At 38.0% G+C, this 576,716-nt stretch overlaps 12 protein-coding genes and 2 long non-coding RNA genes across 18 annotated transcripts; 10 read left to right on the top strand and 4 right to left on the bottom strand.

The window, feature by feature from the left end:
* Positions 1-12,545: 12,545 nt before the first annotated feature.
* On the top strand, positions 12,546-13,604 carry LOC131949196 (fibulin-5-like). Its single transcript, XM_059310985.1, has one exon. The coding sequence runs from the start codon at positions 12,546-12,548 to the stop codon at positions 13,602-13,604; it is 1,059 nt and encodes a 352-aa protein (XP_059166968.1).
* Positions 13,605-19,377: 5,773 nt separating this feature from the next.
* Positions 19,378-24,924, top strand: LOC131949197 (signal peptide, CUB and EGF-like domain-containing protein 3). The gene is made up of 2 exons (XM_059310986.1): positions 19,378-20,397; positions 24,865-24,924. Exons 1-2 carry the CDS (start codon positions 19,378-19,380, stop codon positions 24,922-24,924), a joined length of 1,080 nt encoding a protein of 359 aa, XP_059166969.1.
* Positions 24,925-42,418: 17,494 nt separating this feature from the next.
* On the top strand, positions 42,419-54,921 carry LOC131949198 (fibrillin-1-like). The gene is made up of 2 exons (XM_059310987.1): positions 42,419-43,856; positions 52,976-54,921. Exons 1-2 carry the CDS (start codon positions 42,419-42,421, stop codon positions 54,919-54,921), a joined length of 3,384 nt encoding a protein of 1,127 aa, XP_059166970.1.
* Positions 54,922-64,492: 9,571 nt separating this feature from the next.
* LOC131949199 (multiple PDZ domain protein) lies at positions 64,493-399,725 on the top strand. The gene is made up of 32 exons (XM_059310988.1): positions 64,493-64,542; positions 69,270-69,337; positions 69,634-69,773; positions 70,497-70,671; positions 71,324-71,528; positions 154,835-155,000; positions 160,568-160,735; positions 185,714-185,848; positions 191,487-191,683; positions 191,773-191,877; positions 191,967-192,043; positions 192,133-192,237; positions 192,482-192,545; positions 192,678-192,685; positions 192,790-192,866; positions 193,131-193,331; positions 194,045-194,165; positions 194,823-194,914; positions 333,929-334,064; positions 334,456-334,593; positions 358,727-358,806; positions 360,887-361,060; positions 361,823-361,983; positions 362,495-362,717; positions 363,303-363,542; positions 364,684-365,448; positions 366,508-366,642; positions 373,640-373,792; positions 375,541-375,739; positions 378,450-378,651; positions 399,053-399,160; positions 399,659-399,725. The coding sequence occupies exons 2-32, from the start codon at positions 69,322-69,324 to the stop codon at positions 399,723-399,725; spliced, it is 4,833 nt and encodes a 1,610-aa protein (XP_059166971.1). The 5' UTR covers positions 64,493-64,542; positions 69,270-69,321.
* Positions 317,105-319,874, bottom strand: LOC131949175 (uncharacterized). The gene is made up of 3 exons (XR_009388128.1): positions 319,700-319,874; positions 317,728-317,789; positions 317,105-317,285 (listed from the first exon to the last, which is right to left on the bottom strand). It is a non-coding gene; the product is annotated as an uncharacterized LOC131949175 (long non-coding RNA).
* Positions 399,726-399,728: 3 nt separating the features above from the next.
* LOC131949200 (multiple PDZ domain protein) lies at positions 399,729-435,450 on the top strand. The gene is made up of 21 exons (XM_059310989.1): positions 399,729-399,975; positions 408,106-408,233; positions 408,481-408,591; positions 409,294-409,407; positions 414,791-414,872; positions 415,206-415,402; positions 415,676-415,770; positions 416,419-416,485; positions 418,924-419,097; positions 422,092-422,193; positions 422,373-422,447; positions 423,166-423,298; positions 423,989-424,137; positions 424,413-424,496; positions 424,893-425,117; positions 426,054-426,170; positions 426,664-426,808; positions 430,399-430,568; positions 431,233-431,344; positions 431,909-432,017; positions 432,511-435,450. Exons 1-21 carry the CDS (start codon positions 399,729-399,731, stop codon positions 432,782-432,784), a joined length of 2,910 nt encoding a protein of 969 aa, XP_059166972.1. The 3' UTR covers positions 432,785-435,450.
* A 973-nt stretch (positions 435,451-436,423) lies between these two features.
* On the top strand, positions 436,424-440,239 carry LOC131949206 (uncharacterized). 4 transcript variants are annotated; one of them, XR_009388130.1, is made up of 5 exons: positions 436,424-436,858; positions 437,639-437,877; positions 438,278-438,426; positions 438,542-438,662; positions 439,028-440,239. It is a non-coding gene; the product is annotated as an uncharacterized LOC131949206 (long non-coding RNA). The 4 variants fall into 4 exon arrangements; XR_009388132.1 differs by lacking the exon at positions 436,424-436,858 and adding an exon at positions 436,871-437,019; XR_009388131.1 differs by lacking the exon at positions 436,424-436,858 and adding an exon at positions 437,031-437,557.
* A 12,485-nt stretch (positions 440,240-452,724) lies between these two features.
* On the top strand, positions 452,725-465,732 carry LOC131949176 (importin-13). The gene is made up of 30 exons (XM_059310963.1): positions 452,725-452,840; positions 454,121-454,262; positions 454,412-454,531; positions 454,926-454,984; positions 455,287-455,395; positions 455,534-455,632; positions 456,350-456,403; positions 457,390-457,462; positions 458,532-458,662; positions 458,753-458,838; positions 458,953-459,037; positions 459,156-459,284; positions 459,428-459,508; positions 459,590-459,728; positions 460,081-460,130; positions 460,311-460,412; positions 460,540-460,687; positions 460,863-461,044; positions 461,177-461,203; positions 461,356-461,490; positions 461,845-462,006; positions 462,365-462,445; positions 462,620-462,757; positions 462,992-463,088; positions 463,208-463,260; positions 463,405-463,471; positions 463,595-463,653; positions 463,782-463,871; positions 464,329-464,510; positions 464,636-465,732. Exons 2-30 carry the CDS (start codon positions 454,191-454,193, stop codon positions 464,742-464,744), a joined length of 2,919 nt encoding a protein of 972 aa, XP_059166946.1. The 5' UTR covers positions 452,725-452,840; positions 454,121-454,190; the 3' UTR covers positions 464,745-465,732.
* A 7,751-nt stretch (positions 465,733-473,483) lies between these two features.
* On the top strand, positions 473,484-479,672 carry LOC131949177 (uncharacterized). The gene is made up of 6 exons (XM_059310964.1): positions 473,484-473,710; positions 475,135-475,290; positions 475,438-475,664; positions 475,778-475,893; positions 478,026-478,164; positions 478,363-479,672. The coding sequence occupies exons 1-6, from the start codon at positions 473,503-473,505 to the stop codon at positions 479,221-479,223; spliced, it is 1,707 nt and encodes a 568-aa protein (XP_059166947.1). The 5' UTR covers positions 473,484-473,502; the 3' UTR covers positions 479,224-479,672.
* A 19-nt stretch (positions 479,673-479,691) lies between these two features.
* LOC131949178 (sterol carrier protein 2) lies at positions 479,692-490,996 on the bottom strand. The gene is made up of 18 exons (XM_059310966.1): positions 490,840-490,996; positions 490,262-490,319; positions 490,092-490,163; positions 489,009-489,073; positions 488,543-488,606; positions 488,329-488,393; positions 488,001-488,127; positions 487,817-487,880; positions 487,469-487,555; positions 486,931-487,081; positions 486,669-486,720; positions 486,446-486,541; positions 486,253-486,360; positions 481,208-481,361; positions 480,958-481,057; positions 480,524-480,653; positions 480,320-480,396; positions 479,692-480,143 (listed from the first exon to the last, which is right to left on the bottom strand). Exons 1-18 carry the CDS (start codon positions 490,882-490,884, stop codon positions 480,051-480,053), a joined length of 1,608 nt encoding a protein of 535 aa, XP_059166949.1. The 5' UTR covers positions 490,885-490,996; the 3' UTR covers positions 479,692-480,050.
* Positions 490,997-491,233: 237 nt separating this feature from the next.
* Positions 491,234-519,224, top strand: LOC131949179 (nipped-B-like protein). The gene is made up of 48 exons (XM_059310967.1): positions 491,234-491,440; positions 499,487-499,585; positions 499,842-500,010; positions 500,283-500,395; positions 500,760-500,874; positions 501,104-501,240; positions 501,489-501,910; positions 502,074-502,104; positions 502,349-502,492; positions 502,584-502,670; positions 502,785-502,949; positions 503,158-503,264; positions 503,350-503,436; positions 503,548-503,779; positions 503,893-504,047; positions 504,204-504,284; positions 504,561-504,661; positions 505,064-505,211; positions 505,341-505,438; positions 505,637-505,766; positions 506,004-506,147; positions 506,735-506,791; positions 506,889-506,978; positions 507,072-507,292; positions 507,836-507,938; positions 508,061-508,159; positions 508,342-508,488; positions 508,702-508,836; positions 509,180-509,284; positions 509,379-509,432; positions 509,856-509,967; positions 510,079-510,215; positions 510,334-510,474; positions 510,553-510,646; positions 510,766-510,917; positions 511,024-511,114; positions 511,245-511,351; positions 511,448-511,514; positions 512,317-512,371; positions 512,622-512,757; positions 513,557-513,664; positions 513,845-514,054; positions 514,222-514,368; positions 515,495-515,618; positions 515,737-515,851; positions 516,107-516,284; positions 516,535-516,735; positions 516,843-519,224. Exons 2-48 carry the CDS (start codon positions 499,522-499,524, stop codon positions 517,080-517,082), a joined length of 6,156 nt encoding a protein of 2,051 aa, XP_059166950.1. The 5' UTR covers positions 491,234-491,440; positions 499,487-499,521; the 3' UTR covers positions 517,083-519,224.
* LOC131949201 (uncharacterized) lies at positions 493,966-495,909 on the bottom strand. Its single transcript, XM_059310990.1, has one exon. The coding sequence runs from the start codon at positions 495,799-495,801 to the stop codon at positions 493,966-493,968; it is 1,836 nt and encodes a 611-aa protein (XP_059166973.1). The 5' UTR covers positions 495,802-495,909.
* A 1,825-nt stretch (positions 519,225-521,049) lies between the features above and the next one.
* On the bottom strand, positions 521,050-524,819 carry LOC131949209 (uncharacterized). Of its 2 annotated transcripts, none has more exons than XM_059311000.1 (3): positions 524,719-524,819; positions 522,114-523,711; positions 521,050-521,982 (listed from the first exon to the last, which is right to left on the bottom strand). In XM_059311000.1, exons 1-3 carry the CDS (start codon positions 524,759-524,761, stop codon positions 521,752-521,754), a joined length of 1,872 nt encoding a protein of 623 aa, XP_059166983.1. In that variant the 5' UTR covers positions 524,762-524,819; the 3' UTR covers positions 521,050-521,751. The 2 variants fall into 2 exon arrangements, with proteins under 2 accessions (XP_059166983.1, XP_059166982.1); XM_059310999.1 differs by having other exon boundaries at positions 524,716-524,819.
* Positions 524,820-534,515: 9,696 nt separating this feature from the next.
* On the top strand, positions 534,516-570,882 carry LOC131949203 (ciliogenesis and planar polarity effector 1). The gene is made up of 55 exons (XM_059310992.1): positions 534,516-534,568; positions 535,108-535,230; positions 535,546-535,681; positions 535,816-535,938; positions 536,234-536,451; positions 536,618-536,718; positions 537,084-537,344; positions 537,661-537,843; positions 538,097-538,862; positions 539,425-539,788; positions 540,015-540,033; positions 540,509-540,681; positions 540,977-541,051; positions 541,369-541,586; positions 541,784-541,955; positions 542,091-542,316; positions 542,844-542,926; positions 543,753-543,979; positions 544,857-545,024; positions 545,365-545,571; positions 545,836-545,952; positions 546,317-546,451; positions 546,664-546,807; positions 548,551-549,098; positions 549,552-549,840; positions 550,615-550,799; positions 551,031-551,174; positions 551,369-551,488; positions 552,355-552,444; positions 552,648-552,769; positions 552,895-553,091; positions 553,801-554,076; positions 555,460-555,573; positions 555,909-555,991; positions 556,216-556,810; positions 559,757-559,940; positions 560,307-560,437; positions 561,026-561,137; positions 561,439-561,581; positions 562,014-562,164; positions 562,320-562,443; positions 563,071-563,215; positions 564,824-564,946; positions 565,193-565,299; positions 565,428-565,580; positions 565,941-566,128; positions 566,415-566,735; positions 567,020-567,260; positions 567,788-568,032; positions 568,530-568,664; positions 568,857-568,958; positions 569,145-569,297; positions 569,568-569,743; positions 570,126-570,238; positions 570,684-570,882. The coding sequence occupies exons 2-55, from the start codon at positions 535,150-535,152 to the stop codon at positions 570,832-570,834; spliced, it is 10,158 nt and encodes a 3,385-aa protein (XP_059166975.1). The 5' UTR covers positions 534,516-534,568; positions 535,108-535,149; the 3' UTR covers positions 570,835-570,882.
* Positions 570,883-576,716: the final 5,834 nt, after the last annotated feature.

Below are 576,716 nucleotides of genomic sequence, written 5' to 3' on the forward strand. Positions count from 1 at the left end.
TAAAGTAAAAACAAATGATGGACTTATTGTCCGTAGACATGCAGACCAGTTAAAAATAACTTGTGCAGATAATAAGTGTGAATCTGTCAATCCCACCAAATCTGAACAGTTCACACCAACTCAGTTTGTTCCACAACCGAGTTCTGTTGATATGAGTGAACCAAGTAGTCTGGAGTCAGAAAATGTAAATTCTGGAGTTAATGATTTAAATCCTAGACCTCCTGAGATAGAGAATCCATATGGTCAGAATCTTGGGTCACCAAATCAAAAGCCACTGAAAAGGTCAAGCAGGACAATCAAAGTCCCAACTAAGTTAGAACTATGATTTTAAAGGTCAAAAGGACTTTGACATCATTGTTTTGTATTTTAATTATGTTGTAACATATTGTGCATTGTTTGTAAGGATGTAATCTACCATAGTGTTCATGTTACAATATAATTGGTGATTTTAGGATACTGTAAATTGTTCTATTGAGAGATGTGTTGTGTTTACTAAGGGTAAAGGGATGTAATATAGTGAGACTTGTGAAGTCAAGGGAACTCACTCTTCTTGTATTAGTATTATATTTATATTGTTATCTTGAGTGATGTCCCTTACATATATATAAATAGTTGTCTCTCGTCACTTCCGCCCTCTCTCTCTTTCCTCATGGTGTGAATAAAGTACTGTTAACAATCAATGTGGCTTCTCGTCAGTGTTTCCAATCTATTACAAAGGACTTGTAATTTTAACAATAAAATGGTGTGAGGAATATACATAGACATGGGCCGACTATCCACGCAGCGCCTCCGACCGACCATCCAGGTGACGCCTTAGACCGACCATCTAGATGGGGCCTGAAACGGACCATCCATGCAAGCTGGAGCCAGATCTTCATGTATACATCTGATTCATCTAAGACACATTGTACTATATAACCTGGTACACATTTCTCCTTTTAATTATCTATCGATTTGTCTTTACTGTATTGATGTGTGTACTTGAACCAATTTAAATGTATAAAAAACTAATATAAATCAGTTAAAATCCCATTAGCAATATAATGTTTTTACGTTTTAAATGTGTTTTTTATCCTTCACAATCTTTTAAGATTTATGATTTATACAAACTGGTCTGTAATATTACCTTGATGTAAATGTAGGTGTAGAAATCTTTGATTTAAAAATACATCTGTGGACAGCAAACCACATAGGAGGGATAACTCCAATTTCAAACAACTGCTGGCTTGCAATGTGTTCTTTGATGGAAAAAGTCCATGAAAGCAGGCTGACATCGGAGACACCAGCCTATAATGGCGACTAAATTGTTTACAGGTAATACTTAAGTGTGTTGGTGGAAATCAACTCTAACATTACAAAGGAGAAGAAGAAGAAAAAAAGAAGCAGAAAAAGAAGCAGAAAAAGAAGAAGGATTAGTTGTGCCCAGTGTTTCTTCCAGACTTTTTTCTCCTGGGGGAAGGGGGGGGCACTTGAAATTTTCGGGCGGGGGGCGGTAGACCTTTTTCGGGGGGGGGGGGGGGGGGGGCTGGGCCCCACTCGAAGAGATGCCTGGAAGAAACTCTGGCTGTGCCCTCCTTTTAACCCCGCCTTTGACGCAGAGTGAAACAAAAGCTTTAGAAATGTTTTACTTTTTTTCTATACGTTTATTGTCTAGACTAAGCATGTATTATGCCAAGCAAATTAAAGAAGTGCAAAAAATACATACAACGGAGGAGACAGTTCAGAGACCTATAGAAGAAGAATATTTCTGATAGATAATGATACTATGTACATATCAATAATGTTGACTCTTCTACAAGCCAATATAATCTTCTCTTCCCCCCCCCCCCTATTCCCGCAACTTGAGCTTATCGTTATTTCAGTTATAATACTATATTGTATTGATTCAAACGCTTTTATTACTAAAGATCTAGAAGCTAGAGAATCATTGAACCTGAAATTCATGGTTGATTGGCGCACATCACCCTTATGTTGTGACATCGCCCGTGTCGGCTTTTATGAATGACTTTTCTCTTGGTTAATATTCCTAGCTCTTGGCGAAAATGTTATGACATTAATTTGGCTTCAGGAGAAATGTTAAGATCAATACAACGTCAATATAGTCAAAGCCATAAACTTCAAACATAAGGTAAAAATTGTATTTCTGGTATAAACGTTTTGTTTTATTTTATACTAGCTATCGGTACCCGTTACAAGGGCTATTCTGGTGACTTTTAGCTCTTCTCTTTACAAAAGGCTACCCGGTTATTCGTTTAGATATTTATCTCCGGGGAGCGGCATTTAAAACTGTCCGGAGGAGGGTTTGGGGGTTGTGTGGGTGTGTTGGGCGGTAGCGGATACTGGTTTTTCTATATTTTTGTATGGATTACTTTTTAAAATTTTGTTCGGAGGTGAAAGGGGAAGAAATAGTAGAAATGCATACAGAAAACGTATATACCTACGGAATGTAAGTTTTCAAATGAATTGTACTTCAGCTCTTAAAAAAAGTCATTATCGGAAACTTAGGAAAAGAAACATTTTATTAATCAAGAGCATTGGAATAAAACATTGTTAAGATTATGAAAAGGGGGTTTTGTTTTATGTTTTACCTATGTTTATACTAGTTTAAAATAACATAGACTAACAATACCTATTATCAATACCTATTAGAAAAATTGAAAGCAAATTATATACAGTATTAGTCAACACAATACCATATTAAATGCACTCGCTGATTAAGAGATTTAAAATTAAGAGACAAAAGATTGCATTAAAAACCCGGCTGTTCAATGGTAGTTATGTTGTTTTTGTCTTTTGAAAACAACTATTTCGGCTGAGCATGGGTCTGACTCACTATCCCTTCATAAGTTAAAAAGACAGAAACAGTTGAACTCTACTTCACCTGCCCCGTGTCCCGCCAAGTCCCGATAGGCAACTTCATCATCAACATATTAAAAAACAATTGAAAAAAAAAACTAAGATTGACATGGTGTGTCTCGAACCCGTACCATTCGCCTGGTATCAATATTACACTGTCATCTCAGCTTTTTAGGCACCTTACGATTCATGAAGAATAAAAGACGTAGTTAATTTAAGACACTTAACTTAAGCGAATAGGTTTATTCTTTCAACGTAAATTTTATCCCAAAGTAGCCAATTCCATAGCTAAACAAACAAAGATGTCTATAAAATAATTAAGGCCTGAAATAGTTTAATATAGAAATTTATTATTGGAATAGATTCTAGAATAGATAGGGTCTAAATCTAGATTTTAGCCTCATCTTCTAGTTTTTCCGTAGATCTAGTCTAGATCTAGAATCCAAATGGCAAATAGATAAAGTAAATTTTATAAGTTTAGGCCGAGAAAATTGTATTGTATACATTTCATAGCGTACGTAAATCTAAATCAAATTTAAATAAAATAGTTCATATCTTTATATTTTAAAATCGGAAGATGACGCCATTAGTTTTGTGTACTTTCCTTAGTGTAATTATTTGTGACGTCGTTGTTAATCGCGTTCTTGTCACAACTATAAATACTTTTCCGGTTGCATAATTAAAACTGGTTTTCTATTCAAGTATACCTTTATAGTTTATTTTTTCTTCTTTAAAACATCTACCATATTATTTTCAACTAAAGTCCGTATAAAGTTCTCCATATATCGCTGAAGATTCTGATGTGATAGCCTGTGAAAATATTTTGAGGATAGAGAAAGAGAGAGAGAGAGAGAGAGAGAGAGAGAGAGAGAGAGAGAATTGCGCACAAGGACTTTTGTATTAAGGATTTTGTTATAATCGGAAATTATTAAAAACTTCCAACGTTTCATTTATACACAACTTGTGTCGTTGTTAACTCTATTATAAGATATTGAAAATGTTTTATTTTATTTTGTTCAAGCGTTAAACAAAGAGAATAGCAGCTTATTCAGTCTTGGTAAAACATCAGCTTTAAACCTCTGTGTTATTGTTAAAACCATTATCTTGTTTCCACAAAAAAAAAAGCTTTAGTTTTAACAAAAAGTTAACAAATCAATTTAAAATCATTGTTATGATTGGTTGTAACTGCGGACACGGGTTTTTGCTAGGATGGTGTGCCTAGAGCAGGATATACTGTTTACAGATTTAAGAATAGAAACCTGTAGTTTCTGATAATTTGTTCTGCACATTCAGTGTTTATTTGTTAGCTAATGTTACATTTACATTTTTTTACGTGTGCAAAGATTTGTTCATAATTGTTTCAACGAACAACTCAGAATGTCTGTGTTTCTTTGGAAGATATTAATCATTTATACATGGTGTAAGTTATTTGTTGTAATTTTAATCTAGCAGCGCATGGTCTATTCAATCTGATTAATTAGCTTGAAATGTATTTATGCAGATAAATTAGACTAATTTGTGCGGTCTCCAACAACAATTCTAAATATATCACTTCTTTTTCCTATAAAACTAATGTTATTGATCTAGGCTAGATATTAACAAAGACCATCGGTTAAATAAGACAAATTATTATCGACACACAAGGATATGCAACAAATAAGTTAAAACACATATCCATTATGATTTGGGTTTGCGAGACTAGAACGGTGCGAATGAATGCTGGGGTGAGATATATAATGAATGCATGGAATACTGAAGCGAATGGAAGATAGTGAGGTTTTGTGGTAGAAACTGGTTATGGATATCGGTAGCGGAACACCCAGATTGTTTAATAATGATATGGAAAGGTCAAGGCCTCACAGTCTTAACAACAACTATTATACAATCAAGTTAAAAACAATTGTACAAAAAATTCATTAAAAAAACGTTTTAGGGGTCGTCCATAAATGGGGGTTCAGACTTTTGTGACGATGTGTGACGAGGGGGAGGGGGGGTAGAGACAGTGTGACATCACGTTGTCTTAATTCCACGAATTGATTAACATGCATTTTTTAGTTTTTAGAAAAATAAACATACTAAATACTAAATATTTTTTTTACATTGGTTGCGATACTTCTAAGTTGTCAAAAGATTGTGAAATATATATTTGTTCTAATTAAATTGCCCTATAATTTGACGATGTGTGTTGTGTAGTAGACTGCCGTATATGCAAATTTGTCAATACTGCTATATGAATAAAGGTCGGAAGCATATCAACTAGTGAGGGTGAGGCATGGGTATCAGTGTAATGCTTGCTATTCTTTGAAGTTTACAGAATAGGGCAGTCATAATAAAACTTTAAACCCCGTTTTCCGAATATTTTATTTAAAAACTTATGTTCACACTTAGAGCTGCGACTCTTGTCCTTGATGACACGCCTTGTCTCCCTTACATCATGGTGTTCATGCCGATAGCTCATGCTTGTTGAACGATCTAGTGGAAAAATAACTAGTACGATCAGTTCCAAGGTCGAGATCACGTGATTTTTGTAGGTGTGGCCAAAAAAAAGCGGATGTGTGTAGGGTCAGCTTGTGATGCGTGTTTATTCGATCAACTTAAATAAGCCTACACGTGTCTTGCTGAATCAACTTTGTCTGTGTGAGGCTTTTCAATTGAAAGGTAGATCTAATAATCTCATATATACTGCTTAAAAATCGACAGTTAATGATGGATAAAAATAAAATGTTCCAATGTATTTTTGATGCCTACGTGCTGGCATATCCTAAAAAGAGTAAAAAGATTTGCCAAGAAGAAGTCGTTGAAAAGTGGACTCAACTAAAAAGTGATTCAGATCTGCACTTGAAAGCGGAGGTCTGGCTGCAAGAGCTAAAAGCAATTGCTGCCGCTAAAAAAGGCTCACTTTTGACGTTTGGGGCCAAACAAACATCTGTATCTACATCTACAAATAAGAAAACACCATATGATTTGGCAAAAGAAATACCTAATACTAATAAGTCACTAAAGTCAGATGAAAAAGTGAACGATGCTCATGAAGTCAGTGATTTCAAACCCTCTACCAGCAAACTATCAACATCTAAGCAGGCTACAGTCCAGATTAACTTACAATCAGAGATTGAGATTCTGAATTCTGATCTAGTCGGCTTGTATGAGCGACAAACTCGCGGAATGTTAACGCAAGAACAGAACATGGAGCTTAAAGAAAAGAAACAGAAAAAGAGTGATTTGGAAAAAAGCTAAAGAGGAAGATATCTGATCAAATAAGATCTCAGAAAGCTCGAAATGAAAAGAAAAGAAAACTGAATGCTTTGTTTGAAGAGAATCCGGGGCTACGCGCCACTTTGAATGTTAGATCTAATTCTGGCAGGCCAAGGATTGAAGAATGTCAATCTTTTTTATTGGAAACTATCATAAACATTGCTATGCATGGATCAGCATCACACGAGAGGAGGCAGAACGAAGTCTACAGGACTATTAAAACATTAGATCAGCTAACTGATCAGTTAAAACAGTATGGGTTTATGATTAGTAGAAGTTGGCTGTACCTTCGACTGTTGCCAAGACGTACTTCTTCTCATGAAGGGCAACGACATGTATCGACAGTCCCAGTAAAACTGATAAGAGGGCAAAACGATTGCCATGCAAATCACATTGATCGCTTGTTTACAGCGGCAACACTGCATCGCCTAGAAGAGTTAGCTTCCATGCTTGGGCCGAATGAGGTATGCTTTATAAGTCAAGATGACAAGGCCCGCGTTCCGCTTGGGTTGACAGCAGCTAAAAAACAGAGTCCATTGCTCATGCACATGGAATACAGGGTGAGCTTGCCTGACCATGACTGGGTTGTGGCTGCTGGACATAAGCTGATCCCTTCAGTTTATGCAGGGATAAAAATTCAGCCCAACGCCTTGGGAAATCGAGAAGCTGTTGGATACTCTGGCCCAACATACATATCAATCAGATCTGGTAAACATTCCTCATCCACAGCGCTTAGTCATGGACTTGATTTTGAAAAATTACTTACTTTACATGAATTTGATAATATCACAAAGAGCGCTGTGGATCAAATTGTTAAACCAATATTAGTGTTGACGGTTGATGGTGGCCCAGACGAAAATCCTAGGTATCAAAAGGTGATCAAAGTTGCGGTGCACCACTTTCTCAATCAGAACTATGATGGTTTGTTCATTGCTACAAATGCACAAGGAAGAAGCGCATTTAATAGGGTTGAAAGAAAAATGGCGCCACTTAGCAATGAGCTCACAGGATTAGTTTTACCCCATGACCACTACGGCAGTCATTTGGATGAAAGAGGAGTCACAATAGACACAGATTTAGAGAAGAAGAATTTTCAGTTTGCCGGAAACACTTTGGCAGAAATATGGTCACACTTGACAGTGGATACATTTCCTACAGTGGCAGCATACATAGATCCAGAAGAGTCTGAACTCCTTGAAACTTCTCTGCTCTCAAAAGATCAGCGTTGGCACGATATTCTTGTGAGAACAAGCCTGTATTTGACTCAGATCGTTAAATGCATGGATGGTAAATGTTGCTCAAAGCCAAGAAGCTCGTATTTCAGCGTAATAACTGATAGATTTCTTCCTCCACCTTTACCAGTCGCCCAAACAAGCTGTGGACTAACAATACCTGAGCGTCCCAAGATGGCTCTTCACATAAATTTCCATCTCTTTTTTGTTGCTCAAAGTATAAAAGTGGATGGAATCCTTCCCCGCTCTTCAAATCCTTATCGCACAATCCCTTATGATTTTTATTGTCCGTATGTTCAATCCGTGATCAGCGACAGGCTTTGTAAGAAGTGTCATTCATACTTCTCTTCATTAGTTATGCTGCGCAATCATTCTTTAACTCACAAACAGGAATCATCAATTGTGCCATTACAGCGCATCAGGCCTCTGAGAGTTGCTGCACGTCGCCAACGTGAACTGATGGTTATAATTGCCAATGAAATTAATGGTGAGAGTGTAGATTGGATAGAAGAGGAAGACCTTGATGTAAAGGGAATTCCCATTCCATACAGGAAAAAAATCAATTCCGTCCCTGTGTATTCAATGAAGGAACATTTTAATTCTCCATGGGAGAATGAATAAGCTTAAAATTAAATATCACAACTTTTAATTTAGGATTGCCATATTAATACTGTTGTAAGTAGGTTTTTTTAAATACTTCTGTTAATGGTCTTGCTAAGATTTAGAAATATGAATGTATATAGATATCGTCGGTTAAGTATAACTTGTTACTGATATTATTATTTAATCGTTATTAATAAAATTTCTATAAAACTTGCTTACATTTAAGTCAGTGTGAGAGTATTTCTTGTCCTATTTCAACATCCTCTTCGCTAACAGCAAAACACGCAATTTAATAATCTAGTGGAGAGTCTTTACTATTAAAAATCAATTACATTTATATTGCTTTGTGAGAGATGACATCCGTTAAGTCCATCATATAGGCTACAATGAAATATACTAGGAAAATTAAAGGTCTGGGTATAGTGCTAACATTTAAATCATTTGCATATTATACTCAATATATAGTTATTCTCACGTGTGTCGTCATGTCTGCAAGAAGTACCTACATTTACATTAAGTATTTTAAAAAAATTTAATCTTATCAGCTTTAACATCACCTCACTGTATTACTGTTTACCTGCTGGTGCCACGAATGGGTCCTGCGCGCTCATTTTTCCCACGTTTTCTTTAACTTGCTTTCGCCTCTGTTTGTTTGTTTTTCCAATCAAATCTTGCGATCAAAATTTCGGGCACTTCCCAGTTAGCTAGCGCGCTGAAATTTTCAGGGAAGCTTTGTTACCGATGACAATTGAATATTCAATTGTTATTATTACTAAATTGATCCATGGACACATTTTATTGATCATTTTAGACCACTATATAACTGTACAAAAAACGTGGGAAAAGGGGACATAACCCAGTCATTGTAATTTGATGAAAACAAGGTTCGGTACTCTCCCTCTTTTTGCTTACTGAGTAGTGTTCACGTGGTGTTTGTGTACAAACAACCGGAACAACTTGTGGCCAGTATGGGGGAGACGATATGGTCGAGTGGTTGGGCACACGATTGCTAACCCACTCGACACGGGTTCAAGGCACGTGTTTTTTACGAGTTGTCTTCGTTTACCCAAAAAAAAGTGAATGCGAAAAGATAAAATCGATAGCAAGATTTTAATGCAAACTAACAGACAAAGACTAAAAAGTAGAAAATAATTATCATTAAAAAAGTTTTAAAAAAACCACGTTTTCTGATTGAACTAAAAAATAGAAAGCGATCACTCTACTATAAGCGATGAAAAACGTGGGGCGCCGAAGTAAAAGTTATATTACTATTGATTAGATAATACTATTGACTTTTATTAGGGAGCTTGTAGAGAGTCAACAGTATTAGAAACTGTAAGAAAATCACGGCGCCCCACGTTTTTCATCGCTTATAGTAGAGTGATCGCTTGCATTATTGTGATGTATAGCATTTATTTTCTACTTTTTAGTTCAATCAGAAAACGTGGGTTTTTTTAAACTTTTTTAATGATAATTATTAATGCTGTGTCAACGAGCGGTAATTTTAAAGGGATGAAAACACAGCAAATTTAAAACATAGGATAAATTGTAAATTAGGGGGGGGGGGGTTGGGTGGAGTGTGACGTCATTTTAGGGGGGGGGGCTGAATTTTTGTGACGATGTGTGACGTAGGGGGGGGGGGAGGGGGTAAAAAATGGCTTAAAAAGCATGACGTTATTTATGGACGACCCCTTATGTAATAATGCAAAAAAAAAATAGAAAATACTACTATTTAAATAACTATTAAGTAAAGCGTGGATCTCTTCCTAAATATTAGTAAAGGTATCCAATAGAAACTAAAGTGACCCAAGCTTTACTTTATAGTTATTTAAATAGTAGTGTATAATTTATTTTATACTTTTTAGTTCATTATTACATAAAAGCTTGTTATTAAAACGCTTTTTATGATTTTGTTTTTCAGTACTTTAAATTTTTACTTTCTCGTATACAAAGTATGGATTAATATTGTAATCGTGCAAAACACAATCGGTGTTTTTGTAAATCTCGACGTTTTACACCTCTCTGAGTCGGAAAATCATAGATTTGCAATCTTGTCCGTATGTCTGTGTGTGTATATGTATGTGTGTGTGAACACGTTAACTTAAGTACCGTTACAGCAAGGTTGATCAAATTTCATTTATAAGTATATCAGTATTTTATCAATTTGTAGATCTGTATCAACTTTCCAGCGATTCCCGATAAGCGGATTTGGGAACTTTTTCTACTTTTATTTATTCAAAAGCCTACAACTTGAGTATTATTTCAGATAGATAAATGAAATTTCATAAGTCAGTAAAAGATCTAATTATACGCCTTCTTTCAAATTTTAAGTAATTTCCGTCTACCGGAAGTAAAAGTTTACACTATTTCCGATTTCTCAAAAAACGCATGTGAATTTTTTAAGTACTAATAATATTACGAACTATTATACACATTTTGTTTGCGTTCAGTTGGTGTGCAATTCTGTTCTATTTTTAAAAGTTTAAGTAATTAAAAATAGATTAAAAATATTGTCTATATCCCGAGTTGCCATCGCCGGTTGTGTTATATTAGAATATTCGAGAAAGTTTAGGGGAGATCACTCCCGGTTTATTTTTTAAATTTACAATAGAGTTGCATGACTAAAAACCAATGCGAACCTAATGAACGTGATGACGCATGTATAATAGGCGGAATAGTTGGGTAAGACTGCCTACTAATTTGTCAAAATTTTAATTAATTCATAAAAATTAATTACGCAAACAACTCAGTTAAATTTATTGTCATATTGCATTGTCTTCATGTCTTGAACCACGTGCCAACTTTGAAACAAATCTGTCAGTTAGAATCGTCCGAAATTTAGCTCGGGCGTTTCGATTTGACAGACAGCCTGAAGACAGAGGAAAGAAGTTACATAAAAGCTTGTAAAAATTCATAAAAAACGTTTCAACACCAACCTTTTATGTAACAACGCACTAAAAGGTAGAAGATAACCGATTTTTTAAAATATATCATAATACACCACTATTTAAATTACTATAAAGAAAAGCATAAGTCACATTATTATCTATTGGATGCCCTTTTCTGATATTCAAGAGGAGAATCACACTTTTCTTTATAGTAATTTAAATAGTAGTGTTTTATTTTATATATATATATATATATATATATATATATATATATATATATATATATATATATATATATATATATATATATATATATATATAATCATTAATTTTCTACTTTTTAGCGCATTATTACATAAAAGCTTGTTTTTACAAGCTTTTATTTAACTCACTTCCTCGTCAGTCTGTCGTCAGTCTGTCTAGACGGAAACGCAGGAGTGAAAATTCGGACAGTTCTACTTGACCGATACGATTCACAGTTGGCACGTGGGTCAAGACATGAAGACAATGCAATCTGAAACTAAATTTGACTTAATTGGATGCCTAATTAATTTTTTATGAATTAATAAAAATTTGGACCGAATTAGTAGGCATGTCTAGCCAACCACATCACACGCGTCATCACCTTCAATAGCTGCGCCATCACGTAATGGCTGCGTTCAAAAACCATTGCGCGCCTACTGAACGTGATGTTCAGTAGGCGCGCAATGGTTTTTAGTCATGTAACTCTATTGTAAATAAAACATGTAAAGTACTGAAAAAAAAATCATAAAAAACGTTTTAATAACAAGCTTTTATGTAATGATGCACTAAAAAGTAGAAAATAAATTATAGACTACTATTTAAATAACTATAAAGAAAAGCGTGGGTCACTTTAGTATCTATTGGATACCTTTACTAATGTTAAGGAAGACACCCACGCTTTTCTTTATAGTTATTTAAATAGTAGTCTATAATTTATTTTCTACTTTTTAGTGCATCATTACATAAAAGCTTGTTATTAAAACGTTTTTTATGATTTTTAAAAAAGTTTTTATGTATTTTTTTTTAGTACGAAAGAGTTGCATGACTAAAAACCATTGCGCACCTAATGAACGTGATAACGCGTGTATAATAGTGAGGAGTAGTTGGGTAAGACTGCCTACTAATTTGGTAAAAAATTTAATTAATTCATAAAAAATTAATTTTGCAACCAATTAAGTCAAATTTAATGTCATGTTGCATTATCTTATCTTATGTCTTGACCGAATCTGTCTGTTAAAAGTGCCCGAAATTTTACTCGGGCGTTTCTATCTAGACTGACGACAGACAGAGATAGTGAGTTAAATAAAAGCTTGTAAAAAGATATCTAAAGTGACGCGATTTTTTTTTATCCAAAGGGCCTCTCAGTGTCCTCGGTCTGGACATCATGACGATTGACGTGGACAACAGAAAGTACATTCTCTCCTACACACATCAGTGTTTTTCCTGCTCTACAGAACTATGTAAGAAAATTGGAAATCCTATCGCCTTCTTTGATACAAATGATGAATATTTGAAAGTTCAAAACCATTTACATAAAATGTTTTTGACTTACAATGTGTGGGTGGAAATTGTAACAAATTCCAGTGGATATTTTTGGAAATATGAGGAATTCAGTGACCAAGTGTTTGCATCACGTGAATCAAACGAATGGTGTAAATTCCAAACAATAACTCAATGTTTTGCGAGAATGACTAAAGATGGCATAAGGGTCGGAATTTTAGGCAATTTTAATTTTCAAGCCCTCTGCAGGTCTCCGTGTGAGAACGGTTTTACGTACAACCAAGACAGCCTCGCCTGTCTCGATGTAGACGAGTGTCTGAGGTCTCCTTGCCATCAAGTGTGTACAAACTTGAAAGGCTCCTACAGCTGTGGGTGTTACCATGGATATACCCTAATATCTGACAACAAAACATGTGTTGACATAGACGAGTGTCAAACTACAACACACAACTGCTTACAGCTATGTATTAACACTGTAGGTGGTTACATCTGTAGCTGCCATCAAGGTTATGAGTTACACAACGACAGCAGATTTCTCTGTGTGGATGTCGACGAATGTGGTTTAGGAACTGACAACTGTTCTGATGGTTGTAACAACACGGTCGGTAGCTACGTGTGTACATGTAAGGACGGCTATCATATTGACACACACGATCCTTTCACCTGTGTGGATATGGATGAGTGTCAACAAGGGCGACACAATTGTACACAAAATTGTACAAATTCTATTGGCTCGTACGTCTGCACTTGTTTCCATGGTTACCGTTTATACAACAAAGACAAAATCACTTGCTTGGATATCAACGAGTGTAAAGAAAACGTACACACCTGTGAAAATACCTGTGTCAACACATTAGGTTCTTACACCTGTACCTGCCCATTAGGTTACCAACTTGACCAAGATGGTAGCTCCTGTGTCAAGACCAGATCACAACCATCTTGTCCCTGCTCCTGTAGGACTCAGACCAGAATCAACATGTCCAGTACTCTAATGGCCGTTCAGAAAGAACTTGACCAGATCAAAAAGAACTTGACCGTTGAGACTCACGACCTGTCGTCCTACATACGGACCAAGACTTCCGCTACAGACGACAGAAAGACGGCAAAGACCTTCGGCTTATTTGGCGCCATTTTGATCGTAATTTCCATGGGAGTTGTCGTAGTTCCTGACGTCATCACACTCTTAAAGTACCTGCTCTCAAAGCTGAGGCTTGTCTGTAGAAAAAACGTTGTCAACGTTCAATAAACCAATGTCGTTCCTCTTTACGTTAAGCCTGATGAAGGCTTATCTACAAAAACATTTTTGTTGTTCTGTGTTCTATGATTGTCAAATAATGTTTGGAACTTGACTGAAATATGCGTTGCTACTTTTTTATTTACTTTCGTTTTACACTTTGCTTTATTTTATTTAAGTTTAACTATCCGTTGCACGAAATTTCCTTAAAGTGATTTAACCCTTTATCTACTGACGGTACTTATAAGTACCACTTTAATTAAGCGCCTGTATTATTTTTAATTTAAGACGAATTTTAAAAATTATTGATGTAATTGATAGTATTATCTCCCTTGAGTCACAGGCAGGTGGAGGGAACAATGTTTTTTTGAAAATTACGGGTGTTCACAATTGTTCTGTACATATCTTACATGTGTTCCTGATTTCCCTTTGTTTTACCTTATTCTTCACGTTTTCAACACCGAATATTTTTTATTGGCATCTTCAATAGTCAGGCAAATACATTTCACTTCTAGTTATACAATTTTCATCAAATTGTCTTTGTAATAGATCGATGTTTACAAGTGGACTTATAAGTACCGTCAGGGCACACTGACATTTTTTAGGATTTCTTGGAAATTGCTGATTTTCAATGCGGAGTGACATGAATATTATTTTGACAATTAATTATCGAAATGTACTTAAAAATATATATTTATGCATTTATAAGAAGGTTAGCATAGGGTTTTCCTCAGAAATATTGTAATTAATTGCAGATTTATAGTAGTAAAAGAATAACAAGAATAAAGGTGGCAGTTGCAGGCTCGTTTACTAGGTTTAGTATACGTTATTTGTATACCAAAGTCTAGTTCTAGAAGTAAGATGTGTAAGTTATATTTGTTGCAAAGAACTGTCTTGCATACAATAGCTAGCGTGTACGTAATGTATACATGTATACATGTAGACTAGTAATAGTCCATACATCTGCATGTAGTATAGATCGTTTTGTAATTTTGAATCAGTAAACACAAAACAGTAGGCCACTACGGCTATCCTAAACACATTGAGCTTACTTCTATTTATAAACTTTACACTGTAGTGTAGACTTGTCATAACATTCTATTAGGCTACAATTATACTAGTATTACTAGTAGTAGTGTTTTGAATGACTAGGATTTTGTTTTCAAAATATTTGTTTATGCGGCTCATTGTAATGGCTATTGGAAGCCTCCAGCAAAAGCAGGTTCAGTCCGGCAACTGTTGCCACACCAGAAAGACGACAGACCAGAATGTATCAAGAATAAGAATGGGGGAGCATGACATGTCGGCACCTTTTGCTGTGTTTGAGGTGTTCAGATGAAAAATCCAGTAAAAATCGTACTCAAAATATACTTTTGTGCTGTGTTTATGAGTGAAAATTACAAAAAATGATTGTTATAATGATTGCCATGTTATTATTTAATAAGTTGTATCGTTTTTTCCTGTTTTGTAATTTTTTTTATTTTTGGAAAAAATGTCCTACATTCCTGACGGTACTTATAAGTACCAATAAATGTTTGGGCCCTTAAAAATTTATGAAACAAAATTTCCTTCGACATATGCTTTAAATGTGCCAAAAGCAATATGATAACACATTGTTTAAGAAAAAATGTCATTTCGAACATAATTCCGTAAATAAAGGGTTAACCCGAATCCTATAATTTTGAAATCATTTTTTTTCTTTTCTATTTAGCTTAATCAGGAGTCTAGTTATTTAGAACATTTTAACTTTATAATGATATATGTTTTTTAAAAAAAAATTCGAAGTTTTTTCACCTCGTATTTTTTTCTTACACATGTGAATTGTTTTTAAAACGTTAAACCAAAGAGCTCTCATTTAAAAAAATGAACTAGTTTATGTAATTTACTGCGATTAATGTAAATATTAAAATTAATGTAACGTTTATACACTATGCTTAATTTAATTCCATCAGAAGCCGGCTTTGTTTTTTTCAGGAAATTCTTAATAAATACTTTAAGCAACAATACAGGTTATGTTATCGATATTATATTTTACGGTCAAAACCCTAAAACGGCCAAAGCATTTGCCGTCCAATGTACGTATTGGCCAATATCACCTCCTGGTATGATATCCTCTTGTCAACTCTTCGGGTTTTGTCTGGACTATGATTTCTTTGGCAGCACTTTGGGCTTTGGCCACACCTTATATGTATATATATATATATATATATATATATATATATATATATATATATATATATATATATATATATATATATATATATATATATATATATATGTGTGTGTATGTGTGTGAGAGAGAGTGTGTATGTGTGTGTGTTTTTTGTTTGTTTGAGTACTTTGGATGTGTGGCCGTATGTGATGTAAATACCACGTAGCTTCTTGCAACATAGCAATTCAAAAACTTGGGCTTGATGCTTTTCAAAAAGTACAGTGCCCTGAATACCAACGTGTATAAAATTGTACTGTTGGACGTCGTGTGCCGGATGAAGAGCTCATTGAGACGGATTTGTCTCGAAGTAAAACCAACCCGAAAGTCTTGTTATCGGATTCCTGACTCAAGTCCGTGGAACTACATAGAGTCCAACCATCTCTGCTTTGCCGTGAATTGGATTTACTATTAATAAATATGTTGAGTTTTCTAATCAATAATGAATCAATTAGTTACATTGAAATTAGAAGCGTAAATATCCCCGAGTATTTGAGCGCCTCGTTTAGCAGACGTTAGCACAGCTGCAGTAGTGCACTGGATAGGTTCTACGCGGGTATGCACCCAGAGTCAAACGTATTATAATTGCATAACAAGAAGACCTACCTCTTGTTCACTGCTACACGTCGACAGTAAAGACAGGATCTTAACATGGCCATTGCAAGTCTGGGTAGTGCAAGAGTGCTACTTCTAGACAGAATAATAGCATCCATTGATTCGTAGATTTTATATATGCTCACGCGAAATTGAAGAACCACGTTTCTTCAATGCTAACTACACGAACAAATGAGCGAACTGGCCTAACGTCGGTGAGCTCAAAAAACGATTTTAATTTTTTCATTAAAATTGATTTTACATTATATAAAATGATTCACGCAATGTTTTTTTTTACCCACCCAATCCTACTATTTCGCCTACACGTTTCCACTTTCGAAACTTAGCATCCTTAGAGTTACAATTGCAGGCTGATTAGGAGCAAAAGCTTTTACAACATTAGATCTAGAAAATTATCCACCACTTAATTCTTGCTTGACGTACATCATCAGTGCTACACGTCAGGTTTATATCAGCGGTCTCCAAATTACGGCCCGCGGGCCATCTCGTTTGGCCCGTGGAGATCCTTATGACTAGGGAATTCACTTTGTCTTAGTGCGCAGCGTTGGGCAAGATGAGGAAAAGAAAAATAGACGATGAGTGTCGGACATTTTAAGAAGAATGGAGTTTGAGATACATCTTCATCAACTCTGGCGAGAGAGCATTGTGTGTGATCAGTCCCAGCGCCAGGTTATTTAGCGACCTAGGCAAAACTTATTAAAACGCCCACTTTCACACAAATTAATTCAAAAACATATGTATGAGAAAATAATTAATTTTAAATGACATATATTAAAATATTATCAATTGCATAAACTTTAAAAGTAGAATTCAAATTCTAAATTTTATTATTTCGTGTCTTCTTCGTTTCTACATATTCTAATTTTGAAGCTTAATCACATTCTATTGAAATGAGGGAGGTGGGGGCTATTTTCACCATCGCAAATACCTATATAGCCTATATAGGCACATTTGGGCCCAATTTAGGGAGGGGGATGCAAAAATTGGTAATTCTTCCTGGTCGGCGAAATAGATCGTTAAAATTTTGTATAAAACTCTGTCTATTGTTTATATAATGTAATCAAAGTAATAAATTATTAGGTACTTTTTAAAAATGAAAATGACACATTTTTGCGCCCCACTTCGGATAGCGCCCTAGACGGCCGTCTAGTTCGCCTTATAGGTAGCCCCGGCCTAGTGCGTGATTTGCAAGGAAACCATGCCTTTAAACAACAATTTAAGAAAAATATTGTCCTATAACAATCTCAGGTCAGTGCTGATGTTCTGGCATCCGAAAAACAATTTCACCATCCCCACTAATGCAGGTGTCCGTGTGTAGCGTAATAATGTATTATTGAAAAACAACTGAATAAAATAATATTAAATAAATAATTAAAATAACATCCATGTTGTTTTTTTTTGGACCTCGAGTATGTTGTCGGCCCCCAAACTACTAGATAGTTAATGCGGCACTCGGGCTCAAAAGTTTGGAGACCACTGGCTTATATTTACACTAACTTCTGCGTTAATATGTGTATCTATTTGAGGTATATTTTGTGACAATGCTAATGCTGAGAAAACGATCGTGCAAGTCAACACAAATTCAAAATGGTCAATGCTATAGAAAATAAAGTACACGAATAAAGTTTTAAAAACTGAGTCTCTTTTCATAACGAACGCCGTTTTATTTCTTGGAAAACTATTGTTTTGAAAACCCCATTACGACTTCATAAAATTATTTTATTTGATTAGGATCAATAAGAAACTATATAAATAACACGTCTATTCATACTTGATAGATCGTTAACTCTCTGTTATATCTATTCTGTTGTTGTCGGTAGATGTTTTTTGTTTTTAGAAACGTTTAGCAAATCAATTTTAGGATAGTTAATATAAGCCGCTCTTAAAGGTTAAAGATGCGTTGTTTTATAGCTAAAGTGATGTACTTACGCCGGCACATACATCTTAATGACTTCAACTACAAGACAACTACCTTCTGATAAAATCTGTGAAATATTTATTGTTGTTTTTTTTTCAAACCGGGAGTCATTTACATTAAATTACGGATTTATTAAAGCGAATACATAAACCTTGTCTAGCATAAATAATAAACACTATAATTTTAGTGGCCTCTGTTTAATTTGGTTGGATTTTCTCATTCTTGAAATTGAATTATTCTTTATCGTTGAATTAGGGAAAGAGTTTGACTTTAAATACTGAAAGAAGAATATAAAAAATGTCTGCTTTTTATTGGAAAATTCTACTACTCACAACATTTTGTAAGTCATTTAAATTTCTTCTAGTATTAACTTGCATATCTATTTTAAATTTCAATATTTATTTACTTTCCTATTTTTGTTAAATGCTGACAGACATAGCATTGTAACGCTTTAAGTTACCTAAAATAGTTTTATTCTAAATTTATCCCTTAATCTACTTCGAATTTAACACTAACATTAACTTTTGATGACAACCTAAATCTTTATGAATTATAGCTAAATGCAATGCTATTAAGACTACATGTGTGAACGGCTAATAGAAAAGAAAAAACGTATAAACAGCATCAAGTTTTGACATTACATTATTTTACTAACAACTCTTACATGAAATATGTCATTTAAGGAAAACATATCTTTCTCGTTATCCAAAGGGTCAGTATGTGCCCATGGACTGGACGTCACGACGATTGACGTAGGCAGTAGGACATACATCCTCTCAAACACAAGCCAGAACATCAACTGCTCATTAAGAATTTGTCAATTTATTGGCAGTTCACTCGCCTTCTTTGAAACAAACGATGAATATTTTAAAGTTCAGAACTATTTACATGACCGTTATTCTAACTATAATGTGTTAGTGGACATTATAAGAAATGTAAGTGGGTATTTTTGGAAATTAGAGAAATTTAAAAATGAAGTATTTGCATCTCAAGAACCGTATGAGTCGTGTTGGATCGATATAAGGACTCAATGTTCCGTGAGAATGACAAAAGATGGTTTTCGAGTCAGAGATGCAGGCAATCAAGACCTACAAGTTCTCTGTAGGTCTCCAGGTGCAAGTACGTTTAGTTACATTAGAAACAATCTAAGCTGTATTGATAATTGTCTGAGCTCTCCATGTCAACAGAACTGTACAAATTTAATCGGCTCCTACAACTGTGGATGTTACCATGGATACACTCTAAAGTCTGACAACAAAACATGTGAGGACGTAGACGAGTGTCAAACTACAACACACAACTGCTCCCAGTTATGTAACAACACTGTAGGTGGTTACGCCTGTAGCTGCCATCAAGGTTATGAGTTACACAACGACAGCAGATTTCTCTGTGTGGATGTCGACGAATGTGGTTTAGAAACTGACAACTGTTCTGATGGTTGTAACAACACGGCCGGTAGCTACGTGTGTACATGTAAGGACGGCTATCACATTGACACACACGACCCTTTCACCTGTGTGGATATGGATGAGTGTCAACAAGGCCGACACAATTGTACACAAAATTGTACAAATTCCATTGGTTCTTACGTCTGTAGTTGTTTCCATGGTTACCGTTTAGACAACAATGACAACGTCACATGCTTGGATATCAACGAGTGTAAAGAAAACTTACACACCTGTGAAAATACCTGTGTCAACACATTAGGTTCTTACACCTGTACCTGCCCATTAGGTTACCAACTTGACCAAGATGGTAGCTCCTGTGTCAAGACCAGATCACAACCATCTTGTCTCTGCTCCTGTAGGACTCAGACCAGAATCAACATGTCCAGTACTCTAATGGCCGTTCAGAAAGAAATTGACCAGATCAAAAATAACTTGACCGTTGAGACTCACGACCTGTCGTCCTACATACGGAGCAAGACTTCCGCTACAGACGACAGAATGACGTCACAGACAGTCGGTTTATTTGGCGCCATTTTGTTCGGGATCACCATGGCAGTTGTAGTAGTTCCTGACGTCATCACACTCATAAAGTTCCTGCTCTCAAAGCTGAGGCTTGTCTGTAGAAAAAAACGTCGTGGATGTTCAGTAAACCAATGTCGTTCCTCTTTAAGTTATTCCCGATGTTGGCTTATCTACAAAACACTTTTTTTTGTTCTGTGTTAATAATAGTCAAACAGTTTTTTTTTGTGTTTTGTTTTATACATTTGTTTTATACATTTCCTTAAATTGATTTAGTTAAAATGGCGTTTCTGTATAAAAATCTATTTTTAATGACATCTTTCCGTTTACGGTCTAAGTTGACGTTGAGGTGGTGATTTTAGTTTTGGTTTCGGTTTAGACTAATAGACACATTTTCAATCTAGCGCCCTTTGCATTTCTCCCTCAACGGACCATTTATCTAGTCATCAGAATAGTTGCCATTTACATTATGATTACTCTCACCTTTGTTAACTGTTTTTAAACAATAACCTTTAAAAGCATTTTTTGCTTGTTTTTTTTAAATTAAATTAAATCGTGACATTGATGTGATATATTTATTTGTTTTAAAATAGTTTTTTTGAGCAATATTATTCTTGTTTTCGATTAAAAATGTTTTTTTTAAACACAATTGAAATTTTGCAAATTAAAACAGCGTGGTGTTTAGCACTAAAACATGAATGTACTATTCGTCGCATGGAATAGAAAAGCATTATCTCCAGTTTTGATAAATTCGGAATGGCTTGTCACACTCTTAGAAGCCTTAGCTTTGCTTGAAGCTTCCGGTGCAAAAGAAAAGAATCACTAAAAGCCTAAAATAATCCATAATACAATGGCGTTCCACTGGACCAGGGGAAGTCTTGCAAAGAAATCGAGATGCATAGGATTTTACTGATGCTAGTTAGTATCCTAATTAAACCATAAACTAAACTGCCCGAGTGCAGCCATACATTGAAGAATATGACCCATTGAAGACGACAGTACATCAAAGATCTATCTAATATATAAAGCTTAATTCTGTATGTAACATGTAATAAATTTGTTTGTCGTAGACATACTTCAATGGATTTAAGTGTTAGATTATTATCGCGCTCATAGTCTAAAATTATGAGTTAAAAAATTACTATTGAAAGTGTTGGGAAATAATTTTCATTTTTCAAACTGATTTTAAAAAAATATCATCTTTTACAAAAATTCTAATTATGTCTGAAAATTATTTATATCTAGTCCTTTAGCACTTACTTCCCTTTGATAAATTAGGAAAACACAATTACTTCCCTTTATAAAACATTGCATTAGTGGAAAAGAATTTACTTTTTATTACTTTGTTTTCGTGTTGGGAAAAAATAATTACATAATTAGCGGGGATTGATCAAGTGCAAATGTTGTAGGTATTTTACGGTTAAGCTTGGAGTATTATAATTGTTCATTTAATTGAAACAGGCGCGTCCGCCGGCGCCCCACCAGGGTTCAATTTGGCGCTCTGGGCTATCCTGTGAGCGCTATGGTGCATAATTTCGCTTTAAACAGTGCGATAGAGTATGGATAAAAAAGGTTACTATAGTCTTTAAGTGAATCGAATCCGGGCGTCCACTGGCGCCCAGACAGGGTGCTATTTGGGGCCCCGGACCTTCCGTGTTCGGTTTGGCGCCTACTTTCGTTTAAGTGAGTGCAAACGACTATGAATAAGTTTGGGTACTATAGTCGTTTATTAAGCTGAAACAGGCGATTCCGCCCCGGGCTAGACTGTGAGCACTTTGCGTTTATGTTCGCGTTAGTGTTTTCTTTGTGTTTAGGTTGGGTTTGCGTTAGTGGTTGCGTTTTGATTTGGTTCGTTTTTGTTCTTTCTTTTTTCGTTTTCGTTTGTGTTTTTTTTCTTTGGGTTTGTATTTGTGATTGTGGTTGGTTTTGCTTTTGGATTTGATTTGTTTTCGTTTGCTTTTTCATTTGTGTTTTTTTCTTTGGGTTTGTGTTTGTGGTTGGTTTTGCATTTGGATTTGTTTTGTTTTCGTTTGCTTTTTCGTTTTTTTTTTCTTTGTGTTCGTTTTGGTGTTTGTGGTTGTGGTTGGGTTTGTTGTTAGGTTTTTTTTTTCGTTTGTATTTGTAATTGTGTTAGCGTTATGTTTGCGTTTTGTTGTTTAGGTTTTGGTTGGTTGTGGTTTGGGTGGGCAATGCCGGGTTTACGATGATTAATAAACACACAGGTAAAAGTCTTTAACAGAAAGGTTTTTCACAGAAGCCAGAGCAGGGCCTGGCCGGGACGGCTAGTATATATATATATATATATATATATATATATATATATATATATATATATTAATCTTTTATTCCACTCTAGCTAAGTGTGAAATACTTAACTTCGATGTTGTAGTTGCATGCTTGAAACACGTCAAAGTGCAACAGGGTATAGTACATCAGTTACAATTTTGGCTTTTAAAACTTTTCTTTTCTTTCATTTTTTATTTTGTACAGTGTAACAAATTATAAGATTAGTTTTAATGTCGCCGTTAAGACTAATAATTGCTTCTATTGAGACTGGATGAGTCTAATCCTGCATCTACCGAAGAAAAAAATTTTACAATATGTAACGGGTCCTTTAATATTCGCTACGAGCAAGACGATCATTGTCTCTGCACTTGATTTACTGTTGGTAGTAGGAGATGGAATTTTACACAAAATTGTACATGTATTAATACCTCGTATGATCATAATCATTTTGTAAAGACAAAATAAAGGTTACCTTATAAAACCTGACGGTCCATGGAGCTAATGAAGTGGAGTTCACATGTTTATGTTGTCTCGGAATATAAAAGGATAATGCGGGGGGGGGGGGGGGGGCTCCATGACCAGTCCCAAATGTTTTCTCTAACGTTTTTGTATGTGCGGTTGTGTGTTAGTGTGAGAATGTTTGTTTCTATATCATTATTTAAAATACAAGTCTGATATTGTTATAACATTAATTTTGTATTGTATCTTTTGTCTATCGGTATAGTTTGATAAATTAACACGACCAACTTGTTTGTACACACATACACACACACGCAAACACACACACACACACACACACATATATATATATATATATATATATATATATATATATATATATATATATATATATATATATAGGGGCTAAGTTGTTTTATCATCATCATCATCACTCCTTTATGGCCCCTGGGGAGCAAAGGGCTACAACCACACATCTCCAGCGGACTCGGTTTTGGGCTGCTCCTCTGATCTGTGCCCATGAGAGCCCAGCTGTTTTTGCCTCTTCCTCAACCGTTGTTTTAATCAACTGTTAAATGCTAAAACATCATCAAATTATTAACTACTTTTTAAATGTGTATTGGTAATTGTTTTGTTTTATTTATTAGGTCCACGCAATTGTATCAAAATCTTTAAAATAAAATCATTTGTGTTTAAGCGTTATATCACACCATAAACTTATCTCTTAACTAGTATTTGCGGTACTAATTCATGCTTGACCAATATTCGGTATCAAATAATGAACACATATCCACCATTTCCACAAAGGGCTGGTGGTAAGCCACGGTTTGGGGGTTTATAGAAAAGAAAGAATCGATTTTTGTAGCCCGAACTTTAACTGGATTACATTTTAATGAAAAATAAATCGATTTTTATATAAAAATCAGCTTAAAAGAAACCTCTGGAATAGGAACAAGAATTATAAAGCCTTCGTCAAAAGTTGTCAATTGTATATGATCGTCACGCTAATGGCTTTTTTTTTTTAGAAACATGGGCGTAGCCAAGTGTTCAGCGAGTATCCTGAACCTACACGTGCGTGCGCGTGTGTGTGTGTGTGTGTGTTTACCTGTTTTGGTCAAATACTTCTATCCTTCAAATTGTAAAATTGTTTTATATGGACGGATTAGGGATATATTAAATTCTATTAATTTCTACTTTTTCATTTCTAGTTAAAAATGGTGACATGTAAATACAATTTGATTCAGTCAATACGATAAAAGATTACATTAAGGGGGTAAGCTCCGGTTTTAAAAAAATAATACTAAGGAGCAAAAATTGTTTTTCTCTACAGCTTTTTAAAGGTACATCCGATTATGTGTTTTAATTTTTAGAAATTGGTTGGAAAATCTTGGTAACCTCAACAACAGCGGAAAATTAACATATTCGTAGGATTTCCACCATTCATAAAGTATTATATTCTAAGCCCAATAAACAATGAATTCATAATCTTCTACCATATTTTGGGATACTCAGCTAAAAATGTGAATGAATGTGAAGGCAGATCTTCAAACTAATTTATTATGAATTTTCAAATTTTGGATCCTTTAAAAACGCTAAATTTAAGACCCCAAAATTCATAAAACTTTAGTTCTAATGGTCTTTATATATATTAAATGTAATAAAACATTATCGAATTTTGTCTCATCCTTTTGTCGCTGGTATCGCTCTGTGTATTGATGTAGATAATATAACCACGTTATTAAACTGAGCAAAATAGATTTTCTCATTAATTTTGTTATTTTTTGGTGTCAGCTAATTTGATTGTGTCACCCCTTGCAGTATCATCGGGGTTACATCATCAAATGGGGTGACACAATGCATTGTGAAGCTGCTGAATAACGGTCGAATAACACATTTTGCCCCTTCCCCTCTTTTTTACACCAAACTCCCTCTTTTCCAACCGACGTCCAGTTATTTCACCCTAAACCCCTGTTTCCCCACCCAAACCCCGTTTTTGAACCCCCACCCTGAACCCCCATTTTTTTTTAACCAGCCTCTCCCCTGGTTACGCCACTGATATAAACATATTCTTTAGCTCGCGTCTTTGCTGTAGAATTGTTTGTGACGTCACTCCTTTAGCGCTCTGAGTCTAGTACCCAGAGTTATAAAACGATGAATGGGGATGGGCATGAATTATTAACTAATCATATCAGATTCAAATCTTTTATTTTATAGCAGCCTCTGTTTTGACAATCGTCAGTTGGTTGCTATATGTAGGTGAGTTGAGTGTGCCAGTGGTCAAAGATTGTGACTTTGTCAACGGTGAGTATTGGCTCAAACATTTTCTTAATTATATATATATATATATATATATATATATATATATATATATATATATATATATATATATATATATATATATAACGTATATAATCTGCATGCGAGAAATAGTAATTGCACGATATAGGCTGAAATTGTAAATACTTTTTATCTGATTACACATTTGCCGCCCATGTAGCAAATTATATTTATATAGTCACCTGTTTTATGTCCGTTTTCATTTTAATATACGGGCATAACCTGCTCTTGCAATGTTCGTAATCTAGAAGTATCGCAACATCGTCAATCCTCTGCCACCCCCATATTGCCTTTAGTTTTAGTCCAGACCTGCCTTTCTCCTACATCACACACTAAGGCGTTTGTAGATAAACTAATCACAGATGAGATCCAAGATATAAAGTGCTGACGTTAAATATATCAAAATAAATTTGCAATATAAAACAAGGTCACAAGTCTGAAAATAAACTATCGATAAAGTGTTGATGAAAACGTTATATAAAGTTGCGTCTTCTTGGTGTGTAGGATTAGATATGGAGAGTCCGTGCTTCACATTCTGACAACTAGATGTGGTCAGCTCGACTAAAATCACCCTAAATACGATACATATTTGGTCGAGAGATATTGCGGCCACCTAAGAATATCCGGCATACCAGAATTGCATCTAACTTCTGTATTGCTGATATTGTATAATTGTTCAATGTAAGCCTACTTCATTGAGTCCATGGCAAACTATTACGTCAATATTATTGGTGGTTATTGGAAGAACAAAGAAGTAGACGAAAATATATTATTGTTGTTATATATATAATCAGAATAATTCAGCTGCGAAAGATTTGAGTAAGAATAAAACGAAGCACGTTTTAAAAATTAATACATGATTTCATTCGTTACAATTATAGCGGAGAGTTCCAATAGGAACAATGGCAAATAAGATCAGCTTGTGGTGGGTAGCTTGTTGTCACACTACCTTGGTGTCACACTACCTTGGTTTCACACTACCTTGGTGTCACACTACCTTGGTGTCACACTACCTTGGTGTCGCACTACCTTGGTGTCACACTACCTTGGTGTCACACTACCTTGGTGTCATACTACCTTGGTGTCACACTACCTTGGTGTCACACTACCTTGGTGTCATACTACCTTGGTGTCACACTACCTTGGTGTCACACTACCTTGGTGTCACACTACCTTGGTGTCACACTACCTTTGTGTCACACTACCTTGGTGTCACACTACCTTGGTGTCACACTACCTTGGTGTCACACTACCTTGGTGTCACACTACCTTGGTGTCACACTACCTTGGTGTCACACTACCTTGTCGTCACACTACCTTGGTGTCATACCACTTTGGTGTCACATTTCCTTGGTGTCACACTACCTTGGTGTCACACTACCTTGGTGTCACACTACCTTGGTGTCACACTACCTTGGTGTCACACTACCTTGGTGTCACACTACCTTGGTGTCACACTACCTAGGTGTCACACTACCTTGGTGTCACACTAACTTGATGTCACACTACATTGGTTTCACACTACCGTGATGTCACACTACCTTGATGTCACACTACCTTGGTGTCACACTAACTTGATGTCACACTACATTGGTTTCACACTACCGTGATGTCACACTACCTTGATGTCGAACACAAAGGAAATGAATCAATCATAGGTTATATCAGATTATATCAATGGCAACAGCTATTGTCCTCGGGTTTACTGTAACTTAATTACAGTTACAGATCGAATTTGCGTATGTTTATTCAGTCTCCAGTCAACATTTCCAACTTACTTCAGTCAAGACAGGTATTAGTTCATAGACGTGGTCCTATATATATATATATATATATATATATATATATATATATATATAAATACACATATATATATATATATATATATATATATATATATATATATATATATATATATATATATATATATATATGTATGTATATATATATATATATATATGTGTGTGTGTGTGTGTATTTATATAGATATATATATATATAGGTATATTTATTTATTTATATTTTTATATATAGTGTATATGTGAGTGTGTATGTGTGTATGCGTGTGTGAGAAAACTCATGTGTGTGTGTTTATCTTTAGATTCGAAAATAAGATCAATTCCTAAAACTACATACCTGATATGAGTTAATTAAGATTTTATGCTCCACAGGAAAAACTTCTTCAGAAAGTTGTTTTGTAGATTACCATTAATTGCATAAACAGAGCCATAGTCCTATTGAGCAAGTCAAATTTTGCATGGTATGTGATTGCTGTTTTTAAAGTTGATTTAATACATTTTTCTGAAATATAATTGCTTTAAATAAATGTGTTTAAGTTTTATTTTTATCATTACATTTGAAGTTGTGTATAGTCTAGTGTAATGGTAATATTAATTTCAATAATATGTATAATTTTAATGTAATTTTAAAAGAACATTTTCCTTTTAATAAACATTCCTTCTAATATTCTAGCTGTTGAAATTTCCTGTCACTAGAAAATCTGTAATCGAGGAATGAGAATGGGCTGGTTTTCATGGATAAGACTGACGATTCTGGCATATTGTAAGAAAAGTATATTTACAATTAGAAATATTTTATATTGAAATCTGAAAATATAATAAAAATTGAATTCGAAAAAAGTAGCCATTTTACATATACTCACCCTTTATATTTTAATAGCGTACCTGTTCCACGCGTTGCTGCGGTCTCAGAAGAACGGCTGACGCAATGTTTAAAGAGGATTTCATCAATGCGTAACCTATCGTGAATTTTTAGACGCGTGACGTTGTTTACTAAAACTGACCTAAATAAATGTTAACAATGCTCGAAATGTATATCTTGGAGCTTAGTTGTTTGCGCGTGGTTTTGTCCACAATACTGCTCGTACGCCCCAAGTAGTGTTGTATGAAAGACTTCAGTTTACATTAATCAGCGTAATAGTGAAGTATGTATAATCAACCCCAGTGACCGCCCTCGTGTCAGAGGCGTTGCGGAACGTTCTAGGGAGCAACTGTTTATACATTCGAAATATCGCAAAGTTCAGTCCGTAATTCAAATTAGTAAACAATTATAGAATCCCACAAAATCCATAGTGAATCACACTGCTTAATACCAAAGTAAACGCTTAAGTGCTGAAGAACAAGAACTGGGCGTCGATTAAAACTCTACTCTCGCGCCGCCCCTGCGAATTTTCAATTTTTTTTTTCTCACAAACCACTCAAGGATGCAAGGTGTAGTGATGCTTAACAGACACCACACTACTTAAATATATATATATATATATATATATATATATATATATATATATATATATATATATATACATGTATACTTTCATATACTCTCATATATATATATATATATATATATATATATATATATATATATATATATATATATATATATATATATATATAAGATAATTATATTAATTTATATAATTGCAAAAAACAAAGAGAAGTAAATATTTTATTGGTTTTTAAGATCTTTTAAACATAGAAGAACTAACGTGTTTGAAATCTTAAAGGGCTGGTCAGTGTCCAGACAACAAACCTCTCAGACTTTACAAGTTTCAGCATAGACAAAAGGATGTATTTATTGTCTACAACTACCCAGTACTACGACGCCTCAGTAAAGATGTGTGCGGCTATTGACTCGACTGTCGTTATGTTTGACACCAACCTCGAGTTCTCAAATGTAACGACTTACTTGTTAAGTAAATACAAAACTTTTGACGTGTGGGTTGATATATTCAAAAATAGAACAGGATACTTTTGGAAGCTTGAAGAGATCGCCAAGTCATCATGGGGAACCTCAGATCCTAATGACGGTTGTGACTGGATAAATACAACAAAATGCTTTGTGAGGAGCACTTCAGCTGGTCTTAGAGACAGAAACAATGGTTCTTATTCGTATCAGGTCCTCTGTAAGGCGATCTGTCCTGTCGGATACATCCGGGGACCTGACGGAGTGTCGTGTGTGGATGTGAACGAGTGTCTCAAGTCACCGTGCGGACAAACCTGCACCAACTTAGACGGCTCGTACAGATGTGGGTGTAACCAAGGTTACCAGCTGGCGTCGGACCTGACCAGTTGTGTTGACGTTGATGAATGCGGTCTTGATGTTAAGCCCTGTCAGCAACAGTGCCAGAATCAAGTTGGGTCCTACACCTGTTCTTGTAATGCTGGCTATCGTCTTGCCTACGATCTGGTCAGCTGTTTGGACATAGATGAATGTATACAAAAACCCTGCAGTCAATTTTGCACCAACATTGTTGGTTCTTACCAGTGCAGCTGTGTGATTGGCTATACACTTAACAGCGACATGAAATCATGTACCTGTAGCCAGTGGAACTATTTGTGTCAACAGCCTGTCGTATGCAGGAATGGGTTCCAGCTTATAGATAACACATGTGTTGATGTGAACGAATGCGACTTGAAAACAGATAACTGCTCACAGATATGCCAGAACTCTGCAGGTAGCTACACCTGCAGCTGCTATGATGGTTACGTAATGGACAAACTTGGCGACTGTGTTGACGTGAACGAGTGTCTGAGTTCACCATGTCAACAGATCTGTACAAATTCGAACGGCTCCTACAGCTGTGGATGTCGCCAAGGGTTCGTTCTGGCCAGGGATAACAAAACATGTGAGGACATAGACGAGTGTCAAACTACAACACACAACTGCTCCCAGTTATGTAACAACACTGTAGGTGGTTACACCTGTAGCTGCCATCAAGGTTATGAGTTACACAACGACAGCAGATTTCTCTGTGTGGATGTCGACGAATGTGGTTTAGGAACTGACAACTGTATTGAAGGTTGTAACAACACGGCCGGTAGCTACGTGTGTACATGTAAGGACGGCTATCACATTGACACACACGATCCTTTCACCTGTGTGGATATGGATGAGTGTCAACAAGGACGACACAATTGTACACAAAATTGTACAAATTTTGTTGGCTCGTACGTCTGTAGTTGTTTCCATGGTTACCGTTTTAACAACAAAGACAACGTCACTTGCTTGGATATCAATGAGTGTAAAGAAAACTCAGACACCTGTGAAAATACCTGTGTCAACACATTAGGTTCTTACACCTGTACCTGCCCATTAGGTTACCAACTTGACCAAGATGGTAGCTCCTGTGTCAAGACCAGATCACAACCATCTTGTCCCTGCTCCTGTAGGACTCAGACCAGAATCAACATGTCCAGTACTCTAATGGCCGTTCAGAAAGAAATTGACCAGATCAAAAAGAACTTGACCGTTGAGACTCACGACCTGTCGTCCTACATACGGAGCAAGACTTCCGCTACAGACGACAGAACGTCTGCTGATACTATTGGTTCGCTTGGCGCAGCACTCTTCGGTTTCACAATTGGTTTTGTGCTGGTTCCTGATATAGCTGCTGTTTTCCAGTTTGTCTTGCCCAAACTTTGGCGCGCCTGGAGAAGAGATTAGTTGCTGTTTTTTTATTCATGTTATGTTATTTATGGTTTGATGTTTTTGACACTTTTTAACTAACCAAACATTTAAAACTTTTAAACTATATAGTTACGATTTTTAAAAACACTTTATTGTTTACCCATTGATTGAAACACTTTTTTCGGAGGATGAAAAACCCATATTTATTTAGATTTTTTTAATTTTTTTCTCCTACTTCTATTTAATTAACCAAACTTTAAAATAAAAATATCATCTATTTACTTCTAGCAGCGAGAAGTTTGTATGTCATTTTTTGTTGTTGGTTCGTCTGTTCTGTTAGATGAGAGAATCTGCACTACGTATAAACTGTAAATTAGATATTTATGTTAAGAATAATGTTCTTTTTTCCCCAAACAGTTAAACACAAATTTATTTAAAGAAGTTAATTAATTTATATATATATATATATATATATATATATATATATATATATATATATATATATATATATATATATATATATATATATATATATATATATATATATATATATATATATATATGTATATATATATAGATTCATTTGTTAAACAACTGCTGCCTTGTAGTTTGTTCTTGGTTGGACAAAGGCTATGGAAGCAAATCCAAACAGAAAAGCAGGCTGAAATCGGAGTCAATGGCCTCAATGGCGCATAACCTGTTGACACGTAACGCTTAATTGTGTTGGAGGCGTGGTCGAGTCGGCAAAAAGCTCATGGTTGATATATTCGAACAAAGTCTCGAGTTCAAACCCACTGGCAGATAAATCTCGATCCCCTTCAACACTAATAATTAAGAACGAAGAAGAAGAAAAAAGATTTGTTGAAACACCACTTGAATTTAAAAGTTCAGAATAATAACTAAATTTAAAATTAAAAAAAAAAAAAAAAAAAAAAAACATTCACCGGCTTTGTGACGTCACTTGATTTGATTTTTTTTAACTTATTTCCACAACAAATATGGCAGCTTCCGTGGAAAGCAATGTTGCCAATTCTGAAGTTTAACGCAATATAAAGCTAAATGCACATGGCGAAATCACAACACACATGATTTGTTCTAAGTAAACAATATTAGTTTGACGTTTGCTTTAATAATTTTTTATATATTATTCAACAGTGGTTCGAGTTCAGAAAATATTATAGTAATATATCGATTTTTTTAGAGACAAAAACATACAAGTTCAGGTGTGATTTCTTTTTAGATGTGAATGATAAAGTTGCCTATTGGGACTTGGAAGATACGGGGCACGTAACTTAGAGTTCAGCAGGTGAAGTAAAGTTCACATGTGACCTCAGCATATGAAGGGATTGAGTGCTTAGTCCCACGCTCAGCCGAAATCGGAGTTTTAAAAGACAAAAACATGTTGTCTGAGGTGTTACGTCTTTTTAATGTTGGGTCTGGCATTTTGTGACGATGTGTGATTGTAGGGAGGAGAGGGGAAAGATAAAAATCGTCAAACAAACGTGGGGTGTCATATACGGATGACCCTCGTAACCCAGTTATCTAAGGATAACAGGTAGTCTAATTTCTTTTCACTTCTGAAAAAAACTGACACTGCTTTAAAACTTGTTGTTTAAAATATTTCATAACGTTTGCCTGAATTTTCTTCTATGCAACATTTGTAAACATTTTTAGATAATAAACTGCACCAATAGTTTACACAGTGTGGACTTTATATAAGCTTTTATTTACTTCACATTGTTTGTGCATTTGTTTGTTTGAAGATTGTGTCACGTCTTTTTACTCAATTTTAACCAACTTTCAAGATACATTCATGTCTCACGACAATGCAAGAGTATATATCTATAAAATAAGCGGGCTGGTAGTGTGTCAGTCCTTTCGTCATCGCTGTAGATTTTGAAACCATAAAAGTAAATATCGCACCATGCAGTGCTTTTCAGTTTATCGCAGTGTCTTATTATAAGTGATAGTGTAGGGTTTGATTATATAACGACATAAAGTTATTTTATAATTGCCACTGTTTTTACTCTTTTGCATAACGTAAAAAAAAATATTAAATACACGCACATTCCTAAAAGATATTAAAAGGATCAATGTCAAATATCATTTTCGTTTATATTCCTTGAAAAAGTGGATACATTTTAATAACATAATAACAGTAGGGTGAAAAATCTTATTAAACTGTTTAGTAATTTTGACAAGGGAGGTAATATAAAAATAAATTGAATGCAATACGGAATAATTTTTGGAATAATATAATTAGCAAAATGTGAATGCAAATTATGCAGACGTGTAAGAGTACATTATTGTTGGAGTATTATAATTAGCATTTTATTTATTTTATTCACTGAACGTACTGTTTACTAATAATAATTTTTAAAGTCATCACGTTCATTTGGTGCGCAATGGTTTTAGTCATGAAACTTTATTGTAAATTTTAAATAAACCGGGAGTGATCTCCCCTAAACTTTCTCGAATATTCTTATATAAAATAACAGGGGATGGGAACTCGGGCTATAGACATGATTTTAAATCCATTTTAAATACTTAAAGTTTTAAAAATAGAATAAAATCTCGTAGACAAAAGAATTGCACATCAAGTGAACGCTAAATAAAAAAGCGCATAATAGTGCGCAATATTATTAGTATTTTAAAAATTTACATTAGTTTTTTGAGAAATCGGAAGTAGCGTAAATTTAACAGAAGGTAGAGAATTAGATCTTATACTTACATGTGAAATTTCATTTATCTATCAGAAATAGTACTCAAGTTATAGGCTTTTGAAAAATTCAAAGTAGAAAAAGTACCACTTCCGGTTATCGGAAATCGCTCAAAAGTTGATACGGATCTACGATTTTGATTAAATACTTATATATGAAATTTCATCAGCCTAGCTGTAACGGTACTCAAGTTATCGTGTTTACACACGGACACACAGACAGACAGACACACAGACAGACACACAGACATACGGACAAGATTGCAAAATTATGTTTTTCCGTATCAGTGAGGTGTAAAACGTCGAGATTTGTAAAAATCTCGATTTTTTTTTTGCACGATTACAAGACTTTCTCTATACTTCGTATATACGAGAAAGTAAAAAGTACTGAAAAAAATACATGAATTTATAAAGTGCAATATGGTCGGTAAAACACGGATATTCTAAATACTGCCTTTTATTTAGTTTATACACTGAACATACTGGTTACTAATTATTATTCTATCTTTCGATTTGCGGACAAGCTAGGGGTTTTACATCGTAGCGAGGGAGGGGGGGGGGGGAGGGGGCATTTGTTCCCGGGCGCCGACTTTAGGGGGCGCTAAAATGGGTTGGGGTGCAAATTGAAAGTTTGAAGGCGGGGGGGGGGGGGGGCGGGAGGATGCAAATCAAAAATGTTTGAGGGTTGTGCAAATCAAAAAAAAAATTGAGCGGGGGGGGGGGATAGCAAATCAAACGTTTGAGGGCGGGGTGCCAATCGAAAGTTTAAGGGGGGGGGGTGGAAATTGAAAGTTTGAGGGGGGATGCAAATCGAAAGTTTGTCCCCAGGCGCCGAGAACGGTGGCTACGCCTCTGTTTTATAGTCATTCACTGAGTCAGACACGTCCGCCGGTGCTCGGAAAGGGCTCGATTTGGCGCTACGGGCTAGACTGTGAGCAATATGCCTTTATGATTGCATTTAAATTGTGTTTATGTTTAGCAGTGTTGAGTTTGTTTTTACGTTTGTGTTTTGTTTTTTTTGTTCGTTTGTGTTGTGTTTAGTTTTGTTCTGTTCCCAAGTTGGTACATTTAAAAAAGATTTACCGTGGCGGTGCACGGGTATGTAGCTAGTATCTATATACTACAATCTATATACTACTAAAACTCAAGTTTATTTACATGTTTGTAAATTTATTTATTTATTTATTTATTGATTGTCTGTTCGGTTACAGGAGAGAATCTGCACTATGTGTAAAGCTGTAAAATACGTATTTAGGTAGAGAATAATGTTTTTACAAGCTTTTATTTAACTCACTTCCTCTGTCTGTCGTCAGTCGTCAGTCTAAATCGAAACGCAGGATTTAAAATTCGGATAGTTCTACTTGACCGATACGATTCACATTTGGCACGTGGGTCAAGACATGAAGACAATGCAATCTGAAACTAAATTTGACTTAATTGGATGCCTGATTAATTTTTTATGAATTAATTAAAATTTGGACCGAATTAGTAGGCATGTCTAGCCAACCACACCACACGCGTCATCACCTTCAATAGCTGCGCCATCACGTTCAATGGCTGCGTTCAAAAACCATTGCGCGCCTACTGAACGTGATGTTCAGTAGACGCGCAATGGTTTTTAGTCATGAAATACTATTGAAAATAAAAAATGTAAAGTACTGAAAAAAATTCATAAAAAAATGTTTTAATAACAAGCTTTTATGTACTAATGCACTAAAAAGTAGAAAATAAATTATACACTACTATTTAAATTACTATAAAGAAAAGCGTGGGTCTCTTCTCAAATATTAGTAAAGGTATCCAATAGGTACTAAAGTACTAAAGTGACCCACGCTTTTCTTTATAGTAATTTAAATAGTAATGTATAATATATTTTCTACTTTTTAGTGCATAAGTACATAAAAGCTTGTTATTAAAACGTTTTTTTATGAATTTTTTTTTACCAAACTGTTAATCACAGATTCATGTAAAGACGTTAATTAATCTATTGATATACTCACTGGTAGTTACACCACTTTAATTATAAAAATTCAGAACAAAACAATGTTTTCTAAAAAACTTAATAACTTACATCGGCTTAGTGACGTCACTTGATGTTAAGGCCAAACCTAGAATAGTTTTACAAAAAAAAGGGGGGGGGGGGACGGACCACAAACTAAGAAGGGGTTAATAATTATATCATTTTTAAAATGTAAATACCTTTAGTTGCAGTTTGTGTGGAGTCGTTTTACAAACCAATAATTAAATTTGTGCGACGTTTTGTTCTGTGACAGGACAAATAATCTCAGGACATATAATCTCGGGACAAATGATCTCAGGACAAATGATCTCAGGATAAATGATCTCAGGACAAATGATCTCAGGACAAATGATGTCAGACAAAATATCTCACGGACAAATGATCTCAGGACAAATGATCTCAGGACAAATGATCTCAGGACAAATGATCTCAGGACAAATGATCTCAGGACAAATGATCTCAGGACAAATGATCTCAGGACAAATGATCTCAGGACAAATGATCTCAGGACAAATGATCTCAGGACAAATGATGTCAGACAAAATATCTCACGGACAAATGATCTCAGGACAAATGATCTCAGGACAAATGATCTCAAGGACAAATGATCTCAGGAAAAATGATGTCAGACAAAATATCTCACGGACAAATGATCTCAGGACAAATGATCTCAGGACAAATGATCTCAGGACAAATGATCTCAGGACAAATGATCTCAGGACAAATGATCTCAGGACAAATGATCTCAGGACAAATGATCTCAGGACAAATGATCTCAGGACAAATGATCTCAGGACAAATGATCTCAGGACAAATGATGTCAGACAAAATATCTCACGGACAAATGATCTCAGGACAAATGATCTCAGGACAAATTATCTCAAGGACAAATGATCTCAGGAAAAATGATGTCAGACAAAATATCTCACGGACAAATGATCTCAGGACAAATGATCTCAGGACAAATGATCTCAGGACAAATGATCTCAGGACAAATGATCTCAGGACAAATGATCTCAGAACAAATGATCTCAGGACAAATGATCTCAAGGACAAATGATCTCAGGACAAATGATCTCAGAACAAATGATCTCAGGACAAATGATCTCAGGACAAATGATCTCAGGACAAATGATCTCAGGACAAATGATCTCAGGACAAATGATCTCAGGACAAATGATCTCAGGACAAATGATCTCAGGACAAATGATCTCAGGACAAATGATCTCAGGACAAATGATCTCAGGACAAATGATCTCAGGACAAATGATCTCAGGACAAATGATCTCAGGACAAATGATCTCAGGACAAATGATCTCAGGACAAATGATCTCAGGACAAATGATCTCAGGACAAATGATCTCAGGACAAATGATCTCAGGACAAATGATCTCAGGACAAATGATCTCAGGACAAATGATCTCAGGACAAATGATCTCAGGACAAATGATCTCAGGACAAATGATCTCAGGACAAATTATCTCAGGACAAATTATCTCAGGACAAATGATCTCAGGACAAATGATCTCAGGACAAATGATCTCAGGACAAATGATCTCAGGACAAATGATCTCAGGACAAATGATACCAAGAGAAATTATCTCAAGGACAAATGAACTCATGGAACAAAGACATCAGGACAAAATATATCAGGACAAATGATACCATGGACAAATGATTTGAGACAAAATATCTCAGACAAAATATCTCAAAATAAAATTTCAAGAATACTTAAAATTATTTTAATCGATTTCAATTTTTTTTTAATTGATTGCCTTTTGGTTTTTATATACTATTTTTTTCTTACACATAATAGATCTAATTGTTAGAAATGTTCTGTCGCAATTAGAAAATGTTCGTAGATTAATAATTTGTAAAGTGTAACAATGTAGAAGTGATATTTGTTTAGAGATTGAATAAATTTACCGTAAAGTATTACTGCCGTACACAAAATGTCACTCAAAATTTGATAAAAACAAGAGAATAAGATCTTACACATATTTATACAATTTCGTTTATCTAACTGAAAAGTAACTTATGTTACGGTAATTTATTTACCGGAAATAGAGTAAAGCATTACTTCCATGAAAATCCAAGTATAAAATCCCATACTTATAAATGAAGTTTCGTCTACCTAACCGAAACAGAATTCAAAGTACTCAAGAAACTAGAACAACGTACCACTACTCAAAAATTTATTGAAAGCTTTAAATTTTGTATATTACTTACCTGGGAAATGTGGTCAACATAACCGAATCGGTACTCCTGTTAAGGAAATAAACACATAAACACTGTGGTTGTTTCCTCTTTGGATATTTCCTCTATCATTCGCTGAAATCAGCACTAGTCTACTATATTTTCCATTGTTTTAAAATATTAATTGAAACATACATAATATCAACTGCATAACATATGTCGAGTACCTAAACAATTTTTTATTTAATTATCTTAGGTTATATCTAAGATTACAAAAAGTGATTTATATGTTTTATGTTATTTATATTAGTCTAACGAATAGTAAAAAGCGTCAGTTGTTTTTTTTTTGGTCTAAAATTAGACGACAACACTGAACTTGTACACATTTTAAGGAAAACGACCCATGTTCACTTCTAATGGCCTTCCGTATTTTCCTGGGAAAAGTATTTGGTTCTTGTTACCCCCGGGGTCGATTTACGACCTCACGAAGTAACAAACGATTTTAACATGGACATTTGATATACAGATTATATGAGGCACCCGTCAGTTGCTTTCAGTTTTCATCCACTCGTCGATTAGCATCTCCCCTTCCCCCTCTCGCAACAGTCTGCCTAATTTTAAGCGTCTGCGTCATATGCTAATGCCATAACCAGCAGATGCCCTGAGCGCTAAAAAAAACGTATTATTATGAAGGCTTTCTAGTGGTTTATTTTCGTACCACTGATACTATTTTACTGTTCAATGAAAGACGCCTACAATAAAACATGTGCAAGGCTATCTATAGTTCCAGAAGTATTGATGGAACCTGCTTGATGAAAGATAAGGAAGAAAACGTTTTATAATACGTTGCTAAAAATACTTTTGTTGTGTTTGTTATATACAATTAGCAACATGTTGCAACACAATATTTCAACGAGGAAGAAAACCTAAACGTTTTAAAACCGTTTTAAAAATTAAAGCAGGATTTTATCTGTGAGCGCTATAGCTGTCTCTTTACGTGTATTGGTAATATTAAGGAGCTTGCGGTATCGCGATATGGACCAGTTTGTCACTGGGTCTAAAACGGGTTGTGTGGTGGTGTTTCGAAGGTTGGTCGCGGCCGCTTAAAAACGGGTTGATGTGGCTGATTCATAATTATAAAGTTTATACAATTTATCTAGTAATTCAATATTTAAGTATTTAAAACGATTAACAGGCTTGCTAGAATTTTGTTTTGTTTTTAATCCGGTCTTTCTTATTGAATATGACAATGCATGCCACTAAAACTATTTGCTTTAAAAACGGATCATTGGCTTTTGATCCTTTAAAGATGATTCATTGCTCCTTCTTAAATATGTAGTGGGGGTGGAAGCAGGCGTTGTAACTGAAATATCAATATAAACAAAAAGTGATATTTCAACGCCAAGGGTAGACAACCGTACAGAATATAGTCCAAGTAAAGACAGAACAGTCAGAACCCAACGGGATACAAACCTACAATTCCTCGCCTACCATGCCTCAAGTCAGACGTGTAACCACTTCTGCCAATCAGCTCTACAAAAATAGAGCTTTCATGGCAGACCACTATCACAATTTGTGCACGGAAGACGCGGGCTGGCTTGACTTCTGAACCCCGAAGGGTCTGACCGCTAGCCTCATAAACACAGCAAGGACTATTATTCGACCACACAGGCGATACAAATATAGGGACGACGATAGACACAAATAGTAGCTTCCTTGAATGGGTATAGTGTAAACATAGTGAGGGGGTGGAAACAGGCGTTGTAACTGAAATAGCAATATATATCACTTTCTGTTTGTATTGCTATTTGCTCCTTCTTAGTTCGGGCTCGGCTCTCAGACTATCCACGGCATTACTCTTGTTATCTCCTTTTTGTAATTAAATGTATAAATCTTGTAATTAAATTTTAATGAAAATTTCAATATTTTTTCCGATTAAATAAATATTCTTGCATTGTCATCAAAGACGAACGTATCTGGAATACTATAACGAATTCGCTGTGTTAGAAGCCGGTGCGAACTGAGTTACAAAACTTGCCACAAACCCAAACGTACATTGTGAAATAAATAGAAACATTTAAAAACTGATTTTATTGAAAGAATAATTTACGTATGGTAATGAGTTGTCTACTTTAGTCATCTTGTTTTTAAGTTGTGTGCAATGTTTGAAATTTGCCAACCGTGTCAAATACTGTGGTTATCTCCTATCTAAGGACTACGGAATAAAAATGACGTACTCAATAACACAAGTATTCTATCCAAGTAATTTTACACATACATGAAAGCAGAGTTTGCCAGGTCTATAATGGTCAATCGAGGGGCGGGGGGGGGGTTGCTTTCATGGTAACGGTAACGGCTGGTTGAAAATCCCACCTGCAGTATTTTCTATTTGGAGCAGCTACAGATGTTATCACTCTCAAGGCGATTGTTTAGTGACGTCACGGTAGGCTGGGTACGCTTGAATGGAATACATCGGGAATTAATTAATCATAAGTTCCATCGGGTTACCACAACAGCCATAGTACATCCCTTGTGAAGAAAAGTGTTAATCAAGATAAATTCCTCTTACACATTTCTTCATTCGGAACTGGTCTATTGCTGCGATTTCAGAAACACGTAATTCAGGAACACTCATCGTGGTAGTATATAATTTACACCGTGTCAATTTTATTGAAATATTATTCATTTAAAAATGGAAATCATTTCAAAGCGTCGTATTAATTTATTTTTTCCAGTGCTTGTGCGTTAGTGATATTTTTATTAATTATTTTCCACTGCCGCTCGAATAAAACTTTTCCAAGACCGAAGGACGCCTCTGGTGTAGCTTTATTGGATCGTTTGTGTTCGACGCCCAAAAGGAGGACGCCATGTACTAAGACACCCGCAGGGGCACTCGGGGTGCTAGCCGATATCCACTGGTGGGGCGCCGCTCTCCAGTATTTATATATTTTATGATTTTATGGTTGAAACTTTCCGTGAAGTGTACTCAAGAACATCTAAGACTTTCATATGACGACCAGACGACAGACAGACATTAATACATACATATATATAGGCCTATATATATATATATATATATATATATATATATATATATATATATATATATATATATATATATATATATATATATATATATATATATATATATATATATATATATATATATATATAATAAATAGAAATTTAGAAATACTCGTTTATCTAGATTTATAGTAAAACAAAAACACCACTGGAGAAAAAAACAGTTTTAAGATGAGTGTGATTTTGTACCTACTGTGCTAGTAGTATTTGGCTCCAGTGTTCAATATATTTCTGTGCGTGTAATGGTTAAGCACAAACGTAAAATATGTTTTAGTAAGATCAGTACATTTTTAATTTAGTAAGCATATGCAATAAAATTATATAGGCACTCCTATATGAGTAGAACTTCAGCTTGTCTCTAATGGTTGACCGTAAGTGGTAGGTGCCAGTCGCATCGTATTGCTAAAAAGTTCATCTTTCTTCTTCTTCGTTCTTAATTTTAGTGTTGGAGGGATCCCCTCCAACGCAATTAAGTATAATTGTCAACTGGTTATGCGCCATTGAGGCCCTTGATTCTGATTTCAGAATGCTTTTCCTTTTGGATTTGCTTGCTTAGCCTTTGTTCAACAAAGAACAAACTCCAAGGCAGCAGTTGTTTGATTTTGGAGTTTTCTCTCCTAGAAGATTGGCTGTCCCCAGCTAAAGAGCCTCGTCTGCCCGAGCGTTCGAACTCGAGTCTTTCGGTTTAGCAACCATGAGCTTTACCGTCTCTACAATGTCTGAAACCCAAAAAGTTAATAAGCATGTTATTATTTTAAATAATTTGAAATTATTTTAAGGAAATTCTGAAATTTCTCTTTTTATTAACTTTTTCTTCAAATAGTTGAACTTTGCTGTAATTAAAACATCTCTATTGAAGATGAGAATGTGCAGACTTTCGTGGATAATACCTACGATTCTGGCACTTTGTAAGAATGGAACAGAATTTTTGTAATTCATGCTAGATTTTCTAAAACTAAATCAAATATTGTTGATGAAATTTCAAAATTTATTAATGAAATTTGTAAAGATATTTAAAAAAATAAAGCCGAAAGATAAATAGCAATATTACGAATACTAGTTCTTTAAATTATAATTTATTTATACATTTTATAACTATTTTAATTTTTTTTAAATTGTAGTTTTATAATATTCAAGTGAATAATTGTATTAATGTATTTATCTCATAGTGGTAGACGAACTAACGTGCATTAAATCTTACAGGGCTGGTCAGTGTCCAGACAATGAACCTCTCGGACTTTACAAGTTTCAGCATAGACAAAAGGATGTACTTGTTGTCCACAACCACCCAGTACTACGACGCCTCAGTAAAGATGTGTGCGGCCATTGACTCGACTGTCGTTATGTTTGACACCAACCTCGAGTTCTCGAATGTCAAGACTTACTAGTTGAATAAATATAAAAGTTTTGACGTGTGGATAGATATATTTAAAAATAGAACAAGATACTTTTGGAAGCTTGAGGAAATTAACCTGACATCATGGGCAAGCGCAGAACCTAACGAGGATTGTCGGTTGATTACAACCACAAAATGTTATGTAAGGATCACGACAGATGGACTTAGAGATAAAAGCAGCGGTTCTTATATGGTTAAAGTCCTCTGCAGGGCCATCTGTAATGTCGGATACATCAGGGGACCTGACGGCGTGACGTGTGTGGATGTGAACGAGTGTCTCCAGTCACCGTGCGGACAAACGTGCACCAACTTAGACGGCTCGTACAGATGTGGGTGTAACCAAGGTTACCAGCTGGCGTCGGACCTGACCAGTTGTGTTGACGTTGATGAATGCGGTCTTGATGTTAAGCCCTGTCAGCAACAGTGCCAGAATCAAGTTGGGTCCTACACCTGTTCTTGTAATGCTGGCTATCGTCTAGCCTACGATCTGGTCAGCTGTTTGGACATAGATGAATGTTTACAAAAACCCTGCAGTCAATTGTGCACCAACACTGTTGGTTCTTACCAATGCAGCTGTATGATAGGCTACACACTTAACAGCGACATGAAATCTTGTACCTGTAGCCAGTGGAACTATTTGTGTCAACAGCCTGTCGTATGCAGGAATGGGTTCCAGCTTGTAGGTAACACATGTGTTGATGTGAACGAATGCGACTTGAAAACAGATAACTGCTCACAGATATGCCAGAACTCTGCAGGTAGCTACACCTGTAGCTGCTATGATGGTTACGTAATGGACAAACTTGGCGACTGTGTTGACGTGAACGAGTGTCTGAGTTCACAATGTCAACAGATCTGTACAAATTTGAACGGTTCCTACAGCTGTGGATGTCGCCAAGGGTTCGTGTTGGCCAGGGATAACAAAACATGTGAGGACATAGACGAGTGTCAAACTACAACACACAACTGCTCACAGTTATGTAACAACACTGTAGGTGGTTACACCTGTAGCTGCCATCAAGGTTATGAGTTACACAACGACAGCAGATTTCTCTGTGTGGATGTCGACGAATGTGGTTTAGGAACTGACAACTGTTCTGATGGTTGTAACAACACGGCCGGTAGCTACGTGTGTACATGTAAGGACGGCTATCACATTGACACACACGATCCTTTCACCTGTGTGGATATGGATGAGTGTCAACAAGACCGACACAATTGTACACAAAATTGTACAAATTCTGTTGGCTCGTACGTCTGTAGTTGTTTCCATGGTTACCGTTTTAACAATAAGAGTAGCTCGTGTTTGGATATCGACGAGTGTAAAGAAAACTCAGACACCTGTGAAAATACCTGTGTCAACACATTAGGTTCTTACACCTGTAGCTGCCCATTAGGTTACCAACTTGACCAAGATGGTAGCTCCTGTGTCAAGACCAGATCACAACCATCTTGTCCCTGCTCCTGTAGGACTCAGACCAGAATCAACATGTCCAGTAATCTAATGGCCGTTCAGAAAGAAATTGACCAGATCAAAAAGAACTTGACCGTTGAGACTCACGACCTGTCGTCCTACATACGGAGCAAGACTTCCGCAACAGACGACAGAACGTCTGCTGATACTATTGGTTCGCTTGGCGCAGCACTCTTTGGTTTCACAATTGTTTTTGTGCTGGTTCCTGATATATTTGCTGTTTTCCAGTTCGTCTTGCCCAAACTTTGGCGCGCCTGGAGAGGAGATTAGTTGCTGTTTTTTTATTCATGTTGTTTTATTTATGGTTTGATGTTTTTGACACTCTTTAACTAACCAAACATTTAAAACTTTGAAACTGTATAGTTACGATTTTTAAAAATACTTTATTGTTTACCCATTGATTGAAACACTTTTCAGGGGGATTAACAATCCATATTTATTTAGATTTTTATTATTTTTTTCTTCTTCTTCTAATTAATTAACCAAACTTTTAAATAAAAAAATATCTATTTACTTCTAACTTCGAGAAGTCTGTATATCATTTTTGTTGGTTCGTCTGTTCTGTTAGATGAGATCATCTGCATTATGTGTAAACTGTAAATTAGCTATTTATGTTAAGAATAATGTTCTTTTTTCCCCAACTGTTAAACACAAATTTATTTAAAGAAGTTAATTAATTTATTGATATATGTATTTGCAGAAACACTACTTTAATTTAAAAGTTCAGAATAATAACTAAATTTAAAATTTAAAAAAAAAATAAAAAAAACATTCACCGGCTTTGTGACGTCACTTGATTTGATTTTTTAAACTTATTTTCAAAACAAATATGTCAGCTTCCGTGGAAGGCAATGTTGCCCATTCTGAAGTTAAACGCACGCATTATAAAGCTAAATGCACATTGCGATTTGTTCTAATTAAAAAATATTAGTTTGACGTTTGCTTTAATAAGTTTTTAAAAACTGTGGTTCGAGTTCAGAAAATATTATAGTAATACATTGATTTTTTAAAGACAAAAACATACAAATTCAGGTTTGATTTCTTGTTAGATGTGAATGATAAAGTTGCCTATTGGGACTTGGAAGATACGGGGCACGTAACTTAGAGTTCAGCAGGTGAAGTAAAGTCCACATGTGACCTCAGCATATGAAGGGATTGAGTGCTTAGACCCACGCTCAGCCGAAATCGGAGTTTTAAAAGACAAAAACATGTTGTCCGAGGTGTTACGTCTTTTTATTATGGGGTCTGGCATTTTGTGACGATGTGTGACTGTAGGGAGGAGAGGGGAAAGATAAAAATCGTCAAACAAGCGTGGGGTATCATATACGGATGACCCGCGTAACCCAGTTATCTAAGGATAACAGGTAGTCTAATTTCTTTTCACTTCTGAAAAAACCTGACACTGCTTTAACAATTGTTGTTTTAAATATTTCATTACGTTTGCCTGAATTTTCTTCTATGCAACATTTGTAAACATTTTTAGATAATAAACTGCACCAATAGTTTTACACAGTGTTGACTTTATATAAGCTTTTATTTACTTCACAGTGTTTGTACATTTGTTTGTTTGAAGATTGTGTCACGTCCTTTTACTCAATTTTAACCAACTTTCAAGATACATTCATGTCTCACGACAATGCAAGAGTATATATCTATAATATAAGCGGGCTGGTAGTGTGTCAGTCCTTTCGTCATCGATGTAGATTTTGGAACCATAAAAGTAAATATCGCACCATGCAGTGCTTTTTAGTTTATCGCAGTGTCTTATTACAAGTGGTAGAGTAGGGTTTGATTATATAACGACATAAAGTTATTTTATAATTGCCAGTGTTTTTACTCTTTTGCATAACGTAAAGAAAATATTAAATACACGCACATTCCTAAAAGATATTAAAAGGATCAATGTCAAATATCATTTTCGTTTATATTCCTTGAAAAAGTGGATACATTTTAATAACATAATAACAGTAGGGTGAAAAATCTAATTAAACTGTTTAGTAATTTTGACAAGGGAAGTAATATAAAAATAAATGTGAATGCAAAATCTCCAATACGGAATAATTTTTGGAATAATATAATTAGCAAAATGTGAATGCAAATTATGCAGACGTGTAAGAGTACATTATTGTTGGAGTATTATAATTAGCATTGATGGATAAAATACTAACTTTTATTTATTTTATTCACTGTACGTACTGTTTACTAATAATATTTTTTAAAGTCATCACGTTCATTTGGTGCGCAATGGTTTTAGTCATGAAACTTTATTGTAAATTTTTAAAAAGTACTGAAAAATACATTGAATTTATAAAGTGCAATATGGTCGGTAAAACACGGATATTCTAAATACTGCCTTTTATTTAGTTTATACACTGAACATACTGGTTACTAATTATTATTCTATCTTTCGATTTGCGGACAAGCTAGGGGTTTTACAGCGTAGCGAGGGGTGGGGGGCATATGTCCCCGGGCGCCGACTTTAGGGGGCGCTAAAATGGGTTGGGGGTGCAAATCGAAAGTTTGAGGGCGGGGGGGGGGGGGGCGGGAGGATGCAAATCAAAAATGTTTGAAGGTGGTGCAAATAAGAAAAAAATTTGAGCGGGGGGAGGGATAGCAAATCAAACGTTTGAGGGCGGGGTGCAAATCGAAAGTTTAAGGGGGGGGGGTGGAAATTGAAAGTTTGAGGGGGGATGCAAATCGAAAGTTTGCCCCCAGGCGCCGAGAAGGGTGGCTTCGCCTCTGTTTTATAGTCATTCACTGAGTCAGACACGTCCGCCGGTGCTCGGAAAGGGCTCGATTTGGCGCTACGGGCTAGACTGTGAGCAATATGCCTTTATGATTGCATTTAAATTGTGTTTATGTTATCAGTGTTGTGTTTGTTTTTTCGTTTGTGTTTTTTTTTTGTTCCTTTGTGTTGTGTTTAGTTTTGTTCTGTTCCCAAGTTGGTACATTTAAAAAAGATTTACCGTGGCGGTGCACGGGTATGTAGCTAGTATCTATATACTACAATCTATATACTACTAAATCTCAAGTTTATTTACATGTTTGTAAATTAAATTTATTTATTTATTTATTTTTGTTTGTCTTTTCGGTTACAGGAGAGAATCTGCACAATGTGTAAAGCTGTAAAATACGTATTTAGGTAGAGAATAATGTTTTTTTTTTACCAAACTGTTAATCACAGATTAATTTAAAGACGTTACACCACTTTAATTATAAAAATTCAGAACAAACACATTGTTTTCTAAAAAACTTAATAACTTTCATCGGCTTAGTGACGTCACTTGATGTTAAGGCCAAACCTAGAATAGTTTTACAAAAATAAAAGGGGGGGGGACCACAAACTAAGAAGGGGTTAATAATTATATCATTTTTAAAATATAAAAATCTTTAGTTGCAGTTTGTGTCGAGTCGTTTTACAAACCAATAATTATATTTGTGCGACGTTTTGTTCTGTGACAGGACAAATGATCTCAGGAAAATTATCTCAGGACAAATGATCTCAGGACAAATGATCTCAGGACAAATGATCTCAGGACAAATGATCTCAGGACAAATGATCTCAGGACAAATGATCTCAGGACAAATGATCTCAGGACAAATGATCTCAGGAAAATTATCTCAGGACAAATGATCTCAGGACAAATGATCTCAGGACAAATGATCTCAGGACAAATGATCTCAGGACAAATGATCTCAGGACAAATGATCTCAGGACAAATGATCTCAGGACAAATGATCTCAGGACAAATGATCTCAGGACAAATGATCTCAGGACAAATGATCTCAGGACAAATGATCTCAGGACAAATGATCTCAGGACAAATGATCTCAGGAAAATTATCTCAGGACAAATGATCTCAGGACAAATGATCTCAGGACAAATGATTTCAGGACAAATGATCTCAGGACAAATGATCTCAGGACAAATGATCTCAGGACAAATGATCTTAGGACAAATTATATCAAGAGAAATTATCTCAAGGACAAATGAACTCATGGAATAAAGACATCAGGACAAAATATATCAGGACAAATGATACCATGGACAAATGATTTGAGACAAAATATCTCAGATAAAATATCTCAAAATAAAATTTTAAGAGTATTTAAAATTATTGTAATCGATTTCAATTTTTTAAATTGATTGCCTTTTGGTTTTTATATACTATTTTTTTCTTACACATAATAATTGTTAGAAATGTTCTGTCGCAATTAGAAATATGTTCGTAGATTAATAATTTGTAAAATGTAACAATGTAGAAGTGATATTTGTTTAGAGATTGAATAAAATTACCGTAAAGTATTACTACCGTACACAGAATGTCACTCAAAATTGGATAAAAACAAGAGAATAAGATCTTATACCTATTTATAAAATTTCGTTTATCTAACTGAATAGGAACTTATGTTACGGTAATTTATTTACCGGAAATAGAGTAAAGCATCACTTCCATATATCGCAGGTAATTACATGAAGTAATCCAAGTATAAAATACCATACTTATATATGAAACTCCGTCTACCTAACTGAAACAGTATTCAAAGTAAGCTACTCAAGAAACTAGAACAACTTACCACTGCTAAAAAATTTATTGAAAGCTTTAAATTTTGTGTAATACTTTCCAGGGAAATTTGGTCAACATAACTGAAACGGTACCTGCTAAGGAAATAAACACTGTGGTTATTACCGGATGTGAGAGGATTTAAGCACTTAGGGTATATCCTCTATCATTAACTAAAATAAGCACTAGTCTGCGATATTAAAAAAAATCAATAGAAAAATACGTTATATCAACTGCATAACATGTGTCGAGTACCTAAACATTTTTAAAATTTAATTATCTATGTGTAAGATTCAAAAGTGATTTATATGTTAACGTGTAGGCCTACTGTTATTATAAGTCTAACGAATAGTAAAAAGCGTCAGTTTTTTTTTTCGTCTCAAATTAGTAGACAACATTGCTCAGAAAATTTAATATTTGAGGAAGTAGCCTCCCTTACAAAAAAACTCGAATAAAGCGTTCTGTGGTCATCTCTAGTCGTAGAGGCTGACCAACAACTATCCCATATGACCGAAGTACACGCAAAATTAAAAAGCAATATAGCCAGATGTACACACCCAAAGTGTCCTAAAAATTGTTTGCTAATTCACCACGAGTTTCAGAATAATGTACACTGTTTTATTTAAGGAAAACGGCCCATGTTCACTTCCAGACTTTTTTTCTCCGGGGGGGGGGGGGGGCTCTTGGAATTTTCGGGGGGGGGGGGTGACTTTCTTCGGTGGGGGGGGGGGGTCGGGCACTGTTAAAAGTATATATTTTCTATATAGATTATATAAATTTCATTCCGTTCGGGGGGGGGGGGGGGCGGTAAAAAAATTTCGGGCGGGGGGGGGGGGAGGGGGGGGCTGGAAGAGATGCCTGGAAGAAACTCTGGTTACCACCGGGGGTCGATTTACGACCTCACGAAGTAACAAATGATTTTAACATGGACATTTGATAATGGCACTGGTCAGTTGCTTTCAGTTTTCATTCACTTGTCGATTTGCATCTCCCCTTCCCCCTCTCGCAACAGTCTGCCTAATTTTAAGCGTCTGCGTCATATGCTAGTGCAATAACCAGCAGATGTCCTGAGCGCTAAAAAAACGTATTATTATGAAGGCTTTCTAGTGGTTTATTTTCGTACCACTGATACTATTTTACTGTTCAATGAAAGACGCCTACAATAAAACATGTGCAAGGCTATCTATAGTTCCAGAAGTATTGATGGAACCTGCTTGATGAAAGATAAGGAAGAAAACGTTTTATAATACGTTGCTAAAAATACTTTTGTTGTGTTTGTTATATACAATTAGCAACATGTTGCAACACAATATTTCAACGAGGAAGAAAACCTAAACGTTTTAAAACCGTTTTAAAAATTAAAGCAGGATTTTATCTGTGAACGCTATAGCTGTCTCTTTACGTGTATTGGTAATATTAAGGAGCTTGCGGTATCGCCATATGGACCAGTTATTCGACGAGTACCAGTTGTCGCTGGGTCTAAAACGGGTTGTGTGGTGGTGTTTCGAAGGTTGGTCGCGGCCGCTTAAAAACGGGTTGATGTGGCTGATTCATAATTATAAAGTTTATACAATTTATCTAGTAATTCAATATTTAAGTATTTAAAACGATTAACAGGCTTGCTAGAATTTTGTTTTGTTTTTAATCCGGCCTTTCTTATTGAATATGACAATGCATGCCACTAAAACTATTTGCTTTAAAAACGGATCATTGGCTTTTGATCCTTTAAAGACGATTCATTGCTCCTTCTTAAACATGTAGAGGGGGTGGAAGCAGGCGTTGTAACTGAAATATCAATATAAACAAAAAGTGATATTTCAACGCCAAGGGTAGACAACCGTACAGAATATAGTCCAAGTAAAGACAGAACAGTCAGAACCCAACGGGATCCAAACCTACAATTCCTCGCCTGCCATGCCTGCCATGCCTCAAGTCAGACGTGTAACCACTTCTGCCAATCAGCTGTACAAAATAGAGCTTTCATAGCAGACCACTATCACAATTTGTGCACGGAAGACGCGGGCTGGCTTGACCTCAGAACCCCGAAGGGTCTGACCGCTAGCCTCGTAAACACAGCAAGGACTATTATTCGACCACACAGGCGATACAAATATAGGGACGACGATACACACAAATAGTAGCTTCCTTAAATGGGTATAGTGTAAACATGTAGAGGGGGTGGAACCAGGCGTTGTAACTGAAATAGCAATATATATCACTTTCTGTTTATATTTCTATTTGCTCCATCTTAGTTCGGGCTCGGCTCTCAGACTATCAACGGCATTACTCTTGTTATCTCCTTTTTTAATTAAATGTATAAATCTTGTAATTAAATTTTAATGACAAGTTCAATATTTTTTTTCCCGATTAAATAAATGTTCTTGCATTGTCATCAAAGACGAACGTATCTGGAATACTATAACGAATTCGCTGTGTTAGAAGCCGGTGCGAACTGAGTTACAAAACTTGCCACAAACCCAAACGTACATTGTGAAATAAATAGAAAAATTTAATAACTGATTTTATTGAAAGAATAGTTTACGTATGGTAATGAGTTGTCTATTTTGGTCTTCTTGTTTTTAAGTTGTGCGCAATGTTTGAAATCTGCCAACCGTGTCAAATACTGTGGTTATCTCCTATCTAAGGACTACGGAATAAAAATGACGTACTCAATAACACAAGTATTCTATCCAAGTAATTTTACACATACATGAAAGCAGAGTTTGCCAGGTCTATAATGGTCAATCGAGGGGCGGGGGTTGCTATCATGGTAACGGTAACGGCTGGTTGAAAATCCCACCTACAGTATTTTCTATTTGGAGCAGCTACAGATGTTATCACTCTCAAGGCGATTGTTTAGTGACGTCACGGTAGGCTGGGTACGCTTGAATGGAATACATCGGGAATTAATTAATCATAAGTTCCATCGGGTTACCACAACAGCCATAGTACATCCCTTGTGAAGAAAAGTGTTAATCAAGATAAATTCCTCTTACACATTTCTTCATTCGGAACTGGTCTATTGCTGCGATTTCAGAAACACGTAATTCAGGAACACTCATCGTGGTAGTATTTAATTTACACCGTGTCAATTTTATTGAAATATTATTCATTTAAAAATGGAAATCATTTCAAAGTGTCGTATTAATTTATTTTTTCCAGTGCTTGTGCGTTAGTGATATTTTTATTAATTATTTTCCACTGCCGCTCCAATAAAACTTTTCCAAGACCGAAGGTCGCCTCTGGTGTAGCTTTATTGGATCGTTTGTGCTCGTTTGTGCTCGACGCCCAAAAGGAGGACGCCATGTACTAAGACACCCGCAGGGGCACTCGGGGTGCTAGCCGATATCCACTGGTGGGGCGCCGCTCTCCAGTATTGATATATTTTATGATTTTATGGTTGAAACTTTCCGTGAAGTGTACTCAAGAACATCTAAGACTTTCATATGACGACCAGATGACAGACAGACATTAATACATACATATATATAGGCCTATATATATATATATATATATATATATATATATATATATATATATATATATATATATATATATATATATATATATATATATATATATATATATATATATATATAATAAATAGAAATTTAGAAATACTCGTTTATCTAGATTTATAGTAAAACAAAAACACCACTGGAGAAAAAAAACAGTTTTAAGATGAGTGTGATTTTGTAAATACTGTGCTAGTAGTATTTGGCTCCAGTGTTCAATATATTTCTGTGCGTGTAATGGTAAAGCACAAACGTAAAATATATGTTTTAGTAAGATCAGTGCATTTTTAATTTAGTAAGCATATGCAATAAAATGATATAGACACTCCTATATGAGTAGAACTTCAGCTTGTCTCTAATAGTTGACTGTAAGTGGTAGGTGTCAGTCGTATCGTATTGTTAAAAAGTTCATCTTTCTTATTCTTCGTTCTTTATTTTAGTGTTGGAGGGGATCCCCTCTAACGCAATTAAGTATACGTGTCAACTGGTTATGCGCCATTGAGGCAATTGACTCTGATTTCAAAATGCTTTTCTTTTTTAATTTGCTTCCATAGCCTTTGTTCAACAAAGAACTAACTACAAGGCAGCATTTGTTTGATTTTGGAGTTGTCTCTCACAGAAGAGTGGCTAAAGAGCCTCGTCTGCCCGAGGGTTCGAACTCGAGACTTTCGGTTTAGCAACCATGAGCTTTACCGACTCGACAACGTCTGAACACCAGAAAGTTAATAAGCATGCTATTATTTAAAATAATTTTAAATTATTTTAAGAAAATTCTGAAATTTCTCTTTTAATTAATTTTTTCTTCCAATAGTTGACCTTTGCTGTAATTGAAACTTCTCTGTCGAAGATGAGAATGTGCAGGCTTTCGTGGATAATACCTACGATTCTGGCACTTTGTAAGAATGGCACAGAATTTTTGTAATCCATGCTAGATTTTCCAAAACTAAATCAAATATTGTTGATGAAATTTAAAAATTTATCAATGAAATGTGTAAAGATATTTAAAATTAAAGTTGAAAGATAAATAGCAATATTACGAATACTAGTTCTTTAAATTATAATTTATTTATACATTTTATAACTATTTTAATTTTTTTTTAATTGTAGTTTTATAATAATCAAGTGAATACTTATTATTGATTATTGTATTTATCTTATAGTGGAAACGATTTAACGTGTATAAAATCTTACAGGGCTAGTCAGTGTCCAGACAACCAACCTCTCAGACTTTACAAGTTTCAGCATAGACAAAAGAATGTACTTGTTGTCCACAACCACCCAGTACTACGAAGCTTCAGTAAAGATGTGTGCGGCCATCGACTCGACTGTCGTTATGTTTGACACCAACCTCGAGTTCTCGAATGTCAAGACTTACTTGTTAAGTAAATATAAAAGTTTTGACGTGTGGGTGGACATATTCAAAAATAGAACAGGATACTTTTGGAAGCTAGGGGAGGTTGACCAGACAACATGGGCAAACGCAGAACCTAACGATGGTTGCCAGTTGAGTGCAACCACAAAATGTTACGTAAGGAGCACGACAGATGGACTTAAAGATAAAAGCAGCGGTTCTTTTATGTTTAAAGTCCTCTGTAAAGCCTTCTGTAATGTCGGATACATTCGGGGACCTGACGGCGTGTCGTGTGTGGATGTGAACGAGTGTCTCCAGTCACCGTGCGGACAAACCTGCACCAACATAGACGGCTCGTACAGATGTGGGTGTAACCAAGGTTACCAGCTGGCGTCGGACCTGACAAGTTGTAATGACGTTGATGAATGCGGTCTTGATGTTAAACCCTGTCAGCAACAGTGCCAGAACCAAGTTGGGTCCTACACCTGTTCTTGTAATGCTGGCTATCGTCTAGCCTACGACCTGGTCAGCTGTTTGGACATAGATGAATGTATACAAAAACCCTGCAGTCAATTTTGCACCAACACTGTTGGCTCTTACAAGTGCAGCTGTGGGTTTGGCTATACGCTTAACAGCGACATGAAATCATGCAGTTGTAGCAAAACTCCTTTGAATTTGTTGTGTCAACAGCCTTTTGTATGCAGGAATGGGTTCCAGATTGTAGATAACACATGTGTTGATGTGAACGAATGCGACTTGAAAACAGATAACTGCTCACAGATATGCCAGAACTCTGCAGGTAGCTACACATGCAGCTGCTATGATGGTTACGTAATGGACAAACTTGGCGATTGTGTTGACGTGAACGAGTGTCTGAGTTCATCATGTCAACAGATCTGTACAAATTTGAACGGTTCCTACAGCTGTGGATGTCGCCAAGGGTTCGTGTTGGCCAGGGATAACAAAACATGTGAAGACATAGACGAGTGTCAAACTACAACACACAACTGCTCCCAGTTATGTAACAACACTGTAGGTGGTTACACCTGTAGCTGCCATCAAGGTTATGAGTTACACAACGACAGCAGATTTCTCTGTGTGGATGTCGACGAATGTGGTTTAGGAACTGACAACTGTTCTGAAGGTTGTAACAACACGGCAGGTAGCTACGTGTGTACATGTAAGGACGGCTATCACATTGACACACACGATCCTTTCACCTGTGTGGATATGGATGAGTGTCAACAAGGCCGACACAATTGTACACAAAACTGTACAAATTCTATTGGCTCGTACGTCTGTAGTTGTTTCCATGGTTACCGTTTAGACAACAAAGACAACGTCACTTGCTTGGATATCAACGAGTGTAAAGAAAACGTACACACCTGTGAAAATACCTGTGTGAATACATTAGGTTCTTACACCTGTACCTGCCCATTAGGTTACCAACTTGACCAAGATGGTAGCTCCTGTGTCAAGACCAGATCACAACCATCTTGTCCCTGCTCCTGTAGGACTCAGACCAGAATCAACATGTCCAGTACTCTAATGGCCGTTCAGAAAGAAATTGACCAGATCAAAAAGAACTTGACCGTTGAGACTCACGACCTGTCGTCCTACATACGGAGCAAGACTTCCGCTACAGACGACAGAACGTCTGCTGATACTATTGGTTCGCTTGGCGCAGCACTCTTCGGTTTCACCGTTGGTTTTGTGCTGGTTCCTGATATAGCTGCTGTTTTCCAGTTCGTCTTGCGCAAACTTCGGCGCGCCTTTCGAGAAGATTAAATAAAGCGTTGTATTCATGTTTCTCTTATTTACAGTTCATTGTTTCTAAGACATTATATTAAAACCACCATTTCATTAAATATCGCTTTTATTTACAGTTCGTATTTTAAAGACACTATAGTATTTTGTTTTGGCAATTGTTAAATTTGTATTGTTCATTTTAAGACATGTATTTCCTTCGATAAAAGTACAAAGTACAAGCAAATTGACACAACTTTTGCAATTGTTTAATATTTTTATACTTGTATATGTATTAATAAACTTCATCAATAACTGTAACAATACTGCTTTTATTGATTAGTTTTTGTTTATCAACTTTACATTATCAACACCTACGTCTCAATAGCAGCTTGTAAGTTTTAATCTTAAGGGTGGTTCGCTGTAACCTTCATCTAGATTTGGTATTCAGTGGGTCTTTCCTTTGTCGACCAGACAAGGCAGTGGCGTAGGCAGGGGGGGTTAGGGGGGGTCATAACCCCCCCCCCCATAGACCCCTCGGTATATATATAAAAAGTATGAGGGGGGGTGCAAATCGAAAGTTTGAGGGGCGGGGTGCAAATCAAAAGTTTGAGGGGGGGGGGTGCAAATCGAAAGTTTGAGGGGCGGGGTGCAAATCGAAAGTTTGAGGGGGGGTGCAAATCGAAAGTTTGAGGGGGGTGCAAATCGAAAGTTTGAGGGGGGGGGGGATGCAAATCGAAAGTTTGAGGGGGGGGTGCAAATCGAAAGTTTGTCCCCGGGTAAAAATTGGAACCCCCCCCCCCCCCCTTGAGACGATCCTGGCTACGCCACTGAGACAAAGTATTTATTGTTGGTTGTTAAAATTCATGATACCACTGACATACAATAATTTTATGACAGTTCTCAAGCTTACGTTTGTATACATATGTAGGCTATATACACACATTCATATTATATTATTAGGAAAAATAAAAACAAAAAAAGCTGTATTCATAAAAATGTTATGCTATATTTATATATAAAGAAAAAAACAATTCCAACATAGATTTTGGAAAAAAATGCCTGATTAGATATAAGCTATTTTCAGCTACACAGATCTAACTATAAAAATACTACGGTGGGAAAAATGAATCGGTAGTGATCTCCTTTATACCTTCTGGTATATTATTATACATCACATATAGTAATGAGGGTCATACTTCATAACAATCGGGCTAAGAAATGTCTTTATTGTTTTGTAATAGTTACATTTAAAAAATAGAATGGAGTATCGCCGAAAAAAAGAATTAAACTAATTTGCTTTTTTTGACTTAAGCTAAAATATGTAACAGATCTCTTGAGCAACCAATTTTATGAAAGAAAGCAAATTAGTTTTATTTCTTTATTGTCAGTGTATTTAAGAGCTTGCTTTTAGAAAGGTTCGTTTTTTAAATCTTTGTTTTATTTAGTTTTAACCCCAAAAGCCGAAAGATTTTTAAAACATCTGGCAAAGCAATGACACCGGATATGACGATAAAAACGGCCACACCCAGGTACCCTGTAACCTGAGACGAGACTCGAGAATCTTCTGCGCATGTCTTCTTCCTTTTGAAGCTGGAGAGGTCACGTGCACCAATGGAAAGTTCCCTCTTTATCATGTGGGCATCTTTCTCCGCTTGCTGGTATGTTGGTGATCGTTTGCTGGAGCACTTGCATGGGCAGACGTGGCTGGAATTTCGTTGGACACATGAGTGACCGTCAGGGCCGGTCTGGAACCCGTCTGGGCATGCGCAGAAGTAAGATCCGGGCGTGTTGTGACAGCGGTGTTGACAGAGAGTTGTGTTGTCACATTCGTTGATGTCGTGGCAAGTTTTGTTGTCGGTGGTGTTGAGGTGGTAGCCGGTACGACACGTGCAGTAGTAGGAGCCGTTGGTGTTGGTGCAGTTGTGGTCACATTCGTGGTGGTCATCTAGACATTCGTTGATGTCGTGGCAAGTTTTGTTGTCGGTGGTGTTGAGGTGGTAGCCGGTACGACACGTGCAGTAGTAGGAGCCGTTGGTGTTGGTGCAGTTGTGGTCACATTCGTGGTGGTCATCTAGACATTCGTTGATGTCGTGGCAAGTTTTGTTGTCGGTGGTGTTGAGGTGGTAACCGGTACGACACGTGCAGTAGTAGGAGCCGTTGGTGTTGGTGCAGTCGTGGTCGCACCAAGATGATAGTTCTAAACATTCATCGACATCCTCATCAACTGTCTGATTCGTCGTCTCATCTCGGTCACAGTGACAGCTGAAGCTCGTGTTTTTCTTGATACACTCACACTTAGATCTACTACACCTCGTGTCAGAGTTAGCATGGATACATCTGTAACCACCTAAAAAATGTTCATGCACTTTCGAGATTAGAGAGAACTTGCACAGATACACGGACCTTACATAGCACTCATCGTTATTTATAAGATTAAGTGAGCCCAGAATTTGTTGCACCAAGTCGCAGCATTTATCATTTCCATTACCAATACCAGGATTGCATGATGTGCTTGTGAAATAATAAGCATAGCATTGGGAGCTCGGATTACTTTGAACTGAATTATCTAATAATAATCATTAAAAAAGTTTTAAAAAACCCACGTTTTCTGATTGAACTAAAAAGTAGAAAATAAATGCTATAGGCCCTACATCACAATAATGCAAGCGATCACTCTACTATAAGCGATGAAAAACGTGGGGCGCCGAAGTAAAAGTTATATTACTATTGATTAGATAATACTATTGACTTTTATTAGGGAGCTTGTAGAGAGTCAACAGTATTAGAAACTGTAAGAAAATCACGGCGCCCCACGTTTTTGCTCGCTTATAGTAGAGTGATCGCTTGCATTATTGTGATGTAGGGCCTATAGCATTTATTTTCTACTTTTTAGTTCAATCAGAAAACGTGGGTTTTTTAAAACTTTTTTAATGATTATTATTTTCTACTTTTTAGTCTTTGTCTGTTTGTTTGCATTAAAATCTTGCTATCGATTTTATCTTTTCACTTTTTTTGGGTAAACGAAGACAACTCGTAAAAAGACAACTCGTAAAAAGACAACTCGTAAAAAGACAACTCGTAAAAAGACAACTCGTAAAAAACACGTTGTTTGAATACGTTACTGACTAGTACACATAGATTTGAACCCGTGTCGAGTGGGATAGCAATCGTGTGCCCAACCACTCGACCATATCGTCTCCCCCAAACTGTCCTACCTCCTGTAAGTTTAAACTCGGTTCAAGCTAAATTCTCTGCCCCTAAGCCTGTGGCGACATGTGATCGTTCGCTTCACTGCGCGCGAGGTACGCGTCGCTGGTTTTTTTTCTAATGGCTAGCAGAGGAGAATTATATATATAGATTATATAGCGGTCTAAAATGCTCAATAAAATGTTTCCATTGATCAATTTAGTAATAATAACAATTGAATATTCAATGGTCATCCAAAAGAAAGCTTCCCTGAAAATTTCAGCGCGCTAGCTAACTGGGAAGTGCCAGAAATTTCGATCGCAAGATTGGATTGGAAAGACAAACAAATAAATAAATAAATAAACACACAGAGAAAGCAAGTTAAAGAAAACGTGGGAAAAATATTTCGTAATTCCAACTGAATGTGTGGTTTGTTGCGTCTATGTCTATCAACGCCCTCATTCCCGCGACATCCGTCGAAGAACAATTGAAGATTGGTTCTGTAAATCCTTTTATGGTGTCAGACGGTATCAGAGAACCTTTTAGTTTCTTGCAAGTCTGATTTGCTATTGTAGTGCTCGGATGTTCCATCACTAGGCCAAATGTGTGGTTTTTTATGGTCAAGGTGTAGACGCTTGTGACTTTGTTATCTGACTGATCAGCATCTTGATGGAAAACGAACAGATGAAGACGGAAGTGTTAAAATTAAAACTCATGGAGTTCGCTGTTCAGCTGATGGAAATAGGAATAGTGGTTGAGGGGAAGAGAAGGGGGGGGGGGGGGGGAGGAAGTCCAGTGTGGAATGCCAAGAAGGTATGGTAAACATAGCTATTAGGGTCGTATTCAACACTCTACTATAAAATAACAAAAAGTATTGTGTAAACTATGAAATACTTCGATCTTTAAGTACGAGTAGGTGGGCTCTTTTAATGTTTGATTTTAGGTGTCTGCTTTATAATTTCGGCCTTATAGTCTGCAGGCCTTATGCTAAGTCGGCCTTTGTCCATGTTTACCTTTCGTCCTGTTTGCCTTTTAGATATCGACTTTTGTCCTACATCCTGCTAAACCGAAAAGTCTCGAGTTCGAACCCTCGGGCAGATGAGGCTCGTTAGCTGTGGACAGCCACTCTTCTAGGAGAGACAACTCCAAAATTAAACAACTGCTGCCTTGTAGTTTGTTCTTGGTTGGACAAAGGCTATGGAAGCAAAATCCAAAAAGAAAAGCAGGCTGAAATCGGAGTCAATGGCCTCAATGGCGCATAACCAGTTGACACGTAACGCTTAATTGTGTTGGAGGCGTGGTCGAGTCGGCAAAAAGCTCATGGTTGATAAATTCGAACAACGTCTCGAATTCATACCCACTGGCAGATAAATCTCGATCCCCTTCAACACTAATAATTAAGAACGAAGAAGAAGAAGAAAAGAAGTCCTACATCCGGGTTATGGAAAGCATAGTTTCTTAAAGGCATCTCTTTGGGGTAATGCCCTCCCCCCTCCCGAACGAAATGGAATTTTTTAAAGAAAATATAACTTTTACTTTTTGTCCTCTCTCCCTCCCCACTACTCAGAAATGTCGCCCACCGAAATTTTCTAACTTTAACTCTTTGATTTATACAATAATTTAGCTCAACAAATATACATAAACGCCAATGTTTCATTCATTAGATAGTGAACTATATTACTGACATTAGTATATCACTTTCATAATAGCATATGCAAACTTAATACAGTAAATGTTTAGATAATAGAACATGTTGGCCATATAGTATAATTAAATATAGAAATATTTATTACAAAACTTACCCGAGAGCCTAGCAAAAATGATCACAGCCATTAGCTGCGGAAACACAGTCAAAGCCATTTTGAGAAACTGCTTTTGGCGAAGGAAAGAACCGTAAAAGCAATTAATTTTTCTTAAATGGCGGAGCAATTAATATTTGTCCAGAACTGTCAACATGGGCTATTGCCAACCAGGCAATGAATGACAGCCCGAGACCAGGTATGCGATACCACGGTAGGCTATTGAACACACACACACACACACACACACACACACACACACACACACACACACAACACTTTGTGGGTTTAAAACTAATTATTTCTGAACTGTAATGCATTGTTCAACATCATAACTGAAATTGTGTATTTTATTGAAGTACTATATCATCTATACAATTCTTCATCTTTTTTTTTAAGTCTAATTAAATTTAATTAAATTTGGCTCAAGTTAAACTGCAGGAGACGTGTATGGGTGGGTGCTTGAACAAATTGAAGTTTTAGTTTTCATTTTTTTTTCTGTTTCCAATTATACATATCGTCAAGCGGGAGGTTGGTGAAGTAGAGTTTATTGACTGAGAACAGGAAATGCAACACTGAGACTTAAGTTAACTGTAGCTAACCTTATGTTGTCGTCAACACTAGTTGCATGTAATATAAGTTATATAACATGTAACAATATATACTAAGACAAACATGGTCTATATACATATATATATATATATATATATATATATATATATATATATATATATATATATATATATATATATATATATATATATTGTGCTCGAATTTTATTACTCCATTGTATTTTGCACTCTTTCTAAAGATTTTTTTTATCTCCCAAGCGGAACCAATAAATTGTTTCTCTATTTGTTGAAGGACGCCGGACAATTCACCCACTAGAGATCGATGTGTTTGTCTGGTGCTGCATACCTACCGTAGCTGGACGGAAACGGTAAACTGTTCGCATAAAACATTGTGAGCCCTTCGGTTATAGAGCTAGGTTCTAATTTGGGAGAGTGTTATACGCAGTATAAACACATCGCAAATATTGTTTAGAGAATCTTTTTTAATATATATATATATGTATATATATATATATATATATATATATATATATATATATATATATATATATATATATATATATATATATATATATATATATATATATATATATATATATATATATATATATATATATATATATATATATATATATATATATATATATATAATGTATCATTTTAAAAGTATATTTTCTTATAGTTTTCAACTCAATAGAAAAAAAAAATTAAGGATGTTTAAAAAAATCAATTTCTCGTACGGTTGAAAAGGCGCATGCAATTAAATTAAGACTATATCTGTTCCATTACAAACTGTAAACAATGATGAGAGAGAATGAATCCTTTAAATTATGTGTGTGTGTGTGTGTGCGTGCGTTTGTTTCTGTATATGTGTGTGTGTTTGGTGTGTGTATGTGTGTGTAGGCCTACAAATGTCCGTAATCCTAATTTATAAAAGGCCATGTGCGCTCTTCTCTCTCTCTCTCTCTCTCTGTCTGTCCGCAAAATATTTTCGCCGGACATCACGTCAGAAACGGCAGCGATATATGCAGAACTTTATACGGACTTTTGTTGAAAATAATATGTTAGATGTTTTAAATGTATAACCACAATTTTAGTTAAAGAAGAAAAATAAAAATTAAAGGCGTATTCGAATGTAGAGAAACAGTATTATTTATGCAACCGGAAAAGCATTAATATATGTGAAAAAGAACGCATAAAACTGTGACGTCACTATTGCTTATACATTAACTAATGACGTCATCTGCCGTGTTTAGAATGAAAAGAAATGAACTATTTCATTCAAATTTGATTTAGATCTACGTACACTATGAAATGTATACAATACAATTTTTCCGGCCTAAACTCATAAAATTTATTTTATGTATTTGGATTCTAGATCTAGACTAAATCTAAATCTAAATCTAGGCAATAACTAGATCTAGACGTAAACGCTAAGATCTAGATTTAGACTCTAACTTCTCTAAAATCAATTCCAAAAATAAATTTCTATATTAGGACTAAACTATTTCAAGACTTATTTATTTTATACAAAATCTTTGTTTGGAACTGGGATTATTATGCTCGGGCTAAACTTAAAAAAAAAAATTCTATTAGGAATCTAGATCTAGATCTAGATTGTCGGGTGTCCGATAGGGCACTTCCCGGCGCCGCAGGCGCTTCAAATTTGGCATGATCTTGCCTTGGTGCGACAGAACACGGGGGCCGGTTGGCCGAAAAGTCTACGATGTGGGGGTCAAAACTGACCTCGACTGACCGGTACCTTATATGAGCTATAAATCGAAAAAAAATGTCCACGGAGGAACCTCTTCATAACTCTTGAGGTCGTAGACCGACCTTCGGGCGAATCAATTAAGCATTCAAATTCTCAATGTTTTCGAAAGCCTAAGCGAAGCTGGGCAGCATGCCTAGTTTAAATATATGCCACATACACGCTTTTGGTGGCGTCACAAATAGATGACCCTATAGTTACTATAGTATGTGCTAAATATTTTGCCAATTATACCAACAGATTGCTAATCAAAGAAAGAGTAAACCTAACATTGATTGGGTGGTTAGTTTTTATCTTAAGAGCTATATTTTCAAAATGAACAAGCTGGGGCTATTTGAAAAGCTTTACACAAACTAATAATATTTGTACTTTAATTATACTCTAAAAGAATTTCCTAATTTTTATCTCCCTTACGTCATTTAACGCAATTATGGTATCTAAACAATTATTTGGAAACGTCAGAAACAAATTCGATCTTATAATCAACATTAATTTAAAACCAGTAGTATTCGTCAACTGCTTGTATAACTATTTACCTAGTACGATATATATATATATATATATATATATATATATATATATATATATATATATATATATATATATATATATATATATATATGTATATATATATATATATATGTATATATATATATTTATATTTATATATATATACATTGGGGGGGCGACATTGGATGAAATTTATATTTTCTATATAAATTATACAATATTCTATTCCGTTCTGGCACTGTCCCCCACCTCTGTAGCAGATCTACCTCCCCCCCCCCCCACCTCTCGCGGAACGAAATTTAATCTGTCTATATATATAATTCTCTTCTGGGAGCCTTTAGAAAACAAGCTGCAAGCGCCCCTTACAATCCCCTCTCTTCCTCTCTATCGCTACCCCCCCCACGCCCCCCACCCCCCCCCCCCCCCAACCCTCTCACATGGTCAGGTGAGTTGTAGTTCACGCTGTTTACATTTTACAATCATAGAGACGGGTTTGGTGACAGCTATTAGGGGCAGATAATTTAGTTTGAATCGATTTTAAACTTAGAGGAGGTAACTAAGAGGAGGCTGCTTTCACGTGGGGGGGGGGGGGGGGGGAGGGGGGTTTTTAAGCAAATATTTTCAGTGGCAGCATTGGTACTGTCGAATTCACAAATTATAAATTACTGAAAAGTAGAAAAAAAAACAACTAAATAGCGGCGTATGATACGCAGCGGGTCGGCTCGTATATATATAATTCTCTTCTGGGAGACGCTAGAAAACAAGCTGTAAACGCGCTCCCTACCATCCCCACCCCTACATGGTCTTAGTGAGCTGTGGTTCACGCTATGTTTACCTTCGTGGAGTCGGGTTTAGTGACGGCTATTAGGTGCAGATAATTTAGTTTAAAACGATTTTAACTGTGAGGGGGGGGGGGGGGAGGAAGGGGGTGTTATGGTCCTTAACAAGCTACTTATAGTGTTTTAAAGAAATATTTTCAGTGTCAGCGTTGGTACTGTCGAATTCACAAATTATGAATTACTGAAAAGTAGAAAAAACAACAACTAAATAGCGGCGTATGTTATGCCGCGGGCCGGCTCGTTGTATATAATTGTATATGGAAAATATATGCTTTATATGTTTTTACCTGTGTGTTGTCCGTACCCCCCCCCCCCCCCCCCCGAAAATTTTAAGTGCCCCGCCCCCCACCCTTCTGAGAAAAAAAAACTGAAAGAAATACTGGACAAAGGGCCGTAACAAAGTAAATATTTTTTCCAGAAACCCGAATATTTAAAATATTGTGTAAAAATAAACTCTGCTGATAACAGAGTTTCTTCCAGGCATCTCTTCCCCCCCCCCCCCCCCGAACGAAATGAAATTTATATAATTTATATAGAAAATATATACTTTTAACAGTGTCCGCCCCCCCGAAGAAAGTTTACCGCCCCCCCCCCCCCCCCCCGAAAATTTCAAGTGCCCCCCCGGAGAAAAAAGTCTGGAAGAAACACTGGCTGATAACCCTGTCTATCTGTATACCAGTTTGGACAGTAGGCCTAACGCATTTTATTTTTATATCTTGATCAATAATCTAATTCATATTTCATCAATCTATAGTATCGCAGCTACTGAATTCCTTAAAAATGTGTGTAATCACCGTGTTAAATCAAGGTGAGAGATTCATTAAATAGCTACAAACAAGCACGTTTTTACTATAAAAAAATCAACAGTTGTCTACTAAATAGTTGTGTGATATTAAGTCGAAACTTTAATGCGACGTCTCTTCTCACTTCCGTAAACATACAACTGGACAAAAAAAAAACGGTGAACTTTTACTTTGTGTTGAGTGAGTTTTGTTACTGTTGACTTTGTTATATCATTTTAAGGAAATATATTTTTTGTAACTGTTAAAAACTATCATTTAAATTGCGTGTTTAAACTCGGTGTATGAGTATGAACGTTGATATGGAAATAATACAAAGATTTGACAACTGTTAGATCTTTCTCTGGGTGGAGGTTTTGGGCTCCTCTAGCAGTGGAATGAATGGCGCTACGTCTCTCGAGTAAACTTCCGCCCTCGGACACTGGTCGGTTTGTGATGTGCAAGTTTTAAAAATCAACTCGTGGAGACATTTGATACAATTATTTTAGAGGTCTAGTAGTTACAATCAACAATGTCTTAATTCCTGGATTTAATTCTGCTTTAAAAGTTTAGCATTTGGTTTTTAAAAAATTCCTAGATCTAGGGCCTAGGCCTACACTAACTGTAACTACACTTACTACAGTTAACTACAGTTAACATTAAGACTAGAGAAATAAAGGCCCTAAATATTTTATTATTTAGGCTACACAGACACAGTACACACACTACACACTAATCTAAATTTAACTGAAGTTAATATATAATGAAGTAGATCAACACACTCTCAGTTATTTTTTAACACTGAGTGGTATTTCCAACGACAATGGACTCTTCCAAAAATAGGTGTTAGATCTAGATTAATCTAGATCTAGTTGTTAGTATTCCCACTTATTGTTAAGTGTCATTATGGTCAGAAATTATAATATTTAGGTCTACTTGTCTAGTATTTGTACTATGATTATTATTAGGACTTTGGTAAGGGACGCTGGCGACGGGGTTCGCAGTTACGTTAACTTAATTATTTACAGCAAGTCTACCTGGAATATAAAAAACTCCTTTTTATGAAGATTTCATTACTGTATCCTCATCAGATACAATAATTAATTAGACCTATAGCTGTATTAGTATAAATAACACTTGTGTCTGCATTAATTGGCCTACTCTTTAGAGACTATATAGAATAGGTTAGGTTAGGTTTCCCTGTCGTCCCTCCTGGGACATAGGCCGCTGACAAGAGCAGTCCTGATGTGTCTGTCCTTGGCTAGTCTCTCCAACTGTCCCCAGGTGTATCCATTCTTCTTGGTGTCTTCTTCCAGGTCACATCTCCTGGTCTTTTTTTTTTACTTTCTTGGTCTGCTTAAATTAGTTCACATTTTTAGAGGATTGGGCCATGGATAAAAATAAGACCCAAATGATATTTACTATTAGGCCCCTAATTAGAGTTAATAATCTCTGAATTTAATATACATCCTTTAGTCAGTCATTAGCATAATTTGTATGTAGGTGTAGGTAGGTTGTCATTAAACCTGCTTATTTATCAGCATTGATAAATATATCTGTCAAATAGAGAAACAAGGTAATTAAAAAGTCTAGTGACAATTTTAGCGCAATTTCCTTATGTTATCTAAACATAGCTCTGTCGTAGCGTAAATCAAGAGCAGGGTTAGTAAAACCATTGGTTAGTTATTAAAACGTTTTTAATTAATTTTTTTCAGTATTTTACATGTTTTATTTACAATAGAGTTACATGACTAAAAACCATTGCGCGCCTACTGAACGTGATGGCGCAGCCATGGAACGCGATGGCGCAGCTATTGAACGTGATGACGCGTGTGGTGTGGTTGGAAAAAATGCCTACTAATTCAGTCCAAATTTTAATTAATTCAAAATTTTTTTTGTGACCGAACGAAAGGATATTTTTGAAAACTTTCTTCGGCAATATTGTTCTAAATTATGGCAGGAATCGATTGGTACATGTTTCAAGTCGCTTAGTGGTCTGGTTGCCGAGATATGGGCCAAAAACTGCATTTTTTTTAGTTTTTTTTGGCTTTTCTGGGAAATCCATGAAAGAAACCCGTAATTTTTATGGCCTATGTTCATCCTCGTAACTTGCTTAACATAATTGCTTTTGGAACTAGTCATCGATATTGCTTCCTTGAGGAGGAGATACGACTTAAAGCCCGGACACACATTCATCCATACATTCATACATTCATCCATTCATTCATCCATCCATTCCCAGAAATGACGAGTTAATAAACGCAATTCTCCAGAATGGAAATTGCGCTAAAAAGCTAGGCTTCACTTAACTTTATTATTTACAATGCTCTTTTAGTTTTATCAATAATTATACCTACACTTTGGTGGATTTTAGTTTGTAAAACCCTTAATGATAGGGTTCTATTTTACTTATTTAAAGTTGATTTATATAAGTTATATAACAATGCTTACTAAGTGTTTTTTGTAAATGTGTCATTTGACATTGTAGTTGTCTCATGATGCATTGAAACAAAAGTTAACCACTCTATTTACGTGTTCTACCATAAGATTTTAACATTTACAGACCTTAATGTAAATGGTCCTTTATACAAAATTAATTTCCATCAATAAAAAAAAACAGGAAAAATGTATTGAATGAATTCATAAGATGATGACTAAATAAACCCCACACATCAATTGTCTGCCATATTTTTTAATGCTGGACAAACTACAGCAGACAATATATTTTGTGTGCTTTATCTGAACTCTATGTACAGTAAAGATGTAAATAATTAACTACAGATAAGTATCAAAGACAAGTCTCAGATGATTTACACCTCTTTTTACTTAGCACAAGTACGATGCTAAAATATATTGAAATTTTTAAATATTTTAATAAATATGCGTTGATATGTTCTACCACATTTCAACACTTTATTAAGTGGTTAATTAAATGTCAATAGTCAGTAGCTAAGTGACAAACTTAACCTTAAGTGGCTATAAGTGCCACTCGGCAATATTGCCGCTTACTCCAAATTAACTAGACAGAGTAGAATTGACAATCTTTAATTGTATTGTTTAAGGGTGATGCTGTCCATAATATGTGCTCAAATATAGGTAGATCACATCAGTTTTATTTAGGCAGAAACAAATTTTGTGGATAGGTCTGGTTGCATGCAGCTCATGTGATCACCATGTCGCAGGGACGGCACTAAGCTGATTAGTTCTTTGTACAGAGTAATGAGCTCAGCTTCAATACACACACATGGTTATAGTATGACAAGCACACATACAGACCAGACAACAATGCTACATTGAATAATATTCTGCTCACCACTATAAGTGTTTTAGATTCTGTTTTGAGGTGATGTAGGGTTACTTTGCCAAAATGGTGAACTAACATCAATTCTTGATGAATATTGAAAGAACCTTTATATTTAAAGATCACAATTTTATTTTTAAAAATTTACCCACTAAATTAAAATTAATAAAGTAAATTATAGGCTTATTAACACGTTTTTCTTAACTCAGCTTCGCGTTTGTGGATGTGTGGATTTGTTTGTTGTTAAAATTGACATCGAAAATTAGCCCACTTCTGATTGTTCTATAGTTCTGAAATTTGGCATGCAGGCTACTTTCGCCTAACAATTTCAGATGCAATCATAAAAACTAGCAATTAGAGACCGTAATTAGCTTAATTTAATTACGCCCTAAGGACCATAAAATTGAGGACATGATTTCTAAAGATACCGATAAGACTGGAAGCCTATTGACACAGTTACTTCGGCCCCAATCGATGTGAGCGCGCTGGCCGTGATCGTATAGTGGTTAGTACTTCGCGTTGTGGCCGCGACAACCCAGGTTCGAATCCTGGTCGCTCAAGATTTTTTTAGTCCGTGTATTTATAAACACTTAGTCAAGTCATACTTAACCAAGTCATTAGATAAAGTAGAAAATAAACTATATAAAAAACTTTTTTAAAAACCATGTTTTTCATGTGTAGCAACGGACTAAAAAGGAGAAAATAAAATACTTAAAAAAAACTTTTTAAAAAACCACGTTTTTCTTGTGGACTAAAAAGTAGAAAATAACTATTTACATACATTTGATGACAAAAAACGTGGGTCGGGCAGATGGGTCGGGAAATTTGATGGTGAACGTACCCACGTTTTTTGTCATCAAATGTATGTAAATAGTTATTTTCTACTTTTTAGTCCACAAGAAAAACGTGGTTTTTTAAAAAGTTTTTTTTAAGTATTTTATTTTTATTGGAGTCTTTAGTTTAATTTTGTTATTTTATATGAATAAGATTTTAAACACTGGTTTTATTAAAGTATGAATTTAATTTTATTTTTCTATATTCTTACTTTATATACTATTCTAATGTAAAAGATTTTAAAACTGCATTTAAAAAAAAAGATTTAGAATAGACATGACAAGGTTTTTGAATAAAGGTATGTGGTCATCAAGCTTAGGAGTGTTGTGAGACCCTTATCCAATATCCAGGTCCATGTGTATCTATATAATTGTCTAGCTTGATCCATAAAAACAAAGCCTATTAATTTCCTGCCACTATGCCCCTCCCACCATCCATTCTCTGCTACATATTGAGGTACCACAGTTGTGTTATCTGCTTAAGGGGAGATAAGAACAGGCATTGTTCCTACTCTGGGTGAAAGGTTCACACTGTGACCTGGGAATTTTTCTCCTCCTTACACACTGGACTGTGCTCTTGTTTGTTTAGCTCACGTGTGCCCCAAACACAGTGTAAAGTTTTATAAAGTAGAGGCAACTTCTTTTCTGGTCAACAATTTAGATCACACTACACATACGTTTAGTTTTTTTGTGGACATTAATTTTAATTTATTTATATTTTTTATGTAATTTTAATGTAATATATAATTATATTTTTCATTTTAAAATTATTAATAATTTTGAATTTTTTTTTTCAGTTTTATTTTCTGATTTCTTGTGTTTGTGTAATGTCACATTAGCGGCTCCAAAATGTCACTCATTGATGGTATGTAGTTCATTTTTTGTGTCTGATATGTTTTAGAATATGACTAGGATTAGACATTCTATGTTATTTGAGAAATTTTGGGCTTAGTTTGTACCATCTTCATAATTGTGATTTTAAATCATTAACAAAAATGTTACAATTCTTCATGTACTGCTAAATTTGAAAAAAAAAAAAAATTGTTAATTCTTTCTGAAATCTTTTGCTTGGTCTGATAAAAAAATGTACTTTATTTTCTGCAACATTCCGAACATGTTGGTAATTTTTGTTTATTTTGGTTATTTTTTATCTGCTTTTAGAGAGTCATACAGCAGCAGATTGTTTGGAATATTTGCAACAGAAGTTGTGGGCAAGAGGAGACCACTCCCAAGATGATGACCTCAATTCTATTATTGTCATGTTGGAGAGTCCACTCTTCCGCCAGTTGCTTACTCTACAGGTAAATAACTTGGTTAAATAAGGGATAGGGTAGTGGATTACTCTACGGGTAAAAGAGGGATGGGGGCGTTGGATTACTCTACAGGTAAATAAGGGATGGGGGAGGTGGATTACTCTACAGGTATTTAAGTTGTGGGAGGAGGGAGTAGGTTGGTTGGGACAGTAGTTGTGATGTTTAGATTATTCAGGGTAATCCTGTGGTGGCTTTAGTATTTTCTAAATGACAGTGCACTGAAATCATTTGATTACTTCCCTTGTTGTATTGTAGACAACTGTCAGTATAGGTAGTGATAACTCAAAAATAGAGTGGAATAAAAAAAATGGCTGCCTAATAGGAAAGCTTCCACAATAAATACTGTATTAATTTTAGAGATCAAATGAACACTAACAAAAGATATTGTTGGTTAATGTCTTTGTTTTTTTAACTCCCTCCCCCCCCCCCCCCCCCCTTTAAGTCTGTTCATACAAATGAAAATTATGCATCAAAGAAATCATCAGCTTTTTTTTAATGCTCATCTGTTTTTCACCTGATTTTACCTTTTGAAATACTAAACATATATAGAAGTAATATATTTATAGCCAAAAATGTATGTCTATATGTGTTTATTTTTCCTCAACATATCAAGATTATGTAATATTTTGTTTCTAACAGATTATTTACATCACTTTTTCTGGCCACTCATGTAGTTATTTGTTTACATTTTATAAAAAAATTTGTCCCCAGGAGTCCCTGGCAGAACTAAGAAGAGTTTCATTTGTCCTTCCCCTGAGTGAAGAATCATTTGACATCACACAGGGGGGTGAGCTAATTCTGAATGAGTCACCGGATGCTTTCACACCTGAAAATGTAGCAGACAGTTCAACATTAAAGGTCAGAGGAAAGCCCTTCATTAACGCAGGTACATTGCTTTACTTCATTAAATCTTGTATTTTTAAAGGGAGACTTTTTGAAAAAGTTACAATTGTGTTATGAATTTAGAAATTCTGTTTATGGTTTACACATTTCATATATTTAAAAAATTGGAGATAGGATAAAGGCCAAAAAAAATAGACATATTTAATAGATATTTGGAATATAATTTTCAAAAAGATTTCAACAATAATCTGAACTGAAAATATTTATCCTTAATATACTACATAGTAAAACTTTTTATTCATTTCAACCATAGATGATTTGGGGCTATCATTTTTTAAAACCATTCTTCATTTGATTTTTAAAAAATATTAAGCAACTTTGTTCATCATTGCTTTTAATATTTTACCATTTTCATTGTGACACTGTTTTAGCCAGTTTAACATCATCTTTTCTCATTTGTGCTCAAGACACATGGGGTAGATGAAGTAGAGTTTATCTGTTTCAATGACTTCTGCATACCCTGAAACAGTTTTGTCAGCACTATGCTCATCCGCCTTAGTTAAGATAACATGAGTTACCTGACAATGTTAAGCCTGAGATTCAAACTGGAGACTACTGAGTTAGCCCTTATAATTCCCAACATTTGACCATGCGTGCCATAACCAATAAACCTTTGACCATGTTGTGTCCCACAGCTCCACCGGTCTCATCCTTTGGCTACCCCGCCCATGTTGAAGACAGCATCATGCGGCTGGCCTCAGGCAGGGCTGTCTACGTCATCCAGCTCTACAAACCTGAGAACCAGTCCCTGGGATTTTCTGTCATGGGGATTAAAAAGAAAGAAACAGATGAGCTGGGCATCTTTGTTAAGGAGATACAGCCCACAGGCCTAGCAGCACAGTAAGTACTTGTTTCATACTTGTCACTGTGGGAACGACCTGTTTCATGGTAAATTGCCTGTTTCATTTTAAATTGCCTTTTTTATTCAATGGTAAACCTCCTGTATCTTGTGGTAAAATACCTTTTCATCCATTTTGGCAAATTGATTTAAATTTTAAAAATAATTATATCACAAAGCTATTAAAGCGTATGTTTTCTTTTTGCTGTAAAAATGTATTTGGGGTATTCACATATTACTGACTTCTTCACTCAGTGCTAAAATGAAAAAAAATCTGAATACATAACATTATAAGTCATGGTATGGCAATACCAGAGTACTGCTTTAAAAGTTTAAGTTAAACATGTATTGACAGATGTTAGTCTAGATTGTGTGTGACTGTCTGTCACATACTACATTAGTGTAGTTGCCTATTACCATTCATAGCTAACCTGGTGCAGCTTGGTTCTAGATAACTCATATTTGATTACATAAATGAATATTCCAGAGTTAGTTCCCCTTATATTTTTAACAATAATTATTATTAATAACTCAATTTAATAGATTTTTATGTATAATTTCTTTTTCTGAAAATGTGCATGAAATCTATTATCTATGGTTTATTTTATTTTACATTCCTCATTTCTGTTTACCTTGTTTTAAATCAATTTTCTGTGCTTCATTTGTTAAGTTATTCACTTAACTGGGCATTTTCGTTTTAATTAACACTTTAAAGTTAAGCAGTTAAAACTGCCAAGTTGTTTTAAATTCTTTAAAATTAACCCGCTTCTTAGTTGTACTTTACGGTACTTGCCTACTACCTCCATTATTTTCTTCTTACAACCCTTGACCTCAAACCAGATGATCTAAACCAGGGGTCTCCAAACTTTTCAGACCGAGGGCCGCATTGACTATCAAATATAAGTTCGGGGGCCAGAGTTTCTTCAAGGCATATCCTCGGTGTTATGGAGCCCCCCCCCCCCCCCCTCGAAAAACATCCACCGACCCGCCCCCCCCCCCCCCAATAAAATATAATTTATATAGAAATGTATACACATTTCAAGTGCCCCCCCCCCCCCCCCCCCCAAGAGAAAAAGTCTGAAAGAAACACTGTCGGTGGCCGACAACACACTCGAGGTCCAAGTTTGCTCTCAAATTATTCTTCACGTATTCTATATCTATGGTTGAGCCCATGTGACCATATTAAATTCGCCATCTTCACCACAGGATTCAATACACTGCTACTGTCCATATATTTAGCAGTCAAAGCTTGCTGATGAATAATAGAGTGCAAGAGCAATGGTTGTAGAAAATTTTCTCATTCGCTTGTCCAACCAAGCCTTTCTTTATGCCAATCATGTACTTTTCCCCATCAACAGTCAGGTAACTGAGGTTAGTCCAGTCCAAGTTATAATCAGCAAATGTTTTCTTTAACTCATTGAATATATCGTCTCCGGTACCAGTGCCATACATATTATGTAGGGAAGCCAGCTCTTATGTTATGTTCATGTCTTCATCCACACCCCTTATGAGCATAAGCAGTTGAGATGTGGAACAGCTGTCCGGCGACTCATCCATTGCAATTAAAAAATTGTGAAACGTGCTTGCATTTTTCGCTATTTGAGTCATGATGTTTTCACCAATGTCTGCAACACGGTGGGCAAAGGTATTTGCACCCAAAGCAACATTTTAAAATTGTTTTGAATTTTCTGGGCACAGTTCCTCAGCCACCTCTAACAGACATTTTTTCCCGTGGACAAAAAGATCTCCGCGGGCCGGATGAGAGGACCTTGCGGGCCGCATCCGGCCCGCGGGCCGTAGTTTGGAGACCCCTGATCTAAACGATGGTCTACTGGAGCACTTAAGTAAATTAAATGAGGCCGGGGTGCTTGTAATAAAGTCAATTTATTTTTTCAATTACACTTTGTTGTTACCTTGAATATTCCATCACAGCTTGGAGAAAATATTTCTTTTATTGCAATCCGCTGAACTCATTAATTTTTACACCACTTTAACGCAGACTTTTATTGTTGTTTTATTGCTGAAGATTTCTGCCTAGTTCCCTGGACCAGACAGTGATGTTTTTATCATGGTTTGGGTAATGGAGTTTTACAAAATTTATAGGGTAGGAAACAGCTGGTGGCTTAGCTTCTGATGTAGTTTGTTAATTTCAATTTGAATATTTTTCCCTAACTGTTCAAATGATTATTGTTGAACATGATTACTGTTGACCTAAGGACTTGTAGGGTAGGGTTGTTTTTTTTATCTAGATTCTAGATACAACTGAAACTTGTGTAGAAATTTTTAAAGCTATGACATCCGTGGAGGAGAAAATCGTCTTTTTTGTTAACAAATTTGAACTTAATGCAGTTTGTGTTTACATTATAAGTTATAAAGTTATAAAGATGTCATTCCTGTACTGTTATTGTTGTGTTAAGTGCCCCTCACCCTGCCACCAATACAAAATATTCTATTTTGTAAAAGATTTTCATATTTTTCTGCTTAGCATTTTAACGAGGTATTTACTTTCATTTACACAAATCTGAGCCTCAACAGCTCTGAGTTTTATATAGCAGGTGTTAACATTACCAAATCTTCAACTGGATTAACTTTATCCCACATGATCCGCTTTTGGTTGAGTTTTTAAACTGGATTATCTTAATCCTGTATTTGCTACTTTTAAATCACTTGATACATTCAAGTCCTCCTGTGTATTTGAAATGGTAGTCTGTTTACTTGCATTCTCTAGAACTATCTGAATTCAGTGTTTCTTCCAGACTTTTTTACTTGATATTTGGGGGAGGGGGTGGACTATATAAATTTTGTTTGAAGAGATGCCTGTAGAAACTATCTGAACTGTGTGATTCACTTAAGTTTTGTTCATTGGATCCAGAGTATTCTATTGGCATATGTGTTGATTTGATGCTCCACGGACTTTTAGACGGCTTTGTACCTTACATAAAATCTTGAGCAATGCTAACTCTCTTTAATTGGATGTCTTAGACCATGATTTACCCTCGGCTCTTACAAATCTCACTACTTTGGTAGCTGTCGGTTCAGCCATTGGGTAGGGCAATTATGTCTACTTGTTTGGTTGGTCAGTTCAACTTGTACCACGTGTTTTGGTTGGTCAAATTAAGCTGTATGACGTGCTAACCCATGCACTACTTCAAGGCTTTACACGTCATTTTGTTATAACACCCGGGGTGTGTTGTGTGTGTGGTTGGGGGGGGGGGGGTAATGGGTGGGGAGGGGGTCAGGTATTGAGACCAAAATGAGCCCGTTTGTGTCTGGGATTGTGAGCTTGTCATGTCCAGATAGAGGGACGTGACAGGATGACATAGCTTGGCCATTACGGTTAGTATTGTGGGTTGGTTCAAGAAAGTGGAGGGGGGGGGGTGTGGGGGATTCGTGATTTGCTGGGGATTGGGGGCTTCGTGACTTATACGGGCTGGGGATTGGGGGCTTCGTGACTTATACGGGCTGTGGATTGGGGCTTCGTGACTTGCTAGGGCTGGGGATTGGGGGCTTCGTGACTTGCTGGGGATTGGGGGCTTCGTGACTTATACGGGCTGGGGATTGGGGCTTCGTGACTTGCTGGGGATTGGGGGCTTCGTGACTTATACGGGCTGGGGATTGGGGGCTTCATGACTTAAGGATTGGGGATTAGGGGCCTCATGACTTTCTAGGGCTGGAGATTAGATCTTCATAGTATTTAAGTGTTGGAGATACTGATGACGTAGGTCCAGGGGGAAAAAGGTTCGCCACTTATAAGTGCTTAGGAATTGGTGGCAAAAGTGCTAGTGGATTAGGTGTTCGTTGCTAGGGGATTGCTGGGAGTGGGCTTTCTCTAATAAGTGGTCAGTGGGATTTGGTATTTACCGTAAGGATTTTTAAATATCACTTCTAAGATTCCATTGTTCCCACAAAATCTAACTTTCCCTAGCTCCCCCACACCATTCCCTAGCTCCCCCACACCATTCCCTAGCTCCCCCACACCATTCCCTACCTCTCCAACATAATTCCCTAGCTCCCCCACACCATTCCCTAGCTCCCCCAAATAATTCCCTAGCTCCCCACATCATTCCCTAGCTCCCCCACACAATACTCTAGCTCCCCCACACCATTCCCTAGCTCCCCCACACCATTCCCTAGCTCCCCCACACCAATCCCTAGCTCCCCTACACCATTCCCTATCTCCTCACATCATTCCCTAGCTCCCCCACACCATTCCCTAGCTCCCCACACACCCGCCGAGGTTGACTGCACGGCCCCCACACTTATCAATCAGCGTGTGTGGGCTAATTCCCCGGACAGAATCGATGAGTACATGCTTTGATCGCTCCTTTTGAGTGATGACCCTAAGGAGGAAGGGGGGAGGGTGAGGCCGGGCTTAGAGAAGAGAAAAAGATTATGTGAAGAAAAAAAAATCATTACTTTCTGGCTTGGGATTATTAAACTTCTTTAATAAGATCAAAGCCTAGCTGGAAGGTGCGTGAGTTAATTATTGGCGGCCAGCATTTTTCTATTGATCTTAGATTCCGACTTGTAGTTGTATTAGCTATGCGGGGTTTGTTTTGATAGCGTTTGAAACGAAAAACGTAAAGTTTCAAAGAGAGCAGGTTAATCAGTGGCTTGGAATTGGTTGGTTTGAGTTTCTCAAGATTGGTTTGGGTCGGATAATGTAGACGAGAATGGAAATTTAGTAAATCTAATTATACGGATGGAAAAAAAAACATTTTATGGTGGGTCTAATTATTTGGATTCCCCACAAATGTATGTAATTTGGAGGGATTCTCACATTGGGAATTTCGGCTGTAGTTTGATTTGGCAGCCTTGCACGCCCAGATAGAAAAATAATGAAGCAACTAACCCGTTTGGGAACGTGATTAAATCTGTGGGTTGAGGTGGGGGGGGGGCATTATCAAATCTATTTTTAATGACTTACTTCTGGTGCGTTTTCGATTTTTGTTCAACGGGAAATACGAGGGTCTAAACACAAATAAATAGTTCTAGATCTAAATATAGAACTCTACCACACTTTAAAGTCACTTGAATTGTACACGCCGTATGACTTACAGTCACATTACAGACCGACCGTTGTCTGACCACTGTAGGACCCTAGGCTAACCACTGTAGGACCCTAGGCTTACCACTGTAGGACCCTAGGCTAACCACTGTAGGACCCTAGGCTAACCACTGTTGGAACCTAGGCTAACCACTGTAGGACCCTAGGCTTACCACTGTACTACTATTGACTGACCACTGTAGGACCCTAGGCTGACCACTGTAGGACCCTAGGCTGACCACTGTAGGACCCTAGGCTAACCACTGTAGGACCCTAGGCTGACCACTGTAGGACCCTAGGCTAACCACTGTAGGACCCTAGGCTAATCACTGTATTACTATTGACTGACCACTGTATGACCGTGAGCTGACCACTGAACGACCGTTGGCTAACCACTGAACGACCGTAAGCTAACCACTATAGGACCCTAGGTTTACCACTGTACTACTATTGACTGACCACTGTATGACCGTGAGCTGACCACTGAACGACCGTTGGCTAACCACTGAACGACCGTAAGCTAACCACTATAGGACCCTAGGTTTACCACTGTACTACTATTGACTGACCACTGTATGACCGTGAGCTGACCACTGAACGACCGTTGGCTAACCACTGAACGACCGTAAGCTAACCACTATAGGACCCTAGGTTTACCACTCTACTACTATTGACTGACCACTCTATGACCGTGGGCTGACCACTGAACGACCGTTGGCTAACCACTGAACGACCGTAAGCTAACCACTATAGGACCCTAGGTTTACCACTGTACTACTATTGACTGACCACTCTATGACCGTGGGCTGACCATTTGAGCCCCATAATGGCAGGAGACAGCAGGGATAAAAGGTGAGCTCACAGTGTCACCAGCAGTGACCCCGTGAGGCCGTGACTAGTCCCTGGTTTACCCACGTCGGCTGGGGTGGGGTGGGAAACGGACGCATTGGCTGTTCTGTTGGGTAGGGCTTCTGGTTGCAGATATACAACAGGGTGGGGGGTGTGGGGCGTTTATTTTGTTAGATGGTTGTAGGTTCAAGTATTTCGGGTGCGTGTGGATGTGGTCAGCAGCAAGCATGTGGAGTGGGTGTTTTGTTCGGTGCCCCTCCCCCCCCCCCCCCCTTCCTGCCCATTGTGAAGCACGTTGCGTGTGGTGCATTATGTCATTTTCTCACGCAACCCAAAAATTCGTTTTATTTTTTTTTTAAATCCTAGCCAAAGTCGATAGAAATAATTCGCTGTGCATAATTCATGCCCTGTGATTAAATGGGAAAAAATACATTTCGACTATTTTTATCTCTTGTTTAGTTTTTAATTAATTTTTTTATTTTTGTAAATTCAATATTCCTTACTTTAAATTTTTTGGTGTTGGTGCTTGATAATTTTCCAAATGGTTTCAATATGCCAACAAAAAGTAGAAAGCGTAACAGGCAAGCGTTATAGAGTTGTTTAAAATCCAAAGCAACAAGTTGTTATACCAAAATTAATTGTTGTTAGCTTTCACATTTCAACCTACATTAAAAGGGATAGATAAATTGTAAGTCTCAGAGATAAATTGTAGACTAAATCTTTACGAAAAATTGTTGATGGAAAGGTATTTTCGTATGGTAGGCTTATGGATTTTATATTTACCCACTTCTAATGCTATATATAGTTCAATCTTGCCAAATAAAATTTCGATGGCAGCGCAAGGATATCTGATTTTCAATCCAATTACATATTAAACCAGCCATTTAAAATAAATGGAGGTCAGCTGCAGTTGAGGAATGTTTTCATTCCTGAGAATCGACCACGAACTTCAATAAGGGGCAGATAACTGTCATTTAAAATTAAGATCACAAGCTGCTATTCGGGTTACATAACAAATATTTTAGTTATTTAAAATGTCGACGTAATTAAGAAAGAACGGAAATAGTAAATATGTCACTAATTGTTTAAAAAAAATTAACTTCCCACTTACTATTTTAATTGGTCGTTAACATGTATCAGAATTGATGAGCACCCAAGTCTGTTCACTAAACAAAGCACATTTGTTTAGTTTAATCTTCTTTGTAGATCCTAGTATATTTAAAAGCTTGTTATTATTTTTTTAAATTTTGAAGTATAATTGTAATATATATTCAAGCAACCTTCTAAAATATTTTCTGTAAATAAGTAAATGAATGAAAATTTGTTATAAAATGATTGCGTGGTAAAAAATGCGGGATTGTTGAAAATATTGTTGCGTAATATGTAAATTTCTTTAAGAAATCTTTTATTATAACTCCTGTTGGACAAAATAGATTTTAATAACGACATTGTTGAATGTATTGATTTATTTACACGTTTCTCGAATATTGCGACACTCCAATGGCTTAACATGGCTTCCTTCTGCTGTATATTTTTTATAAACGTGGATCCTACAGGTCGGTGTACAGTGGGGTTTAATCTTCTATAATGTTACATGTAATGTCTTCTATAATGTTACATGTAATGTGCATATTTTTTACAGTCCATCCTGTTTCGTTGTGAAATCGTGATGCCATTTTTTGTATGACATTTGATTTTTTTTGTGTAGCAAGTATCGATTTCCTTGGTTAGGAAAACAGATTTTTAAAATGCAAAAACAAAATGAACTATGATGAAAATGTTTATTTTTTCCCCCATTTTAAAAGGATTTAGTTTACGGTTACAGTGAATAGAGTGTTTCGGTATTTTACCGTTTGTGGTATTGTGAGTTAGGCTAATGTTTTTTTTTTAAAGTTATTTTATCTTTAGTTTCATGGAACGTTAGGCAGAGGGCCTAATACCGCCAAGTAAAACAAGTTCTTTGTACTTACTAAACTAACAACTATATACAATTCAGGGGTAGGAGGACGATAGTCTCGCCATTTTGATCTTAAAATTTACACTGATAATCATGAATCGATTCGTACTTTAATTACATGTTTCATAGGTTTCTGGTCGCACGTACCTCTATTAGTACACATGCACTTTTCTTGGTGAACACGAGTACTCAACCTCGCCTATAGAGTTTTTTTCTCCTGAATTCTGGAGTCTTGTTGACCAAGTTTCAGACATTTAATATAAAGTTAGGTTTAGTGGTGAATTATGCGTACGGTCATAAGATTGCCTCAGCCAACAACCAGCTGTATCACGTCACACAACAGCCGGCTGTGTCACGTCACCAAACAGCCAGCTGTGTCACCTCACCAAACAGCCGGCTGTGTCACGTCACCTCACCAAACAGCCAGCGGTGTCACGGTACCAAACAACCGGCTGTGTCACGTCAACTCACCAAACAGCCGGCTGTCACTGTGTTAAAACCGGCTACCGTGACTTGAAATTGTCCTGTTGTCTCCTCCCCCCCCCCCCCCCCCAGTGACAGGTTATCGATACAGTCCCCGTGTATTTCCTGGGGCCAGTGGTCGCGTCAATAAGGACAGGCACGGAACTTTTAGACGGGGGATAAAAAATTGCTGCTAGACAACAGAAACAGCAGCAAAAATGTCTTCCATGGTCGACATAGTGTACAGTTCCATTGCCCTCTCTATATGGCTGGCAATAACGTCTATTTGCATACACTAAATCTGGTATTGTTTTGTGATACTTTTTGTTTACTTTACAGAATAGCCCTGGCTAGTCTTCACACATACTCTAATAATTTGACAAGAAATAGGGCATATATTTAGTATTTTAACCAGCTGTTTATAACTGTTCATCCACTATCATCCCTAGTCCACATATAGCTAACATCCACTATATCCCACATACAGCTAACATCCACTATCCCACATATAGCTAACATCCACTATTCCACATTTAGCTAACATATCCACTAGCCCACATATAGCTAACATCCGCTAGGCCACATAAAGCTAACATATTTTCTATCACACATATAGCTAACATCCACTAGCCCACTTATAGCTAGCATCCACTATCCCACATATAGAACATCACATCTACTAGCCCACATATAGCTAACATCCACTATCCCACATATAGCTAGCATCCACTATCCCACATATAGAACATCACATCTACTAGCCCACATATAGCTAACATCCACTATCCCACATATAGCTAACATCCACTATCCCACATAAAGCTAACATCCACTATCCCACATATAGCTAACATCCACTATCCCACATTTAGCTAACATCCACTATCCCACATTTAGCTAACATCCACTATCCCACATTTAGCTAACATCCACTAGCCCACAAATAGCTAACATCCACTAGCCCACATATAGCTAACATCCACTATCACACATTTAGCTAACATCCACTATCCCACATACAGCAAGCATCCACTATTCCACATATAGCTAACATCCACCAGCCCACATATAGCTAACATCCACCAGCCCACATATAGCTAACATCCACTAGCCCACATATAGCTAACATCCACTAGCCCACTTATAGCTAGCATCCACTAGCCCACTTATAGCTAGCATCCACTATCCCACATATAGAACATCACATCCACTAGCCCACATATAGCTAACATCCACTATATCCCACATATAGCTAGCATCCACTATCCCACATATAGCTAACATCCACTATCCCACATATAGCTAACATCCACTATCCCACATATAGCTAACATCCACTACTCACATACAGCTAACTTCCACTATCCCACATATAGCTAACATCCACTAGCCCACATATAGCTAACATCCACTAGCCCACATATAGCTAACATCCACTATCCCACATTTAGCTAACATCCACTATCCCACATATAGAACATCACATCCACTTACCCACATATAGCTAACATTCACTAGCCCACATATAGCTAACATCCACACTAAATCACCACCCCCCCCACACACACACACACACAAATAGCTATCACCTTGTCCTAATCCAGGCCAAACCATGATGAAAATGTCTTTTCGATGTATTCGCTGATTAATTTTTTTCTGAAACACTAAAAAATGTTAATTTTGAAACAAAAACTTGCATTTTTTTATACTTTAAAGTTTAATTGAATTAATCGTGCAATGAATTGAGTATGACGTCACAGCTAGCCCTGGGTCATGCTAACCCGCGTGTAAAAGAGTGCCGTGTCTTATTGATTCCTCAGGTGTTTTTCTTTGAACATGCTCTGTTATTATTTTCCAGCTACAGATTTACCTGTTAGAAGTATAATAAAAAAAATGTCTGGAAAAAGAAACGAAAGGAAGAAATAAAAATAGTTAACGCGACGAAAACGTGAGAAGTAATAGCAGTAATTTGTTGGTGAATCAGAGCGTGGAGTCGGTGTGCAGCGCTTCAGTGGACTGTGAGTACCGCCTTGCCAGTGGACGGTTTTAACAGCTGTTGCTGTACGATACTTGCGTGAACATGGCGACTTCGATACTGTGTGGTGGACGGTGTGAGAATTTGTTGTACGATACTTGCTTGCGACTTCCGATACTATCTTCTGGACGGTCATAGTATAGCCTTTACTGTGCGATACCTGCATGAACATGGCGACTTCGATATCAATGTGTGGTAGATGCAGCTGTTTGCGATACTTGTCCAGTTATGACTGCTACGATACCTGTTCGCTAATTCGCTAATGTTTGCTACACGATACCCGACCTTGGTTATTACGATACCAAAGTCAGGTTTTCGTTTAATATAGTTTCGATGCTTTTTACCCCCCCCCCCCCCTTTCCCCCAACTTTTCTTTCCCCAAAACTAAGACAACATTTTTAAGTTGAGCGCTACCTTTTCTTTTTAATTTACTTAAAGTACAGAATATCATTTTTTTTTAAATATATCTTTACTGTATTTGCGGCTATTTATTTTCCTAAAACGTAATTTTTTCTAAACTACAAAATACACTTTTTAAGTGCTTAAGTTTTATTTTTCCATCACATCAGACCTAAATTTTACAGGTTGCGGAAAAGAAAAAAATTCGAGCAAAACCTTTTTTAAATTTTGAAAAAAAAAACGACTTAGTCGTTACGAGATTTTCCTAAGATAAGTAGGAAAAGTTTTTTATGATGGTTGAAGAGGTTTTGAGTGTTGCGGTGGAGGGGGGGGGGGGTGGATCAGGTGTTAAAAACATGCTCACCTGCTCTGTTGATGTTCTGGTTTTCTCTTCATAACCATGAGAATTATCGGGATTAGTGAATGTTAATCAATAAATACTTTATCATGATTAATACACATTAGTCAATAAATATTTAAGTTTGATTAGTATATGTTAATCGATAAATACTTAAGCTTGATTAGTATACGTTAATCAATAAATACTTAAGCTTGATTAGTACAAACTAATCGATATACAATAGAGCTTGATTGTTGTACAGTAATAATCTATAGATGCAAAATCCTATAGACTATTTTAATGTATAGATCTGCTTTACTAGTATAATATAATTTATAGAAATCTACATATTTCCACTCATGACTAGCAAACGTGTTATCAGTAGTAGTAGCCTACTCACACAAAAAGTTAACTTACAATTTAAAACATCTTACAACTTTAACTCATCTTCATCATCATTATAATTTTTCATCTGTGTTTAAAAGATTATGCAACTTTGAAGATTAAAATTATTTTTTAAAATTCCAGAATTTTATTTTTTTAACTGTAGGCGCTATGTCATTATTTATTAATTTTACAGAATATTTTCGCCCGTGTTCCAACTCCCCCCCCCCCCCAGTTTCCAACCCATATTAATTCCCCTTCCCCTTTCTCACCCTCCCCGCCCGTATCTGTTAAGAAACAAACCCAGCGCTGTACTGTAACACGATGGGCGATATCGATTCTCCCGGCGCGGTATCGCGGCACTGTGGCATCGAGTCCTCCTGGCGGCAGCGCTCCCTCCGTATTGATTCCATGTTTACACATTCACAAGGTAGTCGGTTGTGTGACAGCGTCCTTAGTGAGCGTTTGTCAAACGTGTTTCACCGGGGGGACTAACCTCCACCAGACGCACGCGTTTCTTCTTGTGTATGGATTAACCAGGATTAGCCAGGATTAACTAGCCACCCAGTGTTTGTGTGTAGCCGGTAGTCCAGCGCTGGACACAGTTGCGCGTGACCTGGGTACGTGTGTGTGCTTTTTTTTTCTGTGTATAGGAACGGTGGACGGACGCAGGGAAGGAGTGAGTGCTAGAGAATCGTATGGCGCGCCTCAATAGAGAAGGGGAGGGGGGGGGGGGGAAGGAATGCATTCAGGATAGAAACGGCTGCCTCAAGTCATTTATTCTTAATGGATTGAATCGTTCGAGATTCCCACATGCGGGAGGTTCCTACATCTATGTTTGTTTCGTTTCTCTTCTCGCCGCTATGGGGTTCTTGTTTTGTTTTTTGTTTTTAAATTTCCGTTGATAAATTTAGCCGGGTGTAGTACCAGATTTGTTAGCGGTGTTGTTTATATTGGTTGTTGCTGTTTTCATACCACTTCGTGTTGTGTGAGTATGAAGGCAGTGGTAACCTGTATGAGGCTGAAGTGCATAGATTTGAAATTATGGTTTAGTGAAAGCGATGTTTTAGTGGCAAAAACATGTCATTTGGAGGAAATAACGTATTGATACGTATATATATATATATATATATATATATATATATATATATATATATATATATATATATATATATATATATATGAATTTATGCCCATATTTTAATGTTTACATATGTATTCAAGCCCATATAGTTCCTCATTCACGAACCATTATCCATGCTTGACCTGTAGTACAGGCCATAATATGGTAGTAGTGGCCATAATACGGTAGTAGTGACCAGAATACTGTAGTACTGACCATAATATAGAAGTACTGACCATAATGCGGTAGTACTGACCATAATACGGTAGTAGTGACCATAATACGGTAGTAGTGACCATAATACAACTCCAGGTGATGGGCTCTCTCTTGTTGTGTTAGGAGTGTGATGCTTGTAATACAAATGACCCAGTTATTAATTATGTGCACCTCGCCCTTATGGTTGTGCTGTATGGAGTAAAATAAATTTGGCCACCTGTTACCGAAATCTGCATTAATCCTGAATTAATTTAATGTATATCGTAACACGTAAAACCCGCGGTGTTGTATATTGCGCCAGAACTTTGTCCTGAATTAGGCTAATCATTTTTCTCTTGTGCAACACTAACACTTAGCGTAATACTTACAATAGTTATACCTTTAAGTAAATAAGAAAGCCTATTTTAGCATAAAGTGTTCTTCTAAAATGTGTGTCGCTACATGTCATCATAAAGTCCAGACATTTTGTTTCCACTGACCTCTTGAGATAGTGTCGTGAACTTAGTCACACATCTAACCACCGTACTCTTTAGTGCCGTGAACTTAGTCACTCATCCAACCACCGTTCTCTCCATATAGAGCTGTGAACTTAGTCACACATCTAACCACCGTCCTCTTTAGTGTCGTGAACTTAGTCACTCATCCAACCACCGTCCTCTTCATATAGTGCTGTGAACTTAGTCACACATCTAACCACCGTACTCTTTAGTGCCGTGAACTTAGTCACTCATCCAACCACCGTCCTCTTCATATAGTGCTGTGAACTTAGTCACACATCTAACCACCGTCCTCTTTAGTGTCGTGAACTTAGTCACACATCTAACCACCGTACTCTTTAGTGCCGTGAACTTAGTCACTCATCCAACCACCATCCTCTTCATATAGTGCTGTGAACTTAGTCACTCATCCAACCACCGTCCTCTTTAGTACTCTGAACTTAGTCACTCATCCAACCACCCTCCTCTTTAGTGTCGTGAACTTAGTCACCCATCCAACCACCCTCCTCTTCAGTGCTGTGAACTTAGTCACTCATCCAACCACCGTCCTATTTAGTACTCTGAACTTAGTCACTCATCCAACCACCGTCCTCTTCATATAGTGCTGTGAACTTAGTCACCCATCCAACCACCCTCCTCTTTAGTGTCGTGAACTTAGTCACCCATCCAACCACCCTCCTCTTTAGTGCTGTGAACTTAGTCACCCATCCAACCACCCTCCTCTTTAGTGCTGTGAACTTAGTCACCCATCCAACCACCCTCCTCTTTAGTGTCGAGAACTTAGTCACACATCCAACCACCGTCCTCTTTAGTGTCGTGAACTTAGTCACCCATCCAACCACCGTCCTGTTTAGTGTCGTGAACTTAGTCACCCATCCAACCACCCTCCTCTTTAGTGTCGTGAACTTAGTCACACATCCAACCACCGTCCTCTTTAGTGCCGTGTACTTAGTCACCCATCTAACCACCCTCCTCTGTAGTGCCGTGTACTTAGTCACCCGTGTAACCACCAATCAACCATCACCTACACAGCACCTTTCATCGATCTATTCTCACCTGCAATACACTACACACCTAGACCCTTCACTTAGCATGCACGCAGTAGTTAGATACGGGTATTCCCCTTCATCCACCCGTCTCTTCATTGTCCACATTGTAGTTCCATACGGCATGCGAGGCAGAATCTGTCGGAGTTGATCCCCATGAGAACGATACGAATAACCCACCCCTTCTCCCCCAATATCTCATCGCCACTAACATCTATTGGATCGCCCCCCCCCCCGACCTTCCCCCAGCAATTAAAATAATACCGTCCTACATAGCAGCGCGCACAGCTGGCGACGCTAGGCCTTGCGTAACGTGGGGTGAGTACACTAGCTAACCAGTCGGGTGAGTACACTAGCTAACCAGTCGGGTGAGTACACTAGCTAACCAGTCGGGTGAGCACACTAGCTAACCAGTCGGGTGAGTACACTAGCTAACCAGTCGGGTGAGTACACTAGCTAACCAGCCCTGCGTGCCTGCGGACAATAATTGCTGCGTTAATGGGATTGCTCACGATTTTCAAACTCGCTTTAAAACTCTTCAGATTAAGACGATACAAACCGTTTGAAATCTCTACTTTTTAACTTACGTTTATATAACTACACTTACACAACCATGGCCATGGTTTAACGTCACATTTACTTAAAATTAATTATTATATTAATGACAGAACACAGACTCGGCAAACCATCAAGAAATACAAATATTTATTTTCGTTAAAAATGTTGCAGACTTTTTAGTTTAAGTAAAATATTGGATGAAATTGAGTACCATACGAAGTAATTACTAAGCATCTATAACAGTGCAGCTTTAAACCTAAGCTCTACATTATTTCTTTCCACTCTCAACCTCCGCCCCCCCCTGGCTTTAATGTGCCAACAATAATACAAGCAATATGTAAAAACCATTTTAGCTTATATTTTCACCTTTTTTTTTCTAACAACATACTTCAATCTGTACCGGCAGATCCAGTATGGTGCTGCAGTTTTCAATTAACTTCATCATTTTAATTTCATTATTGAAGGGAATTTCGCTAGGCCTATGGTGAAGGACGATCAGTTTTCTCGTCCATAATTTATCAATTTTCAGAAACCTGAATAAAGGGACAGATGTGGTGTTCAGCGGCTACTCATATTTCTCTTGTCTGAGATGTCCTTTACAATCCGCGTTTATATCGCTTGAAATTCTCAAATTTAAATCACGTACAGACATCTTTTACCCTAGTGCCGCTAGATAAACTATATGATGCTTCTTGTGTGGGGTGGGGGGGGGGGGGGGGTGGAGATCGGGTTATCTGCTTGTTTTACTGCTGTATACTCGTCTAGCTAGGAGATGAAGCTGCTTAAATATTTGATAGAAAAAGATGAACACGTATCAAAGTTTAGAAGAAAGTTTTGTTTTGGCTTCGGAAATGTTTACAATGTAAATTCCATATTAGTAGTAGGCCTATAGCTGACCAGACTAGTTTAAAGCTTAGTCAAACACGCGGTACCATAGAATAAACACATGTATTCATATATCAAAAACTTTTTTTGTTTTAATTAGTGCTAGCATAAAGTGGGTTTTTTCGCAAAAGAGTGGTCTACTACATATAACGGGTTAATAGCGTCATAAAACAAGTGTCAACATCATTTAAAATAAGAAGATTTTTTAGGGCACCGGGAGAAAAAAAAGAAAGTTAACTTAAATTTTCTCTAGCTATAATAGATTGATAAATAAATAAAAATAAATTGGTCGGTCTAGACTTTGCATTATATCTTGAGACGCCGCTTTAGGTAAAATATAAAAAAATTATCACTTTCACCTTGGGATTGTAAACTTACTGTTTCTAATTTACGCTTTTAGTTTAACATAGACCTTCTTCTTTGAAGTTTGCTAGCCATGACGCAAGATTTGGCCCTAAAGCAGATCTTTAGAGGCGATGTATTACCATCTAACACCGTCTGTATGACGAAACACGTCACTAGACACCCCACGTACATCTACACTAGAGCAAGATCAGTCGAGTTACCCCCGTGCCTTTGTTTTTCCTTACATCTTACCCCACTTCTCCTTGTTATCATACCCCCCCCCCATCCCGTCCATACAGGTGTCACGCACCCCCCCCCACACACACACACTGCACCACTGTTATTCTGTTTATCGCAGGTGGGTCGGTCTACGTTTGTTGAAGCTTCCATCTTGGTGAGTCGCATGCCTGCATTTGCTAGTGATGGATTAATAAGCTAAATGTAAACATGTGCCTCTGTTGGCTGGGGGGAGGGGGGGGGGGGCAACTAGTCGAATTAGCCCGCTCGTAAACGGGTGCTAGTTTGGCAGGAACTACAAACGCGTTGTTATTCTGGGTGAAAGCTGAGCACACAGTTGTTTGCATGAGTGTTATATATATATATATATATATATATATATATATATATATATATATATATATATATATATATATATATATATATATATATATATATATATATATACCTATATTTAATACGTATATGCCTGCTATGTCAACACTGACGTTTCTGGCATGAAATTGTGTTTATGAAGTTACCGATGTTAGATTGACCTTTAGATATTCTTGCGCAATCGTATTTAGTTGCGGAAGTGTTGTGACTGCTGTTGTACAAGAACTCAATAGAATTCTGCGATAAAAAGTCAGCCATCATTATTTTAGCACGGCCCTCAGGTTCTTTAACTCTGGCCTAAATTGCTGTAAAATTTGTTTCTCTAGTTGTTTTTTTTTTTTTTTTTTTTTTTTTACGGTAAACTACGGCCGGTACTGCACTAAACTAAACAGCCAAAAGACATTTTATATTTTTTTTTAATTTTTTTTTTTTTAAAAACTGACATTTTGTATACTCTTTCATTTACTATTCTAAAACCAATGTTGCTGTAGAATAATTTTAAAAACAATTTCCCCTTCGGCAATACAAAACAAAAATTTCGAAATATTTCTGAATTTGTAAAAATAATTTAACAAACAAGCTCTTTTTTTCCTCGCATGAATTCGTCTGTCATTTACCCTGCAATTTGTAGTCTGGCCTTAATGAACTACTGGAAATCTGCCCTCTAATGAAAGCTCCACAGCTGAATAGACAGTTCCCGATCTGGTCTCTATTCCGGTGTTGTGGTTTCAAGTACCCACCCATTACAGAAGATAAACAATTAGTGATATTCGGAACGGATGAACTAGATTTTTCACATTATAAAAATATGCTCATTACAAAGAAGTATACTGTCTGTTTTAAAGACGTTTTATAAGTTAATAAGCTTTTATGATTTTTAAATATCTCTAAATTGGGGAAATTTAGAAAATGGCCCTTTAAAAAATCCACAGCAAAATGTCCAGCTCTTCGGGGCAATGACCAATGACTCCCCGTGAAAGAAGACAGATCCTCTAAATCAGCAAGTTCTCTTTTATTGTCCACACCCCCCCCCCCCCCCCTCATTTTGTTCAATCCATTTCTTTATATTTAACGTTTAAATTTAATCAATCCGTCTCCATTTTTCTTTCCTTTTTAACCCCCCCCCCTCCCCAGCTGTCGTCTATTAGGATTCCATAGCACCGTCTTTTACTCTGGCAACCTAGACTTAAACTGCTGTAGGGCAGGGACTAGTAGTGTCAATTTATAATGTCCTTGGCTGAAGACAGAGACTGTTGGTGGAATTATAAAACCGGGTGGTCCGGTCCGGGTCGTCTCAATCATCAATCAATAGCCCGACTCCCCCGGGCAGATGCCTTCCCCCGCTGTTCAAATTAGCACTGGATGTTGTGTCACGTGACTACATCAAGTTGTGGTTTGTGTAAGTTATTCTACCATTGTGTTGTACCACTTGATCACGTGACTACATCAAGTTGTGGTTTGTGTAAGTTATTCTACCATTGTGTTGTATCACGTGACTACATCAAGTTGTGGTTTGTGTAAGTTATTCTACCATTGTGTTGTACCACTTGATCACGTGACTACATCAAGTTGTGGTTTGTGTAAGTTATTCTACCATTGTGTTGTATCACTTGACTACATCAAGTTGTGGTTTGTGTACGTTATTCTACCATTGTGTTGTATCACTTGACTACATCAAGTTGTGGTTTGTGTACGTTATTCTACCATTGTGTTGTATCACTTGATCATATCAAGTTGTGGTTTGTGTACGTTGTTCTACCATTGTGTTGTATCACTTGACTACATCAAGTTGTGGTTTGTGTAAGTTATTCTACCATTGTGTTGTATCACTTGATCATATCAAGTTGTGGTTTGTGTACGTTGTTCTACCATTGTGTTGTATCACTTGACTACATCAAGTTGTGGTTTGTGTACGTTGTTCTACCATTGTGTTGTATCACTTGATCATATCAAGTTGTGGTTTGTGTACGTTGTTCTACCATTGTGTTGTATCACTTGACTACATCAAGTTGTGGTTTGTGTAAGTTATTCTACCATTGTGTTGTATCACTTGACTACATCAAGTTGTGGTTTGTGTAAGTTATTCTACCATTGTGTTGTATCACTTGACTACATCAAGTTGTGGTTTGTGTAAGTTATTCTACCATTGTGTTGTATCACTTGACTACATCAAGTTGTGGTTTGTGTAAGTTATTCTACCATTGTGTTGTATCACTTGATCATATCAAGTTGTGGTTTGTGTAAGTTATTCTACCATTGTGTTGTATCACTTGACTACATCAAGTTGTGGTTTGTGTAAGTTATCCTACCATTGTGTTGTACCACTTGATCACGTGACTGCATCAAGTTGTGGTTTGTGTAAGTTATTCTGCCATTGTGTTGTACCACTTGGTCACGTGACTGCATCAAGTTGTGGTTTGTGTAAGTTATTCTACCATTGTGTTGTATCACTTTATCACGTGACTACATCAAGTTGTGGTTTGTGTAAGTTATTCTACCATTGTGTTGTACCACTTGATCACGTGACTGCATCAAGTTGTGGTTTGTGTAAGTTATTCTACCATTGTGTTGTATCACTTGACTACATCAAGTTGTGATTTGTGTAAGTTATTCTACCATTGTGTTGTATCACTTGATCACATCATTACACAATGTTGATGGCCACACCAAGTTGATATTTGTGGAGATAACTCTCCAATTGTATCACTTGGTCAAGCACCTTTCTTAGACAGCTCACAGCCATGTCTAATACAGATAAACTTCACGTTTCGTTCATGGCTTTAGAGAGTAAACCAAGTTGTAAACGCTGCAGATATATTTTACTCGTTAATCTTCATCTTGTCTTACATATATACCGTCACACATCCTAACATTCTCCTAAATATTTTAACCGTTAATCTCCATGACTGCTAATATAAACATCGATGTGCAGGGGGAAAAAGCCTAGATATTTCAACCATCGATGGCTTTGTAATGCAAATATCAAACTTCATTTCATCATTGTTCGTGTCATCAGCAATTTTTATCAGCTCCGTCAGACTAAATGGCGTTTTGGTGTTTGTTTGTTTTTTCTGTAGGAAATGGGATCGTGTTGTTGTTTTTTGTCAGCGCCCCCTGACGTCATTGAATGCCAGACTTTTGAATGAATTGATGAGATTTGCCAGGATAATGTCCAGTCTGTCCATGTATCACCTAATGCCCTATGTGTCCATCATACATTTGATGCCCTGTCTGTCCACTTATAGCCCCCATGTGAAAAGCAGTATCTCCATCTTGAGTTATTTCGCCTAATGTACATCTTATTAAACGATTGCATGCATTAACTTAAGTCTCCTCCTTGAGTCCATCAGATCCACTGGATTTCTACCTGAGACTTAAGTGTGAATTGGGTTGCTACAAAGCGTGAAAAATTAACCATACTTAGAATCTCAGTCATTACAGTGACTCTCATTACTAACGTTTTGTTCAAAAACGGTCATCATATCGTTTTGGGTAATTACCTGATTGGTTTTACAAAACACATTGTGGTCACATTTCAATGTCAAGTTGCATGTCCATTCAGTCAAAATTAGACAAACATTCCGATGATGTCCAGTCGTCAGTTTCTCTTCGCCAGTCGCCCTACTGCCCACCCTCCCCCGCCCTAACAAAGTTCCCTAACCCGTGGATCAATAAAACCATGACCCACTCGCCGCGAGTTCACTGCCCATAAGTAAAACAAAAGCTGTGCCTGGTATTGCGACAAATCAAGTCAGATGTTTTATCCTGCACGCGCCCCCTCCCCTACTCCCCCCACTCCAGCTCCGCCCCTGCATGCGCCATGTCTGCTAGTGGTTCGAGAATGATGTAAGCAATATAAAAAAACCTAATCACGTGAGTTAAATTGTACACACACGAGACCCCCACTTCAGACCTGACCTACACCAACAGTGGGGGGTGGGGGAGGGGGGGGGGAGGTTGATTACCTGTGCGCTCTCGTGTAAAATGAAAGCATTATAAATTTATCAACGTCCTCGCCCCTTTATCACCCTACCAGCGTCAAGTTTTTTTTTTTGACTGGTCTGGAGCCGAGTATAGCTGGCTTCATTCAGTCGACCCGCCCTTGTGGTTGGCTGGGTATCGGGGTTTGAGGATATTTTCAACGGATTTATGGGGTGTCTGTCTGGCTGAGGCGCCTGGTAGAGTTGGAAATCTTTAAATGTTCTTGTATTTATACCATATATATATACGTGCTAATCTCTCTCTCTCTCCCTCTCTCTTTCTCTCTCTCTCTAATCAATCGCTTCTCCTTATTCCCATTATTGCTGTCACCCAGCACCACCATAAGATAAACACGGTTTCGATATGTATCTACATCACGGCCTGGCCCATCGTATATCTGCCCTAGTCCTGTCATCACGGCCATCATATATCTGCCATTTTGCTGTTAGTAATGTATCCACACCCTAGTCAGGCCCATCAGATATCTGCCCTATTCTTGCCGTCACAGCCTGCCCCATCAGATATTTTGTCAGTGATGTATCATAACCATGGCCTGCCCCATCAGATACCTGCCCTAGTCATGTCAGTGATGTTGTATGTACACTACCACTTCATCGGACGCTGAGCTGTATTTATGTGTCCCATCACGCAACTGTCGCTGTCAAGTTGTTTTCTTTTGTCTAGTGTTTCAATGGGTAGACTTTTGTATTATCACGTGGTCATGTTACACACAACTTCGATGACCTAACTCAACTTAGATCATCAAATACAACTCAGATAACCATACTTAAATAAGATGACCAAATACAACTTAGATGAACAAACTTACTTAAGATGACCAAGCTTAACTTAGCTGACCAAATAGAACTTAGATGATGAGTCTTAACTGAAATGACCAAAACATCTGACCGAGTGATTCCGAGGACGCCAAGTGGTCGTCTGCAACCCAGAAGCTGGCTATTATGATGTCATTAATGAATAATGCATGGCGTCTGCTGCGAAACCAGGGGCCAGGCTGTATCCTACAGGCAGACGTCTGTGGCCATTGTGGCCGGAACTTCCGCTCTGTTCTTTTAAAATCAGCTTTGTTTGGACACTGTTTGCTTGTCTCTAAACACAGCCATCAAAACTTTTTTTAAAATGTTAGAGTAGGGATTTGTAACTACCCCTAGTAATACTATACTATTTTTCATCTCTTCAATCTTTGCATTGACATTTCACATTACGTTCAAGAAGATAACAGTTGTTTTATTGATGGTCAATGATTGGATCTTTTATGTCTTCTTTTTTTTTTTAAAGTGACAGTTTTTATGTATACATTGTTTCCAGTACTTGTGTACACGTTTGATCTCGGTTTATAAATGTGAGTACATGTCTAGTTAGGGGCGGAGTGGTCTAGCGGTAGAGCGCTAGACTGCTAACCCAAGTCCCTGAGTCCATCCAACTCTGGTGGGTACCTAACTCACGTTAGTGAAAATAAAGGCGGCTGGGCATAGTGCTGACCACACTATCTCTTCATATGCCAAGGTCACATAAACAAGTGAACTCTACTTCATTTACCCAACAGACCGTCAGCTTTGAAAGAGAACTTTACTTTTACATGTCTAGTTATGTAGACAGGTAGTGTTGAATCTAGTCTAGCTATACACATCTGGCTATATTTCTGTACCTAGATCTAGATACGGCCCTTAAAGTTCGCCATGTTGGTTAAAAGACTGCACTCAACTCTGTCAATGTTGTGCTAAACTAACAGTTGTACTAAAGTTGATGGAACTGTGCTCTTTGTTTATACCGTTATATTATTGCACGTTGCATTTTAAATAAATGCTTTACTGGCTTGCTTGGAAAAAAATAGTATTGCAGCCATTTTTTTTATCCTTTTATCCCTAAAGTCCCCTCCTGTGTCAATACGTCCCTTGTGGTTCTCGTCAGGTCAGTCTGACCGTTGAATGTCTTCGTATTTAGGAATCTCGTTCTCGTGACCTCTCACGTGAAGGTTTGATCTGTCACGTGAGGGTGGAGGGATGGGGGGGGGGGCACATCACAGAGCAAAACGTCCGGAAACCAGCGAATTCCTTACTGTTGTGTGCTATGGTGTGTCTGTGAGAGGTGGGTGTTTGATGGCTAAAGTCAAGGATTTCTTCAGTTTTATGTGGCTTTCTGCTGGTGCGTGATGGTCAAACACATTAGGTTTTACGCCCGTCCAACATAGAGTCTGACGGCCCATCCAACACAGTACATCTGACGTCCCATCCAACACAGTACATCTGGCGTCCCATCCAACACAGTACGTCTGACGTCCCATCCAACAGAAGGTCTGACGTCCCATCCAACACAGTAGTTCTCCGATTAGCCATAAATGATTCCGTGCTATATGAACTTGTCCTCCCGTTAGCATCCATCCTATCTTATGAATAGCCGCCTTTCTTCTCAAACGTTAAACGTCTCTGTTTAGACCTGTAGATAAATATATTTAAAGAAATAAAAAAAAATCCCAGACGCAATATAAGACGTACTTTCATAAAGATAATGCGACGAAAGCCGCCGAATCTAATTCTCAAATAAATGTGTATGATTTATCATCATTGCTTTTGTCGCCTCTATCTTCCTTTTTCTCGCTGTTATCCTAAGCCACAGACGACGGCTGTATAAGACTTGAGCGGTGAAGTTGGGATCAGAGTATGGTTGTGAAAGAAAGCTGAATCTTGTAGATCATGGTAACTTTAGCGGATTTTGTTACATATATTCTCGCTCTGTCTCGCTCTATATATAGTTTATACATATGTATTTAAGTGTGTGTAGATATATATATATATATATATATATATATATATATATATATATATATATATATATATATATATATATATATATATATATATATATATATATATATATATATATATATATACATACATACATACATACACACATGCATACATACATGCATGCATACTTATATATATATATATATATGAATATATATATATATATATATATATATATATATATATATATATATATATATATATATATATATATATATATATGACCAAAAAGTTGGTCATATATTATTATGAAAAAAGTTGTCGATGTTGTTTATCTGTACAAAGCTGGCCATTGAAGAAACAAGTGCACGATTTGATCCGTGTTTATGCAGACATCGATTTTATTTTCCTTGATTTATTATGGTAAATAAAATCAGCGGGATCTCTGCACTAGATTTACGCGTACAAGACCGTGCATAAAGAATGGCTGTGTGTCGTGTGCTGAGCTGGATGTTGAGGGTTCGGTGCTGTGGACCTGGTTTAGCGGGGGTCCTTGCTTCATAATTCTATTTTTTTTATTTAATACGTTCAGTCATATACACACACACACACACATATATAATGTATATATATATATATATTCATATATATATATATATATATATATATATATATATATATATATATATATATATATATATATATATATATATATATATATATACACGTATACACGTAACAAACACACCTATATAAATATAAGATACATACATAACATGCACACATACGTATGCATACTCATAGTTAAACATGTCTATTAAAACTTTAACATATGTTCAGGTTACAGGAATAGAGCTTTGAGTTTAAGCATGTGTGACCGAGGTCTGACGTTGATGTGCGCTTTTATTTTAGTCTGCCAGATAAAAATTCCAGATATTGTTAAAATAATATTTTTTCCTCCAGTAAAAAAAAATATCTGACAAGCCAGTATCATAACATCAGGAGAAGTGAACCTATTGACCCTTGTTTCAGGGGAAGGAACTGTGCTGCTGTGGAGTGATTTTCAGATTTTAGAAAATGATTACAAAACGATTTGACACATTACATTTATCAGCGATTTCTTCAAGTTTTAACCAGTTCAGAGATATTTATAGCCTGTACTCGTGCAGGCTTAGTACAGGGGGGTCAGTGTTACAACTGTTTGACCAATGTCTTGATTAATACTGGTGAGCTCTTAGAGAAACAAAGAGTTTGAATTAGATTTCTCAAACAGAATTTATTCTGGGCAGCTCTCTTCAGTTCGGCCCATGTATCTATCTATCTATCTATCTATCTATCTATCTATCTATCTATCTATCTATCTATCTATCTATCTATCTATCTATCTATCTATCTATCTATCTATCTATCTATCTATCTATCTATCTATCTATCTATCTATCTGTCTGTCTGTCTGTCTGTCTGTCTGTCTGTCTGTCTGTCCGTCCGTCCGTCCGTCCGTCCGTCCGTCCGTCCGTCCGTCCATCCATCCATCCATCCATCCATCCATCCATATACAAACATACACACACACACACACACACATATATATATATATATATATATATATATATATATATATATATATATATATATATATATATATATATATATAGTGTCAATGGTCCTAATTAACTAATTAACACTCGGGACATAGAGCAAAACTCCCACCCCATGTAGCACCTGATGGATCCTGCATACCTCACCTAGGGTATACCTCACCTAGATCATACCTTCATTATTTGAGCTTACCTGTCTGCCCCAGGTCGGCCTACAGCATTTATTTATGGCTGTTTTACTTCTGCTGTCTGCCGCGTCTGTTCTACAGCTGTTGGTTCCTACCCTCTTTCGCTGACCGAATAAATGTTATATCGCCGATTTTATCGGCTGTTCAATCGTGTAACTAAATGACGTGATAATAACTAGGGAAGGAAATTTTATCTTTAACTTAAAATCACCGAGTCCTACCTCCCCCCCCCCCCCCCCTCTGTTACGTGCACCCAGTGCCATGTCTAAGCCTTCTGGCTTCCTCATACATCACCCACATTAGCATCGCCCCCGTCGATGGAAAATAATACCTAACATTTGAACCTTACGTGAGTATGCGAGGTGGGGGGGGGGGGGGGTGTTTCACGTGTCTGCCTAGAATATTAGAACTGGCTCGCCTTTTTGTTTTTAAATTTATGAGTGAGGTTGTAAATTCATTGACTAGTCGTGGTATTACTGGTAATTTGTAGTTTATTCAACATCATTTAAAAATTGTTTCTTGTTTGCGGTTGTTCCTGAAACTAATATTTTTTAAAATAGATTAATTTTAGAAAAAAATACTTTTACAAAATTAATGTTACTATTTGTAAACAAGTGTAAGGGTGGCTATGGATGTGTTACGTCAGTCTCGGTGGCTATCTGTCTATGTGGCTATCTTTCTCTGTGTCTATATGTCTCTGAGGCTATATATCTCTTTGGCTATCTGTCTCTGTGGCTGTCTATCTCTATGACTATCTTTCTCTGGCTCCCTCTGTCTCTGTGACTATCGGCGTGTGTTCTTGTGTTTGAGATTATGTGCTTGTGTTACAACTACTTTGTTTGAGGTAAAAAAAAAAAAAACAAATTAAAAAAAAAAAGAACTACCTGATCCTAACACGAATAAAAGTTGCTCACTTCACAACCATTACCGCCCCGCCCGCCGCACATAAATTCCTACCCTTACTCTTAGTAGTATATTAGGTCCCTTTTGGAGCGAATGGGGGTGGTGGTGGTGGAGGTGGAGGTGGAGGTGGAACAAAGGCTATATAGGAAAATACTCCCCCAGCCTGGTACAATGACATATAGCAAAATACTCACCCACCAGGGTGAGGCGAAGGAGCCGGATGGACAACGGGATATAGTAAAATACTCCCTGGGGGAGGTGGAGGTACACCGACATATAGTAAAATACTCCCCCACCTGGGGGAGGTGGATGTGGAGCCTGGTACAATGAAATATAGTAAAATACTCACCCACCTGGGGGAGCAGGTGGGTGAGGGTGGTGGAGGTGGATGGACAATGACATATAGTAAAATACTCCCCCACCCTAGAGTGGGGGAGGTGGTGGGGAAGTAGGTCACCTTTTGGTGACCTTGTGACGTAATCATTGATGTTGAAACGTAATCAGTCACATTGTGACGTCATCACTGACCTAGTTACGTAATTTTAATGCGTTTTTTAAATTAGATTTAATGAGTTTTTAAAGTTTTAATTAATTTTTGCCCTAGTTACGTAATTTTAATGTGTTTTTTAATTAGTTTTAATGAATTTTTAAAATTTTAATTATTTTTTTTATTAACGAGTTACGTAATTTGATTACTTTGATTGTATTTTTAATTGTTTAATTTGTTTGATTTAAATTGTTTAATTACTTTGTTTATATTGTGTAATTTTTATTAACGAGTTACGTAATTTGATTATTTGTTTACTTTTTAATTATTTTTATTTTGTTTATTTTTAATTTTATTTTTAATAAGTTTAATTAATTTGATTTTTATTTATTTTGTATCTAGTTACGTAATTTTAATTTTATTTTATAATTAGTTTGAATTTTTATTGACTAGTTATGTAATTTAATTACTTTGATTGTTTAATTAGTTTGTTTACTTGTTGTTTAATTTAATTACTTTGTTTATATTGTGTAATTTTTATTAACGAGTTACGTAATTTGCTTATTTGTTTGAAATTCATTTTAATTAATTTGATTTTAATTACTTTGTTTAATTTATTTATTTGATATATTTCTTTTCTTTGTTGTTTAATTTGTTGGTTTGTTTATTTGGTTGTATGTATGTTTTAAATTCTCCCCTACAACGACCGTGTACAAAAAACAGGTTAAATTCTCCACCACAACGAACGGTTACCGAAAATAGAACATTCATTTAATCACATCTGTTACTTAGCGATCCGCGATCCTTTGTTTTTGACACGCGCTCCCCGTTTTTTTAATGGGAATGTATTGATCGCACCCACGGGCCATCACACCTAATTAATTTGGTCACGCCTCGTGGGTTTATGTATTGTTCACTAAAGCGAACACAGCAGGGGGTATGATAATTAATTGAAAGAGCTAAGTGTCTCTCCGCGAAGCCAGCGTTAAGTGTGGGAACACCTGTTACCACGTTAATCGATTTTTCCCCGCTCGGTTACTAGAGTGGGAAGCCATCACGTAACAGCTGGTGCTGTAATTACCCTGAGTAAGGACATTGGTTGTAACTATTCGCTTATAGCGAGGGTCAGCGAAAACAAAATATATTTAAGGGTTGGAATTTTCTTTCAACCACCGTTAAGTCAGGTTTGAGACGAAACAAAGTCTCGGTAGGTTCGTGTTTTTTAATTGGCGACAGGGCGACTTGGTGCGTTGGTACGTGAGGTATGCGGGGTAGACATGTTTTTTACAAGTCTGGAAAAGTAATTACGTTTTTGTATGACCGTTCCGATTTTCTTTTGATCTGACCACCATTTGACCACACTGAGCCAGATAAATTTAACAAATGTTCAATACATAGTCGCTTATAGTAACATGGGTGAGGGGTGTAAGCAGGCGGGTGGTGGTAAGGTGGTGGTGGTAAGGTGGTAGTGGTAAGGTGGTGGTAAGGTGGTGGTAAGGTGGTGGTAAGGTGGTGGTAAAGTGGTGGTGGTAAGGTGGTGGTAAGGTGGTGGTAAGGTGGTGGTAAGGTGGTGGTAAGGTGGTGGTAAGGTGGTGGTAAGGTGGTGGTAAGGTGGTGGTAAGGTGGTGGTAAGGTGGTGGTAAGGTGGTGGTAAGGTGGTGGTAAGGTGGTGGTAAGGTGGTGGTAAGGTGGTGGTAAGGTGGTGGTAAGGTGGTGGTAAGGTGGTGGTGGTAAGGTGGTGGTAAGGTGGTGGTAAGGTGGTGGTAAGGTGGTGGTAAGGTGGTGGTGGTAAGGTGGTGGTAAGGTGGTGGTAAGGTGGTGGTAAGGTGGTGGTAAGGTGGTGGTAAGGTGGTGCTAAATTTGTTTGGAGTAAAGGATATATAGTAAAAGATTCCACCACCTAAGTGAGGTGGATTTTTATTTTAATTTTTTTATTTTATTTTTTTCATCATCTGTTAACTTTAAGGTTCTATAACTCTATATATTTTAATACGTTTTTTGATTCAAATGAGTTTACTCCCCCTAACGAAAGTACATGTAAAGAGGGATTTCCTATAGATCTGTAATGAATTAGGCCTTTTTGACTATGACTTGTTGCCCAGGTGTTGACATGATACACTTTTTTGAGATACATGTACACACACACACACATACACACGTACACACACACACACACACACACATACACACACACACACACATACGCGCGCGCGCGCGAAATTCATACTAGGTCGATAAAGGCGGAGAGAACTTATAGGTATACATTATCATGGTGACAACAAAAGCGACCCTTATTTTATTAACATGAAAGCGTGTTTTCCAAAAAGTGTCACCTGGCCGTTGCCATTTTCACAGCGGGGTTTATTTTAAGTGCACCTTGTGCACGTTTGTTTACATTTTAAAAGACGTATCGCGTGTCTTCCCCACATGTCTTCCCTAATAGAGAAACGAGAGGAAAGACAACTGTTCTAACATTAGAACAGACTTGTTTACAGCCACGAGTATCATCCCTTGTGAAAAAAATTGCGCGTCAGAATCCTTAACTAAACAGTCAATTTCTTTAACAAGTTAAAAATAATTTAGGAAGACAAGGGTTAACAACATTAGACGCCACCATTTTTGTTTCATGTGACGACAAGGCACAATACACTTTTGTAGTTTATGTCTCAAGTAGAGGGGTGGGATATTTTTTCTTTGTAAGAGTCTTGTAAACAATGGGTAGAGGAGGCGATTACTAAGTAAGAGGGGAGAGAACGTGACTTGCATCGCGATATTTGAAAACATGGCGATGTTTAACCTCAAGCAGATTACCTTCCCATGTTCGCTTTAGTATTACAGTTTTCATCAAACTTCTTTTTGACTTGAACTTCTTTAATTTTTAAGAAAGTTTACTTATACATAAGACGTTATGTCTAATTACAATTTTTTATTTTCACCACTCAATGTATTTTCTTTTTCTATATCTTACATTGTCATCTTAGTTTTTGATCACCTTAGTAAAAATTTGCTTAAGATTATAAACTTCGAGTTTTAAAAAACAACAACGTTATAGTACGTCGTGTCAAATGACACACCGTTTAAAATGTCTACATTTAAAGTTCACCAATATAATGACGTAAAAACTAAATATGATATGACGTTAGCATACAATCTAATCACTCTAAAGTACAAATCAATAATTTTTATTGATTAAAGGGCTGGGTGAGTTATTTTTATCACTATTCGCCTTTCCCCTTCCCTTTGTCCGCAACCCCTTTCTCCTTCTCCCATCCCTAACCTCAATACCAACCGATAGATACACATACCGTACCACTACCCATTCTATTCCATTTAAGAGACAAAGGCTGTATGACAATCCCACAGACAAATATTTATTCAACTAATATCACAACCCCTAGACACTACTCCAACAGACTGGGATATGTAACTTGTAGACACTACTCCTCGTTGAATATCTCTTGCACCCTAGCCACCTATGTCTGCCGCCCTAGCCCCCGTCCCTAAACACCCGCTAGATAAACAGACCGTACGTCTACCCACATTATTCCTTTGGACAGACAAAAGACAAAGTAACAGCCAAACTTGTATCTGTATTCAACTAATGTTACAAGTGACAACGTTCCCATCCAACTCTGAAACACCCATGGCCCAATTTCGAAACCAGCCTCGTTGAAAACTCCCCTGACCCTAGTTTAACTTTGCCTCACCGATTCCAAAACAGTCCTGTACCAAACACCCATGCACCAACTTTGAAACCTGTCTTGTTGAAAACAAAGACCGTCCCACTCTAGTGTAAACTCTAACCCAACCAACTCCGAAACATGGATTTGAAACACGCCTCGGTGAAACTCAAACTCCCCCGACGCTAGTTTAAACTCTTCCCTCATCACTTCAAAAAAAAAAAAAAACATCCCTGTACCAACTTTGAAACACGCCACGGTGAAAACTTCACCGACTCTAGTATGAAATCGACACCTATCGATTCCAAAACATGCCTGTAACAACTTTGAAACCGGCCTCGGTGAAAACAAAAACCATCCCACCGTAGTATAGACTCGGCCCCTAACACTTCCAAAACATGCATATACTAACTTTGAAACCACCCTCGGTGAAAACTTCACCGACCCTAGTATGGACTCTACACCTACCGATTCCAAAACACGCGTGTTCCGAGTTCAAAACCAACCTTCACCGACACTAGTATGAACTCGACTACCAACAATTCCTAAACATGCATGTTCCGAGTTCAAAACCAACCTTCACCGACACTAGTATGAACTCGGCTACCAACAATTCCCAAACATGCATGTACCAACTTTGCAACCTGCCTCAGTGTTAACAAAACTCCCGACCCTAGTATGAACTCGACTGCCAACAATTCCTAAACATGCATGTCCCAACTTTGTAACCTGCCTCGGTGAAAACTTCACCGAGGCAGGTTACAAAGTTGGGACATGCATGTTCCGAGTTCAAAACCAACCTTCACCGACCCTAGTATGAACTCGGCTACCAACAATTCCAAAACACACATGTTCCGAGTTCAAAACCAACCTCGGTGAAAACTTCACCGACCCTAGTATGAAGACGGCCCCTAACAATTCCAAGGATGCATGTACGACCTTCGAAACCACCGTCGGTGTAACCAAAACACCTCCGTCCCTAGTGTAAACTCTGCCGCATCCAACTCCTAAACATCCATGGTCCGAGTTCAAAACCAACCTCGGTGAAAACTCCCACGACTCTCGTATAAACTCTCTACCTATCAATTCTAAAACATGGATGTACTAACTTCGAAACATCCCTCTGTGTTAACAAAACTCCCCCGACCCTACTATAGGCTCGACCCCTAACAATTCCAAAACATGTATGGTCTAGCTTCGAACCCTGCCTCGGTGAAAACGTCACAGACTCTAGTATGAACGGTGCCCCTAGCCAACTCCAAACCTTCCCTGGGCACCCGAATAAAAATAACTCACCCAGCCCTTTAATCAATAAAAATTATTGATTTGTACTTTAGAGTGATTAGATTGTATGATATGTATGCTAACGTCATATCATATTTAGTTTTTACGTCATTATATTGGTGAACTTTAAATGTAGACATTTTAAACGGTGTGTCATTTGACACGACGTACTATAACGTTGTTGTTTTTTAAAACTCGAAGTTTATAATCTTAAGCAAATTTTTACTAAGGTGATCAAAAACTAAGATGACAATGTAAGATATAGAAAAAGAAAATACATTGAGTGGTGAAAATAAAAAATTGTAATTAGACATAACGTCTTATGTATAAGTAAACTTTCTTAAAAATTAAAGAAGTTCAAGTCAAAAAGAAGTTTGATGAAAACTGTAATACTAAAGCGAACATGGGAAGGTAATCTGCTTGAGGTTAAACATCGCCATGTTTTCAAATATCGCGATGCAAGTCACGTTCTCTCCCCTCTTACTTAGTAATCGCCTCCTCTACCCATTGTTTACAAGACTCTTACAAAGAAAAAATATCCCACCCCTCTACTTGAGACATAAACTACAAAAGTGTATTGTGCCTTGTCGTCACATGAAACAAAAATGGTGGCGTCTAATGTTGTTAACCCTTGTCTTCCTAAATTATTTTTAACTTGTTAAAGAAATTGACTGTTTAGTTAAGGATTCTGACGCGCAATTTTTTTCACAAGGGATGATACTCGTGGCTGTAAACAAGTCTGTTCTAATGTTAGAACAGTTGTCTTTCCTCTCGTTTCTCTATTAGGGAAGACATGTGGGGAAGACACGCGATACGTCTTTTAAAATGTAAACAAACGTGCACAAGGTGCACTTAAAATAAACCCCGCTGTGAAAATGGCAACGGCCAGGTGACACTTTTTGGAAAACACGCTTTCATGTTAATAAAATAAGGGTCGCTTTTGTTGTCACCATGATAATGTATACCTATAAGTTCTCTCCGCCTTTATCGACCTAGTATGAATTTCGCGCGCGCGCGCGTATGTGTGTGTGTGTGTGTATGTGTGTGTGTGTGTGTGTGTGTACGTGTGTATGTGTGTGTGTGTGTGTACATGTATCTCAAAAAAGTGTATCATGTCAACACCTGGGCAACAAGTCATAGTCAAAAAGGCCTAATTCATTACAGATCTATAGGAAATCCCTCTTTACATGTACTTTCGTTAGGGGGAGTAAACTCATTTGAATCAAAAAACGTATTAAAATATATAGAGTTATAGAACCTTAAAGTTAACAGATGATGAAAAAAATAAAATAAAAAAATTAAAATAAAAATCCACCTCACTTAGGTGGTGGAATCTTTTACTATATATCCTTTACTCCAAACAAATTTAGCACCACCTTACCACCACCTTACCACCACCTTACCACCACCTTACCACCACCTTACCACCACCTTACCACCACCACCTTACCACCACCTTACCACCACCTTACCACCACCTTACCACCACCTTACCACCACCACCTTACCACCACCTTACCACCACCTTACCACCACCTTACCACCACCTTACCACCACCTTACCACCACCTTACCACCACCTTACCACCACCTTACCACCACCTTACCACCACCTTACCACCACCTTACCACCACCTTACCACCACCTTACCACCACCTTACCACCACCTTACCACCACCTTACCACCACCTTACCACCACCTTACCACCACCTTACCACCACCACTTTACCACCACCTTACCACCACCTTACCACCACCTTACCACCACCTTACCACTACCACCTTACCACCACCACCTTACCACCACCCGCCTGCTTACACCCCTCACCCATGTTACTATAAGCGACTATGTATTGAACATTTGTTAAATTTATCTGGCTCAGTGTGGTCAAATGGTGGTCAGATCAAAAGAAAATCGGAACGGTCATACAAAAACGTAATTACTTTTCCAGACTTGTAAAAAACATGTCTACCCCGCATACCTCACGTACCAACGCACCAAGTCGCCCTGTCGCCAATTAAAAAACACGAACCTACCGAGACTTTGTTTCGTCTCAAACCTGACTTAACGGTGGTTGAAAGAAAATTCCAACCCTTAAATATATTTTGTTTTCGCTGACCCTCGCTATAAGCGAATAGTTACAACCAATGTCCTTACTCAGGGTAATTACAGCACCAGCTGTTACGTGATGGCTTCCCACTCTAGTAACCGAGCGGGGAAAAATCGATTAACGTGGTAACAGGTGTTCCCACACTTAACGCTGGCTTCGCGGAGAGACACTTAGCTCTTTCAATTAATTATCATACCCCCTGCTGTGTTCGCTTTAGTGAACAATACATAAACCCACGAGGCGTGACCAAATTAATTAGGTGTGATGGCCCGTGGGTGCGATCAATACATTCCCATTAAAAAAACGGGGAGCGCGTGTCAAAAACAAAGGATCGCGGATCGCTAAGTAACAGATGTGATTAAATGAATGTTCTATTTTCGGTAACCGTTCGTTGTGGTGGAGAATTTAACCTGTTTTTTGTACACGGTCGTTGTAGGGGAGAATTTAAAACATACATACAACCAAATAAACAAACCAACAAATTAAACAACAAAGAAAAGAAATATATCAAATAAATAAATTAAACAAAGTAATTAAAATCAAATTAATTAAAATGAATTTCAAACAAATAAGCAAATTACGTAACTCGTTAATAAAAATTACACAATATAAACAAAGTAATTAAATTAAACAACAAGTAAACAAACTAATTAAACAATCAAAGTAATTAAATTACATAACTAGTCAATAAAAATTCAAACTAATTATAAAATAAAATTAAAATTACGTAACTAGATACAAAATAAATAAAAATCAAATTAATTAAACTTATTAAAAATAAAATTAAAAATAAACAAAATAAAAATAATTAAAAAGTAAACAAATAATCAAATTACGTAACTCGTTAATAAAAATTACACAATATAAACAAAGTAATTAAACAATTTAAATCAAACAAATTAAACAATTAAAAATACAATCAAAGTAATCAAATTACGTAACTCGTTAATAAAAAAAATAATTAAAATTTTAAAAATTCATTAAAACTAATTAAAAAACACATTAAAATTACGTAACTAGGGCAAAAATTAATTAAAACTTTAAAAACTCATTAAATCTAATTTAAAAAACGCATTAAAATTACGTAACTAGGTCAGTGATGACGTCACAATGTGACTGATTACGTTTCAACATCAATGATTACGTCACAAGGTCACCAAAAGGTGACCTACTTCCCCACCACCTCCCCCACTCTAGGGTGGGGGAGTATTTTACTATATGTCATTGTCCATCCACCTCCACCACCCTCACCCACCTGCTCCCCCAGGTGGGTGAGTATTTTACTATATTTCATTGTACCAGGCTCCACATCCACCTCCCCCAGGTGGGGGAGTATTTTACTATATGTCGGTGTACCTCCACCTCCCCCAGGGAGTATTTTACTATATCCCGTTGTCCATCCGGCTCCTTCGCCTCACCCTGGTGGGTGAGTATTTTGCTATATGTCATTGTACCAGGCTGGGGGAGTATTTTCCTATATAGCCTTTGTTCCACCTCCACCTCCACCTCCACCACCACCACCCCCATTCGCTCCAAAAGGGACCTAATATACTACTACTCTTACCACACCCCCCCCCCATCCCTCCGTCCCCTTGTAAAACGAATAACCGTAATCTTTGAAACACAAGATCTGTTTTCACGTAATTAATTTCTTTCCCCCTGTTTGATATTTTTTTTTAAATCGATTAGTTTGAAACAATTCCGCCAAGTTAAAAACATTCATCGGATCAATATGCTGTTGTGGATCAAATTACGTTTCGTTTCTCGTTGGACAAAGCGCTGTGTTATCCACTTTTTAACAAACTTACTCTCTTAATATCCACCTTTTAAATACACTCCGGCTGAAATAACCATCTGGCATTTAAATTCGTGTTGAGAAATCTCAATCATTTTGTTGTTGTTGTCTTTTACCAGGGATTCTCAAATGTAGGTTGTCGCTTCATTTCAATTTTTTTTTTAAACTGATGATTTTATTTTTTGTTATTTAAAATTAAAATTTTACAACAAAAAAAACCGACAAGGATCGTTTTAAATTAATTAATTAATTGTTTCCTTTTTCCATAATTTGAGAATATCTTCGTTTTCGAGTTGACTTCATTAATTTAGTAAGAGAGGAATATTATCTGACATTTAACGTCAGATTAAAGGTCATTTTCATGCAGTAGAGAGAGTCACTTTACACTACAAGGGTTATGCTTTAACTAGTAAATACCATAGTATACTGCATTACGTCGTTGGTATTTTAGTCGAATTAAAATACCTTGGTTTAGAGATTGTTTTCCTCGTGACCCGCGTTATGACTTTGAGACTAAACACATTTGCTTAGAGATTATATGTTATCCTTGTGAGTTGCGGTATTGACTTTGAGACAAAAAAAAAACATTGGTGTAGAGATTATTTCTTCTCCTGGGGTACTTCACGTATTGTGATCAACATTCAACTAACCTCCTAAAGAACCTGTCTACCTAACGCATGTCTAGCGCACACCTATTAGTACCGTCTGCTACCGTGACTTGATGTATACAATCTAAATATAGCAGCAATCAGGTTTTTGCAACAACGTTTCAAATCTTCAGAAATTACAATCTGCTTTTTGATGCTCGTGCATTTAAAAAAAATCGTTTCCATTAGATCTTGGCCGGTTCGTGATCTATTCATGGCCGGGCATGGGGAAAAGCCCGCGTCACGTGACGAAGATAAGCTTTTTCCCATGCACTCGCATCATGAGATGCTGGGAAGAAACAAGGGAGATCAATCGCGGAGAATACGTCATTTTTTGGGGCAACTTATCCCCCTTGTGTCACGTAGTGCTTCAGTAACGTGCATTTTACGGTAAACCATACATTTTTACAATCAATATTTCATTCATAATTAAATACACGTTTTTAAATTATTTTTCTCAAAATCACATATACAGTTGTAAAAATAGTTATTTTGATACACGGTACAACGACAATGGGCATCAGCGAGTTGACGAGAACCTTTCATCAATATTGTTGGCATGGATAAAAAACGTGTTTTTATCCATTTTTGCCCTCGAGGCGGCCGTAAAAAAAATAAAGAACATAAGTTTAAAAAGTTTTCAAAAATTTATTTTAAGAATCAGTGATATAAAGTTTCAAATGTAGAGAACATGAAAACACTATTGTGTTCAAGGCTGAATTTTTATTTATATTCATCTTGCCTAAATTATAACCTGAAGTTTCGCTTTCGTGAGACAAACATTGGTCTTCTGAAAACCCAACATTCTAGTAATGTGTACTTAAAACTTTAAATCTTTGCCAATAAGATTTTAAAATATTTTACTTTTTAAAACCACATTGCCTAGTCATGTTTTTTTTATATACATTTTCAGTGTCAAAACTGTTTTTGGCTCTTTTAAAAATTTTGATTTGTTACCGAAAATACTATAGATATCAAATACATCAGATCTTTAGTAAAGCCCAACAAAACCAAGATTTTTATATATTAAACTTTGGAATAATTTCGAGATTGTTTACGGGTGGGTCCTATGATTTTTTTTTTAAGATTTAACTTAAACTTTTGCAATCAAATATTCTTTGATAATTATTGTATTAATCAAAATCAGTTAGTCTTTTTAAACGCAACACGAAACACTTCGACATTTATCACTTTTAAAAAATGAGTTCTATTCCACTAAACGCTAATTAGTGTTTTAAATTTTAATGCTAATGTGGCCGAGTTTTGATGGATGTAATTAAACGCTTCATCAAGACCACGTGACATTTAGCGAAATATTGTCGGCCGCTCATTTATTTTTACCCTTCACATCCGTCTTGTGTTTGTTTGGAAGAAGAGGAGTGGTGGGGGGGGGGGGGGGTGCCAGTTTTCTAGACGAATGCACGTTGTCTTCAACTGCCGGGTCACGTGACCTTGTTAACACACGATTCCAGAATGATGTGAATTTAAAAAAATAATTCCTATAAATGCTACTTGTCTTCTGAAATTTATTCTCATCCCTGTGTAAAGCTTTGAACTACATTTGATACGAACCGCTAGTTTAGATGGACGTGCAGGATATCCCGAAGAAAAAACAAAAATTATATACAAGCATTCGTGTCTCCCCGAATAGCTTGGATTTATTTTTAGGCCTCGCTTTCGGACACGTCTGTTCAACAATGCCCTCAACGTTGAGGCACTAAAATTAGATGAGACAGTGTGCGAGATAATTTATTTAAGTTAGGCATACGTAAGAACTAAAATAGATTGCAGTAATATCATTCAATGGTACAATTTTCTCTTATATATGGTTGGCATGACATAAACCTATGGTTATAGTTTTCTTTTTAACACGTTTTTATTAACTCAGCTTCGCGTTTGTGGATTTGTTTGTTTGTTGTTAAAATTGACATCGAAAATTAGCCCACTTCTGATTGCTCAATAGATCTGAAATTTGGCATGTAGGCTACTTTCGCCTAACAATTTCAGATGCAATCATAAAAACTAGCAATTAGAGACCGTAATTAGCTTAATTTAATTACGCCCCAAGGACCATAAAATTGAGGACATGATTTCTAAAGATACCGACAAGACTGGAGGCCTATTGGCACAGTTACTTCGGCCCCAATCGATGTGAGCGCGCTGGCCGTGATCGTATAGTGGTTAGTACTTCGCGTTGTGGCCGCGACAACCCAGGTTCGAATCCTGGTCGCTCAAGATTTTTAGTCCGTGTATTTATAAACACTTAGTCAAGTCATACTTAATCAAGTCATTAGATATAGTAGCAAATAAACTATATAAAAAACTTTTTTAAAAACAACATTTTTCATGTGTAGCAACGGACTAAAAAGGAGAAAATAAAATACTTAAAAAAAACTTTTTTAAAAACCACGTTTTTCTTGTGGACTAAAAAGTAGAAAATAAATTTTCATACATTTGATGACAAAAAACGTGGGTCGGGCAGATGGGTCGGGAAATTTGATGGTGAACGTACCCACGTTTTTTTGTCATCAAATGTATGAAAATTTATTTTCTACTTTTTAGTCCACAAGAAAAACGTGGTTTTTAAAAAAGTTTTTTTAAGTATTTTATTTTAACGTAATATTGACGTGAAATTTTGTATATACAAGTCCTTATTTTTAAACCTAAACGTTCAAAGTTTTTCCTCATAACGCACCCCCTTCCCCTTATCTGCTGACCCCCACTCAAACTCAATGAGACGCCCCCTCCCCTCTTTTTAACACCACGCTTTATTAAGTCCCCTGATGTTCCTGCTTCACTTTTCACCTACTCGCTGATGTCCCTTTACGCCCTGTTGTGGCATTACTGACACAATTTTTATGACACGAAAAAAAACCTTTAAAATCTTCTGCGATGGAGAGCGAGATACGCGTCGCGATATGCCAACTGTGTATACAAAATCGATATTTTTTTTATTGCATATGTATGCAGCAGGACTAGGAAATATATTGTTATTGATTTGTTTTATTTTCTTTCTTGTTCGATTTGATTGGGTGGCTGTTTCTGTATTCTTGCCGATGAAAGTGGGATTATATTTACATGTGTACAGAATTATGTGCGTACAAGTGACAAGTCTGACCAATACTCGTGGTGTGGTTGGAATGTGCGTGTTAAAGAGGAAACGCGTATCGGTCTTGTATTGCTGGGCCGATGTTTTAGCGTTAGGGCCAATGTGTTAGCTTTAGGGTCAATGTGTTAGCGTTAGGCCGATGTTTTAGCGTTAGGGCCGATGTTTTAGCGATAGGGCCAATGTGTTAGCGTTAGGGTCAATGTGTTAGCGTTAGGGTCAATGTGTTTGCGTTAGGCCGATGTTTTAGCGATAGGGCCAATGTGTTAGCGTTAGGGTCAATGTGTTAGCGTTAGGCCGATGTTTTAGCGTTAGGGCCAATGTGTTAGCGTTAGGGTCAATGTGTTAGCGTTAGTCCGATGTTTTAGCGTTAGGGCCGATGTTTTAGCGTTAGGGCCGATGTTTATGCGTTAGGGCCGATGTTTAAGCGTTAGGCCGATGTGTTAGTGTTAGAGCTATCCTCATCACTCTTGAATCTATTCAAATTTTGCAAAGACAAGGTCATTAAACATTGTTCACATTATAGTAATAAAAAAAAACAGGTTTTTATGTATAGAGAACACGTCTCTTTTCTACAATTATTGTCCATCTTCGTCGTACAAAATGTTCAAGCTGTTGTAGACTTCAGTAGATGTTTATATAGAGATAACACCGTGCACGCTATTAATTGCCCGCGAGTTATAGCCATCTTGTATATTGTAATTGTTAAGTGTGTTTGTCCTTATTTGTAAGTGTGGTTGTACATTTAGTCAGAAACGTCGTCCAATTTGTTTGCCGTCTTGTTTTAGTATGGGTGATGGTGTGTTTGTCGTACTTGTATCAGCGGCTATTCACTTATTTTAGTGCTCACTACACATCTGTATTGCTACATTGTCATTATTGGCTACCACTACCTGTACTGTTCTTAGTTCACTACCACACTGCCATTATATAACACCACCTATTACCACTCACCACTATGTAACGCCTCTCTGTTCCCACCCTGCGATTATATACCACCTCTCTATTCCCAATATGCCATTATATGCCACCTCTCTATTACCACTCTATCATTATGTACCATGGCTATATCACCACTCTATTATTATATACCACCTCTCTATTACCACTCTGGCATTACGTACCATGGCTATATCACCACTCTATCATTATGTACCATGGCTATATCACCACTCTACCATTATGTCGTACCACCGCAACCACCTTGTACCAAGACTGAAACCCCTCCCAGTCCGGACCCCCACAATTATCGCTGGCAGCACCACCGTTCCCGACATCCTCCGTTTATCTCAGTCTCGCGCTTGTCGCGTGTTGTATTTAATTGCTCTCATTCGCTCTGGCGGTGTCTCAGCTGATTTATTACAACAACGTTAGGTGAGACTGGGGGGGGGGGGGGGACTCAGAGCCAGGGGGAGGGGGTAGGGCTATCTATCTGGCACGTCGGTGACTAGAAGATACTTTGTCCTGCAAGACGTTGCGTAATGATCAGTTTCCCCAAGTCTAATTAAAAATCAATCGTCTTTTCTCATTAACCTCATTTCGACCGGCCAGTCTGGCTCTACTAGTCGTAACCATGGTGACGACTTTGATAGAACACGAAAGGAAAAGAAAAATAAAAAAAAACACGCTTTTCCCATCATCAGGAGCAAGCACCAATTGTGCGACATTCCATATAGGAATTTGAATTTGAAAAGTCTGTAGCATGTGAGATGGGGCGCGCACGTGACCAGGTGTGAAGCCCCGGACCCCCCCCCCCCCGGAGGAATGTACACACTCCCTCCCCCACATCGCACAGGCCGATCTTAACATTCCTTAAGGCCGCGCTTTCTATTCCGTGATCTATCTTAGCCTGCTAATCAGAATCCAAGGAGTTCTCTTCTTTTTCTTGTGCGTTGATCAACTAAATCAATATTTCTTTTTGTTTCTGAGATCACGGGCAAACTGTGCTTTATTCTTTGAAGGTTAAAGTTATATATATATATATATATATATATATATATATATATATATATATATATATATATATATATATATATATATATATATATATATATATATAATATGCAGGTGTACCTGCTTACATTTAGAATAAAAAAAGTGATAGTATTGTAGAATTCAATTAACCCGTGTGGTGATGGTTTAGTGTGTGTGTGTGCACCTGTGCTCAATGACCAGTGGATTACTGTGATCGCTTCTTGACCTTCACCTTGGATTATCCCCGTGACTGTGTATTTCTCATCTGACACTTCGGATATCGTCAACGGCAGCCACCTAATGAGGGAGGTCACCTGGTGAGTAACGCTGTTGTCTAAGCACGTGCGTTGTTCTTTAATTATCACCTGTGGTCAGCTCGTTGATTCAGGTCTTGATGAATGAATCTTATCAAAACTCTTGCTCGCAGACCGCTTCTGTTGACTTTTTAAAATCCATCTTAATTATGTGTTGAGACATACCCTCATCTACCCCTGTAGAAATCCCTAATCTTAGATTGAGGTTTTAAAACCTGCGCAAGAACTGTGATTTTAATTCGATGTTTATTATCCATATGGTTAATTGATAATGAGCGCTATGTGTTATATGGTTACTTAATATGTGTTGCATAGACGCACCTGGAAATGAAAATAACCCATCATGTTTATAAATGAATTGTGTTAAGTTAACCGTCGTAGAATAAAGACAAACATACATTGATCATATTTAAGTATAGGCCTACAGGCTGTATTGCTTATTATGACTAAAACAGTCAAACGTGTATAGATCTTGTTTAAAAAAAACTTTTTATAGAAAGCAACTCACTCCTCCTATTTCCACCCCCCCCCCCCCCTCCATAAAAATTATTTGAGTGCAAGATAGCACCACTTTCCCAGGTAACGATAGCATTCTCCAGCGTCATTTGATCATCCAATAGAATCGATCCGACCCGTACCACGTGCCCTCGCCTCCCTACCCCCACCCTTTTGTTCTGCCCCACTGCTTTTAATATCCGTTTACAGCACTGATAGTCTGGGCCTGCGTGTACGTCGAGATGCCACCTAGTGTACGGCCGGTGTAGGGCCAGTACATTTTTAAATCACTCTAAAACCGAGACATTTTTTTTTCTTCTTGTCCAAACCAGGTTTTGCACTAAATATTGGACTGACGGTCGCGTTTTGTGGTGATTTCAGTGTGTTCAGTGAAAAGTCTGTATACTTTGTCTTCATTACAACCAATCAAATCACCAGTAACATGTTATGTACAACCAATCAGAGGCGAAGCTGATTTTTTTTAATAACTGAAAACTCAATCGAAAATATGTTGTCTTAGAATTGGAACAGTGTAACTATTCTAATTCGGGAAATGGTGTGTGGAGGGGGGGGGGGGGGTATCGGTGGGTGCTGTGTAATGAGAGAGAGCTGCTAATTAATTTAATATGGCAAACGAAGTCAGCGCAGTTTGAAAAAAACATTTTTTACCTCCTACAAACATAATTAACAATGCCTTTTCAAGTTGAGATAATTGGTGCGCCCTTTTTATCTTTCGCATTATCTAAAGCTTTATCTCTAAACATTTTTCTAAAATCTTCTTTGTCGGTTAACGTTGTAATTTACGCCGTGTTTGTCATTCATCACGTCTTATTGACACACCAAGTTCAGTTGTTTTGATTGTGTCCTAGTTATCCCCCTTTAGTATTTGTTGCTTGATTACCTCCCTTGTTTATGGTCTCAGTCGCGTATAATACAACATCCCTTAACTAGTTCCTTTCATCTCGCTGTGTTTTTTTTTTCTTGCTACCCGAAGATGTTTTTTTTTAAAGAGCACCCCCTACCTGTCGCCATAGCCTGGCCTTACATACTCAACTCAAGATTACCGCTACACGTTTTTTGCGCGAGAAATATTCGCCTTCAAAGAAAATGTACAGGTTTTTAAAATTTGAAAACTTCGTAAAGCGTGACTTATGCCCGTTAGCTCCGCCATTTTATCTTATCTGGAGAAATAATATGTCTGTATAAATCATCATAACATACGTGTTGTGAATACAGTTATAAGATACGCTAGCTTAAGGCTACCTCTTGTAGCACATGTGAGTTTGAGACTACCGTGAAAATGTCGACTTGCAGGGGAGGGCTGTCTGTATCCAAGAGGCCTGAGAAATTTTCAAAGGGCTCCAAACTCTAGATTGAAAATTGTCATTGTGATTTTTTTTCCCAACAAATTGAATGTTACATCTTGATATACAGGAATAAAAAATACCAACCAATTGATTTTTAAAAATTAGAACACTAATAGGACTCTTTCTACAGCAACGTTTTTGGGGGTCCACAGACATTTTACCTGGGGCACATTAAGATTTTTTCCAGGGGGGTCTCACCAGTGATTGTAAAATGCACACTATCATTTCGTATCCATAGCAACATATCTCAATGTTCTACTACCACTAATTTCAATGGGGGGGGGTGAAAGCTGGAAGAAACGGAATTTTTTTTTTTTTTTTTTTAATTTAAACCTCACCTTGGGTCAGTTTGTTGGCTGAGTATTCTCGTTAGCTTTATTTGTCTGGGTTTTATTTGTCTGGGTTTGTCTGTCTTCTTTTTTTTTTGTAAATTTGTCAAAAGGTATGTTTGTCCCGATACAATTTTTATTTCCCCCGATAGTTTTTATGTGAGTCAGTGCAAATAATGCACATTGCAACTTTGTTGTTATAAACGAAAGAGCTGCTAACCTAGAATAACAGAGTGTTTTAAAAATATGAACCATCGAACTGTACGGATCAAAGAGGTTTTGTATTCCATTAGCGTAAGTTAGATAATGTACTCCTGGGAAGTCCTTGCCATTAATCTTTAAGTAATATGATAGTTGGGTTGTTTATAGGCTTAGAAAATGGATAATGGACTTAGTCTTTATCATCTGGTTACACGCGTAGTTGTGTGGTTGTTTACGGAAGTAACTTGAATGACGTATATCGTAATTGGCGTGAGGCTAATTAATGTAATGAAGTTAGCCTTACTTACGAAACATTAAAGATGTTTAAAAACTCCAAACATCTTATACGACAGCGTGTTTTTACATATGTTTTGCTCCGAACCTTGTCATATGGCCTAAGCTAAATATATGTTAACATATGTTGCCCTGTTCATGTAGCATATGTTGCCGTGCTAACAAAAACAACATACGACTGCACCGTAAGTCTGTTTAACATACGGTGTTTCTACTGTTAAATGTAATTCTTAGTATTATTATATAGTCCTGTGGCTGTTCTCTGTATTTTTAGTCTGCATTTCCTTGTTTCCTTGATAGATTAATCCCTTTATGCTTATACACTGGATGAAATAAGAGCGATAATGAGATAAAAGATTAGTGCAATCCTTTTTGAAGAAGTCACGTTCGACAGCGTGTGAATGAATATGGAAATTTTATCTCTTGTTTTGTTTCAACAAAATACAACAGAATACAACATAATACAACACCTAGGGGACAGAGCCCTTCACATAAAGGACATTACATTAAAACCCGCAGACATAAAAAAACAATATAAGCAAATAAACATACAAAACACGTATGTTAAAAATATTAGCACATAAATATATACAAAACATAACTCGGCTTAAAAGACAAAACAACTTAATAGGTAGTTATCGTGATGTTTCGCGTCAAGTTTATAACATTTTGGTTTCTTTCTAACTGATATGACTAAACAACGTAAAACCACGACCAAATTGTAACTCCACGACGTAAAACAACCACATCATACTGCAGAAAGTAAAACCAAGTCCAAATATGGCTACACATCATCAAAATACAACCAAACTATAACAACACATCATCAAAACACGACCAAACTATGATTCCAGGATGTAAAACAACAACCAACCTATGACTATGGAATGTAAAAAACACTACGATTCTATGACTACACAATCTTAAAATACTTCTTTGACTGCATAAGTACCACTACACCTAAAAAAAAGCATACCACTAACCACTACACATACACAAGCCTTGCTTCAACTACCTGCGCTCCTAAACATGAATCTTATGTGTCGTTTATTCTTGCCAGTATTGTACAAACATCTCTTTTCAATCTGCCGACAAACTTAAATCTACATTAATCCTAATCCCTTCCACAATGTATTATTGATTCTCTCCACCCTCCCCTCCCCACTCCCATCATAACTTACGCTTATTGTAAAGCCCATGAGATCGATCCACAAAATCACAGATTAAGATTTCATCTCCCAATTCGATTCGGACATCGTGCTTAGACGTGTGTTGCGAATGTGACAAATTTAATCTAGAAAACATTTCGACGTTTGTGATTTCATGTACAAAAGCTGACGCAGAAATTAATTGAAAACTAATGCAATCCTATCCCGGGAGGCAGATCAAGCTTCACATTTCGCTGGTAGAGATGTTTTTACTAATAAGCTTTCTCTCGCGTGCTGGTGAATAATTAATGGGGTGTCTGCAATAAGCTGAAACAACGTTTGAACATAGAGCTGTAGTGTAAATATTTTAGCCTGAAGATTGCATGGTCATCTGATATCTGCTCACATGATCATTGCACGGGTAGTCATGAGAAATGTTCTAACGTGTAACTAGTCGGTTATTTATAGCGTTTGTTTTTAATGGCTGTATTTGTTTCAAAGACACTTCATTTATGTCCATAGCTGACATTACCTCATACGTTTTACTTGTTGACTATATATTTAAATTTTTTGAAAGATTTAAATAGCTGACAATACGCCATACTTGACTATATATTTAAATAATTTCAAAGATGTAAATAGCTGACCATACGCCATACTTGACTATATATTTAAATTGTTTGAAAGATTTAAATAGCTGACCATACACCATACTTGACTATTCATTTAAATTATTTGAAAGATGTAAATAGCTGACCATATGCCATACGTTTTACTTGTCGCCTATTAATTAAAGGTTTGACCACCGTCGAAGTAGTTTTTTTTATATATATTATAAATATGTCGGCTATCTACGTGTGACGAATTCCTTGGCCTGGCCGATATGCCGGCTTAAGGTCAAGAGCTAGCCAACCATAAACTCTGGCCTGCAATTTACCGTCTGCTCCAAAAAAAAAAAACAACGTCTGGCCGCGTGCAGTGTGATACGCATCTCTGACGTCACCCTAACATTAGCTCCGGTTTTTTTTTTTTACTCACGGGTATAATTTATCGATTCTTTTTTCAAATGTTTGTTAATTTTTTACGTTTCTATTTCCTGCATCTAGACCGATTCCATATGACAAAATGCTTTCCTTACATGCATGTTCCCTATCGTCCTAATACTCTATCTGTCTCCCGATTCACTTGATTTTCCTAATACTAAAATGATTCCTCTACTTTATTCGTTCAACCACTACTGCAGTGTACGTGTTTTCATGACGGTGCTATCTTTCAACAAACTAGGGTTACTTCTACAGAACCTACGAGTGTAGCATACAGTTCACCTCTTGTTTTGTTCAGGTTTTTAAAAGCAGCTTACGCTTTCGTTTTCCTTAAGGTTCTGTCACGCATATTTTGTTTGTGGTACAATTTGTAAAGTATAACACACGAGCCGACCCGCGACTTATCATACGCCGCTATTTAGTTATTTTTTCTACTTTTCAGTAATTCATAATTTGTGAATTTGACAGTACCAATGCTGCCACTAAAAATATTTGCTTTAAAACACTAAACCCCCATTCCCCCCCCCCCCCCCCCCCCCCCCGTGAAAGCAGCCTACTCTTAGTTACCTCCTCTAAGTTTAAAATAGTTTCAAACTGAATTATCTGCCCCTAATAGCCGTCACCAAACTAAACATTTAGCGTGAACTACAACTCATCTGATCATGTGAAGGGGGGGGGGGGGGTGGGGGGTGGAGAGGAAGAGAGGGGACTGCAAGGCGCGCGCTTGCAGCTTGTTTTCTAACGGCTCCCAGAAGAGAATTATATATTTAGATTATTGGGTTAGTACCTCTATAAAGTACATTACATTATTGGGTAGGTACCGCAATGAAGAACATCACATTATCGTGTGTGTACCGTTATAAAGGGCATCACATTATTGTTTGGTACACTATCTACTCCCATGACAAAATCAGGTGAACTCTACTTCGTCTGTTCTTTAGACTTTAGACCATTTGAAGGTTCACTTCACAGTTATGAACTTTCATCTCGACAACACTTCCTCTCTGCTTGACCATTTCCTGTGACACATTGGTCTCGACGGTCAGTTGTTGTTGCTATGATTAACTGAGAGGTCAATGCCCGTTTGTCATTTCTAAAACTTGCTAGAAACTTCCCATCTCTCCCCCACACTCCTTCAGTCCAGTTTCCTGATAGAAGTGACCCACCGCCCCCTTCCCCCACCCACATTTCATCACAGTGTGTACCCTAATACCAGAATGACAAGTTTCTGACAAGATTACAAATAACCACGTCACCTCTTGTAGGTCCGCCTCACACCATCTCTCAAATATTGGATTCCTTTCTCCTTAAGCGGTGATTTCAAGCCATAAACGGCGCTACTTGCTGCTAGTTTCAGCCCTCGATAAAAGCCTCCTCTCAGAGCGGGTCGTAGGTTGTGGCCATCAGATTGTGGCCCATATCATAAAATTGTCTGCCCTTAAAGTTTTTTGGTCATAGGTTTCAGGTCTGAGTTTGGCACTTATCATAAAATTGTCTGGTCTTTAAGTTGTGTGAGGGATAAATACAACTACACTAATGGCTATTGAATGTTTGTCTAATGTCTGATGTTGCTGTGTTAGGTGGGGAAACGTTTTTGATGCGTCTGAAAACAAAATTACTGTAATTTGCTTTTGGCTTTAATCTAAAGCAAGTTATAACTTAACGTTAAACGCTAAAATGTAGCGCAATAGGCAATTAAACCTTTGTCACTAACGAAACACGAAATCTCATTTATAGAATAGGGGTTTGTAACATTTTTTAAATGGTGAATGAAAATACGATTCATTAGCGATTGGTTGTATTTCTTAATCATTAATAGAACTAAACTTAATATAAGTATATGTGCTTACAGATACAGGTAGCTAAATTTGTTTTATTTAATAGTTACACAGATAATCCCAATACCGACTTCACTGACAAGTAAAGAAATATGTTTAACTACTCGAATTAATTAAAAATAGTAATCAATTAATTGATGACGCCTTAGCTATAGGTTGAAAGTGAACTCTTTTGACTTAGGTGGTTGTTATTTTAGTTTAAATTATTCCTAGAATAATGAGGTAAAATACAGCCCGATTTAGAAACGGAAATAAAACACGGCCCCTGTGGCTGTCTGTTCGGGTGTAGTATATAGACTTGTTACATTCGGGTTTTCCCGCTGGTATCAGAATCATGGTACGTTACGTTCGGATTTTCCCGCTGGTGTCATGGTGCGGTACTTAAGGGTTTTCCCGGAGGAATAGAGAGATTGGATGAGAAGATACCATTTTGCTTGAGATTTAGCGGATAAAAGTGTTGGGGTAAGAGGTGATCATACAAAGCTCCTGTCGGGGAGCAAAGATGCGTACATTTTTAACAAGATTTACGAGCTGAATGGGGAGGGGGTGGGGGGGAGACAGAAGTGTCTAAAATATTATTAGCGTTTTACTATTCCACTTGATATTCCATGCTGCAATTATCAGGCTTTCGGTAAAATTAATAATACACACATTTGACTGCTTAGTAGTAGCAGAGCTTAAAGTCTGCTGTTCTAGATTAAAATACTCTGATCTTGCTAGATATAAACAACTGGTATTATGGCTTTATGATCATCGTATATTATGTGCTCAAGACACTTGGGGCCGCCACAGAAATCTGCTGAGCTGGTGGTATCGTCCTGTTTGATACTGACCCTAGCGTCCATCAATAGATGGGCATGTCCGTCGGGCCACTTCAGGAGGTGTGTGTGGGGGGGGGGGGCGGTGCTGGGATGGAGATATCAAAATAGACGCAGCCTGGTCCATTAGCGTACATACACATTACAATTATAAAATATAAAACACAGAAATGATCAAGTGAAAATCCAATGCTTTTATGCGAAAGTAACCTGGAAAAGAATAATTTTACTGGACTAGCAACAAAATTTCAAGTCCTGTGAAATTTTCTAGACGTGTAAAAATTAACAGGTCAAGAAAATTATTTTTAAAGTAATCGTTCTCAGCGAATGTGTACCTAGTCAAACTAAAACAACTGATACAGCACAAAATAAACAGGTTAAGGAAATCACTTTAAAAACTTCAGACGCAAGCGCTGTCTGAGAAATAAAGTCACGCTGTTTCCAATTACCCAAATTGATATTCAGGTCGGGATTTGCATATTCTGACAGCCACACGGACCAGCTGAAGGGCACCTGGTTCTGAAATTACCGGCTAGTCTGGCATCGCTGACGTCATACACGGTGCGCGTGATGGACGTGCGTCATAAATGTTGCAGATAAGCGACAGACGTCCTGTTTGTTTTTTGTGTTTGGAAGGGGTTTGAATAATTCATCAGCAAACATACATGGAATTGGGGACGGTCTTCAAACTAAGATCTGTTTACGAGTGGGGTGCTTTGATGAACCGAGGGTCACACGAGAGCTTTTATTTGTAGACACTCGCTGTGTAACATGAGGGGATGGTGTGTAGCAAGTAAATAAAGTGACAATATTAGCGGTTGAAAAAAAAATCAAGGATTTGTAATAATATGAAATAGTTCTCTAGCTCGCCATCCATCCATTGATCTGTATGTCTGCATGTCTGTCTGCATGTCTGTCTGTTTATCGATATATATATATATATATATATATATATATATATATATATATATATATATATATATATATATATATATATATGTTTGTGTGTGTGTCTGTGTGTGTGTTTAAAACGTTGATGTGATTCGGATGATGGACGTGTGTTGCTAATCTGCTGTACAGAACTGAAGACGTATTAACCTCACCAATACATTTGCTCACCGTATTTGTTGCAGAAGTCGGTAGATGGAATGAAATGCCCGTAAACATGACTCGTGTGGATCTGTGGAGAAATAACCGTCAACTTGTCATATGTGGGGCATATAGATCCACCAGGCTCGCCTAGACTGTTTGATTTGCTGATCTAGAGCCAGACTTGTAGCCTGCCTTCACATAGATTCTCTAGACTCCGTCCTAGAGTGTTTCATTAGCTTGGTCTAGAGCTAGACGTAGTTTGGTCTAGAGCTAGACGTAGTTTGGTCTAGAGCTAGACGTAGTTTGGTCTAGAGCTAGACGTAGCTTGGTCTAGAGCCAGACTTGTAGCCTGCCTTCCCACAGATTCACCGGGCTCGCCTAGACTGTTTGATTTGATGGTTTAAAGCTAGACATAGCCTGCCTTCACATAGATTCTCTAGACTCCGTCCTAGAGTGTTTCATTAGCTTGGTCTAGAGCCAGACTTGTAGCCCCTCTCGAGCCAGGAGATGTTTATTTATCATCCGTCGCGGCTTATTTGACAACATTAGGCGGCTCTCTGCTCTGTTGACTGCGCGCGTTTTTTTTATATAGCCGCCTGCAATTATTTAGTTAGGTGGATATTACTCGGTTTTTTTTTTCACTACTAAAGATTTTATAAGTCATAATTTTATTTATGTGTTGTTCGTTTATAACAGTTTATATTTATTCAATTCCAATTCATCTTTCATATTATTTTTCCTGTGATTTTTTTTTCCATTTTAAATATCGTGTGTTGCCCCAATCCCCATGCATAAATATACAACTTTTGCAGGATTTCAGAATTAATGAGTTCTGTGTGGATAAATATAAATAAAACTGGGAAAATCCGTTCCTGAAGAGGCATTCACAACTGCTCTAAGAAACGCAGACATTTTTTTTCCCATGGACGTGGCCTGCTAGCATGGGGTTGCATGCAGGAATCTTCCAGAACTGCTACAGGCAGGTTGTTCTGACGCCGCTAACATAAAGTTAATGTGTCGAAACCAGAGTTTTTTCCCCTGGATGCTCGTGCCAATTTTCACTTTAAAAAATAAAAACCCGAAAGCAAAAGGTCGCCTTAAAATTTTTTTAAACTTGTTAAAGAAGACAGGTGAGGGAAAAATATTTCAAATTACCGGGATAGTTCCCGAGATTGATCCTTTATTTTCAGACATTTCTTGTGGTTCATTAATCAGAGTTATCGCCATTGCTGCAAAAGTGTGTGCGCTAATTTTAAATTAGGATGGGAGGGCGGGGTCAAACTCCTTAGAACTGAATCATTTCACATTTTCAGCGTAGAAGTGTTGCTGAAAAACAATTTGAAGCAGTCAATTTGTACTTTCGAAAATCTTTAACAATAACAAAACGTGAATTAACATTGTAATTTACTAATTATATCGAAAAGAAAATTATTTATACTCTTTTTAACTAAAGCGTGTGGTTTTGCCAATTTCACCTCAAAAGATTGTTTGCTTTAAAATCTGTATTGAAACTTAATCTGAAATTCTCAAACCTGAATTCAAATATTTTTTTTGTTTCGTCGAAATGTTCCACATAACATACATACTTTGTATTGCTTGCACCGTTTCTCAGTCAGTGGTCGTGTAAAATTAGATGATGGTTGCCGTGAGTTTTGTTTATTACGGGAGCTTTTCTGTTGTTTTGATCTTACTCTCGTGGAGAACCACCTGTGTTACGTAGCTGTTGAATGCACGTGCGTGAACATTTACCCACCTTGGCGGTGACGTTTAAGCTGCACTTTCAAGTATTTTTATAGGTAAATTTCACGCCGTCAAGTTTGGTTTTTATCCTAAGTTATGTTCGGTTTGTTGCATCTCTATGTTGAAATATTTTGTGTTCGATTCGTTGTATTTCGCTCTTGATGAACTTTATATTAATTTGTTCATCTTTCTATTGATATAAGTAGTGTTGAACTTTTTTTTTTCGGATTATCTATATCTTGTACAACACATATATATTGGATCACCTAATATAAACCGTTATAACAATGTCAACGAAGTCTTCCTCATTACCTCCCCACCGTAACGATTACCTCCCCACCGTCATGATTACCTCCCCACCGTAACGATTACCTCCCCACCGTCACGATTACCTCCCCACCGTAACGATTACCTCCCCACCGTCACGATTACCTCCCCACCGTCACGATTAACTCCCCACCCTCCCCACCGTCACGATTACCTCCCCACCGTCACGATTACCTCCCCACCGTCACGATTACCTCCCCACCGTCACGATTACCTCCCCACCGTCACGATTACCTCCCCACCGTTACGATTACCTCCCCGAATGCCTCCATCACTATAGCCTGATCTCCCACCGTAACGATTACCTCCCCGAAAGTCCGGGAATCCCCAACGTTCCTAGCTATCATTGTATCTAAGATCCCAACAACACAAACGTCCGAACCTCCGCTGTTACCCCCTTATCGTCTCCGTCCATACACAACTGTTCTATTTTTAACTTTCTCGAGATCTTATGTTCTGTCTTTGATCGTTCATCAAAGTCCCCCGGACTTCCGGCTTGCTATCGTCTTACACTTTATCGATTGCTCTTGGCTGGTTTTAAACTTTCAATATTTCAATATTTTTAATGTATTCTCTTTAATTTCAAATGAAGTCTTACGCGGGGTATAAAAACGAAAAAATGAAATCAAGATTTATTTTTTCTCTGTGTCTAAGCTGATGTGTTGAGTGACTACCGTTTTTTTTTTTTTTTTTTTTTTTTTTTTTTTTTTTTTTTTTTTTTTGGGTGATGGTTGTCGGAAATCGCCGAGAACACATGAACAGCTCATGTCTTGCGAATAGGGTGGGGAACTAAATGTATTGTGAAATCGGCCAATGGTTTCTATTGTGGCGTATTGATCACCGTGTACACGATTGTGGCGAGTGGTCGTGAATAAAAATGGTACAAACGCTAGTAACGACATTTGAAAATGTTATGCTGAAATTCACCTCTCGCTAGACGCGGAATAATTAGCTTGGGGTAAGGTCGTGATCTAATTAGTGATCTTTAATTTATTATTGTGGTGGTCCGTACTTGTTTGTCGGAGGTTTTTCCCGTCGTTGCCAGAAATAGACGCCGTCTGCATCGAGACAATCAAGACTTGCAATTCATCGTCATAGACTAACGGAAATCAATAAGATGTCAAAAACGTGGCCTGAAATTTGGCCGGGGACTACACAAAAAGTTGACCCACACGCCAACCTGACAGGGGGGTACGTGAGCTACAAACGGTCTCGGCGACAGGGAAGGGCAGGGCATCGACCGGGGGGCACTGGTGCCTTTCATTGATGACCAGGGGCACTGGTGCCTTTCATGTATGGCAGGATGAGGCCACAGTACGATAACTAGTCTTTTTGAAAGGTTTCCTGGGCTAAAAGAATAGGGCTGGTAAGTAGGTAACCAACCAGTTCTATGGCTCATGCAGGTTTTATTGAGCCGTAGAACTGGTTGGTGACCTACTTACCAGCCCTATTACTTCAACCTCTACACTTCTCATTCTTATTTTTTTCATCATACACCAAGTCCCGTGCATTAATTTTTGAAGAACCGTAATTTGATGAAAAAAATCTTTATTTTAAAACAGTAGATCACTTACGAAATTAGAAATATTTAACATGATTAGTTTAAGTTTTTCCTCAAGTAATTAATTTAGTAGTCATGTGCCATCTTTAAAAAGAAAAGCATTAATTTTAATGAAAATTCGGATAATTTTTAAACGTCTCATCCTAGTTGTCCATAATACACTGTGTTCTACCCAATTAGTGTCATTTTGTATACATTGAAATCAAATGTCTGCATAAAAAATACTACATTAATTGTGAGATATGAGCATCATCTTTTCATACATCGCCGGGAATGAACTCCGGATATCCTTCAACATAAACATTTTGTTTTATTTCCCCGTCCTTTCAATTAGTTTCATGTTAATTACACCTGCTTCGTTAGTTCCATGCTTTTAATTATTTAAATTATAAAGCTGTGTTATTCTTTACGTTTGCTTGCTTATTATCTTAGTGCACCACTGGTAATTAATTACGTAATTCCCAGGTGGACAAGTAACATATCTCCTTCCGTGCTGCGAGACATTTAAAATAATGACACTCATTATATCCAGATCAATTAGCTCCTATAACTATGTACGCCTCATCAGGAATGTAACCCCAACTCCGGACTGGTGGTACGCTGTCGGACCGACACAATTTCAGCGCGGACCTCAGGGAAGCCAGAAACAAATTCGATTCTTCATCGCTGAAAGCTGCTGTGTTCCACACTAGAATGTGAAATGGTTAGAAGCATTTGTTACGCTAGTTCGTGGGCTTTAAAATGGCTACAGTTTAGCATTGCAGCTAAAGTTATAGCTGGGAGTAACGTTTAGCCATGCAGCTAAAGTTATAGCTGGGGAGTAACGTTTAGCCTTGCAGCTAAAGTTATAGCTGAAAGTAATGTTTAGCCATACCGCTACAGGTTATAACTAGAGCAACTGACTTAAAGGGATGGAGCTGAAACTACTATATGAGACCTGGTGAGATTTGTAGCTATGGGCATAAGAAAAGTCAGTAAACGTGCAGTTTTTACCACAACTTTTGAGCTATATCTTGAGACCGTAGACCACAACTTTTGAGCTATACCTTGAGACCGTAGACCACAACTTTTGAGCTATACCTTGAGACCGTAGACCACAACTTTTGAGCTATACCTTGAGACCGTAGACCACAACTTTTGAGCTATACCTTGAGACCGTAGACCACAACTTTTGAGCTATACCTTGAGACCGTAGACCACAACTTTTGAGCTCTACCTTGTGACCGTAGACCACAACTTTTGAGATATACCTTGAGACCGTAGACCACAACTTTTGAGATATACCTTTTGACCGTAGACCATGACTTTTGAGATATACCTTGAGACCGTAGACCACAACCTGACCCATGTAGTTTGGTCTAGACAGACTAGAACTCTGGATCAATCGACAGCCCCGTGGTCGGGGAGGGCGGTGTTTATTCAAGCAACCGGATGTGGCTCAAACGTAATGTGAGCAAATTTACTCCCGTTTTGAGCGCTCGGTGATACTTTGATACTCCGATAGGTGTCCGATAACAGTCTTATTCTGTCAGACACAAAGTGCTTTAGGGTGGTAGGAAAAATGTCCAATTACTCAACCATAGTTTGTCTAGTGGGTATGTTAGTGTATGTATGTATGTATGTATGCATGTGTATATAAATACATGCATATATATATATATATATATATATATATATATATATATATATATATATATATATATATATATATATATATATATATATATATACATATTTATACATATTAAATATATAAGTATATAAAAAAACATTATATATAGTTTCAAAAATGCTGAGCCTTCCTAATTATTGGAAACGATACAAGCAAACAGGTTTGAAAACAAAAGCACGAATCGGAAATTCCCATTTAGCTTTAATTGACGTTTCAGCTAATACCATTTCCTGTGTGCCGCATAGAAAAACATCACCGACAAAATGCTGTGGGGGTGTGGTATGGGGGTGCAGACCATGTATATTTTTACCCAGTCGATACGGTTTGGCAACGTTTCAACGGTCATACCCGACTCACTAATGAACGGTTGTTGTGTTGGTCGTGTGGAATTTTTGTTTTTCCATCTTCCTGATTGAACGTGCCTACATCAACAATCCCATATCTATTGACAGCGCTTGAAAGGCGGTCATTGTGCCGGGTTCTGTATTCAGGATGATCTATGGAGCTGGCCAAACTACAGCAACTTGATCAAAAATACTGCTTTGTGCTTATTTTTAAAACAGGATTAGCCCATAGTTTTTTTTTGTTGTTGTTTATTTTTTTTCTGCTGGTTTTATTTTCGGTTTCCCCCTCTATTTAAATCAATGATTAATGCATTCGTTTTTCTTGAGGGTATAGCTAGATTGTTGGCACTTCCCACATCAAGGGATGATAAGATCAGGTCTGCTGAGGAAATGCCATTCAGATAAATACGCCAGCTAATAGCCAGCTTTGTTTCTCTCGTTTGTTATACCACGTATGGAAATGGACATCTGGGATAGTTTTCATGGAACATACACGTTTTATTTGCAACAGCAAATATTTCATGCACACACTTAAAAGAAAGTAGGCCTACAGCCTACATGTATAAAGCTGAATGTTCCACTGAAATGCATTTTAAAGCATGCCATTTATTACACTTACTTTATTAGATACAAAGCCTGATTGATATTTTATCATTGAGGAATTTGTTTAAGATTATCTATAATTGTCGTTGTTGTTGGTGAATGTGATTTAGTAGTTTGGGTTTTACAATTGGGTTGGTTGAGTAATCTAGTTTAAAAATCAATTTAGGTCATTAACCTCATGTCAATAAACTACCCACCGCGCCCTTTCAAACAACTGTAAAGTTATATTATCAAATTTCACTTGGACTTAAAATTATGGCACCCTCATAAATCTCCCAATATAAAATCCCCCTCCCCCAACCATTTTACTAAACACTTCCCACCCCTACCTGACACGTACCCCCAAAGGTCTGACAACACCTCCCGATTTAACCCACCCCCAAACCACTCACCCCACTTCCCACCTTGCAGTTATTGACCACCCAACTCCCTTTGCCCTTCCAGACAAGCCCCAAAGCCCTTTCATTTGTCCTGGGCTTTGTACAAACACGTCGTGCAAAACTCATGAAGATCTGACGGCCGTAAGACGATTACAGGCACCGGACAGGGGAGGGTATTCAATGGAGACTGGACTGTATAACCATTCAATGTAAACCACAAAGCACGCGACGGGATGGGGTGGGGGGGGGCTCAATCAGGAGGATCGGAATGGGTTCCTTGACTGGATGATGCTCAAATATGTATATACATATATGTGTGTGTTTTAGTGTATGTATGCGTATGGAACAAGATGTAATATAAAACTATCAGGTGCTCACCATTAAGCCTAATTGAAGCACCTCATGTAACTAGAGTTCGTAGCTTCCGTACATTTGCCCCGGTAGATTTTCAAACCTACTCTTCATAGATCGATAAGCTTATCGATTAATCAATGTGGGGTACACATAAGCATAACTGGTAACCACCACGTTATTGATGCCATCTTAGCTACATAATACTATCGACATCCTACACGAACTTATCATCTTTATTGGAAGCAACAACATTGAAGCTTTACTCTATTTGATAAAATGACAGTTCCTCAATACGAAGTGTCAGTTCTGTTTATACTTTGTTGGTTGTAGTTCAATACCAGGGAATATGTTAGTATCAAAGGGGGCTTGCTAATGTCAGTTGTGTTGGAATCGATTGGGGCTTGATAATGTCAGTTGTGTTGATTTTATAGGGGCTTGCTGTCAGTTGTGTTGATGTTATAGGGGCTTGATAATGTTTGTGTTAACCTTACAGTTTCAATTTTTTTTCTCTACTGGTAAATAAATGTAACAAGCTTCCTCTACGGTTCACATAAATGTAACAAGTTTCCTCTAGTATTAACATAAATGTAACACGTTTTCTCTACTGTTAACATACATGTAACACGTTTCCTCTACTGTTAACAAAAATGTAATAAGTTTCCTCTACTGTTAACAAAAATGTAATAAGTTTCCTCTACTGTTAACATAAATGTAACAAGTTATCTCTACTGTTAACATAAATGTAACACGTTTCCTCTACTGTTAACATAAATGTAACACGTTTTCTCTACTGTTAACATAAATGTAACAAGTTTCTTGAGCGTCGGTCATGTGTCAGTTGTAATTACTACCCTGAGTACACACACGACCTTGATATAGATGGGTCCAATGGGGGTCGTCCATGAACGTCACGTGATCTCTGGAACAAGCAAGCCCGCGCTGTAATAGAGTCACGCTAACTTTGGTGCGGCCGGGGGGTGGACATGTGTTGTGGTAATGGTGTGGTTAATGTATGGTAACGGTGTGGTTAATGTTGCGGTTATGGAGTGATAAGTATGTGGTACCACGGATAGCACTACACAGCTTCACACAATACGAGGTAGCGGATTCAAATCAGGCTGTATTTAGCTGCCTCGGTTTCAATTTTCAGCGTCCCCCCTCCCGCCTACAGACTTGCACACCCTTAGACCAGTGCCAGCCTTCCCTCTCCTGAATCTGGCTCCTGCCCCGTGACCACCAAACTACCCAGGACAGTCGAGTGGGGTGAGGTATGGGGGTGAGTTCCGTGACAAAGATAATCTGTCTCACGACCACAGCCCCGACCCAGCGGTGGAAAAATAACGACCTCCCCGGGGGTGACACCCGCATCTTTTATTGCGAAACGCTTTAGTACGTGCCGGTGAGAGAGAGAAAATAATTACAAACTGGCATTAGGAAACTATCGGTGGTATCAAGGCACATACAAACTGGCATTAGGAAACTATCGGTGGTATCAAGGCACATACAAACTGGCATTAGGAAACTATCGGTGGTATCAAGGCACATACAAACTGGCATTAGGAAACTATCGGTGCCCACGTATCAAGGCACATACAAACTGGCATTAGGAAACTATCGGTGGTATCAAGGCACATACAAACTGGCATTAGGAAACTATCGGTGCCCACGTATCAAGGCACATACAAACTGGCATTAGGAAACTATCGGTGCCCACGTATCAAGGCACATACAAACTGGCATTAGGAAACTATCGGTGCCCACGTATCAAGGCACATACAAACTGGCATTAGGAAACTATCGGTGCCCACGTATCAAGGCACATACAAACTGGCATTAGGAAACTATCGGTGCCCACGTATCAAGGCACATACAAACTAGCATTAGGAAACTATCGGTGCCCACGTATCAAGGCACATACAAACTGGCAAATAGTAAACTATCGGTGGTATCAAGGCACATACAAACTGGCATTAGGAAACTATCGGTGGTATCAAGGCACATACAAACTGGCATTAGGAAACAATCGGTGGTATTAAGGCACATACAAACTGGCATTAGGAAACTATCGGTGCCCACCTATCAAGGCACGTAACCTATTTCAGAACATAGTTCTCGCCCCTAGATTATTTTTTCCCGATTTTAATTGAAATCTACTCAGTATAAAACCGTGTCTCTCCCCTTGATTGCTAATCGATTAACGGGAGATTCCAGCATCTGGCAGTGCACTTGATCGATCTGTCTGTCTTTGGTTTGTGCATCGAGTTTTAAGCTCGGGCAGCAGGTGGGGAGCAGGGGAGGGGGGGGGGGGGCTGGAGGGTGAGGGCAAATCAGGTGTGAATTATTTTATGTTCTGAAAGAATTATACTTAAGGGTGTTCTAATTGGAATAGCTTTAGAAGAATCGGCATTTAAATATGGCCCTAGCATCGGAAAATGGAATATTGTATAGTGGACATCGAAACATTTAAAAACTACCCTCATCCAAATAACTAAGGAAAATATACAATGACGTTTATAGCAGTCAGTTTTAACCAATGTAGGCTATTTGCTCTCATAAATTACGGTATACAGTTAGCTAACAATCAAGTGTTATTAATTTTATTTTTTACTAGCATTACTGGGAATTCCCGAATAAATTTGACGGTAATTCGATAACAAACCAATGCCATGTATACGGAATGTAGAATTAATTTAGAATTGCGAAAGGTTGGTTTTCTCTTTTACCTCTCTGCAAAATGATTATTAAACAGTAATATTAAATCGTTTAGATTTTTTTTAAACAAATCTCTTGTATCAAGATGAACTTAATACGAGCTTATAACTTGTAAAATCCCCGATACGCTTACACTGGTTTTATTTTTTCAACATCTTTAACTGCAGGTGTTGGCTGAATCATACTTACATAACACTAATTGATTTTTTACCTATAAACCATAATAATATTCTGGCTCCTCTCCAAACGATCAAAACGAAACTGCTTATTTTTTTTAATTTTTCAAACAGAAAGTCGTCTTTTAAGCGAGTTAATTAAATGTGTGTGTGTGTGGGGGGGGGTGTTTACAAAGTTGTAAAAACGTTTAAACTTGTCTTATGCCACATCAAAAACAAACTCCAGTTAAACTTTGGGAACAAACACGTACCTGCTAGATAGAGCTCTTAGAGTAGGATCCGGTATTTGTGTTTGAGACCCTTCTAGTTTCGACCTATACATTCTTCCAGGTCCGTGGTTCTCAGTCTTTTCTGGGATACCGAACCCCCGCCAGTTTCATATGTACAGAGAACCCTCCTTAATAGTTTTTACGTCAGCAATGTCATATAATTCTGTCCGCGAGTCGGGTGTGTGTTTGAGCTCCGCCGAACTCCTGAGACCGCCTCACCGAACCCCTGGGGTTGGATCGAACACAGGTTAAGAACCACTGCTCCAAGTGTTCCTTTATAAACCCACACAAGGCTCTTTACTCCTTTAAGTTGACCGGTAAATAAAAATTACGTTTGATCTCAAATGAAAATTTAATCAATATAAGTCGCTTTAAAAGAATCGATTTGATACTTGGGAAGTTGAAAGACACGAATGAAAAGCAAATATTTAGCTGTAAAAACAAATCAGGAAAAATTAAATGCAATTTATAACTGTTGCATCTAGAGAAAGTTCACATTACACTTTTATGTAAACACGCTGTTATGATAATGAGAAAATACACTTATTGCATCTTATTGATATGTAAGCATGCTATTTCATAAAGTTATAATAGGCGTGTCATGAGTCAGCGTATGTGTTGTACCAAAAAATGTGCTACATCACTAGGTAAGGAAGTGAGTAGCACTATCAACATACCACGAGGTAAGGAAGTGAGTAGCACTATCAACATACCACGAGGTAAGGAAATGAGTAGCACTATCAACATACCACGAGGTAAGGAAGTGAGTAGCACTATCAACATACCAGCCCGACCAGGGAGACATTAAAGAGATGAATGTCCCCCGGGCGGTGACATGGGGGGGTGGGGGTCAGTTATTAAATGCCTTCGTTAACCAGCCTCGAGTCTTGTGACTCCAGACTGAAACATCTCCCGTCAACAGACCCACCCTGGTGTAGGTTAACTAGAAAAAACAAAAGATGGATCGCTTTTCACCCCCCCCCCCCCCTCACCTCAGTGACAACGTAACTGACCTAACCGTGTAAATGGGTTTGGTGGTTGCTTGAAGCTCTCTGCTTCCAAATTCTATTTTACTTGACTTCCGGTCCTGTTTCGCTGTAGATGGTCGCCTATTAGGGGTTTTTGTTGCTGTTTTATTTTATTTAGTGTTTTTTTTGGGGGGGGGGGGTGAGTGTGCTAGAGACCTACTTGAATGGGTTTTCGTTTCGTGGAGATCTGGTATAATTTTACTGTAAATTATAGCTTAGGTTGCTGTCGACTTGTCTCCGTACCCCCGAGTGAAATCGTCGTCCCGCGACTCTTTTAAGTCCGGAATGCTTTATCTCTGAGGGGAGTACGGATACGGAAATAATTGCAGTGCCTATATCTCACCTGAACTTTCTGATTGTACGTGAGGTCACTTGACATTGACTTCTATTGTGACTTGTCTTATGTTTACAATTGTCAGTTTTTTTTAATTTCACCCAATTCACCCCCCCCCCCCCCCATCTCCCCACCCCTGGCATTTAGCCAGAGCATACTCAGACATGTAAAACAAATCGGTTTAGAAAAATCAATGCATTACTCTTTGGAAATTGCACATGAGGGAAAAACTTGTAACCATCCAATCAAATAAAAGTTAAGAACAAAGTATAGGACCGGCTTTAAAAAGGTCGTGTTAAAAAAAAAAGAAATAAATAATAAAGGGCAGTAAAGAGTGTGTCAGAGAATAAAGGGGAGAGAATCGAAAAATGGATTATCGGACCTGGCCAGCAAAATAGGTACTATTGATTGGCCAGGGGAAAGTCAGCTCTGTCGGCTTTAGACGTGAAGTGTAAGGACGTGTTTTCCTGGCAATGACGTTACCATCACTTCTTTTCATGCCGCTTGCTGGCTCTTTAGCTAGTTGTCATGTGTACAATATTGTCGCGCATGTGACGGAAGGGGGGGGGGGGAGTGGGTGGGTGAGAATAGTGACGGAGGGGGGGGGGGAGGGGCGGGACCCAGGGGGTTGTGACGGAATGGGTGGATGGGCGGGGTGGTTGTGACGGAGGGAGGTTGAGGGGGGTGAGGGGTCGAGACCCAGGAGTTGTGACGGAGAGCTAACCCTCCCCCCATCCGACTAGGCTGACCTAGTGATCTAATTACCATGAGTAGCACACCATATTGTCTTACTGGGTTACTGGCTTTCTCCCCCCCCCCCCCCATTCGGCGGTTCTTACAAGATATCTATCTTCAATGAATCCTCTACATTTAAGTATATATAAAACTATTATTGTATGTAGGAACATCAAATCATTCTTTAATACCCACTATTTATCATGACTTGTCATATTAAAAAATCGTTAGTTTAATAAAAGAATCACTTTTAAGCATTAAGAAATCACTAAAAATGCACATAAAATTCTGTGGTAAGATAATGAAGCGCCCAGTAAGTTGAAAAAACGGTCATAATCGCCGGCAAAAACATAGCCATACGACCTCACATACGACACGCAATTTAGCCACACATACAGCCATACAGTTATACAGTACATTATACAGTCACACACTTAGTCATACGGGTATACGGTACATTATATAGTCACACAAACACCCATACAATCATGCCTATAATAGACCATTGAGTCAGTCACGCAGATAAATATACTAACAGAAACTAACACTAAATTACTGAAACTTCCGATTCCAATTTTTAATTTCGCTATTTCGCCAGTCTAACCAGTATCGAAGTCTCGGAGATTCACGTTGCATACCAAACCGGCTGGAATGAACTCAACAGCTGTCTTGTTTGACGTGACGAGATTAGAGCAAGTCACGTGCTCTCATTTAAATAATCCGTCGAGATACAAAGATGGCCGTAATCAGATAGTCGCCAGACGATGTTCTTTTGCGCGTGGGCGCCTGCAAGGACCAGCCAAACCAATGTCTACTTCTGCAGCGCTAAACGATCTACGTGAGGGTGTTAGGAGTGAGTGCATCCTCCTCTATTTGTTAATGTCACATTATTTAAGACCTCGATTGGACAAGACCTTTTAGCTATCGCGTAAAGTCAATTCCCTCTTCAAGCCATTAGCAAGACGTGTTGCGTAGAACTTGAATGAATTCATAGACCCGTGCGATATAGGATTATCATCTCTCGCGAAGATTTCTTGGTTGTTATTTAGAAACATCGTAATCACATTTTGAGTCGCATTGTCCCGTTCCAGGATTTGCTCTCCGCGCATGCGTGGTTGTTCCACTAGCTAGATCGATGTAGTGTTTCCCACCTTTTTTATGCGGTAATGTTATTTTCGCACACGATGGTGGGGTTGTGTGCGTGTGTACCCTGTGGGTTGTGTGGATAATGTTATAATGTGTGTACAGTCAAGTCTTTGACTAATGTCATAATTTGTGTGCCCTGTGGGTTGTGTGACTGTCATATTTTATGTGCCCTGTGTTTTATGAGACTAATGTCATAATTTGTGTGCCGTCAGGTATTTGCACTTGTGGTTAAACCACCTCCACACGATGAGATTATTGACGAGCTGTGTGGCTGGGCCCTGTAATAAAAATGTACCCGGCGCCGATTTCGATTAACTCGACACAAACTAAATAACGCGGGAGTGAATGAAAGGGAAGAAAAAGCGAATGTACTCAAAATATAATTGACCCCACCATACCATTCTACCAGCTTTATGTTGAGTGAGTTCGCTCTCTATAGCGCTATTTGCAAATAAATTGTGTGGATTACTTCATCAGTGTTTGCTAGCTGGGGGTGTAAGAGTAGTCGGTCTCTGCAGCATATCATTCATTCTACTCTGTATGCTGCTATGCTGTGAACATTGTACCGGTATGTGGCTGTTTAATTGATGAGGTATTAACTAGAGAAATGATGACATCATTTTGTTTTCATCACGTGTAGCATTTGGGGCTACCTCTTTAACTTCTTCTGTAGTGTTATATCACTTGTGTGTCCGTCACACATCTTGTCACCACATCTAGCACATCCACAATCAACAATCTTCCTACATCCATCAATCATCAGTCTTATGAATGCCCCGACTTTATCTCCATATTAAGCAACCATTCCCTTCACATGAATGTCCCCACGTTACCCTCACACCTAGCACCCATCCATCTCCAATGAATATCCCTGACTGCCAGTGTATCCCCTGTACTACAACCACCCTCACATCATCAACTCATGTCTTCGTGTCTTCATCTCGTCTCGACCTTTCTCAACTGAAAGTCTGGGACCAGATCTCTTGATCTTCACTAGTCGACACGTCAATAAATGATGGGACTGTGAAACCCCGGGGGTCGGGTCGTTAATACACATTCACACACAGGATTTCATGCAGCGTTTAACATGGTCTACTTTGTTCAACAAAAAAAAAAGGTGTAAATAAACGATTTTTAATGGGTTCAGATAGTAAATTCGAGAAGAAATATGTTATTTCATATTGTAATTTACTGTATATTTTACTCTTTACTGTTGTGTACTATAGTAAGTATCTACATACTTATCTACAGTATTAAAAGTGTAATTAAATACTGTGTACAAAACTTAGAAAGCTCTCCCCACAAAGCGCCTCCCATGTTACGCTCAACCAACATAGCTGATATATTTAGATTTTAGTTTTCCCGATTCTTTGCGAACCGATTGCTTAGTTTTGTTTGCACTAGATGAGGCTCGTCTCATAGGCAGGATGAATAATGGATGAGTAATGGATGTCTTTTTAAAGAGATGAGTGATGTGAGAGGGAGGGAGGGGAGCTAACAAATTGCTGCAGAAAACTGATATCTGTGTAAGTTCAGTTTTTGGTGTTCTTTTAAAAACGAGTTTACACTGAGTGAGCATTCATATTGTTGTTTTTATAATTATTTTAAATCTCTAAGCAGCGTGAAGTAAAATATTACAGGATTATTTTAATGAAGGCACTGATTTTTAAAAGTCCTCGCAGTTTCATCCAAATCTTTGGCACTTACCTGAGTCTCTTACGTTAAAACTTTTGTCTGTATCTTTATTTGTATCCCCATTCTACTTCTCTCTTCGGTCTTTCTCCTTCTGTATACACGTGTTAGGTTCTATGTTGTAGAGATAGGGTAGATGTACATCCATGCATGGGGGTGATGTAAAGTATGGGAGTGTTTCTGTGTATCTGTGTGTGTATGCGTTTGTGTCTTTGCGTGTGTGTATGTGTGTGTGTCTGTGACTGTGTGTGTGTTTCTGTGTATCTGTATGTGTCTGTGTGTGTCTGCTATTTCCACGATACTGCGAGGAGAGACCGAGACTGAATCAACTCGGCACTCTCTCGTTTCCTGAGAGAGTCAACATCATCTCGAGGCGTCGGGCGAGGGAAGACTCCTACACCGACACCCCGAGGTAGGGGTCCCAATAGGGTAACACGACTGTTTACTCCCCAAATTTTGCTGCTGATGTTGAGATGCAATTTTTGTTGCAGGGTAGGTGTTTACCGACTCGGTGATTAAACACTGGGATTGAGTTGTTGTTGGGATTGGATTGGTGTTGAATGGGGATTGAGGTGGTGTTGGGTTGGGATTGGATTGGTGTTGGGTGGGGATTGAGGTGGTGTTGGGTGGGGATTGAGGCGGTGTTGGGTGGTGTCACACCATTACATTATTCTCACGGCTTAACTGCTTTATTCAACATACTGAACGGAATTTTCACCGGTTTTAAATTTCTAGATAACCGACCTGAAAGCCGCACGAAAAAGATTGTAGGATATCGAGTTTTATTGCTTAAAAACTTTTTTTTTTCTTCACTACAGCCGAATTGGTGTAGGGCTAAATCTATTTCGCTTCAGGCGAATCCAAAAAAAAAGGGGAAGTAAAACGCAAATTTCAACAGTAATGGAAAATTTAAAGACATTGGAGCCGTTTTCTCGCGGGAGTTACTGGTCTTGTATTGAATTTTTCTTCCATTCGAAGTGCAAAAAATCCAGTAAAATACTCAAAATGGGAGATAACTTGAACAAAACGATGCCATAAGTCAGCCGTTATTAGCCATAAGCACGTGACCGTCTCTGCTCGTGTTTGACCGTCTGTAAAGCGGCCTCGCTTAGATAACGCGTTTCGATCATGTTATAGGCATATAATACTTGTAATACTGTATATGCTATATCCATTTTTAAGAATTTAATAAACCATTTAAAGTTGATTCACCTTTTTATTTATTCCTCGCCTTTTTATTTACGGTTATGATATCACTCATTTTGGCGTCACAAATTTGTCTTTAAGATCACCGATTTTGTATTACCTTATTCATGTCTGTTATGGTTAATGTATGAAAATTATCGACTATATATTTACTACATTCCCGCGTTAAGGTCTGACTATAATAGCTATTGACACTGTATACCCTGTTTTTATTTACTGACACTTGCTGTGTGCCTATTGTTAAAACGACTGATGTTGGCTTGAAATTGATTAGAAGCCTGTGCTTAGTGTTTCCTATATTGGCCGGTATAGTGTGCATTTGACGTGATCTGGCAGAGTCTTGCCTCTTCCAATCCACATTCTGCCACTCGTGTATTACGTAGAGAACTTCAACATACGTCACTCAGCTGTAGTACAAGATTCAAGGGAAATAACTCCACTAGTGTAACTCAACTAACTGCCCTTGATCAAGCAGTCCGAGGCACTTCAGCCTCAGGTAGTTAATGAACGAGCATGCAGGGGTAAATCAAGCTTCTCATTCACCTCATCGATTGCTCCGATACCCCCTTCCCTGGGCTTCGACACCGCCCCACCCCCCCCCCCCCCCCCCCCATTTCAACACTATTGATTTGATAGAAGTATGTTAGTTGGGGGTGGAGGGGTATAGTGAGGTGCCGGGGGGCGAGAGCACGTTTTACAGGTGAGCAGTTCCCCAGAGCTCAATGGGCCGAGAAATGAAAGCTGGATGTTGGACACAAAATGGTCGCCAATGTAGGTCAAGGCCGTGTGGAATATAAACCGTGTGTGGCTGTGAGTAAAATGTATCAACTATGTAAACAATACGGCATTATTTAGTCAGTAGGCGATCAACGCAAATAAGGATGAAGCCAAAACCATTCTGCTATAAGGAATGTAGTGTTGTTCAGTCCGAAAGAAAGACACCAAATCAATGACAATTTGACTGGAAAAACGTTCAATTTTTCAAGCAGTGCTGTCTAAATAATGCAAGCATTTCACCCATCGCCCGCACTCTGATTCATTGTTGGCGGTAGAGAACACGCTCTTACCTGAGTATCTCTTTACTCGCCCCCCCCCCCCCCTTTCGACTGTTCCTCAACCTTCTCGACCATTCATCCTAATGATCATTCCCCAACCCTTCACACCATTTCCCCAACCCTTCACACCATTTCCCCAACCCTTCACACCATCCCCCCAACCCTTCACACCATCCCCCAACCCTTCACACCATCCCCCCAACCCTTCACACCATTCCCCACCCTCCCGAAAACACCCAACCCACCTCCCCCACCCACTATTCCCCACCCACTAATCCACCCTACCTCGCCACCGACCATTAACACAGTCTAATCTTCAGAGAATGCCCCGTCTTTCCTGTGACGTTTTTAGACTTGATTGGTACTCAATAAATATAGACAACTCATTTCATTCATAGACATCTCCTACTGTAAACCCATTTTCTCTCAAAACCACTTTTCTACCAAAACCACTTTTCTCCCAAATCCCTCTTCTCCCAAAATCCTTTTCTCCTAAAACACTTTTTCTCCTATTACCCCTTTTATCCGAAAATCCATTTTCTCTCAAAATCCCTTATCCCAAAACCCCTTCCTCCTTCAATTTTTTTCCCATGATTCCCATTCACTCCTATCTCTCCTAACAAGTTTGTCCCACACAGAAAAAAAGTTTCCCGACACTAAAAATTTCCTCACTGTCATAACGCTGTTGTGCAGATTTTGTCTTCCTAGTTTTTCTGTGTTTGTTATGAATAGCAATTAGCCGCGAGTTTCTTGTTGTCATATGAATGATACGTCACCACGTCATAGCGCCGTTCAACCACCACAAAAAGTTGAGGTGGTTTAGCTCATGCATGTTTATTAAGTTTTTTTTTTCTCAGTCATTGCATGTGTTTCTTACAGGGAGATATGTCGGTTAATTTATTTTGTGGTTTAGTTTATAGACGATGATGTACCATCTCCATGATATCTTTAATGTTGTACTATCACCAATTTTGTAACATCGTCAATATAGGACATCATCATTGTTGCACTGTCATTAGTGTTGCACTTTCATTAGTGTTGCACTTTCATTAGAGTTGCACTGTCCTTAATGTAGCACTGTCCTTAATGTTGCACTGCCCTTAATGTTGCACTGTCCTTAATGTTGCACTGTCCTTAATGTTGCACTGTCCTTAATGTTGTACTACCAACAACGTTGTACTACCAGCAACATTGTACTATCAGCGATGCTGAAGTATCAACATTATTAAACACCATGACATTATTGTTGTACTAGCATCGATGTTGTACTAACATCATGTTTTACACTCATCTATACGAGTATTTACGCCGTACCGTACCGACATCACTAATGAAAAACTCTACTCCAACATCCCGCTCACTGAAGAGGAAATATTGCTGTCGGTTATTGCATAATTTATCAACAGATCGATGCTATTTTTCCACCCTACCGATCGCTATAAACATTCTAATTGAAAACACGTCGTTTAATGAAGTCACGTGCTATGTGTGTCATGTTTTCACATTTTTCCCATCACGGTATACCCGCTATAACGTCCGGAAATGTGGAGTAATGACAAAGACTTTTAGAGCAACAACCCAATGCAGATGCAATCGTTTTAGAATCGAGACTGAAGAAAGGAAATACATTCACGAGGTTGAAGCAAGTTAAACTATTTCCAATGTTGGAGTTCTATACGTCAATGGGAGATTTTGGCGGAACCTGTTGTTAGCGGATCGTTGATTGGTTGGTTTTTTATGAGCCTTGGATGTTGATTGGTCAGTTTTTTATTAGTTTTGACGCAGCGCCATTTCGTTACTATTACTTTCAATAGCTTTATTGGGCTCTGGCGGTATGGATAGGGTTGGGAGAAGGGATTGGGATGAGGACAGGGATTGGGATGGGACTGTGATTGGGATAGGGATGGGGGCAGCGATAGTGGCTGGGATTGAGGCAGGGTTGGTGATTGTGATAAGGCGAAATTTATTGGAATGGTTGGTAGTGTGAGTTAGGCTGATGTTTGATGATGTTTGGTAGTGTGAGTTAGGCTGATGTTTGATGATGCTTTGGTAGTGTGAGTTGGGCTGATGTTTGGTAGTGTGAGTTGGGCTGATGTTTGGTAGTGTGAGTTGGGCTGATGTCTGGTAGTGTGAGTTAGGCTGATGTTTGATGGTTGGTAGTGTGAGTCATGTGACTGGATACTGATTAGCTAATTGGGTATAATAATAACTTAATTAGGTTCAAATGTTGTTGTTTTCATTTAAAATATCTGAAAGCTGCATTTACGCTGTGCAATCAGAAATGTGTTGTTGTTTTTTAATTAGAACAAATTATTTTCTAGATAAATTGTTTTAACTTAATTGCACCAAATAAATTGCACTATTTCCGCTTTCATTCTCTTTAAAAAAAAAATAAGTGATTAAATTTCGCTTCAATCTTATTCTTCTTTATTTAATTCACTTCTTCTTTATCCTTCTCAAAAAAGAGGGCCTGCCTTATAGGCCTGGTCTAGAATGTATTTCCCCCAGAAAGCCCACGCTCTGGGTTATTAGATTTGTAAAATTAAAGTTGAAATAAAAAAAAACAACAGGATTGAATCAATAATTTCTCCAATGTTAGAGCTTTAATACCCGCATTGATTGGCTTCACTGGAGAACTTAGACGTTCAGATGTGGATCAAAAATACGTTTTTAGCGGATGGACATTACATAAATACAAGTTGAGAATAGATGGACATTACATAAATATAAGTTGAGGATTGATAAACATTTTACAAATAAAAGTTGGAAGATTAATGAACATTTCACAAATAGCAGTTTGAAGACTGATGAACATTTCACAAACAAAAGTTGAGGACTGGTGGACATGATACATCTGGAAATTGTGTTATTTTAGCTAGGTATCAAAATGCAATTTAACTAATTTTAACTTTAGATCTATAAACCCATAGACAAAACTTAGCGGCTAAATCAAAGCTTCACCATTGTGAAACAGTAGAGGATATGAAATCTGAGTGGATCCTAGCTGTGAGCAGGAAGCAGCTGATCTAGGCGTGTGTCACTGTTTGCACGTGCCTGTCATCTTCCAGGTTTGCACAAAGCCCGTCAGAGCACCTATGGTCAAACCACCTGTGGTCAAACTAACTGTGGTCAAACCAACTGTGGTCAAACCACCTGTGGTCAAACCACCTATGGTCAAACCGTGTTTAAAGCCCCGCTTTGTTCAAAGCACTTGACTTATGGTCAAAACACCTCTGGTTAGACCACCACTGGTAAAATCCCCGATGGTAAAATCTCATATGGTCAAAATACGTATGGTCAAACTACCTCTGGTCAGAGCACCTGTGGTCATAGCTCCGAGTACCATCATCTGTCTAAAGCTGCCCCTGGTACCGAAAGTAGGTTAGCACCAACGCCGGGTGCTGGCAGTAAATTAGGTGAGAGAATTCCTTGTACACGGCACTGCTGAAATGACCGGCTTTTTTTTCCCTGTAGTGGGGGGGGGGGGCATTGCGTGAGGGGTAGGGGAGGCAGAGCGTGAGGTAGTATCAAATTGTGTTGGGGTCGTTTTTTATGGACTCATGCTGTCGATGTTGGAGTATCGAATACGGTGTTTCGGTATATGAGTACACGCTGTGGAATATCGAATACAGTGATTCTGATAGATTTGTGTGAGTATTGTGTGAGCAGTGAAGTATCGAATTGACAGATTCTGATAGATTTCTGTGAATTTATTATATGGTTACTGGAATATCACCTACATATATCTTGACAGGTAGGCCCTATGTATTTAAGAACGACGTATGCTGTATGTATTTACACGTATTACAACCGACTGGCAGAATAAGTTCTGCTCGGTTTTTTTCGCTACATACGAAATGTTTTTTTTATTTACCAGCCATATATGCATCTATCTCAACTGTTCGATTCACTGACGTCGAAAATTCTCGAATACTGTTAAGTGTTCAAGTACTCAACTTCGTCCAGTAATTAGAGAATGAAGAAATTCTCTGTGGTTTGTAAGCCAAGTTTCTGGTGTTATGAAATAGTCTGAAATTTAAACCGGTGTTGGCACTTCTGTTTGACGAAGTATAATCTCTAATTTATAAATTTCGGTTCCCCCCAGGTCTGATGTCTACTAGCCTCAAGCTGGACATTGTGCTGTCATGTAATCAATCCTGACCACATGTATTGCCAGCCCCTATAGATTTGATGTTCTGTAAGGTCCCTACATTCGACTCTATACATCGACCGTTAGACTGTAAGGTCCAACCATCCGACTACACAATATTTACTCGTGAAGGTCCCTACACTTGACTCTACACATGGGCAGTTAGACTGGATATTTAAGGTCCCTACACTAGATTTTACTGTATACATTATAAAATGAGTTGTTTTTTTATCGAGTGAGATAGCAATGAATTGTTTAGTATTTCCTGGAGTGGAATAAACCATGTTTATATTCAAATATGGCTCCCTCGGGCCTCCCGTACAAAATAAAACGCCAGCCGTCAATCGATTGTTGGATGACAGACCAAGCTAGGGACAATTTAATAGTTTAAACACATCAGACACCCACACACAATAGACACCCCCACACAACAGACACCCCCACACACAACAGACACCCACACACAATAGACACCCCCACACACAACAGACACCCCCACACAACAGACACCCCCACACACAACAGACACCCCAACACACAACAGACACCCACACACAATAGACACCCCCACACACAACAGACACCCCCACACACAACAGACACCCCCACACAACAGACACCCCCACACACAACAGACACCCCCACACACAACAGACACCCCCACACACAACAGACACCCACACACAATAGACACCCCCACACACAACAGACACCCCCACACACAACAGACACCCACACACACAACAGACACCCCCACACACAACAGACACCCCCACACACAATAGACACCCCCACACACAACAGACACCCACACACAATAGACACCCCCACACACAACAGACACCCCCACACACAACAGACACCCCCACACACAACAGACACCCCCACACACAACAGACACCCACACACACAACAGACACCCCCACACACAATAGACACCCCCACACACAACAGACACCCACACACAATAGACACCCCCACACACAACAGACACCCCCACACACAACAGACACCCCCACACACAACAGACACCCCCACACACAATAGACACCCCCACACACAACAGACACCCACACACAATAGACACCCCCACACACAACAGACACCCACACACACAACAGACACCCCCACACACAATAGACACCCCCACACAACAGACACCCCCACACAACAGACACCCCCACACACAACAGACACCCCCACACACAACAGACACCCCCACACACAACAGACACCCCCACACACAATAGACACCCACACACACAACAGACACCCACACACAATAGACACCCCCACACACAACAGACACCCCCACACACAATAGACACCCACACACAATAGACACCCCCACACACAACAGACACCCCCACACACAACAGACACCCACACACAACAGACACCCCCACACACAACAGACACCCCCACACACAACAGACACCCCCACACACAACAGACACCCACACACACAATAGACACCCACACACAACAGACACCCCCACACACAACAGACACCCACACACACAACAGACACCCCCACACACAACAGACACCCCCACACACAACAGACACCCACACACACAACAGACACCCACACACACAACAGACACCCCCACACACAACAGACACCCCCACACACAACAGACACCCCCACACACAACAGACACAACCACACAACACACAACAGACACCCACACACACAACAGACACCCCCACACACAACAGACACCCCCACACACAACAGACACCCCCACACACAACAGACACAACCACACAACACACAACAGACACCCCCACACACAACAGACACCCCCACACACAATAGACACCCACACACAACAGACACCCCCACACACAACAGACACCCCCACACACAACAGACACCCACACACAACAGACACCCACACACACAACAGACACAACCACACAACACACAACAGACACCCACACACACAACAGACACCCCCACACAATAGACACCCACACACAACAGACACCCCCACACACAATAGACACCCACACACAACAGACACCCCCACACACAACAGACACCCCCACACACAATAGACACCCACACACAACAGACACCCACACACAACAGACACCCCCACACACAACAGACACCCACACACAACAGACACCCACACACACAACAGACACAACCACACAACACACAACAGACACCCACACACACAACAGACACCCCCACACACAACAGACACCCACACACAATAGACACCCACACACAACAGACACCCACACACACAACAGACACCCACACACACAACAGACACCCCCACACACAACAGACACCCACACACACAACAGACACCCCCACACACAACAGACACCCCCACACACAACAGACACCCACACACAACAGACACCCACACACAACAGACACCCCCACACACAACAGACACCCACACACACAATAGACACCCCCACACACAACAGACACCCCCACACACAATAGACACCCACACACAACAGACACCCCCACACACAACAGACACCCACACACACAACAGACACCCCCACACACAACAGACACCCACACACAACAGACACCCACACACACAACAGACACCCACACACAATAGACACCCCCACACAACAGACACCCACACACAACAGACACCCCCACACACAACAGACACCCACACACACAACAGACACCCACACACACAACAGACACCCACACACACAACAGACACCCCCACACACAACAGACACCCACACACAACAGACACCCACACACACAACAGACACCCCCACACACAACAGACACCCCCACACAACAGACACCCACACACAACAGACACCCCCACACACAACAGACACCCCCACACACAACAGACACCCACACACAACAGACACCCACACACACAACAGACTCGCCCTCACACAACATACACCCCCACACAACAGACACCCCCACACACACCCACACCCCACACACAACAGACACAACCACACACCACACACAACAGACACCCACACACACAACAGACACCCACACACACAAAAGACACCCCCTCACACAACATACACCTCCACACCCCACACCCAATAGACGACTACACACCCCACCATCCCCTATTCACCACACACTACTTAAAATCCGATCCCCACCATCACACACACACTTGATCCATCCCATATTTTTGTTTCGTGTGGCTAGCAGGCAATGATTCATTGTCTCTGGCTCCTGACTCGATCACCGAGATTTTTACCCGATTGATTTTACGATAAAACAGTTTTTAACTTAAGGATATAAACAGTTTTTAGCTTTAGGAAACTTGATAATTGACAACACGTATGGAAACTTTGCATTATCTAAAAACTAGGTTTCAGCAAATGTCCACCAACTCCTACCTGTATATTTCAGTATACATCCAATTAACGAAAACGCTTGTGGTACAAGTGTTTGTAATATATATTTATATATATATATATATATATATATATATATATATATATATATATATATATATATATATATAATATATATATATATATATATATATATATATATATATATATAATATATATATATATATATATATATATATATATATATATATAATATATATATATAATATATATATATATATATATATATATAATATATATATATATATAATATATATATATATATATATATATATATATATATATAATTGGACATCTTTACATATATTCTATAACTTCTAACATCTTTATTATTAGCTTCTATTGATTGCACACTAGTGGGAAGTACAAGACTTGTTATGAGGGCTTTATATGCTTTTACACACTATCTGTGAGTTATTTCACCAAGTGACCGTCCGTATACCGCGTGAGTTCACTGACCGTCCATATACCCCGTGTTCCTTCATCACGTGACCGTCAAAACACTGATAGTGTGATGTAGACATGACGTCATCTGCTCTTGTCACTACCTAGTTTACCCAGCACCGGTAACTCCACCATATGCTAAGGAAATGATTCGATTATCTCCCTTAGACTTGTTTTCTTAATTTTTAAAGCGCGACTTGGTACACAGATTTACATCTGTAGGCTAGAGCTGTGTTGGGATTTATTGTATATACGTGCGTGGTGGTGTCCACGTAGAAAATTATATATATAGATATATTCATACTACATGAAAGTTTAAACCCCATTAGTTTCATCACGTTTTGAATTGTTGAAAACTATTTTTGTTTACATTAATCATTAAGCTTAATACCAATTACATTGAGTAAACCGGATATTTCAAAATTGTTTTTATTTTATTTTTAAGAAATCTGAAATAAATTACTTTTTCCGTGCAGCGTCTGTATCTGATTTCTGATTGGACGAAAACATTGCAGGGAAGCACCTCATTGTCTGCTAGCCTAAAGGTGTTTGGTGACACGATTGTATTTCTCGGCTTTTTATAAATACTCTTTCTTTTGCTCATACACACAGCATGCACACACATTATGTACACACATATCGATTTCTACCATAAAGCGCAGCATTATTTAAACTCTCTAAAGACACACGCGTTCGTTAAAATTATTTCAACCAGTCATTAAAGTGCGTTAGTTGATACAATAATTTTCCTCATCCATTTAACCGTATAGGAAACCCACCAAACATTAACTTTGTAGCCACGCCCACCGCCCACAAAAAGCAATTAGAAGCCCATTAAAAACGAGCCGACGCCCACGAAACCCCCTCAAACATTAAAGATGCACCAACACACACAGCGTCCAGTGAACAACCGCACGCGATCCTCTGGTCAATGGCCGGGCAATTTCCAATCTTCAAATAAAGGGCAGTAACCGCGTTCTGCCCGGCTCCCCATGCGCTAACAGTGTGTCAATGTATATTTGATCTTTTCTCCCGACTTCCGGTAACATTTTTAGACGTCTGCGCATGTGATTTTCTTGATGCTGTTTCTCATGCTCTGTCGTGGCTCCCCTCTCGGCAGGCCTCGGGTGATTGAGTTAGCGAGATGTCCATCCAAAATGCGAGGTTGCACGCGCGAAAATTGGGCATGCGCGCTGGAGATAATGGAAAAAAAGAGAAATGTTCTGTCGGTGATTCTTTCCGCCTAAAGTGTTTTAGTTTGAATTAAAATTAAGCTTTTGCTTCAATTTTATATTTGTATATTATTAACATTCAAATGAATCCAACGCAACAGTTTTCTTGAAAAACCAGTTTAAAATTTTCTACAGGCTAAACTCAAATGTAGCCAATAAAATGAAAATATATTAAGTTAATGGAGCTTTTTTTTTGAAATTCTGATTATTCGAAATTCTGATTATTACAGGCAATGCGAAGAATTAGGCCATCTTATTCAAGCGCAGTATTGTCGAAGTTTTTATTATGCCGTCTAAACTACCCATTTTGTTTTTGAACGTGAGTAGTACGTTCAAAGATGGGCTCAATTACTTGTATACAACTTAAGAGTAAGGAGAATGTTTCCGCATTACCTTTTTTTTCTTATGTTAGTCTGCAATAATGTGTGTGGATGGCTGTTGTTGCTCTGTCACAGTCTAGGCTCAGTGATCCAGTAATGTTGTGATACTTCATTTTCTTTTCTTTTGAATCCAGCTATATCCATTTTTTAGTCCGTCATCTACTTGTCTCACCATTGTACCTCACCATCTACCTGACTCACCACTGTACTTCACCATCTACACATATCATCTACATGTACCACCATTGTGCCCCATCAACTACCTGTCTTACCACCTCCCCATCACCTACCTGTATCACCACCTTTCCATCACATACCTGTCTCACCACCTCCCCATCACCTACCTGTCTCACCACCTCCCCCATCACCTACCTGTATCACCACCTTCCCCCCATCACCTACCTGTATCACCACCTTTCCATCACATACCTGTCTCACCACCTCCCCATCACCTACCTGTCTCACCACCTCCCCCATCACCTACCTGTATCACCACCTCCCCCCCCATCACCTACCTGTATTACCACCTCCCCCATCACCTACCTGTATTACCACCTCCCCCATCACCCACCTGTCTTACCACCTCCCCCATCACCTACCTGTATCACCACCTCCCCCATCACCTACCTGTCTCACCACCTCCCCCATCACCTACCTGTATTACCACCTCCCCCATCACCTACCTGTCTCACCACCTCCCCCATCACCTACCTGTATTACCACCTCCCCATCACCTAAATGTCTCATCACCTCCCCATCACCTACCTGTATCACCACCTCCCCCATCACCTACCTGTATTACCACCTCCCCATCACCTAAATGTCTCATCACCTCCCCATCACCTACCTGTATCACCACCTCCCCCATCACCTACCTGTATTACCACCTCCCCATCACCTAAATGTCTCATCACCTCCCCATCACCCACCTGTCTCACAACCTCCCCCATCACCTACCTGTCTCACCACCTCCCCCATCACCCACCTGTCTCACCACCTCCCCCATCACCCACCTGTCTCACCACCTCCCCCCCCATCACCTACCTGTCTCACCACCTCCCCCATCACCCACCTGTCTCACCACCTCCCCCATCACCCACCTGTCTCACCACCTCCCCCATCACCTACCTGTCTCACCACCTCCCCCATCACCCACCTGTCTCACCACCTCCCCCATCACCTACCTGTCTCACCACCTCCCCCATCACCCACCTGTCTCACCACCTCCCCCATCACCTACCTGTCTCACCACCTCCCCCATCACCCACCTGTCTCACCACCTCCCCCATCACCTACCTGTATTACCACCTCCCCCATCACCCACCTGTCTCACCACCTCCCCCCCCCCATCACCTACCTGTCTCACCACCTCCCCCATCACCTACCTGTATCACCACCTCCCCCCCCCATCACCTACCTGTATTACCACCTCCCCCATCACCTACCTGTATTACCACCTCCCCCATCACCCACCTGTCTCACCACCTCCCCCATCACCTACCTGTCTCACCACCTCCCCCATCACCTACCTGTCTCACCACCTCCCCCATCACCACCTGTATCACCTCTCCCGTACCACACCCATCTACCCCTGCCGAAATTGATTGAGCACCGAAGACGAGCTGAAATTGAAAACACGATTGATAACAAGACATACAAATTGGCAGCTGTATTGATTGCTCATGTATTTATGTAGATCACTGAGGCGTAAGACATGGGGCTTGGAGAAGATGGTCGCCCCTATGTAAGGGCTATTGATTATCTTTGGAGGATTATCTTACAAAAAGAAATATAAAAAATGATAATTGCCATGTTTGAATTATATCCTTAAATCTTTAAACTGTCTTTCTGTGTTATAAAAACCTGGTGCTGTTTTTTATTTTATTTTTGCGGCGTTAGCACAGCAACGTGCTTTTACCCCTTTATACACATTTATTTTTAAAACACAACGTTTTTTTTAACACAATGTTATAGCTCTCGCTGTGGTGAGACGTCGTTGTACTGCTAACCCGAAAGTCTCGAGTTTGAATCCCGGGTTCGTGTCAGTACACCGCATCTAAGTGCAACAAGCTCTGATGGGTACCTGACGCACGCTAGGGAAAGTAAAGGCGACTGGGCATAGTACTGACGACACTATCCCTTCATATGCTGAGGTCAAAGAAACAGATGAACTCTTATTCACCCGCTTCAATGTACCTACAGCTTTGAAAGTGTACTTAAGTTGTCTGTAGTCTTACTTTGCTTGTTCGGTGGTCTTATTTTGCTGGTCTTATTTTCCAACTCGATGGTTCTGTATCAAATATCGCCTCTGTGTCTCGTGTATTTTACTATATCTGCTGATGTCTGATATATATATGTATATATATATATATATATATATATATATATATATATATATATATATATATATATATATATATATATATATATATATATATATATATATATATATATATATATATATATATATATATATATATATATATATATATATATATATATATATATATATATATATATGAAATATATGTATGAAATATATACTCTGTTGTCTGTAAAATACCATCAGACGCCATGTTCACTACAAATTCCCAGCAGATGAATCTAAGGCCTGTTGGCAAGACTTATGTAACCAATAGAACTTCCCAGTGACTGTCCACATACAGGGGCGGGTGAGGGACGTGGGTCGCTGAAAGGTTTAAATAAGAGGGCTATTACAGGCTAGAATGGGGGACGAGATAGGGCTTGTGTTGACACTGGGCTAGATCGAAGTATGTGTTTGATCAGTCTGTCGTTGGGTGGATGTTGGCAGAGATTTTCTGCACAGGTTTAGTGGGTCATTGGGTGGACAGGCAGGGGTTAAGTAGGTCATTGGGTGGACAGGCAGGGATTTAGTGGGTCATCGGGTGGACAGGCAGGGATTTAGTGGGTCATTGGGTGGACAGGCAGGGATTTAGTGGGTCATTGGGTGGGTCATTGGGTGGACAGGCAGGGATTTAGTGGGTCATTGGGTGGACAGGCAGGGATTTAGTGGGTCATTGGGTGGACAAGCAGGGATTTAGTGGGTCATTGGGTGGACAGGCAGGGATTTAGTGGGTCATTGGGTGGACAGGCCGGGATTTAGTGGGTCATAGGGTGGACAGGCAGGGATTTAGTGGGTCATTGGGTGGACAGGCAGGGATTTAGTGGGTCGTTGGGTGGACGGGCAGGGGTTTAGTGGGTCATTGGGTGGACAGGCAGGGATTTAGTGGGTCATTGGGTGGACAGGCAGGGATTTAGTGGGTCATTGGGTGGACAAGCAGGGATTTAGTGGGTCATTGGATGGACAGGCAGGGATTTAGTGGGTCATTGGGTGGACAGGCCGGGATTTAGTGGGTCATAGGGTGGACAGGCCGGGATTTAGTGGGTCATAGGGTGGACAGGCAGGGATTTAGTGGGTCATTGGGTGGACAGGCAGGGATTTAGTGGGTCATTGGGTGGACAGGCAGGGATTTAGTGGGTCATTGGGTGGGTCATTGGGTGGACAGGCAGGGATTTAGTGGGTCATTGGGTGGACAGGCAGGGTTTTAGTGGGTCATTGGGTGGACAGGCAGGGATTTAGTGGGTCATTGGGTGGACAGGCAGGGATTTAGTGGGTCATTGGGTGGACAGGCAGGGATTTAGTGGGTCATTGGGTGGACAGGCAGGGATTTAGTGGGTCATTGGGTGGACAGGCAGGGGTTTAGTGGGTCATTGGGTGGACAGGCAGGGGTTTAGTGGGTCATTGGGTGGACAGGCAGGGATTTAGTGGGTCATTGGGTGGACAGGCAGGGATTTAGTGGGTCATTGGGTGGACAGGCAGGGATTTAGTGGGTCATTGGGTGGACAGGCAGGGGTTTAGTGGGTCATTGGGTGGACAGGCAGGGGTTTAGTGGGTCATTGGGTGGACAGGCAGGGATTTAGTGGGTCATTGGGTGGACAGGCAGGGATTTAGTGGGTCATTGGGTGGACAGGCAGGGTTTTAGTGGGTCATTGGGTGGACAGGCCGGGATTTAGTGGGTCATTGGGTGGACAGGCAGGGATTTAGTGGGTCATTGGGTGGACAGGCAGGGATTTAGTGGGTCATTGGGTGGACAGGCAGGGATTTAGTGGGTCATTGGGTGGACAGGCAGGGATTTAGTGGGTCATTGGGTGGACAGGCAGGGATTTAGTGGGTCATTGGGTGGACAGGCAGGGATTTAGTGGGTCATTGGGTGGACAGGCCGGGATTTAGTGGGTCATTGGGTGGACAGGCAGGGATTTAGTGGGTCATTGGGTGGACAGGCAGGGATTTAGTGGGTCATTGGGTGGACAGGCAGGGATTTAGTTGGTCATTGGGTGGACAGGCAGGGATTTAGTGGGTCATTGGGTGGACAGGCAGGGATTTAGTGGGTCATTGGGTGGACAGGCAGGGATTTAGTGGGTCATTGGGTGGACAGGCAGGGATTTAGTGGGTCATTGGGTGGACAGGCAGGGATTTAGTGGGTCATTGGGTGGACAGGCAGGGATTTAATGGGTCATAGGGTGGACAGGCAGGGATTTAGTGGGTCATAGGGTGGACAGGCAGGGATTTAGTGAGTGGACAGGCCGGCATTTAGGGGGTCATTGGGTGGACAGGCCGGCATTTAGTGGGTCATTGGATGGACAGGCAGGGATTTAGTGGGTCATTGGGTGGACAGGCAGGGATTTAGTGAGTGGACCGGCCGGCATTTAAGGGGTCATTAGGTGGCCAGGCAGGGATTTAGTGGGTCATTGGGTGGACAGGCAGGGATTTAGTGGGTCATTGGGTGGACAGGCAGGGATTTAGTGGGTCATTGGGTGGACAGGCAGGGATTTAGTGGGTCATTGGGTGGACAAGCAGGGATTTAGTGGGTCATTGGGTGGACAGGCAGGGATTTAGTGGGTCATTGGGTGGACAAGCAGGGATTTAGTGGGTCATTGGGTGGACAGGCAGGGATTTAGTGGGTCGTTGGGTGGACAGGCAGGGATTTAGTGGGTCATTGGGTGGACAGGCAGGGATTTAGTGGGTCATTGGGTGGACAGGCAGGGATTTAGTGGGTCGTTGGGTGGACAGGCAGGGATTTAGTGGGTCGTTGGGTGGACAGGCAGGGATTTAGTGGGTCATTGTGTGGACAGGCAGGGATTTAGTGGGTCATTGGGTGGACAGGCAGGGATTTAGTGGGTCATTGGGTGGACAGGCCGGGATTTAGTGGGTCGTTGGGTGGACAGGCAGGGATTTAGTGGGTCATGTGTGGACAGGCAGGGATTTAGTGGGTCATTGGGTGGACAGGCCGGGATTTAGTGGGTCATTTGGTGGACAGGCAGGGATTTAGTGGGTCATTGGGTGGACAGGCAGGGATTTAGTGGGTCATTGTGTGGACAGGCAGGGATTTAGTGGGTCATTGGGTGTACAGGCAGGGATTTAGTTGGTGGACAGGCAGGGGTTTAGTGGGTCATTGGGTGGACAGGCCGGAATTTTCTGCAGATGTTTGGTTTGTCATTATCTTATTAGTATGCCTTTTATATTGTATGATTTTGTGTTTGATAGCCTGTGTGATAGATCTTGTGTAAAGAGCGTGTGTGTGAGTGAGAGCGTGTGAGAGAGGAACCTGTGTGTCTCCTATCTTCCAGAGTTATGATCTATAGACAAAATGTATTTATATTGTATGTATACATTCCAGATACCCCTCCCCCGTATAAAGACCTAGCGTTCAATAGTTCTAGTTTAGCTCACCCTGCACGATCAAATGAAGTCCTATGTGCGGCGTTAATCTTCTCAGAGTTGTTTAATCCCCCTCTATTCTGTCAGGTAATCCCTGTTAATGAGCCAAGCTACATATTCGTTTAAAGCAGTTTACGATTATCTCTCATATAGGCTTTAAACAAAGAAGTGGGGTTTGTTAAACATATAGTTGAATACAAGCTACTGTTCACACTCTTGTTTCACAGAATAAATTCACTGTTATGTTTTCATTTTGTTGATGGCATTATCATCATTATAGCATTGTTGGGCACTTAGGTATACTGTGATGTTAAGCATAAACATTTACTGACTTTGATAGCTGCTGATTTTTAATGTGATGTTAAACATAAACATTTACCGACCGTGATGGCTAATGATTTAAAATTTTCTTCCCAGAGATGGCCGTCTACGAGAGGAAGATCAACTGTTGGCCATCAATGGCCAGCCCCTAGAGGTGTCCCAAAAGGAGGCCATCAGTATACTACAGAGTGCCAAGGGTACGACCGAGATTGTGGTGGCCCGGGGTCCACCGGCCACCCCACGAGCTGAGCTTCCCCTCCAGGTTAGTAGCTGCCCGACCACTGCACGAACACTGCCCGACCACTGCCCCGCTGTTCGCACTTGTCTGATAGTCTATAGAAAGATATTAACTGACATCAACTGTCTTTAGGAAAATCTAACTTACAAACTGGCACCTACTGTCTTTACAGATAAATCCTGTTAAATAAATAATACTAAATCTGAAACTGGTCGCAGCTGTCTGTATATATATATTTATTTGTAAATTTTTAACATGCCTCGACTGTATTTAAATGTATTCACTAGCCAGAAAAAATGTTGATGTATAGTTATAAAATTTCTCTTTCCAACAGCTGCCCTATTAAAGTTGTTCAGTTTGTAAATTGTAGCAGAATATTAAAATACCTTTTAGACAAATGCATTGCGTGTACCTTTGTAAAACTGTACACTAATTTTGTCTAAATAGTTGTTTTTGTTTAACTGTAGGCCATCACGATCAATTGTATACGAAATGTTTTTTTTCCCAGCAGTCCCCACTCTGCCTCGACCACTGTATAAATTGTCTTTATTTTTCCCAGCAGTCACGGCCCCGACTACTGTATAAATTGTCTTTATTTTTCCCAGCAGTCCCCACTCTGCCTCGACTACTGTATAAATTGTCTTTATTTTTCCCAGCAGTCACGGCCCCGACCACTGTATAAATTGTCTTTATTTTTCCCAGCAGTCCCCACTCTGCCTCGACCACTGTATAAATTGTCTTTATTTTTCCCAGCAGTCCCCACTCTGCCTCGACCACTGTATAAATTGTCTTTATTTTTCCCAGCAGTCCCCACTCTGCCTCGACTACTGTATAAATTGTCTTTATTTTTCCCAGCAGTCCCCACTCTGCCTCGACCACTGTATAAATTGTCTTTATTTTTCCCAGCAGTCCCCACTCTGCCTCGACTACTGTATAAATTGTCTTTATTTTTCCCAACAGTCACGGCCCCGACCACTGTATAAATTGTCTTTATTTTTCCCAGCAGTCCCCACTCTGCCTCGACTACTGTATAAATTGTCTTTATTTTTCCCAGCAGTCCCCACTCTGCCTCGACCACTGTATAAATTGTCTTTATTTTTCCCAGCAGTCCCCACTCTGCCTCGACCACTGTATAAATTGTCTTTATTTTTCCCAGCAGTCACGGCCCCGACTACTGTATAAATTGTCTTTATTTTTCCCAGCAGTCCCCACTCTGCCTCGACCACTGTATAAATTGTCTTTATTTTTCCCAGCAGTCCCCACTCTGCCTCGACTACTGTATAAATTGTCTTTATTTTTCCCAGCAGTCCCCACTCTGCCTCGACCACTGTATAAATTGTCTTTATTTTTCCCAGCAGTCACGGCCCCGACTACTGTATAAATTGTCTTTATTTTTCCCAGCAGTTCCCACTCTCCCTCGACCACTGTATAAATTGTCTTTATTTTTCCCAGCAGTCCCCACTCTCCCTCAACCACTGTATAAATTGTCTTTATTTTTCCCAGCAGTCCCCACTCTCCCTCGACCACTGTATAAATTGTCTTTATTTTTCCCAGCAGTCCCCACTCTGCCTCGACTACTGTATAAATTGTCTTTATTTTTCCCAGCAGTCACGGCCCCGACTACTGTATAAATTGTCTTTATTTTTCCCAGCAGTCCCCACTCTGCCTCGACCACTGTATAAATTTTCTTTATTTTTCCCAGCAGTCCCCACTCTGCCTCGACCACTGTATAAATTGTCTTTATTTTTCCCAGCAGTCCCCACTCTCCCTCGACCACTGTATAAATTGTCTTTATTTTTTCCCAGCAGTCCCCACTCTGCCTCGACTACTGTATAAATTGTCTTTATTTTTCCCAGCAGTCCCCACTCTGCCTCGACCACTGTATAAATTGTCTTTATTTTTCCCAGCAGTCCCCACTCTGCCTCGACCACTGTATAAATTGTCTTTATTTTTCCCAGCAGTCACGGCCCCGACTACTGTATAAATTGTCTTTATTTTTCCCAGCAGTCCCCACTCTGCCTCGACTACTGTATAAATTGTCTTTATTTTTCCCAACAGTCACGGCCCCGACCACTGTATAAATTGTCTTTATTTTTCCCAGCAGTCCCCACTCTGCCTCGACTACTGTATAAATTGTCTTTATTTTTCCCAGCAGTCCCCACTCTGCCTCGACCACTGTATAAATTGTCTTTATTTTTCCCAGCAGTCCCCACTCTGCCTCGACCACTGTATAAATTGTCTTTATTTTTCCCAGCAGTCACGGCCCCGACTACTGTATAAATTGTCTTTATTTTTCCCAGCAGTCCCCACTCTGCCTCGACCACTGTATAAATTGTCTTTATTTTTCCCAGCAGTCCCCACTCTGCCTCGACCACTGTATAAATTGTCTTTATTTTTCCCAGCAGTCCCCACTCTGCCTCGACCACTGTATAAATTGTCTTTATTTTTCCCAGCAGTCACGGCCCCGACTACTGTATAAATTGTCTTTATTTTTCCCAGCAGTCCCCACTCTGCCTCGACCACTGTATAAATTGTCTTTATTTTTCCCAGCAGTCCCCACTCTGCCTCGACCACTGTATAAATTGTCTTTATTTTTCCCAGCAGTCCCCACTCTCCCTCAACCACTGTATAAATTGTCTTTATTTTTCCCAGCAGTCCCCACTCTCCCTCGACCACTGTATAAATTGTCTTTATTTTTCCCAGCAGTCCCCACTCTGCCTCGACTACTGTATAAATTGTCTTTATTTTTCCCAGCAGTCACGACCCCGACCACTGTATAAATTGTCTTTATTTTTCCCAGCAGTCCCCACTCTGCCTCGACCACTGTATAAATTGTCTTTATTTTTCCCAGCAGTCACGGCCCCGACTACTGTATAAATTGTCTTTATTTTTCCCAGCAGTCCCCACTCTGTCTCGACTACTGTATAAATTGTCTTTATTTTTCCCAGCAGTCCCCACTCTGCCTCGACCACTGTATAAATTGTCTTTATTTTTCCCAGCAGTCCCCACTCTGCCTCGACCACTGTATAAATTGTCTTTATTTTTCCCAGCAGTCCCCACTCTGCCTCGACCACTGTATAAATTGTCTTTATTTTTCCCAGCAGTCCCCACTCTGCCTCGACTACTGTATAAATTGTCTTTATTTTTCCCAGCAGTCCCCACTCTGCCTCGACCACTGTATAAATTGTCTTTATTTTTCCCAGCAGTCCCCACTCTGCCTCGACCACTGTATAAATTGTCTTTATTTTTCCCAGCAGTCACGGCCCCGACTACTGTATAAATTGTCTTTATTTTTCCCAGCAGTCACGGCCCCACTCTGCCTCGACTACTGTATAAATTGTCTTTATTTTTCCCAGCAGTCCCCACTCTGCCTCGACCACTGTATAAATTGTCTTTATTTTTCCCAGCAGTCCCCACTCTGCCTCGACCACTGTATAAATTATCTTTATTTTTCCCAGCAGTCCCCACTCTGCCTCGACCACTGTATAAAATGTCTTTATTTTTCCCAGCAGTCACGGCCCCGACCACTGTATAAATTGTCTTTATTTTTCCCAGCAGTCCCCACTCTGCCTCGACTACTGTATAAATTGTCTTTATTTTTCCCAGCAGTCCCCACTCTGCCTCGACCACTGTATAAATTGTCTTTATTTTTCCCAGCAGTCCCCACTCTCCCTCGACCACTGTATAAATTGTCTTTATTTTTCCCAGCAGTCCCCACTCTGCCTCGACCACTGTATAAATTGTCTTTATTTTTCCCAGCAGTCACGGCCCCGACTACTGTATAAATTGTCTTTATTTTTCCCAGCAGTCCCCACTCTGCCTCGACTACTGTATAAATTGTCTTTTTTTTTCCCAGCAGTCACGGCCCCGACCACTGTATAAATTGTCTTTATTTTTCCCAGCAGTCCCCACTCTGCCTCGACCACTGTATAAATTGTCTTTATTTTTCCCAGCAGTCACGGCCCCGACTACTGTATAAATTGTCTTTATTTTTCCCAGCAGTCACGGCCCCACTCTGCCTCGACTACTGTATAAATTGTCTTTATTTTTCCCAGCAGTCCCCACTCTGCCTCGACCACTGTATAAATTGTCTTTATTTTTCCCAGCAGTCCCCACTCTGCCTCGACCACTGTATAAATTATCTTTATTTTTCCCAGCAGTCCCCACTCTGCCTCGACCACTGTATAAAATGTCTTTATTTTTCCCAGCAGTCACGGCCCCGACCACTGTATAAATTGTCTTTATTTTTCCCAGCAGTCCCCACTCTGCCTCGACTACTGTATAAATTGTCTTTATTTTTCCCAGCAGTCCCCACTCTGCCTCGACCACTGTATAAATTGTCTTTATTTTTCCCAGCAGTCCCCACTCTCCCTCGACCACTGTATAAATTGTCTTTATTTTTCCCAGCAGTCCCCACTCTGCCTCGACCACTGTATAAATTGTCTTTATTTTTCCCAGCAGTCACGGCCCCGACTACTGTATAAATTGTCTTTATTTTTCCCAGCAGTCCCCACTCTGCCTCGACTACTGTATAAATTGTCTTTTTTTTTCCCAGCAGTCACGGCCCCGACCACTGTATAAATTGTCTTTATTTTTCCCAGCAGTCCCCACTCTGCCTCGACCACTGTATAAATTGTCTTTATTTTTCCCAGCAGTCACGGCCCCGACCACTGTATAAATTGTCTTTATTTTTCCCAGCAGTCCCCACTCTGCCTCGACCACTGTATAAATTGTCTTTATTTTTCCCAACAGTCACGGCCCCACTCTGCCTCGACCACTGTATAAATTGTCTTTATTTTTCCCAGCAGTCCCCACTCTGCCTCGACCACTGTATAAATTGTCTTTATTTTTCCCAGCAGTCCCCACTCTCCCTCGACCACTGTATAAATTGTCTTTATTTTTCCCAGCAGTCCCCACTCTCCCTCGACCACTGTATAAATTGTCTTTATTTTTCCCAGCAGTCACGGCCCCGACTACTGTATAAATTGTCTTTATTTTTCCCAGCAGTCCCCACTCTGCCTCGACCACTGTATAAATTGTCTTTATTTTTCCCAGCAGTCCCCACTCTGCCTCGACCACTGTATAAATTGTCTTTATTTTTCCCAGCAGTCCCCACTCTCCCTCAACCACTGTATAAATTGTCTTTATTTTTCCCAGCAGTCCCCACTCTGCCTCGACCACTGTATAAATTGTCTTTATTTTTCCCAACAGTCCCCACTCTGCCTCGACCACTGTATAAATTGTCTTTATTTTTCCCAGCAGTCACGGCCCCGACTACTGTATAAATTGTCTTTATTTTTCCCAGCAGTCCCCACTCTGCCTCGACCACTGTATAAATTGTCTTTATTTTTCCCAGCAGTCCCCACTCTGCCTCGACCACTGTATAAATTGTCTTTATTTTTCCCATTAGTCACCCCCCCCCCCCCCCCCACTCTCCCTCGACCACTGTATAAATTGTCTTTATTTTTCCCAGCAGTCCCCACTCTGCCTCGACCACTGTATAAATTGTCTTTATTTTTCCCATTAGTCACCCCCCCCCCCCCCCCCCACTCTCCCTCGACCACTGTATAAATTGTCTTTATTTTTCCCAGCAGTCACGGCCCCACTCTGCCTCGACTACGGGGGAGGAAGACAGAAAAGGGGAAGAGGCCGAAGAAGAAGGAGAGGACGAAGATAAAGAGGAGGCCTTTGAGAAAAGAGAAGAAGAGGAGGAGGAGACTGAAGACGGGAGAAACAGCCAGGAAAAGACAGACATGGTGGTAAGCTTTTGTATTTCACTGTTGTTTCCCTTTGTGAAAGTTGTATCCCTTGGGAGTATGAGTTGCTTCCCTTAGTATGTGAGTTGTATCCCTTTGTGAAATTCATTAATATGTGAGTTGTTTCCCTTGCTGCTGGTTTCCTTGTTGTATTATCTGTCTTGTTCAGTCTTTCTTTGTTATCACACCAAAACGTTTTAAATTAAGAAGCAACTAGTTTAAATGATTAAAATACAAAATGTCATTCCATGTTAACCCTTCTGCCGTTCTCTCGCGGAGTGTTTTCAAAATCAGCCGACCTCAACACGTTAAATTACCAGAATTTACTTCACCTTTCCACCCCCTCCACCCATTTCCGCATCCCCCCAGCGTTATGTAAGGAGTGATTGACCGCGACACTCCAAGTGTCAAGGCTCAGCCATCGATTTGACTGGCCCCATTTGTGGCCCTGTTCCTCCCGTCTAGGGACTCAAGATGAGCCTGACGCTGCATACACTCGACCCTGGCCCTCCCCTTTCTCCTTTTTATCTATCAATTCCGTTAAATGCCAGCGTGCATTTTAAACGCTCCGACGTTCCCTTTTTACCCCCTTCCTTTCATCCTCATGTAATACGTACATAGAATTCTGTATCTTTTAGGCAAATGTGCCATTTTTTTTTCCTAGTCAGAATCCAGCCCTTGAGAGGCCATGTAAATGCGTTGTTTTTTTTTTTGTTTTATTTGTGCATTATTTTATGGCTATTTCCTACATTACCTTGGCAGGGATACATCCTTCACTTTACTGCATGTTGCACGTGAAATATAACCCCGTCTAAATATAGTTTAAAATCTAGTTACATACAAACCCACCTCAAGTACATTCAACATGCCCACCCAACTACATGAAATATTCCCCTCAAAATATCCTTTCCAATAACAGTCGAAACGAATTAAGATAATACTTAAATAAATAAGACTGGAACAACTACGGTATCTTTGCCGCCCTAACCAAGCCTCCAACGATGACCTCCACGCCTTGAACACGCAACAAACCACGCCCTCCGCATATCCTTGACCACGCCCTCCGCATATCCTTGACCACGCTTTTACACCGTAGCCTATGTTGTCGTGTAGCTGGGTTAATAACAACGCACTGTCTTTTAAAGCGGTTTTATTGTTTGCTCCAGTGTATAAGTCAAAAATGTATTTATGTTAAATAAACCGGGAGGTATATCCCCTAAACTTTCTCGAATATTCTTATGTAACACTACGGGGGATGGCAACACGGGATATAGACCTGATATTTAAGCCATTTTTAATTACTTAAACTTAAAAAATCTCGTAGAAAACAGAATGGCGCACCAAGTGAATGGCAATCAATAAGTGTATAATAGTGCGGAATATTATTAGTATTTTATAAATTCATTTTCGTTTTTTGAGAAATCTGAAATACCGTAAATTACAACTTCCGGTCAACGGAAAATACTCAAAATTTTACAAAAGGCAGAAAATTAGATCTTTTACGTATATGTGAAACTGTTTATCTATCTGAAACAGTACTTAAGTTATAGGCCTTTGAAATATTAAAAGTAGAAGTCCCACTTCCGGTTATCGGAAATCGCTTATTTACTTGTTTATGAAATTTCATCATCCTAGCTGTATAGCCCTGTTTTTCGAAATCGATTACGCATAAAACTCCGAAATTTTTATAAATCTGCAGTTATAATGTTTGCCCGATTAAAATAAGTCCCTTATTATGATAAAGTACTGAGGTGTAAAACGATAAAAACTCAAAATTTCAAGTGCTTTTTTTGCACGATTACAATACTTCCTCTATACTCTGTATCACGATTATCGGCAAAAGAAAATGCATGACAGGGGAAGCTACTCAAATAATATTTTTATTGCTAGCGTTTTAACATTTCTCTTGATTATGTACCCTGCAATGAGTCTCTAACTATCACAATCCATTGTTCAGAGAAATTGAGCTCTGTTTTAATTTCGGAACTGTTAACCTTCTCCAGCGTTCTATGACAAAGGATCTCATTCAAAATATTCCAGACTAAATATCTCAATTATTTTTTGTATATGCATATATATATATATATATATATATATATATATATATATATATATATATATATAGTATTAATTATTTACGAATTCTACACAAAATGCAATGTTTATTATATATTTGTAGGAAAATAAAACGCATTAATTTCCATTATGTGTTTTTTCCGTTTCTACATTTTATTTTATTCAGGAGAGAGAATTTCTAACTGTATTCCCAAAAGTTGTTGAATATACTTTCAAATTGCAATTTATTAAATGTTAATAAACGATATTGCATAATACATATTTGATTAAGTGTATTTAAATCTTGTACGGACTTGTATCTATCCTTTATGCTCAAATAAATATATGTTAATTATTCTTTAAACAATAGTTTAAATACAAAACCTTTAAAATATTTAAGCACACAATGCGTAGGCCTCCAAAAGTTCACTTTAATCAACTGCTCACCTTCACTGGATTCAGTAACATAAATATTTATTTAATTTGTAAAAAAAACGAATCTTCCACCCATGAAGTGTAGGTCACATTATTATATTCGCATCCCACATCATCACAATCAGCCCACCCACGACAACAGCCTGGTGTAATCCTTCTGTTCTAAACCATCCCATGGCTCCCCATCACAACGCCCCATTTGATGTAACTCATTAATCCTTAATGAGCCCATTCCGAATCCTGTAGCCGGGTAAAGGTCCGGGCTTATAATTAAACCCCAATTCTACATCCACGTCACTGTACCCTTTGAACCCAGCCTGTTCTTTGTTTAGACATATCCAAGTTGATCATTTGTTCATTATAGTTGTTATTATGATAACTCTCGTGCATGCGTGCTTGTAATTGTAAAATATTTAGCCGCGGGCAACTTTTGATGTGCGGAATTTGTGTGAGCCGTGAGCAGTTTTTTTATTCGTGGTTTATCTTATTAGCCTCACGTTGTAGCTGTACACACGTCCCATTGTAGGTCTGTGTGTACCCACTGTATTTGTGGTGCTCTGCTGTGGTGCGTTTAAGTTCTGTTGTAACACGTCAAGTTTGAGAGGTGTGCGAAGTATTGTAAATAGATAATACGATGGTTGTCTTATCTTCGTCCCGATTGCTGTAAAAATCTACGGTTTGGTCGATGTCTGACTCCAATAAACGTAGCGACTGTCTGACTCAAATACAGTGTAGCCGCTGTCTGACTCATATTCTTTCGAAGCTAGAATAATGTGTATTATATCATTATATAGTGTCGTTTTCTCAGACGATTTTATCTGCATAAGCTATTCACTAGCAGTTATATTTATACTACATAAATCCGTGCGTACTGTACAGCACTTTTGTCACACCCATAGCACTCCTGTCACACCCATAGCACTTCTCTCACGCCCATGGCACTTCTGTCACACCCATAGCACTTCTGTCACACCCATAGCACTTCTGTCACACCCATAGCACTTCTGTCACACCCATAGCACTTCTGTCACGCCCATAGCACTTCTGTCACACCCATAGCACTTCTGTCACACCCATAGCACTTCTGTCACACCCATAGCACTTCTGTCACACCCATAGTACTTCTGTCACACCCATAGCACTACTGTCACAGTCATAGCACTTCTGTCACACCCATAGCACTTCTGTCACACCCATAGCACTACTGTCACAGTCATAGCACGTCTGTCACGCCCATAGCACTTCTGTCACGCCCATAGCACTTCTGTCACACCCATAGCACTTCTGTCACACCCATAGCACTTCTGTCACACCCATAGCACGTCTGTCACACCCATAGCACTTCTGTCACACCCATAGCACTTCTGTCACACCCATAGCACTTCTGTCACGCCCATAGCACTTCTGTCACACCCATAGCACTTCTGTCACACCCATAGCACTTCTGTCACACCCATAGTACTTCTGTCACACCCATAGCACTACTGTCACAGTCATAGCACGTCTGTCACACCCATAGCACTTCTGTCACACCCATAGCACTACTGTCACAGTCATAGCACGTCTGTCACACCCATAGCACTTCTGTCACGCCCATAGCACTTCTGTCACACCCATAGCACTTCTGTCACACCCATAGCACTTCTGTCACACCCATAGCACGTCTGTCACACCCATAGCACTTCTGTCACACCCATAGCACTTCTGTCACACCCATAGCACTTCTGTCACGCCAATAGCACTTCTGTCACACCCATAGCACTTCTGTCACACCCATAGCACTTCTGTCACACCCATAGTACTTCTGTCACACCCATAGCACTACTGTCACAGTCATAGCACGTCTGTCACACCCATAGCACTTCTGTCACACCCATAGTACTACTGTCACAGTCATAGCACGTCTGTCACACCCATAGCACTTCTGTCACACCCATAGCACTACTGTCACAGTCATAGCACGTCTGTCACACCCATAGCACTTCTGTCACGCCCATAGCACTTCTGTCACACCCATAGCACTTCTGTCACACCCATAGCACTACTGTCACAGTCATAGCACGTCTGTCACACCCATAGCACTTCTGTCACACCCATAGCACTACTGTCACAGTCATAGCACGTCTGTCACACCCATAGCACTTCTGTCACACCCATAGCACTTCTAATTTCTTCCAGTTGCACATCTTTATTCTACTTTTGTAGCATCTTTGTTACAACACTTCTTGTCTGCACTTCTCTATTGCACCAACACCCATTTCTTGCTACCCTAAACCACATCCTGCTACTCTGTAGCACTTCTGTAGCTACACCCAGTCTCTACCACACATTGATATTTGTTTACTTGAAGTTAAATCAACACGTCTTGAAATCGATGTACTACTACTACGTCTTGAAATCGATGTACACATTTTTAAAGCTTTTAGTCTACCACCCTTTGATCGACCCATCCTTCCAACCAGAGATGTATTTATTTTCCTTTTAAATCTGGCCAGTTAGGATTTGGTCGTCTCGCGTTTCTGTCCAGGGATTGTGTACTTCCTGTCTGGCTAGTCAACACTTCCGCTCCACGATCTAGCCAGTGTTTTGTGCGCTACCGCGCTGAAGGATCGTCCTATGGCTTCATCGGCTAGCAGTACTAGAGCCTGATTTACATGTGTAAGCCTGCGCTTCTTGTAGACTAGTGAATCCCCTCCTCTCCTACCAGTACCACTGTTCTATCTGCCACCACCTGTTAGTTCCAGTACCACAGTCTCCTCCCCCATTCCCAGTTAGTTCCGGTACCACTCCTTCAATCAGTTGTCCCTCGTCCGTTTCCCCCCCCCTCCCCCCACCAGCATTGACTCGCTGATCCATTCACTCATCTCAGCAGTGAGTCGCGTCCCTTTCATCCGTTCCCTACCCTGTTATCAGAGTTTCTCATGTCGGTGGCTCTTTATTATAAAACTAAAGCTTGGATCACTGTATGTGGTCATTAATGACGTCACAACTTTAGGGAAGGGTCAGAAATTGGCGTTTTTTTGGGAGTGTAATTTGAGAAAGTGTGAAGTAGCATGTGTTTTAGTTTTGTGAAAAGACGGTTAAGATGAAAGAATGTGTTTTATGTTTTCAATAAAAAGAGGAGTTGAACCATCATTTGGGTAGCGGGGGGGGGGGGGGGGGGTCGGGTGTTTTTGTGACGTGTTAGGATACAGTAGGTGGATTGTAAAAATGAGATTTAAAAAACAAATTGTGTCGTTTCTTAACGGGTCTTATGCCTTGTGTCACAACCTATCATTTTGTCACGTCACTCTGGTGTTTTGTGACCTTACATCACGTGGTTGTGTTACCACTCGTAGTGTCACGTTGTTGTGTCTGTGACATAACCCCATGTAAACCCCGGGTTAGCTGTACGAAATCATCCGACCTAGTCTTAGTCTTGTATGACCTTTGTAGTTGATGAGTTTTGAATGTTGAATCGCGCCTTATTCTTTTTGTTATCAACACTTACCCCAGAGTCAGTGACTCTGGTACCCCAGAGACTTGGAGTCAGTGACTCTAGTACCACAGAGTCTTGGAGTCAGTGACTCTGGTACCCCAGAGTCTTGGAGTCAGTGACTCTGGTACCCCAGAGACTTGGAGTCAGTGACTCTAGTACCACAGAGTCTTGGAGTCAGTGACTCTGGTACCCCAGAGTCTTGGAGTTAGTGACTCTGGTACCCCAGAGACTTGGAGTCAGTGACTCTAGTACCACAGAGTCTTAGAGTCGGTGACTCTGGTACCTCCAGAATCTTGGAGTTTTTCGTGACTCTGAAGTCGATCAATTTAAAGACGGCACCCCGGATGACATAGGAGAAGTGAGCCGTCGAGATTTGTCGAGTGAATCAATGAAGGAGCGAGACTGTCGAACAATGCTGGTCGCGATAGAGCGGTACAGAGTCGTGCCTGGGTCAAGGTCATGTTACCGTCTGAATAGCGGCTTGGACTTTGTTGAAAGTCAGTGGTTCTGTTTTTTGGGAAACGTAGACCCCAAAGTATGCGCTTTGGGTGTACGCAGGGGCGTAGCGAGGGGGGGCGGGGGGTGCGGACCGCACCGGGTGACACCATTTAGGGGGGTGACACCAAGGCAAAAAATAGCAAAATATATAGAGAAAAACTTGAGGGGGGGTGCAATTCGAAAGTTTGAGGGGGGGTGCAAATCGAAAGTTTGAGGGGGGTGCAAATCGAAAACTTGAAAGTTTGTCCCCGGGAAGGGTCGCTACGCCTCTGGGGGGTGACACCATTAAGTGCCGCACCGGGTGACACCTGACCTCGCTACGCCACTGGGTGTACGTACAGTAAATATGTTTGTAGATTACATTCGCGAATTCGCATGGCGTACATTTTGAAGCGTATGTGGTTTCCTTGATAGCAAAACATTACCAAAGAAGGTTCATAGTTCGAAGAAGTTGAGAACCGTTATTCAAAGTCAGCTACCGAGGGGAAGATAACTGGACTAATCAAGAGTTGGTTCCCTTGCTGGGACTTACTCTAAGCTCGCTTATCTTGTGGCCGGCATAAAATGGAGCGTTTTATGCCCTGTGTCTCAGTGTTTATAGCCCAATCGGAACAAAGCGTGTTGTTTCGGTGTGGGGGTCAAAGATACAGGGGTCTTTTGTATTTTAAAAGGGGTCATCTGAAATTGGACGGGGTCTTTGTTAGAGATAGGTGTCTGCTGTATTTGATACCGGGTTTATTTTTAGTCAGTTGAAATCTGTGTCTGCGAGTTGTTGTGTTTCCTTTGTCTATCTGGACGCATCAAGTCCAACATGATTCCCCATAAAGCTAAACGGCAGGTGTCTAACTTTTGTAGACGTAATGCTACAAGTCCGTGTTTATATTGAGAACAAATTTAGAACCACTGTTGTTACAATTAGAACAGTTTTAGATCCACTGGTGTCACAAAGAGAACAGTTTTAGAACCAGTGGTGTCACAATAAGAACAATTTTAGAACCACTGATGTTGATGTAGCACAACACTAAACAACGTCACGTATCATGGAACCAACTGTAAACGAAACCCTAGCGTATATTTTTTTAATGTTCTCTCTCCCCTCCCTCCTGTGTCTTAAATTATTTCTCCTCTCTACCATCATTACCTCTATTATCTGATCACTCCTTATTGTCGTCTCTATTTGTTTCTATCCCATTCTGCTGTCTTGTATTTCGGTACCCGTCACCAACTCCACATCGTCTTTTTTTCTATCCTGTTCCATTTTCACGTTCCTATGTGTTTTCTCTTAATCCTTAATGCTTCTATTCTCGCTAGTCTCTCATTTTTGTCATTTTACTTTCCTTCTCTACTTTTGCCTTTTCTCTCATTTTTTGCGTCCCAACCCCCTCTCTCTCTCTCTCTCTCTCTCTCTCTCTCTCTCTCTCTTTTTATCTCTCTCTCTCTCTCTCTTTATTTTTTCTCTCTCAATGCTAAGAAACTGTTGTTGTTTTTTTATTTTCCAAAATAACTTATTATTCTTGTCCCCGTTAATGTTTTTCCCATACCCCTTTTTTTCCCATTTCTGACACACATTAGCACAGCTCTTAGCCTTGAAAACCTCTTACTAGGTAATGTATGGCTCATAAACTTGATTTTCTTAAAAGCCAAACACAATAGACACATGCCTTGCCTTAAAAAGAAAACAAAAACAATTCCCCCTAGCACACAAAAAACATCCTATCTTATTTTACAAACATTCCTGTCTACCTGTACATACTTGCTGTGTTCATCTGCTTACTCTCACAGCATTCTTCCAGGCCACCACCCAAAGCAAGAAGTCTCTCGTCTGATATAGACAACCACCACCCCCCCCCTCTCACCAACAAGCAATAAGTCTCTGATCTAGACCTCCCCCCCCCCTCCCCCAACCGTCTCTTCCGCCCCGCCTCTTCCGCCTCCCCTCTCTATTAGCACTAGTTAACATCCACCAAGTTAATTGAACTGGTACCCTGGCCGATGGGAGTGAGTACTCCGTGATAGATGGCTCCTGTGTTTATATAAGCGCTACTTTAATGGATCCTAATCTGGGATTCAGCGCGCCCGTCAGTGGGACGTCAGTCTATTGATTTCACCCAGACGTTATTTGGTGTGTGGGGCTCACAGACGTTACTTGGTCGTGTGGGGCTCACAGATTTCAGACGTTACTTGGTCGTGTGGGGCTCACAGACGTTACTTGGTCGTGTGGGGCTCACAGATTTCAGACGTTACTAGATCGTGTGGGGCTCACAGACGTTACTTGGTCGTGTGGGGCTCACAGATTTCAGACGTTACTAGATCGTGTGGGGCTCACAGACGTTACTTGGTCGTGTGGGGCTCACAGATTTCAGACTTTACTTGGTCGTGTGGGGCTCACAGGTTTCAGACTTTACTTGGTCGTGTGGGGCTCACAGGTTTCAGACTTTACTTGGTCGTGTGGGGCTCACAGATTTCAGACGTTACTTGGTCGTGTGGGGCTCACAGACGTTACTAGATCGTGTGGGGCTCACAGATTTCAGACTTTACTTGGTCGTGTGGGGCTCACAGACGTTACTTGGTCGTGTGGGGCTCACAGACGTTACTTGGTCGTGTGGGGCTCACAGATTTCAGACTTTACTTGGTCGTGTGGGGCTCACAGACGTTACTAGATCGTGTGGTGCTCACAGATTTCAGACGTTACTAGATCGTGTGGGGCTCACAGATTTCAGACGTTACTTGGTCGTGTGGGGCTCACAGATTATACCCTAACGCTACTTTGTCCAAAAGAAAACCAGGCTGAAATCGGAATCATCTGGCCAAAAGGCGCATACCATGTTGACACGTAATACATAGTAGTGTTGGAGGAAATCCCCTTTAACATTACGATTAGGAAAGAAGAAGAAAACGTCGTGTGGACTCATCGGATTAACTTGTTGTACCTTTCTATTTGAATTAATCTCCACACATCGTCACCACTACTGTAGCTGTCGGAAGTGTTACAATTCTTGGGAAACGTTACACGGTGATATAGTGGAAAATGTGATATTTTTTGTTCGTGATTTTTGTTAAATCTGGAATTTATTCTATAAAAGTACGAGGATTTATAATAATTTATATATATCGGCCAGTAGCATTATGTGTAAACACAATTGTATTCATAATGTAATTATTACACAAATACTACACGGAGCTCTATGTTTGAGGTAAACGTAAGATGCGTCAGTCATAATCGGCGTCAGGTAAATGGTTAGGTAAATGTCAGGTTGATTAGCATGAAACGTTAAACAATTACTAATCACGGTTCCCATCTAATTAGTTAATCTGTCTCGGCTGTCATGAGAGTCTTATCACAACCGAAAGTTGATCTTTCTTGCATTTTTAATATGCTATTGTATATAGTATGAGTCACTGTCTATTTCTAGATGTCATTTTTAAAATTTCTATTGATAAGCTCTTCAACGCTGGGGACTTAATTCATATGAATACTTTTTGTCTCCAACAACTAACAGTAATAGAGAGACTACCAAATTAGAATGTGGTTTTTATAGGATCGGAACTGTTATAAGGATGTAATTGCACGGTACTAAATGATGTTATTGTACTGTACGACTTTAAGCATATAATTGTCCCATACGACTTTGAGCATTGTCCACTTCAAGCATGTCAGAGAGCGGACAACTTCCAACTTCCGGTCATGGACCACCTTGACCTCTGCTGTGTGTTAGAGTGCGTGTAGCCAAGGGTCATTGATTTCCTCCAGCACCGGTCCCCGGATGTTGCCGCCGTCTGCGCATGTTTTTCTCGGCACTTAGAGCCGGGCCCCGGGACGTGCTTTGTATGCCCACCACCCACTGGTCATCTCTGATTGGCTGGCTTTTAATTTCTTAACAAGGCCCTCGGTTGGTCGTCCCGACACGTCGACGTAAAATTAGTCTGTGCTTTTCTTTGACAGAAGTCTGACTGCCTTTTATTTTCTTTGACGGAAGTCTGACTGTTTATCTGTTTTGTGTGTGTGTGTGGCGGAAGTCTGTCTGGCAGCTGTATTGTATGACGCAAGTCTGACTATACTTATACTTCAGAAACAGTGTATCCATCTCCCTTAAACACTGATCGTAGTTATGTTTATGATTTGCTGCATGCTGATTACACGTCTGGGAAATAATAATACACTGGCAACAGCTTATGTTTCGATTATTTTGTCAGAGAAAGACGGGGAGTCCTCATCTTTCTATCCATCGTGATACTTGCATTATTAAACACCCAAGAGCTTTATTAAACCATCTAGACCTTTCCTAAGACTTTTGTGGTCCGGACCTTCGTCCGTCTAATACAGACTACGGAAGGAGAGAAAGAAAGATAATTCTTCATAACTCTGAAAGGCTCTCTCACCTGTACAAAAATCAATCAGGCAAGTCAATAACAAACTGGGTCACATCCTCCTTTCCTTGAGTAAAATACAGTCTGTCTGTGGCTTGATTTTCTTGAAAATTTTGTGGAAAAGAAAAATATCGCTGCGCGGTCGTGTTTTTTGTGTATTACATTAACTTGATGTTCTGTTTCTTAGATTTCGGTTTCATTATTTTATGTGTTAGGAAAAGTTGCTTTAGGAAAATCCCGTCCAATTCACTAACTTGTCAGGGTGTAAAATTTGATTTTGTTGCTTTGTGCCACGTGTGTTAAATACTCGGATTAAATATTGATTTCATAACCTCGTTATATGTTAGACCAACGTATTAGGGTTATCCTTTTTTTTCGTCATCGTATTCTCGTCATATTCTTAATCATTTGAAAGTTTTCTTGTTGTTGTTTTTTTACTCCAAGTGTCATAACTTAGTAGTTTAGTTGTTTTTTTTTTCTTTGAAAACGTAATATGTTAGTTTTTAATTATCATTTTTTTGTATAGATCGGATACGCGAAAACTATATATGTACATGTAGCGTTTAATCAGAATTCTTCATCCTTTGATCACTTCACCTGGAGACTGTACCACCATCTACAGCTCTCCTGAGTTTTGTTCTGGAACATTCTGCCTACGTGGGTCCCATCTAGATGGTATCTGACTTAACTCCATGTCGCTGAGTTGCAAGCGGCACCTTTTATTTTTGCACAATAGAATTACAATGTGAATAACCACTCACCATAATTAATTATCTCTTGGGATTTACGCTTATCAAATATATCTCTATTCCTAACAACCAAAAGCCAGTAATTAATCTTCTTTACCCCCCCCCCCCATAAAAAATCGGAAACTGCGCTCTATATTATATCCCCACCCCTCTCAGGGCGATGCAGCTACCGTGACCTTTGTAAGGGCCACGCTGCCCTGTAAAATCCCCACTGACCTCTGCTAGGGTCACGCTAACCTCTGTTAGGGCCCTTGCTCACTATGAGAGCCACGATACCTAATATGAGAGCCACGATACCGACCATGAGAGCCACGATACCTAATATGAGAGCCACGATACCTAATATGAGAGCCACGATACCTAATATGAAAGCCACGATACCGACCATGAGAGCCACGATACCTAATATGATAGCCACGATACCTAATATGAGAGCCACGATACCTAATATGTGAGCCACGATACCTAATATGAGAGCCACGATACCTAATATGAGAGCCACGATACCTAATATGAGAGCCACGATACCTAATATGTGAGCCACGATACCGACCATGAGAGCCCCCCCCCCCCCCCCCCCCCCGATGTACTGAGCCATCACAAATGATTAGTTTGCCGCTCCACATATACACAAAGTAGATGAGCCGTACCATTCTGAGAAGATGTGAGGAAAAAACCGAGGGTAAAAGAGAGGATAAAAGCGAGCAAGTGATCGATAAATCCAGGCGGGCGTTATGTAGACTTTCTTTTTCCTCTTTATTCTGTTACCTCGTGTGTTTTCTACAAGACTAGGTGGAACTTTATCCATTTTTCCACGTAGGCGCGCCTTGTAGCGACGTTTAATTTTCTCTTTATAGACTCGTGTTGGCTTTTTATTGTCGGCGTTTAAGTCTTTAAAATAGTTTTATCACTTCTAATCGATTTCTCGTCGCTGGGAGATGCGTTGAGTGTTGCGGGATTTTCAGCTAGTATGTTTGTTTTTTATACGAGCGTGTTTTGAAAAGGGGAAGTAACCGAAAAATACTTCGGAGTTATGGATCTTGATGATTTCGTCTACGTTTTGTTGTTGTGTTTTTCGTGTGGGGATTATACTGGAGTGAGTGAACCGAAAAGGAATTTATTGATACGTGAATTTTTCCTGGATGTGTGAAGTGTTGTTTCTTTAGGCTGAAGTGTGGTGTTGTGTATTTCAATATGCGGGGCCTAATGGTTATGTCTGTATTATCCTTAATGTATAGCAGTTTTTTCTGTATTTCATTACATTTGTCTTCTTCTCCACTTATTTCATTTGCAGCTTTAAAAAAAAAAAATTCTAAATAAACGTAAACAGAATGTGATTTTCCTTCCATCTAGAGAAGATTTGTAAGCATGTTTTATCTCATTTTTTTCTTTAACCGGAGGAAGTTTTTTCCTTGTTTTCTTGTACCACAATGCACAACACCACAATGCACAACACCACATGTGGCAAATGCACTGATTATGTCATCCGACGCAGGACGGAGATTTCATTTAGCCGCTGCGGTTCCGTAACTCGCATCTCATAGTTTGGCTAGCTTTTAATTCCGGGTATTCCCACAGGAATGTATACTTGGGTTTTTTTTGTCCAGGTTTTCTCAAAGTCATGTAGATAGTTTAATTTATTTTTGTCCGGGTATTTACGATGACATACACTATATTTACGCCCCCGGGATTACATGATCTTTTTTGGTCGTTCCCGAGGGTATAACAGTATCTTTTATCTAGTTCCAAGCATCTGTATACCACCCAAAACACCCGCTTTTTCCCACTGGGTATTCCCGCAGCCGTTCAGGCGAGTGCATCTTTAGCCCGGACATTCCCACGGACATGCGCAGACATGCATCTGTTAAACTTCCGTGTTCTATAATCCATCCAAACCAAGTTGACACGGCTCTTAAGGATTGGCCCACACTAACCCATTTTACCTCATTCTATTTTCGCCGTCTCGGGAAGGTTTAAAGACCCGAGTGGACAGGTGATGTAATAGCTGCTGGCTTACGGTAATTGCGGCTGGCTTACGGTAATATCATATTTGTACTACGTCAACTAGTGTTACACATTGCTCTGCGTCTCTCTCTTCCTCTTTCTCTTTCTCGCTCTCTCTTTCTCTCTCTCTCTCTCTCGCTCTCTCTCTCTCTCTCTCTCTCTCTCTCTCTCTCTCGCTCAGACCCCCCCCCCTCCTCGTCAAAACTTGGATGTTTCATTTTCCTTGTCAACATCGGTGGACGGAGCTGACACTTTTGCACTTGGTAGATGAAAAGGAAGGGGGTGGGAGTGGTGGACAACTTCATCCTTGGTGGGGAGGTGGGTCGCCGGCAATTTCAACCTTGGTGGGAGGGTGGGGCGTGGGTAGCGGGCAATTTCACCTTGGAGGGCAGGGGGGGGGAGAGGGGGGGTTGTGGGTAGCGGGCATTTCATCCTGATTGAACGAGAGGGTACCGGGGTGTAGTGGAAAATTTGATCAGATAATAGATGCAGACGTTCTCACAAATTTCAGCAGACGTCCCGGACTAAGATTGGCGGCAGATATTCCTGTCCTCGTCTCTTGTAAGTCCGCGCCTCTAAACTCTCGGGTAGCCGTTGGATTTTTTTCTACCAACCCGTGACTTTCATCTACTGCGAGTTGTTTAAAATCTGCTCAAAAATTGATCCACGTGTGCATGCACATACGAGTTTAAAATCATTACCTTTTATCGAATTTCCAGTTTAAATTTGAACATTTTTTTTTTAAAACGAATTACACTTTTCCGAGTCCTAGATTTCAACATCTGAGTTCAAATGAATATTCCAATGTTTCTAAACATAGCATTGCCTAGCAACGCTCTCGTAAGCACAAATGAAATAAATCATGAGCTGTTTACTCGCGGACTATTTCTTTAGACTACCCTATGCTAACTCAAGTCTTCGGAGAATGGAACTGTCGTGGGTTTTTTTTTCTTTGGAAAGTTTTGTAGCGCGGATACAGATTGTCTAACCTTTGGGGCGTCAGTCGGCTCAATCCTAGGGGCGTCAGACTGGTTAACCATAGGACGTCAGACTGGTGAACCATAAGGGCGTCAGTCTGGTTAAACATAGGGGCGTCAGTCTGGTTAAACATAGGGGCGTCAGACTGGTTCACCATAGGGGCGTCAGACGGGTGAACCATAAGGGCGTTAGTCTGGTCAACCTTACTGGTGCCAGTTTGGTTAACCAAAGAGACATCAGTCTAGTAAGCCATAGGATTGTTAGTCTGATAAAGTTAGTCTGTTTAACCATAAGGGCGTTAGCTTGGCCAACGCTAGGGGCGCCATTTTGGGTAACCATAGGGGCGTCAGTCTTGTCAACCATAGGGGCGCCAGTTTGGTTAACCAGATGGGCGTTATACTTTATTCTGGTTAACGCTAGCCACAGAAACCCTGGTTAACCCTGGGTAAGCCAGACGTCATTCCGGCTGACCCTTCGAGTTATCCCACCCTTGTTACATCACAGACAATCAACTTCTCCAAAACACCCACATTGTCACTGTGTCTTGACTTGACCACCTCCTTGTTTTAATCCCAGTCTCACTTCATTTTTTTCTTACACCATTCCTTTCTACCGTAAATCTGTTTCTATATGTTAGCCGGCTTGTGCCTCTATTAGAAAATGCATGTTTTTTTATTACTTAATCAATTAGAGCAGTATTTGACCAACTTGAATTGTCAAACGAAATGACCTTGGATATTTGGCGTGTGCCTCTGCTAATAGAAAATGCATGTTTTGTTATTACTTAATCAATTAGAGCAGTATTTGACCAACTTGAATTTTCAAACGAAATGACCCTGGATATTTGGCGTGTGCCTCTACTAATAGAAAATTCATGTTTTGTTGTTACTTAATCAATTAGAGCAGTATTTGACCAACAAACGAAATGACCCTGAATATTTGGCGTGAGTTCCTCCATTGAAGTTGAAGACCGCCATCGAAGTTTTTTTTGTTCAAATGCTCACAGCAACCCCTCCTCGGGGACAGTTTGATGGCCGATTTCAGCAGGAGCCGAGTTTTCTCCCTTCATTTCATTTCAGCTTGGAGTTATTCAATCGCATATCCATTGCGTGGATGGGTTGTGGGAGTAGCTGGAGGTGGGGGGGGGGGGAGGGGGGGTTTGAGTTGATTACTGGAGTAGGAACAGAGAGGAGTAGAAGACTGATGTTATTTACATAAAGAGAGGGACTTCTGTGTTATAGGGATATAGAGAGGTACAATTCTGTAGAGAGGGGTGTAAAAAAAGGACCAGTAATGTTATACTGATATAGAGGTCCAATTCTGTTTGTAGGGTTATAGGGAGAGCCTATTCTGTTTATATGGATTTAGAGAGGGCCGATTCTTTGTTGGGATATTGAGAAGGCCAATTCTGTTTACAGGAATATAGAGAGAATCAGTGCGTTAGTTCCAAAAGAGAGGAAATAGACAATAAGACCAATGAAACAGGGTTTATTCTTGTAATACACATTACGGCTTTGTAGTGGCAAAGTAGTAGGGAACATTCAGGCGTTAGGTCAGAGATCGACCTAATAGAAACGTTAGACTGTAACAGGTAGGCGTGTAATTTAAATACAACTGTGTGCGAATCAGAGAATTAATTAACGCATTGTATCGGGAAAAGAATAATTATTACGCTACCTGTAACGTTACTTGATGCTGATGTATCAATAATTAATAATAATAAAATGGTAAGAATTCTAGCTGAGTATTAGAAAGCTTCTTCAAACGTGAAAACACATTAAAGTTTAGATCTGAACAATAACAGGTAATTTTTTTTTTCTTACCGTTTGATACGTGACTCTCTTGTCATCTTAATGCGACACCACCCCACCCTGCCACCCCACCCTGCCGTCCTACCCTAGCACCACCAATGTCACACCATCCATTAACGTCCTTTAAAGCCTCAACTCTACCCCCCCCCCCTCACCCTGCCGCCCCACCCTAGCACCACCAAGGTCACACCATCCATTAACGTCCTTTAAGCCTCAACTCGTTGTGTTTTCGCATGGAAAATGTTCGCGTCCTGGATCATTAGCGTCTGCTCTCCCAGACTTACCTCCACTCTCCCCCCCCCCCTCGATATGTCTGGGCCCGTCCACATCTAAAACCAATACGTGTGATAGTGAATGGGACATTTATTTTTAGCCCCAATGTTTTAAGGCGAACAAAGGCCGGCTGAAAATAGACGAAATGTGTGGTAAAATTTTACTCTAACAACAGCTGAACAAAAGGGGGAATGTTCATATTGATAAGGTTAGCCGTGAGAACGTTCATTCACGTATTGAAGACGACAGACTAACCCAATGGCGATGTTGTTGTTGTTTTGGCATGCTCATGTGCTCTGACGTAGCTGGTCGCAAACACGTGATGTCATGTGGTACCATCTACCTTGTCAGTGTCACAGGTAAATGTAAGACTTCCAACAGCTGCCAGCATTAGAAATATTTCAGTTCGGCCCCATGTATATGTCTTATCTTTAGTCTGTTTAATCTTTAGTCTGTCTCATCATAATGGATTTAGTCTGTCTCACCAAGATGGCTTCAGTGCGGCATATAATCATGTCGTCAATTTGCCTCCCTCTGAAGGCTTTTGTCTGTCACTCCAGAAAACTATCTGTAACATGCCCCATCCAAAATTGCTCTAATTTCGTCTGTCTCAAGAGCTTGTAGTCACACAGAATCGAATATTACGTCAGTCCAACAGTATCGAATAATACATCAGCCAACACAGTATCGAATATTACGTCAGTCCACACAGTATCGAACATTACTTCAGATCACTCAGTATCGAGTATTACTTCAGAATTAAAAAATTTAAAATATTACTACAGTCAATACAGTATCGAATGTTACTTCAGTCCACAAGGTATTGAATTTACCATCAGTCCACACGGTATCGAACATTACTTTAGATTACACAATATCGAATATTACTTCAGTCCAAAATGTATCGAATATTACTTCATCTCACTCAGTATCGAATATTACATCAGTCCCTGCCGTATCGAATATGAGCTAATTTACATAGAGCACTGAAGCAAAATGTCATAGCGCTCATATTTCTCTCGCCATCGCCTCCTGATTAACTCAGCCGTGCTTAATGTCTTCTTCTCTCCCCTTGTGCTGTTTTTACTTCCCTTGACAGCCACGTGGGGGGGGGGGGGGTATTATCATCCGGGTATTTGTTGGCGTGACAGGTTCACGTCTGTTGGCGAGGTCAGAGATGACAGGCTGACAAAAATGATACTCGAACCATATGTCAGTGACATGTCATTTATTGAATGCCAGTCGGACGTCGGGGTGGATGCGCAATTGTGGTCAGCTAGAGATGACATATGTCAATACACGTTTTTGTTTCTCAAATGTCAATGGGTGTGGAGATGACTTGCAAATCATTTTCTTTTGGTTCCTTAAATGTCATGGGATGTTGAGATGACATATGAATACAAGTTTTTGGTTGCATGATTACCCGCAGGTGATACTGACCTCTCTACTCAACCTACTGTTACTTGACCTGCCTGCTCACCAGGCTCATCTTATGCTTGCCCTGATTGGCGTTTTTAATTAGTTTTTTTTAAATAATTTCCCCAAATACCCCTTGTGTGACTAACACAACAAAACCCCTCAGCCGCAAATGTCAGGCTGTTGTGACGTCTGGCCCTCTGAGATGAAACGGTAATAGATGACCTCTGACCCCGCTGGCGAGGGCGTCACTGTCAAGCCAACAGCTCCGCACCGTGAATGACTGCTGATCGGTTTTTCCCGATATCTGAGCTCGGACTGAATGTGTGTAGGAAGTGGGGGGAGGGGGGGGGATCGTGACTTCTTTACGGGGTCCGTGAATAGGTTTCGTGATGGTGTATTCGCGTCGTTGTTGGGGTATTCCCTTGTGGTAGATTGGCTGTCGTCATGTCTGCCGAGCTTTTGGTGCCTCGGTGTAATCCCAGACCTCCATCCTTTCCTCTCTGGTTAATTGAGGAGCTGGGTGGTGGTGCAATATCTGCTTGTAGTATTGCTGTTTTTATACCGGAAAATGGACAAAAATCTGTTCAAGTACCAATTATTGAAGTCAGTACTTGTGAGAAAATTCGTTTAATTACCAATTATTGAAGACTCAGTACTAGTCAGAAAAATCTTTTAATTACCAATTATTGACGAGCCAGTATTTGTCAAAAACATTGTTCAATTATTGAAGTCAATAGTTGTCACACAAAAACTATTCAAGCACCAATTATTGAAGTCAATAGTTGTCACACAAAAACTATTCAAGAACCAATTATTGAAGTCACACAAACAATACTCAAGCACCAATTACTGAAGAGCCAGTACTAGCCAATGGTGTCTTGTGTTGGCCTCTAGACACCAGCTTTTCTAGCTTGCCGCATCTTTTATTTATTCAAATCCTCAAGCCGTTCCTCAACACATAATTCAGCTGTCATACTTGAGCTTTCACTTTCTTACTCTGTCACCCTCCTCACACACTCGCTCATTCACTCATTAATTCCCTCACCCATTCAGTTACCCACTTGCTAACTCACACTCTTAGTCACTCACTTTTTTTCACGGATTCACGTTCACATATACACGTATTCACTTACTGTCTCCCCCCCCCCTCTCTCTCTCTCTCTCTCTCTCTCTCTCTTTCCCTCTTTCTTTCCCTCTCTCTTTTCCTCTTCTTCTCTCTCTCTCTCTCTCTCACACACAAACACACACATAAGCACACACACACAAAAAAAAAACCTTCCTGTATTTCCTATCCCAATGTTATCTTTCCAGTTTACGTCATCCTCTGATTTATCAACCTACTTTGTTTACCTTTCAAACGTAAACATTCCCCCACCAGCACCCCGCCTCATCCATCACAGCACGTTCGTAAAGCCGGATATGCCCAACTGCCCCATATATCAGCATGCCCATAACGTGAATCTAGATGCCCTGAACGGAAGAATTTATCATATCTAAGTGTCAATGTTTTCGCCATGTTTCTCGGCAATCGCACCAATCAGTTCCGTTTTAGTAATAGAAAAAAAAAGAGAAAATGTCACCTAATCGATGAAGTAGTGATTGCCTTTTTGGACAGGTTTTTGGTTTCCAAGTAAATGTGACACACCTCTTGTCTGCCTTAAAAACTCTTTTTTTTTATCCTGTTTTGTGGCAAAATTCTGATGTTGTTTTAATACAATCAAAACATATTTAAGTGACGATATTTTATTAACTGAGATAAAGCTAACAATATGCCGTGAATCTTTGTTCTTGTTTTCAACTGTTCATTTCTTACCTCCCTTACATCGCACACAGTTGAGTTGTCGTTCCTGGCAGTGTGTTGATCTGTTTTCCAGGTTCTCGAATAACATTCTCAGTGATTCTACTCACAATAAACCGTTCGCCTGAGTTCTTCTATCAACACCACAACAACAGGGCTATAAACACATGCGTCTTTGAAAAAATATGTTCACAGTGGCTAGCTATACTGTCCATCGACTTTCATTGTAGGTTCGATACTCCCCATACGGTCCAGGTAACTAAGAATATGCCCAGCTTGACTTTATTAACAGTTTTAATAATAATCATTAAAAAAGTTTTAAAAACCCACGTTTTCTGATTGAACTAAAAAGTAGAAAATAAATGCTATACATCACAATAATGCAAGCGATCACTCTACTATAAGCTATCAAAAACGTGGGGCGCCGAAGTAAAAGTTATATTACTATTGATTAGATAATACTATTGACTTTTATTAGGGAGCTTGTAGAGAGTCAACAGTATTAGAAACTGTAAGAAAATCACGGCGCCCCACGTTTTTGATCGCTTATAGTAGAGTGATCGCTAGCATTATTGTGATGTATAGCGTTTATTTTCTACTTTTTAGTTCAATCAGAAAACGTGGGTTTTTAAAACTTTTTTAATGATTATTATTTTCTACTTTTTAGTCTTTGTCTGTTTGTTTGCATTAAAATCTTGCTATCGATTTTATCTTTTCACTTTTTTTGGGTAAACGAAGACAACTCGTAAAAAGACAACTCGTAAAAAGACAACTCGTAAAAAGACAACTCGTAAAAAACACGTTGTTTGAATACGTTACTGACTAGAACACATAGATTTGAACCCGTGTCGAGTGGGATAGCAATCGTGTGCCCAACCACTCGACCATATCGTCTCCCCCAAACTGGCCTACCTCCTGTAAGTTTAAACTCGGTTCAAGCTAAATTCTCTGCCCCTAAGCCTGTGGCGACATGTGATCGTTCGCTTCACTGCGCGCGAGGTACGCGTCGCTGGTTTTTTTTCTAATGGCTAGCAGAGGAGAATTATATATATAGATTATATAGCGGTCTAAAATGCTCAATAAAATGTTTCCATTGATCAATTTAGTAATAATAACAATTGAATATTCAATGGTCATCCAAAAGAAAGCTTCCCTGAAAATTTCAGCGCGCTAGCTAACTGGGAAGTGCCAGAAATTTCGATCGCAAGATTTGATTGGAAAGACAAACAAACAGAGAAAGCAAGTTAAAGAAAACGTGGGAAAATAGTTCTCTCGACACCTCGTTACACTTATTCTCGTATCATTCTTTGTCTTCCTATTAAACTCCCCCCACCTCCCCTCTCCATTCGTCTAGTGCTCCGACTTCCTGGTCCCCCCTAACCCTTCCCCCCGCACACACACACGCGCGCCCTAACACATGTATGTTTAATGTGTGGCAAGCAGGCCCCAGAACCCACAGATAAACAGCTAAACACACACGGGGACCCTGTTGGCACTAATCAGTTGACGGTCCTGGCCCATCCGCCTAAACACATTAGCTCGTCAAAACACAGACACGGTCCCATCTAAACCCTGCTTTTAGAAACTCGGCCTTATTTTTGGACTTTCTCAGGAATTCCGGATTTTTTTCTGTAATTTTGGAGCATTTATCATAATACTGTTGTTGTTTTTTTTTCACATTATTTTGTTTTTCTATCTGCAATCACATAACAAAAATGTAGCCTATATCTGTTTTCACATCACTTATTTCAAATGCTAACTGCATGCGCCTGAGAGCGTGTCTTGATTCCTATTGTGTTTGGCTATTTTGTTTATCTATTTCGTCTAGCGTTTTTTGGTTAGCTATTGTGTTTATTTATTTAGCTATTTCGTCTAGAGGATTACCCTTATCATTCATTTCCATGCGACTGATTTAGCGCCGGATATGGTATTCTGTTTCTATGTTAATTCAAGCCGTTTCTTCGTGGGATTGTTTTCTAGTTTTTATTTTAAGGAATATATTACTGATATCATGCATCGCAAAATAACCATTTTATATATTCTGGAGACATGTTATTTACTGTAATTTTACAAAAACAAACTTTAAAAGTGCTGAGTTGTATCTGTTTTAATTTTTATCTCTTCCAAAAAGTGCAACTCTGTGGAGTACCTTCCCTTTACTATTTTTTTTTAAATTAAATCCCTTACAATAAAAGGGAAGCGACTGGAATTTTAGATCGTGTTTTGATGTTGTTCTTGAACCAACCCAGCAAGCAAATGTTAGCGTGACGATGAGGCACGCTTTAAATCATACACCGTGTGGTCAGTGGGGCCGCCGCAACGTGTCAGTTGTTTAGTGGACACTTGCCAAAAGTGGGATTACAGTTTCTAGTAATGCACCGGCCGGCTTGGTGCGTGCGTTTGAATGAGTTGGGAAAATATTGACGTCTTGTTCGGGATGCGCATGTGTTGAACGGATGCCGCTGTACGGTACTGCTGGTGGCGGTGGTGGGAAGATGGTGGTAGATGACTGGGCACGCTGTGGCTTGGTGCGGTTACTTCACTATGATACTCTTGGATTATCTGCATGATTTTCTTGGAATATGCAAGTTTAGTTGTGGAAATAGTTAAAACAGTGTTATATATAGTTCAAGATATGGAGTTAAAGTGATAGATATGCAGTGAATATTGATTAGTTTCGGGTTTGGTGTTTATTTTGTGTGAGTAAAGTAACGAGAAAAAAAATGACGTATGGTTATTGGATATCTGGATTACGTTAAACCCTGGCTGGATAATTCTGGATTACCTTAATCCGCTGCGTCGGTAGCTTCCCGTCCGTGGATGGAGGCGGGAAGTAGATCGTACCATGATGCAATTTGTGGTGCTTTAGTGGCTGCCATGTGCTACATGAAAGCCAGACAGGACCAACAGCAGAACGGCGAACAGCAGCAACAGCATTTCGCGGCGCAGCAGCATTTGACTGAACAGCCGCAGTCGTCTATCGGGACAGCCACATCATCGCCGTCGTCTTGCAAGTCGACATCCACCTCCTCCTCCGTACAACCTCCGTCGTCGTCCCTCCCCCCGCCCTCTTCCTCGTGCGAGAGTGAGTCTCTGGCCTCCAATTCGACGCCTCAGAAGGTTCAGGAGGTCAAGGTCGTGAGACACAGGCCTATATTTGAGGCAGTACCGGTAAGCTGGGTCTATGCTAGGTGTGTGGGTGGGCTCTGTGGGGGTAGGTGGGTGCAAGGTGGGTGGGTGGGCTCTAGATGTGGGGGTAGGTGAGTGCAAGGTGTGTGGGTGGGCTCTGTGGGGGTAGGTGGGTGCTAGGTGTGGGGGTGGGCTCTAGGTGTGGGGGTAGGTGGGTAGGGGTTCTAGCTATGTGGGTGAGTCGGTGGGTGCAAGCTTTGTGCCTTGCTGCTGTGTATGTGGGTTGTTGGGTTTTAGGTATGTGCGTAATTGCTAGATGGGTGGGTGGGTTCTAGTTATGTAGGTGGGTGCTAGCTGTGAAGGTGTGCTAAATGTATGAGTGGGTGCTAGTTGAGTGGATAGGTGGGCTCTAGGTGTGGTTGGGTGCTAAATGTATGAGTGGGTGCTAATAATGTGGTTGGTACTAGCTTAATGAGTGGATGTTGACTGTATGAAATCGCGCAATAAGCAAGTCTGTATCCTGACTGTCAAATGACATCTACGGTAGATTTCACGTGTCTCTGTGGTCTGTGATGACAGCAAATCACATTATTGTCAGATCTTCGGTCAGCTGACATTACTTTATAACATAAGTTAGAGCTAGTTTGGCTCAAAGACGACCTACAGATTATCTTTTAATGTTGTATGTTTTATGCTGTATGAGTAGAAATTACTTCAGGTCGAGAACACTATCACGCTGGATGGAGCTACTTGATCAAACGTGTTGTACATCAATCAAAGCAAGGGGGGAAAGTTTTAAAGACATTTGCTTCAGACGGATAGAAAATTAATCATTTATTTCTCAGTTTTCGTAGATCCAGAATAACTGACGGATTCAATTATGTCAGTTTCCTTACATCTAGAATAACTTGTAGATTCGATTTGGTCCTTTTTCTTCCATCCAGAATAGCCGATAGATTCGGTACTACTCCAGGATGCATCTATGCAAACTAACAAGTCTTCTCTCAGTCTCCAACTGACCTTATGGCACTCGCTCTGGCTTCCTAACACGCCACCCCAGCCCCACCCTATTGCATCACTGAGGGGTAGGCCACTCATCCCCTCCCATCGCATCAATGAAAATTAGCCCCCCTCCCCTCCCCCACTTTCCCAATGCGTCAATGAAGGCTAGATCCCCATATCCCCCTTCCCATTGCGTCAATGAAGTTTAGGCCAATTTACCATTTAACAACACGCCTGCTTCAGTGTTTAAAGGGGCAGGAGTAGGGATGGATGGCATGTGGTCACCCATGCATTAGCATCGTATTGATTATTTTTTCCCCTCGCGGTGAGCAGAGATGGGGATCGTCATAAAACTGTTTGAAGATATTTTTTTGTGAGTTGAAAAAATTCTAGTCTCAATGGCATGTTGCTGGGCATGTCGTGGTGATCCTGCCGACGGTCTTTTCACATCCACTCGGAAGTTTATGTGTGTGTAGTTAGGTCAACAAGTAGTACCCCAACATACTATCGCGTCAGGAATCTCCATGGCAACTAGGATTTGTCTGGACCATAACTCTAGCCCATGAAACTAGTCCTAAAATAACCCTTACCTTTTACCCTAAATTTATCTTGACCTTAACTCGTTAACCTCACTCTACGGCTCAGTGCCATCATTATTTTTCCTTCTTCGAGTTCCGCTTTAAACCTGCATATTTTTTACGTTATTAGCTGGGTATTGAAAAGCAAGTAGCATCGCTTGATATTTTTTATACCTTCAGTTCACTTTAAATACTTTATTTTTTACAAACACTTTATTCAAAAGTTTCAAGTTTATAACGTAATCACTTCTGATTGTTGTTGTTGTTTTTTTAAACAGATAGATTTTTTTTAAAAACAATTTAAAAAAAGATTCGGATCATGGATTTGAACTCTATTTCTCAGGTTACTGACATTCACGCACCGTATGTTGTAGTTATAATTGTATTTTATTTTTTTTAATTTCAGTTAAGCACAGACTGGACACAGCTTGAAGTCATTGACCTGATTAATGATGGCAGTGGACTCGGGTTCGGCATCATTGGTGGACGTAGCACTGGGGTGGTGGTCAAGACGATCCTCCCTGGGGGGATAGCTGATGGGGTAAGTGGTTGCTATGGAGATTACATACATCAAATAATGTGGACCAACTTACAGTAGATTGTGTTGATCAGCAAGCACCAAGTTATTTAGATTAACAATGTATGTAACCACATTATGTTATGTCGATCAACTTAAAAACTATTTATTGACAAAAATACGCCAATATACATAGACAAACGTAGATGACATGAACTATCGTACTTTCACCATTACCAGTAGAGCCACATACTACATCTCTGAAATTAGTATAGTCATCTTCTAACATTGCCAGCTAGCTTAATTAACTCCCCTTATCTTGGTTTAATCATCCTTACCTCCCCTGAACCAAGACCCTTAATCAAAGTCTTTAAAAAAAGTTTGCTATTCGACCTTCACACAAGTGGCTGGTCCATAACCTCACAACAGCCACTCTCATCTATCCCAATACGTGAATACAAATACCAGTTAATTCAAATTTTAACTATATCCTTTAAGCCACATCTAGGTAAATGAAAATATCAGACAATTGAAACTTTTGAATTTAAATATCAGACAATTCAAACTTTTGAATTTAAATATCAGACAATTCAAACTTTTGAATTTAAATATCAGACAATTCAAACTTTTGAATTTAAATATCAGACAATTCAAACTTTTGAATTTAAATATCAGACAATTCAAACTTTTGAATTTAAATATCAGACAATTCAAACCTTAAGTATGTCCCTTTAAACCACCTCGGGAGCAGATTTTCTCCCTTAGTTCATTAAAGGGACTGTACTCTGGTTTCATTTATTCCAGCATTTCCCGCCTCTTGACTCCTCTACTCGGCCTCCTTGTCGTCTGCTAGCCTCGCATCATGCAGAAACTTGACCGCAGTTCGTGTTCAACTTCAGATTTATTAGACAGTTTCCTACGTTGGTCAATAGTTCAACTTCAGATTAATTAGACAGTTTCTTACGTTGGTCAATAGTCCAACTTCAGATTTATTAGACAGTTTCTTACGTTGGTCAATAGTCCAACTTCAGATTTATTAGACAGTTTCTTACGTTGGTCAATAGTTCAACTTCAGATTTATTAGACAGTTTCCTACGTTGGTCAATAGTTCAACTTCAGATTTATTAGATAGTTTCTTACGTTGGTCAATAGTCCAACTTCAGATTTATTAGAGTTTCCTACGTTGGTCAATAGTCCAACTTCAGATTTATTAGACAGTTTCCTACGTTGGTCAATAGTTCAACTTCAGATTTATTAGAGAGTTTCCTACGTTGGTCAATAGTTCAACTTCAGATTAATTAGACAGTTTCCTACGTTGGTCAATGATGTAGTTCAACTTCAGTTTTATTAGACAGTTTCCTACGTTGGTCAATGATGTAGTCCAACTTCAGATTTATTAGACAGTTTCCTACGTTGGTCAATAGTTCAACTTCAGATTTATTAGACAGTTTCCTACGTTGGTCAATAGTTCAACTTCAGATTTATTAGAGAGTTTCCTACGTTGGTCAATAGTTCAACTTCAGATTTATTAGAGAGTTTCCTACGTTGGTCAATAGTTCAACTTCAGATTTATTAGAGAGTTTCCTACGTGGATCGAACTTTAGTGGTGATGTGTGACAAGGGGGGAGGAGGGAGTCAGAAAGTGCGACGACACACTTTTGTGTTTTAAAAAGTTAGGTTAGAAACTGAATCATTCTGCGTTTTTTAGAAGACAATTTTTTATACGGATCCATTTACTCAATGTTGACTGAGCTCAGTAGACATTTTATAAAGAAATATGTTCTTTAAAAAATGTTCTATCAGTTAAAGGAGGTGTTAGACTCAGATCTAATGTCAGTTTAGGGGGTGTCACATTTAGTGATAGTTTCTGACGATTGGAAAGGGGGAGGATAAACAATGGCGTCGCTTCTGCATGACTCCTGTAGTGAAAGTTAAAGGCGACTCTTGTAGTTTATAATAATAAAACTAAGAGGTCAACTAGCTAAAATGAATGATTTAGAAATCCTTTATTTAAAGTTCATATTTTTATATTTTAGTTTTATCCTGCTGAAGTTTCTAAAAATGTTCCGATTTTAGTACTCAAAAGGTCTATTTTTAGTTGCACTAAAGACATTATTCTAATGGTGTGTTCTGTTTCGTTTGTTGGTTGGTTTATAAACGATTGCCGCGATAGTTGTAATACGTCGATAAAACATGACTTGAAGTATGTGCAGTAGATGTAAAACACGTTGATAAAACATGACTTTAAGTGCAATAGATGTTAAACACGTTAATAAAACATGCCTTTATGTGCAATAGATGTAAAACTCGTTGATAAAACATGACTTTATGTGCAGTAGATGTAAAACTCGTTGATAAAACATGACTTTATGTGCAGTAGATGTAAAACACGTTAATAAAACATGTCTTGAAGTGGGTGTGATTGTTCGCCCACGGAAAGAATTGCTCCCGTACATGTTGTTTAAATGCGAGAGAATTCTTGTAGATAGCTAATTATGGAGGCATTAATTATTCAAGTGAGTCGGATAGCAAGTGGGATGTCTGGGCGGGATATCGGGTTGCAGAACATGCCACGATGGCAAGTAGTTGTCCAGATTTTTCTGGGAGTCACTGCCAAACCTGCCAGATTTTCGAGTGGTTGTCCAGAATTTAATGTGTCACTTGGCCACTCTAACCCGTTAAGTTTTCCTTTCAACCTGGCAAGTTCCGTTCGTCGTCACTAACATGGCGTCAAGTGCATCCTTATTTTTTATTTGTAGTGGTTAGTTTCTATCCTAGCTCGGGAATATTTAGACTCAGGTATCTTTTGACCCGTTTTAAAATATACCAAAACGAGACCTCGTAAAGCCCCTGTTATAAAAACGAAATTTCGTAAAGCCCCTGTTATTAAAACGAGATCTCGTAAAGCCCAAGTTTTAAAAAACGAGATCTAGTAAAGTCCCTGTTTTAAAAACGAAATTTCGTAAAATCCCCGGTTTAAAAACGAGATCTCGTAAAGCCTCAGTTTAAAAAACGACATATCGTAAAGCCCCCGTTTTAAAAACGAGGTCTCGTAAAGCCCCGTTTTAAAAACCGAGATCTCGTAAAGCCCCTGTTATAAAAACGAGATCTCGTAAAGCCCGTAGTCTCGCGTTGTCTAATCTCACCCACATCGAACACATGCGGTAAAAACCTGACGAGAGATGGCATGACATCATCGCTATTTTTAGCTACACGAGGATACCCTACCCTCTAGGATCATCTTCCTGGCAACCATACATTCATACGCTGGCATTTAACGACAGATTTCCATTTTTAGTTCTTTCCCTTGTCAGATATCCAATTTTTTTTTACTTATCAGCGTTTAACGATTCGCGCTATATTTACATAGAAATTGTTTTTGTTTTCTTTTGTTTCAGATAAGGTTTGCAAAAAAAAATTATTTGGCTGCGTGGGAAGTTTTATTTTAGAACGGAAATCTCAAAATGGATTTCCAGTGTGGTGTAGGGGGTGGGGGGCAACGCATAAATAAAAAATTAAAACTAATTATCTAAACAAAAAAAAGTGATATACCGTAAATTGTTTTCCATATAATTCAGGGAAGGGTGCGTCATAATAATCAAAGCCTTTAATTAGACTACAATAATGTGAGACGGATGGTTTTAATGGTAGACTTGAGTCGTGTAATTGCTATGTAACACGATACACAGAGAGAAACATCTGTGTGGTTCTACTGGCTCGGTAGTATTAGCTGAAACCAGAATCTGCGAGGTAGAGAAAGTAGAACAGTTTTATCCTCAAAGGCTATAGAGTGGAGTTCACAAGAATCTATGACTATATTCTTTAACACTTGCAGTTAAAATTTCTTTGACACTTGCAGTTAACATTTCTTTGACACTTGCAGTTAAAATTTCTTTGACACTTGCAGTTAACATTTCTTTAACACTTGCAGTTAAAATTTCTTTGACACTTGCAGTTAACATTTCTTTAACACTTGCAGTTAAAATTTCTTTGACACTTGCAGTTAACATTTCTTTAACACTTGCAGTTAAAATTTCTTTGACACTTGCAGTTAACATTTCTTTAACACTTGCAGTTAAAATTTCTTTGACACTTGCAGTTAACATTTCTTTAACACTTGCAGTTAAAATTTCTTTGACACTTGCAGTTAACATTTCTTTGACACTTGCAGTTAAAATTTCTTTGACACTTGCAGTTAACATTTCTTTGACACTTGCAGTTAACATGTGTTTAACATTTCCTGTTAACATGTTTGACAGTAAAATTGTGGAGTAGTTTGGCTTGTCGCCTCTCGGTTAGCTCCACTCACTATTGAAGTTGTTAGCTATCACAACTTTTGACCCCCCCCCCCCTCCTTCCCCCCTCTCATGTTGTCAGTTACTTCAAGTGAGATTGTGAGACCCCCAAACTGTTAGGTCATCTGACATTGTGAGACTCCCCTCCCTAACTAGTACTTCGTCTAACATTATCAGACACCCCCCCCCCAAAAAAAAAAACACACAACTCGCATCACTCAAAATATAGTTCAGTTTTTTCGGTTGGTCTAACTATTGAAATGGTTATGTACTGTTTGGCCAAAGTTTTTCAAAGCTTATGTTCCGTGTGGTCAAGTTTTACATCATGTACCATTTGGTCAAGTTTTCAAACCTTATGTTCCGTGTGGTCAAGCTTTACATCATGTACCATTTGGTCAAGTTTTCAAACCTTATGTTCCGTGTGGTCAAGTTTTACATCATGTACCATTTGGTCAAGTTTTCAAACCTTATGTTCCGTGTGGTCAAGTTTTACATCTTGTACCATTTGGTCAAGTTTTCAAACCTTATGTTCCGTGTGGTCAAGCTTTACATCATGTACCATTTGGTCAAGTTTTCAAACCTTATGTTCCGTGTGGTCAAGTTTTACATCATGTACCATTTGGTCAAGTTTTCAAACCTTATGTTCCGTGTGGTCAAGCTTTACATCATGTACCATTTGGTCAAGTTTTCAAACCTTATGTACCCTGTGGTCAAGTTTTACATCTTGTACCATTTGGTCAAGTTTTCAAACCTTATGTTCCGTGTGGTCAAGCTTTACATCATGTACCATTTGGTCAAGTTTTCAAACCTTATGTACCCTGTGGTCAAGTTTTACATCTTGTACCATTTGGTCAAGTTTTCAAACCTTATGTTCCGTGTGGTCAAGTTTTACATCATGTACCATTTGGTCAAGTTTTCAAACCTTATGTTCCGTGTGGTCAAGCTTTACATCTTGTACCATTTGGTCAAGTTTTCAAACCTTATGTTCCGTGTGGTCAAGCTTTACATCATGTACCATTTGGTCAAGTTTTCAAACCTTATGTACCCTGTGGTCAAGTTTTACATCTTGTACCATTTGGTCAAGTTTTCAAACCTTATGTTCCGTGTGGTCAAGCTTTACATCATGTACCATTTGGTCAAGTTTTCAAACCTTATGTTCCGTGTGGTCAAGCTTTACATCTTGTACCATTTGGTCAAGTTTTCAAACCTTATGTTCCGTGTGGTCAAGCTTTACATCATGTACCATTTGGTCAAGTTTTCAAACCTTATGTACCCTGTGGTCAAGTTTTACATCTTGTACCATTTGGTCAAGTTTTCAAACCTTATGTTCCGTGTGGTCAAAGCTTCACAAAGAGTTTGTGTTTCAGGATGGTCATCTGCGCAGCGGGGACCACATCCTACAGATTGGTGACGTCAATGTCCGGGGGATGAGCTCAGAGCAGGTGGCGCTGGTGCTGCGTCAGTCCGGCAGCCATGTCCGACTGGTCGTGGCGCGATCCGTCCTCGAACCTCCAGCATACCAGGTGAGTCCTCGAACCTCCAGCACGAACCTCCAGCATACCAGGTGAGTCCTCGAACCTCCAGCATACCAGGTGAGTCCTCGAACCTCCAGCACGAACCTCCAGCATACCAGGTGAGTCCTCGAACCTCCAGCATACCAGGTGAGTCCTCGAACCTCCAGCACGAACCTCCAGCATACCAGGTGAGTCCTCGAACCTCCAGCATACCAGGTGAGTCCTTGAACCTCCAGCATACCAGGTGAGTCCTCGAACCTCCAGCACGAACCTCCAGCATACCAGGTGAGTCCTCGAACCTCCAGCATACCAGGTGAGTCCTTGAACCTCCAGCATACCAGGTGAGTCCTCGAACCTCCAGCACGAACCTCCAGCATACCAGGTGAGTCCTCGAACCTCCAGCATACCAGGTGAGTCCTCGAACCTCCAGCATACCAGGTGAGTCCTTGAACCTCCAGCACGAACCTCCAGCATACCAGGTGAGTCCTCGAACCTCCAGCATACCAGGTGAGTCCTCGAACCTCCAGCATACCAGGTGAGTCCTTGAACCTCCAGCACGAACCTCCAGCATACCAGGTGAGTCCTCGAACCTCCAGCATACCAGGTGAGTCCTCGAACCTCCAGCATACCAGGTGAGTCCTCGAACCTCCAGCATACCAGGTGAGTCCTCGAACCTCCAGCATACCAGGTGAGTCCTTGAACCTCCAGCATACCAGGTGAGTTCTTGAACCTCCAGCATACCAGGTGAGTCCTCGAACCTCCAGCATACCAGGTGAGTCCTCGAACCTCCAGCATACCAGGTGAGTCCTTGAACCTCCAGCATACCAGGTGAGTCCTTGAACCTCCAGCATACCAGGTGAATCCTCGAACCTCCAGCATACCAGGTGAGTCCTCTAACCTCCAGCATACCAGGTGAGTCCTCTAACCTCCAGCATACCAGGTGAGTTCTCTAACCTCCAGCATACCAGGTGAGTCCTTGAACCTCCAGCATACCAGGTGAGTCCTTGAACCTCCAGCATACCAGGTGAGTCCTTGAACCTCCAGCATACCAGGTGAGTCCTTGAACCTCCAGCATACCAGGTGAGTCCTTGAACCTCCAGCATACCAGGTGAGTCCTCTAACCTCCAGCATACCAGGTGAGTCCTCGAACCTCCAGCATACCAGGTGAGTCCTCTAACCTCCAGCATACCAGGTGAGTCCTCGAACCTCCAGCACGAACCTCCAGCATACCAGGTGAGTCCTCGAACCTCCAGCATACCAGGTGAGTCCTTGAACCTCCAGCATACCAGGTGAGTTTGAATTACTAACACCTTAACCAGGCCCTGTTGTCTGTATTTGATATACATATAAGACAAGCACAGGCCCATAGAAATGTCTCCACTATGGACAAATATTCCATACGGTCCAGTATGAAATTCCCCTTGACGGCCCAGTATACAAGTCTATGGTCCATTACAAGTTGCCAGTAAGACCTAATAGTATCATGTCTGTCCCCAGATTCCCCACGCCCCCATCATCCCCACCCACCAGCTTGATGAACACATGGAACACTTTAACGCCGTCATGGCCATGGAAGCCGGGGAGCAGGAGCACTTCCACAACATCCAGCTCCAACACCAGCTCCAGCAGCAGCTTCAGCACCAGCTTCACCAGCAGCTGGGCTCCGTCCAGGTCCACGGCTCCGTCCAGGTGCATCCGGTAAGTCGCTACACTCTCATGGCCTGCGTCTACGTTCTTAACTCTCATGGCCTACGTCTACGATCTTAACTGTCATGGCCTACGTCTACGTTCTTAACTCTCATGGCCTACGTCTACGTTCTTAACTCTCATGGCCTACGTCTACGTTCTTAACTGTCATAGCCTACGTCTACGTTCTTAACTCTCATGGCCTGCGTCTACAATCTTAACTGTCATGGCCTACGTCTACGTTTTTCTTCTTCGTTCTTAGCTGCCATGTCCTACGTCTAAGTTCTTAATTACCATGGCCAACGTGTACATTCTTATTCTCATTTCTTAGCTGTCATGGTCTACGTCTACGATCTTAATTGTCATGACCTATGTCTACGATCTTCTTCCTTCATTCGTATTTGTAATAATAAAGTGTATTTCCTCCAACACAATTAAGTGTAAGTGTCTATATTTTATGCCCCATGTGTCCCTTTGACTACGACTCGAGTCTGCTTTTCTTTCTGGATTAGCATCCGTAGCCTTTGTCCACCCAAGAACAATCCCCTACTTCCACCCAACATCAACCCATGCTTGAGTAAAACTTAAATAAAATCTAGCTATTCTGTTTTTTACTTTATCCTTATGAGTGGGGTGGCGAGTCATACTTAGATCTAGTAATGTTGTAAGTTGTAACCAAATAACTCACTGAACCTTACTATACCTGTCTGAACAAACGTCCACAGCAACCCCCGGATGTCTTGCCGGAACTGGCGGATGTTGACGTGTTTGAAGTGGACTTGGTCAAAGATTCCAATGGACTGGGCATCACAATAGCTGGCTATGTTGGAGGGGACAACACACCAGGTCAGTGCTGTGTCCAGCATACATCGTCACGAGCGGGGGTTGTCCACTAATGTCTAACATCGTGACGGGAGGGGGGGGGGTGTCCACTAATGTCCAGCATACATCGTGATGGGAGGGGGGGGGTTTCCAGCTTCCATCATGGCTGGAGAGGGGGGTGTCCACCCTTGGTCGCGTCAACTCCCCTGAAACTACTGTATCATCGTTACTGATATTGAGAAAAATATCTAGGCATTGAAAGTGTACTTCTTATTACATTAGACCAGATAATGTAACTGAAATCTTTCTTAAGCTTCGGACAATCCAAAGAATTACTACTCATAGAATTAACATAGTATTATCACCTACAAGCATTATGTAGAAGTCTGCCCTGTAAAAAACCTGCGATATAAAAACCTAGAATGTAATGCCCCCTGTATCTGCAATATATATAAAATGTTTTATCTAATCCTTGAAATATTGACGTGTAGTTTATTGCGTATTCTAAAAGATGCCTTGGAAAGAATTGCACAAGCACAAGGGAAATAACCAACAATTTTGTCAAAACTTTGCAAGCCGGATAATTGTCTCCCTTTTCTCGTTACATGTACTGTTGTCTTAACCCTGGTTGATCGTCATTGATAAAAAGTCTTAAAATGGGTACTTTGTTGTTTTCTGTAGACGAAATCTCTGGAATATTTGTCAAGAGTATCACAGAGGGGAGTGCTGCAGCCTTGGATGGGCGAGTCCATGTTAACGACCAGATCATCGAGGTAAGTCCATTATCTGGGTGGGGGGGGTGGGGGGTCTAGCGTGTGGGTGGGAGAAGACTGGCAGGGTGGTGGGAGAGGGTTGACTGGTTGGTGGGAGAGGGTGGTTTAGAGGGGTGATGGTAGAGGGTTTGCAGGTTGGTGGTAAATAGCCGCCATGTGGTAACATCTCAACACCTGATACTCTGTAGCTATTTCATACGACCCGTCAAACCACAAGTATCACATAACCCGTGTCACGGTGACCCAATCATTCGACCTGTAGAATACAACCCATGTTTTATATACTGAATGACTTCACTGCCTTAAGGTGACACATATATACTTACCTGAATCATCGCACCTACAGAATTGTGACCCATGAAATATTACCTGAATGGTATGACCTCCATAAAGAAATCCATTGCATCTTGTTTAATCTACATAATTTGATGTATATCTCTTAGCCTGTCAGTTCAGTCACATCATGCCCTGTGTCATTTGACTCGTACCGGATGACAAGTGTCATATGACATGATATCAACCTAGATATCTGACCCCTGACATAACCAACCACCCAGCCCAGCTGCGGATTGGTTGGTTCCTGTGTGTTTCAATCCTCCGGGTTATTGATTCTAGAATCGTGTAAAAAGTGTATCTGCTCCACACTGTGGCACAGCCAATCTTCATCACCTGGACAGTAGGGACCCCATGACTGGTTACCTTAGGGGTTTTGAGACACAGACAGCCCATTCAAACACGGATTGAAATCTAATGCCTGCTGATGGGGAGGTTCTGTTCGACCTGATTGGCTCAGCGTGGAGCAGAGATCAAACAGTCCTGCAATCAATGAGTCGATTGGTAGTGCCGCAACAAGGTTATGGTGTCCATCCCCCACCCCCAACAAGGCTATGATCTACATCCCCCACCCCCAACAAGGCTATGGTGTACATCCCCCACCCCCAACAAGGCTATGGTGTACAATCCTTCCCCCACCCCCAACAAGGCTATGGTGTCCATCCCCCACCCTCCAAAAAGGCTATGGTGTCCATCCCCCACCCCCAACAAGGCTATGTACAATCCTTCCCCCACCCCCAACAAGGCTATGGTGTCCATCCCCCACACCTAAAAAGGCTATGATATACATCGCTCCAACAAGGCTATGGTGTCCATCCCCCACCCCCAACAAGGCTATGATGTACATCACCCCACCCCCAACAAGGTTATGGTGTCCACCCCCCACCCCCAACAAGGCTATGATGTACATCCCCCACCCCCAACAAGGTTATGATGTACATCCCCCACCCCCAACAAGGCTATGATGTACATCCCCCACCCCCAACAAGGCTATGATGTACATCCCCCACCCCCAACAAGGCTATGGTGTACATCCCACACCCCACCCCCAACAAGGCTATGATGTACATCCCCCACCCCCAACAAGGCTATGGTGTACATCCCACACCCCACCCCCAACAAGGCTATGGTGTACAATCCTTGCCCCACCCCCAACAAGGCTATGGTGTACATCCCTCCCCTCCCCCAGCCTCCAAGTTTTCAACTATTTGTCATTGTGCACATTTACTATTACATTCGCCTACAATTTGACAATGATTTACACGTTAATTAATTAATTTGTGTTTATAACGTCATAATTAGTTTTCATTTGTCAGCAAATTGATTGTTAATTTACTTTTTGCAACAATTTGGTTGTCCATTAATTTTTTAACAAAAATTAATTTTTTAACAAGTTGGCCGTTATTTTTTTTTTAAAGTTGGCCATAAACATTTGACAGCACTTTGACTATCCTCGTACAATCCAATACATCTTCCCCCCCCCCCCCCCTCTTCGCACTATTTAAATTAAATGAACTTTTTTAAAAAAGTTTTAAATGTTTTATTTATTTATTTATTTTTGCTATTGCAAACAAAGATTTTAAGTAATGCTCTACAAAAAACTATTATTTTGATAATCCGTCTAGACTAATTACACGCAGAATCCAACTTGATCTAGCAGGCAGCTTAAAATAGTCTAATCACAATGGGTGATTGAAGACGTCAAATTAAGGAGAAAAACACGTTGAAGTGGGCGGGGATTAAAAACAAAATTTGTAAAGTGGTGTATATAAAAAATAAGGTATTTCAGAGCGTGTGGGGGGGGGGGGGGAATATTTGTACCGTATGAAAGAACGCTAGGAGGGACAAGAAACAATGAAAATGATGAAAAAACATGCTGTTAGTATAAGCAATCTGTACAATATAATCAGGACACTTATTTTCAATCACTTCATACTTTAGGCATGCAATAGGGCTGGTAAGTAGGTCACCAACCAGTTCTACGGCTCAATAAAACCTGCATGAGTCATAGAACTGGTTGGTGACCTACTTACCAGCCCTATAGGCGACAGTCATGACATGACTCGTTTCATTTCGATTCTAATGATTTCTCTCATTTCTTTAACTCGCAGTTTATTCACACGTGCCGTTTGGCAAATCCCAGAGCTGCGGCTCAGTGCACTCTCTTGTCTGTCCAACTGTGAACTTTAACCTTTAGAAACAGGAGGACATGAATAACATCGGGGAGAACTATAACCCCCAATGTCAAGGTCATCAGAATTGCGCCGAAATAGCCGATGCCCTGAGACGACGGTCGGCCGTCTGGCGTCGAGGTCTTGCTCCGTATGTAGGACGACAGGTCGTGAGTCTCAACGGTCAAGTTCTTTTTGATCTGGTCAATTTCTTTCTGAACGGCCATTAGAGTACTGGACATGTTGATTCTGGTCTGAGTCCTACAGGAGCAGGGACAAGATGGTTGTGATCTGGTCTTGACACAGGAGCTACCATCTTGGTCAAGTTGGTAACCTAATGGGCAGGTACAGGTGTAAGAACCTAATGTGTTGACACAGGTATTTTCACAGGTGTGAGTTCCTAAACCACATTCGTCGACATCCACACAGAGAAATCTGCTGTCGTTGTGTAACTCATAACCTTGATGGCAGCTACAGGTGTAACCACCTACAGTGTTGTTACATAACTGGGAGCAGTTGTGTGTTGTAGTTTGACACTCGTCTATGTCAACAAATGAGCTGTTTACAATATGAGACCCACTAGGACACGTGATGTTTGCGTTGGTGGTTGGGATGTTGGGGGTTGTGGTAGGGATGTTGGCGCTGGTGGTTGGGATGTTGGGGGTTGTGGTTGGGATGTTGGGGGTTGTTGATGTGATGTTGGCGTTGGTGGTTGGGAAGTAAGGTCTGGTGGTTGGGACGTTGGCGCTGGTGGTTGTGATGTTGGCGCTGGTGGTTGTGATGTTGGGGCTGGTGGTTGTGATGTTGGCGCTGGTGGTTGTGATGTTGGGGCTGGTGGTTGTGATGTTGGGGGTTGTTGGGATGTTGGGGCTGGTGGTTGTGATGTTGGCGCTGGTGGTTGCGATGTTGGCGCTGGTGGTTGGGATGTTGGCGCTGGTGGTTGGGATGTTGGCGCTGGTGGTTGGGATGTTGGCGCTGGTGGTCGTGATGTATGGGCTGGTGGTCGTGATGTATGGGCTGGTGGTTTTGATGTTGGGGGTTGTGGTTGTTGTAATGTTGGGGGTTGTGGTTGTTGTAATGTTGGGACTGGTGGTTGTGATGTTGGCGCTGGTGGTTTTGATGTTAGGTGTTGTGGTTGTTACATAACTGCTTGTTGTGACTTTACTGCTAATGGTTGTGACGTTACTGCTTGTGGTCGTGTTGTCACATCCACTGCACGAATAGGTGGTGTTCTTTATACAACTCAGGCCGTCTGATGAAACTTTATAGCCCGTATTACATGTGCAGTAGTGTGTCTTGTCTCTAGTGGTACACATCTGCATACAGGTTTCACAGAAAGCATTGGTCCAACACAGGTAGTTATACCTGAGCTGACAAGAGCCTTGGGTTCCACTCTGAATCTGACAGCATCGTGTAGTATTGCATTGTGTGGTCTGTGGATTCAGTCTATTGTTGCACATATTGGTCATGAAATATGATGTCCCATTAAGCAGATCAAGCCAACAGAGACCGTCGACAACAACATTGCAGTTTTGGTCTTGAAAGTTGGCATCGTCAGATGTAAACAAGCCGTAATTTGTAAAATTCCAATATAGAGAATATATCTCCGAATTCGGATATACATGATTTAAATGAGCTGAAACAATAGAAACACGAGTTACACTACGTTGTGAATTAAATAGGAATTAAATCGTATATAACACACGTCGTATGAATTAAGTCGGAATGGCAGTTTTTCCACTCTTAGGACTTAGTCGCTTAGTTTTAGGACTTTCAACTAGGTCTACTCTAAGGACATTTTTGATGATTTCAACATTTCGTCGCTCACGATTTACTTGTGTTAAATTTAAGTAGGATACATTGAGCGGATATATTTCGCGGAATTTTCGCGCATACTGTATTATATAAATTTTAAAACTTATATTAATTTATTAATTTCATGTTTGTTGTGTCCAGTCAAGTTTTCTAGACTAAAACTTAAAACAAACAGTAAAATATTTTCTCCCTACTACGGATTGATTTATTTTCAATTAAATATTCGTTAAAATTGTTGCCAATGTCTGAACTTTGCCCGGAATTTAAGATTAACATAGCGGAAACTGTCTTACAACATTATTATAATGTTAGTTAAACGCATTGCCTCCACCTTAATACGCCTGTAATCTTCTATGTTGAGATTTTTGTTTTAGTTTAGCGGGCAGTGACAAATATTTTAATAATGGAAAATTATACGAAATAGAATAGGTAATGCTTTTTACATCCGAAGACAATTTTATTTACAGTTACGCTATTCTGTACATAAAGATTAACATTAAAGTAAAATTAATCTGTTTACTGAACTCATTATACTTAACACAGTTGTGTGTAAACGTACCTGATAAAACACAATATATAAATAATCCACCTTTTTTCATCGCTATGTTCCTGTTGATGTCGAGAATGTTTTGATGAAACGACAAACCCGACGTTATCGAGAGTTGAACTACAGCCTTGAGATTAGATTCACACTCAATCAACGAATGAGTCAAATATTTGGTATATACCTATTTTCTAGGTGTCCATTTAACGAACATTTTATTGAAGACAAAATGTTTTATAAAACTAAAATGCCTATCTCATCCTGACTGCTCTTACATCAACTGTCAGCTCCCTCCTAACCAGACTTGTGTCAGCCCCACCCCAACCAGATTTGTGTCAAAGCTCCATCCCCACCAGATTTGTTTAAAGGTTGCCTTGTAACACCAGCTCATTACCAACACACAATTTTACCTTCATACAAAGAAGTTTCCGTGATAATAGATTCCCACCATCAGAACGATTGATCAGCGGAAGTAGATTTTACATCAGTTGGCGGTATTTGGACAGGTCTGACATCTACAATGATTTTGAACGTGATTTTATTTCTACATATAATTGAACAGTATTCTTACAGTTGATTATTGACTAGACTTTCGACTTTAATATTATTATTTTTTTGAAAAGTTTGAAAGACATAAAATCAATACGTTGTGTTACGTTCATATATCGTAATGATCTGTGAAAAAGAACCTCTTAAACGTTTAAAATTAAATGTTAAAAATAGTCAGTTTCTATCACTGGTCGATCAGTAATCAATAACAAATGTTTCAAGTAGCATCCTTCCTGTGCGAACTTTAAAACTTGAATGTATAGTTTTTTGTTTAAGTTTTAACGTCTGCCATTTTTAAATATATGTAAGCATTCTTGGTAAATCATGTTTTATTTACTCGAATATGTCAAAATACTTACGTTAGTAAATCCTGATTTACATTGGAAGGCTGTTTATTTACAGCTAGACTAGCAAGTTTATATAGATTTAAACCTAAACTCTACAGAACATCTACAGGTGTAAAAAAAATGTCCTGTACTTCCGCTCATTATGTGAACAACAATATTAAAAACTTACCTGCTAGTAGACAGCACATAATTAATTCGAATAGTTTTTATCTTATACTTAAATCCCATACATTGCTCTTTACTTCATACATGCTGTATGCCAGTGTAATGCCGTATGCCAGTGTGTTAAACCGTATGCCAGTGTAATGCCGTATGCCAGTGTGTTAAACCGTATGCCAGTGTCTTATGCCGTTTGCCAGTGTGTAACTACCGGACAACTAACTAGACTGTGAGGGTCCCTTTACAACGAGGTTTTTTTTTTTAAGTTTGCCTTGTTGGAGCTATTCAGATGCCACGAAAACAACATTTCCCCCCCCCCCCCCCCCCCCCGTAAAGCCAAAACCCGTATTGTAAAGCGACAGTAGTAGACATAAAGTCATTGTAAAGATAGAACACTATAGCCATCCGATGCCGCCACTATATACGGTGCCGATTCGCCTCACAGGACATGCAGACAGCCTCGCTAGGCACCATTGGGTTTTCTGGTGATGTGGTGAGATAAGAATAGCACGGCATTTGACGTTTCTTGTTGTGACTTGAATAATTGAAAAGGTGCGTGGTCTCTTTGTGATGGGAGGTAGAAAAAAAAAGTTTGGTGCGCACAGTTGTTATACGGCTTGCCATAGCAACTTTGTTAAACATTGATTGTCGTTTAATCGGGTACAGGGGGGGGGGGTCAGTTGAATCTTTGACCTCTGCAGAAGTGATGGTGTGATCAGCACTGTGTCTTGCCGTCTTTACCCGACTTAAAACAGGTATACGTTAGAGGGTGACCAAAAAGATGCGCAACGGAAAAAAGGGCAAAACAAAAAGCGTTTGCGCTTTTTTCTGTTTGCGCTTTTTTGTGTTTGTGCCTTTTTGTGTTTGCGCTTTTATCCATTTGCGCTTATTTCTGTGTGCGTTTTTTTTCTGTTTGCGCTTATTTCCGTTGCGCATCTTTCTGGAACCACGTTAGAGCTGGACAGACTCAACGATGCCCAAATGACACCACCTTTAAAACTAACTCGTTTTTATAAATAGCTATCATTGTCTCTGCCACGACATCGAGTACAACTTCTTAGCGAATGAACTTAAATATTTGCTTTAAAGGTTTTCTTTTTATATACAGATGTCGCACATTTTTAGTTTTGAACTTTAAAAATGTCAAAATAAACGTTGATCAACTTGTGTAATGCTCATTATCGTAATACATCAGGAAATAATCCCATCTCATCTGATTTAATACCGTCCCTTTCATGTCGATACCTTACCAACTTAACCTCATGTAAAGACACGCTCAGTCCTAACATCCATTCAGTGTTTCTTCCAGACTTTTTTCTCCGGAGAGCACTTGAAATTTTCGGGGGGGGGGGGGGGTAGACTTTTTCGGGGGTGGGGGACACTGTTAAAAGTATATATTTTCTATATAAATTTCATCTCGTTCGTGGGGGCGGTAGACTTTCTTCGCCCCCCCCCCCCCCCCCCCCCCCCCAAGAGATGCCTGGTAGAAACTCTGTATCCATTCTTCCTGTACTAGACTCTGTGCCCTTACAGCTGTTGTCGAGTTTAGTCTGTGTTATTTCTTCTAAGATTTGAACAGTACAGTACGATACATAATGCCGCTAACATTCCCTTGTTAAAAGCCACACGAGTTGAGTACTATCTGACACTTACATTGTCTGTCTGGTCCCTAAGTCTTTAAATTTAAACACCCATGGACACCAGCTCACCTGATAGATAAAGAAGTCGCTTCCACCTCGTTGTGATTGAATATACTAATTTATGTAATTGTTTTTCAGATTCAATTTTACAACATACAATTCAAATTTTAAAAAGTATATATTTTATTGCGAGTTCGTCTATCGGATGTACGCTAACTTAGATGTAAACGTAAATATAGATGTTGTTGTAAGAAATTGATCAATAATGAGATGCAGTAGTTTTCCACACACCTACAAACAGCAGTTGTGACTCAAAACGAGACATACACTAAAAACATTTAACATACCAAGCTAACTGTTCTAATTCCAATCTTCTGTTGAATAATTAACATTAATGAAATAGTAATTGGCACAGAAATAAACGAAACTAAATAATCGCATGTCGAAAACCAATAATTTTTTTTGTAATAGTTTAATTAAAGTGCTTTTCCGATTACATTTCAAGTGTGGTATTAAAGACGTGAAAATCAATTTTATTTATTTTCTTTTTTAAATATATTAGATAAATTAAAAAAAGAATATTGGAGGAGAGATTTGCACGCTCATTACAATAGGAATTACTTAAAAGTCAAGTAAAATTTAAAGTATAGAAACTAAAGAGTCGACACTTGTATCTAATAATGCAATTGACATATAAGTATATAATGTTATATTTTACTTAATACAGTTAATACATAGCTCACAAAGCAAGAATCGCAAAAAGTTGTGAATAGACTTACAAGTGCCCACATCGGTGATGCACTGCAGTAATTACTTTTAATGTGTTATAAACTTATTACAATGTGTAGACATACAGTGTCAAAAGAAAGAAAATGGTTTAAAACGCACATCTATAAATGTTTAAAACGTAATATTACGAAATGTTTTAATTGATAAAAACAATTAACATGGCTCCAAAAAGTTGACATCTGTAGTTAAATTAATTTGATAACACCAGAATTCTGCTCTCTTTGAATGTGTAGCTTCTGTTAATTTAACCATCGACATCGCCTTTCACCCAACTTTGAACTTTAACCTTTACAAATACGATGACACTGATAGTGTCGGGGAGAACTATAACCCCCAATGTCAAGGCCATCAAGATGGCGCCGAAATAGCCGATGCCCTGAGACGACGGTCGCCCGTCTGGCGTCGAGGTCTTGCTCCGTATGTAGGACGACAGGTCGTGAGTCTCAACGGTCAAGTTCTTTTTGATCTGGTCAAGTTCTTTCTGAACGGCCATTAGAGTACTGGACATGTTGATTCTGGTCTGAGTCCTACAGGAGCAGGGACAAGATGGTTGTGATCTGGTCTTGACACAGGAGCTACCATCTTGGTCAAGTTGGTAACCTAATGGGCAGGTACACGTGTAAGAACCTAATGTGTTTACACAGGTATTTTCACAGGTGTGTGAGTTTTCTTTACACTCGTCGACATCCACACAGAGAAATCTGCTGTCGTTGTGTAACTCATAACCTTGATGGCAGCTACAGGTGTAACCACCTACAGTGTTGTTACATAACTGGGAGCAGTTGTGTGTTGTAGTTTGACACTCGTCTACATGAACACATGAGCTGTTTGCCGACAAGAAACCACTTCGACAAATGGTGGGGGTTGTGATGTTAGGGGTTGTGGTTGTAGTTTTGGGGTTTGGGGTTGTGATGTTGGGGGTTGTGGTTGTAGTTTTGGGGTTTGGGGTTGTGATGTTGGGGGTTGTGGTTGTAGTTTTGGGGTTTGTGGTTGTTATGTTGGGGGTTGTGGTTGTAGTTTTGGGGTTTGTGGTTGTTATGTTGGGGGTTGTGGTTGTAGTTTTGGGGTTTGGGGTTGTGATGCTGGGGGTTGTGGTTGTAGTTTTGGGGTTTGTGGTTGTTATGTTGGGGGTTGTGGTTGTAGTTTTGGGGTTTGGGGTTGTGATGCTGGGGGTTGTGGTTGTAGTTTTGGGGTTTGGGGTTGTGATGCTGGGGGTTGTGGTCGTCATGTCACATCCGCTACATTCGTTGCTGGTGTTGTATGTTGTACTCAGTGCACCAAGTGTTGTTTGAACCGTTTCACCTTTGCAGCGGTAGTTCCAGTCGTAACACACCTTTTGACATGTGTCACAAGTCTCATCTAATAAACACAAGACGTTATTGTCATTAAGGCAAGTCCACTGTTTACTCCACGAAAATTCGCAACACCGAACCGACCAGCATATTTCTACCCAAGACGTAGCAACAAACCACGGGCAAAATACGGTCCCCAACTTCAGTAGCGCTGGCGTAAATTGTTGGTCATTCCAACATGTATCTGTCACGTCAAGCTTGCATTGTTTATCAAAAAACAATTGTGTATCCTTAAACAGGAAGTATTTCTGTCCACCTTCATTGAGTTGATATATTTGAGAGAAAACACAAGTGACATGAGCTGAAACAAGAAATATCTGTTAAATTACTTTTCGCTTACTTGTTTACTATAATCCAATGTATGGTTATTCCGTCTTTATAATATAACCTATTTTAGTGTATACACAATTTGTTATATTTTCTGAAAACATTGCAGAAAAAATATTACAGATCATTTTGCCGGATAATTTTACATATGTCACACTGAAGTTAGAGGTGATGTGTTTATTTAGTTAAATATGATATAATATTGATATAATATTAGCGAAAATAACTTCAAGAATTGTAATTATAATTAACAACTATACTAGTCACAGTATACTGATATAAAACTACATACAGTACATGTGGCTTCATTAGAATTAACATGTAACTACCGTCAAACGAAACAAATAAACACTATTGCAATTAAACTGTACCTGATAGAAGGAAACTGAGAAAAAATCCGAATTTTGTCATTGTGGTTTCTTGTTAGTATAACGTCCAGAAATATTATCCGTCAAACGTTTTTATTACCACTAGACGTTTATAATTCCTATATACCACTACATCAGTTGAATGGTTGATATTGAACCAGCAGTTTGTTTGGTGCTTGTAGAATAGAATCCAAACGTTAAATGTTTTATAGATACAAATGTGTTATTAACTCCGTTAGACTGCTGCCTCTACGGTACCTGAACCTCGTTGGACTGCAAACATTGTAGCCCAACTAAAATTTTAAACGTCTGTGTCCCGTAACAACCAGGCTAGACTAAAATCTCTCTTGTTATTACCCTCTACCTAACCAAAACAAACTTTTTAACATCAAACTAAGACAATACCTCTCTAACTTTATAATTATTTATTAAACGGAAGCAAGGTTTCATAATTTCATTACCGCGTTCAGCTATTTCCTCTAACTTTTCAAACGATGGTCTTTGTTGGAAATGTTGAATTACTGTTACGCATTAAAACTTAGCTATATTTCTTTATTCATTTTTTTCGTGCAATGAAGCAGCGATGGCAAGGCGTTTTTCTTAATACAACTGGATATGTGAGTTGTAGTCTATGGACCGATAGAGCTATACATGTTCTAAATAAAGAAAAAAATTGTAGTTGATGTGCGTATGACGTGACGATCTGGCTTGTCATAGAGCATGAGAATCAAGTGCAGAAAACACTTATAACAAGGGCAGACGTGCGCCAATGATCTAGTAATGTTTAAAATCAACTTTATAAGGTAAAAAATGTGCTGCGAAAATAGAAATGTAGCATACAATTTCATTTGTTTGCGACACTGTTCAATACTGTTTAGTTCAACTTTTAAAATAAATTTTAAAGTTTTTTTTTTTTTTTTTTTTTTTTTTTTTCAGAAATAATTTTCGAGTTCTAAATTTTAAATTGTTTCTTTCGTAGCTAACTACTGTAGCTACAATGAATACTGAAGCTAAATTAAGTTTGATTAGCTTTTACAAGCACTGAACAGTGTTTCCTCAGACTTTTTTCTCCGGGGGTACACTTGCAATTTTTTTTGGGGGGGGGGGGGGGGGGGCGTACAACAATTTTCGAGGGGAGGGGGCGGACACTGTCAAAAGTATATATTTTCTATATAAATTCCAATTCGTTCCGGGGTGGGGGGGGGGGGCGGTAGACTTTCTTCGCCCCCCCCCCCCCCCGAAGAGATGCCTAGAAGAAACTCTGGCACTGAACCTCACGCATTGACTTTATCGATCCACCAACTGTAAACTTTGACCTTTAGAAACAAGATGAGACTGATGGTATCGGGGAGAACTATAACTGCCAATGTCAAGGCCAACAAGATGGCGCCGAAATATCCGATGCCCTGAGACGACGGTCGCCCGTCTGGCGTCGAGGTCTTGCTCCGTATGTAGGACGACAGGTCGTGAGTCTCAACGGTCAAGTTCTTTTTGATCTGGTCAAGTTCTTTCTGAACGGCCATTAGAGTACTGGACATGTTGATTCTGGTCTGAGTCCTACAGGAGCAGGGACAAGATGGTTGTGATCTGGTCTTGACACAGGAGCTACCATCTTGGTCAAGTTGGTAACCTAATGGGCAGGTACAGGTGTAAGAACCTAATGTGTTGACACAGGTATTTTCACAGGTGTGTAAGTTTTCTTTACACTCGTTAATATCCAAGCAAGTGACGTTGTCGTTGTTGTCTAAACGGTAACCATGGAAACAACTACAGACGTACGAGCCAATAGAATGTGTACAATTTTGTGTACAATTGTGTCGGCCTTGTTGACACTCATCCATATCCACACAGGTGAAAGGATCGTGTGTGTCAATGTGATAGCCGTACTTACATGTACACACGTAGCTACCGGCCGTGTTGTTACAACCATCAGAACAGTTGTCAGTTCCTAAACCACATTCGTCGACATCCACACAGAGAAATCTGCTGTCGTTGTGTAACTCATAACCTTGATGGCAGCTACAGGCGTAACCACCTACAGTGTTGTTACATAACTGGGAGCAGTTGTGCGTGTGTCCTTGAAAACTGTCCTTGACCGTGCATGTGCACCCATTAGGACATGTGACGTCAATGCTCGTAGTTGTGACGTCAATGCTTTTGTTGGCAGCGTCACTTCCTATGGTGGTTGTGATGTCATCGTTTGTAGCCCCCGTGGTTGCGGGTGTGACGTCACTGCCTGCGGTCGTGCTGTCACATCCAGTACATGTATTACTGGAGGTGTTTCTTATACAACTGTATCCGTCTAGTGAAGTTTTATAACCTTGTTTACATGAGCAGTAATGTTTCTCCTCACTGGTGATACACAACTGTATACAGGTTTCACATGATGTATAGATCCAACACAGGTAGTTATACCCGAGCAGACAAGAGTCTTGTATTCCAGTCTCAAATGGACAACATCGTGCCGTGTAACATGCAGTATTTTGTTGATTCAGCATGTGATTGCACATTGTGGTAATTATATTAGTCCCAATCCAGTTCTGCAGATCACGTGAACAATTATTGCTTACAACAGCATTGCAGTTTTGATCTTCAAAATTGTTGTCGTCAGACGTAAACATGTAGAACATTCCATACCGCGAATAAATCCTCGAACTAGGAAGTACATAATGAACGTGAGCTGAAACAGTAGAAAGATGAGTTTAATTCCTCGACATTGGGAATACGTAAATAAAATTGTAAGAAAATCTGATATGAGCACCCGTCGCTTTTACAGAGTCTAGACATCAGTTTTTCCGTTCAAAAATATTTTCTACAGACGTTGACATTTAGTTTTAGATCTTTAAACGGTCTGTCATATAACTAGCTTTCGCTACTTTACTCATGTTTAAGTTGGATCCATTTACCGAATATATTTCTTGGAATATTTCTCTATACAATATTTTAAAACTTGTTTTCATCATTTTCGAGTTCATGCAAACTACGAGATTAAAATTTGAAACGAAAACATTCAACAAATTTTCTCTTCATTTCTGATTTATTATTTTCAATTAACTTTTTTTTTATTTCCAAACATTTTAAGACTGATTGTTTTAATGGCCCAATCAGGAGCGCTAACGATATGCCACCTGATTCACGTGAACCTACAAATATGATCTGAAGTTAAAAACTTTTAGTTTTTTGTTATGTTCTGATATCGGCAGTCTACAGTAGTAAGAAATACATTATTTACTCGATCCTATTGTACTTAGACAGTAATGTATAGAACGTACCTGCTAGAAGACAACACAGAAACAATCCTAATCGGTTCATCTTTTGTTTCTGGTCTAATTTGAACGTCCAGAAATGTTCCCCATCAAACACGTCTACGTCTTCAACAGCTTTGCTTCAGACTTAAGTATAACACTCCTATAGGCTCCTGAATCTGTCAAACTGTCGTACAAATGTCAAGTCCTTCAGTGTATTTAGTCAACAGCCATACTGGTGAAGCTCCAATGTCTTATAAAGCTACACTATGTAACTCTGTTTTGGCTGATGTTGACTTAACAGCGAACCTCAAATGTCTTATAAAGCTACACTATGTACTCTGTTTTGGCTGATGTTGACTTAACAGTGAAGCTCGAAAGTCTGCTAAAACTAGACTGTGTAACTCTGTATGGCTGACGTTGACTTAACAATGACGCTCCAATGTGTGATAAAACTAGACTGTAACAGTGAAGCTCGAATGTCTGCTAAAACTAGACTGTTCTGTATGGTCGCTGTTGACTCAACTCTCGTGGTTCCATCACAACCAGACTTCTCTAATGTTGTTGTACCATTAGAGTTACCAAGACAACACATTTTTACCATAAGCTATGACTAAGCATCTTTAACAACATAACTATTCATTCAACGGAAGACGGCTTCAAATTTAAAATTAACGTGTTCATTAACCTAAGACTTCTAAAAAAAAGCATGAAAAGCCAATGTTTTATTTTTTATTAAAAATTTATGGATATTTAATGAAGCTTGACTATTTCCCTTCATGTAACGAAACAATATTCTTAAGGCTTTGGGACGTTTTTTTTCTAATCACCACTAGAATTGGAAATTATTTTTGTACCCCGCGGAGCGATACATCTAGTCACAGTCGACATCGTTCAAGTCATCCATTCAACAGACGTTTTAGCGAACAGCTAAATGTAATGGCAACCTTCCGTCACCTCGAGCTTTAATTAAAGCTTCCCTTCTTATATCTTTTCAACAGCCCAATGATTTTTTTTATCATCAGAAAAACGCCTCTAACATCAAAACGAGCCATTAAACGGAAAAAAAATTCTTCACCGATGCAGGTTTTTTCGGGAAAATTGTTGTTATAAATTTTAAATTGTTGTCGTTAGTCTAGCATGATTTCATCTCTTTGACACAGTTGTATCGAGGAAACAACTCAATTCTTGCAATTAGTTGCTTTTTTTATTATTGCTTTGGAATTTTGTAAAATTAGCCAGAGAACACTATAAAGACAGCCATCGTTCAGAAGTTTACAAAAACAAATGGTGTTTATGGTACGCATAAACTTTATGAGTATGTGCAGTAAAACAAATACGTGCACTACATGGTTCTTCTACCAAAGTTTACTTATGTTTAAAAGTAACTATAAATTTTTTTTATGGTGTTATGATTAATAACTCTGTAGCACACTATGCTGTGAAACCGCTTTGCTATGCTGCTGAAAAGTGATGAATTTCAACTTCTTAACTTATTCATCCACTTATTTCGACCAAAATATTTCTTTAACTCGAAACTCCTCAAAACACATGAACTGTTTTTTTTAACAAACGTTAAGAACAGGTCATTCTATCGCCTAACTCCAAACTTCAGGAATAAAAATTATGTTCCACCCAACTGTGAACTTTAACCTTCAGAAATAAGACGATACTTATTGTGTCTGGAAGAATCACCAGGCCAAATGTTAAGGTCATCACAGTGGCGCCAAAATAGCCGATGCCCTGAGACGACGGTCGCCCGTCTGGCGTCGAGGTCTTGCTCCGTATGTAGGACGACAGGTCGTGAGTCTCAACGGTCAAGTTCTTTTTGATCTGGTCAATTTCTTTCTGAACGGCCATTAGAGTACTGGACATGTTGATTCTGGTCTGAGTCCTACAGGAGCAGGGACAAGATGGTTGTGATCTGGTCTTGACACAGGAGCTACCATCTTGGTCAAGTTGGTAACCTAATGGGCAGCTACAGGTGTAAGAACCTAATGTGTTGACACAGGTATTTTCACAGGTGTGTACGTTTTCTTTACACTCGTTGATATCCAAGCAAGTGACGTTGTCTTTGTTGTCTAAACGGTAACCATGGAAACAACTACAGACGTACGAGCCAATAGAATGTGTACAATTTTGTGTACAATTGTGTCGGCCTTGTTGACACTCATCCATATCCACACAAGTGAAAGGATCGTGTGTGTCAATGTGATAGCCGTCCTTACATGTACACACGTAGCTACCGGCCGTGTTGTTACAACCATCAGAACAGTTGTGAGTTCCTAAAGCACATTCGTCGACATCCACACAGAGAAATCTGCTGTCGTTGTGTAACTCATAACCTTGATGGCAGCTACAGGTGTAACCACCTACAGTGTTGTTACATAACTGGGAGCAGTTGTGTGTTGTAGTTTGACACTCGTCTATGTCGACACATGTTTTGTTGTCAAACATCAGCGTGTACCCTCTAAGACACGTGATGTTGGGGCTGGTGGTTTGGATTTTGGGCATTGTGGTTGTGATGTTGTTGATGGTGGTTGTTGTTGTGATGTTGGGGCTTGTTGTTGTGATGTTGGGGCTTGTTGTTGGGATGTTGGCGCTTGATGTTAGGATGTTGGGGCTGGTGGTTGGGATATTGTTGCTGGTGGTTGGGATGTTGGGCCTTGTTGTTGTGATGTTGGCGCTGGTGGTTGTGATGCTTGGGGTTGTGGTTGTGACGCTTGTCGAAGAGACGTCACACCCGCTACATTCGTTAGCTAATGCAGTTGTTGTAGAACTCAATCTATCCGTCGAGGCACCAACTACCGCCTGGGTGTTGCAGTAGTAGCGCTTGTTGCCTGTAAAACACAGTCTCTGGCAGGTGTCGCAGTTGTCGTCTATTGAACACAAGTAGCTGTAGTCGAGGAGACAGCTCGCTAGCCTCGTGTCGGGTACTTGACAACATCGCACCGAGTTGCAATCTTCCTGCGCAGGTTTTAACTTTCCCAAACAAAGACTATCCAAGATTGGTTTTAAATCAGAAGTTGAATTCGAGGGAAATATGTCTATGTCACCAACAACGCAGTTCTGGTTTTTAAATGTGTTGTCATTAGATGTAAATAACCAGTACGTAGATATCAAATAGATCTCCGAATTAGCCGTTGTACACCTTTGACTTACTGAAACAACAGAACATACTTCATTAATTTCACTGTTATATTAATTTAACACACGATACCCGGATATTATGGTCCTGTTAAATCAATAAACAAAACGTCTGGGGTTTTTTTTTTTCAAGTATTTCATAAATCCTAGGTCGTTTTGACGACGTTCACACGAGAAGGCAGTCCGACGTTTGTGAACTTGGTAGCGGGATGGTCGGGTCCATACAATCATGCACACGTTAAACCACGCTACCATTCCTATTACAAAATATTACCTTAGCGCATTCCGGTAGGCCGACGATGAAGGGGGTTGGCATCCGATGTAGGTATGCGTCTTATTATATGGCTACGTTTGGCAAACTTAAGTTATTGATGAATTTAAAAAATAAGCACGGCGAACCATAAGGCTACGTGCGATTATTTATCGATGAATTCGGACAACTTATAAGGCATGTACGTCTAAGTAGGGGGCTACGTATGATTAATTAAAAGGCCACTCACGAGTAATTATTCAAACATATTTAAAGCTATCTAAAATACATCTTTATAAAACTCCATTTATTTATACTGAAACCATGATTTGTAACACTTACCTGCTAGCATGTAACACAGAAATAATCCGAAGCCTTTCATCGTTTTTCTTGTTTGTGAATTTTACTGAATCTCTAGGAAATGTTACTGTTTTCCATAAATTTTTACTGTTTTCTATAAATTGTTACTGTTTTCCCATCAAACATGTTCAGGTTTCAAGAAGTTTTGTAATGAATTAAAGTTTAGAGTTCCCGTGAACCCCCACTTTATCCATTATAAGGTCTCTACTTTACATTTCTTCTGTTGGTAAATGTCCCACTAAAATTCAAATATATATTCTAATGTTTTTTAAACTTGTATTTTATATCTCGGCACGACTCTACAGTATCATCAGAGCAGAGCTTTAGCGCAGTGAGCTTTATATAAAGTCTGCCTCCTTTTATTTCCCCAGTAACCTAGGCAACAACATTTTACAATCAACACAAATACATTTAGCGATCCAGTAAAATAATGATTTGCTTTATTCATTACCTCCTGTATTCAGACTCCTATTATCTAAAACAGGGGTCTCCAACCCGCGAGGTCCTCTCATCCGGCCCGCGGAGATCTTTTTGTCCACGGAAAATACGTTTGTTGGTGATGGCTGAGGAACTTTGCCCAGAAAATCAAAGACATGCCTGGAAGAAACTGCCCCCCGAACTGAAATTTGTTAGTTAATGCGGCCCTCGGACTGAAAAGTTTGGAGACCCCTGATCTAAAATGTTACTAAGAATTAAATTCCCTCTAGATATTTATTTTAAATTTATTGAACTACTTGACGCTTGGCTTGGTTGCTTTGTTCTGCTCTCTTTAATTAACAAGCATGCCATGACCAGGGAGGTTATAAAGGGAAGGAAGTCTTTTATGACTCGGGTGTCACACGTTTATTGGCCTTTGGGCAACCGTTGTAGACAATGTTTAATAGGATTGATAGAAATGGTTAAATAGAGCGTGCACAGAGCAGGCTGGTAATTAGTGTGATGTGAATCATTAGGTGAAATGTTATAAAAGTAGAGATATTGAGACTAATCAAGTGTAGGAACTAGAAAAAAGAGGACAATTTTTTCTGCCCATTAGCAGATAACTACACGTCTAGAAATTGATGTTTTAAAACAGTAGTCAAGCGTAGAGTGACAGGGATAATAGAAATTAATAAAACACTACCACTGAACGACGTGATAAAAAGCGTTGAACATTTAGAATTTAAAATAACTTAACAATTTTAAAAATGTAAACGAATTTACGTGCTAGTGACGAATTGTCACAGCGTTTCTGTTTGCTGTTAACATTATTTTAACATCAGACGACAAGTATTAACATTGGCCAACATCTTTGCCTGTCACATGCCTACTTTGGCCAAGGCCAACATCTTTGCCTGCCAGATGCCTACTTTGGCCAAGGCCAACATCTTTGCCTTTCAGATGCCTACTTTGGCCAAAGCCAACATCTTTGCCTTTCAGATGCCTACTTTGGCCAAGGCCAACATCTTTGCCTTTCAGATGCCTACTTTGGCCAAGGCCAACATCTTTGCCTTTCAGATGCCTACTTTGGCCAAGGCCAACATCTTTGCCTGCCAGATTCCTACTTGGCCAAGAACCAATTGTTGCCAACTAGCAACTTTGGCCTACTACTTAGTCACCCAGCTGTGAATTTTGACCTTCAGAAACAGAATAACGCAAATGGCGTCTGGAAGAATCACCAACACAAATGTCAAGGTCATTAGCGTGGCGCCGAAATATCCGATGCCCTGAGACGACGGTCGCCCGTCTGGCGTCGAGGTCTTGCTTCGTATGTAGGACGACAGGTCGTGAGTCTCAACGGTCAAGTTCTTTTTGATCTGGTCAAGTTCTTTCTGAACGGCTATTATGTCGGACACGTTGATTTTTGGTTGCACCCTGCATGAACAATGGCATACGGGATTTATTTTTTTCTTGACACAAGTATGGTCTGTTAGGTTCAGTTGGTAACCTAATGGGCAGGTACAGGTGTAAGAACCTAATGTGTTAACACAGGCATTTTCACAGGTGTGTGAGTTTTCTTTACACTCGTCGATATCAAAACACGAGCTACTCTTGTTGTCATACCGGTAACCATGGAAACAACTACAGACGTACGCGCCGATAGAATTTGTACAATTTTGTGTACAATTGTGTTGGCCTTGTTGACACTCATCCATATCCACACAGGTGACAGGATCGTGTGTGTCAATGTGATAGCCGTCCTTACATGTACACACGTAGCTACCGGCCGTGTTGTTACAACCATCAGAACAGTTGTCAGTTCCTAAACCACATTCGTCGACATCCACACAGAGAAATCTGCTGTCGTTGTGTAACTCATAACCTTGATGGCAGCTACAGGTGTAACCACCTACAGTGTTGTTACATAACTGGGAGCAGTTGTGTGCTGTAGTTTGACACTCGTCTACGTCACCACATGTTTTGTTATCAGACATTAGACTGTATCCATGGTAACATCCACATTTGTAGGAGCCGTCCAAGTTTGTACAGATTTGGTGACATGGTGACTTTTCTTGACGTGTTATGTTCGTAACATAAACATCATAGCAGTTGCAGGAGTAATTATAATTAGTATTGGAACCATTAAAAGTACTTGAATCACTTGCACCAGGGTACACATTTTCTGTAGTAGTGAAACCCTTAGTCCCAATATTACCACTGGCTGTAGTTGCTAAACCAGTTACATTAATGTAACCACTTGTACCTGTATAACCACCTGTTTTAGAAGTAGCACCACCAGGAGTTGTGGAACTACCTTTAACAGCGGAACCACTTGTATCTATATAACCACTCGTCGTAGTAAAGCTACCTGTAGAGATGAAACCACCTGTGCTATTGCCACAAATGTTGGAGCAGTTGTCCACGTATCCTCTACACTCGTCAATGTCCTCACAAGTTTTGTTATCTGACAACAGCGTGTATCCATGGTAACATCCACAGCTGTAGGAACCGTTGAAGTTTGTACAAACCTGTTGACAGGGAGAGCTCAGACACTCGTCTACATCAACACAGTCTCCAATCTTTGTGTCCATCACATAACCAACATGACAACTACAATTATAGCCGCCTTCTGTGTTTACGCAAATTTGTGAACAGTTTTTCAGAGGTGAAGCACATTCGTCGACATCCACGCAGGTAAATCGGTTGTCTTGTATACTATATCCTCTATAGCAGTCGCAGTTGTAGCTGCCTACGGTGTTGTTACATAACTGGGAGCAGTTGTGTGTTGTAGTTTGACATTCGTCTATGTCCTCACATGTTTTGTTATCCCTGGCCAACACGAACCCTTGGCGACATCCACAGCTGTAGGAGCCGTTCAAATTTGTACAGATGTGTTGACAGACGGCAGGTGGTTGAAGACATTCATCCACATCAACACAGGTGTGTTTGCTAGTGGGGCTGGCTACATACCCCGGGTAGCAGCCACAGGTGTAACCACCCACTGTGTTGTTACATAACTGTGAGCAGTAGCTCGTGTTGGACACGCACTCGTCGACGTCATCACATGTCCTCATATCCTGTTTCAGATCGTATCCATCGTAACACCCACAACTGTAGGAGCCATTGAGGTTGTTACAGACTTGTTGACAGCGGGAAGAATTTCCTAGACACTCATTCACGTCTACACACTCTCCCCTGTTCGCGTCCATGACATAGCCTTTATAACAACTGCAGTTGTAGCTGCCTTCAGTGTTGAGACATACCTGTGAGCAGTTGTCTGTGTTGGTTCTACACTCGTCGATGTCCACACACCTGTAATCTACAAGATGGAAGCCAGTCGGACACACGGGCGGGAGGCAAACTAGCCAGAGACTGCAGTGGAGAGTGTAAGTTTGCACGATGCTGCCTGCCGAATAGCCAGTGTAAGTTTGCACGGTGCTGTCTGCCGAATAGCCAGTGTAAGTTTGCACGATGCTGTCTGCCGAATAGCTAGCCACGCAGCTGCAGTGGTACGTGCTGGTGTTGCTGGTACACACCCGCTCGCAGTCCTGCTGCGGACATTCCTGGACCACGGTGCCGCTGTCGGATGTTAAGAGAAAGCCGGAGCTGCAAGAACAGGAGACGTTCCCTGTAGAGCTGTTGCACTGTTGCTGGCAGGGCGTGGCGCCGATGTTGCATTGATCCGAGGGTTCACAGCTCTTCAGGTCCGACGCCAGCTGGTAACCTTGGTTACACCCACATTTGTACGAGCCGTCTAAGTTGGTGCAGGTTTGTCCGCACGGTGACTTGAGACACTCGTTCACATCCACACACGACACGCCATCAGGTATGTATCCGACAGGACAGATGGCTTTACAGAGGACTTGAAACACAAAAGAACCGTTGCTTTTATCTCTAAGTCCATCTGTCGTGATCTTTACATAACATGTTGTGGTTGTATTCAGCTCACAACCGCTGTTAGGATTGTTGCCTCCCCATGATGTCTTGGCGATCTCTTCAAGCTTCCAAAAGTGTCCTGTTCTATTTTTGATTATATCCACCCACACGTTAAAACTCGTGAATTTACTTAACAAGTAAGTCTTGACATTCGAGAACTCGAGGTTGGTGTCAAACATAACGACAGTCGAGTCAATGGCAGCACACATCTTTACTGAGGCGTCGTAGTACTGGGTGGTTGTAGACAACAAGTACATTCTTTTGTCTATGCTGAAACTTGTAAAGTCTGAGAGGTTTGTTGTCTGGACACTTGCTAGCCCTGTAAGATTTTATACATGTTAGTTCTTCTAGGCCCGTTGTTAGAGCGGTAGGTTAGGCTTAATACTTAGTTCATAAATGGGGTGAAGACATTCACTTTAAACACTGACTGAAATATTTTCATTTTTATAACTTTAACCAACAGTTTTTTTAGAATTATTTTATGAAAAAAATCATGCTTAATAGTATTTGATTTTACCCTTTAAAATTGAACAACGATAGCAAATACTTACGTATAAGAAGATATAGAACAGATCCAAATCGAGTCATGGCTACGTGTTGTGTCAACCCAAGACGTTCAAGTGTCTAACACTCAAGTTTAAAATACCTCTCTCGTCATACGCTCGTAGTACTAGCTAGACACATACGTGGTTCGGTCTGTAATGCTCAGTGTATTTAATCAAACAAGAAGTTGTGGGTTTATTAATGTATGCTGCTGTTTACACCTTGTTGTTTGATGAGGCGGGTAGTCTCAGGGCAACTCTACACTCGAATGCCAGGATTTTTCAAGCCGTGTTCTTGTTGCCAGGATGTACCCACTCTGTTACCAAACTCTCCAAACATAATGAATAACTAAACGTCTCCAAAGTTTTATGGTCCATTCGCCTTTTGTTTTGTTTTTTTGCCTCAGCCGCCGCCCGGTTGCCGTGTGTATGGATTGGCTACACTTTCGTCACGTGGACAAGTTTAATTTGCTTTGTTCTCCTTCCTGCTCGGTTAGTTGTTAAATGAGGCATTGTACATTACGCCTTAATATGGTCTTTGTGTTTACATTCCTAGTCTTTTTGTTCAGGTCTTAGTAGACGGTCTTTTTGTTTAGGTATTAATTAATACACGGTCTTTTTGTTCAGGTATTAATAAACGGTCTTTTTGTTTAGGACTTAATTAATAGACGGTCTTTTTGTTCAGGTATTAATACACGGTCTTTTTGTTTAGGACTTAATAAACGGTCTTTTTGTTCATGTCTTAGTAGACGGTCTTTTTGTTCAGGTTTTAATAGACGGTCTTTTTGTTCAGGTTTTAATAGACGGTCTTTTTGTTCAGGTCTTAATAGACGGTCTTTTTGTTCATGTCTTAGTAGACGGTCTTTTTGTTCAGGTCTTAATAGACGGTCTTTTTGTATAGGTCTTAATAGACGGTCTTTTTGTTTAGGTCTTAATAGACGGTCTTTTTGTTTAGGTCTTAATTGACGGTCTTTATGTTCAGGATTTAATAGACGGTCTTTATGTTCAGGATTTAGTAGACGGTCTTTTTGTTCAGGTCCTAAAGCTTGTCTTTAAATGAGGTCTTTAGTTTCTGTTCTCAGATCTTTATAAATGGTCTTTCTAACAAGGTCTTTATGGTCTTTGTGTTCGGGTATTCAAAGCGTGTCTTTTTAAAGAGGTCTTAATATAATGTCTTCGTAATGAAGACGGATTAAGTAATCTTTGCAGTGTTTTAATACATGGTCATTGAGGTCAGGTTTTAATAATTTAACATTTGTTTCAGCTTTTAAGTGGTTTAAGTAACATACGTAGTGCGAACTATACCGTGTCTAGCATTAGAGTAAGTGACATATGTAAATACGAACTATATCAAGAGATCTTGCTGTAGATTGATTTGCTGGTTTGGTCTGATAATTTCTGGGCCTGTGTGGTGTGGCTCAAATGTCCTTTCATATTACATGTAGACACACGTGTATCTAGAAGGGTATGGTCGGGAGGTTAACAGCACAAAGTGCCAACCCAAAGGTCTCGAGATCGCCTCATGGGCAAGCTGTCTATCCAGGAGTCCAGCCCAGCTCCAATATGGTACCTGGCATGAGTTGGGGGTGGTAGGCGGCTGGTCCCAGTTCTTACAACTGCACTACACTCCGGGGACTGAAATTCAGATACACTCTACTTCACCTACCCCGCGAACACTCTGGTCTTACTCTATGAAAAGCGAAGCACAGCACAAAAACAAAGACACGCGTACAATTGATGGTGAAACTTGGTGATGCATGAAGAACAAAAACACTAGTGTCACTTTCTATTGATGTATTCTTTTATATAACAGCAATACAGATATGGCAATAGATTAACAGTAGTGTAGGAATTTTATATACATTCTCATTGTGAACATTTGTCCTAGCAGTTTTAACCTTTAGTAAAAAAAAATGTTTACAAAGACATGTTTAATGAAGCAAGCTACACATTAAAGACTGTTAAACGAAGCAAACAAAACTATTGGGCATGCCTCAGTTATCTTAATGCTTTCTTTCATCTGACAACTTTAACACGTCAGTGAAGATATCATTATATATTAATCACTCCGTGTGGCTTTGTGTAAACTTGTCCAATATAAACTTGGCAATTTTAAATTAATTCTGACATTTCTAAACACTTGGCAATTTGAAACAAACTCTTGACAAATATAAATAAACACTCGACAAATTTAAATAAAGACTTGGGAATTTGAAAATAACTGTTGAAAATTCTAAACCCTTGACAAATATAAATAAACACTCGACACGTTTAAACACTCGACACGTTTAAACACTGGACACATTTAAACACTCGACGCGTTTAAACACTCGACGCCTCCTCCAGCACGACGCTCACCGTCTCGTACTTTTTCCTCCTGTGCCGCCTGTGTTTGGTGACGAGGTAGTTCCCCGCCCGGAACAAGTCTGGAACTACGGCCACGCCCAAGATGGCGGCGAAGAAGGTGACCACCATGGCGGAGGAGACGGCGTCAGATCCCCCGGGCTTTCCCGCGCTGGTCTTCTTCCGGTGGTAGCTCGACGTCTGCTGTCGGGGGAGGGTCAGCTCCTGCACCACCTGACGTCTGGCCACTTCCGCTTCCGTTTTGTTGGTCAAGGTCATGTTGTATTTACACGAGCACGGGCAGAGCAGCGTGGCTTTAGTGCAGGAGCGGCCGTTGGGGCTCAGGGTGTACCCAGTCAGACAGGAGCACGTGTAGGAGCCCGCCAAGTTGACGCACGTCTGCTCACACACGTCCGGCCGTAACGCACATTCGTCGATATCGATACACGCTGTAGTATCGTTTTGGTCCATCTCGTAGCCCGCAGCACAGCTGCAAACGTACGACCCGATGGTGTTGGTGCAGTTCTGTTTTCGGCAGGTATCGATATCCGTTACACATTCGTCGATATCCTCACATGCTGACCCGTCTTTTAACTGGAATCCTTCAGGACAAACACATAAATATCCGCCATCTGCGTTGCTGCAGTTAAACGAACAGTTGTGTAATCCCAATTTACATTCGTTGATATCCAAACAATCTACTTCACCTACTAAAGTAAATCCTTGAAGACAAGTACACAAATATCCACCATCTGTATTGTTGCAGTTGTGTGAGCAATTATGTAGTTGTAAATCACATTCGTTGATATCCATACAATCTACTCCACCTACTAAAGTAAATCCGTGTAGACAAGTACACAAATATCCACCATCTGTATTGTTGCAATTGTGTGAACAATTATGTAGTTGTAAATCACATTCGTTGATATCCATACAATCTACTCCACCTACTAAAGTAAATCCTTGATGACACGTACAAAAATATCCACCATCCGTATTGTTGCAGATGTGTGAGCAATTATGTAATCCCAACTCACATTCGTTGATATCCATACAATCTACTCCACCTACTAAAGTAAATCCTTGATGACACGTACAAAAATATCCACCATCTGAATTGTTGCAGTTGTGTGAGCAATTATGTAGTTGTAAATCACATTCGTCGATATCTTGACATTCCGATGCATGTCGTAACTGAAACCCTTCACGGCAAACACACAAAAAGCCACCGTCCGTATTGCTACAGTTGTGGGAGCAGTTATGGAGCCCTAGTTCACATTCGTTGATGTCCGCACAGTCCCACCCGTCTGTCACAGTAAACCCACCAGGACACGCGCACACGAACCCGCCGTCTGTGTTGTTGCACTGACCGGAGCAGTTGTCCAGTTTCAGGAGACACTCATCAATGTCATGACATTGGTTGTTGACGTTAAGAAAACCGCTGGGACACAGGCAGACGTAGCTGCCCTGTGTGTTGTTGCAGCCTGACTGGCAGGGTGACGTGATGACGTCACACTCGTCCACGTCCGTACACGTCACGCCGTCTGGCGAGAGATGGTACCCGGGCTGGCAGCGGCAGACGTAAGAACCGTCGGTGTTACTACACGACTGGTCGCAGGGAAACTGCTGACACTCGTCGATGTCAGTACACGAGCTGTTGTCTGAGGGCGTGACGTCATATCCGGGAAAACAACTACAGAAAAACCCACCGATTTGATTGGTGCAGATTTGACCGCACCTGGAAACGTTGGTTGCGCATTCGTCAACATCCACGCACGCGTTTGTATTGGTGGGGTCGGTCTTGTACCCATCACGACAAACGCACGTGAAGTTCCCGTCGTGGTTTTGACAACCTTGTTCACAGGTGTTCAAGGACGTGTCGCATTCATCGACGTCATCGCAGGTGTAGTTGTCGTCATTAAGGACGTAACCCGCGCTACACCCGCACGAGAAAGATCCGTTAAAGTTAAAACACGACTGCTGGCAGATGTTATCCCCTGACTGACACTCGTCGGCGTCGTCACAGTTGACTGTATCGTTAGCCAGGACGTACCCCGGCCCACACTGGCACTGATACCCGATAGTCTCGTCATGACATATCTGACCACATCTGGGCGTCTCGTCCAGGCACTCGTTGGTCGGCTTGCACAAGAACCTCGCTCGAATATAGCAATCGTTATCGTTAAGTCCCGCGCCGACTTGAATGGAGAAACAGCATGCGTGGAGGTTCTCTAAACAGGTCCTGCGGGGACTTCCCGGGACCCAGACGTCGGTTAAAGTTTCGTTTGCCCACGAGAAGGTCATCTCAGTGCTCGGACGACGCTGGATGTTCTGAAGGTCAATCCACACCTGCTGGCCGCTGAGGTCGGGCTGGGTCTGCAGGTACGTCCCCACCAGGTGGTATTCGGCGTTGGTGTCGAACAGTGCTAGGGACGAGTGGATGCTGGAGCAGATCTCGTTGGCCCGGTCGAAGTCGGTCATGGTGCTGGACAGCCAGTAGAACTGGTGGCCGATGTTCAGGAGGTCAAGGCCTTTGGTTGACATTGAGATGGCCAGGCTGGTCGCTGGGGAAGTTTGAAAAGTTGTTAGTCGTGTAAAAAGTTTGTTTCGTTTATTAAGTATTTGAACTCACAATATAAACATGAGGTTAATATTTGTTTAGTCCCGATTAATAGGGCACACTGTAACGTTATCATTTAGCTAAAGCTAGCCATGTAGGACTATAAAAGTTTAAAGAACGTGCAAAATGTAACCTAAACCCCTTCAATTATTTGTTAGGGTGTAAAATACTAGTGTACATTTACATAAAACTGGTCTACGGATAGCTAATATAGTTATAGTTACAGCAACCAAGTGTATTTCTAAAACATAATTATTCTGTTCCTTTGGTAATGAAGGCCTTGCTATTCTCATGTATTTGTATTTTAAAATTATTTTTTTTTAAACATTATTCCTTTAGCCTAACATGGTAAACGTTTTTGTTAAAACTGTTGAAATACATAATATGCGAACCTTTTAATTAGTCATATAAACTATTCATGCGTTGAATTTCAACTAATATGTGTGCATTATAATTTTTAAAAAGTAGAAACCTAAAAAAATTAAACTGGTCGTTTATATTTAATTATATCCATAAAATAAATTCGCCTTATAAATGCTTGTGAAAACCAATCAAGACGTAAGTAAACAGCTATCTCTACCTACATAATGAATCTAGACCAGTAAATAATCACTTCTACTCGCACGACCTCAATAAATAGTCATCTCTACTCACATAAGTTCAGTAAATAATCATGTCTACGTACTCAATAAATCAAGACTTCAGTAAACATCCATCTCTGCTAACAAAGTAAATCAAGACTTCAGTAAACATCCATCTCTACTCACAAATAATTGAATCAAGAATTCAGTAAATAATCACGTCTATGTATAGATATCTCTACTTAATAAATCAAGACTTCAGTAAACATCCATCTCTACCCACAAAGTAAATCACGAGTTCAGTAAATCTACTCACGAGTTCAGTAAATAGCAATATCTACTCACAAAGTAAATCAAGACTTCAGTAAACATCCATCTGTACTCACAGATAATTGAATCAAGACTTCAGTAAATAATCACGTCTATGTATAGATATCTCAACTCAATAAATCAAGACTTGAGTAAACATCCATCTCTACTCACAAAGTAAATCACGAGTTCAGTAAATCTACTCACGAGTTCAGTAAATAGCAATCTCTACTCACCTAACAGGAGCCCAGCGCAGACACGTCCAATCATTGTTGCGGCCAGCAGACGAAATGTAACGACCTACCCGTGGCAGATCAGGCGTGAACATTACCCACAACATGACACCACTCCACACAATGATGTGATCATTTTTTCTGTGTGCTCCAGACAAACGGACATCGAACGACCGCTGGGTACCAATTGAATCCCGATGGCTCAAGACGTGTTTAAATTGTAGTCGACTGGTGCTCACAGCATCGCATATCTCCTTCACCTCCCCCACCCTCCTGCTCACCACCCCCACCCTCCTGCCAACCACCCCCGACTGAATTGTTTTCCTGATCGCCAGTCGATGGCCCGTGTTTACTGTGACTAGATCGATGGTATAATTGGTGTTAGATTTATCGATTACACGCCGACTCGGGGACGACGCGTTCCCCCTTTTTATTTAACGACGGATAAAAGCGATTACTTGAATTAGCATAGCGGGTCTCAAAATTGTTGTCACCGTATTTTCCTGCGTTGTATGCGATTTAGTAACGTCGTAAACGCCGAGTGCCTTGTCGTAGAGGCGAGTTTGTTCTGAACTCTCTGTTTGAACTTTGAAAGTTCACCAAAGTAGGGAGGGGGTGTATACAGCGGAAATACTGTATATGATACATACCCTTTCAAAATTGTGGGACACAAATTTCAGAGCGTGATGTCTATAAAAATGACACATGACAAAGTTGACAACTTGTTTACCGGTCGGTCAGGTTTAATTAAGTCCAATCAAGCTGAACATTGCCAATTCTGTCCCTTTCTTCTTGTCCCATGGAGCGTCTAATTCCGTGATCGCCCAGAGAACTTCACCAATTATCCTGTCAGAGCGACTTCTTGAAAACGAATTCAACTTGGAGAGAAAAATTGCCATACGATTAACGGATATTGGGTTAATTATTGCGGAATACTTAGATGATATTGGGAGAACAATTTTTTGGACGCTGAAATATTTCGTTGAACGCTAGCTTGTAGGACCTGTGGTATCCCACAAACCTTGACGCCCACCTGGGTATCCATTGTGGAGCTTTTCTCTCTTGTTGTGCTTATGTCCTCATGGATGACATGTCCTCGTGAATGACATGTCCTCATATGTCATATTGGAGACATAATTTAATGGCTGCCTGGTACTTACTTTAAAAATAAATTAAATAAAAAATCAGTCAATTAGTGACGCCACAACGTTGAGCCTCGGCACACAGATTTAGAACCGCTGTAACGCGGACAACGACATCTAGTGTAGGCTTTTTTTACTATTGTTCTGGCCGTAATTTAGTCATGCCATTATCATATTTCGATGCATTGATAATTCGCTGTTTAAATTTCAAACAAAGCTTTGAATATTTTTCAAACCGACCGTCCGCGACAACACTCGACAACAGCAGCCGCCGTCGTGGGTGTTTTATTTACAGGAGTGCCCGTCTACAAATGGTTCTGACATCAACGTCCGCAGCACACTATACAGCAACAACATCGGCCTGTTTTCATGCAATGCCCCCTCTGCTGGTGTCAGTGTAAACAGACACACCACTGACGTTATTTGAACAGTCACATTATTGTTGTTGGACCTTGATTTATTTTTAAATATCGGAAAATCCCTTTTTTTTTTAAATTTACATAATCGGGAAAATCCATTCGTTGCTATGATGGATATTCATTCAGTAAAATTGTACATAAAAATGAGTAGGAAAACATAAGCATGGTATGTACACAATTAGAATCAAACGTGATCATCCGCCTCAATGAAACGTGAAGTATAACGTTATCTAAGAGTAAAAAATAAATGGTGACATTTTGAAACAAGACTATACTTGTGGTCTAGATCGTGTCATGAATGTTATAACGTCATTTATGACAGGGCCAGTTAGTCCTAGTCATAGTCTATCACTCGGCCAGAAATATTTGGATATCCCCGCCCCATCTTACCCGCCCCCTGTATTCACTCAGTTTCTCAGACATGGACACGAATACTTGGTCCTCCCCTTCCCCTTCTTTTCGCTGTTTGTTGTTGTTTTGTTTTTTTGTTTTGTTTTTTTGTTTTGTTTTTTCTGCCATTGTAGTGTTTGTCTTCCTCTGTTGTTTTTCTTGTCTACTGCTGTCTTATTTATTGTCTTCCCCTGTCTTATTTATTGTCTTCCCCTGTCGTATTTATTGTCATCCCCTGTCGTATTTATTGTCTTCCCCTGTCTTATTTATTGTCTTCCCCTGTCGTATTTATTGTCTTCCCCTGTCGTATTTATTGTCTTCCCCTGTCGTATTTATTGTCTTCCTCTGTCTCACTTGTTGTCTTACCCTATATTACTTAGTGTCCACTATTGAGATCTAAAAAAAAATCTTCCAGTACTTGCTCCCAGTACACTTGACTATACCGGTGCTAGAGAACTTGTGTACAGTTTCTTGGAGCTGGCAGATACCTGTACACCCATGGGCTAGATCGATCAAGTGGATTGTTTATCCCGTACATGGTCGCGGAATCTTTAGATGGAGATCGATATATGGATGTTGGGGCAGCTCTCCATTGAAGGAATGTGTTGTCAAAATATTGACGTCCAAATTCTGGGGTCAGTATAGCCCGATATATGTTTCGTCTTAAGACTTGTATAACCTGAAAAGGAGTCGGGTCATCTTGACCTGAACAAAGAGGTTCTGGACCGTTCTATTTCTTGCGAACATCCCAGTGCAGGATACCTATAGAGCTCGATGTGTTTCATACAGGAGCTTTTTAGCGTGCCTAATTGCAGTAGCCTAGTGGCCTGCCTAAAGTTTGATGCAGTAGCCTAGTGGCATGCCTAAAGTTGTATGCAGGAGCCTATTGGCGTGCCTAAAAAATGATGCAAGAGCCTAGAGGCGTGCCTAAAGATTGATGCAGGAGCCTAGTGGCGTGCCTAAAGTTTGATGCAGGAGCCTAGTGGCGTGCCTAAAGTTGTATGCAGGAGCCTAGTGGCGTGCCTAAAGTTTGATGCAGGAGCCTAATGGCGTGCCTAAAGTTGTATGCAGGAGCCTAGTGGCGTGCCTAAAGTTGTATGCAGGAGCCTAGTGGCGTGCCTAAAGTTGTATGCAGGAGCCTAGTGGCGTGCCTAAAGTTTGATGCAGTAGCCTAGTGGCGTGCCTAAAGCTTGAGGCAGGAGCATATTGGCGTGCCTAAAGATTGACACAGTAACCTACTGTTGTGCCTAAAGTTTGATGCATTAGCCTTGATAACTCAATGTAATTTTCCTGATTCGTGTCCATTCTTCGTCCCCCGGTAAAACAAAACTAAAAAGCTCATGTTAAAATATCGTATGACTCTATGAATACCTGACTTCCCCTCTGAAGTATTCACCCAATCGCCGACACAATGAAAGCGCCAAGCAATCGAATCTAATGGCGGTATTGATTAGACCTGCCGTGTATAGGGGGGGGGGGCTGGTGGTAGGGTGGGGTGGGGGCAAATCCCTATTTAAGCCGCTAGAACTAATGTATTCAAAAACTACACAGCCGGTTTTGTAAAGCTGTAAGTTTTGCACGGAAAACAGGAAATTACTTTTAAAGCCGGAAGTTGGAGGATGGGTGATTTATTATACGAGGGTCGAACTTTTCCAAAATGGCTGACATTTTTTTCTTAGGGTTTTGTCACCGTGGTTAATATAGGTGTGTAAATTTGACCCGAGGTTACATGCTATCGACATGTACTGAAATACCTGCTATTGACCTGCACTAGACTACCTTTATTGGCCTAACTGTGTCCTAATACGTTTACGTGAAGCCAACCTTACGAAAAAGAAATACGCTTAGTGCAAAAAGTGCAGTTGACAAAATGTAACTTTTGTTACAAGCCGTATAGAAGAGAGGTAATTCCCTTAGGACAACACGACACGTCTCATGTATGTACACATTGATCACTTGTTTCCTAAAGGAACTGAAAAGACAATAGTAACATCATAAGCAAATATACAACTTTCATCACAGCGTCCTATAAGTTTAGTAGAAATCTGGCATACAATGGCTTGCCAAACCTTTGTGGTTTATTTAGTCGATATAGGTAGAAAATGTCTGTTGGACATTGCTGAAATTATTAGCTGGACGTCAGCATCTTTTCACATGTGTGTCCTGGATACACGGGCCGCTATAGAAAGCTTTTTTCATATTTGCAGGTCTCTGAAAATTTTCTTGACAATTCCTGAAGATAGTCCGGCTTGTCTGTTTTTTTTCTGCTATTCCACGTCTGCATGGTTGAAATATTAGCTGGACATTGATGACAGTATTAGATGGACATTGATGATAATATTAGATGGACATTGATGATAATATTAGATGGACATTGATGATAATATTAGATGGATATTGATGATAATATTAGATGGACATTGATTACAATATTAGCTGGACATTGATTACAATATTAGATGGACATTGATGATAATATCAGATGGATATTGATGAAAATATTAGATGGACATTGATGATAATATTAGATGGATATTGATGATAATATTAGATGGACATTGATGATAAAATTAGCTGAACATGGCTGATAATATTTGCTGAATGTTGTTGACAATATTGGCTAAACATGGCTGACAATATTAGCTAAATATAGTTGATCACATAAGGTTAACATTACAAACTTCAGACAAATAAACCTGACGTATCGATCTATCGTATCAATACTTAACGTCAGCACAAAGCTTACGTGCTACGCGCTGTACGACATTGTTTAGTGTGGCACACAACATAATTGATACACTACAAACTGTATGTCACGGAACAAAATATATTGACTGAACTGAACAAACATGTTCCACTCAACAGCCATTTTAAAAAAAACTTTCACATTCTGTGGATAGTTTGGACAATGAGCCAAGCCTCCCACCCACTGGCCAGTCAATGGCCGTGCAAGGTTCACTGTTGACGCTTGCGTTTTCTTTATTGCGCGCTGCCGAGGCGACAAAACCCTCGCATGAGAGGCACGCGAGACAATGGTAAGAAGAAACTCACTAATGTGACTGGTTAGTGCGTCACTAGATGGTGGGGGACCACTTGATTGTGACAAGACCGTCATTAGATGGTGGGGGACCACTTGATTGTGAAAAGACCATTTAATCATTCATCTCGACGCTACTTTTGTCTCGTTATATTTGACATTTAAAAGCCAATTGATTTTAAGTTAAGTTTATTTAATGAAGAATTAATTCTTAACGAAGTGGGTTAAATATAAATTTACGTGTGATATTTGTTAATGTAATGTTTCTTAAAAAGTTCAAATGTATAGTTTCCAAAAATAATATTATTTTAAATGTTCGCCTAATTTAGAAAAAAAAATGAAATACAGTTGATGTAGCTATGCGGATGATGATCTATTGGCGCAGCTTTTAACCACTTCAGTATGGAAACTATCGAAGCTTTTGCAGCAGTACGCATCCTACTGTAAACATATCCGGTAAAATTATAAGACAGGCGACGGCTGTCATAAAGACAACCCCACAGTAACCGACTGTCTCAGCTGTCTGTCTCGTGTCTTCTGCGCATGTCTTGAGTCTGGTGTAAGAAGAAAGGTCTTGGGTCTCAACGGTCAGGTCCTTTTTTATCCCATCCACGGCCTTTTCAATTTGAATGTAGGTCAAGGTCAGGGTCTTAGTCCCACACCTGCACGGACACATGTTGAAGGAGGACTTCTGGACACATGAGTGACCGTCAGAGGAAGTCTGGAACCCGTCTGGGCATGCGCAGAAGTAAGATCCGGGCGTGTTGTGACAGCGGTGTTCACAGAGAGTTGTGTTGTCACATTCGTTGAAGTCGTGGCAAGTTTTGTTGTCGGTGGTGTTGAGGTGGTAGCCGGTACGACACGTGCAGTAGTAGGAGCCGTTGGTGTTGGTGCAGTCGTGGTCACAGTCGTGGTGGTCATCTAGACATTCGTTGATGTCGTCACACTGTGTGTTGTCTGCTGGCGAAATTTGAAACCCTGGCCTGCAGTAGCACGTGTAACTGCCGTTGGTGTTGTGACACATGTGTGAGCAGTCGTGACCTACAGCACACTCGTCAATGTCCACACATCTGTTGTCCACTGTGGCGTAGCCAGATGGACAACTGCAGTTGTAACTTCCTACAGTATTGGTGCAAACGTTGGGGCAGGTAATTTGATTTAGACATGTTAACTCGCACACGTTCGTTACCAAGTCACATTCGTTGATGTCGTAGCACTTTGTGGTGGTGGTGTTGAGGTGGTAGCCGGGTGGGCACGTGCAGTAATAAGAGCCGTTGGTGTTGGTGCAGTTGTACTCACACACATCCGGTCCACTCGTGCATTCGTTGATGTCGTGGCAAGTTTTGTTGTTGTCGTCTAGATAGAAGCCGGGACGACACGTGCAGAAGTAAGAACCGTTGGTGTTGGTGCAGCTGTGGTCACACAGACCCGAGTCGTTCATGCACTCGTTGACATCCTCACACCGCGTCCAGTCACTGCCGCTAATCCTGTAACCATGGTAACACGAACAACTGTAGCTGCCGTTGGTGTTTTCACACCTCTGTGAGCAGCTGTTGGTAGATGTGCTGCACTCATCAATGTCCACACACTGACCACTGGTTCCCGTGAAACCAGCCGGACATCCACAGCTGCAGGTTCCAGATGCGGTGACGTCACACACACACCCAGACTTGTTGTTTAGATAGCTACAGTTCCGTCCGTCCGGCGCCAGGACGTACCCGGCCCCACACTGGCACGTGAAGGACCCGTTCGTGTTGGTGCAGTTCTGTTGGCAGACCCTCGGGCTGGCGGAGCACTCGTCTACATCCACGCACGCGCCCTTGTCCATCTGAAACCCGACAGGACACGTTTTAAACACGCACAAAAAGTTAAAGTTTTTCCCGCAGTCCTTGTCCCTGAGACCTTCGCCGATAAAAATTCTAGCGCAACAAACTTTTGTCGTACCGGCACAGTTGTCGTTGGGGTCACCACTCGCCCACACGCTGGCGTTAAAGGGCTCACTGTTCCAAGAGAACAGCTTATCAGCGATGGACACCACCTTAAAACTGACCCAAACTTCTTTAGTACCTATCGTGGTCAAGATTTTCAGCGCGGTGAAGTACTCAGCGTTGGTGTTGAATGAAGCGAGCTCGCCGTTGAGGGCAGCGCAGGCTAGTTTAGCATTGGTCATGCTCATAGCGGTAGTTGACAGGCCGTACAGGTAGCCATTGGCCGTGAAGTTGTACGCTATGACCTCCAACCCCGCCGCTGTAAACATACCTGTACAAGAAATAAAGGATAAGTTAAAAGAAGACGGCGATACAGCTCTTTTATTACTACGGATAGCTAGACTAATTAAAGAAGACATGGTTATAGCTCTTTGATTGCTACGGATAGCTAGACTATTTAAGGAAGACATGGATATAGCTAATAACCCGAGCTCTGCGGTACTTTCCATAAACTGATCTAGTTTTAGTTTTCTGAATGTAGGATGCCTCGCTCGGCAGAACGGATGTTTATTTGGCCAATTAACAGAAAGTCTCTTGTCCAGTTTGTATTACTTTACTGTGGAAGATTCGGATAACATTATTTTGGCAATAGCCCGAGTCAGCGTCAGCAACCAATTCAGTCGGCGACTAAACAGCCGGACACTAGCATAGCAGTTCGGCATGCAAAAGAAAGTCAAACTAAGACTTGTGTTTTTCATGTAAATTTCGTGTTTCTCCAAAGAAAAGTTGATTAAGACGAGATTTTCAACACTCTTTAAAATGTCAATGTATCGCATTACTATATTCATATTTGTAATTGTATCTGGAAATGATTTGTTTGAGGAAATGGTGTGCATTACAATACTCGCCCGTTTCATCGTTGTTATTGTTTTGTTCCGTTATTGTTTTATTTTGGTCCTCAACATGACAGGTCATTGAATAGGTCACCCCAAGGTCACAGAGACTTAATTATAGCATTAATGCAAGGTATTGCAAGTGTAAACGTTAACTTGGTTGGTTTAGTTGTGTAACAAATACAGAGAACATCAACATCCAACTATGCTCACTTTCAATGAACAACAACATCCAACTATGCTCACTTTCAATGAACAACAATATCCAACTATGCTCACTTTCAATGAACAACAATATCAAATTGCGTTCACTTTCAATGAACAACAACATCAAATTGTGCTCACTTTCAATGAACAACAATATTAAATTGCGCTCACTTTCAATGAACAACAATATCAAATTGCGCTCACTTTCAATGAACAACATCAAATTGTGCTCACTTTCAATGAACAACATCAAATTGTGCTCATTACAATGTTAAAAGTATCTGGAAAAGTCTGCGGCGAGATGAATAGTTAATGTCCCATCACAATTGCATACATGTCATTGAGGCTTTTTAAACGTCTCATGAAACAAGACGCTAAACTTCCCCATTATAGATATAAAATCAGTTCTCTCTGAATGGCTGGGAGGAGCCATCAACAAATAAAAAAATTATTATTTAAAGTTAGATATACTTACAGTCAAATACTATAAATAAAGTCAGCAATAGATGCATGGTGACAATGCACGTGAAAGGATTAACACAATCATATAATCCGTTTGTTGAATTTCATTAATTAATTAATTAATTAGTTAATGCTCGAGTGTGTCTTGCATTATTACATATTGTTGTCTAGATTATTTATTTTTACACTGACAATTATAAAACAATTAGAGAACGATGTTATCGAATACTTGGTTCTAGAACGTTCTAGTCTAAAATAGAACAACGTTCTAAACAAATCTAGTCCAATAATGAACTCTCCACCAAGCTGAAGTCAGAACTCCCGAGTTTAAAAATGCCCAACACCGACTCAACTTCCTTGTACTTGAAGCAGTTCCCAAGTCCTGCCCTTTATATACAACACTTGGTTCATCCTCAGTCTTTGATCAATTCAAATTTCACAGCCTCGCTTGAATTTCTCAACCAGCCTGTTTCGCCAAAAAAGGAAACTCCGTTTTCATCCTGGTTCGTCGTTCTGCGACCTTTTGTGTTAAAAAAAAAAACCTCTCCACTGGCAACCATTGACCTGTTCTATTTTAACATATTCAAAACTCAGACCTTAATGCGTGTGTGTTTGAAGTCTTCGCTTTACACTAAAACAAGCGACCAAGCAAGACATTGTCTACGTATGGACCAATCAGCCGATTGAATGCTTGATTATTCTTTATTTTAGTCACATTTCAGGAGGTTCGATTTTTTAAAGTTTCAGCGTATTAATTATTCTGGCATTGAAATAAATCATGAACGATTTTTTTTTTAAAGTGGAGGTTGGTGACGTAGCTGGTTCCGGTGATGACGTAATAAGCCTGCAGACTTCTCCTCCACTTGGTAAATGCCTAACATGCATGCAAATTTTTGTATTGTCCGTGCGCGGTAGCTGAAACACCGACATCCGTCTAGAGGCGGTTTTATAAGGTCATTGGTTGGTTGATGCCGGTTAAGGTCACCTTTGACCTCATCTTAACCTTTACTTTTTCTGTCGCAACTTTTTTATTTTGTTGGAATTGGCAGGAAAATTTTGTTTTAAAACACTCACAGAAATCAATTGTTCGTATGATCTCAGAGGCTGCCTATGGAGTTTTTTTAGTTATCCTTTTTTGTGCGTTATTTGTGTATGTATATTTCCAAATTTGCAAATTATATCTTTTGTGATGAAAATTTGTCTAGATTAGAAGTATTTTAGTATTTTTTTTTCCAACTTTTAGTTAAGTTTCGCTTATCATTACTTCACAAAATATATGATAGTTTTAAAATTAGTAGTTATAATTTTTTTTAAAATAATCACAACGTTATCTCCCTTCTTTAATCACCAAAGTTATCTGTCTTTATTTAAATCATCAGAGTTATCCAAACTGAGTTGTCCTTAACTCACTGCTAGAATACATAACATGTTCAAACTTTTACCGCGTGGACTCACATATCAGATATCGATCCTCATCAATAACTGATCAACACAATTCACAAGGTACAAAAACGCTGTTCTTTATACAAAAGTAAATTAATTGTTTCCTTTTAGCCCCGGGAAACTCTATGTTCTGTGTTTAGACGGTTAAGTGTATTTAAATACTCTTACATTTATTATTCACTTTATCTTAGCGTTAATGAAACAAAGCGATCTCAATTATTGACAACTCATTTAACTATTCAGTAATTCTGTTTGTCTGCGGTGCTAGTGTTTGTATTCTTTCGGTGTAAAATGTCAATGAATCGGAAACAGAAACGAAATGTTTTGTTGCTAAATTCTGTTATTTTAAGAACGCGTAATTTTTGTATTTTTTTTTCTAGACTCTAGACGATTAGATGTTTTTAGATGCTATTCAATCGCGTTTCTTTATTACAAACACGCAAAAAATTATCTTGCCTTTTGTGTTTTAGCGTTTGTTGGTTTTTGCATCATTGAAGAAGAAATTTAATTTACATGTTTTAGTTTTTTAAGAAAAAATGTTTTTTTTTTGTTTCAACGTTAAACGTGTTAAAGTTCTTAAAAATTGTTTTTGTTTAACAAAAGTTTAATTCACATGGTGCGGTTATTCAATGAAAAAAAAATAATTTCAACGACACTAAACATGTAGCAGTTGGTTCTTGGTCATTCAGTCTTCGGACAGTTGGCTTTTGGCAATTCAGCCTTTTGACAGTTGGTTTTTACTTACTTGTGAATGCCATCAAAACCATCTGATTTATATGGTTAATAGCTAATACATTTCTATTCTTTAAAATCATTGTACAATACATGTAACTTCTTGTATTTTCATTTATTAGTATCAGGATTTATAAATATCACATAATTTGTATATATATATATATATATATATGGTGACAGGACAAATGATCTCAGGACAAATGATCTCAGACAAAATATCTCAGACAAAATATCTCACGGACAAATGATCTCAGGACAAATGATCTCAGGACAAATGATCTCAAGGACAAATGATCTCACGGACAAAAGATACCAGGACAAAATATATCAGGACAAATGATACCACGGACAATTGATCTCAGACAAAATATCTCAGACAAAATATCTCACTTTAGTTGATCTGAACAATTTTTATTAACTGTCGTATGGTTTTGTTTAATATGTTTAATATTGTTTATAGGCCCATATGATAATTGTAAGAAATGTTTGCCGTATAAATTTATCATATTGCACTTTTAAAATTGTACATTGCATTTTAAAATTAGGATTATTACTATAGAAGATTAAAAAAATTGTTCGATAGACAGCGTAGGCGGGCTTGCCAAACATAAGACAATCCAACCATGTCAGGTGGACGAAACTAGATCAAAGAGGATAAAATAACAATAGAGACACACCTCTATATCAAGGTGGCAGTCCGCTTTGATGGCAGAGACATGCCTTAAGGGGAAGACATCCGCCCTCCATGAACAATACAACTAATAGCTAAATTCAATAGTTATGCGTCGGTCACACCTTAGTGATCAGGTGACTAATGCTTATTTAAGACAAACAGCGGTCATCGCGGAGTTAGAATATGTCAGCAAGAGTTCAAACAATACATGATCACATAGTATTGGAGAGGTGTGATCATAACGATGTACTGTCAGCAATGAAACGTAAACGTTATGTTTGTGTTGATCATGCAATAAAAACAATAATTTTACGTTACGAATCTAGAGACCCATTAACATTTTTGAAAGATATTTCGCATGTTTTAAACATTATTGTTGTATAGCTACCGTTACTTTGTTTTATACATTATCATTGATCATACCTTTCAGACTAAAGGAGAAAGTTTGTTTTAATTTTTATTTTTTCAAATCAAAGGCCATTACAAAGATTAAGTTAAATAAATCTTTTGATGGTTTGTTAAGGTTAACAAATTCATTTTATTCACAATTATGATGCGTAAAGAAAGTAAACAAAACCATATTGACAGTCAATTTAAAAAAAAAGTTCAAATGAACTTAAATCATTGTACATACTATCAACATTTTGCTGTGAGATATTTTGTCTGAGATATTTTGTCTGAGATCATTTGTCCGTGGTATCATTTGTCCTGATATATTTTGTCCTGGTATCTTTTGTCCTTGAGATCATTTGTCCTTGAGATCATTTGTCCTGAGATCATTTGTCCTGAGATCATTTGTCCGTGAGATATTTTGTCTGAGATATTTTGTCTGAGATCATTTGTCCTGACATCATTTGTCATGGAACCATATATATATATATATATATATATATATATATATATATATATATATATATATATATATATATATATATATATATATATATATGCCTATACATCAAGTAGTCTAAATTTGTATTTATTATAAAAAAAATAAATGAATGCATTAGAACCTGCCCTCATCCCTGTCACGTTACCTTGACCCTTTATCCCATTAGTCTCTTTTAGGGATATCCTAGGGTGGGGGGGGGGGGGCATGTAATTTATCCATGAAATATTGACCAGTTTCAGAAAATCTCAATTTCCTCTCCCGTCCAAGAAAAATGTCTGAAACAAAACCTTGCATCCCATTGCCTCCCTCCCCTCGGTAACACTTCTGTTAGTGTGTCTCAGATTTACGTTGTAGTATCAGAAACATCTAAAGTATAAACATCAGTGTTTAACAAACGGTGTTTTTTAAGAAAACTTGAGAAAAAAACATTTAAAATACAAACTTTAAAAAAATATATAAATTTGTAAATAAAACTAGTTTTTAAAACCGTGTATGTGGTCGAACGCCACTCCAGAAGTGTCTAAAGTAATAAGGGTATCATGGCGGATCTATATCGGCTATTTTGTCTTTTAAAATTTGAAGTTAAACTGTACTCTTAGATTTCATATGATCAGATGTTAGTCAAACGTTTTTATTAGGATGCGGTGTGGACTTTTTTCGTTATTAAACTGAAACTTTTACTAATAAGAAACTGCTAAATTTTATCTCATTAGATGATAACTACACAAATGTAATCAAATCAGATGATCATTACACAAATTTTGTCAAACCAAATCAGTACCCAAATGTAACGCATGAGTTACTTGTTGGTCTTGAAACATCGCCAAAGCTTGACAATGATAAAGTTGACAAAGGTGATGGCGTCAGGTACAACCACGAGCACGGTGACTGTCATGATGAGAACCACACCTATGTACCCAACTTGCTGTGCCGATGCGCGTTGGTCTTCTGCGCATGTCTTCTTTCCAATGTAGGACGATAGACTGTGTGTTTCGACGCTAAGTTCTTTCTTGATCTCTTCCACCTTGGCCTGGGTTGTGGCGTATGTCAGGGTGGTGTTTGGGGTGGGGCTGCGACAGGGGCAAAAGTAAGGAGTAGTTTGCCGGATGCAGGTTTTGCCGTCAGAGGAAGTCTGGAACCCGTCTGGGCATGCGCAGAAGTAAGATCCGGGCGTGTTGTGACAGCGGTGTTGACAGAGAGTTGTGTTGTCACATTCGTTGATGTCGTGGCAGGTTTTGTTGTCGATGGTGTTGAGGTGGTAGCCGGTACGACACGTGCAGTAGTAGGAGCCGTTGGTGTTGGTGCAGTCGTGGTCACAGTCGTGGTGGTCATCTAGACATTCGTTGATGTCGTCACACTGTGTAAGAGATGACCCAGTTGGTGAGTAGCCCTGGTCGCAGTAACACGTGTAGCCGCCTACAGTATTGTTACATCGTTGGGAACAGTTGTTGGTCCCTTCACACCCGTCAACATCTAAACAAGTTCCGTTAGTTGTGTTGAAACCTGGGGCACATTCACATGTGTAACTTCCGTTTGTGTTGAGGCACATGTAAGGGCAAACCGTTTGCTTGTAGCACATTGTTCTACAATCATTAGACCGGTTCTCACATTCGTTGATATCGTAGCAACTTTTCTTGTCTTTATCTAGTTGGTAGCCAGTGGTACAATTGCAGTAGTAGGAGCCGTTGGTGTTGGTACAGTTATGATCACAGACAGTCGAGTTGTCGCATTCGTTGTTGTCATGACAAGTACTATTGTCTGTTTGATCAAGGTAGTAACCGTTCCTACAACTACAGTAGTAAGATCCGTTGGTGTTTTTACAGTTTTGGTCACATAACGATGGCTGGTCCACACATTCATCTACATCATCACACAAAGACTTGCAACCATTTCTAACTTTTTATCCATGGTAACACGAGCATTCAAACCCACCAATCGTATTATTACATTGCTGCGAGCAGTTGTGCGTCCCCTGGCATTCGTCTATATCGCTGCATATATTGTACACCTTGCTAAAACCCACCGGACACTCGCAGGTAAAGTTTCCAGGTGTGTTGACGCAGACATTCGGACACTGTCCACCATAACAGTTAGCTGGACATGGGTTCTGGACAGATGAACATTCGTTCACGTCTTCACAGTACTCAACCGTGCCTGGAACAAGATCACTACTCAAGTTACATTCACATCGGTATCCGTCCGCTATGGTCTCACAAACATCCGAGCAGTTTCTTCCTACACAGCCATCAATGGCGTCACACCATTGGTCGTTCTTGATGTAACCGTTGAGACATCTACACTCGAAACTCCCGTAACTGTTCACGCACGTACAGTTTGTGGATTTGCAGACGTCTCGACAGTAGCCTAGTGAGCACTCATCCACGTCCACGCATGAGTTGTCCTCCAGGTGATAGTTCAGACCGTGTGAGCAGATGGTGAGTGGCAGACGACACAGGGAGAAATAAGAAACACTGCAATCATTGTCCTTTAAACCTTCGTACATAGTGGAACCCACCCACTGCATGCGGGCACAACACTTCTGGTTTGGCGTCTGCTGCACACTGAACACTAGGCTCCTCTGGTCCCCAAACACCACCTCCAAACGTCTCATTGTTCCAATAAAACTTCGGGGGTGTTAAATTCTTTTGGAAGTCTATCCACACACCTTTTCCTCTTGTTACCACAGTAATGTTGGTTAAAACCTTCACAGCGGCCAAGTAGTCTTGTTGTGTGTCAAATGTCGCCAGAGATCCGTTCATGCTGTTACAATTTTCTTTGGACGTCGCCATGTTGAATTCGTCTGCCCCCAGCCCGAACAAGGTACCGTTTAAAAGGAAGTAGTTTGAGATTCTTCCTGTCTGTGCGGATGTAGCTACTTGTGCTGATGTCTGTGTAGCGGCCTGTGCTGTTGGTGAAAGAAATCACGTGATCAGTCTCCAACACCAGACATGATCTTTGGGAATATAACATTGTGTTGTTTAAAGCAAAATCTATTGGGCAACTAAATGTACTTACATACACATTATGTGTATCCATATTAAAGTTGTCTAACATAAAATATTTGACTTATGTAATAATTATATGAAAAAAACTATTTTCTTAATGGATACACTTTCAATTTATTTTATTCAATGTATTCAGTAACGGTAACAACAGTAGGCACGGAGGCCTTTTTCACATTGCCGTTTAAAAAAACAAACATAATAAAAGGATTGCAATAAAAAGCATTGGTGTAGTAAACACATAGCAGTAACATAGCATTCAAAGATTCGAAAATAAAGAAATAATAGTATGTTATAATATAAAATGAAAATATAATAGATGAATGAGAAATTTTGCATTGAGTCAGTTAAGGTCATTAAATATTTGTTGTTTTAGTTTAAATTTGAATATATTTTCAGAACTAGATAGTTTTATTTTATTAAGAAGATTGTTCCACAAATTAGAACCAGAGTAGGCGAGGCTATGTTTTTGGAAAGAAAATTTATACGGGATGGGTGAGTTAAGACGACGATTTAATTTTGTGTTACAAGAAAATAGGTGTGATATGTAAGAAGGGGCTGTTTCGTGAAATATTTTATATAAAAAAAATTGCTTTAGTATTTATTGCTTTATTTAATGGAAGTATTTTAGTTGTAATAAAAGAATCCAGACTACTAGACAAGCCAGTAACTAGTTTTATGGCTCCTTTTTGTGATAACAGTAGAGGGCGCTGTTTTGTTTTAAAGCTGCCGTTCCACAGTACAGAAGCATAATTCAACATAGATTGAATAAAAGCTTCATAAAAACCAGCCTGCCTCTATAGTCAACAGAGTTTTTTATCCTTGCTAGTTGAAAAGTTGTCTTTAATAGGGACATTTTTAGAAGATAAATATGATCGGACCAGGTGAGGTTGTGATCTATATTGAACCCTAAGCATGTGTAGCTCTTAACCTGTTCGATGTTTTGATTGTCTCTAGTAATGATATATATATATATATATATATATATATATATATATATATATATATATATATATATATATATATATATATATATATATATATATATATATATATATATATATATATATATATATATATAGTTTTTAAATACTTTTTACAACTATTTCCAGTTAAAATTCATATATCAAAGTAACAATGTCTCCAGAATAACGACAAGTTAAGATTTTAAAATTTTAAATCTGTATGCTCTACTTTTAAGAACTTGGTGTTAAAAGTTATCAAGAAAACGAGAAAATTAAATTACATTTTATAATTCAAAAAGTAACTTTTAAAAACTTACTATTTAGAAACACCAGAAACAAAATCCATCTTCTTGTTGCCATTCTCTCCCGTTCTTCTAGAAGTATCCTTGGTTTGATATTCTCCACTTTCTGAGTGTTCATCCTTGGATGTTGTCTCAAGTCATTTATAATTTAAAGATGTTTAAACGTAATCGGGCATTGCGCATGCGCGTCGTCGTGGTTACTGGAGTCACACAATACCTATCAGCCGTTGATTAGGATTGTTTCTTCACTTCTGTTAGATCACGTGCTATTAAAGTCAATTGATGTGAGATTTTCTATCTAAGATATTTGTACTAAAAATGTGATATTTTTATACACATGATTTTTTTTTTCTCTGCTCATTTGACATATGTTGCTGTTATTAATTTTTGTTTTACAAAATGTGTCTCAAGTCACCCGGTCTGTGAGTGCAACGGGTTATGATCAAATTGTTTTACTCAATTTATCCCATTGCTATTGGAGCGATTTCTTTCAAACTTTCCACTGAACTTCATCTCAGATTGCAGAGTAATAAAAACATTTTTTTTAATCTAACTGAATATTAATGTGTAAAAAGTAATTTAAAAATAATTAATCTATAACATCTGGACAAATGAGGCTCTATACATGGGGACAGCAACCCATCTAGGAGAGAGAACTCCAAAGCCATACAACAGCTGCCATTTAGTTTGTTCTTAGATGGACAAAAACTGTGGATGCAAATCCAAAAAAAAGAAAACTGAACTCGGAAACAACGGCCTATATGGCGCTTAACAAGCTGACACGTAATACTTAATTATGTTTAATGGAATTCTGTCCATCATTAAATTTTAAGAACGAAGAAGAAGAAGATTCAATAACAGAAAAGAAACAATCGTGTAGTGACGGTCAGGGGAGAAGGTGTCCAGACATGTGGTCAGATTGAGTTGACCACAAGTTGACTGACCGACAACACGACAAACACTCTGACCTGAGAAAGTAGGTGTAAAAAACACTTTTTTTAATGCAATAATTTATGTATATCCCGTACCTTTGTGTGGCTCCCACAGTTTTTCGTTAGTTTGTAACAAAACATCCGGGTTGTTTTTTCACGTGCGGATGTGGGTGATGATGGGTTGGGTGATTGGAGTGTCTTTGGGTATTTTATCAAATAATAATTGTATAAGATCATTCTCGAACCACCTACATAGTTTTTTATTTTTATGTTTCTAATATTTAAAAAAAATGCATAAAAAGTATTTAATAACAAGTTGTTGTGTAATAATGCATAAAAAAGGAGAAATCAAAGGATTTTTTAAAAATATATAATAATTCACTACTATTTAAATAACTATAAGAAAAGGCGTGGGTCACTATATTATCTATTTGATACCTTTATTAAAATTTAGGAGGAGACCCACACTTTTTTGTTATTTAAATAGTAGTATATTATTATATAGTTCAAGAAAATCATTTATTTATTTTATTTTTTTTGGTGCATTATTAAACAAAACCTTGTTATTAACACATGTTTTATGCTTTTTTCAGTACTTTAATTTCTTTAAAAACAATGGAGTTTCATGATTGAAAAAAATTAGCTACAATTGAACATGATAATGCGTGAATAATAGTGCGGAATAGTAGTAGGACACCCTACTAATTTTAGAAAATTTTGATTAATTCATAACAAATTAATAAGTCATCAAATTAAGTCAACTTTGATGTCAGTTTGCATAATCATCGGGTCTTGACTCACTTGCCGAATTTCAGAGAAATTTTTCGGTTAGAGGAACTCGAAATTTCGCTCACCCGTTTCAAGCAAGACAGACAGACATGACGAGGAAGCAAGTTAAATAAAAGCTTGTAAAATATCACCTTTAACGCAAAGTTGAAAAATGCTTTATTCGATCAGTTTTGCAAAACAAATCAAATACATATAAATCAATCGATTTTATAATATAAAGATTAAAAAGCAATTGAAGTTCCATCAAGCTATAATGGAGAAAGTAAACAAACACGTTTATACACAAACCAATATACAAATAATATAAAATCAGATGATCACTACACAATTGTTATCAAATCAGATAATCATTACACGAATTTTGTCAAACCAAAAAACTACCCAAATGTAACGCATGAGTTACTTGTTGGTCTTGAAACATCGCCCAAGCTTGACAATGATAAAGTTGACAAAGGTGATGGCGTCAGGTACAACAACAAGCACGGTGACAGTCATGATGAGAACCACACCTATGTACCCAACTTGCTGTGCCGATGCGCGTTGGTCTTCTGCGCATGTCTTCTTTCCAATGTAGGACGATAGACTGTGTGTTTCGACGCTAAGTTCTTTCTTGATCTCTTCCACCTTGGCCTGGGTTGTGGCGTATGTCAGGGTGGTGTTTGGGGTGGGGCTGCGGCAGGGGCAAACGTAAGGAGTCGTTTGCCGGATGCAGGTTTTGCCGTCAGAAGAAGTCTGGAACCCGTCTGGGCATGCGCAGAAGTAAGATCCGGGCGTGTTGTGACAGCGGTGTTGACAGAGAGTTGTGTTGTCACATTCGTTGATGTCGTGGCAAGTTTTGTTGTCGGTGGTGTTGAGGTGGTAGCCGGTACGACACGTGCAGTAGTAGGAGCCGTTGGTGTTGGTGCAGTCGTGGTCACAGTCGTGGTGGTCATCTAGACATTCGTTGATGTCGTCACACTGTGTAAGAGATGCACCAGTTGGTGAGTAGCCCTGGTTACAGTAACACGTATAGCCGCCCACAGTATTGTTACATCGTTGGGAACAGTTGTTGGTCCCTTCACACCCGTCAACATCTAAACAAGTCCCGTTAGTTTTGTTGAAACCTGGGGCACATTCACATGTGTAACTTCCGTTTGTGTTGAGGCACATGTACGGACAAACTGTTTGATTGTAGCACATTGTTCTACAATCATTAGACGGGTTCTCACATTCGTTGATATCGTAGCAACTTTTTTTGTCTTTATCTAGCTGGTAGCCAGTGCTACAAGTGCAGTAGTAAGACCCGTTGGTGTTGGTGCAGTTATGACCACAGACATGCGTGTTGTCGCATTCGTTGATGTCGTGACAAGTTTTCCTGTTTTTCTCCAGGATGTAGCCGTCACAACATGAGCAGAAAAACGAGCCCTCGATGTTTGTACAATTGTGGTCACAAACATATCTGTTGTCACATTCGTTGATGTCGTGGCATGTTTTGTTGTCTACCGTATCAAGATAGTAACCGTTCCTGCAGGTGCAGTAGAAGGTGCCTTCTGTGTTTGTGCAATTGTGGCTACAGAGAGTTTTATTGTCACATTCGTTGATATCGTGGCATGTTTTGTTGTCGGTGTCCAGAATATAGCCATTGCGACACGAGCAGTAATAAGAGCCGTTGGTGTTGGTGCAGTTATGACCACAGATAGTCGAGTTCTCGCATTCGTTGATATCGTAGCAACTTCTTTTGTCGTTTTTATCTAGCTGGTAGCCAGTGCTACAGGTGCAGTAATAAGATCCGTTAGTGTTGGTACAGTTTTGGCCACATAACGATGGCCGGTCTACACATTCATCTACATCATCACACAAAGTCTTGGAACCATTTCTAACTTTGTATCCATGGTAACACGAGCATTCAAACCCACCAATCGTATTATTACATTGCTGTGAGCAGTAGCCCAGTGTGCACTCATCCACGTCCACGCATGAGTTGTCCTCCAGTCGATAGTTCAGACCTTGTGAGCAGGTGATACGATGCAGACGACACAAGTACATATACGAAGTACTGCATTTGTTGTCCATTAAACCTTTGTACACAGTGGAATTCTCCCACTGCATGCGGGCACAACACTGTTCTGGGTCGTGGTTTTGTGTACACTCATCAGTAGGCTCGGGTGGTGCCCAAACGTCACCTCCAAACGTCTCATTGTTCCAATAAAACTTCTGGTATGTTAAATCCTTTTTGAAGTCCACCTTTTCCTCTTGTTACCACATTAGTGTTGTTTAAAATCTTCACAGCGGCCAAGTAGTCTTGTTGTGTGTCAAATGTCGCCAGAAATCCATTCATGCTTTTACATTTATCTTTGGATCTCGTCATGTTGAATTCTCCTGTCCCCAACCCGAACAAGGTACCGTTTAAAAGGAAGTAGTTGGAGATTCTTCCTGTCTGTGTGGATGTAGCGGCCTGTGCTGTTGGGGAAAGAAATTACGTGATCAGTCTCCCATACCGGACATGGTCTTTGGGAATATAACATCTGGGGTGTGTTGTTTAACGCAAAATCTAATGGGCAACTAAATGTGCTTACACATTTCTTTCGAAACTGCTTCTCAAATGACAATGTTATTATAAAAATCTATTTTTAAAATCTAACTAGATATTAAAGTATAAAAAGTAATTTAAAAATAATTATTCAATAACAACCACGCAGATGAGGCTCGAAAGCTGGGAGTAGCTAGTAGAGACAACTCCAAAACTAAACAACGCCTGCCTCGTAGTTTGTTCTTGGTTGGACAACGGCTTTGGAGGCAAATCCAAAATGAAAAGTAGACTGAAATCGGGGTCAACGACCTATATGACGCTTAACAAGTTGACACGTAATACTTAATTGTGTTGGAGGAAGTTATGACTACCACTACAATTAAGAACGAAGAAGAAGAAGATTCAATAACAGAAGAGAAACAATCATGTAGTGGCGGTCAGGTGAGCTGGTGTCCAGACATGTGGTCAGATGATGTTAGGTAACATCACTAGCTACTGACATGCAACACGACAAACTCTCCGATCTAAGAAAAATGATGGACATGAAGCATCTTTAAATACGATATATCACGTGGGTCATGCAGTCTGTCGTTGCTTTGTAACAAAACACCGATTTGTTTTCCACATGAGGATGTGGGCAATGATGGGGTTCTGGGATTAAAGTGTTATTGGGTAATGATGGGGTTCTGGGATTAAAGTGTTATTGGGTAATGATGGGGTTCTGGGATTAAAGTGTTATTGGGTAATGATGGGGTTCTGGGATTAAAGTGTTATTGGGTAATGATGGGGTTCTGGGATTAAAGTGTCATTGGGTAATGATGGGGTTCTGGGATTAAAGTGTCATTGGGTAATGATGGGGTTCTGGGATTAAAGTGTTATTGGGTAATGATGGGGTTCTGGGATTAAAGTGTTATTGGGTATTGAATTACTGCTGAAAGGTATCACGTGATTATCCCCAACACGGACCATCACTAGCTATAAAGGTCTGGGTAGGGAGTGGAGTATCATTTGTTAAGGGTGTAAGCCAGGGGTCTCCAAACTTTTCAGTCCGAGGGTCGCATTAACTATCAAATTTCAGTTCGGGGGCCAGTTTCTTCCAGGCATGTCGTGACTTTCTGAGCAAGTTCCTCAGCCAACAACAAACGGTATTTTTTTTCCGTAGACAAAAAGATCTCCGCGGGCCGGATGAGAGGACCACGCAGGCCGCATCCGGCCCGCGGGCCGTAGTTTGGGGACCCCTGGTGTAAGCGGTTGGGTGGATTATATAAATCTCTTAAAGAAATGTTAATTTAGACATTAAATGATATTTCTTTATTGCCGGTAAATGTTTGTTACTTTTCTCGACAAAATGTTTAAAAAAATAAATTTGCGCATTGTAACTATAATAAAATTACCTTGTCTTATGACTTAATTTTAAATAGACACTGCGTGTGACTTTGAAGTTGACTCAACTAACTGCTTCGTTATGAACGGGCTTCTGTGTGTAATTACTTCTGTGTGTAATTAGACTCAGTTAATTAAACTGTTAAAATATTGTTGCTTGATATTATAAAGTTTACGATGGTTGAATGTACTTGTTCAAATGTCTAAATTATTTTACATTAATAATTGAAAGACCTTACAATTTAGAACAATTATTTTTACTTGAAAAAACGTACAATTCAGAACAATCATTTTTACTTGAAAAAATGTACAATTTAGAACAATTATTATTACTTCAAAGAACTTACAATTTAGAACAATTATTTTTATTTGAAAGAAATTACAATTTAGAACAATTATTTTAACTTGAAAGAACTTACAATTTAGAACAATTATTTTAACTTGAAAGAACTTACAATTTAGAACAATTATTTTTACTTTAAAGAACTCACAATTCAGAACTACCACAATCAAAAGCCATCGTTGTATTTCCATTTTCCACCTTTACTGGGTATCGTGTATGGCTCTTCCCCTACCTTGAATCCTGGCTGATGTGTTGTTTTGAGTCAATAGAAGCTAATTAATTAAACTTTAATTTTACATGCAGCTGATCATAATTGCTAATCAACATCGTGAAGCTTCTCTTCAAACGTTATATATGGTTTAATTCAGTGGTTCTTAACATTTTTTGGGGGTACTGAACCCCACCAGGTTCAAATGCGAATTCACCGAACCCCTTCTATCGTCTACTTTGACAAAATCCAGTCGTGAATCATATGACACGGGTGTGTGTCTAGACCTCCGCCAAACCCCTGAGACTGACTCAACGATCCCCCGGGGGTCCGAGCGGACCTAGGTTGAGAACCACTGTTTTAATTTATTGCACGGGCTTCTGTTAATATCCACGTGGCATCAATATCGATGAACTGTGTGTATATTTGACGCACTTATCGATATAAATTGTACACTTTTTACATAATTGTATTTGTTACTTTGTTGAGCTGTTTCGTGCTATGAAACAAGGGTAGGCAGTTGAACGTTTTTGTTTTACTGCATTAAAAAAGGTTTCAGTGGCGCCAATAAAATTTCATCAATATTTCATTGGCAGCCTGAACAAAACGGCACACACACAATTGTTGCTACTTCTTCTTTGGGGAAATTTTGTCCCAGAAAGCAAATATTAATCTTTTGTAATACCCCTACATACGTTATTGATAGGTTGATAAATAGAACGATAGATACATACATACATACATACATACATACATACATACATACATACATACATACATACATACATACATACATACATACATACATACATACATACATACATACATACATACATACATACATACATACATACATACATACATACATACATACATACATACATACATACATACATACATACATACATACATACATACATACATACATACATACATACATACATACATACATACATACATACATACATACATACATACATACATACATACATACATACATACATACATACATACATACATACATACATACATACATACATACATACATACATACATACATACATACATACATACATACATACATACATACATACATACATACATACATACATACATACATACATACATACATACATACATACATACATACATACATACATACACACTTTAATAAATTCTAGAATATTTAAGTGAATTCCGTTGAGAAAAAAAGCTAATTATCTTCTCTCCAGATAAATAAATTAATGTTTTTTTCCAAAGAAACCGGTAGAGTTTTATCAGATCTTGTAATACAATGACACCGACGGTTATAATTAGTATAGCGGCACCAAAGTAAACAGCCGTTTGGGCCGTTGGTCGAGGGTCATCTGCGCATGTCTTCTTTCTGGTGAAGGTCGAGAGGTCACTTGTGACGACACTGAGCTGTTTCTGGATAGTGTGGGCATCTTTTTCCGCTTGCTGGTGTGTTAGTGATCGTTTGCTGGAGCACTTGCATGGGCAGACGTGGCTGGAATTTCGTCGGACACATGAGTGACCGTCAGGGCCGGTCTGGAACCCGTCTGAGCATGCGCAGAAGTAAGATCCGGGCGTGTTGTGACAGAGATGTTGACAGAGAGTTGTGTTGTCACATTCGTTGATGTCGTGACAAGTTTTGTTGTCGGTGATGTTGAGGTGGTAGCCGGTACGACACGTGCAGTAGTAGGAGCCGTTGGTGTTGGTGCAGTCGTGGTCACAGTCGTGGTGGTCATCTAGACATTCGTTGATGTCGTCACACTGTGTAAGAGATGCACCAGTTGGTGAGTAGCCCTGGTCACAGTAACACGTGTAGCCGCCCACAGTATTGTTACATCGTTGGGAACAGTTGTTGGTCCCTTCACACCCGTCAACATCTAAACAAGTCCCGTTAGTTGTGTTGAAACCTGGGGCACATTCACATGTGTAACTTCCGTTTGTGTTAAGGCACATGTAAGGACAAACTGTTTGATTGTAGCACATTGTTCTACAATCATTAGACGGGTTCTCACATTCGTTGATATCGTAGCAACTTTTTTTGTCTTTATCTAGCTGGTAGCCAGTGCTACAAGTGCAGTAGTAAGACCCGTTGGTGTTGGTGCAGTTATGACCACAGACATCCGTGTTCTCGCATTCGTTGATGTCGTGACAAGTTTTCCTGTTGTTCTCCAGGATGTAGCCATCACGACACGAGCAGAAAAACGAGCCCTCGATGTTTGTGCATTTGTGGTCACAAACAGATCTGTTGGCGCATTCGTTGATGTCGTGGCATGTTTTGTTGTCCGATGTGTCTAGAAGATAACCAGCCCGGCACCAGCAGGAAAAAGATCCGTTGGTGTTTTTACAGTTTTGGTCACATAACGATGGCTGGTCCACACATTCATCTACATCATCACACAAAGTCGGAAAACCATCTCTAACCTTGTATCCATGGTAACACGAGCATTGAAATCCACCAATCGTATTACATTTCTGTGAGCAGAAGCCCAATGTGCACTTATCCACATCAACACACGGGTTTTGCATGGTTATACCGGGTAAGCTGAAGGTGGGGGGCAGACGACACAGGTAGAAATAAGAAACACTGCAATCATTGTCCATTAAACCTTCGTAATTAGTGGAAACCGCCCACTGCATGCGGGCACAACACTGTTCTGGTTTGGCGTCTGCTGCACACTGAACACTAGGCTCCTCTGGTCCCCAAACACCACCTCCAAACGTCTCATTGTTCCAATCAAACTTCTGGGACTTGACATCCGCTTTGAAGTCTATCCACACACCTTTTCCTCTTCTTACCACAGTAATGTTGGTTAAAACCTTCACAGCGGCCAAGTAGTCTTGTTGTGTGTCAAATGTCGCCAGAGATCCGTTCAGGCTGTTACATTTTTCCTTGGATGCCGTCACGCTGACCTCCTCTGTCTCCAGCCCGTACAAGGCTTCGTCCAACAGGAAGCAGTGTGAGATTATTCTTGTCTGTGTGCGTGTAGCGGCCAGTGCTGTTGGTGAAATAAATCCAACACATAACTTAACTTTTGGACATACAATTTATGGGGTGTGTTGTTTAAAACAAAATCTAATAGGCAACTAAATGTCCATTGCACTTACGTACATTGTGTATCCACATTAAGGTTCTCTAACATAAAATCTTTGACTTACGTAATACATATGTTAACAAATTATTTCTTGAAGGCTACAACAAAACTATTTATAGTGTATAAGGACTACTTAAAATGATGTAAGTTTATCCTGTTAAAATGATGTATCAAAGAAACAATGTCTCCCAATGGACACCAGCGAGTTGACGAGAATCCTTCCGTAATGTTAATGACATGGAATAAAAATGTGCTTTTTTCGATTTAGGACCGTAAAAATAATAAAAAATAAAAACTTAACTAAGCCTAAAAATAATTCAGAAATTTAATATTTTTAGAATCAATGCTATAAAAGTTGCAGATCCAGAGAACTTGGAAATATTTTTTTTTAGTTTAAGGCTACATTTCTATTTATTTTCATCAAACCTAATTTATTATCCGATGTTTCACTTTCGTAAGACAAACATAGATTGGCTGTACAGGAACTCCGTGATCGATTTCTGACAGCCTCACTTTATAGTTTTTGTTTACAAAACTTTGCAAATCAAGTTTTTAAATAACAATGCAAATTTAAACCCCATGACCTAGTTTTTCTTTTTTTAGCTTACAATATATATATACTAGCCGTCCCGGCCAGGCCCTGCTCTGGCTTCTGTGAAAAACCTTTCTGTTAAAGACCATTACCTGTGTGTTTAGTAATCATCATAAACCCAGCATTGTCCACCCAAACCACAACCAACCAAAACCAAAACAACAAAACGCAAACATAACGCTAACACAATTACAAATACAAACGAAAACAAAAACCTAACAACAAACCCAACCACAACCACAAACACCAATACAAACACAAAGAAAAAACAAACAAAAAAGCAAACGAAAACAAAAACCTAACAACAAACCCAACCACAAACACCAATACCAACAAAAAAAACAACAACGAAAAAGCAAACGAAAACAAACCAAATCCAAACGCAAAACCAACCAAAAACACAAATACAAACCCAAACAAAAAAAACACAAACAAAAACGAAAAAAGAAAGAACAAAAACGAACCAAATCAAAACGCAACCACTAACGCAAACCCACCTAAACACAAAGAAAACACTAACGCGAACATAAACGCCCGGGGCGGAATCACCTGTTTTAGCTTAATGAACGACTATAGTACCCCAACTTATTCATAGTCTTTTGCACTCACTTAAACGAACGCGCCTGTTTCAATTTGATGAACAATTATAATACTCCAAGCTTATCCGTAAAATACCTACAACATTTGCACTTGATCAATCCCCGCTAATTATGTAATTATTTTTTTTTCCCAACACCAAAACAAAGTAATAAAAAGTAAATTATTTTCCACAAAATGCAATGGTTTTATAAAGGGAAGTAATTGTGTTTTCCTAATTTATCAAAGGGAAGTAAGTGCTATAGGACTAAATAAAGACATAATTAGAATTTTTGTAAAAGATGATATTTTTTTAAAATTCTGTTTAATGAACATGCCGACAATTATTATTATCAGTTTAAAAAATGAAAATTATTTCCCAACACTTTCAATGGTAATTTTTTAACTCATAAATTTAGACAAATGCGCACGGTAATATTCTAACACTTTAATCCATCCAAGACCAACGACAAACATATGCGTTACATACAGAACTGAGCTTTATATTATATATATATATATATATATATATATATATATATATATATATATATATATATATATATATATATATATATATATATATATATATATATGTATGTATATATATATGTATGTATATATATATATATATATATATATATATATATATATATATATATATATATATATATATATATATATATATATATATATATATATATATATATATATATATATATATATATATATAAAGCAAAGTGGTGGGGTGCCCGATAGGGCACTTCCTGGCGCCGTAGGTGCTTCAAATTTGGCAGGATCCTGCCTTGGGGCGATAAAACACGAAGGACGGTGCCGGTTGGCCGCAAAAGCCACGGAGAGGGTAAAAACTGATCTCGACTTACCGGCTCCTTATATGTCGTATTTCCCTATATAATATTTGTATTTTGTTCGAAAAACAGAGGGTAATTTCAAAACAGATTTCAGGGTACTTACCCTCTGTACATCATGCTTATGTTTTTGAGCACCTAGATAAATGGCTAGGATGTATGGAAAAACTGTCGGTTCGACTCATAGCCTTCGACGAGTGCTAAAATGTGAAATTCTCCTTATTTGAGCTATATAACGGAAAAAAAATTCTATCGAACGACCCCCCTTGATATTTTGTGAGGTGGTAGGAGAACGCCTAGGCGTGTCATAAAAAACTCGGCATATCTGGGAAAACTTTGTAAAGTAGTCAAAACTGACCAGTTTTATTTCCCTATATAATCTTTGTATTTTCTGTGAAAAACAGGGTAATTTCAACACAAATTTTAGGGTATTTAACCTCTGTAAATCTGGTTTATTTTCTGCATGCACCTCTAAAGATGACTAGGCCGTATGGAAAAACTCTTGGTCAGACTCAGTCCTCGACGAAGGCTAAAAAATGACCGCGAGTGAAATTCTCCATATATAAGATATAAATACATAAATTGACCAACGACCCCCCCCCCCCCCTCATATTTTGTGAGGTCGTAGAACGACCCTGAAGGGTAACGAAAAAAGCTTTATTCCCATCGGAAAAAAAAACCATTATGGTCGTTAAAATTGTCCAGATTCCGTATTTTCTCATATAAGCATAGCAACTGTTTGGCCAATTTACAAGGGAGACAACTTTTTTTAAATAATTTTTTATAACAATTTTTTACTATTTTAAACACAAACAGAAAATGAAGAAGTATTGCATTCATTTGAGTATGATTTGTGTTTTAAATTAATAAATGTATCCTAATTTAATTATTATTATAGAAATTAATTTTAAAAGTCAATGTAGTATAAATGTTCAGTTATACTATTCAGGGAAACTCTATAGTACTAACTTTCGTTTAATATATTGCGAGCATTCCATAAATTACTCTTAAAGTATCATAAGAGTTTAAACTTAAGCATTCCTTATATAAGCCAATCTAAAAAAAAAATATAAGCCAATCTCTAAGTAATTAAGCATTCACATTCTCAAATGTTGTTTTGAAAACCTAAGCGAAGCTAGGCCATATGCCTAGAGTGTACAATAAAATGTATGGCAGCCTATCGAATTGCAGGATGCCATTGTTTATGTCGCCATTACACGTGAAAACCAAAATGTTTTTGCTATTATTTTTTTTTTTTGTAATTTTTATTTAGTTACCGAAAATATTAAATACATCAAATACGTCCAATCTTTAGTAAAGTCCGAAAAAACCAGACAGACAGGATTTTATAACCATATTAATTGTAACTACGCCGTGCATGATTTTAAAATTAATTTATGGGCCTTTCAAATACCTTTTCTCGCTGGCGTCCATTAACGAAAATTTACAATTTAAAAAAAAATTAACTCTTTACTTTTAAGAACTTAGTGTCAAAAGTTATCAAGAAACCGAGAAAATTACAATTTATAATTCAAAAAGTAACTTTTAAAAACTTACTGTTTAGAAACACCAGAAACAAAATCCATCTTCTTGTTGCCATTCTCTCCCGTTCTAATTAAAGTATCCTTGGTTTGGTATTCTCCACTTTCTGAGTGTTTATCCTTGGATGTTGTCTAATGTCATTACACGTTTTTATTGAACCCACTTCCTGTCTGTCGTCAGTCTAGATCGAAATGGCCGAACGAAATTATACGCGCTTCTAACTAACAGATATGGCTCGTTATTGGTACGTGGGTCAAGACATGAAGACAATTCATCGTGACATTAAATTTGACTTAATTGGTCGCCTGATTAATTTTTTATGAATTAATTAAAATTTTGACCAAATTATTAGGCATTTCTAACCACACGCGTCATCAGGACGAAAGCGCGTCATCACGTTCAATAGCTGCGCAATGGTTTTTAGACATGTAACTATTGTAAATAAAAACATGTAAAGTACTAAAACAAATTTCATAAAAACTTTTTAATAACAAGCTTGTATGTAATAATGCACTAATTTAACTACTATTTCAATTACTATAAAGAAAAGCGTGTGTCTCTTCCTAAATATTAGTAAAGGTATCCAATAGATACTAAAGTGGCCCCTGGACAAATTTTTTTTAAACTTTAAATTTGCGTTAAATTTTCTTAACTATAAAATTACCTTGACTTATGACTTAATTTTAAACAGTTACTGCTTATGACTTTGAAGTTCACTCAAACTAATTGCTTCGTTGTAAACGGGCTCCAGCGTGTAATTAGACTCAGTTAATTAAACTGTTAAAATATTGTTGCTTGATACCGTAAAGTTTACGATGGTTGAATGTACTTGTTCAAATGTCTAAATTATTTTACATTAATAATTGAAAGAACTTACAATTCAGAACAACACATGTTACACAATCAAAAGCCATCGTCGTATTTCCATTTTCCGCCTTCACTTGGTATATTGTATGGCTCTTCCCCTACCTTGAATTCTTGCTGATGTGTTGTTTTCTGTCATTAGAAGCCAATTAATTAAACTTTAATTTTGCATGCAGCTGATCATAATAGCCAATCAACACCGTGAAGTTTCTCTTCACACGTTATATATGGTTTAATTCAGTGGTTCTTAACATTTGTGGGGGTACCGAACCCCACCAGGTTCAAATGCGATTTCACCGAACCCCTTCTACCGTCTACTTTGACAAATTCAAATTTAATCAAAATTTATTCAAATTTATTCAAACAACGGTTACAATTGTAGGCACAAAGGCCTTTTTTCACATTGGCCGTTTAAACAAATAAAGCAATTCAATAACACATAGCAGTAACACATAGCACTGAAAACGTGGAATAAAGAAACAATGGTACATAGCTATCATACATAATGAGATAAAAAAGAGAATATAATAGATGAATGAGAAATGTTACAATGAGTCAGTTAGGTCATTAAATAATTTTAGTTTTAATTTAGATTTGAATATATTTTCAGATCTAGATAGCTTTATTTTATTAGGAAGATTGTTCCACAAATTAGAACCAGAGTAGGCGAAGCTATGTTTTTGGAAAAAGGTTGAATAAGGGAATGGTAAATTGAGACGACGATTTAATTTTATGTTAAAAGAAAATAGATCTGATAAGTAAGAGGGGGCTGTTTCGTGGAATATTTTATATAAGAAAATTGATTTAGTATATATTATCTTTTTATTTAATGGAAGTATTTTAGTTGTAAGAAAAGAATCCATACTACTAGACAAGCCAGTAACCAGTTTTATAGCCCTTTTTTGTAAAGAAAGAAGAGGACGCTGCTTAGATATAAAGCTGCCGCTCCACACTACAGAACCATAATCCAACCTGGATTGAATAAAAGCCTCATAAAAAACCAGCCTGCTCCTATAGTTGAGAAAGTTCTTTATCCTTGCTAACTGAAAGGTTGTCTTTAATAAGGACATTCTTAGAAAATGAATATGGTCAGACCAAGTGAGGTTGTGATCTATAAACAATCCTAGGCATTTGTAACTGTCTACCTGTTCAATGTTTGAATTGTCTATAGTAATGTTTAATGCGGTGGATGGAAGACGAAGGCGTTTCTGATGAGTTGTAATAAACATTGACTTGGTTTTATCGGGGTGAAGTTTCATTTTGTTAAATTTTGTCCAAGTTGCAAGCTGATTGGCACATGTTTGAAGTTTGTAACTGAGTGACTCAGCACTGTCTGCAAAGACATGCAAAGAAGTATCATCAGCGAACATCTCGCACTGACCAGCGTCAATATGTAATGGAAGATCATTAATGTATAAAGAAAAAAGTAAAGGACCTAAGATTGAGCCCTGTGGAACCCCTATATTAACATATTTCTGTGAAGAGATGGTATTAAGGTGAAACACGCGTTGAGATCGGTTAGATAAAAAGGAGTGAAGTAACCTAACTGTAAAGTCGTGGAATTTGTATGGAATTAGTTTTTTAAGAAGTATGGTGTGATCAATAGAATCAAAGGCTTTTCTGAAATCGACAAACAGCGAGCCACAGAGTAGGTTTTTGTTAATATTTATAAGCCAGTTTTCATTCATCTTAATCAGAGCAGTGTGACAAGAATGAAACTTTCTAAACCCAGACTGATTACTATGGAAAAGCTTGAACTTTTCTAGGTAATATGAAATGCATTTGTTTATATGTATTTCTAGTGGCTTGGAGAGGGAAGAAAGTATAGAAATTGGCCTGTAGTTATTAGCATCTTGGATGTTACCTTTTTTGTGTAGTGGTATAACCTTAGCATGCTTAAAATGTGTCGGGTAATAATGCTTGGCAATACAGAGGTTATAGACATAGGTTAAAACTTCGGAAATTACTTGAGCTGAAATCTTCAATACATTATTAGAAATATCATCAAACGAAGTTGTTGAAGACGGTTTAAGAGATCTTAGGCTAACATAAACTTCATGAACAGTGAGAAGCGGAATGATCAGCTCTGTCCTACCACGGTGAGCAGAATTACAAAAAAATTTTAAGCTCCTCACTGATTGTGTAATCAGCATCTGTGTTGAGCGCTACAGATGATATAAAATGATTGTTAAAGTCATCAGCAGATATCTGGCAATGTCCATCTGTATTACATGTGCGTTTTTTTCTAATTATTTGATTTATAGCAGTCCAGATAGATTTGGAATTAGGTTTGCCTGACAGCAGCTTATTAAAATACTCCTTCTTCGACCTACGCACGAGCAGTTTGACATAATTTCGCTGCCTACAAAAGTCCTCAGAAGTTCCATAACGTTTAAGCTAGTCTCTTTTATTAATTGCAGATTCGATATTGTTGTTAAACCAAGAAGGTTTGTATGTAGTCTTAACTCTATTAGAGATTTTAGGAATATGTTTGTCATATATAGTATAGAAAATACGCAGCCATTCAGAAATGGCAAGATCGGGACAATTATAATTGTATACATTGCAGAAGGGGGCAGCCAATAAATCCGAAAGAAAAAGATTTTCATTAAATTTTCTAAAAGAGCGATAACTTATAGTTATGTGTTGCCGCGAAGGTACACATAATCTTTTTGTCGAAAAAGTACAACAAACAGGGAAGTGATCACTAACACCACAAGAGGGGACACAGACCTCTATTAGGTTGCAGTCAGGTGATGCGTATATGTGGTCAATTATTGTACTAGATTTATCATTTACCCTGGTAGCCGTGTGCACAAATTGTTTAAGATTCAAAGAATCAATAATATCTTGCCAATATCCTTGAGGTTTTAATAAATTTATATTAAAATCTCCCAATATGATATATTCATTGTTAGTAGATAAAACGGTATCCATCATGGAGCAAAAACGATCATACCAATCCATGTTTTCACAGGGATTTCTATAAAGGAAGCAAATTAAAATTGCCGGATGGTGTTTGCTTTTTTCGAGTTCAATCCAAAAACATTCTATATTGTCCGTTGACAGATCCATCCTGTACTTGAAACGAATTGAGGAGTGGACATAGACACAAAGGCCAGTTTCTTTGTGTAAGGATGGGTCTCGGCGTATTAGGTTATAATCAGAGACGGATATCTCAACATCATTTATAAAAGATTGTAATCGAGTTTCAGAGAAACCAAAGATATGGAAAGGATTGTTGGAATTGTTTAAAATTTTTAGAACTTCATGGTGTTTATTAAATATGTGGACAATATTTAAATGGCCCAATTTTAGCCCACTTTGTGAGGGCCAGGATGATGAAAATAGACAATGCATAAAGATAATAAAATATCAATGAATAAGAGATGTTATAAACAAAAATCAATATAATGAACTAATTAAACAGAATCAATATAATTGTCTTACAATTACACGCTTTGTCATCCAATAAACAAACACTCGCTGCTCTTCACACTGCCTTCACTATAATTAAAATAGTACAGTGAGCTAAACTAGTAAATAGTAAGTGTGAGTCAGATGAGTCGGGTGTGTGTCTAGACCTCTGCCAAACCGCTGTACACTTTTTACAAAATTGTATTTGTTACCTCGTTGAGCTGTTTCGTTTTTGTTTTGCTCCATTAATTAAGAAAGTTTCAGTGGCGCCGATAAAGTTTCATCAATATTTCATTGGCAGCCCGAACAAAACGGCACACACACAATTGTTGCAAATTCTTCTTTAGGGAGTTTTTGTCTCAGAAAGCAAATATTAATCTTTTGTAACACCCCTACATTTGCTTTATTGATAGCGTTATGACCCCCCCCCCCCCCAATCCTTTCGAACTAGTCAGGGAATCGTAAACAAAAACGAGAAAATAAGACTAATGAACACCTTTCAATAATAGCTAAAGTTTAATTCTCACAACAGAGATACAACATTTAAGAGAAACCACCACCAAGATACAATAGATGAAAATCCTAACACCCAGCCTAATCTATACTACACGTCCTCACTGGTGAGCTGCCGTACCCTGACTGGCTCTAGCTTCTTTTTCTCCCTCCCCCCCCCCCCCACCAAGCCTAGCCTAATTTGGATGGTGCCACAGTTCTGTCGTACCTAATTAAAAGGTCAGACCCTAATGTTAACTTCCTAGGTTTTACGTCCAGTCTGCCCGCCATACTGTCTCCCCCAACGGTCACAGGTTAATATGGTTGTCATCCTTAATAGCAATCTAACTCTAACACATGCTTCGTCCCCTATACCTGCAACCTACGTCCCCACAGTCGTAACAATATGAAGATAAATAGATAGATAGATAGATAGATAGATAGATAGATAGATAGATAGATAGATAGATAGATAGATAGATAGATAGATAGATAGATAGATAGATAGATAGATAGATAGATAGATAGATAGATAGATAGATAGATTGATTGATTGATTGATTGATTGATTGATAGATAGATTGATGGATTGATGGATAGATGGATATAGGGATGGATGGGTGGGTGGATTGATGGATTCCTTATTTTAATAAATTTTAGAATATTTAAGTGAATTCTGTTGAGAAGAAAATCTAATTATTTTCTCTACAGATAAATTAATTTATTTTTTTCCAAAGAAACCGGTAGAGTTGTATCAGATCTGGTAATACGATGACGCCGACGGTTATAATTAGTATAGTGGCACCAAAGTAACCAGCCGTTTGGGCCGTATGTCGAGGGTCATCTGCGCATGTCTTCTTTCTGGTGGAGGTCGAGAGGTCACGTGTGACGACACTGAGCTGTTTCTGGATCGTGTAGGCGTCTTTCTCCGCTTGCTGGTGTGTTGGTGATCGTTTGCTGGAGCACTTGCATGGGCAGACGTGGCTGGAATTTCGTCGGACACATGAGTGACCGTCAGGGCCAGTCTGGAACCCGTCTGGGCATGCGCAGAAGTAAGATCCGGGCGTGTTGTGACAGCGGTGTTGACAGAGAGTTGTGTTGTCACATTCGTTGATGTCGTGGCACGTTTTGTTGTCGGTGGTGTTGAGGTGGTAGCCGGTACGACACGTGCAGTAGTAGGAGCCGTTAGTGTTGGTGCAGTCGTGGTCACAGTCGTGGTGGTCATCTAGACATTCGTTGATGTCGTCACACTGTGTAAGAGAGGCACCAGTTGGTGTGTAGCCCTGGTCACAGTCACACGTGTAGCCGCCTACAGTATTGTTACATCGTTGGGAACAGTTGTTGGTCCCTTCACACCCGTCAACATCTAAACATGTCCCGTTAGTTTTGTTGAAACCTGGGGCACATTCACATGTGTAACTTCCGTTTGTGTTGAGGCACATATAAGGGCAAACCGTTTGGTTGTAGCACATTGTTCTACAATCATTAGACGTGTTCTCACATTCGTTGATATCGTAGCAACTTTTTTTGTCTTCTTTATCTAGCTGGTAGCCAGTGCTACAAGTGCAGTAGTAAGATCCGTTGGTGTTGGTGCAATTATGATCACAGACAGTCGAGTTGTCGCATTCGTTGATGTCGTGACAAGTTTTCCCGTTTGTGTCTAGATAAAAGCCATCGCGACACTTGCACGAATAAGAACCTTGGGTGTTAGTACAGTTGTGATCACATAGGTCTGGATGGTCCGTACATTCATCTACATCATCACACAATGTCTTGGAACCATCTCTAACCTTGTATCCTTGGTAACACGAGCATTCAAACCCACCAATCGTATTATTACATTGCTGTGAGCAGTAGCCCAATGTGCACTCATCCACATCAACACACCGGTTGTTTAGCAGTGTTGGATCGTGTTGGCTGGTGTCGGGGGGCAGACGACACAGGTAGAAATAAGAAACACTGCAGTTATTGTCCATTAAACCTTTGTACTTAGTGTAATTCTCCCACTGCATGCGGGCACAGCACTGTTCTGGGTTGGCGCCTTGTTTACACTGTTCACTGGGCTCGTCTGGTGCCCAAACACCACCTCCAAACGGCTCATTGTTCCAATAAAAGTTCTGGTGTGTTAAATTCTTTTTGAAGTCTATCCACACACCTTTTCCTGCTGCTACACGCGAACAGCTAGTTAAAATGTTCACAGTATGTCGGTATTCCTCGTGTGTGTCAAATGTCGCCAGAGATCCGTTCAGGCTTTGACATTTTCCCTTGGACGTCGCCATGTTGAATTCTTCTGCACCCAGCCCGAACAGGGCACCGTTTAGCAAGAAGTAGTAAGAGATTGGTTCTTTGAATGTATCAAAGTGGTAGCCGGTAGGACACGTGCGGTAATAAGAGCCGTTGGTGTTGGTGCAGTTGTGTTCACAAAGACTTGAGTTATCACATTCGTTGATGTCGTGGCAAGTTTTGTTGTCGGTGGTGTTGAGGTGGTAGCCGGGACGACAAGTGCAGTAATAAGATCCGTTGGTGTTGGTGCAGTTGTGTTCACAAAGACTTGAGTTGTCACATTCGTTGATGTCGTGACAAGTTTTGTTGTCAGATGTGTCTAGAAGATAACCGGCCCGGCACCAGCAGTAAAACGATCCGTTGGTGTTTGTACAGTTGTGGTCACACCGTGGTGTTTGTTGCAAACATTGGTCCACATCCTGACAAGATGTATGGTTGTCGGGGTAGCCATGACGACACTGACACCCAAGTTTGGTGTCTGTGTGGACACACTCACACCTGGTACTGCTTAACCCCAGTTCACAGTGACCTACCGCGCACACATCACACGTACATCCGCCACTGCCACAGTTCCATGTCCGGTTTGCAGAAAATCCACTTACACGAATACCATGAGTGTGGCATGTATAGTCTAGAGGAAAAGGTGTGTTCATTGACCACTTCCTTTGTGCACAGTTGTTATTACAACATAAGTCAGAACTACTCGCATTTAAACACTCTTGTTCACCTGAAGGCCAGATACTAATAATGAAATTAATGCAGTTTTCTACTACATTTTCAGGGTTTAGTGGGCTCCACTCTCCCATTGTGTGTATACTTCCTCCTTTACTAGTACAGACGGCGAATACATTAGTATCAAATCCTGCAATGGATCTGTTTAATTGTATGCACTCATCTTTTCTCTCGATTTCTGATCTATTTCCTACAAAAAGATTGAGTTTGCTGCTAATTTTCCAAACGTCGTTTGACCCGGAGACATCTGTTTGAAAAGATCAGATCATTCATTATCATGTAACATACTACTGAGCTAGCTGATTTATTCAGTGTATTTATCACAATACATGTCATTGTGTTGTATCAGAGATGTGCGTATCATACTTTGACGACACAAAGTTGAATAGGCATGATTCAAAAATAGGCGGAAGATAGGCGAGAGGCAGAACATACATGCATACATACATACATACTTTTCATACATACATACATACATACATACATACATACATACATACATACATACATACATACATACATACATACATACATACATACATACATACATACATACATACATACATACATACATACATACATACATACATACATACATACATACATACATACATACATGTTTACACACACACACACTCCTAAAAACATACACACATAAACACATCTGTATTAAAGTACTTACGTAGAAAGGCCAACACGACAATGACTACTGTGATTGTAGCCAACATTCTCCCTACCATCTCCAACTATACCTGTGTGGAGCATCACAAAACTTGTTTCTATAGCGGCGCCGTCCTTATATCCCATCATGTATCCCATCTAGCTGTCGGATGTTATCTTGTTGATCTGGGACCACAGAGACCTGTCCAATTAACTTCTGTCTCAACCAGTTAGTTTCGCTTAATTAGTTTAATTTTTTTTCTTGAATTAGTAATGATAATTATCATCTTTCAAATCAAGAATACTAATTGTTTTTACATAATAAATTAGCCAAACACCACGGCCATCCCGTGTTTTAATTTACCCGTTTGTTATTGTTGTGGATGTCTACCGATGGTCGGGGCTACAGTCAATAAATTGTTTAACTAAACTTTAGATAAACAAATATGTAGGTTAACTGTGTTTTACGTTAAAGATACTTTGAAATAGCAATCGTTTACCTGGGCGATATTTTAAGTTAACAGAAATTGTTGCTATGCTTTGTTGTTAAAGTTGTAGATGATGTGAGCCGGATGTTACGGTTGTAGTTGATGTGATCCGGATGTTGGATTGTGAAGGGTGTAACACCACAGAAGGCTGTTTTTACAAACCAGTCCAAAGGTGTTTTTTGTCTTCCTCCCTTTAAGAATCTTTCTGTTCCACGAACTGCGAAACTATCTGATCCGTTTCCTCCATAGGAAAGTTTGCTCGTATTTTAAAGCAAAATATCGCTCACTAGATGGCTTGTATTTTAAAGCAAAATATCGCTCACTAGATGGCTCGTAATTTAAAGTTAAATATCGTTCACTAGATGGCTCGTAATTCAAAACAAAATATCACTCACTAGATGGCTCGTATATAAATAAAATAAATCTCGTATGGCAGGTCACTCATATGTCGAGGTAACACTGTATGCTTGTTTTTTTTTCACATATAGTTTAGATAAGGCTCATATGTTTATGCCAACTCAATAACATTTCCTTTAAATACCTTAGATTTAATCAATGAAGACATTTTACTTTGGTGGAAACTTTATAGAAAGAATTAAATCAGCTACTACTAATAGTTATTCTCAGCATTGGTCATGATGCAGTGCGTAAGACATAAACTATTGATATTAGTGCAGAAACTATATAGGCCTATAGTGCTAATCGAATTAAGACAAGGTTGCAAGGATTTACATTTTTTAAAAGGTCATTTTTTCGCATCACAAAATAATCTACTTCAGAAAAAAAAATTACATCATCAAGTAAAGACATGTTAATGTTGTTAATTAGGGACGTGTATGGAGTAAATTAAAATTCTACTACTGCCATCCTCTCTTCACTCGTGCTAGATGGTGAACAATCATCTGCATCTGATGCCACGCTTGACCAACACGATGGACATCTGTCACATTGTGTGTACTCAACAGTAAAACTCATCACACACTAGTGTTGTTGTTTTATTCTAGAAAATACTAAGTAAACATTGTCGAAGAGAAAATCTTCTCTCCAGATAAGTTAATTAATTTTGTTCCACATAAGTTAATTAATTTTTTTCAAAAGAAACCGGCAGAGTTGTATCAGATCTTGTAATACGATGACGACGACGGTTATAATTAGTAAAGCGACACTAAAGTAACCAGCCGTTTGGGCCGTATGTCGAGGGTCATCTGCGCATGTCTTCTTTCTGGTGAAGGTCGAGAGGTCACGTGAGACGACACTAAGCTGGTTCTGGATCGTGTGGGCGTCTTTCTCCGCTTGCTGGTGTGTTGGTGATCGTTTGCTGGAGCACTTGCATGGGCAGACGTGGCTGGAATTTCTTCGGACACATGAGTGACCGTCAGGGCCGGTCTGGAACCCGTCTGGGCATGCGCAGAAGTAAGATCCGGGCGTGTTGTGACAGCGGTGTTGACAGAGAGTTGTGTTGTCACATTCGTTGATGTCGTGGCAAGTTTTGTTGTCGGTGGTGTTGAGGTGGTAGCCGGTACGACATGTGCAGTAAAACGATCCGTTGGTGTTGGTGCAGTTGTGTTCACAAAGACTTGAGTTGTCACATTCGTTGATGTCGTGGCAAGTTTTGTTGTCAGATGTGTCTAGAAGATAACCAGCCCGGCACCAGCAGTAAAAAGATCCGTTGGTGTTGGTGCAGTTGTGGTCACACCAAGATGGTTCTTCCTGACATTCGTCGATATCTTGGTTGCTGGTGTAGCCCTGACAGTTACACTTGTTTTCTTTTTTTACACACTCACATATTGTACAGTTTAACATAGATGTGTTACACTTGCCCTGGCCGCCACCTACACCTTGGTTTTCAAACAACTTGCTGGAAAAAAAACAGTGTTTGTGGCAAATGTTATCGCCTGTGCAATTAGAGAACACTGACCATGTTATACCTGCACCGTCCTTACAGTTTATTTCATCAGTGTTAATCAAATCTGAACAATTTTTATCCATCTCTCCTAAATGACAGATAGATAAACTGAAATCATCATTTTTTTGTGGATCGCATCCTCCATTTGGTTTGAAAAGTTCGTACCAGACTCTCATTCCTATATCAGACCCAGGTTTACCACAGACTGCCAGAGGGGATCCATTTAATACTGTGCAATTCTGGCTAAATGTTTTGTTTGTTCTAAGAATCTCGAAAGTGTTGTCTGATTTAAAGACAATGGAGATTGTGTAGTCTTCTGACTTGGAGGCATCTGTTACAAGATAAAAAAAAACAATTCTAATATCAATTTATCTTGGCTAACATCAGTCATCTCATATAACGTTACTGAACTAACGCATGTAACAGCACCCGGGACCTCTGTGGCGCTGAGTTGTTGCAACAGTACCATGTGAAGGACAGTTACTGTTGAGTAACAGACATATCGGTGTGCTGTATCAAACACGTGAGTAAGATTTACAGACATACTGCTACACACACACATACATCATATACGTATATAGATTACAATTTACTTACATAAAAAGGCCACCACGACAATGACTACTGTGAGTGTGGCCAACATTCTCCCTGCCATCTCCAACTATACCTGTGTGGAGCATCACAAAACTTGTTTCTACAGCGGCGCCGTCCTTATATCCCACCCTGTATCCCATCTAGCTGTCGCTGTTGTTATCGTCCTCATCCACCAATCAGCGTATCTCTGCAGGAATATGTAGACCACACTTGGTGCTGACTACCGTAATTGTAGCTTCACTCCAGGCTTGATTCGTTTAAACGTGTTGTTGGCCTGTGTGATGAATATGTCTGTAATCAAGAATGATAATTGTTTCTACATAATTAATGATCGTGATTTTACGTGCAGACCGTGTTTTTGTTCTCCTGCTTGCCGTTGCTGGGGTAATCTGATCTTTTTTATGGACACAGTGAAACAAGGATAGGTTATGCTTTACTCTAGACACTCTAGTGAACTAAACTTTATTTAGGCTGACTAAACTTTATGTTCACTAAATTTTTCGTTGACTTAAGTTTAAGTCCAGTTTAAGGTATCGATAATTTTGCTCACGCGATCGGTAGAATAGTTTAGTTAAAATTTAGTTTCTGTGTGTTTAAAGTGTTGGATGTTGACTTGACCCTGATGTTGTATGTATTTGACTTGACCCTGTGGCTGTTGTATGTACTTGACTTGACCCTAATGTTGGATGTACTTGACTTGACCAAGCTGTTGTACTTAACTTGACCCTGCTGTTGTACTTGACTAGACCCTGCTGTTGTACTTGACTTGGCCCTGCTGTTGTACTTGACTTGACCCTGCTGTTGTACTTGACTTGACCCTAATGTTGGATTTCTCTAGTCACATGACCGTGCGTTAATGAACATTCGATTATTAATTAGCCATCAACAAATAATTACACCATTGGGTACCGTGACGAACACTGAGTTTGAGATTGCCCTCAATTATTTAAAGCTAAACAACACTTCCCTCCACCGCAATTAGTCTACTAGAACAATCTCAGGCAAAATGTTGTCTAACAAAATGTTCTCTGTCAAATTGATGTCTGTTGAAAAAAATAACAAAACGTTATCTGTTCAAATGTTTAACAAAATGTTGTCTAATAAGTTGTTGTCTAATAAAGTTCTTTCTGTTAAAATGTTAAAATTCACGAAACTCCAAACCGCCAGAGCGTGTCGTCAAGAAAATTTACGGACAACCTGTTATTGACTTAAAACGTCCAAAACCCTGCCCATGTAACGTAACTGTGAAACGATTAAATAATAACCAAGTTACTTCCCTTAGCTTGTACCCCTCATCACTTGAGTGTTGTTTTAAAGAATTCTCTGGTTATTTCCCCTCGTCTTTTAGTTGAACAGTCTTGTAAATACACGGGGATCTGTTTTATCGTATTGCCTTGGGTTTAATATATTACTTGAGCAATCACTTGATGCTAAGTCACGTAATTTAATTTTAATACTTGGACGTGTTCCACCTATGTTGAGAGCATTGGTTCATGTTAAGCATACAAAACATGCAACATTTTTATCATGTCAGAGTCCGATCGATTCAATGAGTACAGCCTTAGCTCTTGTTCTACACGGGGGGGGGGATCTCCTTGGAGTTTTTGAAATATTTTCTTTTTAAATTCAATTTGAAAAACATGTTTTGAAATAAGTTTAGTGTTTTTTTTTGTTTTTTTTTTTTTTTTTTTTTTTTAACTTAAAGAAAATAAACCGGGAGTGATCTCCCCTAAACTTTCTCGAATATTCTTATATAAAACAACAGGGGATGGTAACTGGGGATATTGTTATGATTTTTAATCCATTTTAAATACTTAAACTTTTATAAATAGAATAGAATCTCAGTAAAAAACAATTGCGCACCAAGCGAACGCCTAATAAAGGTGTGTATAATAGTGCGCAATAGTATTAGTACTTTAAAAATTTACATTAGTTTTTTGAGAAATCGGAAGTAGCGTAAATTACTACTTCCGGTCAACGGAAATTACTCAAAATTTAACAGAAGGTAGAGAATTAGATCTTTTACTTACATGTGAAATTTCATTTATCTATCTGAAATAGTACTCAAGTTATAGGCTTTTGAAAAATTCAAAGTAGAAAAAGTACCACTTCCGGTTGTCGGAAATCGCTCAAAAGTTGATACGGATCTACGATTTTGATATAATACTTATATATGAAATTTCATCAACCTAGCTGTAACGGTACTCAAGTTATCGTGTTTAAACACGGACACACAGACACACACACACAGACACACACACAGACACACACACACACAGACATACGGACAAGATTGCAAAATTATGTTTTTCCGTATCAGTGAGGTGTAAAACGTCGAGATTTGTAAAAATCTCGATTTTTTTTTTTTGCACGATTACAATACTTTCTCTATACTACGTATATACGAGAAAGTAAAAACATGTTTTTAGTGGCAGCTAAGACTTCTATATATGCGATAATTGGATGTCAAGTATTGGTAGCTGAGTTATGGTTGTTTGACTCAAGCAGTTTTTACCCTCTCGTATACGAAGTAAAGATGAAGCCTGGCGATCGGAAAAACTTAATTTTGCAATTTGGTCTGTGTGTGTCTGTCAGTGTGTCTGTCTGTGAACACGATAACTTGAGTACCGTTTCAGTTATGCTGACGACAATTCATGTATAGGTATTATATCAAATTTGTAGTAGGGTAAAGGAGGGCGTTAAGAGCCGTGTGGTATTAAGCCCCAATCAACACCCCACCCCCACAAAACCCCCAATAACACTGCTAATCTACTTCTGAGGTAACAACCACTGCTGTTCTTTGATAACAGAGAAGCAGAGGATTAATTTTATGTAATTTATGACCCACTTGGACCAATAGGGAGAGGATGAGACAAGATTTAATCCCACTGCTCTTTCCCTAAAATTTCTCATCTCCATAAAACCATTTTGTGAACTTTTTTTCCAAATAGACATAACTTGGGAAACTTCACTTTGTAATAAACCAAATGAGTTTTTCAAGCCCATTCTTTGTTCCTGTATTAGAGCATTGGTTGTTGTACATTTTAACACTATTTTTATAGCTATGGCTAGAATAGTTTTATTTTGGTGAATTTTTTTTGCACAGTGATTATTGGTGCCAAAACAAAATGGCCGACATTAGTCTCATTTTACCATGCTATAAAGTTTTTATCATTATCAGAGTAAAACTTGACTGATCATTACCATAATGGTTTTATTTGTTAGATAATAACTAAATCTACATGAATACATTAATTTTGTTCACTAGCTTGCCTGTTTAGAAAAGTTATAACAGATACTGTTATGTGGCTCTTGAAACCCTAAGTGCAAGTTTCTCATTTATTAGACCACTGAATATGACACTGGTATAGGAATAGTTAACACAAAATGTATTAATTGTTAAACAGACTTGTGTCTAAATGATAGAAATACTATTCTAACCTGCTAAAAAGTAAAAATTCAGTCATCTCATGTTAGCAAGGTAATTTTTAAAATGGTATGAGTACTTATTACCCCTAAGGGGCAATACAGCCGACTCAGCCCCCATCTGTTTCTAACCAACCATAAAACTTCTAATCTCTTTGTAGGTAACAGGAATAAATGTTCTTAGGTCTCAGCCAATCTGGGGTGGTATGTTATGTAATTTATGACCCTCATGGTCCAGCATGGAAGTAAACAGACACATTAATACCACTGCTCCCCCCTTTACAATTTCTTACCCCCATGATACCCAGCCCCCACCAGTTTCTGGCCCATTATAAAACTTCATCTCTTTGTAGGTAACATGGATTACAGTTACAGATCTCAGACAATCTGTGGTGGCATGTTATGTAACATATGACCTTCATGGTCTAGCAGGGTGGAGACCAAAGAGGAATCAGTACCACTGCTCTCCCCTCACAATTTCTCACCTCCATGATCTAACCCACCATTAAACTTCATCTCTTTGTAGGTAACATGGACTAAGTTCTTAGATCTCAGCCAACCAGAGATAGCATCTCCTTATGTAATTTATGGCCCTCAGGGTCCAGCAAGGAGAAAAAAAAGGGGAAACCAGTACCACTGCTCTCCCCTCACAATTTCTCACCCCCATGATACCCAGCCCCCACCTGTATCTAACCCACCATAAAACTTATCTCTTTGTTGGTAGCATGGACTTAGTTCTTAGATCTCAGCCAACCAGAGATAGCATCTCCTTATGTAATTTATGGCCCTCAGGGTCCAGCAAGGAGAACAAAGGGGAAACCAGTACCACTGCTCTCCCCTCAACATTTCTCACCTCCATGTCATGTTATGTAATGTATAGCACACATGGCTTATCAGGGGAAAGCATTAAGGCAGATTAGTTAGTACCAACCCTTTTTACATACAAGAATGTTAACTCTGGACAGCTACACACTAGTATACTAGCTACACACTAGGCATACTAATGTGCCTACTGTAAACTACTTGACTTTAGGCCCTATGTACACCTGTAATTGTATCAATTGTAGACTGGGCCCATTGGGGCCTAGTGATAGCTAGTATCAGTTAAAGTGTGTGTACACAGAACACAGCATTAACTATTTTGGGGTTAGAAATTAATTATTTTTATTGAGGAGTTAGTCTAAACTAGGAGATAATGCTTATTGCCCCATTGCCCGGCTCCTTTCACCCCAAATGCTGATTTCGGGGTATGACAATAAATGTTCAATTAAACCCATTTAAAGTATATTTAATAGACTTTGTTATTATTTTTATATTGTGTAAGATATGTTAGAATAATTTTGCCATATTTTCAATACTAAAAAATTCTTAGATTAGTAGAAATCTTTAAAAATGTACAGGTGCTAAAAAGTGTGGCTCTTAACGCCCTCCTTTACCCTATTGTTTAAAAAAAAAATTTTTACGATTTCCGATAACCTAAAGTGGTGCTTGCTCAACTTCATGTTTCTGATTAGCCAATAACTTGAGTATCATCTTATTTAGGTGGACGAAATCTTACACATAAGTATTACATTTTATGAACATATTTCTGTCAAATTAACAGATTTCTGATTACCGGAAGTGGAATTGGATTTGTGTTGTATCATAACCAAAGATTGTTTCATTAATAACTTTTTTTTTGTGTAGTTTAAAAAAAAAATATTTTTTTTTTTGCAAAAAATTTCATAATTACAAATGTATTGGTTTTTTTTTTCATTATACCGCTATTATTAGTGACGTGGTATAGCCTTGTGTTTTCTTAAGAAAGACTATATTCTTGGCTTTAGAAAAATGTAAAGGTGTGTAAATTTGGTGTGTCGGTAGATTTTAAATGACTTACTATCGTCAGTTTTGTATTATTGGTTCTATTGGAATCGATGAACCACAACACTAGGAGCCTCTCACTGTGTTTCGAGATCCGAACGTTAGGGCTGACAAAAGTTATGTTTCGAGATCCGAACGTTAGGGCTCACAAAAGTTGTGTTTCGTGATTCGAACGTTAGGACTCACAAAAGGAATGTTTCAATTACCGAACGTTAGGGTTCTAAAAAGGAATGTTTTAATAGCCGAACGTTAGGGCTCAAAAAAGGAATGTTTCAATAGCCGAACGTCAGGGCTCTAAAAAGGAATATTACAATAGCCGAATGTTATGACTCACAAAAGGAATTTTTCATGGCCTCGATCGATTAATTAATCTGTTTAATTTTTAAAACACTGGCCAGAAATGTTATGTTTTAATGATTATTTCATCAAACCACGAGTTGTTACACGAGACGGTACTCGAACATACGAACCACTACTGCATTCAACGATCAATACGACTAGTTTGTTGGGGTCTTCAGAAACAACACTGTCAGATTTACAAAGGCACACGCGAATGTTTTATTTATTTAACAATCTTTTATTTTGTTCATCGTGAATATTTTGGTCGTGTCATTTTTTTTTAAAGCTGAACCATTGCTGGTGTTTGAAATACCGTAACTGTTAGATTTAAAAGGAGCGTATTCATTAATCAGCTTCAGAACAAAGTTTTATTTCTTTATGAACTTTTCATTGAGTCATTGTTTACATTTTAAAAGTCTCATTTTTTAATCTCAGCTGTTAGCCGTTGTTTATTGAATCAGAACAAACAAATGTAGTATGAATCCTTCATTGATCTATGGGACCAATGTTTGATACATTGTGTCATGTTTTGTTTAGGTGGAAGATTCAGTTCAATGGGAATCTGGGTCCTGTAGTACAATCGGGGTAAGGAATATGGGTCCTGTAGTACAATCGGGGTAAGGAATATGGGTCCTGTAGTACAATCGGGGTAAGGAATATGGGTCCTGTAGTACAATCGGGGTAAGGAATATGGGTCCTGTAGTACAATCGGGGTAAGGAATATGGGTCCTGTAGTACAATCGGGGTAAGGAATATGGGTCCTGTAGTACAATCGGGGTAAGGAATATGGGTCCTGTAGTACAATCGGGGTAAGGAATATGGGTCCTGTAGTACAATCGGGGTAAGGAATATGGGTCCTGTAGTACAATCGGGGTAAGGAATATGGGTCCTGTAGTACAATCGGGGTAAGGAATATGGGTCCAGTAGTACAATCGGGGTAAGGAATATGGGTCCTGTAGTACAATCGGGGTAAGGAATATGGGTCCTGTAGTACAATCGGGGTAAGGAATATGGGTCCTGTAGTACAATCGGGGTAAGGAATATGGGTCCTGTAGTACAATCGGGGTAAGGAATATGGGTCCTGTAGTACAATCGGGGTAAGGAATATGGTTCCTGTAGTACAATCGGGGTAAGGAATATGGGTCCTGTAGTACAATCGGGGTAAGGAATATGGGTCCTGTAGTACAATCGGGGTAAGGAATATGGGTCCTGTAGTACAATCGGGGTAAGGAATATGGGTCAAGTAGTACAATCGGGGTAAGGAATATGGGTCCTGTAGTACAATCGGGGTAAGGAATGTGTGTCCTGTAGTACAATCGGGGTAAGGAATGTGGGTCCTGTAGTACAATCGGGGTAAGGAATGTGGGTCCTGTAGTACAATCGGGGTAAGGAATATGGGTCCTGTAGTACAATCGGGGTAAGGAATATGGGTCCTGTAGTACAATCGGGGTAAGGAATATGGGTCCTGTAGTACAATCGGGGTAAGGAATATGGGTCCTGTAGTACAATCGGGGTAAGGAATGTGGGTCCTGTAGTACAATCGGGGTAAGGAATGTGGGTCCTATAGTACTATGTCGGGGTAAGGAATGTGGGTCCTATAGTACAATCGGGGTAAGGAATCTGGGTCCTGTTGTACAATGGGGGTAAGGAATGTGGGTCCTGTAGTACAATCGGGGTAAGGAATGTGGGTCCTGTAGTACAATGGGGGTAAGGAATGTGGGTCCTATAGTACTATGTCGGGGTCAGGAATGTCGAGAGATACGCGTAATGTCAGATATTATTGTTTGGCTAGCCCAGAGTCAATTTTTTAATCATTTCCAATTAAAAAAATATGAGTAATACAATTGTTAATTTTATATTAAGTCATGAAGCCATTTTATATTAAGTCAAGAAGCCATTTTATATTAAGTCATGAAGCCATTTTATATTAAGTCATGAAGCCATTTTATATTAAGTCATGAAGCCATTTTATATTAAGTCATGAAGCCATTTTATATTAAGTCAAGAAGCCATTTTATACTAAGTCATGAAGCCATTTTATATTAAGTCATGAAGCCATTTTATATTAAGTCATGAAGCCATTTTATATTAAGTCATGAAGCCATTTTATATTAATTCATGAAGCCATTTTATATTAAGTCAAGAAGCCATTTTATACTAAGTCAAGAAGCCATTTTATATTAAGTCATGAAGCCATTTTATATTAAGTCATGAAGCCATTTTATACTAAGTCAAGAAGCCATTTTATATTAAGTCAAGAAGCCATTTTATACTAAGTCAAGAAGCCATTTTATATTAAGTCATGAAGCCATTTTATATTAAGTCATGAAGCCATTTTATATTAAGTCATGAAGCCATTTTATATTAAGTCATGAAGCCATTTTATATTAAGTCATGAAGCCATTTTATATTAAGTCAAGAAGCCATTTTATATTAAGTCATGAAGCCATTTTATATTAAGTCCTAAAGCCATTTTATATTAAGTCAAGAAGCCATTTTATATTAAGTCATGAAGCCATTTTATATTAAGTCAAGAAGCCATTTTATACTAAGTCATGAAGCCATTTTATATTAAGTCATGAAGCCATTTTATATTAAGTCATGAAGCCATTTTATATTAAGTCATGAAGCCATTTTATATTAGGTCATGAAGCCATTTTATATTAATTCATGAAGCCATTTTATATTAAGTCAAGAAGCCATTTTATACTAAGTCAAGAAGCCATTTTATATTAAGTCATGAAGCCATTTTATATTAAGTCATGAAGCCATTTTATACTAAGTCAAGAAGCCATTTTATATTAAGTCAAGAAGCCATTTTATACTAAGTCAAGAAGCCATTTTATATTAAGTCATGAAGCCATTTTATATTAAGTCATGAAGCCATTTTATATTAAGTCATGAAGCCATTTTATATTAAGTCATGAAGCCATTTTATATTAAGTCATGAAGCCATTTTATATTAAGTCAAGAAGCCATTTTATATTAAGTCATGAAGCCATTTTATATTAAGTCCTAAAGCCATTTTATATTAAGTCAAGAAGCCATTTTATATTAAGTCATGAAGCCTTTTTATATTAAGTCAAGAAGCCATTTTATATTAAGTCATGAAGCCTTTTTATATTAAGTCAAGAAGCCATTTTATATTAAGTCATGAAGCCATTTTATATTAAGTCATGAAGCCTTTTTATATTAAGTCAAGAAGCCATTTTATATTAAGTCATGAAGCCATTTTATATTAAGTCATGAAGCCATTTTATATTAAGTCATGAAGCCATTTTATATTAAGTCATGAAGCCATTATGTTGCACTCCTACGCCTGTGCCGGAACAATTGGTTTTCTTAACTTCTCAAGAAGAAAACGGCTCAGGTTGTAGACATCGGGCACAATGACCGCCCCCGCCACCATCACAAGAGTCGCCGCTCCTATAAAGCCAAAGCTAATGGCGGATGGTCGTGTATCCACTGCGCATGTCTTGAGCCTGGTGTAGGAGGATAAGTTCCGGGTCTTTAGTCTGAGATTTTTCTTTATCCCCTCGACGTTCTTTAGCGTCTCGGTGTAGGTCAAGGTCAGGGTTTTAGTCCCACACCTGCACGGACACATGTTGACCGAGGACTTCTGGACACATGAGTGACCGTCAGAGGAAGTCTGGAACCCGTCTGGGCATGCGCAGAAGTAAGATCCGGGCGTGTTGTGACAGCGGTGTTGACAGAGAGTTGTGTTGTCACATTCGTTGATGTCGTGGCAAGTTTTGTTGTCGGTGGTGTTGAGGTGGTAGCCGGTACGACACGTGCAGTAGGAAGAACTGTTGGTGTTGGTGCAGTCGTGGTCACAGGCGCTGAGAGCGCGAGGACACGCTTGACCGCTGAGGGTAGGACTGGTTGTTGTGTCCGACTGGTTTCCTGCTCTACGGTTGGTTGTGTTGTTGGCTAGATTACTAGCTGTGCTGTTGGCTAGATAGCTAGCTGTGCTATTGGCTAGATAGCTAGCTGTGCTATTGGCTAGATAGCTAGCTGTGCTGTTGGCTAGATAGCTAGCTGTGCTATTGGCTAGATAGTTACTTGTGCTGTTGGCTAGATAACTGGCTGTGGTACTAGCTGTATGGCTGATCAAATTATCACTAGATTTATACTCACACATATAATAATATTTGTCCCCGCAGGCTCTGTCCCTTACACCCATGTACACGTGATTTGACCAACGCATGATGACACAGCAAGCATCAACATTGTTACCTGACTTGTCGCATGCATCGTTAGGGTTATCACTACCCCAAACAGCAGCGTCAAATAGTTCATCCTCCCAAGAAAACATTCCATTTTTCAATGACACCACCTTGATTTGTATCCAGATATCTGACTCGGCTGCTTGTAGCGTGACGTTTAGCTCATCTCTCACCTTTCTGTACTGGGCGTTGGTAGCGAAGTAGGCGAGGGTTCCGTTTGACGACGCGCATGCGCGTTTGGTATCTGAGAATGTTCGGTCTTCGTTAACAAACTGAAAACGTGTGCCGTTGAGATCAAAAGACTGACTTTCTGTAAAACAGCTACCTGTGTAAAACGTATACAATTTGATTTTAATTGGTGTAGTATCAGTGTTAATTGCTTTAAAATACAACACTGCTTATTGTGAATAATTGTAGATCTAATGGGTCGATGTCATTTTTTTTTCTTAAATCAATTTGTTTGTTTGTGTGTAGGTTTGTGGTCTATTAGGAGAGAAGATTCAGCTGTCTACTGGCAAAAAAAAAATTTTAAGCCCTTGCTCTCTGTATCTATAATTTCTGACTCTACAACAAAAACACCCGTGTCAGTAAAAAAAATCGAACGCTTTTACAATTTCATCAAAGGAAAGAAAATAATGTTTAGTTTTGTAATTTTAGCATATTTAAAAACTGTTTTTTATCTCGTTTAATTTGAATGTGATATTTTGTAAATGTTTACATAAATAGTTTTTAAAACATATATTAGACAAATCAGTGGGATGTATGGTTTCAGGGTAGTGAAACCGCTATGCTTTATGTTTGAATTCATTAAAAATTAATGAAGCTACGTGACAGAAAACGCGTGAATTATTTAATCACGAGTATAATCATCATCAGTATAATAACATTTTATTCGCTGTTGCCAATGTTAGGTATACTTTGAAGTATGTTTTTATGTACATTAACTAATCTGACCCTCGCCGTCATCAACTGGGGTGTAATTATGTTTGTGTTTAAGCTTTCATTAGCAAGAAATTAATTGATGGGTTACATATCTAGAACGTGAAATGTGATACTCACCCCAAAAATGTGATGCTCACCCCAAAAATGTGATACTCACCCCAAAAATGTGATACTCACTCACCCCAAAAAATGTGATATTCACCCCAAAAATGTGATACTCATCCCCAAAAATGTGATACTCACTCACCCCAAAAATGTGATAATCACCCCAAAAATGTGATACTCACCCCAAAAATGTGATACTAACCCCAAAAATGTGATACTCACTCACCCCCAAAATGTGATACTCATCCCAAAAATGTGGTACTCACCCCAAAAATGTGATAATCACCCCAAAAATGTGATACTCACTCACCCCAAAAATGTGATAATCACCCCAAAAATGTGATACTCACCCCAAAAATGTGATACTCACCCCAAAAATGTGATACTCACTCACCCCCAAAATGTGATACTCACCCCAAAAATGTGGTACTCACCCCAAAAATGTGATACTCATCCCAAAAATGTGATACTCACTCACCCCAAAAATGTGATACTCACCCCAAAAATGTGATACTCACCCCAAAAATGTGATACTCACCCCAAAAATAAATGTGATACTCACCCCAAAAATAAATGTGATGCTCACCCCAAAAATGTGATACCCCTAAAATGTGGTACTCACCCCAAAAATGTGATACTCACCCCAAAAATGTGGTACTCACCCCAAAAATGTGATACTCACCCCAAAAATTTGATACTCACCCCAAAAATTTGATACTTACCCCAAAGCCAAATGACGACGACGAAGCGAATCCGAGGGGTTGAATAACACGAAAACATTTTCTTGAAAATAAAAGATAATCAAGTTTAAAACCACAAGCAGCTAAAATATTTTTTTTTAGAAAGTATCATTTTTTATCATTCCATTTGCCATGCCTGTAATCTAAAAATGGGTCTGTAACTATGTTAGGACCTCATCTCAGCGTTCCGAGTTCGAGACTAGACGGCTCTAACATAAATTTATGTACTGCTTGTAAAATGCAAAGCGATGCCTTTTTTATTATAATTAAAGTATTCACATTATATAAAGTTTTACAATATCTGCTTCTTAGAAATACCCGAAATTAAAAGTCTAAACGTAACAAGCATTCATTTACTTGCCTGCAGTTTAAATAACCCTAATCCTAACAATAATTCAGTTACTTGCCAATAGTTTGACATAACCCAAATCCTAAACAAACATTCAGTTACTTGCCTGCAGTTTAAAACGCCTTAAATAAAACGCTGAGCTAAAATCTGCTTTCAAACCATCTGAGGGACCGTGTTTCTAAATGTTAACGACGTTGCCACGTGATGCTTTAATGACGTAACCACGTGATGTCTGGTGACGTAGCCACAACATGTCGACCACGTCACGTGAACATAATTATCGCCCCACTCCGCAGCGTGACTCTTGTGTATCACGTGCCATTAATACGCTTCACGCCCATTTAATGACCCCCCCCCCCCCTCCTCCATCCACACACATAAAACAATAATTATTCCTCTGCAATCAGTGTAGATCAAAATGCGCTGAAATGCCCAATATTGTAACATCATTTGTTCATTTGATTCGGGTTTCCTTTAACCTTTCATGTTTCTGCCCCTAGCTTAATGGCGAGGGAAAACAATTTTTTTTAAGGTCAGTGACCTTGGAGCCAGGAAATTAAGAGAATCATTCTAGAAATAGCGTCATACAACAAACAGGCATTGGAATATATCGGAGAGTTATTAAAATACGTTGGACTTCAGAATACAGTCATTTGAGTACATCGAACATTAGAATACAATGGTCGGTCATTTAAATACATCGGACAGTCAGTTGAACACATCGGACAGTCGTTAGAATACAACGGACAGTCGTTAGAATACAGTGGACAGTCGTTAGAACACAACGGACAGTCGTTAGAATACAACGGACAGTCGTTAGAATACAACGGACAGTCGTTAGAATACAACGGACAGTTATTAAAATACGTTGGACTTCAGAATAGACAGTCATTTGCGTAAATCGGACATTAGAATACAGTGGACAGTCATTAAAATACAAATAAATATAAAGTGGCAAACTTTATTGAACCACGTTTGTTTATATTTAAAATGACAAATTCTATTGGACCCCCCCCCCCCCTTTGGTTATATTTAGAATGAGAAAAAAATGTCTGACCGCAAACATGCGAGGGTTAGACCACGGGGTTTATACGAGTACTCATCTATTTGATGTCCCGTATTGTTTTTTTTTTGTTACTCACCAAGTCAGGCGTCAGTCGTGTAACCACAAAGGCACGATGTCATTCAGGTTTATGACTAGCTGAAGTATCCATTATTCACAGGTTACTTCAACTTCAAATCTTTTATTAAATTATCCCAGACAGAATCTTCAATACCACGCATATGTCTATTTTTAGCACTCTAGCTCAAGCTATTCATACGTATATTTTTTTAAAGACGAGTTATTCGTCAAGTAATACTAGTTTCTATTTAACACACTTGGGGCAAAATAGCAATAAACAATCACTTTGAAGACTGAACTATACACAACACCAGTGTCACTGCCTGTCGCCTGCCCGGACTGTGGCAACCGCACCCCTTCTTTCAATTATTTCAACAAACTAATCACTTCATTATATCACAGCATGATTCATTAGTTTGCCAATCACTGAGCTGTGAAGTGGAACCACTAATTTAAAAAATCATCAATATAAAACATTTTAAGATTGCTTATAATCGTTTAATTGAGTCGAATTATGTTTGTTCATATCAAAGCAAGTACAAAAAAACTGCAGACACAAAAGCAATACAAAAACTACACAGTAATACATTTTAACTACAGCTGAAGGTGCATTTTGTACTTTTTTTTACAGCAGTTACTGGTGATTTATTTGTAATTGTTTTCAATAGCGTATCTACTGTAACACATGTGTTTACTGGTAGTACTGTAATACATGTGTTTACTGGTAGTACTGTAATACATGTGTTTACTGTTAGTACTATACTACATGTGTTTTTTTAATACATTTGTTCAACCGTAGCCTTTAAAACTATAGCTAAATATAGAATCACGTGATGTCTACGTATGTGTGAGTTATTAACACACGATAGCTCTGCTTATGTACACTGTATACAACATCACAACATGTATATTTGTTCAGTGGTTCTGCTATAGGCACCCAATACCAGATGTGACGTTTCTAACAAAGATCCTAAGTCTCGCTCTATAATACCTTCTGTTGCTTCTAACATACAATAACAGTTCCCTAGAGTAGTCCTTGTTTGGTGTTCTTACAAACCTGAGCTTAGTTGAGCCATTAAGCTTGACGTTCAGCACTCACAAAAACATCGGATTAACGCTGAGCCATTCGTTGGATTAAACCTTATTACAATATTTCTTATTAAATTTTCAAAATCATTTTTTAAATCGCAAAATACATTAATAAAAATGTGAATAATTTTAACACAAAGAAAAAGTTTGGTTTTCAAAAAAAATCCATTTTCATACAAAATACTACAACTTCATTGCAAGGAATAAAATAAAAAAGCACGTATTTATGTTAACAAAGTAGTAAATGATAAATAACTACTGTAGTACAAATATACAATGAGTAAAAAAACAAAATGTTGTTTGAAAAACTGTTTATATGTATTACATATTATATTTAAACAAATCGCAAATGATTTTAAAACATTTTAAATGCTTTTCTAGTAATTTTCTGCAATGTTTGATTGGGATGTCGATATGTTTTATGATTAACCAACTTTTTTTTCATCTTATTCCTATGGTGGTTTAAATGTTAATTTAACCAGCGATAATTGAAAAGCCAACAATCAACTCTGTATTTAATAACAAGGGGATTTAATGTTGTTAAAACTAACACGAAATATAAACGGTTAAAGCTAAAAATAGAAACTTTGAGAACGGTTTCTATGAATTTTTTTTTAGTTGAAACTGTTAACTTGATGTCTGTGGTTTTTTAATCTACGTGTGTGCTATGATGTGATTAACATACCTTTTCCCGATTAATGTTACGATTCAAACCATATTTTCCTGTTAAAAATAGAAATGGGATTTACTCGCCGTTTAGTGACAGTACCTGGTGTACATTCCGACCCCTGGTGTATATTCCGACCCCCGGTGTACATTCCGACCTCCGGCTTATAAGACATTCGTGGGTTAAAACGTTGTCTTATACGCCGGAAAATACAATAATTATTTTCTTAAGTGTCATTTTACCCATATCAAGACTGTCTCTCTGTTTGATTCGTTTTGAGTAGGTTAACTTTGACCAAAGCCCAGTTTAGCAGTGCGAGTAGGTCTGGGAAGATGACGAGTCCTAATGTGAAGGTCATCATCACGACACCGGAGTAACCCACCCCTTGTGCAGACTTTCTCGAATCTTCTGCGGAAACCCTCTTGCCGATGTAGGATGACAGGTTGTGAATATCGAGCAAATTTTTATCTATAATCGACTCGACAAGTTTGTTAATATCCTGCAAGATGGCCGTCATGTTTTTCTTTAAGAGATAACATTGACATGGACAGAAGCTGGACGAGGCTCGTCGGACGCAGGTCGAACCGTCAGAGGAAGTCTGGAACCCGTCTGGGCATGCGCAGAAGTAAGATCCGGGCGTGTTGTGACAGCGGTGTTGACAGAGAGTTGTGTTGTCACATTCGTTGATGTCGTGGCAAGTTTTGTTGTCGGTGGTGTTGATGTGGTAGCCGGTACGACACGTGCAGTAGTAGGAGCCGTTGGTGTTGGTGCAGTCGTGGTCACAGTCGTGGTGGTCATCTAGACATTCGTTGATGTCGTCACACTGTGTGTTGTCTGATAGCGAAATTTGAAACCCATCGTCGCACGTGCACCTGAAACGGCCAGGTGTGTTTTCACACCTCTGTGAGCAGGTGGGATTAACATAGCACTCATCAACGTCCACACACTCGCCGTCAATCTCGTGGAATCCAGGTGCACATTCGCACGTGTAGCCGCCCGGTGTGTTAACGCAGGTCCTAAAACAGTGCTCACTGTCTGGGCACATGACGTCACAGATGCTGGGACCCTCACGGCACTCGTTGACGTCATGGCAACTTTTCCCGTTAGGACCCAGCGAGTAACCGTCTCGACAGCTACAGTTAAACGAGCCAATCGTGTTCGTGCAGTTGTGCTCACACGTATTCGCCATCAGGCACTCGTTGATGTCAACACACTCACTCTGAGAATCGCCTTGTAGTTTAAACCCTTCCCCCCACGCGCACCTGTAGCTGCCGGGTGTGTTTTCACATTTCTGGGAGCAGTTATGACGACCTTGACATTCGTCAACGTCCAAACATTTATCACTGGCCTTGTAGAACCCCTCGCGACACTCGCACGAGAAACTCCCCTCCGTGTTCCGGCACTCCCGCGGGCAGCTGTCGCTGTTGCAAGTTTTCTTGCACACGTTCGGTTCGTTGAGGCACTCGTTGACGTCCACACACGTCCCCCAGGCCAGCGTGTACCCCAGTCTACACAGACAGGTGTAGCCGCCTGGTGTGTTCTGGCACAGCTGTGAGCAGGTGTGGTTCCCCTGGCACTCGTCGACGTCAGCACACACGCCGTCCACCTTGGTGTAGCCAGCCGGACAGTCGCACCGGTAACTTCCTAGCGTGTTGGAGCAGCTGCACTCAATTACCGGACACTCGCTTTTACAAACTCCCGACACACACTCGTCAACATCGTGACACGAGTTGTCTGTCAAGTTGTACTGGTAACCGGAAGTACAGTCGGCCATCTTGACGTGACACAGAAACAAATATTCCGCCGAACACACGTTGTCTTTAAGACCCCCGTACACCATAGGACCCGACCAACTCATTCTGGCACAGCATTGTACATGAGACTCCGGGAGACATTCTACACTCGGTTCTCTAGGGGCCCACACTGAGGAATTAAACTTTTCTTTCCTCCAGTAAAAATTGGAGTTCGATTCTGTAACTGTAAAGTTGAAGTCAATCCAAACCTCAGCCGCCTTTCCAAAGTAATCCCCCAACCGTGCTGCCACTCCAAAGTACTCATCATTGGTGCCAAACGTCCCCAGCCGCCCTTCCATGCTCCTACACACATCCCGAGCCCCATTAAAGGTTTTGCTAACGTTAGATAACCACAGTAGATCGCCTTCAGACAAGAAGTAATAACCGATCGAATTGGCATCGGTGATACCGTGTAGATCTGAGAACAAGAAAGAAATTTAGTTTCAAATTGCTCTAAAATATGGATTTTTTTTAAAACCACTCTTGTGTCAGTTAAAAAAAAAACTTTTTAAGCACGTTATTGATTTTTATCATTAGACAGGTTCTCACATTCGTTGATATCATGACAAGTACTATTGTCTGTTTTATCAAGGTAGTAACCGTTCCTACAACTGCAGTAATAAGATCCGTTGGTGTTGGTACAGTTTTGGCCACATAACGTTTGCTGCTCTACACATTCATCTACATCATCACACAGAGTCTTGAAACCATCTCTAACCTTGTATCCATGGTAACACGAGCATTCAAACCCACCAACCGTATTATTACATTGCTGTGAGCAGTTGTGTGTCCCCTGACATTCGTCTATATCGCTGCATGTATTGTACACCTTGCTAAAGCCCACCGGACACTCGCAGGTAAAGTTTCCAGGTGTGTTGACGCAGACACTCGGACATTCACATGAGGATGTGTGTATTGATGGGGTTTTGGGATAATAGTGTCGTTGGGCATTGAATGGGATTCTGAACACGGACCATCACCTGCTATAAAGTGCTGGGGGGGGGGGGGGAGAGGAGTGTCGTATTATTTGTCGAGAGAGTAAGCGCTTGGGTGGATTATATAAATCTCTTAAAGAAATGTTTATCTGGACATTAAATGATATTTTTTTTATTGCCAGTAAACGCTTGTTACTTTTCTCGACAAACTGTTTAAAAAACTTTAAATTTGCGCGTTGTTAAAATAAAATCGACTGATCTTAACTATAATTGACCGTGACTTATGACTTAATTTTAAACAGTTACTGCTTGTGACTTTGTAGTTCACTCAGCTAATTGCTTTGACGTGAGCGGGCTCCTGCTGCAGTCTAATTAGACTCAGTTAATTAAACGATTAAAATATTACAGCTTGATACTGTAACGCTACGATGTTTAAATATTCTTGTTCAAATGTCTATATTATTTTACATTAATACGTGAAAGTACTTACAATTTACAACAATTAATTTTACTTGAAAGAACTTACAATTGAGAACAATTAATTTTACATGAAATAACTTACAATTTAGAAGAAAAAAAAGGAATTTGTAAGAACTTAACTTACAATTTAAACAATTATTTTTACTTGAAAGAACTTACAATTGAGAACAATTAATTTTACATGAAATAACTTACAATTTAGAAGGGGAAAAAAGGAATTTGTAAGAACTTAACTTACAATTTAAACAATTATTTTTACTTGAAAGAACTTACAATTCACAACTACCACAATCAAAAGCCATCGTCGTATTTCCATTTTCCGCCTTCACTTGGTATAGTGTATGGCTCTTCCCCTACCTTGAATCCTTGCTGGTGTGTTGTTTTGAGTCAATAGATGCCAATTAATTAAACTTTAATTTTGCATGCAGCTGATCATAATAGCTAATCAACACCGTGAAGCTTCTCTTCACACGTTACATATGGTTTAATTCAGTGGTTCTTAACATTTGTGGGGGTACCGAACCCCACCAGGTTCAAATGCGATTTCACCGAACCCTTCTATCTACTTTGACAAAATCCAATCGTGAATCAGATGAGTCGGGTGTGTGTCTAGACCTCCGCCAAACCCCTGAGACTGACTCAACGATCCCCCGGGGGTCCGAGCGGACCTAGGTTGAGAACCACTGTTTTAATTTATTGCACGGGCTTCTGTTAATATCCACGTGGCATCAATATCGATGAACTGTGTGTATATTTGACGCACTTATCGATATAAATTGTACACTTTTTACATAATTGTATTTGTTACTTTGTTGAGCTGTTTCGTGCTATGAAACGTGGGGAGGTTATATTATGTTTTTTGTTTTGCTCCATTAAGAAAGTTTCAGTGGCGCCAATAAAATTTCATCAATATTTCATTGGCACCCTGAACAAAACGCCCCACACACAATTGTTGCTTATTCTTCTTTGGGGAGTTTTTGTCCCAGAAAGCAAATATTAATCTTTTTAACACCCCTACATATGCTTTATTGATAGGTTGATAAATAGAACGATAGAACGATACATACATACATACATACATACATACATACATACATACATACATACATACATACATACATACATACATACATACATACATACATACATACATACATACATACATACATACATACATACATACATACATACATACATACACACATACATACACACACACATACACACACACATACATACACCCATACATACATACATACATACATACATACATACATACATACATACATACATACATACATACATACATACATACATACATACACACATACATACACACACACATACACACACACATACATACATACACCCATACATATACACATACATACATACATACATACATACATACATACATACATACATACATACATACATACATACATACATACATACATACATACATACATACATACATACATACATACATACATACATACATACATACTTTAATAAATTCTAGAATATTTAAGTGAATTCTGTTGAGAAGAAAAGCTTATAATCTTCTCTCCAGATAACTTAATTAATTTTGTTCCAGATAAGTTAATTAATTTTTTTCCAAAGAAACCGGTAGAGTTGTATCAGATCTGGTAATACAATGACGACGACGGTTATAATTAGTAAAGCGACACCAAAGTAAACAGCCGTTCGGGCCGTTGGTCGAGGGTCATCTTCGCATGTCTTCTTTCTGGTGAAGGTCGAGAGGTCACGTGTGTCGACACTGAGCTGTTCCTGGATTATGTGGGCATCTTTCTCCGCTTGCTGGTGTGTTAGTGATCTTTTGCTGGAGCACTTGCATGGGCAGACGTGGCTGGAAATTCGTCGTACACACAACTGACCGTCAGGGCCAGTCTGGAACCCGTCTGGGCATGCGCAGAAGTAAGATCCGGGCGTGTTGTGACAGCGGTGTTGACAGAGAGTTGTGTTGTCACATTCGTTGATGTCGTGGCATGTTTTTTTGTCGGTGGTGTTGAGGTGGTAGCCGGTACGACACGTGCAGTAGTAGGAGCCGTTGGTGTTGGTGCAGTCGTGGTCACAGTCGTGGTGGTCATCTAGACATTCGTTGATGTCGTCACACTGTGTAAGAGATGCACCAGTTGGTGAGTAGCCCTGGTCACAGTAACACATGTAGCCGCCTACAGTATTGTTACATCGTTGGGAACAGTTGTTGGTCCCTTCACACTCGTCAACATCTAAACAAGTCCCGTTAGTTTTCTTGAAACCTGTGGCACATTCACATGTGTAACTTCCGTTTGTGTTGAGGCACATGTAAGGGCAGACCGTTTGGTTGTAGCACATTGTTCTACAATCATTAAACGGGTTCTCACATTCGTTGATATCGTAGCAACTTTTTTTGTCTTTATCTAGCTGGTAGCCAGTGCTACAACTGCAGTAGTAAGACCCGTTGGTGTTGGTACAGTTATGACCACAGACATCCGTGTTGTCGCATTCGTTGATGTCGTGACAAGTTTTCCTGTTGTTCTCCAGAATGTAGCCATCACGACATGAGCAGAAAAACGAGCCCTCGATGTTTGTGCATTTGTGGTCACAAACATATCTGTTGACGCATTCGTTGATGTCGTGACAAGTTTTCCTGTTGTTCCCCAGAATGTAGCCATCACGACATGAGCAGAAAAACGAGCCCTCGATGTTTGTGCAGTTGTGATCACAAACATATCTGTTGTCACATTCGTTGAAGTCGTGACAAGTTCTGTTGTCAGATGTGTCTAGAAGATAACCAGCCCGGCACCAGCAGAAAAAAGATCCGTTGGTGTTTTTACAGTTTTGGTCACATAACGATGGCTGGTCCACACATTCATCTACATCATCACACAAAGTCTTGCAACCAACTCTCTTTTTGTATCCATGGTAACACGAGCATTGAAACCCACCTATCGTATTTTTACATTTCTGTGAGCAGAAGCCCAATGTGCACTCATCCACATCAACACACCGGCCGTTTTGCATGGTTATACCGGGTAAGCTGAAGGTGGGGGGCAGACGACACAGGTAGAAATAAGAAACACTGCAATCATTGTCCATTAAACCTTCGTAATTAGTGGAAACCGCCCACTGCATGCGGGCACAACACTGTTCTGGTTTGGCGTCTGCTGTACACTGAACACTAGGCTCCTCTGGTCCCCAAACACCACCTCCAAACGTCTCATTGTTCCAATCAAACTTCTGGGACTTTACATCCGCTTTGAAGTCTATCCACACACCTTTTCCTCTTGTTACCACAGTAATGTTGTTTAAAACCTTCACAGCGGCCAAGTAGTCTTGTTGTGTGTCAAATGTCGCCAGAGATCCGTTCAGGCTTTGACATTTTTCCTTGGACGTCGTCACGCTGACCTCCTCTGTCCCCAGCCCGAACAAGGCATCGTCCAACAGGAAGCAGTGTGAGATTATTCTTGTCTGTGTGCGTGTAGCGGCCAGTGCTGTTGGTGAAATAAATCCAACACAACTTAACTTTTGGACATACAATTTATGGGGTGTGTTGTTTAAAACAAAATCTAATAGGCAACTAAATGTCCATTGCACTTACGTACATTGTGTATCCACATTAAGGTTGTCTAACATAAAATCTTTGACTTACGTAATACATATGTTAACAAATTATTTCTTGAAGGCTACAACAAAACTATTTATAGTGTATAAGGACTACTTAAAATGATGTAAGTTTATCCTGTTAAAATGATGTATCAAAGAAACAATGTCTCCCAATGGACACCAGCGAGTTGACGAGAATCCTTCCGTAATGTTAATGACATGGAATAAAAATGTGCTTTTTTCGATTTAGGACCGTAAAAATAATAAAAAATAAAAACTTAACTAAGCCTAAAAATAATTCAGAAATTTAATATTTTTAGAATCAATGCTATAAAAGTTGCAGATCCAGAGAACTTGGAAATATTTTTTTTTAGTTTAAGGCTACATTTCTATTTATTTTCATCAAACCTAATTTATTATCCGATGTTTCACTTTCGTAAGACAAACATAGATTGGCTGTACAGGAACTCCGTGATCGATTTCTGACAGCCTCACTTTATAGTTTTTGTTTACAAAACTTTGCAAATCAAGTTTTTAAATAACAATGCAAATTTAAACCCCATGACCTAGTTTTTCATTTTTTAGCTTACAATATATATATATATATATATATATATATATATATATATATATATAAAGCAAAGTGGTGTGGTGCCCGATAGGGCATTTCCTGGCGCCGAAGGTGCTTCAAATTTGGCAGGATCCTGCCTTGTGGCGAAAAAACACGAAGGACGGTGCCGGTTGGCCGCAAAAGCCACGGAGAGGGTAAAAACTGATCTCGACTATATGTCGTATTTCCCTATATAATATTTGTATTTTATTCGAAAAACAGAGGGTAATTTCAAAACAGATTTCAGGGTACTTACCCTCTGTACATCATGCTAATCTTTTGCAAGCACCTAGATAAATGGCTAGGCCGTATGGAAAACTGTCGGTTCGACTCATAGCCCTCGTCGAGGGCTAAAAGATGATCGCGAGTGAAATTCTCCTTATTTTGAGCTATAAAACGGAAACTTTTTCTGTCGAACGACCCCCCCCCCCCCCCCCCCCCCTTGATATTTTGTGAGGTGGTAGGAGAACGCCTAGGCGTGTCATAAAAAAACTCGGCATATCTGGGAAAACTTTGTAAAGTAGTCAAAACTGACCAGTTTTATTTCCCTATATAATCTTTGTATTTTCTGTGAAAAACAGGGTAATTTCAACACAAATTTTAGGGTATTTAACCTCTGTAAATCTGGCTTATTTTTTGCATGCACCTCTAAAGATGACTAGGCCGTATGGAAAAACTCTTGGTCAGACTCAAAGTCCTCGACGAAGGCTAAAAAATGACCGCGAGTGAAATTCTCCATATATAAGATATAAATACATAAATTGACCAACGACCCCCCCCCCCCCTTATATTTTGTGAGGTCGTAGAATGACCCTGAAGGGTAACGAAAAAAGCTTTATTCCCATCGGAAAAAAACCATTATGGTCGTTAAAATTGTCCAGATTCCGTATTTTCTCATATAAGCATAGCAACTGTTTGGCCAATTTACAAGGGAGACAACTTTTTTAAAATAATTTTTTATAACAATTTTTTACTATTTTAAACACAAACAGAAAATGAAGAAGAATTGCATTCATTTGAGTATGATTTGTGTTTTAAATTAATAAATTTATCCTAATTTAATTATAGAAATTAATTTTAAAAGTCAATGTAATATAAATTTTCAGTTATACTATTCAGGGAAACTCTATAGTACTAACTTTCGTTTAATATATTGCGAGCATTCCATAAATTACTCTTAAAGTATCATAAGAGTTTAAACTTAAGCATTCCTTATATAAGCCAATCTCTAATTAATTAAGCATTCACATTCTCAAATGTTGTTTTGAAAACCTAAGCGAAGCTAGGCCATATGCCTAGAGTGTACAATAAAATTTATGGCAGCCTATCGAATTGCAGGATGCCATTGTTTATGTCGCCATTACACGTGAAAACCAAAATGTTTTTGCTATTATTATTTTTTTGTCCAATCTTTAGTAAAGTCCGAAAAAACCAGACAGACAGGATTTTATAACCATATTAATTGTAACTACGCCGTGCATGATTTTAAAATAAATTTATGGGCCTCTCAAATACCTTTTCTCGCTGGCGTCCATTAACGAAAATTTACAATTTTTAAAAAAATTAACTCTTTACTTTTAAGAACTTAGTGTCAAAAGTTATCAAGAAACCGAGATAAATTACATTTTATAATTCAAAAAGTAACTTTTAAAAACTTACTGTTTAGAAACACCAGAAATAACATCCATCTTCTTGTTGCCATTCTCTCCCGTTCTACTAAAAGTATCCTTGGTTTGATATTCTCCATTTTCTTAGTGTTTATCCTTGGATGTTGTCTAATGTCATTACAAGTTTTTATTGAACCCACTTCCTGTCTGTCGTCAGTCTAGATCGAAATGGCCGAACGAAATTATACGCGCTTCTAACTAACAGATATGGCTCGTTATTGGTACGTGGGTCAAGACATGAAGACCATTCATCGTGACATTAAATTTGACTTAATTGGTCGCATGATTAATTTTTTATGAATTAATTAAAATTTTGACCAAATTATTAGGCATTTCTAACCACACGCGTCATCAGGACGAAAGCGCGTCATCACGTTCAATAGCTGCGCAATTGTTTTTAGACATGTAACTATTGTAAATAAAAACATGTAAAGTACTAAAACAAATTTCATAAAAAACTTTTTAATAACAAGCTTGTATGTAATAATGCACTAATTTAACTACTATTTCAATTACTATAAAGAAAAGCGTGGGTCTCTTCCTAAATATTAGTAAAGGTATCCAATAGATACTAAAGCGGCCCCTGGACAAATTTTTTTAAACGTTAAATTTGCGTTAAATTTTCTTAACTATAAAATTACCTTGACTTATGACTTAATTTTAAACAGTTACTGCTTGTGACTTTGAAGTTCACTCAAACTAATTGCTTCGTTGTCAACGGGCTCCAGCGTGTAATTAGACTCAGTTAATTAAACTGTTAAAATATTGTTGCTTGATACTGTAAAGTTTACGATGGTTGAATGTACTTGTTCAAATGTCTAAATTATTTTACATTAATAATTGAAAGAACTTACTATTCAGAACAACACAATCAAAAGCCATCGTCGTATTTCCATTTTCCGCCTTCACTTGGTATATTGTATGGCTCTTCCCCTACCTTGAATTCTTGCTGGTGTGTTGTTTTGAGTCAATAGATGCCAATTAATTAAACTTTAATTTTGCATGCAGCTGATCATAATAGCTAATCAACACCGTGAAGCTTCTCTTCACACGTTACAAATGGTTTAATTCAGTGGTTCTTAACATTTTTTGGGGGTACCGAACCCTACCAGGTTCAAATGCGAATTCACCGAACCCCTTCTACCGTCTACTTTGACAAAATCCGATCGCGAGTCATATGAGTCGGGTGTGTTGTGTCTAGACCTCTGCCAAACCGCTGTACACTTTTTACAAAATTGTATTTGTTACCTCGTTGAGCTGTTTCGTTTTTGTTTTGCTCCATTAATTAAAAGAAAGTGTCAGTGGCACCAATAAAATTTCATCAATATTTCATTGGCAGCCCGAACAAAACGGCACACACACAATTGTTGCTAATTCTTCTTTAGGGAGTTTTTGTCTCAGAAAGCAAATATTAATCTTTTGTAACACCCCTACATTTGCTTTATTGATAGTGTTACGACCCCCCCCCCCCCCCTAATCCTTTCGAACTAATCAGGGAATCGTAAACAAAAACGAGAAAATAAGACTAATGAACACCTTTCAATAACAGCTAAAGTTTAATTCTCACAACAGAGATACAACATTTAAGAGAAACCACCACCAAGATAAAATATATGAAAATCCTAACACCCAGCCTAATCTATACTACACGTCCTCACGGGTGAGCTGATGTGCCCTGACTGTCTCTAGCTTCTTTGTCTCCCTCCCCCCCCCCCTACCAAGCCTAGCCTAATTAGGATGGTGCCACAGTTCTGTCGTACCTAATTAAAAGGTCAGACCCTAATGATAACTTCCTAGATTTTACGTCCAGTCTGCCCGCCATACCGTCTCCCCCAACGGTCACAGGATAGGTCTCTGTTGGGTTCCAGATCACCAAGGTAACATCTGACAGCTAACTCTAACACGTGCTTCGTCCCCTATACCTGCAACCTACGTCCCCACAGTCGTAACAATAGGTAGATAAATAGATAGAAAGATAGATAGATGGATAGATGGGTGGATGGATGGATGGATTGATTGATCGATTCGTTATTTTAATAAATTCTAGAATATTTTAGTGAATTCCGCGGAGAAGAAAAGCTAATTGTCTTCTCTCCATATAAGTTATTTAATTTTTTTCCAAAGCAACTGGTAGAGTTGTATCAGATCTTGTAATACGATGACGCCGACGGTTATAATTAGTATAGCGGCACCAAAGTAACCAGCCGTTTGGGCCGTAGGTCGAAGGTCATCTGCGCTTGTCTTCTTTCTGGTGAAGGTCGAGAGGTTACGTGAGACGACACTGAGCTGTTTCTGAATCACGTGGGCATCTTTCTCGGCTTGCTGGTATGTTAGTGATCGTTTGCTGGAGCACTTGCATGGGCAGACGTGGCTGGAAATTCGTCGGACACATGAGTGACCGTCAGGGCCGGTCTGGAACCCGTCTCGGCATGCGCAGAAGTAAGATCCGGGCGTGTTGTGACAGCGGTGTTGACAGTGAGTTGTGTTGTCACATTCGTTGATGTCGTGGCAAGTTTTGTTGTCGATGGTGTTGAGGTGGTAGCCGGTGCGACACGTGCAGTAGTAGGAGCCGTTGGTGTTGGTGCAGTTGTGGTCACAGACAGTTGAGATCTCACATTCGTTGATGTCGTAGCAACTTTTTTTGTCTTTATCTAGCTGGTAGCCAGTGCTACAACTGCAGTAGTAAGATCCGTTGGTGTTGGTGCAGTTATGACCACAGACAGTCGAGTTCTCGCATTCGTTGTTGTCATGACAAGTACTATTGTCTGTTTTATCAAGGTAGTAACCGTTCCTACAACTGCAGTAATAAGATCCGTTAGTGTTGGTACAGTTTTGGCCACATAACGATGGCTGGTCTAAACATTCATCTACGTCATCACACAAAGTCTTGAAACCATCTCTAACCTTGTATCCATGGTAACACGAGCATTCAAACCCACCAATCGTATTATTACATTGCTGTGAGCAGTTGTGTGTCCCCTGGCATTCGTCTATATCTTTGCATGTATTGTACACCTTGGTAAAACCCACCGGACACTCGCAGGTAAAGTTTCCAGGTGTGTTGACGCAGACATTCGGACACTGTCCAACATTACAATTAGCTGGACATGGGTTCTGGACAGATGAACATTCGTTCACGTCTTTACAGTACTCAACTTTGCCGGGAACAAGCCCACTACCCAAGTTACATTCACATCGGTATCCGTCCGCCAGGATCTCACAAACCTCCGAGCAATTTCTTCCTACACAGCCATCAATGACGTCACACCATTGGTCGTTCTTGGTGTAACCGTTGAGACATCTGCACTCGAAACTCCCGTAACTGTTCACGCACGTACAGTTTGTGGATTTGCAGACGTCTCGACAGTAGCCGAGAGAGCACGCATCCACGTCCATGCATGAGTTGTCCTCCAGGTGATAGTTCAGACCGTGTGAGCAGATGGTGAGGGGCAGACGACACAGGTAGAAATAAGAAGAACTACATTCATCGTCCTTTAAACCATAGTACTCACCGGAACTCAGCCACTGCATGCGGGCACAACACTGTATTGGGTTGGCGTTTTCTTTACACTGCTCACTGGGCTCTGATGGAGCCCAAACTTTATCTCCAAACGGCCCAATGCTCCAATAAAACTTCGGCGGATTTGTTAGATCCTTTTTGAAATCTATCCAAACACCTTTTCCTTCTGCTGCTACATTAGTGTTGGTTAAAACCTTCACAGCGGCCAAGTAGTCTTGTTGTGTGTCAAATGTCGCCAGAAATCCGTTCAGGCTGTTACATTTTTCTTTGGACGTCGTCATGCTGACCTCCTCTCTCCCCAGCCCGAACAAGGTACCGTCCAACAGGAAGTAGTTTGAGATTATTCTTGTCTGTGCGGATGTCTGTGTAGCGGCCTGTGCTGTTGGGGAAAGAAATCACGTGATCAATCCCCAACACCTAACATAACATTTGAACATTAATACTAATAGTTTCGCTGTCTGTCTATCTATCTATCTGACAAGAACGCTCTAGAGAAAACAAAAGTAAAATAAAAACATGCATAGTAATTCGAAAAACGAAGTATGACGTCGACACATTTAGCACAGAGTAGAAAATAATCTCAAGCCGGATAGTGCACACATTAATATGACGTCATTGATTCTCGCGTAAACATTGAAAAAAAGGAAATTTTGTCTAATCTAAATGGTTTGCGTGAAGAGTTTCTTGCATATAATTCTTCGGGTAGGGGCGAAGCCCCACCCCCCGCGTAAGAACGTCTGAGCCCCCCCCCCCCTCCCCATCTCAAAAGAAACTTCTTCATCGATACTCTATAATAAAATTACCTCCTAATTAATTTGTCTAATCTAAAAAGTGGTTTTCTTGCAATTTCTTTAATGCAATTCTTCGGGGAGTGGCTAAGCGCGACACCAGTGTTTCTTTCAGACTTTTTCCTCCCCGGAGAGGGGTGGGGGTACTTGAAATTTTCGGGGGCGGGGGTAGAATTTTCGGGGAGGGGGCGAACACTGGAAAAAGTATATAATTATATTTCGTTGAATGGGACGGTAGACATGTTTTTTTGGGGGGTGGGGGTGGGTGGGGTGGGGGTGGGGGTAGGGGTGGGTTGGGGGTGGGGGGGGGGGGTGGTGTGTTTTGGGGGGGGGTGGGGACGGGGGGTGGGGGGGCTGTGTGGGGGGTGGGTTGGTTTTAGTTTAGAGAAAAGAGACAGCACTATCAACCTAGCGCCCGGTGTATCCTTCCTCAACGGGCCATTTTTCTCGTCTATAATAATAGTTTCGCTGTCTCTCTATCTATCTATCTATCTATCTGTCTGACAAGAACGCTCTAGAGAAAAGACAAGCAATTTAAAAACATGCATAGTAATTCGAAAAACGAAGTATGACGTCGACACATTTAGCATAGAGTTGAAAATAATCTCACAGTAATATAATGACGTCATTGATTCTGGCGTAAACATTGAATAAAGAGGAAATGTTGTCTAATCTAAGTGGTTTGCGTGAAGAGTTTCTTGCATACAATTCTTCGGGTAGGGGCGAAGCCCCACCCCCCGCGTAAGAACGTCTGAGCCCCTCCCCCTCCCCAACTCAAAAGAAATTTCTTCATCGATACTCTATAATAAAATTACCGCCTAATTAATGTGTCTAATCTCAAAAGTGGTTTTCTTGCAATTTCTTTAATGCAATTCTTCGGGTAGTGGCTAAGCGCGACACCAGTGTTTCTTTCAGACTTTTTCCTCCCCGGAAAGGGGTGGGGGTAATTGAAATTTTCGGGGGCGGGGGTAGAATTTTCGGGGAGGGGGGCGGACACTGGAAAAAGTATATTATTATATTTCGTTGAATGGGACGGTAGACATGTTTTTTTGGGGGGTGGGGGTGGGTGGGGGGGGGGGGGGGGTGGGGGTGGAGGTGGTGTGTGTGGGGGGGTGGGTTGGTTTTAGTTTAGAGAAAAGAGACAGCACTATCAACCTAGCGCCCGGTGTATCCTTCCTCAACGGGCCATTTTTCTCGTTAATACTAATAGTTTCGCTGTCTCTCTATGTATCTATCTATCTATCTGTCTGACAAGAACGCTCTAGAGAAACCACAAGGAAATTAAAAACATGCACAGTGAAATGAAAATACAGCGAAACTATTATTATAGATGACGTCATTGAGCATATAGAAGAAAATATTATCAAGCCGGAGAGTGTACACAGTAATATGACGTCATTGATTCTCGAGTAAACATTGAATAAAAACCCAATTTTGTCTAATCTCAGTGGTTTCATTCATACAATTCTTCGGGTAGGGGCGAAGCCCCACCCCCGCGTAAGAACGTCTGAGCCCCCCCCCCCCCCCTCCCTAACTCAAAAGAAATTTCTTCATCGATACTCTATAATAAAATTACCGCCTAATTAATGTGTCTAATCTAAAAAGTGGTTTGCTTGCAGTTTCTTTCGTGCAATTCTTCGGGTAGTGGCTAAGCGCGACACCAGTGTTTCTTTCAGACTTTTTCCTCCCCGGAGGGGGAAACTTTTTCTAATCTAAAAAGTTTATTGTGCATAGTTTTTTTTCATTCATCTCTTCCCCGCCCAGGTTCTTCCTTTAGTTTGTATGATCTACAAATGCGACCAGTGTTTCTTTCAGACTTTTTCCTCCCCGGAGAGGAAATTTTCGGGGGCGGGGGTAGAATTTTCTGGGAGGGGGGCGGACACTGAAAAAAGTATATAATTATATTTCGTTGAATGGGACGGTAGACATGTTTTGGGTTGTGTGTGGGGGCGGGAGGGGAGGGTTGGTTTTAGTTTAGAGAAAATATACAGCACTATTAACCTAGCGCCCGTTGTATCCTTCCTCAACGGGCCATTTTTCTCGTACAATATATTAGCTAGTTGCACAAGTAAATAAAATATGACGTCACAGGCTCTAAACCTTTCGTGCACAATAAAATCAAATTCAAATGAAGTCGTTCGCATCGCTATTAACCGTTTAAAAAAACGATAGAACGCGATTATGATTCCAATCATATATGCCCTCCTTATTAGCAGCGGTTATTGGCCGTTACCGCCGTATAATTTTTATTCCAACTTTTTACTTGTTTTTGTTAATCTCATATTGAATTTAAAAGGTGAGTTTTCAAAAATTTACTTAAAATAGTAAAACATTGAGACTAACTCTGTTTTTAGTAGGATTATCTTCGTTTTTTTATTAAGCTTTCTAACTAGCATGTTTATTTTAGGTTTATCTGTTTAGCAGACTATGCAAAATTTCTTACAAACCGCATTTTCATGTTCCTTCGTTTTATAGGAATTATGACACCAATTTTTATACATTTTTTTCTTAAAGAATTTTAATAATTAAACTAGTAAATGAGTAGATTCAAAGATAATAAATTAAGCTTTTTAAAATAGCAAAAATTGTATGAGTTGAGCTAATATGTTGCGGCCTGTACTGCGTGCTACTAATGATTGAATTAGGCATACGATAACTCAACACAAAGTTGCACTAAAAAGTAGAAAATAAATTATAGACTACTATTTAAATAACTATAAAGAAAAGCGTGGGTGTCTTCCTTAACATTAGTAAAGGTATCTAATAGATACTTAAGTGACCCACGCTTTTCTTTATAGTTATTTAAATAGTAGTGTATAATTTATTTTCTACTTTTTAGTGCATTATTACATAAAATATATAATAATGATCAACTATTTAAATAATGAAATAATTAACTATGCCATCCCATAATACTTTATGTGATAAAAAGCAAAAAAAAAAAAAAGATACTGTAAATATACAATAATGATCTACTATTTAAATAATTAACCACTAGAAGTTTCCAGCGACGGAATGTTACGTCATTGTTCGCCCAACTGCGTTTCATTGTATAACCACTCTACGGACGTGGACGTCTCAACCAGCGTTGAGATGAGATTGTTGCGTCATCACATTGACCAACGAAAATCACGCCTACACCCGCCTCGCGGGAATTTGAGCCCGTTCAACCAGTTACACATTTCAAATTGTATATTTTAATATTTGTTGCTACACTATAATGTCTTAATGCGTATAACTCGTTAATACTAAAAAGTATAAAAGTAATAAATACATAAAAACGTTTATAATTACAAGCTTTTATAAATGCACTAAAAAGAAGAAAATAATACAAATTTTATTAAATATAAAATAATTTTTAAAAATATAATAAATCTGCGGTTACTTTAATTTTTTTTTTAAAAATACTTTCTTTAAATATATTAATGCACTACTATTTATATCACTATAATTAAAAGCGTGGGCCGCTATAATAATAAGTATTTATTTAAACAAGCCGATGTGGGTGAATGTGGGGTTTTGGGATTGAACTGTCAATGGGTATTGAATTACTGCTGAAAAGAATCACGTGATTATCTCCAGCGCGAACCATCACCTGCTATAAAGGTCTGAGTAGGGCGTGGAGTATCTTTGGCAAGAGTGTAAGCGTTTGGGTGGATTATATAAATCTCTTAAAGAAATGTTTATTTAGACATTAAATGATATTTCTTTATTGCCGGTAAATGTTTTGTTACTTTTCTAGACAAAATGTTTTTAAAAAAATTAAATTTGCGCATTGTAACTATAGATTTACCTTGACTTATGACTTAATTTTAAGTAGATACTGCTTGTGACTTTGAAGTTGACTCAGCTAATTGCTTTGACGTGAACGGGCTCCCGCTGTAGTCTAATTAGACTCAGTTAATTAATCAATTAAAATATTACAGCTTGATACTGTAATGCTACGATGGTTAAATATTCTTGTTCAAATTTCTATATTATTTTACGCGAGCCGACCCGCGGCGTATCATACGCCGCTATTTAGTTGTTTTATTTTCTACTTTTCAGTAATTCATCATTTGTGAATTCGACAGTACCAATGCTGCCACTGAAAATATTTGCTTTAAAACACTATCAGTAGCTCGTTAAGGACTATTCCCCCCCCCCCCCCCCTTTCCTAGAACAATGTTTTTTTACTTGAAAAAACGTACAATTTAGAACAATTATTTTTACTTTAAAGAACTTACAATTTAGAACAATTGTTTTTACTTGAAAGAACTTACAATTCAGAACTACCACAATCAAAAGCCATCGTTGTATTTCCATTTTCCACCTTTACTGGGTATCGTGTATGGCTCTTCCCCTACCTTGAATCCTGGCTGATGTGTTGTTTTGAGTCAATAGAAGCTAATTAATTAAACTTTAATTTTGCATGCAGCTGATCATAATTGCTAATCAACATCGTGAAGCTTCTCTTCAAACGTTATATATGGTTTAATTCAGTGGTTCTTAACATTTGTAGGGGTACTGAACCCCACCAGGTTCAAATGCGCAATCACCGAACCCCTTCTATCGTCTACTTTGACAAAATCCGATCGTGAATTATATGACACGGGTGTGTGTCTAGACCTCCGCCAAACCCCTGAGACTGACTCAACGATCCCCCGGGGGTCCGAGCGGACCTAGGTTGAGAACCACTGTTTTAATTTATTGCACGGGCTTCTGTTAATATCCACGTGGCATCAATATCGATGATCTGTGTGTTTACTTGACGCACTTATCGATATAAATTGTATTCTTTTTACATAATTGTATTTGTTACTTTGTTGAGCTCTTTCGTGCTATGTAACGTGGGGAGGCTATAGAATGTTTTTTGTTTTGCTCCATTTAGAAAGTTTCAGTGGCGCCGATAAAATTTCATCAATATTTCATTGGCAGCCTGAACAAAACGCCCCACACACAATTGTTGCTAATTCTTCTTTAGGGAGTTTTTTGTCTCAGAAAGCAAATATTAATCTTTTGTAACACCCCTACATTTGCTTTATTGATAGTGTTACGACCCCCCCCCCCCCTAATCCTTTCGAACTAGTCAGGGAATCGTAAAAAAAAACGAGAAAATAAGACTAATGAGGACCTTTCAATAATAGCTAAAGTTTAATTCTCACAACAGAGGTACAACATTTAAGAGAAACCACCACCAAGATACAATATATGAAAATCCTAACACCTAGCCTAATCTATACTACGTACAACTGCACGTCCTCACTGGTGAGCTGCCGTACCCTGACTGGCTCTAGCTTCTTTGTCTCCCTCCCCCCCCCCCCCCCCCCCCACCAAGCCTAGCCTAATTTGGATGGTGCCACAGTTCTGTCGTACCTAATTAAAAGGTCAGACCCTACTGATTACTTCCTAGGTTTTACGTCCAGTCTGCCCGCCATACCGTCTACCCCAACGGTCACAGGTTAATATGGCTGTCATCCTTAATAGCAATCTAACTCTAACACATGCTTCGTCCCCTATACCTGCAACCTACGTCCCCACAGTCGTAACAATATGAAGATAAATAAGATAGATAGATAGATAGATAGATAGATAGATAGATAGATAGATAGATAGATAGATAGATAGATAGATAGATAGATAGATAGATAGATAGATAGATAGATAGATAGATAGATAGATAGATAGATAGATAGATAGATAGATAGATAGATAGATAGATAGATAGATAGATAGATAGATAGATAGATAGATAGATAGATAGATAGATAGATAGATAGATAGATAGATAGATAGATAGATAGATAGATTGATAGATTGATAGATTGATAGATTGATAGATTGATAGATTGATAGACTGATAGATAGATGGATAGATGGATTTAGGGATGGATGGGTGGGTGGATTGATGGATTCCTTATTTTAATAAATTTTAGAATATTTAAGTGAATTCTGTTGAGAAGAAAATCTAATTATTTTCTCTACAGATAAATTAATTTATTTTTTTCCAAAGAAACCGGTAGAGTTGTATCAGATCTGGTAATACGATGACGCCGACGGTTATAATTAGTATAGTGGCACCAAAGTAACCAGCCGTTTGGGCCGTATGTCGAGGGTCATCTGCGCATGTCTTCTTTCTGGTGGAGGTCGAGAGGTCACGTGTGACGACACTGAGCTGTTTCTGGATCGTGTAGGCGTCTTTCTCCGCTTGCTGGTGTGTTAGTGATCGTTTGCTGGAGCACTTGCATGGGCAGACGTGGCTGGAATTTCGTCGGACACATGAGTGACCGTCAGGGCCGGTCTGGAACCCGTCTGGGCATGCGCAGAAGTAAGATCCGGGCGTGTTGTGACAGCGGTATTGACAGAGAGTTGTGTTGTCACATTCGTTGATGTCGTGGCACGTTTTGTTGTCGGTGGTGTTGAGGTGGTAGCCGGTACGACACGTGCAGTAGTAGGAGCCGTTGGTGTTGGTGCAGTCGTGGTCACAGTCGTGGTGGTCATCTAGACATTCGTTGATGTCGTCACACTGTGTAAGAGATGCACCAGTTGGTGAGTAGCCCTGGTCACAGTAACACGTGTAGCAGCCTACAGTATTGTTACATCGTTGGGAACAGTTGTTGGTCCCTTCACATTCGTCAACATCTAAACAAGTTCCGTTAGTTTTGTTGAAACCTGGGGCACATTCACATGTGTAACTTCCGTTTGTGTTGAGGCACATGTATGGGCAAACTGTTAGGTTGTAGCACATTGTTCTACAATCATTAGACGGGTTCTCACATTCGTTGATATCGTAGCAACTTTTTTTGTCTTCTTTATCTAGCTGGTAGCCAGTGCTACAAGTGCAGTAATAAGATCCGTTGGTGTTGGTGCAGTTATGATCACAGACAGTCGAGTTCTTGCATTCATTGATGTCGTGACAAGTTTTCCCGTTTGTGTCTAGATAAAAGCCATCGCGACACTTACACGAATAAGAACCTTGGGTGTTAGTACAGTTGTGATCACATAGGTCTGGATGGTCCGTACATTCATCTACATCATCACACAATGTCTTGGAACCATCTCTAACCTTGTATCCTTGGTAACACGAGCATTCAAACCCACCAATCGTATTATTACATTTCTGTGAGCAATAGCCCAATATGCACTCATCCACATCAACACACCGGTTGTTTAGCAGTGTTGGGTCGTGTTGGCTGGTGTCGGGGGGCAGACGACACAGGTAGAAATAAGAAACACTGCAGTTATTGTCCATTAAACCTTTGTACTTAGTGTAATTCTCCCACTGCATGCGGGCACAGCACTGTTCTGGGTTGGCGCCTTGTTTACACTGTTCACTGGGCTCGTCTGGTGCCCAAACACCACCTCCAAACCGCTCATTGTTCCAATAAAACTGCTGGGATGTTATATTCGCTTTGAAGTCTATCCACACACCTTTTCCTGCTGCTGCAAGCAAACAGCTAGTTAAAATGTTCACAGTATGTCGGTATTCTTCTTGTGTGTCTAATGTCGCCAGAGATCCGTTCAGGGTTTGACATTTTTCTCTTGACCTTGTCATGTCGAACGTTTCTGCACCCAGCCCTAACAGGGCACCGTTTAGCAAGAAGTAGTAAGAGATTGGTTCTTTGAGTGTATCAAAGTGGTAGCCGGTACGACACGTGCAGTAATAAGAGCCCTTGGTGTTGGTGCAGTTGTGTTCACAAAGACTTGAGTTGTCACATTCGTTGATGTCGTGGCAAGTTTTCTTGTCCGCCGTATCAAGATAGTAACCGTTCATACAACTGCAGTAAAACGATCCGTTGCTGTTGGTGCAGTTGTGGTCACACCGTGGTGTTTGTTGTAAACATTGGTCCACATCCTGACAAGATGTATGGTTGCTGGGGTAGCCATGACTACACTGACACTCAAGTTTGGTGTCTGCTGTGTGGACACACTCACACTTGGTACTGCTTAACCCCAGTTCACAGTGACCTACCGCGCACACATCACACGTACATCCGCCACTGCCACAGTTCCATGTCCGGTTTGCAGAAAATCCACTTACACGAATACCATGAGTGTGGCATGTATAGTCATCAGTACAAGGTGTGTTCATTGACCACTTCCTATGTGCACAGTTGTTAATACAACATAAGTCAGAACTACTCGCATTTAAACACTCTTGTTCACCTGAAGGCCAGATACTAATAATGAAATTAATGCAGTTTTCTACTACCTTGTCTTGGTTTGGTGGGCTCCACTCTCCCATTGTGTGTATACTTCCTCCGTTACTTTTACAGACGGCGAATACATTGGTACCACATCTTGCAATGGATCTGTTTAATTGTATGCACTCATTTTTACCCTCGATTTCTGATCGATTTCCTACAAAAAGATTGAGTTTGCTGCTTATTTTCCAAACGTCGTTTGACCCGGAGACATCTGTTTGAAAAGATCAGATCATTCATTATCATGTAACATACTACTGAGCTAGCTGATTTATTCAGTGTATTTATCACAATACATGTCATTGTGTTGTATCAGAGATGTGCGTATCATACTTTGACGACACAAAGTTGAATAGGCATGATTCAAAAATAGGCGGAAGATAGGCGAGAGGCAGAACATACATGCATACATACATACATACTTTTCATACATACATACATACATACATACATACATACATACATACATACATACATACATACATACATACATACATACATACATACATACATACATACATACATACATACATACATACATACATACATACATACATACATACATGTTTACACACACACACACACTCCTAAAAACATACTCACATACACATCTGTATTAAAGTACTTACGTAAAAAGGCCACCACGACAATGACTACTGTGATTGTAGCCAACATTCTCCCTGCCATGTCCAACTATACCTGTGTGGAGCATCACAAAACTTGTTTCTACACCGGCACCGTCCTTATATCCCACCCTGTATCCCATCTAGTTGTCGGATGTTATCTTGTTGATCTGGGACCACAGGGACCTGTCCAACTAACTTCTGTCTCAACCAGTTAGTTTCGCTTAATTAGTTTAAAAATTTTTCTTGAATTAGTAATGATAATTATCATCTTTCTAATCAAGAATACTAATTGTTTTTACATAATTAATTAGCCAAACACCACGGCCATCCCCTGTTTGTTATTGTTGTGGATGTCTACCGTCGGGGCTACAGTCAATAAATTGTTTAACTAAACTTTAGATAAACAAATATGTAGGTTAACTGTGTTTTACGCTAAAGATACTTTGAAATAGCAATCGTTTACCTGGGCGATATTTTAAGTTAACAGAAATTGTTGCTATGCTTTGTTGTTAAAGTTGTAGTTGATGTGACCCGGATGCTAGGGTTGTAGTTGATGTGACGTTAGGGTTGTAGTTGATGTGATGTGTTGGATCGTGAAGGTTGTAACACCAAAGTAAGGCGTTGGTGGGATTTCCCTCGTCATTTGACCAAGCGTTAATGAACGTTAAATGATTAATTGGCAACTAAAAAGTAATTACACTCACACTATACCGTACAACATTGTATCCTGGGTTTTGTTTGCCTTCAATTATATAACACTAGTAGGTACTTCCTTTTATGGCAATATCTGTTCTAGAACAATCTCAGGCAGAATATTGTCTAAAATATGGTGTTTATCAAAATGGTGTCTAAAAATGGTGTTTATCAAAATGGTGTCTAAAAATGGTGTTTATCAAAATGGTGTCTAAAAATGGTGTTTATCAAAATGTCTAAATAAATGGTTTATCAAAATGGTGTCTAACATAATGGTGTCTAACAAAATGAGTGATCGCAAATGTTCATGAACGTCAGCCTCCACATTATATGCTCACCTTTCGATAAAGTCGATGGAAAAAGTCAGGGTGTTTATTACAGTGTGTGCGGTATTCTCAGAGTATTTATTACAGTGTATGCGGTATTATCATGGTATTTATTACAGTGTGTACGGTATTTGCATGGTATTCCGTGTGTGCGATATTGTCTGGATACTTATTACGGTGTACGCGGTATTATCAGGGTATTTATTACAGTGTGTGCGGTATTCTCTAATTGAAGTCTAACGGTACCTCAAGATAAGAGTTTAATTCCTTTCAAAACCTGCACTTACGTCACATTGCACGTATCTCAGAGCAGTTTTCTTAATTGAAATTAATTGAAATGCTATTAATGTGTTATTTTTCTACATGTTGTTGAACAACAATTTTTTTTCGTAAGCATATTGTATAAAATATTTCAAAATGGCCGACTTGCACAAACGGAAGATGCTGGTGGAGGTGTAGGGTAGACGGGATAGGCTGTGGTGCTACTCTTGGTTCTCTCTTTCGATAACTGTAACTCACTTACTCGTTCCTCTCTTAATACAACACTTAATCCCTAAATTTCATGGAACTCATCTAAACTTTACTGAACATAACTAAATTAAATACCACTGTATATTGTTTTGTTACTTTCGTTTAATTTTCGTCCCAGCTTTTCCCCACACTGGTCTTTGCCTTTTTCAACATGTTTTCTTTATTTTCCTCACAACCACCTGCAGGCCGTTTTCACAAACCTGTCAAAGATGTTTTTTTCTTCCTCTCTTTTAGAATCTTTCTTTTCCACGAACTGCGAAACCATCTGATCCTTTTTCTCCATCGTCAAGTTTGCTCGTATTTTAAAGCAAAATATCGCTCCTTAGATGGCTCGAATATAAATAAAATTAATCTAGTATGTCAGATCACTCATATGTCGAGGTAACACTGTATGCTTGATTGTTTTATTCACATATAGTTAAAAATAAGGCTCATGTTTATGCCAACTCAATACCATTTGCTTTAAATACCTTAGTTTTTATCAATGAAGACATTATAATTTGGTGGAAACTTTCTAGAAAGAATTGGAAATCGGCTACTACTATTTATTCTTATTATATCTATTGATAATTGGTTTATTAAACAAAAAAAACAGCATTGGTCATGATGAAATGCGTAAGACATAAACTATTGCTATTGGTGCAGAAACTATATATAGTGCTAAGCAAATAAAGACAAGGTTGCAATGATTTACATTTTTTTAAAACGTCAATTTTTTTTTCGTATCACAAAATAATCAACTAGAGAAAAAAACTATTTCTCAGCATCAAATAAAGACATGTTAATGTTATTAATTAGGGACGTGGTTGTAGTAAATTAAAACGCTACCACTGTCATCCTATCTTCACTCATGCTAGATGGTGAACCATCATCTGCATCTGATGCCACAATTGACCAACACGATGGACATCTGTCACATTGTGTGTACCCAACAGTAAAACTCATCACACACTACTGTTGTAGTTTTTATTCTAGAAAATACTGTCAACATTGTCGGAGAGAAAATCTTCTCTCCAGATAGGTTAATTAATTTTGTTCCAGATATGTTAATTAATTTTGTTCCAAAGAAACCGGTAGAGTTGTATCAGATCTTGTAATACGATGACGCCGACGGTTATAATTAATATAGCGACACCAAAGTAACCAGCCGTTTGTGCCGTACGTCGAGGGTCATCTGCGCATGTCTTCTTTCTGGTGAAGGTCGAGAGGTCACGTGTGACGACACTGAGCTGTTTCTGGATCGTGTGGGCATCTTTCTCCGCTTGCTGGTGTGTTAGTGATCGTTTGCTGGAGCACTTGCATGGGCAGACGTGGCTGGAATTTCGTCGGACACATGAGTGACCGTCAGGGCCGGTCTGGAACCCGTCTGGGCATGCGCAGAAGTAAGATCCGGGCGTGTTGTGACAGCGGTGTTGACAGAGAGTTGTGTTGTCACATTCGTTGATGTCATGGCATGTTTTTTTGTCGGTGGTGTTGAGGTGGTAGCCGGTACGACACGTGCAGTAGTAGGAGCCGTTGGTGTTGGTGCAGTCGTGGTCACAGTCGTGGTGGTCATCTAGACATTCGTTGATGTCGTGGCAAGTTTTGTTGTCGGTGGTGTTGAGGTGGTAGCCGGTACGACACGTGCAGTAGTAGGAGCCGTTGGTGTTGGTGCAGTCGTGGTCACAGTCGTGGTGGTCATCTAGACATTCGTTGATGTCGTGGCAAGTTTTGTTGTCGGTGGTGTTGATATTGAAGCCGGTAAGACACGTGCAGTAGTAGGAGCCGTTGGTGTTGGTACAGTTATGATCACAGACAGTCTTGTTCTCGCATTCGTTGATGTCGTGACAAGTTTTCCTGTTTTTCTCCAAGATGTAGCCATCACGACATGAGCAGAAAAACGAGCCCTCGATGTTTGTGCAGTTGTGATCACAAACAGATCTGTTGACGCATTCGTTGATGTCGTGACAAGTACTATTGTCTGTTTTATCAAGGTAGTAACCGTTCCTACAAGTGCAGTAATAAGATCCGTTGGTGTTGGTGCAGTTATGACAACAGACAGTCGAGTTCTCGCATTCGTTAATGTCATGGCAAGTACTATTGTCTGTTTTATCAAGGTAGTAGTCGTTCCTACAACTGCAGTAATAAGACCCATTAGTGTTGGTACAGTTTTGGCCACATAACGATGGCTGGTCTAAACATTCATCTACATCATCACACAATGTCTTGGAACCATCTCTAACCTTGTATCCATGGTAGCACGAGCATTCAAACCCACCAATCGTATTATTACATTTATGTGAGCAGCAGCCCAATGTGCACTCATCCACATCAACACACGGGTCATTTTGCATGGTTATACCGTGTGAGCAGAAGGTGGGGGGCAGACGACACAGGTAGAAATAAGAAGAACTGCAATCATTGTCCATTAAACCTTGGTACACAGTGGAATTCTCCCACTGCATGCGGGCACAACACTGTTCTGGGTCGGCGTTTTCTTTACATTCTTTACTTGGCTCCTTTGAAGCCCAAACGTCACCTCCAAACGTCTCATTGTTCCAATCAAACTTCGGGGGTGTTAAATTCTTTTTGAAGTCTATCCACACACCTTTTCCTTCTGCTGCTACATTAGTGTTGTTTAAAATCTTCACAGCGGCCAAGTAGTCTTGTTGTGTGTCAAATGTCGCCAGAGATCCGTTCAGGCCATGACATTTTTTCTTGGACGTCGCCATGTTGAATTCTTCTGCCCCCAGCCCGAACAAGGCACCGTTTAAAAAGAAGTAGTAAGAGATTGGTTGTTTGAGTGTATCAAAGTGGTAGCCGGTCCGACACGTGCAGTAGTAAGAACCGTTGGTGTTGGTGCAGTTGTGGTCACAAAGACTTGAGTTGTCACATTCGTTGATGTCGTGGCATGTTTTGTTGTCAGATGTGTCTAGAAGATAACCAGCCCGGCACCAGCAGTAAAAAGATCCGTTGGTGTTGGTACAGTTGTGGTCACACCGTGGTGTTTGTTGCAAACATTGGTCCACATCCTGACAAGATGTATGGTTGCTGGCGTAGCCATGACGACACTGACACCCAAGTTTGGTGTCTGTGTGGACACACTCACACCTGGTACTGTTTAACCCCAGTTCACATTGACCTACCGCGCACACATCACACGTACATCCGCCACTGCTCCCAAGGGTAATGGTTCCAGCTGGATTTGTACATAAAAGAAAACAAAATGTGTGTTGGCTTAAGTAATGGCTTGATTCAGTCCAGTTCCAGTAGAATGTCCACTTCATACGTGTACATATGCAACATGGAGCAAAATAATTTGTTAGTAAACAATCAGCACCTGAAGGCCAGATATTTAAACTGAAATTTAGCGATGTATTTATTTCGTTTGATGCACCAATAAGGTCACTCCACACTCCCTTTCCCAGCCCATCTTGTCTTGAATAATTACAGATAGCCAACACGTAATCTAGATTAATATCACACCTTGTCAGTAATCTGTTTAATTGTATACACTCTTTATTAGCCTCGATTTGTGATCGGTTTTCTATAAAAAGCCCGAAGGTGTTGCTTATTTTCCAGAAATTGACGTTTTTGTCGGCCGTTGCTGCCCTCCATACATCTGAAAGAAAAATTGTAATGATATCATTCATGAACATATAAAATGTTATTGAAATAAAGGCTATATGCATGCGCTGAGTTTTCCCACAATAATATTTGAACAACTGTTTAGCTCACATAATGTCGTTGTGTTAAATCAGAGAACTGCGTATTATACATACATACATACATACATGCATACATACATGCATACATACATACATACATACATACATACATACATACATACATACATACAGACAGACAGACAGACAGACATACAGACATACACACACACACATACGCATAAATACACTCACATACGCAAACATACATACAGTCGGACAGATCGACGGACACTCACACACACCCACACACACATAAACACTTACGTAGAACGGCCACCACGACAATGACTACTATGATTGTAGCCGACATTCTCCCTGCCATCTCCAACTATACCTGTGTGGAGCATCACAAAACTTGTTTCTATAGCGGCGCCGTCCTTATATCCCACTCTGTATCCCATCTAGCTGTCAGATGTTATCTTGGTGATCTGGAACTCTACATGAGATCTATCCAATTAACTTCTGTCTCAACCAGTTAGTTTTGCTCTTGGCTTAATTAGTTTATTTTTTTCTTGAGTTAGTGATGATGTTTATCATCTTTCTAATCAAGAATACTAATTGTTTTTACATAATTAAATAGCCAAGCAACACGGCCGCCCCGTGTTTTAATTTACCTGCTTATTGGTATGGATGTCAAGCGGTCGTCGGGCAGGGGCGGAACTACAGTGCCGCCAGACCCCGCAATGGGGAGGGGGCGGGGGGCTCACCATTTAGGGGCCCACAGCCGACCATAATCAATTTATTTTTTATAGTTAAAAGAATTAATTTTCTTGCATTTTTGACGTGATGATTGTTAAGTAAAAAGATTACTGTAGCTGCGGTTGGATTATTTTTATTCTATAGACACCATCCGGTCCCACGCTCTTTTATATTCTTTTCCCTTTGTTTTTATACCATTATGAAAACAGAGTCCTCTTTCCTCTACAATCAAACACACGCTGTTGTCGGCAAAATCCTTTTGAAAAGAGGCCGCTAGAAATTAAGACGACTTTTGCTTCTTTATAGTGTTGGTTAGGGGCCCATAATCCATTGTGATTTTACAATGTAAAATGTAGGCCTACTTTATTTATTGGTAGAACTACTATACTGTACTATCCTGTATTCTACAAATAATCAAAAGAATATAATAACAATAATTTCGGTTGTATGTACGTTTATTTTTTTTTTTTTTTTGGGGTCATCCTTAAATGACCTCACGCTTTTTTTTTTGACGATTTTTACCTCCCCATCCCCTCCGTCACACATCTTCACAAAAAGCCAGCCCCCCCCCCCCCCCTGTTTTGTAAATAACAAACAGATCTACTACAGTAGTGATGCTATATAGTAGCTAAAATGCTGTTGCGTAAGAAAAATATATACATGAGCTGTAGTGTGAAAGATAGGCAAACTTTCAAAACACTTCCATGACTTATTTCCCTTTTTAAAATATTTAAATGGGGGTGCTTATAAGCTCATTTTAATAGATTTAGAAATGAGTATCCTATGTTCGTATTCTGTGTTTGAATATATATATATATACATATATATATATATATATATATATATATATATATATATATATATATATATATATATATATATACATATATATACATATATATATATATATATATATATATATATATATATATATATATATATATATATATATTTATTTATTTATTTATTTATTTATATAATCAAGGATCAGAAGCAGAGTCTGTTAATTTAAAATATTGTTCACGTAAACGATTGCTCTTTAAAAGTATCTTAAACGTTAAAGTTAGGGTAGTGGTTGATGTGACCCGGATGTTGAATTGTGAAGGTCGTAACACCACAGTAAGGCGTTGGTTGGATTTCTCTCGTAACGTGACCAAGCGTTAATGAACATTAAATGATTAATTGGCCACTAAAAAGTAATTAGACTCACACCATGATGTACAACGTTGTATCCTGGGTTTTTGTTTGCCTTTAATTATTTAACGCTAAACAGTACGTCATTGAATGTCAATTACTGTTCCAGAACAATCTCAGGCAAAATGTCTAGCTAAATGGTGTCTTATAAAATTTTGTCTAATAAAAATTTTTCTAACAAAATTGTCAAACAAAATGTTGTCTACATATTGGTGTCTATAAAAATGGTGTCTAACAAAATAGAGTTATCGCAAATGTCCATTAACGTCAGCCTCCACATTATAAGCTCACCTTTCGATGAAGTATGTTGAAAAACTCAGGGTATTTATTACAGTGTGTGCGGTATTCTCAGGGTATTTATTACAGTGTATGCGGTATTCTCGGGGTATTTATTACAGTATGTGCGGTATTATCATGGTATGCGGTATTGTCTAATTGAAGTCTAGTGGTACCTCAAGATAAGAGTTTCATTCCTTGTTAAGCGTGCACATACGTCACATTGTACGTATCTGAAAGCAGTTTTCCTAATTGAAATTAATTGAAATACCATTAATCCGTTATTTTTGCTACAATGTTTTTGAACAACAGTAATTGTATTTCCAAGCAAATCATATTGCATAATATCATGTAAAAATACAATGTAAAAAAATAAACTTTAAAATGGCTGACTTACGGAAGAAGCTGGTAGAGGTGTAGGGTAGATGGGATAGGCTGTGGAGCTACACTTGGTTCTCTCTTTCGATAACTGTAACTCACTTACTCGTTCCTCTCTTAATACTACACTTGGTTCCTAAACTTCATGAAACTCAACTAAACTTTATTGACCATAGCATTAAATACCACTTGTTATGACGCTAGTTTGGGTCAAGAAGATAGAGGTTAGCAGAAACAGACTATAGATAGTTGGGTAGAGAGACCAATGGACGTACATGACCGTTCACGTGGGACAGTCAGCTGACCACTGAGGCGTGGGCCAGTAGTGAGATCAGCGGCGGATTTGGTGTTAGGTGTTAGAGACGGTCTAGATGTGTAGGGCTATGTAACAGTTGATAATTAGTAAAGAGAACGGTCAGATAGGTAGATCTAGGAAACGGTAGACAGTAGTAGTAGAGAGTATAGAATAGACTTGTTAGGTAGGGAATTGATTTGATTGTTAATAAAGGACGTTTATCTTTTGGATCGGACTTGTGTGTGTTAATTCCAAACTACAACCAGGCTGGTATTATCTTCATCACCCCCACTCACACATCTGGGTTGTTGTTGTTTATCCCCCCCCCTCACAACTGGTGTGGCTGAAGATCTAATTCATCCCCTCACAACTGGTGGAGCAGCGGAAAATCATCTAAACCATCCCCCCCTCACACCACTGTACACTATTTTCCCTCCACTGGTCTTCGCTTTATTTACCACCTTTTCTTTATTTTCATCACAACCACCTGCAGACTGTTTTTACAAACCTGTCAAAAGATGTTTTTTTCTTCCTCCCTTTTAGAATCTTTCTTTTCCTCGAACTGCGAAACTATCTGATCCGTTTTCTCCATCGTCAAGTTTGCTGGTAATTTAAAGCTAAATACCGCTCACTAGATGGCTCGTAATTTAAAGCAAAATATCGCTCACTAGATGGCTCGTAATTCAAAACAAAATATCGCTCACTAGATGGCTCGTAATTCAAAACAAAATATCGCTCACTAGATGGCTCGTAATTCAAAACAAAATATCGCTCACTAGATGGCTCGTATATAAATAAAATAAATCTCGTATGTAAGATCAATCATATGTCGAGGTAAAACTGTATGCATGATTGTTTTATTCACATATAGTTACAATAAGGCTCATGTTTAATGCCAACTCAATACCAGTTGCTTTAAATACCTTAGTTTTTATCAATGAAGACATTATAATTTGGTGGAAACTTTCTAGAAAGAATTGGAAATCGGCTACTACTAATTATTCTTATAATATTTATTGATAATTGGTTTATTAAACAAAACAAAAACAGCATTAGTCATGATGCAGTGCGTAAGACATAAACTATTGCTATTGGTGCAGAAACTATATATAGTGCTAAGCAAATAAAGACAAGGTTGCAATGATTTACATTTTTTTAAAAGGTCATTTTTTTCGTATCACAAAATAATCAACTAGAGAAAAAAACTATTTCTCATCATCAAGTAAAGACATGTTAATGTTGTTAATCAGGGACGTGTTTGGAGTAAATTAAAACTCTACCACTGCCAACCTCTCATCACTCGTGCTAGATGGTGAACCATCATCTGCATCTGATGCCACGCTTGACCAACACGATGGACATCTCAACAGTAAAACTCATCACACACTAGTGTTGTTGTTTTAATTCTAGATAATACTGTCAACATTGTCGGAGAGAAAATCTTCTCTCCAGATAAGTTAATTAATTTTGTTCCAGATACGTTTATTAATTTTGTTCCAGATAAATTAATTAATTTTGTTCCAGATAAATTAATTAATTTTGTTCCAAAGAAACCGGTAGAGTTGTATCAGATCTGGTAATACGATGACGCCGACGGTTATAATTAGTAAAGCGACACCAATGTACCCAGCCGTTTGGGCCGTAGGTCGAGGGTCATCTGCGCATGTCTTCTTTCTGGTGAAGGTCGAGAGGTCACGTGTGACGACACTGAGCTGTTTCTGGATCGTGTGGGCATCTTTCTCCGCTTGCTGGTGTGTTAGTGATCGTTTGCTGGAGCACTTGCATGGGCAGACGTGGCTGGAATTTCGTCGGACACATGAGTGACCGTCAGGGCCGGTCTGGAACCCGTCTGGGCATGCGCAGAAGTAAGATCCGGGCGTGTTGTGACAGAGGTGTTGACAGAGAGTTGTGTTGTCACATTCGTTGATGTCGTGGCAGGTTTTGTTGTCGGTGGTGTTGAGGTGATAGCCGGTACTACAAGTACAGTAATACGATCCGTTATTGTTGGTGCAATTGTGTTCACAAAGACTCGAGTTGTCACATTCGTTGATGTCGTGACAAGTTTTGTTGTCGATGGTGTTGAGGTGGTAGCCGGTACGACATGTGCAGTAAAACGATCCGTTCGTGTTGGTGCAGTTGTGTTCACAAAGACTTGAGTTGTCACATTCGTTGATGTCGTGACAAGTTTTGTTGTCAGATGTGTCTAGAAGATAACCAGCCCGGCACCAGCAGTAAAACGATCCGTTGGTGTTGGTGCAGTTGTGGTCACACCAAGATGGTTCTTCCTGACATTCGTCGATATCTTGGTTGCTGGTGTAGCCCTGACAGTTACAATTGAGATTGTTTTTTTGTTCACACTCACACCTTGTACAGTTCAACATAGATGCGTTACACTTACACTGTCCGCTACCTACATCTTTGTTTTCAAACAACTTGCTTAAATAAAAACAGTGTTTGTGGCAACTGTTATCGCCTGTGCAATTAGAGAACACTGACCATATCATACCATTTTTACAGTGTAATTCATCAATGTTAATCAAATCTGAACAATTTCTATCCTGCTCTCCTAAATGACTGATAGATAAACTGAAATCATCATTTCTTTGTGGATGGCATTCTTCGTTTGGTTTTAAAAGTTCGTACCAAACTCTCATTTTTATCTCATTGGGTTCAGGTTCACTACAGACTGCCAGGGCTAAACTATTACCCTTCCCATAGGATCCATTTAATAATACTGTGCAATTCCGGCTAAATCTTCTGTTTGTTCTAAGAATCTCGAAAGTGTTGTCCGATTTGAAGAAAATGGAGATTGCGTAGTCTTCTGCCTTGGAGACAACTGTTACAAGATAAAAAAAACATTTCTAATATCAATTTATCTTGGCTAACATTAGTCACCTCATATAACGTTACTGAACTAAGGCATGTAACAGCACACGGGACCTCTGTGGCGCTGGGTTGTCGCAACAGTACCATGTAAAGGACAGTTACTGTAGAGTAACAGACATATCGGTGTACTGTATCAAACACGTGAGTAAGATTTACAGACATACTGCTACACACACATACATGATATACATATATAGACTACACCTTACTTACATAAAAAGGCCACCACGACAATGACTACTCTTATTGTAGCCAACATTCTCCCTGCCATCTCCAACTATACCTGTGTGGAGCATCACAAAACTTGTTTCTATAGCGGCGCCGTCCTTATATCCCACCCTGTATCCCATCTAGCTGTCGCTGTTGTTATCGTCCTCATGCACCAATCAGCGTATCTCTGCAGGAAACTGTAGACCACACTTGGTGCTGACTACCGTAATTGTAGCTTCACTACAGGCTTGATTCGTTTAAACGTGTTGTTGGCTTGTGTGATGAATATGTCTGTAATCAAGAATGATAATTGTTTCTACATAATTAATCATCGTGATTTCACGGGCATATCGTGTTTTTGTTCACCTGTTTGCCGGGTTGATCTGATTTTTTTATGGACACAGTTAAACGAGGATAGGTTATGTTTAACTTAAGATTTACGACACTAAAGTGTACTCAACTTTATTTAGGCTGACCAAACTTTATGTTGACTAAACTTTAAGTTGACTTAAGTTTAGGTCCAGTTTAGGTTATCGATAATTTAATTCACGCGATCTGTAGTATAGTTTAAAGTTAAGTTTCTGTGTTTTTAGTTGAAGTGTTGGATGTTAACTTTACCCTTATGTGGGATGTACCTGTGGATGTTGTATGTAGTTGACTTGACCCTAATGTTGGAAGTACTTGACTTGACCCTAATGTTGGATGTACTTGACTTGACCCTGCTGATGGATGTACTTGACTTGACCCTAATGTTGGATGTACTTGACTTGACCCTGCTGATGGATGTACTTGACTTGACCCTGCTGATGGATGTACTTGACTTGACCCTAATGTTGGATGTACTTGACTTGACCCTGATGTTGGATGTACTTGACTTGACCCTGCTGATGGATGTACTTGATTTGACCCTAATGTTGGATGTACTTGACTTGACCCTGCTGATGGATGTACTTGACTTGACCCTAATGTTGGATGTACTTGACTGGACCCTGATGTTGGATGTACTTGACCCTAATGTTGGATGTACTTGACTTGACCCTGCTGATGGATGTACTTGACTTGACCCTAATGTTGGATGTACTTGACTTGACCCTGCTGATGGATGTACTTGACTTGACCCTGATGTTGGATGTACTTGACCCTAATGTTGGATGTACTTGACTTGACCCTGCTGATGGATGTACTTGACTTGACCCTAATGTTGGATGTACTTGACTTGACCCTGCTGATGGATGTACTTGACTTGACCCTAATGTTGGATGTACTTGACTTGACCCTGCTGATGGATGTACTTGACTTGACCCTGTGGATGTTGTATGTACTTGACTTGACCCTAATGTTGGATATGGGGCGTGAAACACCAGCAAACAAAAAAATGTGGAATTTCTCTAGTCACATGACCGTGCGTTAATGAACATTCGATTATTAATTAGCCATCAACAAGTAATTACTCCATGGTGAACCGCGACCTAACTCGAAGTTTTGGATTGCCCTCAATTATTTAAAGCTAAACAACACTTGCCTCTTAAGCATTTAGTGTACTAGAACAATCTCAGGCAAAATGTCGTCTAGCAAGATGTTATCTATCAAATTGGTGTCTTTCGAAAAAACAACAAAATGTTATCTGTCCAAATGTTTAACAAAATGGTGTCTAATAAAATGTCTTATAAAGTTTATTACATTAAAATGTTAAAATTCAATTTTTAAAAATGTTTTTTTTTTAATGCAACCGTGTGAAAAATGTAATTTCACACCGTCAAAGCCTCCCCCTCCCACTCGCCACGAAACGCCAAACCGCCAGAGCGTGACGTCATGGAAATTTACGGACAACCTGTTATTGACTTAAAACGTCCAAAACCCTGCCCATGTAACGTAACTGTGAAACGATTAAATAATAACCAAGTTACTTCCCTTAGCTTGTACCACTCATCACTTGAGTGTTATTTTAAAGAATTCTCTGGTTATTTCCCCTCGTCTTTTAGTTGAACAGTCTTGTATATACACGGGGATCTGTTTTATCGTATTGCCTTGGGTTTAATATATTCCTTGAGCAATCACTTGATGCTAAGTCACGTAAATTAATTTTAATACTTGTACGTGTTCCACCTATGTTGAGAGCATTGGTTCATGTTAAGCGTACAAAACATGCAACATTTTTATCATGTCAGAGTCCGATCGATTCTACTTGTACAGCCTTAGCTCTTGTTTTACACAGGGGGTGGGGGGGGGGGGGGGGAATCACCTTGGTGTTTTTGGAATTATTTTTTCAAAAAAAAAATTTCAATTCGAAAAACAAGTTTTCAAAATATGTTAAGAGTTTGTTTTGATTTGTTTTGTTTGTTTTTTATTTAAAAATAAAAACATGTTTTAGTGGTAGCTAAAATAAAATGCGATAGTTGGGTGTCAAGAATTGGTAGCTGAGTTATGGTTGTTTGACTCAAGCAGTTTTCACCCTCTCGTATACGAAGGTAGCTGAGTTATGGTTGTTTGACCCAAGCAGTTTTTACCCTGTCGTATACGAAGGTAGCTGAGTTATGGTTGTTTGACCCAAGCAGTTTTTACCCTGTCGTATACGAAGGTAGCTGAGTTATGGTTGTTTGACTCAAGCAGTTTTTACCCTCTCGTATACGAAGTAAAGAGGAAGTCTGTGTGTCTGTCTGTGAACTTAAGTACCGTTTCAGTTATGCTGACGAAACCTCAGGTATTGGGCTTGTAAGTTGTTAAAGTAGCTTACCAAGTTCTCGCTCCGGTAGTTGCCAGCTGGCGTTTTTTTGTTTTTTTCAAACCAAATGTGAATATTTTTTATTTATTTTTTTTAAGTTATGAAATCTACTTTCGTTTTTGGAATAAAAAAACTCCGACAATAAGTTGTTTTAAGTAAATTAAGTTTAAAATAACACACACACACAAATATATTATATTTTATATAGATCTAGATAGATCTAGAATACAACCTGTATAATAATAATACATCTATAATCTATATAAAATATGATATTTATAGGCCTAAAAGATTTCAATCGTAAATCTGAAATCAAGCCTAATTTAATTAATAAATATATATAGCCTAGATCTAGAGTCTAGATTTCTAGATCTAGAATTCTATATCTAGATCTATGACTTAAAAAAAAACCCTCTTGAAAATTCCGACTTAGACAGTAACATACGACATACAGGATTTATTTTTAATTTATAGACTCAAGAGTAGTCTAGAGATCTAGATTCTAGATCTAGTTTCTTTTATTTTACAGTGTAGTTGAGTGGAATTAATTACTAAATTACTAAATAGGCTATTTACTTTAAGACAGGTAGACTAGAATATGTTCAATATCAATTTATATATAGAATCTAGATTATTCTAGATCTAGTGAAGTTTAGTGTAGTCTTGTTGTAGAACTTAAGAACTAAATCTAGAGTGTAGGCAACTGTAGTAATTTAGATCTAGAATCTAGTACTGTGTGACGTCATTTTAGGGGGTGGGGGTCTGGCTTTTTGTGACGATGTGTAGGGGGAGGGGGGGGGAGGTAAAAATCGTCAAAAAAATGCGTGACGTCATTTATAGATGACCCCCATGGAGAAGATCCACACAGAAACAGTTGAAGGAAAGGGGCCTAACATTCAAACAGGTAGAGGTACCAACATGATTTTAGAGATTATGTAGATATACATATATATATATATATAGGGGGAGGGGTAGAGAGAGAGAGGGTTCATCTGTAAATTGCATCACACATTTTATGATGATTTTTACCTCCCCCTCATAAAGGAGGGCAGTAAAAAGAAGAATGTATGATAGCTGGGTAATCCTAATTTATATAATCAGATTATTGTGGTAAATAAAAGTCAACATATCTAGCCTAACAAAATGCCATGAATTTAAAATATATATTATGACTTAGAGAAAGTTTGGTGAAATGGAAATATCTGCAAATTTGATTTATTGATGATGTGTAACTTGTTTATATTATTCCTTTGGAGCTGATATTAATAAAAAGTTAATGAAATTATAGAGTTTTATCCAATTGATGTTTCTAAAGCCTTGCATGAACTTAATTTAAATATATTTAGCTGCCCAGGCAAAAAACCCAATGAATTTTCCAGAATTGGCTTGTCGTTTGACCGATGGTAACAAAGAGAATCACCTAGGATCTTCGCTGATAAGAAAATCTGAAGACATACCTTATTCTTCTATATCTAAATGTGATTTGTCTAATGAAAATATTTATTCAGAGACAATTGCTAAAGATATTTTACCATTATTTCAAACATCATCTTCTGAAATGTTTTCTATCTCTAAACCTTCCACAATTTCTTCAAGTTTCAAGAGATATTTTAACATCATTGCCTACTTCCCACAGTTCTTATGTTCAAAATTAGCAATTTTCTGAGAAACAAAGTAATAATAAATTTGTACCCAGTGTTTTAGTTTCAGCTCCATTAAAATTTAATAAACCAATCAATTTCAAAATTAAATGTTTCTTATCCCATATGAAAGTAGTCTGTTTTATTTAAGAAAAATCACCTTTAAAAAAATTTAATGTTTGAATGTCAATAAATTGTTGACATGGACTGGTTTGCGGGTAAGCTTTTATACTTAGTGTACAATAAAGATTCAGTTTTGATGTCAATATAGTTGCTTCTGAAAGAATTAAACTATAAACAATAGCATTTATATTAATATCTCAATGGCAGTTCAGTATACTTTCATCATTGTTTTCAAATAACAAAACAGAACTACAGTTTTAAAATTGAAAAAAAAAATGAAAATAATTTCATAAATGGATGGTTTTTTAATTACTTAAAACAGAAGATGCATCAATACAGCATTACAATGTATATGATTAATATTTCTTTTCATGGACAATCATCATTTAAATTCTTCATTAAAAGTTAAATTCAGCTTCCTTGTGTCTAAAAATCCACATCCATGCTGTTCCATTTACCTAGAAATTAAATAAATAATATTTTTAACAACTTTCTGTAATATGAAAAAATTAATCATTGATTAAAACAGACAGCCAATATAGCAGTTGAATTAAAATTCACCTGTTTCTGTGACATTTGCATGTAAAATTAGAGTGTTCAGAGGTATATACCCAGCCACCTTTAATTTCCTTATCTTGAGCCAGGTACTCATGAGAGCTGGTACTCATGAGACTTAGGACATCATACCAGGACTAAAACCAGGGATCTGAACTCTTATCTTTTAGGATAGAAATGTGAAAGCTACTGTCTGACAGTCCCACTATCAAGCCATACATATTAATACTTACAGTATATAATCTTAGTAGCAACATATTCTTTAAGAATTAGAACACTGAATCGATTTCAAACTTGGGCTTAAGCTGAAAAATGGCTTATTATAAAAAAAAAAATTCAGCTCACCTTTAGTTCAAGATCAGCACCAATAGCCACAGTAAAGTGTGAGAAAATTGCTTGCCAAGTACCTAGGGAATTTAAATATAATAAATTATTAAGTTTATCCATATATTATATTAAAATAATTATTTAACTAATATGAGATATTAATATATATATATATATATATATATATATATATATATATATATATATATATATATATATATATATATATATATATATATATATATATATATTTATAAAAGGTTTAATTTATTGTAAAGGTTCAGTTTTCTATCTACTTAGCTTGTCTTAAAAACTAAAATATCTGGTTTACAGTTAACCATATCTTAACTATTACAAAACTATTAGTTTCATTTTCATTACTTGTAACTAAAAATTGTAGTCAATAGATCTAAAACTTAATTCTATTAACAGCTAACTGTAACCATACTGACTCTGACCAATTCATTAATTTTTGTACCCTGTAATTCATTAATAATTAGGCTTATACTAAAAGGCCGAAAGTTATCAATTGTAGATTTTATAGTCCCTGGTCTAGACTAACAAGACTAGCCTACAAGTCTAATAGTACTAATACACATGATCTAGTTTATAAGTTTACTACTAGGCAACTTGCTAGAAGACTAGTACTTAACCAAACTTTAACTTGCTAAAAATAAAAGGGCCTAATACAATAATAGATGGCCTAGTAATACTTTTTTTTTACTGTGCTACTAACACTGCTTTTGGTACTATTACTATGACTAACTAACTACTAACTAAACTCTATTGTAGCTTGATGGAGATCTATCATCTTGCTCTTCTAGTAGTCTACACTACTTACTACTTAGAAAAGTAGTAGCACTACTGTAACAATTTCAAACTAAATTTAATCTATATATTACTAGATCTACTCATTGCAACACTGTAGTCTGATAAGTCTGTAAGCCCTAAATGTATCTAGATCTAGACCTAGATTCTAGTCTAATTTAGTTTCAGTCTAGTTATTAGTACCTACACTCTACAATAGTCTACAGTACTCTACACTACACTCTACTACTACTGTAATCACTCTACTGGCTACTGATCTAGATCTAGTAAATAGCTAGAGTAGATCTAGTCTAGATTCTAGATATAAAAAAAATTAATTTAAAATTAAAAACAGGTTAGCCTTACTAGGCATTACTAGATCTAGCTCTTACTAAACTTAACTAATAACTAGGGTAGGTTTTACCTAAACTAGATCTAATCTAGAGTCTAGATCTAGAATCTATCTAGATCTACTAGATTCTCTAGATCTAGATTTTAGATCTAGATCTAGGGCCTACCATACTACCATCTGCAACTAGAATCTAGATCTAGATCTATTCTACTATCTCGATCTAGATCTAATCTAGTAATACTATCTAAAGTATCTATCTAGCCATCTATCTACAAGCTACTTCTAATTAATAACTAATATATAATAGGCCTACTTCTAAAATATTAAACAGTAGGCCTAATCACTGAGTAATCAGTACTAGAGTCTAGTTCAGTAATCTAGCTAGATCTAGATCTATTAACATTGTTGTCTAAGTTCTAGATATCTAGATCTAATATCTAGATCTAGAATCTAGATTCGATTAATAACTTAATAAGTATTAAGTAAGTCGTAGGCTGAGTGAGACTGGAAGTCATCCTCATTTTCCTGTTGTTTTAGTTTTTACCGTCATCCTTTTCTTAATATTTTTAATATTTTATCTAGATCTAGATCACTAAAATACTAGATCTAGAATCTAGATCTAATATATTCTAATTCATGAACTTATACTCTTAGAACTAGATTAAAGCAATGTAGATCTTAGTAGGTAGAATCTAGATCTAGATCTAGTCTAGGTCTAGACCTCTAGGTCTGGGAATCTTAAGTCTCGTAGCAAAGACTGAGTAGAGTCAGAGTAATGTCCCCTAGACTTGGACAAACTATCAACAAAAGAAATAAAATCAATATACTTACCGCCACAAAACTTTTATATTCAAAAATGCATACACATGTGTTTGTTCCCATCCATATGAACAAAACAGCGTTGAAAGTTTTTACAGTTGTTGCATTTCTGGAACGTTTGATGATTTTGAAATCTTGAAGCGGGACCTACTAACAAATAGCCGCCATGTTTTTTTGTTATCAATGGGAAACCCCGTTCACAACCATTGATTTAGTTCGAAAACTTTTATCTCTCCCTGGCTAACCAGACACGAATTAACGCGAGAAAGAACGATAAACTTACAAGTTCTATAGGTATTATATCAAATTTCCAGTATTGTATTAATTTTTGTTTACGATTTCCAATAACCGGAAGTGGTTCTTGCTCAACTTCCTGTTTCTGAATAGCCTATAACTTAAATTTAGGTGGACGAAATGTCTTACATAAGTATTACATTTTATAGCATGTTTCTGTCAAATTTTGACAGATTTCTGATTACCGGAAGTGCTATCGTACTGTATTTTCGTGGCAACTAGTTAACTTGAGTATTGTTTCAGTTAGTAAGACGAATTTTCATATATAACTATAAAATCTTAGACTTGTATTAATGTCTATTTCCGCTACCTTCCCCCCAACTGTTATATAAGAATAAACGAGAACATTTACCATTTACGGGGGATCACTCCCGTTTTTTTAAAATTCTGCTTTAGATGGTTTGATTAAAACTATTTTTGTTGTAAAAAAAAAATTTTTTTAACAAAATGAGTTTCTTAACTACAAATGTATTGGGTTTTTGTTTTCATTATACCGCCATTATTAGTAACGAGGTATAGCCTTGTGTTTTCCTAAGGCAGCCAGTTTTCCTAAGGCAGCCAGTTTTCCTAAGGCAGCCAGTTTTCCTTAGAAAGCCAGTTTTCCTAAGAAAGCCAGTTTTCCTTGCTTTATATAAATCTAAATGTGTGTAATCTTGGTGTGTCGGTAGATTTAAATTGACATTGTCAGTTTTGTATTATTGGTTTTATTGGTTTGTTGAACCACAACACTAGGGACCTCTACTGTTAGAGCCTAATGGAGGAGATTATAAACACGTCCACTGTTTCGAGATCCGAAATTTAGGGCTCATACAAGTTATGTTTCTAAATCCGTTATCGCTCACAAAAATTATGTTTCGAGATCCGAACGTCGGGGCTCACAAAAGGAATGTTTCGAGATCCGAACGATAGCGCTCACAATAAGAATGTTCATGGCCTCGATCGATTAATTAATCTGTTTAATTTTTCAACACTGGCCAGAAACATTATGTTTTAATGATTATTGCATCAAACGACGAGTTGTTACATGAGACGGTACTCGAACATACGAACCACTACTGCATTCAACGATCAATACGACTAGTTTGTTGGGGTTTCGGTCACCACTGTCAGATTTACAAAGGCACACGCGAATGTTTTATTTATTTAACAATCTTTTATTTTGTTCATCGTGAATATTTTGGTAGTGTCATTTTTTTTAAAGCTGAACCATTGCTGGTGTTTTTAATACCGTCACTGTTAGATTTAAAAGGCGCGTATTCATTAATCAGCTTCAGAACAAAGTTTTATTTCTTTGTCAACTTTATATTGAGTCATTGTTTACATTTTAAAAGTCTCATTTTTTTTATTTCAGCTGATTACCGTTGTTTATTGAATCAGAATAAACAAATGTAGTATAGATCCTTGATTGATCTATGGGACCAATGTTTTTATATTGTGTCATGTTTTGTTTTGGTTGAAGATTCAGTTCAATGGGAATCTGGGCCCTGTAGTACAATGTCGGGGTAAGAAATGTCTGCTGTTTTGGGGGGTTTAGTCTAGGGTTTTGGTGAGGGTGGGGCATGTGTAGTGTGGCGTTTGATGGGGGTGGGGTATGTGTAGCGTGGAGTGTGTTACGTGACGTATGTGGTACAGTGGGGTGGGTATGACGTAGAACATGGACCAGCTGATACTTTTCTTTCGATATAAACGTTACCCGGGACCTTTTAAAACAGTGACCTTCAGTTAACAAACGATTCAACAATGGCCTTCAGTTAACCAACGATTCCACAATGACCTTTAGAACAGTGACCTTCAATTAACAAAGGACTCCTCAACTGACAATTTAGGACAATGACCTTCATTTAATACTCGCATTGCATCATGGTTAGCTTCTCAATACACAATTTAGCGCTCAAAGACGAATGTGTTTAAAGTAAACAAACTTAACAACCAAAGCCAATGTTCTGGACAGTGCTTATAAACCAACGAGATCCGTGTACGGTCAGATATTATTGTTTGGCTAGCCCAGAGTCTAATTTCAATCAATTCCAATTCAAAAAATATGAGTATTACAATTGTTAATTTTATATTAAGTCAAGAAGCCATTTTATATTAAGTCATGAAGCCATTTTATATTAAGTCATAAAGCCATTTTATATTAAGTCATGAAGCCATTTTATATTAAGTCATGAAGCCATTTTATATTAAGCCAAGAAGCCGTTTTATATTAAGTCGTGAAGCCATTTTATATTAAGTCCTAAAGCCATTTTATATTAAGTCATGAAGCCATTTTATATTAAGTCATAAAGCCATTTTATATTAAGTCATGAAGCCATTTTATATTAAGTCATGAAGCCATTTTATATTAAGTCATGAAGCCATTTTATATTAAGTCATGAAGCCATTTTATATTAAGTCATGAAGCCATTTTATATTAAGTCATGAAGCCATTTTATATTAAGTCAAGAAGCCATTTTATATTAAGTCATGAAGCCGTTTTATATTAAGTCATGAAGCCATTTTAGATTAAGTCATGAAGCCATTTTATATTAAGTCATGAAGCCATTTTATATTAAGCCAAGAAGCCGTTTTATATTAAGTCGTGAAGCCATTTTATATTAAGTCCTAAAGCCATTTTATATTAAGTCATGAAGCCATTTTATATTAAGTCATGAAGCCATTTTATATTAAGTCATAAAGCCATTTTATATTAAGCCAAGAAGCCATTTTATATTAAGTCATGAAGCCATTTTATATTAAGTCATGAAGCCATTTTATATTAGGTCATGAAGCCATTTTATATTAAGTCATGAAGCCATTTTATATTAGGTCATGAAGCCATTTTATATTAGGTCATGAAGCCATTTTATATTAGGTCATGAAGCCATTTTATATTAGGTCATGAAGCCATTTTATATTAGGTCATGAAGCCATTTTATATTAGGTCATGAAGCCATTATGTTGCACTCCTACGCCTGTGCCGGAACAATTGGTTTTCTTAACTTCTCAAGAAGAAAACGGCTCAGGTTGTAGATATCAGGGACAATGACCGCCCCCGCCACCATCACTAGAGTCGCCGCTCCTATAAAGCCAAAGCTGATGGCGGATGGTCGTGTATCCACTGCGCATGTCTTGAGCCTGGTGTAGGAAGACAAGTTCCGGGTCTTTAGTCTGAGATTTTTCTTTATCCCCTCGACGTTCTTTAGCGTCTCGGTCAAGGTCAAGGTCAGGGTCTTAGTCCCACACCTGCAGGGACACATGTTGACCGAGGACTTCTGGACACATGAGTGACCGTCAGAGGAAGTCTGGAACCCGTCTGGGCATGCGCAGAAGTAAGATCCGGGCGTGTTGTGACAGCGGTGTTGACAGAGAGTTGTGTTGTCACATTCGTTGATGTCGTGGCAAGTTTTGTTGTCGGTGGTGTTGAGGTGGTAGCCGGTACGACACGTGCAGTAGTAGGAGCCGTTGGTGTTGGTGCAGTCGTGGTCACAGGCGCTGAGAGCGTGAAGACACGCTTGACCGATTAGGGTAGGACTGGTTTTTGTATCGGGCTGTGTTCCTGATGTTCGGTTGGTTGTGTTGTTGGCTAGATTACTAGATGTGCTGTTGGCTAGATAACCTGTTGTGCTGTTGGCTAGATTACTAGCTGTGCTGTTGGCTAGACAGCTAGCTGTGCTGTTGGCTAGATAGCTAGCTGTGCTGTTGGCTAGATAGCTAGCTGTGCTGTTGGCTAGATAGCTACTTGTGCTGTTGGCTAGATAACTGGCTGTGGTGCTAGCTGTATGGCTGATCAAATTATCACCAGATTTATACTCACACATAAAATAATATTTTTCCCCGCAGGATCTGTCCCTTACACCCATGTACACGTGATTTGACCAACGCATGATGACACAGCAAGCATCAACATTGTTACCTGACTTATCGCATACACCGTTAGGGTTATCACTACCCCAAACAGCAGCGTCAAATAGTTCATCCTCCCAAGAAAACGTTCCATTTTTCAATGAAACCACCTTGATTTGTATCCAGATCTCTGACTCGGCTGCTCGTAGTGTGACGTTTAGCTCATCTGTCACCTTTCTGTACTGGGCGTTGGTAGCGAAGAAGGCGAGGGTTCCGTTTGAGGACGCGCATGCGCGTTTGGCCTCTGAGAATGTTCGGTCTTTGTTAACAAACTGAAAACGTGTGCCGTTGCGATTAAAAGACTGACTCTCTGTAAAACAGCTACCTGTGTAAAAGTATATAATTTGATTTTAATTTGCGTGGTATCAGTGTTAATTGCTTTAAAATACAACATTGCTTATTGTGAACAATGGTAGATCTAATGGGTCGGTATCATTTTTTGTTCTTAAATCAATGTCTGTTTGTTTGTTTGTGTGTAGGTTTGTGGTCTATTAGGAGAGAAGTTTCAGCTGTCTACTGGCAAAAAACAATGTATGCCCTTGCTCTCTGTATCTATAATTTCTGACTGTCTACAACAAAAACACCCGTGTCAGTAAAAAAAAATCGAACACTTTTACAATTTCATCAAAGGAAAGAAAATAATGTTTAGTTTTGTAATTTTAGCATATTTAAAAACTGTTTTTTTATCTCGTTTAATTTGAATATGATATTTTGTAAATGTTTACACAAATAGTTTTTAAAACATATATTAGACAAATCAGTGGGATGTGTGGTTTCAGGTTAGTGAAACCGCTATGCTTTATGTTTGAATTCATTAAAAATTAATGAAGTTACGTGACAGAAAACGCGTGAATTATTTAATCACGAGTATAATCATCATCAGTATAATAACATTTTATTCGCTGTTGCCAATGTTAGGTATACTTTGAAGTATGTTTTTATGTACATTAACTAATCTGACCAGCGCCGTCATCAACTGGGGTGTAATTATGTTTTTGTTTAAGCTTTCATTAGCAAGAAATTAATTGATGGGTTACATATAAGGAACGTGAAATGTGATACTCACCCCAAAAATGTGGTACTCACCCCAAAAATGTGATACTCACCCCAAAAATGTGATACTCACCCCAAAAATGTGATACTCACCCCAAAAATGTGATACACACCCTAAAAATGTGATACTCACCCCAAAGCCAAATGACGACGACGAAGCGAATCCAAGTGGTTGAATAACACGAAAACATTTTCTTGAAAATAAAAGATAATCAAGTTTAAAACCACAAGCAGCTAAAATATATTTTTAGAAAGTATCATTTTTTATCATTCCATTTGCCTGTAATCTAAGAGTGGGTCTTAATTTACCATTACCCATAGATAGCAGTAACTATGTTAGGACCTCATCTTAGCGTACCGAGTTCGAGTCTAGACGGCTCTAACATAAATTTATGTACTGCTTGTAAAATGCAAAGCGATGCCTTTTTTATTATAATTAAAGTATTCACATTATATAAAGTTTTACAATATCTGATTCTTAGAATTACCCGAAATTAAAAGTTTAAACGTAACAAGCATTCATTTACTTGCCTGCAGTTTAAAATAACCCTAACCCTAATCCTAACAATTATTCAGTTACTTGCCAATAGTTTGACATAACCCAAATCCTAAACAAACATTCAGTTACTTGCCTGCAGTTTAAAACGCCTTAAATAAAACGCTGAACTAAAATCTGCTTTCAAACCATCTGATGGACCGTGTTTCTAAATGTTAACGACGTTGCCACTAGATGCTTTAATGACGTAACCGCGTGATGTCTAGTGACGTAGCCACAACATGTCGACCACGTCACGTGAACATAATTATCGCCCCACTCCGCAGCGTGACTCTTGTGTATCACGTGCCATTAAAGCAGTTCACGCCCATTTAATGAACCCCCCCCCCCCCTCCTTCCACACACTTAAAACAATAATTATTCTTCTGCAATCAGTGTAGATCAAAATGCGCTGAAATGCCCAATATTGTAACATCATTTGTTCATTTGATTCGGGTTTCCTTTAACCTTTTATGTTTCTGCCCCTAGCTTAATGGCGAGGGAAACCATTTGTTTTTAAGGTCAGTGACCTTGGAGCCATGAAATTAAGAGAATTATTCTAGAAATAGCGTCATACAACAAACAGACATTGGAATATATCGGAGAGTTATTAAAATACGTTGGACTTCAGAATACAGTCATTTGAGTAAACATTAGGATACAATGGTCGGTCATTTGAATACATCGGACAGTCATTTGAATATATCGGACAGTCGTTAAAATACAACGGACAGTCGTTAGAATACAGTGGACAGTCGTTAGAACACAACGGACAGTCGTTAGAATACAACGGACAGTCGTTAGAATACAGCGGACAGTCGTTAGAATACAACGGACAGTCGTTAGAATATAACGGACAGTCGTTAGAATACAACGGACAGTCGTTAGAATACAGTGGACAGTCGTTAGAACACAACGGACAGTCGTTAGAATACAACGGACAGTCGTTAGAATACAACGGACAGTCGTTAGAATACAACGGACAGTTATTAAAATACGTTGGACTTCAGAATAGACAGTCATTTGCGTAAATCGGACATTAGAATACAGTGGACAGTCATTAAAATACAAATAAATATAAAGTGATAAACTTTATTGAACCCCGTTTGTTTATATTTAAAATGACAAAATTTACTGACTCCCCCCCCCCCTCCTTTGGTTATATTTAGAATGAGAAAAAAATGTCTGACCGCAAACATGCGAGGATTAGACCACGGGGTTTATACGAGTACTAATCTGTTTGATGTCCCGTGTTGTATTTTGTTGTTACTCACCAAATCAGGCGTCAGTCGTGTAACCACAAAGGCACGATGTCATTCAGGTTTATGACTAGCTGAAGTATCCATTATTCACATGTTACTTCAACTTCCAATCTTTAATTTATCCCAGCCAGAATCTTCAAAACCACGCATATGTCTATTTTTAGCACTCTCGAGCAAGCTATTCATACGTATATTTTTTTAAGACGAGTTATTCGTCAAGTAATACTAGTTTCTATTTAACACACTTGGGGCAAAATAGCAATAAATGATCACTTTGAAGACTGAACTATACACAACACCACAGTGTCACTGCCTGTCGTCTGCTCAGACTGTGGCAACCGCACACCTTCTTTCAATTATTTCAACAAACTAATCACTTCATTATATCACAGCATGATTCATTAGTTTGCCAATCACTGAGCTGTGAAGTGGAGCCACTAATTTAAAAAATCATCAACATAAAACATTTTAAGATTGCTTATTTAATTGAGTCGAATTATGTTGGTTCATACCAAAGCGTGTAAAAAAACTGCAGACACCAAAAGCAATACAAACGCTACACAGTAATACATTTTAACTACAGCTGATGGTGCTTTTTGTTATTTTTTACTGGTGATTTATTTTTAATTGTTTTCAATAGCGTATCTATTGTAACACATGTGTTTACTGGTAGTACTGTAATACATGTGTTTACTGGTAGTACTATACTACATGTGTTTTACCTAATGAACTGCAATACATTTGTTCAACCATAGCCTTTATAACTATAGCTAAATATAGAATCACGTGATGTCTACGTTTGTATGACTTATTAACACACCATAGTTCTGCTTATGTACACTGTATACAACATCACAACATGTATATTTGTTCAGTGGTTCTGCTATAGGCACCCAATACCAGATGTGACGTTTCTAACAAAGATCATAAGTCTCGCTCTATAATACCCTTCTGTTGCTTCTAACATACAATAACAGTTCCCTAGAGTAGTCCTTGTTTGGTGTTCTTACAAACCTGAGCTTAGTTGAGCCATTAAGCTTGACGTTCAGCACTCACAAAAACATCGGATTAACGCTGAGCCATTCGTTGGATTAAACCTTATTACAATATTTCTTATTAAATTTTCAAAATCATTTTTTAAATCGCAAAATACATTAATAAAAATGTGAATAATTTTAACACAAAGAAAAAGTTTGGTTTTCAAAAAAAAATCCATTTTCATACAAAATACTACAACTTCATTTCAAGGAATAAACAAAAAAAGCACGTATTTATGTTAACAAAGTAGTAAATGATAAATAACTACTGTAGTACAAATATCCAATGAGTAAAAAAACAAAATTTTGTTTGAAAAACTGTTTATATGTATTACATATTATATTTAAACAAATCGCAAATGATTTAAAACATTTTAAATGCTTTTCTAGTAATTTTCTGCAATGTTTGATTGGGATGTCGATATGTTTTATGATTAACCAACTTTTTTTTCATCTTATTCCTATGGTGGTTTAAATGTTAATTTAACCAGCGATAATTGAAAAGCCAACAATCAACTCTGTATTTAATAACAAGGTGATTTAATGGTGTTAAAACTAAGACGAAATATAAACGGTTAAAGCTAAAAATAGAAATTTTGAGAACGGTTTCTATGAATTTATTTTTAGTGGAAACTGTTAACTTGATGTCTGTGGTTTTTTAATCTACGTGTGTGCTATGATGTGATTAACATACCTTTTCCCGATTAATGTTACGATTCAAACCATATTTTCCTGTTAAACATAGAAATGGGATTTACTCGCCGTTTAGTGACAGTACCTGGTGTACATTCCGACCCCTGGTGTATATTCCGACCCCCGGTGTACATTCCGACCTCCGGCTTATAAGACATTCGTGGGTTAAAACGTTGTCTTATACGCCGGAAAATACAATAATTATTTTCTTAAGTGTCATTTTACCCATATCAAGACTGTCTCTCTGTTTGATTCGTTTTGAGTAGGTTAACTTTGACCAAAGCCCAGTTTAGCAGTGCGAGTAGGTCTGGGACGATGATGAGTCCAAGTGTGAAGGTCATCAACACGGCACCGGAGTAACCCACCCCTTGTGCAGACTTTCTCGAATCTTCTGCGGAAACCCTCTTGCTGATGTAGGACGACAGGTTGTGAATATCGAGCAAGTTTTTATCTATAATCGACTCGACGAGTGTGTTAATATTCTGCAAGATGGCCGCCATGTTTTTCTTTAAGAGATAACATTGACATGGACAGAAGCTGGACGAGGCTCGTCGGACGCAGGTCGAACCATCAGAGGAAGTCTGGAACCCGTCTGGGCATGCGCAGAAGTAAGATCCAGGCGTGTTGTGACAGCGGTGTTGACAGAGAGTTGTGTTGTCACATTCGTTGATGTCGTTGCAAGTTTTGTTGTCGGTGGTGTTGAGGTGGTAGCCGGTACGACACGTGCAGTAGTAGGAGCCGTTGGTGTTGGTGCAGTCGTGGTCACAGTAGTGGTGGTCATCTAGACATTCGTTGATGTCGTCACACTGCGTGTTGTCTGATAGCGAAATTTGAAACCCATCGTCGCACGTGCACCTGAAACGGCCAGGTGTGTTTTCACACCTCTGTGAGCAGGTGGGATTAACATAGCACTCATCAACGTCCACACACTCGCCGTCAATCTCGTGGAATCCAGGTGCACATTCGCACGTGTAGCCGCCCGGTGTGTTAACGCAGGTCCTAAAACAGTGCTCACTGTCTGGGCACATGACGTCACAGATGCTGGGACCCTCACGGCACTCGTTGACGTCATGGCAACTTTTCCCGTTAGGACCCAGCGAGTAACCGTCTCGACAGCTACAGTTAAACGAGCCAATCGTGTTCGTGCAGTTGTGCTCACACGTATTCGCCATCAGGCACTCGTTGATGTCAACACACTCACTCTGAGAATCGCCTTGTAGTTTAAACCCTTCCTCGCACGCGCACCTGTAGCTGCCGGGTGTGTTTTCACATTTCTGGGAGCAGTTATGACGACCTTGACATTCGTCAACGTCCAAACATTTATCACTCGCCTTGTAGAACCCCTCGCGACACTCGCACGAGAAACTCCCCTCCGTGTTCCGGCACTCCCGCGGGCAGCTGTCGCTGTTGCAAGTTTTCTTGCACACGTTCGGTTCGTTGAGGCACTCGTCGACGTCCACACACGTCACCCCGGCTAGCGTGTACCCCAGTCTACACAGACAGGTGTAGCCGCCTGGTGTGTTCTGGCACAGCTGTGAGCAGGTGTGGTTCCCTTGGCACTCGTCGACGTCAGCACACACGCCGTCCACCTTGGTGTAGCCAGCCGGACAGTCACACCGGTAACTTCCTGGAGTGTTGGAGCAGCTGCACTGAAGTACCGGACACTCGCTTTTACAAATTCCCGACACGCACTCGTCAACATCCTGACACGAGTTGTCTGTCAAGTTGTACTGGTAACCGGAAGTACAGTCGGCCATCTTGACCTGACACAGAAACAAATATTCCGCCGAGCACACGTTGTCTTTAAGACCCTCGTACACCATAGGACCCGACCAACTCATTCTGGCACAGCATTGTACTTGAGACTCCGGGAGACATTCTACACTCGGTTCACTAGGGGCCCACACTGAGGAATTGAACTTTTCTTTCCTCCAGTAAAAATTGGAGTTCGAGTCTGTAACTGTAAAGTTGAAGTCAATCCAAACCTCAGCCGCCTGTCTAAAGTAATCGCCCAACAGTGTTTTCACTTTAAAGTACTCATCATTGGTACCAAACGTCCCCAGCCGCCCTTCCATGCTCCTACACACATCCCGAGCCCCATTAAAGGTTTTGCTAACGTTAGATAACCACAGTAGATCACCTTCCGACAAGAAGTAATAGCCGATCGAATTGGCATCGGTGATTCCGTGTAGATCTGAGAACAAGAAAGAAATTTTGTTTCAAATTGCTCTATGATATGGATTTTTTTAAACCACTCTTTTGTCAGTTCTCGAAAATTAAAATTTTATACCACGTTATTGATTTTTACGTGTTGCTTTTGCTAGTTATGTCATATCGTATCCTTTTTGTATTAGCTCCATACAACCAAATTATAGAACTATTTATTGTACTTAGTGATTGTATACGTCCACCAAACTAAATAGTGGAGCTATTCATTTTACTTTATTATTGTAGACGTCCACCAAACTAAATAGTGGAGCTATTCATTGTACTTTATTATTGTACACGTCCATCAAACTAAATAGTGGAGGTATTCATTGTACTTTATTATTGTACACGTCCATCAAACTAAATAGTGGAGCTATTCATTTTACTTTATTATTGTACACGTCCATCAAACTAAATAGTGGAGCTATTCATTGTACTTTATTATTGTACACGTCCATCAAACTAAATAGTGGAGCTATTCATTGTACTTTATTATTGTACACGTCCATCAAACTAAATAGTGGAGCTATTCATTTTACTTTATTATTGTACACGTCCATCAAACTAAATAGTGGAGCTATTCATTTTACTTTATTATTGTACACGTCCATCAAACTAAATAGTGGAGGTATTCATTGTACTTTATTATTGTACACGTCCATCAAACTAAATAGTGGAGCTATTCATTTTACTTTATTATTGTACACGTCCATCAAACTAAATAGTGGAGCTATTCATTGTACTTTATTATTGTACACGTCCATCAAACTAAATAGTGGAGCTATTCATTGTACTTTATTATTGTACACGTCCATCAAACTAAATAGTGGAGCTATTCATTGTACTTTATTATTGTACACGTCCATCAAACTAAATAGTGGAGCTATTCATTTTACTTTATTGTAAAACTAAATCACAGATCTCACGGATTTACTGTACTTACGCTGTGTGGTACACAGGAACAATATCCATAAGATATCCATCTTTTCACCGAAAGCATCCAATATCCTTACGACGGTTAATATAAGCCCTGCTAGCTTTCTGAAAACCCTAACCTTTATCTCAATTTATTTCACATTTTCTTCTGTTGTCGGCGATTAATTAATTAATGAACACTTCACTCTGTACTTGTTGCTAATGAACATGCGTTGGCCAGGCTTAATTAATCCCGTCTTGATTGGAATGGTAAATTAAAGTGTACACTGTGTATTAATTTGTCCGGTACTTCTTTACCCTATACAAGAACCCAGCTCACTAGTTGTGCAGTCTATTACTTTCATCTGGAGCTTGAAGCTCCTTCTGATACCAAAACTAGTCATAACTTATGTAATACCCCCTTTCTCTCGCTGTTGTATGTCCTATTGTGGCCAATTTCTTTAGGTATTTGTCTGGGTTGATCCGACTATATTAATATCAGAATAGAACATAGCTGGCCAGATCAATTATTAATGTGAAAGGGTTGGATGAAATAACAGCTTGAAAGTTAAGACAAACACGGTTTCAGTGATAGCGTTGTGACGCAGCTGAACCACATTTGATGGCCATTCTTATTGTGGTATACAAAAGTTTCTTTTCATAACATTCCCGAGAACGTCTCATTCATCAGGGTAAACTTTAAAAAGTTTCCGTAAGCGCTGAGATCTTGGTGGAGTTTTTCTTAGTATACAACTCGCTGATCCGTGATCTGGGCGGTATGTTTCAAGTAAATATTTTGCGAGCTCATGTAAACAAAAGCGTGTCATCATGTGAGCATTATAGATCGTGTCACTATACTATGTACAATTTGTATAATAGTTTATGTGACTGTGTGTGTGTGTGTGTTCAGTCATTCAGTGAACATTTCACTGGCCACATAGGCTAGCTGGACATTACACTGGGGCTAGCTGGACATTACACTGGCCACATAGGCTAGCTGGACATTACACTGGCCACATAGGCTAGCTGGACATTTCACTGGCCACATAGGCTAGCTGGACATTACACTGGCCACATAGGCTAGCTGGACATTACACTGGCCACATAGGCTAGCTGGACATTACACTGGCCACATAGGCTAGCTGGACATTACACTGGCCACATAGGCTAGCTGGACATTACACTGGCCACATAGGCTAGCTGGACATTACACTGGCCACATAGGCTAGCTGGACATTACACTGGCCACATAGGCTAGCTGGACATTACACTGGCCACATTGGCCAGCTGGACATTACACTAGCCATAGAAACAAGCCTAAATCTAACTGCTTTCCCTAACGCTGGTTTTCACTGGTTTAATAAAACACTACTTAAAATACTTAAACTGTCGTTATTCTGTTATACAATCGTAACATCAACGTTAATTGAAAAATATATAAGTTTGATTGCTGTAATTGATTTTACGACCCTAATCATCTGAATATAAAACGTTATGCGAAATATCCGCGTCTTTTGGTTGATGTCGTATTCACGTGGTGTCTGAATAGTGGCATAACAAAATTAGCTACTGTTTCAAATGACGGAGGGGGGGGGGAGGGGGGAACCTTGGAAAGTGTGTTAAAACCCGGATATTACCCGGATATAAGTAATTTCATTGGGGAAAAACTGTACGACCCTTTCGACATTTTTATTAGAATTAACCCATAATATTTCTAAAAAAATAAGTTTTTTAATTCTTTCGTCGGCCTGAGCCATCACATATATGCTTGGAAAAATCGCAAGTTTCTAAACCATATTCACAGTATAAATCTTACAACCGTTTCGACCTTTAGATGAGTATGCATCAATTAATTGTTGAACATTAAAACAGATTGTGTGCTAATGAGATTCACTGAATCTGATGGCAATACTTTGCATGTCCACCTGTTTGCTGCATTACATTTCACTAGACCAATGTCGTTGCTTAATTTGCCAGAAAGAAACTTCAAACAGATAGAAACAATATGCTTGAAACAGATGACTGTGCTTGTTTTTATGTGTGGACAACCACATAATTACTTGACTTATTCCTTTGTGGCACCTGGGGAGCAAAGGGCAGCAGCCACACCTCTCATGGGGAGCAAAGGGCTCCAGTCACACCTCTCCACTTGACTCGGTTTTGAGCGTCTCTCCTTATCTGCGCTCACCGTAGCCCAGCGGTCTTTACCACTTCCTCTACCGTTCTTCTCCGTGATCTCTTTGGCCGGCCAACTTTCCTTTTTCCCTGGGGGTTCCAGTCTATAGTTTTTGGACAACATGACATGCCCAATGACTTGATTGGCCGTTACTCACCTGTCAACGTTTGTTCTTTTTCACAGGTAGACGGCAGGTCCCTGCAGGGTTTCTCCAATCATCAGGCCGTGGAGGTGTTACGTAACACTGGTCAGATGGTCAGGCTTAAGCTGGTCAGGTTCCGACACGGTCCAAAGTACGACAAGCTTCAGGAGTACCTGGGTGAGTACATGACATGCTCATGACGTGGTTGTTGATGGTGTAATATAGGTGATACTGAGGCATTTGTCTGTAGCTTGTTATAGGAGTGTGGGTATGTATGTGTGTATGTATGTAGGCTACGTATGTATGTATGTATGTATGTATGTATGTATGTATGTACGTATGTATGTATGTACGTATGTATATGTATGTGTATAAATAAAATAAATGTAGATAAATAAAAAGACAGATATATAGACAGAAAGATACAGATAAATAGATAGATAGACAGATAGATACACACACAGATAGACACACACGGACAGCTACACACACAGATAGACACACACAGACACACACAGACACACAGACAGTATATCCAGCTATAATAACGACCATTGACCTCCCCCAGCCCAAGCCAACCAGACTGGAGTCAGCCACCAGCCGCCGCTAAAGGAAATCAAAGAAACCAACGCCGTCTCCAACCCGACCTACGACCTTGACTCGCAGATCGAACTGGACGACATCCATCTCCTGGCAGACGATTACAGTAAGTTTCAACTGCAGCCTTTTTACAAACGTGCTTGACTTTTTAAATCTCAACTTTTTCCCAATTCAGTCTATGTCGTACTACTCCAGTTGTTTTAAGTTTTGGCTAATCCAACTGCTAGTTTTCTGACTTGGTCTTGTACTGACTATCTTTACCCATGACATTAAAGCCCCCTTGTTGTTTTTTTTTCACTGAAAAACTATGGCGAATGATTATTCGTGTGGCAGTTATGTAGTGTCAGTATTGAGTTATTTCGTTATTTTAAAAAGTGGTTCAGAATGAATTTCAGAATATCAAGTTACATTGATTTTATAGTGTCGTCCATAATTGATGCAACACTATTTGTGTAAGAGGGGGGGGGGGCGTCTTTTGTGTTGGTTGAGTCACGTCACACTATTGCATTTTAATTGTTGTTTTGATTTGTTTTTACATTAAACGAAAATATTTTTAAAATTTTAAATCGCCGTTTAAAAAAATAAAAATGTGCAAGTACTGTTACTGTTTTCTCCTACATAGCATCGAATGGAAAATTTCTGTAAATGTTAAAGGGATGTAATCCACCATTCTTATTTTAAATTGTGTTGTCTTTCTTGCGACATTACCCCTAGTTCTGCTCTGTTAACTTAAAAGCTGAGTTAAATATGTGTGTTGATTGAACTATTTTTTAATGAATAATGTATGTCGGAGGGTTGCGTGAGATGAGTACGAATCAAACTTCAAACACGTTTTTTTAGTAATGTCAGTTATTGTTTTTTAAAGAGTATTTTCTCGCTTCTTTCTTCTTTTATTTAATATTTACAAAAACAAAAAAAAACAAGGAAAAAAAAAACAAGACCTAATGACAAGGGTGTACGATATAATATCCATTTCGATATCCATTTTCCGCCACTAACACGACGCGTGCTCCCAACTGTTTCTATAGGTGCCACGGCTGATGAGCCACCCAACTGATTATATAGGTGCCACGGCTGATGAGCCACCCAACTGATTCTATAGGTGCCACGGCTGATGAGCCACCCAACTGATTCTATAGGTGCACCGGCTGATGAGCCACCCAACTGATTCTATAGGTGCCACGGCTGATGAGCCACCCAACTGATTCTATAGGTGCACCGGCTGATGAGCCACCCAACTGATTCTATAGGTGCCACGGCTGATGAGCCACCCAACTGATTCTATAGGTGCCACGGCTGATGAGCCACCCAACTGATTCTATAGGTGCCACGGCTGATGAGCCACCCAACTGATTCTATAGGTGCCACGGCTGATGAGCCATCCCACTGTGTCAAGTCAACCGCTCGCACGTGATAATGCGTTACCATGGTTTTCCTTATTTTATTAACGATAATTCGTAGTTAAATTTGAATTTTAAAAAACTTCTATGCAAAAGTTGGATGTTCATCAATAATCATCGCTGACGTCCAACTAGGTGTAATTGTAAAATCGATACCCATCTCAGCATCAAAGCCGTCCCTGTCGGTATGTATGTTGGTACGTGGGTTTCTTTCATCATTGACATTTCTGTCGTCTGTCAAGGGAAATTACATTTTTTATTCCAGATTTGTTTCGCGGTTTTTCTTTCTTTTTTTTATATAATCGTTCTTTAAAAAAAAGCAACTAAAATGTATCGTAGGATCGATCGATGAATCTTCTTTACGTGTGTTAAATGCTAGCCATCTCAGAGAGAACATATTCGCTTATGTAGGTGGATTATGTATTGGTGGCGTATTGGTAGGTGGAATATTAAAATTTGATGGTGGATAACATATTTGTAGGTGGATTGTTTTCTTGAAAGTTCGGGGTTTATTGCTTCCATTTTTTCCCTTTCAAGCTAAGATCATTTGACTTATAACAAGAATGGCGCCTAATGTAGCCATTATAAGAGTAATGATTAACTGTTTGACTTCGTTGTGTGGCTTTGATCGAATTAATAACATCGGGGTGTTTTATACACAAACCTAGTTACACAAACCTAGCCACACAAACCTAGCCACACAAAGCTAGCCACACAAACCTAGCCACACTAACCTAGCCACACAAACCTAGCCACACAAACCTAGCCACACAAACCTAGCCACACAAACCTAGCCACACAAACCTAGCCACACAAACCTAGCCACACAAACCTAGCCACACAAACCTAGCCACACAAACCTAGCCACACAAACCTAGCCACACAAACCTAGCCACACAAACCTAGCCACACAAACCTAGCCACACAAACCTAGCCACACAAACCTAGCCACACAAACCTAGCCACACAAACCTAGCCACACAAACCTAGCCACATAAACCTAGCCACACAAACCTAGCCACACAAACCTAGCCACACAAACCTAGCCACACAAACCTAGCCACACAAACCTAGCCACACAAACCTAGCCACAGAAACCTAGCCACACAAACTTAGCCACACAAACCTAGCCACACAAACCTAGCTAAACAAACCTAGCCACACAAACCTAGCCACACAAACCTATCCATACAAACCTAGCTAAACAAACCTATCTACTTAATGTCGTACAAAAACAGATGTCACTTTATTAAAGTAATCTCATGGAACCAACAAGTTACAACTTACAGGGCTGAGGTTTATTCCTTGTTTAGCCCCCACCTCCACCCCACTCCACCATGACCACGTCCTCCTCCCTCCACCCCCACCCTACACACACTGTATTATCCTCGTGAAGCCATCTCTAGATGTAGATCCACCCCTGGAGTGTAAGCCCCCCCCCCCCCCCACTAGTGTATAACTCCCCCAGCAAGTCGCCGACGCTGCTCATATTTGTACCTGCTCCACCGACTGTAATTATTAAAAAAAAATCTCTTCAGCCGACCAGGTGTTTATCTTCGGGTAATTTTTACCTTGTTTCCTATCAGACGATTATCAAGAATGTTTTAACTCCACGATCAGTTTTTTTTTTCCGCCTGCGAGTCTTAGAAATTTTTTTTCCTCCAATCTAAGCCTTGCACGAGCCAGTCCAACGGGATGTTACTAAAGCACATGCGCGGAAGGTATGCGCGTGCTCTGTACCACCCACGCATGCGCAGCTTGCAGATACTAGCGATAAGTCCCGTCTTTGCTCTGTTTATTCTCGGGTGTAAATGTAATCAAACTTGTCCTTACATGTGTAAATGTAATCAGAACTTTCACTTACATTTTTTTAAAATGATCTTTTTCTTTTCCTTAACCGCTGTTTTATTTTCGAATTGATCTTTGAGTAGCTTTTATCCCACCTAACGGCACTGGGGGAAATGGAATCCCCCCCCCCTCCCGTCCCAACCTTTGTGTAGTTAAAGTTTTCTTGAAACCAACTTTAATGTGGCAGGTGATTCGTCTCCTTACCTGGCCAGTTTGTGTTGATGTAAACTTTGGTCTTGGCAAGGAGTTGAGCTTCAAAACGTGGGGGTGGGAGGGGGGGGGGGGATTACAAAACCGGCTTGCAGAAATTTGTGGTACGAAAATGGGGTTTGCAAGAATGGAGGCATCCCACATATAGGGGTTACAAAACGGAGATTGGCGAAACGAAACTGGTTACAAAACGGAGATTGGTGAAACGAAACTGGTTACAAAACGGCTAACAAAATGGTACAGTGACTGCAGTTTGAGTAGATTGCAGAGAATAAATTAGTGAATAGGCTACAACAACACTGAAGCTACCCCTCCCACAGGAACCTGCATACCCTGCTACCCCCCCCCCTCCCCCCCCTCCCCCCCCCCCCCCCATTAAAAGATTACCCCACTTGCCCAATATGAACACGTCATCTTTGTTTTGTCCACATTGCTGGAATTAAAGAATTATTGTCCATAGAAAAAAGTATGCCAGAAATTCCAATTATTTCCTACTTTACATGCACTTCCTTAATCCATTATTTAAACTCTAGCACTTCACCGAACATCTTCAAATGGGGGAAGGCTAATATACCATGTACATCTTTGCTGAGGGCCACATTCTTAACTTACATATAGATAGATAGATAGATAGATAGATAGATAGATAGATAGATGGATGGATGGATGGATGGATGGATGGATGGATGGATGGATGGATGGATGGATGGATGGATGGATGGATGGATGGATGGATGGATGGATGGATGGATGGATGGATGGATGGATGGATGGATGGATGGATGGATGGATGGATGGCTGGCTGGCTGGCTGGCTGGGTGGGTGGGTGGGTGGGTGGGTGGGTGGATGGGTAGATATAGATAGATATAAGTGTGTGCGTTGGTGTCGCTTGATGTCAAGTAAAGAGCAGCAATTCGTGTGTGGATATCTCGCCCTGTCTACCAATTCTATATCTCCCCCTGTCTACCAATTCTATATCTCGCCCTGTCTGTCTACCAATTCTATATCTCCCCCTGTCTACCAATTCTATATCTCCCCCTGTCTGTCTACCAATTCTATATCTCGCCCTGTCGGTCTACCAATTCTATATCTCGCCATGTCTACCAATTCTATATCTCGCCCTGTCTGTCTACCAATTCTATATCTCCCCCTGTCTACCAATTCTATATCTCCCCCTGTCTGTCTACCAATTCTATATCTCGCCATGTCTAGCAATTCTACATCTCCCCCTGTCTGTCTACCAATTCTATATCTCGCCCTGTCTGTCTACCAATTCTATATCTCGCCCTGTCTACCAATTCTATATCTCGCACTGTCTACCAATTCTATATCTCGCCCTGTCTACCAATTCTATATCTCCCCCTGTCTACCAATTCTATATCTCCCCCTGTCTACCAATTCTATATCTCCCCCTGTCTACCAATTCTATATCTCCCCCTGTCTACCAATTCTATATCTCGCACTGTCTGTCTACCAATTCTATATCTCGCCCTGTCTACCAATTCTATATCTCGCCCTGTCTACCAATTCTATATCTCGCACTGTCTACCAATTCTATATCTCGCCCTGTCTACCAATTCTATATCTCGCCCTGTCTACCAATTCTATATCTCGCACTGTCTGTCTACCAATTCTATATCCCGCCCTGTCTACCAATTCTATATCTCGCCCTGTCTACCAATTCTATATCTCGCCCTGTCTACCAATTCTATATCTCGCCCTGTCTGTCTACCAGTTCTATATCTCGCCATGTCTGTCTACCAATTCTATATCTCGCCCTGTCTGTCTACCAATTCTATATCTCGCACTGTCTGTCTACCAGTTCTATATCTCGCCATGTCTGTCTACCAATTCTATATCTCGCCCTGTCTGTCTACCAATTCTATATCTCGCACTGTCTGTCTACCAGTTCTATATCTCGCCATGTCTGTCTACCAATTCTATATCTCGCACTGTCTGTCTACCAATTCTATATCTCGCCCTGTCTACCAATTCTATATCTCCCCCTGTCTACCAATTCTATATCTCGCACTGTCTGTCTACCAATTCTATATCTCGCCCTGTCTACCAATTCTATATCTCCCCCTGTCTGTCTACTAATTCTATATCTCGCCCTGTCTACCAATTCTATATCTCGCCCTGTCTACCAATTCTATATCTCGCCCTGTCTGTCTACCAATTCTATATCTCGCCCTGTCTGTCTACCAGTTCTATATCTCGCCATGTCTGTCTACCAATTCTATATCTCGCCCTGTCTGTCTACCAATTCTATATCTCGCCCTGTCTGTCTACCAGTTCTATATCTCGCCATGTCTGTCTACCAATTCTATATCTCGCCCTGTCTGTCTACCAATTCTATATCTCGCCCTGTCTGTCTACCAGTTCTATATCTCGCCATGTCTGTCTACCAATTCTATATCTCCCCCTGTCTGTCTACCAATTCTATATCTCGCCCTGTCTGTCTACCAATTCTATATCTCCCCCTGTCTACCAATTCTATATCTCACCCTGTCTGTCTACCAATTCTAAATCTCGCCCTGTCTGTCTACCAATTCTATATCTCGCCATGTCTACCAATTCTATATCTCCCCCTGTCTACCAATTCTATATCTCGCACTGTCTGTCTACCAATTCTATATCTCGCACTGTCTACCAATTCTATATCTCCCCCTGTCTGTCTACCAGTTCTACATCTCGCCCTGTCTGTCCACCCATACAAATCTCCACACACCGCCTCCTTTACCTCCTCCCCCCCCCCCCAAATCTCAATCCTTCATATCTTCTCTGCCCAGTCCCCACAATGAATCTCGAGATAGCCCTCGGCATGTGAGCTTGCGCTGGGTAGGGGTATATGGGGGGTGGGGATGGGGCGATATGTGGGGGTGGGGGGTATGTGAACCGCCAGTCGTCATGCCCAGATATAAATCTGGATCTAGTTACCCGAGCCCATCACGATACCATGATGTAACCGAATCTGTAAAAACTAATCACTTGTAATAGAAGGTATCGGTAAAGTATCGATATCAAGTTGAGCCACGCATGTGAGTACTCCGCGCACGTATCGTTTTCTAGTTTGGTGAGTGGAGCAGCAGGAAGATTGACTTTAAATTTAGAGTTCAACTTGTTCCGCGGTGTCTGCGTGTGTACTCACCACGGACATTAATCCTTGTGTTCTAGTGTGTACTCACCACGGACATTAATCCTTGTTTTCTAGTGTGTACTCACCACTGACATTAATCCTTGTTTTCTAGTGTGTACTCACCACTGACATTAATCCGTGTGTTCTAGTGTGTACAGACTTTCAGGATTGGCACTTTAAGTCGTGGTTTGATTGTGGTTTTACTTGAGTGAATTCACCTGGGCTAATCAGGCTGTGGTTTTCGCGGCTAAATAAAAACAAGAATTTTCTTGAGAAATTTGATTGTTATTTTATATGAATTTGTCGTCGGCGTGTATGTAGGTATTGATATCGATCTAATTATTTAATATTTGATATAATTGAATTGCTCTGTGTAAGCTTACCTACGGAAAATGTGCAGGGGCTACATGAGAAAACACCTGTAATTTTTAACCTGAAGGGCTAACAGAAGCAGTCTGTGAGAACTAAGTTTATGTATAGGTGTACAAGTAGTTTTAAGTTTACCTGCGGTCATGTGAGCGGTACCTGTCCAGCTGTTAGGTCGTACATAAGATGTAGCCTACATGTGCTACGTACGTTGTTTTAATGTCAGACATCCGGAACTGACGTTTGCTTAATTTCATTAATGTACTAGTACTATTAATCATATCATTATTTTGATGCCATGTGCTAGTTTCTCCAACTGTCCCCAGTGGTAACCCATCTTTCTTGTGCTAGTTTCTCCAACTGTCCCCAGTGGTAACCCATCTTTCTTGTGCTAGTTTCTCCAACTGTCCCTAGTGGTAACCCATCTTTCTTGTACTAGTTTCTCCAACTGTCCCCAGTGGTAACCCATCTTTCTTGTGCTAGTTTCTCCAACTGTCCCCAGTGGTAACCCAACTTTCTTGTGCTAGTTTCTCCAACTGTCCCCAGTGGTAACCCAACTTTCTTGTGCTAGTTTCTCCAACTGTCCCCAGTGGTAACCCATCTTTCTTGTGCTAGTTTCTCCAACTGTCCCCAGTGGTAACCCATCTTTCATGTGCTAGTTTCTGCAAGTCTCCCCATATACACAATGCTACCCCCTCATGCACAAACATGTGATTTGATCACACACACTCACACATACATTTACGCACACACACATTTACAAGTACGCTTAAATACTTCAAATCGTTACATCTGGAAAATGATCTAGTTATTGCTGCGGTCACTGACCTTTTCAACGTCTTCTTTAACCTTGATGACCGGACATTGAACTGCGAGAATTCGTTTGACACGACATCGATATATAATATATGCATATATAAACATATTTCCATACATATATATGTTGGATGTTTTTATACATGTCTCCAAGTGGAGCCCTCACACTTATCGATCCCGACACGCCGTAAAAAATAATCGAATACACAAATCTACATGATGTATGGAGGCGATTACTGTACGTCTACTTAAGCACGGTTACTGTATGTAGGTCCATACTTAATCATGATTACTGTATGTCTATTTTAATGGGCGTTGTCTACTGCAAGCCTCGATGTTTTACATAGTAGACACCCTCACACTGTACTCGTTATACCAGAGTAGAGCATTGACTCACGAGTACAATCTGTAGAGGGGGGGGGGGGGGTAGTGGGGTGGGGGGGGTTGTTAAGTCAACAGCAACAGTTGGTCGTTATCTGAAGGTTTGACAAATAGCCGTATCACCCAGCTCTCGCGGCATTGATTGGGGCTTGACACACGCGAACTTGACCGTGGTTGATAACCTGACCGTCCATAACAGCTTGACCTTCAACTACGTGACCGTCCATAACAGCTTGACCGTCCATAACAGCTTGACCGTCCATAACAGCTTGACCGTCCATAACAGCTTGACCGTCCATAACAGCTTGACTGTTCATAACAGCTTGACTGTTCATAATAGATTGACCGTCAGTCACAAGTTGGCCGTCCATAACAGATTGACCGTCAATGAGATCAAGCAAGATAGATGACGTATACAACAAGATCAATGACGTATACAACAAGATCAATGACGTATACAACAAGATCAATGACGTATACAACAAGATCAATGACGTATACAACAAGATCAATGACGTATACAACAAGATCAATGACGTATACAACAAGATCAATGACGTATACAACAAGATCAATGACGTATACAACAAGATCAATGACGTATACAACAAGATCAATAACGTTTACAACAAGAACCACGATGTACACGTGAACACAACAACAAAGAAGTACACACACACACAAGCCTGAGATAAAGAAAATATTTCCAACAAGACGAGGACTAGACGAAGATGAATGTCAAGGACGAATAAAGATACTGCTCACTTCAAACTGCAAGGACATGGCCTCTGCCTGACCCTCTGACGTTTTGACTGCCCATACAACCCCTCCCCCCCCCCCCCCACCACCACCACCCTTTAAGTGTGAGGACATCAGCGGCCAGGGTTTACTGTGGCCCCAAATGTCGGTCTAATCAAAATGGCGTTCGACTGATCATTCTGTTCAGGTTTCAGTGAGAGTACGATTAGTTCCAGCCATACCCGGGAGGGGGAGGGAGGGGATGATCTGATACCTCTCTACATTTAGTTGTACGCCAGCCTAGAAATTTCAAATAAAAACCGCCGTTATTATTTTTTAATAGTCGTACAACAGTTGTACAATAGTTGTACAATTAAGTGTTTCAGTTGTATACTGCTTTGTTTTATTAATTCATGCTTTGAGTTTGTTCCTAAACTACAGAGTATCATGTGTTCATGTAGACGCTAGTAACAGATTGGGGGGAGGGGGTGGGGCTGATAAAGCTGGATAAAAATAACACGAGTCTGATATCCATCTCCATCCATTCATCCATTGTGGCCAGCAGCGATTAGACCTGACAAGAAATATCGCCCTGTGTGGGCGGACCCTAAACATTGGTTCAGCTCTCATCGGGAATTACCGAATCGACTGAAATAGACCAGCCTCTCCCACCACCCCCCCACCCTAGCTCGTGCTGGAGTTTATTAACCTTAATGTGATTGACCCGCGAGCCCCACCCCCTCCATACCCCCGCCACACCATAACTCATGAGCTAACTCGAGTCATTCAGATTCTGGTCAGGTCTAGCTAGTGTTCAAACTATCGCACTAAGGCTTGGCTCGTGGTTCGTGGTAGAGTTTCTGTCAACATCAGACCCCAGTGTCTGACCATCACTTTGGTTCATGTTTGTTTTTTAATTATTAACGAGAAATGTTCGTAGAGATTTCAAAGAAAAAAATATTAATTATCTAAGATGATCCTGATTTATTTTATTTAAAAAATGGTCGCCTAATTAGATCTTGATTTTAGGGGTGCCAAGGTCATTTCTCTATCTGTTACCCCCCCACCCTTCCCCCCAAATCCCGGAACTATTTTTATCACGGCGAAAACTCCAGGCGTTTGGTCTACTGCCTGGCTACGTATCAGATCTTAGCTCATGTGGTGTAAAAAAAATGGTGCAAGATTGTGGTCTGTCTGTACTGCTGTGCAAGTAACATCATTACATCATTGGTAAAACGTTTGGAGAAAATTAATGCTGCAATCAGACGATCTCTTGGCGTCTTGGTCTCCTAGACTGGTTGGGGGGGGGGGGGGCGGCAGGTGGTGCGAATTCCTTAAGAAAATTTCTCTCGTGTTTGCTTGTCGCCTTGGGCAGGTCTAATAGAAGTAATAGCCGGTTATGACAATCCGATTGCTGGAATAGCCGGTTACAACAATCCGATTGCTGGAATAGCCGATTATGGCTGTACGATTTCTGGAATAGCCGAATGTTTATCATAAATCAGGGGGTGTTTCCTTAAGGTATCGGGATATCTATAAAAATAGGACGTGCCATATCAAACGCCGCTAGCCAGCCCACCCTTATCATCATTCGCGGCGAGAACTTTCTGGACGTTGTTAGCTTAAATTTGTTTATTAATTGCACGTTCTGCTAGCCTGTACACCTGCCGCAGGTGTTACATTTTATTACGTAACGCACGACATGAACTCATTTACTCCCGCACTGGTTACCGTCTTGATAGGGAGAGGGGTCCGTCTTTCGTGTTAGGGAGAGGGGTCCGACTTTACCATGTTAGGGAGGGGGTCCGACTTTCATATTAGGGAGAGGGGTCCGAGACTTTACCGTCATGTTAGGGACAGGGGTCCGACTTGCATGTTAGAGAGAGGGGTCCTACTTTACCATATTAGGGAGAAGGTCCTAGACTTAACCGTCATGTTAGGGAGAGGGGTCCGACTTTACCATATTAGGGAGAAGGTCCTAGACTTTACCGTCATGTTAGGGAGAGGGGTCCGACTTTACCATATTAGGGAGAAGGTCCTAGACTTTACCGTCATGTTAGGGAGAGGGGTCCGACTTTACCATGTTAGGGAGAGGGTCCGACTTTACCGGCTGGTTTAGAACTGCGCCTGTAGTTTCTGCGCCAAGTCGGGTATTGACCTCACTCAGTGCTATGTGGTTAGTTCTGTAATTGGGGGTTTGAATTCGAACTTGTGTGAAGGTATATGTTATCATACTGTGTATGTTATCATGCCGTAATACCCATGTTTACCCCGGGGAAGTAGTGATAGTACTGATGTCTGGCAGTGATAGTATCTTCAGATAATAGGAGTGTTTGGTTATTGTATTGTTATGGTTAGAGCAGTGGTTCCTACCTGGGTTCTATCGAACCCTAGGGGTTCGGTGAGTCAGTCTCAAGGTTTCGGCGGAGGTCAAGACACCCACCCGACTTCTAAGATTCAAGATCGGATTTGTCGGTGCGGACGATAGAATTATTAAGAAGAGTTATGTGGATGCGCATATGAAACTGGTGAGGTTTCGTACCTCCTAAAAGATTTAGAACAATTGGTTTAGAGATAAGGGTTAGGGTTATTGTAGGACATGGGTTAGAGATAAGGTAAAGATTGACATTAGCAAGTTATATTTGCATTAGGTTCTGTTACAATAACTTTGTAAAAAAAACATGTTTGTTAATGATTTTATACCTGTGTTAATTTCGTTTCTTCGCCGTTCGTATCAGCAGGTGTTTTGTGTTTTTTAAAATTGAGTTTGATGTTGTTGGGGAGTGGGGGGATCAAAGCTACGCACGCGCACCAGTACTCACGTTAGATTAGTTCCTGAGACTAATCACCCAAGCAGAACCTGTTATCAAAGATGGCGGGCGTGTGTGCATCCAGTGGAACACCTGTTACGGACGGAGATCGACGCATGCGCAGTAGTACTGAGCTAACATTGGAACCGTCTGTTGCTTGTTTTAGTGGTACTCAGGCGTTGTGGTGCGACTTTTGGGTGCGAGGTTTCCTTGCCTCCCCTCGAGGTCACTCAAGATAGATACCATGCCGCGTGTGTGGGGGTAGGGGGTGGAGTTAGGATTGTGTACACGAAGCTAATATTATAGGCAGCTTAAGTTGATAGATGGTGGTCTGCTTAGAACTTTGACCATTAAACACACGGTACTACAAGCGACCAGAGTTTAGGAATCAATGATTGGATGAGGTTTGGGGTCTATGTTAGGATAAGGTTTGGGATATATGGTGCCATGGGATTTGTGTCGATGCTAGGATGACGATAATGGTCGATCTTTGGATGACGTTTGGGATTGATGTTATGGTGGGGCTTGAATTGATGTTAGGATTCGGCTTGGGGTCGATGATAGGATGACGATAAGGTTGAATGTTCTAACGAGGTTCGGGGTCGTTGTTAGGATGGGGATTGGGATAGTTGTTATGAGGTTTGTGCGATTCTAGGAAGAAGACAGGAGTCGATATCTGTGTAAGGTTTGAGACTGATGTTAGAATTAATAAGTTGGACGTCTTTCACTTTCCTCCTACTCCCCCCCCCCCATAACTCACTCTATCCTGCCTATCATATTATGAGAACACGGAATGAAATCGGATTATTAATATAACTCACTGCGATGCGTGCTCTACATCAAGCAGAATTAAACATTGGCTTGACGCTGGAGCCCTCGTTAGGAAATGTACGGTTAAATATTGGCTTGACGCTGGAGCCCTCGTTAGGAAATGTACGGTTAAATATTGGCTTGACGCTGGAGCCCTCGTTAGGAAATGTACGGTTAAATATTGGCTTGACGCTGGAGCCCTCGTTAGGAAATGTACGGTTAAATATTGGCTTGACGCTGGAGCCCTCGTTAGGAAATGTACGGTTACATATTGGCTTGACGCTGGAGCCCTCGTTAGAGAATGTACGGTTAAATATTGGCTTGACGCTGGAGCCCTCGTTAGGAAATGTACGGTTAAATATTGGCTTGACGCTGGAGCCCTCGTTAGGAAATGTACGGTTAAATGTTGGCTTGACGCTGGAGCCCTCGTTAGGAAATGTACGGTATCTCACGCTTGATTGATTTCACAGTCCCAGGCAGTTGGCACTTTTTTTCTAACAGCAAGTTGGGATTTGGTTAGGTTTATTTCTTGTACTGAAGGGGCAAGTCTGAGCACGGTCGCCAGGTTACGTGGTGGAATTGTTATACGGAACCCAGGTGTAATGGCTGTAATTTGTGTAATTTGTGGTGGATTCTCTTCATACCGCTAATGGTGTACACAGTAAGCTTGATGCTGTAGTCTGTACACCGTACACAGCTATGTGGGTTTGAAACTATAATATGTACACAGTATGCTTGAAGATGTAGGATTTACACAGTTATGTGTGTTCCAAGGTATATGTACACAATGTGCTTGAAACTATAATATGTCCACGCATAAGTGTTTGTAGCTATAATGTACACAACCACGTACATTTGAATCTATAATGTACACAACTTCGTACAGTTGAAGCTGTAATGTACACAACTTCGTACAGTTGAAGCTGTAATGTACACAACTACGTACATTTGAAGCTATAATGTGCACAAATACGTACATTTGAAGCTGTAATGTACACTATTACATACGTTCGAAGCTTTAATGTACACAAGTACGTACGTTTGAAGATACGCTGTGTACAAATCCCAATGCTTTTTATCCGTGTTTACAAGATTTCACTTGACAAGAGCACGAAATTGGGGGAAGCCAAACTGTGGTGCCAGAAACGAGCGAGTAGCCGACATGTAATTGAAAAAAACAGTGGTATTGATTCCCCGTGAAAGTTTTGTCTGAGGCCACTGTTTATCTGTCCTGTGTTTAATTTAGCTTATCGCATCTCCTCCTTAAAGCCAATCTTAAATTAGTATTTAGTGCGCGCCGTGCCTTTTGGTGCGCAAAGTGCACGTTATCAAGCAAATAAACGTAAGCGTAAATTGTATATTTGTGATTACTTTAGCCAAATATTCACAGACAGTTTATTTCCGATGTGGGTTTTTTTAAGGGTTTTTATATATTTTTTTTTTACTCGAATCCTATCTACATAGTTTTTTAAAGAAGTATTGAATTAACACTGATTACCTTTTTGGCAGATGTAAATGATATAAAACATGCATGTATAGAAACAGGATATGTTTTTATCTCTTTCATTACACACTACATCCCGCCCTGTCTAGATCCTCCCACTTTACACACTACATCCCGCCCTGTCTAGATCCCTCCCTCTTTCGTTATCCGCTATCGTCGACCAGTTGACGAGAGAGGACGGTAAAATAAAAAGCCTACAGCGATGACAGTTTTGAACGGATCTATTGATTGTATTTTTTTTTAGAGTTAAGCAATATCTTGTGCCAGATTTTTTACCAACTTCAATCCAAACCTAAGAGAGTTTGTTGAATATTAAAAATATTATTTTTTTACTTTCCCTTTAAGCTGTCGCCTTGTGGGTGACGGGCGGAAATGAAACTAATCTATTATTTCAGTGGAATTTTTCCCAGACCATCCCGAGTGGTTTCTTCCTGCCCTACTGGAGACAAATAACAGTGGAATTTCCGAGATATGTTTGTCTAACCCTGCTTGTGTTTTAACTCGACTTAGCTTCTAACTCGACTTAACTTTTAACTCGACTTAACTTCTAACTCTACTTAATTTCTAACTCGACTTAACTTCTAACTCTACTTAATTTCTAACTCGACTTAACTTCAAAATCTTCTCGTGTTTGCTCTAACTCAGTGGTTCTAAAACTTTCTGGAGGTACCGAACCCCACCAGTTATATATGCGCATAGACCGAACCCTGCTTAGTAGTTCTATCGTCCGCACTGACAAAATCCGATCGTGAATCACACGAGTCGGCTGTGTGTCTTGACCACTGTCGAATCCCTGAGACTCGGTTTGACTGACTCACCAAACCCCCTGAAGTTCAATCGCATCCAGGTTAAGAACCACTGTTCTAACTACTGTGTACCTCACATTAATTAATCAACCCCTGATATCTACGAGAATGTTCTGACACCTCCAGAGGTGTAACTAGGAAAGGGCTGGTGGGGCTTATTCATCTGTTTTCAATATCCACTCTGTGACACCAAATTAAAATTCATAAAGGATGGTAGCTGGTGAAAAATGTCCTGACATTTCCAAATTGCGACAGTGGCGGTTTTTTTTTTCGCCAAATTGAAAAAGTAGATTGAAATGTGGTGAGGGGGGGGGGGGTGCAGAATGCATAGTTCGCCACCGGACACCACTGCGATACCCAACCAATTAAAAAGCTGACATTAATCAATTGCTGCAGCTTTGTTAGCTTTGTTTTAATAGTGACATGTAATAGGACGCCCTCTGAGTCTGTGTTATGAATCTTTTAAAATGGATTCTCGTTTGTTATTGCTAGAGTTCAATAAGTTATAATGCAAATCTTTGTTACACATTTGAAAAATGTAATACTGCCATACGGTATATGAACCTTTCTTTTAGTTCTGTTTTTATTGTGGCGGTCTAACGTTCTTTTGTTTTTAACAACAGCAAAAAAAGCTAAATTATTTTTACTTCGTGATTTTTATTTGCAGTAATTGCGTCAGCAATTAATCTTAATTACTGGAAAGGTCAAGTCATTCCACATTGTGATGTTTATTTTTATTAGTTGTTTTTTTTTTCTTTCTTTTTTTTTTCGTTGAAAGGTCAGAACTAGGTAGTTGGAGGAGTGGGTGGAACCATGAAGTTGTGTTCTTGATTAATTATATGTTGTTTCGTTTTAGTTGTTGTTGTTGTTAATTTATGTGACTTGTTAGAGGGGTTGCGAAACTATTTCGAATGACCCCCTCCACCCATCCGTCTCTCTACACCCACACACACCCACCCACCGCCTCTCTCACCTGTCCCACCTTGCTCTTCTGGACACGGAACCTGTTTACCTGGGCACGCTGTAAACAGCCTGGTACAGGTGGTGAGTACTTCTGCGACGGTGAACGTGCTCAGCGCGCGGGGATGGAGGATTCATTCACTGCTTGCCTGTGTGTGCTCGTGAAATTTCTTCGTTTATCGTAGTCTTCAGATTTTTTATCCGTTGAAGTCTTCACATTTTTTAACCTTCGTAGTCGTCACATTTTTTATCCGTCGTAGTCTTCACATTTTTTAACCTTCGTAGTCTTCACATTTTTTATTATTCGCAGTGTTGGGATTTGTTATTATTCGCAGTGTTGTGATTTGTTATTATTTCTAGAGCTGCTATTTCTATTGTTTATTCATTGTAGTATTGCATTGTCGATTTTATATCCATCGTGTGGCAATAGTTTGAGATTACGGTAAAGTAGTGGCATGTAACACTCATTAAGTAATTCATTTCTTCGTAATGCTAATTGTTTTATAGAATTTTTATTGTTCTGTCTTTATAACCGGCTACAAATGTTACTAGTTTTGTTGTATCTTTATTACCGGCTACAAATTGTTGTATCTTTATTACCGGCTACAAATTGTTGTATCTTTATTACCGACTACAAATTGTTGTATCTTTATTACTGGCTACAAATTGTTGTATCTTTATTACCGACTACAAATTGTTGTATCTTTATTACCGGCTACAAATTGTTGTATCTTTATTACCGACTACAAATTGTTGTATCTTTATTACCGACTACAAATTGTTGTATCTTTATTACCGGCTACAAATTGTTGTATCTTTATTACCGACTACAAATTGTTGTATCTTTATTACCAGCTACAAACTGTTGTATCTTTATTACCGGCTACAAATTGTTGTATCTTTATAACCCACAATTAAGTTTTTACGTTTGTTTACTTACCAATCGACCCAGCAATTCTCGCCCATTTATTTTTGGTTAGCTCAGCTTCCGTTTCTTATTTGACCGACTACCATTGTTCTCGCTGTTTGTTTCAGACAGGCTTTTCTAGCCTGTTTAATTGGCAACCATTTTTTCTAGCCTATTTGAATACCATTGTTCTTGTGTATTTATTTAGCAACCATTGTTTTAGACTGTTAATTTAGCCGCCATTGCTCTAATCTGTTTCGTTGGCAACCTTGTTCTAGCCTGTTATATGGCAACCATTGTTCTGGTATGTTTACCTAGCAACCATTGTCCGAACCTGTTTATTTAGCAACCATTGCTCTTATCTGTTTATTTGGCAACCTTGCTCTAGCCTGTTATTTGGCAACCATTGTTCTAGTCTGTTTACCTGGCAACCATTGTCCGAACCTGTGTATTCAGCAACCATTATTCTCATTTGTTTATTTTGCAACCATTGCTCTAGTCTGTTTATTTAGCAACCATTGCTCTCATTTGTTTATTTGGCAACCATGCTCTAGCCTGTTATTTGGCAACCATTTTTCTAACCTGTTTATTTCTGGCCAGCGCCGTCCTGTCGGGTAATTGATACGTTTGTCGTTACTCCATTTGTCTTCATTAATAATTTATCCTTGCGCCGATAGTGTCATACATGATACATCTGGCCTGCCATCGTTTCGTTTCCACGCATGGCTTGGTATCGCGCGTAGTATGGCAAAACGAGCGAGACAAATTGTCTGTTTTTTGGTTGTTAGTTGATTTGGTTTTGTCCTTTTATTTATTTAAGGCGGACGCCAGGTTAAACAATTGACAGAAGTCACCATGTTGAGTTTCCTACTTTAAATTCAAGTAATACACATCGTTTAAATTTATTTTATGTTTTTAATGCCAGTGACTATGTTGTTTTAATAGCGAAACATTGTATGGTCCACTTATGCGGCGATACAAATATATATATATATATATATATATATATATATATATATATATATATATATATATATATATATATATATAATATATAGCTTATTAGGCGTGTCTAACTAGGAACTCACAAATTGACGCGCGTTAGCTTGACCGAACTGATAGACAGATGGCGCCGTTTAGCTTTGTTTGTTTTGTCTGTTCTTGTTGTGTTGGCTTTATTTCGTTGTTGGTTTTTATTTTAAGTGGAAAAATATTGGATCTCTCGCGTGACTTTAAACAACAGTGTTTAGTGTTGTTTGAATAGTGTTTTGTTTTCTGAATAGTTCGTGCAAGCTGATGTGAAATTTGAGTACACTGAACGAAACAGGAATTCATTACTCTGCGGATTTTTAGTGCCTTTTGTAATTGGATGTCACTTCGTGAGAAACATCGTGTGAATTTCGTACTTGCCAGTTTGTAATTTTTCGGACCAAATAAAAAAATTACTTCGGTCTGAGTCGTTTAAAAAATCTGGCACCATCACAAGTCCAGCAGGGTGGCGTGCGGATGCCTGCACTTCCCTTGCAGCCGCGGCAAGGGCAGGCCATCGCACCGCGAGGATGAGGACCAGGGTCCGTCCTCGCCACCCAAACACCACCACCACCACCATCACCACCATCTGATCCACCAGCAGCACCATCACCAGCAGCACCATCACCAGCAGCAGCTGCAAAGGAAGGGCGGCGTGTACGCCAAGGATGAGCGCAGCAACGACCTTGACCTGCTGCGGCTTCAGCACAGCGACCAGTACAGAATGAAGTACGCCGTCCGCAAACAGATCCGCTCAGCTAGAGACCTCATCTGGAGTAAGTTGTCCTGCCTGCCCAGCTTGTGGGGTCTTGGGCAACTTTGTTTGTCTTACGTGTTTAGCTAGCTTAGACATCCAATGTCTTGACCATGTATATTTATCGTGAAAAATAATTATATATATATATATATATATATATATATATATGTATATATATATATATATATATATATATGTATATATAATGTTGATATTCTGAACTAACTAAGTGGTTACATAAACCTCTCCCCTAAAGTCATTGCAGGACCGGAGTATTGTTCCGACTTGGTTGGCGTTGACAAGTTGAATTTGTATTTAGTTAACTACCAGTAACCTAACACCCCTGTTTTAAATAAGATTCCATTATTGTGGTATGATCTGACACGGGTGTAACAAATACCCCGTTAGTCCTTATGTAAACTAGTTAACCAGTTGGTTGAAACTCCCCTGTAACCCGTGTAAACTAGTAGAACACGCCAATCGAGGACTGTCTAAAGCAAGGCCTCCAAACTACGGCCCGCGTGATGCGGCCCGCGACGTCCTCTCATCCGGCCCGCGGATATCTTTTTGTCCACAGAAAAAAAAACGTCTGTTGGTGATGGCTGAGGGACTTTGCCCAGAAAAATCAAAGACATGCCCGGAAGAAATTGGCCCCCGAACTGAAATTTGATAGTTAATGCGGCCCTCGGACTGAAAAGTTTGGAGATCCCTAGTCTAAAGCATTGCCAGCAGCCCTGGCCTGTCTGGATCTAAGTCTGGTAGGTTAACACTAGCAGACGACCATAACAGCCGGCAGTGGAACACAGCAGACGACAATAACAGCCGGTACACGGCTGCTAGAAGTCCGGCAGTGGAACACAGCAGACGACCAAATCAGCCGGCAGTAGAACACTACAGACGACCATACGGCACACGGCTGCTAGAAGGCCGGCAGTGGAACACAGCAGACGACCATATCAGCCGGCAGTAGAACACTACAGACGACCATACGGCACACGGCTGCTAGAAAGCCGACAGTGGAGTACAGCAGACGACTTATCAGCCGGCACACGCTAGAGGGCCGGCAATGAAACACTGAGAGAACGCCTTCCTCCGCCCTAAACCTGTCTATAAAATTAACGTTATCTTCTACATATCAGAATTAGAGGATAAATGGAAGGGGGAACCCGGGGGGGGGGGGGGGAGGGAGAGAGAGAGAGAACTACATAAGATATTTTCATTTCAAGTTTTGCAGCGTAATGAATTGTTGTGGATGAGTTAAGCAAATCTGTTTTATTTTTAAATTCGACGTTTAGATTGTATTATCTATGGAACTACAATTAAATTGGATGAATGGTCTATAACTACAATTAAATTGGATTATCTATGGAAGTGAAATTAATTGGATCATCTCTAGCACGATTGTTATGTTTTTAATTGTTCGGAGTTTACTAGGCCAGGTTGAAGAATGTGAAAAAAAAAAGATATTTGGACGAACGCCGAACTGATCTTTAAAGCTATGAAACTTTTTTATTTGACGTTTTAGTTTTATCACTTGAATCTTTATATCTGTATCAGGTGTACTTGTGTACGGGGTGTACATTTGTCCTGGAGAGTGCATAAAAGGGAAGGGAAAAAATTCTCCATACAGTTAAAATGTTGATTCAGCGATTTTATATGTACACTTGTGAGCTAGGTGCGAGGGTTTGATGTAAATTTAGCCTTTTTTTTTCTTGACTATGTCCAACCCCCTACAATGGACATCAGTTATGTAGTCATTGACACGAGTTATGTAAGTATTGATATCAGTTATGTAATTATAGACGTCAGGTATGTAATCAATGACATGACTTTTGTCAACAAGGACATCAGTTATGTTTGGAGAAGCTTCTAGAAACTCGACCAAAATCTCGACCAGAGACTCTAGCCTTGGTTATATGACTCTGTAGGCACTGGGTTATTGATTTTCTAGTCGTCTCCATCGTATGTAGTGGTGGTGTGTAAGTGGTAGTAGTGATGGTGTGTATGTGGTGGTGTGTATGTGATGGTAGTGGTGGTGTTGCTGGTGTATGTGGCAGTAGTGGTGGTGTATATGGCTTTGCTTGATGTATGTGGTGGTTGTTGTGTGTGTGGTGATAGTGGTGGTGTGTATGGCGTATGTGGTGGTAGTGGTGGTGTCTGCGTCTTTGTTAATGTATATGGTTTTAGCGGTGGAGTATATGACTTTGCTGGTGTATGTGGTGATTATGTTGTTGTAAGTGATGTATATTCTGGCAGTGTTGGAGTATCTATTGGTTGTGTCGGTGTATGTGGTGGCCTATGTGGTATATATATATATATATATATATATATATATATATATATATATATATATATATATAGTTTGTTTAAATTCGTATGTGAAGAACGGAAACTCAATCACTGTAAACCACGTGTGTCTAGCAAACACAAACAACTTGAAAGTGAGGCTGTACAGGCGGCAACAGTAAACACGATGGTGTAGAGTTCAAACCACGTTACTCAGTGGTGACCTTGAACTTGTGGAATTAATCAGGCGAAGATACACCAGAAAGAAAATGTGCAGGCGTCTTTAATGTAGCGCACGCTCAAAGAGGCGGGAATTCCCTGTGATGGTTGCTCATTTATCAGCCTTAATTGGCTGAGTTAATTAAATTGTATCCTTAGCAAGGATTACACTTTTACTTAAATCTAACGGTGCAATTGTGTTAAGAATTAGTTTACATTGCTTTCATTAAAATTGTTGATCATTTGGGTGTGTTTACTCGGCATTTAACCTCATTCTGATAGAGCAGATTGAATTTCTTCTATTGCACTTTTTAAAAAAGTTTTTCCGTAACTGTTAAAATTCTATACGTAAATCTTGCTTTTGGCTAATAGTTCGAAGGTCACGTATCTCGCTGAGTCCACCCAGCTCTAATGAGTACCTAGATTACGTTCGAGAATAGTGCTGACCACATTATTTCCGAGGGTAAGAAACATGAACTCTACTTTTTCCACTCAATGCGCTACTTTATTAACATAAATCTTGATTAAAATTGTTCAATTTATTCTATCAGAATATAATAAAGTCATTATTTTCTTTTTTTTTAAATCGCTGAATAAAAATCTTACCTTTGCTGAAAACCTCTATTCCGTTTCAAATTACCGACTTCATTACTCAGCGTCGGGTGACGCCTGCTGTTAATGCAGTAAGCGAAGATCTACTCGAGCAGCCTCATTAGTCGGCAGACGACAGCGCTAAGTCTGCGTGCAGCGCTTATCAAAAATGATTGAAGTTCCGGTCTCCCAATCGATGCCACGTGGAACAAATTAAAGGAGACAGATCATTATTTATAGCTTTAAATTAGGGTTCATAGCCTGAATGTCTTCACATTCGTATGTTATCCTAATATATAATTCCCCATGTGCGCACTTCTCTCTGTCCGCAAAATATTTTCGCCGGACATCACGTCAGAAACGGCAGCGATATATGGAGAACTTTATACGGACTTTTGTTGAAAATAATATGCTAGATGTTTTAAATGTATAACCACAATTTTATTTACAGAAGAAAAATAAAAAATAAAGGCGTATTCGAATGTAGAGAAACAGTATTATTTATGCAACCGGAAAAGCATTAATACATGTGAAAAAGAACGAATAAAACTGTGACGTCACTATTGCTTATACATTAACTAATGACGTCATCTGCCGTGTTTAGAATAAAAAGAAATGAACTATTTCATTCAAATTTGATTTAGATCTACGTACACTATGAAATGTATACAATACAATTTTTCCGGCCTAAACTCATAAAATTTATTTTATTTATTTGGATTCTAGATCTAGACTAGATCTAAATCTACAAATCTACGCAATAACTAGATCGAGACGTAGACGCTAAGATCTAGATTTAGACTCTAACTTCTCTAGAATCTGTTCCAAAAATAAATTTCTATATTAGGACTAAACTATTTCAAGACATAATTATTTTATACAAAGTCTTTGTTTGGAACTGGCTAATTTGGGATAAAAAAAAATTAATTTGAAAGAATAGGCATATTCGCGTAAGTTAAGATTTTAAAATACGTCTTTTATTCTCCGTGTTTTTTTTTCTATTTTGCTCGGGCTAAACTTAAAAAAAAATTCTATTAGGATTCTAGATCTAGATGATGTAGATCTACGGAAAAACTAGACTTACACAGATGTAGACCCTACCTAGATCTAGAATCTATTCAAACAAAAAAAATGTCTATACTAAAGTATTTCAGGCCTTAATTACTTTATTGAAATCTTTGTTTATCTTTGCAATTTGCTAATCTCTATAATATATAAAGCAAAGTTGTCGGGTGTCCGATAGGGCACTTCCCGGCGCCGCGGGCGCTTCAAATTTGGCAGGATCTTGCCTTGGGGCGACAGAACACGAGGGCCGGTTGGCCGAAAAGTCTACGATGAGGGGGTCAAAACTGACCTCGACTGACCGGCGCCTTATATGAGCTATAAATCGAAAAAAAATTTGTCCACGTAGGAACCTCTTCATAACTCCTGAGGTCGTAGACCGACCCTCGGGCGAATTAATTAAGCATTCAAATTCTCAATGTTTTCGAAAGCCTAAGCGAAGCTGGGCAGCATGCCTAGTCTTTACTATAAAAGTACAAATAAATTTGCTTCTTTATACAAGTACAAATATTTTTATACATAAATATATATATATATATATATATATATATATATATATATATATATATATATATATATATATATATATATATATATATATATATATATATATATATATATATATATATATATATAGGCCTATATATGTATGTATGTACTTTTGTGCTTGTAGAATAACTGTCTATATAGGCCACCTATGTGCGTCTGACTATGGTTGACTGAAGTATGTGTATTATGTGGTGGAGAAAATGAAAATATTAACATTGGAAACCGCATACAGTCAACAATTTGCTGTAGTGATGTCCATTAAGTGAACACACCCGTACTGTGTATCACTGTGTACACTGTTGGGTAGTATCGTATACATCATTATTATATAGGACTTGAATTTGTTGTGAATTTAAGGTTTGGACACTTGCAGAGTTTCTTCCAGGCATCTCTTCGAAGAAAGTCTACCGCCCCCCCCCCCCCCCCCGAACGACATGGAATTTATATAGAAAACATATACTTTTACCCCGGATTGAAAACTTTTAGCAAAGTTAACCTTAGACGATTAAAGCTGACCTAGTAGATTGAAGATGACCTAGTAGATTAAAGATGACCTAGTAGATTAAAGATGACCTAGTAGATTGAAGATGACCTAGTAGATTAAAGATGACCTAGTAGATTAAAGATGACCTAGTAGATTAAAGATGACCTAGTAGATTAAAGATGACCTAGAGATTGAAGATGACCTAGGGATTGAAGATGACCAAGTAGATTGAAGATGACCAAGTAGATTGAAGATGACCAAGTAGATTGAAGATGACCTAGGGATTGAAGATGACCTAGGGATTGAAGATGACCTAGAGATTGAAGATGACCTAGAGATTGAAGATGACCAAGTAGATTGAAGATGACCAAGTAGATTGAAGATGACCTAGGGATTGAAGATGACTTAGGGATTGAATGAAGATGACCTAGGGATTGAAGATGACCTAGTAGATTGAAGATGACCTAGTAGATTGAAGATGACGTAGTAGATTGAAGATGACCTAAGGATTGAAGATGACCTAGGGATTGAAGATGACCTAACGCTTTTCTTTCTTTTCTCCCCCAGGTGGAGATCTCTCGCCCGATGTGGAGGCAGCAATAAAGGCAGCGTGGGAGCCTATAGTGGGCAACGACTTTTTGGTTGTGGTAGGTGGCGCTACATGTGGGGGGGGGGGGGGGTAAAGGCAGCGTGGGAGCCGATAGTGGGCAACGACTTTTTGGTTGTGGTAGGTGGCGCTATATGTGGGGGGGGGGGGGGGTAAAGGCAGCGTGGGAGCCGATAGTGGGCAACGACTTTTTGGTTGTGGTAGGTGGCGCTACATGTGGTGGGGGGGGGGTAAAGGCAGCGTGAGAGCCTATAGTGGGCAACGACTTTTTGGTTGTGGTAGGTGTCACTACTTGACCCCCCGGGGTGTGAGTGGAAGTCAAGATGGGGAGGGGTATTCAGTTGAAGATAATTTCTGAGGGGGTAATAACATACCACTTAAAATAACCAGCCATTAGTTTTGGTCTACTTAAAATAACCAGCCAATAGTTTTGGTCTACTTAACATAAAATAACCAGCCAATAGTTTTGGTCTACTTAACATAAAATAACCAGCCAATAGTTTTGGTCTACTTAAAATAACCAGCCAATAGTTTTGGTCTACTTAAAATAACCAGCCAATAGTTTTGGTCTACTTAAAATAAAATAACCAGCCAATAGTTTTGGTCTACTTAACATAAAATAACCAGCCAATAGTTTTGGTCTACTTAAAATAACCAGCCAATAGTTTTGGCCAACTTAAAATAACCAGCCAATAGTTTTGGTCTACTTAAAATAACCAGCCAATAGTTTTGGTCTTTTTAAAATAACCAGCCAATAGTTTTGGTCTACTTAAAATAACCAGCCAATAGTTTTGGTCTACTTAAAATAACCAGCCAATAGTTTTGGTCTACTTAAAATAACCAGCCAATAGTTTTGGCCTACTTAAAATAACCAGCCAATAGTTTTGGTCTACTTAAAATAACCAGCCAATAGTTTTGATCTACTTAAAATAACCAGCCAATAGTTTTGGTCTACTTAAAATAACCAGCCAATAGTTTTGGCCTACTTAAAATAACCAGCCAATAGTTTTGGCCTACTTAACATAAAATAACCAGCCAATAGTTTTGGTCTACTTAAAACAACCAGCCAATAGTTTTGGCCTACTTAAAATAACCAGCCAATAGTTTTGGCCTACTTAAAATAACCAGCCAATAGTTTTGGTCTACTTAAAATAACCAGCCAATAGTTTTGGTCTACTTAAAATAACCAGCTAATAGTTTTGGTCTACTTAAAATAACCAGCCAATAGTTTTGGTCTACTTAAAATAAACAGCCAATAGTTTTGGCCTACTTAAAATAACCAGCCAATAGTTTTGAGCAAACTTAACATAAAATAACCAGCAAAAAGTTTTGGCCTACTTAAAATAACCAGCTAATAGTTTTGGTCTACTTAACATAAAATAACCAGCCAATAGTTTTGGTCTACTTAAAATAACCAGCCAATAGTTTTGGTCTACTTAAAATAACCAGCCAATAGTTTTGGTCTACTTAAAATAAGCAGCCAATAGTTTTTGCCTACTTAAAATAACCAGCCAATAGTTTTGGCCTACTTAAAATAACCAGCCAATAGTTTTGGCCTACTTAACATAAAATAACCAGCCAATAGTTTTGGTCTACTTAAAACAACCAGCCAATAGTTTTGGCCTACTTAAAATAACCAGCCAATAGTTTTGGCCTACTTAACATAAAATAACCAGCCAATAGTTTTGGTCTACTTAAAATAACCAGCCAATAGTTTTGGTCTACTTAAAATAACCAGCCAATAGTTTTGGTCTACTTAAAATAAACAGCCAATAGTTTTGGTCTACTTAAAATAACCAGCCAATAGTTTTGGCCTACTTAAAATAACCAGCCAATAGTTTTGGCCTACTTAAAATAACCAGCCAATAGTTTTGGCCTACTTAAAATAACCAGCCAATAGTTTTGGTCTACTTAAAATAACCAGGCAATAGTTTTGGCCTACTTAAAATAACCAGCCAATAGTTTTGGTCTACTTAAAATAACCAGGCAATAGTTTTGGCCTACTTAAAATAACCAACCAATAGTTTTGGTCTACTTAAAATAACCAGCCAATAGTTTTGGCCTACTTAAAATAACCAGCCAATAGTTTTGGTCTACTTAAAATGTCCTCTGTATCCCAGGTGGCGCAGCTGGCCAAGTTCAAGGAGGGGGGTGGGCTGGGCATCAGCCTGGAGGGAACGGTTGATGTGGAGGATGGCGTGGAAGTCAGACCACACCACTACATCCGCTCCATACTGCCAGACGGTCCAGTCGGCTTGAACGGTCGCCTTAAGAGCAGTGATGAACTCCTAGAGGTAAGTGGACCGGTTGGGTTAAACGGTCGGGTTAAACAGTTGGGTTAAACGGTCGCCTTAAGAGCAGTGATGAACTCCTAGAGGTAAGTGGACCGGTTGGGTTAAACGGTTGGGTTAAACGGTCGGGTTAAACGGTTGGGTTAAACGGTCGCCTTAAGAGCAGTGATGAATTCCTAGAGGTAAGTGGACCGGTTGGGTTAAACGGTTGGGTTAAACGGTCGCCTTAAGAGCAGTGATGAACTCCTAGAGGTAAGTGGAGTCACCTGACCGCTAAGACTTAACTTTTTGTATTAGGACCTATACTGAGCAGTAATAACCTATAGCCTTATTACAATACATCTAACAGCCCTAAATTCCCCCTATCAGCATTATATTACTTTGATAGCCCTATACAGCCTACAGTCAAATAAGAATAGAATTTGATCAAAGAGTCCATACGTTTTATGACATTTTATTATTTAATAGTAGCTGCAGCTTTAATCTAAGTTAAATTTTATTTTCTCGATAAATGATATAAAAATTTAATTACATTGTTAAATGCTTTTGGTAAAAAAAATTAACCAATTATGATTGTCACCATTCAGAAAATTTGGTATTTTTTCTTTTTTTTTTTAATTTTAAATTAAAGCTTTAAAGTCAAGAATTTTAAATCGAATTGTGTAACTGCTTTGTTCAACGTATATTTTTCTATTTAAAAAAAAAATTTGCCCCCGCCCTGTGATACAAATGTTCTTTCCCCCCCCCCCCCCCCCCCCTCCAAAGGTGAATGGCCGGAGACTCCTGGGGCTGAACCACGTGAATGTTGTGGAGATCCTCAAGGACCTCCCCCAGCACGTGCGTCTGGTCTGTGCACGCCGCAAGTCCCCTCTGCCTGACACATTTACTGCTCCAGATATGCAAATTCCTGGGTCCTCGCCTTACCCGTAAGTTGTGTACAAGTGTTAACGTTTAGGTGTAATGGTGTGGTGGTGTAGTTGTGTGGAGGTGTGATGGTGTAACGGTGTGATCGTGAAATTGTGTGGTGGTGTAATCGTGAAGGGGTTCTCTGGTGACAATGTTAACATTTTGTTTTTGCACTTAACAATCAGTTATTAAGCACATGCTACAGTGGTCAGTATTCATTAGAAATAAAACAAAATTATTTCGAACTTATTTTTTTCTTGGATTATGTACTATAGTCATGTATTAATATGCATACCCATATTGTCACATTATTATTCTAATTTTTTTTGTGTAAACGAACTGCAAATGTTGATATTTTATATAGCCATTAATGAATCCATGGTGATCATATGAGTGGGCATACCTTAATGAATGTATTTTGCCATTAGTGTAAGCCAAGCATTGATGTATGTTGCCATTAGTGTAAGCCAAGCATTGATGACTGTCGCCTTTAGTGTAAGCCAAGCGTTAATGCCCTAATTCCACCAACAGCCCAGGAGTTGAGCCTGGTCCGCCCCTGACAGAGCGACTGGTCAAGGCCAAGTCCGAGCTGGCCCTGTCGACCTCTGAAGGACCTTCACCTGATGCCTTGACCAAGTCCAAGTCCCGCTCCATGGAGACCCTCAACGCTCTGGCCATGTGGAGCTCCCAGCCTGTGGTCATAGAGCTGGAGAAGGGGGACAGGGGGCTGGGATTTAGTATTCTAGACTACCAGGTGTGTATTCTAGACTACCAGGTGTGTATTCTAGACTACCAGGTGTGTATTCTAGACTACTAGGTGTGTATTCTAGACTACCAGGTGTGTATTCTAGACTACCAGGTGTGTATTCTAGACTACCAGGTGTGTATTCTAGACTACCAGGTGTGTATTCTAGACTACCAGGTGTGTATTCTAGACTACCAGGTGTGTATTCTAGACTACCAGGTGTGTATTCTAGACTACCAGGTGTGTATTCTAGACTACCAGGTGTGTATTCTAGACTACCAGGTGTGTATTCTAGACAACAGGTGTGTTTAATGATATTTCTAAGGGAAGATGTAATTCTCTAAAAGCTCTAAAGACGGAGCTGGACACTAATTATTTAAAGCCAAAAACAACTGTTTTAAATTGCCAGAAAATGCCGTCCCCAGAAAAAGCAGGCAGCAAGTTACGAATATTAGTCGATTAAATATTTTTGGCTCTTACGAAAATACAATAAAACTTTTTAAAAATGTTCTATTTTTATGCAAGATTCCGTCTAGTTGATTAAATCACTTTGGTGCGCATATGGACTAAAACTTTAAAATTATTGTACTGCAGGATCCAGTCAACCCTAACGAGACTGTGATCGTGATCAGGAGTCTGGTGCCCGGTGGGGTGGCCATGATGGATGGCCGTCTGGTGCCCGGGGACCGTCTCATCTTCGTCAACAACGTCAGCGTGGAGCACGCGACACTGGACGAGGCAGTGCAGGCCCTGAAGGGCGCGGCCCGGGGCACGGTCAAGATAGGCGTGGCCAAGCCCCTCCCCATAGGGGAAGCTTTCCGCCAGGAGATGCAGGTAAAGAAATCGTTGTCTCTGGCTTGTGGTTGCTTCAGTCTATTGCCGTGAGCATCTACTGGTGTTGTGTACTGATGCTATGTGGAGAGTCGCAGCATCATGTTGTATGTGTGGGTATGCTTGTGTTTGAGAGCATTGATTCAACTTTCGCACTCATTGCCTTGAGAATGTCTTTTCAACTTGTTCTCTTCTAACTTTATACATTCTTGGGTATGATGTGCATGAATTCTTTTTAATCATTTGCATTTTTTTAAGATTACATGACTCACGTTTGATCTCATTAACATTTACGTTTTATTTTAATTATTTAACTTAATTAACGTTAATCAGATTAGTACAAAAAATGTTATATGGTATTTTCGGCATGCATATGACAAGACAAACATGCATTTTCTTGCTAAGTCAGTGGTAATTTCAGTGTCAGGTTTATGTGTGTGTGCAGTGGTGGCTCACGGTGTGGTATCTGTGTGGGTAATTTAGGGGTGGGGTTTAGTGGTCAGTAGGGGTGGGGTTTAGTGGTCAGTAGGGGTGGGTTTTAGTGGTCTGTAGGGGTGGGTTTACTGGTCAGTAGGAGTAAGTTCTGCCGGGCCTGTGCAACACGACAACTGGAATTATATCTAGTCGAGAAAATATTTTAGTATAATTCAAGCTATATCAACACAAGTGTAACATTGCTGACTGAAGTTTTGGCTTTTAGCTTCAAATTTTGCTTTTCAGTTCACACTAAATATTATTTCAGTGTTTTTATACGATATATTCATCTCTTACAATCATAGGCAATCATTCAAACATAAGTTGTCCTTGTATGAATTCTTTATTAGCACCGACGTTCCACCTGGATATTATCATTAAGACATAAAAATCATAATTAGATATACCACTACAATTTATACTTTCAATTTTGTGTTGCTTTTTTATGAATACATTGAAAGATTTCTACTTTTCTGATAGCCTATCTGCACTATATATATATATATATTTATTTCATCTATTTCACTCTGTACTGGAGAGACTTTGGGCTTGTCATGTGCATGCATGTTAAATCACTGCTCACCAATGTTTATCCAAAGTTTTATTTTGCTCTTGGGGTTTCTCATTAGTTTCGCTTTGTTCATCTCCACGGCTCCGCCCACCTTTTCAGTTGCCTCCCTACCACGATTTTAGCAGCCAACCCTCTGACGTTCCTGACGGACAGGTTCCTGGTTCCCACATGGACTGGAACCATCAAGACATGCCTGAAACATCCCTGGCTCTTCACACTGAGGTGGGGTTCCCTGACAATGTGGAGACGTCTGGGAATATTCTGGAATCGTTGAAAATGGCACTGCGGGTGGAGATCCCCACCGATGATGCGTACGACCACAAGTCTCTGGGGTCCGACCCCATGTCCGTGTCTCTAGAACAATCTTTTCCTACCTCCGATTCTTCCAGTGAGCTGGACCGCAGCAAAGGTTTAAAGCGTAAAGACAGTTTTTACGAGAGCGATGAGGAATTGAAGATACCGAAGAAAGTCTCTCCACGGAAGATTGGCAACAACATAGAGAAACCCCCTGGGTACGATGCGGTCATCGCGTCTATCCCCAAGTCCAGCAGTGTTGAACTCAGGGAGGACGTGGCTCCGATGGTCAAACCTCCACGCCAACCCCGGCCATCCCTGAACAAAAATGTTCCCCCGCCCGACCCCCAGCTGCAGTACACTGAAATGATCACGACAGAATCCTCAGCCACACCCACCCACCACATTATGGGAGCATCAGTAGCAAGCAGTAGCGCAGCCCTCGTCCCGTCCTACGAACAGGCCCTAAGGTCCGAACTAGATGCAGCCACCCCCGACCTGGTTGCCACGGTTACGAAGAAGGCAGCACCCATTGCCAAGCTCGACTCTACCGAGTCTGAATCTGAACAGGTATTTGGTCGACCCTTCTCTCTTGTAGCTACCCAAGATAACCCTAGCACAACAAACCAGCACTTAGGCTAAAATAGAAGGCACACATTGTAGAGATGACCAAATTTTCATATATTTTTTCTATTTTCTATTACACTTTAAAGAACATCCATAATTTCATTATGTCAATATCATTAATAATTAAATAATTATACATGAATTATAAAACGAATACTGATGTTTCTCTGTTAAATAGTAAATGATTTTTTTTTTCAATGATTTTTTTTTTACCTACCTTCAGTAATGGATTTTTTTTTCATCTAACTAAATATTTTGGTATTGAGCGAGTCCACTTGATATCACTGCATGCTTTAATAACAGATTTATACCTTCATGGTGGCTGTTTTGTTTTTTCATTCCCCCCGATGTGCTCACATGTTTGGTGTTTTATATGTGATCATTATAATTAGTTCAGCCATTACATGATCTATACTTGATCAGTCTATAAATACATTACATGTTTTATATTTAATCACACTAGCTCAGCCAGCAAATAAATTGAACCATTTAAAAATATAAATGAAAAGCTCACCGTTAAAGATTTTAAATATTTAACAGTTACAACTATAAAGTAGTTATTTTTATTATTAAAATAAAATGTATTCACACTAATTTTTAAATTGTAGCCACAATCTACTTAATAATGTGATAATTTATGAAAACGATAGTATTTTGCTAGCTAATTTGATATTGTCTTTTGATCTGCTTTAGCCTTAATATAACTGTGTCATCATATATTCTGGGTGGTCTTTGAATTCATAAGAATATGAAAAATCTGAAAATAACCCATTTCTTTATTGACTGTTTTGCTACGGCCATTTTGCCAATTAACATAAAACCCTAACTGCTAGACTATTGTTGCCTCTTATATTAGCCAATGTTTCATTTATTTAATTTTGTGTATTCCACGAGTTCATGTTCTTGTGAAGGGAGACTACTCAGACCTTGGCTAGTCCTCTGTTTATTATTGAATGCTCATTTTGGTGTTTTTTTTATGTGTCCATTGTCGTTAACGTATAGATGGCTCAGCGTTCATCTGATGCAAGTCCTCTGTCACCCAGGGGCCCCTCCCCGGGCCTACCCAAGAAAACACCTCCTCCCATTCCCCCTAAACCAAAAGCGTCCAAGAGTCTTCTTATCTATGCTCAGGAGAAGGTAACCCTAGGGGAAGATTTTTTCAAACTTTATTTACGTTGTTACTTCCCTTTATCAATACCAAGTATCTCTTCGAGAAAGTATTCTGCTAATTAATTAATCAACACTAAACAGTGTTACTGTCATTTATTTTAATTGTATATGCTCAAAATAAACTTAAATAACATTTCCATTTCATATTTGTAAAAATATTTAATAGTAGTTTAAATGCAAAATACTAACATTAGTTTTGAGCTAATTAACATGCTATTAGATTGACTAACCAAGTGGTAATTGCTCTAACAATCTTGCAGATGTAGTAGCTAGTGCATGCGCGGTAGACCATTGTCGAACGACCTTGAATTTGTTGAGGGTGCTTTGTAAAGCACTTTATTGAGGTTCATGCCTTTTCAATTAATATTGGGGGGGAGGAGATAAAGTTTCTATAGAATGTACGTAAATTTTCTTATTGTCGATTGATTTTTTTAATGAAGAAGATTTTGACTTTTCGAAAGACCACCTAATTAATTAACTCTAGCGGCGTCTTTTGCGTTGGGTGTTCTAGTCAAACACAAATTTTAGATTTTGTTGGTCCCTGGTTAGGTGCACTCGTTCGTTGTCCGGAGCATTCGTTCGTAGTCCAGGACAGTCGTTCGTAGTCGAGGACAGTCGTTCGTAGTCCAGGACAGTCGTTCGTAGTCCAGGACAGGCGTTCGTAGTCCAGAACAGGCGTTCGTAGTCCAGGACAGGCGTTCGTCTTCCTCCGTGACAGTCGTAAGATCTCCAGTCGTTCGACATAAGTCTGAAATAAAGCCAGTTGTATAGTGCTATGAGAAGCTATAACACGTACTACATAGATTCGCTTTACATCGAGGCCTCACAGAAATAGTTTGGTTGAATGATATTTTACTGTACTGTGTTCTTTTTTTAAGGAATTCAAACAAGTTTTAGGCTTCCGTTTTAGCGATAAATCAACTTTATTCTTTAATTAATTAATTAATTAACAATACTGTAAAACTTATCGTCGATAGACGTGTTTTAGAGTCCATAGTTCGGTTTAATATCGATTGACTATAGCTGATTCCATCTAACATATTTTTTGTTTTGAATCTGTTTCCATCTTTTTCCCTGGCTACGCAATTTCTAAACATCAAGAAAGTCTATTTAATGGGGTTATCCAAGGTAACAAGCACAGGAATATTTTTATTACTTTTAAATTTCTTATTTACCTGCATTTACCGACAAGGGTGATTGTTTTTTATTTTTATTTTTTTAACTTTTTATATAAAATTCCACATAGTTTGTGTCAGTGGGCAACATCTAGCTATCGTGGGCCTCTTTTTACCCTATGTGGGTACCGTATACCTAGAGTGCCCCCACCCCTTCTACTTATGGGTTCCTTTGTGTTTGGTGTGGGGCTCTTTTAGCTTATGCCACATAAGCTAAACGAGCCCCACCTCCCCTTTACATCTTGCGTGGGGCCCTTGTCGTCTTGCGGGCCCCTTTTACCTCATGTAGGCTCCATGATTACCATATGTAAACCAGCGCCGGCCTGAATCTTCATATTCTCAGACAACGTGACTGCAGCTTAGTTTTCTTATTTGCCCTGGCATATACAAACATCTGCCACTAGTATCAAACTAGTCAGTGGAGAGACGGAGGTGGACAGACAGGCAGACATCTAGACAGACACAGGCACGCATCTTAAAACCATCGACCTTAAAACCATCGACCTCAAAAGCATCGACCTTAAAACCATCGACCTTAAAACCATCGACCTTAAAACCATCGACCTTAGAACCATCGACCTTAAAACCATCGACCTTAAAACCATCGACCTTAAAACCATCGACCTTAAAACCATCGACCTTAAAACCATCGACCTTAAAACCATCGACCTTAAAACCATCGACCTTAGAACCATCGACCTTAGAACCATCGACCTTAAAACCATCGACCTTAAAACCATCGACCTTAAAACCATCGACCTTAAAACCATCGACCTTAAAACCATCGACCTTAAAACCATCGACCTTAAAACCATCGACCTTAAAACCACCGACCTTAAAACCACCGACCTTAAAACCATCGACCTTAAAACCATCGACCTTAAAACCATCGACCTTAAAGCCATCGACCTTAAAACCATCGACCTTAAAACCATCGACCTTAAAACCATCGACCTTAAAACCACCGACCTTAAAACCATCGAACTTAAAACCATCGACCTTAAAACCATCGACCTTAAAACCATCGACCTTAAAACCATCGACCTTAAAACCACCGATCTTAAAACCACCGACCTTAAAACCATCGACCTTAAAACCATCGACCTTAAAACCACCGACCTTAAAACCATCGACCTTAAAACCATCGACTTTGAAACCATCGACCTTAAAACCACCGACCTCAAAACCATCGACCTTAAAACCATCGACCTTAAAACCATCGACCTTAAAACCATCGACCTTAAAGCCATCGACCTTAAAACCATCGACCTTAAAGCCATCGACCTTAAAACCATCGACCTTAAAACCATCGACCTTAAAACCATCGACCTTAAAACCATCGAACTTAAAACCATCGACCTTAAAACCATCGACCTTAAAACCATCGACCTTAAAACCACCGACCTTAAAACCACCGACCTTAAAACCATCGACCTTAAAACCACCGACCTTAAAACCATCGACCTTAAAACCACCGACCTTAAAACCATCGAACTTAAAACCATCGACCTTAAAACCATCGACCTTAAAACCATCGACCTTAAAACCATCGACCTTAAAACCACCGATCTTAAAACCACCGACCTTAAAACCATCGACCTTAAAACCATCGACCTTAAAACCACCGACCTTAAAACCATCGACCTTAAAACCATCGACTTTGAAACCATCGACCTTAAAACCACCGACCTCAAAACCATCGACCTTAAAACCATCGACCTTAAAACCATCGACCTTAAAACCATCTACCTTAAAGCCATCGACCTTAAAACCATCGACCTTAAAGCCATCGACCTTAAAACCATCGACCTTAAAACCATCGAACTTAAAACCATCGACCTTAAAACCATCGACCTTAAAACCATCGACCTTAAAACCACCGACCTTAAAACCACCGACCTTAAAACCATCGACCTTAAAACCACCGACCTTAAAACCATCGAACTTAAATCCACCGACCTTAAAACCATCGACCCTTGTTGTCATGTATTAAATTACTTGTTTATACTCTGAGGAAAAAAAATCACAAAATTTCAGTTCGCGTAACCGTGTTTCAAACATTTCACTGAAAAAAAAAACCGAGCAAGATTTCTCTTCACTCGAGTAAGACAATAAACTAGGGGCTTGAGAAAAACATCGGGCGTGTTGTAAAAAAAAATCAAATCTAAATTTATCCACATCGTGACTTGGGTATCGTGTGACTAGGGTATCGTGTTGAGGGAAAATGTCAATAGATCCTAGTAAAGTGAAATAATCGATTCATTTGGAATCGCCCAGACATAATTTTTTACCAGTCGTTCTTTGGTTTGTTAGATGTAGGAAATAGTGGGTGGTTGTGTGGTTGGTTAGATGTAGAAAATAGTGGGTGGTTGTGTGGTTGGTTAGATGTAGAAAATTGTGGGTGGTTGTGTGGTTGGTGAGATGTAGAAAATTGTGGGTGGTTGTTTAGATGTAGAAAATTGTGGGTGGTTGTGTGGTTGGTTAGATGTAGAAAATTGTGGGTGGTTGTGTGGTTGGTTAAATGTAGAAAATAGTGGGCGGTTGTGTGGTTGGTTAGATGTAAAAAAAATTGTGGGTGGTTGGTTAGATGTAGAAAATAGTGGGTGGTTGGTTAGACGTAGGAAATACTGGGTGGTTGTGTGGTTGGTTAGATGTAGAAAATAGTGTGTGGTTGGTTAGATGTAGGAAATAGTGGGATGTAGAAAATAAAAATGTGTGTGTGAGTTCAATAAATCGATCAATGTTGGGCTCTAAGCGTTCGATAAAGATTCATTCCCTATGGTTTGTTGGTCCCTATCACTCACGATGTCCGAAATCTTTTTCTTTCAAATTTCCTTTAAAGAACTTAGTCTCACACAGTTTTTACTACTAGCTTTCTTTCAACTAGAGATGATTGCCATAGAGTGTATAAGTTTAAATGTCAGATGATCTCATCACTATCGTTGCTAAGTTTTGCTTAGGTCAGCTTTACTCATTATTTATTACATTTATTCCTATAGTTGTCTTATCTTTACAATTATACAAATCGGTTCTCATACATACTTAAGCCTAGAAAAAGAACAAGATGGCTGGAAATATGAAAATGTCAGTGGCGGCTGATACAAGAATTTAATTAGCCCGGGGCTGGTCCAACCCCACTCCTCACCCACACCCTCACCCACACACACCCCCTCACACTGTCACAAGGGGCCGCTAGTTAAGGCCAACTAGAAGACCCCCCACCCCTACTCTCCCCACCCCTCTCACCGACGAGATGTTATATGGAGACAGTCGTTGAGGGGACAGGGAAAGATGTTCTATGGTGCGAGTTTTGTATGGATTACAAAAAGTTCATTCTTTGTGAATTAAGACACATTTAATCAGTGCATCAGAGAAACGGTTTTTTTTTAAACTATATCCGTAACTTTATACGGCGAAATCGTAGTTTATCGCATATTGAGTCACTTAATTTAAAAGTTGGTCAGACTAGTAAAAGTTGGTCAGACTAGTAAATTTAAAGTCCCGTTATGCGTTGTATTATTAACACCAATAAATAGTAAGAATACTAGGTATATAACGCTATAATTTGCTGAAAATAGAATAGCAATTAACTTTAAGTACGAAGTGTTAACATATTCAATATACTATTCAGTTGAATTTTTAAGATGACAGGGACGTTGATACAAATTATTCTTCTATTTTATTTGTTTATAAATTTTAGCGTAACCGGGTGTAAGTTTTGATTGGGATTATTAGTAATTCTAGAATCTATATTACATTCCTATAAACATGATTGTGTTTAGCTTTAGACAGTAGAACTAAATATAAAATTAGATGTGTTGGTACCAACCCTCTAACACAGTAGAACTAAATATAAACTTGGATGTGTTGGTACCAACCCTCTAACACAGTAGAACTAAATATAAACTTGGATGTGTAGGGTACCAACCCTCTAACACAGTAGAACTTATTCCACTGGTCAGCATTAATGAGATTGTCTTAAGGCGATCGCACCATGCTCTAAGTGGTCGGTTGCTAGGTGGCGCTATTTGAGTATCTGTGACTGACTATCTGTGGCTATCTGTGACTATCTGTGGCTATCTGTGCTTTAGTCGGCATCGGGTTCTCTGCTTAGACGGCTAATGAGTTTTCTCGTTTGGACGGCCAGAAGTTCTGTGGTTTGGACGGCCACGCTTACAGTGGATAAGAGAAAGCTTTGCTTCAATGGGATGTCTAAGCTCCAATAATTTTATAGAGCTAAGATATGTGAACAGTACATACATTACGTTGGTTGTGGGAATAGCGATCTGTAATGTCATATTGAATATATTGCAATGGTTGTAGAAATAGCGATCCGTATGGCACAGGGAATATATAGCGTTAATTGTTGAAATAGCGATAGATAATGTCATATTGAATATATAGTTTTAATTGTCGGAATAGCGATCAGTACGTCACAAAGAATACATGCGATGGTTGTTGGGATAGCGAGAGGCCCTCGACCCTGAAGTCCAATGTCTATTGTTGCGGGAGTCTTAGATTTTTTTTTAGAAACATGTTAGCTCAATTTTTTTCTCACTTTTCTTGCAATGCACAATGATTCTTTTCTTTTTCACATATTAGCTTTATTCATTAGTGGATTTTAAAAGTTTTAAAGCATGACGTCATAGCTGAGGAAACTTTTCGTCGATGTACTATAAAGATTTTTGCAATTTTGGCATATTTTTAAAAATATTTTTAAATTTGCATTATTTTTTTATCACTACTTTTTAGTTGCGAAACGCATGAATTTAGAAAATTAATTAGTAAACGCTTGATGGCTATGTTTGCTAATTATGTGCTAAATGGACTTTTTTTTAATAATGCAATTTCAATAATCAGATTTTGAAATGTAATATCTAACGGGTAGGGCTTATTAAATATTACAGTACTTCGATTTTTAATTGTCCTAGTGCATATAGGGGTGGTGGCAGTAGATTTTTTAGACTCTACATTTTTAGCAGTTTTACTGTATTGGTGTGGTGGTGTAAGGGACAAGAGATATTTTTTAGATATATATATATATATATATATATATATATATATATATATATATATATATATATATATATATAACAATTTTAGGAATTTTACAATACAAGTTTTTCTTTCAATAATTTCAAGTTTGACTTTTTCATCTATCTCTATGTGTTTAATGTGGTGTTTTATATCACTTTTACCTTAAAACGATACCAGGGGTCATTGCTCAGTATCGATATCGCGTCAAGAAACGTTTCGATATTTTAAAGTGGTATCGATTGTTATAATATCAATGTGTTTGGGATCGATACGATGAGCAATAACCGTCCTGATTTCCTGTGACGGAAAGGTATCGAACTGCTTATGTAGACATGGATTAGGGTGAAGGGGAGACAACTCGCGTTGTCTCAAACTAGGGGGGACTAACCATGTCTTAAACTACTGTTTCACGCTTAGTATACTAGCACTTTTTTTTATTGCAAGAAAATAAATTTAATAACTTTTTTTTCTAACATTTTTTTAAAAGTCATGTTATACTATTTTAGACTCGAAATTGTTTGTATTGATTTAAAATTTAATAAAGCAGACTGTCTAATTAAAATTTTCATCTTAATTATATTTAAAGCACCTAGACATTTTTATGTAATAATGAATGATAACCGCATGTATATTATACTAATTGGTTGTTCTGTCTCTTGTTTATCCTCCCTACGCCGCCCCCTCCCCTCCACCTCTACCCTAACACGACCTCAATAATACAACCCCTCTCCCCACTCATGTTCTGTTTGCAGGAAACGCCACCACCTCCACTGCCAGTCGCACCCCCACCCCCAGTCCGTTCTAACCCCACCCCACCCCCTGTCCGTTCTAACCCCACCCCACCTCAGACCCCACCCCTCCGGCCAGCTCCAAGCTCCCCGAAATGGGGGGAACTCGAGTCAAAGGTAAGGATACCCTCATCATTTACAATGTGCGACACGCGCCCTCTCATGGGGCGCGCGGTTGCTTGTGTAGGGCGCCGAGTCACTCTTTTAAGGCGCCATTGTAATCGTGCCTTTGTTTACAACTTTTAACCAAACTATCGGCGAATTTAAAATGTTTAACCGAATTATAGTATTGACTATTTTTTAAATAATATTCACGTTGATACTTCTGTATGAGCTATTAGAAGTCGATGATCCTTAGCTGTGCAGACCAAAAAACAACACCCGCCCCATATCCGCAGCTTTGATATCCTAGTTTGGTATATAATTCAAGAAATAACGCAAAACCAGTTTTAGAAACTTCTGATATCAGTGAATAAAATAACATAAGGCAAACACAGCTTTACAAATAATATACGAAGATTTGCCTGTGTGAAATATACTTGATGTTTTTTAAATAATTATTTCGTATACTTACTTTATATTTTGGTAAACTCGAACTTGTTATTTACACCACATTTGAATGACATCATTTTAATACATTTTTAATCATTTTTTAATCGTTAAAACTGTACTACAGTATAAACACATTTTTTCAATTATTAATAACCTTAGCATGTCATATTTAACGTCTTTCTCTTATTTATCACAGCAAATAATAGATGTATAACTTGTTCTATAACATTTTCTCTACTGCCAAAGCTTGACTTGACTAACTGCTAACTTTCTGTACTAACTAGCGAAACTTTCTCAGGAATACTTGTCACCCCGCATGAGACTTGAGGCACCCCACTGATAGCATGACCTTTGAACTGTTTGTTGTTCTAACCCCAACACTCACGTGACTTCTTGTTTAGGATCCCCAGTACCGAATTACACAGATTCATCTTTAGAAAGCATACTTTATTGATACCCCCAACCACAGATCCCCCTGTAGCTGTAGAATGACCCCCACCCCTCCTCTCCCTACCCTTACACATATTGCTTGATCCTGGATGCTTATCCTTACCGCTGTCATATTATTAAAATTTAGACTAAAATATGTTATATTTTAAAAATTTCAAAAATTAATAAACATTTGATTAACTTACATAATTACGGGCAATTAGACATTAAATTCAGTAACAACAAAGTTTGACGTATTTTTAATACAAAGATACCCAATCAGAATTCGAGTTAATATAGGAACATTATTGTGTTCATCTTTAAAATATGATTTGTTTACAAGTAACTTTTCAGACTCAAATAAGTTTTTAATCTAAGAAAAAGTGTTTACGTGCAGGGTTTTAGATTCCCTGCTGTTAAAATTTGCAGTGTTCCTCTTTTGGACACACGCGATTTAGGAATCTACAACCTTATGCTATGTTGTAGTATTCATATGATTAAGTTATTAGTTGTAATATTATAAATATATAAAAATATATTATAAGGTAGTATACTTTATGCGGAAATAAGTATTTTATCATATATGTTTCATTATTATAATTCATTTTCTAGATAATAAACAGGATTATTATTTATGCCTAATTATGATTAAGGTCACAAAGTATATAGAGTAGAATATATTTTAAAATTGGAAGCGAATGTGTTGTATCGAAAGTTTCTCAGGTTAAAAGTGACCACATATTGTGATTGATCACTATTGATCATTCTTCTACTGACCTTGAGCCTTAAGCTCGGGTCGTATCCATGGTTACCAGCCTTGAGTTTTCTCCCGACCGCCAGCGCCCCATGACCCACGGGTTAAAGGTCACCGTCTCTGTCCACAGCGGCACGCGCGCCTCATGCATCGAAAACCCAGCAGCTCATCCTCCCCGGACCATCTGACCTCAAGTGACCTTAAGACCCCGCCCAGTTCACCCCGCCCAGGGTCACCGGGACATTCCGCCCTCGCCTCCCCGGAACTGACCCGCATCTCGGCGACCCATGAACGGACCATCCACATACCTAAGGCTAACCTGCATATAGGTAAGTCGCATGCTTGTTTTCCTGTATTTGACAAAACTGTAATGCCTTTATAGCCCTGCTCCTTATAGTTCTATAGCCCTGCTCCCTCTAGTTCAATAGCCCTGCTCCCTCTAGTTCAATAGCCCTGCTCCCTCTAGTTCTATAGCCCTGCTCCCTCTAGTTCTATAGCCCTGCTCCCTCTAGTTCTATAGCCCTGCTCCCTCTAGTTCTATAGCCCTGCTCCCTCTAGTTCTATAGCCCTGCTCCCTCTAGTTCAATAGCCCTGCTCCCTCTAGTTCTATAGCCCTGCTCCCTCTAGTTCTATAGCCCTGCTCCCTCTAGTTCTATAACCCTGCTCCCTCTAGTTCTATAACCCTGCTCCCTCTAGTTCACGGGTTCCCAACCTGGGGGTCGCGACCCCCCTGGGGGTCGCGAAGGTCTTTCTGGGGGGTCGCCAACTGGTATACTAAACCTTAGTAATTTGAAACAAAACATAAATATTTAGAAGAATTTTTGAAATTCGGCTTCATTAACATCACTGGAAATGTAATAGAGAAGAAACAAAGCGCACTGTACAAAGTTGTTCTCAGTCACGAATCTATGAAATCTTCAAAACTAAAACGTCATTTGAGACGAGTCATTCGGAACACACCAAAACATATATGGAGAAGCTAGTTGCAAACGCCAGATACTTGATCGAACAGGAAGTTTTCACCAAGGAAACACAGCATTAGTGCAAGCATCAAATGAAGTCGCGATAGACAATGGCAAGCAAAAAAAAAAAAAAAAACAATAGGAGAAAATCTCATCAAACGCTGCATGTACGTAAATGTTAAATAACACATTTTTATTGAAATTAAGCTTTCAACATTGTTTGCTTTTCAAGTTGATAAATCAACAGACGTGATTTCGTGGTTCGCAGTTGCTGTTCTGTGTCTATATTCATGCGGATGATAGCAAAGAAGAGTTGCTCTTTTGTGAAGATAGCATGGAGAAAATAAATACCTTTTTGGAAACTGGGTGATTAAAATGGGTTAGAACGGCTGTGGGGGTTTGTACGAATGGTGTGCCATCTATATTTAGCTCAAAATCGGGCTTTCAGAAAACAGAAAAGATTTAGCTCCCTAACCACTGCCCTAACCAATCGACATCAAGAGTCCATTGCTAGTATAAGTCGTAAATTATATAAAATCTGGAGCCTTCAAAAACTGAGCAAAAACATAATTATAGATCACGAGGTTCTGCTCTTCTACACTACAGTACGCTGGCTGTCAAACGAAATGTTGTAAATTGTGTTTTTGAATTGAAATCTGAAATCAAATTGTTCTTGGAAGTGCAAAGGAAACAAGACTTTTTGGTATACCTAAAACGACATAGAGTGTTGGAGAGAGTATCATACCTAGCAGATGTGTTCGAACATCAAGATAAGCTTAACCTGAAGCTTCAGGGAAAATGAACGAATATTATAACTTTCCATGATAATCTCGGGGCATTTTTATCAAAGCTGCAAAATCGGTATAGAAAATAAATCTTGGAAATATTGTAAATTTGAGAAACTCTGCGGTGTGGTAGATGAATCTGATTGTGAGATAATTAAAATTTTGAAAGAAGCGATTTCTGGGCATCTTGAATCTCTTGAAAACGAACTGCATCGCTATTTCTCTGAGCTGAAAAAAGAAGAATCTGCATTTAAGCATTACCCATTTTCTACTTCCCTTGATGTTGCCAGCATTCCCGATGAATTACAAGATGAATTCTTTGATTTGCAGAATGATTCCGAGTAAGATGAAAAACTGCGGACACAATTTTGGTGTAGTATTCACCATTCATACCCAAACGTAAAATTTATTGACTTTTCGAGAATATATTTTCAACACTATTCTTCGATTAAAAACAAAATTAAGATAATTATAATGTCATAGGTTGGCGTTAACAAAAAAATGTTTTAATAAAAAACTTAACCACGAAGATTTAGTGAATAGTATGCAATTTTACTCATGCTATTAAAACAGTTATCAAGAGTAGTTCATATTGAAAGTCTACTAGAAAATCTTATTTTAGTGCTTCTTAATTTCTATACTAATTTGGGTTTTTAATTCTATGGGGGTCGCGGGTCACTTTCTTTTTATAAAAGGGGGTCGCCACTCGAAAAAGGTTGGGAACCACTGCTCTAGTTCTATAGCCCTGCTCCCTTTAGCTCTATAGCCCTGTTCCCTATACTTCTATAGCCCTGTTCCCTATACTTCTATAGCCCTTCTCCAACTAGTTCTATAGCCCTGCTCCAACTAGTTCTATAGCCATGCTTCTTAAAGTTCTATAACCCTGTTCGCTATACTTCTATAGCCATGCTCCCTGTAGTTCTATAGCCCTGTTTCTAATGTTGACTTGTACAGACTGAAGCCCCTGTCTAATTACGACTCACACTTGTACAGACTGAAGCCCCTGTCTAATTACGACTCACACTTGTACAGACTGAAGCCCCTGTCTAATTACGACTCACACTTGTACAGACTGAAGCCCCTGTCTAATTACGACTCACACTTGTACAGACTGAAGCCCCTGTCTAATTACGACTCACACTTGTACAGACTGAAGCCCCTGTCTAATTACGACTCACACTTGTACAGACTGAAGCCCCTGTCTAATTACGACTCACACTTGTACAGACTGAAGCCCCTGTCTAATTACGACTCACACTTGTACAGACTGAAGCCCCTGCCTCTCTCCCCAGGCTTGACGGTGGACGCTGTAGACAAGGGGGTCAACGGGTGTCTGGTGAAGACCATCGCCCGCCCCAGCGCCGTTGACGAGGACGGGCGCATCCAGCCCGGGGATTACATCGTATCCATCAACAACGAAAGTCTGAGGCGCATCACCAACGCTCAGGCGAGGGCAATCTTAAGGCGGTCATCTCTGCTGGGCTCCGATGTCAGGTCAGTCTGTCACGTCTAGGAGGGCCGTCTGGGTTCCTTGATGGTCTGTGTTCCTTGCTGGTCTGTTCCTTGCTGGTCTGTTCTTTGTTAATGTTCCTTGATGGTCTGTGTTCCTTGTTGGTGTTCCTTGCTGGTCTGTTCCTTGCTGGTCTGTTCCTTGCTGGTCTGTTCCTTGCTGGTCTGTTCCTTGCTGGTCTGTTCCTTGCTGGTCTGTTCCTTGTAAATGTTCCTTGATGGTCTGTGTTCCTTGTTGGTGTTCCTTATTGGTCTGTGTTCCTTGTTGGTCTATGTTCCTTGTTGGTCTATGTTCCTTGTTGGTCTATGTTCCTTGTTGGTCTGTGTTCCTTGTTGGTCTGTGTTCCTTGTTAATGTTCCTTGTTCGTCTGTGCTCCTTGTTCTATGTTGCTTGTTGGTCTATGTTCCTTGCTGATCTGTGTTCTGTGCTTGCTTGGTCTATACTTTTGGCCCCCTCTCTTATCCTGGCCATGGAGCCGCCACCCACTGTGCATCCTGGTCAGTAAACTTCTGCTTCCTGTACGCAAGAGATTCCTAGCAATCCGACCCAAGCTCCATTTCTAGCCCGGTTTGTTAAAAGCTGGCTAGTGTGGAACAGCTGACCCCCCCCCCCCCCACACACACACACACACAGAAGTTGTGTATATTGTGGGCATGTCTCACCGATTGCTATAAATGTGAGACATCAATTTGAAGCTTGTGTTCTAAATTCTTAATAGACGCTCTCAGCCCTAAACAAAAAACCACGTGAAACTTTTTCTTCCTATTTTGTTGGCGCGTCCACCGAAATATTTCTAAATCTATTTTTGTTCTTGTTTTCTTTTCTTTTATCGATGCTTCACATTATGTATTCATAGACAACTGCATATTTTTGTGTAATTAGCATATATATTGTGATTTCTGACAATATATCAGAGCCGTGTACCCTTGCACATACATCATTGTTTACCTCAGGAGATATGTGTCAACGTTGTCGTCCTTTAGCCCGCCCCAGCCTCACGACACGAGGTCACGTGTTGATGGACTCCCGTCTGTTACTGATGGCTTGTTGGAAGTGCTGTCAGCCCTCGACATCTTTCGCTCTCTCCCTCCCGATGTCTCTCTACCTCTCTCGCTTTCTCTTTCTGTCACTCTTTTATATATATATATATATATATATATATATATATATATATATATATATATATATATATATATATATATATATATATATATATATATATATATATATATATATAATGTAGATATAGATATACATTCATTCATTGATTTATTTATCTCGGTCAGGTTTTCTTGTTTTTCCTTTTTCTCCTCACACCATTTTTTTTTGCTTTCCACCACCCCATCCCCATTCCCCCATCCCCCAAAGTAATGTCTCCAAAATGGCTGTTTATTTTGGTATTAAATGTCCACATTCTTTATATCAACTGCCCACATTGTCAACATCAGTTGTCCACGTTGAATATCGTTGACATCAAATGTCCACAGTATTTACATCAAATGTCCATATTGTTGACAGGAAATCTTGTCACCAAAATGTCTAGACAGTTCAGATCTGTCTGTCTCCATATTTCTCCCTCTCTTTCATGTCTCTCCTCCCTTCTCTCTTTCGTGTCTCTCCTCCCTCTCTTTCATGTCTCTCCTCCCTTCTCTCTTTCATGTCTCTCCTCCCTCTCTTTCATGTCTCTCCTCCCTTCTCTACCCCCCACCTCACCATCCAACAATTACTCTGAAAACCAGAAACCTTTCAGAGTTCAGGTAAAACCAGGAAGTACTCACTCTTTTTTTTTTTTCACTTTTTTTCTTGATCTATAAACTAAACAAATCTTTACTTAAATCTTCCTTTACAACCGAAAAAAATTGCTTTACATCCAACTTAAGAAGTAAAGCTAAATGAAGGCTTTATATTCAACACTTTTTTGAAATAGTGTCAACGAAACTTAAAACGTCTGAACTTTATTTTGAAGCGCAAACACAAAAAATGAACTGTCTTTGAGTTTATTTTTCAAACGTTTTTAAGTTTCGTGAATCCTGAAATTTTCATATTATAACTTGTGTTTCTTATCTTGTTTTGTTAAGTGTCTTAATTGTCTCACTCCCGTGTCCAATCAAGTAGCAGCAAGGCTGTCACGTGTCATTAGCACGCGCTCTGTTTACGTGAGGTGTCGTCATGACGTCACTGCTGGCCACCACCTCACACCAAGTCTCCCCCCAGGGCGCCACTTCCATCTCCCCCACCCCGGGGTTTTGATTGGCTTAAATTAGGTTTGTTTCAAGTCTCCGGCATTGACTTCTGGTCAGAGATTTCTAATAACTTCCGCTCCGTGCCTGCCGTGGGGAGAAGTTCTTGGTCAAATTGTTTTCTTTTATCTTACGTGGAAACAAAAGTTGTTTACTTACGTTGCTGTCGTTGTTTACTTTCGATGTTGACGTTGTCGTTGTTTACTTGTTTGATGTAAGTATTGCACTCTTACGTTGTTTCTGTAAGTGTTGTTCTTTAACGTCATTTGAGTTGATAGTAATTGTTGTTCTTTAACGTCATTATAGTTGATAGTAATTGTTGTTCTTTAACCATATTTGAGTTGATAGTAATTGTTGTTCTTTAACCATATTTGAGTTGATAGTAATTGTTGTTCTTTAACCATATTTGAGTTGATAGTAATTGTTGTTCTTTAACCATATTTGAGTTGATAGTAATTGTTGTTCTTTAACCATATTTGAGTTGATAGTAATTGTTGTTCTTTAACCATATTTGAGTTGATAGTAATTGTTGATGTCGTAAAAGTCCCACGTTGTTGTCCCACGTTGTTGTCCCAAAAACTGTGACCATAATGTTTTGTTCTGTTTGTCCATGTGTTCCAATCGAAGACGGGAATGTGAATGATTACATAAGAAAGTTATCTCACAGTAACAGAGGGAGAGATAAAATAATTTGGTCAGTACAAACTGGAAACTATCGGAAGATCTCGCGATATCTGTCGGATATTGATTTGAAGTCACATACTGACCACCTAGCCATAGGGAACTTGTGGGCTACAATATAGCTGACCGACAGATAATTGGACCATCGTGTTCTACTGGACCATCATGTTCTACTGGGCCATCGTGTTCTACTGGGCCATTGTGTTCTACTGGGCCATCGTATTCTACTGGGCCATCATGTTCTACTCACTTCTACTGGACCAACAGACTCTTCTGGCTCTACTGGGGCAGTAGGCTCTACTGATCTGTCACTCTACTGGGCGCCACTCTGCTGGGCGCCACTCTACTGGGCCGCCACTCTGCTGGGCGCCACTCTGCTGGGCGCCACTCTACTGGGCCGCCACTCTACTGGGTGCCATTCTACTGGGCCAGCACCAACTAATTTAACCCATATAATCCACACTTTATCTCTCTGACCATCCACCTATTACTGCTCACCATTTCTATTCTCCGCCAACTTTTGTACCCCGATTGGTCAATGACGTCTGACGTAATGCGGGTCCCAATCACTCATAAGAAAGTATTTTCACAAACAAAAATGTTATCCGCTTGAACTAACCCCCCCCCCCCCCACGTAAGTTAATATAAATCATCAAAGCTTGGGATTTTTAAAATTGAATTGTATGCTTGAACCCACGTCCAACTTCCCCACCCCCCTTCCCCCCCCCCCTCCCACCCCAAAACACACCAGACAGTCCAAGATTTAAACGCTGGATATTTCTCAAACGTTTTTCTCTTAATTTGTGCCGAGTTTTCTGGGCCGGAGAACGCGCCAAGCTGCTGGAGTTACCCCCCCCCCCCCACACACACACATACACACACACTCACACACACACACTGTGTCCTGTGGATTCTTTCACGTCTGCCCACATTTTTTTTTAAATGAAGAAACTCGTGCACGATCGATAACCGTAGACTGGAATATTACGCTAATAGCCTCCCTTTAGTTGATATCACGCTAATATCCCGTGTTTGGTTGATATCACGCTAATATCCTCTCTTTGGTTGATATCACGCTTATATCCTCTCTTTGGTTGATATCACGCTAATAGCCTCTCTTTGGTTGATATCACGCTAATAGCCTCTCTTTGATTAATATCACGCTAATAGCTCCCCATTGGTTGATATCACGCTTATAGCCTCCCATCCATTGGTTGATATCACTAATGGTTTGTGCTTCCCCCCCCCCCCCAGTATGTGCCGCCGCCCCCCTCACCCCCCAAGTCTGTATTACCCCCAGGCTGTCTTCCGTCTCCCTCAGTGCTCCTACTCAACCACCCCCTCCCCAACCCCGGGCCGATGTACACCCGTGTATGAATGTATTAGGGACGGCCTAGAGAGAGAGAGAGGGGATCATCAGCCTCCTTATGCATATTAAACCCTCCAATCTATTGATTGTATGATTGGCTAGGACTAAATCACATGACAAGCCCACCAAGCACAAGGTGATTCCTGGTGTTCGTTTGTTTTTTCTTGATTTCGTGGGGATAAAAACTGAAAATTAAAGTATTGCTTTTTTTTAGCCCCACGTTGATATTTGGTGAAGTCCTTGAAGAGTGGTTTGGGTTGATTAAGTGACGCTCATGCCACGAGCCAATAAATCAGGTGGGGCCACTGAGAACTCTGGGATAAACTGGTTCCAACTTTAGAGAGCTTCAAAACTTTTCCTGGGCTAGACCTCATAGTGGGGTTGTCCTTGTGGTTTTGACCACATTGGGGGTTGTATTTTTTTGTGACCTGGGTCATATTGGGGGTTGTTTTTGTTACCTGGGTCCTATTTGGGAGGGTTGTTTTTGTTACCTGGGTCCTGTTTGGGAGGGTTGATTTTGTTACCTGGGTCCTATTTGGGAGGGTTGTTTTTGTTACCTGGGTCCTATTTGGGAGGGTTGTTTTTGTTACCTGGGTCCTATTTGGGAGGGTTGATTTTGTTACCTGGGTCCTATTTGGGAGGGTTGTTTTTGTTACCTGGGTCCTATTTGGGAGGGTTGTTTTTGTTACCTGGGTCCTATTTGGGAGGGTTGATTTTGTAACCCTGAGAATATAACAGGTTGTCACTAAAGACCTGTGACATCGTTTTTTTGTGGTCAATGCCATGTTGAACATGTCCAAATAGCCGGTCTTTATTTCACTCAGTGGTGTGAGTACTACGGTCTGAGTACTACGGTCTGAGTACTACGGTGTGAGTACTACCCTGTGAGTACTACGGTGTGAGTACTACGGTGTGAGTACTAGGGTGTGAGTACTACGGTGTGAGTACTAGGGTGTGAGTACTAGGGTGTGAGTACTACGGTGTGAGTACTAGGGAGTGAGTACTACGGTGTGAGTACTACGGTCTGAGTACTACGGTGTGAGTACTACGGTGTGAGTACTACGAACTCTACCAACTTGGTGACTTTGGAAATAAAAAGGATAAGACCAAAATAAGTTGTTGTAAACGCTCATGTATTGACTGAAGAGATACATACTTCAGCTGATCTTCGGGTTGTTGTTTGTTTTTTAATTGCAGAAATACGTCCACTGGAATATTTTAAAACTAAATTCGTATCAAGCTGTGTTGTGTAGTATAAAATAGATTTTAAAAACGTACAAGTTTAAACTTAAAACTAAACCAGAGAATTTCCGGGTCGAAAATGTCCCGGTTTCCTTTTCCTTCCCTCTACTGATGGGTTTGATTTAGATGAGTAGAGAACCCTCGGACCATTGGTTCTAATGTTGGAACAAGACGTACCTCTGATATAGCGACTTTCTCCAACGTGACTGTCCTGTGTCACACAGATGTAATGATACACCAGGGTCTACTTACGCTAATTAACATCTTAAGTAACGTCTTCACCATCCAGCCTCCAGCGCTAATTAACCGCTAATAGAAAATCTGGACAGTATCTGGCCAGTCCTTCGCCTTGCCGGCTTCTCCGTGGTTTGGTTCAACTAATGGACTTCATAGTAAAACACGAAAACAATACCCCCCCCCCCAACAAACATTTAAACAGTGACTCCCACCCCCCACCCCCAACAAACACTTAAACAGTGACCCCCTCATTAGATACATTTTTACCGTCCTATCACCGTGTATAATTCTACTTAATGCCCTCTACTAATGCCCTCTACTAATGCCCTCTACTAATGCCCTCAAGCAACATGATTAACAACTGTAACTTTAAAACTGTAATAACCATGCACCAAGACGATATAAGCCGTTAACAATACCCAGCTCTTCCATTGATTAACTGGACCATCACTTCTCCTTAATGTAACAGTATATCTACATTAAATACAGATTCTCTGGCTAACCGTAAAGTCCTGTTAGGGACATATAACTTACTAATACTATTAAAATCTTTGTCTACTAATAAAGCTTTAAGTCCCGCCACCTCCCCCTGGGTTGTCTGACCTTAAGTACTGGTACCTTTTTCCTCCGATTCCTTCCCCAGTTCCCTCCCTTAGATCTTCCTTTAGCCAGCATTAATCTGATCTGCTGCGGTGATGTATTGATTTTGTCTAGCGCCGGCCTGTATCCTGTTTCTCTGGTCCAGGGGCTCTCAAACTCTGGGGGGTGGGGTACAGAGTTTAGTTGGGAACAAAATGGTGGCATTGTTGACATCCTTGACCTGTTTGTACCTGAATGAGAGGCGGGGGGGGGGTTAAAAAACATGCTGTTGTTTTCTGGAGATTATTTTTAGAACGACTTCCGGGTGATCACGAGTTCTGTAGGGTCTTGGTGTGATGGTCAAACAGAAGATGACCAAGAGAGTAAAAGAAAAGTAGAGCGTGTTGGTGTCAGTGTGCCGTGCTGGTGGTGTGAGGAGTTTAATCATGATGATGTGATGTGTAAACTTGATGTGTAGTCGTGTTTGAGATTTTGTTTGAGATGTGTAGTCGTACTTGAGATGTGTAGTTGTTTTCTACAAGTCCAGCCGTGTTTTATACCTCTGATTGTACTGTTGAGCTAGTAATATGTTCAGCTCTGTCCTCTTATGAGACCCACTGAGCCAACACCCCCCTTGTAAGACCCACTGAGCCAACACCCCCCTTGTGAGACCCACTGAGCCAACACCCCCCTTGTGAGACCCACTGAGCCAACACCCCCTTGTGAGACCCACTGAGCCAACACCCCCCTTGTGAGACCCACTGAGCCAACACCCCCCTTGTGAGACCCACTGAGCCAACACCTCCCTTGTGAGACCCACTGAGCCAACACCCCCCTTGTGAGACCCCCTGAGCCAACATCCCCCTTGTGAGACCCACTGAGCCAACATCCCGCTTGTGAGACCCACTGAGCCAACATCCCCCTTGTGAGACCCACTGAGCCAACATCCCCCTTGTGAGACCCACTGAGCCAACACCCCCCTTGTGAGACCCACTGAGCCAACACCCCCCTTGTGAGACCCACTGAGCAAACACCCCCCTTGTGAGACCCACTGAGCCAACACCCCCCTTGTGAGACCCACTGAGCCAACACCCCCCTTACGAGACCCACTGAGCCAACACCCCCCCCTTGTGAGACCCACTGAGCCAACACCCCCCTTGTGAGACCCATTGAGCCAACAGTCCTGTTATGAGACCCATTGAGCCAACAGTCCTGTTATGAGACCCCCTGAGCCAATAGTCCTCTTGTGAGACCCACTAAGTCAAAAGCCCTTGTCTTACCCTATACAGGCTATATTTGCTATAACTTGAATCCAACTCTACAGACTGGGGCCACAGTTGGCCAGAAAGACTATAAATGACTGTTGGCCACATAGGAGGTAGTTGGCCAGACAGGAAGTCCATTATGCCAGAAAGCAAGAATGGGCCATAGAAAAGCGAGCAGTCAGTGTTGACTATGTACAGTGTTGGCTCTCCGACTGATATTGATGGCAAGCTTTCATATTCCAAAAAAAAAAACAGGCCCCATAAGAAGCGCGTGTTTGAAATCTATTGACAGCGAGACTGGCCTGAATAAAAGCCGTCAGTTTTGCGCAATGGCTGCTAGAAATATGGACTGGAATTCTTTTTGGCCTCTTCTTGTGAGATTTTTCTAATGGAATGCTTTCATGGTGGGCTTGCAGTAGATGATGTGACTTGCTTATCATGTGACTTGCTTGTCGTGTGACTTGCTTGTCATGTGACTTGCTTGTCATGTGACTTGCTTGTCATGTGACTTGCTTGTCATGTGACTTGCTTGTCGTGTGACTTGCTTGTCATGTGACTTGCTTATCATGTGACTTGCTTGTCGTGTGACTTGCTTGTCATGTGACTTGCTTGTCATGTGACTTGCTTGTCATGTGACTTGCTTGTCGTGTGACTTGCTTGTCGTGTGACTTGCTTGTCGTGTGACTTGCTTGTGACCTTGTCGTGTCACTTTCTCGTATGTCACTTACTTGTCATGTCACGTTCTGATGTCACTTTCTTGTCATATGACCTTTTAGAGATGTACCCTACTAGTTTTGTCAATTTCTTGCTTTACGAATTTCTCTTGCCACTAACTTGGGATGTCACTTTCTTATCTGCTCCCTGAAACGGAAAAAAAATCAATATACTAAAATTATTTTATGAATACAAAAAACAAACGATGAACTGTCCTTTATATTATTTTTATATTATTTCAACGCTTAAGAAATATTTACAAAATTGTGTGATTTTTTTTTTTTTGGCGTGTGTGTCTCGTTGTCCTTCTACGGGGGTTTTGTTGCTCGATTATACCCATGTAATAGATGGATGGATGGATGGGTGGGTGGATGGATGGATGGATGGATGGGTGGGTGGGTGGATGGATGGATGGATGGGTGGGTGGGTGGATGGATGGATGGATGGGTGGGTGGGTGGATGGATGGATGGATGGGTGGGTGGATGGATGGATGGATGGATGGGTGGGTGGGTGGGTGGGTGGATGGATGGATGGGTGGGTGGGTGGGTGGATGGATGGGTGGGTGGGTGGGTGGGTGGGTGGGTGGATGGATGGATGGGTGGGTGGGTGGATGCATGGATGGGTGGGTGGGTGGGTGGGTGGATGGATGGATGGATGGATGGATGGGTGGGTGGGTGAGTGGATGGATGGATGGAAGGGTGGGTGGATGGGTAGGCAGGCAGGCAGGTGGGTAGGCAAGCAGACAGATTTTATTTACATGTATATATACATCTAATATAATAATACTGTCAGCTGTTTATAAAAATGGATGAGGCAGGAAAATATCCTACGACTCTTCCAATAACCGTACACACAGGTTCATCAAGGCTGTTCCAATAACCGTACACACCGGTTCATCACGGCTGTTCCAATAACCGTACACACCGGTTCATCACGGCTGTTCCAATAACCGTACACACAGGTTCATCTAAACGTGAGAGGAATCGATTTTTCCCTAGACTTTTGAAAGCATTAACGCAGACAGGGGAGATAATGGCGGGAAACTGTGTATCCTAACCCAGTCAGTTCCATTTCGTCTGCCCAGTTGTCTTCTAGCGAACCCTCCCTCTCCTCACCCTTCCCCCCCCCCCCTACCCCGGACTTGTTGTTTAAAATAGCCTCAAATCTATCTGATCTAAATGCTATCACCATACCACCACTACCCCGACACTGGGGCTTGAATCTGCTCATTTTAAAAAGTTGTTTCCGTATTCAAAATGTTTTTTGTTTTGTTTCGTTTATTTTATTACGTTTTTAGTGGTTTATGTTTTTATTTTGTTTGTTGTCTTTGACTGATTGAGCAAAACAGTGCTGAAATGTTCCTTGTTTCGTGGCTATCGTTTGCATCTTTTTTATGTTTTCTGATTTACACAATCAAGCTCTCTGGTCCATATTTGTTGTCTCTATTATTGTGGTTATGGTGAACATTGATATAGTTATGGTGATGTCGTCTACACGGATATTGAGTAATATTTGGTAGTGCTTCTTTTTTTATCTTCTACTGCATTCTAGGTTATGTAGTTGTATTCTAATTAATTTTTTTTATAATTTGAGTTTCAAGCAGTTGACCAAAATAAGAGTTAGTTGCTAAATTCAAGTTGCCACCATCAAATAGACACTTTCTTCTTCTTCGTTCCTAATTTTAGTGTTGGAAGGGATCCCCTCCAACTCAATTAAGTATACGTGTTTATGCGCCATTGAGGCCATTGACTCCGATTTCAACCTGCTTTTCATTTTGGGCTTGCTTCCATAGCCTTTGTCCAACCAAGAACAAACTACAAGGCAGCAGTTGTTTGATTTTGGAGTCGTCTCTCCTAGAAGAGTTGTTGTGACTAGCTAACGACCCTCATCTGCCCGAGGGTTCGAACTCGAGACTTTTCGGTTTAGCAACCACGAGCTTTACCGACTCGACCAGGCAACTGGACAAACTAAGTTTGCCACTTCAGTTTCATTTAAAAAGCACCAACAGCTAATTAGTGATTTCTTGACCATAGTTTTTAGCTCTGGCCCATAGTGGACGTTCTTTTTAAACTCCGGCTAGGAAAAAATAGAATTTTTTTTAATTACTCCGTCTACCGGAGAAAAGAAATATCTTTTGAGGCCCAGTTAGAAATGAATAGACATTATTTTTATTTTACTCCATCTAATCGAGAAAATAAATATAGTTTTAGGCTCCGGCTAACAAAGAATAAGCATTATATTTTTTTTTTAATTATTTTATTCCGTCTAGCGATGAAATATATATTTTAGGCTGCGGCTAGCATAAATAGACATTTTGAATTTAACCCCGTCTAGCGGAGAAACGAAATATAATTTAGGCTCCGGCTAGCAAAGAATAGACCTTATTCTTATTATTTTACTCCGACTAGCGGAGAAAAGAAATATATTTTAAGTCTCTAGCGAATGGGTGAGGGCCGTAAAAGTCTACCCACCCTGTACCTAACTGGACAGACGTTTAATTTGGCCACTGTCCACAGCTGTGTGTGGCGCCACACGTGCCCGGGAGTAGGTCTATTGATTCCCTGCCTTTTAAACCCCGCCCGTCCCCTCGGGCCGCCGTGGTGGGTGGGTGACGCTCCGGCTGTAGAACCAGTAGAACAGGGAGGTAATTCGGTGGAAGGAGAGATAACTCTGGGGAGATATTCAGTGGATAGACAGATATCCAGTGGATAGACAGATATCCAGTGGATAGACAGATATTCAGTGGATAGACAAATATTCAGTGGATAGACAGATATTTATTGGATAGACAGATAATATCCAGTGGATAGACAGATATTCAGTGGATAGACAGATATTCAGTGGAGGGACAGATATTCAGTGGATAGACAAATATTCAGTGGATAGACAGATATTCCGTGGATAGACATATCCAGTGGATAGACATATAATCCAGTGGAGGAGATATTCTTACAGCTACTGTCGTGGGCGATACAAACAGAGGAATACCAAAATTGTCTTTCTTTGCTTGTGCGATTCATTGTGAGATGTCAGCATTTCTTAACGTGTTGTTGTTGTTTTTTACAGCTTGATGCATTCTGATCTTTATTTGTTTACAAAGTAATATAAAGTATTGATTTGTGTGGCACGGAGTTAGGCGGTGACGATTGTTGAGATGGGCTGTTTCTCACGCAGTGGTGATGGTGGTTTGTGATGATGGTGGTTTGTGATGATGTTGGTTTGTGTTGATGGTGGTGTGTGATGATGGTGGTTTGTGATGATGGTGGTTTGTGATGATGGTGGTGTGTGATGTTGGTCTAAGATAGTGATGATGTTGGTTTGTGATGATGGTGGTTTGTGGTGATGTTGGTCTAAGATAGTGATGATGTTGGTTTGTGATGATGGTGGTTTGTGATGATGTTGGTTTGTGTTGATGGTGGTTTGTGTTGATGGTGGTTTGTGATGATGGCGGTTTGTGATGATGTTGGTTTGTGTTGATGTTGGTTTGTGATGATGTTGGTTTGTGATGATGTTGGTTTGTGATGATGTTGGTTTGTGATGATGTTGGTTTGTGGTGATGTTGGTTTGTGATGATGGTGGTTTGTGATGATGGTGGTGTGTGATGTTGGTCTAAGATAGTGATGATGTAGGCTAGTGATTATGATGTTAACTAGTAATGATGTTGGTTATTGATGAAGTTATTATACCATAGCTACCCCGTCAGAACCGACTATGTATTTAACCAGCGCCATTCCCTAACTACCTTGGGTTATATTGTGCCTTGATCTAGTTCCCCCACAAGTCATGTTGTATAGACTGAAAAGCTTCTGCTCAAACTGGTTGTGTTAGAAGCGACAGGTTGTGGCTATGACGGACAATTTGTTGTCTTTTACCAACAAAACCTCTCTGGCTTCTTTCAAAACTGCTTTACACATACGTCATTATGCTCATTTATTACATAAGTTGATATTCGAGTTTTAAAAAGGTAATCCACACACGGGCTTCTGAAACACACACGTACACATACACCAAATACAGATACACACGCAGATACACGTGGATCAAAAACACCCGCACGTAGATGTACACCAAATACAGATACACACGTATACACACACCAAATACAGATACATACGTATACAGACAGATACACACACACACACACACTCACGCGCACACATAAAGACTATAGATTTTAGAAAACTACCGTCAAATGCCAAAATCGCACATTTTCCTTAAGTAATTGTTATTGCTCACCTAAAAAAATTAAAGATTTTATTATTCAACTTTTCCTAACAGTACAACATTTAAATACAATGCCGGTTGTTTTTGTCCGTCGTGTTTGAGTAGAGAGATTGGTATTGATTTAACATAGAACTGGCCTGGTTGTCCGGATGTATAGGTTATAAACATCTGTAGTGGGTGTGGGGGGGGGGGGGGGGTCAGGTCAGGATGTATAGGTTATAAACATTTGTATTGGGTGTGGGGGGGGTGTCAGGTCAGGATGTATAGGTTATAAACATTTGTAGTGGGTGTGTGTGTGGGGGGATGTATAAATTATAAACATTTGTATTGAGGGGGGGGGAGTTCTAGTTAGGATGTATAAATTATAAACATTTGTATTGAGGGGGGGAGTTCTAGTTAGGATGTATAAATTATAAACATTTGTGTTGTGGGGAGGGGGTTCTAGTTAGGATGTATAAATTATAAACATTTGTATTGTGGGGGGGGGGGGGGGGGTTCTAGTCAGGATGTATAGATTATAAACATTTGTATTGTGGGGGGGGGGGGGTGTCTGAACTTCTAGAACTTTTAGCTTTAACAGTTTGGTAAATATAGTTGATAGCCCCCCAATGTTTTGTTTCGCTATCTTGGAGTAACGCTAAACCTACGGAGACTAGGAAGTTCATGTATAGTTACCAACAATGACTCCACTGGACCCGACGGTAGTTCGTCGTTTAGCATGTCTTGGTAGACGCCATCTTGTAGGGGTTAAATGTTTTCTACATCTCGAGAATCTCAACTTTGTCCCATCAAGGTTGTGATGGAAGTTCTTTTTTCGATTTGGTTTTGATAATTTATTTTCTAATTTACCGTAATATTTTTTTAAGCCATAGCAGTTTGCATTACATAGTTAACTTATCAATTTTAGCTGATGGCTTCAGAAATGGAACTGAACTCGGTTAGCAAAGAAAAATGTGTGCTCTACGTCTACACAGCATGGATGTGTTTCAAAAACATGTTGTGGTTTATATGAAAACCCGGGAAACGTATTTTATTTTCTGCTGAGTTCAAATCTGATGGGTGAAATCTCTGCCGTGTTGCTGTCGTTGATGTATCGGCCAGGCTGAGATCTCTGATAATCGGCCTTATATAGATCGTAGAGGTATCCACCATGTGTAGATGGGTGAAGTTGGGATCGTTCAAGGTTCGGTCGTGATGTGTGAAGTATCGGCCACAATTAGATCGTTAAAGTATCGGCTACATTTAGATCGCTGAAGTATCGGCCACATTTAGATCGTTAAAGTATCGGCCACATTTAGATCGTTAAAGTATCGGCCACATTTAGATCGTTAAAGTATAGGACACATTTAGATCGTTAAAGTATCGGCCGTATTTAGATCGTTAAAGTATCGGCTACATTTAGATCGCTGAAGTATCGGCCACATTTAGATCGTTAAAGTATCGGCCACATTTAGATCGTTAAAGTATCGGCCACATTTAGATCGTTAAAGTATAGGCCACATTTAGATCGTTAAAGTATCGGCCACATTTAGATCGTTAAAGTATCGGCCACATTTAGATCGTTAAAGTATCGGCCACATTTAGATCGTTAAAGTATCGGCCACATTTAGATCGTTAAAGTATCGGCCACATTTAGATCGTTAAAGTATAGGCCACATTTAGATCGTTAAAGTATTGGCCGTATTGTGATGTTCAAGTATCGGTCGTGATATGTGAAGTATCGGCCACATTTAGATCGCTGAAGTATCGGCCACATTTAGATCGCTGAAGTATCGGCTACATTTAGATCGCTGAAGTATCGGCCACATTTAGATCGCTGAAGTATCGGCTACATTTAGATCGCTGAAGTATCGGCCACATTTAGATCGTTAAAGTATCGGCCACATTTAGATCGTTAAAGTATCGGCCACATTTAGATCGTTAAAGTATAGGCCACATTTAGATCGTTAAAGTATCGGCCACATTTAGATCGTTAAAGTATCGGCCACATTTAGATCGTTAAAGTATCGGCCACATTTAGATCGTTAAAGTATCGGCCACATTTAGATCGTTAAAGTATCGGCCACATTTAGATCGTTAAAGTATAGGCCACATTTAGATCGTTAAAGTATTGGCCGTATTGTGATGTTCAAGTATCGGTCGTGATATGTGAAGTATCGGCCACATTTAGATCGCTGAAGTATCGGCCACATTTAGATCGCTGAAGTATCGGCTACATTTAGATCGCTGAAGTATCGGCCACATTTAGATCGCTGAAGTATCGGCTACATTTAGATCGCTGAAGTATCGGCCACATTTAGATCGCTGAAGTATCGGCCACATTTAGATCGCTGAAGTATCGGCTACATTTAGATCGCTGAAGTATCGGCCACATTTAGATCGCTGAAGTATCGGCCACATTTAGATCGCTGAAGTATCGGGCCTGTTAAGATCGATCAAGTAACAAGCCATCACACATCGTGTCGGCCCAGCTGAGACCTTTGAGTATCGGCCAATATCGTTGAAGAATCGGCCTATTATTGTCGTTATAATTAGGGCCCTATCGGATATAAAGGTCTCACTGAGCAATCCGCCTAAAATATCTCTGAACCTAATTCTATTTCATCACTGCTTTCATTGGGATTATTTTTTGTTTTATTTTTGTTCCTTTTCCTTTTGGGGTGATGTTCTATTTTATTTGTGTTCCCGATAATTTTGGGACGATGTTCTATTTGAATTGTGTTTCCGTTAATTTTGGGACGATGTTCTTTTTTACTTGTTCCCGTTAAAACTGGGACGATGTTCTATTTGTGTTCCCGATAATTTTGGGACGATGTTCTATTTGACTTGTTCCCGTTAAAATTGGGACGATGTTCTATTTGTGTTCTCGATAATTTTGGGACGATGTTCTATTTGCGTTCCCGATAATTTTGGGACGATGTTCTATTTGTGTTCCCGATAATTTTGGGACGATGTTCTATCTAGGTGGTCTAGATGATGACGGTCCTGAACCAGTGTTTCGTTCCGACTTTTTTCTCCATGGAGGGGGGGAGGGGCACTGATATATATTTTCTATAAAAATTCTATTTCGTTCTGGGAGCGGTAGACGTTTTTCGGGGGGGGGGCGCCTCCGCCCTTCTCCCACCTCCCCTTTTTCCGAAGAGCTTCCTGAAAGAAACCCTGTCCTGAACAGAGCTGCGCTAACGGCCCTGGACAGCCATACTGTGTGGTGACCAGACCGTATAGCGTGCAGTGAGCGTTGTTTGCTCGTTCATGAAATACCTGCGTGTGCCAAACGGATCATTTTCCGTGTGAGCTGTTTACTTAAAGACAGAAAGTTTTAGACATCTTGTTTAGGCTGTAAGGTGAGGGGAAATTGGATAAATGGACAGTGTAGGAATGCGAGAGTTTTGAGAATACGGATTGTTTATAAATAGGAAAATAAAATCATTAACGATTATGAGGACTCTGTGTGCATGAAAATTTGATGATAGTGGCTTTTAGGGAGGGTGGGTGGGTTTGATTATAGTGACATTAAATGAAGGGTGGGTTTGATTATAGTGACATTTAAAGAGCGGGTGGATTTGATAATAGTGACAATTAAGGAGGGGGGGGTGGCACTATTGTGAGGTTTGAAAGATCAGAACCGCCGTCTCCCAGCACACTATATCACGAGCACACATATCATAGCATCACCTTATGTCTAGCACACACGTCATGTCATCACTACACGACTAGCACCCGCCCACATCTTATCTCTGTGTGATTTTACAGCTAGCACACGACCACATGTTATCGTGTGATGGTACACACATCATGTTATCATCATCATCCGACTAGAACACGACCAAATGTTTTCTCATCCGACTAGCACACGACCAAATGTTATCATCCAACTAGCACACGACAACAAGTTAGCATCCGACTAGCACACATGTTATCATCACCATCCGACCAGCACACGACAACATGTTATCGCTGTCTAATGGTACAACTGGCACAATTAGGCAAGCCATCGATTGTTTAATTGACCTGGAATCGTAGACAACCCGGCATTTGTCTAGCCCGGTTTTTTACCACACCGCTGCTGGTGTGGGGTGTGTGGGTGGGGGTGGGGGTGTGCTGGAAATATAAATCGATAAACTTGCCTGAAACTCACGTGAAGAATACACTTGGTTGGTCAGGCACTCGTGTTGTGTCGGTAACTGGGTATGAGAGGAGGGATTGGATTCTGTATATAGAACTGTGTTCACTAGGATCTTGTGGATAAATTAACTAGGTGGATAAGCATGGATATATTCTGTAGAGCCCAACATTATAACTCTGGCGTTGTGTATTTCCTTGTTTTTAAAAACTAACGGAGCCGCTATAATGCGATTTTCTAGCTGTATGAATTCATCATTGAATTCCGCCCAGTTTATTCCGGTCAGTTTCTGATCCAAACCGGTTCTGCGCCGGTTTCGGTTTGATATGTTGTGTTTGCCGGCCAAGTGAGCCGATTAGTGTCGTGTGCTGATCGTTGGGTCAAAATAAGGCCATCGTGACGTCACTTCCTAGAGGTCGCCGCTCTCTACCTGACGATCAGATCAGACGATAAATGGCTGTGGCCTCGTTATCACAATATCAGCGTCAGTTATTCTTACCTTCCACTTCCGTGTTCTTTCATTTATGCAGTGGACAGCCTTCAAACTCGAAAATACTTTCTAAGATGTAATTCTTTTTTTTTTAAATTAGACAAACCTCCGATACTAAAGCAACTATTACTTTTTACAAAACACATTTACTTATATACACTTCCTATATCAAGATGCTCAGAAAATCAAAATAAACTCCGGACTTTTTCAAATCAACACACCTGTTATATGCCACATTTGTTATGTAGGAACACATATAATGGACAAACACTTCTCACATAAAAACACCGACACTTTTATCATGAAGACACTTCTAACAATAATACACCTAAAATAGTCCGACACTTGTAACATTAAGACACTTGTAACAATAAGACACTTGTAACAATAAGACAGTTGAAACAATAAGACTCGTCTAACAATAAGACACTTGAAACACCCAACAAACACTAACCCTCCAATGACCGGAGCAGCTACCCTTGTCCTTTAACCCTTATCTCCATTAGCTGTTGCTGTCCTACATTGTTGAATCATGTTGCTCCACGTACCGGAAGTGACACCGCGCACCAGCCCACGGATATGACGTCATTGTATTTATTGTGTGCCGGGCTCACAGTAGCTTCCGTTTTGGTGTTCACTCGATAGAAACTTTATACATAAACCCCGGGTAAACACTCGATTTATGTCGTGCTGTTTGGTGCTTGATTTCTTTTGTTAGCGTCTGGTTCGTGGAGTTGGTGGATAATGAGACGGACGGGGGAAGAAAAATTAGATGAGCGCAAACTAGATTTACAAGTCTTCTGGTTCAGACTGGTTGTTTTCGTAATTTTTGGCATTCATTCCACGAAAGCTTTGTTCTTTAGTCTAAGCTGTTATCTTGTTTCAAATTATACCCCTCCTCCCCCTCCCCACAGCCTGATGGCAGTCTCCAACCGTCTTGAAATATTGGCCTTTACTATTGATCTCTGAATGTCTTCAACTGTTCTTGTGTTTGGATACGCAGGTGAAACAAAAATTACGTACGGTTTCTGTGTAAAATTCAACTGATTCAAACTTCATTCAAAACGTTCAGGATTTTTTGGATTACTTTGTGCTTTATAAATATGTGATAGAAGGATAAACTTGCAGACCAAAACATACTGACATTAATTGCGGTGAAAATGAACTTAAGTTGTCGCCCTGTTGGATGAGACGAAGGAGTTACTTCCCTGCCAACAGCGGGATTTAAATTGCTGGCATGGGGCCAAATCATTTGTTCCCGTCATCCCACTCCAGTATGGCAGCTAAAGGCGAGGGTGTTTCAGATATCAGGTAAAGTGAGGGTGTTTCAGACATCAGGTAAAGTGAGGGTGATTCAGACATCAGGTACAGTGAGGGTGTTTCAGACATCAGGTAAATTCAAATATCAGGTAGAGAAGGTGTTTCTTAGGTTCAGGAAAAGGTGTTTCGTGTGTTAGGTAAAGGAGGTGTTTCAGTTATTGGGTACATGTATCCCACCATATGTTTACTGTAACCCACATACAAGCATACATTAGCCATATGTTATCCACCATCTACTGTCAAGTCCTTAAAAGTGGCGCCTCTATGTATTTAACTCGCACATCTACATCTCTATCAATGGTTCTTTCAAGCATTTTACACCAGGGGGGGGGGGCATTTGATTTGAAACATCCGGCCTGTGGCGTATTTGAACTTCCGGCGGGGTGGAGGGGGGGGGGCGACACAGGTTAAATTATACACTCTCTATACAAATCACTTTTGTTTTCTATTACATTCGGGGGTAAGGTTGTGATCGTGTTTACCCCTCTCCCCCCCCCCCCCCCCCCCCCACACACACACACACAACCCGAGTGATGTTTAAAAGAAATGCCGCTCTCCATTGTAGCACCTCCCTGTGTTTTCTAGAGCAGTAAAGGGCTACCCCCCCCTACCACCAGCCCTCCCTGTGTTTTCTAGAGCAGTATAGGGCTACCCCCCTACCACCAGCCCTCCCTGTGTTTTCTAGAGCAGTAAAGGGCTATCCCCCTACCACCAGCCCTCGCTGTGTCACTGAGTAATATTGCTTGACTTGCGTATGACGCCACAGGTCGCGGTGTGTGATAACATGTTTGAAGGTTGAGTACTCTAGTTGTGTGTAGTTAGAATCTTGGGTGAGTGGAGACGCCGTGAGGATAAGTTGGGAACCACTGTAGTGCAGGAATTGTGTCTCAATGCTAGCTTTTAGCGTTAAAATAAAGTGCGCTTAGCGTTCGGCTAGAGACGTGTTTATTTAACGCTAGAAATCTGAGTTTAAAATAGCCTGTAATAAAAATCGGTTGTATGGATTTCCTACACTAGCTTCATTGGCTAAGTGTATTAGAAACAACCGAATAAAATGCGATTACAATGCCCTCAGTACATTGGCATTAGTAAGTTCATCAGGTGATGGATTTTGTTAAAAATGGAAACAGTCGTTGGCCTCAATTAGGTTTTATTAGGTGGGGGTGTCGACATAGGAATGTTTTTCTGTTCGGGTTGAAGACATTTCAAAAACTGATTAGAAACTCTGTAACACGATGTGGTAAACATATCCGGTTACATTCATGGGCGGGGCACTGGGGGTGGCGGTCACCTGAGGGTGGCGGTCACCTGGGGGTGGCGGTCACCTGGGATGACGGTGGTTGTTGTTTTGTTTTGTGGTGCTGGTGATCTGGTTTACCTCGTGTGGTCAGTGATGACGTATGTTTGGCTACTATCGCTGGTCTCTAATGATGTCATGTTGTTCACCTTCCTTGCTGTGTGATAACGTCACCTGGCTTATCTTCGTCTATTTACGTCAGGCTGTTTGTCATCCCTATTTTGTGATGACGTCATGCTGTTATTTTCCTTGTTGTGTGATGACGTCATGCTGTTTATCTTCCTTGTTATGTGATGACGTCATGCTGTTTATCTTCCTTGTTGTGTGATGACGTCATGCTGTTTATCTTCCTTGTTGTGTGATGACGTCAATGTGTTTATCTTCCTTGTTGTGTGATGACGTCATGCTGTTTATCTTCCTAGTTGTGTGATGCTGTTGTTTTGACTTCTTCCACTTCCTTCTGGATGTAACGATGTCACGTAAATTAGTTCTGCTGTCAGATTACGTAATAATTTCGAGTCCTATTTTTGGCCTGTGACGACTTCCTGTAGTGTCTGATGACCTACTTGTCTTGACCTTCACCTTTGTTATGTCTACTTTCAGCATCACCTACATACCAGGAGCCACCGCAGGAAGAGCCACACAGGAGCCGGCTCCCACGTCAGAGCCACAGCAGAGCCCACTCTTACACAAGCTGGCCAAGTCCCTCAGGTAGGTCCGGCGTAGTGGGTGGTTAGTTGTGGACATGACTAGATGGGGGGGGGGCACATGACTCGATGGGGGGAGGGGGGCACATGACTCAATGGGGGGCATATGACTGAAGTCATGAGCATACAACTGAAGTAGGTCACATGACTGAAGCAAATCAATGACTGAAGTTGGTGACATGACTCAGTATGGTGTCCATTCGGGCAAGTGTCCATCCATTCGGGAAAACGGTCTTTGGGCAAGTGTCTTTCAGGAATATGTCATGGACCCAATACAAACATCAGGGGCAGATAACTGAATTAATCTTTTGAAATCATTGGCTCACTGCTCCCTGAACTAATTGGCGGAGAAAACAAATTGTGCTGTCTTACAGCCAGAATAACAAACATGTATGATAGAAATCTTATCAACACGGTGATCATGTATGAAAATGGATTTGTGTATGTATTGTATGATATATGGTGCAGATGTTGTGTAATGTATGTGCTGTTGTTGTTGTAGGTCAGATGAAGAAGCAGCAACAGTCCCCCTTGTGTCCTCCCCTCCCCCCCCCCCCCCCCTCATGTAATGTATGTTCTGTTGTTGTTATAGGTCAGATGACGAAGCAGCAACAGTCCCCCTTGTGTCCTCCCCTCCCCCACCAGCCCAGCCTGAAGCCCCACAAGACGACTCCGCCAGTCAGTCCGAGGCTAAAGCCGCGGGTCAGAAAACCCTCCAGACGGACGGGTCACCAGCGGTGGGGAACCAGGCATGGGGCCCTCCCAGAACTGTGGAACTGGTCAGGGAGGTGGGCAAAAGTCTTGGCATCAGCATTGTAGGTAGGTACTTGTGAGGGTGGGGATTTTTATGAAGGCGGTAACGAATGTATCCAACAACACGCAGTTCAAGTTCAACTATAATTGTTCTTTATTAAAAATGATATATATGTTCAAGTTTCTACCTAACTGATCTACACTGTACTATTTATTACTACTACTGACTGTTCATACCACATGCTACCTACTACTACGACCAATCCTAACACTAACTGTTCTCTACATTCTACAATCTCACACCTTCTACCTCGCTAGCTAATCATGAACTCCTAACTGTCTACATTCCTCGGCCGTCTCTGCCACTACCTAACAACTCCTGGCCCATCGCTCTACTGACTCACGCCTCAGTGGTCAGCTGACCGTCCCATGTGACCGGTCAGCCCTGTGCGCCCATTGGCCTCTATCTGACCAACCAACTATGGTCTATAGTCTGTTTCTGCTAACCTATATCTGCTAAACATGTCTGACGTAATCTTGCGTCATCACATATCTCCCTCCCTTTCTGTAGCTGACAAATTATATTTTTCAGCGTCTGCTACTAATCTAATACATCAACAACTATCTATCTTACTACTCTATTCTATCCCTAACATCAATCATAAAAATCAAAACAAAATGGGACAGCACAGTTTACAAATACATAAAATCTTGTGTTCCTGAAAAAAAGAAAATGTCATTGTTCTAGATCTTGTGTAAGTATCCTGACATCTGTGGTGTCTCTGCTTGATAATGTATGTCTATGTTATAGTATGTGTGAATCTAATCATATGTAACTCAGTTCTGGCTAGGTTGTCCTGTACTGGCCTTGAGCCAATCTTAGTGGTAATGTGTAACTGGTTGAACGGGCTCAGCGAGCAGTGTGTTTGTGTAAGTGTTATGTAATCGCTGGCGTTCCTCTGTGGTGGGTGGGTTGTGGCGTTGGTCGACGTAAATTCCCGTGAGGCGGGTGTAGGCGTAACTTTCGTTGGTCAATGTGATGACGCAACAATCTCATCTCAACGCTGGTTGAGACGTCCACGTAGAGTGGTTATATGATGAACTGGAGCTGTCCGATGCGGTGGCGAACAATGACGCAACATTCCGACGCTGGGAACTTGGACGATGGGTCGTCTACCCTTTGTATGTGCCGACGTAGGTGTACGTAGCTGGCGGTCTGTTATTCAACCACAGGTTGGGGCGAAGCGGTGGCGATGCGTCCGTTGTCTTGACCAGGGCAATTCTCTGTTAAGCAAGGCTGTTCGCTGTCCAGGTAATTCAACGTAATCAGGGCTTCAGGTGGCGGCATTCTTTGAAGTGTCTGCTTCATCTCGTCTCATTCTGAATAAGCGTAGTGGGTCTGAAATTGTATTACGAGACCATGAGCAATGGTTTTACGTGACCATCTTAGTGCCCGCGCAGACAAGTATTCAGACAGAGGTACCTTCCATTAAAAAAAACCTCAATCCCAAATTTAAACGTGCTGAACACTTGTCTGGCGGTACATACAGCATACAAAAATAACATTACAAACAAACCAAATAAAAAATCAGTACACTCTAATCTAACAACAATCTGTAAAGCCTAATAAACTCAATAGACGTAAACACTACTAGAGCTTAGAAATAGCTTCACAAAAAAGAATAGACATGTAAGTGTATATAAATAATCGTGCCGTTTCAAATAACATTTGAACACGTAATCATATAGTGGAGCAGCTCTCACTATCTGACTTCTGACAAAAACTGGCTGGCTTGACTTAATGACTGACTTCACTTATGACTTCAGTAACCTGACTTATTTCACTTTAACTGACTTCAGTAATTTCACTTATTTCACTTTGACTTCAGTAACGTGACTGACTTCAATTTAACGACTGATTTCCTCTGACGACTTCAATTACTTCAACTTGACGACTAACTTCACTTTGAAGACTAACTTGACCTCGACGACTTCACTTCAATTCAACTTAAAAGACTTCACTGACTGACTTAAACTTCGACGACTTAAACGTCTTCACTTTGACTTCAACAACTTCAATATGACTTCAAAGGTTCCCACGACATCACTGGCTTCATAAACATCGCTGACTGACCTCGATTGACTTTAAATGACTTCTTTGGCTTCAGTTCTGACTTTTACTTCACGCCGATTTCTCGGCGACTTAGGTTCCTAACATTCTTGATGACCAGAGTTGTATGACCTATGTTCTAGTTGCGTGACAGCGTGTCGGCCAACACGTTTTGTGTGCCGGGGACAGGAACAATGTCAAATTGATAATCTTGTAAGCTCAGTGCCCAGCGTACCAGTCTTGCGTTTGACAGCTTCTTTGTTTTTAGTGCTTGTAGGGGCGCGTGATTGGTCTGTAAAGTGAAGTGTGCACCGGCCAGGTATCTGGCAAACTTGTTTATGGCCCAGACTATGGCCAGACATTCTTTCTCAATGACTGCGTAGTTTTTCTCAGCTGACGACAATTTTCGGCTAATGTATTGAACTGGGTGGAGTTCATTGTTAAATTCTTGTAATAGACATGCACCTATACCGACCGAAGAGGCATCCGTGCAGAGGATAAAGGGTTGATCTGTATTTGGTAATCTGAGAATAGGTTCCGATGCGAATGCTTGTTTTACCCTGTTTAGTGCTGTTTCACATTTTTCTGTCCACAGTAGTTTCTTATTCTTTTTGTCCGTTTTTGTTAAATTCGTTAGTGGCTCTATGATGGTGGCGAAATTGGGTATAAACTTCCTATAGTAGTTACACAGACCGATCAAGCTACGGACCTCTTTAATTGATGTCGGCACGTTTATGTTCAGTATTTTATTCACTGTAGGTTGGAGTGGCTTTTGTTGACCTTGTGAAATGGAGTGACCTAAAAATTCTATCTCTTCCATTCCTATTTCTATTTTGCTAGGTTTAGCAGTGAGTCCATGCTGCTTTAATATTTCCAGCAGCGTTTCCAGTCCTCTCACATGCTCTTGCCAGGTGTTGTGGAACAGACATATGTCATCCAAGTAGGATATGAGGTCGTCTCGACCCTGTAGTATTTTTCGCATGAGTCTGTTGAAGGTAGCCGGTGCGTTCATTAGCCCGAAACTCATGTACTTCCACTGGAACAAGCCAAATGGTGTTATAAAGGCTGTTAGGTGTCTCACATCTTCTTTTATTGGTATCTGCCAATAACCCCTGGATAAGTCAAGCTTTGTAAAGTATTTAGCCTGTTTAAGTTTAGCAAATAAGTCTTCTGGATTTGGCATTGGTTCTGCGTCTGGTATTGTAATGCTGTTCAGTTGTCTGTAATCAATACACAGTCTAAGGTCGTGGGATTTTTTCTTTACTAATACAATAGGTGCAGCATATGAGGAGTCGGAATGTTCTATTATTCCCGCTTGTAATAATTCTTGGATTTGGTTTTGTACGTTTTCTCTGTGATGTATGGGAATGTTGTATGCGGGCATTTTGGTTGCTCTAAGTGAAGTCAACTTAATATCATGGACGATTGTATCTGTTTTACCAGGTTGTGGGGATAGCACCTCTTTAAATTTTTCTAATATTTCCTTGATTTCTTTTTCGATTTCTGGCGGCATTCTGCCGATTTTGATATCTTGCCATGTTTCCTTGCTAGTAGGTAATGTGTATATTTTGCCGATCGAGTCTGTGTCATCTTCGTGTAACTCTGCGCAGTTTATTGTTGCCGTTTGTTTAATTTCAAGCTCTTCTGGTCTTAAGGTGTAAGGGCTCAATATATTTGTGTGAAACGTTTTTTTCTTCCCTTTTATTTCGACTTGATAGTCCACATTTGAAATTTTGGCTGTGATTGTGAATGGGCCCTGCCATGCAAGCTGTAATTTGTTGTGCTTAGAAGGTAACAGTATTCTCACCTGTTCCCCTACTGTGAACTGGCGTAGCTTTCTATTCCTGTTCACCCTGTGTCTTGCTATTTCTCCCTTTTCTTGTAGCGCGAGCTTTGCTTCCTGGCATGCATTGATTATATTTTCTCTAAGATTGACAATGGCTTCATATGTTGTTCTGGTTTCTTGTTCTATGTTCTGTTTGTAGAGAAGTGTCCTAAGTATATCCATGGGGCCTTTGGGGTTGGCGCCGTAGACGAGTTCGAATGGAGAAAATCCAGTAGAAGAATGAGGTATTTCTCGGTAGGCGAATAGGATACATGGTAGCATGGTATCCCAGTTTTCTGGGTTGTCTTTAGAGACTTTGTCTAGTAACGATTTAATGGTGCCGTTTAGTCGTTCACACACGCCATTGCTTTGAGGGTGATAGGGCGTCGTGAATGCTTGCTTAATCCCCAGCACACTCGTGAGTTGTCTCGTTAAGTCGGAGGTAAATTGTGTGCCCCGATCTGACAGTATGGTGTCCGGGAACCCGGTTCTTGAGAAGAACGTGAGTAGGGCGCCTGCTATATCCTCAGATGTTATCGTCTTTAGTGGGAAGGCTTCTGGCCAACGTGTTGCAAAGTCGACTATTGTGAGGATGTATCGGTGACCACGTTTTGATGGGGTAGGCAGTGGTCCTATGATATCTATCGCTATTTTTTCGAATGGTCTGTTAGCTAAATCAGTGGTTTGTAATGGGGCTTGGGGTGGTCTAGTGGTATCTCTATTCCTGCATGTCTGACATGACTTCACGTACTGTGAGATGTCTTTGTCCATGCCCGGCCAGTAGAAGGTAGTTTCAATTCTTTGTTTTGTTTTCTTTCTTCCCATGTGTCCTGCAAGTGTAAGGTCGTGTGCATGGTGTAGAATTTGTGCTCTGTATTTCTGTGGGATTACTAATTGGTTTATTTCTTGTCCTTTGCTTTTATATTTTCTTTGAAGCGTGTTATTCTTAATAAAGAAAGAGTGTTCTGATGACCTCGATGTAGTAATTGAGTGTTTACGGGCGAGTCTAAATATCTTTTCTAGTGACGGGTCTTCTTGTTGTGCTAGCTGAAATTTTTCTGGTTCCCAAATGTTTTTGGCCTCAGTATTATCCATGGCATTGTTCTGTTGGCCTTCTGCTTGATGACTACTTAGGTCGACGGGTGGTTCATGACTTTTGTTGCTTTCTCTTGCTTTTCTTGCTTGTTCTCTTGTTTCGACCATCTGAATTATTTCCCTTTGTACCCAATCGTCGATTTCCACTCGGGAAATAGTTTCGTTGTTCACTATGTTTCCGATGATCAGATCATACGATCCATTGTCAGTGACCACAGCAATTACACGACCAGTTAGATATGGGGTTTGAATATTGATCAATGCCGTTTTGTATTCTGCGATTATACCGCCAAATAATTCCACATTTACATATCGGCCTGTATATTGGCATGTTTTAACGAATTTGGCTTTTACTGCCATTGTCGAACAACCAGTGTCTCGAATTGCGTTTACTATCTGTCCGTTTACTTTAGACTTAAATGTTGGTAACGAGCTTGATGTGTTTAGTAGGTGGATTCTTTCAACTGGTTGGTTATGGTTTTGTGAAGGGTTGTTTCTCTGTGGTCTCTGGTAAGGTTCGTTCCTTGAAGATGAGCGTTGTTGGCTTAGTTGTTCTAAGTAGTTCACTCGAGTTTCAACTCTAAATTGTTTCACACCTCTAATATTCCCTAATATCACATCGTATGGCCCGTTTTTAAAAACAGCTGCTTCAACTGTTTTACACGCTGATGGTGTGGCTATGGTGACTATAGCTGTTGGCCAAACATATGTGATGCCTCTTGAGCTGTGAACACGTTGTGTTCTGCCTGTGTATTGGTGGTGTTGTACGAATGTGTTACGTACTGCCACTGTTGAGCAGTGTGTGTCCCTAATTGCTGTGGCGTATCTGCTATTAATTTTTGACGTAAATGTGTCTGTTCTTTTACTGGCTTCTGTAAACGATGATATGAATGCCATTCTATTAATCTGTCTATATTTTGGTCTGTTGCGTTGTGCATCTTGTTGGCGTATATCATAATATCGTATTCTGCAATTTATTTGTTTGTGGCCTGTTCTATTACAATAGTAGCATCTGACACTGTAATTGTGTTTTTGTTGACTGTAGTTAATCTGAATGTTGTGATTTGCGCTATTATGTTTTTGGAGTGTATGTAGTGTTTCACTTTTTGTAGTAGGTATTTCGCTTGCTTCACTGAACGTGTCATCTGAATCTGAATCGTAGGAATAGTAAAATGTTGTTTCAGCTGTCTGGTTGTTATTATTAGTATCTAAACTTTGCACCGTTTCTTGTTTGGCTTGGCAAAGTTCTCTCAATTTTTCTCTTTCTTTACGAATTCTTTCTGTTTCTTCTTTAAGTCCGGCAATATATGTTTCTGCTTCTCTTTGTTTCTCTGCTAACTCGGCATCTATCTTTGCATCATATTCTTCTTCAGTCAACAAGGAATCTGGATCTCCGAATACCTTGTAATCTACAATTCTATTGATCAAATCTTCCATAGCATCTGGATCATCTAGAGTTTTTACGTCAAATTCTTTAACAGTTAATAACCAGTCTCGATTTTCTGTTGTCGTGTATTGTCCAAGCCTAATAATCAATTCATCCAGAATATCTGGATCCTCAATAGTTCTTGAATTGCTTTTCACTTTGACTGTATTCTGAACATTTATATTTAGTAACGAGTTATCAATTCTACCTGACTCTTCTAGGCCTGACTTAAGCTCAGTTTTAGTGCCCACTTCGTACAATGGAGGCATTTTTAAGGGTAGTGTGGTTGAAGAAACAGACAAGAAGGAGGCAGAAAAACCGCTGGCACCAAATATCCAGCACAAGTCTAAACCCAAACGTTTAAAAAATTTTTGGAAGGTACTTATCTTTTTGGACATGTTGACTGTTTCCTTGTGTTGTTAATCCAAACTCGTTCCGGTTGAAGAAACCCGCTGTTGTGTTGAGTTGAAGAAAGCCGTACACCAGTCGTACTCCGTCATGAATAGCTGATATACGTTCTTTCCCTCACTCGACCCGCGCTCCACCAATTGTGAGGGTGGGGATTTTTATGAAGGCGGTAACGAATGTATCCAACAACACGCAGTTCAAGTTCAACTATAATTGTTCTTTATTAAAAATGATATATATGTTCAAGTTTCTACCTAACTGATCTACACTGTACTATTTATTACTACTACTGACTGTTCATACCACATGCTACCTACTACTACGACCAATCCTAACACTAACTGTTCTCTACATTCTACAATCTCACACCTTCTACCTCGCTAGCTAATCATGAACTCCTAACTGTCTACATTCCTCGGCCGTCTCTGCCACTACCTAACAACTCCTGGCCCATCGCTCTACTGACTCACGCCTCAGTGGTCAGCTGACCGTCCCATGTGACCGGTCAGCCCTGTGCGCCCATTGGCCTCTATCTGACCAACCAACTATGGTCTATAGTCTGTTTCTGCTAACCTATATCTGCTAAACATGTCTGACGTAATCTTGCGTCATCACAGTACTGTAGTACTGTTACATTGTAGGTAGGTACTGTAGCACTGTTACATTGTAGGTAGGTACTGTAGCACTGTTACATTGTAGGTAGGTACTGTAGCACTGTTATATTGTAGGTAGGTACTGTAGTACTGTTACATTGTAGGTAGGTACTGTAGTACTGTTATATTGTAGGTAGGTACTGTAGCACTGTTATATTGTAGGTAGGTACTGTAGCACTGTTATATTGTAGGTAGGTACTGTAGTACTGTTACATTGTAGGTAGGTACTGTAGTACTGTTATATTGTAGGTAGGTACTGTAGCACTGTTACATTGTAGGTAGGTACTGTAGCACTGTTATATTGTAGGTAGGTACTGTAGTACTGTTACATTGTAGGTAGGTACTGTAGTACTGTTATATTGTAGGTAGGTACTGTAGCACTGTTATATTGTATGTAGGTACTGTAGCCCTTACATTGTATGGTTCTGCAGCTTAGCAATTGTTTCATGAAGTTACAGACAAATAAGTTGTGTGTTTCCTCTTCTAAGTTATAATAAATTAAAATATAACATTGGAGATAGATTTAGATCTTAAGAAAATATCTCAAACCTCCCTAGGAAGAAAAATTCCCCGCTTTTTTATATTTGTAAGTTTTCTTTTTAAAGAAGTTTAGAAATGTAATTTCTTAAGGCCTAGTTATTTGACATGTTCCCAAAACTATGTTGTTATATTTTTACAGGTGGGAGGGTCGACATGTTCAATGTCTCGCAGGAACACTGCAACGCTGGAATTTTTATCAAGCATGTTCTACCAGACAGCCCAGCTGGTCGTAATGGAACTCTCAAGAAAGGGGACCGTATTCTTGAGGTCAGTCATAGGAACACAGAGTTGTTCATCTTGTTTTAAACTTGACCAAGAGTTTCAGTAGCTTGGGATTTGTGTGGAGTATTTGACCAGTGTCAGTCATAATACAACTGACACTCACAAGAACAATACATTTCTGATTTTAATGTTTTAAAACTTTTGTCATAAAATTGTCATGTGTCTCTAACTGAATGTGTCTCTGAATGTGTCCTATCATGTGTCTCTAACTAACTGTGTCTTGTGTCACCAGGTGAATGGCGTTGATGTCAGAAATGCAACTCATGATGAAGCAGTCGAGGTCATCCGCAACTCATCCAGTCCTATTACATTTGTTGTTCAAAGTCTTTCATATTCTTCCTGTGTAAGTTGTTCAAAGTCTTTCATATTCTTCCTGTGTAAGTTGTTCAAAGTCTTTCATATTCTTCCTGTGTAAGTTGTTCAAAGTCTTTCATATTCTTCCTGTGTAAGTTGTTCAAAGTCTGTTATATTCTTCCTGTGTAAGTTGTTCAAAGTCTTTCATATTCTTCCTGTGTAAGTTGTTCAAAGTCTTTCATATTCTTCCTGTGTAAGTTGTTCAAAGTCTTTCATATTCTTCCTGTGTAAGTTGTTCAAAGTCTTTCATATTCTTCCTGTGTAAGTTGTTCAAAGTCTTTCATATTCTTCCTGTGTAAGTTGTTCAAAGTCTTTCATATTCTTCCTGTGTAAGTTGTTCAAAGTCTTTCATATTCTTCCTGTGTAAGTTGTTCAAAGTCTTTCATATTCTTCCTGTGTAAGTTGTTCAAAGTCTTTCATATTCTTCCTGTGTAAGTTGTTCAAAGTCTTTCATATTCTTCCTGTGTAAGTTGTTCAAAGTCTTTCATATTCTTCCTGTGTAAGTTGTTCAAAGTCTTTCATATTCTTCCTGTGTCAGTTGACTAAAAGTCTTTCAGATTCTTCCTGTGTAAGTTGTTCAAAGTCTTTCATATTCTTCCTGTGTAAGTTGACTAAAAGTCTTTCATATTCTTTCTGTATAAGTTGTTCAATGAAATTAACTATGCTTTTGTCTGTCCAAATACAACCACAGCCTGGAGATCTGGAATCTTCACAGCTAAAACCTGTCCAGTCTTTTGAAGAAGCTGTTACAGTACCTGTCCATGGTTCTCTGGCTTCCTCGTCACCTGGGAGCACACCTCAGCAGGTACACACACTGTAGCACACCTCAACAGGTACATACACTGTACACACCTCAGCAGGTACACACGCTGTACACACACTGTAGCACACCTCAGCAGGTACACACACTGTACACACACCTCACCAGGTACACACACTGTAACACACCTCACCAGGTACACACACTAACACACCTCACCAGGTACACACTGTAACACACCTCACCAGGTACACACACTGTAACACACATCACCTCATACACACAGGTATTTAAACTTCACCAGGTACGTACATGAAACCTTCAAACCCTTAAACACACATTTGATAATACACCTGCCTTGTGTATCTACACATGTCTATACACATTTATATACACACATGCATACATATATCCATAATATCCTAGTATATCTCCATGCTTGCTTGCGCTGTTCTGTCTGGGCATGTTCCTAGCTCAACCAGCTCAAGAAACTGTAACATCATCCATCAGACAAAAATCAATGCAGATAGGGGGGGGGGGAGAGAGAAAAAACAGGGGGGGTGGGGTTGTGATACCAGGGTGAGGGATGGGTGGGGGTATTAGGTCCCCTTAGCTCATCTTGACGTCAGTCCACATTTAGATTGTTGTAAAGGTGTGATGAAGATGTGTGATGTGATGAAGATGTGTGATGTGATGAAGATGTGTGATGTGATGAAGATGTGTGATGTGATGAAGATGTGTGATGTGATGAAGATGTGTGATGTGATGAAGATGTGTGATGTGATGAAGATGTGTGATGTGATGAAGATGTGTGATGTGATGATGTGTTGAAGATACCTGATGTGTAGAAGTGAATCACATTTTAAGTATTTGATGGGGCAGTGTAACAGGTTTTGTTGGTGGGGGTTGGGGAGATGGGGGCAAGAAATCACTGCCAATTTCCCCATAGGCCAATAGCGTATGGAGAGACAGATGATTGGAGTAGGTATCATAGATAGACAGATGATTGGAGGAGAATGATGGAGGGACAGATGATTGGAGGAGAATGATGGAGAGACAGATGATTGGAGGAGAATGTCTGATGGAGACACAGAGGATTGGAGGAGAATGTCTGATGGAGAGAAGATTGGAGGAGAATGTCTGATGTAGAGACATATGATTGGAGGAGAAAGTCTGATAGAGAGACAGAAGATTGGAGGAGAATGTCTGAGAGACAGATGATTGGAGGAGAATGTCTGATAGAGAGACAGAAGATTGGAGGAGAATGTCTGATGGAGAGACAGATGATTGGAGGAGAATGTCTGATGGAGAGAAGATTGGAGGAGAATGTCTGATGTAGAGACAGATGATTGGAGGAGAATGTCTGATAGAGCGACAGAAGATTGGAGGAGAAAGTCTGATGGAGAGACAGATGATTGGAGGAGAATGTCTGATGGACAGAAAATTGGAGGAGAATGTCTTATAGACAGAAGATTGGAGGAGAATGTCTGATAGAGAGACAGAAGATTGGAGGAGAATGTCTGATAGACAGAAGATTGGAGAATGTCTGATAGAGAGACAGAAGATTTGAGGAGAATGTCTGATAGACAGATGATTGGAGGAGAATGTCTGATAGACAGATGATTGGAGGAGAATGTATGATAGAAGATTGGAGGAGAATGTCTGATAGAAGATTGGAGGAGAATGTCTGATGGACAGATGATTGGAGGAGAATGTCTGATAGACAGAAGATTGGAGGAGAATGTCTGATGGACAGATGATTGGAGGAGAATGTCTGATAGACAGAGGATTGGAGGAGAATGTCGGCTTTATGAAGGAGAGCGGGTGATAAGCTACTTAGTGACAAAGATGGAGTGATGCATTATGGGAAATTTGGCTGTGGGCTGGAGAAGCTAGGGGTAGAGTTTGTTGAAATAATGGGGGGGGGGAGTCGTGTCTTGGAGTGGGGGTAGGTGGGGAACTGTTTGTGAGGGTGAGGGTAGAAAGATGGAAATTGCTGTTGGGGTGGGGGTAGAAGGGGAAATTTTTGTTGGGGTAGGGGTTGAAGGCAATGGCTGAGGGTGGGGGTAGAAGGATAAAAGATGTCTCTAGGAGGAGGGAAATAAACCCATTTGAGTTAGAGAGTGGTGAGAATATGAATTTAAGGGAGTATGGATGGGAGGGTGGATGAGAGGATGGATGGGTGGATGGATGGATGGGAGGGTGGATTGATGGGTGGATGTGGAAAGAAAGAAAGTATAATGGGTTGCGGAATGGTGGAAAGAAAACAAGATATTGGTGGGGAGAGTGTAATGTGTAACAATTGTGGTGTTGAAAAAATAGTGATGGAGAGTGGTGAGAGAATGATGAATAAAATAAATGAAAGGTTAGAAGTGAAAGATTAATGGGAGGTAAGAGATGAATGGGAGGTAAGAGATGAATGGGAGGTAAGAGATGAATGGGAGGTAAGAGATGAATGGGAGGTAAGAGATGAATGGGAGGTAAGAGATGAATGGGAGGCAAGAGATGGATGGGAGGCAAGAGATGGATGGGAGGTAAGAGATGAATGGGAGGTAAGAGATGAATGGGAGGTAAGAGATGAATGGGAGGTAAGAGATGGATGGGAGGTAAGAGATGGATGGGAGGTAAGAGATGGATGGGAGGTAAGAGATGAATGGGAGGCAAGAGATGGATGGGAGGCAAGAGATGGATGGGAGGTAAGAGATGGATGGGAGGTAAGAGATGAATGGGAGGCAAGAGATGGATGGGAGGCAAGAGATGGATGGGAGGTAAGAGATGGATGGGAGGTAAGAGATGAATGGGAGGTAAGAGATGAATGGGAGGTAAGAGATGAATGGGAGGTAAGAGATGAATGGGAGGTAAGAGATGAATGGGAGGCAAGAGATGAATGGGAGGCAAGAGATGGATGGGAGGCAAGAGATGGATGGGAGGTAAGAGATGGATGGGAGGTAAGAGATGAATGGGAGGTAAGAGATGAATGGGAGGTAAGAGATGAATGGGAGGTAAGAGATGAATGGGAGGCAAGAGATGGATGGGAGGCAAGAGATGGATGGGAGGTAAGAGATGAATGGGAGGTAAGAGATGAATGGGAGGCAAGAGATGGATGGGAGGTAAGAGATGAATGGGAGGCAAGAGGTGGATGGGAGGTTGCCGGTAAGAAAGCCAACTCCCACAAGTAAGTAATGCCAGGATTGAACTGAAAGGGGAGGTAAGAGGCTACATATTAGGATATGATTTTAGCTCTTAGAGTTTTCAAATTTGACATGATCAAATCTGAAGGTTGGTTTTAAAATCTCCTTTGAAAGTTTTTACCCAGATAATTGTACCTGGCCTATATGTTTTCCAACCCTCGCATGTAAAAAAACCTTCAAGTCCATGTAAAGAAAAAATGTTTAGATAGAATACTAGAGTTTGTGGTGGGTCTAAACACGCAACAAAATGTTGTCAGCCTCTCTTTAAAACATGCTGACAGAATAGGTGTGTCAGTGTCCATTTTTTTTAAAAACCTAATACTCTATGAGCTACATTGAACTACTGTTTTAACAAAATATGAACACCCTAGTCCAGTGGTTCCCAACCTTTTTCGAGTGGCGACCCACTTTTATAAAAAGTAAGTGACCCGCGACCCCCATAGAATTAAAAAGCCGAAATTAGTATGGAAATTAATAAGCACTAAAATAAGATTTTCTAGTACACTTTCAATATGAACTACTGTTGATAACTGTTTTAATAGCATGAGTAAAATTGCATACTCTTCACTAAACCTTCGTGGTTAAGTTTTTAATTTTTAAAAAAAATTTGTAAACGCCAACCTATGTCATTATAATTATCTTAATTTTGTTGTAATCTAAGAATGGTGTTGAAAATATATTCTCGAAAAGTCAATCAATTTTACGTTTGGGTATGAATGGTGAATACTACACCAAAATTGTGTCTGCAGTTTTTCATCTTACACGGAATCATTCTGCAAATCAAAGAATTCATCTTGTAATTCATCGGGAATGCTGGCAACATCAAGGGAAGAAGTGAATGTGTAATGTGTAAAAGCAGATTCTTCTTTTTTCAGCTCAGAGAAATAGCGATGCCGTTCGTTTTCAAGAGATTCAAGATGCCCAGAAATCGCTTCTTTCAAAATTTTAATTATCTCACAATCAGATTCATCTACCACACCGCAGAGTTTCTCAAATTTACAATATTTCCAAGATTTGTTTTCTTTACCAATTTTGCAGCTTTGATAAAAATGCCCCGAGATTATCATGGAAAGTTATAATATTCGTTCATTTTCCCTGAAGCTTCAGGTTAAGCTTATCTTAATGTTCGAACAAATCTGCTAGGTATGATACTCTCTCCAACCACTCTATGTCGTTTTAAGTATACCAAAAAGTCTTGTTTCCTTTGCACTCCCAAGAACAATTTGATATCAGATTTCAATTCAAAAACACAATTTACAACATTTCGTTTGACAGCCAGCGTGCTGTAGTGTAGAAGAGCAGAACCTCGTGATCTATATTGTTTTTGCTCAGTTCTTTGAAGGCTCCAGATTTTATATAATTTACGACTTATACAAGCAATGGACTCTTGATGTCGATTGGTCAGGGCAGTGGTTAGGGAGCTAAATCTTTTCTGTTTTCTGAAAGCCCGATTTTTAGCTAAACATAGATGGCGCACCATCCGTACAAACCCCCACAGCCGTTCTAACCCATTTTAATCATCCAGTTTCAAAAAAGATATTTATTTTCTCCATGCTATCTTCACAAAAGAGCAACTCTTTTATCTTTGCTATCATCCGCATGAATATCGACACAGACCAGCAACTGCGAACACGAACTCACGTCTGTTGATTTATCAACTTGAAAAACAGACAATGGTGAAAGCTTAATTTCAATAAAAATGTGTTATTTAACATTTACGTACAGGCAGCGTTTGATGAGATTTTCTCCTGTTGTTTTTTTTTTTTTTTTTTTGCTTGGCATTTTCTAGCGCGACTTCATTTGATGCTTGCTTGCACTATTGCTGGTGAAAACTTCCTGTTCGATCAAGTCTCTGGCGTTTGCAACTAGCTTCTTATCGACGAAAGAACTCCATATATAATTATATTTTTGGTGTGTTCCGAATGACTCGTCTCAAATGACGTTTAAGTTTTGAAGATTTCATAGATTCGTGACTGAGAACAACTTTGTACATTGCGCTTTGTTTCGTCTCCATTACATTTCCAGTGATGTTAATGAAGCCGAATTTCAAAAATTCTTCTAAATATTTATGTTTTGTTTCAAATTACTAAGGTTTAGTATATCAGTTGGCGACCCCCCAGAAAGACCTTCGCGACTCCCAGGGGGGTCGCGACCCCCAGGTTGGGAACCCGTGCCCTAGTCTATATAAGCCTGGAAGTAAGTGAATTTTAGGATCAATTTTTTTTTTAACTTTCCAGAGCTTTGAACTCCCTGATAACAAACTGACTGGGGAATCTTTCAGTGACACAGAGGAGGAAGATGAATATGGCTACACAAAAAGTAAGTTGAGCAGGTTTAATATTATGATTGAAAATTATCATATGGTTTATGAAGTTGTAAGCAATTTCCAATACATTGAACTTTTAAAATTGAGACGCATAACAAGATTTTTAACACTAATAATAATTATAAGGCTTAAAAAGTATAGACTGTAATTATGTTGGAACCTTAAAAAACTTTTTTTTATAATTGAAATTTATCAGATTAATTGATAATTATGCTATTAACTATTAGTTGGGGGTTTTCTGAAGCATGAAAACATTATTTAACAGGTTTTGTCCTAAAACATAGAGCCTTTATCACGGATTACATGTGCTTACCTGTGTATTTCAGAACGGATACAGAAGAAATACAGTGACATGCCTGGCCTGGTCCAGCTGGTTGACCTTGACCGAGGCAGCGCGGCCATGGGGATGGGTCTGGCCGGCAACAAAGACCGGAGCAAGATGAGTGTGTTTGTGGCCGGCATTCAGCCAGACAGCCCCGCAGCTAATGACGGGAGAATCCAAGTCGGGGACGAGCTACTGGAGGTAACTCATGGTGGCAATGATTGGTTGCAACAATTTACTTAGTCGTTTCCCTTGGTTTTATCTGCTTCATAATGTGATGTAAAGAAGTGATTGACTTTGCACTTACATACTACGGATAAGAAAATGCTGGTGTCTAGTTTTTTTTAAATCCTGAATAATATTATAAAGGTCTTCTTTACCATGCCAATTATATTTGTTAACTTGAATACTAGTATTGATCATTAATTATATACATGGTTTTTTTTCTAATTTGTTATTTTTACACCTTAACAGGTCAATGGAATAAATTTGCATGGCCTCAGTCACCTGAATGTATCAGCTGTCATTAAAGGTGTCACCACACCTGTGGTCAAGCTAATCACACACAGGTAGGTGATCACAGGTGCTTGTCATAGGTGGGGGGGGATGTTGTCACATAAGCCAAATGGTTCTGATTACATCATCTCTTTTAGTTGTGTAAGGGAGTAATGGAGAAATGATTGTCTCCTTAGTTTTCATTAGATCCTAGTGTGTGTTTTTGTTGTAAAATTAAGTGCACTGTGTGCACCAAGATGGAAAACACTGCATAATGCTGTGAAAGAGATATAAAACAGTGCCTTGTATAAAAAAATTCTTTGACAAAAATGCATTTTGATGGAACCAAAACAATATACACTATGACTATGTTGTAAAAAATGCACTACAATGCATAAACACCATAATATTGAACTTGTTGCTATTTTGTAGTTTTTATGTTGTTGTTGCTATTTTGTAGTTTTTATGTTGTTGTTGTTGTTTGAGAGAGTGGAAATTCTGCGCCTGTAAGGGTTGATATTAGTGTTTGGGTCAAAATATATGTGCGTGAGAGGGTCACACTTTACTTGCCTGTGAGGGCTACATTTTGTGTGAGGGCTACATTTTGTGTGAGAGCTACATTTTGTGTGAGGGCTACATTTTGTGTGAGAGCTACATTTTGAGAGAGGGCTATATTGTGATTGGCCCATTGAGGTATTTATATTTACTTTCATGTCTTGCAGACGTGAAGACTTCCTTGACCACATGGCAGTGAAACCACTTCGCTATGGAGGGTCCAGTCAGTTTGATGTGAGTAGTCTAACATTTGTTTTTTTAACATCATTACGTGTATGCAAGACTTATTGAGAATCAAACTTTATTTTGTCTTAAAATTGATCTATCTGAAACATTTTAGGTACCACTAGAAGATAACACTAAAAGGTATATGATGAACTGTTCAGTTTAGGTTTATTTTGCTTTTACATGTTTTCAACAATTGAGAATTACAAGGCTTATGTTTTAAGTTCATTTGTTCCTCGATTTTATTTTCTGTGTTAATTTTTATAGTGTTAAATTTCATTTAAACAGGCTTTGTTTATTTGTTTTGTTCTTACTGCAGTACTATAGAGGCAACCATTTTCATGGTGTTCATCTGGTACTGAAAATCAGAATAAATTAATTTCTTTATCAACCTTCATCCACACTAGCCATGGTCAACACAATTTTTTACTACTGTCGAACTAGGTCAGCACACAATGTTTACTACTGTCAAACTAGGTCAACACACAATGTTTACTGCTGCCAAACTAGGTCAGCATAGAATTTTTCTCCTACTAACACAATGTTCGCTACTGTCAAACTAGGTCAGCTAAATATTTTCTCTTCTGCCTTTAAACTAGGCCATCAGACATTTTTCTCCACACCACTAAACTAGGTCACCAGACAATTTTCTCCACACCACTAAACTAGGTCACCAGACAATTTTCTCCACACCACTAAACTAGGTCACCAGACAATTTTCTCCACACCACTAAACTAAGCCATCAGACATTTTTCTCCACACCACTAAACTAGGTCACCAGACAATTTTCTCCACACCACTAAACTAGGTCACCAGACAATTTTCTCCACACCACTAAACTAGGTCACCAGACAATTTTCTCCACACCACTAAACTAAGCCATCAGACATTTTTCTCCACACCACTAAACTAGGTCACCAGACAATTTTCTCCACACCACTAAACTAAGCCATCAGACATTTTTCTCCACACCACTAAACTAGGTCACCAGACAATTTTCTCCACACCACTAAACTAGGTCACCAGACAATTTTCTCCACACCACTAAACTAGGTCACCAGACAATTTTCTCCACACCACTAAACTAAGCCATCAGACATTTTTCTCCACACCACTAAACTAGGTCACCAGACAATTTTCTCCACACCACTAAACTAGGCCACCAGACAATTTTCTCCACACCACTAAACTAAGCCATCAGACATTTTTCTCCACACCACTAAACTAGGTCACCAGACAATTTTCTCCACACCACTAAACTAGGCCATCAGACATTTTTCTCCACACCACTAAACTAGGTCACCAGACAATTTTCTCCACACCACTAAACTAGGTCACCAGACAATTTTCTCCACACCACTAAACTAGGCCATCAGACAATTTTCTCCACACCACTAAACTAGGTCACCAGACAATTTTCTCCACACCACTAAACTAGGTCACCAGACAATTTTCTCCACACCACTAAACTAAGCCATCAGACATTTTTCTCCACACCACTAAACTAAGCCATCAGACATTTTTCTCCACACCACTAAACTAGGTCACCAGACAATTTTCTCCACACCACCTAACTAGGCCACGAGACAATTTCCTCCACACCGCCAAACTAGGTCAGCACGAAATGTTCTCTTCCTTCCTCTGGCATGCTGGTATAGCGCGAGCCACTGAATGCTGGTATAGCGCGAGCCACTGATTACTCCACAGATCGATATGACGTCACCACTTCCTGTTCAGCACGGATGTTGTTTTTTGTTTTTTAGCCAAATTTGCTTTCTTAGTTTCAATTTGTTACTTTCGAGATTTGATGACCTAAAATAACTTTCTGATTGTACGGTAAATTGAAACTCCGCCTCCTGAACAACACATTGATTTTATTTTAGTCTGTGTGACTTTTGTCACGTACGTCTGTGTGACTTGTGTCACGTATGTTTGTGTGACTTTTGTCACTTATGTTTTGTGACTTTTGTCACGTATGCGTGTGTGTCTCTTGTCACGTATGCTTGTGTGATTCTTGTCACATATGTCTGTGTGACAAATGTCACATTATGTATATGTGTGATGAATGTCATCTTAATGTCATGGATGACAAATGTCACATCATGTATGTAACACAAATGTCACGTTATGTATGTGTGATACATGTTATCTTATGTCAAGGATGACAATTGTCACATCATTTCTGTATGACAATTGTCACATTATGTATGTGTGATTTGTGTCATCTTATGTAATAGATGACAAATGTCACATGTCTGTGTGACAAATGTCATATTTCTGTTTAACAAATGTCACATCAAGCCTGTATGACACATGTCATCTTATGTCATGGATGACAAATGTCACATCAAGCCTGTATGACACATGTCAACTTATGTCATGGATGGCAAATGTCACATCAAGCCTGTATGACACATGTCATGTAACCTGTGACGTCACTCCCCAGGTTCAGTCCGTCCCGCCCGTCTCCCCCCGTGGGTCTGCAGACAGCAGCCGGCGCGAGAGCTCGGCCACCTCCCACTCCCCAACGTCTGCTCCTGCAGCAACGACCCCCACCCCAGCGCCGGTCCTGCCACCCCTGACCCCTACAGATGCAGTTCAAATCATTATACTTCACAAGGTAAGACACCTCTTATATTTATCACATAGGCCTATGCCTTTACATTAATATATTTTTATGTACACTTTACATCAGAGCAACGTATTTATTGTACACTTTACAACAGAGCAACGTATTTTATGCACATTTTGCATTAGTGGAACATATTTGTATGTACACTTTCAACTGGTTGAATGAATAGTCGTGTCAATTAGTGATTAGTTGAGCATGCTTTTCGTGTACATTTTTGTATTGGCTGAACGGTTTTCGAGAAAACTTTGATTGGTTGAATAGTGTCGTGTCTAAGTTAGAGAGTGTGAACAATTGTTGTTGTATCACGATCGCTTGAATCAATCTTATAACATTACGAGGCTTCCCACGTTTTAGTTCCGGTAAATTTTGATTGGTTGTTTTCTATGCTCTATCCACGTGGTTGTTCACTCATGGTTGTATGATATCATAATGACCAGTGTTTCTTCCAGACTTTTTTCTCCGGGGGGGGGGGCGGTAGACTTTCTTCGGGGGGGGGGGGGCGAGGGCGGACACTGTTAGAAGTATATATTTTCTATATAAATTATACAAATTTCATTGCGTTCGGGGGGCCGGTAGAATTTTTTTCGCCCCCTCAAAGAGATGCCTGGAAGAAACTCTGATAATGACAGTACTGCTGTATTGACGCTGACGTGTGCTTTTGTTTAACATCAACTAAATACATGTTCAGGGGCGGTAGATACTGAATGCTGACCCCCTCTAGTTGTGGTAATTGAAGGCCTCTGTGACCAACTCGTCCTTTGGTGGAAATCAGAGTTTCTTCCGGGCATCTCTTTGGGGGGGGGGGGGCGAAGAAAGTCTACCCTCCCGAACGAAATGGAATTTATATAGAAAATATATACTCTTATCAGTGGTGGTAATTGAAGGCCTCTGTGACCAGTGACCAACCCGCCCAGTGACCAACCCGCCCAGTGACCAACCCGCCCAGTGACCAACCCGCCCAGTGACCAACCCGCCCAGTGACCAGCCCGACATGGCGCAGGCCTACATTGATTTTCCCGCGGGTTTGCGTGGGGCTGGGACGAGAGATAAATATAGATTAGCAGTGTGAAGGTATCGACTGGGTCAAGCTTGGGGTAGAAGGCCGTTAACTAAATGATATGGCCCCAACCAGGGCCCAACTAGAGCCGGACTGACCGTTAACTAAATGTCTAAGTTGTACTGCACGCCCTTCATTAAAAAAAACACGTTAATTGCATGGCTATTTAACGATAAATTACACTTTTTTTTATATATTTAACTCAAATAAATTGGCCTTCACACTTCATCCTTCCGATGTTGACAAAAGATGGTCATTAGGCCTAAATGTTAAATCAGATGTTGTTGGCTCCTAGACGTCTGAAAGGACGTGTCTAGTTGTTGGAAGAAAATCATGACGCCTGAAGAGACGTATCTAGCCTCTAGCTGTTTGAAGGCAGTTGTTTAGTAAGACATCTACTAGTGTCATCCTATCAGGTGACAAGAGACGGGTGATTGAATCAGAATAAGATAAGAGATGGTATCCGAAATAGATTAAGGCTATGGTAAAGACTGTTTATGGACTAGTTAGAGCTTAGATTTTCTAGGTTTAAAACTAGTGTTTTAGTCAGGGTTAAGGTTAGTGCTACTGTTATGAGGACTTGGTATTGATTTAATCATGCTAAAACGTAAGAACGTCGATTTTACTCCGTGTTGATCTGACAATTCTAAGACCATTTTTGGTTGGGTTGTGGCCAGTGGCGGTGAGTGACCTCAAATCCTCAGACGTGTTGGCACTGTTTTCTCCACCCTCCCTCACCCACTCCTCCCCTACCACCCACCCCCTCCCTTCCCTCACGGGAAATGTTACTTCCACCCCACCGACATTAAATACAGACGGTCCTCTCAGCAGACGACACCAAAAGAGTATCTTTATCCAAAAATCACTTTAAATTTGAAACAGTTTCTATCTCACTCCTTCACCTCACCCTATTCCACGCATCCTCACTCATACCCTCCCAATTCTCCCCCCCCCCCTAACTTGTGCCAGTCTTCACGTAAAACTTCCAAAGCCTCCATATTAAAGAAGAAGAGATCGTGAGAGAGAGAGAGAGAGTTTTCGTCGCCAAACCCCGTTCGATAAATTCAGACCCGTTCCATTTTGGCTTTTTGCGCAAGTGTGTGTGTGTGTTTGCGGGTGAGTGTGATTGTGTGTGTGTATTAAACCTAATGGGGGCGGGCCGAGGGGGTAAAGCCTCCATCATGGCCAGCTTGAACTAAACACCAAGCAAAGGGACCAGGACATACAGAGGTGTCTCCACCAACGGCCGTAGTTTGGTGGGGTTGTGTGAGCCTTTCATCCACTTGCTCGTGTGTTTTACTTATGTGTTCTTTTGCTCGTTGGAAAGATTTCTTTCATTAAAGGAATTTTTTTTTTGAAAAATGTATCTGAAAACTGGGTTGCTTTTTCTGTTATTGATTGGTTGTGGGAGATGTTTTAATGGCTCTGCTGCCGAGCTTGAAGTTTTGCCGCTGTGTGTTGAATGTGAATCTTGGTGTGTGTGATTTGTGAATCTCGGTATGTGTGATGTGTGAATCTTGATGTGTGTGATGTGTGAATGGTATGTTTGGTATGTGAATCTCGATGTGGGTGTGGTATGTGATTGTCGATGTGGGTTTGGTATGTGATTGTCGATGTTGTTGTAGAAACGTAACTACCATAATTATGGTAGCATTACATAGGACTCTGGATTGACAGAACTCATCTGTTTTTTATTGTAATCTAAAATTGGGCTTAATGAATTCGCTTTACATTTATTGTAATAATTACAAATTTGATTATTTTTTATTTTTTATTTTTTGTAAAATGTTATTGTGGTTTAAATTGCGAGTTGATGCATAGATAGAAGATATATTTTGTTGTTGTTGATGTTGTGAAGACATTGATTGCTAGGATGACCTCTTTCCCCCCGCCCCCCCCCCCCCCTTGTGTTTTCTCTCTACCAGCAAGCGTCTCAAGGCTTAGGCTTCGGCATTGAAGAGGACAACAAAAATGGCCGTAACGGGATTTATGTGAAGAGTATCACACAAGGAGGGATCGCTGATAAAGTATGTAGCAATACCCACCAGAACAATTGACTTATTTTATGGCCACACTTGTGAAAAATATTTAAATATTAGAAAAAAAATTGTTGTTGTTAGTTTTTAAATATTGATTATTCTCCTTGAAAAAATCTTTAATTACTTTCAATGTCTTGTCTACATAACATCGTATCTTAATTAAACAGGATCGCCAGTTGGAAGTGGGAGATGAGATTCTTGAAGTTGGTGAAAAATCTTTAGCTGGTTGCCATTATGAAAAGGTGGGTTGGAAGAAATTAGCAATTATGAAAAGGTGGGTTGGAAGAAATTAGCCATTATGAAAAGGTGGGTTGGAAGAAATTAGCCATTATGAAAAGGTGGGTTGGAAGAAATTAGCCATTATGAAAAGGTGGGTTGGAAGAAATTAGCAATTATGAAAAGAAAGTAGCAAAGTCTTTAAGCATTGTGGCAGAGATTTTAGAAGCTGTTGTTTTTACTTGTAACAGTGTTAGCTTTAGGGGATGTTAGAGGTGGTCTGTGAGATAAGTCTCTATTGTGTGGGTCATAATCTCTCAAATCTCTAAGAACTAAAACTAAATGTAGCAATAAAAGACTGACAAGCATCTACAAGATAAAATATAAGCTATTTGCGTCCAAAAATAGGGCACCTTTTTGTATTTAAATATGAAGTGGAGAGATACTTAGAGGGTTTAATTTTAGTTTGTCAAAATAATTTGAAATGCACTGAGAACAAAACTGGTGTTTAGTGTAAATAATGATATACATAAAGTATAAAATAGTGTAAGCGCATGTATTTTAGATTGGACATGAGGTCTTGATAAGTTCTACTCACCAATTTAAGATTATTTCTGTAACATGTGAATTTTTCCACTAGTCTATAGACACACTCTAATGTGAAATGTTCCACTAGGCTATAGACACACTTTACTCTACACAAATGTATAATCTTTCTATAACACATGTGAAATGTTCCACTAGGCTATAGACACACTTCGCTCAACACAAGGCTCTGTGCGCCTGAAGGTTCGCAAAGCTAATCAGCCCAACAACCTGGCTAGTACTGGCAATTCTGCTCACGTGCATGGGAAGATGCAACTCATCAACACACTGGGTAGGTAGAGGTTCTTTTCTTGACCAACTCAGCACACTGGGTAGGTAGAGGTTCTTTTCTTGACCAACTCACTGGGTAGGTAGAGGTTCTTTTCTTGACCAACACACTGGGTAGGTAGAGGTTCTTTTCTTGACCAACACATTGGGTAGGTAGAGGTTCTTTTCTTGACCAACACATTGGGTAGGTAGAGGTTCTTTTCTTGACCAACTCAATCAACACACTGGGTAATGTAGAGGTTCTTTTCTTGACCAACACACTGTGTAGGTAGAGGTTCTTTTCTTGACCAACACATCAACACACTGGGTAGGTAGAGGTTCTTTTCTTGACCAACTCAATCAACACACTGGGTAATGTAGAGGTTCTTTTCTTGGTCGACTCATCAACACACTGGGTAGGTAGAGGTTCTTGTCTTGACCAACACACTGGGTAGGTAGAGATTCTTTTCTTGACCAACACATCAACACACTGGGTAGGTAAAGGTTCTTTTCTCTTGACCAAGTCATCATCACTGGTTAGGTAGAGATTTTTTCTTGACCACACACCATGTTCTATTATCAACAACTTTAACATGATTATCACTGTACAGAATATTTTAACAATTAACATTATAAACAATTTGATGTATTGTAAATTATCAATATCACATTAAGCCTTAAAAGCACAGATGTAATTGTGTTTATTTGACCGCAGGTGAATCTACGACAGATCCAGGGGAATCTGAAGACACAGTTGACCCCAAAACTTGTCCCATCGTTGTAGGCAAGAGGACATTTATAGAAATAGAGAAAGGCAAAACAGGACTAGGACTTAGCATAGTTGGAGGCTCTGATACCCTGTTGGTAAGATGGGAGCTTGAACAAGTTTTATAAAAAGTTGGATGAAAACCTCTGGGGGAGGAAACAAAACAAATTTACTGTTTTTAGCATGATGAAAAATACATTTTAAATAAATGTTTTTTTTGTAACAAATGTTAAAGTATTATTTTTGGGTGAATTAAATCAGGGAGCTATAATAATTATTATGCATGAAATTTTAAAGTAGAAACATACATTCTTGACCAGGGAGCTATAATTATCCATGAAATTTTAAAGTAGAAACATACATTCTTGACCAGGGAGCTATAATTATCCATGAAGTGTATGAAGATGGTGCAGCAGCAAGAGATGGCAGGCTGTGGGCTGGGGATCAAATCCTTGAGGTGAGACATTTCTAAACTGGTCAATTTCTAATCTGGTCAATTTCTAAACTGGTCAATTTCTAATCTGGTTAATTTCTAAACTGGTCAATTTCTAAACTGAGGATTGTGTTACAAGTTTAAAGTAAATTAATATATGAGGTGGGGGGGGGGAGAGTTTTTAACATGTTCTATTAAAAAAACTATGTTGTAAATTATATCTCATCTATGCAATGTATGATAATTCCTCACCTGTCTTAACCATCTATTACTGCTAAAGATTGTTATTTTAAAACATAATTAAGAAATAATTAAATTCCATTTTATTTTATTCACAATTATACTCAAATCAGATTGCTATTTTCATAAGAAAAAAATTTCATCAATATATCTAAATTTTCTCACCATATTTTACTTAAGGTTAATGGCGAGGATTTGACAGAAGCTACCCACAACCGTGCACTCCAAGTTCTCCGCCAGACGCCGCCTGTAGTCCAGATGGCGGTGTACAGGGATGAGAGCCAAGTGAGGGAGGAAGACATCCTCAATGTCTTCACTGTGGAGCTGATGAAGCGGCCTGGCAAAGGCCTGGGTCTCAGCATTGTGGGCAAGAAAAGTGATGTCGGCATTTACATTTCTGATATTGTAAGTTGCTCAAGCAATAAATATTCTCTAGCCAACCTGCTAAGTGACAAAACAAATCCTATATTAAAGTTGCCCCCCCCCCCCCCATCTTGGGATAATGCTAAGATTTATTAAAATTTATAATTATATCAAGTGTTCCTTGCCAAACAATGTTCAGTTCAATCAAAAAGTGGTATGTCTGAATGACCTGTTCCAATAGTGCTTAAAACTGGCTTTTGATTTACATGAATATGCAAAAACTGAATTATAAATGAATTTTAAGTAAAATAAACTTGATAAAAGTTATAACATTACTTGTAAGTTACTGTTTTCTTCATAATTTCTCAAAAAAATTAGTTTAAAAGTCTTCAAAGGGGGCTTGTTTTCATAGTCATGTAATAAACCCAGCTTTGACCATTATTTGTGAGTCTTGTAATAACTCCAGGTTTAACTGTCCCATGATGGGTTAGTCTTGTAATGACTCCAGGTTTAACTGTCCCATGATGTGAGTCTTGTAAGGACTCCAGGTTTGACTGTCCCATGATGTGTCTTGTAATGACTCCAGGTTTAACTATCCAATGATGTGCTAGTCTTGTATGACTCCAGGTTTAACTGTTCCATGATGTGTCTTGTAATGACTCCAGGTTTAACTGTCCCATGATGTGAGCCTTGTAATGACTCCAGGTTTAACTGTCCCATGATGTGTTAGTTTTGTAATGACTCCAGGTTTAACTGTCCCATGATGTGTTAGTTTTGTAATGACTCCAGGTTTAACTGTCCCATGATGCATTAGTCTTGTAATGACTCCAGGTTTAACTGTCCCATGATTTGAGTCTTGTAATGACTCCAGGTTTAACTGTCCCATGATTTGAGTCTTGTAATGACTCCAGGTTTAACTGTCCCATGATTTGAGTCTTGTTATGACTCCAGGTTTAACTGTCCCATGATGTGTTTCAGGTGAAGGGTGGAGTGGCCGAGGCTGATGGTAGACTAATGCAGGGTGACCAGATTCTGGCGGTCAATGGGGAGGACATGAGGAACGCCACCCAAGAATACGCTGCTGCTGTTTTAAAGGTTTCAATTCTAAGTCTAGACATTTGTTGTTTTAAAGGTTTCAAATCTAAGCCTAGACTGTTGTTTTAAAGGTTTCAAACCTAAGGCTAGACTGTTGTTGCTTTAAAGGTTTCAAATCTAAGCCTACACTGTTGTTGTTTTAAAGGTTTCAAATCTAAGCCTAGACTTGTTAATGTTTTAAAGGTTTCAAACCTAAGGCTAGACTGTTGTTGTTTTAAAGGTTTCAAACCTAAGGCTAGACTGTTGTTGTTTTAAAGGTTTCAAATCTAAGCCTAGACTGTTGTTGTTTTGGTTTTCATGGGTTGGATTTTATTAAATTTTATTATTTTTTTCAAATAACTTCCTGTTGTTAGTTTGATTCTACTTTTAAATGAGTCTACTGTGACAATCAATAAATTATGGATATTTTTTATCATGGATAATTTTTTAGATACTTTATCTTTAAGTTGAACTTTGAGCAAGTACTGACATATGAATCCATTATTTTCTGCAGACTTTGATGGGCAAGGTTAGCTTGACAGTAGGACGCCTCAAGGCTGGATCCAAGGCTTCATCAAGGAAGAACTCTAATCATGGCACATCTCTTAAAAAGTCTGATTCTTCTGCTAGCAACAAATCTAAAGGCAGACATTCCAAGAGTAAGGGCAATTCAGCTTTCTAACTAAACATACATATATATTTTATATAGACTGCATATACATTGTAAGATTTGTTACATACCATAACTAAATAAAAATATAGATGTCATTTTCTATACAAATATTAAAATATGAAAATTGGTTGTAAAAATGTTTGTTTTCTTGAATATAGTCATCATGTTTTTAATAAATGACTTGTTCTGTACTGTTAGTGATAAATGACCGCAATTTTGTCATCAATTATGCCCGGTGTCGAAGATTTTTTCTAGTGCAATAATTCAAATACATCCAGTTTCATTAATCATTATTTAAGTACTTATTATATTGTTCCAAATTTTTACAACAAAATGAATATATTTAATTGTGTACATGTAAGTCACGAATTATTTTTGCATAATAAAAGAAAATTAGTCCACCTTAAAATTGTTGTAATGAAAGTATTCACATTGGGGAGTGTTCTCACTGTGATAAATAGAGACAGCAATCAGATTTTTTTCCTTCTCTCACGTCTGCAACCACATGGCTGCTTACTGCTTCTCTTGTTTGTCTAACTTGTTTGGTTTGGGTTTTTTAGTTTTTTTTAGGGGAGAGTCACGTTTACGAACTAATCAATTTATAACATACCTTTTTTTTTTAAAATGGTTTTTTATTTACTAAAAATGTGTTTGCATCAACATATTTTTTAATGGCTTTGACTACTAAATATTTAAACTAGCACCCTAAATTCTATTAGACAATTTTTTAAACCAGCTCCCTAAGTTTGCAAAATCAAAATTGCTTTGGCGGGTTTCACCAGCATAAAAATACCTTAGTTTGCATTCTCTTTGCAGCTTTTGTAACCTTTAATTGTTTTGTTCCCCCCAACCCTTTTAATATTTTATACAACTTTTAACCAGTGTATTTTACTTTTTATTAAAACTTTCCTCCAGTAGCATTTTATCTCTGTTTTTTTTTTTTTGTTATTAGAAATTGTGTCCATGAATTCTTGGCAATATTTCATTTTGTCAAATGACAAGTATAATGACAGAAAATATTTCTTTTCAAAATCCTTGATCAAAACCAATTATAATACTCTCTCAATAATTTTTTTAATGTGATTGTCAAGAATTTACGTTATGTTTCCCATATACTCACACTTTAATCTATTCTAGACATACCACTGAGACTTCTCCTTGTTTCAAAATCCCTTCCTTACACTTTTTATATCAAACTTTGTTAACTACCAATCAAATCCATTTTATTGTAACTGTATGTTTATACACCATAATTTCTAGTCCATACAATTTTTTTTCTTATTTTTATTTCCAACTTTCATTCAAACCCCCATTCATTTCAAAGAACTTTTTTCATCTTTTGCCAATTCAAACATCAAAATAGTTTTCAAAAATCTCACACTTTTTAGATTCTTTGTTTCACATTGTCTTAGCACTATCGTTCAATTTCACAAAATTATTGTCCACACAGAGCAACCTTAGAGCAATAAACTTTGTTGAAATCAAACCCAACAAGATCATCCCCTTACAACTTCTTGAATGACCTTGACCCCACTAGTTTGATGTGTCTAAAAGTGGAGCTTTGAGATGCCCCCTGTTTAACAATGACTTGTTTTTCCCTGTTTTTTTTTCTCACAGGTATACCCAACTCCAAAAGCTACTAAAATCCTCTGGCATTTCTAAGAGTTGTTTTTTTTTAACTTAAATAATGAGTTCTTTTAAATGGAAGAAAAAAATGCGAATTTTTGAAAATAGGGCTTATACAAAGCAAAATAATTTCCTTTCATCTATTTAATTGAAGAATTTATGTGACTGTTGAGTTGTTGTTTGAATTGAATTATGGGGATAGAAAGTATTTTGAGAAAATGTATTGCATTAGAATAGTTGAATATTTGTACACTACAATGAAAAATTCATGTTCATTTATGCAAAAAATAAATGATATTGTAAAAATTTAGTTTCAAGATTTGAATATGCTTGCAAGAGGATGTGATGAGGATTACAGAAATTAATTGAAACTTTCTTCTATTGATATCAAAGTTCTATGTCTGTAATCTGTATGAATGGCATACTTTTGATTTTTAGATACACATATTATTACCATTGTTTTAAATCTTGTTTGTGAATAGTTTTTATAGTTTTCTATGACAAGAAATAAAAAAAAGTATCGTAAAAAAAAAGTATGTACTTCTTTGATTACTTTTTTTTTTGTTTCTGAAAAGTGTCAGAACATCAGACATCGTTAGACCAATTTACTTTGTAGATAATAAAACTGTCCTTAGAGCATGAATTAAAATTGAATATTACAATCCTTGTGGTATAGTTTTATAAAGCTCTTAAGAAATGACCAGAGTGATTCAAAAAATGACTTTAAAAAACCCAAATGAGGTTTGTTATTAAAAGCTTTAGAATTTTCCAATTTTTTTAAACTTTTATTTTATTACTGTGTCTGAACTAGACATGTGTATTTCCTCATTGTTTAAATTCATTTAGGAAAGCTCATGTATGTTTTTTTTTTAATTTTGTTATGTTATTTTTTGTTTATTAGTTTTCTCAATCATAGCATGCAATGCATTGCTTTTTTTTTTAAAAGAAAGCATGTTATGTCCCTTGGTTAAATTTTAGAAGTTTGTCTTAGTTGCCTCCCCTTCCTTGCATGGGCCTACCTTAAACCCTGCACATGGATGCCTTCATATTTATTTTAATTCACATTACCACTGCTAATAAAGCTAATAATCTCGTCTCCATTTTATTTAACTAATAAAGACTTAAGAAAGATTATTCTTACCAAGCTTTACTTTTTAATGATGTCCAAACTATGTGCTGATTGTTATGAATTTATTGTTTCATTTTATTTTTTATTATGTTATTTTTTTCAAAATTTAATTTGTTACTATATTTGGTTTTATAACTGCAGGCATGATGTATTTTCCAAGTTTAAAATAAAAATCACTATATACAATTCATATATAAAACCAACAACAGCTATAGTGTTCATCAAATAAAGTGACACTATATTTTTATATTAAATACAATTTAAGAAATCTAACTACACACAAAATTTGATGTTGGAACTAAATGATGATATTCAAAACTATAGGCCCTTTTGTTTTTTAGCTGCTTTTATACATTCAGATTTAGATTTTTTTTTTTTAATTATTGCAGTAGTATCCTGAATTTCAAAATCACTTTTGCTAGTTTGTATTCATTAATACATTTCTATACTGCTACAAGTTTTATCATCAATAAATACTTAATTTCAAGCTTAAATTGCAAATCATAATTTTTTTATTTTTTTTTTTTTAAGTTTGCTTGAAACCTCTCTTATAGAAAACAAAATGTATCTTCTAAAATTATAATATAGGCTATATTCATTTCATATTATAAAATAAACAAGCAAGTTTAATTACATTTTATCAAATTTCATAATACTTGAAATTGATTGAAGTTTAAAAGGGTTAACTGCTAAAAATGTATGTGGATGTTTTATTCACATATGCTAAAAAAGATAGAAACTATAAAAACTAATTTCTCATAAACTCACCAGGGATTAACAAGTCTATTTAAGCCATGAAATCTTTATCTCGTTAACTCTAGGCCCTAGTGAAGATCCCAATCACCTGAGGATTGTAGAACTGGAGCAGGATCTCTCAGGATCATTTGGCATCAGCGTGGCAGGGGGGCTTAACAGCCCTATTGGCGACGCTCCAGTTATCATTGCCTCATTGAACCCTACAGGCCCAGCTGCTTTTTCTGGAAAATTAAGGGTCAGTCATCAGTTAACCCTTTCTTTCCTGTGATGTTTATTCATGTTTATGTGTGTTTATGTGTGAAAATTAAGGGGCAGTCATCAGTTAACCCTTTCTTTCCTGTGATGTTTCTTCATGTTTATATGTGAAAGTGAAGGATCAGTCTTTAGTTAACCCTTTCTTTCCTGCGCTATTTGTTCATGTTTATGTGTGAAAATTAAGGGGCAGTTATCAGTTAACCCTTTTTTTCCTGTGCTGTTTGTGTTTGAAGATTAAAGGTTAGCTATTCATTTACCTTATCTCTCCAGGGCTGTGCTCTTGTCTAGATGTTTTTAATCATCACTTAATTTGAACTAAATTTTATTTAAATTAAATCTATAATGGCAGACAAGGTAGACCCACAATTTATTCTAAAACTCAGTAATACAAAAAGAACACATCCATACATCTCTTTGCTTGTCTCATCTACATTTGTTTTGATTTCACATCTTAAACATTAGGCGTGTGTAATTTTCCCCATGATACTACATCTCGTAAAACAATATGTAGCCATCAGGAATTTTTCATCAACCAACACTATGATTTTTTTTTAATTATTACTTTGAGGAAATAAACATACAGTTTGTAGTTAGTGTAAGAAATGGCAAAGAAAAGTGTTTTATAAAATTGTTCATCTCATTAGGCAGGAGATAAAATCCTGAACATCAACGGCACATCTACGGAGGGTATGACACACGAGCAGGTCATCAGTACCTTGAGAGCTGCCAAAAAAGTGACACTCCATGTGGTCCAAGGTCAGCCTCCATCCCCTGTTTTTCTTGCTTCAGTCTTTATATCCCATTCGTCTGAATTTCTTTTTTACTGGTTTTTTTATTTATTTATTTCCTCTCAAATACCTGAGACAATATCTAAATACCTGAGACAATATCTAAATACCTGAGACAATATCTAAATACCTGAGACAATATCTAAATACCTGAGACAATATCTAAATACCTGAGACAATATCTAAATACCTGAGACAATATCTAAATACCTGAGTCAATATCTAAATACCTGAGACAATATCTAAATACCTGAGACAATATCTAAATACCTGAGACAATATCTAAATACCTGAGACAATATCTAAATACCTGAGACAATATCTAAATACCTGAGACAATATCTAAATACCTGAGACAATATCTAAATACCTGAGACAATATCTAAATACCCGAGACAGTATCTAAATACCTGAGACATTATCTAAATACCTGAGACAATATCTAAATACCTGAGACAATATCTATCTCAGGAAAATTGCACTACGGTACAAATTATTGCTCCTGTTTTGATGGAGTTGTTATCTTCACTAGGTGAGGCAATATCTATCACTGGCCAAAGGTCAAGACAAGTTAGTGGAGATATGAGCGACACCACGTTGAAAAATCAAAATCTTGAAATGGAAGAGCTAGAAGATGACGGGTAATTAATTGACTAATTAAGCTAAATTAATTGATTGTGTTATGCTTGTCAGAGATGGCACAATAGAGTGGGTTAACTGGGTCCTAGCTTATAAGTCTGGAATATGTCATCTACACAGGCATTCAGGCTTTCCTTGAGGAATCCTGCTTAGAACTGTACCAGACATGAGTCTGTAAAGGTGGTTGGGCAATGTATAGGCTTTTTAAATAGTGTGGCTGTAGAAAGAAATGAAACTTACTTGATATGCAGCATCAATCATCAGATCTGAAATGGGTTACTTCATTACAGCATTAAAAATTTTCCTAGTAGCTACATCCACCAAAGACTCAGGGATTAGCTGTTTATATCATTATCTTGATAAGTTCAAGTCTCTTTTTATCATTTCCTAGAAAAGATCAAGTCTTTAAACACTATAAAATACCTTGTTTAGCCTTTATTTTTTAATTAATTAAATTTTTAAAATTTCATTCCAAAATTTATTTTTTCAATCCAGTCAACCTCCACAATACAAGACCATAACCCTAAACCGTGGACCTGACGGACTTGGATTTTCAATTATTGGTGGCCACGGCAGTCCACACGGGGACCTACCCATCTACGTCAAAACTGTCTTTAACAAAGGGGCCGCTGCTGATGAAGGCACCCTCAGGCGCGGGGATCAGATTTTGTACGTCAACTCCCAGAAATTAGAAGGATTAACGCATGAAGAAGCTGTAAACATTCTAAAGAACACTAGTGGAATTGTGACACTTGGAATACTTTCATGAGGACTGTGCTGCTGCAAGATAGTTTCTCTAGGATGATGCAAATTTTGTTAAATAAATTCATGTGAGAAATTAATCATCCAAAATTTGTTTGGATTTTTAACTAAGAATTATGTATTTTTTTACTTTCGATTTTAAAAAATAATTGAACATCAATTACATATAAATTTTGTAATACGATTTTTTTAAAAACTGTAGGTGGAATATGGAATTGCCTGGATTCTTGTAAACTTTATTTTAGGGGTGATATTGAGAAAAGATCATGAAGATGATTCCGGTGAATGACAGGAGTTACCTAACTTAGCTTCAGATTCCAGATGTTTTTATTTCGCAGCAACTTTCCTCATAACACATGCAACAAAATTATGATTATGCTAAAACATCGGATTTGTATAATTTGTCTATGGCATGAAAGAGAACTCATAATTATGCAAATTGATGGAAACTTTCTTCATGTGTTACTCTAGCACAGAGCAGTGCATGATTTCAACTTCTTGACTTGGATACACCAATGCTCCTGATGACTAGTTCTATTCAAGGCTACTAAAAATGTAATGAACAATGCTAACAGTTGTTTAAAATTAGTGCAAAAAAAAATGTGTATAAAAATTGTAAATTTTAAAAATGATTTGTTTCATTTTTTTTTAAATATACTGGTAATCAATTCACTGCAATTTCACTATCATTCATAATTAGTTGGAGCATTTTTATCTTACTATAGTAGTTCAAATTAACTTTTTAGTTTCTAAAAAAGGCTGCTGATTTGAGTTTGTTTCTTTGTGTTTTATCTGGACAAACTTACTGACTTTCTGATTAAAATAAAAGTGTTTTAAGCTATGTAGTATGTACATATATTTTTATTTAGCATTACCAAAGGATAGTTGTTTTTTGTTTTTTGATTTTTTATATTTGTTTCCTTTAAACATTGATCTGGGTTTTGTTTATCTTCTACCTGCCTTATAATCATCCCTAGACTCTACTTAAGAGAAAGTTGATGTATAATTCATTATCAATCTCAACATTCCAACAGCTAGAACAGTGATGGAAAGCAATGGCCCTAGTAAATTATTTACAGCTTTTGTTTTTAAATTTGGTTTTTAACTCTCACAAACTGTTATTGGATATCAGCTAAATGGATTGCAGCTTATAGTTTTACCCTCAATAAATTTGTTTAGAAATGTTTTACAAAATTTAATTGACTCATAATTATTGCATTTTATATTATTTTTTTTATTATAAAAACAAACTTTACATGTAGATTTTAAAAATGTATGGATGTAACCACTAAATCTAAGACAGTTTTAATTTTTTGCGTAAGGTTGGTACAAGTTTCATTTATTACTGATTATGATTTTTAATTTTGAGATTTGTTTTCATTTAAAAAAAGAGTACAAATTTATTTATATAGTTATTTCAATTCATTACATTCATTTTTGGAACATTTTTAAAAATAAAACTAAAAAACTTAAAACACAATACAAATTATTTTTAAATCCCCTTTATTTTCTATTTTAATGTTATTTTAGTGTTTACTTAGACTTTCAGCAAAGTGCTTGTGATCTAGGTTTGTTTTCTACCAATGTCTTTGAGCTGCATGTCTTGCTTAAGTCAGTTAATTGCTTATCTGAACTGTTGGGTTGATCTTTGTTGTGCTATATTAAAGTTGTGAGTGAAGCAGTGTCAAACAGTTATATGTATGATATTTACTTTTAGAGATCCTCAATAGGAATTACATTTGTTCTGTAAATATAATTTTTTTAAATGATTAGAATTTGAGCTAATAATTTTTTTTTTAATGATTTCAATAAAAAGTTTAAAATAAAACTTTATTTGATTGTAGACTTGTTCGTCTTGTAATTTGCAGGCTGCTACAGAAGATTTGTATTGAGAATCTACATATCTACTGCTTTTGAGTTTGGTTGTGGGAATATTTTTTTAAATAACTAGAAAGGTTTATGTGGCCTGTACTATAGTAGTTTGTTTTTGGTTGTTGTTTTTTATTTTTTGTTAATTTTATTTTAACTATTAACATACTACTCTGGTGTATATACTTATTGTTTTCTTAAAATGACTTAACAAGAAGACACAATTTGAATCAGCAAAGTTTAATGTGAATTAATCTTTAAGCATTCAAGATTTTTTATGTACTTTTTACTTATCCCCATAGGGCACTGTTTGAAGTAACAGGCTGCACTGATCAATTTGCATTTAAAATGCTACTCAAGGAAGACCAGAGTTTCCTAAAAATGTGTTTATTTTATTCTTAATCTAACATTGATGCTTTTTGTACTGATAAATGTCAAGGATTTATTCAAGAATAAAGGCACATGCAATTTCAGCTTTTTTCTTATTTGAATTTTTAAAAAGTGAAAAGATAGGATTACTTAATTTGTGAATAAAGAATATTTTACTTCAAGATATTATCACAACAGCGATGTGTAAACAATCAGGCCAATGTGTAGCATTTTCCAGATAGGTTTTTTTCAATGTAATTTTAATCATGTTTGATGAATTTATGTCATTTTGATTGAAAACTTCTAAACTTGGTCATTGGCTGCACACCATACTGGAGTCTCATTCATTGATTTGATGCTGTATATTTCTTTTCACCTTTTTCCAGCTATTCAGTCCTATCATAATTTGTACCAAATAAATTCTATACCAGATGTTGGCTTTGTTTAATAGTTATTTTTTCTTGTATTGTTTGTTACCAAAACAAAAAGGCATAAACCAGGTAGCCTCCAAAATGTTCATAAGTTTATTTAGAAACTTTCATAAAGAAAGGGTATATGTCGCAAGAACTAGAGTGTTAGAAGTCCTTGGTGGCGGTGTACCGGTGTATTGTTTACACAAATCTCACTTTCTCATTTAAATGTTGAAATGAAATTTGACTCCCAAGATTAGGACTAAACTACAGACTACTTCACATTGAGTAGCCAGATCGGGGAGGGGGGGGGGGGTATGATAGACAAATGATGGTGACAAAAGAATAGAACAAACCACACACAAGCACACACCTAAATTAATTAAATTATTGACAATTAACAAAAAAAAGTGCAATTTCACGTTTTAAAATCGTTATGGAATATACAGACCTATATAAATGTAATCTATGTATATGACATGTTATATATATAGGTCTTGAAAGTAGGAGAATGACACCCCCTCGTAGTAAAACCCTGCCGACGCCACTTTAAAATATTGTTTTTGTTCAGCACTAAAGCTAGTTAGTGGTTAGTATGGGAGTAAAATAGAGTTCCCGGAAAGCGCAACGGGAAAAATAAAATACTTAAAAAAACTTTTTAAAAAACCACGTTTTTCTTGTGGACTAAAAAGTAGAAAATAAATTTTTCTTCCGACCCTAGGGGATCTACCAATGACTGCTCGTAGATTTTGTGCTTCCTCGAGCTGTGCGGGTTCTTGTGATGACTGTTCATACATTTGATGACAAAAAACGTGGGTACGTTCACCATCAAATTTCCAAAATTCGTGTGTTGTGTGCCCGACCCACGTTTTTTGTCATCAAATGTATAAACAGTCATCACAAGAACCTGCACAGCTCGAGGAAGCACAAAATCTACGAGCAGTCATTGGTAGATCCCCTCCCAGCTAACACAGTATGTAATACCATTGTGGGCCCAAGCTTGGCCCAATGTTGTAATCATGGCCAAACATTGGACAAGCTTACGCCAGGGTACAGCCAAGATTTGTACATGCTTGCATCCCTTGATACCTTGATATTTAACCGTTTTTACCTTGGCTGCCAAGATTACACTGATTTATGTATTCACTGCAGAAATTTTAGTTAAATATGCTTGTTAAACTTAATATATGTTAACTAAAATTAATTTATCTTTTAATATCATGCTCTAATGTAAACATAGCATCAATAACAGACTACGTTGCATGTGTTAAACATTTTGTTAATCTTTTTAAAATTGTGTGCGCTACTGCCACCGGCCCCCTGTCGCCCATTGTCCCTTTGTTCACATTCCTTCCTATTGTTCGCAAGCCAGCATCCCGGTGCTTCGCCATTTTTCTTAACAAAAGACTTTGTATCCAGTCACAGTAAAACAGGTAGGCCCACTGTAGCCATTTTACTAAATTTTAGTTCAACAGTGAGAAGTAGTATAACTGTATTTATGCAGAATCTGGAAAACTCGTATTTTTTTGTTGGAAACTTTAACTTTATGGGCCTAAGTCATCAAATAAAAGTTATAAAAGGTAGTTTATTTGAGGTAATAAAATGAGCCTAGATCTAGATCTAGTCGAGATCTATATATTAATAATACTAGAGTCTATATATTCTGTTTATTTTGGCATTAGGCTATAATTACATTTTACAATAATCTCCTTTATGATAGATCTAGATTCTAGATAGATCTAGATTCTAATCATACTAAATAACTAAAAATCGTAATCAGAGGGCGGTTAATTTTGACAGCACTTTTTTTTTGTATTGAAAAGTATGCAAGTACGTTTGGGGTTATATTGATTATTGATAGATCGATGTATTTATTGGTTTTCAACTTTAGGTATAATTATCACGCACAGGGGAAGGGGGGGGGGGGGGGCTTAAATGTTTATAAATTAATAAATAATCATTCACTTTAACTTTTAAAAAAAACTTAATTTTATTGTTCTAGGCCTATTTGTGTAAGGATTTGAAACTGTCTTTAATAATTAATTCAGAGAGAGAGAGAGAGAGGAACAGTAGACACAATTATAGAACAAATTTCTACATGCTAAACAAACAGTCACAGTGTATTTTGATAGGTATTAATTTTGAAAAAAATTAGTCAACTAGAATTCTAAATTGATTCAAGATTGTCATTCAAATTTCTATTACTGTTACAGCTCCCTATGGGAGAATAAGATGTCATCATCATCACTCCTTTGTGGCCCCTGGGGAGCAAAGGGCTGCAACCACACATCTCCAGCGGACTCGGTTTTGGGCTGCTCCTCTACTCTGTGCCCATGAGAGCCCAGCTGTTTTCGCCTCCTCCTCAACCGTTCTCTTCCATGTTTTCCTTGGCCGGCCCACCCTCCTTTTTCCCTGGGGATTCCAGTCTAATGCATGTTTTGATGAATAAGATGTAAGTTGTGTAAATAGTAGTGTGGAGACCTCAGAGCAACACTTAATTTCATGACCAACAGCGATAAGATGGTACTATTAGTAAGCCATACTTAATGATCAAGACTACTCATATTATCATATAGAGGACAGAGTAGGCAAATGGTTGAGGACACTATTGCTAAATTAAAGCCAAGTTAGTAGTACATTCATCAGTTCACCTAAGTCTGATATATACCCAATTTAAGACTATGAAATAAAAAAGGTGGCTAGATATAGTGTTGACTACACAAATCCTTTATATACAGAGATCAAATAAACAGAGATACTTAAAAATTAGTATCTAATCTGGCTATCATTTATTGTATCACTCACTCATTTTATTATTATATTTAATAACTAAGAATGCCATTTATTTTCAGGCCTCCAGGTGACCAGGTGTTGTGTATATCAATCAGCCCACTGGAGATATATCAATCTTTTAATAAATTATAAGGTCCCCACTGCTTGATACTTCACCAAATACTGGCTACACCAGAAAATGACTAAATGTTCTTAACACTTAACAACTGTAAGTTTACATTGTTTCAAAGTGAATAATAATTTTCATTTAGTAATTTTTGCTTGCATGTAATGATCAGCATGTGTAGTTAATGCCTTTACTGATATTAGTAAAATAATTTCAGACCACAAGCATTACTTCTGGGTCACTCTGAAGGGTCTAATCGTTCAATTACTGAATTGATAAAGTTGATGAAATTGCTCGCTCAAAAGTTGTCTGGCACCTTCTTAACTCAGAGACATAGGGTAAGGGGTTTATAATATTTATATACATACTATTATTTTTTTTATTACCAGGTCTTTTTTTTTCACTTTTGTTTATAAATATATATATATATATATATATATATATATATATATATATATATATATATATATATATATATATGCAGTATACGTGTTACCTGGGTAGCATGAACACCCCAGACCACCAGTCTTTATACCTATATAATATATCGTTACAAGGTAGCAAACATGATGTTAGGGGCTTCTTGTTGTATGTTCAGTGCAGTGCAAAATAAAATAAACATAATAAATTTAGTGCAAAATGAGCAGTGTATGGTTGTAATTATTTCATAAATGACTTTTAGTGTGTAACTTTTCTTTTTTAGAATGTGGATGGATTATGACATACCTTGCACAAATCAACAACCAGGCTTTTATTGGATTTGAATCCCAAAGGAAAGAGAAAGTTTGTTATCCAAAACAAACATGGAAAATATCAGAAACCAACAAAACACAAGCAGGCAGAGTGTTATGGACCCAACTTTGGGGAATCTCCTAAAATCAAGTATAAAAATAGAGAGGTGTGGTTGTGTCTCTCAGCTCCACAAGGGTCCACAAGAATGAGGACAACAGTGATTTTCGTAATAATTTTAGATCAGATTTTAAAAAAAAATTGATCAGATGGATCAGGTTAACAGTTTAATACATATTGCATTTAAGTGCTTAACGAAAAGAAAAGATGCTCTTACCAAAATAGTCTAAGAACAATGCTGATTTTAAATTAATAAATTGTTTCCTTTTGTAATAATATAATAATTTAAGTTGGCATTGTATGTATGTTTAGTGTAGATTTAATGCCCTAAATGAAATATACAATTGACATTTTTTTTCTTTAAAGAAATAGTTGCAAATTTCTTTCATTATTTAGTTTCACTGTACAATCTGAAAAAAGCTTGCAACATTTGTATTGACAATACTTCTGCTGGTGATATTTATTTCTAATTAATGAAGTAAATTAATATATATTCAGTTTACTATAATTAAATACCTCATACTCGAGACAAAAAAACATTTATTGAATATCGCAGTGATATTCCTGTTCTACACAATGCGTATAAACCCTCGAACCATCTGTCTTTTGAAAGATTGTACATTTTGTATACACAATGGCATTCATTTCAACACTATTTAACCACAATTATAATCTAGAGATCCTGAACATATTTTCGTTCTGTTATTTATGGACAAGGCAGACTGGTCCAGCATTAAAATGTAAACCTTAATTAGAATACTTAAACGAGCTATGCAATTAAATGTTGTTAGACAAATATTTTATACTTTTTATTTTTAATGTTATGTTTACGTATCATAGTACAAGACAGCTTCTGTATTCTTGTACAGTAAATTAAGTTTTTACATTAGTTTAATTTAAACTGTAGGCCTGCTTAACATCTGTTACATTATATGAAAATGTTTTGTATATTTGTTTTAATTTGTTTGTATAAAAGTCAAAATGAAAGTTACTACACTATTATTTACATATTCTTTTTCAATCAATACTTTATAGTATAGTTATAATTTTCTTACAATTGAATGGATGGTATGATACAGATTTTAATAGATGAGCAGTTCTTGTGTATGTATTGCTGCTTTACTACATTTTGATTAAAATTTCTTTCACATTTTGAAATTACCTTTGTAAATATTATGACTGATATGAGAATGGATCTTTTTGTATGCTAAAAATAAAAATTTGAGCCAAGATGTAGCCAGGATATAATACAGGATGAGCCAAGGTATAGCCAATATTGGGCCAAGATATAGCCATTATTGAGCCAAGATGTAGCCAATATTGGGCCAAGATGTAACCATGATATAGACAATATTGGGCCAAGATATAGCCAATATTGAGCCAAGATGTAGCCAATATTGGGCCAATATGTAGCCGGGATATAGCCAATGTTGGGCCAATATGTAGCCGGGATATAGCCAATATTTGGCCAAGATCTAGCCAATGTTGGGCCAATATGTAGCCGGGATATAGCCAATATTGTGCCAACATTGCGCCAACATCATGCCGAGTTTCACTACCAATGTTTCGCCAAGGTTAAGCCAATGTTGCACCAAGATGTAGCCAATATTGGTAACCAATGTTTAGCCAATATTGGGCCAATATATGTGTGCTGACTGGGCTAGGGTCGGAAGAAAAATTTATTTTCTACTTTTTAGTCCACAAGAAAAACGTGGTTTTTTTTTAAGTTTTTTTTAAGTATTTTATTTTCTCCTTTTTAGTCCGTTGCTACACATAAAAAACGTGGTTTTTTTTTTAAGTTTTTTATATTGTTTATTTTCTACTTTATCTAATGACTTGATTAAGTATGACTTGACTAAGTGTTTTTAAATACATAAAAATTTAGAGGATTTTTTATCAAAATAAAAAGGATCAAAAGGTTTTTTAATGCTTTTAGGTAGTTGGCCCACCGTCCATCCCTGCTCGAACAGATTAACTGTCGATTCTCCACCCACCTTAAGCATTACACTGTAAAACATTAAAAATAAACCGGGAGTGATCTCCCCTAAACTTTCTCGAATATTCTTATATAAAACAACAGGGGATGGGAACTCGGGCTATTGACATGATTTTTAATCCATTTTAAATACTTAAAGTTTTAAAAATAGAATAAAATCTCGTAGACAAATTAATTGCACACCAAGTGAACGCAAATAAAAAAAGCGCATAATAGTGCGCAATATTATTAGTACTTTTAAAATTTACATTAGTTTTTTGAGAAATCGGAAGTAGCGTAAATTACTACTTCCAGTCAACGGAAATTACTCAAAATTTAACAGAAGGTAGAGAATTAGATCTTTTACTTACATGTGAAATTTCATTTATCTATCTGAAATAGTACTCAAGTTATAGGCTTTTAAAAAATTCAAAGTAGGAAAAGTACCACTTCCGGTTATCGGAAATCGCTCAAAAGTTGATACGGATCTACGATTTTGATAAAATACTTATATATGAAATTTCATCAACCTAGCTGTAACGGTACTCAAGTTATCGTGTTTACACACGGACAGACAGACAGACAGACAGACACACACACACACAGACATACGGACAAGATTGCAAAATTATGTTTTTCCGTATCAGTGAGGTGTAAAACGTCGAGATTTGTAAAAATCTCAATTTTTTTTTTTGCACGATTACAATACTTTCTCTATACTACGTATATACGAGAAAGTAAAAAACGTGGTAATAAAAAAAAGAATTGCACACCAAGTGAAAAGTTTCTCTTTCAAACCTGACGGTCTATGGGGCAAGTGAAGTAGAGTTCACTTGTTTCTGTGACCTCGGCATATGAAGATATAGTGTGGTCAGCACTATGCCCAGCCGCCTTTACTTTCCCTAATAGGAGTTAGGTACCCATCAGAGTTGGTTGGACTCAGGGACGGTCTACTGACTTGAACTCGGATTCGAACTAATAAACGCCTAATAAAATGTGTATAAAAGTGCGGGATATTATTAGTACTTTATAAATTTACATGCGTTTTTGAGAAATCATGTTCCCAATTTTAGGGTCCTAGGGGCGTAATTTAATTAAGCTAATTTAGGTCTCTAATTGCTAGTTTTTATGATTGCATCTGAAATTGTTAGGCGAAAATAGCCTGCATGCCGAATCAGATCTCTAGAGTAATCAGAAGTGGGCTAATTTTCGTTGTCAATTTTAACAACAAACAAACAAACGCGAAGCTGAGTTAAGAAAAACGTGTTTAAAAAGCGCTCGCATCTTTCGGGTCCGTAAAATAGATAGTGTGGCAATTCAAGAACTAATCTTGTTTTGTTTGTTTGTTTATTTCAGGTTTGTTTGTGTTTTTAATTATTATTTTTTAAAAAGCAAAATAAACCCGAAGAATAAATAACATTTGAACTGCTGTTGTTACAGACTTATAAATTATTTGTTAAATTGACAGAATCGTAGTTCTATTTGAGAGAACGAATATAAGGTACATGGGAGATTAGGTAAAAATGCTAGATTGTCTGTGGGTTTTTTTTTTTATGAATAAGTTGTATGACCCCCAAACAAACACACACACACACACACCCATTCGACGTTACGGACACCAAGGTGTCGCAGGCAGGGCGTGATGTCATTATCGTCTGAGGCGTAATATTTTTTTTCAAACGATTTCATGGGTAGCCAGGTTGCCTTGAAGAAATGGTCTGGCCCGGCACTTCAGTTTCACAAATGTACGCATTTACCGACGGTTTTTTTTCCTTTGCAATTTTGTGAGATCCACTATGACGCCGCAAACGTAGGGTGGTCAGAGTTTCTTCCAGGCATCACTTCAGCCCCGCCCCCCCCCCCCCAAAGCAAGTCTACCACCCCCGCCCCCCCCCCCCCCCCCGAACGAAATGGAATTTATGTAGAAAATATATACTTTTAACAGTGTCCGCCCCTGAAATTATAGTCCGCCCTCCCCCCTCCCAGAGGCGTAGCGACCCTACCCGGGGACAAGTTTTTCTATTTGCACCCCCCCCCCCTCGATATTTCGATTTGCACCCCCCTCGATATTTCGATTTGCACCCCCCCTCAAACTTTCGATTTGCACCCCCCCCCCCCTCGAGATTTCGATTTGCACCCTCCCCTCAAACTTTCGATTTGCACCCCCCCCCCTCGAGATTTCGATTTGCACCCCACCCCCCTCAAACTTTCGATTTGCACCCCCCTCAACCTTTCAATTTATTTTTCCAACCCATTTGGCGCCCCCTAAGGTCGGCGCCCGGGGACATATGCCCCCCCCCCGCCCCCCCTCGCTACGCTACTGCCCCCTCCCCCCGAAAATTTCAATAAACCTTCTCTAAACATTAACAAAATACTGTAACTATTTTGCCTAAATCTACATTTTAAATTAGGTCCTTGGTGTTCAAATCTTTCAGACCGTTCAACATCACAATATCAAAGGAAACCCAAGTATATGAATCGTGCAAATGGATATCAGTGGTATATAGTTATACTGTGTAATATAATATAATGGAGCCATTTCATATGACACTGTCATTCAAATTTTATTTTAATTTCGCTAATGGAATGGTTGGGTGATTAAGTTAACACTTCCTGCTTACACAGTTTTATAACTAGAAATTTTTACGGCTGTTGCAAGTAAAAAGCACGTTTATATATTAAAATTACACCACACATTTTTAATAACAAGCTTCAAATGCAATAAAAAGAAAACATTTTTCCCTTTAGATATAGATATAGGCCTAATAGACGTAATGGTTAAAGCGCTGGTCGCTGAAGAGGATTATTGATTTCTGGGAGAGGATGGGGGGTGGGGGGGTATTTTTAAGGTGGTTTTTTTTTTTTCAATAGAAAAACCGAAAAACGTCAATTTGTTTTAGCATTATAATTATTTTAAGGAAGGATAATGAAACTTTTAAACTTTTCTTGTTGTTGTTTTGGTGTTTTTTGTTGTTGTTGTTGTTTTCTTTTTTTTTTTTTTTTTTTTTTTGGTGGAGATACGTTGACGATAAGGTAACTTCATTAATGCAGTTGTAACAGGACAAATTTTCAGCTTTAAAATAAATTATTTTTATTTAAATCACTGGGAGCCGCAGACGTGTGTGACGTACTGTCCCACATCTGTGCGATATTGGGTGTTTTATAAAGCGTCTGCTCCGCACTTCCATTCGCCATCTGCCAGGCGTAGTGGCGCCTTTTGGTGTTTAGCTGACGCGCTTGTTGCAGAGCGAGATGATTTGAGTTCGGCTCTCCGGAATTTCCCGAGAAAAATGTCTTATTGTGCAGTTGGCGAAGTGCTGATGTTGAATCAGATGACGATGTGTACGGGCTAGTGTTAACCACTGACCCAGTGGCGTGGATGACTTTGGGAAGATGTAGCTCTGAGGCTTGGTGGGATGGGAAGATGAAGCCGTCTATTGTGTACAGCTGTCCTATACTGATTGATTGAAACGTTTGCTGGATGCTTTCGGTGGCTGAATTGATCTCGTCTTGTATCGTGGACGGCATGACTGAAAGTGACGTAGTAACAGAAGACTGGTAATGTCTTTTGATTGGCTGACTCTTGCCGATAGGGGCGCTTTTTGCTCTTCTTTGGTGAAGAATGTTTGTTGTCGTGGAAGTCCTTACAGGTTTTGGGGTTTTAAATACACTTGGCGGGAGATTTATTTCGGGTTTTTTGCGATTATTACCGAGAAAAGTTGTTCTGGTTTTTAAGTTATTTAATTTGTCTGATTTCACAAACAACGGCGTGGGAGAATCTTTATTGACAGTGAATGTACTTCTGAGCTTCTGCTGCTGAGGTCGTGAAACGGTTGGCACAACTGGCGCTGAGTTTGGACTAGTTGTTTTAGTGCCCGGGTTGATCGGGGCTGGTTTGGGGGCAGTTTTTACAGCGATGAAAGTCTGTTGGGTGGCGTCTGCTGGCGGAATGGGCGATGACGAGTCGCTCTCGGTCGAGTCGTCGACCTCAGTTGATGAATCGGACTCCGTATCAGACTCGGCGTCTTCGGACTCCGAGCTGGATTCCTCTGGTGAGTCATCCGACTCTGAAGAGTAGTGATGAGTCCTGGGAGGAATTTCTCTTACCCGTACCAGAAATCCATCTGGGGGGAACTGGACGCGCTTTTTTGACTTGATCTTGACAGTTATCTCATCTGCTGAGCTTTCACCCGAACGGGCGTTGACTTCTGAGTTTGTTTTAATGTTATAATTTTCACCATCTTCGTCTGTCGCCGCGTCTCCCATAAAAAAGGTAAATAAACACAAACAGGAAGTAACGTCTGGGTGTTTTCTCCAAATTTAAGGATACATATCTCAGCTTTACTCACTTCCACTAGATCTAGGCTGATTGATTTTATAAAAAACTTGATTTTAGCTACTAACTAACACTGAAAAATGTGCGACCACAGTTCAGAAGTTTTTCTACTTGCACTTATATTTCGGGAACATCCAGAAAAAGTTTCCCATTTTCAGAATAGTTTTATTTGTTTCTCGCGATTTAAAAACCGAGCAAAACACAGCAGCGTAGCTAACGTCGGTGCCGATTGGTGTGTACATAACTTAGGAAAGCACAACACGCATCATCAGAGCCTGAAGTCTAGTGAAGTCTGAAATTTCAAAAAAAAAAAGTTTCATATAAGATCTTACTTACACAAAATAGACTAAAAATTCTAAATGTTAACATATTTTATTGTCTTCGGTTAAGCTAACTTTAGTTTTAAATTAATAAAGATTGTTCTCCAAACATTACTGGCTTTAATTTTGCTATCATTTGCCTTGTCGCCGCCTTGACAAGTCATCGTCTTAAAAAATGCGGACGTCTGCTGATCTTGGTAAAGTAATAGGTAGCCATCAGTAGCGTACGCAGGGGGGAGCAGGGGGAGCGGCCGCTCCCCCTCTGGCCATTTTCAGCAAAGTGGCGCCTTTTTGGAAACTTTTTAAACTCAAAGTTTTAAACAATGATATTTGTTAAAAAATATTTTTGTATGGATTTTTTCTATGTAAATCACAAGATTTCTTTTCATGCAGCAATTAATTAAGCATTATTGTACTAATCTATTGGTGTCTACGTTTACAACACGTTTACAACACGTATTAACAGCTGCATCAGTTTGACATTCTAAAAATAACCATTACGATGCATTGCAATGTTTAAAAATTCTCTACGGTAGTACCACGGTAGTACCACTTGGCAAGAGGGGTGTTAAGTTTAAGGCAACTGTATAATGTATTAGCTTACGAATAATCGAATTAGAAAATGTTATACATAAAACTTCACACATAATTACTTTATATATACAGTTTGAAACGTGTGATTAATTTAAAAAAAACTACAATACAGACACAAATACAACTAATGTGGCACCTCTATTTAAATTTACTTATGAGCAAACTCGTAGTGGTGGGGACACTTTGACAAGGTCAACAACGTCATCACGATGAAGTAGTAGTATTCTTACAGTTTGGGCGATAGTGATTACGATTACAAATTATATGAAACAGTTACAACCCCCCTCCCCATGGACCCCTCTGTAAAAAAAATAGTGTCATAATACCACTGCTACTTATTTAAATCCATTTCAGTAATATATATATGTGTGTAATATATATTTGTGTAATATATATGTATGTTGAGAACAGTCATCTAAAAACTGACGCTATGTTCACTCTGAGTTGGTCCCCCCCCCCTACACATACCTCACCACCTGATCTGTTTAGTACATGTAGAAAAAAGCGTAATGATGTACCAAAGTACCATGCCGCCAGAAAATTAGCTTTTTAAACATAAAACTGTGAATATTATTTTTGCAATTACCAGTAAAAAGGTGTGAGATCAATACAGTGATCTAACCCATACCTATCACAATGTTAAAAAAATGATCTTTAAATAACACAAAGAAGTAGCAGTTAATTAAAATATATAATCTGAACTGAAAGACCGATAGTTAGTTAAATGTAGGCTGTTATTTCGTATGTATTCCAATTACGTCTAAAAGCGTGGTTTTTATATCAACTCTGATTTTAAAAACTTTCATTATGCTGTAATACTTTAGCATTTATGATGACGATATATTAAGTTCTGATTATAGACAAAAACATTTTATAATCACGAATAGTGTTAAACAATTTCATTATATTCTAAAGTAATTATTTATTTGTTTTGACATTTATAATTAAATGTGTAGATATATACATATTTATATTAAGAGAGTGATTATTTCCCCTATTTCACTTGTCTTAAATAATTTCCCAGGAATTATTATGTAAGAAACTTTTTTTTACAAGAATTACAAAACAGATTGTGTTACGTTCATTGTTTTTGGTTGTAGTGTATATATATATATATATATATATATATATATATATATATATATATATATATATATATATATATATATATTTGTGTTTAGGTTGATACAATATTTGTTTTGTCGGCTTACATTGTGTTTTTTCTTATTTCTTCAGAGTGCTACTTTCAATTTATTTTACATCATAGCGAAGTAATGACATACAGCTAGTAATTTTATATATATATATATATATATATATATATATATATATATATATATATATATATATATATATATATATATATATATATATATATATATATAATACACGTATATAGAACGTGTTAAAAATTCGGCGCCTGTTTTGCTATTTTTCGCTCCCCCTACAACGAAAACCTGGATACGCCTCTGGTAGCCATGTTTTAATAGTGTTCGCTACAGACCAGTGGTAAGCGACAGTGTAACAGGCAAACGAACATTTGATCAAACAGGCTATATCGGACACCAATATGAAGAACGGCCTCAAGTTTAAAGCAAACTTTGGGCAAACGATTTTGGAATGACAAAGAATTTTTAACAATAGAAATAGAAACAGTCACTGCTGACAATATAGTCTACTGGTACGCTGTCAAACAAATGCTAATTATATGGTTTATATGCTAACTGTAAGCTTTCATAGAGGTAACATATCGGTTTACAAAGTTCAAGGCAGGGTATAAGCCTGCTATCAAATATAATGGTACTGAAATTTAGTCTAGTGTGAAATAAGAACAAAAAACTATTATAAATGACATATACAAAATAAACCCGTTCTGTTTATCAACGGCACATTCATTATAATAAATTATTTACAGTTGTTTTATAATGCGTGTAATCATATTTACCTTTAGACTCGACTATTTTAAGAACGTGTTGTTGTGGTTTTAAATAGTTTTATTCGAATTTTTATAAACATGATTTTGATCGTCTGCTGATGAATGAAAATTTTCCTTTTTTTTCACCATTCACATTGAAACAACGCGCTATTTTTTGTTGTTGTTACATAGTAGTTACTAAGTACGCTAAGTAAACAAAAAAAAAACAAGTTGCGAAATTGTAACAACACATAAAGACATACTCTTACCGTCATAGACGTGTTCCTTCACAAAGAAACATTTCCTAGTCTCCGTGTGTTGGTTCAGCACTCTGTGTAAGTAAGGCACCAACTCCCCAACACCCCCCTAGTCACGGGGTACACTTTAAACCTACAGCCTAAATCCAAATCCAATTACTTGGTACTCCGGGTAGCACACACACACACCATTCTACCTACACATGAAGCTTATTGAAAGTGCGCTCGACTTTTCTCTTCAAATAATGAAATGTGACCTTTTTTACTACTGTACCGAAGGTAAATAACAAAACAGAAGGTAGTTATCAAAAAATCAATAACCGTTAGTATTGATTTTTTTTTTTTTTTGACGTATTCAAGGACCCACTACAAATCACAATTTTTTTTCCCAACCCGGATACACGCTGTGCTTCACATGAGCCCCAAACACAATCAAACAATGCAAACGATAGATCTAGTAATTAGTTTTAAATTCTACTAATGTATGTAAAAATCTAATCTAACCTATCCTACGCGAAAGGAAAAAAAGCGCGTATAAAAATAAACCAAGTTCTATAACTCGCGTCAATTGTGACGCGAATCATTTGGCAGCCCCAAAAGTCTGTTGACGTGTTTCCCTTGTTGGGCTGATAACGCGGCCGATAAAAGAAAACCTCATAAGACCTTCGCTAACAAGCAACTAGATTGTAGCAGTTTGTTGCCGCGCGCTGTGTTTCTGTCCTTACAACATTCGTATTGAAGCTGGTGGTAGTCTAAGTTTGGTGTAAGACGTAACAGTTGGACGAGCGAATGACATTTACATTGACCTTTAAAAGTTTATGTTGCGTTAGGATCGTCCACAAATGACGTCAAAATGGGTGATGATGGGGAGATAGGTTTCTATAGTGTGACGTCACACTTTCGGATGTTAAAAAAGTAATGTTAAAAACTGAATTTTAGCCGTTATTTCGCGTTTTAGTAAACTGTTTTTTTTTTTGTAAATTGTAATGGAAATGGATTAATGTGTTATATACCCTATGATGACCCAGCACAGTAAATGTGTTAGAAAGAAATCGATATTTTTTAAAAAAAACTGAAAGTTTGAGGTGTGACGTTTTTAGGGTGGGGTCTGGCTTTGTGTGACTAGGTGTGATTTTTAGAGGTGGAGGAGGGGGGGGGGGGGGGTTAAAAGTAAAAAAAAAAGGTGTGACGTCAGTTATAGATGCCCCCGCTATTTATTGGGTCACCTGTACTTGGATAACTCAGTCCTTTATGGTGAATTCATTTTTAAAAGGCTGTGATAAAATTTAAAATTATTCGTTTTACTTTCTTCTTACATGTAAATTAAATTAACAAATCATGTGGTATTTAGACAAGATGTGTAGGAAATGTAAGCCGTAAAAGTAGATTGTAAAAGTTGATTTACGGCGATATTGTTGTGTGTTTTCCATCAACCTTTTAGATAACTAAAATAATATTTTTCCACATTAGCCTTCATGTAAAACATGTACTAGAATAGTATAGTGAAACAACAGCAATATTAAACGGTAGCTGAAGTTATGATGTTAAGAGCATGTTTGAATTATATTTTAAGTGAGATATGGACTGGATGTTGAACTTCTGCAACACCACTGGGATCTGGAGATACATCTCTAAATAAAGGTCCCTAATGTTGTCAAGCATAACTTGTAAACGTAACAGGAGCCCTGTATACAATAGGCCCTATAACACAAACGTAGGTCCCGGATAACATTCTCCCCATGATTTGTTGATACGGCCAGTTTGTAGGCTATAAGTCCATTAGTAAAGTAGGTAACTTGTCGCTTTGTTTTGGCTCACGGAAATCTAACAAAGATGATAAGGCGAGGCAACACAAAGTGGAGGAAAATGACATGGGCTATTCATCTGGGGGCGGAGGTACCGGGTGGGAGAAGGGGGGGGGGGGGGGGGGATTACGTGGGTAAAGTCCTGCCTTTATACAACTGTAATTGCCGTTTCATTATGAACAACACAATGCATGTATTGAATATTTACTGTATGAAACCAGGATCAAAGTTTTTTTTTTCATTTGCTTCTTAAACACAGGCACCCGTTTTCTTATCTTTCAAAAGGCCTGTTGACCTGCAGACGTAATCTTCGATCACCTGACGACAGCTTAATTGATATGTTCATATAGGCATAACATAAACTGGGGGATTCGCACGGCTGCGCAATAAGGCATTCGCATTTTCTCTGGTTGATAGACGTAGTGACGAGGCAGTACACTGTAACTGTAAGCAATTCAATTTCAGCCATAGTGTATTGGGGGGAGGGGTGGAGGCTTTGAATGGTGTTCGTAAAATAGTCACGTGCATATCGCTAAATATAGTGGTAATATGACTATGTTGATTTACTATTGCAAATGAGGAGTTTGTTAGCAAGCCCCGGTCGACATTATATAAACTCTGGTTTATGTGAAATGTAAATAATTCATCAAAGTTTTTGACGATTATTCAGCTCGTGTTATTAACAATTTCAACACGATAAAACAGAAACACCAATATCTACTGAAGAGCTCAATGGCGGCCTATAGGTTTGGCGGAAGCGTTCAGCCACTCAATCAGTTGTGTCGTTGTCTAGAGTTGTCTGTCCCACGACCACCCGCCCATACATGTTCAATGGAGCTCGATGACTTAAAATGGCTATCTTATCTTTTCACGGTATGGGGCGTACACATTCTGAAAGTAGGCGGCTTTCAGCTGAATTCAATAAATGCAGAGACGGATCTTGAGAGTGGCAATGAAAGGCTAACACCCCCTCCAACACACACACACACAAAACGAGGAAATAATGTTGCCTATTGATAGGTAAAACATTCTTGCAGAGGCCTATTTGTAATTTTATAACATATACAATTGTCTGCTCCTAGTGTAAAAATGAACAGTAATTGGTGGATCTTGTGAGTGAAATGGATTTAGGCCTATATTTCTATATTTTTTAGTAGTAGCTATGTCCTCCGGTGTTGTCATCGAAAAAGCGCCACCACCATTCTTAAAGGTGGGGAGCTCTTGTTACCAGTCACTATCCAGCAGTGTTTCTTCCAGGCTTTTTTCTCCGGGGGGGCACTTGAAATTTTCGGGGGGGGGGGGGGGGGGCGGTAGACTTTCTTCGGAGGGGGGGGGGCGCGGACACTGTTAAAAGTATATATTTTCTATATAAATTATATAAATTTCATTTCGTTCGGGGGGGGGGGCGGTAAAAAAAATTTCGGGGGGGGGGGGGGGGGGGGGGGGGGGGCTTCGCCCCCCCCCCCCCCGAAGAGATGCCTTGAAGAAACTCTGCTATCCAGTAACAATGTTTTATTTGGATATTACACACTTGGTGTTTTAAAAAAAAAAGTTGAAGAAGTCCTAATAGCCAATAGGCGGTCTATATCCATAACTTTGACTATAATGCAGAAATAAAATTGCAATGTTTCTACCCCCTTTGGCAGCCGCCCCCTTCCCCCGGATTGGCGCCCTCCCCTAGTTACACCCCCCCCTCCTGAAATTTAAAATATTTTACTAACACTTATCGAGTTTTTCAAGCGTGCCACACTAAACATACTATCAACTATTTAGCCTAGCTATTATGTAGGCCTAGTATAAGTAAATAACAACATTTTATTGTCTGTCGAAGCGAATCGATCGATCCCGGTCTACCCTGTCTAGTCTAACTTTTATTCAAAAATGTTGCAAAAAAAACAACAGTAAAATATTTTCATAGTGCTCATTATTTCATAATATCTAAATATCTAAATAAAACCGATAAACTAGACATGAGGCCACAGAATATTGTTAAGAAGGCTAAATTTGCCTATCTGAACTGATATCATTTTCGACCACTCAAGATTTGATACATAAATACACGGGAGATAACTTTGTCTTTAAAATCTTATAGATCTAGATCTAAGCCCATGTGAATTTGGAAAACATGATCTGTCTAAAATCTAAAACATTACAGTGTAGCCTAGATTAGAAACATACACACATAAAAATCGCCTCTAAAATATTCTCTTAACCTTACTTTTTAAAAATTTTACTAGATTATAATTGCCTTTAAAATATTAAAATGAACGGTTACTTTTAAGATCAATAAAAAATGAAAAGTGATGTCGCACTCTTTAGTTTTTCTCGACTCTTATTCCGCATAAGATTTCGGAATTTTCAAGATGGCGTCAAAGTGACTTGTTAATGATAATGTGTTGGACCTTGAGTTCTTGTTAGATCTCGTATAGATCTATATCTAGTCCAAGTTGTATTTATTTAAGACGGTAAACTTATCAAACTACTAGAATATAGATCTCTATGTGCTTTTGTGCAAAAATCTGAATACGTTGTTTGTTCTAAATCTGACAAGAAGGGGTAACTCACAACTTCACTGAACTTCAGTCAGTGAGTTCTGACTCTGGAGTAGAATCAGATAATCAGCTAATCTTACAGGTTTTTGATTTAGTGCTAGATTTCTAAATCTGGGTCATGCTTCTATTCTAATTTCAAACTTCTTAATGATCTAGAATCTAGGACAATCTACCACAATCTCTTCTCTAGGTGGTTGACCTGTGTTAAACAGCCTGTCACTGATCACTGTGTGTGAGTGTGGTCACTAGAGCCTAGAGTTCTCGGTGACTTGTGTGTGTAGTAGTACTGTATGTAGATCTAGAATCTAGTAGTAGTCAGTGTGTAGCCGGGTTTTAAATACTTAAGTATACTCAGTATACTGAACCTTTGTATTTTTTCTGAGTGATTGTTTAATTTTTTAAATTTGTTAATTGTTAATAATCAAAATTCTAGATATAAATTATTATACTAGAAATTTGAAATAGAGATAGAGAGACTGGAGAGAGAGTGCAACTTCTACTCAGTGGCGTAGCGAGGTTGGGTGTCACCCGGTGCGGCACTTAATGGTGTCACGTCACCCCCCCCCCCAAGGCGTAGCGACCCTTCCCGGGGACAAATTTTCGATTTGCACACCCCCCTCTCAAACTTTTGATTTGCACCCCCCCCCTCAAGTTTTTCTCTATATATTTTGCTATTTTTTGCCTTGGTGTCACCCCCCCTAAATGGTGTCACCCGATGCGGTCCGCACCCCTCGCCCCCCCTCGCTACGCCTCTGCTTCTACTTCAAAGTCTAACTACTACTTATTCAATGTAGTTTCAGTTGAATTGATAGGCCTAATTTTTATCTTCCCCAGTAATATCTAGAATTTAGATACTACTCAGCGTAATTTTAAAATTTCTCTCCTGAAGTCTATGCCTGTATATTAGGCCTAATATTTGTAATTTGTTACTACTTTTATGCTTTACATAGTTAATACGTGTGGAAAAAATCTACTTGGCTTGTTTTCTAATACTAATTTCACAGGAATTAACCAACTGTTTAGTAATTGTATCTGGCTACTTTTAAAAAAATGTTGCAACATGTTTGGTCATATTGAGAATAACCATGCATTAAAATAATTTTAAAATGTACTATTTTAATAAAACATTTAGTCATTAACAGTTGCCAACTTCTTGTTTAATATTCACATTGTTTTTTTATTGCTATCCGTAGGCTCAAGATTTAAGTTGTCTTACAGAAGACTAGCAAACTAAAGAAAGGAGCTTTTCCACAGTTTGCAACAATGCATTACTCATTGCATGATTGCAATGTAGGTACAGCTATACCAGATTATTCTGCTGCTAATGTAGAACAGGTTAGTGTTTTCTTCCTCTCCTGCTCTAGGACATTTAATACTATCATCACATATTTTTACTCTTTACCCAATTTCTTATTAGTGTTTAAACTTATTCTTTGAATGATTAATTTGATATTGGAATTTCAAAAATATTTTTATATTTTTAGGCGGTGAAACAGTTTTATTTGAATCCCAGTCTTCAAAGTGAAGTCCACTACTGGTTAACTGGTGCCCAGATATCTCAGTCAGCATGGTCCTTCTGTTGGGAGCTAATGGCACCTAACAAGGTCAGAAATTGTATTAATTCTATTTAAAAGCACTATTTTAACTCCTTTTACATTAAGTCAATGGAATGAAAAAATACTTCCTGTGATTATTTGCTAGATTATTTCTATTTGTATTACATTTGCTTACATAGAAATGAATATTTATTTAAACCTCATATATTATTTTTTTCATTAATTGAAAGCAAAAATTGTCTTACTTTTAATAAATCCTACATTTTTAAAAGAGCTTTTTTTTTGTTTATTTTGCTCATTTATTGAATAGAATAGAACAAAATCTATAGATTAAAAAAGATAAAAAAAAGAAACATTTAGAGGTGTGTTCTGAAAAGTCATTTGCAAACACATACTTCAGCATTCTTTCTTTTTGTCCTCATTGTTTACTTTTAATTTTCAGGGCATAGAAGTACAGTATTATGGTGCAAGCTGCCTGCATGTAAAAATTGTTAGATTTTGGTAAGACATTTTTAAAAAAATAATTTCTTAGTCCTTTTGGGGAATTGCAGTTTTCTTTAAACCTTTTTATAAATATATTGTCATCTCATGTCATTAATCTGTATAGTAATGTAGATGGTGCCAGTAGTCAAACACAATAATACTATAATCACAATAATAATAATACAGTTAATGATCATGTATATTTTGTTATGCATACATACAATTACTAGTATTGAGACAAGAATGGAAGTGATGTTAGTCCACATTTTTTTGTTCATACTTTTGAAGGAGGATAACAATTGTTTAATGTGTCTTTGCAGGCATGAAGTACCATCAGAACAGTATGAATCTTTAAAGTCCAAATTACTTGAGACTATAGTACAGTTTGCTTTAGGACCTAAAATAATTCTAACTAGATTATGTGTTGGGGTAAGTTTTAAAGTTTTACCTTAGTTTGCTTACAAATATTTAGTTAAAAATCTTGTTAATTAGTTGAAACATTTTGTAACTTCTTACTTTAAGGGTCTGAATTTATTCAGTAGTTCATTGAATGTTTTTCTCTGGCAGCTATCAGCATTAGTTCTTCAACTCCTGCCAGAGCAATGGTCTGATGCTATACAAAATCTTATCTCCACATTCCAACAAGAGGGCTTAGCTTCCTTACCAGTAAGTTTTTTATGTGTAATTCTCTAAAAAAAAAAAGTTTTTAAACTTTTGTTTCATTGAAATTTGTAATTTCCACACCGGGAAAAAAATTAAAAGTACCATTGACTAGTTGTCATAACTATGACTAAGCAGCCTGTTTCTGCCATTTCCATATTTTAGTCAATTACATCTCTGGTGTTATCTTTTTAGAACATTTTTTTAGAATATTGTTATTTGCAAAATAATTTTAATTGTTTTTTTCTCTTAAGCTATGGATTTTAAAGTAGCTCTAGTATTGTTGAGTCTAATTTATTTTTTATCATTTCACTTTATTTCTTGCAAAAATTGACTAAAATAAAAAGGCATCTCATTTTAAAAATTCATGTTTGTATATGCTAGTTTATTTCTATTATTTACAGGGGTTTGAGTTTTTATTTACAAGTAACTGACAGCATTCGATTCAAATGATTTCAATGATATCTTAATTAAATATTTCCTTAACATTCAATCTAACAGATAACTAGGTGTTCTAGTCTTATTTAAATTATCAATTTACCCATCATCACTGTTATATCTTCAAGGACAAGTTTAATGAAATTATTTTGTCCTCAGTTATTAGCCTGAATGTTCTTTGTATTATTAAGGTTTTTAAAAATGGATTTTACAGTATAATGCTAGTATTCATTCATTACTTCTTGTTGCATCTAGAGAGAGTAACAGATAAAAACTTATTTTCAGACTGTAACCAGGTGTCAGATTTTACTTGAAGTACTCACTGTTCTCCCTGAGGAGGTAAGCTCAAGTTTTACTTGCCTCAAATACGGGCATCACATATTGTTTTCTTAATAATTTCTATTAACAAACTGTTCACTTTTATTTTTAAAACTGGTGGCATGCTATTTGATATATACTTGAAAAATATTTTTTTAAATGGAAATAGATTCTAAAGAGTTACAGTGGAGTTGGGTTTTATTTTAGTAGTAAAAAATTTCTGCAACATGTGTTGTTTTTCCCTGGAGTATAGAGGAGGTGGCACATGTTAGAGCTTTGATGTGTCAGCAGTGGTATTATTCTGCATGCTCATTATCTCTGTCCACCTTTTTTAGATAGGGATACATTTTGTTTCTTTAGTGTGCTGCATTTATTTAATATGTATCTAATCTTTTTGTTTTCAACATCATATTCATATAACAGATTTTATTTTAGTTTGTCATTTTTCACATAAGGGCTTGGTTTTATTTTAACAACCAGTTGCTACTATTTTAAGGAGCATTTTTAACAGACTCAGCACTTTATCTTGGTTCAAACTGCTAGTGTACAATGTTTGTGATATACATATTTATAAATGTACATATATGCCTGTATTTGTATTTACCCCTTTAACTTGAGCATAGTTTTTTTATACTGCAAAAAGTGTAACACACTTAACTAAGTTGGTTTGACTTTAATACTACTATTAGTAATGTGGACATGGGACATTTGCGCTATTAATTTATAGATATTTAGCTATTCTAGATTTCACTGTCATTCAATATTTAGAATAGGCTAATAACTAGAATGTAAGCTTGAAAAATTAGCTGCATTGATGAACACTTTTTTTTTGTTTCTGTTGAGAATTTTAATTTTAAAACTCTATGCTGCGTTCTTTCTGCAGCTTATTCTTGACTGAATTGTATTATTTTTTTTACCAAAAACAAGAATAGTCAAGTGTTCATAATTGTGAGCTATAGTTTTTTTATTGTATTGCTTTCTCCCCATCCCCTTTTTTCTCCTTTTAGTTTTTCAGCACCAATCTTTCTCAACAAAGGAGGATAATTTTGAGGCAAGAACTAACCAAGGGGCTCGATCATGGTAATTTTTAATCTGATGTCTCACTGCTGACCCTGTGTAAAAAAAATAATTATTTTACAACTGTCCAGATTTGACTTTTTGGGCTTTTACGTGACACAATAGCCTTGGTTAAAACAGTTTGGTAAATCAATACTAAAATCTACATTGCAATTAAAACCAGACCCAATATGGCTTATATATTGTGTTACATGTTAAACCATTAGTTCCGTTTACAGTATTCTTATTTCCCCCTTTTTTTTTTTAGAAAAATTGACAGACTATATGAAATGGGCTATTTATAAATTAAAATTAGTGCAAATGTTATGTGCGACAGCAGTGTAGTTCATATTATAAAACAAACTTAACATTTCTACAAACAACGACTATTTGAAAGTTTCACATTGGGTGTATTTCAGATAGTTGGAAAAAAATGGATTTCTTGTGGTATAGTTGTCAACTTTTTTGTATTTGTTTCTCTTGTACCTTATTTAGTAGGTCAGTTTAGACAAAGACAATTCACTTTGTAGTGTGTGACATAGCGTTGTAGAACTAACTCTGGGAAAGTGTTACTACTAAACTGCCTATTGCTACAAAAAGATTTTTTTTTTTGTTAACAGTACTATTCTACATCCCCTTTCAGGAGTCATGTTTCACTAAGCTGGTTTAGCCTTTTGTACACTAGTAGACTCAAGAATTATTTTTTGATGTCGTACTTTTATTTTAGTTGTTGAAGCACAATAGTTACTAGAAATAATGGGTTCTTGAGACTTCTTGATATATAAAACACATTTGCACGGGTCTTCTTGGCATTTTTTTTTTTTACCTCTTTTAGAAAGTTTGTAAAAATTGAATTTAAAGCATGTATTTTATAAATAAAATAAAAGTTTTTTAATTATTCCATTTACACAAAAATTAAATTGATGTTTGCAGTATCATTAAGGCCTTCATTTTTAAAAATAATTTAATATATTCTTTTTTCACAGAAGACCACACACAATTTTAAAATTTTGATTATGTTGTATTAAATTACTACATACTTCACATCTAGATTTGCTCCTAAATCTTTATTATTGATGTCATTTTGTTTTAGTGATTCCATTACTTCAAGCACTGCTCACAGATGAAAGCCCATTAGAAGTTTATCAATGTGCTCTAAAGGCATTTTCACGCTGGGTTGACTTTGGTCTTGCTATTGACAGAGCTGAGCCCATTATTCATCAGGTAAAAATACAAGATATTGTTTAAATTTAGGCTTTTCTCCTTATACCTGCTCTGATCTAATATTGTATATAACTTGTTTCTTTTTTCCAGGTTTTCCGTTCAATGCGCAATCCCCATTTATTTGATATTGCCTGTGATACATTGATTAGTGTATTCGCACATCCAGAATCTTACAAGTTTGTATTATTTATTCAAAATTTTCTGTCCATAGTTACGTTTATTTGTTCAATTTTTTTTTTTATAGAATATTTTGGAATGTTGCTAAATTAATTAATCATTATGTTTTACAGATATCCAGTGACAATTCAGAGGATTTTATCAGAAGTACTAGCTCTTCATGAATTACTTTCAAATGCAGTACATGATGAAGATAAGGTATTTAGCATTAATGCATTTTTTTATACCTTAGCCTTCTCTCAAACATAGCTATTGTGAAGTCTTTATTTTCCACACACATCCAAGTTTCTTCATCAAATCCATTACTTTGGTATAGGAAACTTGTGAAGGAATCTGCAGGGTGATTGTTTCTCTGTCGGAAAACCATACTAAACTTATAGTGGAATCAGTGCTAGGACCAGAGGAGGTGAAACAGAACACAACATCCCTGCTACAGATGATTTTGGTAGGTGGCTAATTCTTGTCTCTAGTAAATTAACTTGCACATCTCCATTATGAATTATAATTTGTGCTCTCTTTTTTTCTTTTAGTAAAACAATTTTTATTCGAAATTGTGTGATTGAAAAAATTAAAATGTTTTTTTTTCAGGCTTGTTCAGGACTCCCAGGTCATTTCCCAGTGGATGAAAGCTGCAGTGATCAAACTTTTACATTTTGGTATTTGTTGCAGGTATAAATCTTAAGTTTATCAGTTTATTCTTCAATGATCAGTTGTAATAATATTTTAAATTTCATTTTTTCTTTATTTCAGGATGAATTAAGCATGATTTCTGAAGAAGACTACACCCCTTTAATGGAAGTATTTAAACCAATATTTTTCTCTTTAATTGATGTACTACTTGTGAAAGCAAGGCACCCTCCAGATGCTGATTATGTATCGTGGAGTTTGGGTAAGTAAAAATTCTTTATTAACCAAACACTCATTGTCTACTTTTATAAAGCTGGTAACCACAGGACCTTGGTAAAGAAATAAATCTTACTTTAAAACCATAATCCATGAATTTTAAAAATGACTATTTTGTCATTGTTGCCTTGTGTGTAAACAAAGAGGTCTTCTGATATTATTTCATATTTATTTATATAAATTATAATTTACTGTATTATGCAGCCACCTATAGTCCTAGTTATATTAGCACAACTTCTTTGAAAAAAACACCCATGGCTCTTCGGTAGGATAAGCTCTATAAATATATTTTATAAATATCTTCCTCTTATATCAGAAATATTTTTTCATCTATGTAGAGGAAAAGGAACAATTCAGATGTTATAGACAAGATATAGGAGACACTTTGGTAAGTTAAGAAATGCTCAGTTTTTTTTATTTTTCTTCAAATTCAAAATATTAAAATTATAATTGTAATATTAATAATAAACTAGGTGTGTTATTACAATTTTGTATGATTTATTGAATGTTTAGAAAATTAATTTGCATTATTAAGTGATTGAATATGAGATGTTTCTGTGTTCTGTAGATGTACTCCTACAGCATTCTGGGTGTTGAGTTGCTTGCTCAACTTGTCAACTGTCTGGTTACCTTAGTAGAAAAATATAAAGAAGGCACTCAGGACTGGCAGGTAAATTACAGATTTTCTTTAAAACTGTGTGTAATTGTAATAGATTTTTTTTAAAAAGATAATATATCCTTAGTTAAGTAAACTGTAGTTGTCTTTCAGTAATATCTTACAATGCTTTAATTCCCAGAATGTAGAGGCGATCCTGTTTGTGTTTTCATCCATATCAGAAAATGTTCAGTCAGATGAAAAGCTTTATATTCCTAAACTTTTTAGTCAACTTCGGGAAATTCCATTTGCTAATTCACAACAAATATCAACAGCTCTAAATATGATTGGTAAGTCACTTCATTAATTACTTTATCATTCAACTCAATTGTTTTTAAGTGTTTACATGTATTCATTTCCTTATCAATTTTTTTTCCTTATTTTATATGTTAAAGATAATTACTTCAAGTATACAAAGCCATGCCCAAACGGATGAGGTATAATATCTAAGTTGTTTTTGCTTAGGTTCTTTTGCTGAATGGATGCAATGGCACCCAGAAACACTGAGCTGTATATTGCCACTGGTTCTTCAGGGCATCAGCAATCCAGAAGTGGGGACAGCTGCTACAATAGCACTTAAGGATATCACAAGGGAAAATATTTCTAACATACAACCTTTTGCGCATCAGATTTTAATGGCTTGCCAGGTTGGTCAATAGAAACTCATTTTAGTGTTATATTTTATTTTTTAAAACAAAACCAAACAAATTTTTTTTTTTTCCCATTTTTTAAAAAAAGGAAATTTATTCTAATAATATTTATATTGTTTTTATTCTTAGAGCTGTTTTGAAGCAAATACACTAAAGGTATTTTTTTTTAATAATACTCTAGGTTAAGCTAATGTTTGTTAACTTAAATGAAATAAGTATAATTAACAACAATAATAATAAAATGAAGTTGAATGTGCAAGCTTGCAAAAAAAAAAAGTTCTAAATTAAGCATCTAATTTATTCTATAGTCTAGAGATCTTCTGCGACTTATGTCTAGTGTGGGTCACATCCTGTCAGTAATGTCATCAAATGAAATCATGCAGTACCTTGACAAAATGATCACTCCACATATAGAACATCTTGTTGCCCTTTCAGAACTTCAGGTCTGTTTCTTGAAATGTTTTATTAACTTTGTTCTGTTTAATTTAAAGCACTACTTAATTATTAATAACAAACTTGGCTTGATCTAGCTTGTTAAGTCTTGTCTGGGTTTTTTTTTTTTAATATTTTTTAAAAATGTTATCACTTATTTTAGTGTATCAACTGTAGCATCTCTAAATGATAAAATTTAATATATTTTTTTATCATCCTTCTTTCAAAAACATTATAATATTTACAAATCTGTGATTAGAATATTGTTCCCAATCATTTTTTATCCAGCTTATTGTTGTTTTTTTTCTATTTTAAGTGTTATTGTGGTACATCTACGAATAAATAATAGTAAGTTATGTTTTCAGCCTTGTCCATCAAACAGAGCAGATGTTTACACTACAGTGAATATATTTGCCTGGTTGTTTGGGTCATTGGATACAGAACTAGATGGAGGAGATGAGGAGCAGCAGCACCAGCAACTCACCAAACAGCAGCAACAAGCAACAGATCCTTCTGAACCTAAACCTGTAAGCCTTGCCTGGTTATACAGATCAATCACTCCTCAGTTTGATTTTTTTTTTATTTAGGCTGTGTGAGATCAAGCCTTGATCACAATGTACTATCTATCTAATTCAAGTGTCTGAAAAATATTTTATAAAGTTTTAACTTATTCACAAAAAGAATTCTGTGTGGGTGAAAGTGTAATGTGGGGGATTAAAGGTGGAGAGAGAGAGCTGCATATTGATGTGAAGGGACAGGTCACAGTGTAGAGATGAGTGGTGCAATGTGCAGATGGCCACCATATCATATAACTAAAGTACATTGTTTTCTGAACACCTTGATTAGAATTTAGTGATATTTTACTTTTTTTAACATCTTTTTTAGATTTTTGTGATACTTGAAAAGATCAGTCCGTCCATTCAAAAAATTTCAAACTCCTGGATATTTGATACTGGTATTATTGAGGTGAGTTGAAGAAATAAATCATAGTTAACTTTGATTATTTCCATTTCATAATGCTCTATCTTTATCTTATGTATTCCTCAATTTGTGCATTTTGCCATAGTGGAAACATTGAAAATACTAAATGTATGTTAATGAATAATGAATTTATTGTCTGTTTAAATGTTCCTGGTTTAGGCTGTATGTGATCTGTATAAAAAAGCACTACAGAAACTGGATAATGATTTTGCTCCACTGTCTGGTGAACTCACCCAACTAGTCATAACTTTATACCAGAGATGTCCAAGTACTGCAATCATTGATCTATGCAAACAGGTATGGATGGCAAGTTTATTATTGCCTTTTAATACAACTGTCATTTGTAAAAATAGACATTTCTTACTGTTTTTTCAAAACATAGCTATTTCTGCATAGCACTTGTGTTAGAAATGTGGTAACGGCAAAACCCAAATCAGTGTGTTAAATAAATAGTATATAAATATTTCAATAGCCTTCATGCAAAAGTATTTTAGAGGAGTTATATCTTTCTGTATATTCTTTTTATTCTAGATGCTGCTGATATTTGGTCTCCAAGAAAATTTCATACCATTTTCTAAAGTAATTGTAGAAAATGTGTGTTCCAGATCTTTACAAATGTTTAATACTGGTGAGTTATTTTATTTATATTAGAACTTTATTGTGTGACCTGTAGTTTCAGAATCTGACTTATATAAAATGATTAACTTTTATCTTATGTAGACCTACAATAAGTTATTGCCATTTCAGGTATGAGAAATTTCACTGATGTTATAGAGGGCTTCATGTGTTTCCTAGCACAGGTTTGTCAAACATTCTATTTGTTTTAATGCTCATTAGCTTTCTACCCTGTATTGTGTTAAATTGGGCCGTCAGTTTATATTTAAGTTTTGTTGAAGTGTGAGGATTGTTGTATGTAACAGTGATTTTATTGCTTGTTTGTTCAGGTAATGAAAAAACTGAAGAAGATAATACTAGACAGCACCTGTGATTTAGCAACAATATTCCATGCAGGTGTGTGAGCATGTCTACTTTTTATTTCTTTGAAATCATTGGGGAAAATGAAACCGCATAAACTAGTGATACATTTTTTTTTTATGAAACCATACAATGCATGTTTTGTTATTCAATCCTCAGCTGTTTTAAGTATGGCCCTTCCAGAACATGCAACAGTAAAAGCATCATGCAACTTTATTGTAAGTTTTAAACAAAACATCTTTTGTTATTGTTTATTTTTGTTATTGTTTATTATTTTTTTTAAAAAATGAAATGCTTTTTTCCCCATTAGAATTAGACTAATTTGTCTTTTTTGTCATTAAAACAGATTGAATTTATAAATGGAGGTGCAGAAAGTGAAGTCATCAAGAATGTCATCACAACACATGGACATATTTTAATTGACAGAATTATGAGAGTACGTTTTTATGGTTTTAAATTTAAAAGTTTTACTCACCTGTGAAAGATTTGATAACAAAAGTATCAAGTTCTGTTCCCTGAGTTCACCCACCTCTTATGGGCACCTTATTCGACCCTTGGGAAAGCAAAAATGCTCAACACAATGCTACTGTAAGCTGAGGTCACATACCTTCCTGATCAGACCTTTAAAAGTAAAAAGTTAATATTCCTCTTTAGGCCTAGCGATCCATTAGGTAGATAAAGTAGAGTTCATGTTTCTTGACATGATCAGATCTATAATGGTACTTTGTTTTTTTTATTTTTTTGTACCGATTACGTTTGTTTAGAAATTTATGTAACAAAGTATGAAAACTGTTAATGGGTTGTTTTTTTTTTTAAATAATAATTTATTACTTCCTGCAATGCTGGTTATTTGTATAAAGGCATTGTTCACCAAGGAAAGTTTCTTTCACCAGGCTATAGGAGGAGAATCTCAAAGAGGAATAATTGATTACATAGCAGACGTCATCATGGCTCTGAACAAACATTTTGTCAGCCAGCTTGCCATGTGGCTGAAAACTATTTTAGAGAATGAGGGTTATCCTTCACCCAGAGCTTCGAGACAAGACAAGGAAAACTTCATTAAGAACCTGTTACGGTACTTACCCATTTTTTTTGTAATAGAATGTTTCAAGTACTTATCTGTAATTTTTAAACACAATTAGAAAAAAATAGTTTATTTGACCAGCCAAACTTTAATTTGTGTCATCTCTCCATGGACAGAGACAGGATGAATAAACGTAAAACAAGAGACGTTGTCAAAGAATTTACGCTACTATGCAGGGGCATCATGGGAACAGAATATGCAGAAGCTGCAGCTGCCTATTTGTGATACTAATCTCTGGTTAACTGAGCAAAAGGCTGTCATTAACTTGTGGGACCGTTGCCTGTGACGACATTGCTGGTCTCTTGTTATCTGAGTGAAAGGTTTTCATGCAAACTATTGGTGACTGGTAGCTGAGTGAAAGGCTGCTGTGTGCTTGTGGAATAGTTGTCTGGTTTACATTGCTGTTGACCTTTCCCCCTTCTGTAATGTATACATTTGCTTTAGGCTCTTCATGAAGTGCAATATTGTTTATGACATGAAGATACAGGGTATGTTTTGTCAAATCTTTTTTTATCCTTTATTGTCAGTAAAATTATTTTTCAAATGTAAAACTAAAAAATTCTGAATTTATAAAATTTATTAAAATTTCAAGTAAATAGTTATTTAACTATGTTCAATAATTATCTTTACTGCCTTGTATATTTATGTAACTAATTGTTTATATTGTATGCTTCCTCCATTAAAAACTTTGTACATTAACAGCTTTGTGAAAAAAAAATTAATATAATGAAATGGAAATACTATTTTACAAAGGATTAATGTCACATTTTAAGAGTTTCTGAAATCAAATTTTAAGTGTACAACTGGGTATCAATGTGTGTACAGTCAAAAGTTTCACTGGTCAAATATTTTCCAGACTTGTGTTCACTACTGGCCAGTACAAAACTTTGGTTAGTAATCTGTCTCATATCTCCATGGTTTGTATTGCTGACACAGACTTAGTGCTGTGTACAACAACTTTTTTTATCTTCAGATTGGAACTCTTCAATTGATTTCCACATCCAACCAGCATGAAATAATACATATCATAAATTCCCATCGCTGTATTCTTATCACTGTGTTATTTTCAACCGTTAGTGCTAGTTTTTAGAATGTAAGCTACAGTCTATATAACGAATTTAAAATGGTAGTTATATTTTTTATGCTAATGAGTAACTAATTCTACTATAAAATATTTGGGGAGCAATAAATGTGTTTCATATGATAGAGCTCCCCCCCCCCCCTTTACTCTGTTTAAAAGCTTAGTCTGCAAGAGGACAAATATTTTTTTAAAAGATATTTGACTGGCTTAGAAGACCAAAGTAGAATTGACAGGCGTTTATTTCAAAGATGTAAGCAATACATTCCCACCGAAACATTGAATGTTCACACAGCCCCTGTTACTGTTGGGGACCATGACATAGCATCAGCTTGTTCATTCATGTTCTGGAATACCTGCCATTTTTGTTGCATGAACAACTTATTTTTAGTCATTTTGTTAATTCAACTTTATCACTGTGGTGGGATTCTAAAAATCATTTTATTTTTACTGTGATGTGCAAATATCCAGTTGCATTCATTTTTTTCCAGTTTATTAATTTATTCAAATCATTCATCACATACCACTTAATCATTGCTAATTAATATCTGTATATTCTTTTACAAGCTTTAGTGCCATCACTCCTACATATCCATGTGTACATAATAATGAAATTGTTTATTTCATGTTACTGTAAAGCAGAACGGTGAACTTGCTTGGGCTAGATTGTCTTTTGTTACACCCATGTGTCCATGACATTCTTCCAGCTTTTCTCTTTACTTTCTGTCCTGTTGCATTTGCTTTGCATTTAATTAACAGGTTAGGCATGAATCACTGCATTATTGCCTGGGTGGTTGGAAAAAATTCAGTTGGGAAAATTTTTATTTCAAATGTGTCCCTATTGATAATGGTATGTCCCATTGCGCTTGAACATATTAATTTGATTAACCTTGTACTGAAGAGATAAAATGAAATGTGCATGAAAGTTTAGAAACAACAACAAAATTTTTTAGAAAATGAGATTAACTAATTGTATGTATACATTGATAAATATGCAAGATAAACTGAGTTTTGTAAAGTCTGTACTTCATGTTGGATTGGAAATCTGAATTCCCCATCAAACTATGCTATGCAGGTGATATTGTGTAAAATGTCTACTTGATGAAGCAACAATCTGTCTATGATAACTTGGTTATTTGCTTTTCTTTCTACTGAAGCTACACAATGAAGTGGAAATTGTCAGTATTTGAGTAACTGAAATTATACACCTAAAATGTATACAGATGTACATAAAGCTCCACATTTCTAAACCGTTTATTTCATGGAATGCATGTTCTGATATGGTGCTTATGAGTTCAACATCAATGCTGGTATTAATTTTTGTCCTAGTTTAAATAGTTTGCTTCAAAATCCTGAGTCTGTTGTAAGGTTTACTACCTTCATCAGTCAATGTTCAACCTGCCTCTTTTACCTTCAATACTCTATGCTAAGTCTATGAGCTGCATTGATAACTGTGTATATTGTTCATTCATGAAGCTATTTACATTTGTTATTTTTGTTGCACTTGTGTACAAGTCATCCTATTTGCTTGATAGTTCTATCTACATACAAATAGAGAAACCAATGATTAATTTATTATTTTTTGTGAAGAACACTTAAGATTATTGACCAAACTGTTTTATCCACATGATATAGAAAAGACCATATTTACACTGTTTAAGATGCATACACTTTAAAACTTAGGTAAACTATGTTTTATTAGATTGTCCTTTTAGGAAAAGTATTTGAGTAGACTTTTTGGTAGAGTGTTGTATTTGTTGTTATTCCCATAACAATTTTTAGCAATAGTATTAGATCTAGCAAGATTACTGTTTTGGTTTAGGTTGTAGATTAGTTCTCCTTAGGTGTGTAATCCTAGATGTAGAAAGTGTTTGACCACCCCTCTACTTATTTTATGTTAATGCAGTACAGCTGCTGTTTAAGAAAGTTTTATTGTAGTTATAATTTTAAATTATTGGAGTTCGTTGGAAAAAATTACACAAACCAAATTATTGTATTTTAAATGATTAGTAAAGGTTAAAAAAATGAATTTATTTTTGTTGTAACGTCCTCTGATGGCTGACATTTTTGTTATAGGCTTCCAATTTATGACCATGATGATTACATATTTTTATAGCTATAATCAGTTTCTCAGTAGATTTATTCAATATAATTAAATTGTCAGTTTTTTTTTTTTTTTTAATCATATGGGGGTAATAAGTCTGTCTTTTATCTATCTATCTATCTATATATATAATTCTCTTCTTCGAGCCGTTAGAAAACAAGCTGCAAACGCTCTCCCTACCTCCCCACCCCTACATGGTTTTAGTGAGCTGTGTTCACTCTAAATGTTTACAAGCAGAGCCAACGATTTTAAACGTAGGGGGGGGGGGGGGTTATGGTCCTTAACGAGCTACTTATAGTGTTTTAAAGAAATATTTTCAGTGTCAGCGTTGGTACTGTCGAATTCACAAATTATGAATTATTGAAAATTAGAAACAACTAAATAGCGGCGTATGTTATGCCGCGGGCCGGCTCGTTTACTTTAAAGGCCAACTTGTGCCTGTTGTGTATTTTGTATTTTTTTTTTAAATCTACTTTTGTTTTTAGAAGAAGGAATTTTTCTTTTGGTCAGAGTAGTATCATCTGTTCACAATTCAGATAAGCAATAAATGAGAATCTCTTCCACGTATGATTTCATATGTTAAATTTTTTTGAACATATTGTTAATAAAGGAGCGTACAACAGAATAAAATAAAGTCGCATCCATTTTCTTTAATTGCAGGAAATAAAGTACCGGTATGCAAATTGTTAACGTTGGTACATGTTTAAGTATGAACTATTACACCACAAATAAATATGACAATAAAACAAAGGAGGTTTTTTGTTATTTGTTGTATCATTAGCTTTTTGTATTATTTGATGCTAATCTTGATTCTCAATGTGTGTACAATCCTTCCCCTTGTATTTCTTTGCCAATATGGTCTTGCCCACTTTTTCTTCACAGTTTAGCATTGGTAATTTTTTCAGGCCACCTGATGTTCAATGTGCAGCTACGGCAGCCGTTAATGAAAGTCTGAAGTATGTTGTTATTAGTTTGTTACTCTCCACGTCTCAGAACTATAAAGGAGAACAGATTTATGTTATTAGTTTGTTACTCTCCACGTCTCAGAACTATAAAGGAGAACAGATTTCACATTGCTGTTAAACAGTCGTATTTAGGAAAGTGTAGGCAGTGCTCTCGATGTTCCAAGTTCTTCTGAGGGATTTAATGCATACATAATATATTTAAAGAAAAGCATATTTTTTTTAGTGCATTTAATTTTATAAAAAGCTTGTTATTAAAACTTTTTAAATAATTTTTTTTCAAAAATTTTAAAAAACCCTACAATAGAATTACAAGACTAAAAACAATTATACCTCAAACACAATTTGCATTTAGACCTAGAAGAGTGGAAAATAGTGCCAATAGAGGAAAACTTAAGTTAATTCTTTAACAATAATTAAACATCTAATTAAGTCAAATTTAATGTCACATTGAGTTGTCGTCAGGATTTGACCCAACATAGCCAAGTTTTAAACAACTCAGTCCTGTAGAATTGGTCGAAATTTCTCTCGCTCGTTTTGACCCTTAAGCGCAAAGACAAAAGAACGAGGAAGCAAGTTGAATAAAAGTTTTTAATAAAAATAAAACATTTTTTCTTAGACATATGATAATAATAAAAACGTCGTTCAGTCATTTTTAGCATTTAGAATTATTTCTACAATTGTTTTTATTTAATTGTATTGTTTTAGAGATATAAAAACTTAATCGTTATCAGTAATATCAGGCTAACATAATTTTATAAATATGTGTTCTAGGCCTACATTTTGCGGTCTGCATGTTTTCATGCCAAATATGAAAGTAGTTGGCTTACTGTATGCCTATTAGTCTGTCAAAACATCTGAAAGCTAACGTTGGTGGGGACGTTAAGGTGGGTTTTTAGTAGCCTATTTCATCACTTCTGTGAATGGAATGGTTGGTAATTTTACTTAGTGTAATATTGTTATTATTCAGTCTAGTTTTTGTTTTTATTTTAAGAAACTAAGCTAAATTAAAGTCTATAGTGTTGCTCAGTGTCGTCGAGTCTCTGAAGACGCCCTGCAGTCAGAGGCGTAGCGAACGGGGCGGGGGGTGCGGATCGCACCGGGTGACACCATTTAGGGGGGGGGGTGGCACCAAGGCGAAAAATTGCAAAATGTACAGAAAAAAAATGCTTTTTTTTTGCCTACTTATTGATTAAAGTTAAATAATCGTCTAAGTACGCAAATTTGCTAACTTTAGAAAAAAAAAACAATGCTACATCCAGTTGTATTCTTAACAGACTATATATAGACATCGTTATTATTAAGTCTGCAGTGATTAAAGCTTATACACATACTTCTGTACCCGTAGAATACACTTCGGTGACCGCCCAAGTGTCAGGGACGTAGAGGTGCGCTCTCGGGAGCCCCCGATTACCACAGAGGCGTCATATAGTACTGGCATGGGAACCCGGGGCGCTTCGGGTCGTGCAATCTACGGAGCGCCGGCGGTTGCGCCTGTTGAGGTTTTAACGTTGAAAACTGCAGAAGTACCCCTTACCCGCTATGCAGGACGCACGATTAACGGATGCCAAGTGAATACATAGCCGCTCTGGAACTCTGGGCGCCAAATTGTGTATTGACAATCGCACCCTCCCTGGCGCCGCTAAATCAAATTTTAATAATTTTGTTAACAAAAACCTTCTGGCGTGTATTCTCATCAAATACTTAAAGTTTTATAGCACTCGGATGAAAGGTGTCGAACCGCATCTGACTTTTATGTTTTAATATACTGTATGGAAATTTCGGGGGGGGGGGGGGGCGTAGACTTTCTTCGGCGGGGGGAAGAGATGCCAGGAAGAAACTCTGCGCAGTGCCTGGGCGCTACCCCTGCGAAATTGAAAAAAATTTCTGCAGAAACCTCCCCAGGAGTATTCTCAACAACTTCCCAAAAACTTCCCAAATATGCTTGCATATTTCAGTTGGTCTATGTATATGTGTGTACATAGACATATATTTCATCCCCATTCCTCTATATTTTAATTTGATGCCACCGTTCTTTCTATAATGCATAGAAACATCAATATATAAGAAAATTAGAGTACAATGGATGAGTTTGTTAACTTTATGCGTCAATCCGGCACTAAACCTAGGTCAAAATCACGAGAGACTTGCAGATGGGTGACTGCGTAGCAGCACGAACACCATTTTTTACTTTCTCGTATATACGAAGTATAGAGAAAGTCTTGTAATCGTGCAAAAAAAAAATAATCAAGATTTTTACAAATCTCGACGTTTTATACCTCACTGATACGGAAAAACATAATTTTGCAATCTTGTCCATATGTCTGTGTGTCTGTCTGTGTGTGTCTGTCTGTCTGTCTGTGTGTAAACACGATAACTTGAGTACCGTTACAGCTAGATTGATGAAATTTCATATAAAAGTATTTTATCAAAATCGTAGATACGTATCAACTTTTGAGCGATTTCCGATAACCGGAAGTCGTACCTTTTCTACTTTGAATTTTTCAAAAGCCTATAACTTGAGTACTATTTCAGATAGGTCAATGAAATTTCACATGTAAGTAAAAGATCTAATTCTCTACCTTCTGTCAAATTTTGAGTAAATTTCCGTTGACCGGAAGTACTAATTTACGCTTTTTCCCGATTTCTCAAAAAATAAAAAAACGCATGTAAATTTATAAAGTACTAATAATATTGCGCACTATTATGCACATTTTGTTTTGGCGTTCGCTTGGTGCGCAATTCTTCTTCTATGAGATTCTATTCTATTTTTAAAAGTTTAAGTAATTAAAAATCATGTCTATATTCCAAGTTATATAAGAATATTCGAGAAAGTTTAGGGGAGATCACTCCCGGTTTATTACCCTAAGAATTGCATCACAGACTACGGTCTTTCGTACACTGAAGTCACGCATTAGTGGCGTTACCTGCCAGTTATTACAAGAGATAACCATCCGTCCATCCTGCTTATTTTTGGACATGGAGGTACTGATATTTTTGCGTGCAATTGCACATCTCTCTTTTAGTTAACCGAAAAACTGTTATTCCAATGACAATAGAATGTGCAAGATATTTAGATGTATTGTAAATTCTTGCTTCTATCAAACGTTATATTCTTCTTCTCTTCTGTTTCTCGCTCTCACTCTCAGACGATCAAAATCGAAGAATAAGTCGTCTTCTGCAAATCTTTATTTGACTATCTTTCTGACCGGGAATTGTCTGTGTAGCGCGCATCTAAAAAGACTATAGCGCCAACACCAGTGTTTCTTCCAGACTTTTTTCTCCGGGGGGGGGGGGGGCACTTGAAATCTTCGGGGGGGGGGGGGGGGGCGGTAAACTTTCTTCGGGGGGGGGGGGGGGGCGGACACTGTTATAAGTATATATTTTCTATATAAATTATATAAATTTCATTTCGTTCGGGGGGGGGGGGGGGGCTTCGCCCCCCCCCCCCCCCCCCGATGAGATGCCTGGAAGAAACTCTGGCCAACACGCGTGCTGCATGAATTAGTGGCTAGGGCCGTCGTTTCTCCGTCCGCTCTAAGGCTAAACTGCCGGTTTATACACCCCACCCGCGAGCGTCGCACATTTTTCTGTGTACGCACTCTTCTCTTTGCGCTTTTTTCTGAGTGTGCAAATTTCTGTTTGTGCTTTTTTTCTGGGTGTGCATTTTTCTCTATGCGCAATTTTCTGGTTGCGCATTTTTCTCTTTGCGCTTTTTTCTGCGAGCGCAGTTTTCTGTTTGTGCAGTTTTCTGTTTGCGCATTTTTCCGTTTGCGCAAATTTCTGTTTGCGCTTTTTTTTTCTGTTTGTGCTTTTTTCCGTTGCGCATCTTTCTGAGAACGATTTTGACTGGGTCGATTTTGACTGGGTCGTAATAACAAGCCGGGGTACCCAGCAGGTAACTTCTTATGATGCCGCGGAGTGCGGATCCCGAAAGAGTAGTATCATCTCGTAATTACTTTCAGTAGTGCAGTTGTCTTCATTCATACCTCTGTGCTAAAAATAACAGTGTGGTTACCGGCGACCGGCAGCTCAGTACAGTATAGATAAGCCGACACAAACTTTGTTGAACTGGTAATAAGCGGTTAACCAACTTTCATTTAAAATTGCATTTTCTAGCTTGTTTAAATGTGATTCAAGGTATAGATAGCCGCCAGAACTCTGGCGGGTGTCTAATTTACGTGTTGGACAGTTTCTTCCAGGCATCTCTAGGGGGGGGGGGGGGGGGGAGGAGGCGACGGACGTCTACCGCCCCTCCCCTCCTCCCAAACGAAATAGAATGTATGAATTTATATAGAAAATATATAATTCTACCAGTGTGTCGTCATCCCCCACCCACACCCCCGAAAATATCACCAGCCCCCCGGAGAAAAAGTCGGGAAGAAACACTATTTAATAATTAATGTGGCTGCTTATGAACAGTCCACACTACCCTTATAAACGCGAGATCACAAAAACATGTGAACTTTCCTTTATTTGTTTAATGCGAGTTGTTAACTTTTATTTTTAAAAGTGATTAAGTAGGCCTACTCATCTTGACTATTGCTTAGCTCATTTGAAGTTTAATATTTAAAAAATTAAGATGTTACAGTAATGGCCTGTATGATTCTCATGAAAATATGAATTCGCAGTTTAAATATTTTTTTTTGTGAAGCAAAAATAAAATGAATAAATGATGTACTAGATCTAGATAATGAATGCATTTAGAATCTAGAATCTGCATTAAAAATATTTTAATTAACATTTTTTTGCCATATCAACATTAATGTGATAATTGTGTTTTATCAAAACAATAAATAACACAATGGCTTTGATGTTGTTAGGATTCGAATTTAAAGAATGAATAAAGATGTCAGCGTCCTAGAAAAATCCAGAAACGATTTCCTGGTCACATCTGCAGACACCTCTACGAAAAACAATATGCGGCTATCTAAAGAAAATTCTGGAGGTCTGTTGACCGCATTGCCAAGATATTTCAGAAAGTCAATAGTTGCTCAGCTGATTGTGGCAATAATTGTAGTGTTAATTTATTATTCAATAAATGGAGGTTAGTCGTCAACTCGTCAACCCACGTCCCACAACAAACTTGACCTCTTTACTTTATTTATTTAAATTATTTATTATTTAATATTTACTATAGTAGACCTGACCTATAGTATTTACTATTTAGGCCTACTACTTAATATAACTTAACTTCTTTACTTAACTTCAATAACTTCAGTGTTCACTGATGCCCGATGCTTTGATCTGACACCTAATATTATGAGTATTTCAGTAATCGGTAATCTATCGTTTTGGGTACGTAAAATCGCCCGCGACTTGTAATGTGAAAACCAGGTGACTCCTTAAATTTTAATAATTATTTCACATTTTGAGGAGGATTTATATTTTTTAAAATACAAAAATGTTTCCTTGTTTCATTTATGTACCTGTTTTTAAAGAATTGAATTAAAACTTTTCAGTAATAAATGAAGACTAGCGATGTTTCCAACAGATGCAACCATGCTCATTTACTATAGCAGCCATCTTGTTTAAGTTTTATTTTATAAGCTTTTAGCGCGAGATCAGGGGGAAGCCACTCTATTTTACAAATGGCTGCTGTTTATATGGCAAATCTTGCTCGCAAACACTGCTGTTTAAAGTTTATTTCTGGCCTATATCGATATATTTAGCCATTGATTTAGGTTTATTATTCATTTATCTATAATATTTGACACAAACATATGACAATATACTTCTATTAAAGCCTTGACAATGAGGTAACGTTTTCGTACATTAATAGCCGCGGGCGATTTTACGTACCCAAAACGATAGATTACCCAGTAATCAAGTAATCAGACTAAGTCACCAATCTTCAATCTTTAACTGACACTGTTGACATTGCTGTTCTCCAATTTGTAGCCTATTCATTTTAAAAAAAAAATATATATAGATTCTACATAGATCTAATATTTAATAATATTTAATGTATAGTATAGGCCCCTAGTAGGCCTTTACTACTCAGGCATTATATATATATATAGATTCTATATATTATAGTAGTATTTAATATCCTAATTATGACCTATTATATAATTATAGGCCTACAGTACAGTATAGTATACAAATAATAGCCACATTTGTCATTTAGCTAATAGATCTAGTAAATATTAATAGTTTGGAATTGCAGAATCATTGCACTGCAATAACTGCATGTGGATTGGGGTTCTGGTGCTGCAGGTTTCAAACATCTGTCATAAAAGTATTAAAAGCTACTTATTGAAGGTTTATTGTAATATTGTTGGATACCATCATGATATCGATAGCTCATACTACTCATAGGGTGCACGAGCATGTTGTAAATTGCATGTTAAGTAGGCCTACTTGCCGTGTTTTGAACTTTACTATTGTTTGTGCACCTGAAAATGTGGTAGTTGTATAAATTAAAAGTTAAAAAAAAATTATGCCACAAATTTGTTTTATTTTTTACAGGTTTAATTCCAAAATTTTTAGCTCCCAAACTTACATATTTTAATATTGGACCTGAGATGGACAGTCTGGCATACTTTGATGTGAACAGAGATGCTAGTAAAGTCAGATGGGAGAGAGAAGCTAATAGCAGACAAGCTGTAAAAGCAGCAGTGAATAGTAATTTTTTTAAACTCATTAATTATTCAATAATTAGAATAGGCTTTATAAAATATTTTTCATGTGAAGTGAGACTTAATAAGTGTACACAATTTTATCTATTAATTTTCTATAGGTTAAAAAAAAAAAACTTGAATCTAATTTCAGATGAAAAAGTACACATGATTTCGGGTGATGTTATACTAAAAGACCATGGAACAAAATCTCAGAAACTTGTTCCTATTATGGCAAAACCAAGTTCTCCGACAAGTGACATCACACTTAAAGAATGGCTGCAAGAAGTACGCTCTGGTACTAAAGGTATCAGATTGCACTTTCACTCAATGGAATCAGTGGAGATATCTATCCAGATTTTAAGTGATTTTCACAAACAGGTAAGTGATAAGTTAAATAAGAGTCTACTTTTTTTCATTGTAAGAAGCTACTTTAGCATAAGATTGTATATCAAACAACCTGTAGGAATTGATTTCTATGTAATATTTTACAGAATCCAATTAAATTCCCAGTTTGGTTGCATGCTAATGTTTTAAGAGGACCACATGGAGAAGAAGCTGTGATTGACCATAATCGATTTATTAGAGCCATCCAGCGGCAGTTTCCTAAGTATAACTAAGTTTAATATTCAAATTTTTTTTGCCTTGAACATCAAAGTAGTATTTAAGGGAACAAGATACCCATGTTTTCGATAAAATGTTAATTTTGCTACCCAAAATTTTTATTTCTTAATTCGATACTAATACCTTTTATCTATCTAACCCGAACATTTCGGACTTCTACAGCTTACGGTTATTCGTTTATTGCGATGTGAAACATGGTACCCCCCGGCAAGTTTTCACACTACTACGCGGACAGCGGCTATCTTCGAGCGGGTATTACATCATTTATTGCCCGCGAGGCACCATAAACTTAACAGCAATCTAAGGGCGAAGCACTCGTGTACCCGCTGGTGTAGTGACCTTTTCTTTTGTTCTAAAAATAATTGGGATAGAAGTTGTTTTCTTCAAAGTAAAATTTTATATTAAACTCCATATAAGGGCATGCGCGTAAAATTTATGAATGGGAAGAGGTTCATTGATACGCTTGACCAATCATATTATAGTACAGTAAATCAAAATAATTCACGATAGGTTGCAACTAACCACGTGTGCTAGGCAGCCATCTTGTTTCTAGATAAACAAAACAATCGCCTGTCTCGTTTGTTTACCTCATTTGCGTATACTCTTCTATTTGTTGTTTTAAAGTTATACAACAACATTAAGTTTAATAATTGGAACTTTGCCTAGAAATGTACTGTTGATTATCACTGGAACAATATTAAACACTGTTGCGTACGCTTTAAAATTATACTAAGCTGAAACAATGCGTCATGGACATGACTATCAGTTTGAAGAATGTACTGTCCATCCCCTTTACCCCCTTCATTCCCATCTCGCCATTCAACCAACGGCCGGTTTATAATCTTGTTACGGCATGCTGTGATAGGCTTGAACGCGTTCATCAGGCTTTACACCGGACTGTATACGACACGTGTGTTAATGTGTATGCCACTCTCCGTATTGGGTGTGCTAGCAACGAATGTAAATACTAGATAGTAGTAGATAGGATAGCTGGGAAGCATTCACTTAGGCCCTGTACTTGACCCTATCTACACAGATGTGTTATTCGCGGTTGAATGAACATTGGTAATCTATGGTTCATCGGTTCCTCACGCACTATCCAGCGGTGGGATGGGGTGGAGGGGCGTGTCTAGCCTCCAGCGTTGTACCCAGTGTTGTGTTGTAGGCTATTATCATAAGGCAATAAACTTGTGTAAGCTACAATTTAAGTAGGGATAGACATTGTATTGAAGTGAGAAGACCGGCTAACAAACAAAACTTGATCTGGTTTGATGATAGCTGTTCTGAGAATACCGCTCGATTGATAGGATGTGTAATACTTAATAGTCATACATTCATTACCTGTTGTATACATATTTTCTGCTTACATAGAAAAAATCTATCTAAAGCTTACAACATAAATCAAAGCGTATTTTATTAGACAAATGGTTCTTCCACTTATAACAATACGTTTTTTTCTGTTTTCTATAAGAGAAGTTTTTTTCTGTTTTCTATAAGAGAAAACGCACCGTGCCTTTTCCCGCTCTTCTTTTCACGTTTTCTCAACTTTGCATTTTTACTCAAAATTCAACATTCAAATCGCTAAGGCTTTGGAACCCTTTGTCATACAAGAATAAAATGTTCCACGTGCATTCAGCATTATACTATCTACAAAACTACGTTTGTACATTAAGTTTACTACAATACTTTAGGAAATATTGATATTTATGTAACACCACCCCCTAATTTTTGTACATAAATTTACGTAAAAATTTGTATAAAAAATTGAGTACAAGCTATCGCAATGAGTAAACGTAGAAATGTATAGTTTGGTTTGAGAAATCTAAATCTTTCATCCGCTTTTTAAAATCTCTTATGGGAACAAAGCCTTAGCGATTTGAAAAGGTGTTAGTTTTCACACCTTTTCGCTGTTTCCATGGCAACCAGTACTGCTATTGACGGCTATATATTATTTTTGTCTATAGTTTAACAACTATAATTATATGAACTTATTAAACAACCGGAAATGTGTTAAATAAAAAAAAAATTTTTATCCGTGGTGCCTATCCTTAAGCTAGGAAATTTAAATTGTGTGCTAACATTTTAATTGATCATGATCTATGTTCTTGTCAATTCTAGGTGCACCATATCGCTTGGATGGACAACTGGAACACACACTGACCTCACACAAAGTGCTTATGAATGGCAGATGGTTTGGGACATGCTACATCTAGTACAAGAGTTTGAATTTGAGGAATATCAGCAGATTATATTTCAGGTGAATATGTGACTATTCCACTTATTTATGGAAATTTTACAATAAAAATAACCTTTAAAAATTAACTCAGGACTATTTGATACATTTAAAAAATTATAACTGATTTTGTTCCTTACAAATGAAGCATTCTAGTACTTAAATATAATACTTCTAATCATGGTATTTAGTTGCATCTAACAGTTTTGTTTTTGTTTATAGGCTCGCCTGTCATTGATTCATAACTCAGTGCCCCAGTTAAAATGGATCTGTGACAATGTGAAGCAGTCTAAGCTCATGATCTGGCACGAGGATGGGGACGTTGTAGTAAACGAAGACATCATGTACGTCTCATACCGTTTCCCACCTCATGGAGTGTACTTTGACCTCAACCATGACCGCTTCCAAAACTTGCTGGACCAGTACCGACATTTCTCAAGAGACAAAGTCAATCCCTTGGTGCTACAGAGAGACGAGCGTGTGTTTAAACCTGATGGTTGGTGGAAAATGGGATTCCATAAGCAGAAAAACTCTGTGCTGGCCAGTACCGAGGGAATTATTTTGACATCCCCAATAGTTTATATTGTGTCTAAGTCAAAATACATGCCCACTTCGGAAATTTACATCCAGGGTAGAATACAGTTCTACAACAGAGAAGGGCGAGACGCTGAAGACCATGTGACTGGGCTAAATATTTATCTCAGGTCCACTGACTACAGCCGCTTTGACAACCTTGTTGGAATCAGGTGTTTTATTGGTGTTGGAGGTGAAATCGAAGTAACTGGGAGCAACTTGCCTGACAATGTTGAAAATTTCAGAAAATCTGCCAGAGTTACCCCTACCCACACAAATTGTTACCGTTTCAAGATAGTTGATGAGAGGTCACAGATTAGCTTTACGGTAGTTTCTCTTCATGACTGCACAACTTTAGAGAGTGTTGCTGAACCAGAGCCACAGATTGCACTTCTCACTGTTCCGATACCATCTAAACTTTTGACCAATGAGCAGAGACCATTTGTTTTAAAAATGAATGATGTGAAAAGGCAAGTTCTGATTGATGAACTAAGCATTAAGCATAAATAAAATTAAGAAAAAATATCTTGAGTCAAGGCCTAAAATGGCTCATCAGTCATTGTTTTTATGTAAATTATCAAAAGAAAATGTTTAAAAACTATTTGACAATTTACATTTCCTTGTGTAAATATTTGAACTCATGTACACGGATAATTTTTCACTTAGTCATTTTGATCTGCTAAGTTTCTTAAGCAAATCACTTCATTATTGTATAGATCTGGCATGTTTTGCCTTACTGTGGTGAATCTAAGTATCACATTTGAAACTGCTTTAACTGTTTCTTTTACAAAAATGTTGGTACCTGATTCATTGCCAGAGAAAATGTTTATCTTTGTCTACACACATTTGGTTGTGAAATTAAGTAAGTGTATATGATTTATTTGCTACATGTTTATTACTGTACATTCCATTATTTACCCAAGTGGATCTACAAATTAAAATATTCACATATGAAAGTCTGCTAAAAACACACGCAACTACTGTTCAAATGTTTGTTTTATTATATAAAAATCACATTCCATATACATTTTTTATATTAATCAAATAAAACAATATTTAATAGAAACCTTTTGTTAGATTTCATTTTTAAAAAACACCTTGTGTCTGTAAATACTTAGTATAAACTTTTCTTTCATCACAAAATCTTTTAATAGAACAGATTACAGAAAAAACATCTGCTTATAATAGTGTATTTAATCAAAGATATATTTATGCAGTGGGAAAATTGTATCATTACATATAACTCATAAATACACATGGAATAGTGTTCAATTCAAGGGCCCCATAAAAAAGTTTTTCAAAAAATCACATAATGAGCAACAAGATTTATGAAAATTTCAAAGCTTTGATCCTGATTTGGGTTGAAGTTCTTTTAATTTCATTGCTAAGCCCATATTCCCAGCAATCTTAAGTTTTCCTTGAAAAAATGCCTGCAAAACATACAATGTTACAAGGATTGTTACCATTGACAGACATTTATATACTTATGTGTAAATGGTTTTTAATCTAACTACTTGTACAGAATTACATGTACATCTTTTTTTTTTTGTGGGTGTAGCTAATGCATTTCTTATTGGTATAAAGATACAAAGAATGGTTTACTCACAGTCTGAGGGTTCAACTTGCCCAACATAAGGTTATACAAATCTTCATCAGCCATTGTGATAGTTGTATCAGCTTTATCTGCAATTAATGATAACCAAGAAAAATGATATTTTTTTCTTCACTTTAAATTAATACTGAATATTCACATGTTTGAACTGGTCGATAGAAATCTTTCTTGGTGAAACAAATATAGTTATAGGCCTACCTGCAGAATCAAACTTCACAGCACCATTTCCATTTTTGACATCTACAACCCAAACACCTTCCTTATTTCCAGGTCCTTTGACTTTGAAACAAAAAACACCTTTCATCTTTTTAACAATGTTTGCGCCATCCTGTAACAAGCAATTAAAAATTTAGTAAACTAGGATAGTGGTATCAAAATTAAAAGTTAATAGAATAAATAACCATATTAAGTATGGAATTGTAATTCAAACCAAGTTATTAATACATGTGTGATAATCTTACTTTAAAAAAAAAAAAAAAAAAAACAACAACAAAAAGCAGCCCTAAAAAATGGTGTATTACTTGCAATTTTTGTTTTAAAAAAGGGACTTTCATTACTTTATATTTTATCAGCTATAAAATAAACATACATTAATATTTATATATCCCTACGGTGTAACAAAGATCACATACCTGTTCTAATGCTTTTTTAATTTCTGAAAACATTGCAGAAGATTTGAAATCGTTTTCAATAGATGAGCTGGTTGGTACAGCTTGAATATTATTCCTTAGTCTGAAGAAAAAGAAATGTTAGTTGTTTTTTTAATGCAAAATTGTAAAATTAACATCGACAGTGTTTTTAGCTGAGGCAAAAAAAAATAGCCTTTTCCATACTAATAACTTTATTAACCACATAACTTTGTTTTTTATAAAGAAAACCTACACAGCAGCCTCTGGAAACCCATGTTTGTATAGGGACACAACAACAGCACCACCAAGTCCTAAATTATGCTGAAGAGCTACTTTAGCATTGGGAACTTGTCTTTTTCCAGCCATTCCTCTTAGTTGCCAACACAATTCAGAACACTGTGCTAATCCTTATTGTTGTAAAATAAAATAAATAAATCGTAGGGCAGAATAAAAGATAGGAATCAGTTGTTCTTATCAAGGTCAAACAAAAAATTCATTTCAACATGTTTGTTTATAGCTATTTTCTTATTCAGGTGAATAATGTTAGGTCTGTACATTTAAACCATAAAAATAAGTATAAGTTTGCTCAAGATCAAGCTAAGTGGCTAGTTATTTTAGTTTTTAATGAAAATTGCTTTATAACTGTAATTTCAGATAAGAAAATCCATTTTGTTTTTTAGAAAAGAAAAACCCAAAAATGGATAAACAATTTTTAAAACTTTTAGCTAAGTAAATGAAATGTGAATTTAAAAATGTAACTGCAATTCTAGAACTATTAGATTTAGACTATTAGTCTCTATCTACTCTAGTACTTGAGAGAGAGGAACATGAGTGGTATTTATTTTGTGACACATTGAGTGTAGGCCTATAGCCTATATTAATTATTATTAACTTCAAACTAGACATCTAACTAAACTTAAACTTTACACTTCTTCTATTAACTAAACTTAAACATTTTAAAACATGGTTTTATTATTAGTAGTTAGGTCTAGATCATTTGGTATTCAATCAGCATCTCTAAGTTATTATTAGTTTATTTTATAAATTAATTATTAGATCTAGAATCTAGATCTAATTTAAAAATGTAATTTTGAAAGTTAAAGTTAAGTTTGATGAGATGTATGTTATGTTAGTAATATGTAGGGTATGCTTATATAAATATATAAATAAAACGGCCTATTCTTAAATCTTAATATATAGATCTAGTATATAATAGGGCCTAATAATATAGTTAGTAGATTAGTATTAGATAATTACAATAATTAGGCTAGTAGATCTAAATCTAGATTTATTTCATTATTTTATTATTAATAATTATTATTAAATAGGCCTAATAAATATTAGGCCCAATGTAAATATTACAGCGGCATAACGTAGATCTACTACTAAGTACTAGTAGTACTACTTGACTTAAAGTTATATATAAATATATAGTATAGGCCTATATACTATATACTACTATATTTATAGTTATAGTAAAATATAGTTAGTTAGAGTTAGACATACCCCCTTTATAAATGTAACAATCAACGCCCCTCTGTCCTCGTGCTTTAACCAAATGCTATTACAGGGGACAAGGTACATTAAGTAGATCTATATATCTATATAAAATCTAATAGATCTAGGCTACCAATGCAATTACAAAAACAGACTATAGTAGACCGACAAGTAGTTCTATCTTAGTATCTACCGTGATAAGCAACCGTGATAAACAAAGCTAAGGGAGTCAACTCCTACAACAGGAAGACCGGAAATAGTGTTATGCTTGTACGGTAAAACTTCAAATTATTTACCTCCCATTTAATTGATTTAGATATTACACGCATTAGTTAACTATATGATTTTGATGTGGGCCCCATAAACTGTAAACATAATTGTTTGCAGCTCGAATAAAATCTGAATACATTTCTCAATGCAGGCTGTACAATTTTACAATAAAATATCACCAAAAAAAAAAGGGGGGGAGGCATTCATAAGTGACATGACATCACACTTTTTTTGACGATTTTTACCTCCCCCTCCCCCACACTTCGTCACAAAAAGCCAGACCCCCTAAAATGACGTCACACCTCAGCCTACACCCCCCCCCTCAAAATTGCAGTTGAATTATTCTTGAAATACGATCTTTTTCCAAAATCTTGTCTGAACTCTGTCAACGGAGTATTTTAATCAACTCCTATTACAATTTTTAAAAATAGTTTTCTAAAACGCGAAATAACGACTAAAATTCCTTTTCTAACATTGCTTTTTCACAATGCAAAAGTGTGACGTCACACCATCTGGAACACCCCCCCCCCTCCCCCCACCACCTCATCATGCACCATCACAAAATTACAGACCCCCCCCTCCCTCCTACGAGTGTGACTTCATTTATGGACGACCCCATAAACATGTTTGGGATAAATTATTAAAATTGGTCATAAGATATTAGTAGATTAAAATGAAAACTAGAGATAAAGCAATGATAACATTAACAGGTTCCTAGTGTATTGCGATACCAATTTTTTTAGTGTTGTATACAATATGAATCCCCTAATAATAGTTCTAGCAAAAATAGAAACTTGAAGTTAAATATAATATAGGTTTCAGTTCAAAGTGAAATTTCTTTACACCTGTACCATGTTTAATCTAGGCTTACTGAAATTCTAGCTTACATGACTTTGTTAGTGGCATAATGATATACATTTTGAGACTTAAAAAAAAAAAGATTTACTATAGTAGTAATTTTAACTACATAAGCTGAAGTGTGAAAAATAGGCAAGTGTTCAAACTACCACCATGACATATTGCTCTTATTTAAATAATCTAATAGGGTGCCCATAAAGTTCATTTGAATAGTTTTGTACTAAACAAATTAAAAAAGCTATTGTTTCTCTTAATTATCATTTAAATAAGGCATACTGAAGAATGACACAGCTAAAAAAAAGGAATTTATTCAAATTTAATAATATTAATACAAAAAAACATAAGAATAAAAAAAAAAAAAAAACATGGGAAACCATTACAAATATCAAGCTTCTGTGTTTCATAAACTTTTGACTGACTTGCTAGAAATGAAGTTATATTTTTTCATAATTTTCAGCAGGCATGAAAACAATTTTAAAACTTCCGATCCTAAATTAGTTTGGGCCTATTTCTATGTGATTTGTTATCTTATATGTTGCAATGAAATAGGTTCAATTACTAAATTAGGAAATGCAATTGAAAATTAAGTGAGTATCTACAGTGTATACTAGAATACCCGTCATCCCTTGGATAACTGTGGGTTTCGGGGGTCATCCATCAAAAAACATCACGTCTGTCACTCAGAGGCATAGCGAGCCTTCCCGGCGCCCGGGGACAAACTTTTCGATTTTAACCCCCCCCCAAGATTTTGATTTTCAACCCCCCCCCCTCAAACTTTTGATGTGCACCCCCTCCCCCCCCCCCCCACTCAAACTTTCGATTTGAACCCCCCTCAACCTTTCAATTTATTTTTCCAAACCATTTTGGCGCCCCAACATACGTCCCCCCGCCCCCCCCCCCCCTTCACTCCCCCCCGCCTCCCCTCCCCCCCCGCCTCCCCTTTCCCCCCCCCCCGCCTCCCCTTCCCCCCCCCCCCCCGCCTCCCCTTCCCCCCCCCCCCCCGCCTCCCCACCCGCCCCCCGCCCCCTCCTCGCTACGCTACTGCAGTGTCACTTATCGTCACAAAAACAGAGCACACATTCAAAAATATGTTTCTTATCTTTTAAAAACACCGAAAACACCGATTTCGGACTATCCCTTCATATACTGACGTCACATGTGACCTACTCAACTCTACTTCACCTGCCCAGTGTCCCGCCAAGTCTCAGACAACATGTTTTTATCGTTTAAAAAACGATTCCAGCCGAGCATGTCTCTGACCACACTATCCTTTCATATGGTTAGGACAAAGAAACAGATGAACTCTACTTCACCTGCCCTGTATCCTGCCAAGTTCAGATAGGCAACTTTATCATTAACATCTAAAAAAAAAAATTGAAAAAAAAAATCATTTTTTATCATTAACATCTAAAAAAAAAAAAATTGAAAAAAAATATCATTGACATATTGGTCTAGAACCTGTACCACTCGCATGAGAGCGGACAACGCTACAAACTTAGCTATTTACTCCTGACGTCACAAATGAATTTTTATACTATACTTTGATGCAACTTGATTTCGAGCGTCTAGTCTAGAAGTAGTAACTTTCAAATTAAATTTTATCTTAAATTAGCCAAACAAAGATTTATATAAAATAATTAAGGCCTGAAATAGATTCTAGATGTATTAAGGCCTGAAATAGATTCTAGATGTAGAATTTACATTAAGTCTAGATTTAGAATTTACATTGAGTTTAGTGATCTAGATCTAGGCTAGATTCATAAATTTCCTTCGACAGCTGATCTTTAGATCTAGAGAAATTTATTGTAAAACTAAATAAAAAAAGACAGTTGAAAATTGATATAAGTGTTGGAACGTAATAAATACAGCAAACGGACGTATTGTTTAAGTTATGACCGACAGAAAATTAGATTTAGAACGCGTTAAACTTTGGAATGGGAACACAATTTTCTTCGATAGACGCCGCCATTTTATTGTACTAAAGAGTCAACAAAAAACTCTGACGTCACTATCAAGGGACGTCACTATCCCCACAAAGTTTATTCAAAGTATTAACATTTTTTAAAAAATACGGTTAATTTAACGATGAATAAATCAATAAATTAATTAACGTCTTTAAATAAATTTGTGATTAACAGTCTGTCTGCATTAAAAAATTATTCTCTACCTACATACTATTTTACAGCTCTCCAGATAGAGCCGAACATATCAGGATACTTGATCAGGCAAACAAACAAACAAACAAAAAAACAAAAAAATAAATATTCAAACATGTAAACAAACTTGACTTTTAGTAGTATATAGATATATATATATATATATATATATATACACACACACATATTTATATACACATACATACACATATATAATGAGGGGAGGGGGGGGGGGCAAGAGAGAGCCTAAAGTGGATATCACTCACATTCATCCTATAAAAAAAAGTTTTGTTTTTGTTATAGCACCTAAACCGAGCACCGCCCTTGTTGAACTTTGAAATAGCATTAAATAGATTTTGATAAAGTTACTCGTTCTGTCTATGTTACCTTATCTTCACAGATTAAAGTAAGTGTTCTTATCTGAATATATATACCATTTTCATATTTTGTTGCCTTATCAGACTAAAGCAGCAATGATTCAATTCAGATTTAATTAAGAAATAAATTTTAGTCTTACCAGTTGCACCAAGGGGATGTCCCTTTGAAATCAGACCACCACTAGGGTTAACAACATATTTTCCTCCATAAGTATTATCACCCTTATCAATGAATGAACCAGCCTCTCCTGAAGTTAAATAAAAAATATAATATTTCCATTACTTTTTAAAAGTTTTAGGAGTATGCAAATAACTGTATACAGGCCTACTAACCTTTGCCACAAAGTCCAAGAGCCTCGTATGTAAGTAGTTCATTGCATGAGAAACAATCATGGAGCTCCACAACTTGAACATCGGATGGCTTCAGGCCTAAAATACAACTTACAAACTTAAAAAACATTATTAATTAGGTTTAATCTTAAGCACTGCTAATAGTGATTTAGAAATAATGCTTTCTTTATCAGTATTTACAATAGGAGTTAAAAAAAAATATTACCTGCTTTTGCAAAAGCCCTTTTAGCTGTCTTTTCAGCCATATCAAAACCGATCTGTAACAAAATTATTATTAGCATAAAAGACTCACGTCTACAATTTATCATGTTAAACTATATTTTTATGCTTTTACAAATCATCAATAGTATGAATGAACTACCTGAAAATATTAGAATGTGAACTAAAAGCATAAAAAACTTTTCATACATGTGATACATATCAAACTACATGGAAAACAACAATAAAAACATCAGAAGAAACATTACCATTTTCATGCAGCTAAGTTCATTAAATACACTGGGCTCATCTGTGCCTAGTTCCATTGCCACAATCTCCACAGCTTGAGCCTGCAGTCCATTTTTCCTGACAAAATCTTCACTGGCAAGAATGGCGCAAGCTGAGCCATCTGACGTTGGGCTAGAATGATTGAACTTTTCAAATTACTATTTTCAGAAGGCTTCCCATTATCTATTTTATTGCTTACACCAAACATAATACAGTGGTACCTCAAGATATACATTTAATTGGTTCTGTAACATTGCTTGTATATCAAATTGCATGTATCGAAATCAGCTTTCTCCATTAAAATGTATTGAAATGCCATTAATTTGTACCAGCCCATGAAATGCCCCCCCCCCCCCCCCCCCCCACTTTTTTGTTTGTTTCTATACTCCAGTTACATGTATCTCAAATTTTGCTCATATATATCAAAGCAAAATTTAGCTCGCTCTACAGCTTGTATCTTGGGGAACTCAAATGTCTAGGTATCACTGTACAACATTTAATGTTAAATTAATAGCTTACCAACACTGAAGCTTAGTTAAAGGATAGTAAATCATGGGTGAGTTTTTTATTTCATCAAAACTGTATTCTGTTTGGAACTGTGAATACCTGGAGTATTTTTAAAAAAAGCAACATAAAAAAAACTTCCTTGAAATCAAACTTAAAAACAATTTTACACAGTATTTCAATTTTGTAAATGCCATTTACCTCAGCCCTTACATTGGTGTTGTAATTGAATGTATTATATATTCTGATTAATATCAATATTAACTAATGGTGTAGCTAATTAGAGAGCTTGTAATAACATCACTTTGATACCATAACTTTGAACAAATTAGAAAGTGTGAATTTTACTGAAGCTCAACTCACGGATTGTTAGTTGAATGCTTATGGTTTTTGTAGGCAATTTTGGCAAAGTGGTCTGGTGTTGTGCCTGAAATAACAAAAATTAAACTATCATAACAGAAAATGCAGTTAAAATTAAAGAAAACCTAGCAACAGTATTAAGGAGTATTTAAATTATTACTGACAGTAAAGCTTGCCAAATGCATACCATACTTCTCCATATGCTCTCTGCCAGCATTTCCAAAAATCTGAGGAGTGGCTGGTGCTTTGTCAAAGCCTCTTGTTTCTATCATGACTTGTAAATGTTTGTCCATAGGACTCGTGCGATCAGTCCACTGAAAGTTAAGTTATTTTATTAAACTATGGTAAATCCATTCTCTTACTTTACTTAAATTTTTTTTTGCCAGTAATTATGAACATTGCAACTGGTGTAATTTTTTCCTTCTTTATAGTCTTTGTCAAAAATGATCAGTTCAAGGAAGTTTTATATAATAGATTTGTCACCTATTTATAGCTCAATAAACAGCTATATGCACCTTTGGTTTTAAAGATCCACTTTCCATCTTTTCAAAGCCTATTGCCATAACACAATCAGCCAGTCCTAAAATAAGAATAAGAAAACTTAATAGAGAGCAAGTTTATAATTCATACAATTTAACTTTGAAACATGTAAAATCTGACTTGTTAAAAATAATTTTTAGTGTACCACAAGTTACTTAAAATCTAAAAAAAGGGTAAAATGCCAATAACCTCCAGCAATCAAGTTCTTTGCCATGTAGAGAGCAGTTGACCCTGTGGCACAAGCATTGTTAACCTGAGAATGATAAATGCATCAAATTTGTTCAACAAAACCCCTACAGAAAAACCATCATGCATTTCTTCCATCTGTGAATAGTTATTTACTGAAAACTACAGGCAATGATAAAGGTGACTAACAATGCTATAAAACAGTAGTATTATGTGATAAATATTTGATCCACCATCAACAATTAGGTATTTAATGTAAACATTTGCGTCTATCTACACGGATAATGAGAGTGGGGATTCTCTTGATTTGTGAGGGCACAGAAAGGAGCATTAATGATGTGCTGCTTAATATTTTAGGGATTGTCCCCCTTTGCTGATAAAGTTACAGCTTTTGCAAACAATGGAAAAGTTGTAATCAGTGTCAGATACTATATCAGCATCTCTAGAGCTGGCTTACATTCATACATACATTGTAAATTGGAATTCCACTCAGACCAAGTTGATATAGAGCTCTCTGACCACAACATGTATCACCTGATGATGTATAATCTTATGTAAAGCACCAACATACATACAGTTTAAAAAAAAAAAATCACACACACATATATATATATATATATACAATATTATAATTATATATATATATACACTATTATATATAAACACTATTATATATATATACACTATTATATATATATATACACACTATTATATATATATACACACTATTATATATATATACACACTATTATATATATACACATTATTATATATATATACACTATTATATATATATATAGACTATTATATATATATATATATATATATATATATATATATATATATATATATATATATATATATAGAGACTATTATATATTTATATATATATAGACTATTATATATATATATACACTATTATATATATAGACTATTATATATATATACACTATTATATATATATATTTATATATATATATATATATATATATATATATATATATATATATATATATATATATATATATATATATATACACTGTTATATATGTATATATATATATACACTATTATATATATATATTTTTATATATATATATATATATATATATATATATATATATATATATATATATATATATATATATATATACACTGTTATATATGTATATATATATACACACTATTATATATGTATATACACACTATTATATATATATATAAATATATATACACTATTATATATATATACTATTAAATATATATATATATATATATATATATATATATATATATATATATATATATATATATATATATATATATATATATATATATATATATATATATATATATATATATATATATATAATCAGTTTATTTAAGATAAAAATGATAAGTCATAATACTAGCTGATAATTTGCAATGGTCAAAGTACATCAGATAAAAATAATTAGCGATTAAGGCAATAAGGGATTGTGAGTTTAGAAATATCCTCATTACAACAAAACAGCATTGTGAGACAGAATTTTAAAAAATGACCATTACCCACCATAAACATAACCAACACATGCTTGCTCTATCTGATCATATTTAATTCCTGCATCTTCCAGTGCTTTAGTCCCTAATTGGAAAAATTATTTAAACAAATGTAAATCATGTTAACTTTAGAAGTAAAGTGACACATTATTAAAAAAAATAGATCTACATGTTTTTTCACACCTGCTTCCAAAGCCATCTGAGGATAATCAAAGTCATCTCTTTTTCCTGGCTTTTCAAACTGAAATATATTCAAGAAATATATTTAAATGATTGGCAAAATTTAAGTGAGAATATAGATCTAGTCAAATAACTCAGTATATTAGACTAGAGAGTATAATGATAATGAGTAGGGGCCTATAATAATATTATATATATAGATCTATAGTCTATAGATCTAGATTCTTTAGAAATAAACTAAAGTAATTATATTATTATTATTATAGTCTGTGTAATCTAGCCTCTTGTCAAAAAATTACATAAAAAACAATCATGACTGAGTATTAGATCCCCCTATGATTAAGTAAATAAGTAAAGCAAGTTCAAAGTTCGGTTTTTGTGCAACCTCTTTTATTTTATTATTATTTTATTTAATAATTTTAGAATGGATATCTCAAACTACTCAAACTTATTCAGACTTATTTAATATTAGATTGGTAATTTATTTGTTAGATTTTTACACATAGTGAGAGTAAAATTATAGATTTCTACAACTAGTAAAATAGAAAAGTGAACATTTGAAAAGTAATGCAACAGAAGACCTTCGTCATTCCAACACCAACAACAAAAACTCTCCGTGCTGCCATTGTTTCTTTTTTTTACTAATCTAGATCAGGATGTCTTACTCCACCGCGTCACAGTCATACGGAGTATGCTCTTACACAGTTCACACAATTTAGTAAATAACATGTCATAAAAGTTACGCTTATTTGATCTTACGCGTCTTTTATGCACTACTTTCAATGGCCGCAAAGGTCTAAATGAATTAATGCGCACGTAAACCAGTGCTTTCAATAAAACATCGTTTCCTTTAAGAATTTTATGATCAGTTCGTTTAAAATTGACAAAATACCGATATTTAATATTTTTAATTACTGAAATTATATAGAACGTAAAATATAATACTTGTATTTTGTACTACTTCTAGCGGATGTTTACAAGAAATATGTTGTTAGGTTGTGCTAATTTTTGGCGCGGGGTACTGTCAAATTCTTGGAAATAATTGCAAATTTATCATGTTTACAACATAAATATCGACATGGATTTACGTTAGTGTAATCATGTGAACAATAATCTTTCTTGTGGTGCATTTATTGTTTTACAATTCTGATTAAGTGATGAGATCATTACCAATTTGTACAGGTGAGTGTTGTCCCACCATGGCCAACAATGGACGATTTTTGTTCAGAAAGCAAGCCAATCAATGTCGATTGTGACCACTATGTTTAATTAAGACTCAGTAACTTACACAGTTGTGTTTAAATTTATATCTTTCTTTGGTCGGCATTTGTTTGTTGTCAATGATTTTTTTTTTGTATCTTACATTTGTATTTTGGTGGATTGTTTTGATTACTGAGGCCCAATGTGTATTCATCCGCGTTATCGTTCGTACAGTAGGGTAGAACACTAGATCTACCACCAGCGAATAAAAAATACACACCTTCAGCTGTCAGATTTAGCATTACTGTTTTGGAAATGCTCAATTTTTAATTAACGTCTTCGTTGGCGTATTGTAAGAAACTAGCATCTAGATCTTGAAGCACTTCATGTCTAATTCTAATACCAAAGTAGAATGCCTAGGGCCTAGATTTGATAAATTCAGATTTCCGAAATCTGCACCACCCCCCCATTCCACCTTGCATTGTTCATAAACATTATTACTCAAGTATATCTATTATCTAGTCTAGATCTAGTGTTTTGGGCTAGGCTACATATATGTATGAGTTGGCAAAGCCACTATTCACTATAGTCTATTAGGCTAGGCTTTTTGATGAGAATTACAGAATGATTTTTTTTATTAAAAATGTATCAATAATAGCTAGAACACTAGTAAACTAAGCAAATTTAGCATATTTTAACTTTCTGTGCAAAGTCATTATTACTGAAAAAAATTCCAAAGTCAGGTCAGCCTGTGGCACCCTCCACTGAACGTGACAGAAGGAAAAAAAAACTTCACCCGTGACCTTCATTAAAACAGAATTTGCTTTTTTATTTTTTTTTATTTTTGGTAAACATGTGCTTATTCTTACCCAATAAGTGATAAAAATTTGAAAATTAATTTTAATTACAGTTGTAAAGTAAGATAAACAGCTTAATAAACACATGCTTTCTTGAGGGGGTGTGGCCCGGGTGTGGCACATCGCAATTATAACTTTATATTTCTGTGTTTTATGACTATATTTGTTTACAATCAGCATGCTATGTTTTTAAAATTGATAAAGGGTAAGTATACCAAGTTACAAAATCTGCAATCTAACTAATAATTCATACTTTCAATTTAAAAAATAATAAAAACGATCATCAACGAAGAAAGCGTAAACATTCTATTTTTAGGTGTGACATAAAAAACAGTCATAAATCTAGCCAAATGATTGGATTCTTACGCGGCACACATTTTCCCGCGCCTCGTTTTCACCAAACAAGAATATAATAAAATGGCATTATTACTTACAGCATGAAAAGCATTGTTGTCAGCCTAATTATATTAAACAATTCTATTTTTATTTGATAGTAAAAATGTTATAAAAATTGGGTCTAATAAAAAAGTTATTGGATAACGCACCTGCTTTAGTTTATTCGACTTGAAACGCAAGCTAAGTAAGCGTGACTTTCTCTCGACGGCCTCGTTAAATACAAATAAAGAAATTAGGTCAAAAGTACATCTGGGAATTCTTAAATAACAGACTGAAATAGAAACGGATAGTTCCGATGTCTAAAATTAACGATGGCCTCGTTATTATTAGTTTTATCCCTCTACCGTTTAGTGAAAGCGAAACTGGTCGCCATTTTGAGTAAGCGCATGAGCCGTGAGATGGCTTCAAAACAACAAACCCGGAAGCTGTGAATCGAACGGCCTACTATTAGGCCTATAATTTTTATATTAATATTTCTATACCTAATCATCCAATATTTCAACACTTCTCTGAATATTAAATCTCTACAATAGATCTAGTCGAAATTCTAGATCTAGAATCTAGATAGAATATTAAGTAGGCCCCCTAAGGGCCTAAGTAGATCTAATAACTCAAGGCCTATGTTGAGAATGAAATGTTTTTTCCTAAAAATCTAAATAAATTGAAGATTCTAACCTTACTTCCCTTGTTTGTTAAAGATATCTATATTTTGTTTTGAAACTTTCATTATCTGCAGCTTAATTGTAGTAGAATGTAGTAGGGTTTGTGGTTTTTTGAAATTGTTTCTGTTATTTTTTTAAACAATAGTAATCTTGTATCTAAATATACTGTACATTTTCTCACTAAATCTAAAATTTACCCAATTGTAAATTTAAACATGACCACTGAATGATAGACACCCGTATTTAATCCATTAAGGACAGCTTAAACCCCCAAAATGAATTTATGCAATTAGACTTGATTTACTTATTTCAAATGATGTAGGCTGATGAAAAAATCATTAGAAAACTATTTTTTGCTCTGAAGTGTTGTATACTTTCGTAAAAAAAATTTTTAAGCTATTTTTTTGGACGAAAACGACATAAAAACACACATATTACTGTACAGCATATAGCAAAAACTAACATAGATATTCAAATAAAACTTTGTATAACCATTATTTATTACATCTAAAATATAATGAACTAAAAATATTTGAAGTTGCAAACAAAACATATTTTTTGTACAATATTTAGTGGCATAGGTAAAAAAAACTCAGAAATTAACAGGGGGTGGGTGAAAAAAAAATTGTTTTAAAAAAAGGAAAGGAGATACAGCTATTATTTTAGCACAATGTGTTCTAATAATATTACTTGAAGTGTGTGTCAAATATGACATAAAAATATTGAAAACTTTTGGAGATATGATGTACACAAGAATTATTTTTTTTGAAATTCCATATTTTGAGAAAACAACAAAAATGTGATATAAAATGCAGTTATTTAAAAAACAAGTTAAATTAGTGACCTCCTGCCACATAGGAGTCATCTTTAGGGTCTGTACAAGGTTTTTTTTTCCTTTTCCCCTAGTAAGGGGTGCATTTATAAATTTTTGAGCTGCTTTTATGCGGGTGGTGTCAAATTTTTTAAAAGCCGAAATACAGTGGTACCCACAATTTAGACCTAAACTCCTAAAAATTGCTAGCCTACCCATCTCCCCCTCATTATAAACTATCACAGCATCAAACACTCCAATTTCTAACCTATCTTTCCCTACAAAAGTAACTTTAGGACATTTTTCCCAAATAATATGGTGGAACGCTTCATTAGCATTTTGCGTACCACCGTGCAAACATTTTTTTAGTAGAGTGTCACTGGAAAGTTCAACAAATACAGGCTTTATAATTTCCATAACAAAATTAGGTAACATATTTTTTATCTGACCTGTGCACCACTCACCACAATTTACATGAATACCTTTCCTATGCTCCCAAATTGCCCATATAGCCTTTTTCATCTTGTCTAAATTACCTACATTTGAACGAATAGCCCCCCCATAATGCCCCTGAATTCTTTTTATAGCTACTTTAGTCAATCTATCTTTGCCCCCAATACCTTTATACTTCTTCCCCCCTTCAGTAAAACTAACATTTTTATTTTCAGCTACTTTATCTAAAAGTTTTTTCCCCATCCTTTTTTGCACATGCCCGCAGCACTCCAACTTAGTAATGGAGGTGCCTTCATAAATTGGAGGAACAGCTTCAGCTATTTGCTTATAGCTTTTAGAGTCCCCATCTCCTAAATAGTTTGTGTACTTTAAATTATATAGTTGTTCTGATCTGCGAAAGATCTTTTTTAGTCCAGCTGGTTCCATAGCACCTGCCGATCCATCGTGGTTTTTTTTGCACAAATGTTTGTGGCCTTCAAGCCATTTGGCAAATTCATCGTCACCCAGTTTTTTGGCCATCTTGCAACAGGTGTCACAATGATTTGTGAGAATGTCTACATCCAGGACTTTTGCAGGCACTTTGTTGCTCACTGAGAGGCAAGTTGATATGCCATTTTTGCTTGAAAAACCCCTGCGCTGCCAGGTTCCGTCGCAGGAGACAGTCACCTCACTTGTGGCCTCAACAGCTTGTAATTCCTCTGCTGCCTGTTTCATGCTCATATCTGCAGCCTGCTTTGTAGCATTGTGTATCCTAGTTTTATACACAGCTGCCCTAACACTGGAGACAGGCTGTGGCATATCCATAGCAGCCAGAAAACGACGCCCCTTGTTTTCATGGCAACCAATGCCATACATGGCAACTTGAAACCTTAGGTTTACATTTTCTTTGTGTGAAAATGTACTAATGTTCTTACACATACTGCACTCAAATGTTAATTTGGTGTTGATCCCTGTTAACTGTTCATTAATATGAAACAGATTATCCTTAGTTTCACCACATGAAGGGCAGGGAAATAAATTTATAAAAGATACCAGATCTTCTATGTTTATAAATCTGTAGCCACTCAAACTGCTGTTCTCTGTGACTGTGTCATCTGGCTTATTCAACTTTTGATAAGAAGACGACTTGCAAATTTCATGACTAGATCTAGTTGGATCTGCCATTTGTAGTGATGATGTAGATGTAGAAGTAGGTCTAGAATTAGATCTAGATCTAGTTGAAGGAGTTGAAGTTGAAGCCAGGCTGTCTGTGTCCCGATCGTCAGGATTTGTACTAGAGTAAAGTTCCGCGTGAGATCAAAACCTCGGTGGGATCACATTCCTGTTTATCGCTTCGTATAATATTTGTTTGGATGTTTTATACGAAACTACCAATATCTGCTGTAAACATGTCCATTTCTAAATATATCCAGGTCAAATTCTTTTGTTTCCCTCCTTCTGGAAGACTAGTTTTTAAATTTTCAAGTTTCGAGGTATGACGTCGCTGGCCATTCTAGTTCCCCCCTATGAAAAGCACTAGGTCCCGGATGAGATGAATAAAACCAACCAATCAAAGCTTTTATAACTAGGTTAACTATAAATAGCTTCTATTTATGTGCGGGACACTGAAAATACTGTAGTTAAGGCTATTAAAACAATCTTGGAGGTGAAATGGGGGTGATCCCAGCTGGGGTAACGATTTTTGTATTTTAACCTCGCTGGGTACACCTACGTCTTGAGCTAGACTAGCCTAGATCTAGATGCTCTATATTTCAAGCTAAGCCTAGAATCTGTATACTTTCTATTTTTTTCTGTTGTTTTAAATTATTTCAATCATCTACCTCTTCTAAATCTAGTTTGCATCTCTCATCCAATCATATGTTAAGCAAATGTTAAGTTATGTCATGTTAGTGATTGTTACGTCCCTTTGTTATGATTGTTATAGTTGCGTCCCTTGAGTCATCACTGGGTCATCCGTAATGTGTAGTTAATAAATTTAATTAACATGTTTTTTATTTGGTTTTGCAATCTACTAATTATTTATACAATCAACAACACGTTTAAATGTGTAAAATGTTAATTCAATTGTTAAAATTGGATCAAAACGTAAAAAATACGCTAGTGATCCCAAGCAGAGACAGGTGATCTCAAGCAAAAAAAAAAGTGGGAAAAGTTGATCCCAAGCAGGTTCGTCACTAAAACATGAATATCTCAAATACTATGCGTATGAATACAAAATACTTCATGCATATTAGAGTAGAATGGCAGTGGAGTAATAAAGTACTTTCGGTTTGTTTCTGTGTGAAACGGTTACAAAATAGCGCCCGATAAAAATCGGGAGTTTGGAATTTTTCGCTATGTGTGATCCCACGCGGAACTTTACTCTAGATCTAGATCTAGATCTAGATCCAGTACTAAGACTATCACTAGTATCGGCCGTGCTCTGATATGTGTACCGGTTTCCGTGAAACTTCCTCCTTTTGCTTCTAGATTTGTGAATTCTTTTCACTTTTTGTGTTGAATCCATTTCAATGAACAAATAAAACTCTTGTAATAGAATGTGAGAATCAAATCACTGGACTGTAGCGTTATCGAGAACGGAAATGCCGAGATACAGCGAGGTCGATGTAAACAAACAGGGTCTGTGAAAGGAGCTTTCTGATTGGCTGACATTCGAGTTTTCGTCATCCGATTCACATTATTGACCAATGAAAATTTATCTTTCATACACACTGGGTTTAGGAAGTAGTTTCGTTCGTATTTTTATTCTATGCCGCTTGGTGAAAAAATTATTAAAATCGGTTGAAAACTTTTCAAGTTACGCAAATTTTTAATTTTGCATAATTATGGCGATGGATTATCACATGAAGTGATCATTTTAAATAAATTATTTAAAATACGTTTTAATACATTTCACATATAATTTATACATAAACGTGTAGCAAATTGAATAAACTTAGTAATGAGACTATTTTTAGAAAAGTGATATTTTCAGTCCCAAATACTTCAAAACTGGGGTTTAAGCTGTCCTTAAGCACTAATTTTGAAGTTTTTAGTTTTAAACAAAATTACTTCATTTAATATTTGTCACTCACTGCCATGCACAACACACCTTCATGACAACACTTCTTATGTTTGAAGATAAAGAAAACCACAAATCCGATTAGACTTTTAAGTGGCCATGCACCCAGAGTTCCTCACTAATGATCACCAAATAGCGGTCACGTGGTTTAAAAAATAAATAAATTTGGTTGTCATTAGAAAGCCATCGTTTATTAAAAAAAAGTGGTTAGCAATATTTGATTTCTTTTTACATAGACTGATAAACCTAATAGTTCTACAGACTTCAATTCATTTTTGTACTCTTCATGTTGATATTTAAAAAGTTCTAGTATTTTTAATGAAACCAACTTTTAAATTCCGCCTTCATTTTCCAACATAAATTTTGAAATGCTTTTCTTGCATATCTATAGTTTGTTGTTATAGCATGAAAACCCCGCCATTTTGCTCGTAGTAAACATTTTTAATAGTAATTTGTAGAGGGTCACTGGAATTTGGCCAATAAATCGTCGGGAGTCATGCGTCCAGTCCTGACGCCATATTGTTGTTGGTAACCGACTGCGCCTCCAAGTTAGCGAGTAATACTAAGATATAGGCCTACAGATTTGATATCTTATCACTTTTCAGTGTCAGCATATATAGGTACTCATACTCAGATCTGTTTGTGTTGAATTTTCTTTACCTCTTTCCAACAGTATTTATTAATTGATGTTGTGTTGTTGGTAGTAAAATCACATCCTTTTTTGCTGTTGACTGTAGGCCTATTAAAATTGACTTGTGATTTAAGCCTCTCTGGGCATGTGCAATAAATAAGGATAGTATTTTACTTGATCTTATTGATTTTTGCTGAGCATAATTTATTACGCATAGATGACAGGAAAAATATTTTAAGAATATTTTCATATCGTATGTATTTTTTTAGATAGATCTAGTAATTTATTACCAACTGTCAGTAGTCCTTACAATAGTGTTTGGGCTATGAAGGCCTTGATTTAACCAGCCATACATCCAGATTGACAATAACTCGACATAATGCTATACTGATTCTATTATTTTACTGAGCTTTTACGTCCAATTCAAACACCAACTAACTTGCACTCCACAGCAACACAGTTTCTACATAAACATCACTATCTTCAATACATGTCATAATTTTCTACATTCACTATTTCTTTGGACCAACATTCATTCGCACAATATATACACACAAACATAGGCCTGATGACTGTTAAAATTAAGTTACTCTAGTTACCCAAGTCAACCCTATTTTTTAATTTATCTAATTGAGTACCCTTCCTGACCAGAACAGTCATTAGTCAGAATAGCTCATCTATTTCCTTTCATGGTTTGGGAAGATTTTGGGGTGTCTCACTGTCTTGAAATGAACTTTCAGGTTAATAATCTTGCACTTTATTGTTCAACCATGAGATACCACTCATTACATTTGAAAAAGTACAATTGAAGTATTGTCCTTATATTTTTATGATAGTTTAGCTAATTGGGGTAAAATTATAATTTTCAAAATTATTTACTGAGTAAAATTCTTAAAATAAGTTTTTTAAAAATTTGAAGGGCAATATTTTAATTGTGAAAGTTAATTAGCACACAAATATGTTTTATATTTTTTCTTGATGGGTTTTCAAGTCCATAGCACAATAGTGTACTGCAGGTGGTAAAAAATATAGTATAACTTTATTTATAACTAATATGCATGGCAGGGGAGGAATAATTTATTTTACTTCACCATGTCAAAATTCAGGGATTCTGCAATACTTGTTAAAGTATGATACAATAATTTGAAACCTTTCAGTTTTGTGAAATGAAGAGATGTAGTATAAATGCATTATGAACGGTGAAACCCCCAGTGTACCTATCACAACTTTGGCAGGGGTGGCAAGCTTGACTGATTGTAAGTATACAAGTGCAATTTGTATTGAGGATTGTCATTTTGATGTTCTGCATTGATTTTCTTTTTTGTCTAATAAGAAAAAATGTTTTATTTGGTAACTAATCTTAGTATGCTAGGTATGAAAATAATTAGATTGTAAATTTCTCTGTACTATTTAGTATTTGGAAAATACTCCATATGCAGCTGTAGATCATTTTAAGGTTAAAATGGCAGGTCTTTTTTCTATTTGAAATACATTTTGATATTTACATTACAGTGCTGCCACAACTGCCTCTGCCCACCCCTTTGCCACAGACAGTTCAAAATAAGTCCTTGCTATATAACCTCAAAATTGCTGAAGATGCACGTCTTCTACTGGCATCCAATGATGAGGGTTTGGGCAATCAAATTGCCCATGCTCTTAGGCAGACAAATACCAATCATATGTAAGTACTTTTGGTATTTCTTGATGTGTGCTCACTATTAAATTTTTATTTAATCTAATATTAGTTGATTTCAGTAGGTCAAGTATGTTTTATTTTTGGTAATGATTTGACGGTAATTTATTTCTCATTTGTGTTACAATCTAAAGTTGTATAGCAGTAATGTTCTTTAGAACAGTTATGTAATATTTTTATAAAATCATTTAGTTTTGCTCATTTGGTTTATTGCCACAGCCCTGAATTTCATTTTATCTTTTCTTAAATACTTTTATCAGAGAATTGAAGGATACACTGAGTACTAATACGGTTGAAGGATATGTCCCTAACTTGCTACAAACTGTAATGCGAAAGGATCCACACATCTTTCATGGCAATACACAATATGATGGTACTTTTAAAATCATGTTTATTATTCTGCTTTTTAAAAGTGTTCATAAAGAATAAATAACTTTCTATTTTTAAAAAAAGTAAGTAAAAATACCCCAATTGGGCAGGTGCAGTAGAGCTCATTTATTTCAGTGACCTCTATATGAAGGGATAGTGTGGTCAGCACTATGTCAAGTCGCTTTAACTTTCCTAACGTTGAAATGGGTATTCATTATAGCTGGAAGGACTCCTGGCCGAGTTAACTTTCTATGCTTGGCTTTAATTCTGGTTGATTATATAATGCTATTATATATTGTGCACATAGTGTAGTATTTATGATTATAAAAATTGTGGCTGTCATTTGATACTTAAAATATATCTACTAGGTATTCACCCTCATGCCCAGCAGTTTGCCAGCTTTCCACTTCAAGGACAGAGAATTCCCAGTGCTCAGCACCATGTATCTTCACATAGTAATTCCCAACAAAGCTCTTCTCCAAGGTATCTTGTTTTTGGGTACATTTTTGGTATCATACACCTCTGATGAATCCCTATATTTAGAACCCAACTGATGCTAAGTCTAGATATAGATTAAATTAGCATAGTAACAAATTGTTGGATGTTGTCCCAGTTTTGTATTTAAACTAACATTACAATTAAAAAACTTTCTATACAAGAAAGCCTATAGGTGTATTACATAATTATTTCACACGGTACATATCCTTTTCAGACTCGCTCATGTCCAGTCACCTAGGTATCCGCCCAATGTTTATGCATCTCCAAGCAACAGTCCTTATTTGGCTGCAAGTGCTGGCATTGGTCATCAGACTAATTCTGGAATGGCACATAGTTATCAACCTAATGCTGGTAAAATTGTTTTACACTTAATTTTCTGTTGTTGCAATTATACTGTTTTATTGTTCCTTTGTGGCCAAGTTTATCAAGAATCTACATCACATCAAAGCTTCTATTATTTACAATCAGACACATTAAAGTTTTTTAATACAGACAGATTTGTGGTTCAAATAGCTTAGAGTGCTTTAAAGTTATGTAATGTGGCATTTTATACTCATGGATATTTATTTACTAACTTTTTGACATTTAAAATATTGCAGTTGCTAGTCCAGCTCAGGCGACTGCAGCAGAAAGGATATTGAACCCATTCACGCAACAATCATCACCTATTGTGTCACAAAATCCCAACCTTCATAATAGGCGATCAAGGAATCCACCTATTTCTAACAATAGCATTGATCAACAGTATCTTCATGGCTTAAAATCTCAGGAACCTGTACAGAAAATGTCAGATGTTATGACTAACAGGACTAATGTTCATGGAGTTTCTATTTTCCCTGAGCCTGTGATCGTGTTAAATGACATTGGTGATAAAATAAACACAAGTATAAGCAAACTGCCTTTACCTCCACACTTAGCAAGCACATCAATAAAAAATCCTGAACCATATCAGAAATCAAAAGTCATTGAGACCAAGAAAAAAAATGAACCAGTTGTCATGTTGGAAATGTTAGATCCCTCTGTAAGTTTTTTTTTTTTCAATTATGATAAGAAATTATTTCTTCTGGTAATTATTTTTGCCTTTTAAAACTTGGCTAACTTTAAAGAGGATTGCTCTTTAAGAATTTTTAATTATGGCTTTATTTTAATCTGTGCTTTATTTATTTTCATGTTCATTTCTCAAGACGTTAAAGTCTATCCAAAAAGGTGGCTCTGGTAGGTTAATAATTTATTTTTATTTTGAAGAGGTCTTCAGAAATTACAGAAATATTTGTAGGCAATTGTTTGAATTTATTGAATCATTATACCTGTATGAGCTAGCAATAACTGTTTCAGAAAAAAAATTTTTGAAATATCTCTTAAGTTTATCAAATGGTCTACAAATATTAGCTTACTGACTGTTTAAACTTAGTAAACGGTGATACATAATTTAATTGAATTGTATATAATTTTTCTAAAGTGAAAACTGACTGTGATACTGAATCTCGTAAGAGAAAAAGAGAAGAAACTAGTTACAATATCTCTAGAACTGCAGGACCAGGTGACATGTCTTTTCAAGCTTCTAGGAACAGACGCTCCGATGATACATATAAAAATAGGGCAGGTAAATAGACATTTTGAATCTTGTTTATTTTAATATAAACTGGGCTTGATAGTTTTATGAAGTAAAAATATTTTTTTAAAAACTTTATTAGTGAAAAAGAGGCGTAATTCTGTGGAGAGTGATGATGCATCTTCACTGTCAGAATTTGTTGAAATTGAAGAAGACATTGAAGCTTATAGTAAGTTATTGTTTATTACCTTTTTTTTCTTTTTATATGAATTGCTTTGACCTTTTATTTACCAGGTATATGTAATGTGTGAATAAATGCATAATTTAAATTTCATTTAATCAGATGCACGCATGAAAAAGAAAGAAAAACAAAGCAAGAAAAGGCTTTTGCAGCCAATTGTTAGTTTGGAAGATCTACTGGATAGTCCTATATTCAAGAAATTTAACAGCTGCGTAGATCTGGTATTTGATTGTGCTGAAGACGCTAATTTTGCTAGTATTGATAAAGGTAAAATTTGATTTAAACAATTTTTGGCTTGAAAATATTTACAGCTTCTGCAACAAAGTACTATTTCAGATACTGCAAGGGTGCCGTTTTACTATGAATGTTTATCATTTTATGATTCTCATTTGAATGAAATTTTTATCAGAGATCCTAGCACTAAAAAATTTCTAACAGGCTTAAATTGTTTATTTACAATTTTTCTTGTTTACAGATAGTGATGATGTTGAATGCCCACCAGAATCACTAATTTCTAGAGGAGTTCTCACTGACTTATGTGGAGAAGCTGCAAAGTTAAAAGCTATGAATGCACTCAGTCAGGTATTATCTTTGATATTAGAATTAAATTCATTATATTTGTTTAAATCCACTGCTAGCTAATAGATTTTAAAACCCTTTTTTTTAGATTCCACCTGAACGTTTAGTAAAACTGCTGACCATTTTGCTTTGGAATGTTCGTGATGGTTGTAAAGTTACTCCAAATATTAATCAGGTAACAAAGAAACAATGTTTAAACAATTTGACATTTTAAAATTAATTTTAGGTGATTATTTTTATTTTTGTAGATTTGAAATCAATAAACATTTTTACTATTCTATTATAGGAAGAAGATGAGGAAGAGTCAAAATTATGGAGAGAACTAACCATGGACAGGGTAATGCGTAGTATGGATGCATCATTAACTGCATTGTCAGTAATGACTGGAAGAAATATGCCAAAACAAGTCTATTTAGAAGATGTTATTGAAAGGATAATACTCTATGCTAAATTTCAATTGCACAATACAATTTATCCAGAGTTTGATCCTGTTTACAAAATTGATCCTAAAGCTAAAGGTAAATCACTAATCATCAGTATAGTTTTTAAGTACACTAATTGAAAGTTAAAAATAAGCCTCTAGAACTATGGTAAAATTATATCAGCATGATTCAATTTAAAAAAATTTCAGATGGGTATCATGGCAGTTTAAAAGCCAAACGTGCAAGAGCTGGATCAGTCAAACATAAATCAACTATCACATTGTACAATAAAATGTGTGAGCTTGTTAGTGCATTAGCTTCACTATTAGAAATTCAACAGTTAACAGATACAGTAATTTTACAGGTAAAAAATATTAGTAATTTTTTTTTATCTTCATCTTGAATTTTTCTTTTTTTCTAAAAGTAAATGGCCTTAATTAATGTTCAATAATTCAAAGTTATAGAGATCTACTATTTTCTGTTGATACTTTGTTCAGTTTGTTTTTTAAAAACGTTTCAGGTTTCATCTTTAGGAGTTTCTACCTTTTTTGTAGAAAATATTAGTGAACTTCAGTTAAATGCAATGAAACTAGTGACAACAGTAAGTTCTTGCTTATAGGCATTTTCATAGTGAATTTACTATTGTTTAAAATGATACATCGCTTTTAACTATTGCACAAAATGCATTGCTGAGCTATTGTATGAATTATGCACATTATCACATACTGTATATGATTTTAAAATTTGTTGTACATTTTCTGCTATTTTATTTCATTTTAAAATTCAATATTTTTTGTTGTCCTGCCTAACAATGCGTTTCTATACACCAAATTTTTGTGACATTAGTTAGAATAATTGCTCATATTTATCTTCATAGGTATTCTCACGGTATTCAAAACATAGGCAGCTTATCTTAGAAGATATCTTTGCTAGCTTAGCTAGACTTCCATCAAGCAAAAGAAATCTTAGAAATTACAGGTAAAACTATAAGCACACCATAAAGTTTTTAATTTTTTGTTGGAAATGGTTTCTTTTCTGGAAATTAAACATCTTTTTGATGAAATTTAAAAGAAATATTTGGCATTTTAAACTTTAAATTATGTATCATCTTTTCACTTACTAGGTTTTTATAATTAATAACCTTTACTTTATGTAGATTGGTATCATTTGTTTGGTTCTTTTTCCTCTTTATTAAACTGATCACCTTGGATCAATGTTTATAAGATAGTTATAGTCTTTTAGTAATTTCTGTGCTTTGGCATTTAGCAGGCTTTAAAGTGTAAAAATATCTATAACCAGCACCATTTTGTTTTTCAAGATTATTCATTTTGAGTAAATGATACATTTTAATTATTGCAATTGTGAACACGTTTTTCCTAGGTTAAACTCTGATGAATCTATACAAATGGTGACAGCTCTGGCTTTACAGCTAATCCAGTGTGTAGTAAAATTACCCGAAGCTGATCAAGATGAACAAGAAAAGGGTGAACAAGAAAAACAAAAGAAGAACAAGACTACAGCAGAAGAGGTTTACTTTTTTCTTGCAAAAACTCTTTATAAAAACTATTGATTATGGTAGTTTAAAATCATTTTTATAAATTTCAAAGCATGAAAACTTCTATATCACTAATTATGTTTTAAAAATGTTCTGTTAAAGGGTTCCCTCACAAAAAGTGATAATGATGTTTTAATTGTCACATCATATGAAACTGCAATGAGGACAGGTTACAACTTTTTATCTGTTTTTTTGAAGAAGTAAGTATGGGTAATTTTTTTACTTATTTTTGTGCTCCTAAATCCTGTGAATCAATAATTAAAGTTAAATTTTTTTTTTAAGTAGCTCATTTTTATGTCAGATTAAATGTCTCTTGTACTTCTTCAAAAGCTTAAATATCATTTATCATTCTTTTTTAATTTATTAAAATAGTGAAAAAATTGTATTTTATTATCAAGATGTACAACTAAAGGTGAAGAAGATTATCGGCCATTATTTGAGAATTTTGTTCAAGATTTGCTGACCACTGTAAATAAACCTGAGTGGCCAGCATCAGAGCTGCTCTTGAGTCTTTTAGGACGAATCTTAGTAAGTTAAAAGAGAACACTATAATTACACTGTGACCTTTAGTAACTCGCCATTTTAAAAATAAAACATCTGGTATATTTTAAGCTATACTTTAGAGAAAATATCTTTTTTAGTAATTACATTTCTACTTTTCCTCTTTAAAAAATATTGATATATACAAATATGATTACCTTCAAGCATGTTGATTTATTTGATTTCTGCATCTTTAAGTAAATATTAACATTAACAATTTTAAAGGTACAGCAGTTTAGTAGTAAAGCAACGGATATGTCTCTCCGTGTTGCATCTTTGGAGTATCTAGGCATTGTTGCAGCAAGATTAAGGAAGGATGCAGTTACCAGTCAGTTAAACCAAGATGTCATTGCTGATATAGTACAAAAGGTAATGACTTTATCTTAAACTTTTACAGAGGGATTTCATCAAATATTTTAGAATCTGAAATTTTTTCCTGTAAAATTTCTCAGAAAAGAAGACTAATCCACCCCTTCTTGTACCAAAGAAAAATCGTCACCAACAATCTCAAATAGCATTTGTTTTTGCTGTGGCATGTTAGAAGACTTTATTTCTTAACTAATGAACTTACAGTGACCCCTTGACTTGGTCTTATTTGCGATTAAAAATATAATACCTACAATATGTATTTGCAGTCAAAATCTATTCTACTATAAGCATAAATAATGTGTTTCTGTCAAGTTATTGCCTTAAATGTTTCCTTTTGTCAAGCATTGTATAGTAGGCCCTAATTTCATTTTATCTGGTCAGTCTTTTATCTCATAAACTGAAAAGTTAAAATTATAATTGACTCTTTACTTTTAAAGGCCTGCAAAGAAAAGACGATAGTTTAATACTGAAAAAGATTACTTTCATTTCCATATTTGTCAACTTGTGAATCTCTGATTTTAAATTCATACTTCTTTTTTTTTCTACATTAAATTAAATTGTACCTTATTTTTTTGTCAAATTTGTAGGTTAGTGAGAATAATGATGAAGATTCTGCAACTCCTAGCAAAAGTAAAAAGTCTGAGGTAAATAAAAACTAACAATAATTGTTTTTTTTTAGAACTGTACGTTGTTTATATTTTGGCTATATAAATTGTGTTAAATGTTTATATTTTTCTTTAGCAAAAAGGAACTCCTGATATTACAGAGAGGCTTCAGCAAGCGATGCTGGAGTATCTTGCTTACAATGCCCAAAGTGAATCAGCATTATTTGTAAGTCTGATTATGCGCTTGATGATAGTTTACATTGTATCTTTTTTTTTAAAGTACTTGTTTTATTGTTAATATATACAAAATATATTTTAGTTTGCAAGACAATTCTACATAGCCCAGTGGTTCCGTGACACAACTGTTGAAGCTGAAAAATCATTAAAAGCACAGCTTAATACCTCAGGCGAAGAGCAAGATGAAGATTTTAATGAAACTAAAGAAGAAACCTCAACAGAATGTATGCAGAATGCAGAGAAAAGAAAAGTGTTTCTTTGCTCTCAAATTTCTTGTTACAATAAACCTATTGGTAATATAAGGTATGATTGTCCTTTTAAAATTTAGGTTTATTTTGTATAGTAGATAGTGACTGTTCACCTGCTGAAATTTCCTATTCTCAGTTTTTTAGTCCACCTCATTGTAATGGATACCTAATTCAATTCAGATTTTTAAGTAGCAGTGGGATTTTAGGTTGGTTGCACAATTTGACAATTAAATTGTTTATACTGGTGTATAAAACCTTGGCCTTCTGAGTAGAAATTCCCCTATGCTAAAATGCTTATGATATATACCGGGTTGACTGCTTAACACTAAAGGCTTGTTTTAAAACTGCTGCATGACAGGATGGTAGGACACTTATTTTCCTCAGTCCAGAATTTGGCTCACAGGTTGATGGGGAGGGGGGGGGTGTAAAATTAGTTGACCATTGTGCTGACAAAATCGTTTCATATGCAGTCTGTGAAATTGGTGATCTCTAATTTATCTGCCTCCGGGGCTGTTGGGTCTGAAGGATATTTTTAATATGGCTCAAACCAAAAGTATCTAAACTTTTTTAATTCAGGAAAATGTTTTTTTCTCTTCAGATATGCAGGTGCCAAACTTGATTATGACAGTGCTTGTTTAGTTGCAAGATATTTATCATCCAAGCGTCCGTTTGCTCAAAGCTTTGATATCTATTTAACACAGGTATTGTTTTGTTTGATGGACAGTTTTTTAAATTTTTGGTTGACACTTTTTGGTTTTTACAATTTACCATGACTTATAAATAAAGCCTTTTTGAAAAATCTTTTATTTTATTTCATCAATAGATCTTAAAAGTTTTGCGTGAAACAGCAGTAGCAGTAAGAACTAAAGCCATGAAATGCCTTACAGCTGTTGTTGAAGCTGACCCAGCTATCCTTGCCAGGGTAGGTGGCCCTAATTGATAATTTTCAAACTTACTTAATTATTAAGCCTTTGCCGGCACTTGTTTCTTTTTTTCATTTTTCTTACTAATCAATGCTAAGAAATATGAAAAAGATAACATTTGTAGCTAAGTATTCTACAGTTATATTTTTGTTTTAACTTAATAGTGTTCTATTCTTTTTAGTCTGACATGCAAAGGGGAGTTCATGGCAGATTTCTTGATCAGTCAACATCTGTTAGAGAAGCTGCAATTGAATTAGTGGGAAAGTTCATCCTCATTCAACCTGACCTTATTCCAAATTACTATGACATGCTTTCTGATAGAATTTTGGTAAGAAACAACTTTTTAAAAAATGCCCTCATTCTGCAAATAATCAATTTACATTGTTGAAATATATTTGTGTAATAAACAATTTATAAAAGTATACAATTTTAGAGTATTCCAAAAAAAAGTTCTTAAAATTAGCTCCAATGCAATTAATGATCTTTAACATTATTTTATTTAAAAAGAAAAAACATTAATTTTGATATTTTTTTTGTTTAGGATACAGGAATAAGTGTTAGAAAGAGGGTTATACGCATTTTCAAAGACATCTGTGTGGAACATACTGATTTTCCTAAAATTCCTGAGATGTGTGTTAAAATGATCAGAAGAGTCAATGATGAAGAGGGCATAAAGGTATGTATCCCATTAAAAAATATATATTTATAGCTTATATCTTCTATTGTCTTTTCAAATTGTTGAATTATTATAGAAATCTTACTGAACCAAGGTATAGTTTTTTAAAAATAAAGTCAGTAGACTGTCCCCGAGTCCACCATGCTCTGTTGGGTATCTAATTCATATTAAGGAATGTTAAAGTGGCTGTGCATAGTTTTAGCCACACTACCCAACACAGAAAAAGGTGAACTCTACTTCACTTGTCCCATGGACTGTCATGTTCGAAAAGGAGTCAATACTGCTATTGAAACCTATTTTAACCAGTTGCTAATACTTGTTGTATGATTTTTACTTCAAACAGAAACTAGTGAATGAAGTCTTTCAAACTATGTGGTTTACACCTTTAGGATCACGTGATAAGGACACTGAAAAACTGGTTCAAAAAGTAATGAACATCACAGATGTTGTAAGTGTAAAATGTTCATCAATAAAGATTTCACTTGCATGTAATATTTATGGAAGATATTATTCTATTGCTGTTTCAAAAAATTTATTTTAAGGTTGCTGCTGCCAAAGACACCAGCTATGAATTTTTTGAGCAATTACTAGAAAATGTAAGCAATTTTTTTTTTGCATGAAATGTTTTAGAGATTGCAGATTGTTGATGAAAAAATTTCACAATTTGGGTTATTTATCCATTTCTTAAAAACAACTAGCATGTGCAAAATAGTTGAGTAACATGACTGACATTTTGGAATTATTTTCTATTATACTCAATGTTAGTTTGTATGGAGAAAGAGTGCATCTGAAGTATTCTTTAGAAAGTGTAGATGAACAAATAATCTTTGCTTCCATATAATTTGTGTAGACCTTGGATAAAGCTGCATTATTGTAAAATGCCAGAATTAATTCATATTCATGTAGATTCCTTTTAAAGCAATCTTTCCTTTGAACATTATTTATTTCTATTTGTTGACTTTTATTTTTAAATTTTGTTTGAGATACATTTTCTCTTCAACCTTATTATCTATCTACAGTTGCTTAAGAAAGATGAAGAGGGAAATTATAATAAAGCAGCAATAACAGCTTGTAAGCAGATAGTTGATTGCCTTGTAGAGAATGTCTTAAGGATAGAAGAAAAAAGTGTTGGTAAGTGTATTTTTAGATTTATATTTTTATTAAACTTTGCCAACAATTGAATCCATTGGATTTTTAGTATGAACTGTAGAACTGTACTTTTTAAACATCTCGTTTTTATAGAAAAATCTGAAGGAAGAACAATAAGTGCTCGTCTTGTTGGATGTCTATCAACACTGCATTTGTTCAGTAAAATTAAACCAGATCTCATGGTGGAACATGCAACTACTCTTCAGCCTTATCTTGACATTAAGTGCAATGTGAGAAATTTTCTAACTATTAACCCATTCCATTTAAATTACAAATATTAACTGAAAATTGCTTTTAAAAAATAAAATTGTGTAATAGTAATTATTTAATTATGTATTGCTGTTACAGACTCAGGGAGACGTTATGGTCCTTCACTATGTAGCCCGCATTCTTGAGCTTGTCATACCCTTAATGGATCATCCAAGTGAATCATTTTTAGCCCAAGTAGAAGAAGATATGGTTAAACTGATTTTTAAGCATGGGATGATGGTAAGCTTACTTTTATAAGATTATTTTTTAAAAAAAGTTAATTATTTCATTATTAAAAACAATCCTATTTCCTTACAGGTAGTGCAGAGCTGTGTAAGTTGTCTTGGAGCTGTTGTGAATGAAGTAAGCCATAATTATGAATTAGTCCGAGACTGTTTCAAAAAGTTTTACGGTAAGAGACACAATATATTTTATAATTAAAACTTTGGGATTAGATACATTTATAACATGCTTGTAACTGTTATTATTATTATTAAGGCTGGGCTTTCAATTACATTTTTTTCTCTTTAGGTGTATTGGCCAGATTAATGTTAGATCACAAAACTAATAAAGACTGTCCAACATTAAAAACAAGAAGGCCAACACTTCTAAGGGCATTGTTTACTGTTGGACTCTTATGCAAACATTTTGATTTAGATTCAAAGGACATTGGTGAAGCTAAAGTGAGTTATAATTTAATTTGAATACCTGCATTTGAAAATTTTTCCATATTAAACTAGCTTAGATATTTGAGACAGGTTACTGTGATTAAACTTTCTTATATCTCAGATCTGTGTGAGAGAAACTGTGTTTGATGTATTCATGTATTTTGTTGGACATGAGGATGAAGATGTGCAACTAAAGGCATTGACAGCAGTTGGTATGTATTATTTTCATTTGGTCATACAATTGCTTAACATTTGTTTGCCTAGAAAAACATTGTAAAAGCAATAGCATCATTTGCTGTTAATAAAATAAACATTCATTCAAAATCTTCTATTTCTTGTTAGGTTTTTTTGCATGCAGGCACTATTCGTTTATGTTGGGGCCAATACTAAAGGATTTATACACAAGGCTTTTGACAGATGATAAAGCATCAGTAAAACTTAGGTGTCAGGTATGATTATACTTGTCTGCTATTACCGTGTTATTTATTCTGATTTTAATTTCAATTGAGATAATTATATTTATGAAACAATAATTTATCCTTCAGGTACTGAGAAATTTGCAAGTATACTTGACAGAAGAAGAGCTTCAAATGTCCAAGTCTGATGCTGATTGTAAGTCAACATAGTTTTAAATAAACCGGGAGTGATCTCCCCTAAACTTTCTCAAATATTCTTATATAACTCAGAATATAGTCATGATTTTTAATTACTTAAACTTTTAAAAATAGTATAGAATCTCGTAGAAAAAAGAATTGCACACCAAGAGAACGCCAAAACAAAATGTGCATAATAGTGCACAATATTATTAGTACTTTTTAAATTAACATGCGTTTTTTTGAGAAATCGGAATTAGCGTAAATTAGTACTTCCGGTCAACGGAAATTTAGTCAAAATTTGATAGAAGGTAGAGAATTAGATCTTTTACCTACATGTGAAATTTCATTGATCTATCTGAAGTAGTACTCAAGTTATAGGCTTTTGAAAAATTCAAAGTAGAAAAAGTACCACTTCCGGTAATCGGAAACCACTCAAAAGTTGATATGGATCTACGATTTTGATAAAATACTTATATATGAAATTTCATCAACCTAGCTTTAACAGTACTCAAGTTATCGTATTTACACACAGACAGACATACGGACAAGATTGCAAAATTATGTTTTTCCGTATCAATGAGGTGTAAAACGTCAAAATTTGTAAAAATCTCGATATTGATTTTTTTTCTGCACGATTACAAGACTTTCTCTATACTTCGTATATACGAGAAAGTAAAAAGTGAAATTTTAAATACCATAATAAACCCCAAAAAAAGCTTTTTTAGTGTGACCAAAAAACTTCTTAGGATTTTTTTTCCCTCAATGTTCAAATAAAAGTGGGTTTCATTTGTGTAATTCTTGCCTGTATTTATTTTAAGGGAAGAAACATTCCAAAAAAGAGGATCTTAAAGAAATGGGTGATGTTCAATCAGGGTAAGTAATATTCATAAAGCAATTATTACTTAACAAAGCAATTTTTCTTAACAAGTTAAGTAAATTAAAATAAAGATGTATTAGACATGCAAAATATTATTTTGAAAGTGCACATGATCTGTTTCATTTAATATTATTTTCTATTCATCTTTGCCAGTTATTGTGCAAAATGCTCATGTACTATTACATTGAATTATTTATGTTTTAAATATACATTTTAATTTTGAAACTTAAAAAATGACTTTTTTAGAATGGCGAGTACTGTGATGCAAGTCTATCTTAAGGAATTAATGGAGGCATTTTTTCATGAGAATTCACAAGTTAGGTTGACTGCACTAAATGTCGTGACCCTTGTCCTCAAACAAGGTCTAGTCCATCCCGTCCAGGTTTGTGTAGTGCTATTTTTTAAGCTTTGCATAACTACTTATTATTTAATTGGTGTTACAGAGTAAGGGATGACTGGTGAGCATGACTATCTAAATTTGAAAATATTTTGGTTGCTCTCCTATAAAACATCAAGAAGTCTGATTTTCTCTATTTTCTTAGTATTTTACCATCACATTTGTTATAACCTATTTTACACGTACAATGTTTATTTACAGACTTTCTTATCTGTCTTTAGCCAACAAATAACTACAAGTAGCTTATCAAGTTTTCCTTTATTAACTCATTTGCTACTTAAGCCTATCTCAAAATCCTTCCCCAGTCCCTAAGCTAAGGGAGGTAACCACCAACTTTTCTTTGACATTGTTTTGAAATAAGTATCATTTAATTATTTATAAGGCACAAAATATAATTATTAAATTAAGAAAATAAATAATTTAATATGTTTTTCTAATAGTATTTATCGTTTAGAGTGAGTTTAGGATGCAACCAAGTGGTCTGAGACCGCCATGGAGTGCCTCAATATTATTTCTAATATTTAAAAATTTACAACTTAACATTTGATTCTGATTGCTAAAATATTATCTTAAATATTTTACATAATATAGAACCTTTTAACTGATTTTTTAAAAACAGATTAAAAAATGCCAAAGCGACCGTTTACGCGAAGAGAAAGTGTAAAAATTTGTTCAGAAGTCGACATGTTATGTCGTTATTCAAAAAGTTTAAGTTTTTTCAGTTTTTATTTATTAAAGCAATATTTTTAATTTGTTATTCAGAAAGTTTTTAAAATATTTTCAGTGCATCCCCTACTTAATTAGCATGGGTTCTGACAATGAGCAAGCCATTAGAGTGAAAGCTGATCAGCAATTGCAGGAAATAGAGAAAAAATATCCTGGTTTTACTCATGTAAGTGAATGTTAAAATAAAACTTGCCTAATATTCTTTTATAAACATTTAAAAGTTACACTTGATGAGGACAGCATTAAAATCAAAGAAATGTATAGGAGCATCATAAATATTGTATTTACTTGTGTTTTTTTTAGTAGCATTGAGTTCCTAAGTATACATTGTCTTATCATTTTTCAGATGAAAGCACTTCAAGGCATGAAAGCATCATATCGACTTCAGAAAGTGTTTCATTCAAACAACCCCATGGAACCCGTCAGGGGCCGCAGATTTAATGATGAAAATCAACCGCAAGCTCTCAATGCATTCCTATATTCCCTTTTGCGGTCAAACAGATCTCACAGAAGAGGCCTGCTTACTTCAATACTCAACCTTTTTGATGATTCTGCTGTAAATAATTTTAATAAATATATTTTTGTATGGTTTTGATGTAGCCTATGCTTATCTTGTAAACTTGTCCATGTTCATCAATAATTTTAAAGAAATATCTTTTTGCAGTTTTATGCAGTTATTTTGTCTACTACAAACAAGTTAACCAATATCATTCATTGTTTTAGAGAATTTCCCTTGAAGAGCAAGTCTACATTGCGGATAATCTGGCATATTTTGCATACCAGTCCCAGGATGAACCTTTATTCATAATCCATCAAACAGATATCATTGTCTCTGTAACAGGCTCAAACCTTTTGCAGACATTTAGAGAGGTAATTATCTTTTTTGTTGACAAAGGTGCATTTATAGATGTTTCACCAATTTAATATGTTCTTTTTATTTCATTTTTGCTTTTGTGCTAAGTCTGGGATGTGACCTCAGGGTTTTGGCAGTTATTGAAATTTTCCCAGAGTATTTATTTAATACTGCTTCTTTGTGGAAAAATAAAAGTTACATCACTGGCAGTTTCTTATAGCTAATAGGGCCTACTCAAGCTGTGACTCGTGCTACTGATTTCTGAACTAATGTGAACTTCGACTGTGTAGCAGTCAAAGGCTGTTCTGGTCTATCTCCTTGTCAACCACATGAACTTAATTTAAATTTTAATCATTCTCTTAAATATTGAAGACATTTAAAAAATACAGATACTATATCCATCTCTAATAAGATAAGATTATCGTTAAATTAAAAAAGAGTGTTAATGGATCTTCGCAATTGCAGTAAAATTTAATGTTGGAAAAAATTTTTAAATTTTATTAAAATGTTAAATACAGAAAAGATATTAAACTATTTATATTGCCTGTAATTTAAAAAAAAAATTCTTAGCTCATGAGAAACGTATAAAATGAAACACTACTTGTTACGTCCAGGTTGGTTTCAGGTAAAGGACAACTCTTCGTGACTACGTTTAGTACTTTTATTCCATCTCAAATACATTCAAGTGTAGCCCTCGCCATAATCGCTAGCAACTAACTCCTGACAATCATTCACTCTCCGCTTTTATACTGCATTCGACCTTGGGATAACAATACATAAACACACCGGGGTTAACAATATTCTAGGGTGAATTCAACTCACACACGCACTCTCCCCTAAGTTTGAGACTATTCTACCCTATTCTAGCCTGACCTCAACTGACCCGTAACACTACTGATAGAACAACAAGTAAACAAAATACAACTTAAACATTTCCCGTTACCAGTGATAATTCTACTAATAAGTAAACAAATGTACTATACATAGTTGGTGACCGTTGGTGCATAGGCCTATAAAGGGTTAATTGGTACAAACATTGTGTGAAACTTAAATTGCAATTCACAAGAACTACACAGAGTGTATTGAGTCAGATCCAAGAAAAATTTACTAATTTCATGCTTGATTTAAAATTTACTTTTGCAGAATTTACTTCACAAACATGTTAAGGAAGGGGAACAGAATGGTGTAAGTGGTGAGAACTTGCCTAATGGCAATGTAAGTGCCGTTGATGATGAAGATGACGATGATGACCCTGAATCATTATTAAGTAAGAATTTTTAAATGTGTATCAAATAAAATTGAATCTAAAATTATTTTCTTTTATAAACAATTAAATCTATTTTTCAGGTTAAGCTTAAATTATTGCATGTTTTATTCCTACACAGACAAGCTTCCTGAAAACATCAGACCTCTTGAGGATGTGATGCATTTATCACAAGGATGTGTGCTGTTATTGGTGCTAAAACAACATCTCAAAGAGATGTATGGCCTTACAGAGGGGTAATTTTTTTTTTGCACCAAATCTTTTCAGTATTTAGTTTTAATTTAAAATTTTTATTTAATAAATTAAAGAATTGAGTGTGCTTAAAAAATAAACTGTGTTTACATTTTTAAGAATACACACATTTTATCACATTAAATACAGAGTTATCACTTAGTAATAATTATGTTTAAACCACAATAGTTTAAGTAATTTCAATGAAATCTCAATATTTATAAATTATCTATTTAAAAAAAACTAATCAATTATTTCAGCAAAATTCATAGATATTCCCCAACAGAGGCAGCAAAAGTTTATGAAAAACCTTTAAATCGCAAAGCCATGCCAATATTTGAGCCCCAACACACTTTAAAGGTCTTGCAGTCAGTTTATGAAGAGGATACTAGAACAGATGAAGAGAAAAGGCAAAAGATGATTCAAGAATATCTGGAGGTATTTTTTAAAATCAATATGTCACTTTTTAATATGTTAAGAAGTTTAAAGTCTTGATTGGTAGGCATTACTTGGAACTTATTTAGGGAAAGGCAGTTGGACATACAATTGTCCACACTACTCTTAAATTGACAGATGAACCCTAATTATTATCTGTCTTATTGATTGACAAGTCTATAAGTGTAACTTGCCTTTTTTCTTTCATTTATTATTATTTTAAATAATACTATTAAATATTTTAAAATCACAGTTTAGAGACTTAATGATGAGCATAGATCCCAATGAGGATGAAGAAAGTGGAGATGAAGCGAGGGGTGGTGGACATGCTACACCTGGTACTTCAAAATCTCCATCCCACCAAAGTGATGAGGGTAGAAATGGTGAACCCATTGTTGTTGATGGAAATCCTGAAAGTGATAGGCTGCAGGCCAATTCCACTCCAGGAATGTCTGTAAGTTTTTGTGTCCTCAATTATTTCTGTAATAATAGCTTATCTTAATAGCTTATCTTGGCTTATCTACAAGTATGTTAGTTCAAACATTTGTATTTATTTTTCAGGAAAATCCTTCCTCAACATCAAGATCTCCAAAACTATCCAATTTCTCTTATGATCATCATCATCATCATCCTCACAGTGACAAAAAGAAGAAAAGTCATCATTCATCACATAAAACACATAAACTTTTGGCCTCTGGTGGTCATAGAACACCCACTGTAAAAAAGAAAAGGAAGAAAAGAAAGCGTCTGGGTAGTGATGAAGATGATGACAGTGATGAAGACCCAGATTTTATTGGTTGAGTGGTGTTTGCTATTTATCTCAACAGTTTGTTTTCCCCGTTGTTTGATTGTTGTTAATGCAACACTAGTAAATTGAGCACTCCTGCATATCTGATGATTCAACACAGCTATACAGCAAGCATTTCTATTTGGCAAAGAAACAATTCAATAAAATGGAATCAGCAATGCTTCACACCATTAACTTCTTTTTGTTGACAACTATAAATTCCACTATCCAACTTATCTACTTTGTTAGCAGCAGCCGGATACTTTCTTCAAAAAATTTGGGTTTTGGATACACTATATGGAAAATAACACAGACAAGTTTTTCTTTTCACCCTCTAAATATGGAAGTTGAATAGTGGTATTTTGTGTGTAAATATATATTTATCTACTTTAAAATTTATATACTTTTCTATCCATTTTTTTTTTTCTAACATAAGTTAGCGTATTTATTTTTAAAAGTTTAATTGCATTGAACTATAATTTTTATGAATTACAAGGGTAGAATTTCCTGATCTTGAAAACTGGTGTTGCCACATTATAGTACATTTGAGTTTTTAACAATCTAATTTTAGTATAAATGACAGAGTTATCTTCTTAGCCACAACCATTAAGGGGTCAAAATGGAACTGTTCTAATGTTGGAATATTGTTGTTAATTGTGAAAGGCTTTAGGACTGTGAGAAGGTATAATGATGGTGCTGTGTAGTGAAGTTATGCTAGTGAACTCTATTGAAGAAGGTCACTTTCAACAACAAAATTGCTTGAGACATCTGCTGTTGGAAATTAAAATCAGCAAAGTGTAGTGCTTCACACACCATAACTTCATATGCCAGAAGCACAGTAGTCTGAGCTGCACATTTTTATTTTTGCAATTTACAGATATTTCCTGATGTTTAGCTAATTGTTATGATTAGTCGGTAAATTAGAAAAAAGTTCAATTTGAAGAAGAAAATGCATTACAATAGCTATTACTTTTAACTGAAAAGACTTGTAGTAAAAGAATTGTACTATCTAATAATATTTTTGCACTTGTGGCTACAGTTTCTTTTATAATTTATTAAAATTCAATTTTTAGTAAGACAGTGCAATTAAGTTGTCAAATGTTACTGATGCAAATGTTTCCTAAAATTTTTATTTGATGTATATTGGTCTTTAAGTAACTGCTTTCTAATTTGCAAAAAAAAAAACATTTGAAAATATTGTGTTCATGTTCTTATACAAAAAAAATCTTATATAGTAAAGCTTGTTGATGAATGATTTTAGCTTGGTTGTTTATACTCTTTTTATATAGATTGTATATAAATGTTCACTCAAAATAACGATTTGTAAACAATTTAATTTTACATAAATAAAATATGATCTATCAATGATAAGGGCCCAGTTTTTTTTTTATCAGTTATTAATCTGTGAAGTCTGATTGTTTTAATAAATAGTACTTATAAAAGAAAGATACTAAGTAATTTTTTTTTTCAGTAAGAAAGTTAGTAATTATGAAAATTGCTTTTACTGTAGACGTATCTAGAATGTTAGCATTATTCTTCAGTTAAGTAAATAATTCTTTTACGTCAAATTACACTCATGCTTATACCCACTTTCTTGTAGATCAATTTGTTCTGTCATTATTCTGAATTATTCTTTGGAAATACCTGAACTATCTACTTGAGTATATCTTTCAATCATTGTTTACACAATGTTTTGAGTTCAATTGTTAAGCAATGTCTTTGTGGCTTATTGTGATCTGTAGCTTTAGATGCATTACTGTTCTCTTTGTTGAAAATGAGATAAGCAATTCATATTGGCAGGTTTGCTCAATTTAAAGTGTCATGTGTACATTTGTTGTCTCTAATATCTTCATTTGTCTTGTTTTCATTTTAAATTGTGTTCTTTGTTGTTCATTGTTGAGCTTTTGTTCTTAATTTTTTTAACCACAAGAGCATATGGCTAAATGTTTGCCATATTCAGAGATGCAGTTATGTTTCTTTATTGTAAAGTTTTGCTGCATCTTAGATGTTGGATTTCTTTCTCCAGGTTTTATATTTGAAAACCATTTCATTCTATCTCATATGTGAATTTCCACATCGTTTCATTTTATTGCCCATATTATATAATTGATGATCAAATCTTCCATGAACTAAAAAAATAAAAAGTTATTTAAGAATAGAAAGTCTGTGTTCTTTTTTGTTTATTTCTAAAGGGCCTAATAGATCACATATTGTTCATGTTTTAGGTTAATATTTTGCATTGCAACATTTAGTATGACTCCCTGGTTGTTTGCCTATAAATCAAACAAGTGTAAGTAATTCATGTCAAATATAAAAAAAAAATTAAGTTCATATATATTGGATGGAGAGTGTATACCAGGCATCCATTCACTTTACTGATCACCTATGTGAACAAGTAACAAATTAGGAAAATGTAGCTTTAATTTGACACTGAATGACAACACATTACATGGGAGTTGTCCTACTGACTTCACACCTTGGGGTGGTCTAAAAGTGCTGGACAACACAAACCATTTAAAGTGTCAGTGATTTATTTTTTTAAACTGCAAAAAAATCAAGATTTACTTAATAGTATACTCAATGTTAATCCTGCTCAGTTATTATTTTAGAGACAACAAACATGAAAACCTTTATAATAATGAGCTTTTAAATGTACTGAAGATAAGAAAATAAAATGAATTTGCTTTCTTTAATAAAACTTATTTTAGCAACCTAAGCTTTTATCAAAGAAACAAATTAGTTTAATTTTCTTATTTTTAGTGCTTTTTAAGAGCTTGTTATTATAAGAGGTTTTTATATCTGCTTTATTTTTTCACTTTTAGTCATTCTTTCTAAATGAAGTTGACACTACATATCCTTCTAATAAGATATTTGCTTTAAAACACATTCAGTAGTTCCCTTCTCAACACCTTTAGCCATTCCCAAGTGTGGATGTAACTGTCAGTTAAGCACTGACAGCAACTTGATCAAGCAATCGTAAGTTTCAAATTCATTTTTATTTTTAATAACAATTCACCATCTAATTAGTAAAAAGATTAATAATAAAAAGTTAAGTAAAAAAATACATACAGCTGAATCACAGTAACATTGCAATACACAACTAAAGGAATGGACTGAGATTTTTAAGAGTCACAACTTATATCACTTGATAGGTACACCAGCAAAATGGACCTAAAATTTCAAAGGAATATTGCATAAGTACAAATATTAGTCTTGATACAATTACAATATAATTTGTTGTTGCATAGCTTATTTATAAAAACAGATACTTTGCAGAAAAGCAAAAAACATTGCATTACTGTAATTTACTTATACATTACAGATTTTTAGCTTTGATTCTTTGATAAAAAAATAATTTAATGTTATAAATATTTTTTTAAAAAGATAGATTTTCCAGTAATAAATTATTATGTACCCATTTATTACAAGTCAATTTTAAATATATTTAAATATTTTAGGTTTTAAAAAGCACTTTAAAATATATGTCAAGGTTACTTTAATAATTGTAAAATGAAAATAATAATAATAGTGGGTTATATTGAATAAATATATAACCTCAATACATAATCTGTAAATTCAAATAAGATTAAAGTAACTTGGTTACACAATGCAAATAATTATAAATATTACAAATATCAACAAAGATATACATGTTTTAATAATGAATTTATAAACCATGGCTGTATTTTGCTAAATAAAGACAATTTAGTAGACATAGTGAACTTTTTATATTAACTAATTAGCTTTTACTTGTTTTATTTTTCTAATAACTAAAAAATCAGTAGTATTTGTCTTCTATAAATTTCCAAAACTAATTGCTCTAAATAGATAAGTAGCCACTATATTTCAAAAAGTACAAACTGATAAAAATTGTGGCTGAAGGAATGCTGAATACAAAACAATTACTCAATATCCTAATGGAAACAATCAAGGCATTTACCTGTAATGGAGAACACACATACATATAATGTTGCTTTTATAAAAAAATAATACAATAAAAATAACATTGCTTTAGTTATATACCATTTGAAGAAACACTAGATTTTATCAAATTATCAAATTGCTTATTTAAAAAGATTCTAGCAATTTGACTAACAGCAAATCAAGCAATTAGCCAAGAGGAGTTAACAACCTGGAATGCATGCAGTATTCCACTGCTGACAAGAGTACTCTTATTGGGCAAAGAGAAAAAGAATTTACACAACCATCCAAGGTTTAAAACTGGACGACAGCATTAGATAAAGCACTGGAAAAATAAAACCACCCAAAACAGAACATCTATCTCTATCTTGGAAGGAATTTAAAAAAGGGCACAATCTGAAACTGGATGAATAAATGTAAGGCTAAAAGACTATAGCCACTGCAGTAAGGTTTAAACAACCAAATGATGAAGAAAAATACTTTGTTCGTTGTTTTTTAAGGTATCAGTTACAAATTATACTTTGTTAGATCTATTATAAATATGTATGTGGAGTTCAGTAAAACAAAAAGGATTTTAAAAATACAATGTATTAAATAATATCAAATTATTTTGATTGTTTACATTTGTTTACACACCAATGCAGCATCATTTGACTTGTTGATGGAGATCATGAATGTATGAGCATTTTTTAAAAATCATTGATTGATAAATTTCCATGTAGAATATATTTAAAACTATTTTACAACTTGTAGGCAAAAACTCTATAAAATTAATTTAGCCTTTTTCAAAACGAATTTTCCTATTTCGCCTGTTATTGATGTTGACTGCAGCAGATTTTCTTTGCTTTTAAACTCAACAGGGTCAGGATGAGTCCAGTGAATGGCCAAAGCATCAGTGTGCCAGTTCAGCTGGCCAGAATTAAGATGGTCAACTTCCTCTGTCTTGTAATCTTTCAGCCAAGGGGCATGACATTTATCATTTGCACATAAAATCTGTTGACAATTTTATGACTGTTTAACCATTTTGCAGTCAAAAGAATTTTATAATTCATTCTATAAGTTATAAGGCTAACATTTCCAGAATATATACCAAATAATAATCTCAAAATTAAAGTACCACTTACTTGTAAATGTCTGTTTATGTTCAGCGAATGAGGTTGCTTCTCATAGACCTTGTATGGCATGTGAATGGCATTGTAAGACCAATGCCTGTCCAAATACCACCTGTAAGACTCAAGAAAATGCCTAAGATATGGAGCTCCTGGTGCAGCCACTAACACACCTAGGTTAAACACATCAGGGAAAGCTCCTGTTTCTGGCCAGTCAACATTGGCTGTAGTATTGTGTCTCTTCAAGGAAGTTGGGAGTTTTTGAAGAAAGATTACATCCCAATCTGCATAGATGCCCCCATACCGCAACAAAATATCAGCACGAAGATAATCACTAGCATGTGAAGCGTATAGTTTTATTGGTTCACCATAAACGGAATCAGGAAAATCTCTGTTAACAAATTTTACTCGTGTGTTTTTTTGTGCTTCCTTCCAAAGGTTTCCCAAAGGCTTTGAGTTTCCATGGATGTAGACAGCATCAGCATTCAATACATGGAGACTGCTGAGCAAACTGAGGTATGAGAAAAAATCCAAGGTGCGTTCCCCTAGCCAAACATAGTGAACAATATTTGGCACAATATTTTTCTCAGCAGGCATAGAAACAAGTTTTTTTGAAGTGCCATATGCAATCCATCTTGCAAGATGGTCAAAATCTGAAGAACTGTTGAAAATGATGATGGGAAATATATCTTCATCAACATAGGCACAAGGATGTATGGAGGCTATAGAAAACAGCCTAACTGTCTCACATTTTAAATAATCAGCAGCTTGTGACTCAAGATAAGAGTTTAACTTATATTTACTAGGAATGTCTTTCAAGACATTGGACTGAGCCATGACTATTAATGGCTGAGAGCTGCCATTAGCCTGCACAGCTACAGTGATTTTACTTTTAAGCATGGATTTTACAGCTTTAGATGGGGAAATAACAGTTCTGCCATCGATAACCACTCCGCCTAGAGTACCTAACAAATTTAGATAGGTTAATAATTTGTCCTGATAATCTCCATAACATGCATCTGTGTTTTCTAATTTCTTTTTCACCAATGGTGGAAGATCCCTCTCTAGGTCAGGAAGAAATTGAAAATACCCATCTGGATCTAGATCAGGTTCTTTGATCAAATGTAAATTTAAAACAGATGGGCTGATGGTTTTAAAAGCAGATAACACTGATAAGAAATGAGTAAAAGTAAATGGACCTTTGTCACACCAAATAACATGAACAACAGGTGTGATCTTCTCAGCCAGTATATTTTGTGCAACATGGTTATGCAAGTAAATGTCAATCTTTTCAGTCCTTGACATGGAGTCACTATAATTTAGTATGGATGGTTTATGGAAATAGTGATGTGGAAAAACAGGAACATATCCATGAGTCAGTTGTACAGGGTCAAGGTAGGATTTCACACCTTGACAACCACAACTGTATGTAATTATGTTTAAAATGGCAAACAACAGTGAAAAAGCTATGCTGATTCTATATCTGTTTTTTTCAATAAATTTCCAGAAGCATCTTAAGTGTCGAAATATTTTTCTAAAAGAAATGCACATTGTTTGATGCAGACATCTCTTGCTTATGAGACACCTAACAGCCATCATTTGCCACCATTTACCTGTAATCAGAAAAGAAAATATTAATTATAAATTTTTCTGTGTTCGTCTTTTACTAGTTATATCTGAGGGCCTCAATCAGTGACAAATGACAGTGATGATACAGTCCATTGCCCATTCATTTCTGTAACAAAATACTGATTCATAACAGACAATACTGTTAAGCCTAAAACTGATCTAATTTTGGACGCTGATTATAAAATTGGAAAGAAAAACAGCAGAAAGATTTCAAAAACTTAATTAAATTTACTACAGCTGTTTGTTAGCACTGAAGGTGCAATGACAAGTAAATGCTATGTGGTCATGACTGATTCCTAGACTTAAAGAATAAAGGGTAGATAAAGAAAAGTCTATGTTGAGCTGTTGTAAAGTGAAGACACCTACTGTCACCTACCTAGCTAGATTTAGTAAGATTAGAATGATTAGATTAGAAATCTAGGTATTAGCTAATCTACTTTCTTGGAAACTTTCTAGATCTGTTTAGATTAATTTAAGAAATGATTAATCTTAGATTGACTTAGAACTAGAATCTGATGGCTCCACTGAGCTATTCTATAGTATAAGTATAATAGAATAGTATAATAGTTACTAGATCTAGATATATTATATAAATAAAAATATGATCAAGAAACTAGCTAGATGTCCTAACCTAACTGATTTTTTTTAATTTTTAGGCTAACTACTATTAGCTAGTACTAGATCTAGTACCACTAGTAGTTGTTAGAGAAATTATAGAATATTTTATAGATTGTGTTGAGTGTTGACTCTACACACTCTGTGACTCTACTCTCTACAGTACATTTTTAGATCTAGAAATCTAGATCTAGTAGTCTAGCCTAGTGACGTGAGTGTAGTTGTAGTGTAACTACCACTAGATTCTAGTGTAAGTGACAGTGTATGTGTAGTACTACTAATATGGATTGTTTGGAGTTTGGAGTGGATCTAGAATTCTAGATCTAGAATTCTAGATCTAGATAATCTAGATTTAATGTAGGCCCTACTAAACTACTTTGTTGATTAAGCAGTCTAGACTCTCTAGATTGCTGCTGCATATGCTGCTAAATTAAAATAGATCAGGAGATCTAGACTAGATCGATCTAGTTTTAGATCTAGATTTCTTAGAGATCATGATCTAGAAAATAGGCTACAGTAGTCATCTTCACACTTTTCAAGCCCAAACCAGATCTTTTTAAAACAAGAGTTACGGTCCCTGTTCATGAGGTAACGAAATATTTGTTACTTGATTAATAAAAAGTGGGCCAAAAAATTATCGTCAAATTATTTTTTGAAAAAGTTACTTAGGCCTACAATTGTATTTCTTTTTTCTCTCTTTGTTTTTAAACCATTGTGAAGGGCGAGCAGTGTTTCTTCCAGACTTTTTTCTACGGGGGGGGGGGGGGAATGGGGGGGGGGGGGAATGGGGGCACTTGATATTTTCGGAGGGGGGCGGGGGCGGACACTGGTAAAAGTATAAGTTTTCTATATAAATTCCATGTCGTTAACGTTGGGGGGGGGGGGGGGGGGGGGCGGGGGGCGGTAGACTTTCTTCGGGAGGCGATGCCCCCCCCCCCGGAAGAGATGCCTGGAAGAAACTCGGAGGGCGAGTTCGCTTTCTCTTACTGTCGCCGGCAAAATCTATTTTAAAAAATAAACCGGGAGTAATCTCCCCTAAACTTCTCGAATATTCTTATATAACACTACGTGGGATGGCAACTCGGAATATAGACATGATTTTTAATTACTTAAACTTTTAAAAATATAATAGAATCTCGTAGAAAAAAAGAATTGCGCACCAAGCGAAAGCCAATACAAAATGTGCATAATAGTGCGGAATATTATTAGTACTTTATAAATTTATATGCGTTTTTTTTTGAGAAATCGGAAATAGCGTAAATTACTACTTCCGTTCAACGGAAATTACTCAAAATTTGATAGAAGGTAGAGGATTAGATCTATTACTTACATGTGAAATTTCATTTATCTATCTGAAATAGTACACAAGTTATAGGCTTTAGTTTCAAAGTAGAAAAAGTACGACTTCCGGTTATCGGAAATCGCTCAAAAGTTGATATGGATCTACGATTTCGATAAAATACTTATATATGAAGTTTCATCAACCTAGCTTTAACGGTACTCAAGTTATCGTGTTTACAGACACACAGACACACATACACACATACACACAGACATACGGACAAGATTGCAAAAATATCTTTTTCCGACTCAGGGAGGTGTAAAACGTCTAGATTTGTAAAAATCTTAATTTTTTTTTGCACGATTACAAGACTTTCTCTATACTTCGTATATAAGAGAAAGTAAAAATTATGGTCCATAACTATAAAGACGGTTTTCGGTGCTTCTTTGTCTCAATTTGTAGCGTCGGTTAGGGGACCCCGAATTCATTATACATTTTTCATTGTAAAATTTATGTATGTTTTATTGATATAACTAATCTTCTGTACGATCCTGTATCCTATAAATAATTTAATAACGAATAGCATATAGATCTAGTATCATCAGTAATTTCGGTTTTTATCTACATTTACTTGTTTTTTATTTTACAAAAGATGTAATAGTAAATTTGTATAGGCCTACTTTTAATTATTTCCCTTAAGTAAGTTTTTGGGAAATGTAGTTGCGACCATCGCAAATGCTCGACTATTGATGTTGACGTCATCGGTGCTTTGTTATACCTTTCATTTTTTAAGTTCCTTTCCCAGCTCCCTCCCTCCCTTAGTCTTACAAGTAGTGAATAGGTAACCGCACATTCACCACTTTTGTAATTATGCCAAGTTTTTTGTCAGACACTAGTCAGCAGGTATTAATTTACAAAACAAGGAAAGTAATACTATTTTTATATTATTAAAAAATGGTATTCATTAGTAAATGAATTAATTGAACATTATTTATAGTTAATTACTATTAATAAATGAAGCCATTTTTAGAGTAAGATCTGGCTTTTTGTGATCGTTAACAAATCGTGACGCCATCTGTGGATGGCCCCAGAAGTTTTTTCCGACGCTTTTAAGCTGATCGCATACATATGAAAAACATGTTTGTTTATGCATTATTACACCATTCATGTGATCGCCATGAAAATGTGGGAAGTTGTTGAGTACACGCCTGCAAATGTTTCTGTCATAGCCCAACATTTGTTTCAATATTTGAGTGACGGCGCCAGTTGCTATCTTATGATTGGGTGTCTTACAGAGGGTGACACATGTACTACTTCAATCACCAGTAACGCTGCAGTAGGGGCTTCCATCAGTGGCTGTGTCATCCTGGGCGCCCCGGCATCCGTACGAGCACTATGGTCCTTACATTCGTTTAAAAGAGCACCCTACGCTATGGATACGTCGGGCTACTACATTTAATGATTAAAAATCTAACCAGGGGTTGCATCCTTTACCCATGAAGTAATGTAACCTGACGTGGATTGTAATGACTGACGAGAAGCCGCGTTGGTTGTTAACAGTCTTTATTATGTACAGACGCCATGTTGCAAAGAGAGGAAGAGAGATGGCGAGAGAGAACTATTTATAGATAACAACATGTAAGGGACATCACTCAAGATAACAATATAAATATAATACTAATACAGAGAGTGAGTTCCCTTGATCTCACAATTAACTCAATCTATTACATCCCTTTACCCTTAGAACACAATAACACATCTCTCAATAGAACAATTGATAGTATCCTAAAATCACCAATTATATTGTAACATGAACACTATGGTAGATTACATCCTTACAAACAATGCACAATATGCTACAACATAATCAAAATACAAAACAATAATGTCAAAGTCCTTTTGACCTTTAGAATCATAGGTCTAACTTATTTGGGACTTTGATTGTCCTGCTTGACCTTCTCAGTGGCTTCTGATTTGGTGACTCAAGATTCTGACCATCTGGATTCTCTATCTCAGGAGGTCTAGGATTTAAATCATTAACTCCAGAATTTACATTTTCTGACTCTAGACAACTTGATTCACTCATATCAACAGAACTTGGTTGTGGAACAAACTGAGTTGGTGTGAACTGATCAGACTTGGTGGGATTGACAGATTCACCCTTATTATCTGCACAAGTTATTTTTAACTGGTCTGCATGTCTACGGACAATAAGTCCATCATTTGTTTTTACTTTATAAGACACAGGTCCTGTACATTGAACAATTTGACCTGGAATCCATTTTTCCTTTCTCCCATAATTTCTTAGATACACATTATCATTAACTGCAAATTCTCTTTCAATGGATGATTTGTCATGATTTACATTTTGTGTATGTTGATGTTGGGAAACAGACCTTTGAACAGTTGGATGTAGTAGGTCAAGATGAGTTTTAATTTTCCTACCACATAGCAATTCACATGGTGCAACACCTGTTGTTATATGAGGAGTTGTGCGGTATTTGGTTAAGAACCTGTTTACTCTTTCTCTAAGAGAAAACTTGTTACCGGTATTCATTTTTACCATAGCGGTTTTGAATATGCCTACCGCTCTTTCAGCTAAACCATTCCCAGCAGGATGATAGGGGGATGTGGTTATATGCTCAATACCATTTGCCACACAAAACAGTTTAAACTCATGAGCTGTGAAACTAGGCCCATTATCTGAAACAATTTGATCTGGTAATCCATGAGTTGAAAATATTTCCTTAAGTTCTATAATGGTATCATTTGCAGTGATTGTGTTCATGATTTTAACTTCTAACCATTTAGAATGTGAATCAATAACAATTAAGAACATTTTGTTCATGAAAGGTCCTGCGAAATCTATATGTATACGTTTCCATGGTTCAATTGGCCAGTCCCAGTTTTGCAAAGGTGCTGTAGCTGGTTGATTTGAATGTTGTGCACAGCTTGAACAAAGTTTTACATATTTTTCAATATCAGCATCCATATGTGGCCACCAGAACCATGATCTTGCTAGACTCTTCATTTTGGAAGAACCAAGATGAGTATCATGTAAAGTTCTTAAAACTTCTTTTTGTAACATTTTGGGGATAATTACTCTTGACCCCCATAGTATACATCCATCTTCTAGACTTAACTCTGTTTTTCTTATTTTATATGGCTTTAAGTCCTCATTCACTGACTCTTCAGGCCAACCATTCTTACAGTACTCATATACTTTTATTAAGCACTCATCTTTTTGTGTTTCTCTCTTAATATCATTCACATTTATATTGGAGTTATCCATGATAGTGAAGAGAACAAATACATCTTCTGGTACATAGCTCAGGCTTTGGTTTTTTAAAGGTAATCTACTAAGACTATCTGCACTATTCTCAGATCCAGGTTTGTATTTCAATTCATAATTGTATGCAGTTAGTGTGATAGCCCATCTTTGAATTCTTGGTGAGGCATGCTCAGGTAGGGTTTTGTTTTCTCCAAATAAACCTAGCAATGGTTTATGATCTGTAAAGATGGTGAACTTCCTACCAAACAGAAACTTATGAAATTTCTTAACACCAAAAATGATGCCTAAGCCTTCCCTATCTAACTGAGAATAATTTTTCTCAGCCTGGTTCAAAGATCTACTGGCAAAAGCAATGGGTCTGTCACCCTTCTCATCCATGTGGGACAAGACTGCTCCTACACCATCTGGTGAAGCATCACATGTCAATACAAGTCTTTTCCCTGGGTCATAGTGAGTTAGTAAGGTGTCAGCAGACAAAGCCTCTTTTGCTGTGTTAAAAGCAGCTTCTTGTTGTTTACCCCAGTGCCAAGTTGCATTTTTCTGTAGCAGCTTGTACAGTGGTGATAGTTTACCAGACAGATTTCCTATGAACTTTGCATAGTAATTTATCAAGCCCAAAAAAGCTCTTAGTTGTTGGGTATTTTCAGGTTTGGGTGCTTCTTTAATGGCTTTTGTTTTCTCAGGTTGAGGTCTGATGCCTTGTTTGCTCAATATATAACCAAGAAAACTAATTTCTGTCAGCATGAATTGACATTTATCTTTGTTTATCTTTAAACCTTTTTCACCAACAATTTTCAATACTTTATCAAGTGTTTTAAGATGTTCAGTGTCATTCTTACCAGTTATGTACACATTGTCAAAGTACACACAAACATTTGGAATATCCTTAAAAATACTGTCCATGACAGCTTGGAAAATTCCAGGGCTAGATGATATGCCAAAACATAGTCTTTCATATTGGTAGAGTCCTTTATGTGTGTTTATTGTCGTATAGACTTTTGAATCTGGATGCAGTTCTAGTTGAGTGTAAGCATGACTAAAGTCTAATTCAGTGAATTTGTCTCCTCCTGCCAAATTCAAAGAAATTTCCTCAATGTTAGGTATAGGGTACCTATTTAGCTCTATTTGCTTATTCAGTGTAGTTTTATAATCTCCACAAATTCTTATAGAACCATCCTTCTTTAACACTGGCAAAATGGGTGTCGCCCAATCGGAATAGTCTACCTTCTTTATAATGCCATTAGATTCTAATCTGCTTAGCTCATTTTCAATTTTATTCCTCATTGCATAAGGTGGAACTCTAGCTTTGCAGTATCTTGGATTTGTATCTTTAATGCTTAACTTCACTGTTCTATCATTTAGTAATCCAGAGTTACCAAAAACACATTTATTTTCAGATATAACTTTATCTAGTGAAGTAAGACTAGATTCTTTTACATTCTTCAATGAACAAATACTCTCCCAATTTAACTTAAGATCACTTAACCAGTTCCTACCTAGTAATGGCGGTCCATTTCCTTCAACCACAAGAAGAGGAAGTTTAACACTTTGACCATTATAACTTACATGAACCATACACTCTCCTATTACCGGAACATTGTCACCAGTGTATGTTGTTAGACACTTGTGACACGGCTGTAGAGGCACTGATCCTCCTGTGACAGCGTCAAACTCTTTCTTTGTTATGACTGTTAGAGATGCTCCAGTGTCAAGTTGGAAGCTGATGCTCTTACCGTTGATATTAACTTGTACATTGATGGGAGCATGACTTATTGATTTCACAGAGAACAGGCTGAAATCCGGCTGCGAATCAGTTTGAGAATTTTCACAGGTAGAGTGGTTCATTGGTTGGGTTAGGTAGTCTTGGTGAGAGTTAACATAGTGCTGCTTTTGGTTGCGGTACTGTCTTGACTGGCTAGATTTAGCAACAGACGAAGACTTTGCGAAGCAGGCCTTGGCAATGTGACCTTGCTTACTGCACTTATAACAAGTTGCAGACTTGAACTTGCACCGATGAGATGCATGGGGACCTTTGCATCGATGACATTTTTGATAATTATTACTAGATTTAGATCTAGGATTTGAACGAGCAGGCTGTTTAGCATAAGTTGGAATGCTCTGATGGGGTTGATGTTTATTGACTAACCTGCTGTTTACTGCATGGATCCCTGAAGGTGCTAAAGATCTCGCCGCATCTGATGACTGCTGGAATGACATTGCAAGTTGTATTGCTTTTTCCAATTTTAGATCTGACTCGAGCAGCAACTTTCTTTGAATATCAGGGCTGTTTACACCTGTCACAAACTTTTCACATAATCTGTCAGACAGTGTTTCTCCAAATTCACAGAATCTACTTAAATGACGTAAAGCAGCAACATATTCTGATATTGACTCGTTTGGTTGACGAGTCCTACTGTCAAATCTAGCTCTACATAGAAACTTTGATGGGGTAGGCGCATGGTGGTCTGTTAGCAATTTGCTCAGCTCGTTAAAGCTCTTGGTAGTTAGACTAGCTGGTGCGCATAAGTCTTTTAGTAGCCTAAATTGTTGAGGCCCTATGACTGTTAACAAAACAGCTCTCTTTTTGGCTTCTATCGTCACGTCGTTAGCTTCTAGGTAAAAGCTTAACCTCTCTAGGTAATCTTGAATGATTTCATCATTCGCATCAAATTCTTTTATTTGGCCATACAGCGCCATAATTCTAGAAATAATTAGCTAATAAGCTCTAGCAAACCTCTTTTTTGCGTAAGTAGGTGCTCTTTCTAGTAGATGTTTATCCTTCGTCGCCAAATGACGTGGATTGTAATGACTGACGAGAAGCCGCGTTGGTTGTTAACAGTCTTTATTATGTACAGACGCCATGTTGCAAAGAGAGGAAGAGAGATGGCGAGAGAGAACTATTTATAGATAACAACATGTAAGGGACATCACTCAAGATAACAATATAAATATAATACTAATACAGAGAGTGAGTTCCCTTGATCTCACAATTAACTCAATCTATTACATAACCGGTAACTCCCAAGAGCCTCGCGACGCCCTTGACATTTGGGTCGTCGCCAAATGGTGCTTCCCTTCAACATTGCGGAGGGTAATTAACATAAACTGAAGGATTGCTGTCTCAGTTCCGATAGATGGGCTACATTACGCACGTTACAGAAAGTAAAGGCGGGTGGGCAAAGAGCTGACCATAACACGCCGAGGTAACTGAAACAGGGTACTTGACTCAGTTTGGTTGTCTTGTAGTTTGGTGTTTCGTAATTTGTAATCGTTTGGGTGTCCAATAATTGTCTTACACAATGGTCATAAGGATGTTGGATGACTTGCGGTGACGCTTCCAAAGCAGACAAAATATTTTTCGTCCCATACATCAGTAGTAGCAAGAGATAAAAGCGACGATTAATTTTGATGTGTACAGTGACGTAAGATGCACACACTGATGATATTTCCAACTAAGTCAGAGTGTTCTAAATAATTTGTTTTGAAATAATTTTCCAGAAAAAGCGTCAATCAAAAGTCTAAGTTTACATAGTTATAACAAAAATGTAGACTATTTATGTAAGTAAAGCCTGTATGTCCTGGCAAACTGGTGACGAAACTAAAGCTTAAAAGTTCGGACTTAAAAGTTAGCCTGTTGTCACACTTGTACATTGAGTAAGCCGCCGCCAAGTCTCACCCAAGCAGCTCAATACAAAATTAGTTTCTCTAACTGTCCCCAAAGTGACATTATTAATGTATAGCCCTGAAGATGCTGTTTACTTTTTAAAGTTGTTCGATTCAATCGATGTTGGATCTTTCTGTTTGGTTTTGACAACGGTTGCGACTAGCAAGTGTGTTGGATAGACGACGGTCGTGACAGACGCGTGTGTTCGTTACGAAGACACTTGTGTCCGGCGAATGCGTTGGATGCAACTAAAGTCATGACAGACGCGTGTTAGATGCGAAGCAAGTCATATCAGTGTGTTCAATGCGACTACGGTACAGTCGTGTCCTGCTTGTGAGTTGAATGCGACGCATGTGTTGAATGCGACAACAGGCGTGATTAGAATCTCAACCTCCCCTTCTGAGAACTTAATTTCCCCTTCTCACACCTCCGTCTCCTCACATAACATCCCGGTCACCTCACCTAACACCCCAGTTTTCCCACCTAACACCCCGTCACCTCACCTAACACCCCAGTTTTCCCACCTAACACCTCGGTCACCTCACCTAACACCCCAGTTTTCCCACCTAACACCCCGTCACCTCACCTAACACCCCAGTTTTCCCACCTAACACTTTGGTCACCTCACCTAAAAACCCAGTTTTCCCACCTAACACCTCGGTCACCTCACCTCGGTCACCTCACCTAACACCTCGGTCACCTCACCTAACACCACAGTTTTCCCACCTAACACCCCGGTCACCTCACCTAACACCCCAATTTTCCCACCTAACACCCCGGTCACCTCACCTAACACCCCAGTTTTCCCACCTAACACCATGGTCACCTCACCTAACACCCCAGTTTTCCCACCTAACACCCCGATCACCTCACCTAACACCCCAGTTTTCCCACCTAACACCTCGGTCACCTCACCTAACACCACAGTTTTCCCACCTAACACCTCGTCACCTCACCTAACAACCCGTCACCTCACCTAAAAACCCAGTCCTCCCACCTCACGTCCCGGTCTCCCCAAATAAGGTAACTTTATTTTAAGCCACTTCTAATCTAGCTATTTCGTTTTAACTTTCCAGATACATTCGTTTTCAGTGACGATGCAAGAAAAAATATTTTAAATCCAATTAAACATTAGATTAGTCAATATACTTTTATTTAAAAATTATCATAGTCAATAATAAAATACTCTTTGACTGTGAAGTATTAACATTTTTTCTCTCCATTTATATTCTACCTTTGAAGCCCAAGAGCAGCAAGGGGCTGCTGCTACACCTCTCCACCGATTTCAGTTTTGGACAGGTCTCTTTAGTTCAGCCCACGTTAGCCCAGCTGCAGTCGCTTCTCATTCCAATGTTCTTCTTCAGGACTGCTTAGACTACGTCGACCTATTTTTCTTTTTTCCCTGGGGGTTCCAGTCTAAAGCTTGCCTCGCGATGTTGATCTCCTCCCTCCTCAGTGCGTGCTCGATCCATCCCCATTTGCGGGCTTTGATATCCATGTCAATCGGCTGTTGCTTTGTGGTTTGCTATAGGTCTCCATTGGTTATTTATTTTTCTGGTCATCTTATCTTAAGTATTTGACACAGACATCTATTCGTGAACGACTGTATTCTGTTAGAGCGTTATTATTGAGGACCTACTTGTAACCGATCACTTATTATTTAGGCCTATCTAACACAAAATAATGATGACGTGGATCTATTTATTTTTTGTTGATGTTGTGACGTATATATTTTGTGTGATTTGTGGAAGTAGCATTAAGGGGCTAAGAAGTGTAAAGCAAATCAAGAACGTTTTATGGCAATATACAAATAGCAACCTTGTGTATTAGAATTAACTCTAGTATTCAACATCAAAAACGAAATAATATGCCGCTTACTAATGTTTCTTTCGCTTTTTATTTATACCTTTTCCTTCACAATAGTGTATCATGGGATAGGTTTACAAATGGCGGCCTTGTAGCAAGATTTAACATGAAAAAAAGTAAAAGTAAAGTCATTTAAACTATAAACGAATTCTTGTTCATATATTTGAATATAAAATCCATTTTTAAAATAGATATGTTTGTTTTTCTAATGTATTATCATGTCTTTACTAAGTTATGTTTGTAGTTTTATAAGTAGATCTCTAGAGTCGAGTAGTCGAGTCTAGAAGTAGAAACTAGAGTAGAAGAAAGTCACTGACTCACTGATCACTAGATCTACTACTCCTACTTCTTGCCTACTAATTAACTAATAACTAGATCTAGTAACTACGTTAACAACTTTACACTACACTTACTTAAGTTACTTGACTTACAGTAGTTATAGTTACAGTAATACAGTTTACTGGTAATACAGTTTATCACTGATCAGTTTACTCAGTTTACTCAGTTTACTGGTTTAGAACACAAGTGACTAGCCACTACTCGTCTACTGCTGTACTAGATCTGGATCTACTACCCAGCTAGGCTGCTAATAACTAAATATAGTCTAGAATCTAAATCTCGTAGACTATATATTTTTATCTGTTTTGATTATTTTCCTCAGAAAAATATCATTTAGCCACTTGCATATAATAAGCCCATCAACATGAAAATTCGTTTAGAAATTTTAGCCTCAACAGCTATAAAACGCAAGAAACCTTGGCCTCATATAGTTTGGTTAGGGAAGGTAAATATATATTGTAGATTATTATAAAGTAGTATAAGAGTGATTGTTTTAATGTTGATTAGTAAATCAAACATATAGGCCTATATTTGAACTTTAACCATTGTTAATGTATTTTTATGTTACAAAATGAAACACTACTAACATCATTTAAAACATTGGCAGATTTGTTTGTCTTATTTGATCCATCACTGCTTGCTTTAAGCAGATCTCTGATGCAAATATTAAATTATCCTTACAATTAATTTGGTATAGAATTGTCACATAAAATTATATTTCTTCTCAAGAAAACTAAACAAATATAAATTTTCCTTTCAGGAACGTCAAAGCTTGTTTTTGTTGGATGACAAACGTGTCAGTGTTCTCTATATCCCATCTGGTAAAACAAAAAGAAATGTTCAAAAATTGTCTAGTTTGTTACCTGAAACTGTCTACATTACTACAACACCTGGAGGTAATAATAAATCAAATTTTGTTTGTACAGAATATAAAGAAATTATTTTGGTAAATAAACAAAAGATTTGAAGACTAAAATATTGATGTAGTGATCACAATATATGCTGTTTATTTTTTGTTTTGTTGTATTAGGTTTGTATTTGGTTGGTGTCCAGTCATCTGGTGAGTTATTTACCTGGCACAAAGATAAAGATGAGCTCAAAACCATTTGTGGACTTTCTACTCACCTCCTTAGTAAAGACATATCACTTTCTGGTAACTAACTTTTTCAACATGGCTGTGCATTTTATTCATATATTAGATTTAACTGGTGTAAGTGATTGATACAAATTTCTGTTGGAAAAAAAACAACTTTTCAGGCATAATGGTGAATCAGATAGATCAATTTATATAGATAAAAGTACACAACTTGAGATAATTTTTATATCCATAGACTTGAACTTGAGAACTGAGCTTTAGACCTTTGGGTTAACAATTCTGACCCTACTACTTGATCAGCCCTGCAATTTAGTTGTATGATTTCCTAAAAATGGTGTATATTTTCCCCTAGGTGGCTGCAAGGCCTTCCCGTCAGCAGATTGTTCCCAGATTCTTGTGGTTGTGGCCAACCAGCATGTGTTTCTATGGCAGCAGCAGCCTAACTCTCATGATGCTAAGAACAATACATTTTTGGGTAAATGGACAACACTGCCAGCCCCTAGCAGCATCCAACTCCCGTCACCAGACTCCAGAGAGGTTTTGATTCATGCTGTGTTTTCCAGCACTGAGGCAAGTACTTTGGAATGTATTTAGATATGATCTCCTCTAATATTTTTAAGTACTAACAAATGTTTATGATATTCTTATCCCATAGACCATCTGGTCCATGAGGATACTTTTTGTTATCTTTCTCTTCTTTGTATAATTAAGTAGAATGGTTCCTTTTTTTTGACAGATGCTAGGAAACTTTTGTCAGCTGAGCTTTGTAAGTAACCAGAGGATGAATCTCAGCATAACATCTCTTTTGATCCATTTCTCACCCTCTGTAGATCCCCAGTAAGTTTCATCTAATCACATTTTGCTTATTTGTACTAGGATGGGGTAAAGCATTGACTTATGATTTAAAAGTAAATAGCAATAAGGGATTTTCCCAGTTCAGTACTACTATTACTAAAATCCTATTAATATAATAAAATTACAATCTGTTTTCACAATTGATTTCTTCCAATACTACTCACTACTGTAATAATCAATTAAAGTGTTAACCTTTATAAATCAAACACTAATTCCAGTCCTTTATAAATTTTTATTAAAAAGAAATATATAAAATTTAAACACTTAAATACTTTGTTTTATTTTATACTTAGAGCTGCTGTAGTTTAAAGAGAATTTCTAATTACAGTGGGTTTTTTTAACATCAGCAATTCAGATGCATCATTTACCCCCCTGTGGAGCAGTCTTGTAAAATCACTTAGCACAATACACCCTGGTTGTGAACCTATTGCCATGAAAGGAGCTTATGTGTGCCAGTACACACATGATGGCCAGATTTTGGCAGTAGCTGTAAACCAAAAGTCCCCATCCCAGACCAGTGTCTTGTTTATTTCTCCATTTACTGAAACAGTTCAAGTTTCAGACATCAAAGGTTGTGGTTTAAAAGATGCAAGTAACAGAAGAGGAAGGTAAAAAATGTTCACAGAGTTTTATAATTACATTTATTTATTCATTATACAGAACACTAACATGTTTTTTATTTTACCTAAAAATGTGAGGCTGTCTAGATTTATAAATACAGTACACAACAGCTTTTATAGTTTTCTCAACAATTTCTGTATTCATAAAACCATTTTTATAAATTTACATTACTATGAGTATTTGGATATTATTTTCCTAAAATAAAGTGTTGATTTATATTTTGCATTGAAAAATAGACAATGACAGTAGCAAATGTTGCTATTTTTGCTAATTATAAAAATTTGTTTATATAAATCTGCAAAGACAATACTGGATAGCAGACATGTCCTGGACCTATGACAATGTTTTTCTGGCTGTTATCTTGCGGAATGGATCTGCTGGGGTGTTGTCACGCCTTGGAGAGCCACTGGTTTTATTTTCTAAAGGATGCTCTGTTGAAATGGGCCCGGCCTATTATTTACCTTTTACACCTCTCATCACAATCCAGTATGTAGCCAAAGTTTTAACTCTGTCAGATTATTTGATAATTACTACAATTATTTAATTATTATATATTAATAACAATCAAGCCAAATATAAATTTCAGGTTAAAATTTTCTTTTGTTTCCTTTATATTATAATAAAAATTGTTTAAAATTTCTTTAGTTGGAAAAACATATACATTAAGAAAGATATTAGATTCTAAGATGTAACTCTAACTTACATAGTTGACAGTTCTTGCATGATGAATGTGTCACAGGTCAGACAGGTCTAGAGTAGACGACTACCAGCCTTCAATCAACTCAGAACGGGACCCCTTGCAGCAAAGATTTTCTGTGTCCACCCACCCAACTTTACCCATCCTGCTCTACTCCGATGGCTACATAGTCACCATAGCTCAGCTGCCCAGTGAACTCAGTGCCATGATCTTCATGCGGGACCTGGTCCTAGAGTCCTCCACCCACCTCAGACAAATAGCTGAGACACATCGTCTAGACCTGACACTAGCCAACGCCTACAACCTGCCTGCAGGCGAACTAGAAAGTGTTAAACACACCCCGCGTGGTGTTAAACAAATCCGACCCAGTAAACTCCATCAACATTATTCCTTTGAAGAACCAAGTGTTAGCATAAACGAAACATTAGACAGCGAAGTCAGCTTTGCTTTAGGTGTTGATGAGTTTTCCAAGCGTTCAGGTGCAATGGAGAACATGAGTTCTGGGAAAATTGTGTTTGGGGAGCCGGAAGTATTTCTTATGTCTGAAGGTTCGTTTCTGGGTGAACCGAATTCAACAATGAAAGCGTTACAGCTGGCTAAAATAAACTTGTTTAATGTGTGGAAACTGGCAGCCTCCACTTCAGACTTGTGGACCACAAACCTTGAGAAAATCATCACCCACGCTGTCCACAACATTGTCAAGATGTTCTCTCTTCTACTAGACTGTCCACAGATAAAAGATCTCCTAGAAGAAGCAACTGAGCAAATGGTTGAAACCCCAGCTATTCATACTGCCAGTTTATTTAAGGTGATCTTTAATTAAATAATTTTACCTTAAATATTGATTTTGTAAATTGAATTACTATAGCTTGTTTTTATTTTAGATTTTTTGCTAGCATTTAATATATATATAGTTACTTGTAAAAAATACTTTATACAATTTCTAGTTTTAGTAAAAATTGCATTCCAACCATTTTTAATTTTCCTACAATTTGTCTTTATGTTCTAATCTTGAACTGATAGTTTTCACAGCCCTAGTATCATGACACTGGACATCATGAAGAGCTAATTCCTAATTTATCTGGGTTATTGACCATGGGAATCAAAATAAAGCTAATTCTATCCATGTTACAGTGTGGCATGTTAAGAGTACACAGTTTGTAATCTGAAAGTCTTTGAGTTCAGTTTTTGGGCTAGAGAACAACCCTGAGTCTTCCCAGCTTTAATAAGTACCTGTCTCTAGTTTGGGAAAGTGAGTGCAGCACAGCATAATGCTGATCATGCTATACCTTCATATTTGGGTATAAAAAACATCTTTTGTGTCTGAAACAGTACACAGTGATGTAAAACATGACCTTCTCTCCCTGCAGGTTATAACCATGTTCAAACAGCTGACAGATCTCCTCCAGTTTGACTGCCAGCAGCGCCACCTGCTGGCTCCCATGTTACAGCTCAGCCATAAGACTCTGGTGGCCATCTTGTCCAGCACTGGCCTAGCCCAGTCTGACCCCCGGCTGAAGACATTAACTGGCTGCTTCACCCTGCTCAAGTTCACAGAGAAAAGTGTCCAGCAGACTTATGTGATGACCCCTGCTGGTCTGAAGGCTAAAGGGATGACACCAAAACTTGGATTTGTGGACAGCCAGAATCAGGCTGGAGATGGAGACTTGTTTCACACAGATATTCATCTTTCTAAAAGGTTAGTTCACCAACAGATATTCAGCTTTCTAAAAGGTGAGTTCACCAACAGATATTCAACTTTCTAAAAGGTTAGTTCACCAACAGATATTCAGCTTTCTAAAAGGTTAGTTCACCAACAGATATTCAGCTTTCTAAAAGGTGAGGTTACCAACAGATATTCAGCTTTCTAAAAGGTTAGTTCACCAACAGATATTCAGCTTTCTAAAAGGTTAGTTCACCAACAGATATTCAGCTTTCTAAAAGGTTAGTTCACCAACAGATATTCAGCTTTCTAAAAGGTTAGTTCACCAACAGATATTCAGTTTTCTAAAAGATTAGATTACCCTTATGGTTTCACATAGGTATTCAGCTTTTTAAAGCCTTGGACCACCCTTATAGGCTCTAGCAATCATGATTAGAGATAGAGAGGGGAGTGAACTCAGCTTTAGGGCTGTCCTAAGTAGTATAGGAAAAAAGACTTAAATTTAGTTCAGTCCTAAAGGGCTTACAAGGGAGTGAACTAGTCTTTTCCAAACATACTTTTCTGAAAATAATACACTACTATTTGTTCAATCTAAATATAAAAATTTAAAATACCAACTGAAATAAAGCAAAGAAAATGTTGTTTGATTTGTAATGAAGTAATTAAGACAAGCTGATAAGATCTAATTTCTTAGGTAAATCTAAATAATCTTAAAATAGATATGTAGCTCTTTAATTAAAAAATAGAACTGTAATGGGCTATTCCAAATTTGTCCCTGATTGTGTCCCCAGGTTTACAGCCTCGTGGAAGCTTCTGTACAAGTCTGTGTTGCAGTTTCTCTCCAGCAGTGAGGAGACAGCCCAGGACATCAGGCAGGCCCAGATCTTACAGAGTGCCATCCAGCAGTGTCTGGTGGAAGTGGATGGGGATATCCCTCTCATGGAAGCCCCTGTCTTGAATCATGGTGTGTGAACATTGTTTATTGTCTTCTTTTGATAAGATTTAGTCACATACATTTAAAAACTAATGATACCTTAAATGTATTAATTTTTTGTTTTAATTTTTAAAAAAATAAAAAATGTTTATTGGGATTTTTTTTTTAAAAAAGGTAGAAATTTAGATGTTTTTTTTTTACTAAACATTGCTATCTTTTTTTAAATAATAGTGAATCCCACAAATTAACCTTTACAAATTAATTACAAATTAAAAAAAAAATTTAATTTTTTTAATTTTTAAATTTTTTTTTTGTTTTTGTTTAGGTGAAAGGTTTAGTTTAGATGGGAAACACACACTGGCAATGAATGCCTGGAAGGAACAGTTAAAAAACTTTCAAGGTCTGTTGATAATATTATCTACATTTTAATAAACATTCTTATACAATGTATTTAAGATATTTTTGTTTATTGGTACCAACCACTCTTATTTGAATCACTTATTTTATAATATTAAAAAGTAATAAAATATATTTAGTTACAAGCTTTAATATAGTGTTTAATAATTAATTTGGTTATTATTAAAAAATATTTTAGCTTAAATTTTTTGCTTAACTTTGAAATATTTATTTACTACTGTTCGTTTAAACATCTGTCAAATAATAATTATTAAATCAAAATTAAATATTGTAAAAATATATAATGAAATATTTGTTTAGAATCTGGAAATGTAAAGGACGCCGCTCGCTTGTTTCACTCACTTCTCTACACGTACATTCTACGTAATGATCTGGTGGCGGCTGTGTCTTTTGTTGATGGTCTCATTGTAAAGCCCAACTCTGGGCAGGTGGAAGACATTGACCCAAACAGAGAAGTGTCCAGTCAGCAACTTCAGCCATCTCTCATGACTTTTGTAACGGGTACACTCAAGGCACAGGTAAGTACACAGTTTGATTGCCAGTTGTTGTGTTTACCAAGCAAACAATTACTGAAACTATATTGGTCTGTTTATACCCTTTCCCTTTGATGATTTTGTTTTAATTAGTTACAGCTGAAGTGAGATTCAGTATTTTATATTAGAACATTGTTATCTCTCCCGTACTTTTAAAAAGTGTTCAAATGTAACATTCCCAGGCCTTACATCAGGCGGACATGGTGCCGTGTATACGTGACCGGGCAGTCAGACAAGTGGTCCAGTCCCTGGGCAGGTTCATGGCCGCTTACTTCAGTAACCAGATGGTCTTTATCTTCCCACCCCACAGCCCCACCCCCCTGCCTGCAGTACACTTTGAGACCTCCATTGCCAGTGAGTAGGATTACATTTTTAAATAAAACACACACACGCACACTGTCTTTGGCAAACACTCGCAAAAATGGGAGGCCAGATATTTGATTTAACTTTATTTCACTGAATAATAAAGTTCTGATATAACTTTTGTAGACAGCCGCATCATTCCTAAGTACCATGAAGATATGGCGGCCATTATCCGGCACCAGAAGCTGGGAGCTGTGTGGACAGTGGAGAGGACCTTAGAGTACCTGCTGCTGGGTGGACTGGTGTGTGAGGCCACCTGGTTTGCTGACCGCATGGGGGACTGGAAGGCGGCCTACCAGCTGTCAGTCTCCCATGAAATACACAAGCGCCTGGCTCCACCCCTGTATCAGCAGTAAGTTCCTGCTATTTAGTTTTCCTCTTTATAGTTATAGTCTTCTCTGAGTTCCATTGATGTTTACTGTCAGCTTTGGTGAAGTGGCATCACAGTGAGCTTAGATTGACATGAAACTGTTAGAAATAGTTTTGTCTGGTGATTGATTGCTAGCTTATGATCACACAATGAATTATAAAAAGTGAGTATATATTTTTGTCTGTATAAGATCTGTCAAGAAGGAGATGGGGCAGTGCTGGAGTGTCATGGAATGAAGTGAAGAAGATACCTGCACATTGGGTATGCTGGTGAAATGTCTTCTGGACTCGACAATACTTAGAGAGAGGAGAGGAATTAGTTTAAGTGCTGATGAATTTCTGTTTTGTGATATATATTTCAATCTATTTACGTCTATCATTCTAGTGTTCATGATATGTACTGATTGGTCTTGCCCTGACATCATGACCACCATTACACTGGGTGCATTTGGTACCACAGGCTGCTATGTATTTCGTGAAATTTATGAAGAATATTTGTTCTCAATCTAGGCCAAAGAAACCTCTTATGTTACCTGATTGGCTGGGTCCTGAGTCCATTATGAAAAGGAGATTGGAGAAGCTTATCAAAGATGGTTGGTTGTTTTTTTTAATGTTATGATTTTGCTTTTACCTATCTTTTGTTGATACAGTTTATTGTAAGGATAAAATCTGTTTAAAATATTAGCTAAGGACTAATCATTTTTCATGGGTAGTTATAATTACACTTATTTTAAGTATTTTGTTAAGAAAAGCTATTTGAAAAAATCCCCGCATTCTCCAAAATTAAAAGAAATGCATCACTTCCAAAAACTTTAAAATATCTCTTTTTGGACATGACTTTTTAAAAATAGTATAGAAACTTGTTTATTGTAACTATTTTTTTAAATTGTGAAATAAAGAGGGTAAGGGTGCAGGAGTATTCCTTTCTGGGTGAAAACATTAAAATTAGAACTCATGCTACACTTAGAAAATCACATTTATATCTAACTCTGATCACGATCACCTTTTAAACCCTACTCACTTTTTAAACCCTACTCACTTTTTAAACCCTACTCACCTTTTAAACCCTACTCACTTTTTAAACCCTACTCACCTTTTAAACCCTACTCACTTTTTAAACCCTACTCACCTTTTAAACCCTATTCACCTTTTAAACCCTACTCACTTTTTAAACCCTACTCACCTTTTAAACCCTACTCACCTTTTAAACCCTATTCACCTTTTAAACCCTACTCACTTTTTAAACCCTACTCACCTTTTAAACCCTACTCAACTTTTTAACCCTACTCTTCTTTTAAACCCTACTCACCTTTTAAACCTTGATTGCCTTTTAACCCTGCTCGTCTTTTAAACCCTGCTCACATTTTAACCCCTGCTCACCTTTTAACCCCTGTTGACCTTTTAACCCCTGCTCACCAGATATAGAAATAACCAGTGGCACCTCAGACCTGACCCACCTGACAAAGATTCTAGAGGACCTTGCCCTGGCTGGGCTCATGGGCTACGCTGAGATTGGCTTCTGGCTGCTAGAGCAACTGGTCATCAAGCTCAAGTCCATTGTCAAGCTGTTCCCACCTCTGGTCACCAAGGACTTCTATCTGCCCTCACCACCACTCTACTGTCCACAGCCAGCACGGCCAGATAAGGTTAGCATTTGATGGCTTTTATGGCCAGATAAGGTTAGCATTTGATGGCCAGATAAGGTTAGCATTTGATGGCTTTTATGGCCAGATAAGGTTAGCATTTGATGTCCAGATAAGGTTAGCATTTGATGGGTTTTATGGCCAGATAAGGTTAGCACTTGATGGGTTTTATGGCCAGATAAGGTTAGCATTTGATGGCCAGATAAGGTTAGCATTTGATGTCCAGATAAGGTTAGCATTTGATGGGTTTTATGGCCAGATAAGGTTAGCATTTGATGGGTTTTATGGCCAGATAAGGTTAGCATTTGATGGCCAGATAAGGTTATACATTTGATGTCCAGATAAGGTTAGCATTTGATGGGTTTTATGGCCAGATAAGGTTAGCATTTGATGGCTTTTATGGCCAGATAAGGTTAGCATTTGATGTCCAGATAAGGTTAGCATTTGATGGGTTTTATGGCCAGATAAGGTTAGCATTTGATGGCTTTTATGGCCAGATAAGGTTAGCATTTGATGTCCAGATAAGGTTAGCATTTGATGGGTTTTATGGCCAGATAAGGTTAGCATTTGATGGGTTTTATGGCCAGATAAGGTTAGCATTTGATGGGTTTTATGGCCAGATAGGTTAGCATTTGATGGGTTTTATGGCCAGATAAGGTTAGCATTTGATGTCCAGATAAGGTTAGCATTTGATGGGTTTTATGGCCAGATAAGGTTAGCATTTGATGGCTTTAATGGTTAAATAAAGTTTGAATTTCAATGACTTTAATGGCCATATAAGGATGACTCTCTTATAGAAATAAAAACACCATCGTTTTTCTTGAAATTTTATTTATGTTAGTTTTATTTCATGACTTAACTGACTGTTACCTGTTTGTAGGCCCATCATTCCCTGGAGGCAGAAGATGAAATAACACTGAGACAAAGAGCTGCCTCTGTGATCCAGCTGGCTGTGTGTGTGATGAATGCTACCCATCTCTCTGTCCCGTCTATACGCTGGTATGTGCAGGAGCTGCAGGAGGCTCAGAAAAAAGCCAGGCAGTTCAAGGTAATTAACTCATTAGCATGGATTTGTTTGTTTAATTCTGTGGACAGCAATTAAAGTTTAGTGAATTTATTACGTCGAACATTTAAAAAGTCAAAATAAGAAAATTAATGTTGGCTTTAGCTATTCATCTACAGTCTTTCAAAATGTTTGAATCCATTTTATTAAAATAATTGAATTATTTCCAGTAAAAGGGCAATATACTTCATATACAAATCTAAATGTCATTTTTTATGAACAAATTTGTTTTACAAAAAATATTGAAATTAACCATCAAACTTTTCAAAATTGTATGGAGTTTTTTAAAATTTACAAGACAATTTTGCTTTCTCCCTCTTCCCAGGCCAACACAGAGGGACCCTGCACTGAGTTCCCTGATGTTTTGTTTCAATACTTGGCTGCTGAGTCGGAGTTTTATCAAAAGTTTGAAGACTCCTCCATCCAATCAGCTCTCTCCAATTTCCGAGACTTTTGCTCATTAGTTTGGCTCCTTGATGCCCGAGATAAATTATCTCTGTATATAAGATCCAGAGAAAAGTACCTTTCACTGGTATGGTTAAAAACACCTATAAAAATAGTATAAGCATAATTAATTGTAGTTTTAAAGTTGACTGTAAAACTATATTAAAGTCGCCTTATGTAAAGATCTTAAAATAGACAATGAAAAGCTGGAGTTTTTCCCAAACATTTGTTTTACTGGCAAAAAGTGAAATTTTGTTTTAGAGTTTTTATTATTCTGAATTTATTAAATAGCCTGCATTGTTTTTTAAGCCAAAACATTGACATGCATTGTCCAAATTATTTTCAAAACTAGGGGTTAGATGTTGAAGATAATGAGCAGTGGCTACGAGAATGCTTCACTACACTACAGTGGGCTGTCAACATGGTGCCTTTCAGTCGATTTTTTTCTGACGAAGCCAGTATCTACAAGGTATGTTCCTTACTCAGTAGTGTCTCCTAATTAATAGGAAGTAAGTAGGTAAGTAAAGTTCCCTTTCGAACCTATCGGTCCATGGAGCAAGTGAAGTAGTGTTAACCTGTTTCTGTGACATCGGCATATGAAGGGATAGTGTGATCAGCACTATGCCCAGTAGTCTCTACTTTCCCTAATGCGAGTCAGGTACTTATCAGGCACATTCACTGGACTTGAACATAGATTTGAACTCAAACTTGTGAGTTAGCAGTCAATGCTCTACCATTAGACCATCCCTAATTAATAATGGTACATATCAGTCTGTCTGATTATAGAGCCTTTGATATTTAAAAAAAATACAAAAATGTAATGTATTACGCAGGTTGTTCTTTCGTTGCTGCTGGACCTGCCATCAACTGAAGACACAGCCAACATCCTGGCAGAACATATGTACGATGTGGACAATCTTCACCCCGAGGTGCAGGAACGGCTGGAGCGTATGCTCAGCTCTTGGCAGGTAACTAGACTGCTGAATATGTTTCCTTGTGTTTACCACTTTATAATTCTTTGAGTACTGATCCAACATTTTAATAAGCCTGTATAAATTCTATATTTACAATAACAATAATGCATTATTTGTATCTTAACTCAATGTGACAATGTTTTGTCTGTATGAAAAGAACATAAAAGAACAAAGAATTTATTACTGCAAATGTTGGTTGTTTCTAGAGCATCATTCTGAGGCCTGAAGCAGACGGCAGATCTGTGGGGGACAGCCTTGATTTGGAGGAAGATGGACGCAAGTCTGTCACATTTTTAGCTGCCAGCCCCAGGGGCAAGAGTCTGAGTGTCTACTTCCATAAACAGTGCATGGTAAGTCAGACTAGACTGCCGTAGTCAGAGCCGGCGTTAGGGGGTGGCGAACGGGGCGGTCGCCATAGGCCCCGCGCTTGAAGGGGCCCCGCGATTCAGCAATGCCATTGTTATCTGAATTAGTTCGTAAACTTAAAAAAAAATTGTTGCTGAATTCAATTGGGAAAAACTAAATGGTCGAATGCCGACGTTGCTGATTGTTATAACTGAGGCCACGGTTGATGTTGGTGAGTCCCACCTGAACTGGGACAGGCCGTAATTCGATACAAAAATAGTGTCACACCTCCCCTTTGTATAGTGTACGGTCGACTGGCATTTGACCTGAGCTGACTGGAGATGGCGGTCGAGAATTAGCCCACGACGTAAAGAGATATCCTATTGTATGCGGACCCATGAAGACGTCCTTTTAGTGAGCAGACGGGATGTCTGTAGTAGACAGTTAGTGACCTGATGAACTCTAGTCCTGACTTCCTTGTTGTAGATGTTGTATAATGTCGTATATGTACAGTGTTTTTTCCAGACTTTTTTCTCGGGGGGGGGGGGGGGGGGGGGCGCACTTGAAATTTTCGGGGGGGGGGGGGGCGGTAGATTTTCTTCGGGGGGGGGGGGGGCGGACACTGTTAAAAGTATATATTTTCTATATAAATTATATAAATTTCATTTCGTTTTCGGGGGGGGGGGGGCTTGACCCCCGAAGAGATGCCTGGAAGAAACTCTATATGTAGGCCGGTATAACAAAATTAACATTCAGTTGCGTGCAGAGGGGTGGGAGGAGGGCGACGAGGGGGGGGGGCTTCTTAGGATTTATATCAGGCGGCATTAAACAGAGTGATTTATTATTTTTTGGAAGAAAGTTAAAACTGTTGTTATGTTGTGTCACCTTAAGGATTCACCCGTTCAATAATTAAGACAATAATGTTTTTGGTTTTAAAATATTGTATGAATTCTAAACAAATTTTGAATTTTATACTGTTTTGATACATCAGGCCGAGTTCGCTGTATTGTAAACTTTATTTTCCTAAATATTCGGCACGTGATTAAATTTTCTTAAGTGATTTGGTATGAATTACATAACTGTCAAAAGTTTATACTGTTTTGATACATCAGGCCGAGTTCGCTGTATTGTAAACTTTATGTTCCTAAATATTCGGCACGTGATTACATTTTCTTAAGTTATTTGGTATGAATTACATAACTGTCAAAAGTGATTTAATATCTTAGCAAAGGAAAAAAAACTACGAACATTGGGTTAATACATGGGAAAAATAAAAATCTGTTATTATAGTGGAAAGTTTGACATTAGCTTATAAACTCCAAAACATTTGTGTAATTATGTGTACATCACATTATATAGGCCTTTATACATATATATATATATATATATATATATATATATATATATATATATATATATATATATATATATATATATATATAATGGAAAGGCCCCGCGCGGATGGTTGGCCCTAGGCCCCGCGTATTCCTAACGCCGGCTCTGGCTGTAGTCATTTTACTTTTATGGTACTATGAGATGCTTTAAACAGCAAAAACTTGATGGTTTTTTACTCTTTTTTAGTTACTTTTGTAATAATATATAGAAAAACTTTTTTAATTTTATGACTGTTTTGTTCCACTACAGTTCCAAAAACTGTGCACTTTATACAGGAAGTTCATTTTAAATGTTCTGATGATGGGTTTTTTATTCTTCTCAAGTTCAGAATATTGTTTTTTTTATTTCCTCAGATGATGGATAAAGTACTTAAGAAAAAAACCCAATGCTATGGCTCTTATGAGGAATTTATTTTCCCTAAAAAGAGCTCCAAGAAATTCAAACTGAATGTTGGCTCTCGTCCTTTTGAGACCAAAAAATCTTACATCGAGTTTCTCGACACATTTGTTGCGGTTAGCTTCAGCAAAATTTTGGAAGTGATGGCCGGCAAAAATAAAGTATCTGGCCTCCCATTTTTGCGAGTGTTTGCCAAAGACATTGTGGACGATGAAATAAAATTCTTTATCCAGAGAAATGGCGCCCTTGCTCAGGGTAGGAGCAACAACTTGTCTGTGCTGTCTGGCGCATCACAGGCACTTGCCAGAGCAAGTAGCCAGGGAAAAATTTTCAGTGGTAAAAAGTTTGAGAACAATGTGCCTGGTAGGTCTTTTGCAGGGGAGGTAAATGATGATACAGCCATGAATAAAGTGAGAGATGGTAAGAAAAGACAACCTGTTGGATTGTTTAGAGGACAAAGTGTGGTGGAGGCGAGGGTGGAGAGATCACATGCCAGTATTCAAAGGTTTGTCCCTACAGATGTATAACCAGTGCTTTCAATGTGGGTTCATTTTTTTTTCACCTACTTCACTCCCCTGGTGTTACATGCTTGTTGATTTGTGAAAAATCTTGCAACTCAATTTCAACCATTTCTAATGCAGCTATATCTTTTAAACATTCCTTATAGTTCATTGCTCATGACAATGAAAAACTATCTCATATTCAATCTAATTTGATATAAAATTAATCATTAAAAATTAGTGTTAAGATGACTATATTTAGCAACTAAGGGAAGATAGCTATGCAGTATGTCCAACGTTTTAAATTTAATACTAATATAGATTGATCTGATTTAGTGATGTTTGCGTTTTTATTTTTGAGTCCACATCTAAAGTAGTTGTCCGACAAAATTAAACAAAATGTTTTGACTGACCTAGCTAAAATATTTGTATAAGAAGAATTGCAACAAATTTTTCAGATCTGAGAGTGAGCCTCTGTTGGATGAAGTGGACCTGAGCTACTTTGTTGGGTCCACGCCAGGAAGAGGGGGGGCCCAGAACTTGTCCAGCCTGGCCTCCAGGTTTGGCCAGTCTGACGAGAACCTCTACAGGTCCAGTCTGTCCAGGGAGCAGACGGCGTGGTCGCTGACGGTCAACTTTGGCAAGAAGTACACCCTGCTGCAGCAGCTGGTGGAGTGGCTGGAGGTCTGGGTCAACAAGTCACACGCTCTGGGGGTCCAGGGGAGGGAGGACATCTTGGACACTCATGTAAGTGGTTTGATCAGATGACCAAGTGATTGATTAGCTGGTTGATCAGTGGACTGGTTGGTAGATGGGTGTAAGGAGAGAGACATCTTGGACACTCATGTAAGTGGTTTGATCAGATGACCAAGTGATTGATTAGCTGGTTGATCAGTGGACTGGTTGGTAGATGGGTGTAAGGAGAGAGGACATCTTGGACACTCATGTAAGTGGTTTGATCAGATGACCAAGTGATTGATTAGCTGGTTGATCAGTGGACTGGTTGGTAGATGGGTGTAAGGAGAGAGACATCTTGGACACTCATGTAAGTGGTTTGACCGGTTGACCAAGTGATTGATTAGCTGGTTGATCAGTGGACTGGTTGGTAGATGGGTGTAAGGAGAGTTTGAATTTAAAGCAACATTGTAAGCAAAATGTGGTAATCAGTTCATCTACATAGCTGTATTACAGGCCATTATAGTGTATCCAGTTTTGGAACTGGACCAGAATCCCTTTGGCTCTAATGTTTCATCTGAATTGCCCTGAAATTTCTTAAAAAAGAAATCTGTTTCTAATTTTGTTTTAACCTTAGTTGAAATAATATCTATCATTTTTTGTTTGATCAAGTTTAAGTACATTTGGCCGTACTCTGTTAGTTGCAATACCTTTGAATGTATTTTGTTTTTGAAATACCACTGAACATATTTTGTTTGTTGAAATACCGTTGCTTTTTTTGTTGTTATCAAAATACCTCTGAAATATTTTGTTAGTTGCAATACCTTTGTTATGTCCATGATTCAGGCTAAAATGAGGATCAGGATACCTGCCCAGCTGATCGTGCTCTCCCTGTGGCTGCTAGAAAACAAGTACACTGTCAACACACCTGTGGAAGTGAGGCGTGAGTCACCCACACGCAACAGAGGGCGGCGGTCTCGGAGGTTGAGTAAAAGTCCTTTCAGGGGTCAGTCACAGAGTCCACCTAACAGGTGAGTGTTTTGTTACACTCTGGTTTTCTGATAGACTGACTTACTTAAGTACACTTACATTTGTAGAGTTTTCTGATAGACTAACTTACTTAAATACACTTACATTTGTAAAAGTCACTTAAACTATTGATCACTATTTTAAAAAGTTATGTGTTGCGCTCAGTGGATCACTTGCTGTATGATTTTATAAATCTACATATATATTGAGTAAAGTATTTTGCATATTTAAAGGTCATCAAGGACAACTTCCCCCTCACAACACAGCTCAGCACGGTCACCAAGACAAAGGTCAGTGACCCCTCCAAAGCAGAAGACAGTAGAGAGACTACAGTCAGTCGAATCTTTAGTGATGTCTAAACAGCTGTTGGACTTAAGGTCAGAATCAAGCCTTATTTTCCCTTGTAGTGGTTGGTTGTGATGTGCCTTATTGTTTGGCTGTCATTTCCATTGAACTCTAATAAAGTTATTACAAAATTTGGTTCTTTCTCTATTCATTGTGTTGGGGAAATTTACCTCCAAATTAATATAATTCAGTGATACAGACTTAATTAGCTGTATAATGTTTGCAGGAACACACCTTCCATAGATAAAAGCAGCAACTCTAAGCAACAACCTTTGTGGCAGTCCCAACAGTCAGGAACCCAAGAGCAAGATGAAATGATCAGTGCCTACACACACATGTTAGATGGGTATGTTGAGCTTCCTCATCTTCACTGTCTTAGACAGTGGTCTGTAACCAGTTGAGATTTGCTGGTGTCAGTGTCAGTCACTGGTCTTCATCTTGGCTAATTCATTGTCACTGTGTATTGATTATATCAATGGTACAGAATGTCTTTGTTACTGTGTTTTTCTTTTTTCTTTTGTGGCCATTCTTTTATGGTACAGAATGTCTTTGTTGCTGTGTTTTTCTTTTGTGGCCATTATTTTATGGTACAGAATGTCTTTGTTACTGTGTTTTTCTGTTTTCTTTTGTATCCATTCTTTTATGGTACAGAATGTCTTTGTTACTGTGTTTTTCTGTTTTCTTTTGTATCCATTCTTTTATAGTACAGAATGTCTTTGTTGCTGTGTTTTTCTTTTGTGGCCATTATTTTATGGTACAGAATGTCTTTGTTACTGTGTTTTTCTGTTTTCTTTTGTATCCATTCTTTTATGGTAGAGAATGTCTTTGTTGCTGTGTTTTTCTTTTGTGGCCATCTATTTATGGTACAGAATGTCTTTGTTGCTGTGTAATGATTATTTCTCTTGTGATCATCCTTCCATGGTACAGGTTTACTATATCTCTTCTGACCATCTTTTTATGGTACAGTATGTGTTGATTATATCTCTTGTGACCAAATTTTTCTGATCCAGAATGTTGTGATTGTTTGTTGACACTATCTCTTGTGACCAAATTTTTCTGGTCCAAAATGTTACTGTGTGTTGAAATATCTCTTGTGACCAAATTTTTCTGGTCCAAAATGTTACTGTGTGTTGAGACTCTTGTGACCAAATTTTTCTGGTCCAGAATGTTGTTACTGTGTGTTGAAACTATCTCTTGTGACCATCCTTTCAGGCAAGATGAGAGCAGCTCCCTAGACGTCAGCTCTCTGGGATCTGATGAGCTGGAAGGCAGTTTAAGGAATACACTCAATCTGATCAGGAAGTAAGTCAACACATAACTGGGCCATATTACAAGGTTCCATAGCTTTGTATTTCATTTGCTTTTGATAGGTGATAAATCTGTTTTGATCAGTGTTCTACTTTGTTTAGTATTGGTAATTATAGTTGTAATCAACTCATTAAAAAACAACATATCTAACACTTCTGGCAATCTTCCCTAACATTTTTCCAATATTTTCTCTCCAGGTCAGCACTGAATCAGACAATCTTCCCAAAAGATGAGTCACCTGACAGAAAAGACCAGTCCTCTCAGCAGTTTCCTAAACCTAAAGACAGCAGCACACCAGTTAAAGCAGTAGAGAAATCTGGTAAAAATCTTTGTATATCTTTACCATTTGACAACACAGAATTAACCAAATAAATTTAGTGAAACTAGTTTAGGTTGAAAATATACTGAATATATATTTATTATATTTTTATCATTGAAAAAAAGGGCATCCGCCATCAACTTCACTGAAGGTACATAATGAAGAAAAGGTGATGTTAAAGAAGACACATGAATCTGTTGGTACCTCACCACTGAGAGACTCACCTGTGTCAGAGAGAAGACAGCAGAACCAGGATGTTGGTCAAGGCATTGCCAGCCAGTTGCAGGGGATCATCAGGGATGAGCTGCGCAGGATAATGGAGGTGAGGGTGGGGAGAGGGGAGGTGAGGGGAGGGTAATGGAGGGAAGGGTAGGGTAAGGGAGGGGAGGGTTGGGAGAGGGGAGGGTTGGGAGAGGGTTGGGAGAGGGGAGGATAATGGAGGTGAGAGTAGGATAAGGGAGGGGAGGGTAATGAGGGAGAGGGTAGTATAAGGGAGGGTAGGGTAATGGGGGAGAGGGGAGGTGAGGGGAGGGTAATGGAGGGAAGGGTAGGGTATGGGAGGGGAGGGTAGGATAAGGGAGGGGAGGGTAGGATATGGGAGGGGAGGGTTGGGAGGGTAGGGTAATGGAGGGGAGGGTTGGGAGAGGGTAGTATAAGGGAGGGTAGGGTAATGGAGGTGAGGGTATGATAAGGGAGGGTACGGTAATGGAGGTGAGGGTAGGATAAGGGAGGGGAGGGTAATGGGGGAGAGGGTTGGGAGAGGGGAGGGTTGGGTAATGGAGGGGAGGGTGGGAGGTGAGGCTTGAAAGATGTACTATTTTAGTTTTTTTTTTCATTCTCATGAATGCCATATAATGCTTACATTTTTCTGTATGCTCCTGGGTTGCCCAGACAGTATGAAAAGCTGCAATCATAGCCTTTGATTCTAGTTTTTTTTTAAAGTGCTGAAAATTTTAGTGTTATAAAAAATTCTCTGATTCCTGTAAATATATGCACTGTTCTTTATAAACGATAAAACATTTTTTTCTCAGGTCCAGCATCGAAGTGTTCTGGCCATGATGGGGGCTATAGATGGAACATCCCCTGCTGACCTGCCTAAACCATCCAACTCATCCATCAATCTGGACTCTGCTACCCGCCACAGGAACTCCCAGAATTCCAAGCTCAGGCAAGCTGATGCAGCCAAACTGAAGCAAGTACAAGAAAATGAATTAAGGCAGTCTTCAGCAGTAAAGAATCAACAGGCATGGAGTAAAGAGAGGGAGGATGAGGAAACAGAATCTGTGGCAGAGATCCCATCTTTGCAGGTTTGTAGTGTATGATGTTGTCTTGAACTTTTTCCAGATTGTTCCTGTAAGAAAACATGGTAGGGGTTAGAAGCAGTGAGATTGTGGGGTGAGGGCTAAACTTAGCGCTGCAGGTCTGTGGTGATAGTAGATGTGCAGGATTTAGTATTATGGGATCTTATGCCATAATTAGAGGTAGACTTGAAGTCAGCTGTATTTATATGATAGTGCTGAAATGGCAATTTTGATTAATGGGTCCCTAAGAGACTAAAATGAAATGTAATAATTTTAAAAACTTATAAAACTAAAACTTTTTTCCTGCACATGGTTTAATACAGTTATAAAGGACCAATAGCTGTAATGTTTTATAACAATAGATTGTTATTTTATGAGCGAGCTTGTTTGATTTTCACTTGACTGCAAAGAGTTCCTTACCGGTGAATGTAGACTACATATAATTCCTTACCTGTGTATATAGACTACATATAATTCCTTACCTGTGTATGTAGACTACATATAATTCCTTACCTGTGTATATAGACTACATATAATTCCTTACCTGTGTATGTAGACTACATATAATTCCTTACCTGTGTATATAGACTACATATAATTCCTTACCTGTGTATATAGACTACATATAATTCCTTACCTGTGTATGTAGACTACATATAATTCCTTACCTGTGTATGTAGACTACATATAATTCCTTACCTGTGTATATAGACTACATATAATTCCTTACCTGTGTATGTAGACTACATATAATTCCTTAACTGTGTATATAGACTACATATAATTCCTTACCTGTGTATGTAGACTACATATAATTCCTTACCTGTGTATATAGACTACATATAATTCCTTACCTGTGTATGTAGACTGCATCCTTACATGTGTATGTAGACAACACATAATTCTTTATCTGTGTAATATGGCTACACATAATTCCTTACCTGTGTAATACGACTACACATAATTCCTTACCTGTGTAATATGGCTACACATAATTCCTTACCTGTGTAATATGGCTACACATAATTCCCTTACCTGTGTAACACAACTACACATAATTCCTTACCTGTGTAACACAACTACACATAATTCCTTACCTGTGTAACACAACTACACATAATTCCTTACCTGTGTAACACAACTACACATAATTCCTTACCTGTGTAACACAACTACACATAATTCCTTACCTGTGTAACACAACTACACATAATTCCTTACCTGTGTAACACAACTACACATAATTCCTTACCTGTGTAACACAACTACACATAATTCCTTACCTGTGTAACACAACTACACATAGTTCCTTACCTGTGTAACACGACTACAAATAATTCCTTACCTGTGTATGTAGACTACGTATAATTCCTTACCTGTGTGTTGCAGGATGAGATGGTTCCACAGTCTCCACCCAAGATGGCCATGAGACGAGACAAGAGGGGGAGCAACATGAGGGAGGTGTTTGCTGAGCTGCAAAATTTGCAGCAGGTCACATATCAGGTGGGGCAGGTTTTAGTACAGGGGTCATAGGTGTAGGCAGGTTTTAGTACAGGGGTCATAGGTGTAGGCAGGTTTTAGTACTGGGGTCATAGGTGGTGGGTGAGGCAGGTTTTAGTACTGGGGTCATAGGTGGTGGGTGAGGCAGGTTTTAGTACTGGGGTCATAGGTGTGGGCAGATTTTAGTACTGGGGTGTTAGTACTTTGTTTAGGTTGGGCTTTTTAGCACTTGCCTTAATTTGGGCAGGTTTTAGCATTTGTTTTCTAGGTGGCCACTTTGATCTGTTTGTGTCTACTCACAGTGTTAGTGTTAATGTGTTTGAACCTTTCACATCCAGCAATCAAAGAAAGACAGCCAGTACCAGTCCAGCTACAATAACTTGAGTCCAACTACCAACTGGGTCTACTCCAGCTATCCCCAGTAAGTCATCTACCAATTATATTTTTATAAACTTTTTAAAAAATCAGACAAAATATTCCTTGGTGAGGGGTGGGGCCTGAATGTTGACAGTATTTATCATCAACATAGCCATATAGTGTGTTCTGTACTTTTGTGTATATTTTTTTTTTACATTTGTTGTGTTGTTACCTTAAGCAGCATACAGCTTAAAACAGCTAGTTAATTGTGATTGTCTTGTCACGTAGGACTAACGAGAAAGGAAACCTTAGGCTGCCATTGTTACTGCGCCCTGCCTGGCCAGAAGAGAAACAAGATTTCTTCCAGTTTGTGCCTGGGCAGCAACAAAACATGCCGCTGTTGAAGATCAACAAAACAATGGAACCCCACGATCCTTTCCAGAACCTACGCAAATATTTACCCCAAGTTCCTCCCCCGCAGACGTCCACCTCCCCCTATCCCCCACCTGCTCAGTCCAGACACCCCCCATTTTCTCAAACACCTGCTCTCATTCACATCCCCCCAACTCCTCAGCCATATTTATTTGCCGTCCCTCCACCGCCTCCCCAAAGCTTCCCAGCCCCCCAGCTCCTCAACATCCCCCCGCCCCCCTACATGCACAACCCCCCCTCCCTCCCACCTGACCAGATGCCAGCCTCAGGGTTTCCCCTGTTAAAACTGTTGCCACCTGGCCACCAGGTCATAGAGGTCAAGGACAGGGTTGAAGAAACCAGGAGACGTCTGCTGTCACAGTTCCATCAGCAGATCCTACATGACAAGGAAAACCTGGAGAAAAATATTTTGGGCCAGCATATGCTACACCTGGAGGATGGGAGTGGGCCGGTAGGTTCTTTCACCATCCTGGTTGTCTAAAACACCTGTGTTAGTTTTACCTGCCTAGTGGTCCTAAATCACCTGTTAATTTTACCTGCCTAGTGGTCCTAAATCACCTGTTAGTTTTACCTGCCTAGTGGTCCTAAAACACCTTTAAGTTTTACCTGCCTAATGGTCCTAAAATACCTGTATTAGTTTTACCTGCCTAGTGGTCCTAATACATCTTTTAGCTTTACCTGCCTAGTGGTCCTAAAACACCTTTATTAGTTTTACCTGTCTAGTGGTCCTAAAATACCTGTAATTTTACCTGCCTAGTGGTCCTAATACATCTATTAGTTTTACCTGCCTAGTGGTCCTAAAACACCTGTAAGTTTTTCCTGCCTAATGGTCCTAAAACACCTTTATTAGTTTTACCTGTCTAGTGGTCCTAAAATACCTGTATTAGTTTTACCTGCCTAGTGGTCATAAATCACCTTTATTAGTTTTACCTTCCTAGTGGTCCTAAAACACCTGTAAGTTTTACCTGCCTAGTAGTCCTAAAACACCTGTTAATTTTACCTGCCTAGTTGTCCCAAAACATCTGATAGTTTTACCTGCCTAGTATCCTGTTAACTTTAGCAAATAATCACCCAACTAGTAGTTTCTAATAACAAGTGATCTATTAAAATCTGTAAATTAAAATTACCTTGCTGTGACCAAATGTGGTGGTGAAGGTTGAATGACAGGTTGACACACAGGTGTCAACCACTCATTACTTAAGTTGCATGGGGAAATGGTGCATGGGAAAATGGTGCATGTAAAATGGTGCATGGGGAAATGGTGCTTGTAAAATTGTACATGTAAAAAAGTTGCCTGAAAAAAAATGTTACTCAAAAAAGATCATAAGATGCATAGAATCTGGGATCTAAAAGTAGGAGCTAGTTGGAATCTTATCCTGAAGAGCCGAGGTCAAATAAATAAATATTTGTATCTATATACAGTAAGGGGAGGTTAATAACAAAAACAAATGATAAGAAGGTTCATTTAATGTGCAAGGGGCAGATAATTGCATGTTAATGGGCCAGGCTGCATAAAAATAGTCCTGTCAGTGTCAGTATGATTGAACAGTCTGATTTATTTCTGTTGGCTGTATGTGAACTGTTGGCTGTATGTGGTCTATTCCTGCTGGCTGTATATGATCTATTTCTGTTGGCCGTATGTGATCTATTGCTGTTGGCTGTATATGATCTATTGCTGTTGGCTGTGTTGTGATCTATTGCTGTTGGCTGTGTTGCGATCTATTGCTGTTGGCTGTATATGATCTATTGCTGTTGGCTGTGTTGTGATCTATTGCTGTTGGCTGTGTTGCGATCTATTGCTGAAGCTGTGTGTGATCTATTCCTGTTGGCTGTGATCTGTTGGCTGTATATGATCTATTCCTGTTGGCTGTGATCTGTTGGCTGTATATGATCTATTCCTGTTGGCCGTATGTGATCTATTCCTGTTGGCTGTGATCTGTTGGCTGTATATGATCTATTCCTGTTGGCCGTATGTGATCTATTCCTGTTGGCCGTATGTGATCTATTCCTGTTGGCCGTATGTGATCTATTGCTGTTGGCTGCGTGTGATCTATTCCTGTTGGCTGTGATCTGTTGGCTGCGTGTGATCTATTCCTGTTGGCTGTGATCTGTTGGCTGCGTGTGATCTATTCCTGTTGGCTGCGTATGATCTATTGCTGTTGGCTGTATGTGATCTATTGCTGTTGGCTGTATATGATCTATTCCTGTTGGCTGTGATATGTTGGCTGTATATGATCTATTGCTGTTGGCTGTATATGATCTATTCCTGTTGGCCGTATGTGATCTATTCCTGTTGGCTGTATATGATCTATTGCTGTTGGCTGTATGTGATCTATTCCTGTTGGCTGTATGTGATCTATTCCTGTTGGCTGTATGTGATCTGTTGGCTGTATATGATCTATTCCTGTTGGCTGTATGTGATCTATTCCTGTTGGCCGTATGTGATCTATTGCTGTTGGCTGTATGTGATCTATTGCTGTTGGCTGCGTGTGATCTATTGCTGTTGGCTGTATGTGATCTATTCCTGTTGGCTGCGTATGATCTATTGCTGTTGGCTGTATATGATCTATTCCTGTTGGATGCGTGTGATCTATTGCTGTTGGCTGTATATGATCTATTCCTGTTGGCTGTATGTGATCTATTCCTGTTGGCTGTATATGATCTATTCCTGTTGGCTGTATATGATCTATTGCTGTTGGCTGTTTATGATCTATTCCTGTTGGCTGCGTATGATCTATTGCTGTTGGCTGTATATGATCTATTCCTGTTGGATGCGTGTGATCTATTGCTGTTGGCTGTATATGATCTATTCCTGTTGGCTGTATGTGATCTATTCCTGTTGGCTGTATATGATCTATTCCTGTTGGCTGTATATGATCTATTGCTGTTGGCTGTATGTGATCTATTCCTGTTGGCTGCGTATGATCTATTCCTGTTGGCTGTATGTGATCTATTCCTGTTGGCTGTATATGATCTATTCCTGTTGGCTGTATATGATCTATTGCTGTTGGCTGTATGTGATCTATTCCTGTTGGCTGCGTATGATCTATTCCTGTTGGCTGTATGTGATCTATTCCTGTTGGCTGTATATGATCTATTCCTGTTGGCTGTATATGATCTATTCCTGTTGGCTGTATATGATCTATTGCTGTTGGCTGTATGTGATCTATTCCTGTTGGCTGCGTATGATCTATTCCTGTTGGCTGTGATCTGTTGGCTGCGTGTGATCTATTCCTGTTGGCTGCGTATGATCTATTCCTGTTGGCTGCGTATGATCTATTCCTGTTGGCTGCGTATGATCTATTCCTGTTGGCTGTATATGATCTATTCCTGTTGGCTGCACCAACTACTGATTTGCTGCTTCCATTCCGTGACATGCTTTTATTTATTATTATAGGAGTCGGCCAGGTCAGAGAAATCTAGGTCATCAGGTCGCAGTCCATCAAGGTCAGAGAGTGAGCAGGTGGTGTCAGAACACCTGGAGAAGCCCACCTCAGCCCAGGCCTCCCAGGCTGCCCCTCAGGTGGCTGATGCCACTACCAGTGACACTCAGATCTCCCATGGGTTTGCATTCCCTCCAGGTAAACTGCTCAACATTTGTTCATTAGTTTATACCAATGTACTTCAAATGTATCACCAAATGATAGTTGTCTGTTACTCCGGTTGTGATGAATGATTTGCCACAGTGCTTGTCTGGTTGGTTTGTACAGTGAGGCTGTTTTTTTTACTGCATTGTGTGGAGATATGAGAAGTGTAGTTTGATTAGTAAACCAAACCTAACCCAAACCATAACGCTTGACCTTAACATAGAAAATACTCAATTTACTGCAGTAATAATAAGAAGAAAGAAACATAGTAACATTAAATATATGTAAAAACTTTAAAAAATTTAGTTTTAAAGAGGTGAGATATTTTATAAAGCGTGACATCATTGTATTTTTTCTCAGGTGTTTTTGAAAGTTACCTGCAGTTAGGTGAGCACTTGGTAGGTCCTGATGTCAACCAAACTAACGCTGCCTTCCAGTTAAAGATGGCGCTAGCCATGCAGAAACAGGTGGAGAAAAGAATTAGGACCAAGGTAAACAAGTTTGATGAAATTAATTAGCGTTCATTTAATGAAGATATAACCTTAATTAATGTTGCTTAGATTTAATTTAGCTGTTACTTATAGTGGGAGACTCAAAATTTGTTTGAAATACCGACATTTGAATAGAAAATATAGATATTAAAACAATTACATTTTTTATTAAAAGATAATTCAAATAAAACTCACAGCAGTCTAATCTGTGAAATTAAAACAGTTGGACATGTTTTAAATAATTTAATGCTGTTCAGATTTGAAGGTTGTAAAAATAATTTCTTCCCTTGTAGCATACTATGTGTATGATGTCACACTCATACAGAGGGAAGGGGTTGAGGGGTTTGAACATTTGTCACAATGTGTGACAAGGGGGAAGGAGGTGATGGTTAATAAAGTGATGTTAATAAAAATTTTGAAACTGAATTTTTGCCAGTTTTTCACATTTGGTATTAACATTTGTGTAACTCTTACTTTTGTGATGATGTAAGATGATACAAAAAATTTGTTAGTCATTTATTGTTAGATTGGAAAGTACAAAAAGTTGCTTCCCCTTGTTGATTGAGGAGTTATTTCCCCTTGTAATAGGTGGACTTCAGCACTATGACACAAGAGCAGGTGGATATGGCCATGTCAACTGACCCTGCCATGGAGGTCATTAGAACAGCTGAGGCTGCTACATCCATCACCAAGGACACAGGTACGCTCGCACAATGTACAGCCAACAGTAATTGTTTGAACACAGCCTTTGTGCAGTGGACATTAGACAGGCATATTTTAATTAAGTTTTAACCTCAATGATTGTTTAATGCTAATTGTACAGCACCTAAATTGGATGGGGATCAGCAACTGTAGAATCAGGTTCAGAACAAATAGCCAGTTTAGAATGAAATGGCTTTTCTATGAGATTTTTATGTAAGTTTTTTTGTTTTGTTGTTTTTGTAACACTTTTGTTGAGTTTGGGTAATTATCTGTATGCAACCCTCCCCCCCCCCCCCCAGGAGTTGACCCAGTTCAAGAGGTTCTCAATGATTACAACATGAAGCTACACAACAACATCCTTCCCCCTGACATCTTCATGGGCCTGCGCTTTGGTGAGCAGGCAGGCAGTGCCACCTCTGGTGCTCCACCAGCCAATGAGCATGTGAGTACTCACTTTCTCTCTCTTTCAGCATTTTGTTTTCTTTTGTGACTTTTTTATTGCATAAGCAGCCATCAGAAAGTTGAGTTATCTTGAAAATCTTCTAATCTTTTAGTTACTTGGCTTAAGTACTTGCTTGCTACCCAAAAGTGCTTTATTAAAGACCTGGTTAAAATATACAAAGAGTAGTGACTGGCAAAATGGGTGCTAGAAACGCATGATTATACATCGTATAGTATAAAAGGCTTGCTTATTGACAGCATAATTATAACCTGTTTGTGCGCATGTATGAGAGAAGTGAGATTTACTTGACATCTTAGGTCATGTTACTGCTTGAAAACGGGGGTCTATGTTGCCAGACTGCACAGAGATAAAAATTCTCCTGGCTAGGCCGAGATCAACATTTTTATCTTCATTTTTTTTGTTTGTACACAGCCTGGCCAAGGGAGAGCCTACCTGAATGTGGTTGACATCCGAGCGTCATCCATCCTGCGAGACATACCTGAGCAGTCACAGAGGGCAGGGCTGGGGGAGGATGATTTGGACTCAGCTGTCCTACAGTCTCAGAACACGGTCAATCAGATTGGTAATTAGGATAATTATTGCAGCATGTCTAGTAAACTAAAGAATTCATGCATGAGCATGCCTCTCGCTAACACATTTGTAAAGACTATTTTATTTAATGTTAAAAGATTGAGTCATCTATTTTCTACTGAATTATGCTTCCAATCATCCATTCAGAAGCCATAGAAGGAGTTTTAAGAGAAAAACTGGCACCAAATGTTGCCAAGTCTGGAGCCCCCAGAGGATTTGACTCTGTCACTGTCAAGTTGTTTGAGCAGCTCAAAGCTTCCAAAGACAGCAGGTAAGTTAGTTAAGTAGTTATCAGCTGGTACCTGTTGGCTGTATGGGCTTGTCTGGTGTGTGCCTTGTTTTTGCTTGTACCAGCATCTGTAAGGCCTAGTATAACAGTTTTTGCTTGCACCATCAAGTATAACCTGTTTTTGCCTGTACCATCTGACCATGTATAACCTGTTTTTGCCTGTACCATCTGACCATGTATAACCTGTTTTTGCCTGTACCATCTGACCATGTATAACCTGTTTTTGCCTGTACCATCTGACCATGTATAACCTGTTTTTGCCTGTACCATCTGACCATGTATAACCTGTTTTTGCCTGTACCATCTGACCATGTATAACCTGTTTTTGCTGTACCATCTGACCATGTATAACCTGTTTTTGCCTGTACCATCTGACCATGTATAACCTGTTTTTGCCTGTACCATCTGACCATGTATAACCTGTTTTTGCCTGTACCATCTGACCATGTATAACCTGTTTTTGCCTGTACCATCTGACCATGTATAACCTGTTTTTGCCTGTACCATCTGACCATGTATAACCTGTTTTTGCCTGTACCATCTGACCAAGTATAACCTGTTTTTGCCTGTACCATCTGACCATGTATAACCTGTTTTTACTTATACCAGCATCTCTATGGCTGTGCTGCCCCACAGCAGTGTGTCCGAGTCCAAGGCGGCCATGATGCGCAGGCTGCGTGACATGAGCGACCAGATGAAGCTCATTGATGAGATGTCCCAGAACATTGAGCGTGACTTCAAGTCCTCACATATGGTAGGTTGGTGTTGTCTCACATGGTAGGTTGGTGTTGTCTCACATGGTAGGTTGATGTTGTCTCACACATGGTAGGTTGGTGTTGTCTCACATGGTAGGTTGGTGTTGTCTCACATGGTAGGTTGGTGTTGTCTCACATGGTAGGTTGGTGTTGTCTCACATGGTAGGTTGGTGTTGTCTCACATGGTAGGTTGGTGTTGTCTCACATGGTAGGTTGGTGTTGTCCCACATGGTATGTTGGTGTTGTCTCACATGGTAGGTTGATGTTGTCTCATTGATGAGATGTCCCAGAACATTGAGCGTGACTTCAAGTCCTCACACATGGTAGGTTGGTGTTGTCTCACATGGTAGGTTGGTGTTGTCTCACATGGTAGGTTGGTGTTGTCTCACATGGTAGGTTGGTGTTGTCTCACATGGTAGGTTGGTGTTGTCTCACATGGTAGGTTGGTGTTGTCTCACATGGTAGGTTGATGTTGTCTCACATGGTAGGTTGGTGTTGTAGGTAGGTTGTTGTAGGTAGGTTGGTCTTGTGACTTCAAGTCCTCACATATGGTAGGTTGGTGTTGTCTCACATGGTAGGTTGGTGTTGTCTCACATGGTAGGTTGGTGTTGTAGGTAGGTTGTTGTAGGTAGGTTGGTCTTGTGACTTCAAGTCCTCACATATGGTAGGTTGGTGTTGTTTCACATGGTAGGTTGATGTTGTAGGTAGGTTGTTGTAGGTAGGTTGGTCTTGTAGGTAGGTTGTTGTTGTCTCACATGGTAGGTTGGTGTTGTAGGTAGGTTGTTGTTGTAGGTTGGTGTTGTAGGTAGGTTGTTGTTGTAGGTAGGTTGGTGTTGTAGGTAGGTTGTTGTAGGTAGGTTGGTGTTGTAGGTTGGTGTTGTAGGTAGGTTGGTGTTGTAAGTAGGTTGTTGTAGGTAGGTTGTTGTAGGTAGGTTGTTGTAGGTAGGTTGTTGTAGGTAGGTTGTTGTAGGTAGGTTGTTGTAGGTAGGTTGTTGTAGGTAGGTTGTTGTTGTAGGTAGGTTGTTGTTGTCTCACATGGTAGGTTGTTGTTGTCTCACATGGTAGATTGTTGTTTCACATGGTAGGTTGGTGTTGTAGGTAGGTTGTTGGTTTCACATGGTAGGTTGGTGTTGTAGGTAGGTTGTTGTTGTCTCACATGGTAGGTTGTTGTTGTCTCACATGGTAGATTGTTGTTTCACATGGTAGGTTGGTGTTGTAGGTAGGTTGTTGGTTTCACATGGTAGGTTGGTGTTGTAGGTAGGTTGATGTTGTTTCACATGATAGGTTGTTGTTGTAAGTAGATTGCTGTTGTAGGTAAGTTGTTGGTGGATAAGGGGCTTGTTACACATGGTGGGTAAGAGAATCTTGTTAGATAAGATGACATCTATCCCTTTAAATATTAAAACCCATTTTGGATTTTTCTTCTACTTGTGTCTTTAATATAAAACAAGTCAATAATAAAATAAGAGGCTTGTTAACAATTGCTAACTATATGTTAAACTAAATGATCCAGTTGTCCCTCTTTGTCCAAAGTCCAATACTTCCAACTATTTGATTTGCTATCAACACTTAATAATAATTTATTACAAATTTTAATTCTCCGACAGCTCTTGACCACCATCCAGGATGTGAATGCTTCAATTCAAAGGTCAAGGTCTCCTAGTCCTACCAGGTCAAAGGGTAAAAAATACCAAGAGCTGAGATACTCCCTTGAAGAAGATGACGATGAGGTAAAGTCCACTGGTGGCTATCACAGTGACCTTTCTATCAGCACCAGATACATTCTTTACATGAGTATCATACATTTATTTGGTTAGCACTGGTACTGTTTGGTCTATATCAGCTAAATTATCTACATCAAATTGGAAAAATTATACACTTAAATGGAGTCAGCCAAACAAGCTGTTATAATTTACTGATCACTTGATTAAATGTACTTGATGCTTAACTTTTGTACCGTTTGATTTTGTTTCCAGAAAAAATCTCTTCCGCCTGGGTCAGCCAGGTCACCTAAAGTTAGCGCCAGATCACCTCAAACCAGCGCCAGATCTGTTAAGTCTAGGAGTGGTCTAAGTACCGGAAGGTTAGTTTGTTGTGGCATGGCTGCACTGAGGTGCTGTTACATTCAATGGAAATATTTTGACTCAAGAAGGAGACAGGAAGCATTGAGTCCACTGTACTGTTGTACTGAGATCTTTGTTTTCTCCTCAGTCGTGAGGTCCTGTCAGCCTCTGAGAGTGACCTTACAGAGCTGATCACTGAGGTCCTGGCACAGGAGGGTGTAGACCTGCAGGCAGCAGGCTACTCGCAGGAGTTGGCTCAACAGCTGGAGAAAGATGTGAGGGAGAAGATTCAGATGGACAGGTGGGGGGTCATTTTTGTAGTGGGCTGTTTGTCATCACTGGCTATTCAGTATTTCAGTATGAACATCATGTCATTAAAGGTTGTTCAGTATTATATGTGAAGATTGAGAAATAACAAAAAAATTATAGTGAAGATTCCAAATTATATCGGAAACATGCTAACCTAAGTTACTGAAATGTTATTTTTTTTCTATTTTGACTGTAAGAAGTTTTTAGTGTGCAAATTTCTGGTTAAATATTTCTAACAGTAACATTGTGTAGTTTCCTCTATTAACTTCTTGTATAGTTTTTTAATATAAGTAGCAGGCCTACTAGTGAAATGAACTATCTGTTGTAACCTTGTTTGACGTGACTGATGCAGGCAGGGTCAGACCCCCAGGGACAGGCTGAAGAGCATGAAGAGGGAGGGCAGATCTCCGAGGGCTCCGGCAGATAGGGAGATGCTGAAACATTGGATGACAGAGAAGTTCCACCAGAGGAACGAGGAGTACAAGAGGAGGAGGAGGGAGCTGGTGGAGAGGGAGCCCAAGCCTTTTAAGTCTCAGTCCACTGTGAGTAGGGGTGTGGGGGGGGGGGGGGGGTGTAAGGGATGTAGGCAGTGTGAGGAGTGTAGAGAATGTAATGGGTGTAGGTTTAAACGTTACCATTTAGGGTTGTGTGTGGTTGCTAATTTTAGTCCAACCTGCTAGGATTTCTCTCAACTTTGCCTAGGTTCAACAGTGCACTTTTATGCTCTTTAAGACATGTCTTTTTGCATTAATTTAGAACATGTTTGAAAAATTGTGACGCCATTTAAGTTATTTGTGTTTAACAAAAATAAAACGGAATGATGCACAGATAACAAGAGTGAACCTGAAGACGCTGGATGAAGAACTGACGGAGAAGCGCATCAACATGATGTCAGAGTTCATGAACCAGAGGATCCTGGAGGCAGAGCACCTCATTGGGGACATCATGGTGGACCGGCCGCAGATCCCGTGGGACCCAGAGCCCAGGAAGAGGAGGCTACCCTCAAAGTCACCAAAGAGGTTTGGGTCAACGGCCTCCACGTCTCCCACACGACAAGGTCCTATGGGGGTCAGGAAGTCAAGGTCACCTACCAGAAGGACAGAGAGTGTGGCTACCTCGTCCTACAAGCCAGCCTCCTCCAGTCACTGTAAGCCGTCACAACCAGAAACTTGAACTGTGGTTCTATTCTTAAAATATTGATTTACATTCAATAGCCAATAGCTTATACTTATAAGAAATCTTTAATGCTTTTGGTACATCATAAAAAATCAAGTGATTAAACATGCATGATTTGTTGACTTCTAATCAATCACTAGACATCTTAAGTTATTATTAAGATTGTATTATGTTATTAAAAGTTGTAACATTTTTCAATAGCTCTATTATTAACCCTAAAGTAAAAATTGAATGTTAAAAACATTGTTTTTACAGCCCCTCCAGGGATAAGATCCAAACAGTCAAGGGACTCAACCCCAGTGAAGGGCATCCTGAAAGCCACAGGTAAAGAGACCCAGCTGAGCAGCACTGACCTGTACTTTGACCACCGGGTCCTGTCGTCCATCAGTGAAGCTGACCGGTCAGTGGACTCAAGTGCTGACCTGATCCAGTACGCCAAGCGTGTGCTGGAGGCAGACAACAGGGATGAGAACTCCCCACCCATGTCTTTCCTGGAGTGAGTACAATTCCTTGTTTTATAACCAGCCCATCCTAGAGTGAGTACAATTCTTTGTTTTATAACCAGCCCATCCTAGACTGAGTACAATTCTTTGTTTTATAACCAGCCCATGACTTATCTGGAATTAGTACAATTCCTTGTTTTATAACCAGCCCATCCTAGAGTAAGTACAATTCTTAGTTTTATTACAACCTAAACTTGAAACTTCAGTACCATTTTACTTTTAATTAACTTTGAAGGTAAGAATTAATAGATTCTAGCAACTACAATTTTATTTCAGATAACATTTCTCTTACACAAAATATTGTATTCAACTTTGCTACTTAAAAGCAGTGAACTCACCCTTCCAGTTATAAAATAACATTCAAATCAAGTAGTCTACATAAATGGACATCATAGGATATTACCAAAATTGCTCATTAAATATGAGACTGATTATTCTTAGGGTTCTGACAGAAGGCACTATTATTTTCACAAGCTTATGGTCTGTTGACTCACTGAACTTCTGTGGTCTTTTCCTACAGAGCTAAACCTCAGCAACCACAAAGAGCAGCACCACAATCACCAGGGGCAAAGAGAGTGCTGACCCCTAGAGGCAAGTCCTACGCAGAAATGGTGCGTCTGCAGAGACCAGAGGCGACCAGGAAGTGGAAGGAGATCAACAGACAGCGCCACCTGCAGGAAGTCAGGAAAGCTGCCCAACAAGACACACTGAACAAATCCATCACTCAGAACATCAACACACCCAAGGCTAAGACCAAGGAATATGGTGAGTGAATGTAGTGGGCCTGATTTCTTTCTTGATAAGCTTATCTCTTCAATGTTAAAAAAAAATTGTATTTCTGGTGCCTTATAAAGTCAACCTCTCTGTTAAGTTCAAAAGACACTGATATTAAATCTAAAAAAAAAAATGTCACAATTGCAGCATAATCATTATCTGTCCCCATTTGTGCCCAAGACACATAGGGCAGATGAAGTAGAGTTCATCTGTTTCATTGACATCGGCATATGGGGGGATAGTGTGGCCAGCACAATGCCCTGCCGCTTAAATTTCATTTCTGTGATTTGAGTCAGGTACCCAGGAGAGATGGGTGGACTCAGGGATGTCCTACAGACTTGAGCTCAGGTTCTGAACTTGAGACACTATACTGCTAAGCCACGCCATTCCTACAATTGCAGCTTAAGATGTTCAGATTAAATTTGTTTGATTAGTTCAAGCTTACAAATTGAAATATTTTGGTGTTTAAAATGTTGTTGGTCTCCTAGGATCCAAACAAATGCCCAGCTCCAGCACAAGGCAGATTGTGACACGCAGGGTAAAGACTTATTCTGAGAGACTGCAGGAGATGAAACCCACTAAAAGACTCACTAACCAGGCAGTAAGGGGGGCTCAAGGCTCAGGTTAGTCTTTATAGCTGTATGGAAGTTACTAGCTTGTTCATTACCACAGTTTAAATTACAACTTTTCTCTATTCAAAAAGATTTATTAAATCATGGAGAATTACATGAATTTCTTTCTTTCTTCTTTACATGTAGTCATGTCCTTTTTAAAAAATAAAATAGTTGTTGAAGGTTGGTTTATTTATCCTCTAGTGAAAACATCTAGTGCCACAATGCCATCAACTTCTCAATATGTTCCATCTCAGAGGCTTGATCAGCCGCATGCTAAAGCTACATCAACCCATAAACAAACATGTAAGTTGGCTGTACTCTACATGCACTACAAGCATTTCAATGTGCTGTCTTTTTCATCAACAACATTGCTTTGTTCTATTAGCATGATAAAACTTACTGCAAAAAGTATAATAGAATGGATCTTGTTCTGAAAGTAAACAAAATATTTATCAGTAGTTGAATTTATTTTCACAAATTTTTAAACAGCCCAACAGAAAACATCACTCCCACTGAGAACATTCATGCGCTCTCATGGGCCTCTACATAAACCTAAAACTTATGCTGAGCAGCTCCAGGAGTTGAACCCACACCCACACCACACAGACTCAGTTCACACTCGACCAGCTATGCAATCAACAGGTAAATGTCTGTCACCTGTCTCTGTCAAGAGGTAAATGTCTGTCACCTGTCAACAGGTAAATGTCTGTCACCTGTCTCTGTCAACAGGTAAATGTCTGTCACCTGTTTCTGTCAACAGGTAAATGTCTGTCACTTGTCACTGTCAACAGGTAAATGTCACGTCTCTGTCAACAGGTAAATGTCTGTCACCTGTCTCTGTCAACAGGTAAATGTCTGTCCCCTTTCTCTAGCTGCTCAGTGTCTCTGATAGTTCAGTAATTTTCCCCCCAGTAACTGTGCGCCATTCTGTGTCCCGGAGCCAAGTCAGACCTAGACCATACAACGATCCATACTCTGACATGGACTATGAAGAGCTGGCGTCTGTACTTAGCGACTGGGAGATAGATGAAAATGTGCGGGGCATCCTCTACGGTGGCTCTACTGCAACAAGCTCCATGGCCTACCAGGTGAGTTTCACAATACTTAAAATCTCAGAGTTGTTTGTCTCCCTTTCTCTTATCAATTAGGCTTTCTCCCTTCTCTTGTCTCATTATTTAGAGTTGGTCATAACTTCCCATTTATTTTTGCCAAAACTAGCATTCTTCTAAGTGTAAGGTAAGAGACACAGTAAATATGCAATGTTTGCTTATGCTTTAGACATGAAATGTTTTCCTCTGTCACCTTTATTCTACTGTACAGCAACAATTTTTGTGTACATAGAATCTTTAACTTCATAATTTTCTTAATGGTGTGTTACTAAATGTCTTTCACCCAATGTCTGTATTACAAACACCACTGTAATGTTGAACCATAGCCAAATCATTAAATGAACTATTTCACATTGATCAGGTGGATGAATTGGACATGAGCATGTCAGGTGGTGACCCACGTACCCACATGGCTCCATCAGAGGGCCAGTCTGATTATTTTGATGCAATCATGCAACGGAGAGAACCTTTCAGGTAATATTCACAAATATTTGTATGTTATTTGATTTTGGGAAATTGAAAGATGTAATAGTAAATAAGTTGAATTAAACTAAAAATCTCCTCGCAAGTTCCATTTTTTGACCCCGATGCTCCTATTGACTGGGGCAAGTGAAGCACAGTTTACTTGTTTCTGTGACCTTGGCATAGAAAGGATTGTGTGGTCAGTTAGGTACCCAACAGGACTGGGTAGACTCAGGGACGGTCTATACTGAATTGTACCTGGATTTAAACTTGAGACTATCGGTTTAGCAGTCTAGTGTACGTTTCATGGGTTGAGTTCATTTGTAATTTCCTTGGGGCAATTAAGTAGCCTTGGGTTAACTTGTCAGTCAATTTAGTAAAACTTAGGTTGATTTGTAATTTCCTAGAGTCAGTTAATTTTGTAACCTTGGGTTAATTGAGCTTGTAACATTCTCAGGGTAACAGATGAGTTTGGTGCTGGGGACTACCGGTCCTCTGTTGACATCCAGGAAATTGAGCGTATAGCTGATGCTGTGTCTGTGGGTAGTGGCAGTGTTCTCAGTGTTATAGACTGGGACGCAGTAGAAGACCTCATCAAGTCTGTTTAACTTACCAAGACATGTGCTAGCCTAAACAAAAATAAGATGCTAAGGATTTTTTTTTGTTTAACTTACCAAGACATGTGCTACAAGACATGTGCTAGTCTAACCACAAAAATAAGATGCTAAGGATTTTTTTTGTTTAACTTACCAAGACATGTGCTAGTCTAACCACAAAAATAAGATGCTAAGGTTTTTTTTGGATCCTGTCAAATTTATTAGAAATTATTTCTTTTTAGTCTAAATTTTTATATTTAAGTTTTTATTAATTTACTTAACACTTCTTTCTATAAACATTTGTTCTAATTGTTGCCCCTTAATGATTCTCCATCTTGTAATCTCCCTTTATTCAGACAACATAAAAAAATTTAAGATGCGCAGGAAGGTGTTAATTATGTCAATATAAATTTCCTTAACTATTGGATGGCAGTATCTTAATAGACACTTAGAAATAGTACATCAGAATTAATGTGAATGACCTGTCATGTCAAATTACAGGGACTATCATTAGGTTTGCAGGTTATGGCAGTCATTAGACAAGTTATGTCCCATACGACAAGGTTATTACCACTTACCTGCAGGATAAAGAAATGATTTATAATCACACTGTCAACAAAAATTAGTGCCCTTGAGGCACATTTTTTTTTTGGTGGAGAAGGGAATATGTTCAGTTAGGTAGAAATTACCTGTGATCAATAAAATAGTTTGATTGACAGTTTGCAGAGTGGGGATATCCAATAGTGTCATGTTAATGTCAGGCACCACCTATTAGCCTATTTCATGATTACATCCCCAACACCTTTTGCTACGATAAATAGTAACTCGTTAATTAATGAACAATATGGTGGCCTTTTATGATTCTTTTAGAAGATTGATATAATTCTGAACTGTAAAGAAACAATATTATATACTTGATGTGTTATTATGAATTTGATAGTTACATGTCCTATCAATAATAAAAAAAAATAATATTAAATTTGTAAATAATTATCTGTTGTAAACATAAATATTTTAAATTAGTGTTTAGAATGCCATTTGTATATACTATAATTTTTTTGTACAGTTAAATTTTCTGATCAAAGAATATAATGGGCAATAGATCTAAGAAAAGTATTCACTGTGTCTGTTAAAATGTTTTACCTCATTTACCTGTCTGCTAAACAATTCTAGAGTGAATTATTGATTTTTGTTGTTTTACTGTGGTTTTCTTGCCAAGGGACATAATCATATCAAATTCATTAGGGAAATAGTGTATATGTTGAATTGTTATAATTTAGCTAAATATGTTGTAACAACACACTTATTAACTGTGATAAATGATATTTTTACAAGCATATTTTAAATGAATTTTTATAGTATGTCTTTTGGATCTAAAACACATTTATTTTAACACTACCATGTATACAAATGTATAGATAACTGATTTTTTTTTAAAGATATGGAACCTTTAGTTATTTTAATCTGTTCTTTGATCTGAGAGAACTTGTTTAATTAGCTTCTAACTTTCATTTAATTTATTGTTATTAAGGCTAATCAATAACTTTTGCATTATTATTATTAAGTAGTATTATATACTCAATATTTTAAAACTCATCTTCATAACTACTACTTAGAAATACTGGTTATTTACATTTTGAAAGCCGTCCAAGAAAAATGTATGAAACACTATAATGTTATTAAAGATGTATTCAAACAAACTGTATGATCTTTCATTTCTTTATTAAAGGGTACACAACATACAAAATAGACTACAGTCACTGTTACATACACATATTATTAAAATACACTGAACTACTATGAAGTAATGTATGATGACTATTTCCAAGATGGAATAATTTTAAGTCACCATAAGTCTCATCAGATTTTGTATTTGTTGAAAGATTTTTCAAAAAGTGGTAAAAAATTAAAGTTAGTTGTTATTCAGCTAACTGTAAAATAAACAACTTAAAACGTCAATCTGAGCGTGACAATTTCAAACAAATAGAGAATTTTAACATAACTGGCTTAATTTAAGTTGCGAGTAAAGAATTATTTTAATTTAAAAAAAATAAATACAAATTCTTGTTAGCTATTTCCTCAGGTAACTACAGCTCTGCAGGGAACTTAAAAAACAACGAAACAAAAAACCCAAAATAAATAAAAGTATCTCCCATAGTGTTTCAAGCAAGATGTAAAATGTACCTAAAAAACAACATTTACAACTAAGAAAAGTAAATTTAAATCTTGATAAAAACAGGCAAAAATGGGAGATAAAAAAATTGTCTTTGAAGATCCACCTGTTTTACTTATCTGCCCCAATCACTAAGCTGAAAACTTTCTCAGGTTTTACGACTAAAAAAAATAACAAAAAACAAACTGATTTTAAGAAAACCAGCATGGAAGCAATTAAAGAAAAATGTCACCGCCTATGAAAGCCTAAAGTAAAGCTGTTCTCTTGTTGGCGAGATGATTGTTTGTTTTGAGACAAACGAAACTAATCAAGGAATACTTTGTACTGTATAATGATAAACAAGAACATTAAAAAATCGAAATGCCAGATCAAATTTTAAAATGTGCGCTATAAATAAGTTTTGTTTCAGATTCGTGCAGAGAGTTAAACAATTCTGTTTGTGTATCTATAGAAATATTTTAAATACAACCCAATCATTATACAAAAATGATAAACCTTAGGCTACACTGGCATTCAACTCTCAAGCATGTGCCAGATTTTTTTTTAGCTTCCCATTTGAAAGTTTGAACTTTTTAGGTTTAAATTTTTTTTAAAGCGTCTGAGTCGGTTCAAGAAATGTTGTGCCACGAATGATAAACAACTCGAATATCCTGACTGCACTCTCTCACCTCATACTTGACTCAGTGGCAGTGGCGTAGCGAGGTCGGGTGTCACCCGGTGCGGCACTTAATGGTGTCACCCCCCAGAGGCATAGAGACCCTTCCCAGGGACAAACTTTCAAATTTTCGATTTGCACCCCCCCCCTCAAACTTTCGATTTGCACCCCCCCCTTGAGTTTTCGATTTGCACCCCCCCCCCCCCCCCTCAAACTTTCGATTTGCACCCCCCCCCCCTCGAGTTTTCGATTTGCACCCCCCCCCTCGAGTTTTTCTCTATATATTTTGCTATTTTTTGCCTTGGTGTCACCCCCCTAAATGGTGTCACCCGGTGCGGTCCGCACCCCCCGCCCCCCCCCTCGCTACGCCCCTGCTCAGTGGTGAGTGTTTCTGGTGCTTTCTCTAGTACAACTATTCGTAGCTGTTGGAGCATTCCACAACATGATCATATTGTCCATATATAGGCTTATATATATATATATATATATATATATATATATATATATATATATATATATATATATATATATATATATATATATATATATACATATATATATACATATATAAATATATATACACACATATATATATATATATATATATATATATATATATATATATATATATATATATATATATATATAATCTGTTTGAGTATAATAATAAGTTATACCTTATTTTACATAAATTAAAATTTAAAAAAATCTGTTTTTTTTTACATGCTAGCTTTGTTTATTTCAAACCACATCTAGAAGGTTGTTAATGACGTTTAACCAATAAACTAACTCGCTGAAGAGAGAACTATCAGAATGACGTCTGACTAGTTGAATGAAGGTTGTGAATGACGTCTGCTGAACATGAAGAGTGTTGTGTGAGCTAAACCAGACCCAACCAGACCCAACACCGGTGTGACACAACGAACCTGACCAGCTAGATAACGTCAGTGATAGTTTTGTGTACACGGTATTTTAAATAAAGGAGGCGCTGAAAAACGTATTATCGTTTTAAGTTCAACCAGGGTAAAAATTTGCACAATGCAAATAAATCATGGGATATAATTACCAAGGCACACATTTATAAGAACGCTAAGAAATAAAATCAACGATACTATGACAACAGAACAACATGTAGTATTTTTTTGTTGGAGATAATTTAAAAAAAAGAGATATTTTCCTTTTACACATAGAGTCTATTTTGATTCTCTAAAACCCCTCTCACTGCCGCCTTCAAGATAAAAGTTAAACACCTAAATGTGGTGCGGTAACAGATGCTGCATTGTAATCACAACCAATACAAATAGGTCTCGTTCTGACGTCAATAAACACAGCGACGCTACACGACATTTTTACGTTTCTTTTGTTTACATTACACATTTTATTGAGATCTTTATTGCGTATAGATTGGTCGTAAAGAGGCAGTGGTTTTTGGTATTGGCCAATCATTTAATGGCTTTACATATATATATATATATATATATATATATATATATATATATATATATATATATATATATATATATATATATATATATATATATATATATTTATATTTTTATATATATATATATATATATATATATATATATATATATATATATATATATATATATATATATATATAAGCCTATAATATATATGCATATACTTATACACACATGTTATGTCGTATCAAAATACAAAGTCTTGTGTTATGGCCAGTAGTTGCTTTAATCTATGATTTTGTTTGGATAAAGGTAAGGAGAAGTGTTGGCTGACATTAACAATAGCTAATAGTTTACTACCTATAACCTAACTCCATAGAAGGGTACCATAACATTGATATGAATCATTATGAAGAATACCAATGCCAGTTTTAAAATTTAAAATAAATTACAATCTATACTTCAGAATCTGATATTTAAGGTCTGGTAACGTAAAGACCGGTTCTCAATTTAGTTGAAGCAATCGATTCAATCACATGACAGTTTCATTCAATCTTCTCGATCATTAAAATTGAAATTAAAAAATGGTTCTGGATTAGCTCTCGGGCGTGAACATGCTGACCTGATGTCAGAATAGAATGTCGTGGACAGGCACTTGAGTACTCGTCTAAAACAATAGCAACAATCGTCTAGTTGTAGTGAAATAAAAATCGACTTTAAAACAATTGTGTTGTAATGTTCGATAAATGCAACCAACCAACATCTATCTCTCTCTGTATATATATATATATATATATATATATATATATATATATATATATATATATATATATATATATATATATATATATATATATATATATATATATATATATATATATATATATGTACACGCACACACATATTATATATATATATATATATATATATATATATATATATATATATATATATATATATGTATATATATATATATATATATATATATATATATATATATATATATATATATATATATATATATATATATATATATAATATGTGTGTGCGTGTATGTAGTGTCTTCGTATGTGTGTGTGAGTGTGTATTTGTATACACGTTAAATGTTTATATTCTAAAACCTGGCTAAGTTTATAAATAACCCCGGACGTTAGGATAAACTATTTTTTTGTTTAGTCCAGCCTGGTGGAGGTGAGTGACACGTGTTCTCAGCTGATTTTAAACCAAACCCCAAGCCAGACCGTGGGCAAGCCAGACCGTGGGCAAGCCAGACCGTGGGCAAGCCAGCCCGTGGGCAGGCCAGACCGTGGGAAAGCCAGCCCGTGGGCAGGCCAGCCCGTGGGCAGGCCAGACCGTGGGGTGGGCAAGCCAGACCGTGGGCAAGCCAGACCGTGGGCAAGAGTTGAGTGGTGATCTCCCTTAGAATGTAGTGGTGATCTCCCTTAGAATGTAGTGGTAATCTCCCTTAGAATGTAGTGGTAATCTCCCTTAGAATGTAGTGGTGATCTCCCTTAAAGCTAAGGAGTTAAATCTGGAATGAAAGTTAGGAATTGAAATAAGCAGAAACATGGAATCTGAACAGTAATTAAAAGCAGAAACATGGAATCTGAACAGTAATTAAAAGCATGAACTAGGAATTTGA

The sequence above is a fragment of the Physella acuta genome, unplaced genomic scaffold (assembly GCF_028476545.2).
Source record: "Physella acuta isolate Inbredline_101_S28 unplaced genomic scaffold, ASM2847654v3 ptg000677l, whole genome shotgun sequence".
Classification (NCBI taxonomy): Eukaryota; Metazoa; Mollusca; class Gastropoda; family Physidae; genus Physella; species Physella acuta.

Excerpts from the sequence above, each read along its gene's own strand:
- LOC131949196 (XM_059310985.1), top strand. The coding sequence starts at position 12,546 with ATGACTAAAGATGGCATAAGGGTCGGAATTTTAGGCAATTTTAATTTT.
- LOC131949201 (XM_059310990.1), bottom strand. The coding sequence starts at position 495,801 with ATGGCAGATCCAACTAGATCTAGTCATGAAATTTGCAAGTCGTCTTCT.
- LOC131949197 (XM_059310986.1), top strand. The coding sequence starts at position 19,378 with ATGACAAAAGATGGTTTTCGAGTCAGAGATGCAGGCAATCAAGACCTA. Across the intron at positions 20,398-24,864 it reads TGCTCTCAAAGCTGAGGCTT|TATCATCGGGGTTACATCAT; the intron begins GTCTGTAGAAAA and ends CACCCCTTGCAG.
- LOC131949199 (XM_059310988.1), top strand. Across the intron at positions 71,529-154,834 it reads CCCACAGGCCTAGCAGCACA|AGATGGCCGTCTACGAGAGG; the intron begins GTAAGTACTTGT and ends TTTTCTTCCCAG. Across the intron at positions 399,161-399,658 it reads AAGCTGGCCAAGTCCCTCAG|GTCAGATGAAGAAGCAGCAA; the intron begins GTAGGTCCGGCG and ends TTGTTGTTGTAG.
- LOC131949203 (XM_059310992.1), top strand. The coding sequence starts at position 535,150 with ATGAAAATTCGTTTAGAAATTTTAGCCTCAACAGCTATAAAACGCAAG. Across the intron at positions 549,841-550,614 it reads AGGACATCTTGGACACTCAT|GCTAAAATGAGGATCAGGAT; the intron begins GTAAGTGGTTTG and ends TCCATGATTCAG. Across the intron at positions 550,800-551,030 it reads TCACAGAGTCCACCTAACAG|GTCATCAAGGACAACTTCCC; the intron begins GTGAGTGTTTTG and ends GCATATTTAAAG.
- LOC131949177 (XM_059310964.1), top strand. The coding sequence starts at position 473,503 with ATGAATAAAGATGTCAGCGTCCTAGAAAAATCCAGAAACGATTTCCTG. Across the intron at positions 475,665-475,777 it reads TAAGTGATTTTCACAAACAG|AATCCAATTAAATTCCCAGT; the intron begins GTAAGTGATAAG and ends AATATTTTACAG. Across the intron at positions 478,165-478,362 it reads ATCAGCAGATTATATTTCAG|GCTCGCCTGTCATTGATTCA; the intron begins GTGAATATGTGA and ends TTTTGTTTATAG.
- LOC131949179 (XM_059310967.1), top strand. The coding sequence starts at position 499,522 with ATGAACGGTGAAACCCCCAGTGTACCTATCACAACTTTGGCAGGGGTG. Across the intron at positions 501,241-501,488 it reads TAGTTATCAACCTAATGCTG|TTGCTAGTCCAGCTCAGGCG; the intron begins GTAAAATTGTTT and ends AAAATATTGCAG. Across the intron at positions 507,293-507,835 it reads AAACCTATTGGTAATATAAG|ATATGCAGGTGCCAAACTTG; the intron begins GTATGATTGTCC and ends TTTTCTCTTCAG.
- LOC131949178 (XM_059310966.1), bottom strand. The coding sequence starts at position 490,884 with ATGGCAGCACGGAGAGTTTTTGTTGTTGGTGTTGGAATGACGAAG. Across the intron at positions 489,074-490,091 it reads ATGTGTTGGTTATGTTTATG|GTGATACATGTTGTGGTCAG; the intron begins GTGGGTAATGGT and ends ATACATCATCAG. Across the intron at positions 488,394-488,542 it reads AAAGAACTTGATTGCTGGAG|GACTGGCTGATTGTGTTATG; the intron begins GTTATTGGCATT and ends TTCTTATTTTAG.
- LOC131949176 (XM_059310963.1), top strand. The coding sequence starts at position 454,191 with ATGCATTACTCATTGCATGATTGCAATGTAGGTACAGCTATACCAGAT. Across the intron at positions 460,413-460,539 it reads AAGGCACTCAGGACTGGCAG|AATGTAGAGGCGATCCTGTT; the intron begins GTAAATTACAGA and ends TTTAATTCCCAG. Across the intron at positions 463,261-463,404 it reads TCATGTGTTTCCTAGCACAG|GTAATGAAAAAACTGAAGAA; the intron begins GTTTGTCAAACA and ends TTGTTTGTTCAG.
- LOC131949198 (XM_059310987.1), top strand. The coding sequence starts at position 42,419 with ATGGTTAAAGTCCTCTGCAGGGCCATCTGTAATGTCGGATACATCAGG. Across the intron at positions 43,857-52,975 it reads AACGTCTGCTGATACTATTG|GGCTAGTCAGTGTCCAGACA; the intron begins GTTCGCTTGGCG and ends AAAATCTTACAG.
- LOC131949209 (XM_059310999.1), bottom strand. The coding sequence starts at position 524,761 with ATGCAGCAGCAATCTAGAGAGTCTAGACTGCTTAATCAACAAAGTA. Across the intron at positions 523,712-524,715 it reads ACTGCTTAATCAACAAAGTA|GTAAATGGTGGCAAATGATG; the intron begins GTTTAGTAGGGC and ends TTCTGATTACAG. Across the intron at positions 521,983-522,113 it reads ACATAAACAGACATTTACAA|ATTTTATGTGCAAATGATAA; the intron begins GTAAGTGGTACT and ends AATTGTCAACAG.
- LOC131949200 (XM_059310989.1), top strand. The coding sequence starts at position 399,729 with ATGTTCTGTTGTTGTTATAGGTCAGATGACGAAGCAGCAACAGTCCCC. Across the intron at positions 424,497-424,892 it reads CTGGGGATCAAATCCTTGAG|GTTAATGGCGAGGATTTGAC; the intron begins GTGAGACATTTC and ends ATTTTACTTAAG. Across the intron at positions 431,345-431,908 it reads GACACTCCATGTGGTCCAAG|GTGAGGCAATATCTATCACT; the intron begins GTCAGCCTCCAT and ends TATCTTCACTAG.